We start from the raw sequence: 576,716 nt of genomic DNA on the forward strand, positions 1-576,716 counted from the left end.
TTGGCCATTTGGTCTGAAACAATGCCAAGAGAACCTCAGATGCTGAGTCTTAAACCTCCAGGCCCACCCTGTGCTACTTGTACATGAGCCCAGACAAACTGGACTTCCCACTGTCACTCTGCTGGTATAAGCCTTTGCCAACTCCTGGGAAGCACGTGATGTGCAGATTCATGGAACCCTGGGCTACACAGGGAACAGAGACCCATTTCCAAGAAGAGACGCTGCCAAGACAGCACTTGAGAGTGAGCCTGGCTTCTGCTCTTCCCATCAGTTCAACATTGTGCTGTCCAACCCTTTCTACTTCTGAAAGCCAGTTTACTTTCCCTTCGCTAAAATGGAAATCAAGGCACACTCTTGTCAGCCATGTTTGTCAAACTGCCCATACCATCCTGTCTCAAAATAATCTGGAGCCGAGCCTTTTTTTTAAAAGATGTATCTATTTTATTGTAATGAGCCTTTTTTTTTTTAAAGATGTATCTATTTTATTGTAATGTGTGTGAGTGTTTTTGCTTACCCTTATGTAAGTAAGTGCTCTGCATGCATGCCTTGTGACTGTCTTCAGAGGCCAGAAGGGCATGCTGGATGCCATGGGACCAGATGTACAGACAGTTATGAGCCACATGGGTTCGGGGAAGCAAACAAACGCAGGTCCTGTACAAGATCAGTAAGTGCACTTCACTGCTGAGTCATTTCTCAGTTTCTTAAACTGTGATGCAGCACCACATGTGATCACATAGCTAAGCATGGAAACTGTAAGAAAATTGACAAGAGTACTAAAATTAATGACTAAAAAGTAGTTAAAATAAACATGTGGTGAATCTAACCTTCTTCTAGCAGTGTTCATGTGTTTTACATCACATGACTTCACGTCATGGTCCTGAATACACATGACTTCCCACTGTGCATGCCATAGCTCCATGCAATGGCAACTAACTGTTCCAAAACACATCTCAGCTCAGACTCAAAAGTAGCGAGTTGTGAACTCAGTTCTTATCCTCTATACAAAGTTTTCGCTCTTGCAAAACAAAATGGCTTAATTACAGAAACTATTTTCTTACCATAGTTGCTCAGCATCTAAATATCAGATTAATTTACCAATTGCATTGTTAGAATGTTTGAGTTTAAAAATTCCTAACTTGTGCTTCATAAGAAACAAAATCATCAAATAAATTTTGATGTTTATTCAATGATTGTCTTTCAGGGCTACATAGTAAAACTCCCTGGCTGACTTGAAACTCCCTATGTAGATGGGGCTAGCCTTGAACTCACAGAGATCTACTTACCTCTTCCCCTGCTGCTGCTAAGTGTGTATACCACCACTTGGGTTTTCACATCTCTTACACACACACACACACACACACACACACACGTGTTGGTTGCCTTGATAACTTCTTATATATCTGAGCCCATATGCAAGATTTCAGACCTTATTTTTGTCATTAAACATAAGAGAAGAAAAATAAAATAAAACAGTATGATAGGTTAGAACAATATTGAAGAGCCAACCTAAATTTTAAAAATACCACATTTGTTACTATTTTTCTCTTTCCCTCTGTACTGAAATGGTATTACTTTGCTCCAAGAACAACACATCATTTGTCATCTACACCATATTTTCTTCCAAATAATATTGCTAGTGATATAGGATGGATTTATTGACAAATGACTTCTTAAGCCTAAAAATATGTTAGGTAATATATTTAAGGCTAGTGATTAATAGCAGTTACAGAAATGCCTGCAGTTTTAAAGTTTAAAAAATATCTTTAAGTTACTACAGATTTGTTCATATGGGTCATAAATATGGAAACTATGCTATTTTGTAGCATATGGTAACTTAAAATGCCTCTTCTATTTTCAAAAAATATACACTTGTCATGGGTAGTGTCCTATAAGAAAATAATGCATGGATTGCAACTTATGTTAATCCTATTAGAACCATCAGTATTTCTATTTCAGAAAAATGGAATTATAGATTTTTAATTAGAAAAGGCTTCAAAAGTTATAAAACTTGGGTATTGCTGATACACATACAATGTTTGTTTTTTAACTCTTAAAACTATGCATGCCTTCTGACCCAGTATTTCCTTTTCAAAAAAATTATATGGATATACACAAAGATTTATGTATAAACACATTATATTCTTCTCTATAATAGCATAAAATTGGCAATAGCCTAGGATGCCAAGATTAGTGAAATATTATTTGCCATATCTAATGATTTATACTCTCTAAAGCCATGTTTGTTGACACGGCAAGGAGTCGCCATTTTTGTCAGGTAAGCAAATAAAAAGGCTGAGGAGAGGTCGTATGGCTGGTCCTGATGCCATTCTCCTAAGATCAAAACTGTGTGGCTTCACGCATGTGTGTGCACCCACATGGAAAAGGAACTCCCTAGATCAGACACGGGCTGACCTCACATCTCCTCAGCCAGCCTTTTCATTTTGGTCATTGAGCAAAGCAGCCACATAGGTATAATGTGACAGTTAATGTGGCAGTGCTTTGGCTCAGCTGGAAGAGGCTGCATCAGTTCTGAGGGCAGCTGGACTTGTCTGGTAGCTTCCTTGTCTGGTGGCTGTGCAGAAGAGAGCTCATGGGAGTCTGTGACCCTTGACTAAGGACAGATGGGAGCGAGTGATGTGTCAATAAATGTTTCACAACCAGCTTTCAGAGACAAGTGGCTCCGGCTCAGCTTTCTGCAGTTTCTGTGGTGTAAACGAGTCTGCTGTGGTCAATTCCAAGTACTAGACTGATGCCACTGAACACAAAGCTGTCTGGAGAGGCACTTGGGAGGTGTGTCAAGCTCCCTCAAGCAGCCTCCTACCAGCTACTAGACAATGGTCCTCTCTTCCACATTTGAGTGCTCTGAAGCAGGGTCCACATACCTCAGTGGACACTGGGATCTCATCCTCAGTGCTGATAACTTGGTGGTCTTTGGATTGCCTTTCACTCTCTGCCTACTGTGCCTTTCCCTAGCTCTCACACTGGCTTCCTCAACCCAGACAACCTTCACAGGAGCCTTTGGCTTGGACTTATCTAGGAAACTAGGTTACAGAGGGAAGTGTGACAGTTCTAGGTGATGTGCACTTTTTACATTATTCTCCTTAGGGTTCACATTTTATTGCATTATTATTGTTGGATGCTGTGTGATCCAGTGGGAAATGCATGCCGCTTTAAATGGTGGGTGAGGCGGACTTGGTGCCGTGACTCCCAATCACTGAAGAGGCCAAGCCAGAGGGGTGGGGTGGGGGTCACTAGAAACCAAGGATTAGGGATCCACGAGGGCAATAAAATGACTGTCTCCTACAAAATGAAATGGTAGAAAATTATGAATGACTTCTAGATATGATAGCGGGCTCTGCTGTGGATTGGAAAGTATTTGTACAATTTTAAAAAGGGTAGCTGGCCCTTTGCTGTTCTCCACAAGCAACTGGTTTCCATCCTTCCATACTGGGAACATAAAACTTGAAGGAGAAAGGAGAAAGGATGGGGACAAGGGAAAACTCGATTTTCTGTTTTTAAATCATTGGTTTTGCTTTGTCTTATTGCTTATTAAAGAATAATGGAAATCATAGTTCCAGATGAAAAGGCTGATGCACAAAGTTTAATGAGTGAGAAAGAATGTTGGCATTTTGTTTCCATTTGGAGATCATCATTTTGTATAATTGTGATTTTTAAACTTGTCAGTTAACAAAGGGGCAATAACATAATCATCACTTGCAAGAAATGTTTCATTCCAAGAAAACTTGCACAGGAGAAAAAAGACTTGCAATTAGAATATAATTTAGTTAAACATCAAAGTGCAAAAGCAAAGCACAAAAAAAAACTGTAGAACTTAGGAACAGAGCAGGAAAATAAACCCAACAAATATCTATGCTCACAACGATAGAAGGTGCATATATTAGATTCACTCTAACACTATATGGCATCCACATATTGAAACTTGCAAAGTTGTACTGGGAAGTATGTGCTTGTTTGGTTTCTAAGTTCTACCATCAGGAATATTACAACCCATGTAGTGGCGGTCATCAAAATTCAGTCATCTAGTGGGTGCTCCTGGGATGACCATTATAAACGCTGCCTATTTCTGTGACACTCACCATAGCAGAAGGGCTCACTGTCACAACTTAGCATTATCTGTAGTTCACTTGGCTCAAGTCACAACTCAGAAGAAAGTATTATCCCTCTGGGCGACTGGCATGCTTTATCTGGGGGACCTCCTCTTCCTGGCCTGGAAAAAACTCACCATCAAAGGATACCACTTCTCTTCCAATCCCATGTGTCCTTCCATGTGTGTTTTGGAATAACCATTTGCTTGCACATGCCTTAACTTGAGTCTCTTTTTTATTTTGTTATGTTGTGTGACCCTCTTTCAAAGATCTCTGTTGTCCATCTAAAGTCACTTTTGGAAGTAAAAGGACACAAAAATGAACAAACTAATGTAGTTAGGAAGATGCTGATTTCTCTGGGCCTTCCCTGAGAAGCACATCTGCAAGCTGAGGATAGAAAAATCTCATTGGTGAGGGGAGATCAGGTTTCTAAATATGGCCTTTCTCTCAAAGCAGAGCCTGGGGCAAAGCACTAACTTGTCTGGACATGAGCCCGAGAGAGGCTTGCTTACACCCCTAAAATCCTCACAACTTCTCATCCCATTTTGCTTCTATTACAAAAGTAAGAAATTTTACCTCCCCTAGGGAAAGCATTTGGGATGAGATCTTCTTAGGCAGCCAACTTTTAATGGAGGTATGGAGGGTCCCCTTGGTGCAGGAAAGTGTTACATTTTACCTTCTACACAGGACTCTAGAACCCGGCTTCTCAGAATTAATTCTAGATATCCTTTCCATGGTCCTAAGGACAGAACTCAGTCTTGTGTACAATAGGTAAGTATTCTTCCACTGTAACTGCAAGAACTCCGATCTAACATAAACACTGAACTATTTGGGACTGAGATCAATAATTTTTCAAACACAACTTCAAAGTTGTAATTGCTAAGATGATATAAAAATATGGAAATGAATATATGTATCAGCATGGATATATGTATATTTTATTGAATATAAACATTTTAGTATATAGTAAATAGATGAAAGTATATGTTGATAGCAATTTAAGTTGCATAAATGTTAAATTATACCATTAGAAAGGAATTCAAAAGGGGCTGGGGAGATGGCTCAGTGGTTAAGAGTCTTGCTGCTCTTCCAAAGGACTCAAGTTTTGTTTTCAGCACCCAGGGAAGGCAGCTCACAGCCACCTGTAACTTCAGCTGCAAGAGATCTTACACCCTCTCCTGGCATCTGCAGGCAACCACACACATGTGGCACACACATACAAAAACACTGAAAATAAAACTATTATTCAAAAAGAAAGGAGTGTAAAAGATTTAAATGGCTCCATTTGAAGCAGAGTAAATAGGTGTGTCCTTGGGGTGTGGTAAGTACGAAAAATTAAATGATCGATGCTGCTATCAAATTATCCGTTGCTTTGAGCTCTTAGGTTCAAATTTGGGGGTAGACTTTAACTTCAAAGCCTTGATGTTTCCTGTAGTTGAAAGCTGAAGACGTCTCAAAAACAGAGGCGAGATTAGGATGTTTACCTACTCTTTCCCAGTTCTTGTCCCCACTAAAGAAAAAAGTTGGAGTGAAGACAAATTTAGGGATGGGAAGAAATGTTTATTTCAAAGAGAAATCCCACACACAGGAGCCAATGCTGGCTTCTCCAGAGAGTCCCACTGTGTAGAGTTGCCATAACTTCTTATGGGCAAACTCTATTGGAGAAGTGATCATTCACAAGTTAAGGCTGTGAAAAGGCAAAGCATCTCTAGAACTGGTCAAGACTTTCCCAGAACAGGGGCATCCTCCTTTGGGCAATGTGGCAAGGCCTCAGATGCATGACAGGAACAAGCACAGTAATGAGGTTGGGGACACAGAGACACCAGCATGGTGAAGCAGAAGGCAGCTGTCTGGGTTGGTAGCTTTGGGGTGGTCTCACTGTCATGCTACTCTATATCAGCTTTTAGCCACTTTGTAGTTTGCCTGAGGTTTCCATGTGAAAATAGTATGCCTTATTAGTGCCTAAAACAGTGGCCAAACTTTAAATCCTTCATCAGTGTATCCAATGATCATTTGAGAAAACTTCAGGGTAACTCTTGGCCTTGTGGAACCAGAGTTAGACAACTTTACTTGCCACTTTTCAGTGGCAGCTTTTATTTTAGCTTTAGCAGAACTAAGCTATTTCCTAAGAATTCATTTATTTCTCCTACAAATTCTTCCTGATAAGTCACAATTCTATGTGTTTGGTAAAATGATATTTTCCATAGCCATCTGAAGGTAGGGTGTTAATGAGTTCACTAGACCCAAGATAAATGATAAATGGGTGTTTTATTGGAAAACAACTTAAACAGATAATAGTAAAGAACCACCACAGTGTTCCTACTCCATAAGATGTAGTCTCTGCTTTCTGATGTTCTCCATGACCCAAAAGAGCACATGAGCACAGCTTCTCTGTCTTAAAGCAGTCATGTCAACCTGAACCCATGCCTAAAAGAGTGTGGCCACTAAAACAAGTTCACTGGCAAGGTGATATTCTACTACAATTCCCCTTTTAGTCTAAAGAAGAAGGTTTTAAGCCTGATGCAAAAACTATATATAAGGCTAACAAATGTCAAGAAAATTTCAGGAAAAGGAAAGGTAATAACATACACAAATTAAGCCTACAACCAGAAAGAGCAACATTGACCAATAGACACTTACTACATGCCCAGTTTCAGGATAATGGTGTATAGCAAAGAGATTATTCCAATAGCAGTCCTAATTTGGAAAGTCTAAGTCTTGTACCTAGTATTTTCTAAAATAAGAGAGGATATAGCTGTGACTGCCTAGTTTTCAACCTTATCAAAGACCTAAGAAGACAAACAACACTACTAAGATTGGCAGGAAGTGTGAATTTGTGACTTCCTGAAAGTGCAAGTGAGGATAGAAACAGCAGGCTACCTGGACAGTCACCCAAGATCTCACAGCAACGTCAGGGTGACCAACTTTGGCTAAGGCCTATAGTATCAGATAGACCGTCTCAGAAAGACTGTCTTACCCTGACTTGGCAATGTTCAGCAGTCTCTTAATCTCCTGCTAGCCCAGTTAGACAGCATGCCAAAGGTCAGAGGTTGAGGTGGGGGCAGTTCCAGCAACAGCAACAACTAGAATACTTCAGGAAAGACGGTGGAGACTTCAGGGAATGGATAAACTATAGAAGCAGATGAGTAGTGAAAATTATCATACTTCTTATTCCCAATAAGAATAGAAATAATATGAGATTGAGAATGTATACATTGAAAAAAACTGCTACAGGTTTTAGGGAAACCCATGTTCCTCTTTTTCAGTAGACTACTTATAAAAGGGCCAAGGGGACATAAGCAGACTACCACAACTCTGCTTGTACATAATCCAGTTCATACAGAAGTACACTGTGATTGTGTTCTGGGAAGAAATTTCCAGGTTTAAATAAGTTATAACATATAGTAAGCTACAAAGGCAGCTTTTATTTTTTGTCATAAATTTAAACATTAGAAGAGATTCACGCATGTGGATGTCAGCTGGGTGGCTTGGGCAGTCTATGGGGCCACTGGCAGTGGAACCTGTATTCATCCCTAGCACATGAATGGGCTTTAGGAGCCCATGCCTATGGAGGGATACTCTCTCAACCTGGATACAGGGGGGAGGGCCTCGGCCCTGCCACAAATGATGTGACAGACTTTGATGATCCCTCATGGGAGGCCTCACGCTCTCTGAGGATCAGATGGGTGGTGGGATGGGGAAAAGGTGTGGGGAATGGGTGGACAGGAAGGACAGGGAACTGGGATTGGTATGTAAACTAAGATTGTTTTTAATTTAAATAAAAAATTATTTAAAAAATGAGAGATAGAAAAAAGGAGAGATTCAGGTATTTGAAGAATTGATAACATTAAAGAGGGTTCATGTGTGTTATGCTTTCCTGTCTAAACCCTTCTGGCTACATAGGATTCCAGGAGAATGTGGGTAGAACTTGCCTGTGGCATATGTATTTTGAAGCAAGCATTATGTAATAGCCAATGGATGACCACATTAACCAACACCTAAACTTGAGCAGTTCACACTGACCTCATTTCCCTGAGGGCTCTTGATAAGCTACACCTATGCAGTGAGTCTCTCAGCAGACCAACACACAGTCAGGCCCCCCGGAGGAAAACAGACCAGGAAATCTGTTTGAATGCTTTTTTCACGGTAGTGTGACTTATGCAGGGTAAAAGGCACATATCTGAAGATTCTAAAATCTTTGAAAAGTATCAAACATGCCCAGGCACTCAATACCCAAACAAAGATGGACCATGAACCACATTTGTGTTTCCAAAAAGACTTCCCTCATGTTCCATCCCTCCCTGCTCACCCTGACTGATGTAACTACTATTCAGGTGGGTTTCATCTTAGATCAGTTTTATCTGTTTGAATCATAATAGTGGAACTATGTATTATATACTATTCTGTATCTGTCTTGTGCAATACATTTTGAGACCCACCCGTGTTAGTAATTTCTTCCTTCCTTTCTATTGCTGAATAGCATTCCATGGTGTGGACAGGCCACAGTTGTTTATTTCGGTGATGATTCACTTGCAGCCAGTTTACGTAAGGTAAGTTGTAAATCTTAAGCCAGCCTCACAACTTGACTTCCTTTCTTATCTGATAATCAGCATTTTACATAACTAGGAATAAGATAAAAGCAAAATTTCCTAATTCAGACTGACAAAAAAAAAAAAAAAAAAAAAAAAAAAAAAAAAGCCAAATATGAGAATTGTATTTTTGTCAGAGGAGTTTCATTGTGTTCCTATTTGTACCTGAGCCATTGTTTGCTCCTCTGTGTAAAGCAGAGATTTTTTTCCCCCTGGCTGCTAAATGAATCTATGGGACTTCAGCTCACACGGCCACATTTCCCAGGGCTCCTGTGAGGCAAGTTTTGCAAGGCAGTGAACTTTGACTTGGGCCACCTTCCACCTTTATCTCCTCTTGGCATCTTCTTCCTTCTCAGGGCCTCCTTGGAAATAACTATCCTAATTCCAATCTCAGGTGGCCTTAGCCCCAGCTGGCTGTGGAGATGGGACTGGTCCTAATAAGTTAGTTCTAGGGGTTAGGTAATGGCAGTCTAAGGGTTGTTCCCTATCAGAGGGACAAGCAGCACACGGAATTTAACCAATAAATGCCATCTCTGTACTGCGGAAAGTCGAAGTTACAATATTTTAAAAGTAAAATTGGAGGGTAAGAAAAATGGTTTTCAGAACCAGAGAGTCTCAGTGGCATCCACTGACTTCTGTGAGCCTAACACTGCCAGCATGCCTCTTGCTGTCAAATAAAGGCAGGCAGGAGGCCATGAAGCCTTCCAGACCAGTACTCAGACACCTCTTAAACTTTCTCACTAAGGCTTCTTTGTAGCTACGTGGTCCTTCACAGGCAGGACAAACAGGACTTTGAACTGTTAGCTTATGGTATTTTTCTTGAGTATGCCAAGCTAATCCTAGTGCTAACCAGACTCCTCCGAGTTACTGCAGCAGAGATGAGGAGGAAGAGGAGGAGGAAATGAAGGAGGAGGAAGAGGAGGAGGAGGAACAGGGAAGAGGGAGGGGGAGCACATATCCTCAGAGTAGGGTTTCCATGGCACAAACAATAAAGAAATAGAAAAGAAACAATGAATCTGTCTTAGCCTGTCCATTCCCTAATACCAATATAACATAAGCTAAGCCATTTACAAACAGCAATTGCATTTGCTCCGGTTCTGGGGGCTGGGAAGCCTAAGATACATGCGTCAGTGTCTAGTGTCTGGGAAGGACCTCCTTGCTGTGTCTTGTGACAAAATGGCCAGAGGGCAGAGCAGGGCCTAAGCTAGTGTCCTTCAACTCCTGTGAAGGCACTAATCCGTTCATGAGGTCAGAGAGCCCTCGTGACTCCATCACTCCCCACCTGTCAAGCTACCACAGCGGTGACTGTGTTTCAGTGTATGACTTCAGGGAGATATTCGGACTGTCCAGCTTTCTGCTCCTGCAGCATGCTTGAGGCAATGAACCACACAGGGAATGTTCATTCTGGCCCTTGATTTCAGAGGTCGACCTTGATCAGATCCCTGTGATCAGCTGCTTTGGGGCCTGTGGTCAGGGAACACACCCTGGCAAGGAGCATGCAGTAAACTAAGCTATTCACTTTGTGACCGGGAACCAAAGAGACAGGGGGAGAAAGAGACTGGGATCCCATAAGGGACCTGTAAGGGAACTCCTCTAGTGACAGAAAATATCCCCGTATGCCTCACTTTCTAAAGTTTTCATCACCATGCTGGAAGTCGGTGACTAGACCTTTGACATGCCAGCTGTTGGGAGACACTACACATCCAGATTATAGCAAGACTTTGAAACAAGAGACAAAAGTTTGGGATGGAGATTTTTAGTTTTAAAGCCTATGTTACCAAACCAAGGTTCCTGGGGGCTACAAGCATCACACTTGCACTATGCTGTTCTGACCTGGAAAGCAAAGTGTTTCTTAACCAATATAGAGAGAAAGGGAAGGAGGAGGGGTAGCCGTTAGTCACTGGTGAATGTCCCAGAGAAGACATCTGTGCCTGGCTAAGCCTGGTAAGGAAGGACCCTTTAATAAGTTTGGGAGCCAAGAATCAGTGAGAACCCACTCACTCCTTAGTGACAAAAGACACACATCTAAGAGCCATTAAACAACACCAGTGTGGCAGAAACGACAACAGTGGAGTATCATGATGATGACACAGCCTGTCTGGGCAGAGAGCCTCAGGCAGCCAGCCACCTGCCTGCCACTTAGGAGCATTTGAAACTCTATGACTATATCCAACGCCATGACAGGAGTGAGCCAGATGGTAGCCTCTATATTATTGACACATTATCAGACAAGCTATGCCAGAGGTGCTGGATCAAAGGGCCACAGAGATGAGATTAAGATAGTGTGCTCACTCTGTTTATTAAATGTAGGATGCCAAGGAAGCCTTGAGTGAATGTGCAAGGAGTAGATGAAGTCCTTGGGTAGATGTGTATTATTGACAAGGACAAATGCCTCAGACATGAAAATTGGCAAAGCCTTCCTCTGATCAAGTACAAGTGTTTATTAACCAGTATGTGCAAAAAGCGGTAAATGTGGCTTCCTCTTCCTGGATGACTACAACTGAGGCTGCTCACCTACAGCGACATCCTATTGAGACTAGTCAACCCCTCCTCCTCCTCTTCCTCCTACTCCTTCTCCTCTTCCTTCTTCTGGTGCATATAAATAAATGCACCAAGGTTCCAGGTTGTCCTAGCAAACTTGCTGGATGTGGCAATTAAATCAAATTAAAGCCTGCATAGAGAAATGAGGAAAGAGGCAAGGTAAGGTGATGTACTCAGCAAAGGGTCCAACAAGGCATAGGAGACCCCCTGAAACCTGGACTGCTTGAGCTGTGCTCAAAAGTAAGTGCCCCCTCAGCTTTCCTTGCCAATGTTATGGCTGCAGGGATCAAAGATGAGTAAAGAGATTCAAAAGTCAGAAGATGCCTGGGTTCAATCCAGCCTTCTGTGCTTAAAAGAAACCATGGGTGGGTGGTTTGCAGACATCACAAATACAGTGTTTCATGTGCCTCATTCTTGGAAGAATAGATGCATCTGTGGTTCCATAAGATTTAATGTCTCTTAGTTCCTCTATATCTCCATATCTGTGTGTGCATAATAAGCTCTCTTTGCCTATGTGTTATGAGTACATTTTTCCACCGGCCTGGTCTCAGAGCTGCACCAGCCCCAAATAACACACAGGGATGCTGTATTACATATAATACTGTTGGCCTCTTAATAACATTTCTTATTGGCTAGCTCTGTCTTAAATATTAACCCATTTCTATTAGTATTTCCACATCATCTTATCTTACCAGAGAGAGGGGCCAGCGTTCTGCTCTCTCCATCCTCCATGTTGAATCCCCTCCGTACTTCTTCCCAAAACCTCCTTTTCTCCTAGTCCTGCGTATGTTGCTTTCCTATTGGCCAATAGTGCTTTATTCATTAACCAATGAGAGAAACATATTTACAGAACGACATCTCCCATCATCTCCTCTTTTCTGTCTAAATAAAAAGGATTTTAACCTTAACATTGTAAAATATATAACAAAACAGTTGTCAAACAAGAACCACAGTTAGCAATGTTCAGTCCATTAACATTTAGTAAGATTTACAGAAAATACTTTATCATCTATCCTATCTTTGTGAGTCTAAAGTCCTATATATAACTTATCTTTAATCTTAACTAAGGAAAACTATAACCATAACTATCTGTCTTCAAAGACCACAGAAGGATAATATATAAACTCTAGATATGACAGAGAAATCGTACTACCTGGTCAGTCACCCGAAGTTCTTCTGTAATGTTCCATCTTCAGTCTACAGACCATAGTGTGTCTGGCAGACTCCTCAGCAAAGCAGGAAACTTTAAACTGTCCATCTGTATTGGCAGTTTGTCAGTCATTTTTCTCTGTGTCCTGCAGACTGTCTGGCAGACTCTTTCATAAGGCAGGAATCTTGTAGCAATGTTCATCTTGTATCAGCAGTCACTTTTCTGTGGGTCCTGCATGTCCAGTTTATATAGCATAAAGTCAAACAGTCCAGACAAGGGTAGTTTCTTGCCCAAATTGCCCAATTTTGTCATATTAGAAGTAAACTCCATAATGCGTTTCTTCAATGTCCATCTTCCTTCCTGACACAGGTGGTGTTGCCAGGAGCAGTTATGTCTCATTGCTAAGAAAAATCCTAAACCATTTTAAATGCCATATTCTGTAGATCTTTGAAAGGTTTGAAGAATATTTATCCATCTCAAATATGTCTCTATATATCTAGAAAACCTAACTAACTTAACTCTAAGTTTTGACTATCATAGGTAACTATCTATAATCTGTGCTAAATTATACATCATATTTCTAAATGAGCTATATAAACACAATACCTAAACAAGAAGAGACATAGACATATCACAAAATTGACCTTAAATTGTATCAATAAATGAAAATCCATTTTAAAACAAAGTCCTTATATTTATACCATAATCCCCCTTTTACCTTTAAAGAGATTGGTTGTGGTCATTAACCATTTATAACCAATCCCATTTAAATGAAAACAAACAAACAATATTTGGGAATGTGGACATCATTCTTTCCAAACTGCTTCCTGCTGGTGGGGGGCGCTGGCATGGGGATCCTAAGAAGATGCAGAAATCCTGGCTGTAGTCTGCAAGGCTGCCTTGTCCCAGCTGTTTTGAATGTTGGATCACCTGAGACTCTGTTTCAGGAGGTCTGGCTTGATCAAACCATGTTAGTCTGGAGAATCCACAGCTTTTTATTTTCTGTGGAAACAAACATAGGAATCCTTTTCCCCAGTAACCTGTCCTTGAACTTAAATTTTGGAGGCAAAGCATTTTTAAAATATATAAATTGGATTAATCTAGCAGCCTTTGTTTTAACAGTTGTTGCTATTACCTCAGCAGTCAAACAATTTAAAGACAATACAATAGCACACAGTATCCAGAATCCTTTTTGTGGTTTCCATCTTTATGTGGTTTTATTTCTATGTTTTTATTTTTTGAGAGAGGGTTTCTCTGTGTAACTTTGGCTGCCCTGGGATTTATTCCGTACACCAGGTTCACTTTGAAATCACAAAGATCTAATTGCCTCTGCCTCCCAAGTGCTAGAATTAAAGGCATGTGCCACCAATGCCCAGCTACTTTCTTTTTTTTTTTTTTTAAATCACCTGCTCATGCATAGTATTGAATTGTTAGCAGCCCTTCTTAAAAGCTCTGTTTTTTGGCCACTTACGCTGAGTCAGGAAATCTCCCTTAAAGGAGCCGTGCAAGTCACTGGTTGTCTCTAGCAAAACAGAGTCCAACTGAGAAAAATGCTGTTGCCAAGAAGTCTTGCTTTTCTCTGTTCTTTTGTTCCTAAAACCCTTTCTTAAGCTTTTGTTAAGTTTTAAGTGGAAGTTCTTAGTAGCCACATTGCTGGCGCCATTTTGTTATGAGCAGGTTTCCCCGCCTGCCTGGTCCCACCTATGTTTAACCCACCTGCCGGGCTAGAGAGATGGCTCAATAGAAAGAATGCTTGTTGTGCAACCATGAAAACCTAAGTTCAAGTCCCAGCACTCACATAAATAGCTGGGTGTGTCTAGGCATACCTCTTACCCCAATGCTGGGGGTCAGTGGGACAAAGACAGAGGCAGGAGGATTTCTGTGGCTTGCCATCCACCTAATTCCAGTTTCTGGGAGGGACCCTGTTTCAAGAAAACAAGGTGGAAAGTAACAGACAGCTCTGCAGATGACAGTGAGGGACTGAAATCCAGAGACCCCTTAGAGCCTGTAAATCCCAGACACAGATAATGCCCCAAGAGGGTTTCCTGAACTGCTTTTACTGAGCTTACCTTGCACCGATTGTACGTACAGCACCAGGAGCATCAATGTAAAGGCTGCTCAAAGATGTAGATGGTTTCTCCCACACCAGAGATACAGAAAGGGTCTGCCATCTCAGGAAGTCCTGTAGGATGGCAGATGACACCGAATATAAATGGGACTATGAAAGAAGACCCATCCTTGCCATCCCTAAGCTTCTCATTGGCATCACCATTTGCTAACATGTAAATAGTTATCACTACAGGGTCACCAGCAACTTCCTTTCCATTTGCTTTATCTTTTGTTTGTTGCTTATTTTGATTGGACTGTTTTTCCCCCACTTTGGTAATTCTAACATGAATGCTATGCATTTAAATTACATTTACCCCCACTCTCCCCAACAAAGCCTCTTGCCCCTCACATCCTCTTCCAAACTCTTGTCTCCATATATTTTTTTTAAGACCCACGACATCCAATTAGTATAGCCCTATACACATAGGTGTAGGTCTGTCCATGGAATATAGGCAACCTACCATGGGCCACACCCCTGACCTGAAGAAAACTGCCTCCCCCTCTCCAAGCAGCTATTGTGCTTTTTGTTTTGGATTTGTTTGTCCAGAAAGAAATTCTATTATTCTATCACATGCTTTCAGTTAATCTTTTATGTGTTCAGTGGTATTTGCCTTCAAGATGATTGCATACTGGAAGAGGACTCACTAGAGAGGGTGAGGTCAGCCTTGGTGGAAAAAAACAAAAAACAAAAACCTTGGCATCATTTTCTAGGTGAGGTTGCAACCCAGGGAGAAATGTATGGACTTTGGCTTTTTCTCTGAGTGAGAAGGTAGTCGCTGGTGCTGGGTGTAGGGATGGAGTGCCATGTGCACCTTAAAAGGCCCACTGTTAGTGTTATATAGAGAATGGGTTGTAAGGGGATGAGATCACCATGGAGAGACTTTACTGCAAGAACCCTGGTAACAACAGTAGCTGCTTGGCCCAAGGTGGAGGTGACTGAGCAGTTAAGATGTACTCGTTTTCTGAGCTTCCCTGGCGGGGAAGCTGCAGGAGAGCTGATGGGTGGTAACTGGGGTATGAGGAGCAGAGAAGAAAAGGGAAGAATGTGTGTGCTTTGGCATCCGCTCCTAGAAGAAAGATGTTTCCCTTTATTGACCTGGGATTTTTTGCAAAGGAATAAAGGTTTTCCAGGATATAACTCAATGGCCAAGCACTGGCTCAGCATGTGCGAGGTCCTCAGTTCAGCCCCCAATACCACAAAATAAAAGAAGAAATGTGTTCTGGAACGGGCCACATTTGAAGTGACTAATTAATCACCTAAGTTGTAACTCCAAATATATACCTGGAAATATAAGTGGCAGGAAAGAGCTGGCAGTGTATTCAGTTTGGTGTTGCCAGAACATCGATGGCACCTGAAGACTTGGGGCATTTAGGAAGCAGTATGCTGAGGGTGGCGTCAGAATCTTCTGACGCCTTCCTTGCTTTTCTCCACCTTCCTCTCTTCCTGACTTCCTTCCTTCCTCCCTCCCTCCCTCCCTTCCTTTCTCCCTCCCTTTCTGTAGGATCTCATTTTGTAGTCCAAGCTGGCCTCAAGCTCACAATCTTCCATCCCTCTCCTCCAGAGTACTTGGATTCCAGGTGTTATGGCTCTGGGATCATTCAGAGACACATCAGTCTGACCACAAACAAGCTTGACAAAGAGGTTTTTATTCAGATACTAGTGCTGCCTGAACTGCATCTGACCTGTCCTGTATTGATTGGTCAACTGGCTGCTATGGCCTCTAGGCCCTCCCAGGGTGCTTGCTATGCTATGCATGTCACTGTTGTACCATAAAGCACACCCTGAGCCTGTCAGCTAACTTCTGATTGGCTCCTTGCCACTTGAAGGGTATCTGATCTCCTAGTGACTGGGAGGATGGGCCAGCAAGGTCAGGCAAGCACATGTTGCTGAGGCAGGGGCCTTTTCTGTGGCCTGTTATGACTGCTAAAGCAGGGGGTTGGGTGGTCCAGTCCCTTCACTCCCCTGGAACGATATGTACATTGTAGGAATATTTTGAAGATACAAGTTTTAATCCACTGGAGAGAACCCAAGCCCGAAAGTGCACCAGTCCTGAGACTATTGCCTACCCCTAGACACTTCCCTTGCTCTACCCAGAAATTCCCTGCCTTGTGGTTTCTTGGGGCACTTCTCACACCAGCTGCCCTGTTGGATGAACTAAGGGACTGAGTTAAGACACTTAACTCGTTAATAATAAAAGACTCATTGCTTTTGCATTGGAATGGCTCTCTTGGTCATTGGGGGTTTCAGAATTTGGGCACAACAGGGCTCACTACTATAGTTGATACATTGGTTGGGATCTGGGTTGGTACCTTTTTCTTTCCCAGCAGCCACCCACCACCTTAAACTATGAAATCTGACCATGGAGGAGGAAGCCAGCTTAATCAGTAACAGGGTCCTACCCTCTTTGCATTTTTTCTTAAGTCCAGAAGGATATGTAAAGTATAAAGTCTCACCCTGACCACCTCACTAGAGGGGAAAACCCACCCTTTCTCCAGGCTTAGTTAGTTCTTTCTGGCATACTTGGCCTATACTTCTCTTCCTGTTAACACATTTTCATTCAGCTGGTTCACAGGGCATTCAAAGGACTGTTAAACAAGGATCAAAGCTTAATTCATCTGTATTCCTCTTTTGCTTTCCTTGTCCTAGATGTTGACGACTGCCAGTTTAGTTATTTTTGTTACTTCCCTGATAACACTCTAAACCCCTCTTCATCAGCATTGGCCATTATCTCTGACTTCACCTTGATTTAAAAAGAAAAAAAGAAAAAAGTGTATTAGGACATTGGCTTTAAAATATCTCCCTAATGCTAAAGGTCCTCTAGGAGGTGGGGCCTTATGAAAGGAAGTTAGGTCACTGAGGATGGAGCATCAATGCAGGGGCTACTGGGACTCTGGCCTGCCTCTTAGTCTTTGCTTCCCGGCTGACAGAAAATCAGCGCCCTCAGCCTCATGTTCCCACCCTGATATACAGTGCTGCAACACAGAAAAGTCACAGGGCCACTGAAGCTTCCAAAACTCTTTTAGGTTAACTCATAGTCACGGAAAGTTGACACAGCGGCTCCTTCAGAGGTGATTCTCCATCTATTCTTCATCCCTATTCTGTTGCATGACCTCAAACCACGGATGCTAATTCTTCATCATCTCTGACCTAGATGATGATTGAAGTACCATACTAAGCACTTCCCCTCAGCTCATTCCTACTCTAATCCAGTGGTTTTTGAATGTATATGCTAATCACCCAGTAGATTTCTTCAGACAGGCATCTGTCCTCACTCACCCTCATTGTGTCTGATTAAGCAGATATGGAGGAAAGCCCAAGAGTTTGCGTTTCAGCAAGTCCCTGGGTGAGGCTGCTGCTCCTGGTCTAGGGTCACATTTCAAGAGCAACTACAGTTCTAGGTCCTTCTCTACATCAATAGCAAACTCTGAACCCTTGGCATCTAGGATTCTTCAGATTCAAATGCAAGATATGCCTTTTAAAAATAGGTTTATTTGGGACAAAATGCTTATCATTTAAGTGCACAATTCAATAACTTTTAAAATATTTTATTATTGTATTATAGTTATTCTTTTCCATAATATCTCCTTTGTTCTGATGGTGTATCAGCCAGCACTGTGTTACCTCAATCAAATACAATAAAATAGTGAGGCAACCAAATGATGTGACAGACTTTAGTGATCCCCCATGGGAGGCCTCCCCATCCCTGAGGAGTGAATGGGGGTGAGTGGGTGAGATGGGGGGTTGGTTGGGGGCATGGGAGGATGGGAAGGAGAGGGAACTGGGATTGGTATGTAAAATAAGACTGTTTTTAATTTAAATAAAAATTAATCTAAAAATAGTGAGACAACTCAAGAGTTTTTGGGGGCTCAAATACAACAGCAGGAAATGCCACTACTTTGGCTGCTAGAGAGTGTGGTAGATAGCAGTGGTTGGAGAGTGGCAGAGCGCCCAGCCACATCTCAAACTAGAGTAAGGGGAGAGGAAGAAGACAGCGGGGTCTCCAACGCATCTCTGAAGACATGTCCCCGGTGACCTAAGGGTCGTCATCCTGCCCCCCAAGCTCTCTACCTCTCCTGATATCAGCGTCTCAACATTTCCAGGGAGGCCTTGGGGAGACAATCAGCCACACCACAGCAAATATGCAGTTCCTATTATGCCTTGCTGGTTGTCCTATCCTTAGCATTAAATGCAACAACTGAATACAGTGGGCATCATCCAGTGTTCATTGACTAAAGGTATGATGCAACCAGTTTGATTGGCAAACTACAACTAAAATTTTACCATAAAACAAAGCCCGAAATAGAGTAGAGCAAAAACTGAGTTATCTTCTCTATCTATCAATCCTTAGCACATTTGGGCCCAATGATAATAAATCTTGACTGGCAGTTTAACAGGATCTAGACTCACCTAATGGACAAACCTCCAGACATGCTGTGAGGAAGAATCAAGATTAGTTTACCCTTGGGAGTGCCTGTCAGAGATTATCTAGATAAAGTTAACTGAAATGGAAGACTCAGTTTAACTGTGGGCCACACCATTCCAATGGACTGAAAAGATAAATACACTACCAATTCTAACTCATTGTGTTTGACATTTTGGTCACACGGAGACTATTTCTCACTGGTTACTGAAAGCCTATCTTCATTGTAATGGAGCATAGAACTTACTTCGCATACTCTAGTTGCTTATTAGTGGTTGTTTAGGCATTGTTTCAACTTGAGGGTCAATATCAAAGTTTTTCTGTGCCTTATGGTAGCACTGATTCATTAAAAGAAAATAGGATCTGGAGTCATTCTTACAGCCAGTCCCAACCCTGTCTCATTAACCTTGCTTAGCCTCAACTTTTTCCATCAAAGATCATCATGAAACCCTACTTGCAGGCATGTTAGGAGGTAAACGACATAACAGAGAGGTGGCAGCCATGCAAATGCTTGTCCCCACTCACTTGAACTCTCTCTGTGGAGCTTGGGTCAGAAATGAAATTTTTGATGTCCTTTGTTATTTCATGGAAACCACAGGAATTGAGAGTCCGAGTCTGACTGTTAATTCCCTGGGGACAGGAACTGGGAACGGGGACTGGCCCACTTGCTGCTGCATACTTATTGTCCATCAAGAGTGGCACCAACAACAGGATAAACAAAAGCTTCACAGCATCCCTCATCTCAGAGCTTCAGTATCAAGATCTCTGAGTGTGACCCAGGCAGAACATACACAGAGTAACCAAGAGAAACACACCCAAATTGAATGTGGATCAGCAAAGCCAGCACCAGCCACACCTCCTCTCTCTCTCATACACACACACACACACACACACACACACACACACACACACACACTAGATGATAGACAGACAGAGTAGGTGGATTGTCATCCTGAGGACTAAGATTCAAGATTGAACTCTGGCCTTCACTGGCATAAGAACACAGACGTACATATACAGCCAAACATAATTACAACACATACATGAAAGAATTTGAACACTCCATGGAGCCCTCATCAAATACCTGTTGGAAACAGAAGCAAACACCCATACATAAACACTGAGTCGAACTAGAATCCAGATGCAGATGGAGAGGACAAGACCAGGCTGCAGAAGCACATAGAGACAGCTGACCTGAACAAGGAGGAGCTAATGGGCTCCCAGACTGATAGCTGGGAAGCCAGCATGGGACTGACTCAGGCCCCCCTGAATATGGGTCTCAGCCAGAAGGTCTGAGCAGTCTAAGGGACCTCAGACAGTGGAGCCAGGATGTATCCCTGGTGCACAAAAGGACCTTGTGAACACATCCCCTATGAAGGGATACTGCCTTAACCTAGAGACAGGAGAGAAGCCCTAGTCCCTACTTCAAATGACCTGTCAGATCTACATGATCCCAACTGGATGGCTTTCCCCTACATATGGAATTGGGGTGGGGGGATGGGAGGGGAGGGTGGCTAGGGTACATGTGAGAGGGCAGAGAGGGCAAAAGTAAGGGAGGGAGAGGGAGAGAGAACTGGGATCGACATGTAAAATAATAAATTAAATAATAAAAAAGAACTTGAACACTCACCTAAACACACACACACACACACACACACACACACACACACACGATAAAGTGCATTCCATACTAAAAACAACACCTAAAGTTGACCTCCGGCCTCCTTACCTATGAGCACATATGCTCATATTCACCCACACACATCAACACTCACCACACACACAGAATTCAGTGACAACCATTATCTTAATCTCTGAATTATTCTATATGCAATGCTATAAATGTAAGCAATGTGATCTAGAGTACACAGTCCCTTCTTTAACACACCAGTACTCCTGTGGTTTAAGTCTGCCTGCTGCTGTGAGATGGAGTTGGCATGCATTTTCTCCTGAAATAGAAAGGCATTCTAAGAACACACACCAACCCCCAGTAACCCTTCCATCCCTGACCCGTGGAGCAGACCATTCTCTCAGGGTTCCACTTTCTATTTCCCTCAGCAGAGATGCTCTGGAAAACTCAACTGGAAAAGTTTCGAATTGCTCAGACTTTATTAATTTTACAAAATATGCTTTGAAGTATTACAGTAAATAATTTAGAGTAAACGGCACGTTTGAAATTCGTGAGCAAACAAACGCCTGGGTCGGTAGCCGTCAGCACGTGACGTGCTGGGTTGCAGCACACGCAGCCCTGCTGGCTGCCGTTTCTCCCACGCCACTGCATCACTGCTGGAGTGATGCAGGAGAGGGAGTGCAGTAGCCTGTGCCCGTGGTACCAGTTGCTTGGGAGGCTGAGATGAGAAAGACCTGCGGGAGTCTGGGCACCATCGCAGGGCTCTGTATCAAAAGAGGGAAAGAGAAATGCCCTGGGCATAACAACCACATAGACTGGAGGAGATCATTTCTTAGGCTGAGGAGAGCAGCTAGTGGTGGCCTGTCGCTTACTCAGAATTACACCAGTCGGTAGCTCTGTAGGCCACTAAGACCAGATTCTTGCATAAGGCATTCCGGTTTTCACAGCCCTGTCACTTGTAGTGTCTTACTTAAGAGAGGCGCCTCCTAGACTCCATGCTACATGTGGCAAAATTGGTACTCCCAGAAATTAAGAAACAGGCATGAGGGTCCCAGGTGGAATGTTATGTCATGGCATCACACAATTTGATTTGGAGACTTCTGAATTAATCTTTTTACCTCTGCTAAACCCAGAAAGGAAGCAGCAACGCATAAAGGTTGCAAAGGCCAGGAAAGCTTGCACTTTCCCCTGAAAGTTATGTGCACGCTATTTCGGGGGGGGGGGGGGGAGGGTCTTATTAACAGGCATACAGGTTCACTGTGCTTAAGCAAATAGGTTACCAAATGTTAGAGCCTCTTAAGGAAGTCTGGGGAGTGTCTAGGACTGGAAGAGTACATACAATTACAACAGGCACCAGATGCTTGACACACTGTTTGTTGTTGTTGTTGTTGTTTTGTTTTGTTTTGTGTTTTGTTTTGGTTTCTTTTCAAGACAGGGTTTCTCTGTGTAGTTTGAAGCCTGTCCTGGCACTCACTCTGTAGCCCAGGCTGGCCTTGAACTCACAAAAATCTGCCTGCCTCTGCCTCCCGGGTGCTGCTGACACACTGTTTTACTCACTCTTCTTACAAATGTCCATTGTGCCCTTGGGCCAAGATTATTTTATCAGTTATTCACAAAGGTCATGAATAAATACATTTCCTAACACTGGGGCTGTCTTTCCTAATCCCTTACCTACGTCCCTAAGCTCTATATTGGAAGAGGAAGCAATATGAAGGCAGGTCTAACCCTAATACTGTCCATTAAGATACTAATGGGGTCAACGCACATTAACTGAGCACTTTCGCTGATGCCAGAGACTGGGTCTTCCATAGATGAAGCTCTGTCCTTAGTTATTAAGCTTACAGCTGTAGGTAGCGAAGCATTTAGGCAAATGCAGCACAGTGTCACAAAGAGAGAGGGGAAAGGCCAGTGGGATGTAAGAGTGTATCACCTAGACACCTAGAATTAGGAGATAGGGGCTTTGCAGGTGGGGAAGCATCGTGCAGACTAAAATCCCAGTGGGAATCTGTCGTCACGAGTGGAGGCCGAGTTCAATGTGAGCTGTGCCCTAAGCTCATCCAGATAGCGCTAAACTGTACCCGCCAGATGCCACAAATCTGAGAGTGAGGTTCACCGGCCCAGCTTAGCTTATCATGTTCTCTGGGTGATTCTCAGCTGTGGCCAGGTTTGAGAATCACTGACTTAACAGCTGCGTGGAGACAATTTTAGAATCAAAACTATGTGAATTGTCTCTGAATTCAGGTCAAATTCTCATGAAAGTTCAAATAAACAATTTTAAAATGGTTTTCTTACTGTCCATAATGTCACAGCTTACTTATCTTAGATTTCAAAAGAATTTATGATGAAAAACAAATTTCTTTATTTAAAAACCCCACCTTAGATGTTTCTGTATAGTCTAAATGCTGTTAGATTTTTCTATTGGGAGAAAACCATTTCTGTGGTACGTTCTGTCCTCTCATAAGCTGTCACCCAAACTAGGTGCACTCATGTGACTCCTGTTAACCCAGAAATAGTTGGAGTGATGGATGTCCACCCCATGAAGAGCAACTGAAGATTTGATTATCTTGCATTCTCTCCCAGACCTGTGATCAGTTAGCTGGCTTGTGCTAACTGATGTCCTTAACAGAGAGGGGCAGCAGGGCTAAAGCAGCCAGAACTGCTAAACTCACACAAAGGGAACTTAACACGCAGGGCCACTCACAACACTTATTGTTTTAAGCAATAACAGATGAGGATCTTCAGAATTCCAGCACAATCTAGCTCGCCTCCTGAACACTACCTCCCCAATCCAGTAAATCTTATTTTCTTTTTCTGATCTATAGACTGTCTCATTGCAGAATTATCAACTATCAGTATCCCTATTAATATTTTCCCCTTTGTCCTTTGTTGTCTTTCCTTTCTGCCTTCCTTCCTTACTTGGTAATCCACTTAAAAACCCATTAGGAATATATAAGCGGGATAGTCCGAAGGTCACAGAGAATGGTAGGCCAGCGGATTAGCAGATTTGCTGTATGCAGAGGGATTTAAGCAAATAAATAAATATATGAAGAATTATGGAGCCAGGGTTTCCTGCTGCCTGATAAGAAAAAATTCAATATGAAAATGGCAGACCAATTGTGATTCAACTGAACTGGAGGTACGGTTAGGAGCTCATGTCGAATATTGATACTTCTGTCATGGTTCTATGCACTGAGTCCCTGGAAGCCATAATAGGCCAATAGCAGCATACCAAGCTTACAGATTTGTGGCACAACATTTTCTACCAGCAGAGTAGATGAGGCCTCAGAAAGCACTGACTAACGTCCAGGCTGCACCCTGGAAGCATGGCTCGTTTTGTTATTTCTATGTGTGGACACAATGTGGCACACTGAGATGCTGAGACATGCAATAGCACTCAAAACATGATGGGGCATGTCCAAGTGATACGACAACCAGTTTAGACCACTGGAGATACATACGAGGGTCATGTAAGCTGCAAAATAAATGTGACAGGGATTGAATGTAATCTAATAAAATATGGAGACAATGCAAATTTAGGAAAAGAAGGGAATGATGAGAAAGTTCTCCAAGCCAGTGCGCGCCAGCTATTGAAACAATAGAAACAGAAAACTACCATTTGTCAACAATCATCATAATAATAATTAGTTCATGCAAGACACACTAATAAATGCCAAAAATTTCAGGCAAAATTTAGAAGACAAGTGGGATAGTTAAATAGTCCCAAAGTAGCTTTGCATAAAAGGCCTATTCATTACAAAGGAAGAACATTGCTTTCTAATGTAGCAACTGGGCAGAAACCACCTGGATCAAGTCTAGCATTAACTGGAACATCATCAAATGAAAATCACAAGGCAGCTGATATGCTGCCAGAAGCATTCCCGTTGTCTTAGATATTCCTGCCAAAGATGCATGCATAACCTGACCTATAAAGGAATAGCAGAATTCCCTAAGTCAAGTAACATTCTACAAGGTAACTTGCCCATTATCTTAGAATCTTACAGTCATAAAGTCAGGGGGAAACTATGGGATTATCTGGACTGAAGATGTGTGACAGGCAACATGTGGACCTGTATTAAATCATTTTGCTAAGAAAGGCATTATCAGGGCAATCGGTAAAATCCAAATGTAGTCACTTACTGTACCTGTTAGTTTCTGTCAACTTGACATAAGCTAGGTCATCTAGGAAGAGGGAACCTCAACCGAGAAAATGCCTCCGTTAGATTGATCTGCAGGCAAATCTGTGGGGGTATTTTCTTAATTGGTGGTTGCTGTGGGAAGGCCCAGCCCTCTGTGGGTGTTGCTACCCCTGGGGAGGTGGCATTGGGGTATATAAGAAATCAGGCGGAGCAAGCCAGGAGGAACAAGCCAATAATCAAGCCAATAATTCTTTGAACTTTTCTTGCAACATTCCTATAATTTTGAAATTGTTTCTAAAACATAAGAGTCTCACTGGTACAATTTGTAATACATTTTGTAGACTTTCATTTTGAGTTTGTGCTATAAACAGAAAAAGCTATAGTAAGTTTGCAAAGATCCTCTAGTTACATGGAGTGATATTTGTTTGATTAGTTATTAATTTTGAGGCAGGGTCTCACTGTGTAGATCAGGCTGGTCTCAAACTCATGATTCTCTTACCCCACTCTCCTCAGTGCTGAGATTACAGGTACACAACTCCATACCTGAAGTCTCTTGATTTTTAATGAAGTACCTGAATCTGAGAATTCCAACTTCTTAAAATATTATCTTCCATATTAAGACTTCACAATTGTTCAGTGTTTTCAGAACAGAGAAGGGTGTCGCGGTAATATGCATTTGGGAATTAGACATGCATACAATATGAGATTTACAAAGAAATTGTTTTCACTTGAGTCTCTGGTTCTGTGAATAGATATCCAGCATGTAGGGTAAAAGAGCAGAACCCACTTTCAGATTTCAAAACCCGCCAATCCCTGAGCTTAATCCCACCAATCACCATCCTGAAAATTTCCACCCTGGAAAACGTACCACACTTCCCTACTGCTTCTTGTCCAAGAACAGGCAGCCATCCTCTTGTGTCTTTCCCAATAAATCTCTTGTGAGGTTTGTTGTGTGGTATGACTTTGTGGTATTCCTTGGCTTTTGGCCGCCAAGAAACATTTCCCCTCAAAGCTGCAGCAACACTTCCATTGAGAAAACTTTCCCTTTCAGAGCTGTAACACTTCTACTGGGGAAGCCTTTCCCTTCAGAGCTGTAACACTTACACAGAGCACATGCCAACAGAGTATTACTCAGGTAACTTCTAAGTTCAAAATAAAAATGGAAAAGTACTCCAAACAATGAGCCTTTTCTTCACTGTTGACACTTTGCTTCTGTAATGGCTCTCTCCAAATAAAATCTCATTCCGAGCCACTGGGGATTTTAAACTATCATCATAAAACTAGTGAAGGACTATGAGTCAGCACAGAATATTATTTATTACTGAAGGGTGTTCATACTGCCTGAATTAGGCCCTTCACTAATAATGACATCTGTACTTTACTTAAAAGAAATGAAAGTCCTTCCATGATAAGGGTTTCCGAGACAGCTTCCTGAACACAACACAGTAGCGCAGACACTGAGATCAACAATTAATAAATGGGACCTCCTGAAACTGAGAAGCTTGTATAAAGCAAAGGACACGGTCAACAAGACAAAATGGCAGCCCACAGAATGGGGAAAGTCAGGATACAGGGGGTCTTGAAGAAGTATCTGATTGCATGGCAGACATTAAAAATACCCTTGTTGAGGCAAATTAAGTCCCCATCTCAATCACAATATCATGGCCACAATTCCTAGACAAACAAGATGGCATTGAAAATCAAGGCTTTGAGAAATGCCCTTCCCCAGATCCAAATCATTATAAGGGAAAGCTGTAGAGCACAAACTATGACTCAGTCACAACTCTCAAAAAAATAATAATTGGTAATTAGCTTATTTATGGTATATATGTATACTTATATACATATGTATGTATTGTATAATATATATTATATATATGGTGTAAAATTCACTCATTGCAACATTATTTATACTATATAGAAATTTAAAATAACTAATGTTTACCACAAGGCAGGGGTAAAATAACATTGGCATATGCATAACATAGAAAAATGTGTGACATGTAAGAAAATTCACTACTATTTTTGGTGATGGTAAGTTAAGCTTTTTAGATCAATCCTCACATAGAAAGCAATGTAAGATGCTGTGATATATATATCTGACAAATGAACAAAGACTCTGAGTAAAAACAGGAAGCAGACAGAGAAGAGAACAATGCAGAACTTGTATTGGTTGAGGGAAGGGAAAGAAATCAAAACTCACAGCAGTTAAGAATATAACAGAGCCCTGTAGTAAGAACCAGGATGATGTCGAGCCTCCTATAACCGATGCTGACCAATCTCAGCAGAGTACAAAGGAAGAAGGAAGTCCTTCAGGTAGGCTGGGCAGAGGGAATTCCAACCTGGGGTGGGGGGAGTGTTTTTTAACTTCAAAGTAGTAATTCTTACAGATGCTATTCCTCAAAATAACATCAAACGTGTGTGCCAAAAGAACTTTACTCCAGTCACATGGTGGTGGTGCAGGTCTTTTATCCCGGGAGGCAGAGGCAGGTAGATCTCTGTGAGTTTGAGACCAGCCTGGTCTATAAGAGCAAGTGCCAGGACAGGCTCCAAAGCTACACAGGGAAACCCTGTCTGAAAAAAACAAACAAACTACGCCATCATAGGTGACAATCCAAGGGAAAGCAGGGCTTATTCATGTGGCAATGGCAAGGAGGCTTCCTCCAGAGGGTGGGTCTATCAGCAGCAGGGAGAACGATTTTTTTTATCAGAGAATTTGCTGAAATGGATGATTAAGCCTTGGCTCATGCACAGATTTTGCCCCGGTAGCATTTAGCGTTATTTGAAGATTTTTTTCCTAGCTGTCACTATCTGAGGGAGCGCAGAAAAGCAATGCTAGCATCAGTTCCTAGAATCCAGGGATACTGCAAAATATCTGACAGTGCACAAGACCCACCCTTCAAGAAGCTATCTTACCGAAAATATCAATAACACTGTGAATAAAGCATCCTGTTCTCTGACTGGTCCAAGAGATGTTCTTTCCTATGAGTTAATGAAGTGTGGGGTGAATTCTGAAGAATGATTTCTCGGCCTGTGGGGATTATCCAATGGAGGCAATATCCTCAGAGCAGAGTCAGTAACATTAAAGAGCAACTGGACCAAGAACACATGACCCTGATGACCCTGATCACTGCAGAGGCCAACGGAATGGCACAGGACATGTGACCTTCATAACGCTGTCCTGATCATTAACAAATGGAAAACACACAACAGGAACAGAGTAGTTGTAAAGGTACAGTAGAGCCTCTGACCCTGACAGCACATCCATCCCCGCTTCTATTTGCAGGTTGGGTCACCTGAATGCTTCCTAGATGCCAGGGACAGCTGGTTACATCTGCAAACACATGTTATAAAAGGACTTCGAATGAGAAATGCTCTTAGGTTTGCAGAAAGGAGGCTTGACTTAGTGGTGTGAACTCATTAAGAAAATATATGTTATAAGACACCACGGTAGGAGTTCATGCAGGTGAGGGGTTTGCCCTGGAATAGAAGTGTCATTAGCTGTGAGATAAACCTGCCTCAAAGAAGCAGTGGCCCAGAATGCACTGGGACACCTGTGAACTGGCATTCCTGCTCTCCCAATATTTGGCTAATTTAAATTAAGGAAATGCAAGTAATGGTGTATAGCTTTTCTTAATTCCCCCCCCCCTTTGGTAAAATGTTTAAAAGATCTGTGATTTTACTTTAAAATGAAAGCTAACAATTGTAAAGCAATAAACAACAGCCCTGGTCATTTAAAAGTAGATACTAAGTGTTTATTCAGTCCAACCGTTTGGATAACACATGTTTGCAGATATATCCAGTTGTTCTTAGCATCTAAGAAGCAAGCTCTGTAGCTACAAACAAGTCAGATGATCCAAACTGTAAATGGAAGCCTGAGTGTGCTCTCAGAGTCAGAAGCATTACCGAACCTTTGCCACTAGTTTGTTGTGTGTTTTCCAGACTTCTGTTAATGATCAGGTTCAGCCAGCCTAGTTGGTCCTAACACCATTTCAAAGAGGGGGAAGAGTCATATTCTCCAAGGATCAGGAATGTTAGAGATATTTAAAGGCAGTTGGTACTGGAATGCTGGAAGTATGCTCCTCCAGAAACTCAAATTTCCAGTGTGTGCAGAAGGAATGGTTCTTTAAAATGACGAGAAAAAGTGTCAGGATCAACACCCTGTATGTAACTTGTCTTGCTTAGTAATGAATACACAGAACATGAGCAAATTCACCAGTTATAAGACCGCACCATAGTTAACACTGGGGAAGTGCGGAATTCACAAAGTCAGTACCCTAGGAAATGCAAGCCCCTTGCTTGCAAATTCCTTAGTGTTGCTGTCTCAGGAGGAGTCCAGACAGGATATCCAGACATTCATCACATCTGCCTTGCTAGCTGGTCAGTAGATTCTGTAAACCACTGAACTCTTCTATGGCAATCCAGAACCAACTGGAGAACTAGATTCTTTGTGAATGGCTGAGGTCATTACTGTTTAGCAAATAAAGTGACTATCACTAGCACTCACTGCATGCCAGGTCCAGGGCTGGCCATCTGCCCTGTGAACCCCTTTCCTGCTCTGGAACCTCTTGTACTTGTCATTTTCTTGCTTACAGTTCTTTGATATTCCTGGGTCAAGTCAAGCAAACACTCTGTTTTAGTTCTTTCTGTTGATGTGACAACTCCCTTGAGAAAAGCAACTCAAGAGAGGATGGGTTCATTGTGGCTCACAGTTTGAGGGGACAACATTCTTCATGGTGGAAGTCAAGGGGGCAGGAGAGCTAGGTGGCTGGTTACATTGTATCCACTTAAGTAGCAGAGAGAGATAACAGGCTGCTCCTCAGTTCACATTCTCTGTTTCTTGGGATGGTGGCACCCACATTCAGAGTGGGCCTTCCTTCCTCAGTAAAACTTCTCTAGAAACACAGATATACCCAGAAGTGTGTCTCTTAGGAATCTCCTAGTCTCATCAAGTTGACCATGAAGTTTAACCTTCACAACTTCTATTTTGTTTTGTTGATTTGTGACCTACTTGAGAAGCAGTGCACTAGGTAGGCATTTAATAAATGTTCATTAAATGAGTGATGGCTTAGAACAGAATACCAAAGACAATGGCTTACACACATCAGAGATTTATCTGCCACAACCCAGAAGATGTGATGTCTGGAAAGTACTTCTTCGTTCCTAGGCTATATACTTTCTTGTTATTGTCTATATATCATAGATGAAGGGTGGGGGAACTTTAAGAAAATCACTGGTGTCATTCATGAAGGTCTGCCAACAAGAGTTAATCTCCTTCCGAAAGCCAGCCCAGTACTGGGAATAGGCTTTGCCATGTGAATGGAGGGTTGGCATACTGTAAACATTTAGTATATAGCAAATGGGATTGCATTAAATATAGTCATGGCAATGGATTGGCTCTAATTTGATAGAGGGTTAAAAGAGCACCCTCTAATAATATTGTCCAATGGAACTTTCTAGGACTATTCTGTATCTAGACTGCCTAATGTGGCTTTTGTGGGACACTTGAACACAGTATAACTTAGAAACTCAATATTTAAATATTAGATGAAAGGAAAGTTAAGTCTAAAAAGGTACAATTATAGTTTAGGGTTTTAACCATATTAATTAAGTCAGTTCCTCTAAAAGCAATACCTCAAATTTCTAACCTCTGAGTGGTTTTTCTTGCTTTTTCTTGCTCTTTCAAGGGAGCAGTGCTATTCCCACTATGGTGACAGGCAAGGGAAGTTAGGAAGTGTCCACGGGCTGATGACAGGTTGTTTTACACCTGCTAAAAACTGACAGTAAAATGTTGGGGCTGGATTAATTCAATAGGCAGACCTGCCCAACTCTAGAGTAGAAGGCAGGAGGAATTCTCTTACTTGTTCCAACATATTGCCAAGGATCTCTCCTTCCTGCTGTGATAACAGGGCTGGGAGTTTAGATATGGTTACCTTTCTGGAATCTCACTCTGCAGGGTGCCTGATACTAGAGTAGACAGACTCAACCTCACACCCAAGCCTGGATTCTACAACAGCTAATGCAGCTTAGTCCAACCTTTAAAGCTGAGTTGTTCATGATCAGGTCAGGTAACCTGAATGAGTCATACCCATCTCTTTACTGAGATTCCATTCAAAGACACAATTGTTGACCAAACCAAGTGGAGTATTACACTGTATAAACAGTTATATTCAACTGTGAGGACTTGACACCAAAGGGGCCATGATTTAATTAAACAGAGGCTTGTTTCTCTCTCTTGAATGAGAAGTCCAGATGAAGGCCGTCTAGGGCAAGTATGGCAGCTGTAAGCATTATTCTATATTGTGGTCCTCATCCTCATTTCTGTAAGTTCCAGCTATCACACAGTGCTCTGAGAAACAGAAGGCAGGATGACCCAAGGGAAAAGCATGCTCAGCAGTTGAGTTAGTGTTTTAAAAGATGCTTCCCAGAAAGCTACATTCAGTCATTTTTCTTGTGAGTCGATGATCAAAATTGAAACATATTTTGACCCTTTCTACATGGAAGCCTGGGGAAATTTGGACAAATAATTTCCTTTACAAAATCTGTTTCTGAGGAGCAAGATGAGAATAGATATTGGGTAGGCACCTGCCACACACCTGTGAATACTGTGAACAGATGAAAAGAGAAAAGGAGACATGGCAGGAATATTACTGTAGAAGCCATCAAGATGCCTAGAAACCTGGCTATCAGGCCCCAGCCCCCAGGGGCTGGCAGATGACAATGACTGCTGATAATACCATGATTCCAGCATATGTGATTAACTTGTTGGTATGGAAACCAACTCAGAAAGCTTCAGCCTTTACTCCAAGGATGGAGCACATGACAGATGATGAGATGTGGAAGGTACTAGTTGAGTGTGCACGAATCTGTCTTTCAGTCAGAATTGTTAGATTTTAAGAAATACAAATTTAAATGAGACTATTACATCATTAAATGAGTATCAACTGTCTCTGACATCTTCAAGTGAATTTTTCACACCTAATAAGCTGCTTGCTAATTAATCCGTGTGTAAAGAATTGTGTCGATAACTGAAATACTGTTTTAAGCCACAATGAACAACAAAACAAAACAAAACAAACAAACAAACAAACAAAAAAGCTTGTACTATCAGGAGCACAGAAGGAAGGACCATGGCATGGGCCCAAAGATCTCCAGGAAAACCAGAAATGCTAAGTACAGGAGTGTCCCCCAAAAGGAATAGATGTAAAGCCTGTTTTTCCATCTGTTGGTCTAGGCCATATCAAGCTCTTACAACTAGGGCCAGCAGTGGCTAGCCATCTAAATGACCCCTACAGCCAGGGGCTCTCCAAGCTTGCACAACCAGGACTGGAGAGATCCTTACATTATCTGTACAGCCAGAGGCTTCCCAAGCTCCTATAGCCAGGACCTGAGGTAGCTAACAGCCCAAACGACCTCTATACAATTTGCATGACCAAGACCAAGGTATATCCTTCCATAGGTCCTTAAGCTAGTCCAGGTTAGCCTATCTCTAGAACCCATCTTCCTGGAAGAAATTACCTGTGCCCCGAGTGAGTTAATCTTCAATGTAATTATGATTCCTGGGGATTGTATGGAACCAGGAAAAACTTTTTAAAAATTACACTGTGTTTAAATTTGTTGGGAGTAAACCAACCGGCATCACATACCCCAGAATCTTGATTCAGGTTTATGAAGTCAATCTGAACTGAGTTTTCATTCTCAACTCTTCATGGTTCACTTACCTGCAGGGTCCCCCTCATGTAATAAAAGAAATTACACTAAATCTCACTGCTTGTTTCATCCCAATATGAAAAATGTTAACATATATCTTGTGTTAAAAACTGTTCCTACCATCTCCTATAATTTCCCCATCACACACACACACACACACACACACACACACACACACACATTTCCTGTTCTTTCCCATCCCCCACAGTGTTATTTATTTTTTTCCTTGCTGTGTCAGAACCCTGACAGGAGCAACTTAACAGGGAGAATTTACTTTGACCCCACACTTCAGAGGAATTTCAGCCAATCATGGTAAGACACGTGGCAGGAAATAGTCTGTGTTGGTGGGAACATGAGACGGAAGCTTCCTACATCTTGTCTAATCAGGGAGCACAGATCTCAGGCTTGAACCAGAAGTGGGTTATACGCATTGACAGCCTGCCTCCAGTGACCCGGCTTCCACCAGCCAGGTAGCATGACCTTCAAAACAGAAGACTAGCTGAGCTGGACCAAGTCCTCCAAACAGAAGCCTGTGGGAGACATTTTAGAGTCAACCCCCAACACTCACCAGTGTACAGGAAGGAAAATTTGCAGGATGTAAACCTGTGTCATAAAGGCTAGCTTAGAGATGGCAGGTACTCAGGTACATTATTTTAAAAACTTAAGATAGTGTATTTCTTTTTCTAAATTTTGTATGGCGGTCCTGGAGGTGTTACATTTATGTAGTGTCTTATTCAGTAGCCATCTTTTCACTTACTGTTTGTAAGCTGCTCTACTCTGGTAGCGCCAGCACCCCTCATTTACGAGGCTGTGGGGAAAGGAATAGTTAAAAGGCCCGATGATGGGAAACTAATTCACTCCTTCCATCTCAGGGAAGAGCTTGGCAGTATCCAATAAAGCTTGACATGGGAATAGCCATGGTCTACACTCACACCCATCCACACATAGCTTTTCCCATGATAGTGCCCTGTTCAGCCTTCCTCTCACAAAGACACTGAACTTGTTGTACAGCTGTGCATGGCATCAGAAAGACTTGAACAACTTCGAGTCTGTAAGATCCTTGAAAGCGGATCCTATCCCACCCTACACCACCTCTATAAGCCTGTATGCCCTGTACTGTTAAAGACAAGCTATGCCAGAACCAGCAGAAAAGCCCAACTCAAACTGCCTTCTCTCACACTTAGAAACATTGACACATGTAACTGCCAAGGCTGTTGGTGGACTCCAGATAGATATCAGAGCTCAAATCCAGATATCTCAGAGGTTTCTCAACTCTGCAATATGCCAAGCCGGCTTTGACCCCGGGGGCAGAAGCCCTTTGGTTCTACAAGTTTCTGCCTGTGTTCACTGGACTGTGTGCTTCCTTGTGCAGGTGAGAAGAAGCCCCTGTCTTAGTAACTCCTGAACAAAAGCTCTCAGGGAACCCAACCTCTGGCTATGTGCCCACCTCTGAAACACTCATTTTGGCAGCAAGACTCCACCTGGCCGTAGTGCTGAAACCCTAAGCCCTAGTCAAACAAGACAAAAACAAGTAAACAAATAGTACTTCATGCATGCCGCAGGATGGTGAGGACTTGCTGCTGCTCCCCGACTCACAAGGATTCAAGCTGCTTATCCCAGAAAGGGTGCTCCCAAGTGACCTCGTGACCTGATAAACAGCCACAGGAGCTGGTTTAAAAGCAAACTCCTCTCTTAAACCATAAACTTCAGCCTCCCTGCTCTAGGAGACAGTGATAAGCCCTCTCTCCTCCAAGAAACCCAGAACAATGTGATTAGAAGAGATTACACCATGCCGCAGTATCTGTGGCAGGAGAATCCAAGATAGAATCACAGGGTATCATCTTTGGCCAGCACCTCACTGTTCCCAGCATTCTCGGAGCAGTGTCTCATTTCATGCCTGGGAGCTGGGTAGGAGGCGTACTATCCAGTTCACAGATAAAGAAGCCTCAGAGACACTGAGTGACTTGCCCAAGGTTAATGGCTTGTAAGCAATGGGATTTGTGTTAGGACCCAGTTCTTTTTAATGCTGACCTTTTATGGGGGAACCCTCTACTCTGATTAGCCTCTTGGGCCCATGTGTAAGCTGCAAGCTGCATTGTGGTTTGAAAGGATGAGAAACCGAGTGCTGTATGAAGAAATTTTCCTGCTGCAAAAGTACCGAATCCTGCAGGATGGAGAGAACAGAGAAGATCTTCCCAGCCTCTGCTTCTGCTGTTTTTCTGTTGTTATCTTTCCCATTTCTATCTTAAATGCTTTTATCTGGTCTAACTTTCTCAAAAGCAATACCCATACACTGGCCCCACTGGAGAAGAAGTCAGGCAGCTTGGGAAGGTGTGATCAGGGATGAGAGAGAGAGAAGGCAGGAAAAGGAACATTCAAGGAAAAAAGAAAAGGAAACTGTATGTATGAGTTGGCTCTGACACCAAAAATTCACTGTAACTTAAAATGTTAGATCACTACATGGTTTTAAAGGGAAGACACACGCTTTCAGTGTTATGTGACTTAAATAATGATGGACCAATGAAAAAGACTAGAAAACACAAACTCACTAGCTAAAAGGTTTGTCACTTCTTTTAAAGTGTACATGGGGACTGTGTGGGCAGTAAAATAACATCATCTTCTACAGCACTCGTTTTAGATAACATTAGTGTGCTCGTAGACTCCTCTGAGTGAAATCTTTCTCATGACTCAGATGGGCAACATGAAGTACAGGCAGACAGCCACCGAAGGAGAGGTTTAACTATTCCTTCAGATATGGCTGCCACTGAAGCAGCTATGGTATCACCCTGGAAATCTGGTTGAGGGCAAAGGGTTCTTTTTGAATGGCTTGCAACAGGAATTAGATTGCATCTAATCTCTTGGGGATGAAAACTTGAGAAATAATTAATCTGGATCCTCACAGGTGGTGGAGGAGCTAAGTGATCTGAGTCATGGAAGGGCAAATGGAGAAGAGTTGCAAACTAAGGAACCAAGTGTGGCCAGCATGCTAGTGTGTTATAGTTTGAATTTCAAATGTCTCCTACAATGTTTGGTTTTGAGTGCGTGGTCCTAAGCTAGTGGCTCTATTTTTGGAGGGTTCTGGAAATTTCAGAAGGTAGAGCTCAGCTTGGGGAAGTAAGTCACTGGGAAGAAGGAGCTGGCCCTTGGAGTGTGTTACCCTTGCCCACTTCCTAGCTCACACTCTGTTTCCTGATCCTCCCCACAATGTGAACAGACTCTGCCACAGGCTCTCATCATGAATGGGGCTGCCTGGCCATGACTTCTCTGGATCTTGAACTAAACCCACTGAAACCATGGGCCAAAACAAGTATTTCCTTAAGTTTTGGTATTAGGTAATTGTTGTTGTAGCAACAAGCAAAATAACTAATACATAGCATGTTAAGGAAATGTTCCACCTCCACTGTTCATACGACCACACACGTGCCTATCCACACACCTCTTATCTCATTATGTCTCCTGACTGCTCCTTGTCACTTAACCCAAACTTCTGAGTTTGAGGTCTCTATGAGAAGCAAAGACAAGAGAAGAAAAAAATAATGTATCATTTGCCTTGGCAAACACATATTGGGATAAAAATTATAGGAAGATAAATTTAGTGATAAAACCAAGGAGGGGGGAGTTCTTCCTGGAGAAATTACTGGAATCTGGTTTGTTTTCTGGAATATAAAAAGTAGTTTCCACATAAGCCAGTCACAGATCAAGTTGCAGAGCCTTCAAGATGAAACTCAGTAGGTTGTTTGTTCTGTGACCCTGGGAACTAAAACTGAGGCAGAATATATGAATATGCCAAACAATTGACTAGAAACCAAACTATCACAAATATAAGGTAGGAGATGAAGACAAATGCAAAAGGGTAACCTTTCTCTGTGATAGGCAACATCTGTTTCTCATCACACCCCAAACTATAGCAGGAGGCAAGGAATGGAGATTGGATCAAGACCTGGAAAAGAAAAATAAAGGAATCATTTTTAAGTCTTACTTCTTTATAAAGCTAGTTTTAAACAAGATGTTTGTATTAGCCTTCTGCTGCTGCAGTGAAGTGCCTGAGATAGTCAACTTTAAAAAGAAAAGGGAAAAAAAAAGTTTATTTTTAACTCAGAGCTTTTGAGTTTGCAGAAGTATTAGGCTTGCCTAGGGCTTCTAGTAAAGCCTGTGGTGAAGCCACATATCATACTGGGAGCACACAATCAGTCCAACTCATGGCAGTCAGGAACAGAAAGAGGAGAAGAATTGTAGCCGGGGTCCCAATATCTGCTTTGAAGGCACAACTCCTAGGATCGTACATCCATTAGTTTCCACCCTCTAAAGGTTCTGGCATCATCCACCGATGCTATCAGCTGAGGACTCAACTTCAACCTGTGGGCTTTGGGAAAATATTTGAAATTCAAACTACAGTAGCAAGACTAGGTAACAAGCTTGGAAACCACAGGCAAACTACTTCCAAAGCAGATGGGAAGGGCAAGGGGACAAGACAAGGGTTTGGTTCCTGATGGAGTCACAGCCTCTGCAACATCAGTACCCTGTCCTAGTCCTTGGAAGCACCATCTTTGTGCATTTAGCAAGGTAGTATGTGTTTGCCACTCTGCTACAGGTGGGAGTGAATGATGTGTGTAATATACATGAATGAGCATGGCCCTTTCTACACAAAGAGCCCAGCCTCTCCCGATCCAAGGGAAGAGAAGGAATATACTTTATAACCCACAGATTCAGGTATGGACTGTAAGTTACACTTGGACTCAGAGCAGCCCAAGTCTGAATCCTAGCCCCCAAACTTACTAGCTTAATGGTGTCAGCAAGTTACCTTCTTGTTCTCTTCTCATCTTTAGTTTGGGCATATTTCATTTGTCGACTTTACAGAATTCAAAAGCTGCTCTATGTTAAGGCATTTAATACCACAGGCTGGGAACCAGTGCCCAGCACAATAGCAGACACTCCGTGCATGGTGGTGACAGTTATTTAAAATAACACCACAATGAGCTTGGCTATTTGTGAAAGAGAATGGTATGGAGTCAGTGTATGACAGGGCAGCTAGTGTCAGAGCTCATGTCATGGCTGAATGCCTCCTTGCTTATCACACTGTCCAGCTGAATGGCTTTGTCTGCATCAGCAGATACTGGGAACCAAGCAGAATCAAAACAAGTGAGAGCAATTTTTCCTATGACTGTTATGAGCACAGCACAGTGATATGGTACCAGACCTTACACAGGTCTTGCCAAAGGTTGGTTGGTGACCGAAGTAAGGAGTATGTGTAATCCATCAAACCTAAAAGATGACTGAAGATCATCTTTCACTGATGATGTCTAAGAGAAGAACATCGATAATCTGTTGGAAAGCTTGAGCACTGAAAACTAAAATCTCAGCACATCGCCTCTTCACAACTCTGAGTGGGACCCACACCACCTTGTACAGGCACAATGACAGATCCCTCCTTTCTCAAAGAGACATGGTATCCTAGTTTGCTTTCTGTTGCTTTGAGAAACACTATGACAAAGTGCAAGTTGGAGAGAAAAGTGTTTATTTTATAGGTTCCAGTCCATTAGCAGGAACAGAGGCAGGAACCATGGAAGAAAACAACTTAGTAGCTTGCTCAGTTACCTTTCTTATATAGTTCAGACCCACCTGCCAAAGGATGACACCACCCACGGTGGGCTGTGCCTTCCTACATCAATTAACAGTTAAAGCTGCCTCACAGACACGACTACAAGCCAATGTAATCTTGGCAATCCTTCAGCTGAGGGTCTCGCTTCCCAGGTACCTCCAGGTTTGTGTCAAGTTGACAGCCAAAGCTAACTTTGGCACACGGTCAAGACAATGGCCTCCAAGGTTGAAGGCTCTCCTGCAGGAGGTTAGCAGGCGACATGGATGAATATAAAAGGCCTCTACGTTTTGGGTTAAACAAAAGTCAACTTTTTTAAAGTCTGGTTTATTTTTAGCATCTATACCATATTTGAAAAGTAACATCTGTATGTCATTTATTAAAATATAAATATTTATAAGAGGCTGGTTCAAATTTTCAGTGTGGGGAGGAGTCTGGCAAGGTGGCTCATTAATGGATCAAGGTGCCTACTGCCTGAGTTCAATTTTCTGGACAAGAAGAATGGAACCAACCTGAAAATTTTCCTCTGATTTCCACATGTACGCTGTGACTCATGCCTGTCCACACACATACTCATACATACAAAACAAATAAAAGATGATACATTTTTGTTAATTTTAAAAACACAGACACACTAATACTTCTATGTTTACTGTGTACCATTCACAATAACCCAGATACAGAACCAGCCTAGATGTCCATCATCAGATGAATAATGAAATGTGATACATATACACATAGGAGTTGTATTCAGCTATACAGGAGAATAAAAGCATGTCCTTAACAGGGACATGGTAGGACTAGAGATAATCATGCTAAGTGAAATAAACCAGACCCAGAAAGACAAATATTTTATGTTCTTTCTCAAATGCAGATATGCAGAATCTAAATGTACACACAGAAATTAGAACACATATATTTTCATACACAGAGAGAGAAAGTAGAAGACTGGGAAAAGAAGAAGAGCTCCAGGGTAAAGAGGGTAGGGAGGGAGCAGGGTGGGGATAAAGACAAATATTCCATGTTTTCTGATATGTGAATAACTATGAAATGTCCCAAGGATACACTTCATTTTTGTACACTAAGAATGAAGGCATGTACCCAAAGGATGCACATTCATACAACAAGGACATCTGTTCAACTATGTTCATAACAGCATTGTTTGTAATAGCCAGTACCTGGAAGCAACCTAAATGTCCCTCAACCGAAGGAAGGATACAGAAAATGTGGTACATTTACACAATGGAGTACTACTCAGCAAGAAAAACAAAACAAAAACAAACAAACAAAAACAATGGAATCTTGAAACTCTAAAGCAAACGGATGGAACTAGAAGAAACCATCCTAAGTGAGGTAACTCAGTCACAAAAAGACAAACATGGTATGTACTCACTCATATTACAGATATTAGACATAGAGCAAAGGTTTACCAGAATACAATCCACACCTCCAGAGAAGCTAGGAAAAAAAAATGAGGACCCTAAGAGAGACATACACAGTCCCCAGTGAAGGGGAAAGAGACAGGAGCCCCTGAACAAATTGGGAGCATGGGGGGATGGGGGCAGTAGGTAGGAGAAAGACGAGGGGAGAAGAGGAGGGAAAAAGAGCATGAGGGATCAGGAATATTGAATGGGAGATGAATAGAGGAAAGCAAGAAAAGAGACACATCAATAGAGGGAGCCATTACAGGTTTAAAGAGAAATCTGGCACTAGGGAATTGTACAGAGATCCACAAGGATGACCCCAACTAGGAATCTTCGCAATAGAGGAGAGGCTACCTTAAATGCCCTTTCCCTATAATGAGAATGATGACTACCCTAAATGCTATCCTAGAGCCTTCATCCAGTAGCTGATGGAAGCAAAAGCAGACACCCACAGATATGCAGCACTGAGGCAAACTCCTGGAATCCAGTTTCAGAGAGGGAGGAGTTACGAACAAAGGGGTCAAGACCACGCTGGGAAAACCCATAAAAACAGCTGACCTGATCAAGTGGGGACTCATGGACTCCAGTCTGACAGCTTGGAACAAAGATAGGACCAAACCAGTCCCCCTGAATGTGGGTGTTAGTTAGGAGGACTGGGCAGTCTATGGCATCTCTGGCAGTGGAACCAGGGCATGTCCCTGGTGCACAAAAGGACTTCAGGAGCACATTCCCCATGGAGGGCTACTCCCTTAGCCTAGATACGTGAGGGAGGGCCTAGGCCCCACCCCAAATGACTTGACAGATTTTGATGATCCCCTATGGAAGGTCTCACCCTCCCTGGGGAGTAGATGGGGGATGAGATGGGAGGGCTATTGGGGGGGCATGGGAGGGAGAGGAAACTGGGATTGATATGTAAAATAAGATTGTTTCTAATTAAAAATAAAAAGAATGAAGGTATGTCTAAGAGATGCCAGCCTAGGAGACGGGACCATGAAGCAGTGTGCCCAACTTGGTCCCCTAGCCCAGACTCCTACTAACACCTGTCCATGTTCTGGAAGGAACAGATGGCAACAGCAGGTTGGTGACACCTCAAAAACTTGAACAAAAACAGTGCTGGAAGTCATTGGACGATCAAATGCATCAGCCATTCATCGCTGGGTGATAATCAATAACACAGACACATCTTTGGGTAAAAAGGTCGTGCAGCCTCTGAAAAATATCCAGGCCTCACTGCCTGTTCCATTGCGATCAACAGCAACAAACACATCACTGGAAGGAGGCAAAGCTGGAGGCAGGCACAGGCAGGGAGTCACTGAATCTAATGGGCTGTCCATGGATTCAGTCACATCCCCTACAGAAGACTCCCAGGACTGAGTGAAGAGGACCTTATAAAGAACCATGTCTTCCCTCCTGTGATGAGGCTATATGTATCCTACTCAAATTGCAGCCCTCACATCTCGTCAATGTAGACTTCCAGGATCCACAAATCCTGGGTCTTCCCTTCTTGCAGTTGCTTGGTGCCCTGCATTAGGAAACTTGTCTAGAGGCTGGACCAAGACATGCCATTGGAATGGCAAATGCTTGACAGCTCCTGTGAACCCTATTTTAAACATCTGGCTACATTGGTCTAAGAAGGCAGTGGTTACTTTCTTCGAACTGGTGGTGGAGTGGACCCAGGCTGTTCAATTAGAACTGCAGGAACTGATCTATTAATTACATTCTGGAGAAGCCTTGGGGGGAGAACCTGGCAATGGCTGTCATTGCCATCTATGTATGTGTGTATGTATGTATGTGTGTACATTAGAGAAGAAGCAGCCTGGTGAAGCTCATGAAGAATGTTCACTGTGATGACCCAGGAGAGGAACTCTGCAAAGCCAGCCCTTGGTCCTATGTAAACAGAACCAGGGAACCAACTGAAACCTAATCACCCAAGAGTGGTTGAAGATGATGGATACTATTAACAGTGGTGGGATTCAAACTCATTGCCTGAACATGGTAGACAAGATCAGATTAGTTTCTGAGCTGGAAAAAGATCAATTTGACAAACTCAGTTGCAAGAATGGTCAACACGGGTGTAGAGGACTGAAGGTCCTCTTTGGAAAGATAAGGTCGCTCCAAAGGAAAGGTGAGGTCTGTGAAGGAAGTGTAGCCTTAGTTTTTAAGATCTGGAGAGAAGGAAGCATCAGACCTTAGCAAAGGTAACCACAAACTTACCTACCAGAGCTGAAGATCTGAGCTTAGGATTCATTCATTCATATTCAAAATAGTGGAGGGAAAAGGAGTGCCCTAAGCCACCCCAGAGAGCTAATAAACCTGAAAAGCACTTCACAAAGGCACAGAGAAGGGACTCGGGAAGCCAGAGAACGCTAGTGTTGAAGGCAATATAAAAAATTAGATTTAGAAGCCCAGCATTCATATAGTCATCCCTCTTAACCGCACTAGCAGATGTCCACATGGGGCACAGGAAATACTTGCTTTCAAGTATTTCAGGATACTGTGAGAGTATCCTCAAATCCCTGTTGGGCATCAGACAACGGCACAAAGATCTGATAGTTTCAGGGAGCCACCTGGGTTCCCACCTCCCTGGCAGCTGCCCATCCTGAGGATGGTGGCTTGCTAAGCTTTAGGAGACTCTCACTGGAAAGCAAAGCATCTATAAAGCCGTGTCCAATAGGATACTATGGAATTACTCCACATCTGTGTGCCCGACTGAAGTAAGAGGGGCACAGTGCCCCAGGGGGAGATGGGCAGTTTCCAAGAAAGGGATCTTGAAGGCAGGGAATGCTTGCAGTTCAGGGGCACTTTCTCATCCGACTCCAGTTCTCTCATCACTCTGCTCCTTGACATATTCTTACTCCCCCATGCGACACTGATAAAATGTTTTCTCAAGAAGAGAGGTGTGCCAGTCTCTTGGAAGCAACAGGTTGGTGTTTGATTTACATATTTTATAGCCTAGATGTAGACTTTCTCTAAAAGAACACGCTCAGTCAAACATTCTTAAATGTAAGTATAGCATAAGTAAATGTTTTGTTGTGAAAGTATTTATTTTTTGTTTGTGTGTGGTTACTCTGTCTTGGGTTTGTCCATTAATGCTTTGGTGGGTATGGTGGCTGGATGCACATGAGAAGACATCAGAATGTCCTTGACTCAGTTTATCACGTATACAAAACAAGTAGATTTGAAGATTTAAAAGATCATGATCATATACCTCATTTTATAAAAGCCAAAAACATGTGTGCCCATTAAAAGAGCAAGCTGTTGCTTAAGCAATCTTCAGTTATATATATTTAGTTAAGTAAATAAATATACTGACCCCTCACAAAATATAACAGTTCAACACATAGAAAAGAATTTTAACTCTATAACTCATCTTATACTTTCTTTGGTCTTTACATTTTTTTTTAATCCATATGCTCAATTTGGCTTACCAAGGCTTTACTTCAGAACTCACACCTTGTGAGAGGAGGGGTTAGGGAATGGAGGTAGCCAAGAGATTTATATTAAGAATCTGGTCCCTTCTTCCTTCTTCTTTCACTTACACACTTCTGGCCCTGTTGTGGCTGAGGTCTCTTGCTCGAGCCACTCTGGGCCTCCTACACTTTCTGCAGTTGATAATTCACATTTCTCCTGAGAACAAAGGTGTAGCTTCAAAGCACAGGGTACACTCCCCAGCTTCTGTAGCCTGTGGGGGTGTGGGGGGGGACCATCTCTAGGGAGGCTGTTCTGGCATCATTCTTGGCTGAAGTTTTTGCATGGCATTTCCATGTCACTGGGTGCAATGTCTATCTGCCAGCTAGCCTGCCTGCTCTCAGCTAAAGGCCTCCCCCCTGACTGGGCAGCTGAGCATACTGCACAGTTGCCAAAATTCTAATTCAAGATGTAGAATTCTAACCCCTGCTCTTTAGACCCTTGTCTGGCCCCCATTTCCAGCCAAGTGGGTCCCTGGCTCATTATCAGGCCCTTGGGTGCCCTTCCCCCATCTTCACTTTGGTCCCAAGAAATTATTCCTGGCACCACACTGCCCCGGCCTCACCCAATTCAGCTCTCTCCTTGGCAAATCTGTCACCTTGTAGGCTGGAAGAAGTGATAGACTAGACAAAAATGCCCATGGGTGAACTCAGTCTCAATCTTTGTGACTGGGACATTGTGAAATTTTTTCTCAGTGACAGAAATACCACATATGCCTGTGTTTAAGCATACACATAGTGCTTTAACAATTCTATTATTAGAATAACACAAGTGGCATATACAGTTAAAAAAAAGAGAGAGAGAGAGGATTACTTTTTTTTAGGTATAACATGCCAGAGGGTAAATGGAATTGTCCTAAGGAAAGATGCTAAATTCAGACTGTATGGACTAATTTTTAAAAACTGCGCTCTTGAATCATGTATAACATTTCCTGGGCACCTGGAAATAAGCCCAAGAAAACATACACCCTTTAGGTAAAATGTAACTGCAACTGTGGGTGGGAACCAGAAGATAATTGATTCTTAAGAGGTTAACTGGTCATCAGTATGGTTTAAATGCTCATAAGATGGCGAAATCTTCACTTTTAAGTGCAAATCGAATATGCTTTGACTCTGTTTCCAAACCATAAGGCTGCCCTTTCTACCGTGGAGTAGCACTGCCAGAGCTGGAACACAGCAGAGGGTGCAGTGAGTGTTGTCATTTGGAGTCAAGAAATTATTTGAGTTTTTTGTTTTCTCAGAAGGATCAGGGAGAACAAACGTGATACATATGTAAAACACAGTCAAATGCACTTGACAACCAAGCACTCTATTTTGAAATTTAAATAAAGCTAAGACTTTCTTCTGGCCTAGGGGGAAAGCTTCATTAAAATCAATTAGTTAGTACAAACCTCCAGAGAATACGGACTTTTTAATTTTTTTTTTTTTTTAAATGAGAAAGTTTAAAGAATAAGGTGCACACAATTACCTTTCCTGGGTCCCTAGTGAATGTCACTGTGACACCTAGACAGGTGGCCAAGTGCAAACAAATGTCCCCGAGAGGGCCCGGTAACTCCCTGGGTGCTCCTCAGAAGGGTACCCTGTGTAATTAATAGATGTATATCTATTAAGAATGTAATGCACATAACCAAGGAGGCTCCCAGAGGACTGCGGGCACCTCACACTGCGAAGGGCAGGCCCGGCCGGGGACGTCAAGTTGGAGGCGGGCGCAGCCAGGTGAGGCCTGGGTCGCGGAGGTTGGGGCCGCACAGCTGCGGGCGCGCGCCCGGTCCCTCCTCCCAGGCGCGGAGTCCTCCCCGCCCCCTCCCCGAGCTCCCGCCGCCTCCCGCTGCCTCCCGGAGGCTCGGCGCTGCGCTCCACCTCGCGCCCCCTCTCCTCCGTCCCGGGCTCGCGCTGCCCTCCCCGCGCCTGCCCCCTCCCCGGCCCCTCCCTCCGCCTCCGCGCGCGGCGCTCGCAGAGCCGACTCCGGGGGGCTCTCGATGTAGCACCATGACAGGCATCGCCGCCGCCTCCTTCTTCTCCAACACCTGCCGCTTCGGGGGCTGCGGACTCCACTTCCCCACGCTGGCCGACCTCATCGAGCACATCGAGGACAACCACATCGGTGAGGCCCGGGTGGGCGAGGGGGTCGGGCGGCGGGCGAGCCTCGGGGTGGCGCGGGCCGGGCGCCCCAAAAGGTGCGGGCGTGGAGGGCCGCGGGGGCGCGGGCGGGGGTGGCCGGCCGCGGGGCGAGGGCGAGGGCGGGCGCGGGCCGCGGGGGGGCGGGTGCCGCACGCCGCTTCCGCCCGGCCCGAGCTGTCAGGCTGGCGGGAGCCGGGGAGGCGCCGCCGCGGCAGCCATTCCGCTTCCTCCCCCGCCTGCGTCCTGTCAGCGCCGGTTGCTAGGTGTGGCGCGGCGGGAGGGGGCCGCGGCGGCGGGCGCGGGGCGCTGCGTGCTCTGAGCGGCGCGGGCGCGGGGCCCGGCCTGGCGCTGCGGCTGCGGTTCGGACGCCTGCGGGCCGCGCCCATCCCCGCCCAGAGCGCCCCGAGGCCCCGGCGGCGGAGCGGAGCCCGCGGGCGGCGAGCGGGCGTGGCGCGGCGCGGCGTTGCGGCTAGGCCGGAGGTGCGCCCGGACCCGCGGGGCCTGCGCGGCGCTGGCGCGGGGACGCGGGGGAGGGGCGCCCTGCGGGGCCGGCTGGGTCTCCCGGGACCCTGGGACCTTCAGAGTCCTGCGCCTCGCGGAAGTCCTTGCACCACGCTTGCACACTCCTCCCAGCCTCTGCGGAGGGGGATGCGAGATGGGGTGCTTCTAGCTCAGGAGACCCAGCCACCTGCAAAAGGTGTGGCCCTGTGGGTCTGGAAGGTGAAGAGGGCCTCGGGTTGCCTGGGTGAGGCTACCTGCGTATGGCCTCGGGAAGATCACATGAATGTAATGGATTCGGCCATGTGGATGCAGCTCACGTTTCTGCAAAGTTGAGAGAGTAAATCACGACTGCTGTGCATTTATGCACGAATAAAATGACACAGAGCGTTTTGCCCCTTGGCTCTGTAGAATGCTTTCTCCTTGCACACAGTGGGCGCTTAATGAGCATTAAGTGCCTGTTTAGAACAGGATTTGATGTGCTGTCCAGAATGGGAACTAATCATGAAAATTATTTGCAAAATGCCATTGAAAACAGAATTCTGATGAGTAATTGTCAGGCTTTGAAATTTTCAAAGTTTCATAGTATCTCCTTAATAGCTTTTCCCATCTCTTCTGATAAAAATGAGATAAGACAGTGAGGCTCTCAAGTTTTGGTGATCTTAAAAGTGGTTTGATAGAATAGCAAACCTGCTGATTCATATCATAACTGGGTAGTCATCACTAAAAGTGCTCCAAGTATAAAGTAAGTTTTCTCATGATGGCTTAAACTCTAGAGTGTTTCAAAAGAAAAATTCTTGGTTCACTGTACTCCTCTTACTTCTTAAACTAAATGGGGATGATAAATGTAAATAATAGAAATACACAAATATGCATCATGTAAATATGTAGGAATGGTAGCCCCTAACCTACAGAAAACTCATGGCATGTTCCATCCATTTCATCAGTTATATCAGGATAAACAAAAATTCATGCAAGTCGACGAATTTACCTGGTTGCCTACCTACTTAGACTACTAGCTGATTAAAAGAAAATATAAATATTTAATTGTTAACAGGAATTAAACACAATTATTTCTTTTGAATAACTTGCAATCAGATGATTTAGACTAGTAGTTGGTAAATCATAAGTCTCTTTCTTGAGTTGTTAGAAGATGTCCCAGGATTGTTCAGATATCTTTTAGGAGGGTCAAGAGTTTATGAATTTACTGAACCTAAACTTTTAATGGATATCTTACTCCCAAAGGGCTAATATTTATTCTTTTTATAGTGAAAGTATTGAAAACTTGTTAGTTGTTTGGCAGAGATAACAATTATTATACTTGGGAAATAGTTTGATCCAGAGAAGTTATTGAAAATGGATGTTAAAATGAGCAAACACTTGGTTCTAAAGCTTGAAGGGGTTAACTGGAATGGCTGTGTGTTTCAGATGAGAAGAGGCCCCTTACCTTTGAAAGACAGCTGGCCATACAGAAAGAGATAGGAATTGATACCACAAAGAATAACATCTGGGTTAGCTGGTACTGTATAAATGCACTTTGAATGAAGAGGTATGAGTTAAAATACGAAAGTTCTCAGAAAGCTCTACATTTTTATTATTTATTGTGATTTTCTCCATATACTTTTAGAGATAATGAGATTTTTAAAAATAAATAGTGGCTTTGATGATTTAATGTCTTAATCAGCTAGTGGCCACATTAAAGATTCATGAAAAGATCCAAGATGCGTATGTTATTTTACTGTCTTTCAAGGGTCTTATTTAGTCTTGTATATAACCTTGAGAGGGTTAGAGATATGACTCTTTTTGAACTGTTACCATTTAATCACTAGTCAAGAGCACGGACAGAATTTTCAAAGCCTGTAGTTTTCACTATAACTATTGTTTATCATTCAAATCACAACTACATTAAATTGTGAATAGTAGTCTTACTTATAAATGCATACTTAGCTGCATTTTTATATGCATGACGGTTCTTACCACTGAGCTGATGGTGCCACCTTCGGAATACACCTGTTTTACCTTGTAGTGCCATCCGCCGCTCTTTGCCTCTTCCCATTTCTAGCAAGGAACAAGGGCCTGCAGCTTAAAAGGCAAGTGTGCTTCCAGTAGCTCTTGTCTTAAGCTGTTTTTCTCCTTAAAGATACTGTACCTGTTCTTCTGATTTGCTTTCTGCTTTCATTCCTTTCGTCTTCCTGTTAGTTCAGCACTGGAGTGAATTCCCATCTCAATGAACAGCCAATATTCTAAGCCAAAGCCTTCTCACACCCACTCACTTACATTGCCTTAAAACACCCACAGCCTGGTAACTGTGAAATGCTACTCTGGCAGCTCTGCTATCAATCCACACAGAGCCCTGGTGCTGTTTCCTGGAGACCAGAGAAGCTTCTCATGGTGAGTGGATACTCATGTTTGTAAAAATCACTCTTGGCATGACTATCTTAAATAGGTGAGATTAAACTGGTCACAAGGAAGCTTAGAAACACATAGAACTCTAAATTCAGCAGTGAAGGCCATGCCCCAGAATTGTGAATGAACACCTGTATCACTGCTGTGAAATCTTTTGATTTTGGTCCTCAGAGAGCAATTGTAATAATAAGAACCCCTTTTCAGCTGATTTCATCTTTGGGTACATGTGTGAAACTACAGCTGCATTTTGAATTTATGTGATAACATAGCACTTGTTTTTTTGACAAGGACAGTTCGAAATACTTGTTATAGTCTTTTGAGTATCTTAAATGCTACTGAAGGGAAATGAATAATAATTTAAGTAAATGATAGTAAATTGAAAGGTAACTAATGATAACTGAAGGAAAGCTAGAATAAGATACAGTGTATTTGGAGTAATGAATGTTGGAATTGTGAAGAAATTGGCCAGGACAATAGGCCCTAGAAGCTAATACAGGGTCTCAGTCTTGAAGGTGATGACATCAATGGTATCTGGGAGACCCAGACAGGGATGAGCAAACATCACCTAGGTTCCAAGATAGGACCATGCCTTTGGAAGGCAGACTTGAATATCTGACCCAATTTAGTTCTTGTAGTAGTAGTGAACTAACGGGCCTTTAAGATTTCTCCTGGATAGTAAGATCCTTTTCTTAGCTGTCATTTACGCAGTTTTCCATTATGGAGCTGGAATCTTATTCACAAGGAGTAGCTTTTCTAGCTAGGAGTGGTGTTTCTAGACTAGAATATCTCTGTGCTTGATAGTTTTACTTGTTTTCCTCTAAAACCAAGGTCATAAATCCATAGGTACTTCATTTCATAGAGTGGGTATATAAGCTATCTAATTAATATGTTGAAGTTTCTGAAAAGAAACATAAAGGTAGTAACTGTTGGTAATGTAGATTGGTTTCCCGGAGTTGACTCAGTACATGTTACAGCTTGAATGTGAAATGTCTCCTGTCGGCTCATGGGTTTGAATACTTGGTCCCCGAATGGTAGAAGGCTATGTAACCTTTGAGAAGTAGAACCTGGCTGGAGGAAGTGGGTCATTAGGGAAAGCGGGTCCTTGAGCCTTGCCCCACTTCCTGTGTGTGGTCTGCTTCTCGATTGTTGATACAGTGTGACCAGCTGCCTCACACCACACTTCTTGCCACCATGCCAGACACCCTCATACCCTGAGCCAAAATAAATGTACTTTTTGTCAGGTGTACTCTGACAGTGATGTGAAAAGTAACTGATAGAAAGTTGATGCTGAGAGGTGGGGCTGTTGTTGTAATAAATTAGACCATAGATGCCTTTGGAACCGGTTTGAAGGAGGAATGTGGAAGCCCTTGAGCTTCAGGCTAGAGAAGGCCCAGCACACTGTAAGTGGGGCTTCCTGGGCCCTTCTGTTTGGAAGAATGTGACAGAAGTGTGGTCAGTAGAGGCCTAACTCACAAAGCTTCAGAAGGGAAACAAATGCTACAGCAGGGACAGGACTGGAGGCCACTGGGGTTATCTTCTGGTAAAGAATCTGTCTTTATTCTGGGAACTTAGTGAGGCTGAATCCACAAGTGATGGACAAATGTGGTGGAGGGAGTCTCAAGGCAGAATAGCATTTAGGCTGTGGTATGATTACTACTCACTACCCTTTATTGTATTTGCTGGGTTATTGAACTACTTAGGGCTTTATGTGTCCTTGTCTAGAACTTTACCACTGAACTCTATCCCCAAGTCATTAATTGCTGAGACTCTGAAGTTGGAATACCTGCATTTTACATGATGGGTTGACTGAATGCTGTGGCTTGAATGTGAAATCCTTCTGATAAGCTCCCGTAAGTCCTCACAAAGTTGTAGAACCTCTAGGAAGTGGAGTCTTGTTGAAGAAAGTGGTCACCAATGGGTGTATAGTCTAGTGTCCTTTCCAGTCTGCTTCCTGTTTGCTGATGCTGACACATGTGACCAGCTGCCTTAGACTCCCACCAGCGTGCCTCCTGCACCATGATTAATTGTCTCCTCAAACTGTGAGATGTTAAGCCCATTCTCCCTTAGTTACTTCGTCCTGTATTTGGTCACAGCATCAGAAGTTAACGAATGTAGCAAGTACTTGCAGTGTCAAAGAGGCATGATAGTGGGGTGGAAGGTTGCACAATATGTGTAGGCCCTTAGCCCTATTGGTAAGTATGAGTTGGAATTTTAATTCTGGATACATATGAAAAGCTGAGTCCCTTCCATGTACAACTAACTGGTCTGTTTTCCCTAGAATGTAGCTGAACTGGAAGCACCATAACGAATCCTGCCTGCTTAAAACTGATCATACACACCTCTGCATCTTGTCACCCTCTGACTGTGGACAGCTTATTACCCTCTGACTTATGTGTACTGTGTCTTTTCTATGAAATGAAGACAATAAAAGCATCTGCCTCATAAAGTGTTAATGAGGACTAAATGAGATTACGTTGGTAAAAGACTCATCTACAGTATTAAATTATCTACATCGCTCAATTTCTTGCCATTTGTGTGTTTCCTGAATAATATGTTTGTAATCCTCATAGGAAAGTCTGCAAGAGGTTAACAGTAGAGGTTTGTCCAGTGCACCAATCTAAAGTGCACCACTTTAACCGTGATATATTTCTTCAGGACATCCTGAAGACATTGAGACTAGGAAGTAACCCCTGGGTCGTCTGCTCTGTGTTGCAGCTTTTGGCCACATTTACTTCTATGTGGCCAGAAGTACTTCAGATGCTGGCAAGGACCTTATCCACTGTGGACTAGGGAAGTGGTGTCAAGGCCAGCAGCTTACAACATGGCCTTTCCCTTGGCCTGAATGTATTTGAAAAGACCGGGACTAGAAAGGGGTACTATTCTTGTGGGCACATTCCCCTGAGGAGCTTTCCTGCAGGGAGGAGGGGTGACTGAATGGAGATATTAATAAACTAAAGGCTTGTTGCTGCCTTCCTTCTTTCTCTGCACCCTGTGGCTTGGCAGCGAGGTCTCTGTTGCTTCCTGCCTCCCCAGGAAGGCTCTGGCTACAGAGATGACAGGTTTGAAGTATGTACCTTCTCTCAGGCATACAACCACTCCCAACTCTTTTCTGTATCTCAAAACACTGTCTTCAGTATTTTCGCCACCTTTTCATTTCTCATCTAGGGTCAAAGCAGCCATATGAAAACCCCTATCGAACATGCTGTTTAGTAAATTTCACCAGTATCTGCTTGCTTCCCTTTAGTGTACACAGTTTCTGACATGTGACTAAAGTTCACATTCCAAAACTCTGCTTACAATTGATTGGTGGACAGAAGCCTCCACGGAAGATGTTTTTTTTCAGACATCCTGTGTGCTGTAATGTCTCCTATGTAGACAGTTTTAGAAATGCAAACTGACAGCTGTTTTCAGAATCTGATTCTTCCCATTGATGACAGGGAGGAGGCCTCAAGGCTAACATGGCTGCTGACACTCCAAGGAGCTTCCCAGGGATCGTCTGGAAGCCAGAGGCTGCTGTCTGTTTTAGACCAGAGTCAGGCAGGAGGCAATGCTCCTAAACCATTGAAAAATTTCTCCTTCCTAATCTTTGTTCTTTACCTTCTCTCTCTACATTGATTCTTCTGCCTTCAGATTTTGATGGTCCAACTATGACTATGACTGGCTACTGAAGAGATACTTTCTGAGTTGCATATATTAATTTTATTTCATGATAGTCTAATGGGCAGTGGCTTTGTTCACACTGACTTGGTGATGTGCTGATCCACAAATATTGTGTAGTTTTGGAATCTGGAAATCAAATCTGCAAATGTCAGAAATTCATGTATGGTTTTCAGAGTGCCTTTCATTTTATACTCTAAATCAGAGATAGAAGAATATTACATTTTCATGGGCCAGTGAGACAACTTTGGTGTGTAAAAGCTTTTTCTACATAAACTCAAGGATCTGAGTTCAATCCCCAGAACCCACATGATGAAAAGAGAAAATTCCTCAAAGTTATCCTCTGAGGCTCCTTATGTGTTCAACTCGTGTGTGCCTACGCTCAATACACATACATACACAAATGCACACCACATGCCACAGATGTACATACACATATACCACATGTCGTCACAGATGTACATACACACACACACACACACCACATGCCACAGATATACACACACACAAAACACATGCCACAGATGTACACACACACAAACACAACACATGCCACAGATGTACACACACACCCCACATGCTACATATGTACACACGCACATACACACACACACACACACCACATGCCACAGATCACAATCACACCACAGGCGTACATACTGCCACACACCACACAAATACACATCACAGACATACACACTGCCACCACAATTAAAAACCACAGACATACACATTGCTATACCACACACACATACACACACACCACTGACATACACAGTCACACACTATACACATATACATATACCACAGACATACACACACATACCACAACATACACACACACCACAACATACACACTGCCACAACAGACGTACACTCTCTCACAGACACACCAAAGGCATACACACACAATTGCATTTTCTCCTGGAATCTTGGGTTGCTGCGTAGTTTTCACTGTTTTAAAAGGGTCCACTGTAAGCAGAGACCAGATAATGAATATTCACATTAAGGGTGGAGTCTTTTGGCAGGAGACAAATACATGGACTTGGGTCACTAAATATACATCTTCTGCCCATCATCAAAGAACATTGGCAATCTTCTGATGGATACTGTCCCTTGTCTGACTCTCCAGCTGACCCCTAAGGGAAGAACTGCTCATTGTCTGCAAGGATGCAGAAGTGACTTTCTCCCAAAGTGGACCACATATATGATGACCAGTGGGGAGTACTGCATGTACAATATCTATAAGTATATATGTGTAACGTGTAAATGGCATATAAATTGTAGTATGTCTGTAGGAGATACATTCCACGACTTAGTAGGTGTGTGAAACTATGAATAATATCAAATGTGTGAGCCACAAAGAAACCCTGTCTTGAAAACCAATAATAATAATAATATAATAATATGTATGTATATATAGAGGTTATATATTCATGTATCCATAAAAATAGTGTCTAGATATATACTGTTATCTGCACATAGATATATGTGGGTAATATTTGTATATAAAAACGCTTTTTCTATCACCATCAGTCAGAACATACCTTACTCAGCTACCTTTCCTGACTTCATGCTTTTCTATCTTAATTAGGCACTTAGTATTATACACACTGTGATAGTTAACTTTGTCAGTGAAGTAGGAGAGCAAAACAAGCACACATTTCTTTGTATTTTCATAGTTTCTTAGTAAACCGAGCATATATATTTTTCTTATTCAGTTGAGAACTTTGACCTTTCACTTAAAGATAACACTTTCTTGGCACATCTGAATTGCTAACATCTCTACTCTTTGACTCTGGGGTTGTTAGTAGGTAAAGTAACTGACACTCGGGCAGTTATGCCCATTACTAACATGATGGGTGGGTAGTAGACAGAGCAGGACAGCAAAAGATTTCATCACATTATTTAGAATGTCATTCAATTTAAAAATTTGTAAATAGCTATTTTTTTTATAATTTTCTATTTGGTATTTTAAAACTGCTGTTGACTGCAAGTAACTACCATGAAAAGCAAAACTCCAGGTATGCAAAGATTCAGTATTACCTCTGGAATATGATACATATAAGGAATATATATATATTATACATATATTATATATTATGCATATATATTATATATGTACCATCTATATGTATGCATATGAATCCACATGTTTATATGTACATTTGTATGTCTATAGAGAGACACATACATTCTCTATCATTCTCCTTCCTTTTCTTTCCCTAATATCAATGGCTGATGCCCATGGCTGGGAGAATTACCCCATGTTTTTAGTATTACCCCTTATTTCTAGTGGGGTGTATGTATCTGAAGAGACCAGGTATAGATGGACAAGATAAATGACAGGGGCCACAGGGACTGAGTTCTTGTGATGGTATTGCACAACCCCAAGGCCTCTCCTTTGAACAGTGCATTTTTGTGTATGTGCCAGGTTTTAAATGGGGTCATGCAGCACATTTGAGGCTCCGGGGAAGCCCAGCACTCACAGGATTGGAATTTGTTCAGTTTGCAAAAGAATTTGACAGCACTCTCAATATTTTTCTGCACTCAACTTGTCACATTTCTTCATAGGTTCAGTGATGTTGGAGTTAAGAGTGGTTTTGAGAGACAACTAAGGACATGGCGAACTGGGGACACCTTTAGTTTGGTTTTGGGGACGTGTTGATGAAGTTCATAGTCATCTGGTATCTAGGTGTTTCCCTGGCCATGCTCTGGTGAGAATTGCTTTCCAGGAACATTGCCCAGCTCACATAGGGACCTTTCACAAAGGCTTGGGTCAGAGGCAGCACTGAAGCATAAATGTGAACTGCAATGCCTGTCATGGGGAGTGGGTTGAAGTATGGAGCCAGAAAGTGGGTCAGTAGATGTATAAAATTCATTCTTAACCTCAGTTCATCAGGATAGAAGTCTTCCTCTATTAGGAAGGTATTCAGTTAATACTAATAAGCAACTACAGATGCACTTGGAAGGAGTCTCTGTGTTTAAGTGTCCTGGCTTATTTGGCATGACTGTACATGACAATGAAAGATGGTGACAACAAAGTGCCATTACTAAAAGAATCTGGGGAGTTAGTCCATGCATTGAAAAATCTTAAATGTCCTAAGATTTTATGGCTCATATATGAAAGAGAGGCATTTGCAAATTTGACAGTTGTAAGACTTGATATGACATTACCAACAAAGATACAGGATTCTAAAAGTAATTCTTTTGAGATATTAATAATTACAAATTGAATTTGACTCCCTATGCTTGGGAGAAGGCTGGTTTATCTTTCCACCTACAGAAAGTGATTTTAATGCAAATTATTGCCATGAAAATTCATGAGCATGCATAGCTCCAAGCAGAGATTAACAGTATATCTGACTATTAATACACACACAGTCTTTTTTGGGATTTTGAATTTATAATGTTTTGGTATGACCAGTTTATAAAATTTTGTTTTTACTTCTTAATTGGAATAATCAATTTCATAAGGGTTTTACACATATAATATTATAATATTTTTTCCACTGAGGAGGTCTACAGTAGTAGACTACATAAAACTTGGGTTAACTCCCTAGGCTTCCAGTTAGGGACTCATCACCTTGTTCTGGAAACTATGCTATTTAATTACTCTCCCAGCCCACATGGTGAAGCAATCATTCTGCTCATCATGCAAGTACTAACTTCCTTCCAAATTGGAGCATAATATGTGCGATATGAGCTGTTTTGCTTATAGCAAGAATAATTTCCTTCAGTACAAAAAGCCTCTTCATCTTATGAAGATTATTTGTCAGTCCTTCCCTGCATCTTGTAGCATCTGTCATGGGTGTGTCCCTAAGTATACTCTCTCCCATCCAAAATTCAGCTCCCGCCTAGAAGACAGAGTCTTGTGATCTTCCTCTTCTCTTCCTCCAGAAGTCTCTTCAGAAACAGGATGAGACAACCCAGAAGAACCCTGCTATGAAAAGAATGATTTACAGAGTGCCTTTGGACTGTGGGTAACATCTTAGAGTTAGGCTTGGGTGTATGCATATGTTATGGATTTGAATGTATGGCACATATACACAAATAACAAATTGCACAGGACAGTTTATATTTAGGGAATATGAAAAATAACTTTACAAAAATAGGGAGAGAAGTAAAAGGGAAAATTATATTATTTTTGCATTTTGGATTTTTAAAAATGTGTGCTTTTTCCAGGTTGAGGATAGTATGGAGTTTACTGAAATTGTGTTTTGCCTTGTCTATGTTGTTTGGTACTCCGGCACAGTCCAAACAGCAGTATATCTTTTCCCTCCCTCATTTTTCTTGCTAGGCTATTTGGCATAACATAGACTGGGGACTAAGTGGAAGAAACAAGCTGCAGTAGAAAATTGGATTTTGAATTCTGATCACACCATCTCTGAAATCCTCAAACTCGAGAAGCTCCTATATCCTACATAATTATTATTTATAAAGTGCCTTCTGGCAGCCTTTAGTATACACTGTGCAGTAATGTTCCCATTTGATAAAAGAGTGAACCAGGAACAGATCAAGTACAGAATATGGACATGCCAGTAAATTGTTTGGGGAATGAAGGGACAGTATCATTGTATGTCCACAACTTGTTCTTTACAGCTGGAATTCTAGAAAGTACTTGCTCTCTTTCCCACACAGAATCATGTTATGTCACCTAAGACGGTGCAAGTGTTCTTCCTGCCTCAGTCTCCTGAGCAGTCTGGACAATAGGTGTATGCAACAGCACTTGGCTGTGTTTGCATTTAAGAGACTATTGTGCTCCCTATTGTACTAACTAGGCATCTTGGTGTTTGCATTTTAATAGAAAGCTCTTTCACACCAAGATGCCCTTTACAAAGACTGGATTTCCACAGGGAATGCCTTACATAGCTAGGGAAACAGTTTGACATCTCATCTGGTAGGAAGAGTAGTCAAGGCCTCTAAGAGAAGCTCTTCAGGAGGCCCTCATGTAAGCATGGCATCATGGAAATAAGAGCAATGGAAACAATGATGTGGTGTGTTAATTCTGAGTATAGCTATTGAGGATTGAAAGATGCTAATGAGTTTTCTCCATTGATACTTATTTACTGTTGAAGATCCAAATCTAAAGAGAAGGTATGTGTGTGGATATCATTAGGTAAATACCTAATGGGGTAAATACCCAGTGTTATCTGTCAGTGCATGTAAGTTCTCTTTTGCTTTGGGTCTTCAAAAGTAAAGTCAAATTTTGGATCAATGGTATGTATATATATTGGCATCTAGATGTAAACATGGTAAGAAAACTCTGGGTCATCTGGCCATATGCTTGAGCCCTCTCTGCTTGGTGCTTCCTGCTGATATCCACAGGGAGCATATTTTGTGCCATGTCATTCCATCATTAGACAGTCAATAGCTGGCACAGGAGCACATCTGGACGTAAGACCAAAGCACCTTACTGCTTCATAACTCACTGAGTAGATGCATCCTGAGTGCTCTCAGCCCCTGTCCCTGCACATGTGGCAGACTGACACCGAAGTAATGCAGAAACAGGGAAATCTGTATTTGTTCATGTTAGGTAAACTGAGAAACATGGCTATAAACAATTCCTATGATCCCTGTGGTGCCTGGCAGACTGGTGAGCCTGGCTCTATAAGCCACATGGCCACAAGGGGAAACATATACCCTACAGGGCGCTATGTGGCTCAGCTAGGATGGCTTGGGTTTTATCCTCATGGTGTTTTTCATGTGTAGTGGCTTTTTTGGGTGTAACTGCCCTTAACTTAGGAACATCTATATTAGTGGTAGCATTTCTTTCCTCCGAGACACTGTCCTGAGCACCGTCCTTAATGAGATACTCTGAGCAGCCTATTGTTTAAAAAGCTGGACCTCTTGACTAGATCCAGCTAGGCTGACTTACAGGTCATCTGGTTCAGTTACTGATTCTGTGGATGAAACCGTGAAGGGACTGGAAGTGAGACTGAATGAGGACAACTGTGAGTGCCGAGTTGGCTTGAGGGTTCCTTAGGAATCTTTGTCTCTATTCCTTTGTCGAGTTATAGCATCTCGCAGTGTCCCCTTCTCTGCTTATCTAAAATGGGGTAAGAGTCCATGCAGACCTCAGAGTATTGTGTGACAACACATAGATTAGGTTTGTTAGCTGGTGAGTGTTTTGTTGATCATTTCCTCTGCAGGAACTGCGTTGGCACTAGGCTGTGGATGGTTTGGGGTGCTACCCTTAGATTCCCAAGTAGCATGTGACCTTTGTAAATTGGTGCAATCCCTGAGACCCCAACCTCCAGTCTGATGAGGATGAAAATAGGGCTCACTTCTTACTGTGAAGATCTATAAGTATTCATATGAAGGGCTTGCCAACTTGGAAGAGTCCATCCATGTTAATAGATACAGTTGTCTCTGTCTCTGATCCCTCCTCCACATTGTTGCTCCCCAAACCACAAATTACTCAGACACTTCAACCCTCTTCATGTTTCAACAGTACAGTGGGAGAAATAGTTACCAAAATAACCTTATGTGCTTATGTCTCAGGCTGAGTTTTTACTTTTGGTAGACTTTGATTTCCTTGGAAGTTCTGGGTTATGTTTGTACAAGTCACACTGAGTGGTCCTGGGAATCCATGGGATATTAAAGCATCCCCTACACAAATTGTTGTAGTTTCAAAGTATACCAACCTTAACTTAGCATTGTTCATGTAGATTTAAGCTTTTGAGATATTAGGTCATGTGATTAGACATAAGATCATGTGTTTCAAGGCTCTGGAGAGCTATATTAAACTATACATAAACAGAAAACAGCTTTTCTCATCTTTCAACCACTAAGTGCTGGAAAAACTGGAGATATGTTGTGTATTTTTTGTTGTGAAAGGATTTATAGGGCTCTTACGAAGAATCCAAGAACAAACTCTTAAGTTAACAAAATGCCATGACCTCCCCTTTAAGTGTTATGCACCTCTTTAATAATAGTCTTAGAAATGTTACATTCTCAGATGCTGGAACCTCCTCAGGAAATCCCGGGACAGGCCATGTTAAAGAAACTATTAGCTGAGCAGTTCACTTGTTAGAGAGACAGCTTTAAATGCTGCACAGTTGTTTCCTACTGAAATTATTTTCAGTTCTATAAAATATATGCTGGCAGTTTTCCCCATTGTAGAATGTACTGGGTTCTCCTAGTCAAATAATTTCCAACCTTTTCTCCCAAGCCTCGTTACTGGTTTCCATTTTCCTTCACTGGTGGCATCTACATTTTTTGAAAGGTTCTGTCTAGCAAACATGTTGCTTTAATAGGTATTAAATGGTTTCTTTTTCTACTTTCCATGCTTCAGCATCTAAACTCCTAATTCTTTATTAGTAAATATCTGCTGAGTGTCAACAGATCTGTCAACAGAGAGTGTCACTAGGATCTGTGGATAGAATAGTGAATTACATAACCGAAGGCCTGGGCTCATGGAGAAGCTGGTAAAGCATAGTCTAGTAGTTAGTTTTGAACAGTTGGAAGGTGAGAAAAAAAAAAAAAAAAAAAAAAACAAGGGAGGGAGAAGACAAAGGCCAAGAGGCCTGTCTGAAGTGAGGGGTTCACGGGTGGTCTGCTTGGGGGAAGGCATCTCTGACGGGGCCTCTGTAGAGTAGGGGTGAAGGAGCCATTTGACTGTGGAAGTGGGGGCAGACAGGGTTGGGTAGAGGGAATGATGGTGGGGTGGAGTGTAAAGGAAAGGGGGTCTGCACATGTGGACCTGTCAGCCAGGAGATGGCACCACATGGAGGAAAAATAAGTCCAGCCCCAACTGAGGATGTGGGACAAGATGTGGCTTCATTACGGTTAGTTTCTGCTGGGCTTCTGTGTAAACACTAAGCATCTCAGAGATGTCGTTACCACATTAAAGCCACAGAGGGATCTGAGAGAAATCCTATTTCACTCCATTTCTCTTTAAGTGCAGCTTGCTTAGTTTTTTTTCTTAAAGATCCTATTTTTAAAAATCTATAAATAAAAATGTTGACGAATTCATCTGACTGATCTAGTACATTTGGCATTTTATTTAAAGCAGGAGTGAAAAAGATTATATATACTCATATTTAAAATAATACTTGTTTCCAAACTCTGAGGACCTATAGAATCCTTCAACATTTTTCTCCAGTTTTGTGAAATTCTGCTTAGATTTTACTGTTTTGTTACAAATGTAAGGGTGGAGAAACAGACAATAAATGGGCTTGACTGACACCTGGCTAGTTACCACATGGTTGTGATAAACCCTGAGCCTGAAGATACTGTTTCCTCATAGCTAGGCTTGCTCCCGATTGAAAGGCAGTATAATGTAGTTCTGACATAAAAAAGTGATTGCCTAATTGAGAAGCGACTATTTGGGTAACACGTAAGCAAAATTAAAGATAAAAGTTAAAACATTAGATGTCTGTATATGTGCCTATAATTTAGTGTTTCAATCCATTAAAAACGCCTAGTGACACATCTGTTACCTACCATTGCAATATCGCAGCATCACAAACTATCCCAAGGCTCAGTGGCTGTGTTAGTTGCTTCTGCCCTTGTGGCAAAATTGTGAAATAAATCAATTTAAAAAGAGGAAAAGTTTATATTTTGACTTAGAGTTTCTGAGACTTGGCCTTATTACACTGGGGCTGTTGCGGTGTGGTACTTCATAATGGGAGTATAGGTTCCTGGCAGCCAGAAGCAAAAAGGAGAGCCTAGTATCCCAAATCTCCTTCAAAGTCATGTCCTCAGGGACTCGGTTGTGGGCCTGTCTTCTCAAAGGTTTCACCACCTGTGAACAGCAGTGGAAGCAAAGGCCAGTTCTGATATACACAACCTTTGGGGAAATTCCATGCCCAAAGGTAGTGGTGGCTTTCAACACTCGGCACAGATGTGTGACCGGGAGTTGGTGGTGCATGCCTTTAATCCCAGCACTCGGGAGGCAGAGGCAGGCGGATCTCTGTGAGTTTGAGGCTAGCGTGGTCTACAGAGCAAGTTGCAGGACAGGCTTCAAAGCAACACAGAGAAACCCTTTCTGGAAAAACCAAAACAAACCAAAACAAAAAACAGATGTGTGTCTGCAGGGGTTGAGGACCATGCTCAGCTCTAGGTGGAGCATCTAGAGCAGTGAACCTCAACTTTCCTAATGCTGTGACCCTTTAATACAGTTGCTTGTGTTGCTTGTGTTTGATGCCCCCACAACTGTAAAGTTATTTGTTATGAGTTGTTTTCCCACCAACCTGGTCCCACAGCTGTGCCAGCCCCAAATAACACACAGTGGCATTGTATTAAATATGAAGTTATTGGCCTGTTACTATCGTTTCTTATTGGCTAGCTCTGTCTTAAATATTAACCCATTTCTACAAATCTAAGTATTTCCACGTGGTCTTATCTTACCGGAGAGAGAGAGTTCGAAGTTCTGCTCTCTCGGTCCTACATTTTGAATCTCTTACTACCTATCCCTGAATCTTCCTTGTCTCCTAGTTCCACCTGTCTTGCTCTCCTATTGGCCAACAGGGCTTTATTCATTAACCAATAAGAGAAACATATTTACAGAATGACATCTCCCATTAGTTTTTCACTGCTAACTATAATTTTGCTACTGTTATGAAGCATAATGTAAAATTTTTCTTCGAAGATAGAGGGTTGTCAAAGGGGTCACAACACACAGATTGAGAATCACTGATCTGTAGGCTGGCTTAAATCTGCTCAGGTGTTTGTATTCTGGAACCTGGTTAAAGTGGCACCTGGTACTAAGGGTTCATGTTGTTCATTGAAGATGAACAATTGCCAAGGAAGACTATGGAAGTTTAAGGACTTTCTTCTTGTCATACCTGTAACATTCTTTTGACCAAATCAAGCCACATAACCAATCCCAGAGTTGGTAGGTCAAAGATGTATATTCTGCCCGAGGAAAGAGGAGATTTGTGTGAATAATCACCAAGTCTGTTACTGATAGCCTATATCAGAAATAGAAGAGACAAAAGGCTTGTTGATAATTAGTACAGAGACAAGTTTTCTCCTAAAATAGAGGTAGCTGTCCCTTGAGTGTTCCCTAGGCCTTCAAAGTCATACTCTATAAATCCTTTGAGACATGAATAAACATTTCAGATACAGGAGTTGAACCTTGTGGAGAAGAAAGTATTTGCATGGTTTTTAGTTGGTCATTAAAAAACAAAGGAGCAACCAGGAGGTGGTGGTGGCTCAGCACTGGTGAGGCAGAGGCAGGGGGATCTCTGTGAGTTTGAGATTAGCCTGATCTACAGAGCTAGTTCTACAGCAAAGGCTACACAGAGAAACCCTATATTGAAAAATCTAAATAAATAAACAACCCCCTGTCAAAAACAAAACAAACAAACAAAACAAGGGAGCCTACTTTTTTGTTAGGAATGGCCCTTTGTCCACCCTAGGCTCTTAAGGATCCAAAGGTTTTCATCACTTGGGTTCCCTGTGCTCTATGTTATTCCTAATTCCTGAGCTGCTTGGAGGCTGGAGATATGAACACTCCTTATGGTACCCACCCCTACCACTGGGAGCTTAGTGAAGACCAGGCACTGCTTGGCTGGATTGCTTTCCATTACAGCAAGTTGGGAGCCTCTTCATATGTTGAAAGAACTGTCATTAGTGTCAAGTGCCCTGAGTCTGGAGTGTTATGTAATCTTGGGCAATGAGCTAATGCATCATTTCCACATGCAAAAGGAGGACTATGATAACTACCACACAGAAGTGTTGTAAAGGTCACGTGTTAACACAACAAAGCTGGGCAGTGTTTAGCTTATGTTAAACTCAGTGTATCTTAGCTGGTAAAGCCTTCACAGTTATGAGTTAGATCAGAAAACAGGTACCATTCAAATTTTTGTTATTCTAGTAATTTTTATTTCTCCTGACTAGAAGGTAAGCCTCCAGAAGACATGGCCATAGCTCTATATCTCACCATTGTATCTCCACTCCACCACTCAGCAGTAGCACTAAGTTTATAATGTAGGGATCTAAATAGATATCTACCAAGATGACTTCATGTCCAAGATCCAAATTGGATGACTTTTGAAAACTGTGATATATTCTCTCTTTTACATTTTTTATATTTTGCTTGAAATAAAGACTTTTGAAGCCACAAATTAAGCTTTGAGTTATTTTTATGTTTTCCTTCTAACTGGACCACTTTATACATCTCTGACTTTTCTGTTGCATTGGAAGAGTTGAAATACATGTAGAAAAAAGGTTGAACATGGTGGCTTACACCTGCAACTGCAGCACTTGGGAGGTAGAGGCAGGAGAGTCAGGAGGTCGAGGCCAGCCTTAGGTCCATAGACATGCCTGGGATAGAGATGATCCTGTCAAGAAAGAAAAAGAGAAAGAAGAGGGGTCAGGGAGGATTGGCAAGAAGAGAAGGAAAGAAAGAAGGCTGGAAGCTGACTTTTGTTAGGAAGGCCGGGATATTTAAAGAATATTTTCCTTACTTTTCTTTGAGCGCCTACTGTTTGATTTACCCTTTGGGCTGTGGCTATGACCTTGCCATTCAGTATGTTTGGAGGCATTATGAATTTTCAGATGAGTTATAGTTTGCAGAAAGTGGTCACTTTGCCATAACAAGTTCATCTTTTCAGGTACCATAGCAAATAGGTCCAACCTCGTGGGGATTAAGGATTCAGGAAGTTTAATTTTCTTCCATACAGAAGTCTACAGCAAGTTGTTGGGTTCCTTGTAGTCACTCAGAAACTGTCTATCCATCTTCTTGCTCTGCTTTCCCACACTGACTTCTCCCGCTAAGATGAAATGGATTTCCTGTGGTCTTTCTTGAACCTTCCTGTTCACCTTGTGTATGAAGCAGGAGTGCAGAGGAGGACATAGACAGTGTGTATGGCTGAGGGCTGCACTAGTCCACTAGTGGGGACTTAACTCACGGTGTGTCTTTTGATCTTTCTGGTTGTGATTACCTCACTCAGTATCATGTCTTCTAGTTCCATCCGTTTACCTACGGATTTCATGATTTCATTTGTCTTCTTAAATGTTCTCCAACTGATGAATGGGTAATGAAAATGTACGTGCAGGCTTGTGCACATACATACTCACATGCACAGCACAGACACAGAACGATTCTATTGTGCTGTAAAGACAAGTGAAATCATAAACTGCTTCTAAGTCTGGCAACAGCAGCAAGCAATCAGGAAGATAGGCGAGTTCTCTGGGAAGACTCGGGGAAACTATGGAACCCTCTACCAGAGAATGCCACTCAAGGACTTCCTGATTGTGTTCCCCGAGGCATTGGAGTGCACTGCTTTCTCTAATTTCTGGATGCCACTGTCACTAGCGACTCTTCATTCTGGTGTCAGCAGGATATGCCATTAGCCAACTTGCCAACTGGGCATGAGAGGGCTGGAGGTCTCCAGCCTGGAGCCTTCATCTCTTTGGGGATAAAATATGTGCTTAACGTTACTTCCTCTTTGGGCTTTTTTTCTCTCTCTTTTTTTCAATGGGAGTGTTCTTGGACTTTGGTAGGACTCCTGCAATTTTCATTCCTCATAGAGCTTAGGGGTAGATTTTTCTTAGAGGATTTCCAAGTACAAAAGAGTATGTACAAACCAAATGGCTGGCTGTAATGGTAATGATTGTTATATGCCTTGCTCTGTGTTCTCTGAGTTAGTTACCTGTGGGGTGCATGGACTGTCCCCATTTGTGTATAAGGAATTGGAACAGTAATGTGGATAAGTAGCTTTCCCTTTCTCATCAGTAGAAGACAACAGAGCTCAGACTCAGAGCTGTCCCCCGCTGTGGGGACAGATGGCTCTGTCCTCTCCAGATCCAAGTTCTGTGCTCCTAGAGTTGCTGTATAGAGAGAGATGTTACATGAGCCTTTCACCAACCAGAATGAAATCACTCCCGAATAACGCCTAGCCTCCCTCTTGACAATTGGAAGCAGACTGTGAGTTGGTTCCTGCCCACTGGTGAAGTTAGAGACCCTGCAGTCTTGTCACCTGACCCAGTGAAGCTTCCTAAGACACAGCTGGCCCCGGGGGAGGGGCTGAAAGCAGGGAACCCTCCTGCTGAAATGCTTTTGGTATGTGAGGAATGGCCTCCTGTGATGGCTTTCAAATGGCACTTTCTTAGAACTTTACCGAGGAGGAACCTTTGAGACCATCTACCCGGCAGCCTCTTTCCCTACCACAGTCTCACCCACTAAGTGCCCTACTGTAAGGACTGGTACTATGGCCTGTGTGTTTTTTCAGGAGCAGAATAAAAAGAAAGCAGAGGCAGTAAACCAGGGAACATAGCTAAGCAGTGATTTGAAAGGAAATGAAGGGATAGAAAGGGACCTGGGGGCTTCGTGTTTCCTAGTACAAGGGCTATTTATGCAAATCATCATTTCTCAACCACGTTTTAGCCACACTGCACTTACTTAAATTTTTTTTTCCTATTCCTCTCTCTCCCCAAGGTCTTAAACCACAGATATTATATATACATATGTATGTATGTGTGGTCTTTCTCTGTTCCTTCCCTGCCCTGCTCCCTCGTTCACACGTCTCTCTCTCTCTCTCTCTCTCTCTCTCTCTCTCTCTGTGTGTGTGTGTGTGTGTGTGTGTGTGTACCATGGAACCATGAAGTACATCTGTAGGTCTGAGGACAGCCTCAGGTGGTAGTGCTTGCCTTCCACCTTTCCCTTGTTTGCTGCTGGTCCAGGCTAACTGGTCCATGAGATTCCAGGGTTTCTCCTGTTTTTGCCTCCCATTTCAGCATTGGAGTGCTGGGATTATAGATGCCTGCTACTATGTCTTGCTTTTTCCATGGCTCCTGGAGATGCTGAGGTCCTCTCACTTGCACAGCAAACATTTTATTTACTGAATCATCTTCCCAGCTCCGTACTCATTATCACTGCCTTTTGGAGGGTACTGGGACTTTGAAGCCACCATCATCTAATGCTGCACTGTGCTACCTGGTGTCCTTGCCTCTCTTCTGCCCAAGCTTATCCTCAACAGCAGCAGGGTGGTCTTTCCAGAGTGCTGGTCATGCCAACACCTCTTGGCATTGTATCCATTCCAAAGCAAGCTGACCCAGATGCTGCCCCCTCACAGTGGGCAGACCAGCCCCACCTCCCAGACCCTCTAGATGCAGCTCCATTTGCCTCCATCCTCTATACTGCCAGCCAAGTCCATGCTTTTGTTCTTACTCCATCAGTGATTGTCAAGACAGTTTTAGATTTACAGAAAATTTGTGAAAATAGCCCAGAGTTTGCCCAGCAGCCTGACAGCCTGCCCTGATAACCCCTGTGGATTTTCCCAGAATGTCATATCCTCCACTGTCTGACCTGCAGAGAGCCTTTCTCCCTGACCCCCCACCCCTAGCCTGAAGCACACTGGTAGCTTATGTCTCTTGGTAAGATTTGCTTATACTGATTATTCTGTTTGTTGTTTGTTTTTGTTTTGTTTTGTTTTCATTTATTTATTCCTTTCTTACCTGTTTCTCCAAACATAATGTAAGTTTCTTGATATTTGGACTTACAGCAATGTGGACCTAGGGCAGTGAGTGGAAGCAGGCTGTGGATGGGGCATGGGGACACTCTGATGAAGGGACAGTGTTGAAAGCTGTAAGTTGAAACAGAAAAGTACTAGGCTTCTCCAGTCCTCATTCTAGAAATCAGTGTCATCAAGCCCTGTGTGTGTCTGCATTAGACAGAGGGTATCTACAGAGGAAGATCTAGCCTAAGGAGACCCCGAGCATAACATTAGCTCCCACAGAGCATCTACAAAGCCATCATCACGATCCTGTGAATTGTTGTTCCTTATGTTGGTTATACTGTTGCTCTATTGGAATGTGAGTGTCATGTGTCATTTAGGAAACAATTTGGTGCTTGTGGGGACTTAGAATTGCACTGGTTATTTGTGGTTCAGATAAAGATTCTGGATGTGTGTGTAGACTGAGATCTCTGCTGTTTTCTGTCTTTGCTTTACAGTTCCTGAGATTCTAGCTAGCATTCTTGAGTTCTTGGCTTCACTGCAAGGGCAAGAAGAGGTAAAAGAGCTCAGATAATCTCATATCAAAATATAACTTGCTGTATTTAGTACATGGGAGCAATTACATGCTAAGCTTCATAAACATGGACTCTAGAACACAGTTCCTTACAGGACAGAGGAGCTTCTCTAAGCTACCAGTAGAAGCAAGTGAGGGTAGGGACCTCTGTTCCACATCTCTAAGGGCCATTTCCTTCTCTTTGTCGCTTCATCATCCTCAAGAATAAGGGTTGGTAAATGATGGCCTATCAACTAAATTTAGCCTGTGTTCTGTTTTAGTATGGTTTGCATACTAAGAATGGTTATTGCATTTTTAAAATAGTTGAAAAGGTCTTACAGCATATGAAAGTTCCAGCTTCTGTCTCATATCCATAAGTAAAGTTCAGTTGTAGCAGGGTCACATATTTGCTTTCACATGTCTATGGTTGCTTTTGCATTGCAGCAGGAAACTTAAATAGTCAAGACAGTATGGCCTGCAAAGTCAAAAATGTTTGCTATCTAGCATTTTACAGAAGTTTGCCCACATCTGCTGTGGGGGATCATCTGGATCCCCTGTGATCTTCATTGAAAGTGGATCTCACCCTGTCTGCTCTTCAGCTTATGAAAAAGAGCATTTTTAGCGAGCACACATAGCTGCAGGATGGTGGAGAGACACAGTCTGCAGCTGGGCAGCCACTTACCCAGCCCTAATTTCAGCTTTTTTAATAAAGGGAAGACAGTGATAATGATTGAGGCTCATATAGGAGGCCATCATAGGAGTGTGTCTGTGTACACATGAATGTGCATAGTATAGTCTCTTTCCATTTCAAATCCATGTGGTTGGTTAAAGGAAATGAGAAGCCATCTTGGTTTCTCTGTGATGTAAGATGTGATATTAAAAACACAGGATATGTGACATTGATGAATGGGGCTTATTTATCTATTCATTTATTCATGAATTCATTCATTTTGCAAATGCTGAATGAGAATGGTACTCCCTCCTTGCTTGGTGATGCTAGATATTTATCTGGATTTAGCATTTTTAGTAAGCTTCTCCCACAGATGGAGCAGTGATACCTTGACCATCACCAGCAGCTACTGGAACTAGATTCAAGTAGCAGGTACTTAGCACCATGTCTTCTTGCCCAAACTGAGAAGCTGTTAGGCTGAGACCCAGCAACTGATGACTTAAGGAGCCCCAGACAATTCTGGCCACACTTGGGAGCCACTGCAATAGATGGAGCATTAATTCATAACCATGATGAGGGAAGGGCTCTTCCCATCACTGAAAAACAGCTTGTGCTTTCTTCAGGGAAAACAACAAACATTTTCTCCACTCACCTCAGCCTCTCTCAATAGCCTCTTGTATTCAGAAAATGTACACAAGTCAAAATAGGCAAACCACATTTTGGCTCCAGAATTATTTTAGTAGACAGAGCCAAAATCTGCCAAAGCCATGAAGGGCCCTCTCCATGAAATTGGCCAGGCAGCCTCTGCCACCACACAGAGCATTCTTAGTCCTTGAGTGATTCCTCTGTGGAAAAGGGTCTCAGTGGTCTTGACCCAGTGACTTAGGCTCCCAAAGAAGGCAGACATTTGCTGCTGATCCAAAACAAACAGAGACAAGAGAACCTTTCACAAATGAGTCGGTTGATTAAGTAGTGATGGCTTAGCCAAATGCTTAGGTGAGTTAGTGTTTAAGTATATTGTTGCATGGCTCTTGGCAAGCAATTAAATACCAGTTAGTCACAGTTTAAGTAGAATGAATACTTTATCCACAGAAAGCACAACTTTATATGCTGAATGCTGTACTTCAGGCATGACATGTATTTGCCTGCATAGCATCATAGCTACTGCTACGGTGTGAAGTTGGTATCCTTAATACCAGTTTACAATTCAGAAATCAGAGGCATTTATAAGGTAGATTTGCATAGGACTTCTACCCAGGAAGAGACAGTATTCAAATTGAAGCCCAGGTTGCTACTTTGTATCTCCTGTATTTGGACATGTACATGTGAACACACACTCACACCAGGATGTTACAGTTTCCATGTCTTACATGTCACTCTTTTGCTCTGTTTCCTCTGAGGGGTGTGTCATAGTGTGGTAATTTGGAATTGAGATAAAGGCTGTACCTGCTTTCAGGTCCTCTGTGAACAGCACCTCTCCTGATACCTGTAAGCAAAAGAAAGTATGACCTGGTGTGGGCCTGAGCACTCCCTTCTTAATCACCCATCCTCAAATACAAATACACTTTTCAAGGAAACCTTAAGGACCTTGAAACCCTACAGCAGCACGAGTCAGTAATGAGTGAACCCGGACCTCTTTCAGAAGCGTGATATCGGTGCTTCCAGAGGCCTGCAAAATGAGTTCACCCCTAGTGAACTGTTCAGTTTGACTAATGTGTCCAGTCACTGAAGATTTTATCATTGGATCAGGTTTTAATCATCTCTCAAAATGAGTTCTCCTCATATTCTGCCCAACTAAATGGAGTAAAATGAGAAGGTGCTAAAATAGTTGCAACAAGAAGGGAAACCTCCTATTTCATCATATATTCCAGAAAATGGGCAGTGCATTCTTGCTCCAGCCTCCTTTTGGTCCCCCTCCCAATCACATTATTAGTGATTGATGATATTGCAGAGTGGTGTGGTGGGAAAAGTATTTGCAACCAAATTTAGTAAACCACAGACAATTTTATTTTCAGTTGTAGCAAGAAGGCCAGATGGAAACTGTACATACATTACCATATTCACTTGCAAACTTTTCTTTTTGCAAATAGTTTTCCTTTTTCTCTCTCTAGTATGTTTTGAATATCATTGTTTGAGGGAAAAAGTATCATTATTACATGCTAAAATTTGGAATCACATTTTTTCATTATGTGGGCTTTACCAAGAAACTGGATATTCCTATAGTCAATGACACTATAGAAAATTTGAAGTTGGGAAATTATCTTTCATATGGTAGGTTGACATGGGGAATCATAAATAATGGCTTAATAATAATTGGCAAAACAACTGAACTTGTTGAGTGTTTAATCAAATCCAAGCAGATTATTTTTGTGTGTGTTGTTTTTTGAAACAGGGTTTCTCTGTGTTAACAGCCTTGGATGTCCTGGCCCTCACTCTGTAGACCAGACTGGCTTTGAACTCATAGAGATCCACTTGCCTCTGTCTCCTGAGTGACAATAAGATTCTTAGAGGAGGAATTTGGGTGGGAAATATAAATGGGTTTAGTTTTCAGAGACATTCAAGAATAAGGTTTGGATTGGCAGACTGTTGAATGAGTGTTTGAAACTTGAATTCACTCTAGGGTGTTAGAATACTGGGAATGAGGTTAAGTCTGCCAAGAGGATCTTGAAGGGCTATCTATATAATGCTCACCCTTGTACTGGACACTTCGGTAGGGACCCTGACAAATGGCTCTCTTCCATGTTTGAATGTTGTAATGACTAAGGAAAACATCTGGTCTATTCTGGTCCCGTCTGTTGTTGGAGAGCTCTGCTTGTGGGACTATAGCAAAACTTATCTGTGCTTGCAGATTCTTCCTTATACAGCTAGTTATTTTCATAATGGATGGATGACAGCCCTAAAAACTGTAGAGTCCTACATTAGGGTCTTTCATTGATACAGTAATTGTACTCCATTGTGGTAGGACCCAGGACCAAGAATTCTTAGCATTTTCTAGGGTTCTTCACTTTATCATCGTGCGGTTTCAATGGCAACCTCTTTTAGATTCTTATAGAGGCTGTTCTGAGGTCAGGGTGGAATATGGTGGAGAGCAGGGGAGGATTATATGGTTTGAAAATGAAATCTGGGTTTTTGGATCCTCACAGACTCAATGTTAGACCCCTGATATTCTAGGTTTTCAAAAGTCTCTATAAGAAGCATTTTAGTTCTCTTCTCTGTTGCTTTGCCAAAACAAAACAAAAAACAAAACTCTCAAAAAGCCAACTTGGAGGAAAGGGTTTATTTCACTTATAGTCCATAATCCAGGGAAGCTAAGGTAGGAACTCAAAGTAGAATCCTTCAATAGACCCTGAAGCAGAGAGGAGGGATACAGCTGCCTCCCCTGACTTGCTCAGCATTTTTCTACAGTTCAGGCTCCCCTGCTGAGGGACAGTACTGTCACTGTCCTGGTTCCTCCTATTTCAGTTTATAATCAGGAAATGCCCCACAGTCATGTCAGCAGGCCAGTCTGATCTTCTCTCGATGTATGAAGCTGGCAACCAGGATTGTTAATCGAAAGAAGAATGATGCTCTAGCAGTGGGGTGGTAGAGTAACCATTACACAACCACATGAATGCTAGCTGTGGCATATAGGGAGACAGCTTTTGTCAAAGGCTTTGGGAAATGAAGGCCCTGGAAAGCTGCAGTGCAGAGGAGAGGAGAAAGTGGAGGATTCTTGTCCCTGTCTCTTACATTAAGGGACATGTAGGGAACTTTGTCATAATCTGCAAAGAGAAGGCCCCGTATGTGTAAGAGACCACTAATGGATAAGGACCTACCTGAGAATTTGATCCAAATCTTTCTTCTTGTCTTGTTTTGCCTGTGTGTTTATGTTTTGATCTTCAGAAAAAGTGGAAGGAACCCTGATGAGCCCCTCTGCTCTATGGATGTGTTCCTTAACAGTGGCACCATATCTCTTTGGCACACTTTCTAGATTGATGGGTCTTAGGAAGAATGAAAGACATTTTTAGCAGAGCAAGAAACAGGATATACTTGTTCAGTTAGTAAGATGTGAGAAGCTAGTGATAAGCTATGTAGCTCAACTTACACATATGACAGCTTCCTGGCATTCCAAGAAAAAGTGCCTGACACTGTGATTCATCACCCAAAGTGACAGAAGCTACCTTTGATGCTGGGAAAAAAGTACCATTTGTGTCCCATAGAATGTTGGATTCAGGAAAAACAAACAAACAGACAAACAAAAACCTTTGGGTGCCATCTCTTCATGCAACTCCAAGCAATATAGTTTAGTGGGCAGATGGTGTAAGGCCTGCCTTGTAGAGTCTCCCTATCCATCCTTACTATAAAACCCAAGAAGGATTCCTGTCACAAATGGGGCTGCAGCTGCACTCAGGGCAGTGATCATCAGCCACGTTCACAGCAGCATTCCTATTCCTTGCTGTTATCTGCTTGCTTCATGAATGGTAGACCTGTCTCCCCAGCTAGCTTGTAAGTTTCAGGACATAGACCTTGATTCAGTATTTTTAACTTGTTTTGCATTTTTTGAAAAAAAAATCTGTCTTAACTAAGAAATTGGTAAATGTGTTTTGAATGGATTATTGAATGAATGAATGAATGAATGAATGAATGAATGAAACCTCTTCCTGTACTTCACTCTGATGATGTCAAGAAGTCACTGTTCTTGGTAAGGAGATAAAGTAGCCATATAAAACTCATGATGGGGGAGGTCCTTCTGTATGCTGTGAATATGTTTTTCTTATTACTTGATGAACAAAGCTGTTTTGGCTAATGGACAGGCAGGATGTAGCCAGACAGGAAGTATAGGCAGGGCTGCTAGGAGAGTCCTGGGAAGAGGAAGGCAGAGAGTGAGTCAGGAGAGAGACACCATGTAGCTGCCAAGAGAGCAAGAGGCTCGGGCATCCTCCTGTAAGCCAAGACCATGTGGAGATACATAGATTAATAGAAATGGGTTAATAATTAAGAAGGGCTAGCTAATAAGCCTGAGCCATCAGCCAAATAGTTTATAATTAATATAAGCTCCTGTGTGTTGATTTGGGAATAAACAGACACAGGACTGGGCAAGACAGAAACTTCCATCTAGAAACTCAAGTATGCAATCTGAGTTGATTAAAAATAAGAAGGTTAAAGATATTTTGTGTAAAGATATTTTTAGATCGATATGTAATAGAGAAGAATTAGAAATATCTTAAATAAAAATGAAATTGGTCAGATAAAGATAACTCACTTCACTCTGAAGCCTCTAAGGTAATAGTTATGCAGCAGCCAAGAGAAACATATCTGCTAGACCATTCCTGTGAATACAATTCCAATTACATGCATGTTCACAGAGTTGTGGAAATCCCACCATGAGAGGAAAAAAAGAAAATTCAAAATGTAAACAGTGGTTGTGGTGAATTGTAATTTCCCCATTATCCAAATGCCTTGGAGAGGGCTAAATTACTTTCATAATGTGAAACAAGTGTGTCAAATGTGAACACTTTCAAAATGAATTGGGTGGTGGGTACTTGGCTTCTCCCCTTCTGGACTTTTCTGTATGATGGACATATATTATAATTAGACATTTCCAAAAGAGAAGCAGTTGTAGGTTAGAGACAAGGACATATCCAAAGTATGAAGAGACCAATACCCTCTTTTAGTCTCTGAGGGAATCAGACATGCACATAGTGTACTGAAGTATATGTAGACAAAACACCCATATACATAAAAATAAAACTAATGACAGTAATATGGGACCATTTAGAATAGCAAGCCCTAGACTGTCAGATTGATAACTCACGATGCCATCTGCATAAGGGCTGATCATAGCAGTTGGTCAGAATGCTGACATAGTTAGATGCCAAGTAACATTCAGTTATATTCAGTAGACTCTGTTGAGTAAGACACAGAATTACTTAAGGTACTTCATAAGATAAATTTAAGCTATTTTAGAAGTCAGCTACGTAAAACACCTGGAGTTCTCAAATCTTCAGGTGCCACAGATAGTTCATGTATCACCTCTCAGTGGGCAGGTGTCCTAGTTAGGGTCTCTATTGCTGTGAAGAGACACCATGACCATGGCAACTCTTATAAAGGGTAACATTTAATTGAGGCTGGCTTACAGGTTCAGAAGTTCAGTCTGTTGCCATCTTGGCAGGAAGCAAGGTAGAATGCAGGCAGAAATGGTCCTAGAAAGGTAGCTGGGAGTTCTACATGTTGATTCATAGGCAACTGGAAATGAACTGTGACACTGGACATGGTTTGAGCATATATGAGACTTCAGAGCCCACCTCACAGTAGCACATGTCCTCCAAAAAGCCCATAATTCCTAATAGTGCCACTGTCTATGGGCCAGGCATTCAAACATATGCGTCTATGGGAGCAGTACCTCCTCAAGCCACCACAGCAGGTGAGACACTACAATAGACACACTTGCTGATCAGTGAGGAAATGGCATTTTTGAACTCTATGCTGGCCCGGTCTTTTATGGTCAAGAGAGTCTTTCAGTAAGTTGCCTTCTTCTCTACCAACCACATTTCATTACTCTATTTGAGCATTTTTCTAAGTTTATTTAAATTGTTGGCTGGCCAGGCTTGGCCCTACAAGCAGATGTATCTTATCAGAACCATGGTTGTTTTTTGTTTTGGGATAGTTACCCAATTGTGTTTGCTAGACTCTTCAAACTGTAAATTTAAAACTGAATGATTTTATTTTACAGTTTCCAGCTGTTTCTTCTGCTCTCATACCATATTCAGTCTTTTTTGTTGGATGTCTGTTAAAAAAAAAAAAAAAAAAAAACACACACACAATGCTAAATGTTTAAAAGGACTCATAAAGGGTTAGATAAATGCTAACATGAAACAATTGATGATGGAGCCAGGGAGGAGGGGCCGGGCATGGTCTCTCCCATCTTGATGGGAGGGGCTCAGCCTCCTGGTGTCAGGGCTGCAGCACTGGGGCACTTTCAGCCCGGCCCTCCCACTTGCCATACTCTGTCCACTTGCAGGAAATGAAAGCAGCTTGGAGAGGTCGGGCATAGTCACTCACCAGTCTCACCATAACCTCTGTGCCCTCAACAGAACTGAACATGTTTTTACATCTAAGTGGAAACTAATTTTCCAAACAGAAGACAGAGAGTGATCTCATTTCCCAAATGAAGTAAAATGTAAATTTGAAAAGACCAACCAGAATTAATTCCTGAGTTTCAGCAGCCTTTATGTCTTACCCTTCCTTCTTGGAATATGAGTAACAGTGCTGGGAAGTCAGCTGCCATTTTCCAACAAATTCAATTTTGATTCAAAAAGCCTGAAGTAGAAAAATTAGAAATCTTTATTCATTTGTCCATTGCTCTCTTTTAAGTGAATTAGTCTGATTTATAATACAAATGGGCATATTTATTGTAGATGATTTACTGTAATTAAACTGTGGTTGTATGTATATTTGTTTTTATTCTAGTTTGTTGCTTATTTGATTTAATTTTTATTAAGTTGGTCCTTTTTGTCTCTTCTTTCTCCTCCAGCTGCTTTGTAAAGAGCCTGAAGGGACTCTGGGCATCAGGTGACCTGACCTTTTGATGGCATAGTGGTGTCACTGCTGATTGGCAGGCAGAGCCTGGCTCTCTGGAGTCAGGTTGCAGCTCCCATTTTTCTCTGAAAATGTCTGCTTCTTGGTCAGGGAACTGGCAACCGATAAAGGGGTGAACACCCTGAGACCTTGACATCCCAGACATAACAGTTTCTGTCCTTTGCAGTATGCTGAGAATGGATGTGCAAAGCTTTCTCAGTTCCTTGCTTCTAACTGGTTTATTTCCTCAAATGTTTCAGCCTTTTGGAAGTCTCTAGTCTCAATCTTATTAGTAGCAGAGGGCTAAGCAATGAACTTGGAGCTGATTCACGGGGTAATCTTGAGTTTTTGTTCCCTTATCTTAACAGTTGAAGGACAGCCAAGGAAATGTGGTTCAGAAAAGCTGATTGGTGATTATAAAGTAGTTTGTAAATATTCTCAGTGTTGCAGAACCTATTCTAAATTGTGTCCCTTCTCTTAATCCCCACATCCAGCAACTTTATGCTTGATAGCTTATTCTTTTATTCAGTAACTTCACAGAGCACTTTGCTAGGTTTTCTGCAACATGTGGGATTGGCTCTGGCTTCCTGCAGCTTACATTTTAACAGAAGAGACAGACCAAATAAACAAAAAGATAAACAAATAACCTGATTTATGTTGTTAAAGGTCAGTCTGGCTGTGTTGATGTGAATATTATGCCATAAATCCTTATTGTGGATAGCAGCATTTCCCTTCTTAAACTTAAAAGGGCTGTCTGTACTTCTATCCCCCCCCCCTTCTTGATGTGGTATGATATTTCAGAGATAGCTGAAGGGTACAATATGAGTCCTCCACTTACTAATTCCTCAGATAGTACTAAGCCTATTAACCACTGGTGCTGTACCGCCAGTGGGACTTTCCAGAAGATACAGGGAGAGAGACATGGGACCTAGGAGTGCCTGGCAGTGTGCCCTCTGCCCTAAGGAGGTGTATGTCTTCAAGGTGTGCTGCTTTGAAGCAGTCTTTGAGAATCAGGAGAGGCTTATCCGGAAATAGGTAGCCTTGCACTGAAATCTGATGTTCATACATAAGTCAGCAGGATGCCTAAGTGTATCAGAAAGGGCTTTCTAATGGGAACTACATGGCAAACAGGGACAAGAGGAAGTGTGGGGAAATCCTGGGGACTTCTGCAAGAGGAAATGTTTCAGTAAGTCTAGGGGAAGGAGAAGTAGATTTGTGAGAGATGAGGCTAGACCCAAGGAGTGAGACAAACTATTCTATCTTTGAAGGCCTTTGGTCAAGTAGCCCCAAGCTAGGACAGCATCTGGATGGAGGTAGGGCTTGGATTGCAAGCTCTCATGACTCCTTGTAAAGTGTCTTTCTGCTCCAACACAGGGCCTGTTATTCTTTTCCTGGAGCAGAGAGTAAGTCCTAGGCCAGTAGAAGAATTGTACCTACCTTGGTTGTACAAGGCATCTTCATTTGAAAATGCATGTGAAGGGGGTAGCAGAAATCCACCCTGTTTTCTGTTGGCTGTACTTCCTCCTGTAGAGGTTCCCTTTCTGAAATCCCTCATGGAATAATAGCAGAGTTCTGCTGAGACAGACCCTGGCTCTAAAGACAGCTTCAGCTCAATAAATACCAGAACCTTTTTCTTTGCTTGGCTTCTCACTGCTGTTCTCTATACTAGCCGTGAAAGTAGGCACAGAGGGAAAGGTACCCACGTGGGAAGGCCTTGAATGCTGGAGAAATATTTGTGGAGTTCCTGGCTGACTCTAGGAGGTTTATGCTCTGTAGGTCGTTAGTGGAGGCTGCTCAGTGAGTAAGGAAGTAAGTGCCTGCTCTGACGATGTTTGTTTCAGGTCTTGTAGATATTACTATGACGACTGTAGTTATGAACTTGCATCAAAGTGTTAGAATTATGTAAGCATGTATACAAATGTAAGGAGGGTACATATGGAAGATAGTGTTTTCTGTATATTACTGGTCTACCACATCGCAACTTCAGGGAATGAAGCCCAGGAACTTCAGTAGGAACACTTCAATAATCAGTTCAAAAATTTCCTAACAAAGAAGATGAAATTTGTTGAACATTATTTGAAATTTAACCATTATATTTAAAATTTTCTTTTGTGTAATTTTTCGAAAACATGTGTATGTGTGTGTGTGTGTGTGTGTGTGTGTGTGTGTGTGTGTGTGTACACATGCATGTGTATCTACATACCCATGACTGTAAGTGCCCATGGAGTCCTGAAGAAAGTGGCCATCCCCTGGAGCTAGAATTATAGGCTGTTGTGAGCCTCCCAAAAATGGGTTCTGGGATCCAGACTTGTGGCCTTTGCAGGAACAGTGTGCACTTTTAACCTTCAAGGCATCTCTTTAGTCCAGTTTAATGTTTCTCAGAAATCTCTTTGTATCAGTAGAAGAACTACCTCATTCTTGTTACAATTTGGGCCCTGTATGCCTTTCCAAAGACCCATGCATTAAGGCTTGGTCGCCAGCCTATGGCACTATTGGAATGACCAACTGGATATGGACCAACTTGGGAAGAATATTAGGACCTCAATCCCTTCTTGTCTCTTTGCTTGTTATTGCCCTGAAGTGAACAGGCTTCCCTGGCCTTGTATTCTACCATGATATTCTGTGTTGCTACAGGCCCATAGCAGCACTGCCTAGACCCCTGGGCTGAAACCACGAGCCAGGTAAACCTTTCTGCCCTTTAATTCCTCCGGTGTTTCATCACAGTGGTAAAAATGCACGTTCCTCTTTACAGGTATTCTATAATTTAGTTGTTTTTTTTTTTTTTCCCAAATGTAGTTTTTTCCCCCCAACTGTAAACTCAGTAATAGGTTTGAATCAGTTGTGGTCATCATTAATCTTTAATAGTTTTTGATGATATATGGCCTAGGTTGTAGCCCAGTGATAAAATACAGGAAGCCCTGAGTTCAGTGCTTAGAAAGTATAAAAGAGAGAGTCTGAGAGAGTAAATAATTAAATGTATTTCTTTAAAATTTTAAATTGTATGTTATGTGAATGAGTATTTTGCCTGCATGCCTGTCTGTGGAGGCCAGCAGAGGGCATCAGATCCCCTAGGACTAGAGTTAGAGGTGGCTGTGAACTTCTATGTAGGTGCTGGGAATTAAGCAGCCAGTGCTCTTAAAAGCATCGAGTCCCCTCTATATCTCCAGTTAAAAAACATTTCTTATTACAAGTTACAGTTTAAAAAAATCAGATAAACATAGCTTAAAATAATAATGATGCATAAAGTAAATGTATAGCATCTAATGTCAGAGCTCCTGTGTGTTTAAGGGTGAAGTCACAGAGACCGCAGAATATACTTTTATGTGAACCAAAGTAAGTACCAAAACCCAAGTTAGGTGGTTTTGTTTTTCTCTTTGTTTGTTACTTAATTTCAACCTGTTAATGGCAGAAACTTACCATTCTTAAGGCATGCTTTGTTCAAAAAACAAAACAAACAAACAAACAAACAAAAAAAACAAAAAATCTAGTTTGATCTCAGATAGATAATATGGTAGCATAAAAGCTGAATGGAGTCTTACTGGAAATAACTTGACACTGTTCTAAATGCAACTTTTTTGCTGGGGAAAAGTGGCCCAGTTTGATTCTTGTTGGCTTTTTACCAACACCATATGGGAAGTTTCCAGCGTTCCATCTCTGTGTACCTATACAACTTGGGGCAAGTTCTGAGAGTCCCACACTATAGCTCAAAAAGCCAAGTCTCAGAACAATCCGTCTGTAAACCTTCCTCTGGCCATCAGCCTTCCCGTGCAGTGGCTGCCTGTTTATGTTTGTTAACTTAAACTTTCTAGAAGCCACATGTCTGAGTTATGTCAGGATCTGGCTTGGGACTTAAATGTAACAGGCTGCAGCTTGTGGCCACATCTTTTACATCTGTGAAGTTTCATTCTACCCCCCCCCCCAGTGAAAAGCTGGGATAGCACAGCATAATGTAAGCATGGGTTTGCTAACTATGGGTCATGAACGAGCTTCACAAGCACTACTAGACTTTCATGATAGTCAGTTCATTCTATATTAAACTAGTGGGCATTTCTTGCAACCACAATGAACTTTCAACAACTCAAAATATATTTGAACACCAGTCCTATGGTTTCCTCTGTAAACATCATGTCAACAATTTCAAAATTGCTCAGTACCTTCCATAGTATTTCTCACATCATAGCAGTGTAGTATGAAGAAGAGAAATAGATGTTTTTATCAGTTCCCATATAGGCAGCCAAATTGCTACTTCAATGAATTGGATTGCAGACCATCATTTACTGTGTGTGCATGGTTGGGAAATACTAGGAAGGTGAAACAAAAATCTTTTGTTTCATATTAACCCTACTCCTAGGATATTTAAGGGCATGTATGTTCTGTCCCCACCCAAGTCTGTCAGTCAGAATCACTGGGTGGAGGTGAAGGGTAGATAGCATGTTTCCTGTCCAGCATTGAGTTTACTGATGAGGACTGTATTGTGTCACCTTACTTTCTTGTCCCCTTGTTCTGGGCCATCAGCACTGTGCCTTCATTCAGCCTTCATAGAATCCGGAATTGTTTAAGGACTCGTCTTGTTTTCAATAGACAGTTCCCCCCTACCGGCTCTCCCTTCCCTACCTTGCCTTTCCAGAAAGAACCATCCCCCCCTTCCCTTCCACCTTACTGTTTACCCCAAGACCACCTTACATGTTTCTGCTAGGGCATTGGCCTCGTACTTGACTCCAGACTTGTTAGGGCTAGTGTCATCATCTTCACCCCTCTGTCCTGAGCTTGGCCTTAGTGGCTCCTCAGGAAACAGCATGAAATGAAGAAATTACTCATTACAAAGTGCCATAAGTGAGTGAGCTTACGTGTTAGACACTTATTTTCTGACAGTTTTAGAGACTTGTTTAAAGGCATCCGGGTCCATAGAGGCCTGTGCACTGAAGGGGACAGAGAGATGTGTCACAGGTTTCCCAGCTGTGGAAGTTACTGGTTTTAGGCAGTGTTAATCCCACCAATCATGAATAAGACCATTACTACAACTTAAAACCAAATTTGTAGCAAGTTTTGATGGTGGATGGGTTCTGACTAGGTTCATCCCCAGGTTTCTGGAAAATGGCCTGAGTCATGGTTTGCAGTGGCTTAAGTATTTCCCATCAGGTCCAATCAGGAGCAAGCATGCATCCTGATGTACCTCCAGCCTATGTGCAAATCAGGCCAAACATATTATCCTGATGTATTTCCTGCCTGTGAACCTTCTGCCCACATGTGTGGTCAAGCACATCTGGGGCAGATGGGTCAAACAAACTTGTTTAGGGGAGTGAAAACATGTGGCTTGTTATCTCCCATAAACAACAGCCTCCAGCATTTCAGGAACTATCTGTCCTTGGGCAAGGGGATTGTAGATCAGAGGCATTTTTGTTTCCTAGATCTCTTGGGCATAATAATTAACACATGATGTAAGTTTGTGTCTCAAATTAGCATAGTGTAATCCTCACGTGGTAGTCTACTAGGACCGTGGCTGTCTCCAGATAACTGCCTTTCATAGGGTCACCAGGCATAGTGGACTATTGGCCCATTGTGGCCCTATAGTCAAATAAAATACATTCTGAGATATCCAGATCTTGTCAGGAACACTTGAGTCCTGCCACTACCGGCTCCCAGGCTCTGGTTCTAAGAAAGAGTTTCAGGATTTGCCAAAAGTTTCCTGAGTCTTTTTCTTGAAAAATTTGGCCGTGTTGTAGACCAAGCCTTAGAAGCTGACAAGAGTATAGGAAATCAGTGTTCTGCACCAAACTAACGTCAGGCATCACTGTGGACAATGGGAAACTTGTCCCAAGTACTGAAGCAAGATGAAGGCCAGAGCCCTGAGAGATGGTCAGAGGCACAAGCTCTGCAGTGACTGGGTCCTTTCACTTCAGTTCCACTCTAACCTAATTACACAGGCAGTTCATGCACTTTGGTGTGCTATTTCATACTCAGTATGACATCTCTCTGCAGCCTCCAAGTCAGTTCTAGCTGACTCTGGTAAGTTACTGTAGGTGTCTTTGTCCCCTAGTCCTGGAACCCAGAATAGTTCACGGTGTAAGTTAGCCTGAGCCAGGTTAGCCTGAACCCAGGGGCCCCGGCACTCTTCAGTGCCCCCCCCCTCGCTGGCCACAGACCCTTCTGTGGTGTTTTCAAGGGTGCACACAGCACAGCTGCAGAGCTCGGAGCCCCAGGGAGAAGATGGGAGGCAGACCTTCCTCCAAGACCAGGTTTGGATTAGAAGCCTGCCAGGATTTACAAATCAGATCTCCTTTGTTCTAGTCTCTGAAAAGCTTGTCAGGCATGTCAAAAGATGCTGTGGCAGGTGAACAGCAAAGCATTCTGCAAATGAGAATTAGAGGAAGGAAGGCATCGCGACTTAGTAATTACTGTTCAAACAGTCACAGCATTGCAGATGCTTCTCCACAATCTGATCTAACTTAATACTGACTGCCTCCTCCCTAGTGGCAATACATAAATTAATTAATAGTAGGTTAGATTTGAAGCTGTGTCTTTATTTGGGCCATCATTCACTTGTTCTCTGCACCTTTCTTACTTGGCTGGTGAATTTCGTTTCAGTCTTTAAAATGAGGCTCCTGTTGTCACTGTGCTGTCTGTGAGTGAACACTGAGGTTTTGAAAATGTACCTCTTTTCCCACATTGTATTCTTTACTGTAATGAATAGTTAAGCTCACAAAGGTATTACACCTACTTGCTCTGCAGCAGCTAGTAGATAAGGGTCTGGAATATGGGTCTTTCCACTTTTTCTCCTGAGATGAAGGTAGTAATTAAGACTGGGCTCTGGGTAAGATTATATAACTGAATCCTGCTCCTCTCTACTGGCTGCCCCATGTACCCTTGGGTATAGTGTATACCCTGCCTAAACATCTGAGATAGCATGTAGGGAAAAGGTTTATTTTGTCTCACAGTTTAAGAGGTTTCAGTCCATGAAAGATGGGCCCTGCTTAGAGCAGGGTGTGGTAGTGCACACCTTTAATCCCAGCACTCAGCACTTGAAAGGCAGAGGCTGGTGGAACTCTGAGTTCAAGGCCAGCCTGGTCTATAGAGCAAATTGAAGGACAGCCAAGCTTAGGCAGTGATGGACTGAAAACTGGTGAAGATGTAATTGAAGGAAGGGGCCATGTTCTAGCCACAGTAAGCAGCAGAACTTAACAACTTTGGCCACATGGTTCTAGAGTTGAGAATAGAAGGAAGGGACTGTGGAATCAGCCCTAAGGAAAGCTGTCGAGGCCAGGCATGTGCTAGGGTGTCCCTGAATGGAGGCCTAGAGAGGCCATCACATGAAGCTGTGAAGTTGAAGCCTAGATTTCATTGGAGACCCCCCCAAGATGTTGGAGATGCCAGAGCCATGGGATACCTGCCAAGGAGAACTGCTAGCAAGGAGTGGGACCTGCCCAAGGGAAAGACGAAGTATGTTGCAGTCAACAAAGCTGAACAGAGTTGAAGATCTGAAGAGTGCTTTGATATCAGACATGGAAATACAGACTTTGGAGTTTGCCCAACTGGTTTTTGGTCTTGATTTGTCCAGTATTTCCTTTCTGTGCTTACTTCCCTGTGTTTGGGGATGGTAATGTATAGCCATTATATGTATGATCTGTTTCCATACAGAACCCACTACAGGGTAAACGCCCACAGCTCATCTGCTCACCTCCCTCTGCCAGCTCTGTCATGGCCATTCAAGGAATCTCTTTTATAGGACTTTGTCCTCTTCAGCCTAGGTTGGGTCCAGACATGTCCCTGTACCTCAGCAATAAGTACTTAGATGGGAACTGGGTCATGCCATATAGAATACTTACTACTACCCCACTAGTCTCTCTCCTTAACCATAATGCAAGGTGTATGAGGATGAAGACTATATATTAATCTCTGCCAATCAGGCATGGTAGGCTGGACATGTGGCTCAATGACGAAGTGCTTGCCTGCTGTGCATAAGGCTGTGGGTTCCATCCCCAGCACTGAAAATCTTGAAGTGGTGAATATACAGAAGGTGCTCACTAAACATTAGTGATTTGAGCTATTCGGCCATACCTAATACATTTAATTTGCTATATATGCAGCCCAGCCTAACCTCAACTGAGATATAGTTTCCACTAGATTCTAAATACCCCATACTTGTCATGTGTGTGTAAGATTCAGGGGGTTCTCTCTTGTCCTTCTCCAAAAGGTTAAATTCCCATTTAGAGATTATAAGAGCAGGGAAAAGGCTCCATTCAATAGACGATTTGGAGTCAGAGTTAGAAAAATTACATTTGAATGCAGTACCTACTACTTTTCTTTAGCTGTGAATACTCCAGATACAAAACATAAGCTTTGTTTCCCAATTCCTTATCTGTAAAATAGGAACTATATCTTTTATATGGGGTCATAGGGTCAAACAAAACACTCAGCATAACACCGGTGTTTGATGAGCCTTCAGGAGATAGGACCCTATGTGCTTGAGTTCAGTATTGTACTTTTGACCTGTGTAACAGCATTTTGGATTGCAGGGCTGTCCATACACGTTGGAAATATGAGCTCCAGTCCTCCCAAGGTGAAGCAGAGAATTGAGAAAATATTTGTACAGTTGCCAGTCTCAGTGGTTTGCAGCATTTCACACAGGGTCCCTTAAGAGAAGGGGGTACGTACGTGGCACAGGACATCAGCATGGGAAGACGACTAGGGACAAGGCTGCTAACCTCCTTTGCCAGCGTACAAAGCTACGAGCAACCTCTTGTGTTGGTGCCACCTACTTAGTTAAAACACCACTGATGGCAGCTTGTTATTACCATTGTTATAAATGTCTCTTTCCTGTACTCTGACATGAGTTTTCAAAGGGCATTTTAGAGTTCTTGTTCTTCCCCATTGGTCAGACATAAAAGCAATTGCTTCTTTTGAAAATGTCATTTGCCCTTGACATCCCTGTTCTTTCAAAACTATTAGCTCAAAATTCACCCCCCACATGTCCATGGGGGAGGGGGCACTTACAAGATAAAAAATTTTGGCAGAGAGTCCTGAGTCAAGTTATTTCACTGTGAGTCTGGGCCAGTTCTTTTGGAGCAGCCAAAGAACATGTGGCAGAGAGCAATTAGCTGGCGCTGGAATGACTGTAAAACAGAAAACTTGTAGCATGCACTAACTCTTTGGTGCTAAACAGTGTACTTTGTGCTTCACAGTAAATGCTGTGTCTGCCATCTGCCCTTAACATGTATATGTTCAGAGTATCAACATACATCTTTAGGTTTTAGCCTGGTGAGGAGACGGTGCTGTTCAGTTTAAAATAACTCAAGCTTTAGAGCTAAGAACTTTCCACATTCCAATTTCTATCCTGGGTTTTCATTTAGATCTGTGTCCTATGTGTAAGCAGTGCAGCATATGCATGCTTATGTTTAAAATCTGTAATTTAAAATAAAAAGAAATAATCAGTAGCAACTAGGCTGTTACTATATAACATCAATACTTTGTCCTCTGACTTAACCCAGTGTGTAACCCAGTTGCTTTGCTAACCGTTTTCACAATATTCTTGATAGAGAAATCAACCCAAGGAAAGGGATATTTTTATTTGGCTCACAGTTTCAGAGGATTTAGTCCCTAGTCCTTGGCTTCATAGATTCTGGGCTCGCAGTGAGGCAGATCATGATGCTGTGAAAACATGCTGGGGAAGATGGTTACTTCATGGAGGACAGGAAGCAAAGCAGTAGGAAGGGGGCAGGGCAAAAGGTTGCCCAATGGTTTACCCTCAGTGACTTTGTCCAGCTGTGCTCCATCTTCCCCAGTTCTACCCCTTTCCAGTAATCTTTCCAAAATCTTAATCCATTGGTGGATTAAACCATTGATTATTCGAGAACCCTCCTGACCTAATCCTTTTTGGAAAAGCTTCACCGACACACCAGCACGTGCCTTACACATCTCCTAAGTACTATTCAGTCCATTTGGAGTAGCAATAAAAGTTAACCGGCACTCATGGTTATTACTGAGGAAAACTGCTGGTTACTTGTATACTAAACAACTTAATAGCTTGAAGTCATTTCAGATCATAGTGGCATTAGTATCCATGTGTTCACTTAAACTTTAATGCTAAACATACTGGGGGTAGAAGGAATAGACACCCAAAGCGAAAATTTAAATATAAGTAATTATAATAAAAAAAAAGAGAAGATTATTATACATGGTGGCACATACCTTTATGCCTAGAACCTGGGAGGCAGAGGCAGACAGATCTTTGAGTTTGAGGCCAGCCTGGTCTACAGAGCTAGTTTCAGGACAGCAGGGCTACATAGATGATACCCTGTCTATACAAGGTTGGTATAAAAAAAAAAAGGGGGGGTGAGTGTGCTGTGGGAGTCATAACCCTCCACATACTTTCAAACTTGTTATTTCAGGGCCCTGGGAGTTACAGTCGGTGTTGTCACTATAGGATATATTTTTAACCTAACTAAAATGGGCTCATTTGGGCAGAAACAAATCTCTTAGAGTGGGTTCTCAGTTGTGTTCTTTGAGAGTGAAAATACTGGTAAGTTGCAACCAATAATAAGAGAGCCAACTTGGAATTAGAGCTATGGCAGTCAGGTTAGAGAGTTTCATTGTCTGTGCCTTTGTGCTATTCATACCGGAGTTATCTCCAAGGTACAAAAGAAGCGATGTTCTATATGTGACCATGGCTAACTCAAGATAGCCAGACACAGTTCGCAGATGGGTTAGACAGCAACCACCAGAAAACTGTACTCTGCTCTTACAACATCTGGATTTTAGTGAGGAAGACAGACAAATCACAAATAGCATTCCCAATAGGCCTTTAAGTGTTGTGGAAAGAAAATGGGTAATAGACATTAGAAGTTGGGTGCTTTTCAAGAGTCAGGTGGGCAACATCGGTTTGGCTCAGTGAAGGTCCCCCTGAAGAGTGAAGTTTATTCTGAGACTAGTGTGATAGGAAGAACTCATGAAGAAGACTGTTCTTGGCAGAGGAAGAATTAATTGGGTACAGAGGCCTATGGTAGGAACACACTGGCCTGCTCAAGGACTTAAGCTCTCTATGGATGATGGGTCACTGTCAGATCTGAGGGGGAGTCATGGCCACATAGGCAGTTATTACCACAGGTTCCTGGCCTTACCCATTCCTCAAAAAAAAAAAAAAAAAAAAAAAAAAAAAAAGGTTGAATTCTGGGTCCTGGAAACATGTGGCTACTGAATAAAAAACTTTATTTTCTTTAGAGTCTTCCTGCTAGATTTTAAAAAAGCAAACATAGTGCATGTCCCTGTTTCTCTTCACTCTTCTTTATCGGCACCAGATGGTCTTACAGCCAGGTGGCTTTCTTACTCCTTTGGCCTACCCCTATTCCTTTCCTCACTTACACATTCTAAAAATCCCTATTTTCTTCAAGGCAGCCAGTTATAATTGGCCGTTACGAAGTCAGTCTGATTCATAGTGTAAATAACTGATAGAATCTGGTTGACACAGAAAAGAATCTATATCTTTGAAGGCTGATTATAAAACAAATGAATCTTCTTCCTCAAGATGACAAAATAGAGACAACAACGCCTTAGCAAGGTTAGGGGGAGGGTCTCTGTGGGAAAAGGGAGAGACACGTGTTTGCCTGGGAGGGTGGTGTGCTCTTGTAGTGGACTTAGTGCCCATGTTCTTTGCTCTGCTCACAGACTCTCCTGAGAGTTGTGCATGTGGCAGAGCAGAGAGCTCTGTAGCACAGACCAGAAACAGGGAGGGATCTGAGATGCCATTCGGGGTAGGGGTGAGTGTGGAAGTCAGCAGAGGTTCTTCAGATGGATTGAGTCATAGAAATTGAAAGCTTACTACAGTGGGGAATTTTATTTTGGAGAATGTCATCTGCAGTTGGAAGATTTAAAGAATTGATCACAGTGCTTTCTCTTCCATGTCTATTTAATTTCCACTCTGTTTATGCATGGGAGTGCCAGTAATTTCAAATAATGGTCATGATGAAGGGTCATCACTGCACAGATCATTCTGTGCTCCTAATGAAAATTAGAGCTGGAAATTGCTTCCTTATGTGTAGCTCAAGCTGCCTTTGCGCTAATTTCACTTTATAGCTTCCACTTAATCCTCTCCTTACCACCCTAAGAATCCTTCCCTGTCCTTGAAGTTGACTCCTTTGAAATCTTTATGGGTAGTCCTGGTTTCCCTTAAGCTGTGGGTATCCTGGTCCTTTGTTCCCAACAGTCTTTAAGCTTCGAAGCAAAACAGTCTCTGCTCACTTTTCTCCCACTAAACTTTTTAATGAGTTCTGGTTCTGGAACATGACTTGATTTCATGTTGCGGGTGATATAAATGAGCTGAGCCTTGCCTCCTTCTCCCTAATGATTCCAATGCTGTCTTTCCAGCCAAGACCACCACGTACTGCTTACCCTAATTAGTATTCTCTAATGCTAATCAGGTGGTCTGTAACTCACTTGCTTTTACACTCCGCTTCAACATCTATAGTAGGAAGATTTTATATATATTCTCCATGGGATTCCAAGGAAGAAATATTCAGCCAAGAAGCCCCTGATCACAGGGGCAGTGTGATCAAAAAATGTTTTTTGTTTTGTTTTTTTTTTTATTAATACATCATGTGGTCAGTCTCTGACCCATATGTCCCTTGTTTGATAGAATATGACCGTGTATATTGACATTTTCCATGTCAAAAGTCACACCTAATGGCTTTGACTTTCATGCATCAGTAACTTCTGAGAAAATTATTTTATTATAACAACCCAGTTTTCCAACCCAGAAGTTTAAAATAAAACGAAATGGAGAAAGAAAGGGAGGGAGGGAGAAAGGCTTCAGTGGGGGTCTGGGAGTCTGTGTTTCTAAAGAGCTCACCAGGTAATGGTCATGCTGAGCCTTCTTTGGGACCATGTCCTATTACTCCCTAACTGGGTTGTATGTCTCTGTTCTTTGGGTAACACCCATGTATTTGGTGTTCTGTGTCCCTCCTGTGTTTATGAGCACAGGAGTAATAGACAAAAGACAGAGAAAGAGTGAGTGAGCCCCATTTTCAGAGGCCCTTCTGATGACATTCCGGTCCTCCTGCACTTGGCCCTAAGCAAACCCTTAGTAAACACAGACTTTGTTCCTTAGTATCCTCTGTCCCAGCAAGAGCTAAGTGTTGAAGCCATTGCAAGCTTTCTGATGCAGGCCTTGCCTGGAATATGGATATAGGTGGGGATTCAACTAAACTCACTTACTTTGGGTCTCATTTATAAATATCCAAGAATTTAGCTCTCAGGTTGTGGTGTGTTCTGTGAAATGCACTTATTTTGTGCATTTTGTGTGGTTGAAAGAATTCATTTATAGACTCTATAGGCATGTTAAACAGGATTAGGGGTGAGTCTGGTTCATTCCAGTGGTCTTTTGGTTCCCTTTTGGATTTAATGAGAAAACCTTGGTCTAGTAAGTTTCACAAATTCCAAAACTTGCATCAGTTTATTCTCTATGTGTCTAGGGTCCTTTAGTAATGTGCAGGCATTCACTCAATTAGTAAAAGTCACTAAAAATTTATCGGCACAAAATTGCTTTATTAAGAACAGATTTTTAGCATAACCATACAAATGGCACAAACATTTCTGCTTATATGCTGGCTACATAAATAGAATTTTAATTCCTTGATTTTTAAAGTTTTATCGTTCTGTAATTTTATATCTAGAAGACTTAAGGAATAGAAGTTGAAGATGTTGTTAGCTATTAAAAATGTGTACTGTGTAATAACTACCTATATTCTAAATGCTATTCCGTGTGTGTGTGTGTGTGTGTGTGTGTGTGTGTGTGTGTGTGTGTGTTCTCTGGAAAATACAATGTACAGAGTGGTAGGCATTTTATTTTATCTCTTTCCTTTTCTGATTTTTATAGTGATTATGCTTAACTTTTGTAATAAGAAAAAGTTAAATGTTAATTTGATGAAGATTTAGCATGCATTTAGAGACTAGGAACTTGTTCTTTTTGATACTGTATTGCTTTATTTTTCTAAAAATAAAATTTTCTCATTATCCTCTAGCAGAGCTCCTTAACACTTTGGAAGGGATGATGTTGGTAACCTAAATACAGAATTTTAATCTCTGAAATACATTCTTGCCCCCCCCAACTTGCACCAACTCAGCCAAAATGCTTCATATTGAAACTTTAAAAGCCTGCATTTAAGGCATTGCAAGTGACAGTCTTATGAAATTCAGTTTGGAAGTTACCCTTTGATCTCAGATTTCTCATCCTTTATACAAACTGAAGCATCTTCTAGGTTTCTTGCTTGTTTTAAAGATTTATAGCAACTGTGCATCTGCATAACATTTCTTGTTAGAAACACTGAAGGATAACTGAGTCTCTGGCTCTCTCAAATATACACTGTGAGGGAGTCACATACTCAGTGAGCACCCTGGCCTGTTTACAGAGTCCCTGCTGTGAGCCACCCTTTGCTCATGGAATATGGCGGAAGGCTCATGGAACCAGGTGGTGGTGGTGCATGCCTTTAATCACAGCAGAGGCAGGCAGACCCCTGTGAGTTTGAGGCCAGCCTGGTCTACAGAGCTAGTTCCAGGCTAGACAGAGCTGTTACAGAGAAACCTTGTGTGTGTGTGGGGGGGGGATTGAAAGAAATTCCTAAAAAACAGCCTAGGATCAGGACAGAGGACTTAGTGATTTTTCTCAGAAGCCTGCCCTAACCTGAGTTTCCAAAGAATAACTGTTCCTCACCTCTCCATAGACTAGATAAGTATCCCAAGAAGCCTGCAAGTTAGCATCTTGTGGTTGGTTCTTTAGAAAAAGTCACTGTGTTGAGAAATTAAGACAATTAGTGTATTTTGGGTGAACACCATTATGTGGAGGGTGCTGCTCAGCTATCCTTGATTTCCTGTTGATGAAACTTTGTAGTAAATAGGTGCTAGGTTTAAGCTCACAGACACACCATCTTGCTGAGTTAGCCTAGATGGCAGGCAGTTTCTAAATTTAGCAGAAACACCTGGAGGGCTTGTTAAAGAACAGATTTTTGGCTCTACTGGGGGAATTTTAATTTCTTAAGTCTGGGGTGAACATGCTATACTTTTCTGACAGTTCCCTGGGACTGCCAGCACCTCTGGTCCAGAAACCACTCATTGAGAATTCTGGCACTTTTTTCCCTCTAGACCAGAGGTGCTATACCTGTAGGTCAAGACCCCTTTAGGGTTGAATGACTCTTTCACAGGGACCACATATCAGATATACTGCATATCAACTACTTACATTATGAATCATAAGAGTAGCAAAATTATAGTTATGAAGTAGTAACAAAAGTAATTTTGTGTTTGGGGGTCACCGCAACATGAGGAACTGTACTAAAGGGCAGCAGCATCAGGAAGAGAGCCGCTGGTGTAGATCCTCAGGCCAAGTGGTGTTTCTCTGTAAGGGTTAACATAAGAGTTTTTACAGGGCAAGCTGGAAAGATTTTTGTGTCATTAGAATCTCGGTACTCCACTTGAAAATCTCTCTGTCATTATTTTTGCCGGCCTTGTCCCTCTTAGTTCCATAACTTCCTTGCATTTGTGTGCCCCCAACGAGACATCAGTGCCAGCACATTTTGAAATGAACTACACCTAATGGCGTGTGTTTTGCTAAAGGAAATTTGCAAGTAAGTCCTTAAAGCCTTCAGGGACATAAGGCTTGACTTACAGGGCCAATGACACGCCTCAGAGAAGTATCTGCCCATTTGCCCATGGCCCAGCACTCACAGAATAAGTGTGAGATGTTTGATCTGCTAACTACCCTGCTAACTACCTAAAAGCAGGCTTCACAGCTTTCTCTGATATATGCCCTGAGTTGCTGATCACTGCTTAGGACATTGTAGAGTCTTGATTTAGTGTTTTGAACAATTAATCTGTTCACTGATTCCCAACCTTTGGAAGTTCACAGGCAGGGAGCTTTGGCTGGAAAACACAATCCACCTCATTTTGGGAGAGATTGTCCAATGATGCATTCCATTTGACCAGGAAGATTTTCAGCTCAAAGAGCATTGGACTTTGACCTGAAAATGAAAGGACCTTTAGGGTTAGCTACTCACCCTTTCAGGATTCCTACCGATCTCTTCTCTGTGTAGCAGACTTTTGCTCAGTCTTACAGTCATGGAGTATCTGCATAGGGAAGGGCTTAGTGATGGTCTTGTTTGAGGGTATGAGGGCTAACTTCACAGTCCATGGCGCTCTTCTTATAGAATCACCTTCCTCCCTCCCTGTTGGCTGACACTCAGCTCCTCTGTCCTCTACTGTTCTAGGCTCATTCTTGTCTTGAATGTAGACTTGCTTTGCCCACATACTCCTGCCTTGCTTTTTTGTGTTTAAGGTCTACGTGAAAGGTAACTTCAACTAATGTGGCCCATGAGCCCTACCTCCACCCATGTCTTTCTCTTGCTGCATTCTCTTCTCAGCTCTAACCACTACCTGAAATGTTATTGCTTATGTATTTATGTATGCATAAATAGGGTAACAATAGGGACTATATGTCTAGCAGCTAGCTCATTGCCTGGCAAATAGTAAATTGCAGCAAACATTGGTTGAGCAAGGGAAAGTGATAGTTCTATGAATGAGATATATCTAAAAACAAATCCAGACCCGGGTGTGTGACACATCAAGAGGAACCAGTGAGTCAATGTCCTGTTGTTGCACAACCGAAAAGGTTTATTTGGGAAACCAAAGAAGATGGGAACAAAGAGCATCCTTGGGGGCCGTGCTGTGATAGAGTACTTAAAGGGAAGGAAGGAGGAGCAGGTGGTGAGACCTCTGTGCTTACACAGTGGAGCTGAAACGGGACATTGTCTTCGTTACTCTTACCTTAAAGTATTTGACCGTGCAAAGACTGACAAAGATTAAGTAGATTTAGGTCAAATGAACCTCATGTGGTATCTCTGAAAACCCTTCTAGATGATTTTGTTGGCATGCAGAGAAAAGTAGGAATCTGCCTTAATGGTTAAGGTAGCAAAGGAGGCAGACACCAAGGTTTGTCACTCGGTTTAGTCACCACACACTTGCGGATCCAAGAGTTAGGGCTTTGGGTGAAAGTGGCCGTCAAGTCCCCAATAGTAAAGTAGATAACTGATGTCATTATGGGCCGTGATTAGAAGTGTTTTTTACAGCAAAGCTAGCTGGAACCTGTGAAGAGTTCAGTTGCGTGGCCTCCCAACAGCAGTGATTGCTTTGTTTGGGATTTGGGTTTTTGGTATCTTCAGACAGACTATGTAGCCCAGGCTGGTCTAGAACTCAATATGTGGCTTAAATTGTCTTAGACTTAATGATAGTCCTCCTGCCTCAGACAACAGGTATAAGCCATCACGCCTTGCTAAAATGAATGAATTTTTTAAAAAGTCAATTGAAAGACAACTGAGGTTAGCATGCATATTTAGGCTTACCCTAAATACCCATCTTCCTCTGTGCTTCTGTACCTTCCTGTTGCTACCTCTGATTATGGAACATGCCACTCTTGAAGGATAGAACAAAAACTACAGAAAGCTGAAGAATGCTACCTTATTTGACAGTCTCCAGGAAACGTGACTTATCACCAACAGTCTGGTTCTATCTGTAAAATCCACAAGGAAATCAACACTGGGCTTAGGTGCGATCCCCTAAATCAGTGGTCTGGGGTGAATTCTAAAGGGATAGCCTCATCCATCTCTCATGTAGCTCCTATGAGAATCAGCAGTGTCATTGAGTTGGTTGTCCAGAGTGTTTGCCCTCGGGTGAGAGCATTGCTGGTGCAGGGCCGGGAGGACAGGTGAAGGATGACAGTAGACAAGACGGCCACCAGACAGCCTGAGGTCTCCCAGGGAAGCTCCTCCGCTGCGGCTGCTCACAACAAAATGGTGTTAATCAGTGGATCTTTTTGTATCAGCATTGTCAACATTTACTTTCACTTTACACATTGGATTTGCATCTGAAAAGACCAAGTATAATCAACATTTAAAGGATAACACTCAAATTTGCATCTGATTTGAGCAGACATGTTAAGTAATTTTAGCCTGGCTGTTGCTAGGAAACCAATTAATAATGCTCCACATTTCATTAAAAATTGGATTCTGTCTTTGCTTTCATTTAGCTTCACAATTCAGCTGCTTGTGCTATACTTTTCTCTCTTGGTAAATTGTGACAGACAAATTATCGTTTTACCTCATTTATTTCTGTGATTACAATTGTTAGTCATATCTGTCAATACAACTTCAAAGCCTTTCTTTTTTAATGCTTTAGGATGGAAAACTGAATTTTAACTGTTAATCATTCTTTTCCTTTATAGCTTATGAGTACTGAGTTTTATTTTTGTGAAGGCCTTCCAAATTGTGGGTAACAAAAAAAATTAAAGCAATCTTCCCTGTTCCATAATTGCGCCTTCTCTGTATAGTGGCTAATAATTAGAATATTAGGCACTATTCAGAAAGTGACAGACAGCCGATTATGCATTCAGCTGCATTTTATTTTGCTCTTCCCATGGTTTGTAGACTAGACCAGGTTCTGTCTTTTATGCAGTGCATTTTGGTTTTTATGACTATTTTACATGATAGCCTCTGTTCTTCTGAAGAATAAATGTTCCTTTAGCTACTATTGTTCCTTTCGGCCAGCCAACTGGGTAGTTACATTTAGTAGTAACAGCTCTTCACAGTTTGATGCTTTGTTGTATTGACCTGGTTTAGATGCTCATAAGAGATAAAAATTGGTTGTTATTCACATGGGTTTCACTGCGTTTCAAACACTTAATTTGGATGTTGCATACAGACACCTCCGATTCTTTAGCTTAGTTGATGGTCATCATACCAAGCCAAGATCCAGAAGGCAAAATAGAATCTGCTTTTGTATTTTATGGTTAACATCTGTGGAGTTTGAGCTCTGAAGATAAAATGCAAAGACCATAGAATTTAAAAGCAGCTTTGGAGTAAAATTTCAGTCTAGCTCCTTCTGTAGCACTGTACCATGTAGGACTGTAAAGCAGAGGAGGCAGAGAAGGCAGAGGGTCCCATCCCTTTCTACCAAGAGCACACAGACAGTATATAAATGGGCTATGGCTTCCCTGGCATAATATCTCAAACTGTGTGGTTTAAGACTCAGGGTCATTGTTCCTCCAGGGTCAGTCGAAGACCAAGGCTTCTTTTCTGAGGTTGTTCTCCTAACTTGCAGGTATACAGCTCCTTGCTGTATCCTCACATGGTATGATTTCTGTGCATGCAGAAATTCAGATTAAATTTGGGCTTACCCTAAGAGCCTTGTTGTAATCTACCTCCCTCTTAAATGTCAGGTTACATTCTGGGCACAGGAATTAGATTTTTCAAAACAATTTTAGGAAAGTACTGTCAACCAATAGCAGGCATATCACCTGTTGCCAACTCCTGTTCACTCTGTTCAGTTGTTGCTTAGTGGTCAAACAATGGAAATGGCTAGAAAGGCAGCAGGAAGTCTGGCTGACTCCTCTGTTTAGGTCAGTTCTGACCTAAACAGTGTTATTACTCTTCCTCACATTTTGTTTGTTATTTGTCCTTTTGGGACATTTTCTGGAACCACTTTTTTCTGACCTTACTTGATTTGCCATATGGAGATACACCTCCTCACACACCTCTGTAGGGGCTAGAGCCATAAAGCATGAATCAGTGAACAGTGAAAATTCTGTCATTGTGTGATGGTGCCAGCAAGCTGATGCTTGGGATGAACCCTCTGTAGGAGCTGGGATTTTATTTCATCTGTTCAGACCTGGAGAGGTAATGGAAGACAGGCCTCATGGACATCTTAGGTCCAGCCATCTCTAGCCTGTGGCTTCTTCCATGCATATCTGGGAGGCCCCTCAAATCCAACTCCCGGGCTCAACCTCACCATGATTACAGGAAATAAACCCTATTTGCAGAAGAGTCTTGAAAGCGCTCCAGCCCCAGCCCCAGCCCCAGCCCCACGTCTGGGTCAACAGTTCCTGTCAGACTGACCCAGGTCACTGTAGTGAATTCTAGATGCATCTGTTGAAGAGGATGTTCCAGATGTAGTGGGCTGAGTGGGCAGGTTAGGTAGAAGATGTCCTATCCTAGAAGAAGGGGAGGAGAGTACTAACGGAAGTACTCATATGGCTCAGACACACTTTCATTTCTTTCACAAAAGAAGGTGGAGATTTCAGATTTAAAACTGGAGCTTAGACTAGTTTCATTACCCCTGGGTTTTAATAATTCATTGAATTAAGCCAAAATAAACACTTCCACTCGCTAGCTTCTCCTAGGTCAAAAGTCTTTTATTTCAAAGGTTTTTATGAATGCAAAGAATATTATTTGGTCTTAAAACCTTTTTATTCCATGTGAATATTGGCACCAGTCCAGCCTACAGGTCTCAAGCTAGGTTAAAGACAAATTTTGACAGTTTCTGCAGTCATGGGACTCAGCCATCCTGAAAGACCAAAGCACAGAAGGCTGATTACAGGTTGAAGATAGAATTTTAATTGTGACAGCACCTGCAGAGTGTTTAACCTGATACATGTGGGTTCATATATTTTGCTCAGTTAAACAATTTTTTTGGTCTGTGTTTTGCCAGATCTCTCAGAGAAAGGGCTAAACATGAGACCTTAGATACTACCCACGTCTACACAGCCATACCTGTTATATTAGACTTATTTTTTTCAACTTAAAATATAAACTGGCCTTCCACATTTAGAAGCCTGAGGAAACAAATGAGCACCAGTTGTCATTTCGGTGGCCACTCAGGCAGGATGAAAACTGGATACTTTCCCTCCTTGCACGTGGATCACAGGAAAGAGTAGCATTGATACAGACATGGCACTTGTGTGAAAACCTTCACATTTATACATCATGCTACACCTCACAGCTTTGTACATGACTCCAGACACTACCAGTCACTTCCAAGTTATCATTGTAGTTGAGTAATTGCTATTTTGCACTATAGATACTGTTAATTATATTTCTATTTTATCACTACCTGAATTCACCAGCTGCCTCCCTTCAGGGGGAACTACTGGTCAGAGGTAGCTAAGAGAGACCCTGAGTTCCATACAGATGACGGGAAGTAAGAAGAGGAGGGAATCTGTTATCTGGAAATATGTGGGCTAAGGCTTTAATTTGCTAGCATCATTGAGCTCTCAAGAAACTGCAGGAAGCAGACATAATTGAGAATGTCAGAATCTTGTAAAAATATCATCATGTGTGCTTGTTTTGCAGCACACATTCTATTCTAAAATTGGAACTCTGCAGGAAAGATTGGCAAGCATGCTCCACATTTATAGTGTCCTGTATTTTATTATCTGAAGTCTTAAGAAGAACCCTTTTTACTCTCTCCCAGTTGAGATGGACCACTTTCCAATTCAGCTTCCTGTTTTCCTTCCTTTCTATGTCACAGTTCTGTGTCACAAAACCACACCAGTTGTCACATAAAAACATAAAACGAGCTCTGTCATTGATAAGAATGTTGCCAGCCTTTATGTTATATTTCTTTCTCTTTAAACAAACTGAGAAAAATAATATGGTGTCCCCCAAACTATACGCTTCTGAGCAGCTCTCCAAGTCAAGCTTCCTCTTGAAAGGGTTAGTGCTAAGGACATTTGTCCACTGGGCTGTGGGGAATCTCTTTCTGCCTCAGCCAGGGCTTGAGGCCAAGATCAGCCCTTGAGGATTGTGGGTCATCATCATAAGGACTGGCATGAGTGGGTGACCCTGTTTTCCCACCTCTGACAATCAAGTGGGATGGGGGGGGAGAATAAAAAGGAAGTACGGCCCTGTGCTGTGAGATGACAGGATGAATGCAGTTTCACACAATGCGGCCATCCCCATAAGTAGCTGAAGAGCATCAGTTGTCTCTTCTCTGACATGTCTAGACTCTAGCATTAGACCCACCCATTCACAAAAACCCAAGGGCTATTTATGAAACATAATGGCACCAATAAAATCTTATTTTCAGTCGTGACCTTTGTGGGAATTGATGTCACCATGCCCAGGTAGTGAGAACATATTTTATATATAGTATTGGGTCTGGTGAGCATTTATCTGGATATATTGGAAATTGATACTGTTTCTCACACTGTTCAAATAAACACTTAAGTTAATATATTCCTTTAATATGATGATTAATGGACATTCAAAAGAATTCTTGAAAAAACAGGAGAAAGAAATCAGGATGAGAATTTAGAAAATGTCCAATCTATCTTACTTATAAAAAGTAAAAATTTATTTTTTAATCTGTGTGACTGTATTTGTATTTAGCAGCAAACTCAAAGCCTCACACATTATACCTTTAGCCCCAGAAGTGATATTTTTTAAACAAAGATATTGAAATATGAATAAAATTGCTTAAAATGCAAAAGAGCTATGTGAAAACACGATGTCCTTGAACTTTAAGAGATTATCTGTGAGTTCAAATTCAAAAGCCATAAAATAAATAGATTTGGTTCAATTCAAAAAGTTTTACATAAAGAAAATACAGACAAAAAATCAAAACACATATGAAAATCTGTAGAAACTTTGCCTCCAAATGAGCATGAGCACACTTCTCAGCGCAGATGGGAAGAGGCCAGTGGCAGGGTCAGACTGTTCACACAAGAACTGCATCGCCATTTTATTTAAATCTAAGAAAACATGTTCACCTTCATGTGAAATCAGAGAAATGTGAATTATAGCTGTTCGGGACTAGCACTTTTTATTTAATCTAAATAATTCTAAAAGGGAAGGTCTGCATTGTACTTTACGTGGGAACATAGACGGCACAACCCTGGTAAAGGCAGATAGGCAGTACCTATCAGGATCACATGCAGTTACCCTTTGACCCAGTCTGGCACTGGCAATTTTCCTGTTGATATTTCTGAATGCTTATAAAGTGATGCACATGGAAGGTTTTCAATTAGACCATTGTTTGCACTAGAAAACATTGGAAGTGATTCAAGTATCCATTAGTGGATAGCTACTTAAATAAACCATGATCTATCTATACAGTAGAACAGTGTGTGGCAATTTAAAGGGAACATGGAAATACTTTATGCACTGATTTGTAAAGATCTACAAGCAGGGTCATTAAATGCAAAAAGCAAAGTGTGAAACAGAATATGTAGGATGCTTCCTTTGATGTAAGAAAGGAGGCAACGTTTGACCTTATTCATGCCTGCTTATATGCATGGAGAAACTCTGGGAACTGTTGCCTATGCAGTTTACCACTTGAATAGAGTACTAATGGATACAGAGTGGGAACAGCATTGTGCTTTATTGTAATTTTCATATTTTTGAACTATGTAAATTACTTCGTAGTCAAAACAAGTTTTTAAAGTCACACATTTTGAAAAATAATTCCATACATGTTTGCAGTGTACTGTGATCGTATCCATTCCCTAACCACCTCTCTTATCCCTTCCCACTCCTACTGACCCAGCTAATTCCTCCCCTACTTTTATGTCATTTCTATTTGTGATCCACTGAGTTTAATTAGAGTTGCTTATATAATCACATGTAGGGAGTTGTCTCCTGGAACTGGTAAGTGGCTACACCACTGAAGAAAATTCCCCCTTTCTTCCAGCAGCCATTAACTTCCAGTAGCTCCTCAGGAAGGAAAGGGCATCACAAGCCCCTCTCTCAAGAATGTAGATAGCCCAGACTTGTGCAGATCTTGAGCAGGTAACAACAGCTGCTATGAGTCATGAGTGCAATGGCAACATCATGTCCAAAAGACAGTGTTTCATTGTACTGCTCGCATCCATCATCTTGTCTCTTACATTCTTCCCCACTGTTCCGTAGCCTTAGAAGGATTAATGTAGATATTCTGTTTAGGGCTAAGCACAGAACTGCCACGTATGAATCTCTTCATTAACTGTTGTTATTCACTGTAAAAAGAAACTTCTCTGTCCAAGGCTGAGAGCAGCACTAATCTGTGAGTATAAACAAATATTTAAAAGATACCCATTTAACAAAACAAAAATTGTAGACTCCCCCAGGGCCCTGTGACCTCCCCAGGCTTTTAGCCAGGTTACAGAACCAGGTATTGTATTCCATGGACAAGTATTCTCAAGTCTAAGCAGAAAGTAGTCTGTGATGCCCCCAAAAGTCATGCACATGGGGTCCATAGTTAGGTAAAACCATGAATGACGTCTCTCATCACAGACTACTTAGGCCTGTGAACATTAGCCAATGGGGGAAGTTCCAAGGCAGGTCCAGCTTGCTTTCTCTTTGGTCTTCAGCCACCATCTAGTTCTGGTGGGCAACCAGAGGCAGTATCAGCAGCCTGCATTATTTGGTATCCTCTGGGACCCCAGGGATTGTAATTCAGAAGGAAGTAACCTATACCTGGCACTTGGATCTTTTGGAACTTTGTTTAAAAACCTGTGGCTTCAGGCTGCAGAGAGGGCTTAGCATTAAGGATATGTAATGTTCTTAGAGAGAACCAGAGTTTGGTTCCCAGCAGCTTTAGGGGCTTCTGACACCTCTGGTCCTCATAGTCACTTGCACTCATATGCACATACCCACACATAATTAAACAATAAAATAAACATTAAAAGCAAAAATATGTTTTCTGGGGTGTATTATCCACCTATGCATGGCACCCCCTTTCAATTATTTTTTTCAGTTAGTAAGGCATGGCTATTTTACACATTCTTAGCCTGGATTAATGCTCTCCCCACACCTTTCCCTCATCTACTCCCCTTTCCCAACTCTGTTTAAAATTTTCATTACCAGACCAAACCCCCCAAGCTGTTCTATGGATAATGATAACCACTAGGCACATTGGGATACTAAGTATCTAAAACATACTTGTAAAAATGAGATGTACTTTGAGAGTGCCTGTTTTAGAAAATTTAGTACAAATAGAGGCCATAAACTACCACAGTCATAATTCTAAAGATATTGGTTACATTCTAAGTGATAATATTTTGGATTGGGAATGTAAAATATATTATTATATTAATTTAATTTCTTCTTTCCTACTTTACATGTGGCTGCTAGAACATTTAAAATTACATATGTGGCCTGGCTCTGTGGCTTTCACTTTATTTTGTTTGCATAGTGCTGATGTAATCTCTTGCCCATTCTTCTTAGTGTGTCTTCCAGAATTACGATAGAAGCAAAAGTACAACCCAATCATAATCTTGTCATTCCTTGCTTTTAAATGTTGCTTTGACACTCCTCTTTCTTAGAGACCATTGTAACCATCCAAGACCCCTCCCTTACCATCCCCACCTACCCTGAACAAGGCTGCTGTTCTTTACTCCCTGGACTTCAGAAACAGGAGTTTGTAGTTATTTGAACACCTTATGCTTTCTGTTTGCAGCGTCTCTTCATCTCTGCTCCAAAGCCTAGAAAACTCCTACTTATCCTGTAATCCCAGTTCTCGTGGCTCCATTGAAGCGTCCTAGTTGCCCTTTTCCCGCTTCTCATCTTCCTCCTTTTCTCCTTGTGACACTGAGCATTGAATTCAGAGCCTCAGTTATGCTGGGCAAGCCCTCCATCACTGAGCTACACCATGGCCCCCTGTCCCGGTTTCTAGCATCTCCTTTATCTATGTTGATACTTAGCCTTACGATGTCAGGCACCTTATAAGGTCACATAGCAGACTGGAGTTCTGCAAAGGCAGAACATGTGCTGAACACTGTGCTTCCAGATCTTGATACTTCCAGTAGAGGCACTGAAAATTCATTAGCAAAATTGGAATTTGTCATGCTTTGCCCTCCCTGTTTGCCGTGGGTATTTCTGTGTGGTCTGTTTACTGACAAAAGCAAGCTTGAAATCATAGATCTTGCTCGGTTAATGACAAATTTCTTTGGATCATTCTGGTTTTACATAGGCGGCTTACCCACAAAAAAACCAAAACAAACAAAAAAACAAAAACAGAAAACAAAACAGGCACACTGTGAACACTACAAGAGCCTGGAGGATACTGGCTGGGTTTAGACTGAAAAGTGGGAAGTATTTGTGTTCAATACAGACAGCAGATTTCTGCAAGCTGTCAGGGTGCCCATGCTTCCAGAAGGTAAATGTGTCAGGTGGTGACTAGGAGGTGGAGGTAGCCAGATCTAGGAGGATCACAAGCTGGAGTCGTGAAGTTCCCCATGGTCTCTTCATTGGCTCTCACTTCAGTGACCCTCTCTGTAGAGGTATTCTGATAGTAATCGCCCTTCTCTTCTGCTCCTGCTCCTGGGAATTTAACATCTTGTTCAAAGGAGGAATGAGGAATAGGAAACAGAACACCCAAGACCTGTGGAGCAAAGATTTTTAGAAGGAAAAATTAGAATTTTCAAAGACGTTCCGACATTAGCTGGGTAAACTGGAAAGGCCCGTCTTCAGAGGGCTGTTGTGTTGAGGCAGATTTATTTCTGATAGGAGACACTAGTTATTTTCAGCAGTCAGAGCTGCTTGTGTGGCTCTTAGGCTGAAAAGATATTACCAGCTGATAACTCTCTAGCATTCCTGTGAGTGCTAGAAGTGATGTGGAAAATGATAGAAAAAAACAAACAAAAACAAAACTGGCTGCCGTTGACCTAGTGCCTAGAGTTGCCTCACTTCTGTAAGCCTCATGATTCAGTAAAATGGGTTGTGGGCACACTCTACCTTGTAAGTGTTACAAAAAAAGTGTATGGATGCAGGAGCCTAGCATTGCCTAGTTCACAGTAGACTGAAAACAGGATTTGTAGGAATATAGATTTTCTTTTGCAGTGGTCCTGTATGGAACTATCATAAAAGCACACCTAAGGCCAGCAAAGAATGTTGGACTGCTATGATTGCTCTCTAGTGGCCTTTGGTGACAATTCTTCAGATACTCATGCCCATTGTAGGGGAGAGAATAGGGGGGGAGGAGTCAAGACATGGAGAGGTGGCTGAACTATTAATCCATACAGATTCCCTCTGCCTCTCTGGTCCTGTTTGTAAAATGAAGATGCATCTTTTCCATCTCTGCAAGGCTCTATTATTTCCATACAGCAGCAGAAGCATCTGGCAGCTCCATGCCATTGTTTCCAGGGTGGCAGTTCACTGGAGTAGACTCCCAGTACTTAGAAACCACCACCCTGAATAGCTCCACAAGGACAGGAGACCGCCTTCCTGCTTGAGGGTTTCCAAATACCAAAGTCAATAGTCTCCCTGGCTCAGTTCTCCATGCTGTGCTTTCATGGCTGCCCAGGGTCAAGTTGGCTAAGCTCATGAGAATGATGTTGAGTTTTATGTTTGATACAGACTTTCATGAACACCGTGTACAAGCAGTTCTGTCTCTCTGGCTCCTTCTCACCCCGACTCATGTCTGTCTGGCCACCACCCTAAGGTGGATGGGTGACCTCACACTCTGTGAACCTGCTCACCAGCTCATCCAAACTAGCAGCAATTCATATTTGGGACTAAGCATTAATTATTAAAAGGCATTGCCATTGCTGCTATAAACAATATTGTCTTACGTCCACTCTGGTATCTCTTACTTCTTTTGTCACACGATTTTAAAAGGCGAAGAATTGCTTTGAGCTGTAGACTCTTGAAGACAGCTTTCCTATATCCAGTTCTCTCTCAGAACTTCTTTGCGAACTTCAAGTGTGCCCTCCTTAAGTGGTGTTTTGCTTGGTTTCTAATATTACATATTTAAAAGAAAAGAAACTTGAACAGTTCATCAGCAAAGTGAATGTTTCAAAGTTGACATCTGGTTTGAATAATGAGGGAGTTTGTCCAAAGTCCAATTCAGCAGACGAAGCTAACAAAACTGCCCTCCATTGTGTCAGCGCTTGCCATCGTGGACTGGCCCGCCCTTTCACTTGCCAATTGCGATGCCACTAAGGCTTCTTTCACAAGTTTCTCTTCTTGTCACAGTTGTTTTAAGTAAATATGAGGCAGCCAGTTATGCCACCAGCAGGATCCAGATGCACTGTTCCCATGATCATAAAATCAAATTTGGGATGTCTCCAGTTCCCTTTCTCTATGAGACAAGCCCTTGAGACAATGGTGAGTGGAAAAGAAGAGCTACAGAATGGGGGGGACTGAAATGAGGGGTCATGTAGCACCACATTACTTGAAGCTCAGGATCAAGCCCACACACAAGCAGCTGGCAGAGTAACATTTAATCAGGACTCACCGGTGCTTAGAGAAATAAGTTCCACCATGGCCCTGGGCCATCCTACCAATAACATGCCTATGAGAACATGCTCAGTACAGTGCACACACACCTAGGAAGTTTCCCCAAGGGAAATAGGTTACCAACACCATCATTGTTATTAGGTTTGCTTACCCACAGATACGTGTGCTGACAGCAATGCCCTGTAATGCTTACAGAGTGCTTTCAGATCATCCTTGCAAAAAAAAAAAAAAAAAAAAAAAATACTTTAAGATGGATGGGGTAAGACTCGGAAAGAGAAAAATACTGGATGTTATATATGCAACCTAGATTAAAATTACAGAGACCGTGTAATACTTATGTTAGGAAAGCAGAAAGCGGGACAGATGAACTAAGGAAAGGGAGAAGCTAGAGGCAGAAGTGGGTATGGGCATAGTCAAAGAAGGGAAAGAGAGAAAACCAAGTGTAAGGGCATGTATGTTTGAAGACGCCATGATGAAACCCATTACTTTGTATGGTAGCCTTAAAAGTTGATAAAAGCAAATAAATAAAAGTAACATTTTTTTGCTTTTACAAAAAGATACATGGGGTAGTTTTTGCTTTCCAACTTAATTTCTCTAGTAAGGGACTGCCTCAAAGAAGCTGTGCCATCTCCAAAGTCTTGTCTGTGCTAGAAAGAGTGAAGGTTCGGTAGAGGCTCTGCTGTGTAATTCATCATCACCTGAAAGGGAAACCCTGGTGCACATTCTACCTCAGGAACAACAGTAGAAACTTCACGAATGAAGGAGAGATTCAACAATAAAGAAGTAAATAACAAGGGAAATGTCACCAGGCAAGGAGTGTGAGCTGTGGGCTGGAAGTGTAGCTCGGGGTGGAGTCCCCTGGCCTGCAGAAGTTCTGAGTTCTATCTCTGATATGCACACACCACCTATAAATATGGACGCAAACAGCAAGTAGGTTCTTTCTGAGTTCTGTTTTTTCTCTGTTTTATGACTGATGAGGGTGTAGACCATTTACAGAATGTGTTTATTCAACTTCATCAGTTAAGTTACTTCACTAAACAAACAAAAAAAAAAAGAAAAGAAAAGAAAAATGAGCCCTCTTTGTAGAGGTATTTGATGGAGATCGAGGTAACAGGAAACAGGAAAAAGGCCAAGATTGACTCTTCATTCCTTGCTTCCTTTAGCCTGCTCTAGTTGACCATTCTTATATAGAGACCATGGGAAACTAAACAGACTATCAGGGGAGTTTTTTCATGTTGTGGACCAAATTTCAAACATTCCTCACCTGATGCTTTCTTTTTATTAGTCACCTATTGTGTTTTCTTCTGCTCTCTTTTAGAGAGTAAGGACAAAACAGAAAACCTTCAGATGGAGTTGAAAGACTCTGGGTGAAGCTCCTTGTCACTGAGAACATGATTTCAGAAACTAGGATAGCATGGGACCTTAGCCATTGTGGGTCTGTGACCACATCTCCATCTTTTCCAGCATCAGACCAACCTTCCTTCCTTCCTTCCTTCCTTCCTTCCTTCCTTCCTTCCTTCCTTCCTTCCTTCCTTCCTTCCTTCCTTGGTATTCAAGTCTATCAGTTAGAATCCTCCAGTCCTTGTTTTATTATTATGTTTTAAATTTTCTAATTATATTTTTAAATTTAATTTTCCTCTTGACCATGCTTCTTTTTAGATTCTAACTACTGAGAAGCAATTTGTACTCTGAGGGTTAAGAAGAATCACCTGAGTAAGGTGTGCAATCACAGGGACAAGCCACACCTGACAAACACATGTTATCCGGTAAAGAAATTTGAATAACCACGCTCACAGCCCTGGAAACCCACTGTTCTGACCCACCCTTTGTTTCTTAAGTCTTCCTTTTAGATGCTGTGTGTTCTTGTTTCCATCTGGTTTATTTCATTTTGCAGGGGACCCTCCAGGTTCACCTGTGCTATGCAAAATGGCAGGATTTTATTCCTTTTAAAAATTATTTTAACCTGATATGCAGAACATTAAAACTGCACACGATTATGAAGCTCTCTGTGATGCTTTGATAGATAAGGTGCTGGATAATGTTCAACCCAAGGTGCCCATATCTATCTCTGTAAGTATTTATTACTCCTTTGTGGTGAAACCATAGACATTCCTAGCTTTTGAGAATAATAGTGCATTATGGTGATCCCTAATTGCCCGGCTTTGCAGAAAGCCTGCATGACTTACCTCCCCATCTAATTTTTACTTAGTGCTTACTGGCCAACCTTGAGCTGCCCCTGCCCCTCCTCCACCACCCCAAGTGCTCTCTCTGACCTTTGATAGCCACCATCCTACTCCCCTCTTCTGTGACATTAGTCTTTTTAGATTCCAAACTTGAATAAGATTACACAATAACTCCCTTCCGTGCCTGGCTTATTTCACTTAATGTATGAATCTCCCATTTCATTAATGTCTTTGGAAACCTCACTATGTCGCCCTTTTATGCTGGTAAGTATTTCATTTCATAGGTTTTCTTCTAAGAAATGCCTATTTAGATCTATTGCCCTTGTGTTTTGTTTTGTTTTTTAATCATGTGTATGAATGTCTTGCCAGTGTGCACCATGTCTGGTGTCTTCAGAAGCCACAGGATGGTGCTAGACAATCTGGAACTGGAGTTAGAACCAGTTTAAGATGTCACGTTGGAACTGGGAATTGAATCCTAGCCCTCTTGCAATAACAGCCAATACTCTTAAGCTCTGAGACATTTCTCCAGCACTATATTGCCCATTTTCAATTCGATAATTTGTGTGTTTGAGACTATCAGGTTGCTCTGGTTCTTATATTCTGATGTCAGAATGACCTTTTCCTTTTATAATTTCTTTCTCTTGCTTGAATTCTGTGGTCAGGATTCCAAGTATTATATTGAATTAAAGTGGTGAAAATGGGCACCCCTGTCTTCTTTCAGGCCATAGCAAGCTTTGGTTCCCTCCACTATGGCTTTAACTGTAGACTTAACATGTACATCTTTTGTTATGTGAAGTCATTTCCCTCATTTTGTGTGTATAGCCAAGGAATGTATAGGTCCTCATTTCTTCATACATTCACCTATTGTCAGTAATATTGGACTGAACAGGAATAGCACCTCAGGACACTGACTTGCTTTTCTTTGGATATATACCCAGAAGTTATCTGCATACAAATGGCATCACATGATAGATAGTTCTGTATTGAACTTTTAGGACCCTCTATACAGGTTTTCATAATGACTGTAGTAATTGACATATCCACAAACTGTTCAAGAGAAGGGCCGTTTTTGTTTTGTTTTGTTTTGTTTTGTTTTATCACAGTGCCTGGGGGATGATCATCAGTGAGATGCTGAGTAAATAAATGTCAGAGGAACTGAGGAACTGATAGAGAAATGTAAAGATTGTGTGGACCGGTTTGATTACAGAGGAAGTGTGGGTTTTCATGCCAAAGTATGATGGAAGAAACATCCTGAGGAGGTTCCTGCTTAGTGCTCTGGAGACTAAATACATTTGTCATTGCTGGAATGGTAAACATGAAGAGAGATAGAGTTAATCCAGGCAGAAAATTAACCAGGTTTGAGCATGGGTGTGTCAGCTAGGAAAAGTGATGCTGAGCATGGTCTCTGGTACAGAGTAAGAACTGAACATGTCCATTGATTAAATACATGGACACTGTAAAGATGGTATACAACCAACTAAAGAGTCCAGGCTTTCTCCTGAGTTAATTACCACTCCGACTTCTGCCCACTGGTCCACTTACTGGACCTTCACAACCAGGAAGTCATATTTCAACCCATACCGACCGCATGCTTCCCAAACTCATGTGAATGGGATGTGACTGGAGGAACCACTGTATATATGCCTTCACCCTTGTGTTCATTTAATTAAATAAGTCACCCCTATGAAAATGTCTAATTCTGTCTTGGGATATAGAAAGTAGAGTATTCATTCTTTGCCAGCACACTAAATTAGGTATGAATTAGTCCAATAATGGAAATGGTGACTGTTTATTATTTCCTTAGAGCCATTATAGACTGACACTGTATTTTGGTAAGATCACATCACATCCTTTATTTCTGCATCTCAAGCTGGCAACATTTTACTTAAACTATTGGTCTGCTGTGGTCTCTGACTCTGGCTGCTGTTTGAGTGACTTTTGACTTGAGAAGCCAGCTGCATGGGTCTGTAACAGGTCCTCTGCATATGTTGTAGGTGTTAGATTGTTGTTTTTATGGGATTCCTAACTGTGGGGATGGGGGCTGTCTCTGACTCTTTTGCCTGCTTTTAGAATTCTTTTCCTCCTATTGGCTTGTCTCACACAGCCTTGATAATGAGAGTATGTGCATAGTTTTATCATAACTTGTCATGCCATGTTTGGTTGATATCCTTGGGAAGCCTGTTCCTTTCTAAATGGAAAAAGAGGAGAAATGGGTCTGGAGGAAAGAGGGGGAGGACTGGGAGGAGTGGAGGGAGGGGAAACTGTGTTCAGAATATATTAAAAAAAAAAGAAGAATTCATTTTCAATAAAAAAGAATTCTTGTTTAAACTTTCTAATGCTGTAGCCTTCCAGGGTCAACAATACCTTCCACATACATTAAGGAGTAGTTAGCACAGATAAACTGCAGAGCACTCCTAGTAGTAACAGCACATTCCCAAGAAGAATCAGGCAGAATGGGAAACTGCTTCTTTTCTATCAGGTTCAGTGTATCTGGTTTTATGTTGAGGTCTTTAATACACTTGGACTTGAGTTTTGTGAAGAGTGATAAATATAGGTCTATTTGCATTCTTCTACGTGCAGACATCTTATTTGACTAGCACCATTTGTTGGAGATGCTTACTTTTTTCCAGTGTGCATTTGTCAAAAATCACATGTCCATAGGTAGCTGTGTGGATTTATGTCTGTGTCTTCAATTCGATTCCATTGATGAACATATATGTTTTCATGCCAATATCATACAATTTTTATTTTTGTAGCCCTACAGTACAACTTGAAATCAGGGATGATCCCTCCAGCTATCCTTAGTTTTTGCTTTTCCATATAAATTGAAAATTGTCCTGTAAAGAATTATGTTGGAATTTTGGTGGGATTGCATTGAATCTGTAGATTGCTTTTGGTAGAATGGCCATTTTTGCTATGTTAATCTTACTGATCCATGAGCATGGGAGAGTCTTTTCATCTGAAGTTTTCTCAAATTTCTTTCTTCAAAGATTTGAAGTTTTTAATCATACTAGCCTTTGACTTGCTTGGTTAGAATTACCTCAAGACATTTTATATTGTTTGTAGATATTGTGAAAAGCATTGTTTCCAGGATTTTTTCCTCAGTCCATTTTTTGTTTGTTTGTTTGTTTGTATATGGAAGGGCTACTGAATTTTTAAAATTAATCTTGTATCTAGCCACTTCATTGAAGGTGTTTCTCAGATGTAGGAGTTCCTTGGAATTTTCATGTCACTCATGCATACTATCATATCATCTGCAGATAATGGTACTTTGCTGTCTTCCTTTCTAACTTGTACTACTTGATGTCCTCCAGTTGTCTTACTGACCTAGCTAAAACTTCAAGTATTATGAAATAGATATGGAGAGAGTGAGCAACCTTGTCTTGGTCTTGATCTTAGTAAAATTTCTTTGAGTTTCTCTCCATTTAATTTGATGTGGCAATAGGCTTGCTCTAAATTGCTTTATGTTTAGGTATGTCCCTTGTATCCTTAGTCTCTCTAGGAGTTTTATCTTGAAAGGATGTTGGTCAAAGCCTTTTCTGCATCTAATGAGATGATCATAGATCATACAGTTTTTTTTTCTTGTAGTTTATATGGTGGATTACATTGACTGATTTTTGGATGTTGAATCATCCATCCCTGCATCTCTGGGATGAAGCCTACTTGATCATAGTGGATGATCTTTTTGATGTGTTCTTGGATTTGGTGTGCAAGTATTTTATTGAGTATTTTTGTGTCTATATTCATGAGGGAAATTGGTCTATAATAGTTTCTTTGTTGAGTCTTTATGTTGTTTGGGTAGTCTTTTTATTTATTCTTTGTGTTTTTCACATCATGTATGTCTAACCCATTTATTTCATTCCTTTGTTTCTACCCTTTGCAACCTCCCCCCCAAAAAAAAATAAAAATAAAATTTAAGAGAAAAAGAGAGAGAAGAGACTCTCATCTTGGAAGCTATAGTGTGACACAATGAGTCATGCAATAAACCCTTTTATCCATGCATCTTTACTTGCAAGTGTTCTTTGCAGAGTCATTGGTCTGGTTTGAGGCCTCTGGCTTCTGTTACACTGTTGATGTTGGGCCCTCACTGGAACTCTGCTTGGGTATCCTGCTGTTGCCCTGTGTTGTGGAAATTCTGCAGCTTTGGGTCTACTTCCTCCAGCTGATCACACATGGGGTGGGCCAACACATAACCCTGGTTCTGGACCTGGGAAGTTGCAGGGTTGGTCAGCTACAAGCTCCCCCCTGTCCTCACCACCAGGGACAGCAAGAGGTGGGGCCAGTTCTCCTGCTTTCATGTCCTCAGGGTCTGATCTCCCACACCTGCTTGGTCAGCTCTGTTGTGTTGCTGAGGGGTAGGGCAGGGACCACTCTCCTGAATGCTGCAGCTGATAAGGGGCAGGCCACCTCTCCCACCAGCCTCGGGCACTGATGGACAGAAGGGGGAGGGCATTTCTCCCCTCACCCATGCCACCACATGATATATGGGTAATAGGGACAGCTGTCCCATGGGGCTTGATCACCCACACCTCCACCAATAGGGTTGGCACTATTATGCTGCCCACACAAGGTACAGGGCCTGCTCTCCTGAGTGTTATAACTGGTAGGAGACAGGGGCAGCTCTCCCCCACCCATGTTACCATGCAACAGATGAGTAATGGGGACAGCTCTCCCATGCTCACAACTTCGGGGCTGGCTCACCCACACCTCTGCCAACAGGATTGGCTCTATTGTGCTGCACAGGCAAGGTGCAGGACCTTCTGTTGGTTTGGGTTTTCTTAATGGAGATTAACCTGTCTTCTTGATGTGTTTTCTGCTGAGACTTCTGCATTTAGAAGACAGTTTGTCTTCTAACTCTACTCCATGTGTTTATGTCTCTAAATATAATCTTCAGGTTTGACATAGCATTAAGATACTGCTTTGTGTATTTTTTTTTATTGTCTTAGCCTTGAGATGGTCATCTCTAAGAGATTACACTGAAATCTATTCTGGTTAGGATATGCTTGTATCATCATTGCCTGTACATCAGAAGTCAAAGGCAGAGTCATTGCCCCTGGTGGCCTCTGGGTGAAGCTGTTTCTGATGCACGATAAAGGGAATCCAGGCACCCTTTGCATGCTTAGTTGATTTATCTCCATATCTTCCTCCCTTATCCTCCCCATGGTTAGACAAAAGCCTGACTTGTGATTAAGATCATTTTGTTTATATGGTTAGACTTTGAGTGGGCCCAGGAATTTAATCCTTCTGAGAATACTAGCACAGCAGGGATTCTTAGTGTCCAACCTTTGTGAGATGGATAAAGAAAGGATGTAGGATCCTGATTCATGCAAGATTAATTTAGGTCACATCTAGTAGCACTGGAACACATCTACACTAAATAACCATATTGTAACAATATCCACATATTTAAGTGTCAAATTTTTCTATCATTAATTCCTTTTATTTCATAGAAAATTAGAAAATTCCTTCTATAACTCTAGAAGACTGAGGGTAGGTCGATAAATGCAATTTATCTGATGAATACTTTTCAGTGTTTATTATCTGCCAGGCCCTGTACTCGGGGGAAGCAGAACAATCAAAATTATCTGTTTTTGTATGATTTGTACATTAGCTATGGGGGAGAAACTATAAATGAACAAAGTGAATGAAATAAAGTATGCTGGGCCGTGAAGCTGTCTTGGAGGAAAAACAAGGAGGAGAGAAGTGGGAAGCTGCCGTAGTCCTGAAGAGGGTGAAAAGAGACGTCACCTAAGGGGGAAGCAAGCAAGTACTGAAGTACCGGCTTGAAGGAGGTAAGAGGTTAGGTATCTGGGAGAACAGGATTCTTGGAACCGGGAATGAGGAGAACGGGGCCTGGGAGTGGTGACCTTTTGAATGCTGGAGGAGCCCGTGAGGAGGCAGTGTGCTGGAGTGAGGAGGACAGGGAGGGCAAGGTGAGGTAGACGACGTGTTAGCTAGTGCATGGATTTGAGCATTTCCTCCTCAGGAGATGAGGAGCTATGGGGGATTAGAACAGATGAGAGACAAAGTAGATGGACTCTGTTTTTGTTATTCTGGCTGCTGTCTTCAGAACACATGGAAAAGGATAATGCCAAAAGCGGGGATGGACTGGGAAGGTGTCACAGTAATCCAATAACAACACCATGAGCTTGTGTCAAGCTCTTACAGCGGTGAATACTGGTAGGGGTCTGGGTATATTTTAGAGATAGGGTCAAAGGTATGGGTTTTGTGCATGAGACAAGACACAACTCTGGGATTTTTCCATTTGGTTATGGTTCAAGTGAGGGCCACAACTGGCCACAGCCAGTTCTGACTGAAAGAGAGTAAAAATCAGAACCCCTATATTAGTCATGCAAGTTGGAGATGCCTGCTAGGCTTGAAATGGAACTCTCCAGTGGCCAGTTGTTGGAATTTAGGCCTTGAGTCCAGGAAAAAGACCAAGGAAGAAGACAGGCATGTAGAGTCTTCAGGACAAAGTAAACACCAAAGCTATAGGCTGAATGAGATCTGGGAGCCAATAAAGAAAACAAACGGTACCACTGTAGGATTCAGAGGGTAGAAGGAGGAGACCAGAAGAGAGACAGAGTATTCTAGAGAAGAGGATGGTATCTTCTCTACCAGACACTGCCAGTGGGACAGAAGGGTTTACTAGAGCTAGGGAAATAGCTTGGTACAATGCTTGCTATGCAAGCTTGATGATCTGAGTTCAGATCCCTGGAAACCATGTAAAGACTGGGCACAGCAGTATGCTGTTACTGCTGCTCTAGGGTCAGATAGAAACAGATGCTATGGCTCTCTGGCTAGCCACTGTACCTGAATTGGTGCACTCCAGGTTCAGCATTAAAATCTATCTTGAAAATAAAGTGACAAGTATAGAAGATATCCATTGTCAATTTCTGGTTTCTGCATACATGTGCATGCACATGCATGTGCACCCACATGGCATAAATGTCCATGAACACACACATACACACACACACACACACACACACACACACACACGCATGCACACACGCACGCGTGTGCCCACACACACACACGCATGCAAGTTTAAATAATTGCTCATAAATTGAAGTTCAAGACAGGCCCCTCATTAAATCAGTGCCTGGGAAATAGCTAGCTAAGGGCTCCAAGTCAGGTTCATTTTCTTTCTTCCATTCTCTGGATGTGCCTGACCTCCCTGGTCCATCATATATGCCCTGGGCTACTTACATGGACTGTGGGATGTGAATGTTTGCTCCAGTTCCAGAGCTCAACATCTGTGTCAATGCTTTTGGTTTATAGTTTATATGTCAGTGTTGACTTTTTATATCTTTCATATAAATATAGAATGTTTATTTCATAAAATTGTAAAAACAGGTGAGCAAAAGGGAAAAAGTTAAATCCATTAATAATGTTTACACTGCTCAGAAGTTACCATGTACACAAATTAACATATTCAAACTTCCAGAAATTTGTACTAAATAGTTTAGACTTTTTCTTCACCAACAATGTGTCAAATACCATATCTTAATATACAACACATACTTTGTATGTTTTTAAGTTACATGGTGTTTAATACAACTATATAGAGTATAGTTTTCCAGGGACATAGTGATCAGAAGTGATATAGGGATTGCCAATAGAATTAATCCAGATAGGCACACCATATGCTAGGCACCATGCCAAACGCCACTTTCACGTGATGTCATTTCATTCTCACAACACTTCTGTGAGACAGGTACTGTCATTGCCTTTGTGGCTGAGACCTTAAGATTGTGGCCCCGTCTTCTGTTAAGAGATAATACAAGTTGGCTTGGGTAGCTCTGTCCAGGTGGTCCTGCTACAAGACCCATAACATACCCCTTCCCCATCTCGTCTCCTTACTGTGTCTGCATTTGACCCCAGGCTGCATGTCCCCACCTACCTAGGCACATGCTGGGTACAGGGGTTGTAGGCACCCTGATTCCTACCCAGGGCACCCACTCTGATGAGATGCCATTTATGTATCAGCAGTTCATCAAACAGCTAACAGAAAATTGTGGCTTTGTTCCTCCAGGCTTACTTTGCTAAAGAACAGAAATTCTACTTCTCAAAGAATCTCTGCTCATTTAGAGCCTTTAGCTCAGGAAAAAAATTAATGACAGGACATTTACCCAAATGTGCTTATGTGCTTTTTGCTTGGTTGTTGCTTACATACTCTTGAATACAATAGGCACAGTTGAATGTGACATCCTTTTGTAGTTCCTCTCAGACCTTCCTTTGCATCTCTTTAAATAATATTTTATTAATTCTTTAGGAACTTCATGTAGTGTATTTTGAATGTATTTATGCCCCTCCCCCAAGTCCTCCTTTAATCCCTCTCTACACTTCATCCCTTCCCACACAACTTTCTCTCTCTATCCATCCCTCCCTCCTTCCCTTTCTTCCTTGTTTGCAAGCTTTCCTCAGTGAGCTCGGTTTGTGTTGCCCAGCTGGTCTCAGAGTGGAGCTTGCCCTGGTGTGTGGTCAGCTTACCAGGAGTCACATCATTAAAGAAAACTGACTTTCCCTACCCTATCAGCTATTAAATGCCAAAGCTCCCCAGCTTATGCCCATGTTAGATATTCTCACAGTTGGGCAAACCATGCTATGTAGTATATAATATGTGAATAAATAACATATGCCCTAGCACGCAACATGGCCATGCGCCTCTGATGGATATGTGCTTAACACGTGACTCATAGCAATCTTTAAAGGTTGGAAAGCTGCAGGTGCAGAAGTAGCAGATTGACTGTGTTTGCAACCACTGTTGTGGTTACAGACACCGTGGGGTACCATGAGCTCTTACAGGGAGCTCCTGTGTTCCCCATGCCACTGTGATTGTAGAGCTGAAAAAGGTGACTGAGTGCTTCACACCATGAAGTACTGAGGTGCAAGCTTCTGTGCAAATCACTTCGGCATTGTTACATTTCCAGGTAAATGGACCTCAGGGACCACACAGAACTGCTGCTAGCTGTTAGATTAGAGAGCTGCCCTTGTCCAAAAAGAGGATTGTGCTGTTAAGATTTTGCTTTGCTTTGCTTTGCTTTGCTTTGCTTTGCTTGTTTTAGACAGGGTCTCTAGGTGTAACTTTTGCTCTCATGGAATTCACTTGTAGACCAGGCTGGCCTCAAACTCAGAGATCCTCCTGCCTCTGCCTCCTGAGTGTTGGCATTAAAACATGCATCATCACACCCAGCTGCTATCTAGTTTTTAATTCAAGACAAAATCAAGTGTTCCCCACAATATCCCTCCCCCCTTTCTCTGTCTCCTTTCCCTCCCTCCCCGCCCCCCTTTCTCTCTCTCTCACATACACACACACACCATATGCATGCACACACCCTCACTTGGTGGCTTCTGACCTTATGTGGGAACTCTGTCCAGTTGATGTTCCCTTTCTTTGGGAAACCCTTCATCCTACACATGTTGGCAGGAGAGACTAAGCAATGCCAGTGAGGCTGCTGTAAGTCTTCTGGTTTGGTCCTTAAGTTTGTGTCCAATGTGGTCTGAGAGAAGGGACTTACAGAGTAAGTCTAGCTAGACTGCCTCCTTTCCCAGGAAACTTAGTGCTCTGCATACAGAATGCCAGCTGTCATTTAGCTGTTGTTTGACACTGCTTTCCATGCTTTTAAAGTCCCTGTATCTATCCATAAATGAACTCTTTCCTTTGATATATGCTCCCTCAACAATCAAAACTTTCAGATGTATAACATCATTTCATTTGCTTACTTTGTCAGCATTTTAGGCAAACTCAGAGATGCTGATCTAAAGCCAGGAGTCGGGCTGGACTAGAGCTTACAGGGAGACAGCCTACTTGACATGTCCCAGGCTCTGGATCCAGCCCCATCACTGCAAAAAGGAAAAAAAAAATCGTAAAACTGAGAGTTTGTGTAAGGAGTGTAGTTCATAAAAATACTCTTACGTTTTGTTTCAGACTTCCTGGTTTAAATGTATTTTGAATTTGACTTTTAAACAGAAGTATTGCTCTCGTTTACTGAGGCTGATGGTTTTCTTCACTCGCCCTCCTTTCAGAACTTGCCTCTTTTTCCTCTTTTAATAAGCGGGGAGTGTGGAACATGGTGTGCATTTCTCTTCTTCCAGGATTGGACTTCAGACCAATCAACAGAATAAAACAAGCATCTTTAAAAAGCCTGACTTTAAGTACTTGGATGTATGTCATCAGAGCCATTAAAAAGAACACAATGTTTAGTGTGTCTGTTTTCTTAGCAAGTACCAAAGCCTAGATTGGCCATTTGTCCTGGACAGATAAGAACAGGAGCAATGTGTCCAGTCTCATAGTTGTAAATTTCAGGGCCAGGATTTGAGCCCAGGTAGTGTTTGATCATCATACATAATCGATCCAATTTAAGATATATTTATAAGCAGAATGGACAGACCCTGTTGATCTTGAGAGTTGTCAGTGAACCACCGTGGTATCTGATTAAGTCACCTGAACCAAAATAGGGAACAGACTTACAGCTGAAGATGCTGCGAGAAACATTCCCACCATGCCTGATTAATGTTGTTCTTACGCACGTAGAGAGGAAGCTAGAGTAAGGCTGGGGAACAGGGCAATTCTAGCACAGGGGCAGGAATATATTCTGATGAATATATATTTACTATAACTAATAATGCTAAACACAGATGAAGTTCCTGAAAGTCGGGAAGTAATGTCCAGAGGAAACTGGGTCAGAGTGGATAGAAGCTGTGTGGCACACAGAAGCCAGTGGATGGTGGGTTCCAGTGGGGGCTGGCATGCTGGCACTTTATTTGGTGGTGGCTGGAGTGATTTCATAGGCTTGGTGATATGAAGACAGTAGCACAGTGACATGGGCAGGAATGGGAAGGAATGGGAGCATCTGAGGGAGCTGTGTAAAGCCATATGAGAGATGATTTTGATTCCTATGTGCAGGAGTGGCTGCCAAAGTGGCTGCTGGAGCATTTGAGGCTGCTAAGGATGTAATTCTGTTTGATTGCATGGCTGGCTCCATTACTGCAAGTAGGAGAACAGATCAATATGGACATTCTTGAGAGTGGCCCGGTGTATACCCCAAATACAATGCTGTTGGGTTACCAAGTGTATTTTCCTAGTAGTATTTTTGTGCTGATTTTCCCATTTTCCATTTCCACATCTCTCCCTCTGAACACAAGCTAGAGATGCACTTTCAGCTCAGGCTAGAGTTAGGGTACACAGTTGCTGTGTACCTATGTGTTTGTGGGCTTTTCAGCTGGTTGATAGTTGGTTCAGGTGGTTGATTATGTCACAAAAGCTTGGTCTATATAATTGTTTTTGGCCCGTGAATTCCAAGTAAGAAGTACCCCTTCTGTTTCTTTGAATGCCAGTGGATAATTTGTCTGCCTGCCTCTCTAAATGAGGACAACACCCCTTGATCTTCACCACCCTCAGTGGAAAGCAGAGTGAACAAAAATCCTTAGGGTGACCAACCAGTGTTGGTCTAAGGTCCTGGACCTTGGAGGGTAGCTGTATCCTCAGATACAGCTCAGCCAACCTCAGCCTCACAACATCTGTCCTCTGCTTGGTCACAGCTTGCACTAGTCACTTGCTGTGGCAGAGATTAAGAACTTAAACTTGGAAACTAAGTGACTGTGTTTGATTCCTGACTTTGTCACTTACTAATTGTTTGACCTTCAGCAAAGTGATCGATTCTTTCCCTCAGGCAAAATTAGTGAGCCAGTGATGGAACTACATAATGGAATGGTATTAGGTGGGAGAATGTGAGGCCTTCAGCAACAGACAGGGAATTGTGAGCTTCCAGCATGGCTAGGGTCTGGGAGAGGCTGGCTGTCCACTGTATCTGAAACACGCCTCATCTCAGCATGACAGCCTGGGACCCAGGCCAGACATGGCTGAGCAGAAATACCATGTCCTGATCTTAGAACATTGCCAAGTGGGCAGTGAGATTCCTGGGTCCTCAGATCTGGTCTCCTTATGTCATGGCCCCACTCCTGCATGTGCACAAGCTTCCAGGCCCAAGCAAGGCCTATGGCTGTCTACTCAGTCCCTAGCTTCCCAGTCTCCACCCCCACTGGGCTCCCCAAGTCCCATCTCCTTCCAAAGACATTAGACAGCCTGGTTTCTTTTTGACCCATCCTTCATAAATATGCAGTTCTAGAATGCTGCCGCCTACTTTGCCCCCGGACAGAGTATATTGCATTAATATACCTGTGTTGTTTGTTCCATTGTGTCAACGTGTGTTACTTCATCTATTTTAGGATACAAGCTCCAGGCAAGGATTTGGTGTAACTCATTTATACGGGGCTTAGTAAAATACTCTGTGGAATTAAAGACACCTAATAAATGCTTTCAACTGTTGAATGATGCTGTAATCATTTTAATGGAGGCTGGTGTTGCATGTGTTTAAACAAATGGCAACTTTTCCAGCAACATTCTGGCAAATTAGCAGCTTCTAAATTAAAAGAGTCTTTGCTTAGAAATTAAATTGTGTGAACTGTGGCAGCATGCAGTATTTATTGCTGAGCTGATTTAGGCAGAGGCCAGAATGCAATGGTAGATAGAAGCCAAGGTTGAATTTTTTTGCCACATTCGTTTGTTTTCTGAAAAGGTGGTTGGCATGGCAGAAGTTGGATGGATAAGGAGGGCAATTTGAAGGTGTTGTTGTGAATTTAATATATATTTTAAGGAGTTAGTTAAAAAAAAAAAAAAAACCAACAGAGCGCTGTGTATTGGGTTAGCAGATGTAATTTGGCAACACTGCTTCCCACACATGTGCCCTTTTCATTAGGGATGTGTGCCTGATGTGGTACAGATGGTATTGGGGCTGCTTGGTAATATTTTCCACAACCTGTTTTTAGTAATTAGTCTTGAATTTGCTGCTTCAAAATACTGGGTCCTTTTTTTGGTAACGTAATAAACCAAGAACTTGAAATGCGTTTCTTGCACCAGCAGAGGGCAGTGTAAGATAGCCATTTGTTCCCAGTCAGCTTCCTGATGCTATCTATAACAGGAAGCTAGAATTATTGTCTAGGTGTGATTTGAGATGTGCTTTTGAGAAGTTAATTGAAAGTGAAAATGTTTTAAAAAATTCTTTTAATGGATACTGTTAGCAAGAAAATAAATTGTCCAGAACATATTTGAGTTACAGTTTTGTATTTATTGATTTGTTTATTCTGTAAGTCATTTCATTCATGCACTCAAAAACATACTATTTCACTTGGTCAGTGGGCATCATGGCTTTCATTTCCATCCTTTACATGACAAGGGAACAAAGCACAGGTCATTTCTGTGTGTTGTGGTCCAGGCAAGTATCTGGGAACCGAAGAGGTTGGCACTGTTATGGTCAGCTGTGTGTCAGCCAGTGTCACCTTTTACATCAAACAATTTGTACTCCAAGGGTTAAGAAGAGTCACCTGAGTGAGGTGTTCAATCACAGGGACATGCCACACATGGCAAAAACATGGTATCCCATAAAGACATTTGAGTAACCGCAGCTGACATAAACTCGCTATTATCTGCTACATCTGTGGGCACATGGAAACACATTCCAGTAACAGTTCTGTGGTCTAAAGAAGCTGAGGTCACAAGACTCTTGTCTTGTTTCCTTGGAGTTTTCTTGCAGGCGCTCAATTCCCACAGGATTCCATTCTTGGCCTGTGTTCTGATACGCATTCAGTTAATAAAATATTCTAAATCTTAACCTCTTTGACTAGGGGGGTGCTATGTACTGTACTCATGGCATGAAGTTTTTGTAGCAAAAACATTTCCACACTCTTAGCCTTTGTAAAATGTTATTGCTAGGCTGACTGTGTAAGGGTTTAACCTCCTAACCCCTTAAGTAACAGCTATTACTATTATCTAATTCTAGTAGAAAATTACATTATTATTTTTACAAACTTTGTACTTTATAAAAGTGCTTTATTATATTGAATTTCAATTTTCATTATGTCTCAACATAGAAGCCTAATTTTCATGTCGATTCAGTGTTTCCATCTAATAGTCGTTTTATTTTTTACAACTGTTAAAAACTAGATCTTTTTTCCACAATTTTTGAAGTATTCCTGAAGTGTTTTCCTTATTTCATGTATGCTGCCAGAACAATGAACATCTTAAGAGTTGAGATTTTTTTTCACTTAGGTATTTCTTCAAATCTGCTTAAAATTTTATTATACTTATTTATTGTATTGTTGTATTGTATTATTGTATACTTATTATTGTACATGTCATGGCCAGATAAAAACTTGTAACTTAGAATGTAACAGAGAGATAGATTTTTTTCCAGTTGGGCCATATACACAGTGACTATTGTGCAAAGATAAGAAAATTAGAAAAGACAAGTAGGGATGAGGTTGATGCTTGACAGGTGATCATTGCCATCCTAGGTCCCATCCATCATTAGACATGTGGTCTTGTGCAGATTTAGCAACCAAGCCCTTGTCCTTCTGTGACACAGAATCACAGTACCTGCTCCAGAAGAGGTTGTAAAGGTCAGATAGGACTCCAATTAGAGTGAGTTCCGACTTTACCTACACAGCGCAGCATGGGGAGATGTAAAAGGCTAAGAATTTATATTAAATCTACTTTAGATTCCTCTGTGTTGTATTAATTGTGTAAAGGTGTGTTACATTTGTTTGTGCTGCATTTGTTTAATTACGTAAAGATGTGTTACATTTTTTTCACCTTACCTGCCTGAGGCCCCTGATTGGTCTAATAAAAAACTGAGTGGCCAATCGCTAGGCAGGAGAGGCATAGGCAGGGCTGCCTGGCATAAAGAATAAATAAGAGAGAAAGAAGAGGAGAATGGGTGTGCTGTGGACTTTAGGTTTGAATGGATATTCTCACCAGTGTGTTCCTGTGTCTTTCACATCACATTCAGCTCCTCTCTTCAATTTAAAGCTTAGGAAGATCAGCATTCAGGGCTTTAGCTAGAAATCTCAGCGAAGCAGCCAGGTTCATTGTTTTCTGTTCAAAGGAGAGTGTGAACACCGTTCAGTCGGGTCTTGTTATTCTAACAAGCTCGCGTCTTCACACCTCTGTCTGAGATCCTGTCAGAATGGCCTTTCTGTGAGCAAGTCTGCTGCCAGTCCTAACTGTGTTGTTCATGTGTTGTCTACAAAGATGGACCCTTCTTCACAAACCTTCCTGTGCTCCCAGGGTCCTCCAGCCTCATTTCACTGCACCAGCAGCTCTTCCTGGCACACACTCGGAAACCATGCCCACCAGACAGCCCAAAGCCACTTCCACATGTGTGCTTGTTAAAGCAGCACCCTGTTCCTCCCAGCCAGCTCCTCCACAGCTGGCTAAGGCTGCCGGAACTCTACAAGTACAGCAACTGGTGTTCGGTGTATTCTCAGGGACTCTGATGTCAGGGTTCTCGGGGTTGTTCCCGGGGTTCTCGGGGTTGTTCCCGGGGTTCTCGGGGTTGTTCCCGGGATTCTCGGGGTTGTTCCCGGGGTTCTCGGGGGCCATTTCCTGGCTTTCGGGTAACAGTGAAAACTTCTTACTGGGAGGACAGAGAGAGAGAGAGGAAGTAAGCTCTCTTGCCTCTTCTTACTAAGAATCCCTTCAGAGTGTGGACTTCATCCACCTGTTCTCTGGCAAGGGTGTCATCTCAGATACCATCTGCATTCTGAGGTGCAAGTGTCTCATCCATATGGCCTTCCTGTTAATGTAAAGTTTTGAAAACTGCGTGCTGTATCAGGAAGAAGCAAAAACTGCTTAGATTCTCTTAATTCCTCATTAATAGTCATACTATTATTGCTTCATCTCTAGTTTGTATTATTTTCCCTCCTTGCTTACTGCAAGGGATATATAATGGGATACTAAGGAATAGCCACATGGGAGATTATGACATGGATAGTATTTTTGTTCTTGCCGAAAAATAGGAATGGATGAAAATATGTTTAGTGTATACAGTTTCCTAGCTTAGAAATATTGACATTTTGTAAGAGAAAAAACTGACACAAAAGCCCCTTTGGTTTAGGAATCAACTTAGCCTTTGCTAACAGGGTAGCTCCGTTGTGCTGGCGGCAGGGAGCAGGACCAGCTCTCCCTGGTGCTGCGGGGGGGGGGGGTCTCCCACTCGTGACCACAGAGTCAGCTTTCTCTCCTGCCACAGGCCAGGCCACCACAAGACAAAGGAGAAATGGGCACCCATGCTCACCCACACAGGGATGGTTCTGTTGTGCTGCCCTGGAGAGGTGCAGGGCCGGCTCCCCAGGTGTTGCAGCTGGTGGGAGTCTGGGACAGTTCTCCAGCTCTTCCATCTGCCCAGACATTGATGGGCATGCCGCCGTGAGATAGACAGGTAGTGGGTCAGCTTTCTCATGCTCACAATTTCAGGACTGGTTTACCCACTTATGCTCTAACAAGGCTGGTTCTGTTTGCAGCTGTGGCGAGGTGCAGGGCCTGCTCTGGAAAGTGTTGCAGCTGGTGGGGGTTGGGGACGGGTCTCTCACACTTATGACCACAGGGCATCCCAACCCCCACCAGCTGCAACACTTTCCAGAACAGGCCCTGCATTTCTCCAGGGCAGCACAGCAGAGCCAACCCTGTTAGTACAGATGTGTTGTAAGCCTGGGAGGGCTGTCCCCATTTTTCATCTGATGGACCAACCCTACAGCTGCCTAGGCCCAGGTCCAAGATTATGACTTGGTCCACCCCAACATCCACCCCATCTATGACCTGCCGGGGCATGTGAAGGAACCTAACCTGAAGACCCAAAATTGCAGGATCTCCAGAACACAGGGCAATACCAGGATATCCAGGAGGAGCCCTAGTGGGAACCCAGCATAGATAGTGTAGCAGAAACCAGAGGCCTCGAACCAGACCAATAACTCTTAGCAATGAACACTTGTAAGTGAAGGTCAATGGACAAAAGGGTTCACAGAGTGACTCGTTACCTCACACTGCAGGCTCCCTCTATGATGAGATTTTTCAGGGTTTCCCTTATTTTGTTTTCCTTTTTTCTCTTAAATTTCTTTTGGTGGGGGTGGTGCAAGGGCAGAGGACAAATGAAAAAGGATGGGGAAATGAATGGGATCAAGATACATGATGTAAAGACACATAAAATAAACTGAAAAAGAAAAAAGGCTGGATTTATCCCCAGAGATACTATGCAAGCTCATATAAACAACCCCTTCCCTTTACCTATTAAAAAGAAAAAAATAGAAACACGAGACAACAGAATATAAACAGTGATGAATAGAGCCTCCGTGAGTGGAGAGGATGGGGGAAGATGAGATCTCACAATCTGCACGGGCCTCCTTTCCCTGGTGGATGGTAGGGCGAGTTCTGGAGGTAAGGTAAGGAGACAGTCCGTAATCAAACTCCAAGGGTCACCACCACCATGACAGGTTTCTGAACACTGTCAATGGAAAGCATTCTTTCAGTCTCTACACAGGACCACTGACTGATGTAGTTCAGACGTTGGCAAGGAGAAACTTGGAGGTAGAGTTAGAGACTTGTCTAGTAATATCATGAAAGAAACATAAACCCATTGTCAAACCTTTCTTTTTAACTTCTCACCACCAACACATTTCCCCCAAAGAATACCGGTAGCATTTGTATTATTTTTTCCTTAAAAATTGACCTTTTTTTTTTTTTGCTTTTTTTTAATGAATCTATTTTTATATCCAATCCCAGTTCCCCCTCCATCTTCTTCTCCCACTCCCCCCACTTACCCTCCCCACCTCCCATGTGCTCCTTGGAGATGGTAAGGCCTCTCCTAAGAAGTCTGTCCCATTACCTCATTAAGGCAGGACCAAGGCACCTCTCCACCGACGATGTTTAGGCTAAGCAAGGTATCCATATTGAATGGCTACACTAAGTCAGTTTGACATTAGAGTTAGATCTTGGACCCACTGCCAGTGGCTTCATATATTGTCCCAGTCACACCATCATAAGTGGAAACCAGACATAAAGCGAAAGACACCAGCCTACAATCCACAACCACAGAGAAGGTAGAACCCTTCTCTTGAAACAGATGGAAGCAGATGCAGAAATCCACAACTAAACAATGGGCCAAGCTCCTGAAGTACAAGGAAGTGAGGGAGGAGCAATGATATGAACAAAGGGAAACCCACAGAATCAGCTGACCTGAGCTAGTGAGAGATCACTGACTCATGTCTGACAAATGGAGAACCTGCATAAGACTGAACTAGACTCCCTTAATATAGGTGACAAAAATTGACCTTTTAAAAGTCATAAGAATAGCCATTGATGAAGGATGACTGGCCGGTCCAGCTGATTGACCAAGTTCATGCTTGGAAGGAGGAGTGTAGATTGAGGAAAGAGATAAATAGACAAGAAACACAAGATAGAGTCAGGAGGGCACCTGGTGAATACTGGGATCAGCCCTAAGTTTATTACTCGAAGCTCTTATATACCCCAATCAAAAGGGGAAGGCAAAAGACTTCCTTACCAAGACACAAAGAGCCAGCAAGCATAATTACCTTCTCAATACCCAAATCATCAAGTAACCACACCCTAAACCAATATCCTTGTTGTGAAGGCAAGACACACAATAGGCCAAACATGCTGCAAATTTAACTTGAAGGACCAATGACAGGCTTGAATTCTCTGACCGTAAGTCCAGATGGAATGGAGTCACTTTCTCTGGGCTCCAACAGATGGCAAAGGAAAGAAACCACAGAGGCCAGAAAGCAAGAGTTCCCCGCTCCACAGTGCATGCCAGCAAGTGCCTCCTCCTTGCTTTGCTCCTGGGGAATAAAGTTGGTTGATTGACCACACAGTGACCCTGCTGTCAGGGATAAACAAGTCCATGGCACACTTCTCCACCTGAAAGCAAGGCTCGGTTGACTGTGTGGAGCTTCCTTTCTTGGGATGTTTCCTTCAGGAGAATGGGGAGATTTGTTATTATTATGTGTTTCCAAGGACATACCATACTGTGCTACTGCCGTTTTTAAATTCTACCCTAGATACATATAGATTTCTCTCAAAAATGAAAAGCAAACAAAGTGGAAATATCCAAATAGCGATAAAGAAGATTAAGAACCATGTTGAGGCTGTTTTTACTAAGACACAATTGTGAATATGTTGCTTTTAAAGGGAGATTAACTATAGCTCCGTACTTCAAATGCAGTAAGGTTTGCCCTGGTCACCTCCACTCCCATTTTCTGTCACCACGATTTAGCCAGCTTCTCCAGACAGTGGTGCTTGACTTGGCCGCAGTGCAAAGTTCCTTTTGTCTACTTGCTATTATCCCTTTAGTTTGTTTATATACCAAGTTCAAAAATACTTGCTATTATCCCTTTAGTTTGTTTATATACCAAGTTCAAAAAAACATGAGCCCAGTTAAATCTGACAGTTGGCATCATAAAACTAATTCTTGTAATATTCAACTATTTTTTAAAAAACTGAATTAATCAAGCAGCATAAATTGTAAACCGAGGAAGAAAACGCACAACAGCTTTAAACAGAGGATCTGTGCTTCCTAAATAGTGGTAAAATCGCACAGATGTGTCACTCTTCCACAGAACCATGGGAAAGCAGTTCGCTCTTTAACTCTGTTTTCAGGGTATTTGTTATCACTGAAGCTAACCTTTTCTCTTGCTTCAGATGTGTCAAGTCTTTAACTTACCAATTCCTTCATTAGCACTGGTCATTCTTAGAGAGAAATTGAGTTTCTTGTAATGGGAAAATCATTACTCCTATTATGACGTATTTGTAAGTCTCCTCTATTGGCCTAAACTCGTTATGACAAAAATACATTAACAAAGTGGGTGAAGTTCCTTCTTTCGTGTAGCAGTTTTACTACTGGGGGGGGGGAGACGAGCGGCTGCCTGAAAAGTCCTAATGGAAGTGCAGGGAGTCTGTCTGTGTGTGTGTGTGTGTGAGAGAGAGAGAGAGAGAGAGACCGAGTGTGTGTGAGAGACTGAGTGTGTGTGTGAGAGAGAGACTGAGTGTGTGTGTGTGTATGTGAGAGAGAGAGACTGAGTGTGTGTGTGTGAGAGAGACTGAGTGTGTGTGTGTGAGAGAGAGAGACTGAGTGTGTGTGTGTGTGTGAGAGAGAGAGAGAGAAAGACCGAGTGTGTGTGAGAGACTGAGTGTGTGTGTGTGAGAGAGAGAGACTGAGTGTGTGTGTGTGAGAGAGAGACTGAGTGTGTGTGTGTGTGTGAGAGAGAGAGAGAAAGACCGAGTGTGTGTGAGAGACTGAGTGTGTGTGTGTGAGAGAGAGAGAGACCGAGTGTGTGTGAGAGACTGAGTGTGTGAGTGTGTGTGTGTGAGAGAGAGAGAGACTGAGTGTGTGTGTGTGTGTGTGTGAGAGAGAGACTGAGTGTGTGTGTGTGAGAGAGAGAGAGACTGAGTGTGTGAGTGTGTGTGTGTGAGAGAGAGACTGAGTGTGTGTGTGAGAGAGAGACTGAGTGTGTGTGTGTGAGAGAGAGAGAGACTGAGTGTGTGTGTGTGTGAGAGAGAGAGAGAGAGAAAGACCGAGTGTGTGTGAGAGACTGAGTGTGTGTGTGTGAGAGAGAGAGACCGAGTGTGTGTGAGAGACTGAGTGTGTGTGTGTGTGAGAGAGAGAGAGAGACCGAGTGTGTGTGAGAGACTGAGTGTGTGAGTGTGTGTGTGTGAGAGAGAGAGAGAGATCCACTGTGTCGAACTGTACAAGAGATGTGTGTGGTACAACCTGAATGCCTCTAACAATCATCTTCAAAGAAATATGAAATGGATTTATCAATTACCGTCAAAACACACCCAGCTGAAAAAATGACATAGCTTCCTCTTCAATTTGGGTAGATTGGAACACACCTCCCCAAATCAAACGGAAATAGTAAAATATAAAAACTTTTATGATACCCGGTTCTACCACACCTGGCCGCCCTAATTGCCTTCAAGCAAGTCATTACTGGGGAAGCAAGATGTTTAGCCACCAACAGCCCTTATTAACGTATAATAGGGATTTACTTGTAAAACAGAATTACTGGGATGGCATGATGTCATAAAGACAGAGTGCTGACATTTTAGATGGTTTTATTTGGGGATGTTGAATTATAATTTAGGAGTGGAATATTCTTTTGGTAATTAATCACAATTTGGTATAGCCTCAGTGCAGATTAGGCGAATGGATTTATAAAATTTATTACTATAATGCAGCACCATCAAATGTCATATTTGTGCATGGTTTTCAGGAATTATCCGTGGAAGAGAAAAACCTCTAGAAATCCTCAGATGTGCTAACAGTAACCACCCACCGCAGGTGCAAATAGATGACATGGTTGAGCAGAGATACTTCCCTAACTTCTGGAAAAGCCTTAAAATTGGAAAGTATGGAAATGCCTACAGTTTCTCCTTGGTATCAGGCACCCAAGAAAGAGGATGCATTTGTTTTATTGGATCTCAAACTCAGACTATGTTGGTAGGGATTTGTGATTAATGGGTACAGACTTTTTTACCCGCCTCATAAATATAAAGGGCCTTGATTAGTGGGTTCAGTTTGCAGAGCAATAGTTAATGTGATGTCGACACTTCCATTAAAAACCTTCTTTTTGGAGGGGTTTATAACTTGGCCATAAAAAAATCACTTGGGATGACACTTTGAATATGAACCCTAATCTGGGGGAACAAAGATGTTTTAAGGAGTAGGTTTAAGTGATCATTTACCTGTTCTAGGTTTATGAGGATCTAAGCTGCATATAAAAATTCAAGTTTTATATTCTCTAAATATAAAAATTTTAAATAATTGAGTTTCCTACTACTCATTCTGTTAGTTTTTCTAATGACATAGTCTGTAGGTAGACATTTTATTGTCCATTTCAGGCTGAAAGGGATGTCTTTAAACACAACTATACACAGCAGGAGACATTTAGTATTAAATTATTTGGGATTCTGTGGCAAGTAACCACATAAAATCATGTTTTAGGTCCTAATCAAGAGCTCCAAGACAAGCAGGGCACAGTGGCACACACTGAAGTCCCAGCTACTCTGGAGACTGAGACTAGATGTCGCTTTAGCACAAAAATTCAAGGCTAGCCTGGGCAACTGTCTCGTAAACTAAAAACAACACATTCTTTTTAAGTTAAAATAATTCCAGGACAAAGCATAGTATAACAAGCTTTGGAGAGTACAAAGTGGGCACCTTGTGTCAGATGAAAAATGTCTTCAGGTCTCCTGTAGCCAAAGATGACTTTGACCCCCAGTCCTGCTTTCACATCTCGAGCCCTGGGATGATAGTTGTATGCCACCATGCCCAGACACACCCTTTGTCCTCTAGCACGAGAGAGTTGACAAAGACCCGCCCCATCTCTAATTAGACCATCTCTAATCCACCTTCTGAGCTTGGGAATCGTGTGTGGAATACCATCTATCTCTCCAGCAGCACCCTCCAAAGTTTGGGGCTTCTTCTGTTTCTTTTCTAACCAGTTCAGGAAAGGACTGAGGGATGCCTTGCAGATTGTAACAAGCAATACTTCTTTAAGTTTATAAGCACAGAGACTGAAGCAGCCAGGATTACTTGGAATTTGAAGCAGATGGACAAGAAGCTGTGGTCAGAACCAGACTTCTAAAGGGGGTGCCCAACTGCCACAATTTACTGAACTTACTGGGAACATGAAGAGTTTTAATTTTAAAAGTACTTCTCTTCCTGTACTTTGTAACGATTCCAAAGCCACCAGTTGGCCGAGTTGAAAGCGGTGTTTTGTATGTTTGCTTTTGTCAGGGAGGGGATGGAGATACTAGGCATGCTATAAAATCAGTGGCCGAGACTGTGTTGTTTGACATTGTCTGGTTGGTTTCATTTTGTGTTGAGACAGGACCTTACTGTATAGTCCATGCTGGACTGGGACTGCATCTTCCCACCTCAGCCTGGAGTGCTAGGCCTCAGGCATGTGCCTCTGCCTAGCCAGACCGTTCAGTCCACCACAAACCTGATTGATAGCTTTAGGTTTTCTTCCCCTCTCACTCCTCTCTTCTCTAGACTCCATCTTTCCCCTTTCATTTATTAGAAAGTATGATATCACCTTTAATGAACAGTAACAAACTCTTGAAAGGAAAATGTTCTCAGCAACCCAGGTACGGGAGTGTGGGGGGCGGGGGGCGCGGGGGGGCAGAGGGGGGGCAAGGGGATGCAGGGGGCAGAGGGGGGGCAAGGGGATGCAGGGGGTGCAGGGGGCAGGGGGTGCAGGGGGCAGAGGGGGGGCAAGGGGATGCAGGGGGTGCAGGGGCGTGGGGGGCAGAGGGTGCAGAGGGCAGGGGGTGCAGGGGGCAGGGGGGCAGGGGGTGTAGGATACAGGGGTGCAGAGGGCAGGGGTGCAGGGGGCAGGGGGCGCAGGGGGTGCAGGGGGCGCGGGGTGCAGAGGGCAGGGGGTGCAGGGGGCAGGGGGTGCGGGGGTGCAGGGGTGCAGAGAGCAGGGGTGCAGGGGGCAGGGGGTGCAGGGGTGCAGAGAGCAGGGGTGCAGAGAGCAGGGGTGCAGGGTGCAGGGGGCGCGGGGGGCGCGGGGGGCAGAGAGCGTCCAGGCTCTGCTTCTGCTATCTTCTTCAGGCAGCAGAAGGTGTTTCAGTATGGCGGCAGCTCTTAACTGACAGGCATTCAGACTGTTCATAATGCCAGATGTAGTGATCAGACTACGTCCATAACTATTTTCTCTCCATTCAAGAAACAAACTGTATTATTTGTGCTATTAGACTTGGGATCAGACAAGGTAAAGTGGAGGGCAGTACCCATAATCCTTAGGTTGACAGTCCTTAGCAGCAGGGTCCTCAGTAAGCTGTCCAGGAGCCAGTGTGTCATTGAATGAGCTGTTCACTGGAGAACTTCAGCATTGCTGCAACCTGCAGGCTTAATGCAAGAGGTTACTGAGTGATACAACTACCCATGAGTTCATAGTGCTGCACTTTTGAAAACTACAAATAATCAAGCACACTAACATGAACAAAGGTATTTAGTGTTCACAACAAACCTATGAAGTGCATGGAAGAAGTTTCCATCTGTTTTAGGATCCCCTAGCTTGGTCACTTTGGAGCTGGCATGGGGACCCAGGGTTATCTTACTCTAAAATCCACAGTGTATCAACCCAGTTTGCATCTCAGTCAGGTATTTGTTAGTCAAGTAGTCATAGTTTTTCCCTTTTTATCGAGCACCTATCAGTTGGTGGGCCTCATGCAGACATGAAAGTTAGATTCTGCACAAGGCCGACTTAAAGGTTTATGAGTAGGGAAGAGTATCAGAGACGTTTGTCTGGGTGTGAAGACAAAGCTGAGGCATGAGCAGGGCCAAGGGGAGCCTGTTGACAGGGCTGTCTGACATCTTCCAGAAATGGCCCCAAACAGAAGGGGCAGGTCTAACCTGCGAGCCTAGCCATTGCACAGTGAGTGAGACAGTAACCCTGAGCAGTCTGCAGGGCCAAGCCTGCCCAGGCCCTATGATTAAGGGTGGAGGTCTTTGGTTTTCTGACTGTAGGAGATAAGAGAATGTTGAGCTGGAACTTAAGTCATCAGATTAGAATCTGTGGACGTGATCGTGGCTGCCCTGTGGGATGTAGCATAGCCGGGCCAAAGCCCAGATGCTGTTGCTGAGGCCAGGGTCAGAAGTAGGCTCCATCAGTGCTCAGGTGGATGCGCAGTCCTTGGGGATTTAGCTGAGAGTGATGTTTCCATGAGGACCAAGGGTGGGTAAGGGGCCCATATGTGCCTCTCATTATAGAGATGATCAGAAGAGGGGCCGGATGCAGCGAGCTTTGAACAGTCAGATGTGATCAGCCCTGCTAGTCTGTAGTCCAGGAGAGCCATCTCTAAACACAGGAAAGGAGCACAGAACACCCAGGAACACGTCCTAGACTTGGACCCTTCACGGCTGGACAGGTGGAGGAGTGCTCAGAAGTGGGAGAAGAACGGAAAGCCCAGGGAGAAGGGTCCTGTGGGTAGCACCGTTCTTAACTGTCATAGGTAGCAGTGCAGTGGCGAATGACATCAGTCCAGCTTCTCAGCACATGCATGCAGGCACACATATATGTATGTTCACACCCACCCATGAGCAGGCACACTACTGTGCACACACACATGTGCTGCCTTGAAGGAGGTGATGCCTGACATGGTCTGCTTGAAACTGTAGGCCAAATCTTCCATCTTGTCAGGAGGTGCCTGCCTGAGGAATGCTTTAGCAGCCTTTACAAGTTTTAATTCTCCATGTACTTTCTCACAATCATCAGACACAATTTACTCTAACATAGCCTGGGGGTTTTTAAGTAATAAACTTATTTCTATCTCAAAATGTGGAATTTTTAGTCTGGGGAAGTTTTTGAAGTCAACTTGTCTAGACCCTTAGTATAACTTAAGCCACTGGTTTACTCAGTAAATTCCTTCTCCTCTATTATCACCAGGCATGTACATTACTAGGACCTTTATTCTACTGACCTTATTAAAGAGTGGAAGAGCAAATATTTGGTATTATGAGAATACCATCATATTTGCAGCAATAGAGGTGGAGAAACTTCAGACTATGGCTTTTTGGTTTGGGGATTTTGCCTTCCCCCCTCCAATATTGGAAGATAGGAAGACATAAAGATGTGAATCTCAAATTCTCTAGCCTTTATAACTTATCAAGTTCGTAGCTGTCCTAGAGACACATTCGAGGAACGACCAAAAGCCCAGATGTTGATGGAAGTTTCCAGCCCCCATAGATCTCTTCTCCACCCTCCATCCTCTGAGGCAGGAGTCCGCACCTCCCAGGACTTCCTGTGAGGTGGGGCTCAGCCCTCATGTTGGTGGCTGTCCTCCACATAACAGCTCATCTGCTTGTGCTTTGCTCTCGGGGTGTAATCATCATGGGGGACATTCATGCCACATCCAGTTGTCCCCAGACCTTTTTTTCACTGGATCATGACCCAGCCAGCTGTTTCCTGTTGCCCTGAAGTCAAAGGATACCAAACAAACAAACAAACAAACAAATAAATCCCTCCCTCCGCTATCTACTTCTCCCTTGCTTCTTCTCTTCCCTCCCTCCCCTTTCTCTCCTTCCTCCATCTGCTCCTTTCTTCTTCCCATTTGTTATTGCTTTTGACATTTTCATGCTTTGATTGGATTCTTCCTCCTTTTTCTCTTGCTCCTCTCTACCCTCCCCACTGGTCCCACAGAATTTCCTTGACTTTCCCACCAAATCCATGCGTAAGGAGACACAATACTCCAGTTCTGAAAGTTAGCTGCTCTAAGACTAGACTTCAAGCACATGTACCAGTGGCTATTGGCTCTTACAGTTTGTGAGCAATTCCATTGGCTTGGATATTTATGTCTAAAACGGGGGAGGGTGGAATTCTCACCAGCACTGACAGGTAATTTTCTTCCTTCCTTCCTTCCTTCCTTTCTTTCTTTTTTATCATAGCGCAAGTCACCTGCAGGGTGGGCATCTGTACTCCCCCTTGTGAATTGGCAGTAGGGGCTTTCCAGTAGCATCCAGGCCTGAATTTGATAAAGACTATCAAATGCAGGCATGGGAAGTTTCCTAAAAGAATAATGGATGACATATGAGTCCATTGTTAAGATGTTTTATTAATATAATTTTAATTAATTGGACTGATGATTTCCAGTAATATAATATTGAATATTTGTAGAAGTATAAGAAATTTTATGGAATCTAGACCATTGTTTGGCTCACACTGAAATTAAGATTTACATTTAGATAAAGAAACGCATCAATGTGAACTAAGCCTAATACAAAGATGTTATTTAAAAAAATCAATATCCATTATTAATAGTAAATGTTTATGTTCACAACAACAACAAAAGCCACCTGAAGGAATATAGGAAGGTCACTAATCACAATATTAAGATTTTTCCTCTTAAATTTATTCTTTCTTCTGTTCCCAAATTTCAAGCTCCACGCCTTTTACATTAAATACTTTGAGTCAACTGAGAGCTATTACAAAATAGTTTGGCCTTTTGAGTAGCATTGCAGTCTTTCTACCACAAGAGGGCAGCACAGGCAATTGCAGAAAGCAGATGGGATGATCCCTGCAAGAATGCTAACTTCCTAACAACTTTCCAGCTTGCAAGCCTGTCCTCCGAGCCTGTGCAGTGGTCTCACTGGTTCTCTGTGAGGCATAAAGCAGACATGGTCATGGCCACTTTGTGTAGATAGGCTAATACTGAAGGGTTAACGGTGACTTTCATCTGGTTGCACAGCCAGTAACTCCCTTGCTTGAATCTAGGTCTCTTTCTAGAATTCCACTCTGCCAACGTGTGACAATAGCATCATCCTAGTGACCTCCTGATGCACTTAACGATCTGTACAAATGTAGAGAACCTATGTCAGCAGTTTCTCTTTTTTTTATTTAATTTTATTTATTTATTTATTTATTTTTGACAAAGCATCCCATGTTCTGTTCCAGAGAGAACATGGAGAGAGAAAAGCTGGAGCTGCTGACCTCGTACAAACAACCGTGCCCAGTGTCCCTGCTCTCTGTTGTTCAGAACTAGGTTACACGGAGCATCCTAAAAAGTTAAGACAGAGGATAATGAGGGTCAAAGTGAAGGAGAGAACAGGACCTGGAACTTTGTAACCCAAACACCCCATGCCCTGGTTCCATGCTGAACTTGGGAGCTTCCTGTGGGCTCTAGAGCTCCAGCTCCTTAAGTAATTCCAAAGGCTGTGGAAGAAAATAGTAAAGGAATAAATGATGCTAAGTTAGAACAATATGAATCTCCCTCTTGCACACCCAGCTGAAGGTTCCCTGAGCTCTCCAGTTCTGTGGCCTGGGACACTGGGTGGCCTGCCACATATGGTGGCTCTCCCAGTGGCTCTCAGGTCTTTCAGGGGGGCTCACCTATTGTAGTTAGGTGATTCTATTTGGTAATTAATTTTAAGAGCTTTTATTTATTTGTTGATAGAAAGAAAAAAATAAAAAAGGATTCAAGGAACATTGCCTAGTTAGGCTTGCTACCCAGGATTCATGACTCTAAATTTGAGACCAGAGTGGGACCAATCCATATGTGAAAAATAGGTGGTGTCTGGTTGCCCTTTTAAATCAGCAAAATAATTAAAGTCTTTATAGTGTGGCCTATTAATGTATTGCACATCTGCATGGTTGGTTTAATAAGGAAAATGCTTGAGAAAGATAAAATTCCAAAGCCAAAGGCAGCTAATAGCTGGGGGGGGGGGTGTCTTTGTAGTGATTAATCGTCCTCTTTTTCTCTTAAGAGACTAAACATTTACTAAACCCTCTGAGCCCATGAAGTCCCTGTTGAGCCAGCATTCCCAATATAAAGTGCCAAGGCCACGGTTTTCATTCATCATTTTCTTAGGTTCCACTGTAAGTACCGTTGTTGTGTTTGGGGAAAGAACACAAATATTTATTTTAAAAGTTTCTTTAAACAGATTCTTAGAGGAGGGCAGAGCTCACTAATGCGGTGCAGCTGAGCCTCTGGCCTTTAAAATTGGTCGCCATCTGCACTAAGTCCTCTGCAAGTGCTCAGCCGAAGAGAGCACAACTCCAACAGGCGGTCTCTAGATAGGGTTTTATTTCACAGGGCGCAGGGCTTACTTTGCTTCTGCTGAGACATACCTGGGAAAATATCCATCCCTATTGTACATTTATTAAAAGCGCTCCATGCATATTTGCACAGTGCTTTCTTGTGGAGACACTTGTGTAAAGGCTCACTAATATATTTCCATAAGGAAAAAAAAATTAAAGACCGCAGTTTGTAGCAAACCAGAGAAAAGGAAGGAACATCATACATTTCTGGATGCCTGGAATTCTACGTGACTTTTCTTCCATTCTCATGTGGGTGCATTGAGGAAGAAAGTTGTTATTTTAACCACAATTCAGAGTGCACCTCTCAGCCTGCCTGTCTGCAGCGTTCTTGGAATTCCATTTATCTTTCTCGGGAAGCCTGTCATGAGGAGGGGGAGTAGGCTATTGGCTCCCCCCCTCCCTTTTCTCGCTGGCTAGCCTACATTGAACCTCTGGCCTTACCCCAAGTATATGGGTGGTATATGTTTTAAATTGATATATTAATGTTGAATTTTTATTGTCATGGTTTCTGTTCAGGCTCCTTTCAAACCTTCCATTTATTTGTTTCTGAACCTTGGATATCTCATAAAAATGTCACCATTGTGGTTGAACATTAAGCACCTTCCCATTTTTCTCTGGGCCGTTGAAATAAATTTGGACCAGGTGCTCTACTCGTAATGGAGCCCCTTGAAGTGCTCTGATAATGAGCCGGGAGCGGAAGCTGTCAGCCTTCAGCTGGCTTCAAGAATGCAATTAGAGCAGTTTAATACTGCAGAGGGGCCCCATCCAGTCAAGGCCATTGGACTTGAAGCCCAGCCTAGAAAACTGTACTGCAGGCAATATCAGCATCTTTGCTGCGCTAGACTGGGAGAAACAACAGACCCAGGGTACGCCCAGGAGAGAAAATGCTCTAAATGTGACAGTGTCCTCAACCGTCTCTCCTGTTCTGAGGTCGATGGGATCTTATTTATGATTTACGAACTGATGTCACTGTGATCAAAATTACCAGTGTCAAATTAAGTTTGAAATCAACGAAAGACATAGAAAGTCCATTTCCAAAACACTACCCAATACATTTTTAAGAGTAGAAATTAAGACTCACTTAAATATCCATTAACATTGAGAGTGCTCTAATGGAGGATATTTATTGACTATAGGGAATATTATGCCACTATTAAAGAGAATAATATTGTCTAATTTATTTGTTCAGCAAGTCAAAGAACAGTTTTATATAGTCTGTTATATTTTGAGGAGAAAGCTAATTTGAAAAACACGTATTTATAGAGAAGAAAGTCGTGAAACTAAACCGAAGAAAAGTGACAGTGGCAGGGTGTGTCTATTCCCTAACACTTGCTTAACCAGTGATTTTAGTATTGCGGTGGATGGCTCTCCATCAGACACATGGCTTGCTGTGGATAAATGAAGGCGTTTTCACAGCCACAAGGAGCCAGAGAGGGGTCTTGCTGCTGTGGAGAGGGGGTGGGATGGGCTTGAAGACTTCATTCTAGAAAGCATTCCCAGTACTTCCTGGGGTGCCAGTGCCCTGCATCTGACAACACAGGTTTGGAGATGCCCAGAGACCATCCGTTCACCTCTCCCTTTTCCTCCAGGCATTCTGGGAAACATTCTAAAGGCATATTTTCTTTCCAGGACCACATCCCTCTGCATTCTTTCTCTCTAGAAAATGAGTGCATAACTCAGCAACCATTGTTATTGTTGTTATACACATTTTAATAAACCTGTGGCTGAAGAATCCTCAGTGGATTCTGCAAGGGGAGTGATTTGTCCCAATATGAGCCATGTAAAGCCATGTAAGTTCAGTCTTATTTAAGGTACAATTGAAAAAGAAATAGTTTTACACAGCAGGCCAGGCAGGAATGACCTCATTAATGAGAAGTGGCATATAACAGTTACAGCCTCAAACACTTATGAAAGTATTACTTTAAAACCTTCCAAGAGCTGAACACTAGCCTGTTTGAATAGCTTGTTTAGCATTTATTATTTATTAAGCTACAAATCTGTTTTGTTCCATAAAAAACAAGAAGCTTGAAATGCCCATAGAGAGATTTCTGTTTTATCCTCACCTATTTTCAGTTTCCTTCCTGGATTTTGCCAGGTTTGGATTCCTTTGAGTATTGACTGTTGTTTTCCTCTTAGCAATTTTAAGAAATTGTGCACAATATTAAAATCCTGCTTCCAGTTTGAGTTCTACTTCACAACTCAAATTTTGCAATTGTTCCTGGGAATGCAATAGTTACTAATTTTATCTACAAGTGAGCCTCCTCCTGTGACCTGACCAATGTACATTCTCCTTCCAACATCCTCACACTGACTTGTCACTGTGCTTACGTGAGTCGTTTTAAATGTCTTTGGACAGAGAAAAGAGCAGTACGTGACAACTGAGAGGGTGTGACTTTCATACAGCAGCTTAGCTGTGTGCCTGTATAAAGCCACAGCAGGAGAACGTGTCGGGAGGAGGCCTCGTCTCTGCTCTTTCAACCAGAACTGATTTTCTTTTCGAACAGCTACACCAGTTCAAAGGATGGAGTGTGCTTGGCATCTGAACTCCCGTTTTTATACCATGCCTTTCTAATTGTGCTTTTAATTTATTTTTTATCATTGTATGAGCACAAGATTCTCACAGACATCCTTAAATATGACTGGTGTTCTGTCATCCATACAGTGTAAAAAAAATGTTTAGATGTGTGCAGAGAATAACATTTGGATATTATGTACATATATATGTATAATTTAACTTATTAAAAAGCATAATGAATATACAAAGAAAGATAACTTGACTCCTGCCCTTGTTCCTTTAACCCATTCTAGTTTTATGATGCTTCTGTTAAGTGTTTATATTTTTTCTTCTAAAATGTTAGCTTTTTGGGTGGTAGAAAAGAGCTCAATTATGAGGGGGTGTATATATCTTCTTTTTGTGTACCTATTTTCTAACTTTAACTTTTTAAAAGTTTTCTACAGGCGTTCAGGACACTTGTCTCCGAGACAATTTGCATTTGAGGCTGGCTTTGGGCTGTTTGATGTGTTTAAGGTGGGCTCTCAGATAGTTATAATCCACAGCAAATGTGGTAACAATTATTTTCTGTGAACTTCAGCTTGGGCTTGCCAAGCTTCAACGCTGTGGTGGGTTCCAGCCGCTTCTTGAATTGCGTTAATTATTTGTTACATCTGCCCTTTCACTTAGTTCAGGGGTCTGGAGGGAGCTTGATTATTGCAGTTGTTTCAAGTCAGTTTTACACCCTGGGCTGACAACACCATCACACTTTCACACTGTAATGAAATGGCTGGGGTATTCCGGGCACAGTTACTGCAGGCACCAGTGAGGGGCAGGCCTGGGTTTGAAGCCATTCAGCCTCGCAGCCCAGATTTATGCAAGCAATGCATATTTTCTCCATCACTCACAAGCTCTTCACTGTTGGATTTAGAGCAGAGGACACGGTTAATTCAAGAGCTTTGTACTCTGCTAGCCTTCATACAAAATGTTAATATAAAGTTACAGTGTCAGGAATTTAGCTCCTACTTACTGTTAGGAGTTTGGGCACATATTTTTGGAATGCAAGCCCAAGAACACCGTCATGCTGAGCTGCGAGCAGGACTCTGTTGCAGTACCTGGCAGAGAACAAATTAGAAGCAGCTTCCCCCTCTGCACGTGTGCCTGCTGATGAGCACACGTGTACCCTTCCACGCCACCAAGTGCATTTGGTCGTCACCTCCTGGTCCTTTAGTCAGCTGTAAGTGCCCTCACTACTGGGAAATCTGTCCATGGGTCTGTGTGGGTGGCACATAGTGAGGGAAAGGCCCCCCGACAGCTTGGCAGATCGAGAGCTGGGTTAAAAATACTTTTATGGAAAGTATTAACTTTTGTATATTAATATATTTATTTTATTTGTTAAGACCCTTTCCAGTAGTTCAGTGGGAAAGAAAAGCAAGAGTTCAGTTATAAAAGTTTGTGAGGAGGATTAAAGATTTTTGAGGTGTGGTCAAGACAGACTTTTTAGAAGAATTTATTTGTAGCCTTAATGGGGTCTGCCTGTGTGCTGTGATCTGAACTTGTTCTGTGCCTGAGGCCTTGGCTGTGAGCACTATCTCTTTTTGGTGTGATGGGGTGTCTCCCTTTACTGTGCATTGAACTCTCAGTGGCTCTCATATCCCAGCACACTGTTGCTCAACACACTGCAGCGCACAGCTCACAGGATGCAGACCTGCATCCATAGGAGGCAGCTGCGCTGGCCATGCAGGCATGCGTGTTTATCTTGCTATTACCTGGCAGCCAGTTCCTGTTAAGATGCCTGCTGGTCATGGCCCTGTTCCCACGAACGTACTCAGAGCTTTCATGGCCATCAATCAAATTTACGGTGTGTCTGCAGCGTACTGGTACGCAGCTACAAAGAAGAACGCATCTGTGCCCCAAGGAGCTCATGTTTTAATGGGTTCTGGAGGGTGGTGATGGCTCTGTGGCCAAGTGGTGTGCTGAGAACTTGGTCTGTTCCTGAGACCTTCACACTCTACCCTGGCCCTCTCCACTGTTGGAATGCCAAGGCCTCTTCCTATCCAACTTCTTGCTGTAGGCCCCTTTCTCCACCCTTAAGACATGGCATGGGGGGGGAGGGAGAAATCTGCTCAAGTGTAGCTATAGTTAGATGAGTTCGGAACTTTCTTCAGTAGTAGTCTGCCCAGGAGCAGACATGGGTCATCGTCACACTGGGGATTGCTGTGGCTGGCTGGTGGGAATGCTTGCAGAAACATCTGCTCTCTATCCTCTCTATCCATAGTCCGCATATCTTCAAGAATATTTACTAAGTTGCAATTTACATTTCATAAAGCCTTTGCCAACATCTAGAAGCTTTTCTTCATCCTTCTGTGTGTGGAGGAAATTGAGGCCACACATGTGCTCTCAGATGCTTTCTGAAGTGGTTGCCTTTTTTTAGGTATGAAAACCCAGTCACTTTCATGAAGTGTGTGATGCCTCTAGATGGTTCTCTCTCTCTGCCATAGAGACGTGAAGTCTTAAATAAGGAAAGGTTAGTCTAAACAGCATGGAGAGATTACAGTAATGAGATCAAGCTGTAGTTTTAATTGCTTAAAAATAAACGAAGAAAAGGGTTCGCAGCTGTTTGTGAGTGAGGCTGCATCAAGAACAGAGCAGCAGAAAAGCCCGATTGCTGGGCTTCAGCCAGGGCACCGTCCCCTTCTGAGGAGTCTTACAGAGTGGACTGGGCAGCCACAGAAGTCCAGGGTGACTGTTGGGGAGCCTGGACTCTGGCCTCATTCCAGGCTCTAGGCCTTGGGTCAGAGGTGTGGAGCTCACAGGCAGACTGTGAATTTCTCCCAAGACTTGTGTGTATGCTGTAACTTGGAAGGACAGTTAACTCCATGGTTTAAATGCTATGAAGTAAGCCCCAAGTGTCCCAGGAGACCCCTGACCAAAACTCCATCGACTCCCACCCCTGTGTTATTTCTAAACCGGGTGAGTTTTCCCTGTGGGAGCCAGGAGATTCACCAAATGTGGAACATGACTGAAAGACAATGCCTCTCCATCACACCCACTGGCTCAAGTCACATACACCAAAATGCTTCCCCCACACTGCTCATCAGGTCACTGTGTCGTCTGTAACACTGATGGAACCACAATGCCCGCACTGTAGTCTTAGACAACTTTGAATTGGGGACCTGATGTCTAGCATTCTGGGATTTTCTTACAAATGTGTGAATTCATGGGATTTACTGGTAGAAGATTTACTCATGATGTGAGGCATTTGCTGGTATACAGTAGCCATGAATCAGGAGCTGTATCAAAACTGTGCCTAAGGATGACCCGGTCAATGGTCTGGGCCAGCAGAGCAGGGCTTCGGCAGCTTTGGGGAAAATGTCAACAGCTGTTGAGTTTGTATGGTTTTTAAAAAGACTGTCTATATCTGAGCCTTCAAACTTCCCTAGGCCTGTCATTCCTCTGTGTCATCTATATGAAGGGGCATCTGAAATTTCAATCTATATTTCTGTACTTAGTCTACTATGAGACTTTCTATGTGGCCTTAGTAAAGCTTTCTTAATAGATTCAAGTTTTATTATTAGAATTCTAGCAACTGGGATTGGGGCAAGGGCCAGAGGATAGCTTTTGCATAAATTGGATTATAGTCAAATATTTGGTATAATTAATATGATAAGGGAGTATTTAACTTTCTCCTGAACAGTGCTGAAGAGACGGGCAAACAAATCCAGTGAGGCTTTGTTTATCCTAACTGGGCTCTGTGCAAATCCAGCCTTTCCTGCCAGTCAGTCAGCTATGGTCTGGGGAATGAAAGCCTGCATGGTTTGCCAAGTAGACACAGATCTAGCATCCTCTTCTCTGTGTGGCTGAGGATGGCAGTGGCATGGCAGAGACTGCCCATCTGGGTGAGGCCTACACAAGGGATTATCTGGGAGCAACATCCTTCGTGTTGAATAGAGCCTGGCCCTTTGTGCCTAGATTCTCCAAATGCTAATTCTCTTTGGTTCTGATCGAGCCCAGGCCAGCTTTGGCTGCATCATATAGGGCTTTTTCAGATTTGTTGTTGTTGTTAAATAGTGGTTCTTTTTTTATTTTTTATTGTTATTTTACATACCGGCCCCAGTTCCCTCTCCCTCCCGCCCTCTCTCCCTCTCTCTCCTCCCATCAGATTTTTCATCCCCTTGAAGTCATAAGATGAAATCACAAACTGACTTTCCAGTTAGAACCTTAAAACAGCAGTGACAACAAGTCCAGCAAGGTAGCAGCTGCCTTGGGGAGGCGTCCTGCCCTCCAGTAACAAGCAGGAGCTTTTCTGAATAGAGATCCGCCACCACTTAGTTTACTGTTGCTATCTGGCTTGGTGGTGGCCACCATTTGTGGTGGATGCTTGTTTTCTTCCATATCTGACCTGCCTTGTCAAGGCCCTGCCAGTGTTCCTTTATAAGAAAAAAACATCTAGCCATTTTTAATTTTGCCTGTGAGATAATGTTTCTGTCATTGTCAGAATTCAGTTAATGAAAGGTAATGTGCCACATTATCAAGATTGTTCTGCCCGGGGATGGTTTTCTGAACACTCATTCTCTGCTGAATGGGCGATGGCGAGGACCGCCCCTCTTTTCCTTTACTTCTAGGGCAATGGCAGTTTCCAGAAACACTGCTTTCTGTTCACAAGGTAGGAACAAGAATTGACAACGCATTTGGTCCTGTAATCCTTACCTAGTTCCCTTCTTTTAAATTTTATGTTGGTTTCCGGCTCATAGTTAACAGAAAATGCTGAGCTTTGAAATATATTTCATTTTCTGTGGAAAATGAGCTTATTTAAAATTAAAAGTTGGAAATAAAGAAATATGTAGCCAGATTTTTCTGGTCAAATAGTGTTAGTTCCATACCTTTTGTGATGCACATAAATTTTGCCTACCTCAGTCATTTGTAGTTTTAAAGAATGATAATTTACAAGGTGCCTCATTTTTCTAACTCTTGACAGTTACTTATCATCATAGACTGGCTGACCTTTTAGGAGAGCTTTAGGGAGAGCAGAGCACTCTGGGAGTCCAGAGGCACACATTTCCACATGCCACCCTCAGACAGCATTCCCTGAAGCCTCCATCATGTCAGAAACATTCATATAAATTGGAAACTATTTACTCAGGGAACCTCAAATGTTACTGAAAGTACATTTTTGAAATGTCAAATTATTTGCATAGTGGTGAATCAGATTTCTGGAAAAATGTAATCCCAGATATTTGCTTTCTCCCAATACCCATGAATATGGGGACATACTTCAGATAGAGCACACTGAATGTATTCTCATAGTTTTGTATTGTTAACTGCTATTCAGTTGGTAGTTTTGTTTTATATTTTAGTTCAGCTTCAACCCAAGTCAAAATGGATACAATTTGTTTTTATTACTGAAGATACTTGGCTTCTTCCCCAGGCACAGGGTCTCCCCATTGCAAAGTTGCTGGATGGTGTTGGCCGGTGATCACAAGGGTGACTCCTTATGAAATCTTTATTGTCTTTTGCTACCAAATCTCCCTGCTTTTTCTCTTTTTCTTACAGTATTCAGGGGCAATAATCAAGGCAGCTAAAGGATGGTGCCTCATTTAGTTTTGCGTTTTTAATGCCACAATTCCTACTCTATTTTACTACTGGACACCCCCCAGGATCACTGAATAAATGAGCAAACAACCCATATTTTTTAATGTACTTTTACATGTATGTTATGGCTCTTGAACTAATTAGATCCTCAAATTCTTATAAAATAAAACAACTTAGAATAAGATTATGGTAGTGTCTTCTATTAATTATTCTGGAATTACAGACTAAAGATCAGCTCTTCTTTGTAATAGGAAGAAGCAGCAAGGCATGGGCGAGGGTTAAGTAATTAAGTTAGCTTAAACCCTTGAGTGGTGAGGTGCCCACCTAGGAATCTGTTCACGTAGTGAAAAATAAGCTTGGTGATGCATCCCAGCATCTTTCCTTGTCTCAGGCATGTGGGGATGGTGTTAATTTCATCAAGGAGCTCTGTCCTCTCACCAAAGAAGACTTATTTGTTTTTTCCTTTATCCGGAATGTTTGCAATCTGGCATTTTGAAATATTTACATATACATAAATAAGATATTTTGGAGACCCAGGGCTAAAACAAGATTCATTGTGTTCATATGCACTTTACACATACAAACTGCAGAGAATTTTCTGCCATGTTTTTAGTTATCTTGCCTGTGGGACTTTGATATGTTACTGCTGAAAAAGTTAAGCTGTTTAGGAACTTTTCAGATAAGGGGCCCCTCCCCACAGTCAGAAGACTACTCAAGGGAAGGCAGAGCAGATGGTGTCCTTCCTCAAGGCTGGGCTCCCATTGCTTTGGGTATAGAGGGAGCTCACTGGAGATCGCAGAAAGTTGTGTAGACTTCCTGAGTCACAGCTGGGCTACATTTGCCTGACTCCTATTCTGAAAGATAGAGGAAGGTTGTGGCTGGGGACAGGTGGGGTACACTATGGACACAGAACCTGTGATCGTTCCGTGTCGCATTGGAAGACTCGTGGAGAAGTAATCACTGGGCTCTCAGTGAAGCCCTTCCATCCCTGGTGGATGTACAGCTAGGGCAGAACATCACCAGAGGTTGTCAAGAGCGGGCATGGCATTACTCAGGGAAAGTGACCCTGGTGTAGGAGTCCCAAGGAACCACGGCATGTTCCTGTAGCGCCCTCTGCTGACAAGGCCTAACATGGCACCCACGATAGAGTGGTGTAGAGTCCTGACTATTATTGTAAAGCAACTATTATCATAAAGGGGTGAAATTGGGGTTGAGCGATCATAAATTGATAACTAATATGACCCCAAACCTTAACTTGGCCAAATGTGTTCCTTTCATTGTCAAGAACAGCAAAATGTTACATGCAAACCAATTGGATATCATTTCTCTTGTATTTACACTGACAATTTAAGTTGAACACTCAATGTTAAAATGTGTTTGTGATAAAGTGAATAGTTTTGATACTTTATAAATGTGCACTTATTAACATCAAGAAATACTCAGCTTGCTTTACTAAAGGCAGCTCTCTGACTATACTTGTAGACCATATGGCGTTTTACAAAGTCTGTCGTTATTGGCTCTTCTCTGAAGGCCACTCTGGGACTGAAAACACTTTTGCCTCTTATTTGGTCTTTTTCAATCTCATACAGCAAGGAACAGTGACCTCAGTCCTTTTCCTCCTAACACACCACTTAACTGCTTGCCTTCACACTTGAAGGTAACTGACTCCCTCTACTAGACACTTTTGACTAATTGGATTTGTAACTCCTTGCTGTCCCTTCTCTTGGTCCTAAGTCAGGAGAGTAAGTAGGAGTGTTTGGTAGGTGTATCTGCCATTCGTCATTATACAAACACCTATGTGCTTTGTGTTCTTAAGTAGAAGCTTCATAAAATGAATGCATTAGCAGCATGTATAGTGAGCTTTTGCAGACCTAAGTTTTACAGCACATTAATGAATGAGAGCAGTACTGTGGAGCAGGGAGTCATTGTAAGGTCTCATCGTGATGCTTCCATCGGACACTGAGTGCTGGCCTGCCTTACATATCCATTTGTCCTCACACTGCCCATAAATGATGCACGGACTTTCCTGTTTCCCCCTGAGGCAGAGTTTAGTTTCCCATGTCTGTGAAGATTGTGTAGTCACTAGAATAAAGCACACTGCCTTAAGGACCAATGGACCCAGGCTTCTCCTTCACTGTGCTGTTATCCGACACGACAGAATGAAATGGCCGATACTAGAGAGGTAAGCTGAGGGCAGGAGGCTGTCCTTCACCTTAGGTTTTACAACCTCCAGAGCCCCTGAAGGGGAGGGCCTCCGGCCCACCCAAGATGGACCGTATAATCAGCAGACACACCTCATACCCGGGAACTGGACCTCCAAGCCACACTCTCTTGGTAATGGCAACTGAGTCCAAAGTAACTGAGGCTCCTCCAAGGGAAATTTTCTGTCTTGACCCTAAAAATATGTGGAGGAGAAAAAAATAATAATCTCCTTAGAAAATGTGTAAGCTCGGAGCAGCTGATGGATTTACAGCAGGAATTTGCACTAGCTGAGTTGAGTGGTCAGGAAAACATTCAGTTCAGCCAAGAATCTGGGCATCGAGTAGAAGCAAGGGCAGATCCTTTGTATGGGAGCCTCCCTTAATCCGAGCATTAAAAACCCTCACAGCGACTTTCTCAGTTAGCTTCCAGTCAAACCCTCAGAGCCTAAGAAAACAAGTCACCATGAAAGGCAGTCAGCAAAGCTGGTCTCCTAAGTCCACAGATAGGAGCCATCAGACACAAAGACATTGACTGTCGGCTGTCGGGAGGCCAGATATGCGCCTTTGGGTCAAAAGTACATAGTTAGACAGAACCAGAGAAAGAACTGAACTAGAAGCTAAAATTTAACTGTTAAAAATTTAATGTTACAGAACAAAAACCTATGGGAAATATGTGAATGCTAATAAGACATTCACTGTTCTTCAGAACAGTGAAATCTGCAGAAATGACTAAAGAGCCTCTCCTCAGATTGAGAAGTTTTTTTTTTCCCCTGCATATCACTCGTGTGTGTTGTGTATATGTAGAGACCAGAGGGCAAAGTTAGGTGGCTTACCTATTACTGTCAACCTTATTTTTGAGACAAAGTATTTCACTGAACCTGTAACTCACCTTTCCACCAGGCTGGCCAATGAGACTCCAGGATCCACCTGAATCTTCATGCCTCCTTCCAAACTGCTCCACTTGGCTGTTGCATGGATCCCGTGGATCCCGTGGATCCCTGTTCAGTCCTTATACCTGTGCAGCACTTTACCCACTGAGTCCCTAGACTCCCTAGACTCCAGGTTAAAATTTAAACCCGTATGTATACAGGAGATCTGCAGAGCGTGGTGATGAGAAGACTTGGTGCTCAGAGACAGGTGGCAGCTAAAAGAACAGTCATGATCATAGAAGCAGAGAACCAGGAACCATGTGTCGCATTCTGAGAGTGTCGCAGTCAGCCTGCCACTGTACTTCGGCTAAGGCCACTGTCAGACAGAAGAGAGGGACCAACAGATCCTCACAGAAGGGGCTCTGGCTGGGGAGGAAGCTCATGCGGGAGTTCCTGAGCTAAGCCCCAGAACCACACAGGGAAGGGGAGACTCTGAAGTATATACTTTGGAAAGAAGGAAATTGATATCATAACAAACAGCTAAACAAAGCAACAAGAAATGAAGTGGTAAATAGAGAGGCAATTCTAAACCAACACTAACTGTGTGGTGAGTTTTAAAACACATCACTAGTGGACAGCAACTGCTGTTTCTTCCAGGCACAGTAGAGGGTCTCACAGACTAATGAATCAATTGGGGGGGCAGGTCAAATTCAGTTGTCCTCCTCAGTAGCTGTCCGCCTTACCTTTTGAGGCAGGGTCTGTTACTGAACCTGGGGTTCACCCGTTTGCTTTGTCTGACTAGCCAGTGAGCTCCAGGTATCTGACTGCCTCTGCCTCTCCAGCACTGGGGTTCCAGATGTATGCAGCTGTGCACCTAGCTTTTTACATGCGTCCTGGGGATCTGCCTCAGTTCCTCATCCTTGCACAGCAGTATCTCTTCAGATCTAGGCCCACATTTTTAATACATAGAATGGTTGATGCTTAAGTGAAATACATACAAAGTACTTATGTTGTGCTTGGCATGTAGTTAATGCTTAGTAAATTTTAGCTGCTGTTATGTGTTGGACTACATTGATATCTAAAAGTAGAATTTAGAGTAGAAAACCCTCAAAAATGTCAAAAAGGTGAGCATGTTAAGGTCATGGAAACATTTATTTTCTGTGCTGATACAGTAATTGTACTGAATTCTTCATTATACAACCAGTTCATTTATTTAGCAAATTGTTCACCATGACCTGGGTCAAGAATGCAGTTCAGCCTATCTCTGTCTTGGGTATCCGGCCATTCGCGAACCACTTCTGTCTCCTTGGGTTTCCTCAGTGAGAGGCTCTCAGAGTGTGATGACTCTATAGGTATTTTCTTTACTTTTTACTTTCTGTTGTTGAGAAATTGAGGGGAAAAAAATAGCCTAATTGTGGTCTTGTCATTTTTTTTAATAGTGACATGTAAGTGTGGAAATATCACAAGAAAACCCATTTCTTTGTATGCTAAACAAAAACACAATTTAAAAAGGTATAGTAGAGGTAGTTCCCAACTTAGAAATGGGTACATTTGGAATTGTCACAGTACAACTCACTCTTGAGTCATGGAACCTGGGACAAGGAATGTGGGCAAGGAACAAGAGTGCATTTGTTGGGGCATTGGTGGCACACGCCTTTAATCCTAGCACTCGGGAGGCAGAGGCAGTGATCTCTGTGAGAGCCTGGTCTACAGAGCTTAGTAAATTTTAGCTGCTGTTATGTGTTGGACTACATTGATATCTAAAAGTAGAATTTAGAGTAGAAAACCCTCAAAAATGTCAAAAAGGTGAGCATGTTAAGGTCATGGAAACATTTATTTTCTGTGCTACAGAGAAACCCTGTCTCGAAAAACAAAAACAAAGAAACAAAACAAGAGTGCATTTGTAGTCATTTGACAGTGAAATGGGGAATGGGGCTCATTCAAGCATATACAAGAGAACTTTCCAGACTGAAGGAGCTGTGTGTACTTTGAGTTTAACCCACTACTTTGGCACTTGTGTTCCTTGGGCACAAAAATGTTTACAATGCCTCCTGTGGAATTTCTTTCTCATGCTCAGATAATGCATTCATGTTCTTCTCTGAATAGTTCAAGAATATGTTAAAGACCCACACTCCCGCGAGTCCCATTGGCAGAGCTGCTCCTTGCTCCTGCCAGTATCTAACCTCAGGTTAGATACTGTCTGTTCATGCTTTGACCTACTGCACGATCCAGGTCATCTTGTTAAATAGGAATTTCCCAGGTTGCACCTGCACTCTTGTCTCATTTACTTCCCGTGGCGCCTACATATTACAGAGACCCTATTTAGAAGCTCCAACTGGGGGCTTCCGGGATGCTGTGATGAGGGAGCCCTGTTTTCTGTTCACATAGAAACCATTAGCAGGTTTGAGTATAACTGCAACATCTAATAGGAAAAAGCCTGTTGTGATGGAACATTGTCTGAAACATTCCAAGGAAGAGCAGGCAGCAAAATGAGCGCCATGGTCTTTACACAAGTCACTTAGTGCTTCTGAGCTGTACTTCTCCTGTCTACAATCTTTGGCCTACGTTGTACATATTATAACATCAGTCTCAGGAATAAAAACAATTTGTACCTCTGGGTATAGTAAAGCTTACCTGTAATCCCAGCCCTCAGGAAGTCTGAGGCAGGAGGGTTGTGAGTTTTCAATACCTTGTACCGAAAAGAAAGTTATTGAAAATACATTTGTTAGCAAAACAAGCTTTTGCTCTTATATTCATCAACATTGTCATTGAATCAGAAAGTCCTCTTTGCTAGGCATCTTTCCAACTCATGAGATGCACCCTTGAGTCAAACAGTTTACCTCTGTGGCTTGCAATCTGTGTAATAAATAATAATTTAATTTGCAGCAAGCAAGTATTTGTTACTACCCCTCTACCACCACTACACTAACCCATTTGGAGGCACCAGGAGAGGAAACGTGTCAGAAGTCTGGTGTAAAACTGCAAGAATTGCTGGAGAGAGAAGAGAAGCGCTAATACAGAGGCAGAGTGCGAGACCTTCTTCCAACAGACTTGGCAACGCTTGCAAAGGATGCATTGGAGCAAGGGGCATGGCTGACACTGTAGGGGCCTGCATGCCCGGCAGGGAAGGCCAGAGAGGATGACAAACCGTGGGAAACGACAGGAGTTTCAAAGCAGTGAACCAAGCTTATGAGACAAAGCTTGAGGGATGCTAATGTGTCGGTGATGCAAAATGAGGGCTGCAGAATGGGACTGAATGCTGGGGGAGGTCATTGCCAAGGGTAAACAAGGAAAAGCCTCCGGGGGTAAATTGAAAGCATCTTCTGTTTAGTAAATTTATCGTGGAGCTTTAAAAGTAAATTTCCCAAGTCTTGACATAGAATACACAAAGTCCAAGGGTACTCAGCTAATTTTTAAAATGTGTTTCCCATTCACCCCTTAGATAAACACCATGTAACATACCTGACAGCATTGGTATTGGGGACTTGGACAGAAAATGCAATGAGCCTGCAGCTCGCACAGTCCCTTTGGGGAAGGATGCACCCAGTGTCTGGGGTGAATCCACAGTGCCAACCCTTCCCCTTCCAGCTTGGCTCCTGGGCCCTCACCGCCCCCCCCCCTTTCCTCCCAACAGTCAGTGCTACATTAACCAGATGGCAGGAAGAGAGGCAGACTGTGTCTAGAGTCTGCCTGTCTTCCTGCCTTCTCTCTTTAAGTGGGGTTACACCAGCATTTACCCTAATGGCCTCAAGCAGGAGAGAGCCACATTTTATATCAAGCCCGGGCTTCCTAAAAGAAAACAGTAGAAATATTTACAAGTGACTTTAGTGTGGCCAGAACGTACACACACAAACCACAAGGAGCAGTCCTGCCGTTGGTGTCCAAGAGGCTCTCTGGGTCTAGGTGGCACAGGCCGTGCAGCAGGGGCCACTGGCCAGTGCATTTGCCTTTTCCTCCTCCGCAGTTCAGCTCTTTTAATCAGCCAGCTTGCCAGTAAACCGGGGTGGTTCCTGCTGAGGAGGATTACCATGTTGTAATCCCCAGAATCAAAGCCCTTTCAGCAACTTCAGGAAGGAAGGAAGGAAGGAAGGAAGGAAGGAAGGAAGGAAGGAAGGAAGGAAGGAAGGAAGGAAGGAAGGAAGGAAGGAAGGAAGGAAAGAAGGAAGGAAGGAAGGAAGCAAGGAAGGAAGGAAGGAAGCAAGGAAGGAAGGAAGGAAGCAAGGAAGGAAGAAAGCAAGGAAGGAAGGAAGGAAGGAAGGAAGGAGGGAGGGAAGACACAAAACCCACTGGGCTTTTGTTCCAAGCGAGGTTACCTTGCTTTTTAATTTCGCTTCTTCAGCTTCCCCTGGACTAGGCACCTTAACGTCCATTCCTTTTGCTTCTCCAGCACTCCCTTGGGACTTCCACAGACATGGTGCTCCTTCTATCTTGGTGTCTCTGCCCTGGTGACTGCATCTTTACTTTTCAAAATGAAGATGGGAAGGAAAAGCAGGCTTGGTGGTGAGGGCCTTTGATCCCATCTACCTGGGAAGCTGAGATAGGAGGGTTGTGAGTACCAGGCCACCCTGTGCATCTGACTCAAAAGTGAACAGAGCTGAGAGGGCAGTTCAGTGAGAGTGCCTGCTGAGCATGCGTGAGGACCAGTGCGCGTGTGCACACGCACACACACGTGAGGAGGATAGATACAGAAGACATAATTACATCGATTCCCACTCTATTTGAAAAAGATGTGATTGAAGGCTGGCTCTGCTTTTTACTTTTTATTACCAACTTTTTTTTTTAAGGAGTGTTGAGCTGTTGGAGGTGTGGAGGGGCCCGTGAGTCTCTGGTGTTTTCTCATTGTGAATGTATTAGCAAATGTCTTCTCTTCCCTCTCCCATCTTTTTGCTTAAAATCCAGTGTTTGGTGGAATGGAAATATGAACGCTGTTTCATTTTAGGCTGTCCTTGATTGAAATCTGTCTTTGAGATTACAACATTTTGGGGGTCTTTGGTGTATTCTCCCCACTAATAGGAAACATGAAAACAGTTTTATGTATTTATTTTCTTTTGCTAATATTATCGATCACTTCCCGAATACACCCCTGAAAATGACCCCCTCTTGTGTAATTATTTTAGTCTTACCCATATCAGTTCACTAAATTTAGAAACAAGGGTAGTTCTCCAAAGAAGGTGAGTATAGAACTAGCATGCACATAAAAGGCATTCGTCTGTGCTATCTGTAACAAACCACAAATGAAATCCCCTACCCATCACTTCACACCCATGAAGATCACCAGAAATAGGTATGGGTGCAAAAAAGTGGAAACCCTTGCACACATTGGAGGAATGAAAAGTGGTTCAGCTCCCTTGAAAGACAGTTCTTCAAAACCAGAAACACAAGATTGTGGAAAACAGGTTCTTCAGCAAAACAAAACTAGAATTGTAATGTTGTCTGTGAGAGTAGCTTCATGTCTGGGTGTATATCCAGAAGAGCCAAGACATCTCTGAAAACATTGCACCCATATTCCTTGCAGCAGTATGTGCAATAGCCAAGAGGAGGAAACAACACAAATATATCCATGAAGTTGAGTAAATAAAGAAAATGGTGTATAAACAGCTTAGAAAAGAGCCTGGTGAAACAAGCCAGCCACAGATGAACACACACTGAAAGATGCCACTCCAGTGCAGTCATGGGAGAAGGGGGATCTCAGTTGCCTGTGCCCATCTCTCTGAGGCATTTTCTTAATTACTAGTTGCTGTAGGAGTGCCTAGCCCACTGTAGGCGGTGTCATCCCTAGGCAGCTGGGTCTGGGCATAGTACAAGGTAGCTGAGCAAGCCAATAAACAGCCTTTCTCCATGGTCTCTGCTTCATTTCTATCTCCAGCTTCCAGCCTAGAATTCCTGCCCTGGCTTCCTGTGACGATGGATTGTGACCTGTAAGCCAAACAACCCATTTCTTTCCCAGGTTGCTTTTGGTCATGGTGTTTATTGTAGCAACAGAAAACAAAGTAGGACAGTGGGTATACATGACATTGCTGGATTCTATATTCAAAATGGCTAAGGTCTCAAGTCCAGTGCTATGACAACTTTTGAAAAAGCCAGTCACCACACCTGTCACTGTTTCTGTTGCATTTCATATTCTGTTTCAGTGTGATTTTTGCAGGATTGATTTAGGACCCTGGCTAAGTGTGTTTTGATCTACTACTAGTGAAAGCCAAGGACTGAAATGAGGGTTGTTGTTGTTGTTGTTTTGTTTAATTTATAAAATATACCTACCCTTTCTTGTCTCGATGGCTTCCTCTTTTGTACAGATAGCTTGAGAACCCACCTGCAGGTGAGAACTGGCTGGCAGAAAAGACTACAGACTCTTGGGGGGCACCCGCACCTCCTTTGCTCTGGTCAAAAACAAGGCCCATAGATATTGGTCCCAGAGCTTTTTATAGGTTGGGGAGAGATTCTTTGGACAAAGTGGTTGCTGTTGGTTATCAAATCAAGTCAAATGAAGTGTGTATGAAACAGAGACAAAGGACATGCCGTTTCCTTGGTGCTGATCAGCTCGGGGTTCAAAGCATCTAGTTTTCAGTATAAGCAGTTCACTACCACGCTCAATGAAATCCTTTACAGGCATCTTTGGGGGGCAGGGGAGGTGGTCCAGTTACCAAGCGGGAGAATAATATATCCAGCTTATTTACAGTGTGTGACTTACTTAAATTATGATCCTGTTAAACATACAAAAATGATAGAATGCAGAAACATCAGAATTAAACATTGTGGCTTTTCATTAATGGTCGTGAATTTAGGAAGTATAAACAAGGTTAATTTTTTCTCTTTAAACATCACTGAGGTCTACCCCCAGAGTAGCCCTGCAGTTTCATTTTGTTACAGGTTCAGTGCATCTGCTTCTAAACAAGAAAATACCCCCCTTTTTCTCTTCTTTTCTACTATGCCACTCTAGAATGTTGAGCTTCTGTCAGTAAATCACATGGTAGGGTTTCAAAGGCCTGTCTAAATCAACTTAAGGTGTCACTTATTTCCGTGTGATTTTTGCTATACTTCGAGTTACTAGTTGATTTTAATTGTTCTTATTTGCAGGCCTTAAATATTGATGAACTATGTCATTTACAGCACCCTGGTGGTGTCAACTGTTGTAGGAAGTTTGTCTAAGAACTTTAGTACATTTGGGGAGGTGAACTTCTCGGAGAGACTAGAAAACAGGCTGCAGAAGCCACTGTGCTGGGGAGAAGGTGGCATTATGGTAGGTCAGGGGTATTGTCTATTAGGATAGCATATCACAGAGAAGACCTCTGGTAGGCATTCTTAAGTCTCTCAAAAAGGATTAATAGCAAACAGCAAAGAAAGTATCAATACCTCAACTAACAAACATGACTAAATGAGTATGGTTGGAATTCCTTTTTTACCCAACAATTAGAGAACTCATACATATTCCTTTGAAGTACCCATTTGATAACTTAAAAAAAAATTAGTTATGGACCAGGCTACATTAAAATTTTCTGTACATTCCAAAAGCACCACACAAGGCAACATTTCACTTGCGAAACAATAATAATGACTGTGGACCCCTCCTAAGTCTAATTACTTACTAATTATCTGTCTGTCTCTGTCTAGGCTATGTCAGGACCAACAGTGTGTTGCTGGAGCAAATTATCCAAGGCAGGGTACTTTATAAAGAAGGGAGGGTTGCCTAGGTCCCAGCTTTAGAGACTGGGTATCTAAGGTTGGCTAGCTTGTGTGGCCTCTGGTGAGGAACTCTGAATGGATGATGTTAACAGTGGTGAAACACAGGCAGGAGAGATCACACCGAGAGGCAGAAAACTGGGAATTTGGGGCCAGGACTTTCTCTTTTATAATGACTTACTTTTCTATGAACTAACTCGAGCCCTGTGAGAACTAGACTAGTCCCTTCTGTAGGCCCAATAAGCTAATTGTGTTACAGCACCTTCCAGTATAGTGGGTCCTCTGAAAAGTACACTTAGGGCTGCCATGTGCCCAAAGAAATCTAAGCGTGCATGTAGTAAAGATGCCTGTGCCCCTGTATTCACTGCTTCTATTCAAGAACCAACCTAGGTGCCCATCAGTGGATAAACAGAGGGAGAAATGGAATGGGGTGTGTGTGTGTGTGTGTGTGTGTGTGTGTGTGTGTGTGTGTGTATCCACAAGAGTAGTAACACAGCATGAAGAGAAAGAAGTTATGTCATTTGCAGGAAAATAAATGGAAATAGAGATCCTGGTAAGTTGAGTAAATCAGAGGGCAAATATTATATGTTTTCTCACATACACAGAACCTAGAATTTTAATAAAAAGGCAAGTAGGGAAAAGACAGTTTGAGGGAGAGGATAAGAATGAATAATATGGAATATGATCTAATGCCTTATATAGGTATATGAATCTATAACAGTGGTGTTCAGTGCTTTTTATAATTAACATATGCTAATAAAACAAAAAAAAGTTTTACCACCCAATATTACAGCACTGAGAACCAGGCTTCCCACACATGAACCTTGGGGGAACACATTCAAGCCATACCCAATAAGAGACCTTTAGAAAAGTTGAGCTGTCATTAGCATATGAAGCAACAAAAGTGAGTATTTGCTTCCACATAACAGCTCTAGTCAAATATATAATTATATGCAAAAACACATTTTATTTTTTATAGATTGTACTACAATCTATAAAGTACAAAATAAAAACAAGCAAAAATATTCATGAGACAAGTGATGGAGCTTTACTGAGGAACATAGTGGTAACAAGGACTTGATATCATAACAAAAATTCTCTTCAAATTAACGTTACACTTCCCTGCAATCCCAATAAAATCCCAAGAGAGCTGTTTAAAGCTGGAAAAGTTGTTTCTGAAGTTCACATAGAAGTGAATTAGCAGAGTGGCAAAGAAATATTTTTAAGAAGAGGGATAGAGTGTTTGCCTTGGCAGATCTGCGAGCATGTTAGAAGTGCTTAGTGGAGCCATGTGCATGGGGATCTAATGGTGATAAAGGCAGCGTTCAGATCAGGAGGAGAGGATGGGCTGTGCAAGATGAAGACGGGAGTCAATACAGTTAGATCCCTAATTCATACCACACACCACAATGTTTAAAATGGTAGAAGAAAATAAAGTAATATATTTTTATAGTCCTGGAGAAGGCCTTTAAAAACATGACAAGGAGCCCTGAAGTCTTAAAATGTTTAACAAATTCAGTTTCATGAACTCATGCTGGAAGAGACTCTAAACAAAATTAAAGTATAGACAGCCAACTGGAGAGAATATGAGAAACACGTGTACCTGGTGAAGGGTTAATATCCAAACTGCATAGAGTGTTCCCTCAGCCCTGTAGGGAAGGACTCTACAGTGGAAAACTCTCAGAGTAACCTACCATAAAAGAAACACAATGGCCGCTGTGGCTATATACCTCCCATCTCCTTCAAGGAAACAAGTATTCAAACAAATTTTGTGTATTGGGTTGTCAATATCAAAGTTCTTGATGATGCCCATTACTTGGGAGGGTAAGGTATGGAGTCCAGGGCTTCTTGGGTAGATGCAGAAAATGCTGATGAAGGGCACCTCTTCCAACTAGACCTCACTGCACCTGACCCAACAGTCTTACAGCTGTCCTGTAGAAATTTGCTTTAGCAACATTTATACCAGCGATAAGCAAGTGGGCCACGCATTCTTCAGAAAGTGAAGGGTTTAAATGAAATTTATGTGTATGTTGAATGTAATGTCACAGTCATGAGAAGAAACCATTTTCATTTGTCACAGACCAGTGCTATATGTCAGCCTAGGAGCTCAAGAGTTGGTCTTGTGTTAAAATGGTGGCTGTGACCTTCTCCTCCTGAGGAGTGTATGGAAACCAGTCAGATAATTCCAGCATCATATTGGTCACAGTGTGGAGCCAATTACAGGAAGCAGAAGCAAAAGTCAGTGCCACTAGCTCTGGGTTTGATTGTGCTTTGAGAAGGTTCTAGAAGGACGTCTATCCCAGAACTTACAGCAGTTCTCCTAAGGAAGGAACTGAGTGCTGAGCTGCTTTTTTAGGCTGATTCTGCAGGGTGATTTTGTTAAACTGCTTACTGAATATTCACTTAGAACAAAAAAGCAACAAAAGCTGCTTTGTGCTCTTTTAAAGTTAACAAGGTTCCTTCTTTTAAAAAGTGACCAAAAACCTCCTAGGAAGTGTGTGCTGAGGGTGGGAGCCCACACCATCCCCACTCTCTTTCTGCCTTTAGTAATGCCTTTTACGTTGAAGGCACTCAATTTAGAGCTGTTTCTGATCATGGCTACAGTGATCCGGAACCCAGGAAGAACTTGGGGAATCCGTTCCTCACCTCCCTTAGCTTTCCCTGCCTGCAGCATCCCCTCCTGTGGTTCTGCCCAGGCGGGATTTGGGGGCTGCAGACATGTATCCGTCCTCCCCCAACCTTGCCTTTGAAGAGGCAAAACAAATGAGCTTCATTTATGTCCCCTAATTTTCACCCTCCTCCAAGCCTTCCTCTCTGCTTCCTGCCCCTCAGGCCAGGGACTGGTCTCACCTCATTCAAGGCTAGTGGCCCAGGAGTCAGAATTTCATTTCTTTAGGGTTAAACTGGTTCACACGTGCTTTTACGGTTGCCGAGAGCTTTAAAGGAAAAAACATTAAATTGCCCGTTCTGGTACCCTGCCTCAGATGGGTTCAAGAAAGGAGGTCAGCCCTCTGCACTAGAGTGATTATAACGTGTGCTCATCTATGTGCCTCCGTCACCCCTCCCCAGCAATTAAGCAATATGTTGAGACCTTGGAATTCTGTGGTGGCTCTCGCCCTTTCCATTGTACTGTCACACTGTTAGTGTCACCATAAATGAAATCATTTTTCATTACTATAGCTGCCTCCAGACATAGATTCAAAAAGGACGGTCTTAATTAAAAGCTGAAAAAAAATACATTTCGAGTCCCCCCCCCTCAGAAGAATAGTATATTAGCTGTCTTTGTAACCCTGGTATCTTGCTGAACCCCGGGAGAACAAGGACAGACAAAATCCTTTAGTGTTTCACTTCCTCAACATCAGCAAGGATAATACAGACCTGGAGGGGACTCTCACCTCTGTCCTCCACACTGCTCTCTGCAGTGGGACGCTGCTCCCTGCGGTGGGGTGCAGTGGGGTGCAGTGGGAAGCTGCTCCCTGCAGTGAGGTGCTGCTCCCTGCAGTGGGACGCTGCTCCCTGCAGTGAGGTGCTGCTCCCTGCAGTGGGATGCTGCTCCCTGCAGTGAGGTGCTGCTCCCTGCAGTGGGACGCTGCTCCCTGCAGTGGGACACTGCTCTCTGCAGTGGGACGCTGCTCCCTGCAGTGGGGTGCTGCTCCCTGCAGTGAGGTGCTGCTCCCTGCAGTGGGATGCTGCTCCCTGCAGTGGGATGCTGCTCCCTGCAGTGGGGTGCTGCTCCCTGCAGTGGGATGCTGCTCCCTGCAGTGGGATGCTGCTCCCTGCAGTGGGATGCTGCTCCTGCAGTGGGACGCTGCTCCCTGCAGTGAGGTGCTGCTCCCTGCAGTGGGACACTGCTCTCTGCAGTGGGACGCTGCTCCCTGCAGTGGGGTGCTGCTCCCTGCAGTGGGATGCTGCTCCCTGCAGTGGGATGCTGCTCCCTGCAGTGGGATGCTGCTCCCTGCAGTGGGACGCTGCTCCCTGCAGTGAGGTGCTGCTCCCTGCGGTGGGACTCTGCTCCCTGCAGTGGGGCGCTGCTCCCTGCAGTGGGATGCTGCTCCCTGCAGTGAGGTGCTGCTCCCTGCAGTGGGATGCTGCTCCTGCAGTGGGACGCTGCTCCCTGCAGTGAGGTGCTGCTCCCTGCAGTGGGATGCTGCTCCCTGCAGTGGGATGCTGCTCCTGCAGTGGGATGCTGCTCCTGCAGTGGGGCGCTGCTCCCTGCAGTGGGGCACCCTGTCCCTCAGAGCAGCAATAGCTAAGGTGGCTCATCAAAGTCCTATTTGCTGGTTAAAGGCTGGGACTGAAGGTTTTCGTCTGATTGGCCTGAAGTTTCTGGAAAGCTGTGAAGGGGAAGAGGAGGGAGGAAGTTAATAGAGACAAAGGCAGGACTCTGGACTCCAAGAATGGCTACGGTTTGCTCCTTTCAGTTTGCAGTGAGACTGGGCTTTAAAAATGCATTTTTTTTTAAATTGGGGTAAATTTTGCAGTTTCAATTTGGAAATGAATCTCATCGTTTAATCACTGTGGAGAGTACAGTTCGGTTGTCGGTTGTTCTCAGTGTTACCTCAGTACTGAGCATCCACACTGTCTTCCCCAGCTCCTGCCAAGCATAGTGTACTCCTTAGCATACCACAGGTGTGCTTAGTCTGGGTATTTCATGTCAGTAGAATCCCATTTTATATTCAGTCTGTGCCTTTCGCTTGACCTGTTTTCAGGGACTGCCTGTGTTGCAGCTGTATTAGCATGTCACATGTCTGTGGTTAAATGTCATTCCATTGTAGAATGTGTCATGTTTTGTTTATCCACCAGCCTTGGGTTGTCTTGGCTGTTCATCTACTCTAGATAGCACTGCTCTGAAATTTGTGTGCAAATCTTTAACAACAATTTTGAGTTCACTTGGGTAAGTGACTAGAACTAGAATTGCCAGGTATGCCATAATTGTCTGTTTAACTATTTGGGAATCTGCCAGACTGTTTCCCAAAATGGTTGTGTAAAATTATTTTTGAGATAGGTCTTGTGTAGCCCAGGCTGGCTTCATGCTCATTATCCTTGCCTCTGTATCCCAAGTTCTAGGATCACTGATGGTGTCACCAAGTCCCACAAAGCAGAAATGGACAACATAATATGTTTAAGACTCTGTTTCACTCACGGCTCTTTCTTCTTAAGGTATGTCAGGCACGTGACTGGACCATGAGATCACAAAAGCAAGCAGTTCTAGGATGAACACGGCATTGGGAGGGCAGAGGACATGCATGTCCTGGTCCTCAGAAGAGGTAGTGCTTAGTCACTGGGAGGTAGAGAAGAGGAAGCATTGCATCCAGGGAGTGCAGATCCTGGGCTGAGATCCAAGCCCACATCACTTGGAGTCACTGCATCCAAAGAGCCACCAGCCTGGCCATTTGCTGGTTGTGCTGCTCATCCTCCTCATGACTTAGCATTAGTCTCCTTCAGTATTGCAACAAGCTTTCTGGCGATGCTCAGATCTTGGCATGGGCTACAGTGCTCTCAGTACCCTGTTTCTACAGGATCTTAACACCACAGGAGGCCAAGCACACACACTTAATAGAACACATCCCAGTGCATGGGAAGCAGCCCAGACAGCAGTGTTTGTTGGAAAAACAACTCCTCCTATCAAGCAGCAGTTGAAAATAGGGTATTTCTCTGTGTGTGCATATGTGTACACATGTACATTTATGTAGGGTATGGAAAGGGTAACACATACATGTGCATGTGCATGTGCATGTGCATGCATGTGAGGAGGCAGCCGTACCTGTCATTCCTCAGGCACTGCCTCCCTTGTTCCTTGCCAAGTAGGCTAACCTGGTTGGCCAGTGAGGATCCTCCTGCCTCCCCAGCATCACTGCTGTGAGTTCTGGGGACGAAAGCCTTGGGTCCTGGTGTCAGGAACTCCAGTACAGAGGCATCTCCGCTGCCTTTGGTGGAATCTCATGGTCCTGTCAGTTGCTGCCACGAAAAGTCCTCCAAAAAATGCCCCCACCCTGCCCCAGGCTCCAGTGCTCCAATGACGCCCCACGTCAGCTGGGGTGATTGCCATGCTCGTGCACAGCTCCTGCTCCCCTCCTTGCACTATGACCGGCACAGATACTTTTCCTCCAGTAGTGGCACTCAGCCCTGCCTCTTGCATCACACAGTTGGCTTCTCCCAAGCCGCTTAACACTGTTCACCGTCTAAAGCCCACTCCGTGTGTGTTCAGAGCAGGCTTCCTTTTGGTTGGTGATTGTTTCTTTTTTCTTCCCCAGGAGGACTGTCTCTATCCCAGACTTTTATTCTCTTGTGTTTACTCCACCACCTTGGACTGTGCTAGAGGACATTTGAGGATAGAGCTTCCCAGGGTGGTCTTGAAACTTGGTGCACAATTTGAACAGACTTACTTCCCCTCTTCCTCCTCCGAGAGAGAAACCAATCTTTAGAAGTCAAACAGGTGCTAAAACAACTCCTTCCCAAGTTTTGTAAAACAGAGGCAATAGTCTCCTTTTTTGTGTGTAAGAAATATCTGAAGTATGGGAAATGACCCTCTTGGCCACATCTGTGGCAGACAGATGTGTTCCTGAGGAATCCTCCCTGAGGACTATTAATAAGCAGTAGTAAAGCAGTATAAATGCTGACACGAAAACTTAGACACAGAACTCTGGATCCTGGTGGTATTATGGTCACAATCCCAGATCAGATCGTGCAGAGCATGCTTGTCTGTCCAGATTGATAAGTGTTGACACAGACCTGATGGATGTCTAGGGAAGCTGTGGAGTCTGGTCTTCCAGAAAGCCTCAGCTCGGGAGATGCTGATGGATTTCTGGGGTGCCCCATAATGTTCATCTTAGGAAAATCTCGTTTTATTTTTCTACATCAATGTCATCTTTAAAAAACAAAACACAAACAAAAAAGCCTAGGTGGTGGTGGCACATGCCTTTAATCCCAGTGCTCAGGAGGCAGAGGCAGGTAGATCTCTTAGTTTGAAGCCAGTCTGTTTTGCAAAATGAGTTCCATGACAGCCAGGACTACACGGAGAAATACTGTCTCAAAAAAAAAAAAAAAAAAAAAAAAAAGCTTATCTAAATTCAGGTAAAGAACTGTAACCATTTGAGACAGTGACTTGGAGAGAGGGTGGTAAGCTCCCCTCCCCCATAGCTAGCCAGCATCCCCTCTTGCACCAATGCAGTTGTAAGCAAATGCCTAAGCGATTCCAACAAGTACATATGTGTATACACACACACACACACACACCAGTTCGTGCCCACACACAGCTTTGCCAGCTACGAAATAATCCTTTGAGTTGTAAGACACTAGTTTTTGTTTTGTTTTAATTTTTTTATTTAAATTTTTTTTATTTTACACACCAACCACAGTTCCCCTCCCCCACCTTCTCCCACGCGAACCCCCATCCACTCCTCAGTAAGGATAAGGCCTGCTATGGGGAGTCAACAAAGTCTGGCATATCAAGTTGAGGCAGGACCAAGCCCCTCCTGCCCTGTATCTAGGCTGAGCAAGGCATCCCACCATAGAGAATGGGCTCCACAAAGCCAGTTCATGCACTAGGGATAAATCCTGGTCCCACTGCCAGTGGTCCCACAGACTGCCCAAACCACAGAACTGTCACCCACATTAAAAGGGCCTAGTTCAGTCCTGTGCTGGTTCTTCAGCTATCCAGAGTCTGTGAGCTCCTGTTAGCTCTGGTCAGCTATCTTCTCTGTGGGTTTCCCCATCATGGACTTGATGCCTTAGCTCATATATTCCCTCCCCCCTCTCTTCAACACTGTTTTAGCTTTTAATTCCTCTTTATATTACATCCATTTTCATTTTAAGATACTTAGCCATATAACTCTAGAATACTCATTTATCTGCAACTTATGAAAGAAGTCATGTATCTGAGAACCCACTGTGTTAGCTACACAATAGAATACAATGGTATGGTTTCCACAGGATTTTCTTTCTTACAGTGCTGTTTTGTCGATGGCTGTACCACCCTGAACATGCCTGATCTCTTCTGATAGGTTGTTTTAAAGCTCATTAACTGTACATGTGTATTTGATAATTTATATTTAATAATTATGTATTCTTTGTCTTTGGTATCTGAAAGGGCTCATGAAATCACGTTAGTAGAGAACTATGTAGTATCCTCTTCTGAATTCTGTCCTGAACTCCTTCATTGAATCCAGAAGGTTCTGTATTGCTGTCATTTATTACTTTATCAAACCATTCTTTGTAGTTGACATCTAAAATCCACATGTCCACAACTCAACTCTGATCCCTCAAAGGCACAGCATGCCTGCTGCCTTCCAAACCAATGACAGTGACACCACCACCTGTCTATCACTCAGTTCAGACTCTAGCTTCTTCCTACCTGAGTTTGCCCAGCCAGCTCCTGCTTGCCTCAGCGTGGTGACACGACACCAGATGTCTACTCCAATCCTTCCTGTGGCCAAATTCTCGCCACTTCATTCTTGGCCAAACTCTTCTTTCCCATGGGGCTTTTTCCCTCCCCACCCACCATCTCTCACACACAAACACACATACACACTTACACACACACACATTCACACACATACACACTTTCTGTGAATAAATATGACTCATTCTCCCTCCTAGAAATACCAGTATTCCATAAGATTGCAAAAGTTGGGTTTATTTATAATGAAATTAAGAGTTTTCTTTAATGTAAAGAATACCCTTTAATAATACTTTTGATTTGCATTATCTGGACTCTCAGCATTTTTTTTAATGTGTTGGGAGTCTTCAGTTGGAGGACTTTCTGAAAGGCTAACTTTAATAACATAAGACCTGCCATTTCCATAGGGCCTGGAATAGATTCTAAAATGCCAGGGAAAATTAAATGCAAAAGAACTCCAGTTAATTAGTGTTTCAGAATAAATTAATGTTTTAGGTCTGACTTTAACTGACAAGAATAGTGAGTTTCAGAATTAAAAGTGCCGCCTTTCCTTGTCTGTATTTTGTACTGTATTCAGTTATCCCATTATTTATCTCCCGAGCAGGGACATATACATAATGAATGTTAAAATACAAAGCACAATCACAGTGATTATTTTTAGAGAAGTAGATTTTTAGCAATCATTTATTTCAGTTACATGATAATCTATAAATTTTCATAGGTGAAAAGCAATCCCAAATCTCTTTGTTCTCAAGATGCAGGAACGATCAGAAGGTAGCTTTTCTATCTGAGCCATGTCCCAGGAGCTCCCCTGGCCCACTGCCAACATCCTAGTCAGTCTGTTATGAAATCCCTGCCATGGGAGAGGAGAGGTACATTTCCATTCTGTCTGCATGATTTCTTCATTTTAGATACACAACTCAAGAAAAGAATTTGCAGAAACCACAACCATTCTTTTTTATTTTGTCTTCTCATCTTTCTTCTGACTTCCTTAACCCCAGTTACTGAGCTGAGAGGTTATCATTTCCTATGAGAAGAACTATTGCAAGATGATGAGATATATATGTGTGTTCCCAGTCAGGAACCTGATACAAAAGCATGTTAATACAATGTTCATGGAGGATTCTTGTTCTAAGAAAGACTAGATACATGCCAGAAGTCAATTTAAACCTGCGATCTTGAGCTGGGTCATGTGGCCCACATCTTTAATCCCAGCACTCAGGAGACAGAAGCAAGAGGATCTCTGTGAGTTTGAAGCCAGCCTGGTCTACAGAGTGAGTTCCAGGAGAGTAAGAGCTACATAGTAAGCCGCTAGCTCGGAAGAAAACACAAAACAAAAGTGATCTTGGGGCTGGAAGTGAACTTAGTGATAAGGTGCTTGCCTAGCATTTATGGGGCCCCAGGTTCAATATCCAGCACAGCATACTAACAAAACACATTTTGTAACATGATATCACACACATTGAGCAATAATAAAATTTTGTATCTTCTTATGTCTTAGCACAATTTACTTTCTCAATATTATTAAGTTATAACAACTATTTCAGGATGGATATCTAATCAGTCCACTAAGCTGATAAGAGGCACTTGTTCTGTGTGTACTCCGTCATGTGTACTGCATGTGGACAGCCAGGCTGAATAGACACTGCCCTGCTTCAAATTCATGTTTCTAGCCTCTTGTGCTCTTACAAAAGTTGCATGTAGGGGTGCCTGCCGACAATCTGGAACCCTGGCTGAGTTCTGGCTTTTGGTTAGCCATGCATTTGCTGGACTATGGGTTTGTGTGGTTCCACTGGGAATTTGAATCCTATAATGTGCAAGCAATTCTCAGGAACATAAGTTTTAAACACTGAATGTTCTTAAGAAATAACAATAATTATTTTTTAAAAACCTGTGAAACAGTTTGGTTTTCATATTTAAAGGCAATATCATCCCCGTTATTTATAAATCCTCAAATGAAAACAAATTCAATAGCAGCATTTTATCTCCTCTCCTTTCTTTTAGGTAGTTCAATTATGTAAACAAAATTATATGACTCGTTTGCTTGACAAGTTCTTTTCTACATTAGATTTATAATGTCTGAACTATAAAACTCTGAAAACTGAGCTTCTATTTCTACGAGGTGTATGAATAGCAGCACAATAAAGAGCTGTTTTCAGGGTTTTGTGGAGCTGGGCTGCTCAACTGCTGGTCATGCTGATCTGATCCTTAGAAGAACAGCTGCGGAATTAATTCTTTGTGAGCTGTCTTTGGCTAAGTAAATGAAGCATGTACACAAACACTATTAATACTTCACTGAAGGAAATCTATAAACTTGAGGATGACCGTGGCCTTGAACTGTGCATGTGCATGGACTCTATAAGGAAAACTCCCATTCTCCCTGTTCTTTCGGTGTTTTGCTAGCCTTTGTTGGGGTACTTTCTTGTTTATTTGTTTACGGTAACCAAGGATTGAAACCAGAGCTTCATTCATGCCAAGCACATCCTCTACCCCCAGAACTGTAGATGCCTATCCTAAGTCCTTAGTGAGGCGGGTCCCGCTAAGTTTACTAGGCTGTTTTTGAACTCGCTGAATAGCTCAGGGGGGCTTGCATTTGTGACCCTCCTGCCTCAGCTGCAGCAGCACTTGGGATTGTAGGCCTATAACAAGGTGTCATAGCAGAATATTTGCATTTTTAACCACTCTTCTTTGTAAAGTTTGTAACAGTTTCCAGCTGCTTGTCCTGCTTTTCTATTGGAAGAGTAATGCTTCTCGTTTTCCCTATTTAAATAATAAGCTGTTGGAAGGGAAAGTTTAAAACTCTCTCTGCCCATTCCTATCAAAGCTGTGTGTGCTAATGTGCCTAGAGGGAGATGCGAGCTCTGCGGAAGCTCGGAGGAGGTACACTGGCCGAAGACACTGTGACTATGTGTGCAGTCCAGAAGTGGGGGACCTGCTCAGCAGGATGCTCGTAGCTCCAGGGTCTCGTACAGTCTAGAGTTCATTGCTGAAGTTTGAATTAGGCAACCTCACCACCCCACCACTTGTTAAATGGCTGGCTTTGCAGACATGCTTAGTTCTCCTTCCTCTCGAGTTGATGCGGGAATGTCTGACACTGTATTTACTCTTTTCCTCTGTCCTTTATTTTCATGAGTTTATTCTTGTAGAGTCTGTGGTCTGATCTCAGGCTTTAAGTTGCTGCTGTGTTGAAAACTGAACCCAAGTTAGATTGGTTTTCAGAGCCCTGAAGGAGACACTTGTGAGTACATGGTAATACTTTTTAAGCACATTCTAATTTTTCTATCTGTACTTAATTCCCCTATCTAAACTGCCAGTTCTCCCTGTCCCAGAAATAAAGCAAAAGACAGAATACCTCTCTCCTGCAGTCCACACTGAAAGGAAAATCACCATGGCTTAACTGAGTGGCACATTCGTCTTTATGAGTTTGCATTCTCTGAAAATAATTTCTTCTGAAAAAGTTACCTTATGGTGCTTGTTTTAATCCGTTGAAGTTCTTACATTTCTCATTCTCTCTGCTTTTTTTTTAATCGCTTGAGAGTAATACCTCCCCCCCCCATATCTCTTTCAACTTCTTGTTTACAAGAAGGGAAATTTCTATGTCCATATGGCATTTCAGAGGCAGTGGTGGCCCTGCCCCCACAACCCCAGCCTCTCATCAGACCCCCTGCATTGTGTCCTGAGATGATGTTTCAATGTGCCAGGCTGCTGGTGTGTGTGGACAGCCACACTGCAGAAGCTGTGGCATGTTTACCATTTGTTTGATCTTAGGTTCTTTCCTGACCAGACAAGAACTGTTTTTGATACATTGCCCTGTGAGGAGAAAGATAGTGTGTCACTGTGTGTTTTGTAGGAAAGTCGGGCATTGGGTTTAAGAAAGGGCACATACCTACCCATAAGAGTCAGGGTATCACAAGCTTAGATCGGCTTCTCTGTGTTCATCTCTAAGTGCAACACAAGTCTGTGTCTTTTGTCAATCCTTTCTGGAAGGAGACAGGGTTAGGTATAAGGGGACTGTCCTCTGTGTGGGTATTGTGAGTGTGACACTGTGGATAGTAAATGCTGTGCTGTAGAGCTACACTGTGGGTAGATGCATTATCTAGTCAGGTGTCCCGTCCCATTCCCTTTGTGACTCACCATCTCAAAGCTGCCTACAACGTTCAAAAATAAGCTGCAGGACATACATACAGCACCAGAGAAACAGAAAAGGACCTATTTTCAAAAGACCCTGATGCTTGTCTTAAAGAGGTGGTACCCCCAGTCTTTTAGGGGTTGGAAGAAGGGAGCAAAGCCTATCCTATCCTTGAAGATTCTCAAGTTTATAAACTCCAGTCATTTGCATAAGATTCTATATAGATCTCAGTATGAAATGCATTCTTTCAAAAAGCTAAGTCAAAGGTAATTCTTTTGGGGTGATGTTTTGGTATTCTTTGTGGCAGGACTAGTTGATTTGAGAAAGAATTAAAAGGTCCCATAGAAAGTCATAGTTTTATGTTCAGAAATGAGGGCCCTTTCAAAATCAGGAGTGGGGGCAGGGGGATTATTGCAATATGGCTTCTTTGGGAGGAGTTTCTGCCAAACCCCTAGGACAGTTTGGCTTGTGGAGCTGACCTGTTGGGCCTTCACTAGCTGGGGGTGCCATGTGACCAGTTGGCAGTACTGCCTCAAAATACAAATGCTGAGCTCTCCCTTCCCTAGATTCCACCTCCTTTATGTCTTGGGTCACAGAGACCCTTTCTACCTTCAACATTCCCTAGACCTGACTAGTTCAGGGCCTGGAATGTCTCTGAACATAGCCACCCACCAGAGTTTTGCCAAACCTGCTGTCATTGTTCTCTACCACTCTGCTAGTCCCATGCACCAAATTCCATATCAAGCCTTCCTTTCTAACCTCTGGGAATGGCTTTGCCTTTTGGACCAATCAGTGACCACGTAGTCTCCTCATGTTTACACGGGTCAGCATTTCTTTTGCCAAGTACCAGGCACGTTGCTATATCCTTGTGGCGAAGATGAAGAAAGAGGCTCTCCCTATGGAGACTGCTCACTAAGACAATTCCACAGTTTGTTAAGTTAGGTTTGGAAAATGCAGTACAAAAGAAAAGAAAAGCAGTCAGTGGCCAAGAAGAAATGATAGATGTCTTTGTCTCAGTCAAGCTGAGGCGTGACGGGCTGGGCCTGGGCAGAGAATACAGGCATATCAAGGGAGATGTGGGATATATTTTCAGGTTCAAGGGTTGGGGCAGAGAACAGACCTTTTGTGATAATGTTGCATCCAGCTTGCCCTGACCCCTGCCTATCCCTTTGCCAGACAGTCTTCCCTCAGCTCTAGCATGCAAAGCCTCCAGCCGCCTTGCATGACTCACAGGCTTAGCTTGAAAGGCAGGAAGCACAGAGACAGTTCAACTGCTTCAGAAATGGCCCTACCCAGATTCTAAACATATGGGACAAATTGTTGTTAAAGGGAAGATAAGGTTTCACCTATCACAAACACGAAAGGCAATTTGATCTAGCGAGTGAGGTGATGGCCTGACTCTCTTAAACTGTCACTCCCAAGAGCAGAGTGAAATATGCTGTTTACCCACATGCCAGAGCAGGGAAGGTCTCCAGACAGGCATAGCCCAGCATCTCTGGTTCTTCTTGGTCTCCCAAACTATAAGACGTACTTACTGTCTGTGCTTCTTACAAAAAGCATGCTCAGGAGTTTTAAATTCTTTGGTTTATATATAAAGGTGGATACTCTATATTTATTCGTGTGTGTGTGTGTGTGTGTGTGTGTGTGTGTGTGTGTGTGTTTGTGTATGTGTAGGCTTGCACGTGGAAGCCAGAGGTCAGCATCAAGTGTCATTCTCTATTTCTCTCAAACTGTTTTTTGAGACAGAGTCTTTAACTGGACCCGGAGCTGGAAGTTCTGGCTAAACTGGCTGGTGAGCAAGCCCCTTGCACCCACCCTTCTCCACAGCCCAGCCCTGGGGATGACAGCATGTAACATGGCTTTTATGTGGGTGCTAGAAATATGAATTCAGGTCCCCATGTGTATGTAGCAGGGACTTTACCCACTGCTCCATCTCCTCAGCCCTCGGTCTGTATTTATTCTTACAGAGAATTCACAGTGACCTTTTGTACATTGCAGAGAGGGACGAGAAAAGGGAAGCATGAAAGCGAAGGGGAGATTGTGTTGTAACTTCTTTGCTTTGTGCATACTCTTTGCAAACCTAGGAGAAACTATTACAAACAGGCCACACTGCCTTAGAACTTTCTGTGGATTTCCAATACAGATTGGAAAGAGAAGCAGCCCCTTGTCTTTCTTCCCTGACTGTGTGAGGTGAGGCCTTTCAACATGTTCTCAGAAAAGCACAGCTCCCTACAAGCAGAAATGGATTGGGGTCCAGGCCAGACGTGGAGCGTGGCTGTTATCCTATCACTGGGAATGTGCAAGCAGGAAGATAATGTTCAAGGCCAGCTTGGTCTCTGTAGTAAACTCCAGGGGAGCCAAGGCTACATAGCAAGCCAATTTCTGTCTTTTTTCTGTCTTTCTGTCTCTAAATAAATAAACTAAATATTTTCATCTTCATTCTATCCCACTGTAAATCCCATATGACAAAGCTTAGGTACCTGCCTTGCTCCATGGTCTTTATCAAAGTATAGATGCCTGTATTTTAAGTGGAAAAGTTACACCGTGCGAACACATGGAACTATTTAAAACTGTTGGTCTCTACAGGAAAAGTCTGAGTACCTAGAGAAAGGTTTTCACTGTGTTACATCTCCTGGCCTCTGCTCCCCACCCTTAGAAGCAGTCAGGGCAGAGGGCAAGGGACTGGGGGTCAGGGAGTGGGGTGTCTTCCCACAAAATACTTCTCTTAGTCACCTCATCTTTTGTTCAGGACCCAGCCTCCCCCATTTACCAGTGTTTACCTTTTGTGAATAGCCACTGTGTGGCCTCTCAGGCAGAAATGGCCATCAAGAAGGCATTGCCTTTCCTCTCTTTCCCATGTCCACTTCACAAGTCTCCTCTTTCCTAAGGTGATATCTTTTCCAGGGTCTAATGAATGCAGGTGACCTCAGGAGAGGAAGCTGGAAGAAGAAGTATGCCTAGGTTAGGCATCCCACTATCTCCGGAGGGCTCAACATTCAACCCACTGCGGGAGTTTTAGGAGATGTTTATATGAAGTTGATATAAACATGCTTCATGTGTAGTAACCAAGCTTTGCCAAGAATAGGTAGTTTGGGTTATTGATGAGGTGTCTGTGGACTCGGTTACTTTTAATGACAACTGTGCCCTTGTCGGTATGTATCATAACACAAGAATGAAAATGATGGATATATTCGTCTGAATAGATCATGAGAAGGTTTGCATCTTCTCTGTCCCAAGGGCAGTTAGGTCGTGCTTGACAATCTTCTTAGTAAATGTTTATGAACTATTTTTGGTGGAGACCAAAATAAAAATCAAAACTTTTATTATCTTTACCCCCAGACCAAAAGACAGATGTTATTTAAAGTTAAAGTGTTAAACCAACACAAAGATAAATAAAAACTATTTTAAAGTAAGATGGTAATTGACAACCTGGACTTTACATTATAAATAGTAGAAAGGGTCATAGTAACTCACACACTTTTTTTAGTGGTGCAGGTCTCAGTCTGACAAATAGATAAAGTGAGGTTTACAAGATCTTCCCTCCAAGGGAATGCTGCCAGCACTCACAAGGGCCAGCAGCTGGCGTCTGCAGAGTCTGCTGCAGCCAGTCATTGGCCTCGGAGCTTCACCTGCACAGGCCTGGGTGCTTCTCTTGGGAATGCACTGTTGCATCTTAGATAGCTCGAGAAAGTTCTGTAATTGCAGTGGCCAGACCAAAGGTTTCCAGGCCTCCCTTTTTGAACCTGGCTCCAGAAACGGTTTTTGTAAAAGACATTGAAAACTGTTTATCTCTTACTCCTGTGCACATTGATTTGTTTGTATTCCATGCCTGCCTTCTGTATGCCTATAAAACTCAGCTGCGCCACAATCAGAGCGAGGCCACCTCCTATATGTTTAAACTAGGTAGGTACTCCTTCATTCTCTAAAACCATGCTCTCCCAGCACAGCCCCTCCAGGACTTTGTCACCCTCTGACTGGCTCAGGTCTCCAGCAGAGGAGTACCACCTACACAGTCATTGCTCTCACGCTTTTGTGTTTGTAGATAAACAGGCTGCAGTGTTAACTCACTACTTTTTGGACTTTGAAAATAAAGATGCTTTAAATGAATACTCCCAAAGCCCAGCTGCAATAAGTACTCCATTCAGCACACCTGTGGACTTAATGCTGCATGGTCTGACCCTTCTACCTTACTCTGTCATCTGCTTCCTTCTCGAAAAGAACCTTGTACTGGCTGTACCCATCTTCACCTTTCTAGCAAATCTGATTCTGATTATTTCAAATGAATGTAGTAAACTGAACGTGATGGTACATGCTTATAATCCCAGCTCTTAGGCTATAACCTATGCTACATGGTAAAACGCTTTCTCAAAATAAATAAATAAATAAATATTTGAAAAATATAAAAGGCTTGCTCAAATTAAAATAACCAAAATAGCAATGCTTCCTTAAAAAAAAAAAACTTACTGAAAATAATTACCTTATAAAGTATTATAAAGTATAAGAAAAGATCTAAACTGTTGAAATGTTTCACATATTTCTTTCGTCTGAAATATTTAAAATAGTCTTCATTTTATGTAGTACATAATTTCCTGGGAATGCCACGGCCTTTCCCACTGTCATATGTCTTTATCTACTTGGGTCTCTCTGTCTCCTGCAGCCATTTTTATCCCCCATGCATCCGCTTAGGGTAATAAACGCTATCGATCCTATCCTTTGATTCCACTGTGTTCTGCAAGTGTATTTGATAGCTGCTTATTCAAGTGGTTTTGTTTTGTTGTTGTTGGTTTGTTTTTAGGACTTGCTTTTCACCTGTTAGCAATCCCTTTCAGGGACCAAGAGTGTCAGTTACTTGCCCTTCTGCTTCATCCTCATTCTTGGCTTTCATCTTAAAGTAGGCAAAGCTTCTGGAGCTTGCAGAGTGAAACCCTGCCCTGCCCCCCTGCTACTTGATGAATGCTTGGCAGAGCACAGAAGAGAGGATCCTGAGCTGGGAACCATTTTCCTCCCTGGAGACATCTTCTAAAATGAATTTGGCATAGTCCTTTGAATTACTGTAGCCCTTGGGAAAAAAAGTGCAAAGAAGCTATGTCTGGAACTTGGGTATTAACAAAAAGTTATGCATGCTAATTGTGTTAAATCTTTTACAAAATAACTTTTCTCATAGTTGGAAGAATAAATTTAAGTAACTCAGGAGTTTCTGTTGCCAAGTGGGAAATTATTCTTTTTAATTTATACTTTGCATCTTAAGTAACTTAGTGTTTTGTTGTTTGTTATCAGTCTATTCCTAAACAGAGGGAAAAGTCCACAGTGGCAAAAATTTGTATCTGTATTTTAAATTCACTTCTGTGAACTCACCACCTGAGGACAATGGCTGATGTATTAATAGGTGCTTGGTACTTACTTGTTCAGTGATGAATAAATGAATGAATGTCTGATATTATTCACCAGTGCTAATGGTATTGCTAAGACAATGAAGATATTCTGAAGACGCCACATTCAACTATCATTATAGTTAAGTCACTTACTTATTTTTTAAAACCTTTATTTACATATGCTAATGAGTAGATACTTGTTGATACATGCAGCAGGCAGAGTACTTCCAGTATATCTAGAAGCTGAAATATGTAGAATGGGAAGGTGATAAAGAAGAACTTCCCAGCATATCATTGTATTTAGTCAATTAAATGAATACAAAAGGCTAGATTTACGACTGGATGTTGTATGCCTTTAAGAATATAGCCACAGGGCTAGACATATGCCCTTAATTCTAACACTCTGGAGGCAGAGGCACCCATAGCTTTACTAGTTTGATACTAGCCTGATCTATATAGTGAGTTCCAGGCTAGCCAGGAACCCTGAGACTGTGCCTCAAAATATATAAATACATACACACACATACATGCATGCATACATGTATACATACATATGTACATACATACAATCTGTCATACTGTGGTTAACTTGTAGTTAAACTAAGTCTATACACAGAAGTCATTCAAATTCTTCCATCTTGATATTTTTCAAGCTCCTCCCACTTAATGAGAATGAGAATGGCCCCCGTAGGTGTGTGTGTGTGTGTGTGTGTGTGTGTGTGTGTGTGTGTGTGTATGTGTGTGTGTGTATGTATTTTAGGCACATATATTTGAAGGCTTGATCTCTAGTTAGTGGAACTGTTGGGAAGGATTAGGAGGTGTGGCCTTGTTGGAGAAGGTGTGTCGCTGGAATGGCTTCGCGGATTAAAAGCCCATGCCAGTCCCTGTCCCCTTCTCTCTGCCTCCATCTTGTGGATCAGGTGTGAGTTCTCAGTTACTGCTGCAGAGCCACGTCTGCCTGCATGCCGCCATGCTTCCTACCTCCATGATCATGCACTAACTGTCTGAGGCTGTAAGCAAGCCCCAGCTAAATGCTTTGTTTTATGTTGCTTTGGCCATGGTGTCTCCTCACAGTAATAGAACTGTAAGTAAGATGGGTCCTTTGAACGTTAACACTTGCTTCTTTGGTGTAATTGTTACAAGCAACAGAGTAGCAGGGTTCTTAGAGCAAAAGAGTGTCCTGACTACTTGAGTACTCTTGATTCTCCTGAATAGTACTGTTTTGAAGAGGGTAGGTTTTTACTTCGTATTAAACATGTCCCCATTTCGGTAAAGGCCCTTCAGAAATTCTGGAGTTCTGAAAAATACATTTTCAAGTAAAATAACTGGAAATCCAGAGACTAGATGAAATTCCATTGTAATGTCTCTGTGATAGCCTGAATTTCAGGGTAAGTCCCCATGCAACTGGCTGATCCATTTAGAAGCTGCAAGGCACTTGTTCAATGAAAGACAGAAGCCCAGCCTCCCAGTTTCCACTGCAAAAGCAAGGAAAGAAAAGAAGCCCAGGCTGAAGCTAGGCTCTTGTCAGTGATATTTCCTCAGATGAGCCCTTTGCAGCTGTGCAATCTGGTTTGCTTAGTGCTCCGTGCAGGGTAGTCACAAGGCTGAACTTAGGTGAGTCTGAAGCCTAATGAAGAGTAACCCTAAAGACATCTTCACTTTCTCTTTGTTTACTTGATATCTGGTGTTGTTTCGGCAGACTGGCTTATCAAAGGAGCGTGTGCTCACTGTGCTCCAAACACATTCCCCCTCTCTCTACTTACAGGCCTGGGCCAGGAATTTAATGAACCATTTTCCAGACTGTCATTTCAGAGACAGTCAAATGTTTATGACTGTTGTTCCTTTGTTACAGTTATAGGATAAAGCTGGAGAAGGGGGAAGGGTGTCCCGAGTGGGGGTCCCAAGGTAAGGGACCATGTGGGAGAACATAGCAGGAGGGGGTGACCCAAGGGGGGGGGGAATAACATGCCAGGCAGACAGAGCTTGAGTGAGAAGTTTATTTAGAAGGGGTAATAAAGGGGAAGGTAAAGAGACATAGAGACACTGGGAGCCAAAGAGAAGAGGGCAGAGAGAGAGAGAGAGAGAGAGAGAGAGAGAGGGAGGGAGGGAGGGAGGGAGGGAGAGAGAGGGAGGGAGGGAGGCAGACAGAGAGAGAGAGGGAGGGAGGCAGACAGAGAGAGAGAGAGAGAGAGAGAAGGAGGGAGAGAGGGAGTGAGAGAGAGCATAAGTGGGTGGGGGAATCTGTCTTTTAAAGGGTCCTTTACACCTGCCTGCAGACTAGAACTCATGGAACCCTGGGCTGACCAGAGTACCTTGTGAGTGCATTCTGCCAGGTGACAGGGGCAGGCCAGTGTAATGCCTGAATCCTTACAATGACATTAGTGTATTGTATCAACTCAGTAGTGTTTTTATTTTTGCTAATGAAAAACTCTTTAAAAAAAAAAAAAAAAACAAAACAAAAACAAAAACCTCCTGGCAAGCATCCTGACACAAAAGAAAGGCAATTTTCATAACTGAAAGAGAATATGGCCTGCACATAAACAGCAGCATAGTTCAATGTCTCATCTGCTGTCAGGTGTCTGAAGAAGGCTGGGTTGGTGCTCAGGGACCATACTTCCCTAATAAAGAAATATAATCCCCTCCTTTGTGAAGGGAGTAATACCATCCTATTCCCAAGGGAGCCCCATCTCTCAGGGCAGTCCCCAAGACAGGCACACTCTGAGACCAAGCATGTGTCCTGCCTGTTCCTCCAGGGACAGAGAGGGGCCTCAACCCTTCTAAGAAGCTAACTCAGCTGTTACCATTTAGGGACCTCATCAGTGCTGAGCCCAGAGCATGTAGTCCTAAATGCCCATAAATTAGAGAGTCTGTTTTTAAACATGGGTAATGGAAAAAGACACACTGGAGACCAGGAGGGAAGGTGTGAAGGCCGCTCAGCGCAGCAAATCAAATCAGCTTCTGCCCTGACTCAGTGGAAACCAGAGGTAAGGAGCCCGGTGAGCGATGGGGCTTATGGAGGTCTACTGCAAACCTCACCTGGCTGTTAGCCAGCCCACAGAGTGGCTTGCTTCCCTCTCCAGCCCTGGTGACTCCAGGAATACTTAGTTTGGGTTCTATTCAGCTAAAAACCTTCAGTAAGATAACAACTGGGTCTGGGGTTCTGGATTAGAGGCCAATATTGTCTTTAAACTCTGGCCAGTCTCTATGAGAATGACTCTTTACAAATCCCCAAAAGATAAAGTACAAATGCTTCTTGACTGCTAGGATAAAGTACAGCTCTGTGTTTGCAAACTTGAAAAGAATAAAGGTATTTCAAATAGTCACACAGTGCCAGCCTCACTGGCTGAGTGCTAGGCTCCTTTCTCAGAGACAGTTCAAATGTACATCAGGGGTACTTCAGTCCCTAAGTGGAGCCCGGGGTTTTGGTAAAAAGGACCCAATAGAAGCTCACACAGCAGGGTGTTTCTGGCTTCCAGAGCCAGGGACTTTCTATTTGAAACCCAAACAGTTTTCTAAGAATTTGAGCAGCTGCAGTGGGTTCTCTGTCTCCCACTCTGTGTTCTTCTATTTGAAGACTCATCTCTGAGCCCTAGGCCTAGAAGTGGTGTGAAAGAAAGTTGAGCTGCCTGGTCTAGCATGCTCAGTCCAGAGTTAAAGCAGGGCTAACGGACTGCAGTCAACAGGGCTGGAGGGGGAAAGCAAGCCACTCTCTGCTCTTAGCACTGAGACAAGGTTCTAAGCCTGGAGGCAGACCTAGCAAGGCCTCTAGGATGCAGCAATCTATGTCTCAAACAGGGTAAGCAGGCTTCACCACTGTGGTGACCATGAGTTGGCTGGTCCCAGCCCAGTCAGGGCTACACATCTGTCTTAATGTAATTATTACCAGCACCCCTTTCCAGCCCTAGAGATACTCTTAAGAGTTTGGATGACTGAGTGCATGGCTGAGCTACTCAAGTCTGACTGACACACAACCTCCACACTTAGCCAGGTCGTGATGGAGTTTGATGCTCAGTCTTAGAATAGCAACAGTGTTCATTTAAATACTACACCTCCATCAGAGCCAAGCACAAAATTGTTGTAGAATCAAACCTGGCCAAAGATTCATCTGTTTTAAAGCAGTCTAGTATCTAGTGCCACAAGGACCATATTGACAAGACCAAATACATTGCCGTGCTAGAAATGAAGGTTTGGGGTTGAGGGTATAGTTTTAGAGTCTGAATGTTATTGACTATGATGTAGAGTGATTAACTTTTTGTGATATCACAGGATTGTGCTGTGTATCACTAAGATCACATTCAAAACTCATCATTGGGTTTCTACTGAATGTTTTCTTGCTTCCACACCACCTGAGAGTTAAATCGCCATAAGGTGGAGACCATCTGCAGAATTTTCAACCTCTGATTGGTCTCTTCATTTATTTATTTATGTTTATTTTGTGTATGGGTGTTTTGCCTGCATGTATGTCTACCCACGACATGTGTACCTAGTGCCCACAGAAGCCAGATGTTGGATGCGCTAGAACTGGAGTTATACACAGTTGTTAGCCACCATGTGAGTACTTGGCACTGAACCTAGATCCCTGGGTTAGCAGTCACTCTATTAACCACTGAGCTATCTCTCTAGCCACCACCCACTTTTAAAACTTATATCTAGGTGTGTATATATGTACAAATGTGTAAGAGTACCCATGAAAGCCAGAAGACAGTGTTGGATCCCCTTGAGCTGGTATTTCAGGAAGCTGTGAGCAACCTAATGTGGGTTCTGGCCTTCTGCAAGTGCTCTATGTCACTGAGCTAGGTCTGTACCCCATCCCCATTCCTCACATTAGTGTCTTACCCAATCTTTGGCAAACGTATGGTGTTTGAAGCTGAGAAAGTTGGTTTTCAAATAGTATGTGCTTCTTTCTGAGCTGTACACTGAGAAAGTAGAATAAGCCTGAACTTAAAATCCGACTTGGGTTTGAAACTTAGCCATGTAGGGTAAGACAAGCCAGTTAGGCTTTTCCAGAATTCTTGTCTGATTATTGAGGACCAACATACCTTTTTCTTGTGGTGATTCTTATAGAGATTTTGGTATAGTATTGCTGGACAGAACCAGTTGTTTGCTTTACTTTCTGTTTCTTACTTAGAGCTTTAAGGGGAAAAGAATGTTAAGTGAATTAAGAATGAGAACTAATTTTTTGAACAGTGTCAGTAATAAGTGGTATTTCTCCAGCAATGAGATCATGAAGTAGGTAGCCCCCAGGAGGCAGGAAATGAGGTCAAACCAAAGCATTCCTAGGCAGTTGAAGTTTCAAGTAGACTTGATTCTTGAGCGATGAAGTCAAGACAGTGATTATAGAAAGGTGATGTGGGGTGACCCTATCTCTATCCTGTTTTTCTGGCCCAGAGAAGTATTGGTGTGGTTGCTATGGTCACTGGTTCCCTGTGGTCAAGGCTTTCTCTCAGGAGTATCTTAGCTGTCCTGCAAAAAAAGAAGCCGATCCCATAGTTCAGGTAGATGCTTCAGGGAGCAGTTGTTTGGGAAATGATTTGGCCATTACCTCTTAATTCTCTCTAACTTTCCTCTGGACCCTGTTAGAGCATCTTTACACTGTATCAGCAATGTTTCTTCAATAATGTAAAATCCATCATGCCCTATTAAGAATTCTAGGCTAATTTATCACCAGCTCATAAGAATGCTGGCATAAAATGAGGGTGTGCTGGTAGGGATGAGGTCTAAACAAATCCATTTGTGTATATATGTGTATGTTTATGAACTTGCATTCCTTCACCAATTCCTCTTCCTCTGACTTAGCTGTTCTGTGTCTTTTGTCATTTCTTCACTCCTTCTCCTCTGGTCTAGAATTCCTAAACATGCTATTCCCTCTTCTTAGATTCCCCTTACCTGACTTCGCCTTTCAACCTAAATGCCACCTCTATGAAAAGATTTTTCTATTTCTCCAGATGTTGGTAAACATAGTACTTATTCTTAGTGCTCATTCCTTAACGTGGCATTTGTCTGGTGTCTGTCATCCCGCCTGTATCTTATTTGTTTGAACATTAATCATATAAGATTGTAATTGTTATTTATCAGCCCCTACTAAACTGTTCACAGAACATGAAAACCACCTTGTTCGGGGGGTGGGGGGGAGCTCATGGGCTCCAGTCTGACAGCTGGAAAGCCAGCATCCTTGAATGTGGGTGTTAGTTAGGAGAACTGGGCAGTCTTTGGGGTCCCTGGTAGTGGGTCAGTATTTTTCCCTAGTATACAAATGGATTTTGGGAGCCCATCCCACATAGAGGGATACTCACTCAGCCTAGACACATGGGTGAGGGCCTAGTCCTATGAAAACTAATGGATTTTTGCCTTATGACCTAATATCTGTCAGCCCCACCTCCTGACTTCCAACTTCACATCACCATACTGAGGGCTAGGCCCGTGCTCATAACCCTTTGAGGACTACAACTTCCAACCCATAGCAGAGACTAATCAGGAAAAGGTGACTCCAGCCCTCACAATCATGTTGGGTATGTTCTTACTAAGGTTTCACATTATATATTATTAATATTCCAAGAATGTGGAATTTCAGAATTTACTTCTAATTATGAGGATTATTTTTTAGATTTTCATATTAAGCTCAATTTTTTCGTGGCCTAAAACACAATGGGAAAATTTCTCTGAATTTCCTATGCTTATTTATGATATTTTCAAAAGAACTTTTGTAGGAACTCAGTTTGGCCCATAATTGCCAAGGTATGGTCAGTGACCACAGTGTCAGTGACCACAACGGGCCTGCCATTCTGTACCCTGGGAAGGAGGAAATGAGTTGGTACTGACTACCGATGTGGCCTACGGAATTACAGTGCTTTGTAGCTGGACTCTGGGGTCCTCTGAAGACAGTCTGGGTCTGTGGGAGTCTTGTCTCAAGTGAGCCCCTTGAGGACATCTTTGCATGAACAGCCTCCGTCTCCCTGTACCATGTGCTGTCATACATCAGCAGCTAAATTGCAGGCTTCTGAAGAAGAGGGACTTCATCTCACATGTCTTTTAAATCCTCCAAAGTGTCAAACACAGCTTTGTACCCGCCAAGTAGGAAATGTTTTATGAATAGTAAAATGTGGAATAAAATCTTCAGGTTATAACTGGTTATGGCATAAAGCCTGGTCTATTTTTAAATATGCAGAGAAGACTAGAAAGAAGTACAGCAAAATACACAGGCTGAACTTTCGGACCATTGATTAGAGGTTCCTTGTTTCCCACAGTTTCCTAGATTTCCTACTCTTTAAGTAAGCAACAAACTAAGCATAACGATTTAAAACAGAAAACAATAGCAAGCCAGTCTGTTGGTGGCAGAAAGTTTGAGGTTTTGAAGCCATAAAGGATCGTGTAGGAGCACAAGAGGTAGCCAGACAAACCTGATGCTCCAGCTCGTCAGGCACCCCCCACCCCATGTGTCTTTGATTGCTCCTGAGGGCATCAGGAGCAGTGGCCTTTCCTGTCTGGCACTGTACTGTCCCTACTCTCTAGCTAATAGCTACTGTCACTACCATCTATGTGTCCCTAATGTGTGCTGACTCTTCAGCAACTTCCATCATCCCTTACAACCACAACAGAAGCTTGCTTTCAGCCCTACTTTCAGATGAGACAGGGTTTGAAGATGCAGGGAACACCCAGATGGACATTCTGGAAGTTATGGTCCTAGACATTAAAACCTGTTTTGCCTGACTCCGAAGGTACGTAGCTTTGCCTTCACAGGCCCCAAACTATGGTACTAAAGACTAACTTCGCCACTCCATTAGAACCTTTTCTGGGTCCCTACCCAAATCAGCCCCTGTCCACTTCTGGGGGGGGGTTACCCTATTGTCATGAACCCTCCAGGGTACAGCAGGATTCCACAAGTGCTTTGAGAGCAGTCAACACTCAACACCACACGGCATCCTGCAGGATGGATGATTGCTGGCCTGCTTCCATCACTGCATAGCCCTGGGGTATGGTTGTACAAAGAAATTTAATTTTGAAATTCCAAAGAAGCAAGTTAGTTTTTTCCTCCTTGCCCGCTTAGAATTCCTGAGGGTGGCACTGGTTGGCACTTGGAAGCCCCAGGTGCACTTTTCATTTCACTTTTAAAATAACCCACAAGCTTTAGTAACTCTTGGCCAAGTCTCGGGCGGCAGCTAAGTATTCAGCAGATAGCTGCAACTGCTTGAAAATTGGTGCCTAGAGGCCCCATGAGGCAGCTGGAGGGAGTGTCACCAGCAAGCTGTGGCCAGCCTCTCTCACATCTTCTGATTTCCTAGCGGTGAGACTATGAACTCGTGGTTAAGAAAACGTTTGCATTCCTGTGTCATAAAGTTAATAGTCATACAGGCATGTCAGGGTCTGCCTGGGAGCTGCTCACATGCCATGAAGCCTGTGACCACAAGATGTCACTATGGCACCAGTCCTGGTGTGAGAATTGAAATTGTGCCTCTGGTTTCTAGTTCCTGAGGAGAAGCCAGGTTACTGGGTTTCCTGCCTGTTTTCCTCTCACTACAGAGTCAGCTATGAGCCACATTTCCCTACACACTTGTCCCTTGTCTTATCCCTCTTCCTATTCTCTCCAAATTCTTTCCCCAATTCTTATACCACAAATAACCTCGAATCCCCCCATGTTGGCACTCTATCAGTGTATGTATTCAGTTTTCCACAAAGTGATATGAATTATAGCATGGTTCCATCTCTTATCCAAGAAGGGTTTTGATAGGATAGGGAAAATTATATCTGCTAAGAATGGCTAGGCTTGCCCCATCCCCATTGTGCTCTCCTCTTTTTCCTTTCTTCTTAGCTTAACCCATAGGAAAAGAAACCGGAAACTCATATGAGCCAAGCAACGTGGGGCCTGGTACTTGAGGGGAAGAGTAGGTTTATTTGCAGAGGCTTCGTGGGGAACATCCACAAAGTCATCTTATACTCAGAGATGTAGGTCGATTAGAACTACTTTGCCATCGTAGATGGATGAACCATCTTCCCAGGGTTAACTAATAAAGTAGTGTTCAAGCTTGTCTGGTTTCAAAAAGCTGATGGTAACCTATCAACCCCTGGCCATGTTGCTATAGGTCAGGTATAAAATAAACCACAGGGAGCCCTACGAATCTACCCCAAAGCTGGGCTCATGCCTGTCATTCCAGCACTCAGCCAGATTGCTGCAAGTTCAGGGCCAACCTGGTCTGCTTGTAAGTTCTAGATCAGCCTTTACTACAGGGTAAGAATGTGCCTCAAACTAGCAAGCAGACAACAATAAAACAGAATAGTTCTGGCTACAGCAGAGGTACTATGCCATAAATAATACATTGGTCTATTTATTCTCTTCCAATAAGAGATGAATGAGGTGCTTGGTGGAGGGGAGGAGGAAGGGTGTCAGGACAGTCACATACAGGTAGATGTAGGGCAGTGGAGGGCATGGACAGAGGCACTGCAGGTAGAGGGACAGCTCTGTGGGAGCTCGAGCCCCAGCTTTCCTGGAGCTACTGACTGCATGTGAGCTCACTTCTCCCTGACAGTCCATGCTTCTGACAGGGAATGTGAGGAGGGGGTACAATCCACGCCCACAAAGCTTGCCCCCTTCTGCCTATGAAGCACAGTGATGGTAAGATTATGGCAGTCTTGTCTTAAATGGCCTGACCAAAGGGACAGGAGGTAGACCCAGGTTTATCTGATCCTTTTGCAGTGCCTGGTAAGAGGGAGAGAGCAGATTGAAACCGCTGGAAAGTTGTGGAAGGGAACACAGCAGAGGCCTCTGGAATATAACTTTAGGAGAACTGTGTCTGTGTGAGGAACTTGGCAGACATCTGCAGAGGAGCCACAAGGATGACTGCACATTCGAAAAACAAGGCAGGAGGAGAGGTTAGGGAAACAGGGTTATGTAACCTGGAGCCCTGCCAAGGGAACTCTGGCAAGCTTCTTTGAGAATAAGACTCTCAGCGTCTCAGTACCACCAGCCATAACTGGCCCTTTTTATCCCTATCAAGAGAGGACAGATTGCAACAGGACCATGGTGGGATTGCCTTCACAGTGGCTGCGAAACAGAGGAGACGTCATGGAAAGAAGTTTATTGAATTGCCTCCTCGTCCTTACTAGAACTTTACCGTAATTAAGACTCGGGGAAGCCTTGATTTTACCCTCACCACCTATTGAATCCAGCCATTACTGTATGTGAGTCAGAGATTGACTGGTACAGAGGCTTATCAATGGTTATAGAACCCGAGTCCCAGTAGTTATAATAGGTTACATGTAGGGTGTCTACAGTTTTTAATCCTTGTGCTAGGGCAGCAGGTCTAACTGCAGTGTGTGGTCATTGACTCTGAAGCTGTCTTGTTAGAAATGCAAATCTCCTTCTCTCCTGCTTAGTAGCAGCCATGGTTTCCCATTGCCTTAGAGTAAGACTCACTCCCTAGCTACAGAGCCTGTGAGAACCAGCTCCCACTTCTCTCAGCCTTAGAGAGCATGGCTCTTGGCACACTCAACATTTTCACCCCCAGACCCTTGCCTTGCTCTCTACCCAGCCCTTTCTCACCTCTGGTTCCTTCTTGGTTTTTAGGTTATGGCTGGAACATTGCCTTCCCAGAGGGTCTTTCCCAGCCCGACCTCCTTCTCCCAGCCCCTTAGCCCAGTCTCCTTTTCGTCACTTAGCTTGTTTCTCACAAAGAAATGATCACATACCTGGGGTGGGCATTTCACCAAGGTGCCTATGCCAGGCATGCAGGGCCTCCCTGTGTATGCCAACCGCCTATCTATCTGTCCCTATAAAGAAATTACTCAAGACTCACTAACTCTACAAGGAAAGTTGTTTCTTGAATGCATAGCTCTGGGTGTCCAAAGGCATGGTGCCATCTAGCATTAGCAGGGTTCTGGTGAGATAATGAAGGTGGGTGGCATGTCTGTCTGTCTGTCTGTCTGTCTCTCTCTCTCTCTCTCTCTCTCTCTCTCTGTGTGTGTGTGTGTGTGTGTGTGTGTGTGTGTGTGTGTGTGTGTGTATAAGGAAGATAGTGACTCTCAAGACACAAAACCAGAGAACATTTGGAGTCAGCTCACTGAAATAACTGACTCAGGGATGAAGAATGATCTTTATCCCTGGGATAGATAATGCCACAGTGACCAAATTACCTTCCACCAGCCTCCACCTCTTACAGGCATACGCTTCCCAAGGACCATGCATCCCTTAGGAACACACTCAGGCATCATCAAGGCGTCAGCCCTGGCTCCTTCCTGGCATCCAGACAGTGCTATACCCAGTGCCTAGGACACAGCTGTGATAAATTGATGTGGGGTGGAACTAGAACAGCTCGCCAAGCATGACCTCCAGGTAGACTGATCCATCTCTCCTGTCCTCCAGAGGTCCAAGGTTCTAAATGTGAGTCAGCTGCAGTAATTACGTAAGTTCTTTCATACAACAGATCACCTAGTGTGTCCATAATTATGCTGAAAAAAATCTAAAATACCCCTGTTCTTCCAGCTTCAGAGGCAGCAGGGAAATGTTAGCTGGATTACTGTATGGTGCCACTAGGAGACCATCTATCTCCATATCCCCTTCTTGTGTTCTCTTTTCTTCCTACAAGGAACCACCTGACATACTGTATGCAGTAGGGTGTATTTACATTTGTCCCCATGGACTTTTCCTTACTCAGAATGGAAGCCCTCAAAAGGGGGGGGGTTCTCCTTCCAGTTCACTGTTGTTATTTCCAGTGCTTGGAAGAATGTGTGGCACATAGTAAGTGTTCAATAAATTGTGTTTGAATGGGGAAAATGAACAATGCAGAAGCAAGCAGCGCCCCCTTGGGGCTTCATTCAGGACCCTAATGGGCTTGTCAAGGAAGGGGTAGGTTCGAGTCCATTGAAGGCAAAAGGAGAACAGTAGAAAGTGAGGTAATGGTGTGTGCAAGAGCAACCACCGAGCATACAAGGTGGGCATGTTTGGTGCAGAAAGCAAACCAGTAACCTTGGAGTTTGTGTCTTGAACTTCAAAATAATGCCCATTGGCTTCTCTCTGTGGTCTTCTTTCATTTGGGCTGAGTGAGTGCCAGGGTGAAGGTGCTGCGAGAAGGCTGCCCTCCATACACATTCCTTGGTACCGGCATTAAAACAGCAGAGCCAAACAGCCCACCTCAGGAGCTTGTGGGCAGCTATGAATGCCCTACTATTCCAGAGATTTGAATTCAGTTTATGGATTGTCCTGGCCTCTGGGCCCGCCTCCCCCCCCCCCTCAAATCTCCAGGCGCCTGCATATTTTTAACTCCTGGAAAAGCTGGAAAAATGTAAGAAAGCAATATGCAAATGATGCGAGCTCCTGCTAGCCTCTGAGCTGCTAGGGAAGGTAAAGGGTTGACTGGTTGGCTGGCTGGTTGGCTGGTTGACTGGCTGGCTGGTTGACTGGCTAGCTGAATTGCAAGGGGGTCTCCTGTAGCTGAGGCTGGCCTTGAACTCTTGATCCTCCTGCCTCCACCTCCCAAAGAGGGAATTACGGCTGTGAGTCACTACTCCTAAATGAGAGGTTGGGGGATTTACCACCAATTTAAGGCCATCTCGTCTTCAGCAAAGGATTGATATAGGTAGAGGGCTAAATGGCTTGGCTTGAAGGCTGGAGTCACTTTTCACTGTGCTGTTCATAGGTGTAGAACTCAACAACTCTCTGTGATCCTCATTCACATGCCATGGGTGGGTGAAGGGGCAGTATTCCCTATGCTGTCACCCACCATTGGAAGACACCTCGTTGGGATGCAGGCCTCATAGAACAAATGTCCTCCCAGGAGAATGTCAGGGAGAGGCAGGCCTGGGTTCTTGGAGGTGGGTGGACTAAGTCCATCTTGTTCATGGGTCATCTGTCAGGAGCACAGTGGCTCCTATAGAAAGGGTCCATAGCAGCAGGTTGCTGAAGTACATTTCAGGCCTTTTATGAGCTTTTCTTCACACAAGCCCTCACCTCTTGGAAAAAAGGAGGTTTTTTGAGAGAGAGAGAGAGAGAGAGAGAGAGAGAGAGAGAGAGAGAGAGAGAGAGAGGTGTGTTTTATAGCTTCAAAGCCTAAAATACATTTCGATTACAGACACTTCTAAAAATATCTTAAACATACAGAAAGCAATGCATCTATGACTTCCCTCTTTTATTGTCTCTGAGCATTATCTGCTCCCTAATTTTTTTAAACAACCTTTTTGTTTTAGTTTTAAGTTTGCAGAAACAAATAAGGAACTATTTAGTATTCCCAGCCCTAGTTTTCCCATATTAGTATTATCGTGATTATGTCAGTATGTTGATACATCCTTAGAGTTCAAGCTTTTTTGGATTGCCTCAGTTTTGACCTGATATCCCTTTTTTGATGCCTTGTGGCATTTAGCCAGTTTCCCCATTGGCTTCTTGGCTGTGTAAATTCAGTTCCTTAATTTTCAAAATGAAAAAGCAAAAACAAAAGTCTATTCTCTTTCCCACATGGTTCCTGGAATTGCCCAAAAGAATCTGTGCTAAAGTGCTCTGAGGACTCTGAAACTCCATCCGTAACTCTCAGAACTCCAAATGTGGGACTTACAAAGCTGTAGATTACAATGCTCCCATCCTGGCACACAGGCTTCTGCGCTTATGAGGGGCCTAGGATAGAAATGGCTGGGGACCCAACAAGCCGTGTGCGTGTGTGTGTGTGTGTGTGTGCGCGCGCGTGTGCGTGTGCGTGTGTGTGTGTGTGTGTGTGTGTGTGTGTGTGTGTGTGTAGCTCTGTGTCTACAGGTGAGGTGTGTGACTGTCCTGTGGGTGACCTCACCATCCTCATGCTCCTCCTGCCTTCCAAGGAACAGAGAACCTTTTCAGAGGCCACAATTTCCTGTTTACTTCTCTTCCAGAATCTCCTCTAAGATTAACCATTAGACAACCCAGAAGCATTAAGTTTTCTGACACCTATTTGTCACTGCTGATTGGAGTTCATGGGACACATCTCCAAGAGTAGAGAGAAATGCACTGCCCAGGTCATGACTCCCTGGGAATCACTAGTCAGTGGCTTCTATGGTTACTGGGAGCCAGCAGCCAGTGTCCTCTTAAGAAAAGCTGATGCCCCTAGCTTTATTCCTTTCCTATGTCTCTTAGCTGACAGTAGTTGAAGAATGTGTGCATTTAAAACTTCAGTATAGCATCTATCTGGGTGGCTGTTAGCAGCTTGGATTTTAAACCACTGTTTTTACAGCTGTAGGATCTACTGCTTGAGTTGAATTAACAAGCAGCCGTGGGTTGGTTTCCAGCCCAGATCTGCACTAGTTGCTTTCAGAAAAATTGATCTTGGGCCCTTTGCTAGGAAAGTTTGGTGTGATTTTTTTTATTATTATTAAAAAAAATAGTAGTGGTAGTTTGTTGTTCTTGCTAGCAACACCCTGAGGCTCTAAAGTAAAGAATACCCAATTGGTGATTCAGATATGAGTGTGATGAAAATTAAGTATTGCTAAGTGGCTTGGAGTCCCATAGGAGTTTGCTCAGTCCTTGTCCTACTGTGGCCCACGATCAGATAGGATTAAATATCGGTGCCATCGGTCCCTCCTTGCTGTTCCTAGTAGTATGACTGTCCTTGGCCGCTGCATCAATGACACTGTTACCTAATCCGAGATCATCAGACTGCGTTGGTCATTAAGTGTAGTGGTTCTGGACGATGCTCCACAGATGAGTGGAATCAGAGTCATGACCCTGACTGTAGATGAAATGTAGATGCCTACTGCACCCAGACCCCACACATCAGAAACCCTAGGGTGCCCCTCCAAGCTGGACCAGGCTCTGCCCTTTCATATCTAGCACCTGACCGGTCCTGAATGGTCGTCTGTTTATGTCAAAGGCTCGGTGTTGAGTGCTGGTTCAGAAGAGAGTAGCCATGGACTTATCCTGACCAACAACAGGGCAGTGGCTCTCAGACCTGCCCCACCTGAACCCCCCCCCCCCCGTGAGCTGCAGCAAGCGCTTCACTTGGTGAGTCTCTCACCCCCGTCAGTCAGAGTAGCTGGGCTGTGCTGAAGTGAGAGAATGTTACCAGCTCTGCGATTGGGACTCACTGGTACCGTGAGAGACACAGTGGTTTGTAACATTTTCAGATGCTGTGGACAGTGCCAAGATGGGGCACACCGGGGACAGAAGCATGGTCACTCTGTGGAGACTTGGGTTGAGATAAAGGAAAGGAAGCGCCTGCAAAGCTTTCCTCCATGTTTCCTTTAAGGAAAGACTAACAAGGAGATGAGAATGTGATTTAAATGTGGGTTCGTGTGTAGTTTCAAAACAAGCAGTGGGGAGAATCCCAGATGTGCTTGCTTCTACATGTGTTTTTCAGCCTCTCCCCCTGAGACTTGCCTCTCAGAGGCACACCCAAGTACCTGGCAGAGCCCTTCAACCCCAGAGTTCTCACTGGCAGCACTCAGGGGGTCCATCAGACCACAGAGCCACCTGGGGAACCCACTTCCTTCCTTTGCATCTCTGCTGCCTACACCTTGTAAATGTAGTACCAATAGTACATTTCCTTCGCAGGAAAGTGAGACCTTCCTTCCATGCTTTGACTAAGAGGGTTTTTCTTGGTGGGTCCCCCCCCACCCCCGTGTGTGTGTGTGTGTGTGTGTGTGTGTGTGTGTGTGTGTGTGATTTTTCAAAGAAAAGAACTGTTTATGTAACAAATAATTCCTCATTCATGAGTCTCTCCATCTTGGGCTCTTAAGGTCAGGTGGGGAGGTCTAATGTGAAATATTAGCTGTCTTTGCCAATTGCTGTACCTGGTTGTCATGGCATATGCCAGAAATATAAGTGACTGTTTTCAATGACAGATGAAAATTTAGTGCTATGCTGATGGTCCAGAATGAAGTTTTTTTTTTTTTTTTTTTTTTTTTTTTTTTTTTTTGGCACATGAATGAAATACATAGCCATGCATTTCTGGTTATGATTTAGCTAACCAAGTTATTCAGTTATAATTTTATTATTTTTACTCGTGGAGATCATTACTCTGAGTGAAAAGTATTTCAGCATCTAATCCATTAAGATGTAGATGCTGAACAGTATTTAAACAATTTTTTTCTGGACTGTGAAACAGCTTTATGGGAAGCTAGAATATGGTTATTAGCATTTAAAATTAAAAGAAAACATAGAATTCTTTAGGTTTTAAGTTGACTGTCAGTTATTACATGCTCATTTCTGTGGCCCATCTCCTGTCCTTAAATCCCTTATAATGTAGCAGAGAGATGTGTCAAGCTAATGAAGGCATGGATATAAGAGGGCTATGGGGAACCGGCCAGAGTAGGTTTGGTTTATGGATTCTGTTTGAGATGCAGTGCTCTTTAGGACTGATTTACCTTTTATTAGTAAGTGTGGGTTTAATCTTATCTCTGGAGCATCTTTGTTTTTAAATGTTCCATATTTCCCAGGCTTAGATTACCAAGGTGCTAAAGAGCATCCTCCCTTGGATTTGAAAAGCTGGGTGTTTATAAGGCTCAATGACCAACCTGAGTTGGTCTTACACTCACTTTCTTCTCCCTACCTTTAACGTTAGAGAACAGAAACTGATGTCCGTGACCTTCAGAAGTCCTTAAGTGACTAAGCATTTTAAAAGAGACCAACTATGAGACCAGTGTTATCTGTTTGGGATCACTACATGTTTTTGTTTAATATTATTAAATAGGACTAGGGAGATAGTTTAATCAGTAAAGTATTTGCCTTACAAGCAGGAGATCCTGGGTTTGATCCCCAGAACCCACATAAAGAAAGACAGGCTTGATAGTGAGTTCATTGTCCCAGAGATGGGAAGATAGAGACCCACAGTTTCCCTAGGGCTTGCTAGGCAATCATCACCCTAGGCTAGCTAATTGATAAGGTCTGGGCCAGTGAGTTCCTATCTCAAGAAAATGTTTCTGGTAGCTGAAGAATGATACTCTAGGTTGACATTTGGTCTCCACACACATCCAAACATGTTCATTCTTATATACAGTGTTTTAAAATAAATAATCTTGTTGTACAGTGTAACTTGAAGCCCAGATGTTTAAACCTAGACCTCTTTAGGAGGCATATCACTGATCTGAAATGTCAACTTTCAAGAGGCTGTAATTGAATAGATTTAACCCACATTTATGGAAGGGAGAACACTCTAGGTGATTATCTTTTTTTCTCCTCTCTAAGGTCTCCCCCCCCCCAAACTCTGTAAGTCTCTTGTCTATTGACTTGATTAATGAATATTTTGCCCACTAAAGTTGGCCATTAATTATTTCCTTGGGTTGCAGCAATAATTACATCTTTCAAGTTAAAATCTAATTAGCATAATAAGCAGAAAACACCCTGCCAGGTGATATGGGATTGTGGGGAACTGGTTAGGGAAGACCTACCTAGCTGGTTCACTGTGTAGTAATGAGCACTTGTCTCCAGCTGGATCTCAGCAGCGCATTTAGACTAAATCATCCCAGAGTGCGGGTGCAGTGAAGCATCTTTGTGAACATCTTGTCAGGAAATACTACTTAATAGCATATAACTGTGTTGCGTTCAGTAATTAAGTCCTATTACCATGCATTCGTTTATTGGCTTGTTCTGTAATCATAATGACTTGACACCTCAGTGCTAAGTGCTAGGGATAGAAGGGAGCTGGCTTTGTTTGTTTTGGAGAAGTTGAATCTGTTAGAAACAGTAACACTACAATGTAATTCCTTCTTTTTTTAGAAGGGTGCTCTAAGGCAGGCTCTACCATGTTAGTGTGGTAGAATGCAGTGGAGAGACCTAATGGAACCTCTGCAGTGAACCCTAGAGGATGAGTCTAGGGATTATCATAGAGAAGTCGGTGAGGTCTTTCAGAAAGTGAATCCGTGTGTGTGTCATAAAGGTGTGTCAGCAAGCAGGACAGCTGATGGGTAGGCACTGATGGGAAAAAACTGAGGGACTTATCTGGAGTGTTTGGTGCAGTATTCTACTGAAGATTATGTTATCATATAAATAATAAAGGAGGGCTTAATGCTTGACACTATTGACTGCTAATTTAGCAAGATTCATACATTTAAACATATCCAATTAGGACTTATTAGTAAGTCGTGAGATCAATAAATAGCCTGTCCTCATATTTTAAGAAATGAAATTTATTAATCAAGGTACATTACATGTTAGTAAATTAAATAATGTTTTCTAAAACTCACATTTGTGTCCGGGAGACTAGTGTGCCTGTTAGCTGGCAGTGAGATGTTGAAAATAGACTTTGCTCATTGGATGAAGGAAGGAAGGTGAGCTGAGGGAGGAGTCAGTGCTGGCAGAGTTTGAGCACATTCTGAAACTATCGTTTTTAAAGCCTACTTTATCTCTACTTCCTTTTAAAGGCCATCCCCCCAGACACACAAGATGATTCAATATCTTATGATAGTGGGGCCATATCTAGAGTATTAAAACTCAGAAAGCCTAGAAAATCTGTTAACATCTCTGCCTTCCATTTTCTGAACTCTACTGATAATAAAGTTTATCAAAATCCACAAAGTCACATGAGCCCCACTGAGGAACTGAGGTCTTGTGAACACTTTTGTAATGTCTGTTTTACTCAAATAGAACCTTCACATTTGTTTGCATGTGTGAGCCTTAGTTAATGAATTGAACAGCCTCCCTTTTATGTAGAAGCATGTTAGCTGATGGCACCATTTCTTGTGAGTCAAGCTCAGCTACAGCTAGTCAGGAAGTTGTCTCTGAGTAAGGTCAACACTTTCAGAGGAGAGCTCATTGATGTAGAACATGCATACACACCAATGAAATCTAAGACCTTTGGGTGGTTAGTTCTGTGCGCTAATATGTAGGGTGAGCTTTCTCTTTCCACAGATGACTTGCCAGAAAGTCTGACAACTGGCCACATGGCAACATGGGTTATTCTTATTGGAGGATATAATCTGGGGGACCACCTTACCTTGGCAGCAAGAGGTGGGGCTGTAAAGTTTACAGTAGAATGCTGTTTATGTGAGATTCTGGCCTCCAGCTTGTGAGAAGGAGATGGATTTGTCACCTCTCGCTTTCACAGATAAGGTGATTAACTTGCTAAAAACCAGTTGTAAATAGGCAAAGCCAGGACTAGAAGCTCTGGTGTTGAAGTCCCTTCACTGGCAGAAGAAATCTGTAAGACACAGGATGCTCAGGATCTTTAAGCCTCTGTCATGGGTCCTGATACATCTCATGTTTTATCTCTTCCAGAGAATTCCATGAAGCACATTTTTAGTGGAGAAACCTGCCTAGTAGGGAAAGGTCAATGGTGGCTGTGCTTGTCAGGGAGAGGAGTGGGGATGTGATAGGTCTTTTCCTATCTGTTCCTTCCTATCGGAACCTAAGACTGCTATGGGGAAGGGGAACCTTGTTTTTTAAGGAAAGAAATGGTTTGCCCCAAAGAATATTCCCCATTCTGTTGGTCATCCTGATACTGTGTGATACTGTGTGATAAAACCAAAGCCAGACAGCCAGCAACATAACGTGTTGTTAGAAAGGGAGCTCCGTGCCTGGTATGAAGCCGCCAGTCCTCTGATTCTAACCCATGTTTAGGTAACACTCAGTGGACTGATGCAAGGGCAGAGGAATGCCTAGGGAAGTGATGCTGAGCCAAGGGAGAAGAAAAACAACTTTTACATATTAGTGGTGATCTGCTGTTTATTTTAATGTGGCTGTAAGAATTAATTTTCATTTGTACAAGAGATAAGATCACCTTTACAAGCTGAAAAGGAAAGCCCACTTGGCAGTTGAGTTTGAGAGCATTAATATTGAGTGGTTACATAGGACTCAGGGCTGTGCTGGGCACGGTAACAGCCTGTAATTGTTAACCCTCAGAGTTCCACAAATTTGAGCCAAATTGGAAGCAAGCATTAATGAAATACTGGTCAGGATGACAGACTCTGGCCAGGCCCACTCCTGGGTCCCCAGGAAATAGCCAGGAGTCAAGTTCTGCAGGGGTTAAAAAGGTAGATCCACATGGCCATGCTGTTTCCCATCAGATCCAATCAGGAGCCAGCATGTATCCTGATACACTTCCTGCCTGTGAACTTCTCACCTACATGTTACCAAGCACATCCAGTGTAGATGGGTCAGACAAATAAGGACAAGCAAGAAGGCATTCTTAACTGTCTTAACTGCAAATGGAACTCAACCTGCAAGGTATATTTTTCCTGTTTCGGTCTCCCATTAACTTTCAAGATGTATTGTTCTTATTCCTGTTTTGGTCTCACATAATCCCAGAGTTTGGGAGGTAGAAGCAGGAGGACCCAACGTTTAATGTCATCCTTGACTACATAGTAAGTTCAAGGCCAGCCAGAGCTGCATGAAAGCCTGTTACAAAAAGACAAGTCAATTGGAGAAGGGTTCAGTGCTATGACTTAAGTCATTTCTACTTGAGGGAAGCAGAGTCTCAAACCAACACTCTCTTGGGAGTCAGATGAATATACTTGAGACCTAAATTAGGGCCTTTTCTGATCAGTGTGGAGTTTTTTTTGGGGGGGGGACAAACAGTTCTGGGTCTGCCCATCTCTGCTCTTCGAGAGGAATGTTTCTGCTGTGAGAAGTGCCTTTGGAAACCATTGGTGATCTTGTCTTCACCCATACATGCTAGGCCCCAGAGATGGTAAGAAACTTTCATCTAAGTGGCTGTTATTGCCCCTTAGGAATGACTGATTGTTCACCACTGTAATTCCACAGTGTGAGAACCAACAGCCTGAAATAATAGTAATAGTTAAGATTTATTAGGTATTCACGGGCCGGCCATTGGTGGCACACACCTTTAATCCCAGCACTGGGGAGGCAGAGGCAGGCGAATCTCTGTGAGTTTGAGTCTAGCCTGGTCTACAGAGCCAGTTCCAGGACAGGCTCCAAAGCCATATAGAGAAACCCTGTCTAGAAAAAATAAATAAATAGATAGATAAATAAATAAAATAGGTATTTAGCATGCACTAGCCCCTGTACTCTTTGCACTACACAGCTTATCTCTCTGAAATTCCCTTAACAATCACATGACAATTTCATAAGCTGTAAGTCACTGACTTATGTATCAGAAAATCAAAACTCAGCCCGATTCATGAAGTTAGCACACATTAAAACAAACTAGTAACACCCATAATATATTGTCTATCCAAGGGAAAAACTAAAGAAGAAGAAAAAGAAGCAGTAGTAGTAGTAGTATCAGAAAGACTAGAGTTGCCTAGTCCTTCTATAGAAGCCAAGATACCAGGAGCCATCTGCCAAGTTCTAGATAAGTGAGAGGGTCAGGGACTTCCCAGTTGTCCTCAAGATTGCTCAGCGTGTGTCCCTACTCATTAGCAAGTAGAATAGATACAACCTGTACAGAGCCATATGCCCCAAACCGTGTGTTATCAGCCCTAACACTGTGTTCCTGGCCCCAATCTGGGCACAGAGACAGCGTGTGTGTTATCCCATAAGAGGCCAGCCAGAGCTATTCAGATCAAGCTGTAACCAATACACACCTGTAGGTCTACTGACTCTGAGGTAGAGCCAATGTGTAATCCTGAATCCAGAGGTTCAGCTCTTTCTCCTATGGCTCATATTTTTGTTTTTTGTTTGTTTTGTTTTGTTTTTAAAGAATTATTTGGCTTCCCTGGGAAATTGGAAGGATGGAGGCAGCGTTTTGTTGTTGTTTGCCAAATCCTAGATAAAACAGGCTTCCAGAGTGCAAAACGAACTTGTCTTTTAATGACCTGACTTGTTATTGAGGTGAAGAAAGCCAGTACAGGGCAAACACATTGGCCTGACTGAGTCTTATTTTTGTTGTGTTGTTTTTCAAGAGAGGGTTTCTCTGTCATACAGTCCTGGCTGTGCTGGAACTAACTCTGTAGACCAGGCTGGCCTCAAACTCACAGATCCACCTCTGCCTCCTGAGTGTTGGGATCAAAGGCATATACCACCACCCCCAGTTCTAAATCAGTCTTAACAAAAAAATCCCAAGTCCCCCCCCCAAAAAAAAATCCCTAGTCATCAGAAAATATGAGGACTGCTTTCTATTTAAGGTTTGTGAATTAATTTTAAAAATGCATTGAGACACAAGTTGGTTATTAAGCTTGGCCCTTCCTCGAAAGTGAAATGTGAAAAACTAACCAGAGCTTTGGGTGAAGCCTGACTTTAAAAGATTTCACTAGGGGCTGGGAAATGGTTAAATCAGTGAAGCACTTTCTATATAAATAAGAGGCCTGAGTTTGGTTCCCAGCACCAAGGTAAAAGCCAAGTGTCAGCAAGGGCCTATTTTCCCCATGTGGAGGGCCAAAGACCAAGAGGATCGCTGGGACTCGCTAGCCAGCCTGTCTGGTTGAACTGGGGAACTCCAGGTTCAGTGAGAGGCACCATTTCAAAATAAAACTTACAGTAAGGTGGAGAAAGATGGAGGAAAACCCCCTATATCTGCATGGACTTCTGGCCTCTACACACACACACACACACACACACACACACACACACAAAAAAAAAAAAAAAAAAAAATAAGGTTTCACCACACTGGATTTATCTATAAAACTGTTGTAGCATGCTCAATCATTTGTTTCCAGTTTCACAACTGCTTTTTGGGTTTAGGGGAAAAAACAAAAAGCAAATTCTTCTGATAACTTTCCCAAGCAGAGCAGTCATTTTGGGGGGCTTGGGGGTTAGTTTTGTTTTCCTTTTTAAAGTGTGCATGAGAGAGAAAGAAAGAGAGAGATGGTATGTGTCTGTATACGTGATGTGTGTTGGGGACATACATACAGAAATCAGAGGACAACTTTTCCCCTTTTTTGGGTTCCAGAAATCATCCCAGGTTGCCAGACTCCCAGAGCAAGCCCATTTACCACTGGGCTACTTTTACTTTGTGATTGCCAAGCCTCCACAGTCTTTAGTGGTAACTGTCTTTTCTTGTTTCACACTAGATTCTTAGGAGGGGCCAGGCCCTCAGAGTCCGTGGAGTTACCCAGGAGATGCTGATGTGCATCCAGTTGAGAGCCGCTGGTCCCTAGGCGCTTGGTGGAATGCAATAAGTGAAGCAGACAGCTTGAGGATGGGATGCTCAGGCTCTTTACTCAGAAGTCCCACCCCTGTTTGGAGCACCACTCTGTCAGGCAGCCCACATGGCTACCTCTGACATTTCACTGCAGGTCTTACAGGATTTAAATCAGGGGACATTCATACAGTAAACAACCCTACATATTAGCAGAAAAGCAAGTGGTTTAACTCTTCATTCTTTCGTAAAATATATTTTGTGGTGCTTTGGCATTTTGCCATGGGTGTCAAGTTCCCTGAAACTGAAATTACAGACAGCTGTGGGTGCTGAGAATTGAACTTAGGTCCTGTGGAAGAACAGCCAGTGTTCTGAACTGCTGAGCTATCTCTCCAGCCCACAGCAAGTGTTTTCAGAATAGATTGTTGTGATCTTCTTAAAATCAGTTTGAGGCACTTCCCCTGGCAAGGTGGGCCAACCTGTGGCCAATGACCTTGTGTACCTTGAATAACTATGAATGCCACACAACACAAAACTGACTTAAAACATAGACTTAGGCATTTTTGTTTTTTAGTTGTGTAACTTGATCACCTGTTGGTACTCTAGTATGAGTTTTACAGATGACAACATCTATTGCAAGGAGCCTGGTATGCTGGAGAGCTGGGACTTTTTTTTCCTTTTTGGCTGAGGAGAGTTCTTCAATGCCTGCACACCGTACCTGACGTATATCTGACTTCCCATAAATACCAGCTATTCTGGGTTATTTTCAGCTTGGTTATTTAGTGTTTTCTCTGGTTAGGATTACTTCACTCTCAACTTCTTTCTCCTTTGGAATCCAAGCTCATCCTAAACTTATATTTTGTGAAAGGGAAAGTAAATGTATTTTAATGCATCTAGGAAAGATGTCACAGTGTATGTAAGTTTCAGATAAATGTGATTCATAGTGTCAGAGTTGACCTTTAAAGAAAAAAAATCTTTTTTTGTCAGGTGAGGGTAGCTTGGGTTACAAGAGAAGAGGGAGAACAAATGGGAACAGATCTGCATTAATAAATATTCAGACTGAGCCCACTCCAGTGTCAGCGTTAGTAGGTGGTGTTGGTACATGGAGTGCTGGGTGATAGGAGTTGTGCACACTCTCATTTTTCACTTTAATTGCCTGCCTGAGAAGATCCTGACAGCTTCAAAGGTTACTGCCCATCGCATTGTTGATAACTCGGGAGCAATATGCATGTGCAATTTGCTTCATTATTGCCCGCTAATAACCAATACTGCAAAAAGGCTTGAGCAACCAAAGCAGCCATAATTTGACATAATGGTCCTCTCTTTTTTCTCCCATTCCTCAACCATCCCACTGTAGAGTTAGCTACATTTGATGGGGCAGTGTGGGTACCACTTTGCTGTGGTTTTGTTGTTGTTGTTCCATAAGTTTAGTATGATAAAATCTAATGCATTTTTTTGATTCAAAAAAACAAAGACCTCAGAAATTTCATGTTTCTCAGTAGAACTTTGAGCTAGCATTCTGATTGTTTCAGCTATTGGCTTTATTTGTGTTTGTGTGAAGATTTGGTTTGGCTTTATTTACTGAGAAGCTACTGAGTAGGAGAGAATTTCTTTCTCTCAGTTTCGGAAGAACTGGAGGTGTGGTTAGTTTGGGAGAGAGATGGGACTTCCCCTGCTCAGCCACCCACACTTCTGCTTTACTTTGCTTCGGATGACTTCCATTTACCAGATTATCTCATGTTAAAGTAGATCCAGGAGTGGCAGTCATTCTTCCATCCACCCTAGAGGAAATCTACTGCAAATCCTGTATCTCACTGGCCAGAGTGTAGACTCAGTGGGCGTTTCAGAGAATGCAGGGAAATGTAGTCCTTATACCAAGCAGCTGTGCCCCAGAGCATCATGGTGGAAAAAGAGGGGAATATCCTTTGAGCAGCATCTTGCAGCCCATGATAACTCTCATTTGAATGATGAGTTTTAAATTTTCTGTGCACTATGATTCTGCTGACTATCAGAGACCATTTACAGTAGTGCAAGTGTTAATTTCAAAATACTTCATGGGCTAAAGCTCTGAGCAGCATGTTCCATCTCACACTAGAGATTTACTTCTCATCTCCACCTTATGCTGAAAGTACTGTTTTTTTTTTTTTTAGAAATATTTTGGGGATGAAAAAGAATGCAAAGGCTTATACAGAGCAGAGGCAGCTGGATTTGTGAGGAGTGGCACATTTTCTTAACACCAAGAAGTAAGAACAGGGCTGCAGAGATGGCTCAGCTATTAAAGGCTAGCTAGGCTCACAACCAAAAATAAGAACAAGATTGGAACAAGCGTGTGATTCGTTTAGTAAGCCTTGGAGATTTCCATACCAGGTCTACTAAACACTGAATTAGGGACCCCAGTTTGACTGTACCACCCCACTCCAGCCTTTTATCCTCAGTTGTGAAATACACCGGTTACTTGGTTTCAAATGCAGTGTACCCCAGGCCTTTCCTTATCCCTGCTGAGCTGACTGTTGGCTGAGCTTCATGACAGCATCTTTAATCAGTGCTTGTTACCATGTGTCAATGATTTGAGGGCATGCAGTGGCTCTGCTGCCTTTTGGAATGTGTGGTGGTATGATGAGATTCTTAAGCGCTTCTGTTCCTATCTGCACCAGGAGCCCTTTATCCCTCCAGTCTCTGAAGCTCCAGCTTTCTGGTTCTGCACAGCATCTTCCACACATGAGAAGCAGACCTCACTTGGAATATTTTTCCCAGTTTGGGGTTCTTTATTGTTGATAATAAGACACTCACTCCACATAAGAAAAATCTTGTATTTCTGTTTCTTCTTTCATCAAACCTTGTCTTTTGTATCAGTTTCTTCCATCTTCTCTACCCTTGTTCTCTTTTCTCTAACACATGGACCAATCTTAGCTAATTTCCCCAGTGGCTCTGCTTTGCTTGTGAAATTAGGGCTTGCTCCCAGAGAGTTTTTTAGTCCTTCCATGAGGAAGCCAGCTCTGTGCATCATGCCCCCTTTACACAAACCACTCTTGACCTTCTTCATAGTCTGTTTCTCCCTCTATTCACCTCCTCAAGCTATAGTCTGTTCAGACTGTTAGAAACTTTTCTTTCAGAAAGTTGCTGTGAGCCTCACAAAGAATCATGCCACATTTCTGAAGCAGTTAATATACTTACTGGTTTGTCTTGAAGTATCGGTGTGTGTGTGTGTGTGTGTGTGTGTGTGTGTGTGTGTGTGTGTGTGCACTAACTTGTTTATGGGTAGATGAAGTATACATGTCTGTGGAGGCCAGTAGTCAGCCTTGGGGATCAGCTACCATCTTTGGCACAGGCCGGTCATTGTCCTGGAGCTCACCAATTAGACTGGCTGACGAGTGAGCCCCAGGGTTCCTCCTATCTCTGCTTCCCCAGCACTAGGGTCCAAGTGGTGCCATTACACCCAGTATTTTTATGTGGGTGCTAGATAAGTCTTTGTGCCTGCAAGGCAAGCTCTTTACCAATTGAGCTATCTTCCCAGCCCTTGGGTTATCATTAAGCTGTTGCAATCATCTTTCTTGCTCAGTTGTGAGCTGCCGACTTAGAATTTCATCTAAGCAAGGAGCACATGACAAGAATTCAGGATGTCTTTCAGGAAATGAATTCAATTTCTTTGATTCCACCAAGAAAGCCAGGGCTCCTAAAATCTAGGTCCTAACCACCTTTGTGTCACTGCCCTTCTGTCTGCTGACTCGCCTTCTAGCCTCTTGATTTAAACCCAAAATTATGTACATGCAGTAGCTCTATTTCATAACCATCACACCGTCTCCTGAAAGGTTTCTTGGCCTAGCACTGACACTTGAGGTCAGGAGGGTTTTGTTGTAGTAAGGTTATCTGATCCATCTGCATGACGATTATCTCTGAGTCCTGTGCTTGACTTCTCAGCCCAGCTGCTCAGTCAGTTATTGAGCCTCCATCATGATGGACACCAATGAATGGCTCAGTCATTATTGACCTAGCCATTCTTTGGCTTAGATTTGACTTCCAAGACCAAGTTGCCTAACTAGTTACTATGTCAGAGGGTAACAGTAGGAATCTGAAGGATTGATAAAGAATTAGGAAGCAGAAGAGCAGAACTTCAGCCCACTGGCCATGCTAGTCACAGGGCATGGGGAAGCTGCAATGTTTGCAGAAGTCGCTTCCTGAGCACTACCCAGAGAGTTCCTGGTTCAGTCATGTTTAGTCATTGACCATGGCAGGAAAACTCAGGTGCTACATTTAAGCATGAATGCCTTTTGATACATGCTGTTATTGTGTTGCACAGAATCCCTGACTTCTAGATATTAAGCTCATAAAGTTTACAGCAACACATAGCTGCATCTGAATTTCACAGTGAATTGGGGAAGGCAAAGGCCTCAGTATAATTTGTACTAACTTTCCTGTAATGGAAATTATGGCCTGGGAAAAGGTTCAAATGACGTGTCTGTAAACTAAGGAAAAGCTGATCCATTCAAAGGCTGGCTACATACACTCAGACAGCTTTTTAAAGCCTCGTGCCAACAAGAAATATTTATTTCAACATCTGAAGTAAACCAGCAATGAATTTTAAAAGTCAGTCTTTGTAAATTGTTGGTTCAACACATTTAGTCTTAAAAATGGAGTAACAGTTGCAACAAAAAAAAAAAAAAATGTACTGGGCATGTAAGATAGCTGTAAAGTTTGTGTGGAGTGAGTCCAGTGTTACAGCTGGGTGGGAGCAGCAAAGTGGCTTCACCTGCTAGTGACCAGAATCCTGGCTCAGTAAGACTCAGAACGTGGAGCTTCTGCTTCTAGCCCCGATGGTCCCAGCCTCATTTAAGGAAGCATGTCACAGAGACTTGCATTCCCACATACCTACCCCTTTCTTCTTTCCTGGCCCTCTCTTCCCCTGCTCCCTACCTTTTCTTGTGTTCGTGTTGGTGGCTTTGACTCAGGGCAAGACTTGGCCTGCAGTGCTTAGTCATCATTCCCTGGGTGCCGCTGGCTTAGCCTTAGCACCACGGTGGTGAAAAGTCGGTAGAAGCCTGTGGGGGAGGCACGGGTAGAGCTTTTTGGCTGTGGCTATAATTGCAGGACGATCATTTAATGAAGGAATCACAGGATGTCAACATCTGGGCTCCTTTTCTCTACACCTGCTTAATGGAATCAGAGTCCTGGCTGCCTGCCAGGGCTCTGCAATACTTACTGTTTCTAGCCTTGCCCTCTCCCCTTCTCTGTCCCTCCATCCATAGGCACTTGGTGACCTGTTAGTTTGTCTTCATAACCTCTTAAAGAGTTCTCTGTTTTAAGCTCTGTGCTGTCTCCATGTTTTAGCTAGCATCTCTGAGTGCTTGGTCTCTCAGGCTTCTGCAAGCTTTAGTTCCTGGCTCTTGTGTCCCCACTGTAGGCTCTGGAGATTGTAACTTTATATCCAAGCCTCTGTATGTTCTCATATTCCTTTCTTATGTCTCAAACACAGTTTGAAACAACTTATGTCCTATCTTTGTCTCCTGCTAACTCCCCCCACCCACCACCACCACCACCATGATTTTTCCTGCCTACCACTACGTTTTCATGGGGCCCGGAATGGTAAAGGAAACAAATGTGCTTGATGGATCTACCATGTTTAACTCAAAGCCTTCAATATTCTCATCATGGGATTAGTCAGCTGTCTGCTCCTGTGTGTGTGTGTGGACACTGGAGAGCAAAGTGTGCCTTGGATGGAAGAGCTGAGATAAGAGAAGTATTCCTGCATGTTACCATGGTGCTAGCAGGAGGTCCAGAGAGAAGAGAGGAGGCTTTGTCTAGCCCTACCCAGAATGCTGGGAAAGTGTGCTGAACCAACTGTCTCTGTCTTTGCAAGTTTAACAGCCGAGGGGAAGGATGAAAGCGGCTGCACCCATTAATTAATATCAGAATCGCCGAATGATTACAAAGAAAAGTGAAGGTTCCAGGCCAACTCTTCAAAATCACTTATCCGGCTGGGTGGGCAATTGACTCTCTGGGATCTTCTACTGCTGCAACCTTTAGCCCCGCCCCACCACACACACACACATAGTTTCCATGCAACATAGTTGCAATGCACTAAAGCGGGAAGTGGTGTTTGGAAACTATAGAACATGAAGCAGATCTCCCTTCAGACCAAGAGCACATCCTCTGTTCACAGTGTTTTCCAGACCTACAGGTGACCAGGGAGGTTTGCTTAGTTTTGTTTGAGAAGCAGCAGGGCTGTTTTCTGACTTTAATTTAATAAAGTCCCAGCAAGGTACAGTGACCAAGATAGCCAAAGCTCATGAGTTCATTACTGAGAATTGGTTGACCCACCAAATGACAGCAGCAGTTTTTTGGGTTTTTTGTTTGTTTGTTTGTTTGTTTGTTTGTTTTGTTTTTGTTTTTGTGGGCTTGAAGATGGCACTAGGAATGACTATGTATTAAAAGTAGCACACAACAAAAACAAAACACATAGTGTGGTGGTACACACCTGTAATCCCAGCACGCAACTCTGGAGGTGGAGGGAGTTCAAGGTCATTCACTGCTATGTAACAGGTTTGACTACAGCCTAGACTACATTAGACATCCCTCAGAAAGAAAGGGGGGGAGGGAAGGGAAGGGAAAAGAAAGGTTATAAATCCCAAGCAGCATTGGGTCAACAACAACAAGGGAGAGGGAGGGAGAGAGAGAAAAAGAGAGAGAGGAGACCATGTCCCCTTGAGAAGTGCCTTCCTTGTATCTTGACATCTATCGAGTTTATTCCTAAACTAGTGATCAGGCTGCAGCCTCAGTTGCATAAGTAACGGGGGATAAGAAGGGGAGGAAATGTGAATTACTAATCTGTTCTCATCTGCTTTGCCAAAGCCTTGAGTCTGGGCTTGATGGAGCCTCCCAGAGACTTTGTCTCTTGTCCCTAATTCAGCTTTCAAGGACTTACAGTGGCAGAGACCCAAGGAAGGAAGATGTCTGAATAGAGCTCCCTGGATTTCTTGGCACAGGGAAGACGATAGCGTGAACGTGACACTCTTGACATAATGAATAAAGCTGGCTCTGCTGCCCAGGTGTATACTCTCAGGGTCAAAAGCAATGTCAGTCTGATTATCCTTACCACCCGTGTAATGCACATTGGGGGCAGTGTATCCTGCATCCACCACATGTGTAAACACTTTCATGCAAAGATGTTTGAAGCAACGTCTGTCATGACATCAGAGGAGTTACTGCCACGTGCAGCTGAGAGACTTTAGCCATGTGATGGTGTGGATGAGGTCTTACCGAAAAGAAATCAGTGTGAAATGCTTTAGCCTTTCCTCATGAAAACAACACACAGCCAACTCCCCTGCCCCCCCATATTGTTATGTAATCATTTCTCTTGCATGTATTTAGAAAGTGAGAATATGCTCCTGGTTGTGAGCACATTAATTACTGGCCTATTGTGGAGAAGCACCATTGTGAGGTATTGCTATAGTGAGACATTCTGCCTTGGCTGTGGGAAGGGGAGGAACTCTGAATGTGCTGTTTGTTGGCCCTGAAACACTAGGAGAATTTCTGATTAAGAGTCTAGAAAAGCTATAATCAATTCATTATACATTCAAACAGGAGAAGAGCCCTTCAGAATATGAATCTGGACTCAGAAATATTCAGTTAGGAAGAACAATACTCCATAGATTTTCAAATTGAGGGAGCTTTTCGATGTAAACTAATTTGTTCCAGTATTGAAGTGAGCATAATTAACAGAGGCTTGCTTTCTTAGACCGATTAAGCATGAAAACCAGGCCAGCACCGGAACTGTATGCAGTGAAAAACAGTATTTATGAGGGGGTTGTGCAGGAGCGTGTGTGACAGATGGGCATTTTATCACTGTTGATGTTTGGAATTTCTTGAAAAGCAATGTAATATCTTGTTTTTATGAATGGATGAACAAATCATTATGCATTGGGGGCTGAGTTTTCCTATTCTAAATTAATCTTTTTCTCTCTTTAACCTCTGTTACTTTATGTTAGGGAGCTCATATATTCTGATGTTTAAAAAAAATCATAATTGTGTTTTATTGCAGATACAGATCCACGTGTTTTAGAAAAGCAAGAATTGCAGCAGCCGACCTATGTTGCCCTCAGCTACATTAATAGGTAAGCCATTACAGAAGGACAGCTGCTGTTCGCTGCTGCGTTGCTCATTACATGTATCTTTTTACCAGCAAATGTTTTCAGTTTAAAAATGTTCCGATTAGATCATCTCAAAGCAACCTCGACATGGAGATTTCTTGTTTCTCTGTTGAGGGATCTAGATTGTAGCCCATTGTGCATATGCCTGAACACACAGCTGATTTACAAGCTCGTTTTGGAAGTATTTTGTATGCAGAGTTGGAGCATGCTCTTTTGACTTCATGGGGCAATGTAGGAGATTAGTGGATTTACGTTTGAGTGAACCTTTAAATCTTGAGGTGAAAGGTCCTTTTTTTATGAATTCAAAACATAGTTGGAATATTAGGATATATTGGACTCTAACAAACTGAAATCATTTCATTTCAGAAAGTCATTATGTAGCAGCTCATCTTTTAGTAGAAACACTGTCAGCAGCTGCCTCCATATGTGTGGAGTACATATGAGTTTTCACTTAAATTGATTCTGAGCCTAACTTTAGAGAACTGTTTTGTGCTTGAATATCAAACCTGAAAGAAGACTTAGTGTTTTCAGCCAACTCAAATAATTAAGGAGACAGTAATTTGGGGGCAAGAACTTAGAGTCACCTTTGGGTTAAGAAAACACACATTCTCAAAGCAAAGTGGAGAGAGTAAGAGCAAAATTAGTTTTTAATGAGAATGAGAACGCTCTGCCCATAATTCAATGGATGTATTTCTATTGGCTGTCCCTTTCCCATAAGGCAAAGATCTTTTTCAGTCTCTTGGTGCCAGAGCATGGGCCAGGGTCTGGAGAGGAAATTTGCCAAAGAATTATCTGCACTCTTCATTTTGATGTTGTTTTAGGAAACATAGTTAATTCCTGCTGGGACATAGTCACCTGTGCTCAGCTTTGAGTACTTGTAATGAAGCATGTTTTCAAAGGAATTTATGAATGGAAGCATCTAAGTGCATGCCATTTTTTTTTTTTATTTCCTGCTCATCAGGCTTTCTAAGTAGCACAAAAAGTCTCTAGTCCTTCATCACCTGTAATTTTGACATACCTTGTTAGAATATCTCAATAATTGCATCAGATTATGTAAAGATATCTGAGATTTTCACAGATGCTGTGCTATTTCTAATACTTAACAATACAGCTGAAAATCTTTAGCTATATAGTCATCGAACTGTGCTAGATTAGCCTACTGATGTTGATGGATGTCGTCTAAAGGGGCAGACATCTTTAGTAGACTAGCAAGCTCACTAGTGGCCTTTCTGTGAAGAACGTATGTGTAAACTTGCCAGGTTATCGATGCTGAACAAAGATCCTTTGTGGGGGATGTGTTGTGTTGTGTTGTGTTGGGGACTTAATACTCCTCACGTGGTAGACACTTAATATTTGTTTGTTGGGAGTAAATAAAAACCTAGTGGAGGAACAAAAAAGGGGGTTCAAGCAACTGAGACTATAACCCTGGTCATAATGCAAACAAGAGTAATTTAAGTCTTTGGGACCTTGAGGAGAGAGGGCAGAGCCACTGCTGATGGGGGAAGAGAGCTCTAAGGTTGGAGAGATGCCTGCTACCCTGACTGTGACAAGTTCTCTGCTTCTTTATTTGTTTTTATTACTTTGTTTCTGGGTTCTGTTTTCCTGGCTTTGCTTTTGAAGTAGAATCTTGTTATTTAGCCCCTGAAGCCGTAAGTCTAAGCCAAACTTGCCTTGAATTTGAAGTAGTCTTCCTGCCTCTGTCCTTGAGAGCTGGAAGTACATACATGCTACCATACTTGGCCCAAGAGAAGACTTTTATTTACTTATTTATTTTAATGATTGAGGTGAAGGTTATAGAGATGGCCTAATCAGTAAATGCCTGCCTTGCAAACATAAGGACCTGAGTTCGGTTCCTAGAACCCACTTGAAGAAGCAGGCATGGTCATGCGCACTCACAGTCCTCACACGTTAGATCCAGTGGAAACAGGCTTGGTAGTTCACACATTCAGTCCCAGTAGACAGAGGTGAATCCTTGTCCCTCATTTGCTGAGTTCCAGACTAATGAAAGACTGTCTCTGCAAACAGGTGAATGGCTCCTGGAGAACAACACCTAAAGCTCAACTCAGACCTACACACACACATATACCACACACACACATATACCCCCTCCCCCCCACACACACCACAACACACATGTTAATTAGTTATTAATGTTGATCAAATAAATTCATTTTCATTAGATATCAAAGGGAAATAAATGCTAGTTCTACCAAAGGTGGAGAGACAGGAGAATAAAATTCCCCCTTCAGATGTTTATTGGTTCAACCCTGACAGACATTTGGCCTTCTCAAATTTGAAGATGGAGCTTTCTTTTGCAATAACACTGACCAGTCAATAAGCAGAGAGTTGTGAATCTTAGCATGGAGTTTCCCTTCTGTACTGTTTTGTAGAGAAGAAGCCATCATGTTAAAACCTCTTCTTTGTTTAACCTATTTTAAATTGTTCTACCCATTTAATATACTATGGTAAGCACAATAGACCTATAAAGATAGAAAGAAAAATCCTTAGTTAGCTTGAAAGCAGTTCTAGCTAATGAACTGCTTCACTGGAACTATTTGGCTTTGGGATTTTGCATTCAACCTGCTGCAATACTATGTGTCATGTAGGCCTTGGAAAACTTTACAGTATACATATGAGGGGAAAAGAGAAAGAGAAAGAGAAATAAGGGCTAGTGATATAGACCAGCAGATAAAGGTGCGTGTCACTAAGCCCGATGACTTGAATTCAATCCCCAGGACCCAGATACTAGAAGCAAAGAACTGACTCTTCAAAGTTATCCTCTGATCTCCATACATGCACCATCTCACACATACTCACACACACACACACACACACACACACACACACACACACACAGAGAGAGAGAGAGAGGATGAATAAAGGAGTAGACAAATAAATAAATGTGATTTTCAAAATACAGACAAAATATAGATGATAGTACTCTGGGGGACTTGGGTTCAAACCTGAGCAGTGAGCTCCAGAATCTAACCATTGTGCAACCAGATTTACCGGGATATCAGAGAGTTAAGTACTCAGTGAAGAAAAGAGGAAAATTTTGAAGACTAATCTTTCAAACACATAATAGGACACCTGGGCAGAGGGTACAAAGACATAAAGTAGTATAGAGCAATTACCAAACCCAGTAGAACTGTATGACAGCAGGTTGCTCAGGGAGAACAATGGAGACTGTAGAAGCTAAAAACTGTGAGGTGAATCCCTTGGCAAGGTACTGCCACATCACAAAGTTGGAGGTGGGTTGAGTGTAAGAAGTAAATAAATCCCAACATAGCAGCTGTCGGCTACAGTGAGGAGCACCTTGGCTCTGCAGCCCATAGGAAAGAGGCAGGCAGAGAGAACAGGGCAACCTTCCTCCACCACTACTCACCCAAGAGGTTGGGATGGGTAAGCTGCCAAGGAAAATAGATAAATCCCTGCAAAAGCTTGCTTAAGAGCATGTGTTGCCCCTGGATAATTCTTCAAGTTATTGTCTCAGCAGTTCAAGTAGCTGCCTTAAAGAGACAAGGTAACTTTTGGACTTTTTCAAGACAGGGTCTCCCTAAGCAGCTCTGGCGGTCTTGGAACTCACTCTGTGGACCAGGTTGGCCTTGAACTCACAGAGATACCCCTGTCTCTGCTTCCAGAGTATGAGGATTAAAGTTGTGTACCACCACTCCTGGCTACAAGGTAACTTGTTAATCACTTGTGACTCTCTAGAAATAGGTGTTGGAGATAGCATTATAGATGTCAATAGCATATGTGGCCAAAGTTGTTAATTGTTCTGTGTTTTCTCCTGAATACTTTTATTAAGATAACAAAAATTGTAATTTCCAAATCCATTTAATTTTCAAATGCATATAGCATTTGATAGAAGATATGAAGATTCATCATGGATGACCACAGATTAGTGCTGTCTTTGTGCTTCATTCTTACCATTTGCTGCTAAATAAGAAATTTATATCTAGCCGGTGGTGGTGGCGGCGCATGCCTTTAATCCCAGCACTCGGGAGGCAGAGGCAGGTGGATCTCTGTGAGTTCGAGACCATCCTGGTCTACAGAGAGAGTTCCAGGACAGGCCCCAAAGCAATACAGAGAAACCCTGTCTCGAAAAAAAATTTGTGTGTGTGTGTGTGTGTGTGTGTGTATAAACTATATTACAGCTCTGTCTCTCAGTGAGTGAGAGATTTGACCTCTAAGAATGATTTTAATTTGGTTTAATGTTCACTCTGAAAGTTGAATCACACTTCTTCCTATAACATTAATTGGAGTGGTTCAAGAGCCCTCCCACGTGGCCATTTACTCACAGGAGGATACTATGGGCTTTAATGTTAGGGAGCTTAAGTGAAATAGGATTCTAAACTGGGCAGGATGTTGCACGCCTGTGACCCAGCAACTGGGAGGCTGAGGCAGGAGGATCACAAACCCAAGGCCAGATAGCTGCAAATGATTCTCTATCTCAATTCACCTCCCTGCTCAGCTTCGCCAAGGAATGAGCTTTATACAGAATGGCTTTTTGTTCTGTTTTCTAATTAAAAATGCAGAACCGCCTTTTTTCTTGTCCTCAGTTAGAGAAAAGGAAGACAAAGTTTGTGCCCAAACATGCTCACTCAATCACCCAATGTTTATGCTCTAGAATTACCATTGTTTCCCTCAGGAGGTATTTCTTCCCTTTCTCTCATTTAGACATGATGCAGAGTCAGGCTGTTGGTCTTGGAGTCCTGTTTGCTATTCCTGAGCTGTGTGGCAGATGGCACACCCCTGCCTGTTCCCCTCATCTCCAGTAATTCCTTCATGGCTGCATTAAGATGACTGATGCACATGGAACAAATGTCAGCAACCATGGCGTGGTGAGGCTCTGTAAGCAAAAGACGATAATGAGAGAGATGGCAGCAGAGCGGGTGTTGCTTTGGAGGAGGCCAGAATAATTTACACCATGAAATAAAATCATGAGCGCAGGGACATTTCCATTCCCCGGCCTCCAGGACAATGCTGAGCCCATTGTTGACCCTCAGTGATTTTTGCTCAAAGAATGTATACATTTTTCTTATGTATACATAAGTAAGTAAATAAATGATTCCGAGAACTGTAAGAATTCTGTGAAGACTGCCCATGTTCACAGAAGAATCTTCAGGGAAATTTTTAAATTGTATACTTTGACTCAACATTCCTCCAGCTTACAACATAAAACTGTACTAAGCAATGGCTATCACTAAGTATCTCACCATACCTAGAGAAATTACATGAGATAATGGTTTTGAGACTCTAGACATTCCCTACTCAGTAGGAATAGGAAAAAAAGACCTCAAGATATATATATCCCAGCCTGACCAGCATGGAAACATGTTAATACTCTATAATCGTGTTACTGATAACAGAACGATCTCAGATGAGAAATTAAGACTTTGTTCTAGGAACAGTAGTGTTTGAAGTTAAGATCCCTTAAGACCCCCAGAGGAGGCAGACTAAGCTAGATGGTCTTCAGATACGGTTAGAGTTTTACAATTGTGACCTAATCAAATATAAAATCTGCATGAGTTCAGATTGATCAGCCTAAAGTTGAACTAGCTGCTCCAGGAAAACTCAGAGGTCTTCATGGTACCATCCAGTAACACAGCACCTGGTGTACACTAAGAAACCCCTAGATGTGCAGTTGTCCCTGAGATAAGGGGAGCAGACCTCGGTAGAGGCCCAGTCTGAGAGGACTAAATGGTGCTTGCACGAACGGACTTGGAAGCAACATCACCGTGTTCAAGGATTCAGAGTAAAATTACACTGAATAAGAACTTGTTTTGAAGAAAAATAAAATGAGTCTGAATTCTTTCTTTTGGTTTCTCCTTCTACTAGAACATAAACTGTTTAATGAAGCTTTTTTCCTTTTTGTCCCCTTTCTTCTCACCCCAAAACCTCACCTAATCCTCCTACCTCTTGCTCTTGCTTTTTCAGTTGAACTAATTTTTGCCAGGTTATAATCAGTCACAGCCTCGTAGAACATGCTGTAATTAGCAAAGCTTGCACTGGCCTTCTCTTATTTATACAAAACAAGACTGAAGCATTTGATTTTTAAATCTAAGAACACAGATTTTTTTTTTCTCCATAAAACCACCTGTTTATGGTCTTCTAAGAGCAGTCATGTTAATTGCAGTACAAACCATGCTTTCCTAGCCCCCTCCTCTGTCTACCAGATCTGAAGTCTCTGCTACGTACAGTGTTGTCCCAGACTGAAGTTTGTGGCCTAATGCATGCCGTAAACATGTTGCATGCTGTTAGGTCTCAAATGCCAGACATGGAGCTACCATTTTCTTAGCCCGTGTGTGTGTTTTATGGGCATCCACTGAAACAAAGCTGAGATGGCTGCTTGCCAAACCTGCCTTACAATGTTCCTCTCCCAACCTGACCTATTCACTAGGCTGTGCAAGGACCGTGTGACACTGGACCGCAGAAAAGAGAGCCCTCTCTAGTGTTGTGGCTTGCTCCAACAAACTTTGGCTGTGTTGCTGGCAGAAAACATACTGTAGGAAAGGTGGGTTGGCAGAGCTTTGTAGATAGTACACATGATAGGCCTGGGGCTCGAGCCCCCCCCCCCCCCAGCTGGCGGCTTATCCCTGGGGCAGTCAGGGTTCTCCACTGGTTTACACATTTACCTTGCTTCAGGTCACTTATTTTAGTCTCTGCTGGGTCCACTCATCAGTGTTTCTGACTAATCTTACACATCTTTGAGTTCAGCTTTAAGTAATGTGGCTTCCCCCACCCCCTTATTTTTAATATTTTTATGAGATGGATGTCTTTCTTTTCAAAACAATTCATTAATGTAAAACAAATAAACAAACAAAAAGAACACCAAGAAACAAGCATTGATTTCCTTTTGCTTTACTTGGCTCCTTTTAGTTACGTCACATATATTGTAAGGTCTCTCTCTACCTTAAGAATTCCTTCCCTCCTCCTGTCTTTCTCTTATTGTAAGTATGGCATCTTTCTTCGGACCATAACCTACTTACACCGATAATGATACTTCGGGTTTTGAAACCACCTTTCCCCCCTTGAATGTAGCAAGTTTGTGGCCAGCCTGGCTACATGAAACCCTGACATGATGAATCCTTTTTCTTTCTTCAGCTGTTAACTGGTTCTGACTGGTTGCTTCTACCTCAGTGCCATAGTAATTTTTTTCTGAGCTCTGTGCCCAGAATTCTGGCTTCCTCTGTATCAGTCTCATATTTTCCTTCCCTGACTGTATTCATTGTATTTCATGAACTTAGCTGTTACCTGAAGAGACTTCCTGACCGCTCTGTTCCAGTTCCTTCGAATTCTCATTTATGGCTGCCCGTAGCCACAGGAACATTCTAGGCAGGCTGCACTAACCCATTGCCATCCCTTTATGTCACTTCCTCCCCAAAGTGGCCTCTTGATAATATTCTTGGCGGTGTCTGCCTATCTATTAGTCTAAACTACACCAAGTTCTTCTAGGCTCCAGGAAGCCATCTTCTGTTGCTTCCCTCGGCCCATATTTGAACTCCTCAGGCTTCCCCTGTGTATCATTTGTAGCCACTGTTCTTTCTCCTGCTACTCTTCCCTGCTTATAACCTGCTGTTTGGATTGACCAAGAATGCCCTAATGTCCCTCCCTGTGCCCTTCTCCCTACCCCCCCCCATTTGCCATCAGAAGAGCTGTCAAAGGGTACATCTGTCAGCCCCATGCATAGAAGCTGTTGTGCCGGGGCCTCTGCTTGGGTCCTCTCTGGCATTGTTCTGGCCTTGATAATCCTGTTCACCCAGACACATCGCAAGCTATATTATGAAGAGTCCCCAACCTCCAGAAATTGTTTATGCCCTTGGTCAAGTTTCTTTTCCAAAATCATAGCATTGATATCATTCAGTATGACCACTAAATATTGTGAAAGTTTAAAGTGTATACAATATATTTGAGAACAATAGCTTTTCCTCCAGTTTTCTACCAAACTTACCATACCAAGTAAGTAAATGTCAGTATTACAGATTGATTCAGTTTTATTCACATTTTCCCTGTGTGCAGACATGTCTATAGGCAGGATGCTCTGGGGAAGAGCCTGGGGTGTGGCTAAGGAAAGGAAGATGCATACATAGAGCACACACGCGTACATATCTCTTTTGTTTTTCTTTAGCATCCTTCCAGGTCAGTATAGATATATCCAGTGCATTTTAAGTTCATTTCTAAGGTGTGGATATGTAATGTTTTGTCTGCTTTTCTACTATCGATTGTTGAATAGGTAGGTCAGTGCCAGCCTTGTTAGCATGGTTTTGTGCCCTTTACCACTAATAAAGCCACAATGGGAATTAATCGTCATTTGATAGGCTAGCCGGCATTTCTTTGTGTGCATTTCTGCCTAAAAAGAATCTAAGCCAGATTGTTTCTCTCTCTGACTATCACACTTGGAATTAAGACAGACCTCCTTACCACTGCCAAAGGGCTTCTGGGATCAGGACTGCCTCACACTCCTTTAGCCTCACCTCTTACCACCAACTACACCTTCTGTCCCTACAACACAGCAAGTTTTTGCCTGCTCAAAGGCCATGGTCCATACGGTCCCCTCTGCTGGGACAGTCTTTGACCAGAGTGTGTCACACAGGCCGCTACTTCCTTCCTGTCTGCATCTGGTTGGATGTTTCCTACACTTCAGGCCATCCCTGCTTTTCCTGTTGGCCAGCCCTGAGCCTTAATTTTTCTCGGTCTTTTTTTTTTTTCCATGGTACTTCTTGCTGCCTGAAATCCCTTGGCTTATTTGATGGTGCGTTGAGTCCCTGCTTCCCCTTCTAACTTGTGAGCCTCACAGGCTCTGGGGATTTCTGTATTCTCACTCAGCACGACTACATCCTCAGCTCTGAGGATGCTGTTGCACAGTGGGTATGCAGTGTGTGTGTGTGTGTGTGTGTGTGTGAGTGTGAGAGTGTGTGAGTGTGTGTGAGTGTGTGTGTGTGTGAGTGTGTGAGTGAGTGTGTGTGAGTGTGTGTGTGAGTGTGTGAGTGTGTGTGTGAGTGTGTGTGAGAGTGTGTGAGTGAGTGTGTGTGTGTGAGTGTGTGTGTGTGTGAGTGTGAGTGTGTGAGTGTGAGTGTGTGTGAGTGAGTGTGTGTGAGAGTGTGTGAGTGAATGTGTGTGTGAGTGAGTGTGTGAGTGTGTGAGTGAGTGTGTGAGTGTGTGTGTGTGTAATTTTCTGTTCCCCTCCCATCTTGTGTTTCACTCATCTTTGTTTCCTGCTGCCTCACACCTGAGTGTATAGCAAATACTTGGCCCCTGGTATTAAATCACCGAGTGTCGAATTACAGCATAAGAGATGACCTTGGCGATCCCCCTACCCCCACCATGCACATTTACAAAATGACTCAAGGTGCTATACCTCTCTTATTTCATTTGGAAATTCAGATTGCTGGCAGTAATCTACTTGATTTATCGTTTTCCCCTTCTGCGCAGCACCTCGGAGTTAATTAAGAAGACCATGAATCTTCCCTCTGTAGCTCTAGTGCATTCCGTTTGCAGAGTGCACTCATATTGCTGAGACTGTTGATTTGGGACTCAATTTGAAACATTACTTAATTTTCTCACATTGAGCTTCATTATGCTCAGCCTAAAGCCTGGTCCTGCCTTTGAAGGCCTTTCGCAGGCAAACTTTAGGTCAATTCCATGCCCCAGCTTCTAAATAACTTGCTCTCATTTCCTCCACCATGGCCAAGACCTTGGTCACTGGCTCAGAAGCAGTACAGCTAAGTCAGTTCCCTGTCCCTGTGAGGCCTTCCTGACCTCAGCCACAGTGCAGGCTCTTCCCTGGAATTACTCACTGTTGGCCTGAACACAGGTGGTTTCCAGCTATAGAAGTCTGGGCCAAGAAAGAATGGATCTCCACATAGTAGACATAGACGTGTCACCCCAAACAACACACAAGGCCACCCAGAAGGAGAGGATAGTGAGCCAGGAAGCAGCTCCAACCCCCGCTCTTTGGGAGTTGTATTGAAATGGTGGTGTTTAAAGAATGAGACTGTGTCCCTTCCCCAGTGTTCTCAGCAGTGGCTGCTCACTGAATACTGAGTGTGTGTGGCACTCAGTGTACTTGGCTGTGCCATTAGTCCTTGCAGTGTGTCACAGTGCTAACCTCCATCTGCATCTGAGGAAGAAGGACCTGTTAGCCGTCTCTGTGCCTTGGACCCCTTTAGCAAGCTGTTAAAAAAAAAAAGAATATGCTTGGACTGCTTCCCAAACTAATGTTTGTAATTCATGAACTAAAATATATAGGATTACAAAGAAAAGCAATTCATAAAATACAGTTGTCAAAATAGTAAAAATGACAAATTTGTGATATAATGACACACATGTTTCTTAACCAAGTCTCAAATGAGAAAGCTTAGGCACTGACTTAATAGCTTCCAGAATTTCATGTGAATGAGACAGAAATACTTTGAGACTTTGGCTACATTTATACTATGATAGAAATATATACTGGTATCTAAAACTACACAATGTTTGACTAGTGTAGATGCTTTGAAAATGATGTGATTAGCTTCATAAATTCAAGATTGAAAGGCACTGGATGCTACATCCCAACTAGAGGTTCAACTCCTAAGTTCTGGGTCTATCACAGTTTTCAAGTGGTCAAGACTTCAGGGCTGGGTCCTAACACACATTTGTACATAGGAGAGTGGGTGCATATAGAGGCGAGAGGTTGATACAGGCTACCTCACTGGGACCTGGGGCTCATAGATTGTTCTAGGCTGGCTGCCTGACAGTGAGCTGTCACTGCCTTCCCAGGGCTGGAGTGATCACACCGCACCACCACATCTGGCTTTTTGCGTGGGTGCTGGGAATTGAACTCTAGTCATCGTACTTGCACAGCAAGCACTCTACAGCAGTCTTCCAACACAAATAGTGTAATTCCAAGTCTTTGTGTTCTTGAGACATTGATTTTCCTCACAGTATGCCAGTCTTTCATAAGATGTTACATGCATCTTACATATCATCATCTGCATTAAAACATGTATAACCCTTTCTGTCTTAATAGAAGTCAATAGATAACTTATGAAGATCAGGTTTATTGTGAAATCAAACACGACACACACACATCTCTTTCTTTTTCTTCCTTCCTTCGTCCCTCCCTCCATATCTCTCTCTGTGTCTCTGTCTCTGTCTCTGTCTCTCTCTCTCACACACACACACACACACACACACACGGTTTAGAGAGATTCGTTGGCATGCCCAAGTTCACACAGCTAGCTAACAACAGACTTGGGCTATGAACACCCCCACACACACCTGTGTTTATGGACCTCTGTCCTAGCATTGTTCTGGATGTGCAGAGATGTTGGTGCTTCCTCTCAGCACTGTGTGGGTGTGGGTGGAGCTGAGACTCAGCTCTCTAATGTGCCAGCTCCTGTCTTACCTGACACAATTGCTTCTGAAAACCTGTAGCTTGGTATTTATGAATGCCTGGTTATTTATTCAGACATGCAGACCACGAGGAGTTACCAGAGTTAAATAACTTTAGCATAAAGTTATGTTTTATATCATTGTCTCTAGTTGCTGATAAAACCAAATGAGTGGGGGTTTTCATTCCGATCTAAGCAGGTAGTAACTGAGTCCAGTCATTGCACTCATGGCAGCCATTGTGGGGCCAGGGATGGCAGTGGCTTCCCCCCCCCCCCCGCCTGATTCCAGTTAATACTGTTTCCTTGGCTTTGAGCTCACTCTGCACTGTCTGCTAGGACTGTGTTGTTTGGTGGGCAGGATTGACCGAGGCCATCTCCACCTTTACTGGTTAACGAATTCTCCCTATAGCGGTAGGTGACAGCGTGAGCACATGTAATTATACATGGTTGGGCCAGTATGCTGTCAGTTCTCGTCGACTCCTTCTTGCCCCTGGTGGGAATCTACTCAGAATGCAAAGCCCAGAAATTGAACCTGGCGCTTGGCACTGGCTGGCTCTCCTTGGAAGCATCCATGTATGTATTTTCTTGGTTGTACAGCAGAGAATCAGTCTTCAGGTGAACAGGAGTTCAGCGATGGTCAGTAGTGGCTCTTCTCCAGAAGCACAGTGCCCACTGAACACATCTTAGGCTTTTCCTCTTTGGTTTGCCTTTCGCCCAGATTAAGCAGGGTTGGTCCCACTGTTGAGGACAAAGTGCTGTGACATGTGTGGGCCATGTCCAAACATCTCCATCACCTACACTACAGCAAGAGCGGCCCCCGTTGTTCCTTCTGTCTTCTGCATTGATGGATTCACGTGGGGCAGACTGGTTCAGAAGTCGTTTGTACTTTTTCACTGTGCCCACACAGACAGCCATGCTCTCCTATTGCCCATTTCATCACAGGGTTTGGCACCAACCAGATTTAGTGATGTTCGGTAATCCCAGGCCAAGTAAGTATGATGAAAGGCTAGTTTCTGGGCTGCATTAATCTTTGTTAGGCAGCAGAAATTGTTTTGAAGCCTCAAAGCCAGAAAGTTTTTTAATAATTGAGGTACATTATGTCTTTAGATCATTTACCTTTCTTGAAAGAACGAATTTTCTAATCTTTAGTATAATCTTTCTTAAGGGAAGCAGCATCAAGGTCTTGTTTCCTGGAGTTTTAAGGAGCTTATTTATGAAATATCAAAGTCAAGTCTCTCTATTTCATTTTTTTGTAGAATTTCATACAGGAGTACACTGTACTTACATGATTTCTCCCTCTCCAACTCATCTCCCCCACAACTCCATTTGGGATTTGTTTCCTTACCTCTTATTCCAACTGTATTGGGGTGTGTGTGTATGTGTGTGTGTGTGTGTGTGTGTGTACACATACACACATATATACATATACTTATAGTCATTCACACACAGATACACAACCTACTGAGTCTACTTAGTTTTGCTCATAGTTTATATGTGTTTAGGGCTGATCACTTAGGACTGGACAACCTATAAGGTTAATCATCCCTGGAGAAAACTAGTTCCTTTGTCCCTCAGCAGCCATTGACTGCCTGTAGTTCTTCACATAAGGGTGAGGCCTAGTGAGCTTCCCACGTGCCCATTGGCATGTCAACTGTTATATAATTATTCAGGTCTTTAGGCAAACATTTTCTTGAGAATTCTTGGGTTCAACATTCCTGTGTGTCCAGAAGGCACTATCTTACATCACTGTCCTCTGGTCCTTATGATCTTTCCATACACTTTTCCACAGTGTTCACTGAATCTTAAGTGCTGTACGTGGACTGATTGGGCTGAGCATCCATGGTCACTCCCTCCTTTTGACCAGTGATGGCTCTCTGAAATAGCTCCATCTGCTACAAAAAGAACCTGCTTTGCTAAGGATTAGGAGCTACATTTATCCGTGGGTATGAGGATAAATATTTAGAAAGCTATGTTGGAAGAAGCTATGTTGATTTAGGAGAATGTCAGTAGTAGACTCTCCTCTGGGCTCTGTTACCTCTCCAGCCATGGACTGACTAGGTCAGAGTCAAAACCTAATTAAAAGTGAAAAAGTATTGTTAAGTCCCACAAGCCCAGACTCCCCTGGACACAAGTACCCTGATGTCACTCAGACACTGAATTTAGACAGGTCACATTCTGTCTTAGGAACCTGCCTGGTTCCAGCTTTGTTTCTGTCGCATAGTCACAGGTGTCCCATCCACTGCTGATGCCCCTCACATCTACTAATAAGTTCTACTATGTAAACTGAATTTTGGGGACACTTTGATGTGTAGAATGATTCTAGAAAAGCAAACCTAGAATATCAGGATCTGTACCAGCTAATTCCCATATAGGCCTGTTATCTTTCACCAACATATTAAAAGCTATATTTTAAATTTCACACCTATTTTAACGCATATTAATATATGGATGAATGTGATTCACTGTGATGTTTCCACATATACATATCTCACATGTCTGCCCATTCTTCTTCTCTCCTGCCCTCCACCAACACCCTCCTGAATTCCTCCTAAGGTCTCTTCTACTTCAAGATTTTTTTAATCTTATTTTTATATTAAAGCAAACAATATTAGTCTGCCTGTGTCTCCTGTGTTTCACTTAAATGATAGTCTCTAGTTTTACCCATGCTCAAAAAATACCCTTCTTTTTTATGCCTCAATAATATATCCTTAGCAACATATTTTAGTGAAACGCCCTTATTATTCTTTTACTTAAATGCTCTGTTCATTTCAGTATCCTTTTTTATACTTTATTTATTGGGGAAGAGACATGTGCTCTATGGTATGGGTATGGAGATTAGAAGACAAGAGTTAGAATTTTGAGATCCTAATCTGGTAATTTATCGATCCTGTGAATTGAACACTTATTGTCAGGTTTGGCAGCAAGTGCCTTCACTCACTGAGCCATCTTGTCATCACTTAACTGTGGTGGTTAGTGTTTGGTGGTGTGTGTGCTTGTTTCTTTGTTTGAGATAGGTTCTTACTAAGTAGCTGACCTGGAACTGCCTATGTAGACCAGACTGGCTGCAAACTCACAGAGATCCAACTGCCTCTGCCTCTGAATTAAAAACATGTGCCATCCAATCCTGGCAAGATTAGTTTTAATTTTCAACTTTACAGAATCTAGAATCACCTATCGTATATGGTTTTAACAATTGTGTTGGTTTGAATGAGAATGGCCCTCATAGGATCATATATTTGAATGCTTAGTCCCCAGTTGATGGACTATTTGGAAAGGGTTAGGCCGCGTGGCCTTATTGAAGGAGGTGTCAATGGGGGTGGGCTTTGAGGCACAGTCTCACTGGATCTCTACCTGTAACAGATCAGATGTTAGCACTCAGCTACTACTCCAGGTCATGCTTGCCTGCCATGCTTCCTGCCAGAATGGTTATATACTAATCCTTTGAAATTGTAAGCAAGCCCATAGTTAAATGCTTCCTTATGTAAGTTGCGTTGGTCATGATTTTTAATCACAGTAATTAAGGAAGCAAATATGACCAATTTGAATTTACAAATGGCTAGTGATAGGACACTGTTTCTCATATTTTACAAATAAAAGTATGTGTCTGTGAATTATTTCTCTTTCTCTGTCTTGAGGAATAGGCAATCAGAAAGATGGAGCATGCCAGCCTTCTCCTCTTATACTCAGAGGAACCACAGATGTTCTGCGGCTAGCTCTGCCTGTTTAGAGCTGAGTACAGATAGGACTGCGACATCCTCTGCAGCTGTCACAGTCCCTCACGCACATCTTGGATTCTGATAGCTTTAACCCACTTTTCAAAGTTGTCCTGAGGCAAGCTATCCAGATCTGTCTGTCTGTCCGTCCGTCCATCCATCCATCCATCCAATCTATCTAGCCAGCCCCACAGTCATCTATTTTCCTTTTTTTAATGATTTTGTAAATGCACATAATGTATTTTGTGCACAGTCCCCCGTCACCTTCTCTTGTCCCCTTCCCACTGATCTCCTTCCCAACCAGTCCCTTTTACATACCAGTCTGTGTGTATGAGTGTGACCTACTGAGATTAGTTATAATTGCTTGTGTGAGCATGAGTAGGGAATTATTTACTGGAACGTGGGAAAGTTAGGGCAAGTTATCATGGCTATACTACTGAATAAAATGTCTCCCTGAAGCCAGGCATTGGTGGCTCATGCCTTTAATATCAGCACTCGGGAGGCAGAGGCAGGCAGATCTCTGTGAGTTAGAGGCCAGCCTGGTCTACAGAGCTAGTTCCAGGACAGGCTCCAAAGCTACAGAGAAACCCTGTTGAACTACCAGTAGCTGCTTCCCCATTCATGGTAGGATGCTGATGGGGCCTGATCTTCCTCGGATAACATAGTTGCTATGTGTTCATGAGTCCAACAGCAATGTCATTCCTTCTTCCCAGAATGAGAACAGCTTTACACATTTCTTTATGGTGTGCCTAGGAACACACACAGATATAATTAAAACAAAAAGTGCCTGGAAGAGAAACTGTTGAATCCAGAATTATGGTTATCCCGCAGGTGGAAGTATCATGTGACTTAGGTCGGTTTACTAAACTGGTCCTGTGAATACACATTTCTGTTGGAGTAGTCCTTAAACATTTTGAAACTCCCAAGTGCTATGAAAATACATTCTGCTTTAGCGGGTCACATATCCCTGAAATACATAAAAGAATGATAACCACTCTAGTTTCTTCTGTCTTAGGTACTTTTCTATTGCTATGAAGGGACACCATGACCAAAACAACATATAAAAGAAAACACTTAATTGGGACTTGCTTACAGTTTCAGATGGTGAGCCCGTGACCGTCATGACAAGGAGCATGGTAGCAGGCAGGCTTGGTGCTGGAGCAGTAGCTAGAAGCTCACATCTGATCCACAAGCAGGTAGAGAGGGGTAGGGATGGAGGGAAGGGGCAGACAGAAAGGAGAAATAGAGAGGGAGAGGGGGGGATTGGGCCTGATGTTAGTATTTGAAACCTCAAAGCCCACCCCTAATGAGACAACTCTTCCAATTAGAAGGACACACCTCCTAATCCTTCCCCAAAACATTCCACCAACTGGGAACCAAGCCCTCAAGTAAATGAGCCTGTTGGGGCCATTCCCATTCAAGCCTCCATTCACAGGCAAATGCTCTGCAAGCTCCAAGACTTTGCATAGACATATAAGATCTGAATGAATTTGTATAAATGGACTACACTCTATACTGCTCTATACCCTATTTTAAAAATAGGTTCTCATTCTGTGGTCAGACTGTCCTGGAAGTTATGATGTAGCCCAGGCTGACCTCAAACCAGTGGGAATCCTCATGACTCAACCTCTCAAGCACTGGAGTTATAAGCATTGGACACAGCACCTACCTAGCACATCTGTATATTACTAAATGTAGCTATATATTATAATTTTCCTGAATATACATTTATTCCATTATTATAGTGCTTGACTATTGAAGTATCTTATTAAAATAAGTTTTCTCTTTATTCAAATCACATCTAATAAATACGGAATTTGGTAAAACCAAGAAGATAATGGGGATATGTGTTTTTCTTTTCCTTATGGATGATTCCTCAAAATTGGGATCATTCCCAATATAAAATTTTGTTGTCTCCGTTTCTAGACTGTGCTGTGATCATTTTTGCTTTCTAAATACTTTATAAACAACCGTTTGGCAGCATTGGGTCCCTAGCACATATTTAACCATTTCACTGAATTATTTTACACTTTCATAAATGACGGAATTCCCTGTGAAATATTTCTAGGACTAGAATTCAAACTGTGAACACTACAACACTGTGTGTTAGATGATTAAATTAGTTCCATAAAGAATCTGAATAAGATAGTGTCTCACTGTTTCCTCACTGACATTGAATGTAAAGAGCTAGACCTCTTACACATGAAGAGGACATAATTTCTAAGATGTCTTCTGGAACTCCCTCCAGAGGGGCTGGCAGTGAGGTACAGATTGAAGCTGAGGCTAATAATCCTGGTACTCTTAGAATAACTGAAAAATCAGCCCTGCATGGTAATCAAGTCTCTTGTCTGGAACACACTGATCACATAGGTGTCTGTGGTTCTTGATTAATAAAACTTAGTTCCCTCTGGGTTAGCATTTGTGATCTATCTGTGAAAATACAAAGACCCCCGGGGGCTGGGTGGAGAGAAAGGCATGCCAGCTGACTCTTCTCCTGTCTTTTGATTGGCCCTCACTCCAGCACCCTCCCCCTCCCATTTTTCACTACAGTGCAAAGTCTAAGGTGAAGAGCTATAATAGCAAACATAGTTGGGCCTTTTCAAATCACTTGGTTTGAATTTGATGTAGATCCAAACCAGCAGAGCTCTTGGATCCCAGCTATCTTCCCAGTGACCTGAATGCCTCCTGCCATTGTCACTGTTCTGTTGCTGTGAAGAGACACCATGACCAGGGCAACTCTTATGAAAGAAAGCATTTAACTGATGGCTTGCTTACAGTTTCAGAGGTTTAGTCCATTATCAGCATGGCAGCCTGTAGACAGCCAATGGAGCAATAGCTCATAGCTATATCCTGATCCATAGGCAGAGAGAGAGAGAGAGAGAGAGAGAGAGAGAGAGAGAGAGAGAGAGAGAGAGAGAGAACCTAGGCCTAAAATGGGCTTTGGAACCCTTAAAGGCCACACTTCCTAAACCTTCTAATACTTTCAAATTGTTCCACCCTGGTGAGTAAGCATTCAAATATATCAGCCTGTGGGGACATTCTTATTCAAACCACCACATTCAACGCTCTGGCCCCCACAGGCTTGTAGCCATATCATAATACAAAAATGCATTCAGTCCAACTTCAAAATTCCCACAGTCTATCAAAGTCTCCGTACCATTTAAAAGTCCAAACTTCAACAGCTCATCTAAAAGTCACTGCAATCTCTTCACTATAATCAAAATAAAAATGTAAAATCAAAATAAAAAAGCAGATCACATACTTCTAACATACAGTAGCACAGAATATACATTCCAAAAGGGAAGAGGATTTGTGGAAATACTGAACGAAAACCAGAGGGGCAAACTCTAAATTCTGCATCTCCATGTCTGATACCAAAGTGCTCTTCAAATCTCCAACTCCGTTCAGCTTTATTGACTGAAGCACACCTCTCTCTCTCCCTCCCTCCCTCCCTCCCTCCCTCTCCCTCTCTCTCTCTCTCTCTCTCTCTCTGTCTCTCTCCGTCTCTCTCGGGCTGATTCCATATCCAGCCTCTAGCTCTCCTCAGCAGGTAACCCATGGCTCTGGCATCTCCAACATCTTCTAGGCTTCACCTTCACAGCTTCATGTGACAGCCTCTCTGGGCCGCTGCAGGAACATCCCTGCCACATTTCCAGCCTCAGCAGCTTCCCTTAGTTGCAGAGCGAGCTTCCATAACCCCTTTCTTATGTTTTGACTCTAAAGCTAAAGCTGCTAAATTCTGCTGCTTTGAATGGAGCTAGAATTTGCCCCCTTATTTAAATACCTTGACATCAGTTTTCTCTTGTTGATGCTTTCCCTTACTAATTAAGCTTTTATTTAATTCCTTGTCACAAGTTGGAAGCTTAGGTGGGTAGGGTTTTGCCCTGAGGTCACCACTCTCTTTATTCCACTTAGCACCAGGCATTTCTTTAAACATTTTATCTCATTGAGCACTGGACTTAATGCCATTACACTTCCTGGTTCACCCTTTCTCCATACATTGTCCATTTTGTATTTTTCCTTGGACACCTTTCTCCTTTTCATTATAGATCTGCATAAGACTGACCAGTAGTAATGTCATGGCACTGTCCATACTAGGCTGTCTTGAAATCTGTGCCAACAACCATTAATCTAAAACCCTTTAATTTAGTCTCTAGCAAATTTTTGGGACAAGGGTAGAAAGCAGCCACATTCTTTGCCAAAACATTGCAAGAATGGTCTTTAGGCCACTTCTTAATGTTCTCCCGTCTGAAACCTTTTGAGCCAGGCCCTTATAGTTCAAATCACCTTCAACACCACTACCTTTCATGTTCCTATTAGAATGGCCCACTATGCCCAGTTTAAAGCCTCCGACTGCATTCCCAGTCCAAAGTCTGCATTCCTCCAACAAACAGCATTGTCAGACCATCTGTGTTCTTTTGCTGGGAAGAGACACCATGACCAAGGCTACTCTTATGAAAGAAGGCATCTAATTGGGGCTCGCTCACAGTTTCAGAGGTTTAATTCATTGTCATCATGGCTGGGAGCATAACAATGGAGCAGTGGCTGGGAGCTACATCCTGATCCCTAGGCTGAGAAAGAGAAGAGAGGGAGCCTGGGATGGGCTTTGGAAACCAGTGACACAGTTCTTCCAACAAGTCTTTCTAACCCTTTCAAATCCTACCCCTCCCTAGTGACAAAGCATCAAATATGTGAGCCTGTGAGGGTCATTCTTATTCAAACCACCACACCTTGCTTGCTGTTTTGTTTTGTTTTTCTCCCTGTCTGAACTTCAACCACTGCTTCTCCTGACCTCTTATACTGCTTTGCAAGTTACCAGATCCAAACCTGAAATTGGTGCCCCAGGTCAGGCAGTCAGGGTCCCTAAGATTTTGGTTTACTCAAAGAATTCAGCTAACATGAAAGCAGAAAATAAACCTTCCTTTCTCACTGGAGAAGTTCGCCACCAATTAGGGCCACTGGAGGCTGATTCTTTCCTCTTCATTCACCTACTTGACCTCATTTCAGGCATGGCCACATCCATTACTCCTGCCTTCCCCTCCCCTGAGCTCCTGTTCCCAGGGGCAACCCTGAGTTTGCTCTCCTCACTTGCATATTATGGCTCTCTCCTCCATCTGCTGCCACCCAGTTCCCTTACCACTGCTGTCTACACAAAGAGTGATGTCACTGCTGTGCTTGTAACAAAATGGCTATCAATATGTAAGGCTGGTGTCAGACAGAGTGGGTGAGATTAAAAGAAAAAAAGCACTGTCCTAAACCAGAGTCAAGCACACTGTCCATGCAAGCGGCTGCTCTGAGAACCTGGTGTTATAAGCAAGAGAGTCTTGCCCTCGTCCTGGGGTGGATGAGTGAATTGTAGAGTCTGTCACGGTGTTGAGTGCTTTGCTTTTAGCCAATCATCTAGAACTAGAAAGTGAAGCCAGCTTGATCCCTATGAAGCATTTGCTTTTGCTGGTTACATGATGATGTTTTGCAGAACTCAGGTATTCCAGCAGCTGTCAGATGGGACATCTATGATAAGGTCCAGAAACATGTATCCAAATGACATGCCACTTGACAGTTAATATTTTTTTGCGTCCTCCTGTCTTTGGTTGTGCAGTGGCTGCTTTGCTCATGTGTTTTCATTCATGTTGTCATATCTCTGTAGCTTACTGGCTTGTTCTAGGGCTGGAAGAAGACAAACTTCACAAGGTAAATTTGAACAAGCTGTTCAGGAGCGAGTCTCCTTTAGGATAAGGGAGGAATGCTCCAGTTAGGAACGATTTATGGTTTCTTGGCTTTGGTTTGTATTTTTTCTCTTTCATTTTTCATTAGACCTTAGAAAGTCTCAAATCTAAAGAGCTTGAGATTTATAAAATATAAAGACCTTTTTTTTTTTTTTTTTGTCAGAAGTAAATGCCAAGAAGGGTTAATCAACCCTTTACTGATATATTCAGTTATATTCTCACAAGCTGTGTCCCATAAAAACACAACCTTTTAAAACCCAGCGATTCTTCCCAGCATCCTTCTTGTAGTCATGTTTTTGGGAAGGTTGGTATCCACAACTTGTTCTTCTCAAGGAGAAGTTTGGAAATGTCAACAGGTGTGAGCGTTAGGACTTCTGTGTGCTTGGATTATCTGTAAGAAGAGCTCACTGTCTGTGCTTCATGCAACAGAGTGAATCCAGAATAAGCATGTTTGGCTATTCTGTTGATTCTTGTTACTGGTTCTGCTTTGGCTTTGGCATTGTACATAGAACAGAAATGCTTTTTTTATTTTTTATTTTTGTATCTGTGTTAGAAAAAGTTTTAAGAAAGAAAGTTATGTTGAGTATAAAAAGAGAAATCCAGCATTCTGGAGATGTTAGAGCTTTGATTAGATTTCATGGGGGCAGCACAGTGTATTTTAATCTTCGTGTCTGAGTGGCACTACAGAGAGAGGGAGAGAGAGCCCTGAGTGGCACTGCAGTGTGTGTGTGTGTGTGTGTGTGTGTGTGTGTGTGTGTGTGTGTGTGCGCGCGTGTGTGTGTGTGCGCGCGTGTGTGTGCGTGTGTGTGTGTGTGTGTGTGTGGCCCTGTAGCTCTGTAACCCTGTAGCTGTTGCAGATGTCTTTCATTCTTGAAAATATACAGCACTCTTCTAGTCCTTCTCATACTGATAACGTTAGAAAAAGAAATGCATGTGAACACACTCTTAGACATGATAGTGAGGTAAGTCTCAAACCACAAAGCACAATGGGCATGCTTTTCACCTGTTAGCTCTCTTTTTGATGTTTTCTTTTGTCTTGTTGATATATTAGCTCAGCCACTGTCTTATCTGGGGTTTCTATTGCTGTGAGGAGACACCATGACAATGGCAACTCTTACAAAGGAAAAACACTTAATTGAAGTGACAACTTGCATTTTCAGGGGTTCAGTCCATTATCATCATGGAGGGACATGGAAGCATCCAGGCAGACATGGTAGTAGAGAAGGAGCTGAGAGTTTTACACCTTTGATCCATAGGTAACAGGAAGTAAACTGAGACACTGGGTGTGACCTGAGCATATATGAGACCTCAAAGCCATCCCCGAAGTCACACACTTTCTCCAACAAGGCCATACCTATTACAACAAAGTACACCTCCTAATAGTGCCACTCCCTATGAGCTTATGGGAGCCAGTTAAGTCTAAACTACCATAGCCTCCTTAGCCAGTATTTTAAGGAATAATAGACTTATGAGTTACCCGGCTGGTCTGAAGAATTCAGACCACTAGACTAGGTCAGTTCCTCTTACTCATCTCTTGCTTTAGTCCCCTTAAAATACTGACTGTATTGTCTAGGCCATTCACACGCTGTTTCCTCTGTTGGTAGGGAAATAGTAAAGTCAGATTTGAAAGCATAGAGGTGAGTGGAGATAGTGTTCTAATCTTCATAGGCTTCTGTGTTCCCTTCAGTTGTTTAAGTTCTTACACGTAGCTGTGTACAGTAATAAATGGGGCATATGTCGAACTGTTGGGACATGAACATTTTCCATATTGCTACATCTTGAGAAATTCTGTTTTCAATGGCCACATAGTGTTCCATGAGTCTGAGGTGTTTGCTGTCACCTCTGCTGACAGCTTCACTATTACAAATCACACTGGAGCAAATGTCTTTCACTGGGCCAGTACATTTCACATGTAGATTATTTTCTTTAGAACTTTTCTCAGAACTGCTTTGTAGAAAGAGAATTTCAATGTTTTCATGATATTTAAAGCACATCTCCAACATTTTGTGCCGTGATGAGCGTTTTGGATGATAATGTTCATTTTACATTCTCTCGGGAAAACTTAGATTCTGTGGATGCCAAAACTCGGGATAGAGGCGGTGAAGCACCAGAGAAGTCCCCAGTGGACACACTCTGACAGGTGTATCAGTCACAGTTCTAATGTTGCCCCCCCCACCTATTCAAGGACTTGTGTTAAAATAGCAAAGTGCTGCTCAGGGATCGTTGACCTTTAGATAGCATCAGTGTACAGACTTCCATGGGTTTTCTGTCCTCTGAAGTCTTCAAAGTAGTATGGGAACCCTAGGACTGACAGCTGTCTGTGCTCCACTGTCTTGCACTCAGTAACCACAGGAAATAGAATTTGCAAGGCAGTGAACAAGGGGTTGTTATGTTTTCATGGGATTCGTTTTAGGTTTTGTCTTTTGGGGGGTGTACCTCAGCAAGTGGAAACAGAGCCCCAAAACAACACACTTCAGCTTCCTTAAAACTTTCTTGTGATACATGGATGGCACTTGCAGAATGTGGATGCTGAGCTGTTCGCTGTGTTAGAACTGGACCAGAACAGCATCGTGCCAGTAGGGGACGGCAGCAAGCCTTTGAGGCTCATGATGAAAGAAGGCAGTGTGCTCTCAGAAGGGTCTCAGTGGCCACAGCTGGTGGAGAGCAGCACACTGGATACACAGGGCTTCACTGGCCAGGAGCCTACTGAGACTGTCCTCATAAGGCCATTTCCTTGTTTGGTATAGAGTATCCAGAGGACAAGCTCTAACAGCATCAAAATCAGCATAACATTCTTTAACTTACCCCAAACTGAAATCTTCCCTATTCTGGCAAAACTTCACTTTTTCCTTCTTTTCTTGCCATCAGTGGTGCTCTTGGTCAGTTTTATTTGGAGAAAATATTTCTGAAAAAAACCTTTAATGTTTTCACCAGACAGATGTGGGCATGTGTGTGATGTTCAATAGAAGCTGGTGTCTCCTGGTTATTCTGCTACCTGGGGTGATTGGCAAGGAGGAGGGGTTACCCATCTTGTTCACCCACACAGATTAATTTTGGGCAGTGATCTAAATTGAGACTCTTAGCCTTAATCACAGAGATAGATAGACAGACAGACAGACAGACAGACAACTAGATAGATACATAGATCTCACATATTATCATACTACATATCAGGGTCTCTTGGAGATGGGAAAGTTTAGTAATGACAGACTCCAAAGAGAAATTGTTGGATTGAGATGTCATCTTTCCCCTTACTACTGCGTGGCCTTGAGAAAATTACTTAACCCTTCCATTCTTTCAGTTTTGAGTCTGTTAAAGGTGGTAGAAATAGCTATTCCCTGGAGTGTTGTAGGTACTGAATAAGATACTCTTTTGAACAGCCATTAGGAAAGTGTCTGGGTGCTGGTGGCATGAGCCTTTAAGCCCAGCACCCAGGAAGCAGAGGCAGGTGGATCTGATCTACAGAGAGAGTTGCAGGACAGCGTCTGAAGCTACACAGAAACCCTGTCTCAGAAAAACAAAAAACAAAACAAAAACTCTTTATCAGTAGTTACTATTGTCCTGCAGTGGTCTCACAGAAGAAAGTACAGACTTAGCTGGCACAGCTAGCTGTCCCACTGCCTGCTTTCACAGTGCCCCCACCCCTAAGTGTCCCTTACTGTCTGTGATTATCGGTAACTAATTTGTTTCTGGTTTCCTTTTCCACAGGGCTGGGATTGAACACAGGACCATGCACATGCTAGATCCAAGAAGCTAAGGCTCTCATATGCTGAGCTGAGAGTAGGTAGTGAGGTTACAGAATTTCCTGGCCACTCTGTGGGCCTTCCTCACACTGCTTCTGGAATGTGTCTGGCCATGTGCACACCTACCCAAGTGATCATTAGCCGAGTACTTGGAGAATGTCTTCTGCAGACACTGCATAGTTTAGAGAGTAGCTGCAATGGACACAGGTACCACATACATTAGAAGAGACAAATATGGAAGGAGCCTATGCCTAACACAAGATGACATTTAAGGAAACAGGGTGGCAGCTCCAGAGAATGCCATGTACTGACTTCGTTTTTCCAGTGGTCAACACTAAGACTTCTTATGAACTGTAGTAATCAAGGAGGCCTCATAGAGGAAGGAGAGGCGATTTGAGCTTTACCGTAGGAATAGTAGTTGGCTAGCTAGAGCAGAAGATGACACATCATGCCAAAAGAATGGTCTAGAGGTGTTTTCTGAGATTTGTCCAGAGGACTCACATATGGTCAGGAAGCACCAGGCAGGTCTGGTTTCTAAGCTTGACATCCTAAATCAATTGTTTGTTCTCTGTGCCTGGGGCTGGTCACCTAACCAGAGTCATGGTTTCTTACCTGTAAAGTCAAGATACTGAAGGATGGCTGCAAAGTCCACGGGACTTGTTTCCTGGTGTGACTGAGGTCATTACATGCCGAGGTAGCCACAGTACTTGCATTTACTTCGCTACCACGTGTCATAGCCGCCGCTGCTGCTGTAATTCCTACTTGTAGGTCAGATCTCAGCTCTTTACCAGGTTGTCCCTTTCTACCTACCCAATTGTCCTTTTTTGTCTTCCAAAAATCTTTGTAAGACAACCTGGCTAGGCCACATGACCAAATTTAAAGGTTAAATTCACAACTGTGAGCCTTACCCTAAGTCCCAGGTATCACATGGATCAAGATACTTGAGTTCATTCCAGGAGTGAATGAGGGAGCCTAGCCTGGGGCTTGGCATCCACAGAGTCATTGTGCACAGCTCCTGAGTCACCTCGGCCGAGAAGTGCCATCCCACTAGCTCTGGTGCCCCTTCAAGCACACTGGATTGCCCCCAGACTGATAGTTTTTTCTTCTTTCTCCTTAACTTAGGACTAGCAAAGGACCACTAAATATTTATTTTTCTGTTCTTGTTTTAAAAGGCATTCCCACCTTACAGCACCTAACCTATTCTTCTATAGAACTTCATTGGTGAGCTGTTTGGTGTATATTTTGAGCCTCCTCTTGTTGAGCCACCCTGAACAAGGGCATCCTTTAAGGTCAGAAAAAAATACTGAAATATACAGAATCTTAAGACTTGTGGAACATTTCTTAAATATGCCTTTACGCTACTACATGGAGGACTCCTACAGAAGGCAGAAGTAATAAATGCACTAGTAAATTAGTAACCCTGCCCCCATTCCTTGCACCTGCTCTTCGTGTGATAAATAATAATTTCCAGTCCTCACTCCTGATATATTAGACCCTGCTCCAGGTTTCCATGGGCTGACCTATTCCCTCACTTCTTATTTCCCTTACAAAGGTCTCCCCTTGCATAGATATGGAGAGCTTGCCTGGCGGGCACATTCAGTGTGTGTTTTATTGCTGTATCTAGAGGTCTAGAATATTTTACATGCTATTCTTAGAGTTTTCAATTAGCAAATTTTAATTAACTAATTGAGACATCTTATTAAGAAGCTTTTATGATTTGTCATAGTGTTTGAGCTGTATGTGCACCCATTCTGTTAAGAAGCCATTAAGTCCTTAGCAAGTGCTTATGCGCCGTTAATCTCACTGTGTGATTGCAGTGGTGTTGTAAGAGCAGAGGCATTTGTGATGGAGTGACTTAAAGCACATGGCTCTTAGATAACAGAATTTTTCACAACAGTGGAGCTGGGTCGGGGGCATGGCACTCCAGCTCACCCAGAGTACCCCTTTTAGATTTAGCTTGAATCAGTTTTTTATTGTGTGTGTGCACATGCATGTGTGTAAACACAGCATGCCATAATGTGTGTGTCTGTATTGAAGTCAGACGACTTGTGGAAATCAGTTCTTTTAGACTGTCAGGCTTGGCAGCTATGCATTGATTTTCATCCCATTGTTTTAAATGTATTTTTAAATGTATCTGTTTCTGGGGATAGAGCCTGAGACCAAGCCTGAGACCTGGGCTCTATCCTTAGTATCATGAAACAAAACAAACAAATAACAACAACAGAAACATCCAGTCCCAGAAAGATAAGCCATCTCAAGAAGTTGCTCCATACCTGAGCCACCTGTCCTCATACATAAAACATGTTCAAATCTCACTCTTTAAGAGCCAAGTGAAATCTGTCTGGGACACAAAGGTCCTACACTTCGTCCCTAAGACACACAATCTTTTTTTTTTTTTTTTTTTTTTTTCCAATGTCTGTGTCACAGCTAGGAAGAACATGCCATCAGTGAAGCTCTTTGGTCACCTGGCAGAATCAGAAGTAATGTGGTGGAAGGGACTTGCTATGTTTATGTGTCCACTTGTTTTCATTGAAACGTGGAGGGCTAAATGGTGTGTATCCAAAGTCCTTGGCGCCCTTACTATACATTCTTCACTGTGGTGGCTCTCAGGGCAGATAAACTCTGACCTTGAGAAATGTCTTTAAGACCCACAGCACCTTACCCAAGTCTCCCTTGACCCCAAGCCACTGTCACTTCATGCCAGGACCTTCATGAAGTCCTGTGCTCCTTTCCCACGGCTGAGTTATTTGGTGAATGAGGTTATCCACCTGAGAACCAAAGTGAACTGCTCCCAAGCAGAGGGTTAGGGTTAAGTAAGTCTGGGAAATGTCAGAACTAAAAGGCAGTGTTTGTGACGCAAATGTAAAAGTTCACAGTTCACATTTACCTCCTGGAGCCCTTGCTTCACTTAAAACTTAACCTTGCTAGGCCTGCAGCTCTCCAGTTGCTTCAGCCACAGCTGCCTGAATTAAGTCAAGTTCATGCCTTACTGTAGCCTTGCATACTCTTAACACCCCAGCCTGCCATAAACGTACCCTTCAGTGACCGCCTTACAATCCGTTATAAAGTTAAAATGTAGTCAAATTGCTCCCCAGGTTTGGGGACTGTGCTGACTCCTGGAGGCTCTAAGAAGCAATGTCATCTGTGTCATGAAATTCAGGTTTGGTCTTTGTTATGAGTAAGGTTTTCCCCCGCTGGTCCTGCTGCCATGCCAGCCCCAGACCCTGTATTTGATATAAAGCTGTTGGCCAGTTACTAGTTTCTTATAGACTAGCTCTGTCTTAAATATTAAGCAATTTCTATTAATCTAAGTACTTCCATGTGGTCTTATCTTACCGGAGAGAGAGGCTGGTGTTCTTCTCTCTCCGTCCTCCATCTTGATCCTCCCTACTACTTCCTCTCTCCTCCTACTCTCCTAATCCTGCCTATCTTGCTTTCCTATTGGCCAACAGTGCTTTATTCATTAACCAATAAGAGAAACATATTTACAGAGTGACATCTCCCATCAGGTCTTGACCCCCCCCCCCAGAAAGCCTGGAACTGTAAAACCAAACAAACAAAACAAAAAAAAATAGATATTTATTTATTAATTTATTTATTTTTGAAGCCAGGAAATGTTCAAGGCTTTGGGGAGGTGATGTCCACCAGGGAAACACTCACCAGAAAGCTAATTAATTGAGTACAGAAGGTGTGCCACAGAGCAAGTCTTTGCAACCAGGTCGGAAGGCCTTTGTCAGAAAGCAGCCAAGAGCATTAACTTAGCACAGTTAGAAATGAAATAATATAAATTACTCTTCTTTTTCTGAAAACCACCAAATAAAATGGGGAAATGTGTCTTGACCTCATTTTTATGTGAACTATAAAGGATGTGTTTCACTTATGACTACTTTTTTCTGTTACTTCACAGATCTGGCAGAAACTAATGTTGAATAAAAAGACTAGCAGCTATTTTGTATATGTAGGCCAGATCATACAAACTCATTGCCAGGCTCTTTTGACTGTCATTAAGTTAAAGTCCACTAGGAGACTAACAGATAATCAAGTACAATGCTAGGGGAATGATCTGTTCACACCCTGGGGAAGGATGTCCCCTACCCCCCATTATGGGCATCACTGTCATGTATTTGATTGTCACAAAGCAGACACCTTTGCTGGCCACAGTAACAACCGATATGCTGAGCCATCACCTCTCTGAGTTGTTGAACTTTGACCTTGTGGATAGACTGAGTACAGATAGCTTTTGTTTAGGAACTAGAATACAAGGCTAATTACTATATATAGGTTGGCAAGAAGGCCCCACCAAGCCTGCAATCCTGAATTAATGTTCCCAATTTAGTGGATTCACTGCTTTCAATATTTTCTTGAACAGTCACTGTCCCTCTATGGTTTGACCAGCACCACACTTTGAAAGGCCTTCTTTGTCTCCATTGTGTGGTAGAATATTATTTTAAGGTGTGTGACCTTGATTTATGCTGCATTTGTTTAACTCTGTGAAGTTGTGATTCTTTGCCTGTCTAAAACACCTGATTGGTCTAATAATAAAGAGCTGAACAGCCGATAGTGAGGCCGGAGTTAGGATAGGCGGGGCTGACAGGCAGTATAAATAGGAGAGAGGAGCAAGAGAACAAGGAGAGGAGGATGTCAGGGGCAGCCCCATGGCCACACGGCCCCACGGCCACACGGCCACACGGCCACACGGCCACACAGCCACACGACCACACGGCCACACGGCCAGCAATGGAGCAAGAGCGAAAATGAGATACACAGAAGGAAGAAGCCCAGAGGGAAAAGGTAATTGGGGTATTTAAGAGAAGCTAGCAAAAAACACGCCAAGCTAAAGCTGAGCATTCATAACTAAGAGTAAGCCTCCATGAGTGATTTATTTGGGAGCTGGGTGGAGCCCCCCCCAAAAAAAAGCCTAAAGAGTCCAACGAGTAAAATAACATCACACTATACCATTGCATACCCAACAGGATCTCACTGACCAATACAGGCTGGGCAGGGTGGTTGGAGACGAAATCTAGTCCAGAGAAGTTCTGTGGTCCCAGGAGCCCTAGGTATCCACCCTTGAGAGCCAGGCTGGAGCGAGACCCTGGCGTGGCCACCCCAGCCCATCTGCACTGTGTATATGGAGCCTTATCTTCCTCCTTCCTCCACAGATGGACTGGGAAGGCAACAGAGGGGTTCAGTGTGCATGGCTGAAGTGGAGATCTGGTGACTTACCCCTTGCCATGAACCCACCTCATGGGAACAACATTTTAGCACTTCCAGGGACTTCGCCCAATGTGTGTTTTGCACTATTGGAGCCTGATCTGTAAGAGCATTAAAACATTAACTTCAATCTGTTTATTTGTTAGCTGTTTGCCTAAATTTCTTTTCTTATCCTATATATAACTCTCCCACCACACTCCACAAAGAATGTGGGTGCCACCTGCCCCCTTATTGGAGCCATATTTAATAAAGCTAGTATCCAAGCTTTCTGAGAGCAGGGACCCGGGAGAAAGTGTAGAGCCCTTGGAAACCTGCTCTTGTTTCCCCCTCTCAAGGTTGAACTTGCAGTCACCAACCTCGCCAGTCAAGTGCCACATCTAAATGAATGCCAGAATTTGTTTGGGACACTTTGTGTCCTTTGGCTGTCATTAACAGAAATCCTACTACACCTTAAAATGTCCAGGCTTAAAACTTACTCACCTAGGGGTAAGATGAATGTAGCCTGAACATACCTGGGTGGCTGGGGATATTTTCAGTCAAGACTAGATCACCTTAAATACCTTAACTCTTCATTCTGTGGTTTAATAGCCTGGAACGTATGAGTTTGATTATCATTCAATATTTGGTCCATGCTTTTAAAATAGAGTGAGCCAAGTTCTATGCATGCTGCAGCTAAATATCCTACACCACTTGCTGCTTTCATAGAGCCAGAGGGAACTGCTTCTTTCCCTGCCCAAAGATGATCATGTTTAATATTATGAAGCTCTTTGTTGATCAGGATGCGGTTCCATTTGGTAACATTTAAGGGATCAAATAGGTAAGACTTTTTATATTGAATATTGATAGCAGGTGCCTTCAAATCCCCATCATGTTTGTACTCTCATAAGAATAAAAATATCTTAATGTGTTTTTTCCTGAGCATGGTTCAAACATGTTTTAAATGCATTTCTGTGCCTGTGCTTATGAAGAGATGAAAACAGACTGCAGTTGGTAACATCTGATTCTAATAGAAAAGGAACATACGTGCTGTTTCGCCCCAATCCTGTAGCTTGCTATGGTTTGCTCCAGTCCCCTCTCCCCAGTGATTCATGGCCTGAGAGAGACAGCTCCTCTCCTGGCTAAAGCCCATCCACTCTGGGAAGGCCTGAAGGGATTTGCTCTCTTTCAGCCAATCTGTGTTTCCGTTGTTGATTTACTTGAGGGCCCCTTGAAAGAATGCAAGAGAGACTAGATGGGTTAGAATGTAATTGTGTGCTTACGGGCTTTTTCTGCACTGTCCCTTTCTCATTGGCGGGGGTGGGGGGTGGGGGGACCTATCTGGGCATAGAAGGCACAAGCAAGGAGCAAAAAACATTTTACTTCATGTGGAATCAGTCCCCTCATCGACAAACTTAAGTTGACCCATCAGACCCCACCTTTGACAAAGGTCTTCCCCAACCCTCAGAGTTCATTTGACCTTCTAGCCAGGGACTGCCTGCCCCTTGCAGTATCACGGGCTTCCTCACTCAGTCCTGTGACTGTCTTCCCTCCAAGGGACTCGCTCCCAGAGACCTGAACAGGAGCTCATGGTGAGCTCGTCCTACCTGACCTGTCATCAGTTTTTTTTTATCCTACAAGTCTTTACTGAGCATCTGTTTTAAACATGGAACATTGAAGTTGAATCATTTCCCCCACAGAGCAGGATTCTGTGGTCTGCCCTGAGGGACAAAGAGGCCATGTCTCTGCTCAGTGGCCAGGCCTGAGAGGGCATCCAGGTGCTCAGGGAGCATCCTGGTGGTACTGCACATCACCAGACACCTTTCTCCATGCGTTGACTCTGAAAGTAGGAACCTAGCGCTGTCTTTCTTCCCCCTATGGCGTGGAATTACTGTTGGATTATTTACTAATTCACTCGTTTTGTGGTAGTTTGTGGATTTAGGTTTGACTTTGGTTTTGGTGTTTGGGGAACAAGGTCTTACTCTGTAACCAGGCAGGCCTCAGACTCTCAATACGCTAGGATTCCCAGTCACCACAGTCCTTTGCCTTTTGAAAGAAGTGTCCTATAGGCAGCAACAGCAAGGCCTAGATACTCCAACAATTCATTTGTAAAGGGATATAGAACCCCAAGTTTTTGCTGGGTAAACGAATTTTTTTTCCCCCGAAAGAATGGGCTCACTGAGATTATAGCAGCCACCAAGGAAGTTGATCAGGATCAGAAATGTAAAAATAAGGCTGCTTCTTTAACATATGGAGGGCATACTTCTGCTTCTGAGTCACAACTTAGTAAGAAATTACACTGTTGAAAGGATAGAAACATGCATTTTATGAGGATAACAAGGCTGTGCTTTGGCTTAGCAGGGCAATGTATCAACAAATGCCAGTGTTCAATGGGGCTCCCATGTGAGCCAGTATCATAAACCTACAGAAAAGCCATCACGTCCAGATGACACTGAGTATGTTCAAATAGGGTTGATGGGCTTAATAACTGTTTATTGGATCCCTACTATGTGCCAGGCAGTGAGCTAAGCCTTTTCAGTAAGGTGGAGGGATAAAATTAATTGCTTTATTATCACTCATGAAAGAATGAGCCAAGTTGTAGAAAATGTGGCAGCACCAATTCAGACACCACTCAGAACACAAGACACAGGCACCTCACTGGCATTTTCACAAATGTTCTTTTATATGAAGCTGAGTCTCTGTCCTTGGAATTCAGACTGTTAGAGCCATAGTACATTTCTAATAGTATCCTACTAAGTACTTGTGATTGCTCGTTTTTGTCTTGGCCCTTTGGAAACCACTAACATTGACATGTTGTGACCAACTGCTTCATGTAGTCTTAAGTGATACAATGCATGCAAATTGTTGCATTAAATAAAATACCAAGCTCATAGCACATGCTGGGAATTCATAGTGTTCCCTGGATAATATAGAATGCAAGTTTTGTTGACCATATTTGGTTAAGATTTGAATGGTTTTTGTAAATGCTGGCCCAGTGTTTAGGCTATAGTTTTTAGGAGGGTGAAGTATAAAATTGTTGGGGCCAGTGTCATACCAAGCTTAGTTCTTACCAAAGTATATACTTACCAAAACTTGTTTAAAGGCCTCACAGACATGATAGTACTTTTTCATGGATAGTCTTCCATTGTATTTTCATCAGATAATTTAGTGTCATTTGGACAGTTCTTGAGAAGGAGATGATGTAAACATGAATCAGGCCTCCAGACCATCTTGAAAATGAAATAGTATTATGTATTTACTCACCCCCCCCAGTTGATTCACTTCCAGCAGTGAGGCCTGTTGGCTTCAGACTCTAGAGGAGGGGCCCAATAGTTGTGCAGAGAAAAAGAAAAACCTGACAATAGAGACCTCAGAACCTCCATAATCTTCCTGCTTCAGCCTTGTACACGCTAGGGTTCCAGGTCCCCACACCCATAGTGATTCTCTGCCTCTTGAAAGAAGTGTCTGACCCAGCTCCCACTCTGTGGTACCCTGCAGATTACAAGGTGTTTTGGCACACCTAATTCATCTGCTAGGCTCACCATGGCACAATGGAAGCATAAACCTTTGAAACAGTAATGGGTAGTGACTTTAGTGCCCAACCCAACCCACCCCCACCCTCATCTTAACAGAGAGGAACAAGTTTGTGTTGAAGCATGGTGAAGAACAAGGAAAATTCTTTCTACTAGTACTGTGGCTGAAAGTCAAGTGCAATGGAAATGGTTCTGCAGTTTCTAGATCAGGAGAATTGCCTAGGTGTGGAGGTTAAGAAGCAAGGAGAGACTTTTGGCCTGAGTCTTGGACAGAAATCCTGTGAGGCTGGCAGAGATCTGAGAGGTGACTTTTAAAGGTTGCCATTGTCCATGAGGTAGAGTTCTAAAGCCACAAAATAGCGCATTTTACAGGTTTGGAAGCATGTGGAGGTGTCATACAACATGTAGAGTTTGGGTATGCTTTCCTTAGACAAACATGCTAAAGTCAGCAGTGTGGAGCCTTAGGGAACATGTGCAGACAGGTAGGCATGACTGTGACCAGGAACAGTGGATTCTGCCTAGAACTGCCTTGTGTCATCTGTCTGCCCCTACTCGACCCCCTTCCTCTCCCCAAACCCCTGGCCTCCAAGCATGGAGTGGTGGCTTTTTTTTTTTTTTTTTTTTTTTTTTCTCTCCCAGATTTTATCTGAATGCCTATTGGGTGGGGAATTCCAGAAAACCAAGTCTACATGGTTATGAATATCATGGAGTGTGAGGGTGTAGCTCTTGCAGGGTGTATATGTGCCTGGTAGCAGGGCTTTAACTCAGCTTCTCGTACAGCATTGTGGGGCATCTGTTTCTGAGTATGTCTAAAGTCAGGGAAAAGTCCAGGAAGTGAACTGCCCTTTTTAACTGTTACCCTCGGGTAAAACTGGAACACAGCTGTGCTGTGGATCTGGAGGAGAATCCTCCAGAACTCAGCCATTACTCTCTGGAGTGATGTTTTAAAATCAGATGTCCCCCTGTCTTTAAATCACCAGAAAGGTGAGACAGAAATCTATCTGAAAGCCCTTGTGGATTGCCACTGTGATCCTGTTCCAGACCCCTTGGATGTAAATGTTCTTATGTATTTCAAGGTGATCCATCTTTGGTGAGTGTACTGCAAGAGTTATCTGTCACCAGTTCTGGGAAACATAGGGTGTTAAGTATTCAGTCACCATGGCTTGGATTGAACTGATTGAGGTAAGGCCTTACTAGGTGACTAGTAAGGCAGGCTTTGAATTTGTGACCCTCCTTGCCTCTACTTCTGAATGTTGGGTTAAAGGCTTGTGCCAACATACCCAGCTTGATTTGGTTCCTTTTTCTGTAAACACTGTGGTAAGTAGTGAGAAAAGGTAATGTGGGGGAGGAGGAGAATGTTTTGCTTAGAAACCTTAAGGTCTGTAATATTTATTGCTAGAATCATTTGATTAGATGAGACTCAGGTGGGAGGAATGAAGCAGCTGCCCCCTATATAAATTTTACTAAATGCCATCATGTAGTTTTTATTTGACCATCTTTGTGGCATAAGCCAGAGGGCCATAGCATGAAGCAGGCACAAAACACTCAGAACTCAGCACAGATGTAAACGCCCCCAGGTCCTATAAATCTCCCAGGGCAAAGCCCTTCAGAGAGTTTCTCTTTGCCTAGCTGTTAACTTTCAGCCTCAAAGGTCCCCTCAGTGGCCAACTGTTGCTGTGCAGGACGCAAGGGTCTCTAGTCAAGCAGTGCAGCCTTTCTGCTTGGTGAATCCCACAGGCTGTCAGCAGCTACAAGCATCTGCTTTTCTCCTTGCATCCTCCCCAGTTCCCTGGCAAAGACCTGGATACAGTGAAAGCAGAGCACGAAGGGAGTCAGTGAGCCTGCCCTGGAGGCTGCCGGCAGAGCTGCCTGGTGGAGCCACCCAGCTGTTAGTGATCAGAGTGTCCATCTCCACATCCAGGGACCTGAGCAGCCAGGTGGGAGTCAGTGGGCAGAGCCCAATAAAATTTCATCAAGTACCCAGGGCTTTGATCTACAGTGAGGAATGGATGGTGGTGACAATTTATTACCATATGTCACTAGCAATGTAAATAACCAAATGAAGGGGTGGTAGATTTGTTGCATTTGCAAGTTCATAGGATTTTTTGTTTGCTTTATTTTGTTTGTTTTTGTTTTGTTTTGTCCTGGTTTGTTTTTGTTTGTTTGTTTTGTTTTAGTTTGGTTTTTGGTCTGCCTGGTTTACAGATCATCATGAATAAGAGAAAAAAATTAAGAAATATTGAGTAAATTATGCAAAAATGTCAAGAAGTACATCCTGTACAAAAGTAGATTTATTTGAAAGGAATCTCAAAAGCCCTGGTGAGCTACAACTGCCCAAAACAGAATGAGTGTGAGTGGTGGATTCTTACCAAACAAATTGTTCCTATTATGCTGTTCTTTATGAATGGCTACTAATGTGTAATGGTTATGACTCCATGGAAGACAAAGTACACCCAGAGATGGAGTGAAATTGAACTGTCAGCACAGAGAAAAATAACTCACGGCAGTTATTTTAATCTTGGGAGCATTTGAAAGCATTTAAAACTATTTTGCAAGCATGTGACATTGATAGCGTCTCTGGGTAGAATAATTAAATAGTCCAATCCTACTAGAAAACAGCAAACAAAGAGATATTCTGAAGATATTCAAAATGCACATTACCTGCTATGTTTGATGCAGGAATAGTCTACCTAACAGACATGTGTTTTTTTTTTTTTTTTTACTTTTATTGCTGTGAGGGAAAATAAATTGCTTTTCAATTCCACTAAAAAATGATCTAAGACTTTAAGCAAAACAACCCAAAGAACACAGAACTACTTTTAGCTTAATTCAGTGTATATAGCATAGTTACCCAAAATATTTTGAATTATATTACCTCTCCTTAGGACAATGGCATTTGTTAAGGTGATGATCTGCCCTCACCATGTTTAGTTCATGGATATAACACTAGGGTTTAGTAAGCATCTAGGCATGATCTCACAGACTGACACACAAAAACAAAGACCGTTGCCTTTGGACTAGGAACACATCTTCATCTAAAGTGTAAATCTGTGTTTGTAGTTGAGATTAAATGGCAAAGACTTCGTATTTTAACCACCAGGAGCTGGAGCTGCAGCTCACAACTGCAGAGCCCTGTATCTGGCCCTCAGTGCATGAGAGGCAAGAATAAAGAAAGGGCTCCTGCACCTTTGGAACCACTGTGCGGCCTCCAACAGTGGTTTTCATTTCAGTTAGGGCCCTTCCACAGAGTCTCCTAGTGAGCTCCCGTGCCTAAAGGTTCTGGTCTGTGAAGGATGACACATCTCAGGGGTACCCTTCCAAGCTTCCCAGGCAGCTTCTGGAAGCCGCTCACAGCTTGTGGATGTTGAATGTTCCACAACTTCAAGGACACATCATTCTGGGGGGACCATGGAGACTCTTGATCCTTCTGGTGTAATCCCTAGCCAGTGTGATGGTGTTAACTATGAGTCACTCCAAAACTCCAACTGCCTCCAGAATGGCTTGGTAGGCAGAGCCATTTTAGGGCCCCTCTTTATAAAATGCCTGCCCTTAAGAGCTATGCATGAATCGTTATTTTCCTTTCCGGAATAAACTAATTTACTGAAATTATAGACAACTCCCCCAAATATCAAGGTAGACTAAGCACTCCATCTGTAAGATTTTAGAAGCTAACCATGGTAGTTGGTATTTTGAGGATTGTCCACAATTCCTGAATCACTCACACACTCTCAGAAACTACTTTTACTTATACTACCAGTATAAACTGTTTCCCAAGATACAAGTGTGCACATCCCATGGTTCAAGAGTGGAGTCAGGAGTCTGCATTTTCTATTGAGGGCTGGGCATTGCTGAGGCCAAGAGCCAAGAATGACAGATGCAGTTAACTAGAATCCCTGCTGGGTATTACTGTACTATAGGGAATTAAATAACCTTAAAAACTCACATCACCAAACCTGGGAAGTTTGGTGGAGAAGAAGAGAAAGAAAAAAATGGAAAAGATTAGAGATGGAGGCCTTGGAGACCTGAGCCTGAGAGAATTATACAGTGCATCTGCCAGTCTGGCTGGAAAGCAGTGTCCAGCTCTGGGGGAAACTCGGGGAGACAAGCAGGAGTGCTCTGCTCAGAGTGCAAAAAAGGTTGAGGTGGCCAGGACTCATCCGAGCAGGCTTCTTCACTGTCTCACACGTTAGCACTGTCATGGCATCTGCTTTTCCTTGGTTTTCTAGCATGGTCACCCAGCAGTTGTGTATTTAAGCTCAGGCCCTGAAACAATATTTTAAGAGCCCTTTAATACAGTACCCCAAAATGCCAACCGAGTTCTTGCTCTAACAAAGATCCTCGATTACAGACTGTTTTTCCACTTTAGGTTTATGATCATTTTAAGACACTAATGCATGGTGAAAAGATGCCAAAGATTACTGTTCATAATCCAAACTGTACTAAAGGTCCTATTGCAGCTGATGATAGGCTTGCATGAGGGTGGGGCTTGGTGGAGTGGAAATTAGGCAAGGGATTTCCTGCATAGCCAAATGATCCAAATTCTTTTTCCACCCCTTGGAAGACCAGTGAGGCCCCAAAATAGAAACAAAACTCCCCAGGGCTGGCTTTACTCACACTGCTGGAGCATTAACTGCTGACATGTGTTTTTAGGAAAATCGTTGCTAATGGAAACAGCTTCAGGCAACTGGCAACGCCTAGGGTTCTCATGTGACCCCTCGCAAGAGTTCTGGGAGAACGTGACTTTACCAAAAGTCATCCATATGTTTCGGTCAAGCTCAAGAATTATTTTGCTGGCCTGAGACCAGAACTGTGAAATAAATATCAGGCATAATTAATTTTTAAGATGCGGTCAACATTATGAAGTGGGGATAAAAAAGCAGATAATAGCTACTCAAACCTGGCAGCCATGAACAAAACAAATTATAGTCCACTACATAAATCATGGTTTGTGCTTCAGGTTGCTTGATTTATTTATTTATTTATTTATTTATTTTCAATAGAAATGTGTCACCAGGCATCTTCTTCTAAAGAGGGAGACGGTCAGGCAAATGGCTGGCTAACCAGAAAATGAAGGGTTTGATCTGCAGGGAAGCAAACAGCAGTTAAAACCTCATGCACTCACTGGAGGCGCGGTTTGCTGAACCGGAGTGAGGCTCATTACAATTTGGGACGTAGGGAAGACAAGTGTGAAGCCAACAGCACACTAGGCACATGGATTGCATTCCTTACTGCTAAAGTGTTTGGAAAGATCTAGTCCCCTTTGTAGCATTCAGAGGGAGTTAAACAGTATCAGACCATCGCGCTCTGCCCAGTGGGGCAGTAAGTTTCTTGCTGAACTTGTCTGTAGAGGATGTGTTTCCATAGTTCCTGCAGAACCATATGTGGAATTTGAGTGGGTGTTAAAGGATGCACCAAGAGGCATATGGTACATACTAATTTCCATGTCGGCATTGCATTGTGTCACTTGAACTGAAGGAAGTAGGAAAATCAGAAGACACATGTCAGTATGCAAGTTTATTCACAGCTAAAGTCTGAGTTCACCTCGACAGAACAAGGAGTGCATTGGTTCAAGCTGCTGCAGAAGAGGTGCCTGAGGTCTCTATGGAGGAAAAACTCTGTAGCTTACCCCAAAAGACAATTAGCAGCGCTTATCAGAGCTTCCGGCACACTTCTTTTATAGGGAAACAATGAACATTCGTAACAGGATGACTGACTAGAGAATCACGGAGAATGCATCCATACCACACTTAGGATTTATATCTGTACCTTCGAGGCACTAACTTGGTGTCATGTTGAGGAGAGCCTGGCTTCCCATCTGAGACCATTTGCGGAGGAAGTCATGAAGTGGGCTCAACCGTTGCATTCCTTTGTCACATCCGCCTGAGCTATCACCAGGTTCTCATTCGCCATCAGGGTGTACCCCCCCCCAGCTATGGCCAGGGCATCCAGGCAGTTTGGCTTTCCTTCCTGTAGTCACCTGGGGTGTGGCCACCCAGGAAATGCCATTTGGACCATCTCATAGTAGAATGATGCTCTAACCTCTGATTAGGCCGAGAATTTCAGATGTGGGTGATGAGAACGTCTGTATTCCGACAGGACTCACTTGAGACCATGTCCTCCTAATGGAGGGATGTTCAACATGTACCTGAGGAGGTTTCCCACGTGTGCCTAGCCTTGCTCTCCTGTGGATGTAGTTCCATTGGCCTGGGAAGAGCATGGAGTGAGGCAAGAAGGTGGCAGTATTAGATAGGTATAGTGTTTCAACTTGAAGTAGCAAGCTTCTCTAGACGTGACATCCAGTGAAAATTTGTGACCATGAATTACTAAATTTAAAAGCACTTCTCTCTCTCTACTCTTCAGACCCCTCCCCCCCACACACACACACAGTCATGAAAGAATCAGGCAAGGGCTGGCTTACACCTACAATCTCAATACTCAAACAGAGGCAAGATAATATTGAGTTCTAGGTCAGCCTGGGTTACATAGTGAGGCATTTTCTCAAGCTCACATTTCAGGCTTGCTTTTGGCCCTGCCACTCTATAGTTTGTCAGAGCAGAGAGCCACAAAGGTCTGGACTGTGTCTTGTTCATGATCTAATTAGAATGTTCCATAGCAGTGTGGTGTTTCAACCTGCAACCACTCTTGCCATCCCTTGTGGAGATGAATGCAATACCTGAATATCCCTCCTGTCTTAGGAAGTCAGTTCTTTGACTGTGGCCTTCAACCGAGGCCTGAATTTGCCATCTGTAGGTATTGGGTAAGGCACGTAAGCGCTCTGTTTCTTCGTCTTCAGAGGGGAAAACAATAAAAGAAGCCATGTCATAGGGTCTTGCAGAGATTCAATACAATAAAGCCTTGGGCAGGATGACTAGCCCTAGTCATTGCCTGACTGAGACCATGCTGGTCTTGCTGTCCTGAAGTTTGATCCTTAGACATCACTCAGCCATCCTTTAGAGGAAGGAGCCCCCTTGCTTTGAACAGTCCAAGGCATTTGTACCTGTGGAGAGGTAGCACTTGGCAGTCTGTGGAGAGGGTCTCTTCTCTTCAGTTCCATTCAGGTGAAAGGAAAAGATTAAGGCACCAGGATCCTTCTATTACATGTGTGGGGTGCAAGAAGAGCTTTGTGAATAGGACTTGTATGCTGTGATTGCCTATTATCTGAATGGGTATAAGGAACCAGGCCAGTGGACAGGTATTCAGCGCCTCTATATGGTAGCATCATGGCAGATGTTTGCTCAATGTGACCATGAGCCTGTAGACTAGGAAGTAGATGGTATTGGCTCCATTTTTCATATGAAATGATTGAGAGAAAGCCATACAGCAAGTAGATAACCATGCTGAAATCTGAACTCAGATCTGAGTCCAGATTTCCTCCTGAAAAACTGAGTTATGTGCAGTTCCTCGCCTCTCCCTCCAGACCCCCCCCCCTGCAGTAGGATCCCTCCTGTGGGCCATGCTTAAGCTAGCATAAATTTCAGAGGCAGCTAATTCTTCCTGCTGGACAGGCCATAAGTAAGATGCATCATAATTAGCTATGTCTGATCGCCCTCCTGTTGTCCTGAGCTACAGCCCCTAATTGTGTGGTAGTGGGGGTTTCACTGTGGTGAGTTTTATCATTTTGACAGTTTGCTAATAAAAGGTCACCACAGGTACAGAGCACTCTGATTTACATATGGCAAGTAAAGGAGCATTGTGGGAAGTCAGCTTCTAAGGTAGGCCTGTGCATTTGTTGCTATTGACACACATGCTGGGATTCCATAATTGACAAGAAATACTATTATTAAGCAGGTCTGTTGAGATAATTAGCACTCGGGGTTGCATTTTTAATCGGACTTGAGTCAGATAATTTATCACAGCAGTAGCAAGCTGTCAGGGTCACACAATAAATACTCATTAAGGCTGAATAAAGATTAACTGCAGGCTGAAAGAAAATTAGGCCAAGTAGTAACATTTGATTTCAATATTTACAGTGCTAATTTAGACTGATATTGGCAAAAAGATCAGATTCTCAAATGGAGCTCATTTGTGAAGGAACGAGAGAGGGATGCTGTTGAGATGCCTGGGCAAGAGGCTTTCTAACGCTTAAGATCCTATTCCCAGCTGATGGCCAAAAATATTCATTTTGGAAGGCTCATTTGGTGCTGCTGTTCCGGGCACTGCTGTGCCTCTGCATTAGTAAGATGGAAACTGCAAACAGAAAAAGCATGCATCTTGAAGGCATGCCTAATTTGTTAACATTACTTAGATACTGCACTTTTAATTTAATGCAACTCACTTGTCTTTGGTTCATACATGGGCAGTTTATGGCACTTCAAGTTAATTAAAAACACCTACCATTAAAACATGCACCATCCTTAAAGCAAAAGGGAAGTCATTTCAGGCCACTATATTACCAGGCAAGACATTTATGTACTTGCTTATAATTTACAGTATACTGAAGATTGGGAACCAAATGAGAACATTAGTATTTATGAATACAGTAAATTTTGTTGACAAAACCAGTGTAAAAGGTCAGAGACAGAATCCACAGTAAATGTGCAGTTTGTTTATCAGACTGAGAAGCTTGGGTTTGAATAGTAAATTAGTTTCAAGGGCTGCTGCATTGATATAAAACCCAAGACCCAGTCTGTGTCTGCCCAGGCACCTGAATACCCTCCAGTACACAGTGGCTCTCTGAGGCCGCTTTGGCTTCACACTGGTTTTGCCTGGAAGAATTTCTAGCAGCTTGCCATCCTCATCAGAGAGCTCCTGTTAAAGCCTCCTTTGTGCTGTGGTCTCTCAGGCTTTTCCTAAGATGGTGTGTGTGTGTGTGTGTGTGTGTGTGTGTGTGTGTGTGTGTGTGCGCGTGTGTGTGTGCACACGCGCGCATGCGCATGTGTGTATGCTGTAAAAGCCAGCTGAGTGAAGAGATGGATTACACTGAGCCAGGGAGGCAGGGAGGTAGGTCTGGGTCACTGAGCCTATGTACAGACAGGAGGGACACAGCTGGATGTTCAGTGATGAGAAGCCAGCTGCAGGAGTCTCACAGTAAGGAAGACAGTGGCAGCACCCTCCCCCAGCTCAGGGCCCTGGGAGGCGTGCGAGAAACTTTGCAGCCTTGCATAGCCATGGGCAAAGGCTGTGGCCTTTCTCATCAGCACCTCCCCAGGGCCCAGTCATTCACTTCCCGTGATGGGCATGGCTGAACTGGTGCAGTGTCGGCAGGGATCAGGGAAGTGGAGGTCAGATGGCAGGGACCAGAGGCAGTGCACTGTTCTGTACGAGGCTCTTGGCCCTCAGACCCTCCTCACTGGCCACAGCAGCTGGGCCACTTTGAACTGCAGTCTGGAAGTGGCAGTGTTCCATGCAGAGGGAAAGAGCTGGCAATGTTGATGCCTTCCCTGAGTGTGTTCAGACAGACCTGGGCTGGGAGCAACGCCTATCTGAATCCTAGGAAGGCAGGAGCCTGCCAGTGGGTGGGTATCCTAGGAGCCAGTCTTCAGTGGCTGGTGTCTATGAAAGAAGAGCAAGTAGTCCTGGTGACAAGGTGGCATTTGCCCTGGGACTTTAGGCTGTCCCACCTCTAAAGAGGCCCGGGTCACCCCTTGTCTAAACTGCTTAGTGACGCAGTTGCACGGGAGTGGCTGTGTCGAAGCTGAGGTTGTAGCAAGCTGGCTGGCAGGAAGGTTGTCCCCAGGCCCGCAGGTGGCTCACTTTGTCTTGGTGCGCTTGAGTCAGCCCTGAAGGACTTTGGTCTCCACTAAAAAGCATGGGAGCTCCTCAGCTTCCTCAGTCCCCAGTGCTGTTTCTCACGCTGGTCCTCAGCCTTCTTCCCCACAGTCTGGTTCCCACCACCTTGGCTTAGCCAGGTAGACTGAACAGTTTCTTCCAGGGATGCAGCAGTGAGTTCTCTTAGCCAAATAGCTCCCTGGCCCAGGCTCCAGTCTAGTCATAGCTTTTGTTAGTGTGTTTTAGAGCATCATCCTGGCTGCTGCCCCTGGCCCTTATAGCACGGGGGGTGTGGCTTCGGCTTCTGCTTTCCAATTGAGCAACGGTTTTACAAAGAGACAGGCAGGAGTTGGGGGCAAGAATAAGAACTACACTATGGGAAAAGGGAGAGATTGGTACCTGTGGGTACCAATTTGGGTACATTGAAACTTAATAAAGGCAATCACAGAACTCTTCACTACAGTTTGTTGAATACTGGGCTATTACTGGACCCAGTTTGGAAGCACTTGGCATTGTGTGAATTCACTTACTCCTCAGTTTTCTTGTTTTGTTTTTTTGATCTTCAAGACAGGTTCTCTCTGTGGCTTTGGAGCCTGTCCTGGAACTAGCTGTGTAGACCAGGCCGGACTCGAACTCACAGAGATCTGCCTGCCTCTGCCTCCCAAGAGCTGGGACTAAAGGCGTGTGCCACTACCGCCCGGCTCCTCACAGTTTTCTTAACCCGCTTTCCAGGTAGGGTAACTGAGGCACAGAGGCGGCAAATCACCTGCCCCCAGCAGTAGCGCCAGTGAGAAATGAAGCTGAGGTCAGTGTGCTCTGGACCTCTTCAGAAACACTGCAACAGGCTAGAGAAAGCTTAGCATGAACCCAAATGTCCTGTCGATTTTTGGTTTGGGCTCCTTTTAGGAGAGGCCTTTAGGATGGAAACCTAAAGAAAAAGGCAAGCCCTGTGATTGTGTACAACATGAAGTTCCCAGATGAAAGGACACACAGCAGCATCCAGGGAGCACAGACTCCACTCCTCCCTGTGAGTGAGAATGTGCTTAGACATCCAGAGACGGTCAGATGGGGAACTTTGGGAATTGGGTCTGGAATATTTGTGATGTGATATGAAAAAAAATCCCAAAAAAAAACTGGAAGTAACCAAATGTTCAGTTTTAAATGGATGCTATGCATTGAGTATAAGCTGAGGTGAACTGCTCTCAACTTACCTGAAAGGGTTTATGTAATTTGTTGCTATGTTTAAGAAGAAAATAGAAATGGTTTTTAAGTTGGTAAAGAAATGTCCAAAAAATTTACATTCTAGAAATTTCCCCAGTAGCTGACAGTGGTTTGAATGAGATTGTCTCTCTCTCTCTCCCTCCCTCCCTCCCCTCTCCTCCCCTCTCTCTCCTTTCTCTCCCCCTCTCTTCCCTTCTCTTCCCCTCTCTCTGCCACAGCTCAAATCCAGCGCCCAGTGCACACTAAGCAGGCACCAGCCACTTCACAGCAGCATCCCTGCCAGCTTCCCCTAGGTTATAAATAAGTCTACAGTGTTTCCATTTTCATAGCAAGATCTATTCTTTTCAAATTTCCAAGAAATAAAGAGAAAACATTAATGTATGGTCCTATCTAGCCTGTGTCTGAGAGTTCCTAATGAGATATAAAGCTTTTTCATAGCATATTGACTCTCTTGTTAAAACAAGAGAGAACACTGATTGCTTAATTCATCCCCTTGTTTATAAGCAATAAAAGTCCTTTGCAGAGTCTTGTGTGTTTTCAAGTCAAATTTTTTCCAGATTAGTTTATATGCTCTTGAAAAAGGATCGTATTTTGGGTGGATAACTAGAATACGAGTATGTCATGGGTACAGCCTAGAGCAAAAATTCAATAGTACCTAGTGCTTTAGGAGGGATGTGTTAACAGCCTGGTGGGCAAGATGGGGGCATGTTCAAGAAAATAGGCAGAGTCTCGGATAAAGAGCATTCACAAAGCTAGCAAGTTGCATAGTGGGTTTCAAACTGTGTCTGAGTTAGTACTAAGGAGGGCATGTCTACAACTAAACATAGCTGCTTCCCTAGCGAGAGTGGCTTGCATATGAGAGCCCCCTTCCCTGTGCACCAGGCTCTCTGGCTCCGAGAGGTAAACCTGAAGTCAGGCAAAGAATCTGGTGAAGATTTTGCAGAAGTAAAATGGGGAACAGATAGAGAAAAATTGATGGCAGAGCTAGAAAACCCAGACAGCTGCTGGGTGAGGGGATGCTTGGACTTGGGGTTAGGATGCATATCTGTGATTTCAGATATTTGGCTATGATTAAGGAAAGAAATGGAATGAAAATATATGAAACTCGTTCTTCAAAGGATAATAAGCAGGGGTTTTAATAACAGCAAATAAGTCAGAACATGTAAATGGAAAGGCTGGTCTCTGGGAATGTTTTACGACACCCACTGGCAGGATCAGTAGTCCAGAGAGAAAAATCTGGAGCCTTCATCATCAGCTCAGTTTGCAGGACAAATTAACAGGTGGATTCAGGATAGCTGAACTTGTCCATAGTTGTTCAGAGTGTGCTAAGTGTCCTTAGATCCAAACATGGGGTTCATGAAAGAAAACTACGAGACTATTGAGGAGCAGTCAGTCAGCATTCTTTTCTTAAGGATTTATTGATTTTATGGATGTGAGCGTTTTGCCTACATGTCTGTATTTACACCTTGTGCATGCCCACAGAGGCACAAAGGGGCCCTCATATCCTCTGGAACTGCAGTTACAGATGGTTGTAGGCGAGCATCTCTACCTGCTAACCATCTTGCCAGCCCCTTAGCTTAATTTTTAACAATTTTATTGAGATACAATTCATAGAACATCCACTTCTCTCTCCTAAAATAATTTGTTTTACTACATTCACAGATACATAGCCATCACCACAGTCTAAATTTTTGTTGTTGTTGTCATTTCTTAATGTTAGTTGTCCCCACTCATTTTCCAAATTTTCCCAACCATGACAACCACCGATCCACTTTTTGTCTGTATAGATTTGCCTACACTCAGCATTTTACATAACTAGAACAATACAAATGTGTAACCTAATGTCTGGTCATTTCCACGTAGCATTGATATTTTCAAAGTTCATCCATATTGCAACACAAACTTTTTTTTATTGCCAGATAATGCTCCATTGTATGGATATACTGTGTTTTGTTTATCTAATCATCATTTGAAATTCAGTTCCATTTCAAGGATCTGCCCACCATTTTCCAAGAGCTGCACCATTTTTCAGCCACAAGAATAATTTGTGAGGATCCCAGGTTCTCCACACCCTGCCATCATTTCTCGTTATCTAGCCATAGCCATATCTCATCGTAGCCATTGTCATGGGTCCAGAGCAATCTCCTGTGACCTAAACTTGCATTTCCCTAATGACCATTGATGCTGAGCACCCACCAGATGCTCATTGGCCATTCACATGTGGTCTTTGAAGAACTCTCCGGCCAAACACCATTTCCGCCGTTTAATTGGGTTATCTATCTGTTTACAGCTGTGTTGTAGAAATTCTTTATATGCCTTGTGCACAGCCCTCACCAGGTATGAGATCTGCACATGCCCCTTGCCTCCCTGTGGGCTGCCTGCACTGCTGGTGTCATTTGTACCAGGATCTTTAGTTTTAATGTGGTTCTGTTGCTGCCTCCTCCTCATCTACCACTTTGCTTTTGCCTAACCCGTCGTCCTTTGTCCCTCTTGTGGTTCCATACCCTCAGCTGATAGATTTCAGGCTGATAATCTGTATATTTGATTTATTCAAATGAATTTTGAACTTCACAAAATGATCTGTTGAATAGAGTTTTTACAGATTGTATATGTGACCAGAATATAATGGCTCCAGAGTCTACATCAGAGTGTTTCATCTGGCAAACTGCCTTATCTTAACAGTCCAACTGTACTGTAGAGTTTATGTATATATGGTATGTGTGTGGAAGATGAAAATTCCTCCCCCATTGTTGTAGTTAATGCTGTTGAAATGCCCCGTAGATCAGATGCACTATAGTATTTGCTCTATCTTTTCATTTTTCCTTTTTTTTTTTTTTTTTTTTTTTTTTTCCTTCCTTAAGTTAGAGGATTTGCATCCTGTTGTGGTAAGTAAGTCATCGTAATTTATTAAAAGGAATCATTACAGCAAATGGAAGATCCAAATATCTCATTTAGGTAAAGCAACACTTATGCAGGAAGCCTTCCCCACCCGAAACTCCTCCCTGTGAGGCAGTGAACCATATTCTGCCACTGGGTGCCTGGAGTGTGTGCTGCCGCCGTGAACCTGCCTGCTTCTGAGAGCAGGCTGCTGCATTGGCCAGAGCCCATGTGGGATTGATGATGGTCTCCAGCTCAGTTCTTTCAACTTGCATGAGGCTAATTAAAGAGTAAAACTTTCAAGTGGTTGACTTTCTGAAGAGAAGTGCATTCTTTATGATGGCTGTTTGCAAAATGCCTCTTCTCGGAGGGAACCTGTATGACTTTTACATCACATTTCCTGCGTTGTCTCCTCTGTGCCAGCTCACAGTGTGGGACCTTAGGAAGTGGTATGCCCCCCACCCCTTTTTGACCACTTAAAAAATTCCCAGGAAGGTTTTTTTCCACTCCAACTGCCTTCCCATTATGTTCTGTAGTCTGTCAGGCTTGCCAGACTCAGCAGGTAGCCCACATGGTATGCGTGTCTTTGTGAGAAAGCTCCCCTGATGTGGACAAGATGTTGGTTGTAATATGAAGCCAACATCTTGTCCACAAGTGTGCAGGAACACAATACCGAGAACACAGGAACACAGTACATCCATGGCACTGAGGACATAGGAAAGGAGTACTTAGACAAATAGAGCCTTCTGATTCTGTTTTTGTAAATGAAGTGGCCAGACTACTTGATTTTATTTGTACTTTTTTTCTAAAAACAGAAGATCATATTTATGTGTATGTATGTGGGGGGTGTGTGCGTGTAAACTAAAGAGTCCCAAAGGAGACCCAAAAAGGATTTAGTGGTATGTCTCCCGGTGTAGAAGCAGCCTGCTCTCTGGAGTTGACAATTCAGCTAGTTCTCCAGCTCTACCTGAAGTCTTACAGTGATGATGTCTGTTTCTGTGTTTTTACTAGCTATCTGCTAGCTAGTGACTGTTTCTGCTTTTCATCCTGTGTTTGCATTCATAACCATGCTAGGAGCAAGAATGTGGCTCAGTTACTGGGTTTGTTCAGAATGTACAAGGGCCAGAGTTCAGTCCCCAGTACAGGAAGAAAAAAAAATCACATTATATGATGTGCCTGTTTAGAGTGTAGATTAAATACTACCCTTCAGGCCCCAGCCACTGATTTTAGAGAATTTCTTAAGAGAGATAAAAAAAAGAAGAAGAAGAAAGGAAGGAAGAAAGGAGGGAGGGAAGGAAGAAAGGGAAGAAGGAAGGGAGGGAGGGAAGAAAGGAGGGAGGGAGGGAGGATGAAAGGATGGAAGGATGAAAAATATTTAACCCTCCTTAACTTAATTTTACCCTGAACACTCTGCAACACATAAAGACAGATCATAAGAATGAGAATTTGTGTAGTATACTGCAAACAAATTAAAATCTCAACAATGGAGTGTTTGAAGGGAACATTTAATAGTCTTGCTGTACAGATGTCTGCTTTGAATTGAATTCGGTTCTGTATTTCTTCCACCTGCACACAAATGCTAAGAGGCAAGAGATTGCAGCTTGGTATGCGTCTCACTTGAGATGGCTCAGTGCCAGCCCTGAGTAGGCGTTCCGCTGTGATGTAAGATTGTTTTCACAGCTCTTGGAACAGAAGCCATAGCTAAGGAACACACAGATGGGGAAAGAACATAGGACCTTTCCTGGGATACTGCTGAGCTGGCAGCTTCCTCACTGATTTTCTTTAGAGCATCAGTGTAACCTTAAGACAGCTACCCCGGTGCAGCCAGACTCAGGTGTGATGTGAGAGAAAGACGAGGAGATGGCAGGCAGAAGCCATATTGTTGTGAAGGTGGCTGTTTGGTCTCTTTTCTGCTTCTGTGTTTCTTTTACTAACTTAAAATGGAAGGGTGGCTTTCTCATGGCTCATTCACCATGTCTCAGACTTTTTCTGCCTGGGAATCCACTTACTGGCTCAACGCCCACAGCACTGGGAAGAACCCTTCATTAGCCAGTGGGAACGATACCCAGAGTGCACTCCTAACTCACAAGTGGCCTTCTGCAGTCTTTGAATGGCATGACCACAGAATGCTCAATCAACAAATTTATTATTCTACTTTTTCTGCACTTCCTGTCAATTCACAGATGGGCTGAGCTCCAAAGTCATCGTTGGTTGGAAACCGTGCAAATTGTGGGTTGGAAGCAGTACATTTTCCATAGATACAGTGTTATACATCATGGATCACTCTCTGCCGTGTAGGTGGAAAGCTGTCCATATGCAATAGACACTAGGAAGAGTAAATTCAAGTGATTGAGTGATGGGAACTTGAACACAAGTGGTATATTGTCTGCCATGTTTCAGGATTTGGATAGTCTAAAAACATCCTAATTAGAGAGACTTGGGAGATGGTGTGTGGTGAGGATGTAGTTCAGATATAGAGTAGCATGTTAATGGAAGTTTTCAAGATTAAACTCTGGAAATATTAAGGAAAGTGCAGAGTTGATAAGATTCTCGGTGGTTACTGGTACTTTTCACAATGCCTTGGGAGCTGAGTTTGATCCCCAGAACCCACTAGTAGAAATACTGGCCTGATTCTTGCAAAGTTGTCCTCTGACTTCCACATGTGCACAAAATAAATAAAAGTAAACTAAAAATTATAAATTGGATATTAAATTAGGGAAGGAATAGAAGGTTCTGAGCATCCCAGAGGGAAGCAAGAAGGAAGGCATTTTGATAAGCAAGGAGCAGGTCAAGACAGGCTTCTGAAGCACCAGCAGCCTTAGTAACAACCTCAACAACTTTAGTGAGAGTTCAAAGATCCTCACAGTTCCTGTCTGCTTTTCATTCCAACTTACTTTGGTACCAGAATGGGTATGAAAGTTTTTGAAGCAGCTGTGTGTGAAAAGTACATTATTTAGAACTTAGGAAGAAACATTGCCCCATGGACTGCTTGTTAGCTGGCACTCCCTCAGGCTGGGATGGATCATGATCATAGTAGGAGAAACTCTGTCTCAATGCATTCGGAAGTTTCCCTGGCCTAGGCTGGGATCCCATATACTTGAGAAGCCAGGCTAACACCTTGTGAGTTTACTCTCTTAACTGGAAAACAGAAGCACAAAGCCGGTGGTGGTGGTGTCGTCACCCCTAGAAACATCCATGATATGCCCCCTGCTGCCTGCAATGAAGGACAGCACTCCTCACCAGGTGTTCCTTGTGGATCAGAGTCACACACGCCCTTTCATGTTTGTGCAGAATAGCAAAAGCATCATCAGCATAAAGAAGCATCAAAGTCTTTAATGTGTGTGAGTGTGTAAACTTCAAAGCTCCAAGAGCATTTTCACAGGATCTCCAACCACACGGCGAAGCAGCTCCAAATCCAGCTAGGATTTGCAGGAGAGTACAGGAGACCTCTTTGAACACAGCATCCCCATGCTCATTTCCACATCTTGAAAGACTTCAGTTTGTCTTTGCTCTGGACTTAGTTCTAGCTGTACTTGTTTAAAGGATGAATTTGCAATGAGTGGACACATATTAAAATGGTCTAGAATAAACCCGGAATAACTAAAACCTTCCTCCCAAGTCATTTTTTAGTCCGTGTTTTGTGTGGAGAGGCTGGTTTCATCTCATTTCCAGCTGATTGAGAATGTAGATGTGGCCCCCACCTGCACCTGGACTGTGGCTGGTGGGCGTCTTCGACTGCTCCTTGGTGGTCTTTTGAAGACACCATGTTGTGGTGTGGGGACACCTCTCTAACCATACTGTGTTCAGCTCCCTTGGTTGTAGAGCTGAGATTATGTTAGCTTGAGTACTGTTCAGTTATATGGCCCGATGTACTGTTCTACTCACAGCTATGCAGGAACAACGGGAGGAAACCCCTTAGGCAACTAACTGTTTTCATGACCTCCAACTGCAGGCAATGCCCCTTGCTCTCTCCAGTGTGTTTTGTCCTTTCTCACTGTCCACACATTAAAAACAAAAAAACCTCTCTTCTTGCTCCTCTTCCCTGTCCTTCTCCTCCCTAGGAACCACCGAATAATAATAATAATTTTGGGATTGGAAGCATAGCTCAGCCTTAAGAGCACTTACTGCTCTTTCCAGAGGACCTGGGTTCAGTTCCTGAAACCCACATGGTGTTACCTCTGGTTCCAGGGAATCTGATGCCTTCCTCTGACCTGCAGAGATACCAAGTATGCATGTGGGGCACATGCTTACATGCAGGCAGAACACTCATACACATAAAATAAATAAATCTATAAGTTCTTTTAGATGTGTAAAATATAAGCCTGCAAGGCTGGAAAGACGCCTCAGAGGTTAAGAACACTGGTTGCTCTTCCAAGGAACCTGGGTTCCATTCACAGCACCCACATGGCAGCTCACAACTGTCCATTACTCCAGTTCCAGAGGATTCAACACTCACACAGATAATTTTAAAAGAAGAAAAAGCCCGTACTAGGAGTATATCAGATAAGAGTCTTCTCAGGACTCAGCCATGATGGGTCACAGGAAATTCTGAGCACTTCCCAGTCACCCAATGTATGCTATCATGTGTAGACATGTGTATGCCACATGATCAAATCCCCAGTCTCCATACACAGTTTATTCTCTTCATGGATATCACATTTTTCTTTATTTGCATTACAAATCTTAAGGAGCAGTTTAATACTTTAGCAGTTTGTTTCTCAAGGACTGACACACTGAGACTTGGGAAAGAATTTCATTGGCAAGAGCCACATGGACTTACTTACTAATTGTCTGTGTCTGCTTTCACACTATCTCAGAGGGAAGTCATTACAGGGGAGGCTCTTTGGCCCACAGAGCCTAAAATCCCTGCTTCCTGGCTCTTTGCAGAAACCGTTGCCCAGTCTGGTTTGACATCTAACCTCACTGCAGATAGTCCTGAAGTGCAAACAACACACTGAGAAACTCTCCTTTGCCACCAACTTAAGGAGGGACGTAGTGTCTTAGGGCTCATCTGTAAAGAAGTGATTGTTAACACATTCTTTGTTCTGCTGAGAGCAAGGGGCCCTCAGAAGAACCTGCAGTTACAGCTCATACAGCATATGAGGCTCCCAAGTACTGGTGCTGCCCTGGTTATAACTGAGATGTATTTAGTATACTTTATTCAACACTTAGCTGGTCCTTTAAAAAAAATCTGTTGTCAGTTTATAGGAGAAATTTCCTTGAAATATTTGTGTTTTGGTGGTACAACACAAATGCCTTGTTTTAAAGACATAAACACAGAAGTAGATTATATGAGCACTTCCTTGGTGGCAAAGCGAACATCTATAATTTAAGTTATTTTTAAATCATCTCAGCCATTTCTCTTCTTCTAAAAAATTCGATGTTCCCTTTTTTCTTTTAATACATCTAAAAGCTCACAGAATTATCAGATAGCAAACATGTTATAGCACCATGTGTGTATTGCTATCAATGTGCCTCTGCCATTAATATCACTGTGACTCTTGTGATGTGTTTGTTCTCTTTAATGTTAGAATGTCCCAGAGGCTGCCCAGAGGGAAGGTGGTCAGACTTGTAATATATGTTCTCATCTTGTTCTCCATAACTATCACAGTTTCTTTTCTGTTGCTGTGATAAGACACCATGGCCTAGGAAACTTAAAGAAGACTTTACTGGGCCCACAGTTTCAGAGGGCGGGTCTTTAACCATCATGGGGTGGAGCACTGCAGTGGCCGGCAAGCCTGGCATTCCAGCAGTAGCTAAGAGCTTGCATGTTGATCCATAAATAAGAAGAAAAGTGTGACACTGGGAATGGCCTCAGTGACACACCTTCAACAAGGCCACATCTCCTAACCCTTTCCGAAAACTCTACCACAGAGTGTTCCAAACACAACTACTGACCCTGGACAAAGCATTCAAATATAGGAGCCTATGGTGGCCATTCTGATTCAAACCACCCTACTATTTTCATACAAAATATATATTGTTATAATTATTATATTCTGATAAAAATGTAATATGTCATTATAGAAATAAAAAATAGGAAAGAACAAAGAGAAGCAGAGAAGTGAAAAGATCTTCTATACTCCACCAGCAGACAAACCCCTGTTGGTACTTTGTACGTACCGCTAGCCCCCACCATGTGTATAGTGTATGCATTTCAAAGATTACTGAAGCATTTTCTTAGGATGAATAATGCTGCCATTTATTTGGTTTGACTCACATTTTGCTACAGCTCTATACTTACCACATTCTATGCAGATGTAATATGCATCGGTATTGCAATATACTTGTGAAAAACAAAGACACAGGAAAATCGCCTGCCCACTGAGCTCACACATAAACTCCTGTGAGGTAGTCTCTCTCCTCCTACAGTAAGCTGAAGTGTTAAACACAGTGGCCTAGGTGAGTTCTGTGGCTAGTGTGTGACATGGTAGTACAGCCTGCGTCCACACTTTCTTGAAGATTCCAGAATGACCCTCACTTCCCACTGGGGTTCTGATCCCCTCCAGAGGACAACAGAACACATTAGCTGCTGTTGAATACCAGAGTTTCCAGAATGACAATCTTTTCTGCTCCCTACCTCTGTACCCACCACACAATGTGCTGGCCATGCTGGCTTTGGGTCAGGTCTAGCTGACTACCAGAGCCATCCTACTCACAATTACTGGGTAATTGTTTAGGCCATTAAATAACTCATAAGCCCGGCACTGAAGAAGTCACTCTTGCAAGTTGGAAAGAAGAGTCCAAAGGGATAGGGTGCTTTTCCCTGTCACCAACTGCCACATGCTGCAAGGGGACTGAGGAGAGAGATTGCTCAATTGTTAGATAGGGACCTAACAGCACAGACCAGGACCCATGTCCTTCAGAGCCTGCTGAGTTAGTAAAACGACAAAAGCAGCTTTTCACAACTCTGTGCTCTTAGGATTAGGGAGGAAATTTAAGATTGGCTGCAGTGTTTTGGAGTGAGAGTCATTAAGGGCTTTGCCTGCAACTGGATTTCCATGGGGAAACCTAATAAAAATTTGTTAATGCAATGCAATTTAAAATTAATATGAAAGTTAAGAATAATAAAGCTGTACCTAAATAAAGTGACATTAAATACATTTATATCTACATTAGGCATAAGCCATGCTGCCAATGGAGAGTTTTTACCTCTCATTGTTCAACAGTTTCAAATGTACCAGAAAATGCTGGCCACAGACTGTTGCCTAACTGAAACCAGACAGGCTGGACTTCCCAATGCTATGTACAAGGGGGAAAGAAATCCCATTCATTCAAAATAATCCGAACATTTCCAATACAGCAATCACGTGCCACTTGTTATGATTCAGTATGAGTCTGTGTCACTTTTAAATAAATACATGACTAAATAAATAAATGCACCTTTCAAATAATACAGCAGAATGTTGGTGTAAAGTGATGTGTGACCTCCAGTTGAATGCAGGCCTTGCAGAATCTATTATTTATTATTTTGTTTTAGCCAGAATGTGTTACAGGAAAGGTTTTCATGGGGGGAGGATTCCTTGAAAACTGTTTTGAGGGAAAGAAAGTCTAGCTTCCAAAACTGGGTATGACCAACAGAACTGAGCAGCACTTAGGATGATCTGAAGAGAGCTGGGAGCCGCTCACCCACACTGTTCCTGGTTCCACCATGAAGTAGTCCTCTGTGGGACTTCTGGCTACCATTGGGGGTGGGTGAGGCAAGCCAGTTATTCTCATGAGGATCCAGCACTTGCAACATCCCAAAAAGAAGCCAGCACCTTAATTCTGCAGATGCAGAACACTAAGGCCTTGGGATGTTAAGCTTGTCCATGGTCACACAGAGCAGACAAATGACCAAGTTTCAGGACACAGCAGGATGTTCCCGTTGGTCCCCTTAACCGTGTTGCTAAAGGGCCTTCCCAACAGTGAGCGGTTCTTTATTCATGTCAGAAGCAAGCTGAACTTCAGTGGAGACCCTGAGACAGGGAGCTCCACAGAGGATTTTCATATGATCAAGAGAGCACTGCAGCCTCTGCCCCTAGGGATTGTGGGAAACTAAAGAGGGCAGTAGGCCATCCTGCGTACTCACTGGCGGCTCCTACACTTTGGAGGTGGGGCATGTTGGGGGCATTAGGCACCTAGTTGTTCCCTTGTCCCTGTGTCCCCTGGCTTCTAAAAGACTTTATCTGAATCATTTGGACAGAAAATTTTGCCCAAGTTTTTGCCTTTTGCAGCAAGAACATTCCAAAATAAGGTTCTCCCTGGAGAGCCTCCCTGTCCCTCTGAGAAACCACAGTAACGTGGACTGCAAGTCGGATGTTCCTGTAGAAAGTGGATGGATGCGCTCTCCTACTCTGCTGCCTCCTGCTACCAAGCCTTCTAATCTCAAATCCCGTAGGGTCCAGTCCTATCAGTATGATAGGAAGAATGCTAGACTAAAAAGATGCTTGAATTCCTTGTCCCAAGAACATCCTCTTGGCCATATAGTACCCTAGCCCTCAGTCTTCTTGTCTGTAAAAGGGACCTCTTAATGTTTTTCCTATCTAAATGTCACTGATCAAATTGTGTGTATCATGGGGTCTTCCTCTGCATTGACAATTTTTTTTTTTTTTTTTTTTTTTTTTGTGGAATGTGTGACATGTGCAAGGTAATGAATGAGATGACAGATGATAGAATACTGAATTTATGGTGTTGATATGGTGAAGTCACTTGGTTTTTCTGACAAGAAGGGCCCCTGTACAGTATTAGCAGAGAGTCAGATAACTTCTTAGCATACTCAACCAGAAAGGTTATTCTCCAAAGGCCAGTAGCTCGATCACTTTCGTCATCTTCCTTACAGTGTCCAGGTAAAGGTATGCCCAAGGATTAGCAGCCATGAGGCTGAGCTTGCAGATCTGTTCATGAGCCACTGTGATGGAGCTTACGGGAGGCTCTGGTCTCTCGGCCTCATTCTGTGATCATGCTGTCAGCTGTCACCCCCTAGACCCCCCAGTGCTACACTGTAAGCTGACACAAAGGAACCTCGAACACCAAACAGTGACATCAGTCCCTTTTCGAGACTCATCATGCATGCAGTGTGTTCACTTAATTCCCAGCATTCAATGTGTCCTGGAGGAGGCAACCTCAATTAAGAAAATGCCTCCAAAAGGTGGGGCTGTGGGCAAGCCTGTAGGGCATGTTCTTAATTAGTGATTGGTGGGGGAGGGCCCAGCCCACTGTGGGTGTTGCCATTCCTGGGCTGATGATCCTGAGTTCTGTAAAAAAAAAAAAAAAAAGATGAGGCTGAGCAGGCCAGTAAGCCAGAGCACTACTCTGTCAGCTCCTGCCTCCAGGTTCCTGCCCTGTTTTGAGTTCCTGACCTGACATCCTTCAGTGGTGAACAGTGATGTGGAAGTGTAAGCCAAATAAACCCTTCTCTCTCCTACTTGCTTTTGGCTATGATGTTTCATCACAGCAGTAGTAACCCTGACTAAGAGAACACAGTGCCACCTGCCATGGTAGATCATCCATGCTGGACACACTAGGTTCCCAAGTGTTGTAGAAAACACTTCCTAAGCACACAGGGCTGCCATTCATGTGTCTGTCCAGAAGGAAAATGAGTGCCTCCAGTGGATCCTGGATGTAGGTAGACTGTTAGGGTCTCCTCTGGTGGGAATTTAGCTTACTGTCCACTAATGATACATAATAGGCACATATGCCAAAATACCTATGTATAGTCAATACATGTTGACCTGTGTGTGTGTGTGTGTGTGTGTGTGTGTGTGTGTGTGTGAATGACTTGTCTAAAACATATCTTCAGACGGAGGAGATGGTTCATTGTGTAACAGCTCTTGGTGCAGAAGCATCAAGGCCTGAGTTCAGACTCGCAGGACTCATAAGAGGCAGAGTGTGGCCACATACATTTTGCTTCTTGCAGCATCACAAACATTCCAGAATGAGGCTGTGAGTACTGGTGGAGGAGAAGGGAGGCAGAGGCAAGGAGGAACACCGGGCTTTGCTGATTACCAGCCTATCCCCAGGTCCAGTGAGAGACTGCCTCAAGGGAATAAGGTGGACAGTGACAGAACAAGACACCTGGTGTTCCCCTCTGGCCCTGCCATGCACATCGGTCACATACATTAAAATTTTAAAATATTTTCAGCTGTATATTTGAAATATTTCAGCTCCTACTCTACATGGGTGTTTAGCTTAAAAGGTTTGGACATCTTTAGCCCTGTGGTTTCTGGCCCAAGGGGCTCTGGGGCTGAATTGCACATACCTCGCTTTCCAAATTTGATCATAGAAATGTTCAGCCATTTGCCTAAGCTGTTTTCAAGAAAATGTCCAAGATGTTTTGGGAGAATAAATTGGCAACATGCTAGAGTAAGTGTATTCAGCCACCTCAGATGGCAGCATTAAAGAAGACAGTCCTGTTTCCTATACTCTGGCTTTTGTTGTTAAATAACTTGTTTGCTTTATAGTTAGTCATCATCTTGAGGGATGATGCTATTTCTGTTCCTGGCTATTTTTGTTCCCTTCCCTGCTTATATTCATATATATTTGCCCAGAAATGTACCCACTACATTATTGAATTCATGAAGATGAGAAGCTTTTAATGGTACCCATTTTTTAGGAACCTTTGGATGACAGCAAATTGGAAAAACACTCACTGCCTTCTTGCCTACTTCAATTATAGCATGAAATGGCTATCTAAATACTCATCTAAAAGTGTCCCCTTTCCTGCCCTCCTGAAGGAAGGTACTCTGGGCAAATGAACATGCGTGCATGGGCACAGATCCTTTTCTCCCAAACTTCGGAGAGAGAGTCTGAAAATGCCTCCTTGCTCTTGTTATAAAGCCTGTGGTATTTCTGAAATACCTGCCTGTCAGACAGTTCCGAAATGCCTGCAGGCCAGTGGCCAGAGTATGGCCCGGCCCCAGGCCTATCCCTCCACAACAAAGCCTTCTGAAGAAGAGAGAATGGCAATTGGTTCTACCCCTGTTTATCCCACCCAGCAAGAATGAGGCAAAAATAGTTTCCTGGGCCCATTTGTGACTTGTGAGTGAATTTTAGACAGTGCTTCTCCCCAGACTGATCCGTTCTTTCTGCTTCTTCCATTAACTGCTGACTTGCCCATCCCTGCCAGATATGTTGCATTTTATCCCTTCCTTGATCTCCTGGCTCAAAATTGGTGCAGGGGTTTTACAGTATAAACTTAGCCACTAAATCATGTCACTGTGGTGTTAATTTCCCCCCCAGTGCTGAGTATATGCAAATATGTGAGGCTTAATCCTCATCACCTGTCCTCTGGCCCAGGCTGCCAGCAGGCAATGAGGGGACAGCAGGCAGGAGGCAGAAGCAGAGGAACGACCACAAACGTGATGGCGCCAGGCCTGGGTTGCACGACATTCCGCAGCAGCCCACATCTGCTGGGAAGCCGCCATTCCTTCCAGGCAGCCTCAGCCTCCCAGTGGGAGATAAGCTGAGCTAGGGCCTCGTCTGGCAGCCAGATTCCTGCCTGGATGAATGTCTGTGACTGGATTGCGATGGTTGGGATGGGCTACACTGAGCTACACCACAGCCAGCAGCTGCCCTGTTCTAACTGAGGCTGTTGACAGGTCTTGCTGGGAACCCTTGTTTCGGAACTTAAATCTAGAAGCTCGACATTTTATTTTTGGGTTTTCATTTAGGAGCGTGATTTTATTAGAACTCAAATCTCTGATCCATTCCCCTGAGAATGTACTTACTGGTCTTGTGTGTAGCACTGAGTGAGGATGTTGGTCAGAGTCCCCAGAGTCCCACTGAGACTACCTGGAGATGGCTGCCAACACCTGCAACCTTGGTCCTGCCCTCAGCCCTGCCTGCTTGTCCCCCTGCAGTCTCTGAGAGCCTTTTAACTGAGCAGCACCCTGTGAAAGGGTGGTTCAGCAGGCAGCCCCCCTCAGGCTCAGTGTGGACTACCTGGCCAAGGGCACTGATGAGAGATCTTCTCGAGCATGGTCTATTCGTGATCCAAGAGGTTTGTAAATTACCCTAGGCTGAATGGCCTCACTGGAAGGGACTATGTATGCTACCTGCCCTCCCCCCTTTGAAATGAATGCTTTCCACACGTGGATAGCGTGTTTACACAGCATGAGGCGCAGAGTTCAGTCCCCGGAACTTCAGGGGGAAAAAACAAATGTTCCTAACTGCTAGGAAAAGTAACTCAGTACTGTTTAGCACCTGTACTGACTGGAAAATATTTTGGAAAACATGTCCTCTGAGAAGAGGTTGGATCAGCTGTGGTGGCAGACACCTGTCATCCTGGCCTTCATCAAGCAGGAAGACCCTGAGTTCAAGGCCACCTAGGCCGTAGCCACATGGCGACCTATACAATAAGTTGTTGTTTGTTTTGACCGTGTGGTCTGGGAAATGTGACCTCAATAGAGGTCCCACCTTCTTCTGTTCTCTTGTTTTTCTTCCAGACACTTCCTCATTTTTATCTTTAAAAAGAAAAGAGAAGTCTTTGGGGGGGGGGCAGGGGTTGAGACAGGGTTTTTCTGTAGCTTTGGAAGCTGTCCTGGAACTTGCTTTGTAGACCAAGCTGACCTCGAATGCTAGGCTCACAACAACAACAAAAAAAATCTTTTTAAAAAGTATTTTTTTAATGTATGTATATGCATCTGGGTGTGTGTCATGCCAAATGTGTGTTGGTGCCTTCAGAGGCAGAAGGCTTCTGAAGCTGGAGATGCAGGCAGTTGTGATTCATCTGACACTGCTGGGGACTGAACTCAGGTGCTATGCTCCGAAAGGACAGTACGTGCTCTCAAGCCGTGAGACGTCTGTCCAGCCCCACCCACTCAGGGTCATCTTTGGGAGTAGCTTTCTTTCAGCAATGTTTTATATACATCCCATCTCGGACGTTTAAGCCAATATAAAATGTCCTGTGAAGTTCACGCTAAGTTCCCTAAAACCCAGAGAAAAGCACTGCATTTCGTAAGCCGCCACTTCATTGGGATGAAAACTTGGCTGAGGACTTCTAGTTTCTTCTCCCTAACTAGGCTTCCCTAGCCCAGGCATGATATGAGTGACATTGTCTGTAAACCACTCAGAGCCCAGTATTCCTCCAGACCTTAAGAATTCTTAATGTGGTGGAGATCAAAACAACATAAGATTTGAAGACATAAATTGGCATCCTGAACAAGTTAACGAAGTAATTCTTTGCTGGGGCATTTTGGGATGACCAGTGCCAGCCTGCCCTTAGGAAATGTCCTTCCAGTGAGGTCTGACCCTGGGGTTTGATAGTCACTGCTACCCAATAAGAAGCCACGCTGGCAAGTGACTGTCAAGCATGTGGCCTGCAGAGGGCGCTATAATACCATCTTTTAGGAGCCAATCCTTATAAAAAGCAGAAACTAGGAACCTGCGGGAGGGGGGAGGGGGAAGCCCTGAGGCTTCTTAATGCTTCCAGCAGCCAGTCTGCTTGCAGTCTGGTAAACAGACTAGGAATTGTGGACCAGGCCTTTTCCCCGAGTTTTGCACCAAGTGTGAGATCAGATGACTCTGTCCGGACTCATTACTTTCATAGCCTAGAGCCAGTTCACACAGCAGCAGGAGTCCTCGGAAAAGGCATTTAATTAATGAAATTGAAACTGGTACCTATAACTCCTGATTAGTAGTAGTCAAAATTTTTCCCTTCAGTATTTCAAGTAATTTATAAAGCACTTACACACATAAATAGAAAGCTTTAAATGCTGATATTCCATAAAAAGTAAATAAAAATATTTTTATGCATTAAAACTTAATTAAGTGGCATGATTTCATGTCACAGATTTAAAACAGGGCAGGTGAGACCTGCCAACATTACTACAGCTGCGTTTTACATGAGGAAAGTAATTAAAATGGTCGTTTATGTCTTTTTCCACTTAAGGATTTAGACTGTTCTGTATTACACCATATATTTTCCCTGCAACCACATTATGGTGGTATATCTTAGCAGGCCATACCTTTGCTGTTGGTGGAAAGGTGAGGGGGAACATGGGTCACGTGACAAAGTTGTCCTGTGCTGCTGAGACGGATGGGCTAAGGTGGCTTGCTGGAGGACTTCTTCCTGGAGGAAAGAGGGGGCCTTGCATCTGTTCACAAGCACCTCTTTTCCCTGTCTGGACAGAATTCAATTAATTTCACAAGAACAGTGTTTTCTTCAAGTGTCATGAAAAAAAAAAAAAAAACAAAAAAAACTGCAGGAGGCAGAAACACACCTGCCTGGCCATGTGACACCTGACCATTTAGACCCCACTCCTGTGTGAGACCTTATGTTAGAAGAGGGACTGTTTCTGTTGTTCAGCTAGGAATATGCTAATTCTAAAGCAAAGGAAGGCAGGCCAAGTGAAGTTGAGCGCCATTTAGCAAGGGGAATGGTGTCCTGACTTCATAGAGCAAAGCTAAACCCTGATTCTCTGGAGAGAACAAAAACAGATGTATCTCTCTGTACTTATTCACTGCTGTTATTTATGTTAACAATCACTGTAAAATTATTACTTGATGAAGTTTTAACGACGGGCGTAATTTTGTGCCCCAAGAGGCATGGGTCACCAAATGAGACTGAAGCCTCAGAGTCAAGCCAAGCTCTCAGCACACTGAAACATACCGAGTGCAGTGTACAGTAAGGGGTCCATGAGTCCCAGGGCGAGGCCAGAGGCGCTTGCGGTTCCTCCAACAGAGAGACCGCCTAAGGCACCCTCACCTGTGAGCTGTCCCATTGCTTGGATGATATGAGTAGCAGCTGAGGATTCCAAGGTACCAGCAGTTACATGAGGAGGAGTAGGAAAGCCTCCAGCCATTTATCAGGCGCCAACAAGGGGTGAATTCTCCTCTCTATACCTCATCTTTAATCCTAACCGTTGAGTTCATTTCTAGTTGGTTCTGCTTGAAACAGTGGACTGGTGGCAAGCAACACAGGTAAAACTGAACAACAGATCACCCTGAATCTTCCTTGGTTGTCTAAACCTCCAGGCCCACCAAGAGTGTAAGCTCATCCTGCCTGTGCCCCGAGCTTGCTTCCCAGCACTTTGAGCATCACTCTAAGTACTATAAAGCTATTGTCCCATGTCGCCATCATAGTGTGGCCTCCTTGCTCTGATAGTTATATAATGGCAGAATGTGCCACTCAAGTGCTTATGGCATGGCTTACAATTTTCATTTGCTTTTGGAACAATTAAATGGTTTTTGTTGTTGCTGTTGTTTGTTTAAACTTCTCACCAATTGGAGAATGAGCAGACATATGGTCTTTAGCCCTTACTGAGGTTAGCTCTGCAAATTTCCCAATTTCAGTTATTCATAACTTCCAGATCCAAAATATGTCCCTATGCTCAAAAAAAAAAAATTCTGCAAAATTTGATTTAAACCCTGCACCAATGAGACGCTCATTCTCCACCTTCGTTAGTGTTTAAGATCGCTTGCCTGTTTCAGCTGTGTGGTTTTCCCAGCCCTGAGTCCTGAGAAAGGAGAATCTACAGGCAGAGAGCGAGCTGGCCATATGACTTTACTGGGGCCGTGTTTAGACTGTTCGCGCTAATGAAACTCGAGCCAGGCTCAGGCATTCCTTTTCAACAATCTATGCCATCCCTCACATTTCATAGCACTTCACTATAAACCCACCAAATCTCATGTTAAATCCCACTGCCTGGTTCCTCTCCTTAAGTTATCCCTACTCTGCCGTTAGGCTCTACTCCTTAGTTATGTTAGAAAGCTACAGCTAACGGGTTATCTACATCAATTTATACAGAAACTGGAGGGCTGGAGAGATGGCTCAGCCGTTAAAGCGAGGCTCACAACCAGCAATATAAGAAAGCGGAAATGTTCAGAGTTGGCAGGAAGTGCCACAGCTCCACTTGATGGAGCAGCTACGTGGCTACTGGCAAGTCAGCTCCCACACCCCCAACTGTAGTGCACGTTCAGGACTACCTGTCTGGAGTGCAGGCACTGGAGAATATGGGCAGCTCCAGTCCTCAGCCAGCACTCTCTGCAAGCCGCTGACACCCCTCCTTTGCTGGTGGTATTGCAGGGATGCTGACCACATGACCTCTTCCCTTCAGAAGTCTCTCGATCCCACAGTGAAGTACCATTCACACGTACAGGAAAATTGAAATGACCAACTGCTGAATTCTATGGCCTTCTTATGGTTGGAATTGGTGCTCACACGCAGCGGGAAACATCGGCTGGAGTGGTGATGAAAATATTACTTGAGCCGGAGAGTGAAGGGTCATTGAGATTTTTTTTTTTTTAATTAAACTAAAAGGAAAAAAAAAAACCTTTAAATGTTTACAGCCTTGATGTTAGTTCAGGAATTTGTTTGCTTTCTTCATGAGCCCCAGAGCTTACTTGTAGATGTTCACTCCTTTTAGCCACCAAAGAACCTTGCCTGCTAGACCCATGTCCTGGAAGCCATGTCAGGAAGAAGCATTGTTAGCATGTGCATGTCACTGGCCAAACCAAGGCAGATGCCGTGTCTAATCTCAAGGGGAATGCAGAAGTGTTGACCTATCATGTGCCAAGAAAGTGGAGAGGCAGAAATACTTGGAGACAGCATCAGTGCCTGTCTCCACTCCCTGTGATGTCTTTAGGGAGGATGAGATGCTCAGTGGTACCCAGTGAATGAAAGCAGAGTTCACACTGGCCATCAGGACCTAATGGCCCTAGTGTGTCTCAGATTCAACTTCTACTTAGACAACGCCTTTGTGCTTCCCACCTGTGGTGCCTTAGTGTCTCAGTGATGTCAGCAAAGAGAGGTCTTTAAAGAAACTGCTTCACCAGTTTCTGCCCACTCTTCTGTCCCTCGAATTCTCCGAAGGCTATGCATTCGGGCCACACATCTTGTATAATCTAGGTTTATTGGTTCTCATACCAACATCATCCACATTCTGCAGGTGATAAATTCTGTACTAATGAGGTTATTTGCAGCAAAATGTATCCTAGCTACAAAATACAACTGCCCCCTTCTTGCCTCTCCCTAGGACTCAGGAGAAGTTTTCCTGGGAGGACAGAGACGAGGTTCTAGTCTGTTGTACTCGAGGTCCCTCTTTGGCTGTACAAGTTGTTCTTTCTGTTGACTCATTGCTTTTCCATCTCTATGCAATTCGTCGTCAAGGTGCTTATGCCAAACTGTTCCTTACTACAGAGCTCCAGATTCAGAAAACACCATTTAAAAGACTCAAGGTCTTTTCTGGGCCCGACAGATGAAGTCTAGAGCTTCCCTGCCTCCCCGAAGAGTAGATGGCTGGGGGAAAAAAAGCTTCTTTACTCACACGTAAACGCTCCTCCCTGCCGTCTGTATCCAGGCATGCCTATAAGGTGTGAATAAATGCTGGCTGTCAGAACAGTGACAGGGACAGTAGAACAAGTGAGCCGTTTTGCTGGCACCTGTATACATGTTTGGAGGAGCAGATGAGCCAGAACAGCTCGTTGAAACCATTCAAAATGCACAGAGAGCCTAAGCATATTTTAAAAGAAAGCACATGAGACATAAAGTCCCCCAGTGCCTGACCTAAGAATTGTAATACTCCTCAAAGCCTTTCTCAGGGTGAGTCACTCCTTCCATTCTGGCCATTAGGAGGAAGGTTCTTACTGCTTCCTGAGGTGTCCTGGGTCCCAGTACCTCCCTCGCAGTGAGCTCCTGTGGATGAGTCTGACTTTATCATCCCTCGTCACCCTAAACCCCCTTGGTATATTTTAAAACCCCATCCCTTCTGACCTGATAAACTCTGCTCACTTGGTTGGCTTTGTTTTTGATGTTTTGTTTGTTTGTTTTCTGTCAGGTTCTCAAGATTGGTCTAGAACCTCTTGAACTATTCTCACAGAGCCAAACTGCCTCGTATCTAGTAGATAGCAAACTGTTTGTTAGAGAAGCATCATTAAAATGTTGTGTCTACACCAAGGGAAGAATGCTTAAATGTTTAGGAGTATCAGACAAGCAACATGAATCAGCAAACCTGGCTATGTTCTAGAATAATAGAGTGAGTTTGAGAGCCCATAGCAGGATGATAAGAAAAGCGCTTTGTTGTCGCTGTGTAGGAATGTATTCCCGCTAATAGAACCAGTGCTTCTTACGCTGGTCTAGAAGTCTGGATTGTTGTGGGGTGCCACGTTTTACTCTTGGGTCAGGCACTCTGTGGGCCATGTTTGGTGATTGTTGGCCCAGCTCTGAGTGTGGCCATTAAAAACTTTTCATTGAGTTGCACTTTTCTCCTGTACAAATGTCACATGTCATTCATGTTAGGCCATGAATACTCTGCCTATGAAGGTCAAGCAGAAAACCTTGGTGTCACAAATGACACTGTCACTTTGGAGCCATTAGCAAGCTTGGGGTGTTATACAATGTACCTCTATTTAAATGGAGCCCTTTTCTGAAATATCCAAATATGAAAATGTCGGACCATCTCATGAAATGTCCCCAGACACATATTTTATTTGAAGCTTTGATGTCTAGTACAGTTCTCGAAGTTAATTTCATGATTAATTGAATAGCCAGTGCATGTTCTAGCCCTTACTGCTGTATGAAGGCTATATGTAGACTGAGATAGCCCCTCAGGGAGAAGAATTGCAGAGGAAAACAAGTGTAGCACGTAGTCAAGTGACTAGTGAAGCGGTGTAAAGCCCAGCCGGCCCATGTTGTTTGTAGACCGGGTGTATTTGCCTTCTCACTAAAAATCTATATGTGACCCCAAAATCGTTACTTGATGCATTCTGTTGTCACTTGTCAACATGTGTGGGCCTGCAGCCTGAGGTCGGAGGGTGAGGCTCTGTCCTGCTGTTTCAGCTTACCTCTAGCGACAGGAGACCTCTCCACACTCCATTTGGTGCTTTTTTTTTTTTTTTTTTTTTTTTTTTTGCTTTGTTTTATAGTTTTGTGCTTTTTGTAGGCTTTTCATTAAAATGGTCCTCAAGACTAGCCCCAAATTTTGTTTTGTATCTGGAAGCATAAGAGGGTGGTGATATGCCTTATAGAGAAAATGCAAACATCAGCTTTCTCCAGACATGAATCACTCTGCAGCTGGTTGCAACTTCAGAGAACCAACAGTGTATCCACAAACAGAAACATACATAAAACAGGTATTGGAGCCAGGCAGTGGTGGTGCACATCTTTAATCCCAGCAAGCAGGAGGCAGAGGTAAGCTGATCTCTGATTCGAAGCCAGCCTGGTCTACAGAGCAAGTTCCAGGACAGCCAGAGCTACACAGAGAAACCCGGTCTCAAAAACCCAAGTATTAGAGTGACTGGAGGCTCCAAGGAAGCTCAGCCCATGCTTCCCTGAGTAGTGGTTCAGGCTCCTTGTACTCAGCACCGTACTGCCCGGAACAAGGAGAATCAACGGTGATCCCGTGTACAGAGGTGGATGGGCAAACACCTTGCTCTGACCCTTTTGCAGGTAATGAGGATTGGCTTTTTCCTTTCTCCATACCGTCACTAAATGCTGCCAGCATCTGAGATGTCAGCAGCAAGCCTTCCTTTAGTGTCTTTCGAAGTTTTCCTGTTATGAACTCATTCCCTAGAGAATTCCAGCTCACTACAACACAAAGAGATGAGGTGTGTAGCTCTCTCCAGTGCTCCTATATGTGTGCCCATGCACCCATTTAAAATTATTTAAGGTGCAGGGATAAGCAGGTTAAGGCCTTAGAGTTCCCAATGAGAACTGGCATCCCAGTTGGATTATAGTCGTTCATTTAGAATGAAATCTTCACTTGTAAGAGCCCAAGTATTCACTAGGTAATATTTCACTGTTATCTGGAATAGTCAATAAATTAGGTCCATCCTGTCTCAAATTTAATAGCTGCCTTATTAACCAAAACTGAGTATTAATAATAAAGTCAACATATTTACTGCCCTTCTTCAGGGGGATGATTTTCATTATTCATTACTCAATTACTTCTGCAGTAAAAAGAAATGAGTTATGATTTGTTGTGGATGAACACGTTATTAAATTAATGGCTTGTTTTAAATGCTATAACCTAACTGTTGTCGTTGAAAAACATCAGTAAAACTTTGTACTTCACCTTATCCAGGCAATAAACCTGCTCTAATCAGAACATTAAAACCAACTCTATTTTTAATTACTGTACAATAATATATTGTCATTTACCTGGAATATGAAAACTTGAAATGTAGTAGTGGTCAAATTATGCAATAGCCTCAGTGAATGATGCAGTAACCCACAAAAGCTCCCTTGTTAGCAGCGAGTGAGGACGGAGTCTACTGACCTGTACTGAAGTCAGGTGCGCTCAGCTCAGGAGATTCTTGTTAACCAAGGAAGGATGAGTTGTGAGCCACAGAACGACCACAGTAAAAGCAGAAGGCCACCTTTACTGAGGCAGGAAGCTTGGTGTTCTCCCTGTTTGTTTTCTAATTACTCCATAAAAGCCAAATGAAATTTGTTGTTACCCGTAATTAATGACAGTTTCATTTAAAAAAAAAAAAAAAAAAAAGGGAGTCTGGCAGATGCCAATTATTTTTTAATAGGGCCTACATGAAGGAATTGGCATCACAGTAAATTCTTGGCCATGATTTGTAGCTCAAATGGCTAGCAGTTGCCATCTTCTGAGTTACTGAGGCTGCTTCTATGCTCCAGTTAAAAGTCTTCACATAAGTGGTGCTCTGGTTATGAAACAAAACAAAACAAAAACCGAGTTATAGTAGCATGCCAGAGCGTTCTGTTGGATAGAGGAGCCCCATGTGTGTCTTCGGGCTCTTCGTCCACAGCCGTAGTTCTCACTCTTCCTAACGCTTCCTAATGACACTTTACTATAGTTCTTCATGTTGTGGTGCCCCCAACCATAACACTAGTTTCTTTGATACTTCATAACTATAATTCCGCTAGTGTTACGAATTGTCGTGTAAATATCTTTGTTTTCCTATGGGGTTAGGCAACCCCTATGAGGGGGTTATTTGGCCAAGGTGGTCCTGACCCACAGGTGGAGAACCACTGATCTATAGGCAAGTGGGACCTGGGCTGGACCCTCTATATGGTGGAAGTTAATTCTCTTCTGTCTTTCTGAGAAGTGGGAGATGAAGGAAGAATGGCCGAGTTAAGGGATAGCCATAGGCACCCTCCAGACTGGTGAGCAGGATTTTCCAGTTTTATAACGGGCATGTGAGCTACTTGGGGGTGACAGGTGCCCATAGTTCACAGAGTTCAGGACTTAGTGTGTCCCCCTGGTCCCAGCATCACCCTGTGCTTTGAGCCTCATCGCATTTATAACATGCTTCCAATCATGTGCTTGAGGACCTTTTGGGCCTTCTTTAGGCTCCCATGCCAGGCTGCCAGCAGGACATGGAGCAGAGCCCATGTATTTGCACCCCCACACACACACACGCGGGAAAAATATTTTTTATATTTGTAACCCAAAAATATTCATTAAAAAAATTACAAAAATAAGGTGTTAAACCTTTTTAAAGAAAGTATAAAAACCATTTCTCTCTGGAATAATTTGGAAGGCTCCCATTCCTCTGAAGAAATGTGGGTGTCTCCCAGACTTGTTGTCCTCAGCTGTCACCCACCTTTCCATGCTGGCTTCTTCCTCTGGTGTCTGTTCACACACACCTTGGGTCTCACCATCACTGGAGTCTCAGCATTCCAACAGAGTTCTCCTTAGCAGCGAAAGCAGTACAGTGGAAGGAACTTGCTGTGACGGGAGAGAGCCCTGTTTCTGTGCTCTTTACCTCCAGCTGGCTGCATGTGGCCGTGGAAAGCTAAACTGGGTCATGGCAGAGGACTTACCAAGCGTGCAGAAGCCATGGGTTTGATCCCAGCACTAATGAACTGGGCATGGTGACATTCTCTTGTAACCTCAGCATGGAAGGTGGAGGCAGGAGGATCAGGAATTGGGATCATCCCTATCTACATAAAGAGGATGAGATTGAGATCAGTCTGTCTGAGCAGGAAAAAACACCCTGCATAGTGTGTAGTAGATAGATTCTTTAAAACTCTGGCTCTGGGGCTGGAGAGATGGTTCAGTGGTTAAGAGCACTGCTTGCTCTTCCAGAGGACCCAGGTGCGATTCCCAGCACCCACATGGCAGCTCACAACTGTTTATAATAGTTCCAGGGTGTCCGGCACCCTCACACAAAACACCAATGCACACAACATAAATATAATCAAAAGAAAAAAAAATCCTAGATCTGGGGCTAGAGAGATGCTCTGTGGTTATGCACACTTCTCACTGTTGCACAGGACCCAAGTTCAGTTCCCAGCACCAAGGCTGGGTGGTTCACAACGTCCTATAGCTTCAGCATCGCCTTGGGTATTCATGTGTTCATGTTAAAGGCCCAACCGTCTCTTCTTCCTTCTGTATTATGAATATTCATGACTCAGTCTGCCATTTTAAGAATGAGTCAGCTTGCACGTGATAGGGAGTACATAAGAAAAGTGTGGATTTAAACTGCTGAGTTTGGGGTTTACTTCTTAGGAATGTTCTGAACTATTCTCTGCAGCACTATCAATATGAGAGTGGTTTGGGGGCCTTGAAAACATTTTACTAGGTTCTTTGGAATTGTTTTAGTCAGAGTATTTTGTCTTGTTTCCCAAACCTTAACAGGAGTGGAGAAATCCTCCTGAGGCTAGCCTTTTGGGGAATACTGAAAGATGTCTGCCTCTAAAAATGTTCATAGCTTCAATAGAAATTCAGGGATTGGAACAAGCAGCTTGTGTTCCTGTTTAAACATAACAGAGAGGCTCCAGGTCACCAGCCATGGTCTGCATGCTGTGTACCAAGGTATTCAGGAGCCTGAGTCACTCCATAGGAAGTCTGGGCCTGGCTCATTCCTGCCCTGAACCAGCAATGGGTCTTTAAAGGTGGTGGCATGCTTTTAAATTCTGGCTGCAATCCATTAAAGCTTTAATTAACACTAATTAGGAATCTGGGGTAATCAGCTCGGCCTGAAATGGAGGCCTGTGTATGCTTCGAAGAAGGACTTTGCTAAATAAACCAGCGGGACAAACTGTATTGTGGGGCCCATGGTTTTCTGGAGAGCCAAAGATGGTGTGGATTAGTGTGTGCCCTGGGCATGCAAATGAAGGCTACAGGCTACAAACAGCGAGAGAGCTGGAGGCCCCTCCACACACTTCATTAACAGTTAAGTCCAATGACATTTTTTAAAGTTTAAACACCCTGCTCCTTTTCTTCCAAATAACCTATAAATTCCCTTATTTATAGAGCCTGTGTATGGGGTGAAGCATGTGGGGTTAAGGTGGCTAGGGGATCTTGTGAAACACAAACTCATTTCAAAGGATTACGAAATAGTGGCTCTGGGACATCCCTTTTAGCTCCTCCACTTAAAGAATAGCAAAACTACCCCCAGGCAATGCAGAGCAGCTTCCCATCTGCACCGCAGCAAAGCCTCCATTCCTCAAAGAACCTGGGAACCAGTGACTCAGACCTTGCAGATGAATGAATGAATGAATGAATCTTCAGTATAATTCAGTGGTGGAAACACCCAGCAGTGCTCACCTTAGCAAGCACTGCGGTTTCTTACCACTGTGTGTCCCTGCAGTTAGGCTACAAAACATCTTCCTCGATCTTAGAGGCTGCCTCGAAATTTTCTTCTCCCTTGATTCTTTTCCCCTTTCTTTCTGTTAGTAACCCCTGTGTATTTTTAAGCACTTTGTAAATACAAGGTGAAAAATATATGAATGATTAATAATCAGCACAAGAAAGGAAGAAAGTCAGTGAAGGAGAAGGCAGACAGCCAGAGTGTGTGGCCCAGCACAATCGTTTCTTGTGCATTTTAAAAACTTACCTCTACTAAAATGCTTAAACTGTCATAGTTATCAACACCCCTATACTCTCCACACCTAGCACATACCTGTGGTTTAGTTTGTCAAGGATTTCTGCACTCAGAAATTCCTCATCAGAAAGAGGAAGAGGTGGGAGGGACAGTCACATTTCTTTTTTAAAAAATTAAGATTATTCGCATGTGCACTGTCCTGAATGACTGAATACCTAAACACATTCATGAGAGGCCAGCCTCCTGGAAAACAGAACACCAAAGGCAAGGAGCATAGTTATAAGAACCTGAAAGATCAAATTGGCTGTTGTTAGCAATTCCGGAGTGACATAGCAACCCATTCTGCAGAAAATGACTTGTTCTGGTGTGGGGAGGTTGGCTCTGTGGGCATAAAAGGGCTACAAAGGGCAAAGGGGACATAAAGCTACTTCCCTTGCAGAGTTAAGCAGAGGGGACTCTCATCCTGAGGTTCAAGAAAAGCCAGCTCTTTTGACTGTTTAGAAAGCTGCCTATTTGATGGAAAACTGACCTGTTCAAGGGTCAGTTGGATTAGTGTCACCTAGCAGGAGTGACTGTGCTCTGGCTTGGTCTGGTCTGGTCTGCTGGAGCCTCAGTCCAAAACAATGGCCTCCCATGAATATGATTTAATACTCTTTAGAGCAATTAAACTGAACTCTTGCAATAAAAAGGGGGAAAACCCCTTGGAAAATGTAAGCCTCCGAGGCCTGTGAAATTTGAAATCTGTAAGTCTTAGATGCCCACGTGCATACACTATATTACTGGACAGCCCGTGTATGAAGTTTACTTTGTCCCCCAAGATAGTTTCACTAAGTGGGCTCATTCTGTTGCGGCTGGAGAAATGATTCAGTGGTTAAGAGAGCTTGTTGCCCTTCCAGAGGACCTGAGTTCAGTTCCTAGCACCCACATCTAGTGGCTCTCAGCTTCCTGTAACTCCAGCTCCAAAAGACCCAACATCCACTTCTGACCCTGTGGACAGGCACATGATCACACAGACACACATGAACACATAATAAGATTTTAAGAAGTAAACAATGCTGCTAATACTGTGATATTTCTAAGCAACCCACTGACTGTAACTCTACATAAATCAACACATATCCACAAAAATAAATTCCTTTGAGTAGTTGCCCAAATGATGTCAGAGGCTAGGTTGGCCCTCCCTTTCCTGTTAGAGCAATTGAAGACTAGTTATAGTTTTCCTTCTTTACCAGACTAAGAAGGTGTAAAGTGTAGAAGGTTAGGAGACATTAAAAGATAATTTGATCATTCAAATTAGAATAGAAAGTGAATTAGGTACAACTTTTTGGACTCACCAAGATATGGTAGATAATAGAGTGTGTTCTCTGAATTCATCAAATGTAAATGGACTAGACATTGTTGATGTACTTATTGCCTGTACATACTGTATATAGTTATTGTATTTATTATATATGTTTTTCTTATATTAGTTATAATTTTTTGTACTGGACAAAAAGGGGTTTTGTGGTGGTATCTTGTATATGATCTAACAAATAAAGCTTATCTTCCTAATGCTGTGACCCTTTAATATAGTTCCTCATGTTGTAGGGACCCTCCCAACCATAAAATTATTTTTATTGCTACTTCATAACTATAATTTTGCTACTGTTATGAATCATAATGTAAATATCTGACATGCATGCAACCCCTGTGAAAGTGGTTAAGAACCACTGTGTTAGAAGGAAATTGTACTTGACTAATTCTGAAGTAAAAGAGACATGAAAGTTGATTAGAGAGAAGTACCACCCCAGGCTGCTCTGTACCCTGAGCAGCCATGAGCAGAAAGGGCTTGAATATTCATGCTTTTCTAGAAAGGTTTTGGGTATCATACTGTATCTGGTAAAGAGAGGAAACTTCCAGTGCACATATTACTTTTTACACCCAGATTTGTGTTATAGGTCCCTCTAACAGAGATCTGACTATGGTAGAGAATTTCAATGGAGTATCCCAAGACTCAGGGACAATCCGCGGCAGGTTGAACTCCAACTTGGTGGTTACTGGTCTTAACCAGTTTGCTAGCTTCCATGTCATTGTTCCAACCAGACCCTCGGTCCCTATTTCTGTAATACATTCATGAATGATGCTATCTGTCTGCTTTGTGTTCTTGCTTACCTTTTGGGGCAACTCCGGATTGGGGCATATCCAGCTATTGATTTCAGACATTGAGTCTGCCATCTTTAGTCTTAGGTTAAAGTGATTGCCAGTCAAATTGTGCCGAAGCTGAGATTCAGTAGAACTGTCAGTGGGTAGGGCCACCCCTTTTCAGCTGTGTGTCCTCTCCATTGACATTGGTGACTACCAAGGTGGCAGACTGGAGACATTGTAGTTGGAAAAAGAACACAGCACAGACAAGGGTGCTGTGATTACTAGCCACACATCTTGAGCAGAGCTCATGGTGACAGACATATATCAACCATAATGGTGACCATAATATATAAACAAAATACACTGAAGACCTTATACGGGACTTCCTCCACCATCTCATTTGCTGCCCTCTCCCTCCTTCACACTTCACTAACCTCTGAGAACCACTGAGCGTGCACTTCAGCCCAAGTTCATACAGCATGAACACTTGTGTGTGGAAATGGAGCCGTCTAATTGCAAATTTAGCTACTTAGGTCACCCATTCTCTGGACTGTGTAGCTTCCCCTGCAAGTGATTTTTTGGAGGCGGGGACACACATAGTTTCTCATAAGATGCCTGATGGGTATTCCAAGCAGGCCAAGTGTGTCTTGTATGTTCACCTTCTAAGGTCTTGAGAACTTCTTCTGTGGGATCTTGGGGTCATGGCTGGTTTGTGATAAGGGACCCAAGTCCAGAAAGAGTCAATTTTTCAAGGCTCAGAAAACCAAGCAAATCAAATTGGGACTATGCCTCCAGATTCTGCTTTTCAGTCAACAGGCAGTGTTGCATGCATACTGCATATAAACTGTAACCAGAACTCCCAGAGCTCCTAGATCCCATTTCTTTTCTCCATTTAAAACGTCTTCCAAACTAGTGGTGGTGACGCACACCTTAATCCCAACACTTGGGAGGCAGAGGCAGGAGGAGCTCTGTGAATTTGAGGTCTACAGAGAGAGTTCCAGACAGCCAGGACTACACAAAGAAACCCTCTTGAAAAAAAACCAATAAATAAATAAATAAACTTTTTCCAGTTTATGGGGAGAATTATACCCCTTCTCATTAGCAGTGTTAGCCAATTTAGTTTGCTTTCAGAGAAGGCAAAAACAGGAAAACTCAAAAGCCATTTGTAGTTTTATACCGCAAAATCTCATAAATAGCAGTTCTTTGTTTTGTCCATTGGCTTTTACATGATGTCCAATTAACAATGAAACCCATGTGTAAGGAGCAGCCATGGTTGTTCCCAGATCAGAGAAAGCTAAGGGTTGCAGCAGGGACTTCCCAAGGCTGTACTGGAGCCCTTAGAGCTTTTTGGTTCTTAGCGTCAACAATGAAAAAGACCATGTTTTAATTGATTTGTGGCTAAAGTAAATACAAAGTGACTGCTTCACTGATAATTTATGTTGACCTGTGACTACTGAGGGTGACTGCTGAACCCCAAGAGAGCCAGTAAAGCTGACCATATACTCCATGGTGCTGAAGAAAATGGCCTGTCAGGGACGGACTCCTGTTTGTGATTCCTGGTGCCTAGCTTTGGTGCATGGATTTCACTTAGTGATTAAATTAAGGGTGAAATATTGCTTTCTTAAAAAGTAAGAGAAGGAGAGGCAGGAAGAGAGAGAGGGAAGGAGGGAGGGTGATGGGGGAGAAGACCCTAAGAATTATCTACACAGCAGCCTCTGGTCTCTGGATGGTACTGTCTGGAAGGTCATATGGCCAGGGATCGGGGCAGCCCACACCCTCGCCTCCTGTGTGGCTTGCTTACCCTCCTCCCAGTTCCTGGAAGAAGCTGCTGGCGCTGCGTATACTTGTGCTCCTCATCCTTCCTTTGGGCCAGCATATAACAATCAATTCCACTCAAATGTAAGCATGTACTTGTCTCGGCCACCCTTAAAGCTGCAGTCTTTGAAAGATTTATGCTTTATTTGTTAATTATGGGGGTAGGTGGTGTGCGCATGTGGGTTCAGGTGCCGGCCAGAGTACCCTGGAGATTGTGAACTGCCCAGTATCGGTGCTGGGAGTTGATGTTGGTCCTCTGCAAATAGCGGACACGCTCTTCACTCACTGCTCAGCCGTCTCTCCACGCTAAAACTGAATTTTTAACAATGATAGGAAAGTAAGTTGGATATTTTTAGTAAGCAGGTATTTATAATAATTTGCATCTACAAGATAATTCTCAATAATATATTGTTACAAATTGTATGTTACAATGTATATGGTACAATTATTGAATAATGACCAAGAGAAATCTTATACCTTCTCTAGGTCAGAAAACTTAACTACATTTTCCTATGTTCTGTCATTATAATGTCTGAATAAAGAAGAGCAAGGAGTTTCCCAGAAAATATTATTTCAGAGGTTGGAGGGCTAGCTCAGTGGTAGGAGGCAGGGAACGTGGGAAGCTCAGATGATTTGTTTTTTAAGTACCACTCAGAGAAAAAGAAAGCAAAAGCAAAAGGCCATTTTTTCCTGTCTTGTCTTTTCATCCCTCTAGCCCCTCCTCTTTTTTTTTTTTTTTTTTTTTTTTTCCTGTCTTATCAGCAGAATTGACTAGGTCTGACAGTACATAGGTATGCCTTCACCCTTATTTAGTCACAGACTATCTTGGAGCTATTCAAAGATCTTTCCACATAGGCCAGACATAAGCTTTGTAAAGAAATAATGCCTGCATGTAGCAAGCCTGTTAGTATTGTTGTGGCATTTCATTACTGGTCCCTTCAGAGGATGCCCACAGTGGAGGTGAGTGCAGGATCTCTCTCTCTCTCTCTCTCTCTCTCTCTCTCTCTCTCTCTCTCTCATACACACACACATACACACACACACACACACACACACACACACACACACACACACACACACACACAGGGACAGCAAGACTCTGGGGTGGAGCAGATTTCTTCTACTTCTGTCTTCAGCTTACTATTTTGCATTAACATTTTAGTGGCAGCATGCTTTTAAACTTTTTACTATTTTTTAAAATTATATGGACTTCTGCACAATGAATGCAGTGCCCAAGGAGGCCAGAAGAGGACCTCAGATCTCCTGGAGCAGGGGTCTTAGGCTTTTATGAGTGGCCTGGAATCAATACCAGGAATCAAAGTCTGGAAGAAGAGTATTCATTCTTGACTGCTGAGCCCTCTCTCCAGCCCCAATGGCAGTGTGTTAAAAGGCCCCTAGTTCACATGACCCTGCAAAAGTTTTATAAAGTTTAACAGTCTCCCCAGGGGCTTCAGGTCAACTAAAGCAGGTCTCTTGAATGAAAATAAACAGGATTGTTCAAAGCTTTTTAAAACCCTTTCTGAAATCAGTTCTACTTAGGATTCAAGTGTTCTGTCTATTGGAACGTCTTGCTAAGTTCCTAGGTCACTCGAAAAGACCATTGTGCTCATGAAGGAGCTATGACAAACTGCAGTCACATTTACTGAGCTCAAGCCGAGTCTCTCTGGTCAGTCACATTAACCAAGTGGCTGCTAAAACCAGAAGACCACTGCTGGCTTTACCAGCAAATGTGAATCTGCACACCATCATTGCAAGGGGACTAGATCTTAGACACACAGACCACACATGATCACAGGCTGAAATGCACCTACCATCCCCGAGCTGGTTTCCCAGAGCCTTGGGTGCACTGCCCCTTGCCTGCTGGGCTGATTCACTGGCTCTGTGGCATCCTTGGCTAGAGCCTCATCATATGCCAGTGTGTTACTCAGAGCAGCACAGCTTGCCATGCCGGAAGCTCTTCTCAGAGGCATCCCAGATCCACAGACTGGCTCTTTGTGGCAGTGTCCGTTGGCATAAAGACATCAGTGTAAGCTGAGCTTGGTGGTCCACAACTGTAACCCCAGCACTCAGGAGGCTGAGGCAAGAGAATTGAAAGTTCAATGTCAGCCTGTGCTGCACAGTGAAACCATATCAGGAAGAAAGGGAAGAGAAAGGATCAAGGTCGTAGTCATGAGCATATTTTGTTAAATGGAATAACAAAGGGGAAACATATATATTTTAAAGAGTATTTTTTAAATTTTGTTTCTAATATTTACATATAAATGTGATATCGAGAGCTGGAGAGATGACTCAGAGATTAGAGCACTTGTTGACCTTGTAAAGAGCCCTCGTTTGACTCCCAGCACCCACATGGTGGTTCACAACTGTCTATAACTATAGTTCCAGAGGAGCCAATGCGTCCTCTGACCTCTGAGAGCACCAAGCTTGCATGTCACAGGGTGCGTATACATGCATGCAGGCAAAACACATAAAAGAAAATGAATAAATCTAACAAAACACTAAAAAATGTGTTGTTCATGACTGTAGGCGAGTTTTTAATTCATAAGTTTGTTGATTTCATGAAGGTATTATGGTGTGAATACTATATTCCGTGTATAATATGGCATTCCTGATGAGGTTGAGGGTAGTGTCTTGTAGTTCAACACATTAGTGAAGCCAGTGAACACGTCCACCCTCAGAATGAAGCAAGCAAGTGGCTTTTGAGCGGCAGTGAAGGCCTATCTTCAGTGCCTTGTTTTGGAGATGTCAGAAACAGGTTATGGAACTGTTATAGATGTGTGCAGCAGTGTGGGATACATACATACATACATGTGTACATACATCATAGGTGGAAGTCAAAATGGGGTGTGAAGAAGGTGAGTGTGCTGATGCCAGACCTAGGCGGCCCATAGCAGCGTGCTGTACACTCCCATACCACAGTCCTCTGTGCCTGCAGGCAGGAGAACGGGGCTGGGAGATGCTGGGACTCTCTCTGCACCAGGGAAGCCTCCTGACAATGCACTGCCCAGACTTCCCCGCGGTCCCATAAAACCCATTCTTTTCTGGTTTTTCCAAGAAACACTAAAGTTTCAAGTGGTCACTTCCGTTTCAGGGGCCTCCAGTGTCACCAAAAGCCAAGTGACGCCCTCCCCAGTCCCCTGAGGAAAAGATGTGAGTGTTTTGGCTGGTGAGTGAGATGGCAGTGGAGAGCCTGCCCAGGTTCTAGAAAATACTATAGATTTCCCGAGCCTGTGGTCTCACCTGGTCTCCCTGGAGCAGTGGCTGCCATCCCCTGTGTTACATTCACCATTTGAGCTTAACCTGCCAGCCTGAGTGAGCATTGTGGTCTACAGGCTTAAAAGGGTTATGATGCAGTCTTGAAAGTTTACTTAAGAAATATGTACTTCCCCTCACAATAACAAATATTACTACAAATGACTGCCTTAAATTATGGTCACTTGGGCATTTCTGATTTGTAGGAAAATTAAAATTAATCTTACACCAGCTTCGGTTTCAAAATCAAAACATTGCTTTGCTGACCACAGACTTCTAGACTGTTAGTCAACAGTGAATGAAGTCTCCGGTGACTACTTTTTCTTTAAAGAACATTCGATTTCTCTATGTGTAAAATATGAAAAACCCTGAAAAAAAATCCGGGTAATATTTCTCTTGGGAAAACAAGTTATAAAACAAACTTCAAAGTTTCTGGTAACTTTGGGCACATGGATAATAATTTTATTATTTTTTAAACTTTGTAAATAAACTCATTTATTTATTTGTCTGTATCCCATAATTTAAAAATAATTTTAAAATGTTACAAATTCATAGGAAATGTGTTGTGATGTATCCCTTTTTATAATGTTGTAAGGAAAAGGAAGTCTTTCTTGTGTCTCCCTCATCCCTTTCCTGACGAGTTCCTTCAGTGAGTAGGAAGGAGACAGATTCCAATGCCCTTTGTCCACATTAAAAATAAGAGTACAAGGTCTGTTGACTAATACTTAGTGGCTAATCTTGAAGAGGAGCAAGTCCTGAATGATAACATTTGCCCACCTCTGTGGTGTAAATACGCCCACTGTGGCAGTTCCCAGCTACCACTGGGTGCTACAGAACACAGAGATACTGTGGTATCTTTTCTCCCAATACACACATTAATGTAAGTAAGCTTGAGGTCCTGGGTCAGAGTAAAATGCAGTAAGATAATTAAGAGCCAATGAACCTTTGCTTTTAATACATTTTATTTAATAATAAGTTTATAAAATTTAACACTTAATAGTAGTTATGTTTAATACCCTGTTCATGAAATCCCTGAAATTAAATGGCTTGCCCTTACAAGCCAGTATTATCTGACTCCAGTACCCTGCCATGCTGGCACCAGTGCAAAGCACAGGGAAATGGAAAGACATAGCCAGTTCTCCAGAATATACTCGCTGAGGACCGAAAAGCAGGATCTCCAGGAGCTCAGCCACCTCTGCAACAGATGGCTGAGGCTTCAAGGACTCCCCTCCTGACCACCCTCCTAGGTACCCCCCCCCCACATACACACGCGCACACACACATACACCTGTAAGCTCGGACAGACTCCTTGTACATCCCCAGACCAAAACCCTTGAGAACTTTGTGGCTCCATCTGTAAAACCCAAACCAGCAAGCAGTTCTCCATAGGAGCCACTGATTCCGTTTCAAGGCTTGACTAGTTTTCACGCCAGCTCAACCACTCAGCAATCGCAGTGGCCTTGAGCAGGTCGCCCCACTCATTAGTAACTGTGAAAAGTGAGCATATCAGACTGGGGATCTGACTTAGCCAGGGTTTCTCCCACTTCTGAATTCCTGGTGTCTGTCCCCTGTGGTTACTGAGAACCTCTGATGGTGTCAACCCCCTGAGGAAGGCTCCTCGGGCCAGAGGACCTTGACATCCTCAACTTTTCTCAGCTACAGAATGGGAGTGTTTCCAGCCAGGTAGTGGAAAGGGCATGCCCATGGATGCCAGGGTGCGTCCACATGTGGCTGGCTTGGAGCTGCCCTCCTTGTTAGAGCCGAGACGCTGAGCCTTCTGTCCTTGCCTGAAACCACCTCCTTCATCGCCTATCTCCTCGCTGGCATCCCCAGTGATCCCTCAGTTCTGGGAACATGTCCACCTCTTGGCTAACAAGTATGTCGGTGGAACATGACGTAAAGCTTTAGAGTTTAGTAAGTTTCAAGTTTCAAGAGAAAGACCTAGGAGAGAACAACAACAAAGGAGGAGAATGGCCAGTTCAAGGCCAGCCCAAGCTCTATAGTGAGACTATGTCAACCCCTTCCCCAAAAGCAAGTAACATAAAAGCCGATGCAGGGAAGAGGGAGGAAAGCCTAGGCCCACTGTGCATGGGAAATGCCATTTTAACTAGACCTCACGCTGGTGTGGCATTCCTGTGTGCTTGTGTGTCTGTTACTGGAAGTGTGTTAAGCAGCTGTGTGTTTGTGTGTCAGGCTTGCCATGATTTATGGCTAGGGAAGAGCAAAGGGAAGGAGGGTCGGCAGTGACTCTTGGTGAGCATGTTTCTTGTTTAGTGCTTTTAACGTGAGTGCCTTGTTCTCACTTGTCGGAAGTACTTAGGAAAAGCAAGCCAAAGATAAATTGTCCTCTGTACCCCAACCAAACCACATGGGTGTGATTGTGGTGGGAAAGAAGGAGCTATGGCTACAGTTGCTTTGTATCTGAGCTAGGAAGGGTTTTTTACTTTTAAAGTAAGTATGACTGTGGATGCCTTTTTTCAAATTTTTATTTGTGAGGTATTGATACATTCCAAACAAAGAGAAAGTATGGTGAAGATTCTTGTATCTTGGCCTGTTTCTATCTGACACTCCCAACATTCCATGGGTGGGATTTCTGCTCGCTCAAGTTCTTTTAGAACAAACTCAAAAGGATTTGTCATTGAGTGAGCTGACCAAGTAAGTACCAAGACATACTACACTGTAGTACTTTGTAGAATAACAGTTTCAACTTTGGAGTCACTTACTGTATGACAGGCGGGTTACCACATTTCATCGCCATGAAGACCTCTGCAGTGGTTGTGATCCACTAACAATTATGAACCTGCTGCAAATCAGATAGCACATCTAGGAGCTGGCCTGCCCCTGAGGCCCCTACCCACAGTCCAGATATGGTACCCGCCATCTCACAGCGATGCCCAGTTACAAAGCCCCAGTCAGAGTACCAGACTTCCTAGGAGTATATCCAGATGGTGATGTAGGACAAGGCTCATGGGCATCTCTTAGGAGTCAGTTATCTCTTGACATGTCAGCTTAGCTGGTTGCCAGTTAAGCAAAGATAAAATTATCCTATAGAAAGATGTATCTTTACCTGTGGTCATTACATGTTGAGCATCCCTAACTCTAAATGCTCCAAAATCTCTAAACATCAAACTTTCCCATTAGTGATATTCAACTATGTCTGTGCAAATATTCTAAAATTAAAAAAACTTTTTAAATTTTCTGGTCTCAATCTCCTCAGCTAAGAGCTATCATGCTGTGTTCTCATCTACAGAGAATAAGGCTAAAGTTTAGGAAATTTGTCACTCGCTTCCAGTCACATAGTAAGTAACCTAGCAGGGTTCAACCCTAGCCCTTCGGAGTCCAAATACCACACTCTTAACTCAAGTACAAGCTATACACTTTTTTCTGCCCAATGAAATGCTTGTGTTTATCTTATTGTGTGAATTACCCACCACAGAGGACAACTGGTCTTCCTGGAAGAAGCTGTATGGTCACATTGTGGTTTTGTCTACTCTTTGGCACACAGCGCACCCCAATTTGAGACACTTAGTACTGTGCCAGTTAGTGGTTTTACTTGAAATAATAAAAGAAAGCCACAGTACATTGCTTTTTTCCTTCCTTTCTTTTTTTTTTTTTTCTTTTTCTTATGAGCATCTATACTTTGGGTAAAGTTGTGGAGGAGGGGAAGAAAGCAGTTGAAGAGCTGAGGAACCAGATTTTCACCCGAGAATAAACCAGTCCAGGCTCCTGGGTGCAAACAGCCCTCATCTCAATCGCTGTCATGGAAATCATCACCGTCTTCAGCATAAATTTAAGAATGCAATCAAACATATAGCCTTATTTCTGTACAGTTCAACATAGAAAAGCCACTTTGTATGTCTGGATCTTGTTGCAGGAATCATTTAAGGCCATCTCTTTTGGTTTTTCAAGACAGGATTTCTCTGTGTTGTCTGTCTCTCTGGTTGTCCTGGAACTCACTTTGTAGACCAGGCAGGTCTTGTACTCACAGAGATCCACTACCTCTGCCTCCTGAGTCCTGGGATTAAAGGTGTGCACCATCATGCCTGACTAGGAGTGGGCCACCTTTGTTACAAATATAAAAGTAGCAATTTAAAGATGGTGGAACAGGCCAGATATTGGTGGCACAGGCCTTTATTCCCAGCACTTGGAAGGAAGAGGCAATCAGATCTCTGTGAGTTTGAGGCCAGCCTGGTCTACAGAGTGAGTTCCAGTACAGGCTCCAAAACAATACAGAGAAACCCCTGTCTCAAAAAAAAAAAAAAAAAAAAAAAAAGATGCTGGAACAGTATTACTATCATTTCCTTTGGTGTTTAATTGACTCTAAGAACAATCTGTTAACTCCAAAATTTCATAGCATAGTGAAGGAAAACACTCAGGAATTATGCCAGCAGAATGTGAGATGCCATGATGAAGTACAATGCAGTTAGTTTACAGTGACTTATATTGAGCTGGTCAAACTACAATTGATGGCAAAGACTTGATAGGCACAGTCGTGTCCCACCTCACAGCCCAGGTAGACACGAGTGTCTGTTATCGCCTGAATGTCTCTAGTCACTGTGCTCCTCATTACAGGGTCCAGAAACGCAAGTGACAAAGTCCCCCTGCCAATAATATGAAAAGTGTTTGGCTTCTAGGTAAAGACTACCATTTCCAGATTGTCTTGCATCTTATGTTTCAGGGACTTATGAAATGTTAGATTATACAGGAATAAGAGAACAGACAAGGGGGAAATACCTTTGACATATCCAGGTGAGGTAAACGGCCTAACCTCCTTTCTGAGTAAGAGGAACAGAACTTAAGCAGGCCCATGGGCAGGGTGGGGTGACCTTCCTCTTCACCCTGTTCTCAACACCTCTTAACTCTGCTTGGGCTGTTGAGCACAGCCATTCTTCAGCTGTTGGCCTAGCAAAGCTCAATTCTGAATAACAACGTGAGAATCTAGAGAGGAAAAAAATTTTAAGGCAGCAGATATCCAGGAAACCGTGGCTGTTAAGTCAGTGGTTTGAGCACTGATTACTGTAGGACAGACCTTTCCAACTCAGGAGTGGCCAGGGACTAGGAATGGGTGAGCCTCCTCCAGTTGGGAGGAGAGAACATCCCAAGAGAAAAGTTCTTGAAACAGAAGACATTAAGGTGAGTATAGATCTGTATCAAGGTTTCCTGGCAGAAATATGGGTCCAATTTGGAGGAAATTCAAAAACAACAAACTGGAAAGATACTTCATTGCATTGGAAAGGGCAAGCTTTCATGAGACTCCAGTGGAACCAACCTGCTACCAAGTTTCCCCCCAGGGTAGAGCATTTATGAAACTCCACTGTCACGTGTCTTCTAAGGCCTTGGCTGACCACCTACAACTGTCATTTCAGGTTCATGACAGATGCTGCACGCCGTGAACAGGAGTCCCTGAAGAAGAAGATTCAGCCGAAGCTTTCGCTGACCCTGTCTAGCTCTGTGTCTCGAGGGAATGTGTCCACTCCACCACGTCATAGCAGTGGAAGCCTTACTCCCCCTGTGACCCCACCCATCACTCCCTCCTCTTCATTCCGCAGCAGCACTCCAACAGGTAAGTCCCTGAGCTGGGGACTCATCCTCATCTCTGATCCTCGTACTCTGTGCCCATTCATCCGTCTGTTATCTCTCAGTAGTTATGGAGTATGTGCATGTCTACAGTGATGGTTTTATAGGTTTGAAGACCTTTCCATTGTGTTCAAGCAAACTGGCAATCATGTTTCATCTGCTCATTTTCTTGACTTGACAAGGATAAGGCACCATGCCAGTTCACCTGTACACAGTGGGGTGCTGGGACATTCTTTATACCCATCTCCCTGTATTTGCTTACTCTTGAAATTTTTCATAATAAAATAGGGAACAAAAGCATATACCTTCTACGTGAACTATGGAAGTGAGCATGCCCTTGTCTCAGTCTTACACCTGGTAGATGTTGGCATCTTCCCTAGTGTGGTCATGATTAAACATTGAAGTAGGGTCAAAGCTGAAGATAAAAGTATCAACTCAATCCCTGCATGAAGCAGACTGTGGGATGGAGAACTTGTGTCCCTGAAAATTGAATTTCCTTAGTACATCTTTCCCAAGTTCATTTGTTTCCCATACCATCCTTCTAAATTCACACCAGGATGAGAGCATCCCAGAGGGCACTCTGGTCCCCAGGTTGACCATATGCTTCACTTCAGGGAAGAGGTGTAAATAAGGGAGTGGGACTGGGAAGGCCCTTCTGTGTCTTGTCTGAGAAGCAGAGGGCAGAGTCTCCCATTGTGGGAGTATAGACTGTCACTCTTCAAAGAAGAACATGAGTAAGTACAGTGTTATCATCTGGAGTCGCATCCAGAATTCAGCTACATGAACACCTCCAGAGTCAGGTTTCAGTGGAAGAAGAGGCTCAGGAAAGACAGTGGAGTCAGTAAGGCAGAGTGGGGGAGGAAGAGGTGTTGCTGGACAGAGAGAAGGAAGTGTGCTCCCATATACTACAGCTTTGTGTGGGAGAGCCTTCACGCCCCCCAGCAGGCCACACTGCCAGACTGAGGAGGAAACTGAGGTAGTGGCAGAGCGTAGGAGACTGTGGTTCTTGTTAGAGATTACCAGTCAATTCTAAGAGAAAGGCTAAGCCATTTGGGATGGCACAGGTGTGTCTTTAGCATCACTCCCTGACTGAGATGTGCAGATTCTTTTCTTCTATCAAGGGAGCTGGTCAGAGTTTGTACTTCTCAAAATGCATTTCTCACATTAATTAATTCACAAAATATTTGGGTACAAGGACCTTCCAGTGTCTGGCAAGATGTTAGGTTCAACAAAGCTCAAGGAGAGTCCTTAGTGTAAGGCTTCATAACTACACTCCAAGGAAAGACCCCTGGATAATTCCCGGTCTCAATGGTGGCAATTAGGGAACCTTTCTGGGGGCCACTTATCCAGGATTGAGCACTATGAACACAGGAAAGGTGTAGCAAGCAAGGGACCAGAATTTCCCCAGAGTTTTCTCTTCTGAAATGCTATTGCCTTAAGCAAGTCACAAAGTGCTCTAGCTTGCCACGTTAAAGACTTAGTTACCCAGCATCTTGGGATGGGGAGTGTGACCCTCAGGATCCTCCAACATTCTATTTTATAAACATTGGCTTCCAGAATCTTTGCTTAGTATTTGCAATGCAAACTGAAGAGCAGGAGAATGGGTCATCGAGAGTGCTGGATCCTCTTCTCCGCGGTTCTCTACACTATTTATTCATATGGAACATGAATTGTGGGCACAAGCAGTCTCCAGCAGAATGTGTTTCATACTTGAGGTAATTCGGACTGACTCATGGCCAACACCAGATAAACAGGACTGCCCCAATTAGTAACAGGCACCTTGAGCCCTATGAATATCAGGACAGTTTGAAGTGAGAGTTTATTATTTTCCATGTAAGAATGTATGGAAGAAATGGAATCATTTCTTTTCCTTCAGTCATAAAGAAATTTTTATAACACCCTGTCCATTTTAGCAATTTCCCGCGAAGAGAATTAATTTATGTCCTGGGAAAGATGTATCATTTTCAGTCTGTCATGATCACCGTTAAGTTATTTGCTGCTTGAAGAACATTCCACATATACATCAAAAATCAGCAGGGGAAATGGTTCTTTAAACCCCTGGCCTGCACAGCTTCGACTGTGGGTGTTTTTCACTGTTCTGAATGTTATTTTACCTGTAGTTAGGGAGACCAGCCTTTCTGCCTGATGCATGTGGTTCTAGTCATTTTCCTTGCCAGGTTATAAATAATACCCCAAAGCTTTGCCTCCTAAATTCACCCTTCCAGCTTCCATATTCAGTGTATCCTTGGGTTGGAAGTTGTGGCTACTTTGTAGAGCATTTCATTTGTAAATATTTTTAAGCTATGCTCTCTGAACAGCCTGGAACTTCCTTCTTTAAATGGATTTAGGTGGTTTTGGTATTGATTTGCTTTGTAGTCTCTCGGAGAATCTACCCTCACTTAAACGGGTGGGTGTGACATGTCTCGTCAAGAGGGAAGACTTCTGTTATATAGGACTTGACCTGCAGACCCAAGTTGAAATCATAGAGCTAGGGCAATATTAAGATGATCACAATTCAGTTCTCTGAAATCAAAGTGTCAGAACAATTCCCATCTTTCTTCTTTAGAAATGGCAGTATTAGAGTAATTTCTAAGGGGAAGGGTGGCTCACCTTCACATTTAATATTCATTTACTGTATTCTTCCTGTGTGATCCTTGCTCAGTTTTAACATCAGGCCCACAGGCACAGCACTGCTACCCATGAGCAGTAAGTGTCACTGCACAGGTTCCCATTCATGTCTGCCTTTTCAGAGAACGTGGTCTTTCTGGTGTGTGCACCCCATAGCAACCAGTATTACACTGACATCTTTAAAACATTATTGTTGTGGTGATTTTGAGTCAGGACCTTATGTAGGCTAGGCTGAACTCAACTTAGTATATACCCAAGGCTAGCCTTGAACTCATGATCCTCCTGCTTCTACCTTCAGAACTGGGATTATAAGTGTATACTACCATACCCAGATTGTTCTTTGGATATTATTCCTGTAATGATTGGCGTTCAGGAGTCCAGAAGTTCTGCATTTGAACTTATTGTGTATGGACCTGCTGAAAGGCATTGGCTGACTTCTTTAAGTTACATCAGTGTGTGTGTGTGTGTGTGTGTGTGTGTGTGTGTGTGTGTGTGTAGATAGCTTTCAGGAATCAGTTCTCTTCTATTCAATGGATCCCAGGGACTAAACTTGGGTCATAAGGTTAAGAAGCAGCATGTACCTTTACCTACTGAACCATCTTGACAGCTATTGGCCAATTTTTGACCTTTCTCTTGATTGATGTATGAGTATCTGAAATTGAAACTCCCTGTTTTGAAAATATATAGCACTCTGAGGAAGGCATAAGAACCTCCATGCAGAAAGTTCTGGAAGAGCTGTGAAATGGCATCTAGATGTAGAACACTATTGTTACTCATGGGAAACCTTGCCAGGATGACACAAGGAAATGGGCTCAGAGATCAGAGATGCACTAAATCAGTGACTGCTGTGATACAAAGGAGACATGGGCTTTGCATCAGGTTTTACTTTTACACTGCAGACATCTCACAGCCGTGTAGTTAAAAAGCAAAGAAAGAAGAAATTGTTGAGCGGAACCACGCTTTACATTGTCTCTCACTGACCTTATTATAAAGATGTCCTTACCTCAGAGATTCTACATTTACTGTATATTATCTTTGAGGGATTATAAGGGGTTGTTTAGACAGTTCTTATATGGCCAAAACCATCCTCCACTCGTTGTATAGTTTAGGCTGACCTTAAACTGCTGATCCTCCTTGCTTCAACCTCCCAAATGCTGAGATCACAGATGTGCACCTCCATGCCCAGCTGCTTAAAGATTCAGCCTTCCAGCCATCTGGTCAACCCAGCAATTTAACTTCTGCCAGACTCTGAAATTGCAGCTCGCCCTCACAACGGCAACTCCTCTTGTACCTTACTCGCTGCTCACATGACTTGTCGTAGCTGAAGAAGTTACCAGTTTAAGGTTTTGTCTAAGGGTGAGTGACCCCAGAGAACTGGTGCTTACATAGCCATAGTTACGAACAAATCACTGGTTAAAGTGATGCCTCGACACTGGCCAGTGAGGTAGTGTTTATACTAACGGACAGATACTGTGGTTTTACTGTACCATCATGTCCTTTCAGAGTCTGAGTTATCTGATCTAGATCCTAGTTTGGACTTAATCTATAAAGAGACCAAAAGTATATAGTATCACCAATTACTAAGAGTGACCGAGGAGGAATGCCACTCACAGCGTGTCATAGGGATGGGATGGGAAGGTCTTCACATTGCGTTGATGAGTGCAGGTAGTCAGTGAGGTGAAAGCAATATCGTTTAGACTGCTATCACTGCAACAATGTGTACAGGGAAGGCGCTCAGCCTGTGGAACAGTGGAACCCAGAAGACAAATTCACAGTCTGCTGCTATGTACAGGGAAGGCGCTCAGCCTGTGGAACAGTGGAACCCAGAAGACAAGTTCACAGTCTGCTGCTAACACCCAAGGCTCTAGTTTGGGCTAACAGGCCCTATCTTGAAAAGTGGACTGTCTGGGGCTGGAGAGAAGGCTCAGAAGTTAAGAGCGTTGGCACAGGACCTGGGTTCAATTCTCAGCACCCACATGGCAACTCACTCTTGTCTGTAACTCCAGCTCCAGAGAATCCTACTGATACAGGCAGGCAAAATACCAATGCACATGAAATAAAAATTGGTCAGTCAAAAGAGGAATAGACCATCTGGAGCCTGAGAAACCTTCCCTGAAATCTTCCTGTGGAGAAGTTGGACCTGATTAGTCAAAAAAGCACTGCTGTGTAGCTGGAGGAGGAGACCCAGACTCTGTCCAGCCTGTGTGTTTGGGACCACTGTAGACCTTTCCCAGGTCTCAGATCTGTTTGCCTGTTTATTTACATTCTACTCTGTCTTCCTCTCAAGTGTGTGATAGAACAGTAGAACTTCTGTTGCCTGAGAATCTCAAGCTTTGCTTTCTCCTCCTGCATCTCTGTACTGGGGACAAAACCTAGCAGGCTAGGCATGTGCCCTGCTGCTGAGACACACACACACACACACACACACACACACACACACACACACACAGCCCTGCAGCTGCTTGCTTTTAACTTCTTCTTGCTTCTCAAAGTAGTTAGAAGAGCAAAGAAGAAAAAAAAATAAGGTTTAATCTATTTTATATAACTACTGCTAGGTACCACTTACAAGAAGTCTTCCAAAATAAATGTTTTTAACTGGAAGAAAACAGTGACCTGTCATGATAACAGTACGCTTACGTGTTTAGCACATCATCATTCTTGGTCACTGTGTAATTTGTTCTTAGTGAACACTTGAGAAGGCACATTATTAACACCGCTTTAAAGAGGCTTAATAACGTTCTCCAATTAGGTGTAGCCCCTAAACAGGGTAGCCTGTTTCCCACAGCACTGGGATCTTTCACCGGACATATTTATTGAGTATCAGTCTTGTTATAAGATACTATATTGGGCATTCAGAGAAGCATAAGGCATAGCCCTGCGTGTTAAAGCCCGCACCCCTCAGCAGAAGCCAGTTAAACACACATGGGAAAAGGATGACTGCAATGCAGGTGCACAAGGGTGCCTGCACAGCACCGCCACCTGGTAAGGCACGATGGAGGGTACACATCAGTCAGTGCTGTCCCTGTCAGGTTACAGACCGTGTGCCCACCTGTCTGAAACGCCTTACAAACAGAGGAATCCCAGAGGAAATAAGGTAAGATGGCATCCGAGAGAAAGCGCTGTGGAGACTTTATAGCTCCAGATCGTTGTGGACTCTCCTCTTGGGCACTGAGGATGCAGACTTGGCTATGCTGAGAAAAGGCGGTGTGTAATCTAGAGTCTTCTGGATGTGGGGAGCAGTGAGATCTCTTCTTTCCAGAGGAGTCTGGGAGGCAAATGGCCTTAAGCTTTTCCAAACCCGTTTGTGTAGTGGTAGCAATGTCTGCTTTACCGTGAGGCTCTATCCCCGCAATGAGAACAGGGAGCGTTTGCTGCTCTTAACCCTGAACTACACCACCATCTGTAGTGAAGGCCATTAGCTGAGGTAGGGCCCGCTCTACCCTTAGACCCCTGCACTGGTAATCAAGCCATTTGTTCAGTAACCACTGGCTGCCAGAGGCCAATGTGGCTGCTAGGCTATAGTCAGGCTGGTTTGAGCTTTTACAAGTAGCTATAAACACTCTCAACACGAAGAAGACATTTTTTTTTTTTTTTTTTTTTTTTTGTCCTTACCTGAAGAGCCTGACAGTGTTTCACGTGTGCTGGCCAGGACTGCTTGTGTGTGTTCATCTTTGGTCTGTGGTAACCTCAGGGAGGGCTGGTGGTAGCAGTTTGCAGTGCGGGGGGGGGGGGGTCAGCTAATAACTTGCTCTGGCATGGCACAGTTTCGGGGAAGGCAGGTCTACTCTTCCCTTGTCAGAATGGGAGAAGAGATGTATCCAAAGAGCCTGTAAGGCCAAAGAAAACATAAACAGTCTGGGCTCCCCCCACACCTTTTTTTTTTTTTTTTAAAGACAGGGTTTCTCTGTGTAGCCCTGGCCATACTGAAACTCTGTAGACCAGGCTGGGCCTGAACTCAAATCCACCTGCCTTTGCCTCCTGAGTGCTAGGATTAAAGGTGTGTGCCAGCAGTGCCAGGCAACTTCATCAAAACTTTTTTATTTTAACCCTGTTTTTTTATTATATCTGTATGGGTGTTTTCTTGCATGTATGTCTGTGCACTGTGGACACTTTCAGAGGCCAGAAGAGGCTATCTGATCCCCTGGGATTGACATTACAGACACTTGTGTTTGCTGGGAATAGAACCAAATTCTATGCAAGAGCAGCAAATGTTTGTCATTGCTGGAGCCAACTCCCAAGCCCTTAAAAGATGCTTAAAGTATAATATTGTGAAATTTAAAAAAAGAACAGAAGAAAATATTAGCTCACCATAGAAAGAATTCTTAAAACTCAACAACAAAACTAAGATTCCACTTTAGAAGTAGATGACACTATTGTGAACACAGGGGTATTTAAGGTGACTGTTCTGTACCCAGGTAGAAGAAAGATGGTAGAAGAAAGGTTTGACAGGGTTACAGATGTCTAGATCTGTAGACATCTTGTGTTATTTTAGAAGTAGCAGTAATCTCCTTAACTGGGGATTCAGCAAACCAATAAAGCAGGAGTGGCTTTCTCATTCAGATAAGTGCATCCCTACACCCTGTGCTTTCTCCTCAAAGTAAGGGCCACAGGCTCATCTGCCACACAGTCAGGAAGTGGGAAGCCTTTCCTCACCCACCCTCGATTGCTTTTACATCCAGTTTCCTATAAGACATGATCACACTGAATTATCTCATTGGTAAAATGTATATTGAAGTCATAATGTCATGTAGAGAACATCACAGAATAGGACCACAACATCTCTGAAAGGCACAGCTTCCCAACTGGGAAGAGCAGAGAATGTCCTCAAAGCTGTTTGCTCTAAGGGAAGAGAGCTTAGATATCATTGTCCCTCTTGTCAAGTGAGGGGGGCAACACTAACAAAACTCGTTTTTTCAGGGCTACAGAGCAATGATATCAGCCTGGCAGTTCCTCTCTGGGTATTTATCCCAGCCAGATGAGAACACATGTGCACAGAAGCCAGGTACCAGGATGTACAAAGAAGCTTTCTTAATAGTCCCCAAAGACCCAGTACTTCATCCTTGGGAAAAGGGGTAAATGGGGCATGATCGGCCAGACAATGACATACAGGAGAACTGACTGTCAAAGACAGGGTTAGTTACTCAGAAGCACGCCGAGCAGAGGAAAAGATGGCAGACAGTAGGAGTTCAAGTACAGTCAACCCCGTCTGTGCTGGTGGGAGTCTGAGAGTTCATCCAGGGGTGGGGCCACAGACAGGACCCTTCCGTAGTGTTGGATATATTTTTGCCTAGGCTCTTGATGACACAAATGTATGTGTGCATTTGCCAGGGTCACCAAATTACACAGTTAAGAGTTGTGCATCTCACCATACATAAATGTCCCTCTGCTTCCTGAACCCCTTGAAGCTGTAAGTAGCATTTCCTCTGCTACACACAACCCACTTAGGAACAAAGGAAGTCCACACAAGCAGCAGTTAGAGCGCTAAACTCTCGGGCACTTCCGATCCATTAAAGGGCAGTAAGCAGAATTCATTGTCCTCGATTTTCCTAACGTGGGAGCAATAGTGAGCAGTAGCATGAGCAAAGAAAGCAGTCTCATCTCGAGTGAGAGACAGAGGAAAGAGAGAACAGGACGGGAACGGGAGAGGCAGCAGCTAGCCACCAAACTGCCTGAAGAACCGTTGACAATCCATGAGTGGCTGAGAGTGTTCAAGCGCCTAGGTCTTCTAATATTTTTTGTCCCATGACATTAAAAAAAATACTTTGTTATATTGAGAAATTTACAAGAAAGAAAAGTAAAGCTACCTATTTCAGCCCATGTCCAGAGAACCCTCAAAGTGACCCTGACACCTGGCATGGTGGCTGTGATCTCGCAGGTTGATCTCATAGTATTGGAAAATGTCCATAATTTAACTTGTAATCATGTTTCAAGACTTACTATCTTAACCCCACTTTTCAGTGTGTGTTACTATTCACACAGTGCTCCTGTGCCTAACAGTTTACTTACGTTTAGTTGTAAATTTCATCTCCACTATTAACTGTTACTGTGTAATCAAGCCCATTAAGAACAGTATTTCACTGTTAGGAGTTCCCTGTGGAGAACCCTGACTGCTTTAGAACCATTTGTCACATGTGCTGGCAAGAGGTTTTTACCCTCGATCCTGGTTGATTTTTCTTTGTCCCAGCAGAGGCCAAATCCCAGAAAGTCCAGACTGATGACAAGATAAGGCTGCTTTAGAGCTCACACATGGGACTCCGAAGCCCACACCCCTGCATCCAAAGACAATTCCACCTTTTAAAGCCAAGATCCAGAGCTCACATGAGCCAGCAGCCATCCCCACGCACTGGCTATCGGGGCCAGGGTGACCCATAGCCTCAAGCATAGGAAATGGATGCTAAGGAAATGGGAGGAAAGAAGCCGACTCAGTGCTCTGCACACCTCTAGTGTGGGGGTGATGCACAACCCACCCTGATGGATTTGCAGACCTGCCAAATGGGTAGATCACTCAAAAACCCCTTTTTCCTCTCCCCATTCCACCCACTGTCTGAAATGTGGCGAGTTAAAATCAGAGGAGCCCTTTCATCTCTGTGGATATCGAGGCAGCAGTGAACTCATTTTAATGTCTTTTCCATGTGGCTCTAGTTTTAACAATAAAATGGTCCCCAGGCACACCCAGCTGCACAGCATTAAAGAGAGGATCTGCAAAGGGGAGGGGGGGAGGTTTTACTTAGCTAATTTGCAGTTGCTAAAAAGACAACAGGGTACAGAGCTTCCTTGTTCCTGCCCGGAACTTTGTTCATGCTTCTTGGAAATGCACTAAAAGGGAAGTGATAATTACCAGGAAGGGAGAAGCTTGGGTCCTGCACTCTGTTGGATGCCAGGGATAGAATGTCTGGCCGTGCAGTCTTAGCACCTTGCAAACAAACCTACACTGCCCCTCCTAGGGAAAAGTACTGGCATTGATTCCTGTCCATACCTTGGGGAGGTCTTATCAGATCAAAGGTATAGTTCATACTCTGTTGAGTGAATTCTGGCTCAGTTTGCTAAGGAACATAAAGTTAACACAAGAAACTGAAATTTCTTGGGAGTGACTTATGAACTTGACATATGCCAATGCCATGATGTAGTATGGTTTCTGTCTTAGTACCTCAGTTACTGAGTATTATTTTAAAAGAAATAATGGAAGGACGGCTGACAGGTAGGCATACTCTGAATGGCATGGCTAAGGGGCTCCAAGATAACTTACCCTGAAAACTGAATAAGCGAGCCATTCTCTGCCACTGTCCACCCACTATGACAGCACCTTGCAGCTTCAGCTGGGTGGGATTTATATGGTTTTAACACAGATACATATTTCAACATTTCTCAGGTTTTTAAAGAAAATGCAGATTCCCCTCCTGGCAAATAGTAAAGAAGATGCTTCCCACAAAGGAGTCCACAGGCTAAAATAAGCTGCACAGTTAAGATTTCAGTAGAGTGAACTATGGTGGCCCTGTGCCTGTCAGGAAGCTAAGGAGGCAGGGGTATCACCGGACAAAGAGTTCGAGGCCACGCAGGTAACAGAGTGAGGCACCTAGCTCAAAGGAGGAGGAGGGAGAAGAAAAAGAGGAGGAGGAGAATGGAGGGAGGGAAGAAAAGAGCGAGGACGGAGGGAAGGAGGGAGGGAGTGAGGGAGAAGAGATTGTCATCAGAATGTTTAACCTGAAAACAGCAGAGCAACACCCTGAGCCCCTCATTCAGTTGCCGTTTGGTCCACACCACTGGCACGCTTCCCTGGGCAGACCTGGCATGTCTGGGCAGCTTGCCATGCCAGCGATTACAGGACTAAGACCAGGCAGGCAGCTTAGGATAACATCTTAGGGCATGACTGTGATCCTACTTCCTGAACAGGCATCCCACCCGCTAAGAAGTTACTAATTGCAGTCCATAGAACTTAACTTTGTCGTGCTGGAAATCTCCCCACAGTCTCCGGCAATGAAATTAGTTTTGGCCTAGCACTGAAAAGCTAGGAACAGCATTTTGCTGCCATGCAAAGGAAACAGCCTAAAAAGGTTAAATGAAAACCACTTGGTTTGCAGAAAAAGTGTGTATATAATTTAGAATATGCCGTGTTATATGGGAAAGAAATATTTTCTTTATTCTAACAAAAGGTGACAATAGTGTGCAAAAGCACAAGCTAAGACACTGTAGGAAGGCTGTGAGCTGCTAAGACGAGCTTGCCGCAGAAGTTGGTCCTTGAAAGCTGGTGGCATCTCTTAGCACCTGTGGGTACTACATTTTCACACAGAGACGGTCTTCTCTGGAAGGTGTGTAAGCCCTTTTAAAAATAAGAATCATAAAGTTAAAAATATCAAGGCACTACAAATAGAAAAACTGACTGGCTTTCCCCCTCTTTTACTGGAAATAGTTGTTTGTTTTTCCTCCCATAATATACCCTGATTCCGGTTTCCCCTTCCTCTGCTCCTCCCAGTTCCTCCCCACCTGCCCTCCCTTCCCACCTGGATCTACTTCCCCTCTGTCTCTCATTAGAACACAACTGGGATCCTAAGGGATAATAATAAAATAAAAATAAGAAAATGCAATAAAAACTAGCACTGACACATTGGAATTGGAGAAGACAAACTGACAAGAAGGAAAGGAGCCCAAGAGAAGGCACAAGAATCAGAGATCTGCTCGTTTGCACACTCAGGGCCCCATAAAAACACTAGCCTGGAAGTCGTAATATCCACAGAGAGGGCCGGGAGCAGACCCATCCAGGAGCTGTGCAGGCTGCCCAATCTCTGCGAGTTAATATGAGCTTTGATCATGTTGCTTTAGAGGGACTTGTTTTCTTGGTGTCCTTCATCCCCTGTGGGTCTTACACTCTTTGTGCCTCCTCTTCCCCAGGGTTCTCTGAGCCCTGACAGGAAGGATTTGATGGAGACAACCTGTTTAGGATTGAGTATTCCAAGGTCTTTCACTCTCTGCACAGGGTCTGTCTGGCTGTGGTCTCTATATTTGTTCTCACCTGATGCAGCTTCTCTGATGACGGCTGAGCAAGGCACTCATCTATGTGCACACCAGAATGTCATTTGGAGTCATTTTATCGCTATATTTTCTTATTGTTTGGTTTGGTTTGTGTTTTTTATTTTTGTTTTTGTTCTCGTTTTTAGAACGGTAGTATTTGGTTTTACCCTAGACCTATAGGCTATCTAGTCTCTGGCTATTGGTCACCTAAGCAGTATCAGGTGTGGGTTCCATCTTGTGGAGTGGGCCTTAAGTCAAATCACATATTGATTGGTTACTCCCACAAGCTTTGTGTCACCATGAAGACCCTAGCGTATCCTGGAGGCAGGACACCATTGTAAATTAAAGGGTTTGTAGCTGGCTAATTTTTACATTTCTCTTTGGGTGTCCTTCAGAGACCTTCCTTTACCAAAGATGCTAGAATGTAGGCACCATGTTCAGTGAGGTGGGTAAGTGCTGTCTTCAGCAATGAGGTCTTGCTGTTAATCTGTCGAGAGTAGCCTATAGTCTTGGCAATAGCCTGGGTTGTTTGGAGGGTCTGGGATACTTCACTCAAGATGTAAGCCACCAAATCTAAACTATTTTTTATTTATTTGCACACTGGGAATTGAATTCAGGACCCTGAGCATGCTAGAGAAGAACTTTTAGCACTGAGCCACATCCCCAACCCCTAATGGTTAACTTGCTAATATTTCATAAACCATACATACAACAACTATTACACAGCATTTACATCCAGCTGGGTGTTAGAAGTGATCTAGACATGATTCAAACCATACAGCATAATATGTCTAGGTTATACACAAATACAATACCATTTCATACCTGTAGATTTGGTATCGTGGAGAGAAGGGTGTCCTGAAACCAAGCTCCACAGGTGTTGAAGGAGGACTTCAAGCCACAGAACCCTGGTTCCTAAAATGGATATGTAATTTCCTGCTTTACATTTCAGCACTTACATTCCCACTTTGTTGACATTGTCCAAAGAAGTTGGAGGTTTGCAAGACCTGAGAGCTGTCTTTACCTTGAGGGAAGCGGAGATATGGCAGAGCGTCTGGTCATCAAGCCCTGTCAAGCAGGAGAGCAGGCTGGGAAAGAGCCTTCTCCCTGGTGCTGTACATCTGAAAATTAGCATCTCCCCACCTCTTAGACTTTGTTTACATTGTTTGGTGTCTTAGTCTCTGTTCTGTGGCTCTGAAAAGACACATGACCAACACAACTCTTAAAAGAAAACATTTAATTAGGGGCTTGCTTATAGTTTCAGAGGCTAACTCTAGTATCACCATGGCTGGGAGCATGGAGGTATGCAAGGATAGTGCTAGAGCATGGAGGTGTACAAGGATGGTGCTAGAGCAGTATCTGAGAGCTACCTCTTGATGCACTATCTGAGAAAGAGGGCCTGGGCCTGGCTTGCACTTTGAAACCTCAAAGCCTATCTGCAGTGACATACTTCTACCAACAAGACCACACCTCCTAATCCTCCTCAAATAGTACCACTTCCTGATAACTGAGCATTAAAATAGGTGAGCCAATGGGGAGCATTCTTATTCAAACCACCACAGCTGTGCTTTCTATCCTATATTAGGGCATTTGATAAAGATGAGAGGCCTGACAGGAGAATGTTATCCTCTTTGTAGATTGCAGCTTGTGTCTCCTTCTGAATGACATCCAGTTCTTATCTGGGAAGTGTTCTACACTGGCTAGCCTCACAAACCATAGTGTCCTCGTGTGCAGGGTTCTTCTTATTTACAGAGAGTGATGCCTCGCAGAACCCTTACATTACATCCTATTCTCCCAATTGGAGATGCTTGCTGTCTGGTCCTCCATGACAGATGACTGGAACATAGTGTTCATGCATCTGAGACAGGCCAGAGAGATGGTTTATCAGATAGACACTTTGCATGGAAACCCAGCAACCTGAGTTCAGTCTCCGGAGCCTCTATAAAGGTGGAAGGAGGAAAAATAAAAAACTTTACAAAGTTATTCTCTGGCCCCCACACATGACACACAAGCATGCCTCTTCTCCCTGCCCAATCACAATAGTAAATTTGATAGCCAGGCATATTAGCACACTTGGGAGGAGATATAGGCAGATCCTGTTAGTTTGACACTGGCCTGGTCTACACAGTGAGCTCCAGAACAGTCTGAGCTACATAAGGAGACCCTATTTAGAAAAAAAAAAAAAAGAAGGTAATTTTGAAAATAGTAAAGTAAGTATGAAGTCAGGTTTAATTCATGTGGGCCAGTCGGGCCCATCTGGGGGCCACAACATGTGTACTGTACTGATGAGATGCCTCACTACCCACAGAGAGCACGGGCCCGTGAAGTCCTCAGAAAGAGAAGGGTGCCTAGGAAGGGAAGGTGCTTTACTTTAGAACCGCAGGCTTCAGGAGCTCCTGAGTGCTTTCCTGTCAGGGACTCAGAATGGCCTCAATATTGCTGTCACATGCTGTCCGCCTTTATGGTTTTCTCTCATGCTCAGCGTGTAATATCTTCAGAATGTTAAAATACGGAACTGCTTTTAAAAACAGGGTTTAAGGGGCTGCAGAAATAGGCTCCGTCAGTGCCATGCTTACTGTATGGGAATGAAGACCTGAGTTCAATCCTGTACATCCACATAAAAAGTCTGACAGGACAGTGTGGGCCTGTAACCCTAGCACTGGGGAGGCAGAGACAGGAGGCTCCCTGGGGCTCACTGGCCATTCTTACTGAGTAGGTAAGATCCAGCTTTAGTGAGAGGCTATGTCTCAAAACATAAGGGATAGATGAAGAGACCCCCAACATGGCCCACTGGCTTCTACAAGCACACAGATGTATGTATGCACACATATGAAAACACATGCACAAGTGTGTTTGATGCTCTCAAATAATTTTGGATCTCATTATTTAGAAGAGAGACAAATTCTATCCTGCTGCAGCGGCAGCGTTGAGAGAATGGCGGGCACTACTGTGACTTTATGATGTAAGTGGCCTCCTTGACACCTCTGCACTTGCGGGTACGTTGCAGGCCCAAGCCCCTCTCCATGAAAGAGCAAAAGGTGATGAGCCGTGAGAGAATAAAGAAAAGAAAAATACACACAGAGAGATAAAAGCTAGGATCAGGGGGCCTGGGCTCCGGGATGGAGAAGCCTCAGTAGCTGGGGTTGTATATTATATGGAGCTGAACAGAGAAGTCAATTGCTGCATACAGCTGAACAAGATGAGGTCCGTGGTCCAGAGCTGAACAAGGAGGCGTAGCTAATCTTGGCAGGAACTGTGGCTGTTGGGGAGCAGTTTTCAGGCTCTGAACATCCCAGAGGCAGAAAGCAATGGAGAACATTTTCTGCACACTTGCACTCAGCCCCAAGGAAGACTTTGCCATCTGTCGAGCCCAAGTCTCTGGCTGTGCCCACATCACCAGCAGCACACAGTCAGGGTCCTCTCCTCCCGACACTGGGGTGAATGGTGTGTCGTGAACAGCCTCAGGCTTTTCATGCGTGTGGACTTCTAAAGGCAGAAGCCTGTGTAGACTCAGCTCACCTGCTCTTTTCCAACTGATGACACAGCTCACTGGTGAGTTAGCCCATGGGAAACTGACCATTATGGCTAGCATTTGAAAATAGGCAAATTAAAGAATAGAACATAGAGAACATCATACTTACTAAGAATATACACTGGCTTGAAAAACCAGGGGCAGGGGTGGCATTTTCTGAATCGTAATAAAAAAATTTTTTTTTTGCTAGATCAAAAAAGTTGAACTTTTGGGCTAGAGATACAGTTCAGAAGTTGAGAGCACCAGCTGCTCTTCAAGAGGACCTGGGTCCAATCCCAAGCCCCCACATGACAACTCACAACTGTCTGTAACTTAAGCTCCAGGTGATTCCACATGCTCACATGGACACCCATGCAAGCAAAAATACCAATGCACATAAAATTTTGAAAAAGCAGAATAAGTCATTTTAAAAAAAATTGAAATTCAGTGAGTGATGCAGGCAGGCTTCACCCCTCTATAAAACAGTGTCAAGCCCAGGGGCATGTGGTCAGTAACCATGTCCCCCAGCATTTATCCCTTAGTCACTACAAAGTACTCTGTGTTTTCATGGTGTTATCACAATGAATGTGTAGTTCTGCATTCATGAGGCTGCACAGTTTTCTCTGGGCTGCAGGTCCTGGGACACCCCACCCTACCCCCACCTGGATTCACCACCCCAGCATGAATATTTCCTTAGAGCTCACCTGCTGGAGAGGAAGGAAGTTTTAGTTTGTCTTTCTGAGTGAATTTTGTAGAAATTCCTGCCTTCACTGGGCGCTTCGTTTACAAGACCGTCATGGCTCATGAGGTACAAATGGGAGAAGATCCAGTCTACACACATTGCTCTGGGAAGGAAAGACAGTAACTGTCCCAACAACCAGGGTCCCGGAGTGGGAGGAAGCTGTCTCTATGAGACCACATAGAGGCAATGGTAGGCTATTGATGTAGAGGCCATCATGGCATAGGACTGGTAGTCAAGATTTCTGGGAGAAGGTGATCTCTAATCAGAACTCGCTGTGCTTGGTGTCTAGGCCTCACCTTCTTGTCATGGCAGCCCATCGTCAGTTGGCCAGAATCCAGGGCATTCCAGATAGTAGCCACCTCCCTCTCTCCTGACCTGCAAAAGCTGGGGTGAAAGCTAGAAGTGATGGTGCACACCTTTAATCCCAGCATTTAGGAGGCAGAGGCAAGTGGATCTCTGAGTTCAAGTCTAGCCTGGTCTACAGAGTCTACAGAACAAGTTCAGGACAGTCAGGACTATACAGAGAAAACTTGTCTCCAAAAACATAAATAAATAAATAAAAGCTGAGGTGAAAATAATCACAGGCTACTCTGCTCCGGTTTCTGCAATGTCCCTGGATGGCACTGGGGGCATCTTACCTAGTAGCCAGAACAGAGTAGAGGCATGGCGTCTATATGCTTCTAAAGATCAGTGTGCAGAGGCTGGCAGGCTTCCTGTGGCAATGCAGCAGAGTGTTGACAGCCGCTGTCTATCAAGTAGGCCCTGACAGGTACCATTTTTCCTCTGTTCCCCTCCTCGCTGCAGTGAGGTTACTCTCTTCCCCTTTCCTGCTCTTGTTTTGAGAGAGCAGAAAATACAGTTAGTAATAAAGCTGTGGTGCTGGCCCTGAGACTGACCCCAGCATTTGCCTAAGTCTAGCGCCCTCTGGTAGCAGCCAGCCTTTTCTGAGTGGTAATTAGCTGCATGGGAATTTTCACAGACACTTCCCCCAGGGAACCGTTTCACCAAAGAGTAACCCTCTTGTCTAGACCATACAAACCAATAAAGTCATTGCTAGCTGGGATTTCCAAATGACAAAGCAGCAATAGAAACCACCACCTCCAGTCCTCAAGGCTCAGAGAATAGAGTGCACATTGTGGATGGCCCAGAATACAGGCCTCTCTCCCAAGAGCCCTGGAGAATCCTCTTGGGCTGCAGCTTCTAAGCACTGACATAGCACTCAGAACTTCCAGTCTGCTGAAATCTAAATGTTGCCTCCTTGATCCTATATTAAATATTGTGAAAGATCCAACCCTACCTTTCACTTTTGGTTGTGCCAAAGCTAATTAATTACTAGTTCCTGGGATAAGGCAAGTTTAACTCCTGGCAATTTAAGATGCCAGGATGGCAAAATTTATCTAGAGAGATAGGAATTCAGAAGCTAAGGCTGGAAGAATGCTATTAGTGGCTGGCCTGGGCTACAGAGTAGGACCCTATCTCAAAGTCAACAACACAAATTTTCAGACTTTTAATCAAATGTGCTTCCCACTGTATTTAGAGACATCTGGATAGTGGTAACTATGGGAGCATTGATGGGTGTGGAAGATGACAGTGTGTGTGTGTTGTCAGGCTCAAAATAGAAAGGGAGTGTGGTCCTTGAGGCCCTGGTCAGGGCTTCTCCTGCAAGTGGGGATGGATTCAGATGTCTAAAGTCATGGCACTCTCTCGTAAGTACAGTTGACCCTCAGAGGTAATGTTAAAAGCCAAGATGACAAGCTGGGCAGTGGTGGTGCACGCCTTTAAGCCCAGCACTTGGGAGGCAGAGGCGGGTGGATCTCTGTGAGTTCGAGGCCAGCCTGATCTACTGAGTGAGTTCCAGGACAGGTTCAAAAACGCTACACATAGAACCCCTGTCTCGAAAGACAAAGGGGAAGCACACCAGGGGCTATGCACCATTGACTGTGCAGAAGCCACAGCGGTAGGTTGAAACTAGACCCGCTGGCCTTCTCTCCATCTTGGCAAGCATGCTGGAGGAAGCCCAGTGGTGGAGGAAGACTGACTATGGCTGTCCCCATGCAGAGCCCTCAGAATATGCTGACACTGCTGAGCGTGCTGTGCCCCGGTTTTCTGTAATAGAGGCTGAAAGGGGAGAGATGTTATGGTACCTGCCCCACACGACACTGCCAACGTGTTTTAGTGACGGATCTTAACCATGTCAGCCTTGTTCCAAAACATGGCCTTGGGTGCCCTCCTCCCTTGCCTTGCAGAGATGATGAGAACCTAAACCAAGAACGAGGAATGCGATTCATTTGAGTGGCATCCTGGGACACTCAGCTCATCCTGGACAGTTACTAATTTCCCAGGTGAAACTGACAGAAGTGTTTTTATTAACACACTAAAAAGATTCTTGAATGCTTGCTGTGACCCAGCATGCGTACAGAAAAAGGTAAAAGCCAGGCAGCCTGGAAGCATGCTGAGGAGGGAGGGAATAGTGAGCTGACTGGTAGAGAGCAGCTGTGTGTGAACAGAAGAGACACCTAGCTCGGGGTTGAGATGGGGAAGCCACAGCAGACTCCTTAGGAAGACAGAATCACCAAACTGTGTTCAAAACACAGGCACATCCTGAGCCACAAGTCATGGTGCGTGCCTGTAATCACAGCATCAGGAGCCCAAAACAAAAGGATCAAGAACTCAGGGCTGGCCTAGACTCTAGAGAAGACCATCTTTAAAGGAAAATGGAAAAGGCGTATCTTGGATGAAGAGATTCAAGATTCAGATGTGGGTGTGCAAGTGGGTGTAAACACCCCGGTGAAAAGGGAGTTGTTACTTTTTTTTTTTTTTTTTTTCTCTAAAACAAAAAAAACTATGAAGCCATCTCTCCAGCCCTTCTGGAGGAATGTCATGGTTTGCTTTTCATTCTTAAGGCATTTTTTCTGGCACCTAGATGATGGCGCAGCAGATTACAGCACTTGTGTGTAAGCCTGATGACCTGAGTTCAGTCCCAGCATCCCACAGTGGGAGGAGAGAGCTCACTCTCAGAAGTTGTCCACACACACACACACACACACACACACACACACACACACACACACACACCACTTACACGGTAATAATAAACAAAGTGAACTTTTAAAGTCTCGTGACTGGATGAAACGTCACAGGAGCAGTAACAGGAATGCCTAAGAGGCCATGGCCACAGTCCAGAGGGGAGACCCAGGAACGTGACAGTAGGGTAGGAAGCAAGAAGATGTGGATGATATGGATGTAGAGCCTGCAGGAGCTGCTGAGATGGAAGATGCAGGAAGACTCCTGGCTCCTTAGCTAGGGTAGCTGAGTAGATAACTGGACCATTTCCTGAGACTGTGAAAAGAACGGGGCTGTCAGATTCAAGAATTCTGCTTTTAAAACATGACATGGTCCTTAAGTAGTTGACCTGGAATGGGGTAGGATGTTCTAATCATTTTCCCAGTGACCTGTGAGCATGTGACAAGTGAGGCTCTGTAGATCGCTCCCCCGAGCCCGGTGAGCCAAAGCCAGGTATAGAGGCTGAGGCGGCGCCCCAGCCCCCATGCTGGCGGCCGTGCTCTGTTTCAGGTTTCCGAGGCCAGTACTGATGACCTGAGTGTTCCTGAGCGGTATCTCTGTCCAGGTGCCGTTGATGCCGCGCCACAGCCAGCCCCCTCCGCATGTTGGCAGCTACCAAGCTGAAAACGGAGCAGTGGAGTAGATGAGGTCTCTGACTGTCAGCACGGGCCATGTTTGATGTTTTTCCCTAGACAGCAGCCTGTCCTCACAAGTGGAGAGCCTTGAAAGAGTGCTCTCCTGAGTGACAGGACTGTTCCCATAAATTAGTGTTTTTCATAAGGCCCACAGCTCAGACATCTGTCTGAATGATCCAGCCCCCATAAATCGAGAGATTGGTTCTGGAAGTCCCAGGAGCCTGGGCCTTCTGGAGAGATTTATAGCTCTTCCCACTCGTGTTGAGGCCAGGAAAAACATCACAGCTCCCTCCGCACTTTGGGGTTTTGTTCCTGTGGGGGTGGTGGGGGCAGGAGAGGTGTGCTGAGCCAACACCACTTTGGAAGAAAAGCAGCCAGATTTGTATTCCAAAACCTCAGAGGAAACCCTGTGCTCTGCTAGGGTGTAACAGCTATGCTGTCCTCTGCCCACCCCTCCCTGGAGAGCGCCTCAGGCTTGGCTTCTTCACCCCAGTGGATTCTGTGGTGTGGGAACTGGGCCAGAGCTGGCTAGAGCTCACAGCCTGTTCCTGACTGCCCTGGCCTCTGGGTCAGTAGACCCAGGCCTGCAGCACCAGAGCCCTAAGCTAAACCTGAGATGAGTTCATTAGTCCTGCTGTGAGCTTTTTCCAGAACTGAGGTCAATGACTGACGAGTAAAATTCATGTGGGCCTGACCAAGAAGGAAGGCTAATTAAGATAGTTGTTCCACTTAGAACCCAGGCCTGGCAAATGTTTGGCCACATTTGAGGTTAATAGTACACTGATGAGAGGGAATGTGACTGGTTTGACATCTTACAATAACATCATCAGAGCCTGCTTACCAGGCAGGATGGAAAGGAAAGAAAGAAAGAAAGAAAGAAAGAAAGAAAGGAAGGAAGGAAGGAAGGAAGGAAGGAAGGAAGGAAGGAAGAAAGGAAAAGAAAAAAAAAAAAACCAAAAATCTTAAACCAATTTTCTGGAAGCTCCAACCAGCAGCCAGGTCCAATGCCTATTTGAGAATGACTGACTGGCATAGAATGGTCAAAGAAAATATTTGCCGTTCATCAGATGGGAGTGGCTCCAGAGAAGTAGCCCAGGGTCTGGGTGTGTGGTCAGGGCAAAATGAAGCAGCAGTCATATACGTCTCCTTAGGATGGGGTCCTTTGGTTGGGGAAAAGGAGCATGGGTCTATGAGGTATAAGAATGAAAGCTAGGCAGCAGAAAAGGTTGGGTGGACATGTGGCTTCTCCATCAGGAAAGCCAGCCCCATAGTGCCAGCTTGATTGTTAGTACAAGTGATGGCATGCACAACAGTGAATTCATGGCTGGACTTGCAAATACAAGTGATGGCATGCACAGCAGTGAATTCATGGCTGGACTTGCAAATACAAGTGATGGCATGCACAACAGTGAATTCATGGCTGGACTTGCAAATACAAGTGATGGCATGCACAGCGGAAGATTTGTGGTTGGACTTACCGAGCATACACAGATATAAAAACCTTGCCAGGCTAAGGAAGTTCTGTTCAGTGGAGAGTTGGTGGGGAGAGGGGAATCCATTTTAAATAAGAGAAGAAAGTCAATTAAAAAAAAAAAAATGGTTCTTTGATTCTGGACTGCACTCACAAAAAAAATGGTGTATTACAGTAAGGAGGAAGACTGGTCTGAGGATGAAGTGCCCGGGGCTTTGTTTATCAGTTTTGAGGGTGAAGACACCCCCAAGCCCATCCCTACCCCACCCCCAAACTGCAGGAACCGGATTTGACTTTCTTGATGAAGTTGCTGGTGTTGGAAGGGAAGTGACTTACTATGAAAGGATTTTCAGTGTTGCTATGCAGAACACACAAATCCTCCCAGTGAGAAAGGAGCCCAGTCCTCCATATAAGTAAACCTTGTAGACATTGGAATGTTTATGTTTGGCCCAAAATGGCTCTGGTTTTTTACACAGCTGTAAAGCACATTTAACTCCCAAATATAAAGTACTTCTTGACTACTGTTTCATAGCTTCATAAAAAGAGGCCGGGTTGCGTAGGGGCTTTGCCGTTGTCATCCCTATCTTTTTACGCAAGTCTGTTTCCTGATATTGTTATTCCAGTGGAAAAAAAACGAGCCCAGTATAAACTACCTTTTTTACAAGCAGCCATAAGAAGGCCCAAAGACAATACGGAGCCTCTGCATTTATATTTTTAACCTAAGATTACAGATCTAACTAGCAGGGAAGCAAAGTTGCTTTAATTATGAATGTTTTTCATTGTGGTCAGGAGTGTAAGTCAGTAACAGATGTTCATTTTCCCCAGCTCAACTGTTTTTAATTCCTTCTCAAACATGGAGAGAGAAATCTTTAAACATTTGCCAAAGTTCAATTAACATGCCTGGCCGATGGTGGAAAATGCCCTACTTTGTTTCTCCTCGGCTGCCTACCTGCCCTGGCTGCCCATGCCACAGAGCACAGGGAGAGGGTCCAGCTGGCATGAGTTTTATGACCACAGAGTTAATTTGCAGAGAAAGCCTTTGGCGGGGAGGGGTCTGTGCACCATTTTATATATTTACTTATTTACCTTTTTCAGTTATAAATAAAATTGCACCATAAAACATTGTGGTGTAATGGCAGGAAGCCCAGCGTGCGTTGTTTTTGTTCTGCAAGTACTTAATGGCTTGCTTTCTGTGTGTGTGTGTGCGGAGTAGAAATCATATGTTTATGGCTGAGGCTGTGTGACTTGGTTTATCATGTTTTTCCTGTGTCGTGTGGAACACACGGCTGTTCGTTATTGAAAGACCTCTTCTATGGAGAATAGGGTTCTGGGGTGGGGGAGAGTTGATATAAGAATGTACAGTGACTTCTAGAAGCTGTGGGCCCACTGTGGCTAGAAAGTCTCCACAGCAAGGTGGGCAGTGTGGCTGTACGAGTTTGCCTCAGCACCCCAGACACACTTTCTCCATGTGCTTAGTGAGTCCATTGCACAGAAGAGAAGCAAAAGATACATACAGACATACAGACAGATGAGACAGGTATACCACAGAGAGCTAAGGGCAGTCAGTCTTCTGGCGCAGAAGAAATGCCGTCCTGCCCAACACGTGCTTCTAAGTCTAGAATCCACCCCCAAAATTTGGGGATGCAATATAATTTGGGGTTTAATTTTCTAAACTGTCATTTGTATAAAAATGTAATAACAGAACACTTGTCCTGGATCTGGAAGCTGAAATGACCACATACAGAATGACACAGGGGTCACTTGGGCTGTGCTGAGACTGAGTTCCCATCAAGGCTTCCGGCTCACTGAGCCTCACTGAGATGTTAGGAACTGCTTCTCTATAGTCTCAGGCACACAGATTGTCCCTTGGAAAATCTGTCTAAAGTACAACCTAAGGGACTCACAGAGGGTTGACGGTTTACTTTGAGACAAATGGAACATTCTCCTTACGGTTCAAGACAAAATTAAGGGAAGAAACGGCGACTAGACCAGAGCTATCGTATTACCTTACATCAAATGGGATGCCTCCCCAAGGATGACCTAGGTGTGTCTGAGCTAGACTGATTTGAATATATGGGTCATTTGTGCTTGGTACTGGTGGTAGATCAATAGCAGGAGGAGGATGGGATGCTACTGGCCGCTCAGTGTGTGAGCACTTAGCATGGGCAACATTTGCCCTTTTATTTCCATGCGGTCAGAAAGCACCGGAGCCTCCCCACCTTCCAGGGAAGAGTGGGTGCTCTGAGGGAGTGTGCCACCCTCCTGTTCTCTATGGAACCTGGAAGCCCACTCCCAAGGCTTATCTGGAGCTGTGTGAGTGCAGCCCAGGCTGCTGAGGAATCACTTCTAGCTGTGCTGCAGATTTTGAAAGGAATCACTCACTATCTGAACCTCGGATTAAGCATGGTAAAAGTCCTTTGCCTGACTTGTGAACGCTGGCTGCCCGTTTGTATGAGGTGGGAAGCTAAACTGGCAGGGCATTGGAGGGGTGTTGACAACCTGGTGCCAGCTCCCACCCCAGGCCTAGGCCTTTGCTGTGTTTCACCAGGGGGTGGTCGCAGAAGACAGCGCACTTCACCAGGCCTTGTCTCGTCCTCTGCAGGAGAGAAGGCTGTCATAGGTCCTGAGGTCTCTACCCTTGAACTTGTATCTCTGGGTGTTTCGAACTCTGCTCTCCCACCCGCGGGAAGATCTAAACTGATGGGAGTATTAGAATCACAAGCGTGTGGCAGAGAAACAGAAAACAGAGTCCGAGCCTCGTGGAATGTAAGACCAATCTGGAAAACATACACGAAAGAGGCCATATTGTGACCAGAGGAGACTGGGGAGGTACTCAGGGCCTGGCCTGGAAACATGGAGATGAGTTGGGAGAACGTCACCTTTGAAATCCCAGGAGGGAGCTAGCTGCATCAAAGGGTTTCGAATGTGGTCAGGGAGGTGGTAACAGAGTGCGACATCTAAAGAATGGTACACAGAAACTCAAACCAAATTTGCGTGGAAGGTTACACTCGATGGAAGCCCATTTCCAACTCCAGAAGGGACGGAAAGCAGGGCATGCTGCTGCCTTTGTGGCTGGATTTCTATTTGTGTTGTTCCCATACAAAGGCTGGGTGGGTATCTTCCTGGCCTGCCCTCCCCTGTGTGGTTCCCAGAAAAAGGCAAAGGCAGTCCCCAGGCCTTCCGTGGGATGGCCCCCATAGAAGCATGGGTCAAGCTGTTATCTGTCGTATAAACAAGGAAAGGAAGCAAGGCTCAGCTGCCATCTTTCCACCTCTGATTTGGTGCCAGTGGGACCAGCTGTCCCAGGTCACAGAAGACTCTAGCCTGTCCTTGTCCATTTGTGTAAAACGGCTCCCATGCAAACTAGCTGCAGATCCTTGTGGGGCGGAACGGGATTTCAGCACTGGGGAGTTGCATTCTTCCTGTAAATATGTCATTCACCCCATTTCCACGGAAGCCTTTGGGTGGTTGATGGGGCTTCCCTTATTTGTATTGTTACTTGCTTGGGGACTGATAGGTGTAGTTTATCAGGTCCCAGCCGTTCCTGTTTACTGCCTTTAATAGAGGTCTAATAATAAACTCTTAGGCTTGTTAGAGTCTGGGAAACCTGGAGCTTATCTTCGCGTGGCACTGATGTGGCATCCTCTCTCTGTTTGCTGAACTGTTCTGTAACGAACTGAGAAGCTCTGGCCTGAGAATTCAGAGTTTGCCATCCGACGTTGACTGCATCCACACTGACCCTGAAAGGAAGAGATGAGACGGAGTGGGGAAGAGTGCCCGGCCCGCCCTGTTCTAGAGAAGGGTGTGCTGTTGATGTGTGTCTGTCCACACAGGTCTGTACCACCCTCCTGCCACACACTGACTCGCTGTTACCACTGCCAGCTAGCACTGTCCACCCATTTCCCTTCCCAGGGGTATGGCTGGGCATGAAGGTGTCATCAGATCCCTGAGATCCACAGTTTACTTGGTGGATTAAAGAGCCCTGCTCTGACCCACAGGCCACCTCACACCAGAGGTGATACTTCCCTGACACAGCATCTGCTACGACACTTTTGAAATCAGCCAGGCCCTAATGTAAAGGAATGTCATCTGAGAAGCAGCCTCACACCTCACCCTTGTTGTAGGACATATACCATAGTGGTTTGGACCACGAGAGATGATGGCCCCAGCTGGCCATGCTGGAGTAAGCCTTTCTATGAGGGGTTGACCAGGGTGGTCACACTAGGGTGGGTGAGTCTGGAGGTGGCATCAGGTAGCAGGCATCGTGCAAGCTCCAGCTTGGGTAAACACAGACACGAGCCTGGAGGGGCAGAAGGATCAAGTCCCTGGTGAGGCAGGAACTCCACAACAGCTGCAGCCTGTGCCTGGTAACCCGGGTTCCAGCCATGCCCGTGACCTTGGGCAGCAGAGTTAATCAACTGTGTCTCTCGATGACCCTAGGTTTTGAAAACGCTGAAGAGCAGCATCTGCCAGGCTACTTGACTTAGTCCTGGAAAATATGTGGGTCTTCCCAGTGAAACACTAGCTGTGAGCAGCAAGGGTCTGAGCGCTCAGTAGCCCATCAAAGGCTTTGGTGTGTAATTCGCAGCAAGAGGGGAAAGGAAAATGGCAAAGAACAGTAGTGAGCTATCCAAGGCCTTGGAGCTGAGGCTTTAATGACTTAGAAGCCTGGCCCCCATGTGTCATCTCATGACCATGTGAGAGCTTGCTAAGTAAACAAATGCAAGCAAAAGCATCATCAGGCACTCTTCCCGAGACCCCAGCCTTCTGAGCCTGTCCTGACACCACATCAAGGAGTGAGCCTGGGGCGGGCTTGTCATCATCTTGCCTCTTGTGAATTGCCACTTGCTTTTAGAGCAATCTTTCAGCAATCTCTTGAGTGGGAAATCCTTGCCCTTCCAGTCTCTTCCAGTCATTGTTTCCCAGTTTGACATCCCTGTGACATCTGACTGAAATGCAGCCTGGCTGATGAGGACGCCTGCCTGGTACGCACAGGAGTATAGAACAGCATCAGAAATGCTCTCATAAAACGCATTTTTCATGCAACACAGGCTGCACTTTCCACACCGGACAGAGTACGAAACCCAGCTTTTATGGCAGCACTCTGAGATGGCCGTGAGCTGTTGGTGACTCTCACAACATTATTCCCTAAAGAAGCAACTTCTTTCCTGTTGTGGCACATTTTCTTGTCATGGGCTCTGTCTGCAGAGAGACAATCACCCCTTTGCAGTAGAAACTGCGCTTGCTTGCTGGCGGACTCTAATGAGTTCTCATGGCCACTGCTGTACTTTTTCACCGTCACCCTCCCTTCCCAGACCTCCTTGACGGCGTTCTCTCAGTATGTGCTTGGAGATCTATCCACGCCTTCTGTTTCATAGTTCGGAACGGCAGCACCGCCCATCATCAGCTTTGGCCAGAGGTTTCGCACTGCAGACAAAGGACACAATTCCAACACAGTGTAAGCTTGGCTTGCTTTTTTTGTCCAGGCTTGGAGTCATTCAGTGAGCCCTAGGCTGGGTGTGGTAGCCCTAGGTCTGCCATCCCAGAACTTGGGAGGTGGTGGCAGGAAGATCATGAGTTCAAGGCCAGCCTGGGCTATGGGAGATATTACCTTAAAAAAAAAAGAAAAGCCCTCTCCTTTGCTCTGGCCCACCACTCCTCTTGTATGTGAGTGCCCACTGCATGCACACCTTATCAGAGAGATGGCATCTTGTTTATCCCCAGGTCTCCAATAATATGAAAGAACTAATGCAAATATAACCCTCAATGTAATGGATCTATAACTATGTCTTAATATATTTAATATAATTCAACAAAATCCTAAGTCAACATTATAGTTTCAAAAGCTTTCTAAATTAGCATCATAGTCTCCTCTATTAGAAAAATAATATCTTAGGCAGCTCTGTTTATTTTTGGCAGATAATTCTAACCAAATGTGTTCCTCCTGACACATAGACACACACGAATGCACACACATACATACACAAACACACACACACACACACATGATCTGAAGTACTAGATGGTCTTCATGTTAGGCAGATACTTTACCATTAAGCTACAGCCCAGCCTCTTAACAAGATCATTTCTTCTTCGGCTTTGTGGCTCATTTGTTATTTCTTTCAAGCCCAATAATTTTAAAATATTGATGAAAACAGCAATCCCACTCAGTACAGGTAGAAGATATAGCTGTGTGGCGGAAATGGACTGAACACTTATTTAGCCTACATTGCCCAGTCTCCACAGCAGCCCGTGCCCAGTGAGGAAAGGGAGGCGTACAGAGGTGGGGGGGGGGGCTGCAGCCGTGGTGAGTGGAAGAGAGCGCAGATTCTCAGAAGGCTTCACAGTGCCTCTCCCAGCTCCCAGCTCCAGTCCTTTGCTTTGCTTTTTACAGTAGTGCTAACCTGTTTCATGGGAGGGTGTGTGTGTGTGTGTGTGTGTGTGTGTGTGTGTGTGTGTGTGCGCGCGCGTGTGTGTGTGTGTGCGCGCGCGCGTGTGTGTGTGTGTGTGTGTGTGTGGCGTGCGCACGCGCATGCCTGCGTATATGTGGGTGGTGTGTCTGTGTGCCTTTTATGTGTGCACATGTGTTTTCACCCCCTTGTGCATGCTCTGACACATTTCAATCCCTAATACCATTGGCGTGGTTCCTTCATTCTACCCTATAAAACTCTAGTGTCTATTTGTCTAAGTATTATTACCAAATGCCTCCATGGACCATATCATATAGCACATCATCCTTCAGTGCCCCAGGCTCTGCATGGATTTCCCTCTGCTCCCAAGAACGAGCTGAAGACTAGCTCAGATGGGAAGGAGAGGAAGACATGAGAACAGTCCTCCCGGAAGTCATTGTATACACCACACATACACACACACACTCACACTCACATGTACACACACACGTACACACACATGTACACACACTCATGTGTACACACACTCACATGTACTCACACACTCACATGTACACACTCACATGTACTCACATGTACACACATGTACACACACTTGCATGTACACACTCACGTGTACACACTCATATGTACACACTCACATGTGCACACGCTCACACGTACATACACACATGTACACACACTCACATGTATACAAACACATACACACACATAAACACACACACACTTACATGTACATACACGTACACACACACATACACACACACATACACACACACTCACATGTACACACATATACTCACATGTAGACACACACACTCACATGCACATAACTCACATCTGTACACACATACATGTGCGCGCACACACACACATACCCTGGAACTTGGTTATGAGCTTGTGCAGTGATGGAGGAGATTGCTGTGTTTACTCATATCCTTGTCCCAGTAAGGCAGAAGACCCTTCTGTGTGCCTTACAGCTGCAGTTCCCTGGGTCTGGCCCAAAGCACTGCCCCATGAGACAGCTCACCCTTGGTGAGAGAGCCTGACAAGCCAGCCTTTCTTTCAGGCTGTACAACTGTGTCAAAGAACCCATATAGCTCAACAGTCTGGGGACAGAACAAGAGAAGAACCCTGAGGAATATTCCCCTAACTTTAGTAGTGGGGGTTCAATTCAGGGCTTTATGCATGCTAGGTAGGCACTCTCTACTGCTAAGCTACAAACTAACCCTCTTCTCCCGTTTTGTTAATTTTTAAAGATGTATTTTGTTGCTTGGGGAAGGGTGTGTGCACATGAGCATATATGCCCACAGATACTAGAGACTCAAATATCCCTGCACTTGGGGTCACAGGCAGTTGGATTCTGGGAATTGAATTCAGATCTTCTGAAAGAGCAGTTAATGCTCTGAACTGCTGAGCCATCTCTCTAGCCCTTGCTTTTTATGTAAATTAACCCATTTATTACGAGGCCTGCCACTGTTTTCATGCAGGAGCCACAGTGCCAGATGCCAACGGCTCATCTCTTCATCTTGGCCTGGCCACAGAAGGAGCAAGTATCCCTGGCGTGCTGGCTGAGTTCAGTTTTTTTCACCATTTTCTGGAGGGAGGCACCACAGCGGGTCCCATATTTCCTGACAATCCTGACCTTCTTGATGTGTTTAGCCATGTCTTGGGAACCTAAGCCCAAACTCAGAGAGCCCTTGTTTTTGTTTTTAAGACATGATCCCATCGAGCTGCCCAGGCAGGTCTTGAACCTGTGCCTCCATGCCTGACTGTGACAAAAGTAGTTCTGTGTGACTTGTGGCCATTTCTTAAAACATTCCTAGAGAACAAAGACTCCAAGAACATGGTGAACAGAGTAAAGGGACCAATGTCCCAAAGGCAATTTTCATATGTGAGACTCTTGGCTCCCTTCAGCCTCCAACTTCCTAATACTGGGGAAGTGGTATTGGCAGCTGCTCACTTTTCTAGCATGCTAGCTATATCCCTCCAATGTCCCTGTCACCCTGAAGTCTCTTTCCTTTCTTTGCTAGCCTTAAATCCATACACGTGTCTAGTGATATCCTCCAAACGTTTAAGAAGGAAGTTCTATGAGTTGAGAAGCTAATGATCAAAAACGGTTTCCAGGCTTTGGACTTTCATATAAGAAACTATACTCTGCATTTAGACATGTAAGCACGAAGCCTGAACAGTTTCCTGAACATATCTATGTCCTGCCAAGTCATTTTGTAGATGTCGGTCATGCCCGTCTAAGTTGATTTCTGAGCCACAGTCTGTCACTTAATATTGCTAGAGTGGTCATGGCTCAGGAACCTTCATATAACTTTCCCACATGTCTTTAGCAGCAGCTAGAAAACCAAGGAGAAAAGCTACGATGACAAGTCACAGGGTGAATTAGTGGAGTTTCCGATAGCTAATCATAGATGGGCAAGGGGGTGTCATTTCTAATGACCTAGCTTTCCTTAAACAATATGGAATGTTTAGACATGGGAGACAGGACATCCCATGTGGGAGGGATAAAGGAGACAGTATTTCCTTATACCTCCTTTCTCCTGACTCAGGATGGAGACCTAGGAAGTAATCCATACACTGCACTGGGAGAAGCTGGGCTGGGCTCTGAGGGAGAGAGGCCCCTGCTGGGGACAGAAGCCATGCTCCAGCCAGAGTCCAGCCAGGTTGACTCCTAGGTGAGAGGAAAGTACAGAGGTCTGATTTGAAGCCTCCCAGAGGCAGGAAAGGATAACAAGGCTCAGAAATCAAGGCTTCACAAGAAAAGGACTGGGTTGTTGTTTGTTTAGTTTTGTTTTTCTCTAGGCATTTTGTTGCTTCTCGTCTTTTTCTGAGACCATGGCTCTTGTATCCTGACTGTCTTCCTGTTGTAGTGTGAAACTGCTTCCAAGTTAGTTTCTCATTTTCAGGTGTAGATGTCAATAGCCTTGATCCTGACCTCCCTTAAGCCTGGGGCCCTGGACTTGTGATGGCCATTCTTCTCACTCTGCTGTGGAGGATGAAGATGAAGTTCCTAGATTCTTCTATCAGCCTTGGCCCTTAGGACAATATCCCCATAGCCAGGTGGCACTATGCTGCCCTCATAGACCAGGCAGCTGTGGGACAGACTTGTGTAATTCCCAGGAAAGTCTACTGCTCAAGCACCTTATCATGAATTCATGCTTTTGTCCTTTTGCCAAAGCTGGCACCAAGGAATGTGCCAGGGAACTGAACCTCTGTGTCTCAATTGCCAGCAGAACCTGCATCTCAGATGCTTGTGTGTCTTCCCTGGGACTTCCTCACTTGGAGCACGGACTTATGTTACTTTCCCCCCCGCCCCTGAGGGAACAGCATTACATATTTTAAAGCCATGGCCCAGTGTCAAAAGGCCTGACTTCTGCACATTTCCTCTGCCTCTCGTTTATTTATAACATACCTATTGCTGCCTACTGTGTGCAAGCCCTTCTAAACACCCCCAAGAATTCAGCGAAGCAGAGATTTTATTGTAGGTAAAAATAAAGATGAAAATCCCTTAGACGTTAGAAACTCTGAGGGACACAGGTGGTACCTGAGGACAGTGGCTTCTGTGTGCAGGCAATCAGAGTGGGCTTCATGGCAGAGGTAATTCTGAGCTGACTTGAGCAGCCACCCATGAGAGGCGACAGGAGAAAAGCACTGCCCGTGGAAACCTCGGGCTTTACAAAGCCCAGGGAAGGCCAAGTTGGCATTTTACAGACGCATGGTACCTGCCAGCACAGCGACTCCAGTGGTAAAATGACTTGGTAGACAGAGAGACATACACAAAACAGAGGAGAAGCTTAAGTGGCCATAAACAGAGGAGATAAAACACTGTTTTAGAATAACAAAGCACTGATTATTAATATGAGTGCTCTATCAGAGATGGCTCCCCCACCCCCCAGACTCTGCATGGCCTGTGGAGAACCTTCTGACATCCCTGACACCTGCCTAGATCTTGGTCCCTCACATTGAAGCAGGAGTGATCCAGGGTAGTTAGAAAGGTAATCCCAGGGCCAAGCAGCTTCCATTATAAACAGCAGTTTGCACATACACGTGCTTTTGAAGTGACGGGGAACCTTCTGCCCAGGCTGGACTGAGCCGGAACTGAGGCTGGGTGTAGTAGGGGGCAGCTGAGCTCTAAATGAAGCTGACTCACCCCAGTGACCCAGAAAGCTCAAGAGCTGGAGCAGTGTAAAGTGATATATGCAGTATCTGTATATGAGCGGACAGAGACAGACCTAGGGAGGGATTCCAGTACAACAGTGTCAGCTGTCAGATCCCAACAGGAGTTTGCTATAGTTACTGTTCTGTTGCTGGGAAGAACAGCGTGATCAACACAATTTTTATAAGAAAGCATTTAATTGAGGGCTCGCGTATAGTTCTGTGGTGCTAGTCCATGATCATTAGTGGGAGGCAGACAGGCATGGTGCCGGAGCAGTAGCTGAGAGCTTTACAGCCTGATCTGCTGGCAGCAGGTGGAGAAAGAAGGAAAGAGAGACTGGGCCTGGTATGGGCTTTTGAAACCTCCAAGACCATTCCCAAGGGCACACCTCCTCCAAAAGGTGCCTCACTCCTTGAACAAGGCCACACCTCCTAACCCTTCCCCAATAGTTCCACTAACGGGTGACTGAGCATTCAAACATAGGAGCCTATGGGAGCCATTCTCATGCAGACCACATTCTACTCCCTAGCCCCCCTTAGGCTTGTAGCCATATCGGGATGCAAAATGTATTCAGTCCAACTTCAAGAGTTCCCATAGTCTTCCACAGTCTCAAGGCCGTTTAAAAACCCACTATCTTCTGACACTCATGGCAAGCTCCTAACTGTAACATCTGTAAACTCAAAATCAAAAGGCAGAGCACACACTTCCAACATTCAGAGACACAGAATATGCATTACCATTCCCAAACGGAGGAAATGGGGCATTGGGTGAAAATGCTGGACCAAAGCAAAACCAGAAACCAGCAGAGCAAACTTCAAATCCCGTATCTTTATTTGTGATAGCAAAGGACGTGGCTTTTCCACTCTGGCTCTTCCGAGTGCAGCGTGCCTCCCTCTTGGACTGGTTCTACACCCAGTCTGCAACTCCCTTGACAGCCAGCCCATGGCTTGGGCATCCCCAGCAGTTTAGGGTCTCCAGTGCTTTTCTTCCACAGCTTCACGAAATGACCTCTCCAGGCCTCCATGCAGGGAGACTCCCTTGCCACACTCCTAGTGGCTTCCTTCACCATGGCGGAAGATGACACAACCTCTGTATCCTCCTTGACTCTAAATCCAGAACCTCATGGCTGAAACTGCCAAGTTCTTCTCCATGTTGGGCTGGGATCTGGCCTCCTCCTTAAATTACATTGGCATAAACTTTCCATTGTTGATGGCTTCCTTTGCTGCTTAAACTTCCTGTAGCACAAATTCGAATTGTTCTTAATAATAAAAACCGGGTGACAGATATTAGGGGATGGAAGCTGAAAAATCAAAGGAGTAGAGCAGTCAACCACTAAAGAGCTTTTACCTCTACCATGCTCTGACCAAGTGCGCAACCCTGTCTCTGCGAATCCTCAGGCTGCTCAGACTACATTGAGCTCCCGTCAACTCGCACCTCATACCCCTCTCTCTGCCCAGCCACATCACTCCTGCCTCCACGCCTAGTGCTGGGATTAAAGGTGTGGGATCCCCAGTGCTGGGATCACCTTTATGTGAGCTCTTTCACTTTCAGATCAGTTTCATGTAGCCCAGGGTGGTCTTGCAGGAACAGAGATCCGTCTGCCTCTGTCTCAAAATTGCTGGGATTAAAGGTGTGAGCCACCACTGCCTGGCCTCTATGGCTAACTAGTGTGGCTGGCTCTGCACTCTGATCTTCAGGCAAGCTTTTTTTTGTTAAAGCACAAGCAAAATATCCCCACAGCTTCCCTTTAATTCTATTTTCAAAAGTTGGAAGCTTAGCTGGGTGGGGTCTTGCCCTGAAGTCAGCATTCCCTTTATCCCATTTTGAGCCAGGCCGTTCTTTAAACTTGTTATCCTCTTGAACACAGGGCTTGGCTCCAACATTACATTTCCTGGTTTTCTCCTCACACTGGACAGTTTGACTTCTCTTTGTCCGGCTTGTTCTTTTTCATTGTAGATCTACGCAAGAGTGGTCACAAATAATCACATGACAGTGACAGCTCTAGGCCTTGAAATCTCTGCCAACACCATTAACCTCCTCTTCAGTGTAGCCTCGGGCAAATGTTTAGGACAATGGCAAAAGGCATGCCATATTCTTTGCCAAAGTGTCACAAGAGTGGTTTCCAATATTATTCCCCTACGAAACTTCTTGGGCCAGGTCGCCATAGTCCACATTTCCCTCAGCACTACCTCTCCCATGCCCCTACCAAGACAGCCCATTAAGCCTTACTTAAAGTGTTCAATGACTTTTCTAGTCATTCCAGAATCTTCCAGTAAACATCATGGTCAGGCCTATCACAGCCATGTCTCAGTCCCTGGCACCAATGTCTGTCTTCTTACTATTGTTAAGAGGCATGACCAAGGCAACTCTTATAAAAGAAAGCATTTAATTGGGTTCCTTATAGTTTAGAGACTGAGTCCATCATGGTGGCAAGCAGAAGGCATGGCACCGGAACAGTAGCTTCGAGTTTTAGCAGGCAGCTGGCAGAGAGACACTTGGCCTGGTGTGGGCTCCTGAAACCTCAGAGCCCACTCACAGTGACACACCATATCCAGCAAGGTCACAGCTGCTTCAGAAAGGCCACAACTTTAGTGATCTGGTGACTGAGCATTCAAACATATGGACCTATGGGGCCATTCTCATGCAGACCACCACAGAGGTCTAGGAAATTAAAACATCCAGCAATGGAAATGCATCTCTGCAGGGACACTGTTAGAATAAACCTCCCAGAGGGGAAAAAATCAGCCATTTAAAAAACAGAAGTGAAGGCTAGAGCCATGAGATGGCTTAGCAAGTAAAGGTGCTGGCTGCACAGGCCTGGTGACTCAAGTTCCATCCTCAGAGCCCACAGAAACAGAAGGCTGAATGTGGGGTGCACAGATATATTCCCAGCGCTGCTGCAGCAAGATCAGAGACAGACGGGAGAATCGCCTAGAAGCTCACAGAAGGCAGGGTGGCAAAAGCAAGAAAGAGTGTTTCTCAACAAGGTGAAAAGAGCATTTGACCCCCACATAAGTGCCATAGCACACAGGCTATGGCATGTTCACAGCCACCATTGCACACACTGAAATGAAAGCTAACAGAGTAGTTCAGCGATACAGCACTTGGCTGATGTGTACAAGGCCTTAGGCCCAACCCCAGTGCTCCAAAGAAAGAAAGAAATGATAAAAACACTGGAGAATGGGGCCTGGGGAAGATGGGCCAGTGAGAACAGCATTTGTTCTGCATGCAGACTAGAGTCTCAGTCCCCATGTAAAACCATGAGCATGGCTGTTCATGCCTGTAACTTCAACACTGGGACAGAGATGGGTAAATCCTGGTAGCTCAGTGGCCAGCCACCCTAGCCAGAGAACATGTTTCAGGTTCAGTGAGAAACCTTGACTTAAAATATGGCAGACAGCAATACAGGGATGCACTCAACCTCCACATCCACGCATGGGCATATGTACTTCACACATGTCCGTGCACCACACATGCAATTTGGAGGTATAACATTTTAATAAAGAGTTTGCAGGAAGATAAAAGACAGAGAACCTTGAGAAAGGGGTCGGCACACCTGGGGAACACAAAGAGGTGTCCAGGTCAGGACGAAGCCAAACCTCAGGACAGAAACCAGCAAAGCCTGGCCTGCAAGGGGATGGTTGAGTCAGGGTTAGAAAGAGATTGAGCATGCTCCAAGAAGGGGAATCATGGAGAATAACAAAGCAAGGAGAAGGAAGGTCGGGGTGGGTGCCTGGTGATGAGTTTAAACATAGGAAGTTTTCAGTTCTGCTGGAGAGTTTGCATTGAATTCTGGAAAACTGTGGGATACTGGCTTTGCACACAGACACCTCCCTTGTTCTGCCACAGTGGAGCAGTGTGACTTCCATAAGCCCATTCTGTTCCTCTGAGCCTATTTGAAGTACTATGAAAAGAATCTAACCAGATATGTTTGCTCATACCTGTGATCTCATCACTCAGGAGGCTGAGGCAGGAGGGTCACATGTTCAAGGCAAAGCTAAGCTTCATAGTAAGAACTTGTCTTAAAAATAAATAAAAATTATTGCTTATGAAGTAAACAGGCCTTCATAGATATTCTCTCAAGGGTTCAACCCAGGCAGTAAATCAGGGTTTCCCTTAGAATCATTGTTTTCCATCTGTCCTGACCATTTGAGACTCCAAGGTACCCCTTCCTTGTTCCCCCTGACTCCCCCCCCCCACTCCCCACCTCTAAAGCTCTAAAGCACATAGCTTATTTTAGATTGACTGATTTGGAACAGTTTCAGACTAGCCCTCGAACTCAGCATCCTTTCCCCTCAACCTCCTATACCAGGAAGAATCCAGGAGTCACCATCACCAGGTTCCTTCCTCTTGGCTCTGGGGTTCTTTACAACCCCAGGACAGCCACAGCTAAGCATAGAAATGATGAAAATAAGGAGTCAAGATTATGGGAACCTGGCTTGTTACATGGGGGTTTTATACACATTGTGATCATTTGTTTAAAAAACATTTTATTTATTGTTTTTAAATAAATGCTTACTTTTAAAGATTTTTATTTTACACAGATAGGTGGGCAGGTATTTTGCCCACATATTTATCTGTGCACCTCTTGCATTCAGTGCCTTCAGAGGCCAGAAGGGGGCACCAGAACCCATGGAACTTGCCATGTGGGAGCTGGGTATTGACCTTTGGTTTTCTGGAAAAGCAACCAGTGATCTTAACCACTGAGCCATCTCTCCAATTCCTTTAAAATATTTTAAAACTTAACTACTAAAACAGGAAAGTTGATTTAATTTTGTTGAAATCTGTAGAATCTGACTGTAATCAGCACTTAAATATGAGTATTTTATTCTAGAAATTATACTTTGTCTTAGTTTGAATATTTAGACATATTTGTTAAATAGATTTATAGGTAGAAACATTTAGCAATTAAGCAAGTACAAGTAGTGCTCAAATTTTCATATTTTTAAAAAAGAAGTTCTTGCTGAGTGTGGTAGCACATGTGTGTAATCCAGCACTGAGGGTGAGTGTGATAGCACATGTGTGTAATCCAGCACCGAGGGTGAGTGTGGTAGCACATGTGTGTAATCCAGCACTGAGGGTGAGTGTGGTAGCACATGTGTGTAATCCAGCCCTGAGGGTGAGTGTGATAGCACATGTGTGTAATCCCAGCACTGAGAGTGAGTGTGGTAGCACATGTGTGTAATCCAGCACCGAGGGTGAGTGTGATAGCACATGTGTGTAATCCAGCACTGAGGGTGAGTGTGGTAGCACATGTGTGTAATCCAGCACTGAGGGTGAGTGTGGTAGCACATGTGTGTAATCCAGCACCGAGGGTGAGTGTGGTAGCACATGTGTGTAATCCAGCACCGAGGGTGAGTGTGGTAGCACATGTGTGTAATCCAGCACTGAGGGTGAGTGTGGTAGCACATGTGTGTAATCCAGCACTGAGGGTGAGTGTGGTAGCACATGTGTGTAATCCAGCACCGAGGGTGAGTGTGATAGCACATGTGTGTAATCCAGCACTGAGGGTGAGTGTGGTAGCACATGTGTGTAATCCCAGCACTGAGAGTGAGTGTGGTAGCACATGTGTGTAATCCAGCACCGAGGGTGAGTGTGGTAGCACATGTGTGTAATCCAGCACCGAGGGTGAGTGTGGTAGCACATGTGTGTAATCCAGCACCGAGGGTGAGTGTGGTAGCACATGTGTGTAATCCAGCACTGAGGGTGAGTGTGGTAGCACATGTGTGTAATCCAGCACCGAGGGTGAGTGTGGTAGCACATGTGTGTAATCCAGCACCGAGGGTGAGTGTGGTAGCACATGTGTGTAATCCAGCACCGAGGGTGAGTGTGGTAGCACATGTGTGTAATCCAGCACCGAGGGTGAGTGTGATAGCACATGTGTGTAATCCAGCACTGAGGGTGAGTGTGGTAGCACATGCCTGTAATCCCATCACTGAATCACACTCAAAGCCAGCCTGCTCTACATAGTGAGTCCCAGGCCAGCTAGGGCCACATAGTGAGGCTCTGTCACAAAAGCAGAATAATTGGGGCTGGAGAGATGGCTCAATCAACCCTGCCCTTGCAGAAGATCTAAATTCAGGTCTAAGAATTCATAACTGCCTGTAACTCCAGCTGGGTGTGTGTGGAGGGTTCCCACTCACACGCTTGCACCCACATACAGACACGTTCATACACATAATTAAAAATAAATCCTTAAAATGTTAACCAACTGAGCAAACAAAAAACAGCCCTTGCCTGAGTATGGTAGTGCAACCCTAAAATACCAGCACCCAGGGAATTAAGGCAGGAGGATCCCAAGTTCAAAGCCAGCCTGGGCTACCTAGCAAGATCTCATCTCAAACAAATAACAAACAGGAAACAATGATGTAAAACGAGGAAGTGGGAGTTCCTTGTTATAGGAGTTGGCAGATGAAGGCTTTTGTTTCTGTTTTTTGTTGTTTTTATAGGGATTGTACAGGGGCCAGGCGTGGAGGTTGGGGCTGGAGAGACGGTTCAGTGGTTAAAGATACATACTGCCCTTGCAGAGGACCTGAGTTTTGTTCTCAGCATCCCCACTGGAAAGCTCACAACTGCCCATAACTCCAGCGCCGGGGGAATCTCATACCCTCTTCTTGACCTCTGCAGGCACCCAAACTCATGTACATACCCACACACAGACAATCACATATACTTTTTAAAGTAAAATAAATCCTTGAAGTAAGACTTGCTGTGTAGTTCAGATCACCAGAGTTCAGGTGGCAGCATATGACAAGCCACACATCTCCACGAGAGCCTGTCACCTGAGCTCCAAGTCTGCTGGGGTTGCTGGGGAGGGGTGGTGATGTGGCATAATGAACTGAACCTGGGAGCAAGGAGATGCAGGCAGTTCCAGGAGCATCACGTGGTCCAGGAGGAGCCACTGATGTTCCTTGTTGTCCTCATTCGTCCCCAGTTGTTTCAACTCAGTAAAGTGGGTTCTTGCTGATGAGCTAATTAATGGTAGGCCCAGGTGGGCAGAGGTTGTCCTGCTGACATGTTTGCTGGAACCGGACACCCAGCAGGGTCTGAATTTGCTGTTACTGCAGTTACCACTGCTGTATGAATATTCATGATCTGCATTGTTAAAAAAAATATATGGCATATCGGGTTTCTGGAAAGGTTGGCTTTTTATCCAGATGTCACTATTAAGTTTCAAACTAGAGGAAATGAGTGGAGCTTTCTACAGTGATAAAGGGCTCTGCAAAGGGAAGGGAGAGCAGAGACTGGAGGAGAAAGGACAAGGTTAGGAACTCCTCTTGTTGGCCCATGAGAACAAATGACAGGAACAGCTGGGCTTGTGCACAGTGACATGGGGGTCTGCCCAGATGATGGCTGTGAGCAAGTGTGTGGGGTTGGGGAACTACCTTGATATTTTTCATGTGATGTACAAAACCAGTTCCTTTTCAAACCTTTGCTGACAACCTGTGAGAGTTTCTTGGCTGTCCTGTGGAATATGGGACTATCCTAGCCCAGAATCCTCTCTACTAGGTCTCCCCCTCCGTCTCCCCCTCCCAACTCCTGTCCTGCCTGCCCTGGGCCCCTGTGGGGGTGTGAAACTGGGGGATATAAAGATGGAAAATTCAACCCAAGATAAATCAGAGCTGCTGTGTTTTCCAAGCAACGTAGCAGGTTAAACGACATTTCTTGTGGAAACATTAGTGCCCATCATGGTCACACTGCTGAATTCTTGTGTAAGATGCTGAAGCTCAGAAGTGTCACTTGCCTGGGCTCACATAGCTTGTCCAGGGCAGCACAGGGGCTCAGCCTATACCCAGCCTGGACCTGGCTGCACTGGAGATGGAGACCCTGTTCACTAGCACTGCTGAGCCAAGGTAGATAGGGCCTGGCTTCCTGTGGAACCTTTCCTGCCTTTTCTTTGTCTATGATGATGGTAGAAAATGATGGGAAGCCATGTTCATGCAAGCACATGCATACTTTGAGATATTACTCCATGCCTTTCTCCCCTTTCCTTAGTTCCAGAATTAGCTTGTTTTGTTTTGTTTGAGATGGGGGTCTCACTAAGTAGCCTTGGCTGTCTTGGAACTCATTCTGTAGACCACGCTGACCTCAAATTCACAGAGATCCACCAGCCTCTGCCTCCTGAGTGCTGGGATTGAAGGCATGCACCACCATGCTGGGTTTCTGAACTGGCCTTTCTAAAAGCATTATGTGTATATTTGACAGTATGAGTGATTTTCTTACACTGTCATCCATTTATTGGTTTACTTACACGTCACCCCGTGTGGTGTGCTAGTGACATTAGTTCTGCTCTTTAAGTTGCAAAGGGTGTTGTACCACTTCCATGGAAAATCAAAGCCAAGTAGCGTTTCCCTCAGCTAACAAAAGCCAACGCGTGACCCAGCTCCGAAGGCTCTTGTCCTAGGAGAGAACTAAATACTGACAACTCCATCTTGTGCATCACTCCCAGGCAGGGGAGGTGATGTGTCTCATGTAGTCCCCTCGGGGCGCTGTGGTGTACCAGTGACTGGGGTTATACATGCATTTGCCCAGTACGGTGCCCACAACGTTGCTTTATTAATGTTATTCCACTACCTTTGCCTCTGAAAGTGCCCTACAGTATGACATCCCTGCCTGTCTGCTTTGGCTGTGGCCCATGTGGTTTCCAGCACCCTGTTCCTACCCTCTCAGGGTCTGGTCTCTTTTGATCCAGTTTAGTTTGAAAGTTTTATCTTCTACTGGGCTTCATTAAGGGGCTTCCCCACATCCTCCCCTAAGTTGTAAATGCTGAGTGGTTCTTGGTGTTCAGGTGAACAAATTAGCCCAATTAGATGGGTAAATTAGTCATTTTTACTTTCTGAAGTCCTGCCTTTCCAAATCACATTTACAGCTTTCTAACCAGCAATTTAAAGGACACCAGCATGTGGCCTTTGTTTAAGATGTTAAAATGTTATGTGCAATGCCCTACTTAGAAATAGCCTTAGACATTTGCTCAGGACAGACTGGGAAAGTGGCCAGATACCCCAGTCATCTGGTGTAACCATTTCCAAGCTTGTTCCCTTTTATTTTAGGTGGTGGTGGCTGGTGTTATAATCAAGTATAGCAGGGTTGACTAAAAGACACGTTTAATTCCCAAGCCTTATTAGTAAAAAAATATTTTCTCTGTACCAGACTCTCTACCACCCCATACTCACTACTAGCAGGCACCAAAACAGAAAAGCCTGGACTCTATCTGAGTAAACAGTCAAGAGCCAGCAAACATGGAGGTAGTTAAGACCCAGGGGGAGCTGGTGAGCCATAGTTTGGCCAGCAGTGGAAGGGCAGGGGCACCCCTCCATAGCTGGAGGGGGCAAGAACACAGACACATCAGAACCCCCAGAAGGCTCAGCTTCCTCCCTACCTCATAGGTGCTTCAGGATTAAATAAGATAAAGCATAGAGCTCACTTGAATCATAGTAGGCACTCAATAAATAAGAAGTCTCCTCCTTCCTGGACCCTTTCAACTTTCAGGCTCGAATGATGGCGTCCTTGGCTGCTGGCTCAACTGCTCTTCAGTCTTATTAATGCCTATTAAAATGAAACCCAATAAAAGTGCCAATATTTGGTGTTGAAATAATTGATGTCGGAGAATGAGCCTATGAAGCTCCAAGGCAAGCCCCTGGTGCAATTTAGCCTCACACCTGGAGGATGAATTTCACAACTGTAATTGCTACCATATAATTCTTATTAATGTTGTGCTATAATTCCTATTTATTCCACGGGGCTTGTAAATGCATTAGGACTTGTCAACATATTATTTTACACTGTTTATGATCTGTAGAATTATGTCCTTCAGGGCTGTATTGTGCAAAAGTTTAAAATAAATGACTTTGGGCCTCCCTTGTTAAAAGAATAAAACGGGACCACTGTTGAAGAGGCTCTCCATCCCAGTGGTCCTGAAGGTAGAAAAGCCAAATCTTTATTCAATTCCAGGCAAAGTCCCTTTCACTTTTAGGAATGTAAGAGGATTTATCTTCCATTCTGAATGGTGATTCAATCAGTCAGGTCTGCTTGAAAATGTGTAGCCAGAAGGCAGATGAGCTAGATGGGAAAGGAATGTTTTTTCCTCCAGAAGGCAGATCTGCACCTTGTAGCTCTTGGCATTTCTGCCCTCGCTGCTCCCTGGCGTGGGATAGCCCCCCTTTCAGTTCCACAATAGCCTTTATATGCTAAAGACCCCTTTTAAAAGCAGACACCTAAAATCTACAAGCTCAGTTCCCTCCCAAAGCTATTTCTATTTTCTAGACTAGGAAAGCATAAAACCAAGGGACAGAGTTCAGCCCATCAGTATGCCGGGATCTAGCTTGTATGTGTATTGACAAAGGTTTGCCATTGTTGACTATTTGTGCTTGGACCCTTGAAGTGACCAGTGACCTCCCCGCTGTCTCCTTCCTTGACCAGAAGGGCCAAGGATCTTTCTAAACTCCTCCCTACTACTTCCTGTGTCTTGATATTCATGTCTTGGGTCCTCCAAAATCTCTATGGCTAATTTTGGTCAGCTAGTAGCCAGCTCTGCCCTCTGATTCAAGGTAAACTTTATTGGCAGTCTTGGGAAAGTCAGAGTACACTCAAAATACCCAGAAACATTTCTTTGTTTTTGTCTAAATAAAAAGGTAAGGTTTTAAATTTAACAAAGTAATACTATATACAGTAAGAACAACTATCATGTAAGAATTACTTTCATAGTGTCAAGTCTATTTGCATTTGCAAATTCAGAGAAAATACTCAATTGTGTATCCTATCTTGATGAATCCAAAGTTTTGTACCTAATTCACTTTCTATCCTAACTTGCATTACCAACCAAAATACGATCTTTTTAGACATCAAAACATTTTCTTAATCAATTTAAGCCTTTATGTCCTTCAACCTTATATAATCTATATCTCCTTTGTGAGTTGTTTTCTATAAATTTGGTAAACAAGAAAACTATAAAACTGTATCAATTTTTCAACCCCATCAGAGATCTGAGGATATAAAATTACCCGAGTGAACAGGAAATGCAGAGCAAACAACTTCTAAAACTATAGAAATGGCAGAGACAGCTGGCTCCCTGGATGACCATACACGATTCCTCTGCAACACTGGGGCACCCATCTTTGGCCTATAGGTCTAGAATATTTGACAGACTTTTCTCTGGAGCAGGAATTGTCCTACCTTGTCTTGGCAAAGCTTGGCAGTCACCTTCTTTTGTGTCCTGCTTGTCTGATTTGGACAGCGTACTGTCAGCAGTTGGGGCAAGGGCACTTTCTTGCCCAACGGCTACCTTTGCCACAATGAAAGCAAAAGGTTCTTTGATGCCTATCATGTTTTTTGAAGTAGGTTGGTGTTGCCAGGAGCAGATGTGTCTCATTGTCATTAAAAGCCTTATGTTATTAAAACATATTAAATGTCATATTCTGTAGATCTCTGAAGTGTTTGAAGACCATCTACCTAAAATATAGGCTTGACTTTAAAAAACATACCTAACATGGCCAAAAATCTGATTGTTAGATGGCTAGCTACTAACCTGTATTTCTTAATTATCCTAAATAGTTTGTGATAATAACTTTCAAGGACTAGAAATTTATAGTACATTGTTAAATAAACTGCATAGGTAGAATTCCTTAAGAGTAAAAACATATACAGTATAACAAAAATAACCTTAAATTTGTATCAATATACAAAAACTCAAACCAATGTAAAATATTCAAGACTAGTATTTGCTTTTTTTTTTTTTTTTTGGTTTTAAAAATAGTTGCAATAATCTACCCTTTAATGTTTATCATTTCTTTATCTCTTTTCAGAAAGAGATCCTTGAATCTAACCTCTTTGTTTAGTTCTTTTTTTCTGACCGTGACCAGTGACAACCTGCAATTAGCCCTGCTAAACAAGACCAACATCCATAATCCACAGAACCAAAAACCACCCACCCCACCTCTTGGGAATGTGGGCTTCATGTTCTTTAGACTGCTTCCTGTTGTCTGGGGGGTGGGCAGGTGACAGCATCTTTAGGAGACCCCAAGAAAATTGAGATAATAGTCAAACCCTAGGGAGAGCTAGCTGTATTATGTTTTATTTAGTCTCTGTGTGATGGGAAAGTGTAGGACTTATCTCAAATCTTGACTGCAGTAGTCTGTGATGCTGGACCATCTCAGCAGCTTTAAAGTGGTTCAGGATGCAGAATTTGGAGGAAACTACAACAGAGGCATCTGAGAGGCTGGATCACCTGTGCTACTTGTCTTCATTGGTGTCTGGTCTTTTTAAAACCACACATACTTTGAAAGGTACCATATATATCTGTGTTAACACAAGTATGGAATGTACCATGGGTATAAGTCAGTATAATAAAAAGCTGAACAGCCGATAGACAGGCAGGAAGTATAGGCAAGACTTCGGGCAGAGAGAGAACTCTGGGAAGAAAGGTAGAGTCGCCAGCGAGATGCATGATAGGAAGCAGGATGGGCAGTAAGGAGATAACAAGTCATGCGGCAGAACATAAATAACATGGGTTAAGTTAGAAGAACTAGTTAGGAACAAGCCTAAGCTAAGGCTGAGTTTTCATAACTAGTAATAAGTCTCCATGTCATTATTTGTGAGCTGGTGGCCCAAAGAAAAATCCAGCTACACTGCCCCTCCTGTCCTGCAGCTGGGGCAGATCTGTGGGGAGGTGACACATTCTGACAGTCCTTGCACTTTTTCTCTGCTCGCAGGCAGTGAGTATGACGAGGAGGAGGTGGACTACGAGGAATCAGACAGCGACGAGTCCTGGACCACAGAGAGTGCCATCAGCTCCGAAGCAATCCTCAGCTCCATGTGCATGAATGGAGGGGAAGAAAAGCCCTTTGCCTGCCCAGTCCCCGGATGTAAAAAGCGCTACAAGGTAAAGGAAAGACCCTTACTTTGTGTAAGTTCCTGGAAGGGGAGTGTGTGTGGTACAGCTGCCCCTTTCCCGTTCTAGAGGGTTAGCCTCTCCTGTGCTCACCGGGACCCACATACCCAGCGCCCTCTGCTGAACATTGGCCACAGTTCTGGACGATTGGCAGGGGTTTCTCCATCTTTGACTTGTGTGGGAGATCAAAGTCAAAGAACAAAGAGATCTCGTGTAGGAAGCCTCTGGTTTTGATCTCACATTAAGGGCCTGCCAGAATGTCCCGTGCCATAGCTGGAGCATCCTTCCATGGTAGAGTGATTGGGCTTAGTATGTAGGAGGAACTACCTCTATCCAGCACAAGGACTGTGGCAGCCTGCTTATTTGCCAAACACTTCCTTTGGTGGACAGATTTCCAGGTGGCTGAAGCTGTAAACGCCCTAGTGTGTTTACAGAGCCTTCTGGAGCAGGGCAGGGTGTTTGCCTTCCAGCTGGGCAGTTCTCACTCCCCTTCCTCCTCCCCATAAAAGATCAGGAGAAGAAAACGCTTTGATTTCCCCTCATTTCAGCTTCTGCTCTGTCCGCCTGCTGGGTCTCTAACAGTCCTAACACTCGGTGTCTGGGGTAGCTGGTGTCACTAACTTTTCTAAAGAAATGGAGTGCTCCCAAGCATGCCTGGTAGACAGCACACCCGCCATCTTACCCTGTCTGTACACACTGACTGTTCTTTTTGTTTTGTTTTTGTTTTTTGAGACAGGGTTTCTCTGTATTGCTTTGGAGCCTGTCCTGGAACTCACTCAGTAGACTAGACTGGCCTCAAACTCAGAGATCCTCCTGCCTCTGCCACCTGAGTGCTGGGATTAAAGGTGTGCACCACCAATACCCGGCTCATACTGACTGTTCTAAAAGGCTTGAAAATTGTTAGCATGAGCTCTTCTCATAGCACCTCTTAAACATGTGCCTCTGAACTTCACGGAACAATTCCTTTTCAGTATTTTAACCTCTGCTAATTGGAAACCAGAAGGGCATCACAAAGGTAAGTGACCACTCACCTTCTCTGTGAATGTTGGCCCAGATGGCCTTCATTAAACACACATTTAAGCCCTAGGACAGAGATGTGAGTCCTGCTGGCCTCCTGAAGGGCTGCTCAGGCCAGGTCGGTCACATCACAGAGCACACATGTGCAGCTTATGCTTAGAGGCACAGGAAAAAGGGGCCCTGGAACAGGCACAGCACAGTGTCACAAGGGCAAAGGGAAAGGGGGGAACCCCAGAGAGCAACTCTCTACAGGAAAGGCTTCCTCCTGTTTGAATTTCACACAGCAGCCTGACAGGGAATGGTGTGGTTGCCCTGGAGACCCACTCTCTTGACATCATCGGCTCTTCTCCCCCGTCTCCTCTCCAGTCTGGACACTGTAAGCAGAGCCCTGCACATCAGCCATGTGGAGGACCATGGAAAAGGGAGGAGGAAATACAAGCTCCACCTTCACACTGGTCCAGAAGGGCGGGGCACTCTTCCCCACTTCCCTCTAGCTACATTTTCCTTGTTCATATTCTGTACCACCAGGCATTTCTATCTTCTTAATCCTTGTAGGTGTCCAGAAGTTTCTTCCTTTAATTATCCATGCCTGGGTTGACAGGGGCCTTGAAGGCCTTGAATGTTCTCTCCTTTTAAGGTCAAGACCAAATTTAGTGAACCCTTGCTGCAGGGGCTGAAGGCTCTGACACCATTAACTGACAGCTGACATGGGTGGGATTAGTAGTCCTTATGTCTGTGAGAGAAATGTTTCCCTCTCTGAGCCAGAATGCCAAGTGATGATACAGGAGAGAACAGGCACCCGGCCCCTCCTCCCAACAAGATGCTGAGCTTCCTTATGGCTGCAGAGCAAGAGTTGTGATGGAATTAATTCCTCTCCACTGTGTACCTGGTGGCACTGGTACTGGCAAGAGGGTACTAACCTGCCAGTGAGCCCCGGAGTCAGGTAGAACCCATATGGGCAGCCATACTGTTTATTCCCCCAAACCAGTCAGATGTTCATTTCACACTGCATTCAGCAGGGACTTTCTGACAGGTGTTATCTTGTTGGACACTTACTCCATCTAAACTCCTAGACTTCACAGTAAGAGTAGGACTCAGAGCTGGGCAGTGGTGCCACATGCCTTTAGTCCCAGCACTGGGGAGGCAGAGGCAGGTGGATCTCAGAGTTTGAGTCCAGCCTGGTCAACAGAGCAAGTTCCAAGACAGGCTCCAAAGCAACAGAAAAACCCTGTCTTGAAAAAACCAAAAAGGAGTAGAACTCCAGAAAGGGACCAAACAGGAGGGCCTGGTACCTACATCTTCCTTTGCTTAGGATGCTCCCTCCAGAACTTTGTAAAGGAAGAAAAATAGCCACAATAAGGTAGGCTAAAGATGAAACACAAACATAATTTTATTAACATGTTAGTTTCATATATGTGCACACAGGAAACAGCAAGGAATGAGAAAGCAGTTGTGGAAAATGTTTACACTTTGAGAACATGTGTCACTATGATTGGTTTTAAAAAGAGCGGAATGGCCAATAGCTAGGCAAAGGAGATTAGGCGGGACTTCCAGGCAGACAAAGGAACTCAGGGTGAATCTAGACTCGCAAGACATGCCAGCAAGCCACTAAAGAAGTCAGATATACAATACAGAGGAGAGGTAAAAAGCTGTGTGGCAAAATGGTTAAGTAGAAGAGCTAATTGGGAAAAGGCCTAAGTACGTCCAAGCTTTCATAACCAATACTAAGTGTTCTTGTCATTATTTGGGAGCTGGTGCCCCCCTCCCCCACCCCATCCCAGACAAAGTCCGACAAGGAAGACTTCTACAGCAATTTTCAGAAATGCCCTAGACTCTCAGCATGTTATCTTCCAACATAGAACAATTTAGGAAATATTAAACTTTTGGGGTTTTTTGGTTTGTTTGTTTTCCAAGACAGGATTTCCCTGTGTAGCTTTGGAGCCTGTCCTGGTACTTGCTCTGTAGATCAGGCTGGCCTCAAACTCACAGAGATCCGCCTGCCTCTGCTTCCCAAGGGCTGGGATTAATGGTGCACACCACCACCCAGCAGGAAATATTAAACCTCTAACAGTAGGGGAACAGAATCAATTTTTGCCCACAGAATTCTGGTCTCCAGATATATGTAACAATGAAAGAATCTCATAAGGTAACATTAGAAAGGGTGGCTTGTTTGATAGACAGACTAAAATACTGAGCCCTCTGGTGTGAACAGAGCGCTTGTCCAAACACTGTCCCTTGGTACCTTCTACATGCATATACACTGAGCACAGGAACCATAGGGGCTGTTAACAATCCCCACTGCGGCTCCAAATGGTTTCCCTTAGCCACACTCTCTCCTCAGCTGCTGCTTTCTCACTTTGCTCCCTCACCAAATTTCCTAAAAACCCTCACCTTTACATAGAACTAAGGACTCAAGGAACTGCAGTTTTCTAAGCAAGCACATCACATACTAGATATATTTGGGATGAAGTATTGACAACAAAGATCAAACGGGACAGAAGGTCCAGTTTACCATCTGCCTCTGGCCTCCTATAACCTACATGTTTTGTTTTTCAGGACAGTAGGTCTTAATGGTAGAATCCAAATTCCCTAAGCCCTTTCCTAGCCCCTGCATTCGCCTTCCTTTGCAGCTAGCACAGGGTCAAGACTATTCAGAATCCCAGTCCTTAACAGAAGCAGAAGTGCCAAAGATATCCGCTATGAGTTTGAACTGAGCAGTAGCTAGCATTTTAGGAAGGTACCTGAGGAAATAAGGAAATGCAGACTGCCATACCTGACTCCTTTCCAATTCCTGAAGGCAGGCCATTCTCTCTGCACGTCAGTTCCTCACCTAAAATGTGACTTGTTATCCAGCAGCATCAAGCATCCAATGTTAATTTCCTTGACCTTTCTAAAATGTAGTCCCCCTTATCTCTATTCAGAATCCAGAGGATCTGAGCATTTTGTTAGTATTTCTAAGGGGCAAAAAACTCTAAGATTAATGTCATCACACATTTGGGTGACTTGTTGCAGCTCTTCTTGCCTTGCCATTTTATTGCCTACACATGAATGACTGGGTGGAGGAAATCTCTGCAATAATCTGGAGCTGGGGCTGGAGACTGCACAGCAGATAAGAATACTCCTGCTCTAAATTCAGTTCTTGGTACCCACGTCAAGCAGCTCACAAGTACCTGGAACTCCATGTGGCATACACAAATGAACACACAATAAAAATACAATGTACAAAATAAAGCAGAATCAGGCTAGAGATGGCTCAGTGATAGAGTATTTGCTGAGCATGCATTTGCATTTGGATGCTAGCACCTATCACACACAGGCACAGCCAGTAAAGAGCAGAGACAGACTGCTGGGGGCTTTGCTGTTGTCATCCTAGCCCAGACTGAGCAAGGCAGAGAATGAAAATGCAGAGTAGTCAGAGCTCCTCTGGCCTTTGCATACCCACACACACACACATATCTCACACTCCGAGACTACCTGTGGAAAGGCTTTCCCACTGATCCCTGGGAACTGGTAGATCACAGCAGCTAGGGTGCTAGCCTGGGTTCTTTGACCATCCTACAAAATGACATGCTTCCAAACATGCAGCTGGCTTCATTCTCCCCAGATTAAGCTGTAAATGGGAGTTGTGTTTTTCAGAAACCTTTGTTTGTCCTTTTTCAGAAAAAGGCTGTAAAGCCTGCTGGGTTCATGCCGTACTCCTGGTGAATTGTTTTTGGGTTCATGGGGGTCCACCTCTAAATGTCTGTCTGGCTTCCTTGGCCTAACTACGGATAAGAACCCAAGCCCAGATGGAGTGAGTTATCTAACCCACAGTGTGGATGCTGTTACTTAGCTTTTTTGCTTCTTCTGCCATAGCAACAGCATTCTTCTACCTTACCAAGGTGCAAGTGGTAGTGGGAATAGGGGTATCGTTCGTGTGTGTGTGTGTGTGTGTGTGTGTGTGTGTGTGTGTGTGAACCCACCTGCTGGGTACTTTTAGCTCAACTTGTCACAAGCTATTGTCATCTGAGAAGAGTGAGCCTCAACTGAGAAAATGTCTCTATAAGATCTGGCTGTGGGCCAGCATGTAGAGGGATTTCTTAAATACAGTTTGCTGGGGGAGGGCTCAGCTCATTGTGGCGGGGCCACTCCTGTGCTGGTGGTTCTGGGTTCTGTAAGAAAGCAGGCTGAACAAGCCAGTAAGCAGACCCCTCCATGGTCTCTGCATCAGCCCCTGCCTCCAGGTTCCTGCCTCACTGCCTTTGATGATGAACTGTTAAATAGAACTAACTAGTAGTGAACAAACCCTTTCCTCCCCAAGTTCCTTTCAGTCATTGTGTTTCATCACAGCATCAGCAACCCTAAGACACCTATCTTCCAACAAGGCTCATAGAAATAGACAGGAAATGTTTAGTGACCCTTCTGCTGGGGCTGGAAGAGGATTTGTGATCCCCTGGAACTGGAGTTTTGGGCAGTTGTAAGCTAATCTGAACATTGGGATCTAAATCTTAAAAGCATGCTGTTGGCAATGCAGTACAGTAAAGGCAGTGGCCATGGGCTCTAACACTCACAGCTGTGCTGAAGGAGGGCTAACACCGTTGGATTCCAGGTAAGGTGTGGCAGGAACTTACCACAGCTGTCTGACCATAAAACGTGAAGTTTTCAAATAAAAAACTTACACACCTTCTATTCCATCTACCCTAACCTGTTTTGTTGTATTCTTTAGAAAGATCTTTCCTTGGCCATTCTGAAACATTCATCGGATTTCCAATTAACTCTCTTCCAAGTAGCAAACGTTAGCACCAAAGAAGTGAGGTTTCAAAAAAGCCAAGGGAAACGGCACCGGTAATTTTCTTACACAGACTAATGTATACAGCCCAGGCCTAACAGACCCACATGAAGGCCACCCTCTCCAGAGATGCCATCCAGTAGCTAGTCTACTGGAATGTGACCCTTGCTGAGGTTTGCACGAGGGTGACAAGACATTCTCTGACTCCTCCTCATAGGGGATTTTTTTTTTTTTTTAATCTCCTCCACAGAATGTGAATGGCATAAAGTACCACGCTAAGAATGGCCACCGAACGCAGATCCGTGTCCGCAAACCATTCAAATGTCGGTGTGGGAAGAGTTACAAGACCGCTCAGGGCCTGCGACACCACACAATCAACTTCCACCCCCCGGTGTCAGCAGAGATGATCAGGAAGATGCAGCAGTGACGTGCTGGTCAGAACTGTGCCAAGAAATCCTCACCAGCAGTTGCTGATTTTGAAAACAGCCACCTTTTTCAGGGGAAGCACTCAGCAACCCTTTAATGAGAAATAATTAAATGCATGCTTTAAAGTTTTCTGTAATTTTGGAATGATGTATCTTTGTAGAGTTGATGATTTTGTACATTTGCACATGTAATCATCACACCCATTCCCATTACTTCGATAAGGTGCTAAACGAAAAAGCTCTAGGTTCTTCAGCACATTTTCCCCCAAACAAAATAAAACTAAGGGCATGTTGCATACTGTTTGATCACACTGCAGTGATGTTGACTGGGAGTGGAGGGGCTGGCACTGAGATGCTTTTCAAGATTGTAATGTGATTGAAGCTTTTCAACACATCAACTCACATAAAACCAAAATAATACCTTCATTATCAAACTGGTTACCATGCCTTACATAATGGAGTTAGTATTTGTGAGTAGAAAGACTTTAGGTAATGGAAATATAAATAAGAATGTCTAACATAATATGCTAAAAATATTTTCATATTTAAATAACATGCATAAAAGGTGTGCTTTGTTTTTTTTTTTTTTAATTATCATCTTGCCCTTTAAAAAGCGGAAACTCTTGCCCTTGAACTTACCAATCACTTTAGTGTTCTAAATGGCATCTTTGTGCAAAAGACTCAGTTCACTCATCAATAACACACACTGAGTGCCTGCTGGGTGCAAGAGACTGAATTTATCCTAATATTACTGTGGACCAAGGTACCAGTGTCTGAAACTCTTCCCCTGAAATCTGTTAAACACTTTGAAAATATGTTAAGTGCAAATTGTGCGTGTGTGAAACTTAGTTATAGCTTCATCAACAGATGAGGTTTTAAAGCACTTTGTAGTTCTCTATTGCCAACAACTTTATATGTTGCCAATTCTTGCAACTATTGCCCTAAGAGATCTGTGGGGTGCAATGTGAACTAAAACATGTCTGAAAGAGGAACATTGTTAAGACCCCTAGTGCCCCCTTTCGTGCTGTTTTGACTTCTTTTAAAGGCACTTTCTCATCACACTGTAGATGTCTGCATTCTCATTAGAAATGTCTGTTTAGCTTTAGAATAATGAAAATAAGCCTTACTGACAATTAAGTGCTTCTTGCAGCAGGTGGTCAACAGAGAGTGACTAATACAACCCACTAAGAGTGGCCTGCATCTGGACCAGTCCTCAAGTTTCTCTCACCGACAGTACCATCATGTGCTGAGTGTTCTTTTATCCCAAGTGCTATTCTTCAAACACAAGAGTTTACCAGTTGCCTAATATGCAATAAAAGTTGCTTTGGCACAGCTAGCTATACACAGTACAAACTGGTGAAAAGCAAACTCAAATTCCCTCTAAAAGAATGTTTCCCACCTGATGAAATCTTACACATAGCTAGAAAGTAGTGGTCCCTTCTCCCTTTTTTTTTTTTTTAACACTGTGAAATGACAATTCTGTTAAACAGGTGGGTAAGCTCCTCCATTTCTAAGTTGTAAATCCCTCACAATGAGGGACCTTCACGTATTTGTGAAAGATGCTGCCCACCAAAAACATCCTCAGCTCTGAAAAGGGTCTCAGTCCTGACCAGTGTTAGCCCACATGCGGTTAAAAGGATGATCCAGAATTGAGAATCAACTAGCTGGTGCAGAAGGCCCTACTCGCTCCACACCTTCCTACAGTTGACCAAAAAGTTTTAGGCCAGCAATTATTAGTTAGCTTTGCTCTTTCTAGTGTTGAGAAACTGCAGGCTGGATCAGTAGTTCAGCAGCCACAGTCATAAAACCAGTCATTGTGCATGTTAAATCTCTTCAGTGATAAACCAAACCGTTTCTACTTCTCATTGTGACAGTATTGCTAAGCAGGTAAGGATGGGATATTTTGTTACACCGTGTATAGTGAATGTATTGTACCGTGTCTGTGAAAACTGTGCTTTAAATTATATTTTCATATGTTTTGTTGGGGACAGAGCACATTAAGTTTGAAAGAAACAAAAGTATTAGAACTGAAGGCAATTTACTCAAAATTTCTGTCAAGAAAAGCTGCTTAATAAATGTACATGAAATCACATTTAAAATAAACTGCCTCTGACCCAAAGTAAACACGACTCCTTATGTTAATTAGCTCCACCGTGAGAACCTGCAGCATGTTTCCTGTGGGAATCAAAACATCTGTCCATGTGGGTTCTCTTAGGTGCCTACATGTTTTATAAAATCTGATGATGTGTAAAGATTTTGGTCCCTTCCCTTTTGCTTACTTTTCTGTAAATATAATTTATCATAAGCTTGGGGCTAAAACTTTTTCATGGACAGCACGGTTAGCAGGGGCCATACTTACCAACTGCAAGAGAAAGCCCCAATACAGTGTGCACATGTGGAAGGCAGAAGTCATCATGTGTCATTCCTCAGTCACTTCTCCACCTGGGACATGGTCTCTCACTGCACCTGAGGTTCAAAGTCTAGTCTAGACTGCTGGGCAAAAAGCCCCAAGGACTCTAGCTCCTGCCTCCCCAGCAGAGAGTTCACAGACACACACCCAGTTTTACATGGAGTGCTGGGGTCAGAGCTCAGCACAGATAGCACGTTAATAAAGAAGCCATCTCCAGGCCCCTTACTGGCATATTCTACCCAAGTATATCCTATGTAAAACTTACTAGGAAGCTAGGAGGAGAATACATTGCTGTTACTGCCTCCCAAGACTGCCTAACAGCTGACATCTGAATGCTACATACTGATTTCCCCTGGATTCAAATAGCTTTTCAAATAAAATAAATGTAAATAAAAGTATTTTAAAACACATACGTAAGTACAGTTCAGAAGGTAAGGTCCAAGCCAAACACTCCAAGGCTTAGTGAAAACCTAAGCAAATGATTTGACAGCCCTCTGAAAAGTGTCCTCTGTAATGTTAATGGACACCATACTGCAGAACTGTAACTAAAAAACACATTAGTTGGATTTGGGTTGTAAATTCTATTTAATCACTTACTAAAGGAATGTTATTTCCAATTTGTACTCTCATCAGAAAAACAGAAGACACTGATACATAGTCTGTCATTTTATGCCACAAACCACTGACAAGGTCATTTAATAAGAGCAGCTGATGCCTGGCTTATCTTGGTCATTCTCTCAATAGTTATAAATACAAATTCAATAGTTTAAAAATAATCGTCTCGATTATGCTAAAATTTGTATCATAAAATTAGCAAAATATGCCTTATGTTAATTCCTACATATTTTCATATTAAAAAAGAGTATCTTCAAGCCTGGGATCTCATTCTACATGCAGCTCCTAAGCAGGATTTGTCTTTGACTAAATTAATTTTCCTATATTCAAAGATTTCACAGAACTGTTATGGTCAATGCTCTTTATTACATAATAGTAGTCATGCTTAATTACCAAGGTCAACAGAAACTTGTAAATCTTCTGATTGTGCTAAATAATCTACAACTATCACACATATGTTTTCAGTTCAGTAACATTAAAATAATTCCTGTGTTATTCCTTCTTCATACACTTTTTCTAACTGGGGAACAAGTAGAGATATAAACACATAAGAACTTTCTTAAAGCAGACAAGACTAACAGAGAATAAACCTGTGTTTATTTATTGAGGTCAAAGCTGTACCCTGGCCCTAGCGACACCACACTCAAAAAGTAGTTCTCAATCAGAAAAGTGTAGAGGAGGGGACATGAAAGTGACATCTTGGAGGCTCCTTAAGTATCTATTTGAGGGTTGTGTTTTGTTTTGTTTTAATTGCTAAATTGTACTGACTCCTAATAAAAGCTAGTCAAAATTTAGAACATTCTGATCAAAATGGGTCTGAACATGCCTTTCAAACCCCTGCTGGTCATAGTCAGGCGGGAACTGCTCGCTGCACATTGGGCACACCTTCCAGTGACTTTCGACGTGTTCTTCAAATTTGTTCTGATCATAGTTGGGAGGGAACATCAATTCACAGAGGGGACACTTCTTGTGAACATCAAAGCTTTTGTAAAGAAAGAAGAAAACAAAAGAATTAAGTTTTTCTAGTTGTAACGGCACTTGTCAGTGTACAAGTACTTTAGCTACTTGACAGCTGAGCCAAACAACTTATCCTCAAAGTCTTTATGAGTTTAGTTAACTGTTTCCCGCTTCTAGATTCCTGGTACCGTGTACAGCATCTGTCTTTTTACAAAACCACCACTAGATCTAGTTTTACAATTGGATTGACAATCTATTATGTGAAATGTGGTTTACTGTAAAAAGCCTTTTCACTTTTTAATTAGAGTTTTTGTTTTGTTTTCTTACTGGAAAAAAGTCCTTGCTAAAATATTATTACTCAAGTTGCACAACTGGTTTTGGGTAATGAATAGGGCATTCTCACCTTATAATTCTGTATTAATAATAGGATTATCTCATACTATTCAATACTTCCTAACTCTAAAATTGAGTCACTGTTAAATTTTAAGTTCTAATCTTTGTCCAGTGGGGAAAAACATAAACAGACACCCAACTGTGTTCAAGTTAAGGATTAGGTGATACTGCTTTAATGCTCTTCTGGCATGGACTCTTAATTTTAAGCTGTGGAGGGAAGCTTCTGCAAGATAGGGGACTTGGTGAGGCAGTCTATCCGAACTGCCTTTTACCAAGCTGGCTTGAAACTAGCCACTGCATACATCAACAGCATTGTGATGCTTAGCAATCTTTACAATTACTTGGGCCAACTGATAGACTGTTTCCTTATAAAAGCGGCAAGCTTCTTTCAAAAGATTATTGAACCTCAGGTGGGGCACAGGACCCGGTCTTGGTGCCTAGGTAATCTAGAGCCTGTACTTCAAAAAGTGCAGGGCCAGGAGGGGCTTCGGTTGCTGCAGTTGCTAAACTTGACTACTGGTAGTTTTCACAAGGGAATCATATTTGGCAAGCAGCTCTGCGCAACATTTATATATCTCTTCCATCATTTGACTATGGCGGCAATGGGTTTTATCTCATACAGGGTGGTGTGCAAAGACTCAGCAAGCACCTCTGTTGTGCCAATATTCTACTCATAGTGGAGTTGATGTGACTAATCTGTTTTCTGATCTCAGCTCTCTCGCCTGCTAAGAAACAGGTTGACTCTGTTAGTTTAGAAATATGATGCTCTTTGGTAAGCTTGACAGAAGGTTTGGATGTACTGAGACCTCTCTCCAGGTCAAAAACTTCATCTAAGGACAGCTGACCTGTCATAAGTTGTTCTGACACTTCTCCTGAGCAAATTGGGTCAGAGGCCATCACAACCAGTCAATTAATCCAATTTACTCTGTCCATTGGGGTAGACTGTTTTAAACTTACAACTGTTTAAATTACAATCTGACTTAATAATCCTCCTTGTTTTGTTTTTAAACTCTAATGATGAATACAACTGCTAATTTTCCATCAGTGTTTATTGGGTTTAATAGCACACTATGAGCTTCAGTGAGTAAGAGTTTGTGCTGCTCTTGCAGAGTCCAGAGATTAGCACCCTCCTTGGAGAGCTCACAACTGCCTGAACTCCAGCTCCAGGAACTCAATGGCCTTTTCTGGCCTCTGAACACCTGAACTCAAGTGAGCAAACCCACACACTGACATGACACAGAATTTAAAAAGTGCCCATTTCAAAGATTCTAAGCCATTAGCCCTTCAAAGGATGACACATGTCTGTATCACAGCAAAGTAGAATGAACAGGCTGTACCCTTTACCTGGGGTTTACTTTCTGTAGGCTACACTCTGAGCACTGTTATTTTTTAACAAGTTCCTAGAAACTGTTTTTAAAGAAACACCCATCTTACATAATTCTATGTAATTCTGTAAAGGAAAACACTTGCCTGGAATCAAAGCAAAAACCTGCTCCATGGCCCCGTAAATGCTGACTGGCCGGATCAGGAGGGACAGGCACATTCTCATCCTCCTGGCATAAAACAAAGCAGGGCAACTTTTTGAGAAAAGTGAAAACTAATATAGATTTATTAAATCAAGTGAGCTCACAATGACACATTTCCCAATTAAATTTTTAGCTCTATTATTATTTAAACTTTCACACATATTTGTTACATATATTTAAATTAGAATACAACTTTTTAGAGGCCCAAACCATAACAGACCAGACAACTCATTAACCTTCATTCCCTCACTTTAAACAGCCAACAGTTCACAACAGTTTTGTAAGCAACCATGAATTAGCCACATTCAATCTATTAGACATGTTTCACTGCCTGCTTGTTAAATACTAGAGGCAAAGCAATTTCTACTCTCCAAGCCATAAATAAACTGGCAATAATCGCCATATTATCGTCTTTTGAAAGCAGAATTCTAAGGTGGGCATGCCAGCACATGCCTGTCATCCTGGAACATGGGAAGCTGAGGAAGGAGGATCAGCAGGAGACAGAGACATGACTGCATACCTAGACAGTCAAAAGTACTAGGGGAAGCCAGGTGTGGTCCCAGCACTCAGGAGGCAGAGGCAGAGGCAGGCAGATCTCTAGGAGCTGAGGCTAGCCTGGTCTACACAGTAAATTCCCCACCACTCAAGGCAACAAAACTTTTTAATGTATTTCAGATTTGATAACACAGAGCTCCACCCCCAGACAGGGTTCCCCTGTGTAGCTTTGTAGACCAGACTGGCCTTGAATTCAGAGTTATGCCTGTCTCTGTCTCCCAACTGCTGGAATTAAAGGCATGTGCCACCACCACCACTGCTTGGCTTAATTACACAGTTCTTTTTTTTTTTTTTTTTTAAGTTAAAAGAATGAGATGCTATTTTATATTATTTTTTAAAATAATAAATGTGAGTCGAGTTGTACTAGAAACTGAAGAGCACTGTTAAGATGGTGTGGTGGTGTGAATGAGAATGGTCCCCACAGGCTTATATATTTGGATGCTCGCTCTCAGCTGGTGAAACTGGTTTTGGGGATTAGGAGGTGTGTCATTGGGGGTGGACTTTCAGGTTCTCTCTGCCTTTTTGTTTCAACATATAAGCTCTGAGCTGCTGATCCAGTGCCATCCCTCTTGCCATGATGGTATGGACTCAATTCACCCTCTGAAACTGTAAGCAAGCCCCCAATTAAATGCTTTCAGTTATAAGTTGCATTGTTTGGGCTGGAGAGATGGCTCCGTGGTTAAAAGCACTGGCTGCTCTTCCAGAGAACCTGGGTTCAATTCCCAGCACCCACATGGCAGCTCACTACTCTCTATAACTCCAGTTCCCGGAGACTGGACATCCTCACACAGACATACACAAAGGCAAAACACCCATGCACATAAAATAAAGATTATAAAAAATAAGTTGCATTGCTCATAATATCTCTTCACAGTACTAGAACAGTAACTAATGCAGAACAACACTTGCTGCTCCGGCAAAAGACCTGAGTTCTGTTCCCGGCACCCACACATTAGCTCACTACTGCCTGCAACTCTAGTTCCAGGTGGTTCAATGCCCAATTCTGGCCTCTGCTGTCACCAGGCACATGCACGGGGCATAGACATACATGCAGGCAAACACTCACATACAGAAAATAAAACTAAATAAATCTAAAGTAAGTACATGGAATATATATGCTAAAATAGGGATGACTTTGAAAACATGATGGGTGGTCCAAAAGGCCAAACATGCTATGGTTCTATTTATATAACTCAATGTCTAGACTAGGAAGTTTACAAGGGAGCAGATAAAAGGATTCCTGGAGTTAAGTAAGAGAAGGGAGAGGTGACAGGTAAAGGACACAAGTATTTCTTTCTTTTGTAGTTGCAAAAAGTGTTTCCAAATGGACTCAGTGATGCCTGCACAGCTCCGTGATTCTGCTAAGAACTGAGATACATACTTTACATGGCAAACTGTACAAGATGTGAATTACATTCCAATAAAGTACCACTGAGAACTACTATTATAAGGCAACCTAAGTTTTAAACAGCTGTGTGTGTGTGTGTGTGTGTGTGTATGTGTGTGTGAATTGAACTTAGGACCTCTAGAAGAGCAGCTAGTGCGCTTAACCTCTGAACCATCTCTCCAGCTCCCAGATACCCTAGCTTTAAGGTGAGTCTCTGGCATTGCTACAACATAAACCAAGTGCCATGTAAAAGTTAATACAAGGTGAAAAATTAGCTTGTTCCATGTGATCCCAAAGCTTGAGAAACTATACAGCCAGACATCCTGCAGGTAACTAAAGTACTTAAAAATAAACATGACATTTTAACAAGATATACTATGTTTAATGACTACTAAATATATTAGGTCATAAATACTTCCTAGGTATGTCTTTTGGCTTAGGAAAAGTATGTTGAGGGAAGTACTCAGGGTGCTATGACCTGAGAAGTATAGAACCTCTGGTGTAATCAAGCTTTCACAGGTGACCTGCAAGGTTCTGATCCTACTTCTAGTTTCCCAGTGGTGAATAAAAACTATCAGTAGCCATGCTGACAACCCACTCTTAGAACTACTACGAAAACCCATGAGTATCATATACAAGGGTTCAGCAAGCCAACAGCTAGAGAAACAGTCACTGCCACCACCAGTCTCGTTACAGCTGCTGCAATGACTTATATATAAAAGGTTCTGAAAGCCAGCAGTTTTTAGTATAAGACAGGAGGTGGCAGCTGGTAAGGTAGCAGGATAGGCTAGAAGAGGAGGATATCCCAACTCTGACTCCAAGGTAGGCCACTTGGGCATTGTGACCATAAACCACTCACACACAAAAATTTGTTTTCCATATTCTTACTAAAACTATGTGATAAAACCCTTCATTTACAAGTGGTTTTGCTGTTAAAATGACAAGAATTTTAGAAAATTTTGATGTATATAAAAAGTTCGTTCTAATACAGAAAATCTTCAATTTATAAAACACAGTACTCCAGGAATGCAAAGCAAGAATCTTCTATCTCATTATCAAACCTAAGCCCCTCAGCACATGAGCCCAAGATGCTAACACTGCTTCTCACAGATTTGCACGAGGGCAAAGCACACAGACCAGAAAGAACATTCTGCTAATTAAACCGGAGCTGATGACTATGGAAGAGAAAAGCTTGTCACATGTAACACCTCTGCCAAAAATGATCAGATTAAATATGCAGAATGTAAAGCTGTAAAAAAGCAGTAAGATGATACTCAAGACCTTAAACAGACTACAAAAGTTCTGACAGCTTTCCTAATTATTCCCAGTAATGGACACAGGAGGCCAAAAGGCAGAAGAGAGAAATACATTTTTCTCCATTATGAGTGTTGAACACTAGGTCTAAAATCATGCCTGTCTGAACACTGATCAGTTTCTGCAAAGGTTAATAGCAATTAAATGCAGCAAACTATATTAAATGAGAAACAGGTCATGATACCACTGTACTTGCAAAGAGCATGATAAAACCATTTCCTTGAAATTTATCTTAATGCACAAAAAAGAGCTGCTAGGAAAAAAAGGAGCTCCCCCCACCCAAAGTGCTGCTCTAAGAAATCTATTCATTAAATGAGTTTTTTAAAAAAAATCTCTAAAAAACCATCTTTTAGCCAGGCATAGTGGCTGGCACATGCCTTTAATCCCAGCACTTGGAGGCAAAAGCAGGCGAATCTTCCTGAGTTCAAGGCCAGCCTGGTCTGCAAATCGAGTCCCAAAACAAGCAGGACTGTTAACACAGAGAAAAACTGTGTTTAAAAAAAAAAAAAAAAAAATTCACCAAACATCTTTTAGCCAGGCATACTGTCACATACCTTTAGTCCCAGCATTGGGAAGAGGCAAGAGGTGAGTTGGAGAACAACATGGTCTACATAGTAAATTCCAGAACAGCCTTGGCTATGTAGAGACACAATGTCTCAAAAAACAAAAAGATATGCCATATAATCTAATTATCATCATTTTTACATTGCTGCCAGAATAAGTGTCACAAAAGTATTAAGAATGTCTAAAAAAGGGAATTTCTCAAAAACAAAAACTACTACATGATAAAGATAATAAAATTTACCTTAAAATTAACAGGGTATAAATATTCAACTGAACGGGGAGGTGGTGGCACAGGCATTTAATCCCAGCACTCGGGAGACAGAGACAGGCGGATTCTCTGTGAGTTCGAGAGCAGCCTGGTCTACAAGAGCTAGTTCCAGGACAGCCTCCAAAACCTCAGAGAAACCCTGTCTCAGGGGGGAAATAATAAAAAATAAACTGAAATGGCAGTACTAGGTTTTGCGTAATCTTTGCATCTTAACACTTTGCTTCTTGCCAGCAAAGCCACAATCAAAAGATTGTACAAAGTTTCTTAGGAAGTAATAATTAGGATTAAACTGATAACTAACATCCTAATCAACTTCTGAACTTTAGTATATAAATCTGAAAGTGTTAAGTCTGGGGGAAAAAAGAAAGCTGGTTGTGTTTTCAAACTCAACAGGCAATCACATACAAATGCAAATTCCTAGTCTTTCCATACACACACCCTTATCACTCCACCTAAGCCAGAAAGAAGCACAAGAGCAGGCAGGCTCAAACAATGAAAACTCAATTTACTCTGCTGTCCTCAGGATCTTCTAAACCATCCGGTCGGCTAAGGTTTCGAGCTGGCTGGCTACAGACAACATTGTCTTCCCAAGAGGGGCCTCGCACAGGTGGCCTTTGGATTTCATCTGGATAAAAAGCTCCATCTGCTCCATCTGAAACAAGAATTATGAAATAAACATTTAGGGGGAAAATCAGATGTAACCATTTACAGAAATTAGCTCCTCTATATATAGATATGGTAACTAGAAAAGCAAACAGGGTGTGACTCAGTGGCAACATGCTTTCCAGAAGCCAGAAGTCTCAGCATTGCATAAGAGCAACAGGAGCCACGTGAGCATGGTAGCAAGTACATCCTGAGCTACAGAGTAAGCCCCTAAAGTTTTTATTTTTTAACCCACAAGTCTAAAACCTGAGTCTATGATAAGCAATTAAGACTACTCATTCATGAAATATCACCCGCAGATGATGTCAGTAGCAGTACTAAACATTGACATGGCAAATTACAAAAAGAAAATTTTTATTAGAATTCATTATACCCCTCAGCTCTCTAAGTCCATGAAAATAAAAGCCAAAACTCTTGTAGTCAGCTAATCCCAAGCAAAAAAAAAAATACTTCAATAACCTCGAGTTTCCTGTGCTGTGTAAGGGTTACCATACTGCAGAACTGGCTGTGCATTTGGCAGTGTAGGAAGGAGGAGCCCATTTTGCTCAGAGGATGTGTTGAGACACCTCGAAACCTGTTGGGGGCTCTGACCTTCCATCTTTCTTCCTTTCTGATCTTCTAAACTCCTTTTAAGTTCCTAAAATTAACAAAACAAAGATGAATAAGCAAAGCAGCCAAACAGTCTATGAAGGCAGCATTGAACATTCAGTCCAAATACAGCACTAGCATCTCTCTAGTACGTTTTGTGTACACTTGCGGGAAGCTGCACCTACCCCTTAAATGACCCACTTACATTCAACAAAATCAGAAATCAGAATAAAGCCCAATGTATGTCCAAATTCACTTGTGTCAAAAATACTTGTTATTCAACTAATTTAGGGGAAACTATGAAACAATTACTTACCTATCAACAAAAATTTAATTAAAAAAAAAAAGGAAAAGCCCTTTTACTAAAGAATTCTGTCAAATAGTTAAAATGTATTTTAAAACACTAAGACCGTGACAGACAGACTAGCTTACAACTGCCCGCTGCTGAGGAGGTAGAGACTGAGGATCAGGAGTTCAAGATGATCCTAAGCTACACAGTAAGTTGAAGGCTAGCCTGGGCTATCTTAAGACTGTTTCCAAACAAAAATCCACGCACACATTTATCCTGTATAGCTTTTAAACTATAAAGGAAGAAACATTTCCCAACTTCATATTAGGCCAGTGTTTTAAACTATAAAGGAAGAAACATTTCCCAACTTCATATTAGGCCAGTGTTTGGCTATCCAATCAAGCAAGGAACTAGGGAGATAGCTCAGTAGTTCAAGTGTCTGTTACCAACCATGAGGGCTGGAGTGCGAAGCCACAGAACCACATACCAGCACATCAGGCACAATACCAGCTAAAGAGGCTGGGGATACCCAGAGCAAGGGTAGTTTGGGAAGCTAGCCATATATATTCTGGAGCCATCCAAGACCCCTGGTATGTAGCCTGGGTCTCCTCACACATGTATACCTGGATATACATTTGTGTGCACATGTGCATACAAGAAAGGATATCCAGAAGAAAAAAAAAAATCAGACCACAGCCTTCATAAATCCTGATGCAAAAATCCTTGCTAGCAAATCAATCCAGTATTAAAAGGAAAAACCTACAACCTAAAGAGTTTGACCACAAGACTGACAAGTCAGTATTCAAAAAATAAAAATAAAAAAAATTACATTATCCTTTTAAAAAACACACACACACAATCCATTATTTTCAATAAATGCAGAAAATTCAAGATTTGTTCAGAGCTTTCAAAAAAAAAAAAAAAAAAAAAAGTCCAGCAAGACAGAATAAAAAATAACTTCCTTAACTTGCAAAAAATCTCATTTAAAAAAATCTATAGAAGTATAAGGTAAAAATCAAACAATTCTACCGCAGATGAAATATAAATAAAGAGCTCTGCAGTTCTCTCTAATTCTCTCCAGTGTAACTAGTGACTAGGACAGGATTAAGGCAGGAAATAAACCTGTCTATCTTTATTCAGATGATACAACTGAACATGTAGAAAGAACCTACAATAAGCAGAGAAGCTAGGAAAATGAGTAGATTTAAGTAGGTTACAAGACACAAAGTCAACATATAAATCAATTATAGCCCTATATATAAATAACAAAGATAATGAAAATTTTGATTTTATTCAGAGTGAAATCAGTGAGAAAATGCATAGGAAGCAAATGAGCAAAAGATGTACTCATTAAAAGCATGACTGTGATTAAAGACAGCACAAATGGAAAGATGCATACCAAGTACACATACAGAAAACATTCTTACACTAGTAACTACAGATACAATGACACCCTAATAAACTATCCCAGCAGGCTTCTGCATAAATTGGCAAAATGATTATATAATGGATGTATAAATGTCTTAAACTGACAATATTTTAAAATAACAGCCCAGTATTTGGGTGGAAGACGAAGGAGGATCCCAAAACTGAGGATAGCCTGAGATTCAATGTAAATTCAAGATACTCTGGGTCATAATGAAAACCTCTGTTGAAATCTCAAAGTAGAAGACACAGCTTAATGGTAGAACACTTGTCAAGCCTGCACAAGGCTCTGTGTTCGATTCCCCAGCACCATCCAAAAATCCCTATGATAGAGGAGGGAGAAAGGAGAAAAGGGGGAAGGGAAGGAGGTGGGAAATCCCCTAAACAACCCAGACTTCTGGTCTCAAGCATTCATACAACTCAGTCAAGTAACATCTCCTCTTAAGCCACCATTTTCTTCTACAAGCAAATATAAGAGATTTTAACATTTAAATGTTTATATAAAGTATGGCCCTAGTACCTGGGAGGTAGAGAATGCACACTGGAGGCCAGCATGGCCTACACATGTAGATACCATCTCAAGACACCCAACCCCCCACCGACCCCACCCACTCCCACCCCCACCCCCACCCCCACTGAAACAAAGGAAAATGCTGTGAAAGCTGAATTTGTTAGGAATCCATTAATTTCACTCTAGTGGCTCAAAGCAACAGCACTCTAATGAAACACTTGTCAATCTACAAAATCATACAGGTAATATGAATGTGAGTATTGGCAAAACTACTAATTATTTGTCATTTTAATAAGAGAGTTGTCAAGATCATTACAGGGAAACCCACAGAGATAACTCACTTGAGCTTGTGGGAGCTCACAGACTCTGGATAAACAGCTAGGGAGCCAGCATGGGACAAGGTAGGCCCTCTGCATGTGGGTGACAGTTGTGCTTTTGGTCTTTTGTGGGGCCCCTAGCAGTGAGAACAGGACTGTCCCTGTTGCATGAGCTGGCTCTTTGGAGACTACTCCCTATGGTGGGATGCCTTGCCCAGCCTTGATTCAAAGGGGAGGAGCTTGGTCCTGCCTCAACTTGAATAAGCCATGCTTTGTTGACTCCCATGAGAGGCCTTACCCCTTCTGAATGGAGATGGAGGAGTGGATTAAGGTTGGGGATGGGGAGATCGGGAGAGGGAATGGGAGGAGAAGAGGGAGAGGAAACTGGCAGGTATGTAAAGTTTTAAAAAAGAGAGAGTTGTGGGCTAGAGAGAGACATCAGCAGTTAAGAGCACTAGAGGCTCTTCCAGAGGACTGGGGTTCCATTCCTAGCACCCATATGGCAGCCTATAACTGTCCAAAGATATAACAACCTCTTCTGGACTCTATGAGCACCAGGTACACACATGATGCATAAACATACATGTAGGCAAAATAAAATAACATAGCTGGATGATGGTGACACATGCCTTTAATCCCAACACTTGTGAGGCAGAGGCAGGCAGATCTCTGTGAGTTCAAGGCCAGCCTTGTCTACAGAGCGAGTTCCAAGACAGGCTCCAAAGCTACACAGAGGAGCTGAAAAGATGATGGCTCAGTGGTGAAGAGCAGCGGCTACTCTTCCAGACATCCTGAGTTCAATTTCCCAGCAACCACATGGTGGCTCACAACCATCCGTAATGAAATCTGGTGCCCTCTTTTAGCCTGCAGAAATACATGCAGGAAGAACACTATACATAATAAATCTTGTGGGGGGTGGGGGGGGAGCTACACAGAGGAAAGAAACCCTGTCTCCCCCCCCAAAAAAAATCAAACAAACAAAAAACAAAACAAAGAAAACCCCAAAGTTGTCTGGAGGTTGAGACAGGAGGTCACCACAGTCTGAGGACAACCTGGACTATACAGTGAGTTCAAAGCCAACTGGGTCTCAATGAGGAGGGGCTTAGGGGTTAACAATACTTGTTGCTCTTGCCATGAACCCAGGTTCAGTTCCCAGCACTCACATAGAGGCTAAGAGGCACCTGTAATTCCAGATCCAGGGGAATGGACACCTTATGGTCTGCCTTCATTCCATCTTCCTCTGGTTTATTATACTTGCTTCCTTTTTTATGGCTCCCCCATTAAGAGACCAACAAGGAGATGCCTGGGAGTTAACATATGTATACACATGTATACAGGTAAGCACTCATATACACAAGAAACAAAAATAACTCTTTAAAAACAGTAGAGTCTGCACTTATTCACTCAACTAATGCTTAATGAGCACTTGCTTCCTTCTAGGCAAGTGTGCAGACAAAGAGCTCAGTAACAAACAATGGGACTCTAACACCAATCTCCAGATGCTTGGACAGACAGACAACTTTTAGAGTTCTTGGAAATACTCCTGTGGAACAGACACTAAATATTAAATAAGCTGTTTGAAATCACAATGCAAATACTTCATTTCACATGACAGAAACCATGACAATACTACAGGAGACTAGGAATAACTTAAAAGTTCCAGAATAATATTAATAAACCAAAGCCGACAACAAGTATCCAACATGGTACTCCTGATAAGGCTGACACTTTTAAAACTGACAATAAAACTGCGGGTCTCAGTATATTTTTTTCATCAAATATTTTTATAAGCAAACGCTACCTATAAATTAACTTTGTTCCATTTATTCAACAAAAAATATTCAAAACTATTTGACTTCAAATACTAGGTACTGTTAATGGAAACTACAAATACAATGACTAAAACACACACACTCTGTGCTCTTCATGGACTTTGCAGTTAAATAGGGACAGATACCTAACAAGCATACAATACATACAAATATATTTGCATGGAAATGATCACAAAACAAAAGCACAGGTCCCATGGGTGAGTTAGTGTGAATACCTAACGGATCTGGCAGGCCAAAAGAGGCCCCTGTAAAAACACCAAGAGTGATAAAAACAGTACCCAAGCACGATGACCCAGGAGAGCGGCAATTAGTTCAAGGTCAACCTGGGCTCTATCAAGAGTATTGGGCCAGCCAGTGTTATATGACAAGACCCTGTCTCAGAAAGCCTGTAAATGGCAGAAAGAGTTAAGACATTTAGAGGTAACTAATAGCAAGTCTAGATCACATGTAAACAAGAAGTTTGGTTGACATGTGGAGTCAAAAACTGTAGTCACACTGATAGTGTGAGACTGACTATAAGGTATAATTATCCATGCTAAACTAGTACAAATATGCTTTATTATCTCTATTCTTGAATAAGTATAAAAATCTACATTTTCTTAACAAAATAGTATACATAAGGATATTCCTTGACCAAAAAGAAAAATCCCTAAAACGAGAGAAAGCAACAAAGTAAAGCCTAAATGATTAGACAGTTCTCAGGGTACTTCTTGGTCCAAGAAGTACCAAGGTACAGCCCCACCTAACAAAACCTGGGGGTGGGGCGTGAGGGGGAGGAGCGAAAGGAAACACAGTATAATTAGGTTGGAGGAAGAAGGGGGCAGCATAGAAGGAAGAGCAGTATTTCTCCATCTGTATTTTCTTGTGTACTTCAGACCTTAGGAAGCCACATGTACACACAGGGCAACTTACAACCTCCTCTAGTTTCATTTTCAGGGTATCTGACACACACATATATTGCAGCATGAATTTACACACACATTCACATAATAAAAAGTCTTAACAACAACAAAAAAAGCCAGGTGCTGTGGCACACACCTTTAATCCCAGCACTCAAGAAGCAGAAGCAGATGGAGTTCCAAGCCAGCTAGGACTACATAGCAAAATCTTGTCTCAAAAAAACAAAACAAAAAAGGATGACAAAATTATAATCTGCTGGCTAAAGGAATTTGGTACTGAAACTGTCAGTAAGGAAGATAAGTATTTGATGGTGGCACAGAACTCCCGAAATCCTTGCACTTTCCTCACTGGTGACTTTGGAACAAAGAGGGCAGTTTCGAGGGAAGGGCTCTCCCACCCCATCCTCTGGTCACTTCCTAGGTGAAGAGCGTAGCTGTAGAATGAGTTAAATCATTTGGTCGCTGATTTAATCAAACACACCTACATAAAGAATCTCCAGAAAAAAATAAAACAGGGAGGCTGGGAGAACTTCTGGGTTGGTGAAAATATCAACATTCTAGAAAGACAATACACCCAATGGAACATTAACTCTTACCCTACATATGTATCTCTTTCACCCATCATGAAGTATATCCTTCCTGATAAAATATCATTGTGAAGTTACTATTATTTTCTTGAATTCTGAGTCAGCTAGAAAAACATTTTCAAGTGTCAGCTATAAAATATGGGAAGCCTGGGTGCTTCTCTGTGGCTGGCATCTGAAGTGCAAGCAAGCTCATCCACAACTGAGTGCTAGCTTGGAAGAGACAGCAATGCTACCTCAGAGTAGCATCACAACTGACCGCAGGACACTAGTGGGGTTAAGCCACAAATACATACATAAACACATGAATACTCCTTAAGTGATCTTCCAAATGCTGCACATTTCCTACACCACCAAAACTGCCACCTGACTCATTAGATAACCTTTGTATACATTGGCAAGCATCAAAGTCACACATAAGACACAAGTTTTCAAACATTTAGGAACTGTATTAAAAGGCTGAAGCATTGGAAAGGTTGAAAAAAACTGGTTTAAGAGCTTGAATTTCACATTAATAGTAGTTTCACATTAATAGGTTCACTTTACTTCTTTGCAAGGAAATACCTAAGTCTGAACCAAAAAAATTAGAAATTCACTTCTTCCCTAAATTTGAATACTGTAAACTTAGTTTACTGTTAAATGCAAAGAAGGCGATGAAGACCAAATTAGTAATATTAAATACTTGACCTATTTCTCAACAACTGGTAGATGTGGAACTTGGAAATGAGAATGTTTACTACCAGGGAGTTGGCTTTCAAAGAGAAGACGAACAAAAGAAAGCAAAGAATGGTTACAGGATGTCCACATTTTATTAAAGTACATTGCTCAATACCTTCTCCCTTGAGAGATTTTCCAAATGCGAAGCCAGACCATTTATTTCTTTATCTTTCTCTGCCAATTGTAGCTGAATAAAAGAAACGATTATCATTAATATTCTTATTATCTACTCTTCTCCTTATGCACAAGATCTACTTAATGCTATACTATCAAACTAATTTCTATCAACAAGTTCAGTTGTTTTCCTCAGTTCCCAGTCTTTGTATCAGTTGCCATTACCAACCAATCCCCTTTTCTATTTTTGAAATTATGTAGACAGGCTGGCCTAGAACTTGTTTTGTCCTTGGTTAGTCTCACACTCTGAACTCTCATGTCTCACCTAGCTTCCCTTTTAAATTTTGTTAACATACTGATTATGCCTAAGTTTCATTGTGGCATCATACACATCACATATTTTTAATCATAGTCATCTCCCATTGTCCTCTCTTGTTCCCTCCTACTCACATAATTCCTTCTCTTCCCACTTCACCCTCTTCTACTGATGACTCAATGGGTTTCATTAGGGTTGCTTGCAGGATCCTATGTGGGGGATTATGCATTCCTTACTAGTGGCTATACCATTGAATAAATAATCTCCCCCTCTCTCAGCAACTAAGTCCTAGATATTCATTGAGGAGCAGAGGCCTTATGAACCCCTTCCATCCAAACTAACATTATCTGCCTCTAGGTCCTTGGTCCTTTTGCTCCCATGACAGGACAATGACAGGCCCAATACTGTGCCAGAAATCTCCATTGCTGTGGGATTAAGAGTGTAATAGCGAGGTCATGTTCTGAGGACAGAATTCTACCTCATTCCATGCCTTCCTACGGCTTTTACATTGTTTCTGCCCTATCTTCCAAAACATTCCTTGTACCTTGGAGGCAGCTTTCCTTACCTTGAAAATTACTCTTTTGACTTATGTAAAACTGCATGAATATTTTTATCCTAATGCCTGCCCTTTTTCTTTTTCTTCATTTGTAAAAGATGACGAGGTCTCCCTATGCTGCCCAGGCTGGAGTTCAGTGGCTACTCACGGGCACCATCCCACTACTGATCAGCACAGGAGTTTCGATCTGCTCCGTTTCTGATGGGAGCTCCCAGGAGGTCACCATATTGATGCTGAACTTAGTACAGACACCCAAAAGGCACAATGCACTACAGCCCAGAACTCTTGAACTCAAGCAATCCTCCCATCTCAGCCTCCCAAGTAGCTGAGACTACAGGTATAACGCCACCATGCCTGGACTAATGCCTATTCTTTATTATCTCCTTTTCCTTCCCAACTACAAATAAAGACATTCTATAATCACTTCTTTGCTGTTGTTCATCTTTCCACAAGAAGCCAGAAATATTAATTCATGTACCATTGTCATTTCCAAATTCCAAATCTGCCAGCTGTTGAGTCAGGGTCTCAACCTGTACCTCAAGCTGCCCAGGAACTCAAGGTTTATTTCAAGCAGGACATGAATGGCCTATTGCTTCCCACCTCAAACTTGCACGTGTAAAGATTACAGATATGTGCCACGAAGACTGAGGAAATCTACCATTTTCAGTTGTGGTAAAACATGTTTTCATTGCTTTTTCCTGCATTGTATAGACCAAATGTCCCACACCAATCTTCTTCCATTAGTTAACAGACACCATCAGAACCAACAGTGTGATGAAAGCTTAGCAAGTTATACAACCATTCCCTCCTCCACTCCCTGGCATTTTTAATCAACAGCATTAATGGGTACAAATAAAACTATCCATTGCTGGGTGGGGTGTTGATCCCGCAGCTTGGGAGGCAGATCTCTGAGAGTCTGAGATGGGCATGATCTTCATAGAAAGTTCCATGTCAGCTAGGGCTACATAGGGAAACCACGACCACATCTCAAACAAAATAGCAAACAGCAGCAACAAAAAAAAAAAAAAAAAAAAAAAAAAAAAAACAAAACAAAAAAAAAACCAACTACTCTTTAGTATTTCTTCGTCTACGTTCATGTCCCTGGTCTATAACAACAAATCAAGAAGGTATCTAAGGGAACTGGAGAGCTGGATTGGGGATTAAGAATTTTAATTGCTCTCCACAGGTCAAATCCCAGCACCTACTTGACAGCTCACTATTCCAGTTTCATGAAATATAATGCTTTTTTCTGGTTGCCACAGACACACATGCAAGCAAAACACCCATACACATAAGTAAAAACAAAAAATGTTATCTAAAAGGAAATGGACTTTATCAACCCACTCTGAGAATACTTGTACTTATGCCCTCAGCTTGAATCCCTTACTCTCTGTGAAGTCTCTTTGAAAAGGACACACTCTGAGTCCCTTTCCTCCTGGAAAATTCTCAACATCATGCAGGACCCAAATCCTATTTTAAGCCTTCTAGAACTTAACGACTTCAAGGTATTTTTCAAGTCTAATCTACTCCATTACAGATACGATTCTCTCCTACCAGCTGTTCCGGCCCCACACGCACGCATATATGTGTGCAACAAAAGAATTAGCTAGAGATAAAGTTAAATTACTTATAACTCCCCAGTGTTCAATCACAAAAATAAGTAAATTACATAGATATCTTAAAATCTATCCCATATGGTTTTATTCCTTAAAAGAATAATACTTTTGATTTACCAGTCCAATAGCTTGCTCATTTTTTCTATCATTCTTACATTCTTACTTAATATTACTGGCAAAAATAAGTGTACCTCACAGTATTTTATTTAGGATAATAGTAATCTGTATGATAAATTTAAAGATAGCAAGTTACTAACAATAGACCATTACACTACAAAAATTTACACACACACATTTACAATAATAATAAAATGAAATAGTTTTTAAAAAGTTTTTTTATTTGTCTGCATGGGCTATCTTCCTATGTGTTGTTGGCCATTCCAAAAACACAAAAGATATTGCCACTGCTCCTGTACCAGAACTGGAAAGTAAGACCTTACTGCTTAAGACATCACATACTTTGGTTACAGAACTTAAGAAACCAAACTAGAACTGAGCTGTGAGCTTCCTCGAGTTGGCTAACTTTCACAGCAACATACTGAGAAACTGTCATCAAGTCTCACTAAGCTATGGAGCCTGTGTGCTATATATACTATCAATGTGCCAACCAAAACATGCCACCAATGCAACAGCCTGCAATGTATTCACCACTGGAAGAAACTCACATCTGATAGTGTACATATAGTCAAAAGCCCATATGTAGGGAGAACATAGGACTTCTGCTATTCTACTTCTAAATGGCCATGATGCATATGTACCTGTCAAGCTGCCTTCTAACTATTACGTTCACAACCATGTTAGTGCTGCAGTCAGCTTTGGTCAGAGAAGTTTCTCTTGGCAGTGGGTAGTTATAGAATGGGCCAAAGTGCTGACAACAAGTGACTATAGAATGCTTAGCCCTAAATTAACATCTTTGTTACCTCATCAAAGGCTCAGGAAACACTGCAGCAGAAAGAGAAAAGGGTGGAGTACTGGGGAATACTGTCTTCTGGGTGTGACACAGCCTTTGTACCTTCAAATTCTCAGTAAATGTGACTACCTGCCTAAGACCTGCACAAGACTGGCCCATCAACATTCCATCATGGAGAACTTAATCTAGCGAGGCCTTCCATTTTTCTGTGGATCAGACAGTTGATGGCTGCTGGAGGAGACAGAGACATCTTCTCAGTGTACTGCTGCATTACCCGTGCTCCTGTAAATAACTATTCGCCAGATTCCCAAAGTAACCCTAATGAAATCCATGGGGTTTGGAGAAGAAGGTGGAAGATAGTCACAGGACAGGGCACAAAGAAGGTGACTGTTCAAACGGTGTACCAGCGAGAGGCTATAGTGTGTCAGGGGAAATATTTGGGGGGGAGTATTATAAAAATATATCACACAGATGTATGAAAATACACTGAAACCTAATACTATATATAATGAATATGCACTAAGAACCTTTTTAAAAGATACATTTTAAAAATCCACTTGAATCCAAAGAACTAAAACCATAATAACCAATGCACTTGGGAACCCATTCTCTTAGTTCAGTGAGTAAACTGTATGTAACTAAATATTACCTAGTTTATATTGAAAATATACTCAGTTCACATTTTATAGCTAACACATTTTCAACAGCATTATGTTCACTAAACACAATATGTCAAGTCTGTGAAACTTACTTTGTAATTGTCCTCTACTTCAGCTAGTTCAAGTTTTACATTTTCAGCAATTTTTACTTGTTCTTTCCACTTCAGCTCCATTTTTGCAAGTTCATCAGCATATTTGTTACATTTGGTTTTCTCATCCTAAATAAAATTAGTATTAGCATAATTACGAAAAACTCCACATTTCCATATAGGAGGTATCTATGCAAACACACATGTATGATGATTATTATAAGTTAAAAATTTACCAAAACAAGACTGAATAAATAATTTTATAGCTACACAATGGAATAGCACATATCTACTTAAAAAGAGTGAGGTGTGAGGTAAGTGGGTCAGTTGACCATGAAGTATCATATTAAGAATACACTGGGAAAGATAACAGAATTCCATTTTAAACAATTATGTCTATGTTATAGAGAAAAATATCCAAAATGCCAACAGTTCTTGTACTCTGGATCAAGATCATGAATGTACTTTTTAATCACCTCTATTCTTTACATCTTCTTTTTTTTTTTTTCCATAACTTGTCTAACTTTATTTTATGTGCATTGGTGTGAGGGTATGAGATTCCCTGGAACTGTAGTTATAGACAGTTGTGAGTTGCCATGTGGGTACTGGGAATTGAATCTGGGTCACTTGGAAGAACATCCAGTGCTCTTAACCACTGAGCCCTATTCTTTACATTTCTAAGATTATAACATTTCATAGTAAGTATGTATTACTTTTGCAAAAGGAGGAGGAAATTGAAACCATTTTTGGTTTAGCTTTTCTTTTTTTCCTTAAAAACACAAAATGCCACAAAAGGAAGAGGTTACAAATAGTGATCAAAAAGTAAATGGAGGAAATTGAAACCATTTTTGGTTTAGCTTTTCTTTTTTTCCTTAAAAACACAAAATGCCACAAAAGGAAGAGGTTACAAATAGTGATCAAAAAGTAAATGGAGGAAATTGAAACCATTTTTGGTTTAGCTTTTCTTTTTTTCCTTAAAAACACAAAATGCCACAAAAGGACGAGGTTACAAATAGTGATCAAAAAGTAAATGGGCCAATTTCATTTTAATTATTTGTTATTCTGAGATAAAGCTCAAAAATATTCTGAGTAAATCAAAAGAAAAAGGGCCAGCCTTTTAAACTCCACACCTTCCATTCCACACGTCATACACATACACAAAAACAACTCTAAATGTTTCACAAACCAAAAAGTAAAAGCTGACTACAAGATCTAGACCGACCAGGGGACGGTCCAGGGGCATAACTCACTGGCAGATCACAGGATTTGATCTCTAAGCACAAGAAAAACAAAACAAGTAACTCCTGGAAACAGTGCAGAGGAATGTTTACTAACTTGCAGGACTTTTTACTTTCTTAAATACAAAATATAAAAGAAATTGATACTGTAAAAATTAAAATTTGGTTTTCTGAAAATCATTAAGGAAAAAAAAGTCAACAGCACACATCCAGCAAAGTAATCACATCTACAAACCAGGGAGGCAGGCAGTTCTGACACTGCCATGCCCACTGCTCTTATAGCACAGTAAACAGAATCGTGATGTGTAACATCAGCAATAAAAACCCAGAGACAGACACGGGGGTTCGACCTGAAGATCAGAAAAACAAAGCAGTCAGCCAGTAACTGTTACCAAGTTGAAATGGAGATCCTGTCTTCCCTGTGACATATATTAATGTCCATAGTATCTGTAACAATTAAGAATCACCCCCAATTACGATCATATCCCCACCACTTTCTTCCATACTACTTCTAAGGCCACACTCATTCACTCAGCCACCCTCCACTCTTCTCAGAACACGGGGCTATCCAATCAGGCAAGAGCTGCACATGCTAGCCAGATAAGATGTGATGCTTCACAAACCCAGTCTAAGCCCCTTAGTTTTGGCCAGAACTCATCAGCAGTCCTGCTACTACTAAATATATAGTCCTAGAGCACCAATAACAGGTAGGAAAATGAAGGAGGAAACTTCTGATGTTTCATCTTTTTCAAAATCTATGTCAAAACACTCTAATTTGAAAAAGAGAAGCAGTTAAGGCTTGCCGCGAAATTGACTCTACTACTTCAGAGAAATATAAAAACCACTGCTATCTAGAGAGAGAGAAAGAAAAAAATAAATAAAACATCTGAAGAACAAACAAGTCTATAGATTCATGTCAACATTTTTTGGAGTTGATCCTAATGTCCTTGAGAGGCTGTTAGAACAACTGCATCTTGTATGGGCATCTTGTAGGCTTGTCAAAGGAACGGCCCATGTGAGAAGCACTGTCGGTATAGGGGGGAAAGCAGTACATTCATCATCGACAGCCTTGAGAACATTAGGCATGACAGTTACCAGGACCCTTGATGATGACCTCTGCTATCAACATGTAGTGCATACACAGATGCAGGCAAAATGTCCATACACATGAAAACAAATAAAAATTAAACAAAACCCAATCTCTTTGTTATATAGTATACATCCCAGGAGCAGTTTTAAATACTATAGACGGTATAGCCATGTGTGCTACATTATCCTCTGACAGGCACCACAGAGTCTCTTTATACTAGCATCAATAAAAACACAAGCACTGTCACACTGCAAGAGATGCTGTGGTCATGGTGTCTCTTCAGAGCAATAGAAACTCAGACTAAGAGACAACTCATTTGCTTAATATTCTCATTCTTCATTATGAAAATATGGTCACTAAATATGTAGTAAAAGAGGTCTTGGAGATAGCTAGATGGGTCAAGTACTTGATGCACAAGCACTGAAGACCTGAACTCAGATTCCTAGCAAACCCACTGGCCACAGCAGCGTATGTCTGTAACCCCAGTGGGAGGACAACAAACACAATTGATCCCAGGGACTCATGGTAGCCAATCCAGCCCAAACTGATGGCAATAGACTCATGACAGACCCTGTCTGAAAAAGCACTGTGAGGAAGTGACTAAAGAAGATATCATGAAGCCAACCTGTGACCTCCACATGCATGCACTGGTGAGTGCATGAGTGAGCACATAAATGAAATGCAATTTTCTGGTATTGACACAATAAATTTATAAAAAGGACTTCCCTTATAATGTTCAAATGTTTTCCATGTATCATCCTAATATAGGATTAAAAAAAAATCTAATTCCCAAATACTCATATTCAAACAAGAACATTTTAACATATGAATGAAAGATACTGACTTATGGCCATGATTTTACAAGATGATGTACATGCACAAGTATACAAAACACCCCTCTCATAACCCAAATGCAGTATTAATATAGAAGAATAGGAAAAGAAACCCTCCATACATCAATGAAAGCAATTAAGGCAAGGTATTTAACATTTGATAAATCTTCCACTAAAAGAAATTAACTTACCTGCAAGAGTTGTTTACATTTATTATACTTTTCTGTTTTCTCAGCAATCTCTTTGGTCATTTCACAGACATGATCCTTTGTTAACATGTCAAAATTTGTCTCTGTTGTAATAAAAGCAGAAATAATACTTAATGTCCAGAAGCTGGAGAGGTGGCTTAGCTGTTGAGAGCAGTAGCTGCCCTGCCAGAGGACCTGGTTTGATTGCCAGCATTCACATGGCAGCTCACAACTGTCTATAATTCTAGTCGCAAGAGATCTGATACCCTCTTCCAGCCTTCAAAGGTCCTAGAAATACATGAAATTAGATACACAAGCATACATGTAGGCAAAACATCCATACACATTAAAGTAAATGAATAAGAAAAATGGAAGTACTTTGTCAGAGGCCAGCCTGGTCTACATCTCAAAATTCAAGCCAGCCAAAGTAAGAGATGCTGTCTCAAAAGACAAAGTTTTTCCCTTTATTTTATCTTCCCGTAGAAAAACTTGAGTAAGTATATTGTGGAACAAAACCTAGACTAGCCAGAACTGGGAGTAAACTGAGCTGCAAACTCTACTCAGAAGACAAGGACAGGAAGCATCAAAACTTGAGGGATACAGGGTGCTGAAGGGCCAGCCCAGGCAATTTGGTAAGCTCCTGTCACAAAAAGTTTTTTTTTAAAAAGAAAGGGGTAGTTTGGGGATCCAGCTTCATGACATTTAGCATTTTCGTAGAGTGCAACCCAACAAAAACCAAATTCTGTATGAGATCTTTTTGTTGTTCTCTTTTCCCTCTGCAAGTGCATGTTGGAGTGTGAGTGTGTCTTGTTTCGTTTCTGAGACAGTATTCTTGTATAGCCCAGGATGGCTTTCAATTCACACCTACATGTTGGGTGCTACAGGAATGTACCACCACACTTGACCTCCGTGAGAATTTTTAAGTCAGTTTTGATCAGACTAAATTCACATTCAGTAAGTAATAAATCCTCTTTAAAAAGCTGCTACAAATATGTTTAAAGTATCACAAAATTTGTTGTTCTTGTATAACTAAGAAGACAGCAAGAAAGCCATGCTCCTGAGAACGGTTTCTTCTTCCAGCCCCTTTGTCAACCTTCATTAAGTCTTCATGAAATCAGTATCACAGTAGGTACTACAGGCTACTATCCTAAATCTGAAATTCAAACTATACTAGTAACTAGTAACTGAAATGTTACAAACTCTCAAACTCTTTGAATACATTTGGCACTACAAGTGCTTCAGATATGAGGTGTTTCTATTTTTTAATTTTCAGATTGGGAATGACAATGAACTGTTTACCCACACATTCCAATTTGTGGAAACTCTTGAAACCTGAAAGCATTTCTTTTCCAAGCAATCCAAGAATATTCAACCTAAACAATGATCAAATAAATGGAATGCTGCATACTGTCCAATGGGGTTGTTCTTAAATATTTAAAAGTCTAAGACATCTTATTTTATGAAACTAAATCATCAATTACACTATACTCTAAAAGCAGAAATATACTTCGGCTGGCACCTATTTTCCTTATTGTCAGCTATTTGATTTATATAAAAGAGGGAAAAGAAGTACATTACTCACTTAGTATAGCTGAATGTTTTAAATAGTCTAATAATTTAACCCAGTAAATTAGCATTAGCTTACAGGTATCCAATGAAAGACACACCCTAGTGACACAAAGCAGGAGGGAAGAAGGATGGTCATTAAGGGAAAATAATTACTCACGTATAAGATAACCCTCCAGGCTGACTATTGTTACTGTGCTGCAAAATCTTGATTTTCAACTCCTTCACTTTTCCCACATTTGTCCTTTGTCACTCTGCTCTAAGAACCTTCTCCGGTCTGTATTTATAATCACATTTGTAACATAATTTTGAATGTAAGGAATTCTTCCATTTCATTGTTTTGTATGTTTCAAATTAGCACTTCTGGCACCAACTCAGTTTTTAACAAGTGAATAGTCTCCTGAAGATAAGTTCTAGCTTACACTCATACTCTGCACAGTCACCACATACATAACTTTACCCCACTTTGTTGTTGTTGTTATTTTTGCTTTTTGAAACAGGGTTTCTCTGTATTGCTTTGGAGCCTGTCCTGGAATTATCTCTGCAGACTAGGCTGGCCTCAAACTCACAGATATGCACATGTCTCTGCCTCCTAAGTACTGGAACTTTACCCCACGTTAAAACATTCATTTTCCCCTTTGCCTCAATTCTTTCACTCACAAGAATTTATGGAAGCAGCCTGAAATTCTCATACATGGAAGCAGAGAGTATCCAATCAGTATACAGTTTTCAAGGAGGCTCACGCTACACAGAAATCAGTTTTTACCTGCAGAAGACACAGCTGCCTTTACATCCATGGCAGAAGCAGAAGTGGCCGGGTCTGTGTTTATTGAAGCATCATTCACTTTCTGCTGATTCCCAATTCTCTTTGTGAAGACACTGTTGGTACTGGCCTATCCCAAAGGTTAACAATAAATTATGGGAAAAGTCACCAAATAAATCATATAGATTTCCTTTACTAGACATGTAAATAATCAAGAGAGTTCACAAAACTATTTTGAAAGCCCAAGAGGAGTAAAGCTACATCATTTTCCTAACTGATGGAAATGTTGCAGAAGGAGTAACTGCTTTTCTCTTGTGAAATCACTACAACACATTACATTATTTACAGAAATCTCACAATCTCACAAATCAAAATGTACTCAGAGGGCCTAGAGAGATTGCTCAGCAGCTAAGAGCATGTGTCGCTCTTGCAGAGGACCTAGGTTTGATTCTTATAATACACATGGTGGTTTGCAGCCACCTGTAACTCCAATTCTAGGGAATCCAATGCTCTCTTCTCACTTCCATAAGCTCCAAAAGCACATGTGGTACACACATTCATGCAGGCAATACACATACAATAAAATGAGTAAATCTAATTTTAAAAAATTGTAAAATAATGTGTTCAAAAATCCATAAGCCAAAATCTATGTGAATCACAATGTTCCTTCACAAAAGTAGGGTATATATGTACCCTTTCTCCTAGTTCTTCCTGAGAACATCAAGCAGTAACACACAAAAGTCTGTATACTGTAATGATATTTTCCTTATACTTCACTTCCAAGATTCCTCAGGCAACAAATCTTATATTTCAATACAATATAGGGCTCTACTTTAATACATAAACCCATACATAAGAAATGTCTTTGCTTTATTTTCAATCTACCTATTTTCCCCTACATGAATTTTACCTCCTCCTGAAGTGGTCTGAGCAGGATGGAAATGAAAACTAAGAAAGCACTGAGCAGTCCACTTTGCCACAAGTGACATCTAATACTATATTACTGACTTTAATTGACAAAGATACTCTCCAAGAGCTTAGGAGAGCAATGGCCTAAAGACAAGAGTCCTTACTGGGGTTTGTTCTTGCTGCTGACCTGGCTTCCTTTATTGGCTCTCAACAAATCTCAGGTTTAAACAGAAAGAGGAGTGTCATTATAGTATTAGGCCACTGACTTCAAATCAAGAAGTGATAAGCTCAGGCCAGCAGGATGGCTCAGTGTACAAAATCATTTCCATCAAACTTGACAACATCCTGTGTTCCATCCTGGAGACCCATAGGGTAGAGGGGATAACCAACTCCTACAAATTGTCTTCTGACCTTTACAAACCACCCCTTAACGTGCATCTATACCTACATTTAAAAATGCAACACAGTTTGTGCTTAGAAAAAAACTGATAATTTACATTTAAAAGGTTAATATTTGAATGGTATACATTTTATTTCAAACGAAAGGCTGACAAAGGAAAGTTTCAGTTCAGAGGAATTCGGTGACACTTACTGACTGGTCTGAAAGTTTGTTTATTTGTTTCTGGAGCCTCTGGCATTCCTTAAACTTTTCTTTGTAATGATCTGCAGCCATCTGCAGTCGAAGTTTCAGATCCTCAACTTCTCTTCTCAGTTCATGTTCCAGTGTATCAGTCTTTTCCTTAGGGGAAAAGAAAAAGAAAGAAAAGACTTCCATTAAGGAACAAATTCTGATACAGAAAGAATTCTGATACTTCATAATGTAACAACAAATCCTAACTTCATTTCCATAACTTTTCTTTTATGGCTTTTAATTTATATTTGTTTTGGAGTTTGGGCTTTATACTCTAAGTTAAGGTTTACTTAATAGCTGAGAGAAAAGGAGCTGGAGAGATGGCTCAGCAGTTAAGAACACTGACTGCTATTCCAAAGAATCTGGGTTCAAGTCCTAGCACCCACATGGTAGCTCACAGCTGTCTGTGACTCCAGTTCCTGGGGACCTGACACCCATAGCAAAACACCAATGCACATAAAATTTAAAAAAAAAATTTTTTTTTAATTAAAAACAAAAAGCTGAAGAAAAAATCATTCACTTCACATGGAGCAATAATGTAACTCACATGTATGTAACTCCTTTAAATAACCACAATGCCATTTTATATAGCTAGTAAATAGAAATTGCACACAGAGCAATCTCCATCTGGCATCAAAAATATATAATAATAGAGAAGCTTTTAATGACATTAAGAATAATGCTTCATACCAGGCGGTGGTGGCGCATACCTTTAATTCCAGTACTTAGGAGGCAGAGACAGGTGGCTCTCTGTGAGTTCAAGGCCAGCCTGGTCTACAGAGTGAGCTCCAGGACAGCCAAAGCTATATAAAGAGACTCTTTTTCTCTCCCCCCCCCAAAAAAAATTAGTAACAATTATCATCATCATTATCATAATCAACAACAATCATCATTATCATCATTCACTAAAACTGGCCCTGGCGGCACAAGAGGTGAGCCGGCCCTGCCCCTCACTGGCTGCAGCACTCAGAAGAGTGGGCCCTTGCACCTCATCTGGGCAGCACAGTAGAGCTGGCCTTGCCCCTCACCTGAGCAAAGTGGGGAAAGCTGGCCCTGGTGGCATGGACATAGGAGAGCGGGTGGACTGACCAACTCAGCTATCACTCGGACCCATACCTAAGGCTCTGCGCTGACCCTCCCCGACATCTACCCCATCTAAGAACTGTTGGGCCACATGAAGGCACTAATGCTGAAGAACTGAAGATGCAGGATCTCCATGTCACAGGGTAACAGCAGGGTGTCTGAGAGGAGTCCTGATGTGTGTATTGATAATGTAGCAGAAGCCAGAGGCCTCAAACCAGATCAATGCTTAATTATAATAAACATTTGCAAGTAAGGCTGTTTGGGCAAAAGTGTACACTGGGTGACACATTGTGATAAACTGCAGTTTCCACTGTGAGATTTTTTTTCCCCCTTTAGTTTTAATTTTTATTTTTTATTATTTTATTTTCCTTTTGGAGTGGGAGGTTACAAGGGCAGACAAGGAGAAATGGGGAGATGAGGGGGACTGGAGTTCATGATATGAAATTCACAAACAATCAAATTTTTAAAAATTATACTTATAGAAGTTTGCTTTTCAACCCAAGAAATTATAATGATTTAACAGAATAAATAGAAATTAGTCTTGCCCAGGCTGCGGTGGTACATGTCTTAAATCCCAGACCCTGGAAGTCAAAAGCAAGCAGATCTCTGAGTCCCAGGACAGCAAGGACTACACAAAAAAAAAAACCAATCAGTCTTCCTGACCTAACTTGCCTGAACAGTCTCCTGTCTTTTATGGAGTTTATCGTTGTGTTGGGGATCAAGCTGTAAAACTAACTTGCATTACCTGGTCTTTTCTCACAGCATCAGCCAGTTGCTTTTTCACTCTCTCATTTTCTAAGCGTGCAGCATGTAGATCTGCCATTGTCTTATCACGAACATTCACAGCATCACTGAGTTCTTTAGCCAGAAAGATAGCTTCTTGCCGTGTCGCTTGGACTTGCTCCTCTGCTTTACGAAGTTTTTCCTTTAAAAATACTGTATCCTCCTAAAGAAAAGCCAATAATATACAGTTGCATTTAAAACATTAAAATTTAAAGTTAACAGTTCCAGAATCTTAAATTAAATAATGCTTTTCCACTCATGACTACGGCTTTAAGGTTTCTCATGTAACAGCCCTCCCCCGTTCACTACTACACTTTATGTATGGCAGGAAGTCAGTTAACATATCCAGTGGTTAAATTTCTGACTGAACCAAAACACAAAAGAAAGCTGCTGAGACCAAATGAATGTGAATACCTGTACCCTACTCTCTCTACCTGTCCCCACATTATCTCAACCAAAACTCTCATTTTTCACTAGAACAAATTAACATCCAAAGATGTTTCTTTTTCAAACATAAAAGACAGCTAATAAAATATTTAGCTGCCATCAGTATAATAAATATAAAGTCCTATTTTTAGTCTACTAAAATAATGTAAACATAACATAAAACTCAATTCAATATTGGTTTTCAAAGGAAAACATGTTAAATGACCATATACTGCTGGGGTGTACAAAATCTTCATAAATCTAACCATAACAGTATCCTTGAATTTGGTTTTTATAGGCCAGGTTAGCCTGGACTTCTATGTAGCAGAGGACAGATGACCTTAAATTTCTGATCCTGTCTCTACCTCCTAAGTACAGGCACAGTTTGCGTGTGTGCATGCCTCATTGCATGTGTGCGTGTGTATGCCTCATTCATACACTACGGTGAATGAACAAAGGGCTCCCTGCATGCTACAAAAGCTCTCTACCACCTGAGCCATTTCTCGACTCTTAATAGTTTTATCACATATCAACTTCTGTGTCAAGAAAGCAGACTTCATGTTATCTGCAAGATGTAGGACACTCAACTATTTATTTCTCTAGCACCATGCCTGCCTGCATACTGTCATGCTCCCAGGCATGGTGGATTATAAAGTGAGGCACCTCAATTAAATTTTTCTTTGTAACAGTTACTATGGTCAGGATACTGGTTTTTGAGGGCACGAAGGAGTCATGGAGAGCACCTGAGGCTTGGCACTGCCAGAAGCCAGGAACACTGGTGAAGGGGCAGCCTCGGTGGCAGTTGAAGGCCCAGGACTGATGGGGTCAAGCAAAGAAGTTGAGGCTTGGCACCATGAGGAGGGTCAACAAGAGGCTATGGTGACAGTGTGGCCCAGTTGCAGCAGGGGACCCCAGCATTTTGGAGATGCCAGCACCATGAGAAAACCACCAAGAACAGCAGCAGCAGTGGGGTGGAATCAGCCTAGAAGGCAAGCTGTGCACACCGCAGTGGGCAGAGCTGGAGAAATGGCCCAAACCCTTTGGAGGGGTCCAGAAGATTGTGAGTGATCTCAGAAATTGGACAGCTGGAGTTTCGTAATTACCCAGTATGTTAAGAGATGGCAGAGGCATGGGATACCTGCTGAGGGGAGCTGCTAACAGGGGAGTGGAACCTGCCCAAGGGACAAAGTGTGCTGCAGTCAACAAAGCTGAATGGAGTTGGAGATGTGAAGAGCGTTTTCACACCAGACACGGAGGTGCAGGGTTTGGAGTTTGCCCAGCTGGTTTTTGGTCTTGCTTTGGTCCAGCATCTCCTCCCTATGCTTTCTTCACTGTATTTTGGAGTGGTAATGTATATCCTATGCCATTGTATATTGGAAGTATTTATCTGATTTTTGATTTTGATTTTTTTTTACAGGTGTTTACAGTTAGGAGATTGCCATGTGTCTCAGAAGAGACTTTGGACTTTGAAACAAGTTTCAGACTGGTACAGACTCTGGGGCTTTTGAAGTTGCACCAAATGCATTTTTGAATTATAATATGGCTATAGGCCTTTGGAGGCCAGGGAGTGGAATGTAATAAAGAAAATGCCCCCAAAGAGAGTGGCACTATTAGGAGGTGTGGCCTTGTTGGAGTAGGTGTGGTCTTATTGGAGGAAGTGTGTCACTCACTGCTGGGGCAGACTTGGAGGTTTCTTTTTCTAAAGTTTTCCTCTGTGTGACAGGCAGTCACTTCAGTTGCCTGCAAGACAAGGTATGCTCTGCTATTTCTGCTTCCATGTCGCTATCCTCTCCACCATGACGGACTGAACCTCTGAACTGTAAGTGAGCCCCCTCAATTAAATGGTTTCTTTGTAAGAAAAACAATAAACATTAACTAACGGAAATTTCCTTTTAATTAAAAAAAAAAAATCAAGGAAAGTTTAATACTACTCTGATTAAGTATTTTTTTCCAACCAATCACAAGGGAGTATATACACCTTAAATGGTCAAACATATGAAAACTGATTTTATTTATTACTATTTTTGTTGGTTTGTCCTGAGACATGCTTGATCTACATAGCTCTGGCTGTCCTAGAATTTACCAGTTGACTTTGAACTTACAGAGGTCCACCTGCCTCTGCCTCAAGAGTGCTGGGATTAAAAGCATGCACCATCACCATGCCCAGCAAGATTAATTAAATAAGTTATAATGCACTAAAGTTACAAATCAACAAAGTTAAAACAAATGCTTTTTTTCAAACTGACTATGATAAAATAGTAATCTATTATTTAAAAGGGTCTGGAGAAATGGGAACATTCACAATTACATGAACCCCAACTGACATAGCCTCTCCCAGCAAACTTTTAAGATTCACCAACACCTTAAAACTTCCGTTGGGTCATGATCTAGCAATTTTACCTTCAAAAGTATTCAAGAAAAATTATTAATGGTGCAGACTAAGGTTTGTCTTTCAGAATTCAATAATTTTTTTTTAAAATAACAAAAATCATGAAGATTTTAAGGTATCTAAAATAAAATTGTTTTGAACTAAACAAACTATGCCACACCATACCTCCACACAATGAAAATCTACAAAGCCACTGTAAACAGTAGCATGTATTACACCACTGGGAGAAAAACTCAGTATAATATCTCCTGAAAAGATGATTTGAAAATAACTATCCGAACTAAAGTGCCTGTGAGTCCACCAACTCCATTTGAAGGAATTTATTCTATAGACTTAACCATGTGCCCAGTGTCATTTTAACTATATAAGAATATTGACTGCGGTATGCTCAGAAAATCTGAAAACAGTAAACTACAGAAGTACTGACAAACAGATTCTGGATGACAAGAAAGAATACTGTGCAGATATATCATGAAAAGGCTCTACAAGTATATCCATAGTAGCATTTTATAACTCAAAAACAAAAAACCCACCACCATCAATAACAAACACATGTTTAGGGCTAGGCATGGGGCCGAGCATCTTTAATCCAAGCATTCAGAAGGGAGAAACATGACAATCTCATCAATTTGAGGCCAGCCGGACCTATGTGAGTTCCAGGCCAGCTAGGGTTATAGAATGAGAAGGGGAGGGAAAAAAAAAAAAAAAAAAAGTTCTGGAAAACTACTCACAGATACACACACATATAACCCACATTCATACATCCTCATTTGAGTTAAAATGTAAGTGTGTGTGTGTGTGTGTGTGTGTGTGTGTGTGTGTGTGTGTGTGTGTGATAAAATTCTATAACCATACAGTAAAAAAAAAAAAAAATACTAACTTTTAGCTTGTACCCTCACCAATATTCTTTTATAACCATAAACTCACACCTCAATACAATCTACTAAACATTGTAGCAATTGGTAATCATTTTCCTTGGTATTTAAAAATTGCGCTTTTCACTGAAGCCTTGCTTAAACACTAAAAAGATGCTTAAAGTTAACATCTTATCAAATCAAATAAATAGAATCAACTGTAGAATTAATCAGGAATTGTAAATGTCATCAATTTCTAACATTTTCAGAGTTGCATTAACTATATCTCCATTGTAATTCACATCAAAATGCCAAAACAATATAATACTCATCCATAAAAGCTATGCAATAAAGATGAATGTATCCATGCAATACTATGTAGCCACTAGAAAAGATGAGGATGAGCTCTGTACAGTGCTAGAACAGATACAGCATGCTACATAAAGCAAGAGCCTAGGTAGGTGGTGGGTGCCTATAATCCCAGTACTTAGGAAATGTAGGCAGGAGATGTTGAGTAACTTTGTTGTGGTTTGAAACTTTTTTCAAAAGAAACAGTTGAGCAACTAGAGAAGTCTTTAGGGTTAAGTAACCTCAGCTCCAGGGGATGCAATTGCTGCTTCTGCATGCTTCACCCACAGACACATAAATAAAAATAAAATAAAAACTAAAAAGGAGAATTGTTTTATAGCTAGTAAGACTATAAAGTAAGAGTAAAACCAAACATACTAGAGGTAAGTTTCACAATCTTCAACCATATTTTTCTAAAGTACTTACTTTATTTGAGGCTGTAAGCAGGAGAGCCCTGTACAAATTTTCCTTTTCAACCAAACACGACTGCAGTTTGTCAATCTCTTCTTTGAACTGTGTAATCATGTTTTCTTTGTTTCCATCTAAATTCTTTAAAGTCTGTACCTCTGACAAAAGCTTAGTATTTTCTATTTCTGTATTCTTCAAATGCACCTGTGACAACAGTGTTTGAAATCATCAAGAGTATTCTTGCTAGCATCATAATCCAAATTACTCAAAGTCTAAAATGCCATTATTTCTTTCTCATTCAAAAATGCCAAAGGAAAACCTGGGTGTCAGGAGACCCAAGTTCTGTAAAATGGCTACCCAGGCACACAGGGGCAAAATGCAGCTTTTGGAAGGTTTTTGTTTCCCATAGCAGTTAATTCTAATGTCTAACTATATTACATAATCTCTAAAGCCTTTTCCGTCATCTTAATCATTTATTTTCTATTTTAAAATGTAAATATGTTTGGGTGTTTTGTGGAGAAAAGCATCATGCTATAGGCATAAAACAAAAAGATATATATTCAAAACATCTCAAACAATTATACTAAAAAAAAAAGGGAAAAAAAGGTTTCTTTCTTTTAATGATGCATATATGTGTAGGACTGTATGTGCATGCAAAGTTTAGGTGCCCACAAAGGCCAGAGGTACCAAAGAGTTGTAGATGATTGTAAGGTACCTAATGTGAACGCTAGGAACCACGCTCTGGTCCTTAGTAAAATGGCCCTTAAACCACGGGGCTATCTCCAGCCCAATTCTACTTTTTGTTTATAAGAAGTACTATGTTGTCTATTTCCATGAGACTAAAGTTGCCTTCTGACTTCCATAGGTCAACTGTGATATAAGTCCCAGCCCTCACAATTATGTATTCACATCATGCATGCAAATACATGTACACATGAATACATATACAATTTTTTACATACTAGAGAGAAATTAATTGTTTTTAAATGAATTGTTTTTGCACTTCGTTCTTCATTGTTTCAGAAAGAAAGCCAAAGGACTAATTCCTGCTCCTAGGGGTGAAATATATCTGTGGTTCTCCAACATTGTCAGCAGCCCAAACCTTTGCAGCATCACTTCTAAAACACTACCTACTGTCTTTCACCTTCTCTGGATAGGGTCACTTGTCTGCCACTGAATACATCATAAGCTGGTCCACAGCTTCCAGGAATTCACTTATCTCCACCTTTCACCTCCTTATAGTAAAGTGGGATTCCAGACATGCTGTGTTGATTTGAAAGAAAATGGCCTCCAAAAGGCACCATTAGGAGATGTGGCTTTGTTGAAATGTTATGGTCTTGTTGGAGGAAGTGCATCACTATGAATGCAGGCTTTGAGGGCTCACATATGCTCAGACAGTCTACACATCAAAATGTAGCAGCTACCTCTCCAGCACCATGTCTGCCTGAACACAACCATGTCCTACCATGAAGATAACGGACTGAACCTCTGAACTGTAAGCCAAACTAAATGTTTTCCTTTATAAGAGTTGTCATGGTTAAAACCCTAACACACTTGCCATTGTGTCCAAATTTATATGGACTCTAGGGATCTGAACTCAGGCTCTCACACTTAAGTACAAGTACCTTACTCATTTAGCAATATTCTAAACCATTAATTTTACAGGAAATGTTTCTTAGATATTTAAGAAAATTAGTCTCAACCCAAGGCCCCATGGTTAAGCTAATTTAGTTCATATTTCAGGAATGCTTTAAAAGGATGGAAAATTTTCTAAAGATAAGAATGACAAGCAATGGGGGTAATTTTATAAAACTATAATCTTTGGAAATTTTTTCAAGAGCCAATCTGAAATATGATCAGGGGGCTGACAACAAGGGTTCAAACACTTGTGACCAAGCCTGATAGCTGTGACAATGCCAGGACCCCAGGTAGCAGGAAACAGAACTGTCCTCTGACTTCCACACACATCATGGCTTCTGCATGCCCATACTCATGTACATACAATTGTGTACACACATATACCCACCATTAAATAAATGTAAAAATTTTTAAGTATGATCATTTCTGTATAAAAGTATATTCTTAAAAGGTGGAAACACTTTATATAAATTCGGATAGACAACTAATCTGTTACCATTAAACTTCTTTAATTATAGTGTACTGACTACATATTTAAAACACTAGCAAATTTTCTAAACACAAGCTTTTAGACAAAATGCATTATGGTTATGCTTTCCTCTAGTTTCCTTCTCATTTTAGACAGCTCACTTTGAAGGCTACAGCCATGATTATTAGACACACAAGAGGCCTTCAAGAGATAGCTGAAGGGCCTCTTACAAAAGCCATAAGGACCTCCCTACAAAAGCATGATCAACCATCAAAGTATATCCCCCAAGACCCCATTGAAGCCTTTAGCTGACTACAGCCCTGTCATTCTCCTGACTGCAATGACACAAGTGACCAGGAGCTCAGCTGAATTGTTCTTAAATGCCCAACCCCAAAAGCCCACTGGGAATAAGAAAGGAACAGATAATAGAAATGGAGCTTTACCTTATAAAGCTCCTTCTCATCCCTTTCTGTCTTCAGCTGACATTCAAGTTGTTCTCTTTCATGCTGTGCCTTCCTGAGTTTATCCTTCAAACTGTGTTAAGATGAGAAAACATTAATATAAACCATAAACCTTTGTTAAGCATTGAAGCCATTTCTTTAAAGCACCAGTCATACCTGTCTAGCTCAGTTTCTTTTTCGATTGCTTTATGTGTCACTGACACAATATCTTCTTCAAGCTGTTGAGCTTTAGATGTAGCATCATTGTATCTCTTCATAAACTCTTCCTTTTCCATTCTCAAATTTTGTGATACATCAAGTAGGCCCTTAGAAACAACAACAAAGTGTCAGTAAAACAAAATCCTGTATACTTCAGAAACCTATGCTTTAAAAAAAAAAAAAGAAGAAGCCCAGTGTGGAAGTGCACTTTTAATCCCAGAACTTGGGAGGCAAAAACAGGTAGATCTCTGTGGGTTTCAGGCCAGCCTGATCTACAGAGTGAGTTCCTAAACAGCCAGAACTATGAAGAAAGACCATGTCTCAAATAAATAAGCTTTTTAAAAAGGTTTCATTATAGTTGGGACTACATCTGGCTTTGAATTCTTACAATTTCAATCCTACATTTATTTCCCCAAATTGTTTAATCCAAGACTATGAAGTTCTAACAAACTTCCACAACTCAATCTTTTTGTTTTTTATTGTTTTGGATTCTAATGAGTATATACGATGCCCATGTGAAACTATGCACACAAGTGTGTGCACGATGTGCAAGCCTATACTTACGGAAGGCCAAAAAACGGGCACTAAGTCTTCTCCAATCCCTCTCCACCTCTTTTGATGCAGTCTCCCCCTTGAGTGAGCTTTCTTGATCAAGCTGGAAGCCAGAAAGCCCCAGTGATCCTTCTTTCTCTGCCCAGCTTGATATTGAGGTTACAGGCTTTTGCAATGATACTCAGCTTTTTATGTGGGTTCTGGAATCTAAACCCTGGTCCTCAAGACTGAAGAACAAATTCATTCAACCACTAAGCCATTTCTCTAGCTCCCAAGTTCTTATTTTGTTTGTTTTGTTCAAAAACAATGTCATGTAGCTGAAATTTCTGACACTCCTACATCAGCTTCCCATGTGCTAAGATCATAGGTGTGCACCACCACATACATGCTGCCTGAACTATTAGTATATCAATTATTAACATGTTATTTCCTATTCCTAACTTCTCCACCAGAGGGGAGGCAACAAAAATTAAATTTAAAAAATTTAATTAGGCTCACGCTTAGTCCCAGCACTCAGGAGACAGAGGCAGGAGGATCTCTGTGAGTTTGAGGCCAGCCTGGTCTACAAACCTAGTTCCAGGACAGGCTCTAAAACAATACAGAGAAACCCTGTCTCAAAAAACCAATAAATAAATAAATAAATAAATAAATAAATAAATAAATTCATTAGTTCACTTTTAGTTTTGACATCTTACTTTTTTATGTCATTGACAATTCAGGTCTCATGACACTATTGAAGTAAATACCCATTCTAGGGTGCACCACTAAGTGCCAACCAAGCAGTACAATACATGTCTATATATGTAAACCACTGCTCCTACCGTTCTGTGCTATGATTAATTCAAAAAGACTAAAATAAATATTCAAAGTGGCTACAACATACAAAGAAAGATAAAAATAAAACCTACTTTAAACAGATAATTTAAAGCTTAAAATATCTTCATCACATGAATTAGGACAATAGCTAAATGGTTCAATTTTGAGTCAAGTATAACAAAGCATACAAATGAGTGGCTATTATATTGCTAAGTCCAAATATTTTCTTTTCCACAAGCTGTGTATGATAGCACATACCTGTAATGGCAACACTCAGGGGGCTGAGGTAAGTTAAGCAAGCCTGAGGTCAGCCTGGTCTTAAGATGAAAGAAGAAAGGGAGGAGGAAGGGAAGGGAGTAACAATCACTGACTACTGGCTCAATTCATAATTACTAAGCAGTCGCCTTGTTGGCCAGAAAAACAATAGAAGAAACTCACAACTGAAAAGCTTCAATCCTGTCCACAGGCATGAGGTTGTATCCAGGATATAACAACTGGATAGAGATTATGTGATGCACATAATCTTTTGTGAGAATTATTACATAACCAATGACCAGGTGCTACCATTTTCTATAGTTTTCTTTGCTCAAGAAATAATGCCCATTTTAACTAGGTAGGGTTTTTTTGTTTTTGTTTTTGTTTTTTGTTTTTGAGGATAACGGACAGACTATCACATTAAGAACCTTACTCAGGTTACTGAGTTCTGCCTTGTTTCTGCTGCTGCGTTGATGTTAGGAGTTAAGGCTCTTACTATGTGGCCTATGCTGTTGTTAACTTGGTCTTGAACTCAGTCTTCCTGACTCAGTAAGTACTGAGATCACAGGTATGTGCCCCTATGCCTAGCTAAATTATGGCTTTTAAAGAGTAATTTTAATTTTTTTCATCCTAACTTCCATTTATTATTATTCCTATACAAATTTTTCACACCCCACACCCCTCCTCAAATCTAGCAAATATAGAATTAGATATAAAATACTGAGAAACAGTTGTAAGAAGCCTGATGTATTATTTGTTCATGCCTGTATCTTAGTACTAGGAGGGCAAAGGATGATGTCCAAGAGTTCAAGGATTGGGTTACATAGTAAGAAAACCGAAAGAGTCATCAGAGATCTACATCAACAAGCCTGGTACCTAAAAACTTTTCTTAAAATGTAAAAGAGGTTGTGGCAGAAATTAATAGGAACTGACATTCTTGGGGCTGGAGAGATGACTCAGTGGTTAAGAGCACTGTTGCTCTTGCAGAAGACTCATCTATTCCTAGCACCCAGAGGACCAGACCCCAATTCTGACCTCCAAGGACAACAGGCATGCACATGGTGAAAAGCAACATACATACAGACCAAACACCTATACATACAAAACATAAAATATTTTATTTATATTATATGTGTATATATGTATGTGTATACATACACTCGTGCACGCACGCACACACGCAAGTTACTTTCCTCAAGACCTAATTTTCAATCTCCCCAACTACTTCCTTTCTGAAATGGTGTAACAAACCTTCTGCTCAGCCTGCAGCTGTTCACATCGTCCCTTTTCCTGGCTTAGTTCTCTCTCCATTCTTCCAACTTGTTCTCGAAGTTGTGCTGTTTCTTTTTCAAGAACAGCAATCACCTTTACCAATTCTTCTTTTTCTTTCATGGTCTTTTCAATTTTCAGCTGTTTTTGAAAAAAAAAAAAAACTCAAATAAATCAGTTTTTATCATTAAATATTACAATTTTAGTTTTCTTTTAAAAAGTGAACTCACAAAACTTTATATTCTACCTACTGCGTATCATTCAGCCTATTATCCTTCTGTTAGAAAAATTCACAACGTGTGTGTGTATAAAATATGTGTGGTACATATACACACACACACACACACACACACACACACACACACACACACACACACACAGCCAATTGTGTAGAGGGCACAGAGTACTCACAGGTAAGGACTAAGGAAACCAGGAATGTTAAACACACAGGGTTATCTCTTTAACAAAAGGATACATACCTGCTTCCCAGACAGAAGGCTGGGAGTAGAAGTCGTTAACAGCCTGGTGACCTGTGCTATTTATCCTGCAGGGCCAGGACTCTTCCTCCTGAGACCTTTATCTTTACATTTGCTTCTCACTCAATAGAACCCATCCTTAGGGAAAATATCACATGAACTTTATAACCTGGGTTCCTCTAAGTTATCTGTATGAATGACACCACACTAGATCCTTCCCTAGGCCTTTAAGCTATAGAACCCATCGTTATGGAAGAGGTCACATGTACTTTGCAAAACGGTTTCAATGTAGTCACACTTTAAGCTTTATTGTACACACAGGACTGAGATCATTGTTACCAGAAAACTTTTTTCCAAAATGGTACTGTACTTAAATATGCCTAACTCTGGAACTTTGAACCTACACAGGCTACTGAGTCACACTGAACTGTATTTCCTTCTTGCTTCATATGGATCTGCTGGCCCCTACCCCACAACTGTTTTAAGTAAAAATGCAAATTTAAAGACTAAGGCTATAATATACCAACTCCAACTGCTTCTTAAGGGAGTGCTACTAACTACTCAGTTCAGGAAAACATGAACTCCAGTAGGAAAACACCAAACAACACCTACAGTAAAGGACCTAATATAACAGGTCATAAATAAAATGGTTAGTATTTCCTAAAAAAAAAAAAAAAAAAAAAAAAAAAAAAAAAGTCTTTGCTTCTAACCACAGAAAAATACAAATCCAGGGAAGAATTTATAAAGGAAGTGTTTAGCTGATGATTCCCTCCCCCAATATACCCCACATTAAGCTTTCCAGGGTCATAAAACCACAGATATAAATGACTAAAATCTGAAATAAATTATGAAAGCTGAACTGCTTTAAAAAAAAAAATCTTTTAGAATACTCAATCTATTTGCACCAACACACCACACGAAAATGCACAGAATAAATACTCTCAGAGGGGAAAAGCTGATAAAGAAGGATCCTAAGGAGAACTGGAGAAATATATTACATGAATGTATGACGAAAGAGATAGCTTGTTTAATCACTCAGTTTTTATAACTATTGAAAATTTACTTTAATAAATGATATATAATAAGCCAATGAACTATATAAATTGTAAGGGTCATTAAATCTGCTCAAAACTTTCAAGCAGTACAATACAAAAACTATCAGAATCAAACTTATTCAGTGATTATAACATTTCATGAAGAATTTACAAAATCTTAGTAGAAAATTTTTAAAGAATTTAAATTTGATTAAAATGAACATAAATCTAGGTCCGGAGATAAAAGTTCAACAAATAGTATTTGCCTAGCATGTGTCAAGGTCCTAGATTTAACCCCTAACATGGCTTTTTTTTTTTTTTTCCTTTCTTTTTCCTGTCTACAGCCATACCATCTTGAACATGCCAGATCTCTTCTGAGCTCAGAAGCTAAGTAGGGTTGAGTCTAGTTAGTACTTATATGAGAAACAAAAAATTATATATAAATCTACTTTTTTGCTCCCAAGTTTCTATTTTGAAATCTTTTAAAGAACACTTAATTCACTAATCAATACGCTACCATGTTCATTTCCCATTATATTCTTTTGAAATGGGTTAACAAAACAGTCTGGCCTAATATTCGGCCTCTTTTGCTTTTGCTTCCCCAATGCTGGGAATACAGGCATAATGTAATGTGCTACCACATCTGGCTTGTATTATATTCACTAGTTTATATAACTTTGTTTTATTTTGCTAAAACATCCAAAACAAAATTATGGACACTCCATCCGTAAGTACCTTAGAACAAGCACTTCTAATCAATATGGTCTCCTTTTCAACCACTCCTGTGATCATAGCTAAGAAATTTGAAATAATTTTATCATCCAATAGACATCCCTTGGTCAAATATGATCAATAAAATCTCACTCCCCCCCCCCTTTTTTTTTTTTTTTTTTGGTCTATTATCCAATCCAGATTCACAAGTTCTAAGACTATTTCTCATTAATCACTTTTAATGTAAAGTGTTCAAAAATCATTAAAGACATCAAGGAATGTAGAATTCTAAAAGTACTTGTCAGAAAACAAAACCCTTTCCCAAGAGGCAGCAATTAAAATTTTCTAAAGAGCATGTGTGGAGCAGAGAAAAAGTGCAAGTAACCTGGACTGTGTCGCAATTAGAGAAAACTCTCCAGAGATGTGGGTAGCAAAATGTCCATCCTGTGCAGGGCTTCAGATAAGGGTGGTCTGACAAGTACTCAAAACCACATAGTAATGCTCACTGCATTCCTAGAAGCAGGGTTTATGTCAGTATCTCTGACTAGCTTTCAACTATCAGGCTAAAACCCTGATCAGAGGCAGTTGTCACTAGGAAATATCTCAGTCACCCTATAAATGTTGCATTTCTTATTTAGATAAGAGAGGAATTTCTGGGACAAGGAAGGAAAGAGATGGAAGAATTCACAGTAAAAGGTGACCAGCTCCTTTTAACTCCTGGATGGACTGTCTCCGGACAGCACTACATTGGAAGACAGTGTATGACAGTGTAACCTCTTGCCTTCCCTTTTCTACTCTCAGTTCTTAAAGGTAAACAAAGTAAAATAAAAAGCATAAAGTATGTTTTTAAAGATCCACCTGTCTATAAAGAATAAAAAATTACCAGCGATATATGAAATATAGAGGTAATTAACAAAAAATAGTGAATCAATCTAAAATGCTATTTTTTATAATAAAGGGACTAAAATATAAGTAGCCACAATATTTCAAACAATAGTCTAGCTTTCAGATATAAAGTAGAAAATGTGATCTTAAAACAAGATTTTTTTCTCACTTTATAATTACTAAAAACTAAAATGCATTGATTGCATCATTAGACCAGTGAACCCACAGCATTCAATTTCAAAATGTGAGTTATAGTTCAATGTACTGCATTCTCCCAGATGGTTCCATCCGCAAATCTGAACAATTCAGCAATCAAATGGATTGGGCCACATGAAGAAGAAAGCCCAGGGTAGGGGAAGAGGATTCAAGCCCTGGTCTAAGTGCTCTCCAAGGCTGTGCTATAGCACTAGGTACTGTGCATGGAACAACATTAGGCCCTAAATCAGGTATCTTCTTGGTACTCATCTGACAATGCCTACCCAATGGAAACACAAAAGAAAATGACCAAAAGACTAGCCCCGCCAGCTGGTCTAGCCCAGATGGCAAACTCCAAGTTCAATGAGAACCCCATCTCAAAAAATAAGATTGAGAGAAACTGAGGAACAGTTAACACTGACTTTTGGCCTCTACACATGTATTCACTTACAATTTTAGTTTTAAAACATTTGTTTCTGGTAGCTAGCCCCTCTTGGCATAATCTGAAAACTCAACGCCAGTCAAGGCCAACTCTATGCCTCACTGTAGTTGCTCACCTCAAGAAGACCAGCTTTTGTGGTCACCACCAACATATCAGAATTTCCTTCATCTTCCATAGTGAGCAGCTCTTCAACTGGAGAAGCGGCTCGAAACTGGAAAGGAGTACTTGCTCCACGAATTTCACCCTTATGGGTAACATAACAGAACTGATAAAATTCTCCATCATCATTTGGAAGGTAATATCCTAAGAGGTGGGTAACAAAAAATATTAAACTTGTTATTATAAAATGTTTACTTGACAATACTTTCCATCTCATCCTCCATACTATTATTCTGAACATATCTAAAAAGAGTCTTTCCTATTCTCAAATTTATCAGAGTTATACTTGTCCTTCTCAAACATACATACCCCCTCCCCCTTTATCTTTTTTTATTGATGTGTATGGGTATTTTGTCTGTGTGTATGTCTGTGTACCACTTGCATTCGTGGTAGCTGCAGAGGTCAGAAGGATGCATATGATCCACAGGGACTGTGGTCACGCAGAAGGTTGTGAGTAATCACAAGAGTACTGTAGACTGAACCTGGGTCTCTCTGCAAGAGCAGCCAGTGTTCTTAGCCACTGAGCCATCTCTCCAGCCCCTCCCTCTGTATCTTAACTATGGCAAAAGTCAATTCAAAGAGAGGCAAGTCTGGACTTCAAAATGAGAAACGGTTAGATGGAGGAAAAGAAAAGACCAAATAAAAATTGAAGGGTAGGGAGTGGGACTGGAGAATACATGATTTAAGAAATGTTCCCTCCAATTTTGACATTCATTGCTGTAAAAAAGAAATATTAACTATAGGAATATGTTACACATGTTAATTGTGTAAAGGCAAAAAAGACAACAAAGCCCATTGGTGCAGCACAAGAAAAAAAAATAAGATTTAAAACTTCAGAACTCCATTTAGGATAGGAATGAAGCCATCTAAGTTCTTTAAGCTTTTCAGGTAATATGTTTATAACATTACTATATGAAAAATATCATGTTTGATACTTAGTTTCTTCTTTTTCAATTTGTTACCCTCCCTTTTAAATTTGCTGGACTGTTCTAATTCAAAATTAATCTTCACCTCTTTAAATATCACAATTTTACCTTAAAAGAAGAAGCCTGCCAGCACCCAGGAGGCAGAGGCAAGCAAATCTCTGTGTGTTCAAGGCCAGCTTGATCTCAAAAGGGGGGGGGGGGAACTACTTAGCTGGCGTTGGTGGCCCACACCTTTAGTCCCAGCACTAAGGAGGCAGAGGCAAGTGGATCTCTGTGAGTCCGAGGCCTTCCAGGACAGGTTCTAAAGCAATACAGAGAAATCCTGTCTCAAAAAACAAAAACAACAACAAAAAAGCTGCAGCTCTATACTCTACATTACTACTCACGAAGTGCATGCCTTTGGGAGTAGGGAGGCTAGGGGATACTAGAGACTGAACCAGGGCCTCGCTTAAGCTAAGCAAGTACTGTACCACTGAACTACATCCTAAGGCCTTCAAAAAAGGTTGATGTCAAAACATGGTTTCAAACTTAGAATCCTTCTGCACTGGGCTAGAAAATGCTTCCACATGCCAACCCGCCCAGCTTTGTACAGGCTTTATTTCTTAGAAGAAAATGAGTTCATAGAAAAGGATAACTGTAACATAACAATTTCACCTAAGCCACAAATTGTGTGTACCACAATAATAACTATTTAAACAAAATGCACTGGGGATACTGAAACTAGTGGCTGAAACATAAAGCAGGTATTTTCATAGTTTTAAAGTATCTCACTCCACAACACTTTAAAAACAAAGAAAAAACTACTAACTTTAAGGCAGCAGAACCCAGATGACATCAGTGGCCAGATGAAGACTAGCTGCAATAAGGAGTATTAAGCAATCCAAACAAAACGCTCTGAGAAAGGTATGTTACTTCTATAACACTCTTTCCCACAAAATGTGTAATCTCAATCTTATCGTGAGAAAACAGCAAACTAATCCCAAAGCAGACAAGCTCAAGAGCATTCCTCAAGGATGACAAGAAACCGAAGAGATTAAGACTTGACAAACATACAAAACATGGGGTTAGAGTTGGCTCTAACAGCAAGAACAGAAGAACATCAGTGGAAACACAGCTGATACCTGACCAAAGTGTGTGCTTTAATTAAAAGTACTGCAATTCAGCAACTGGTTAAAAGCCCTTGCTGCTCTTGCAAGAACACAGGCTGTTCCCAGCCCCACATAGCAGCTCACAATCATGTCTAATTCCAGGTACAGGAGATCCAATCCCTTCTTCTGACCTCTATAGATACCAATCACTCACTTGGATACACAGACCTATATGCAAGCAAAACATCCACACACAGAAAATGAAATCAATCTTTCAAACAAAAGGACCAGAACCATGACTCAGCTGGTAGTAAAGGCACTATCCACAAAGCCTGACAACCATACCTGGCAACCTGAGTTAACCCCAATGCCCAAACATTAGGAGTAAATCAATTCCTGTAAGTTGTTTTCTGACCTCTCCATGTTTCTAACAGACAAACATATACACACAAAATTCAATGACTTAAAAGAAAAACCCTACAATAGATGATATTCTTGTATGATACTTTAAAAAATGAATTATTTTAAAAGCATTTCAAATAAATGTATTCTTAATCAGTGCTACAATTTACGACTGTTTAGAAAAAAGCATGAACAAGTAAAAAGAAAAAGTCAATCTGTAATGTGACATCAGTGTCCAGTGAAATACATACAAAATTCAAACTAAAGCCACTAGTGAATTTGTAAAATTACTGTTTCTGTGCTTTACAGCCAGGAAAAACTGTTCCTGCATTTTTGCTAAGTTACTAATAAATAAATACATTAGTCACTAGAACAAATCCAGTAAGTTAAAGACAGAAAACCAGGCAGTGATGGTGCACACCAAGCAGGTGGGTGTCCATGAGTTAGAGGCCAGCATGGTCTACAGAATGAGTTCTAGGGACAGCCAGGCCTACAGAGAAACCCTGTCTTGAAAAAAACAAACAAACAAAACAAAAACAGAAACAGAAGAACAAAAGTAAATCCATACCTTTTAAGAAAAAAAAATGTAAAATGAGCGCTAGCAGATGTTTAAATCTGATCACCTAAAATATAAAACAGTCCATATACAGGGGCTGGAGAGATGGCTGAATGGTTAAGAGTCTTTCAGAAGTCCTCAGATCAATTCCCAGCGACCACATGGTGGCTCACAACCATCTATAACGGGATTTGATTTCCTCTCTGACATGCATGAACACAGAGCATTCATATACATACAATATATAAATTCAAAAATAATTTCAGAAATTGAAATATTATAAAGATTTTTTAAAGTCTATATATTAAAAGATAAAGTATACACATAAACATGTTTTTGGCTGATAGCAGGTGTGGAGCATTGAACCCAGGGCCCTGTGCATGCCAAGTACACCACCATTAATTAGGCTACATTCCCAGTCCCTAAATAACATTTTTGAGAACCCAAGCCTTGTCTTTAATACTACAAATGTTACACTTTGTGGGTTGCTTGTTGTTGTTGTTGTTTTGCTTTGTTTTGGTTTAAGCCTCTTTTTCCACTGCTTTTTGTGGGCAGGTCTCAAGTTTCCATCCAGTTCTCCTCTATCCACCTCCCACTAAACTGTGCAAGTTGCAAGATTACTCGCGTCCCTGCTTAGCTGGGCATGGTGCACATGCCCATAAATGCCAGCAGCACTCAGAAGGCTGAGCAGGAGGATCACAAGTCCATGGATAGCCTTGGCTACAGCAAGAACCTGACACATTCGTTCATATTCTCTCTTCTCTCCCCCTCTCTGCACATGCGTGTATACGCGCAATATACAAAAAATACATGCATGTTGTGCATGTTGACTATGGCAGTTTGAAGGAATATGGCCCCTGTACACTCACATATCTGCAAGTTTGGTCTCAGTTGGAACCATTTGGGAAGATTAGGGATTGTAACCTTACTGAGGAGGTGTGTCACTAGAAGTCTTCCCATTCCCAGTCAGCTCTCTGTGCCTCGTGGTTATCTCTGCAACGTAAGCTCTTAGCTAGTGCGGCAGTGCCGGGTCCGCTTGTCTGCTGCCACGCTATACACCATGATGATCATGAGTGCTCTCCTGCTGAAACTGTAGCCCAAAATAAACTCTCCTATAAGTTGCTTTGGTCACAACATCTTAATACAGCAATAGGAAAGTCAGTGTTCTTTTATTCTATCTTTTGAGACACAAAGTAGTACGTGCTCATATCTATAGTCCACCTAAAGTGCAATCACAGCACAGTAAAACTTTTTACTCTTACCTAGAGATAAACATTGGCCGAAGGACCCACGAGAAACAGTAACTGTTTCTCGGTGCACAAATAAAGTGACTTTGCTTTCTCCTAAGGTACTGCTAGTAAACACAATAGTGGACTTGCCATAGCCATGGAGACACATTCTATGAACAATTACTCCCAAAGGAACCATAAAAAGGAAGACAACACCCCTGAAACAAGGGCACACTAGGTTTATGTCCCTCAAAGATACAAGTGACAGCTGGGATAAACAAAAGGTTTTTTGAAAGTATAAATGAATGAGTACTGTGGCAATTTCAACTTCATTCCTGGTCAATATTTGTTCCTAGACATGCAACCAATCCTCGGCTTTTGTGTGACAATATGTACTTCTGTCCTCTTAATTGTCTCCTTCCCTTTCTTAATACAAGTAAATCTGTACTGTGGTGGCTTGAAAGAAAATGGTCTCTAAAGGGAGTGGCACTATCAGGAACTGCTGCCCTGCTGGAGGAAGTGTGCCACTATGATGGGGTGGGCTTTGAGGTCTCCTTTTCTCAAGCTTCCCTCAGGATGGTAATTCAGTCAACTATTTGACTCCAAGATGTAGGGCACTCAGCTATTTCTCTGGCACCATGCCTGCCTGCCTGCCTGCATGACCATGCTCCCCACCGTGATGAACTGAACCTCTCTGAACTGTAAGCCATCCATCCACTACTAAGTGTTTTCTTTATGAGTTGCCATGGTCATGCTGTCTCTTCACAGCAACAGTAACTCAAGACACGTATCAAAACCTTTTCTTAAGAAACTCCAAGTCTGCTTCATTTCAAAAAGAAAAGCATTCTGAGTAGCTATGAATACATCGTGTGCCCTACATTTGATACTTATACTCATCTGACTTCACTCAACAAAAACACTCACTTAGACATGCCTGAAACAGGCAGCTAGCTTGATCAAGTCCTTCAGTTTTTAGTTCTTACCTTGAAATGCTAGTACACAATTGACTGTTGATCCTTCCACATAATGTTCAGGCATAGGAGACCACAAAAATGTGTAATAATCACGAGCAGTACTCCATCCAACCTAAGGGGAAAAATTTAAGTAGGGATTTGAGTAAATACCTTAATATTAGCCAGATATAACATTTGTATTATGTCCTAAAGTTAAAAAATAAATTTAATGTTTACAGATCTTGAGTTCAGACATGTCCAATTATGATTTACTAAACTGTAATTTACATAAACTGCAATTTACATAAACTAAATGAAGTCCTACTATATATTTAAATGCAAAGTGCTACCTAATTTCTCTAAGACAATCTATATACACACATGATCAAATACAAAGTCTCCTGTTTTATTTCAAATATTTATGCCACTACACACTGTAGATTTTTGTGTGAGTGTTGTGGGTGCACAGGTACATGTACCTGCATGGAGATACCAGAAGTCAATGTGAAGTGCCTTCCTCAATTGCTCTCCACCTTGTTTTATGAGACAAGATCTTTCACTGACCCTGGAGCTAACCAATTGGGCTGGACTAGCTTGTTCAGCAAACCCTAGAGATCCTTTATTCTCTACCTGCCCAATGTAGGGATTACAGACATGCAGACCCAGCTTTATGACAATGGGTGCTAGGGGTCCAAATTCAGGCCCTTGTGGCAATTTACTGATAAATTTTCCCAGCCCCCACACTGTGGACTTTTAATAACTTATTATTTCATACTTCATATGTAGAGTCTGTTTTTGAGATTTTGTTATTCATTTTCTTGCTTTTTTTTTTTAAATGTAGGCTCTCTCCTATAACTTAAATCCACTAATCTCTCACCTTTGGCTAATTTTGACTGAAAGCAATTTGTAAATTTTGGGTTGGGAAAGTATTTACATTCTAAGACATCATTTACACTTCACCTACTAACATATTTTCAGCTTGTAGGTATACAAGATATTCAAAATACATTGTACACTCGTGAGAAATGTCCTTACATAAGCCTGTAAGTACCACACACAATGAATATACAATAAAAATTAAAATATGTAATATTTTCAACTTAAGTATATATTAGATTTCAAACTGTGTTTTCTAAACAAATCAATGAATTAAATACTGGTATTAGAGCTAAGTTTAAAGCAAGTAGATTGTTAGCAACATTATATAAAACTATACATCCAACACAGCTTTAGATTATATAGTCTATTATTTTTCTAGACTTTCGTGTGTGCGTGTGCCTGTGTCTGTGTCTGTATACACGAATGCACTTGTACACACACACCATGAGACAACTTTCCTTCTGGGGACTAAACTCAAGTCGCCTGCCTTAGTGTTACTCTTTTCCAGCTTTCCAGCCTCATGTTCTACAATTCTGACTAACCTCAGTTTATAGACAAACCAATACTGAATCTGAGCTTAAAGTTCAAGGCTCTTAACCACCGGTGTTGCCCCACTCCTCTGCTGGCAGCAGAGGGCACTCTCCACACCTTCTGAAACTCCACTCCTTTCCTTCCAACACCGGCACTAGGTATAAACTCCTGAGAGAACTACACTGATAAAAGACAAAAAAGGTAAGAAAAGGGGTTCTTCTTTTGTCTGCACTGAGAAAAACACAAAATGCATGAAAAAGAACCTTTACCAAATAAGTGCAAAAGTGAAGTACCATCAAGAAGACAGGAGACTAAACAGCCCATGCTCTGCTCCCAGGCAGCCATCGATTCTACAGTGCATAATCCAGGAAATCCTTGAAGAGAACTCTAAAAGCCCAGCACAAAAACAAGGACTTTGGGCAAGCTAAAAGTTCAAGAACAAATCCACTGCCAAACAAAATTGTTTCCTAACAACCACAAGGGGGAAGAGTGGGACATGTATTTAACATTTTAACTTGTTGATGGGCTGTTTCTGCCTCACCCAACATGGCCCTGACAAAACCAGGGTACTTTGGGTGCCTAAGCAGTTCCACAGGCAGACACAAGAGGGAGGAAGAGAACAAACTCCTGAAACTTGCTTTCTGGTCAGTAAAATTACACAAAGGACCACAATGTAACATCCAGTGAAAGATTTAAAAACCTCTGGGCAGTGTATATGGTGAAAGTCTTCCCTGTACAAAACAAGCCTAGGAGATGGCTCAAAGAGGAGGCTACTTTATGAAATTCACAAAATGGGAAAATTCTACTGAAGCAAGGAAGATTTAAGAAACATCATTAAGCTAAAAGGAAATAACCTCAAGAAATAAATTTCTATGAATTATCTGACCAACAATCCAAAATAATTTCTATGAAGTTCAATGCATTCTTCCAAAACCAGAAAATCAGCTATACAAAAACAATGAAGCATAACACAGAGAGAGTGTGTGCGCTCTAGCACAAGACAGACAGACACACACACCCTCATTACCGCAAGCCCCCCTCAGGGGGGATGGAGAACACAATAACTGAATTAAGAAATTCACAAGAGGATTTCCACAATTGACTTAAGCAGAATAAAAGATTTTTCAGATTTGCCACACATCAACTACACAGCAAGTCTGTGGCCTTCTACCTGGTTTTGTTTTAGTTTTTGTTTCGAGTCAGGTCCCTCTACATAACCCTGGCTGACCTGAAATTCACTACATAGACCAGGCTGGCCTAGAACTCAGAGCTCCATTTCTGCCTCTATTTCCTTAGTGCTGAGATCAAAGGTATGTGCCATCACATCCAGACTAACTCCCTGTCAGAGAGAAAAGGTTCAGGGGAGATAGTTCAATGGGTAAAAGGACTTGCACCAAGCCTGACAGCCCAAGTTCAATCACTGAGATCCCCATGGTGGAAAAATAGAAGTGACTTCTGAAAACCATCCTCTGACCTACACACACACACACACACACACACACACACACACACACACACACACACACACAGTGGCACTAGCACAAATGTACACATAAATTAGCTAAATGTAACTTAAAAATTTAATAACAACTGAGTCAGGGGAATAAAATGGGTATGAAAAAGGGGGCTGAGAATAAGAAACTTATTAATAAAAACAACATAAACATCTTTAATCCCATTACTCCTGACACTGAGAAAGTACTGTGAATTCAAGGCCAGCCTGGACAAGAGTACAAAACTTGTAAGAAGAAAAAAAAAAAAAAAAAAAAAAAAAAAAAAAAGCAAGAAGAATATATTCATTGAAGAGTTCTAGAGTTCTAGAAGAAACAGAGAACCTTAGAGTGTATCTGTACAAGTAGCAGCTGAAACTTACCAGATATGAAAAAGGAAATGAGCAAAGAAATTCAAAATAGTAAAACATGGTGGTCTATGACTAGAGTCCCAAAAATTGGAACTGTGAAGTAGCCTGAGCTACAGAGAGTTCGATCACAGCCTAGACTACATAGCAAGACCCTGTCTCTAACAAAACAAAACAAAGCAGCTTCAAGTACTCTTTAAGTGAAACATTATCACGTTGTCAAGGGTCTTCTAAGAACAGGGAAAGTAAGCTGTAGTACAAGCGACCTCCGCTATGAACACCTGAAGATTTCTCGGCCAAAACATCACAATCCAGAGGGCACCTCTGTCATACTATAAGGGGTGGCTTACATCACTTCTTCCAACTGAAAGTTAAAATCTTCAGCAGTTGATATTAAATCAATCTACAAAATGATCCAAACTAACCCTTTCCCGTTTATCTCCTAAAACTGAGTGTCCCAGGTAGATCCAATTCCTTAGTACTTTCTGAAGCACATCACTCCTTCCTTACCTTAGACTATCTAAATACTTTAGCCTTGTTTTAGAATATGAGGTGCCTAAAGAGGACACAAAAGTAAGTTTCAAACTCAGCTGCTGAGGAGTATCAAAGAACAAAGGATTCAACAGGGGATGGTGGGCACACACGGAATCCCAGCACTGTAAAGGCTGAGCGAGGTGGACTGCACTATTTTGGAGCAGCCTAATGTATACAGAGAATTCTGGCCTACTCTGGAGCACAGAGGAAGACTCTGAAAACACCAGAAGAAACCACCCTTGTTTTATGCAATTTTGCTACCTTCTATCAGATGGACTTTCACTTCTAGAGATTTTTTTTTTAACTTATTTACTTTTTTTTTTTTTATTACAGATACAGTGTTCTGTGTGCATATTTGTCTGCATGCCAGAAGAGGGCACCAGATGGCATAATAGATGGTTGTAAACCACCATGTGGTTGCTGGGAATTGGGAATTTAACTCAGGATCTCTGGAAGAACAATCAATGCTCTTAATCTCTGAGCCATCTCTCCAGGCCCCATCTAGAGATTCTTAATGTGCCAACTTTTTATTTCTTGCTACTTAATTTATACAAATGAGACAATCAACTTTCAGTCAAAATTTCAATTTGAAACCATATCTATGTTTAGCTAGCCATGAATTACTTTCACTAATCAAATGACAATGTTTGTTCTCTACTATTCTGAAGAGCCAGAAAATTTGCAGAATATCTCCAGCATGGTGAATACCAAGTAGTAACCACTGAAACAATTTTCAACTAAATATTATGAAAAATTGACTGGTGACTATTCTCAAGTAAAATGGAATATTCATTTACAATAGGACAATTACAGTATGAGTAATATTTAAGTGATAAGTAACAAAAGTAATGCATGGCTGTAGAGCTGCACAAAATCACACAAATGAGGAGAAACAGTATACAATTTGAGAATCTAAAGAAATGGGGTTTTCCCCTTTAAGTGTGATTGGGAGAAAACTTAGACTATTTTTTAAAACAGAGATTCTGAGGTAAGGATGCAGCTACTTGTACAGCTCTTGCCCATGAACCCTGGGTTCAATCCCCAGTACAGACAACACAGGTTCATCACACAAAGAATGACTCTAAAAAGTTTTCACAGATATATTACCCAAGTTGGATCTTTTGGTCCACAGAGAAGAAAAACCAATGGAATTAAGGCACCAGTGTTTAAATGACTGTACAGGGTTATAGTATTCATGGTGATTGTTTATAAAACTGAACTTTTTTGTTTTGTTTTTGAGACAGGCTTTCTGTGTGTAGCCCTGGCTGTCCTGGAACCCGCTCTGAGACCAAGGATGCCCTCAAACTCATAGAGATCCACCTGCCTCTGTCTCCCTAGTGCTGGGATTAAAGGTGTGCGCCACCACTGCCCCGCACAAAATTGAAACTTTAATATAGTGTTTGTTAATACAAGGCTAGTATGAGCTACATTGAAGTCTGTTTAAAGAAAATATACAGGTCGTAGAGAAAGCTCCTCAGGTAAAGGTGTCTGCCCCCAAGTCTGATGATGACCTGAGTTCAATCCACAAAACTCACATGGTAGAAGGAGAAAACCAACTCCTTCAAGTTGTCCTGACTAGATACTGTGCACCCACACACACAAAATAAATATATGTAATTTCTAAAAAGTTAAAATGAAAAAATCTACATAAAAGGCACATTCAGAAGTGTTCTTACCTTGAATATACCAACCCAGTCTTTGGGGTGTGGATGGATATATGGAGTTAAGGTGTAGTGACATTCCAAGTGTGCATTAGGAAGGTAACTTTTAGCCACATTTTGAAAGATGACATGGGCAAAGTTGGAAGTCTGCAATGGGACTTCTTGAAAGGATGTCATCGTGAATCTGAAAAGAATAATTCATACACATTAAACACTGTCAACTAAGAAAAAACTTATACTTTCAAAACCCATGTAACTTTTGGGATAGGGATCAACTCGGTGGATGGAGCACTTGATCCTCATGTAAGAGGCCCTAGGTTCAAACCCTGCACTAATCACTCACAAATATAGCTTTCAATTCTATTTTAAACATTTACACACCTTAAATATGAGAAATATTCCTTTAAAATGAAAATTGAGAAACAATTAAAGCTAGTGACTCAGGAAGCTACAGTGAATTTAAAAGCCAAAAAATAGCCAGGCATTGGTGGCTTACACCTTTAATCCCAGCACTTGGGAGGCAGAGGCAGGCAAGGGCTCTGTGAGTTCGAAGCCAATCTGGTCTACAGAACAGTTCCAAGGCAAGCTCCAAAGCAATACAGGGAAACCCTGTCTCGAAAAACAAAAAAAATTTAAAAAAATTTTTAAAAGCCAAAAAATATATCTGTCTCAAAACAAAACTCAACTCAATATAATGCAGCTCTTCTGGAAAGCTAAGGCCTCTGCTTCTACTCTAACAAAAAAATAAGAGTATTTTGATACAGGCACTGCCAATATAAACCTACTGGCTTATTGATATTTTATTTAAGTAATGTTGAATTGCTGTGAGTTAAGTAATGTTGACTTAACTCTTCCTTTCTGTATAGAATCCCTGAACACCATGTTCCCCTCATAACTGAGGCCTTCCCATCTCCCTCCTCTCCCCAGGTTCTAGAGTTTGGATTATCATAAAGTAAAGCTAATGCTAGCATTCTGTTTGTATTCTCACCCAACATTGTGATACCCTGAACCATCATTTCTCAACACTGGTTTCATATCAGAACCATTAAAGGTCTTTAAAAAAAAAAAAGAAAGAAAAGAAAGAAAATTACAATGATTGTGTGCACATACACACATTCCCCTGCCCTAGTCTCTCTAAATACCCATCGTCTTCTATGTAGCCAAATAGAAAACCAGTTATTTAACCCTGTAAACTTCCTCAGCTGCATCCTTAAAATAATCCTACTTGCCAGAACCAGTAACTCACACCTTTAATCCCAGCACTTAGTAGACAGAGTCAGGGGGATCTCTGTGAGTTTGAGGCCAACCTGGTCCACAGAGTTTGAGAACAAGGCTACATAGAGAAACCCTGTCATCACAAAAAAAAAAAAAAAAAAAAAAAAAAAAAACCTATTTGTTCATTTGTTCTTCTACCTGTGTTAGTGTTATCCTTTCCTTTTGAACTTAATGATCATCTTAAAAAAAAAAAAAAAGAAACCTACCTTAACTTCTAAGTATCCATTTACTTTACCCATATACATACTTATTAAAAATAAGAAGGCACTAACTGAAAACATACATAAAAGTATATATAACAGCAATTAATGAGTAAAGAGGTCATGAGTTTGAAAGAGCAAGGAGGATGGTATTGAGGAGGGTTTGGAGAAAGAAAATGGAAGGGGGAAATGATATAACTGTCTTATAATTTCAAAAATAAATAGTAAACAAATAATGGACATTAAAAAAATAAAAAGAAGATACCAGGGGTATAGGAGCCTGCCCTGCAAGTCTGGCAGCCTGAGTTCAAGTCCTATGCAAGGAGTGACCACCTCCTGTAAATTGTCCACTGACCTCCACATGTGGCTGGTGGAGCCTGCACCCCATATCCACACATACAATAAAAATGTTTTAAGTTTTTAAGGTATGCATGTATGAAATATGTAGTGTTGAAAATCACAGATCCAGTAACTGCTCACTGGCTTAGTTAAACACCAGATTATTAATACAGATTGACCACAAAAATTGCAAGACTCAACGTTCTCTGTTTCGTTTGTGTTTGTTCAAGACTGGATTTTGCTATGAAACCCTGTCTTGTCTTCAACTCACAGCAATTCTCAGCCTGTCTTGTGCTGGAAATACAAACATGTGCCACCAGCCCAGCTTCAAATAGTTTTCTAATCTGATTCACTTGACAAAAGGAAACACAATGAAGGATTTACTCAAAGAAGCAACCTACAAATCACAGACTCAAAACAATCACTGATTGTACTGATACATGAAATTTAAGACTGGCTATAGCACTAGCTTCTAAGTCATTATAATGGTATCTAACAACGAGGGAAACCAGGCAGAAAAACTGCTAACTGATCTAATTTACTTCACAGCTCAAAGAAGTTTCTACTTCAAAAGCACAGCAATACCTGCATAGGACTGAACTAGAACCCCTGAATGCGGTGACAGTGGGTGGACTGGGCAGTTTATGAGGTCATAAGTAGTAGGACTAGGATCCACATCTAGTACATGAACTGGCAATTTTTTAGAGCCCATTTCTTTTGGAGAGAGAGATACTTTGCTCAGCCCAGTCACAAGTGGGAGGGCCTTGGTCAGGTCTCAATGTGGTAATGAGATAGACTTAATTTGGCTCCTCATGAGAGACCATACCCTCTCTGAGGAGCAGATAGGAGGTGGAGTGAGGGAAAGGCAGAGAGAAAGAGATGAGGGGAGGGAGGGATAACTGGGGTTGATATGTAAAATTAAAATTAAAGTTAAATTTAAAAAAAAAACAAAGCACAGCAGTAGATGTTACTCACTTGTGGAATTAATTAAAAATGTTATCAACCCTATAGCCATAATGCTGAAGGCCTATTCCAGCATTTTAAAAGCTGAGGCAAGAGTGTATCAAGTTTGAGACCAGTCATGGCTTCATAATGAGATGATTCAAACAAACAAAGCATAAAAAGCCACAATCCAGCTAGGTACCATGATGCATCCTAGAAATAAAGATGCAGAAGCAGGATGATAGTTCATACTGGGCTACACAAAGAGACCCAATTCAAAAGAAAATAGGGGGAGAAACCAACCCAACAGAAGACATACTTGTCTTCTCCAATAATGGCAAGCACCACTGACTGGATGACTTCTCCCATGGAAACATACTATCCAAGGAGATGCAAACTACAATGGATGAATGCCACTTGGAAAAACTGACTAGTTTTATAAAAGAAGTCTACCCAGAAGCCACAGAGGGAGGCACACACTTTGAAATACCATCTAAACTGTATACCGCATCTCTGAACTTAAATCATAATTAAGTTCAATTTACTCTCTCCAACTTACTTTACACCAAGTTATATGGAATATCTTAAATAGTTTAATTTTGGGGGCATATACCTAAGTTTATAACGCAATGTAGTAATTAAATTTCTGCAAGTATTTATGTTATTGTTTTAAATGACCATATTGATATAAAACTCATTTTAATAATCCCTCTCCCAACTTGTTTTTAACAAAACAAACAAACAAGGGGACTAGAGAGATGGCTTGGTGGGTAAAGTACTTGCTTTTGCAAGCATCAGTACCTGAGTTCATATTCCCAGGCACATACTTGTAAACCCCAGAGCTTTGAGAACAAATTAGATCCTAGGGACTCACTAGCCAGCCAGTCTAGCTAAATCAGCAAAATCCAGGTTCAATGAGAGATATCTTCAAAACAAATACAGTGGAGAACCACAGAGAAAAACTCAACATCAACCTCTGGCTTCTACACGAACACACACAAACATCTGGGAATGTAGTGAGTTAGTACGGTATTTGCCTAGCATATATAAAGTCCTGGATTTTTTCCTCAGGAGCACAGAATTATGAAATCAATGCTATTAAGATATGGAAATATTCTAAAAAGCCATTCTATTATTATTATTATTTTGGTTTTTTCTTTTTTTACTTTTATTAAAATATAGCTTCTAATTTTGAAAAGTATGGATAAACACAACCTGAATCATTAATTTTAAATTAGAAAAAAAAATCCTAACTCCCACACATTAACTCTGCTCCACTCTTCCCACAGATTAAAAAAAAAAAAAAATGAAATGAACTGACAAGAAAGCTACTAGAAACATTGGAATTCACTGGGGATGCCAAAGTCGTGAAAGCATATAGCCCAGGGAAGAAGCAATGTCACTGCGTCACCATGTGGTAATGCCTGACAAGTGTAGCTTCACTACCATCCAGAGCAAAGAACAGGCCACGCTCAGCTGGACTCCACTTCCTTGTCTCTAAAGCATATCTACAGAAACAAGTACAGTAATTTGGGAAGAAGCCAAAGGTAAATAAAAATTCCCCGTCACTAATTGAAGGGCCTGACATATATGTCTAGAAACCAATGCCTGAAATGCTACCCTAGTCCCAAGGTTCTAACACCAGCACAAGTCCTTTATGTGTGTCAGGCTGTAAACTACACTCTGTGACAGCGGTTCTAAACCATCCGGTCACAACTCCTGTGGGTGTCAACTGACACTTTCACAGGGGTCGCCTAAGACCATCAGAAAACAGATGCTTTCAGATATTACAGATATTTACGATTCCTAACAGTACCAAGATTACAGTTATGAAGTAACAGTAAAAAGTGTTTTATGGTTGGGGTCATATCACAAGGAACTGTATTAAAGGGCTGCAGCATTAAGGAGGTTGAGAACCACTGCTCTATGACATCTTTGCACTAAAACCCAATTTTATTATTTATAGAATTCACTAATATCTAAAGAAAAGGTAAGTATTCAGCTAAGCAAATGGCTAAAATGAAAAAGGGAAAAGCATTTCAAAATCATCTTTACTTACTGCTCTTGGGCTTTTACAAGCCCCGAACAGAGCAAGCAGCCTTTTGTGGTAGTATTTCCTCCAGTGGTTCCATATGAAGTTAAACTTGGATTTTTAAAGTTTAGATATTTCACCTATACTATCAATTAAAATTCCAAAAAAGCTCTGTGTGCTACAATTAAAGTCTTTGTAAAAAAAAAAAAAAAAAAGTCATCAGTTAGCTACTAATTAAGGGTGAAAAGGCTTGATCTAGCATTTGCTTTAAACACACTCCAGGAGAAGAAAAAAAACATGTGTTGCGCATTGGGGGGTAATAAAATAACAGCAAATTCCAACTTCTCCTAGTCCTTTTATATATGGTCAGAAATTTCAAGAATAAAGTCAATAAAAGCAAACTGGCAATAAAAAGTAGTGTCTGTCTGACTTCAACAGAAAACACTGCATGAACACTTTGTACCCTTGCAAAGTACCATAATTAAGATAATGGTTGACAGCCAATGTTTTTAAAAATCTTCAGTTACAAAAATAGCAGGCAGATCTGAGTTTTAGGAGGCCTGGCCTACATAGTAAATTCCAGACCAGCCAAGGGTACATAGCAAGACCCTGTCAAAAAAAATTACATATATACATACATACATATGCATTTGTCCTAGTGTTCAGAAACATCTGAAGGGGGATTTAAAAAAAAAAATAGCCCTTACTCATTCTTCATCTCTTTTGCCTAGTTTGTAGAATACCATACTCTCAAAAAGATACTATCAGCCAATTTTCTAGGAGGCAGTATTCCTATATTCTGCCCAGTTGTAGTTGTTTTCTCTGTTGAGAAAGGCCCTATGTACTGTAGTCCAGGCTGGCCTCAAGCTCATGACACTCCCCCTGACTAAACCGCCCCCGCCCAAGTGCTAGAATCCCAGGTAATAAAACATCAGGCCTGATTTAACTTTTTATAAGTTCATTTCTAAAATACTATCCTTTTGGGCCACAGGAACAGGAAATTTAAAGTGTAAACTTTAGAGCCATGAGGGCATAAAACCCAAATTTTAGATACTAACAGCCATTCCAAAAAAAGAAAACAATCCAATAAACCTTACAGGTGAAGCTGGGCTTGGTGGCAAACACCTTTAATACCAACACTCAAAAAGCAGGTAGAGGCAGGCTGATCTCTGAGTTCAAGGCCAGCCTGGTCTACATGAAGAGCTCCTGGACAGCCAGGACTACATAGTGAGACCCTGGCAATAAATAAGTCAAAATAAACTTCACAGATAAGGTAATTCCTTACCTGTATAGTATAGATGTATGTAAATATGAATGTATAGATAGGATCAAGCATAAAAACAGCATCCTAGGGGCTGGAGAGATGGCACTTTTTGCTCTTGCAGAGGACCCAGGTTTGGTGCCAAGCGCCTACGTGGTTGTTAACTACCACCCATCACTTTAGTCCGGGGGAATCAGACACCCTCTTCTGAATTGTGGCCACTCACAAAGTAAACCTAAAACATTATTTTTAAACAGTACACTTTAAAAGTTGCAACTAATATAAGAATGTTATTTTTGTCCTAGAAAATGTATTCACTGGTTAAATTTCACATACATGTCTGGGATCCTTAGAGCAACGGTATGCAGCTAATGCAGTAACTTGAAGATAAGTAATACTGTGAAATTTAACAGAGGACGAGGGGGTGATAGTTAGCAAGTCATTTCCAGCATAGCCAAATACATTCTTGTAGAAATCTAACTTAAGTCCACGGTGGTGCTGTTTGCCTGTAAGCCTAACATTAGGGAAGGACACACACAGATCAAATTTACCATTTAGAACAGAGTGGAGGCAAGCGCTTGGCCTCAGCCTCTTCTCCACACCTGGAGAGCCACCTTAAAGCTCCTAAGCCCACAGCCAGCCAACTTTAAGGAATGTTACTCAAATAATGTCTTTCAAATGTTCTTGAATACTAAAATTTTAATTAGTATCTGTTCCTGTACTGGTCAAGAAATTCTCCCACTGGCAGGAAGCAGCGACGAAAACTTTTCCACCTAAATTTCTTACATACTAACTTGCAACCATAGGGCCGGAAATCTACCAGTCAAATGCCACAACGTTTCCAACAAAACTTTGAGAAACAAACTGTATTTCATATTTCACGACAGAGAAGCTCAAGCGTCCACGCCAGCTAAGTTGTACAGCTTTCGGCATCAGCACTAGCAGGAACTTGTCCCGCACCTTCCTACCTGTCCAAACAAAGGGGTGGGGCGAGGGAGGCGGAGTCGTGAAATCCAGTCCAGACGGGGTAACAGCGAAGTTATTATCCTGCCCAAGATTTTATAAATCCTTCTCCCGGCACCAGCGGAGAGGGTTCGCTTTGCAAACACTAACACTTAACTAATCTCTTAGCACAGGTGAAGCCAGGGATCAGGCCAAAACACGTAAACACGAAATCAGGCGGAGCAGGGAGTCCCCGCCTCTTCCTCCAGAAGCCACTCAAACCAAAACAGTCGGACTCGCTGGGCTGGGTCCTCCCCAAGCCGCCGCGGCCTAGTGACAGCCACTCCCGGTGCTCTCCACCAGTCCCCTGCCCGGTAGACCGTGGCTCGCCGCGGCCTAGCTCCCCGGCTTCCGCCGCGCTCCCCACTCTCCTGCCAACTCCAGCCCACGCACACGTCACAATCGCGGCCGGGGAGAAACTTGTCCTTGGGAAGGAGAGCTTCGTCACCACGGAGACGGTCCCCAACACTCGCCAGGCCCAGGTTCCAGGCCCGAGACGGAGCGCGAGCGCCGGGTCCCCCGCCAGGCACGCGGCCCAGACGCAAGCCTTACCCGTCAGGGCCTCCGCCCGGCGCGCTCCGCCGCGCTCCGGAGCTCAGCGGCCACCGCCACCGCTTCCCAGCATAGACCGGCTACACCGCCTCCCAGCCCAAAGCCGGCGTCGCGTCACTTCCGCCCTAGGACCGCTCGTTTCCGCCTCCGTCTCTGCGCATGCTCCGCGACGACCTGCCCTGTTAGCCCGGGGCCCCGAGCCCTTGGATTTCCCGAGAGCTTGTCAGAGATGTAGTTACCCCAAGACTAGTTAACTGACTTGCCAGCGAGGTGGGAACGATCGTCCAGAGGCGACCTGGGTCTTAAATATCAGTTTGAGTCGATACATCTGTTTAAATATGTAGAGTACACCCAAGAACTATTGGAGCGACCATAAAACTGATGACATTTACAGTATCACCAGCGAAGAAGGGGTAACAGATTAAACATTAAAGCAATAATACATAACACCTGCCTTCATGTTCTTTCATTTTCCACATAATTCAAGTCCACATTAGCCTCCATGAGAAAGATTCTTAATAATTTGCTGATCATTTGTTTCTTATATATTGAAAACTTTGAAGGTAGGAATTTTACAGGAGTCTCTCCATTCTTGTCCTCCAAAAGGAAACAATCTGTTGAGACATAGGCAGTTGAAGCAAAAGTTACTTAGCAAAAGTATTCCAAAGGATGGTAGCAGTACATTGGGTTCAGCATTATGGGTTTTACAGTATTTATGAATGTGGTGGGTAGTGTATTCATGAGGTAAGGTAAATAATATTCCAACACAGGAATATTATGGATCTGGATAGAATACACTTGCTTCTGTGGAGTTCCAATTCAAACTGAACATTTAACAGAGAAAGGTAAACTATGTAAGTCAAAAGTAAATTTAGAAATTTAAATTATTTTCATTTCCACATCATGATTAACCAAGTCTATTATTTCTTCCTAAATTGTTCTAGTAAAACCCACAAGGGAAACAGGTTGCAAAACCACAATGTTAATAATAATATAATGAAACAGAGGCCTTTTAAGGCTTCAGACCATTTATTTTAGTGCCACTATGGGAAAATGCCCTGGAACTTTAGTGTGTGTGTGTGTACATATATATGTACCAGAGAGAGAAAGAGAGATGCAGGCCACTTGCAGTATCGATGACAACAGGGCATTCTGTTGGTCAGGAGACATAGCTACCAAAATACAGAGTCAGGGACAGGGTTTTGTTTTTGTTGCTTCATATGGAACCCCTTTTTGAGATTACTCAAGGTCCCATGATTGATCTCATGGTTATCTGTAAGTTAAGATATTCTACTGCCCCAAGATGAAGACATTCTGTTATTTCCAAACTTATACTCTATTAGGAAACCTGGGACCAGGGATTTACAACATCAAATTGTACGAGCAGAAACAGGCTTTCAGGACCCCCTCTCCCAAATCCACCGTCCAGATCTATCATCTACCTAAACACCCTCCTTACTCAATAGTCTTAATAGTCTTAAGCTGTATATTGCACTTGATCCTAGAATTTCAAGAGCAGTTTGTTGCACTATTCTTAGCCTCCTTGTTTTATAATTGAAAAACATTGTGTAATCAACTTCTGTTAAAATCCCTATCCAGGGGGGAGAAATAAGCATTGTCTACCCCTCCTTACAAGGTCCCAAAAGCAAATAGGCAAACAGAGGCATGATTTCACCAAAGTTCACTCTGGGCACCAATGGTTTATTGAACTTACTACATACAGTGCATAGGTGGGAAATTACCTACAGGTTCTTGGTGCTCCTCCCCCAAAGGCTGCACCTGGAAGTCTTTGCTCAGCTGACATAATGGCTTTCCCCTAGTGGCATAGATAAAGCACCCCACTTCCGTTAGTCTGCCTCCACCAGCCCAGCAGTTCTCAACCTGTGGGATGTGACCCCTATGGGTCACATAGATACCCTGCATATCTGATATTTACGTTGCAGTTTATAACCGCAAAATTGCAATTATTAAGTAGCAACAAAATAATTTAATGGCTGGGGGTCACCCCAACATGAGGAACTGTATTAAAGAGTCACAGCATTAGGAAGGTTGAGAACCACTGCTATTAGCCCCCTTGTGCAATTAAGGCAGAGCTGCATACAACACGTGGTAGGGAGCAGCTGGATACCCAGGTGAGGGTCTCCCAACTCCTCTGTGAGAGGGTGTACTTAACAAACCCAGCTAAGACAATGCCTTTGCAAAGGGGCTCAGCTAAACTCCCCAAGATAGCAGTTTCTTGGCTCATAAGATGCCATGCACAACATCAAAAGTAACCAGCAAGGCATATCAGTGGCTAGGTAACTGGTCAGATATTAGCAGGCTTAAAGGTTATTGAAGATGGACTCCTCCCTCATAATTAGCAGTTTGTAAAACCAGGAATCAAAATTGCATACCTTTGATTCATGTTTAAAAGAATGAAATCTGGGGCGTAGGTCAGTTGGCAGAGTGACTGTCTAGAATGTTCTGCATAAACAGGGCCTGGTAGTGCATGCCTGTAATCCCAGAACTCTAGAGGGAGAAGACAGAGGATCAGAATTTTTAAGCTCACCCTCAGCTACATAGTGAGTTCAAGGCTAGCATGGCCTACATGTGATTTGAGACATATCTCACACTGAGTAGAGACATGACACTCAGAACTATGTAAAGATCCTAAGACTCTTGTCCAGTCCAAGCTTTCTGCTAAAGAACAAAGACTACCATTGTCCACTCCATTAAAAGTTAATTACAAAGAAGTTAATCAAAATGGGCTTGGCAGTTACCTGGACAGGGTACTTGTAGGAAAGCTCAGCAGGTAAGAGCACTTTCCACTCTTGCAGAAGACCAGAGTTCTGTTCCCAGCACCCAAATCTGGCATCTCATGACTGACTGTAACTGCTTGAATGCTGTGAGACTTGGTTTTGGGAAACCTAACTAGGGTGACTCAGCAATGAAGAAATGACACTGAAGAGGCCATAGAGACATACAGAAAAGCTGTGCTGGGTGTGCTATCCTGGCTCTGACGGAGGGTGCCTACTATGCAACCCGGAAACTCAAGGATTTTTAATATGCAGGAAATGGTTTCAACCTGAGATTCAACCTGAGCAACTCACTTTTGAAATTTTTGTATTTATTAATTTTGAGATTAATTTATTTTTACTTTATGTGTATGGATGATTTCTGAGATCAGATCCAGGGAGGCCACAAGAGGACTTGGATTCCTGGGAACTAAAGTTACCGACAGTTGTGAGCCACTATGTAGGTGCTAGGAATCCAACATAGTCCTAATTCCCTTTCCAAAAAAAAAAAAAAAAAAAAAAGAGCGAGAAAGGTAATTCTTGAAGGGCCATTAGTAATTAGTAATTGATTGCCATTCCAATCTTCATTATTGTACCTCTCAGTTCTAAATCACCATTTTTACACTCAGGCGCTCAAAATAGTTCTCTTTCACCAGCTGGAAGTGTTAAAAATGTCTAGAGCGGGTGGAAAGTGCTGGAGAGGCTTCAGGTTGAAGTATTCTGGTTCCTGGTTCCTGGACACTCCCTAAACAGACGCTTGCAGCATATATGGCATTTCCAGTATCCACGTCTTCCGCGCACTCAGCTTTGCTAACATCCTGTGTCTACTGCTGCTGCTGCTGTACTCAGTTCCCGCCTCCACAGCTGTCCCCTCCCACACCCATCCCATAACTTCATGCTTTCACCTCTAAGGAGTTTTGGTTTGGGATGCCCCCAATGAGACGCTCCAACTTGAACAACTAGCAGCAGAGTTCTAGAAGTTCTCCATGACGGATTTCTGGTAAGTCCCTGAGTTCTCTCAGAGAACTCTATTTAGCCCCCTGCAGTGAGTGCCATTTGAAGTGTAGAACATAGACCTGGGAATTGTTCCTTTGTGGGCATCTCTGGCCTGCTGGTAATTATTTGCTTTTTGCATATTTCCTTGAGTTCCCTTTATTCCTGTTAGCCTGAGCTTGATACAGTTAAATTTTCAATTAAACTTTCCTCTGTTCAAATCACTGCTTATTTTCTCTTTGTTGCTAGGACTCTGATAGAACACTTTCTTTAGCTTCCACTAGTTAGCTCAGTGAGTTAATTTAGTTATTGCTAAATTACTGCCCACAATCCTTTGCTGAACTGCAATTTTGTAGTGTTATTTGATATTAATTATGATGCATAGATGTAAGAATTTCATTGACAATATAGCTTAAATTGTAAAATTCAGGGAATGATGATTTATTGCCATTTAGCATTGGGTTTAATAGATGAGAAGAGAGCATATTTATAAACATGTTTCCAAAAGGACAAAGGAAATATGAAATAATTATTCAAAACTCTGTACTGACCATGTTCTGAACATGACATTGTTTCTTAGCAGATTGTGAAAATTTACTTAAAGTTCTTTAGCATAATATGTCAAGTTCCAAGATAAGCTGTGAGTTGATGAATTTTCCTCTCTAAAAATTGATTAATTTGGTTATTTTTGTTGTGCTAAAGATGAAATCTTGGGGTTCACACATGTTAAAGAAGCTCACACTACACTACTGAGCCACAGCCCCAAATTTTGTTTTGTTTTATTTTGTTTTTGGGTGGGGTTGGTTTTGCTTAAGAGTTTCTCTGTGTAGCTCTGGCTGTCCTGGAACTCTCTCTGTAGACCAGTGTGGCCCTGAACTCAAAGATCCATCTGCCTCTGCCTCCCAAGTGCTGGAATTAAAGGTGCGTGCCACCACCCAGTCCCAGCTCTCTTTTTTTTTTTTTTTTTTATCTTACTGTTTTATCTCGGGATGGGGACAGGTCTTCTCACTAAGGCAGATTTTGAACTCAAGACCTTCTTGCTTTAGCCTCTTTGATAGGTTTAAAGGTTATCAGGCCTGGATAATTTCATGTTTCTGAGACAGGATCTCCCTAAGTAGTCTAGGATGCCTTTAAACTGCTATAAATTTCAAGTTGACCTTGAATTTATGATTCTCCTGCCTCTGCCTCCAAAGTGCTGGGATTACAAGCATATACGACTAGGCCCAGATTATTTTGAACCAGGATCTCTGCAAATTTCCCAGGCTGGTCTTGAATATACTCTATAGCCCAGGAAGTCCTTAACTTTGCAATCTTCCGGCCTCAGTCTCCTGAGGAGCTGGGATTACAGGCATGAGCCACTAGGCCTGGCAGAACTTATAGTGCTGGAGAACTGAATTTCTATACGGTTGCAGAACAACTAGGAAGTTGTTCTGAGGCTGAGCTGTTTCCCCAGCATGAAGTTTCCTTCCTTGCATCCTTCCCTATCGGTATCATCCCATCCCTTCTGACTGATTTCCTTCCTAGCCTCAGCTGTAGGTATCAAGTGTTCTTATCCAGGAGGAAATTATAATGGACTCTCAGCAGTCACCTCTGTGCTTATGGAGAATTAAATGCAAGTGATCGACCTTAAAGGCCAACACGAAACAATGTGCTACATCATCCATGGAAGGATGGATAGGTTCAGGACCACGTGTGCTGTCATTGCAAGGGAGCCTGCTTTCTCTCCATATCTCCTTCCCACATGCATCCTGTTCTTTTTCTTCCTGTCCCAATTCAGCTGCTTTAAAGACCAGTCTGATGATAGGTCTAAGGGCGCAAGCTGCAACTCTAGCACTGAGAAGGCTGAAGCAAGAGGATCACAAGTTCAGAGACGACAGAGTGACTTCAAGGGCTAGCCTGGGCAACTGAGTGAAACTTTCTCAAAATAAAATGTAAAAAGAGGACTAGGGACATGGCTCTGTATCATAGCAGATCCCTAGCTGGCATGAGACCCTAAATTCAATATCCTGTACCAGAAAAAAAAGAAAGAAATTGATATCTGTGTGGTATGATACTTGATAACCTGCTACCCATCCAGTATTCTCCATATGTAGCTTGGAATTTTCTCTCCCAAGCCTAAGCCTTACCCTTATAAAGCAGTATGCTTGCTGCCTTAGGAATGGAAGATGGAAGGAAGATGGCTTTAGTTTCTAAAAATCTCAAACCCCCAAATGGGGAGAGAATTTAAGCTACATAGAAAATGACTTGAAGTCGGGCATTGGTGGTGAATGACTTTAGTCCCAGCACTTGGGAGGCAGAGGCAGGCGGATCTCTGTGAGTTCCAGGCCAGCCTGGTCTACAGAGTGAGTTCCAGGACACAGGCTCCAAAAGGAATACAGAAAACCCTGACTCGAAAAACCAAAAAAAAAAAAAAAAAAAAAAAAAGAAGAAGAAGAAGAAGAAGAAGAAAGAAAATGGCTCGAAGAAGCAGGGGACAAACCTATTCTACCTATTCTAAGTAAAGAAGGCATGTGTGGTGGCCTCCCTGCCACCAAGTCTGGTGATTTCTCTGAGATGACGATGTGGTAAAGTATGTCTAAGGGGTTGACCACAGAGCCTGGCTAATGGTCCTGAGTACCCTACCCCCACCCCCACCCCCCACCCCCATTCTCCATTTTAGTTATGAACGGCACTCCAAATTTTTGAAAAACCTGAAATTGGGTTCTTCAAAAAAGAAGTTGAATTGTGAAGTATATGAGAATGTATATTTATTTGTTTTTACTTATTCTTCATTTTTCTGAGACAGAATCTCATTACCAGGTTCTTAAATCTGTGACCATCCTGTCTTACTTTCTGAGTACCGAGATCACATGCTGACACTTCTGATACACAAATGAACCTAGGTAAAATGTGTGTCTATTTAGAGGCTTGATCAATGGCCTATAAATTTGACTGGTACATGATCATTAACTTTGCCCCCAACACACACACTTTTTCATTTTTAATTCCTCATCTGTGCAGTGTGTTCAGTTTCTACCAGTACACCACAAAGATCCCATGATAAATCGTCTCTAATCCTCATGTTTCCAAACCCATTTTCAGTTCTCAAAAATTATCCCACAAATTTCTCAATGATTAATAATGCACGTTTTCTTTTCCTTCTTTCCTTTTTAAAATTTTTAATGACTTATTTTTTATTTCATGTGCAATGGTGTTTTACCTGAAAATATATCTGTATAAAGGTGTTGGATCCCCTGGAACTGGAGCTATAGACAGTTGTGAACTAAATTTTGGTTCCTAAAAGAATGGTTCTCGACCTGTAGAGACAGCTCAGCAGTTAAGAGCACTTGCCGCTCAGCCAGGAATTGGTGGTGCATGCCTTTAATCCCAAAACTTGGGAGGGGAGGCAGAGGCAGGTGGATCTCTGTGAGTTCAAGGCCAGCCTGGTCTACAGAGCGAGTTCCAGGACAGACTCCAAAAACAATAAAGAGAAACCCTGTCTCAAAAAACAAAAAACAACAACAAAGAGCACCTGCTGCTCTTACAGAGGACCTGGGTTCAATTCTCAGCACTCACACGGTAACTCACAACCATCTATGACTCTAGTTCCAGGAGATCTGACACATTCTTATGGCCTCCAAGTTTACCAGGCATGTGGTGCATACACATGCATGCAAGAAAAACACTCATACACATAAGAAAAAATACTCTTTTTAAAATTTATGAAGAGAATGGCTAGATTGTAGTATGCCCTCATTTTGCATCACAGAAAGAAAAAAGTTAACAACTATATTGGTAAGTGACTAAACAAAATCGCAGAACAGTAGGTATTAGAAAGGCTGCCTATGAAGAACATAGGTGCTACCTGGATTACTATCCAAACTCTGGGGATTTGGATAATTTAAATGTTTTACTTAACCATTGGAACTTCGGTTCCTTCACAGCAAATGAAAATGTTAACATTAGTGTCTATCTCAAAGGCTTATTGTTCATATTAAATGAGTTGACCCATGTAAGTATATTTTAAAATGGCTTCTGGTACATAGCTATTTTTAGTAAATTTAACTACTACCATCATTATTGCTTTGGTACAAAATCTATATATTTTATTACTTGCATACCTATTCATATCTATCTGTCTATACATGCATACATACATACACACACACACACACACACACACACACTTCTGCTGAGCACAGATGCACACACATAGTAGAGATAGAGGCAGGAAGACTGAGAGCTTGAGGCCAGCCTGAGCTACATAATGAGAACCTGTCTCAAAAGAAGAAAAACCAATAAATGCATATTGTGTGTGTGTTCATATTGCAGGTACACATACATGCACATGTATGAACATGAGCATACGCACCAGAGGTCAACCTTGGATGTCATTCCTCAAGAGCTATCCACCATGTTTGCTGAGACAGAGTGTCTTGCTAGGTCCTGGGGATCACTCTTTAAGCTTTGCTGGATGACCAGTGTCCCAGGGGTCTCTGTCTCCTTGGCACTATGATTACAAGCACACATCACCATGTCTGTTTCTTAAATTATTTTTATTTCATTTGCATTTGTGTTTTTGCCTGTGTGCATGTGTGTGAGGATGTTGGATACCCTGGAAATGGAGTTACAGATAGTTGTAACTGCCATGTGGATGCTGGGATTTTAATCTGGTCCTCTGAAAAAGGAGCTAGTGCTCTTAACCATAGAGCCATCTCCCAACCCCCACCATATCTGTTTTTAGAAGGGTGCTGGAGATCAGACTCAGGTCCTTAAGCTTGTGTGGCAAGCACTTTACCAATAGAACTGTCTCCCAGTCATCCATATATACTTTGCATGTTGGCAGCTAATACTGGGTCTCCAGACACACACACACACACACACACACACACACACACACACACACACACACACCAGCATCAGTTGCATCAGCAGAATCAGCTGTATGGCCACTAGGGACAAGTGACTGGTTCTTCATGAGACATGCCTAGCAGTATGGTTTTCAAGCCTTCCCTGGGGCTTGTAAGCTACCCACTTCACTTCCTGTCATTTTGGGTTTTGGTTTTTTGAAACAGGGTTTCTCTGTGTAACCCTTGCTGTCCTGTAGACCAGGCTGGCCTCCGTCTCAGAGTTCCTAATACCTCTTGTTCCTTTCTCTCAAGCTGAGGTCCAGTAAGGAACAGCATATTTGTTGTTTGTTAAGTGGTTTGTTTGTTCTGTCCTGACTGAAAATAAATATAGTTTTTAGAAAGCAGAATATACGAGATTTAGACCTCCACTGATGGCCCAGCCTCTATGAACAGATCCAGAAGAAACAGAAACTAACAGTTGTTAGACTTACAGAATGTGTTAGGGTTTTCAGTGTGTGCAGAGCAAAGTTGGTGACTACAGGACATGGACTCTACATAATTTTCTGCTCTCTCCTTCAGCCAGCTTAAGGGACAGACAGAGGCAGGGATACTGCATTAATCATGTCCTTGGCTCAGAGCCACGCTCCTGGAAAAGCCAAGCAGAGTGACACATACACTTAATAACCATCAGCCGCTACTGTCAGAAGCTTGCATAAATGTCTTAGCATGGAGATCAAGAACGGCCACAGTCTGATTACAATCTAACTGTCCAGCTCCAGCCACTTCCTCTTGTGAAACCCCAATAATGCAATTTCTAAATATATTTCATTTTTTTCCTTTTGGTTTTTCCAGACAGGGTTTCTTTGTGGCTTTGGAGGCTGTTCTGGACCTAGCTCTTGTAGACCAGGCTGGTCTCAAACTCACAGAGCCGCTTGCCTCTGCCTCCCGAATGCAAGGATTAAAGGCGTGGGCCACCACCGCCCTACAAAAGCCATTTTTTAATCTGTAAAAAAAAAAAATACCTTTATAGCTTGAATCAATTATTGACACTTTCCCTAATTTAGAGAAGGAAAAATGGAGAAATAACAATTATCTGATTTTCATGAAGAGAACATTTAATTAGCAACCTAAAGCAAAAAACCCAGAGTGTCAAAATAACCAAGTTATTTCATATTGATCATATCTTCAAGATGATTTAACAAATCTTCATTCTTCATTTTCATTATGAAGAGAGTAAGCGGTAGATTTTTTATGGTCTAAAACTTATTTTAAATGTTGAAAACTATATTTCAAAGTTCTTTTTATTCTTCAAAACAGTCTTCCACCTTAGACTGCAGGTCGAGTGTTTCCTGTGTTTGGCACACAGCTAAGCTCAGATGCTGGTAATATTCCTCATTAAGGAAAAGGCCTCTCTGTATGTTTTCGATGTTCATTTCTGACACTTAATTAGAATTAATGAACTTGGCCATTTACAGATGGCAAAGCTGCCATGAATCTAGAAACCATAGACCAGAAAGATTGATGATACCTGTGGTTTCCTTCACATGAGGCCAAGTGAAATCATTGTACATGTGTAGCTGAGAACGTATGTCTCCATGTCTGTGTTGGAGTCTGAATGAGCCTAAGATGTGATCTTTGGCAAATTTGTGCAGTACAGTGAGCATACAGAAAACTGTAAAAGAACATGTTTAGATCCCTGGTACGGCTCAGTGGGATGATCATGTTGCCAAACAGCAAAGGAATATTTAAATACAAATATTTAAATACAAAGGATGCTTTCTCTGAGTGGTGTCCACTCTGTGTATGCAGTTACTGGGTATGTATTTGGGAGTTCCAACTTTGAAGAAGTGTTTTATTTCTCACCTCTTGGCGCCCATGGTGCAGTAACCACAGACTTCAGATTCCAAAGTGCTCTCCTGCCAGCACCAGCAGATGGTTATATGGATGGCAGACATGAAACCTTCATGCACAGTTTCATCCCAAGCTAGCTGGCTCATTTTCTTTATCTGGTTTGCCACATGATTTGTAGCTGATATATATAAATAAATAAATAAATATATATATATGTATATATATTTATATTTATATTTATATTTATATTTCAGCCATAAAGTACAGGTAACTTGAGAAAAACTAGAACATTATCAATCTACCTATTTAAGTTTCCTCCATTAGTCTGACTCATCTTCAGAGGAGACCAATATTTTAAATTTTGTTTTCATTTTTCTGTTTCTCCCCTCAACTCCACCTACTCCAAAGAGGGTAGGGGGCATTAGAGATGCAAGTCAGGGCCATGCAGGGGTAGAGGACTGATGACCTGGAGTACAGAATTGAGACAGCTTTTATAGGGTTGACAACAAAATCCGCACATAAACCAATCATCTCATAGCATCAAGAGCCCACACGGTACAGGCCAATCAATTTAAACTATTTTATAGTTTTTAGACCAATCATTTTAAATCATCCAAGCCTGCACTTTATAGACCAATCAGTTTTCTATAGCCCCGGAGGTCTGCATTTGCACAGGCTCCTAGACCTTTTGCTTATTTACAGGCAGAGGACAGGGTCTGGAATTTAAGGTAGTTAGGGCTTTTTAGATAGTATTTTTAAACTTCTATTGCACTGGGGTTATTGGCGAGTTAGGCTGTATTTTTCCATCCTTACATCTGAAGGTCTCTGCTCCCCAAGTGAGTGGAAAATGATATATTGATAGGTTAGAGTTTTGAATAAAGATCCATCTGTAACTCTTTAGAAATAAAAGTGATTGCCTCAATTACAATAACACCAGCAACATGTAAGAGTTCCTGTTAATGCATTTTCCCACCAGCGCTTGAAATGATCAGACCTTATGTAATCTAGTACCTCATTTGGAATCATTCCTTGGCTTCTTCATCAACCCATATCAGAGCTATGGACCTGAGGAATTGAAGGAAATAGAGAAGAGTGGACAGTTTCTCACTGAGCCATTGAGAATTGTATCAACTGTGCATCTGTTCCCTGCAAAAAGCCAAAATGTCTTAAGACTCTCAAGGTCATATAACATGTACATTCATCCATTTAAACAATATTTTTAGTTTCTTCTCTCGATGTGCCAGCCACTTCCCTAGATCCAGAAGTATTACAGCCTGTGAAATATGAAAAGTCCTTTCATTCAATATGACAGGGGAAACACACAATAGCCATTGAACGTATGAACTAAGTATGGTGGCACATGTAATTCTAGCACTTGGGAAGTTCGGGCAAAAGGGTCAGCCTGAGCTACACAGTGAGTTCCAAGTCAGCCTGGACTACATAGAAAAAGCTTTCTCAAAACAAAACAAAACAAAAAGCCAATGACAGGGGGAAAAATGTGTACTATAATAAGGATGAAAACAAGTTTGGGAGCTAGAGGTTCAAATCCATTCTCTAGCCATACCAGGCACATGATCTTTCTGAGCCGTCACTGCTCTAGAGGTGGTAGAACCTGAGAGAATGGAGCAGATGAATGAGGCAGACTAAAGTCTCAGGCAACAGCCAGCTTTATCCACAGCATCAGACAATTTACACTCTGAGGGTTAAAAAAGGTTACCAGAGCATAAAGTCCTCATAAGTTCAAGTTGTATGCAATCACAAGGTCAAGCTGCACAGGGCAAAAGCATGTTCTCCCATACAGGGCTAGAAAGATTAATATTATTAATATAAAGATAAATATAAATAATATAATTAATATAAATGTTTAATTGACTAACAACAGCAAGCAATAATGAGTCATCTGAAGTAAATGCCACTCTTATCCACTACACCTGGGAGGAGCAGGAAACATTCCAATAACAATTAAGTTTTAAAAACTGAGCTCATGAGACTCTTGTTTTCTTAGACTTCTCAGAATTCTTCTCACACAACTCTATTCCTGGACCACGTTCTGACTTGAGCTAGATTTCTGCTTTATCAGGAAGTATCATCTAGCAAGTTTATAAAGATAAGTGTTCTTTCCTGTCGGCACACATTAAGGCATGTCTTGGGAAGAGGACTAAAGGACTTCAAGGGTGGAACATCTCCTCTGTTGTTTCTCTTGGGGCTAGATCCACAAGGGCAGCATTCCACGTAGGCATAGAAGCCTACACACCACAAGCATAGATCTACGCATTGTAACCCACTTGCCTTCTCCTTAGCTGAACAAATATCTTGAGTCTGATTCTCCCTTTGCTCTTCTGTACAAGGCCATGAGCCTTGGCATTAGCTGTCCTCTTCTTAGTCCATTATCCTCCTTGCTATTTTCCTAACATCACAAGTTATAGTAAACAAACACTCACAGTAGCTGGTTGTGGTGGTGCATGCTGGGAGATCAACAGCTCCGGGTCAGCCTGGGCCAGGAGTGAGAACCTGCCTCAAAAAAGTAAGGGTTGAGGTATAGGGAGACAGTGTTTGTCAAGTACATGCAAGACCCTGGACTGCATCTCAAGCACCACAAATAAACCCATAAATATTTTAGCCAACTGTTCTAATTGATTTTGTCAACTTGATGAAAACTTAGCCATATCTGGGAAGAGGGAATCTTAATTGTGAAAAATGTCTCCACAAAATTGCCCTATAGGCAATGCTATGGGACACTTTCTTAATTAATTATTAATGTGGGAGGGTCCAGCCTATTGTGAGTGGTACTAACCCTGGCCAAGCGATACTGAAATACATAAGAAAGCAGGCCAAGCAAGCTACGTGGAGCAAGCTGGTAGGCAGCATTCCTCCATGGACTTCTACTATAGTTCCTGCTTCCAGGTTCCTTCCTTGAGTTACTTCCCTGACTTCCCTCAGTGATTGACTGTAACCTAAAAATAAGCCTGAAAGAAACCCTTTCCTAATCAAGTTGCCTTTGGACATGACATTTTATTACAAAAATAAAAACCATAACTAAAGCACCAGTTGACAAAAATTAATATTTTTTTCAGTCAAGGACTTACTATCTAGCCCAAATTGGCCTTGAACTCATGATCCTCTCACCTCAGTCTTCTGAACATTAGAATTACAGACATGTGCCATCATGCCTGGCATCTCCCATATATTTAAAATCACATGTAGACTATTTATAATACTTACTATAATGTAATAGTCATCCTACATTATTTATGAAATAATGACAAGTAAAAAAGAATCTATCTTTAAAATAATTATTTTGTTCCAGGGCATGTCTTATGTTTGTTTGTTTTCTAAGGCTGGAAATCACATGGATTACGGAGGTGCATCACCATGCCTGACTTATACATCTTTTAATTCCGTTCAGTACTCCTGCCCCATAATATTTTGAATCACTGATGGTTGAATCTGTGAAAGCAGAACCTGGGGACACTAAAGACTATGTATATGCCAATGTGAGAAAATTGAACACGAGTGAACATTAAAAATTTAATTTTTTAAAGTTTTCAAAATATTTTATTATTTTATGTGTATAGGTGTTTTGCTTGCATGTGTGTCTGTGGTCCCTTGCCCACAGAGTCCAGAAGAGGGCGTTGTAAACCCTAGAACTGGAGTTCAGATGGCTGTGAACTGCCATGTGGGTGTTGGGAATTGGAACAATAAGCAGTGTACTTAGTTGACAACCATCTCTCAAGACTCCCCTTTTTTTAAGGTCAGAAGATGATTCCCTGGAGCTATAAATAAAGGGGGCCAGGGATTGAAAGTCAAACCTTTGTCCTCTGGAAGAGGAGAAGTGTTTTAAACTTTTGAGCTATTTCTCCAGTCCCAATTTAAAGATATAGTGATCACTTTTAAAGGATAATGATGTAGTTAGTGGCAGATCACAGAAATGTGTTCTAATATTTAGAAATGTATTTAAAGAAATTACATGGTATCATGTATGAAATTGTCAAAGGATAAAATTTTAAAGATAGGAAATTATATAATGTGTTGTTTTGATTTAAAATAATCTAGTGTTAGAGAGAAAGCTGGTTACAAGTATAAGCACAGAGGAATGGATATATGGGCTTGTGGTACAATCCATTTTAATGAAGTCTGTAAATTAAATGCCAACAACTAGCACAAAGTTACTGTCAATTCCAGTTTAGTCTGGAGGACTGAAAAAAACAAATTGTCATATTACTATTGAAAGACTTTGGTTTGCAGAGCAAAGATGTAGGAAAGGGGCAGGGGAGGTAAGAAGAGCAGGTCTTGCAGGCAGAACATAGAAAATCACAAAGAATGGACATGGACATGGGTGAAAAGATCAGGAATTATGAAAAAAAGAAAGGTTACTATGGTGATGAGGATAGTGGTTATATGCTAGGCTGATCTTGCTAAATAGGGCTAGTTACTGAATCATCAAATCTTTGTGGAATAACTGAAGGCTCTAAATGGACAGCCAAGAGAAAGCCGAAGTATGAAAGACTTTGGTTTGCAAAGAAAAAAAAAAAAAAAAAAAAAAAAAAAAAGGATAGGAAATTTCTCACAGGTCTTGGCCCACAACAAGGAAATAGGCCACAACCCTGGAACAAATGGTTCCAGATGAATGGCCATTTCTGGGTCACACCTGGCCACTGGACAGTGTGGGGACTTTCTAAGGTACATTCTATGGTTTTTCCTTTGAAGAAAAACAGGTCACACCTGGGTGATCTCTCAAACACGAGATCATACTTTGTAATCATTCACCTTGTTCCCCATACATATATGCTGATTTGTGGTTTGTCTCTATAAAAAGAGCCTAAACCCTTTGGGGGTGTGCAGCTTTCCCCGAGATTGCTGTCACCGAGTGCGCACTTGCTCAATAAACACCTCTTGCTTGTTGCATCTCCTGGTTTTGGTGTTTGTGTCACAGGGCTCTCCCATCGGCCCATCAGGACCCCAAAATTAGGGTCTTACACTATATGAAGGATACTAGCATGACAATGTCTTAGAAAAGCTCCCATTTCAGAATCAGCTCTTCTCAAAGCCATGGCCAAGAATCCCATTGTATTCCAGGTGATCCAATCCTTTCAAACATAAACCACCATTCCACCGGGAAACACCAGCTGCTCATTTCCAGGACCTAGCATGGCCATCCTGTACTTTGAAAAAGCATCATTACAGATTGCTCCTGGGATAGCTGTGAATTTACTCTGGTCTCTTACAGCCAAAGACTGAGTCTCTTGGGAAACAGCTGGGCAAACTCCCAGAGGACTGAGCCTGTGCTGATGTCATCATGGAAACCAGAGTCCTGACTTCCCTTGGTGAAACCAAAGTCTAGAAAGGCAAGTGCCCCGAGGTCTCTTCTTAGCCTTCCTTGCCCTGTTCACCAGGACACTGATTTCTGGACACTCTTCAGAGACTGTGACTTCCTGTCCTTGTTCTGTTTCTGATGTTCCCCATGGCTCTTTGGAGTGGTTAACTGAGCCAGGAGGTCTTAGAACTGCCTATTTTACAAAGACTGCCCCTGCCCCATCAGGGATTAAACAGCACCAGCAAAATACTACTTGTTGTCTTTTATGAAATAGCACATATCAAATATCTTGAATTTCTTTGAGAACTCCAAATATGGTATAATTCACTTCAAAGGAATAGACATATCTCCCCAAGATTCTGTGAGTAAACACATTAGGAGTGCTATGTAAACACAGAACATATATAGCATATGTGTGTAATTCCAAAGATTCCGGCTTGTAACTCATGATCCTCCTATTTCAGAATGCTTAGTACTAGTATTACAAGTGTGTGCTACCTTTCCTGGCCTCTAAAGACCCTTTTTACCTGAACTATACTTTTGGAATATCACCCAATTACTATAATGATATCTAAAAGGAGAATAAAACTTTAATAAGAGAAGTGGTTCAATGCCCTACAGTTTATATAGACAGTGGTTAATAAACATTGGGAAATATTTGTTTTAACATTTGCCTGCGGGAGGTTTTTCTCATTTATTCCAAGACAAAACCAAAGAGACCTGTGATTATGTTCCCACGTCTTGTAAAGGCTGACCAGTGTGAACTCTGGCTCTTTTTTTGCATATAAATTTTTTTATAGAAAAGAGCCTTGGATACTGGGAAACTCCACTCCCATGTAATAATGATGCCTTTGTTTTCAATAATATCTGTGAGAGAGGAAGCAGATCATGATAGCAACATAGCCAAAGGTTCAAAGATAATGTTAAGAGGAGACGTGCAAATACCAATCAAAGGGACAGAAATGGTAACCCCCCATGGGCTTTGGGCAAGGACAGGATCTCCCATGGGGTTTTCTAGCTCCTTCTAAGAATAAAGCATCACACTTCCTGTTAAAATGAGATCATGTGTTATAGACTATGTAGGGAAGCCTTTCTCTTTGTCTAATACTAACTCTTAAAATTCTGAACATGGAAGGAGTAATCAAAAAATACAGAAGGACCTAAAAGGCAAATGCATGGAATAATGCCGATTAAAAATAACACATCATCAGCCGGGCATTGGTGGTGCACGCCTTTAGTCCCAGCACTTGGGAGGTAAAGGTGGTGGATCTCTGTGAGTTCGGGTCTGGACTTGTCTACAGAGCTAGTTCCAGGACAGGCTCCAAAGCAATACAGAGAAACCCAGTCTCAGAAAAACAAAACAAAACAAAAAACACATCATCATTAAGGTATAACCCAGGTTTGGTCATTGAAATGACATGTCAATATTTGATTTATCAGCAATCTTAAATGCCCTTCCCTGATAATGAGATTTATAACTAACTTATAAGCCATTATAGAGCCTTCATCCAATAGCTGATGGAAACAGAAGCAGAGACACCCACAGCTAAACACTGAGCTGAACTCCTGGAATCCAGTTGCAGAGAAGGAGGAGTGATAAGAAAAGGGGTCAAGACCAGGCTACAGAAACCCACAGAGACAGCTAAGCTGAACAAGGGGGAGCTCATGAATCCACAGACTGACAGCTGGGAAACCAGCAATGTATTGACTCCGACCCCCTAAACATGGGTCTCAGTTAGAAGGCCTGGGCAGTCTAAGGGACCTCTGACAGTGGAATCAGGATGTCTCCCTGGTGCACAAAAGGACTTTGGGAGCACATTCCCCATGGAGGGATACTCCCTTAACCTAGAGGCAGGAGGGAGGGCCTAGATCCTACTCCAAATGACTTGACAGATTTTGATGATCCCTCCTTGAAGGCCTCACCCTCCCTGTGGAATGGGTGGGGAATAGGACAGGAGGGGGTAGGGGGCATGGGAGGGAGAGGGAACTGAGATCGACATGTAAAATAATAGAAAATTATATATATATACATATATATATATATATATCACACACATATATATGTATATACTTATATATACATATATACATATATTTGATTCATCATGAAGTAGTCCAGATATTTAAAGAAATATAAAAGAGGGACTGAGTATATGGCTCAGTGATACAGTGCTTGCCTAGCATGCAAGAGGCCCTAGGTTCAATTCCCAATACTGTTTTAAACTTAAAAAAGGAAATTGCCCTGATATGGCTACAGTTTGTGATGAGGGGTGTAGCTCAGTTGATAGAATGCTTGCCATAGCGGGCATTGGTGGTGCACGCCTTTAATCCCAGCACCGCGGAGGCCGAGACAGGCGGATTTCTGTGAGTTCCATTCCAGCCTGGTCTACAGAGCTAGTTTCAGGACAGGCTCCAAAGTAATACTGAGAAACCTTGTCTCAAAACCAACCAAATAAACAAACAAAAAGAATGCTTGCCTGAGAGTTCAGTCCTCTGTAGCACATAAAACAAGTCATGGTTGCACAAAGTCTGTAATCCCATTACTCAGGTGTAGACGTTAGAGGATCAGAAGCTCCTGAAGTTGCACACCACTCTGCATCATTCAGAATTGAGTTTATCATCCTTTGTATTCCTTGTGCCAACTCTAGAAATTATGAACATACCCTTTCAATTCTAAAGCTCTAGGGCATGCTTTAAATTATGCTAAAAATATTTCTTATTACTCTAATAAGTTAATATTAAAATATTTTAGCATAATGTGTCACTTTCTACACTGTTATTTTAAATGGGTCAACTAATTGGTAGTAAAAATAAATAATAATTATAAACAATCTGAGGACTCACTGATTCAAATTTATAGTTTTTAATTCTTTTTTTTAAGTGAGAAGAAAAAAGCAGCCATTCAAAAGTAGAAGGAACCTGGATGACCTGGAGTCTGGCCAATAATTGTTTCTGACGGTAGACTGAATAAAACACTTCTAAAGAGCTAATGGCCAAGCAGTGTACGTTGCACTCTTCAAGGCAGGCTAAGTTCCCAATGAACTCAGCCTTGTTCCTGACCATCTCCGGTTATAATTAGGTGCATTGCAGAATTGTGTGTAAAAGCTTATTAACAACCTTAGTAAATCTCTCTGCCATTATCGTCATCTGAGAGGCCTTGTCTCTTAGACTTCGACTCTTGCCAAAGTGGTTGAATGGACAACTGATGTACTTAGAGAGAACACTGTCATGGGCTGCCTTGGGAAAATATGAATGGGTCAAAAGAAGCATGGTTTACTTTGGAATGTGCTAGATCAATGATGGCATTGATGAGAACCTGCAGTGAAGAGGGTTATAGTATAATGACGGGTTTTGGTATTTCATATATATGACAAAGGTTTTTATATTCTTTATACAATTCTACAAGTTTTATTTTTCTGAAATCCAAACAACTCTGAAAACCGACAATAATTTGTTCAAAACTCATTTGATATTAAAATCTTACATGCATCTAAACTCCTTTAGTTGACAAATCACGTAAATAGCAGGGTTGTGAATTTTTTGTCTTTATCATGCCTTTGTCCACACTGGTTCCTCCTTGTCCAAGACAAACTAAACCTAATGAGGAGGCCAGTAGTAAACTGGAAGTGTTACTGATGTATCCTCTGTGCCCACTTGAGGGGGACAGGCCATGTGGGGTGATGGGGTGAAGGCACAGAAAGTCCTACCCTTTCTCCCTAAGCCTAGCTCTTTGTGTGTGTGTGTGTGTGTGTGTGTGTGTGTGTGTGTGTGTATTAACAGAGTATTTTTGTAGCTCACAGTTCAAGGCATAGTCCAATAAAGTGGGCAAAATAATGCAACAGGAACTTGAAGTAACCAGTGATGTTACCAACATCAACAAACAACGAAGTCAATGCACCAACCTCCCCTCAGCTCCCTTTCTCCGTTTACGCCATTCAGGATCCCGTTCTGGCAATGGTCCCACTTAAAATGAGCAGTTCTTTTCACTTCCACTAGCATAATTAATACAATCTTCTGCAGATAAGGCCAGAGGCCCATGTCCCAGATGATGCTAGATGCATCAGGTGATTAGCACTAACCCTCATAGAGAATCAATCTTTTAACTACAAAAACTGTTGTGCATAGAAGAGAGAGACATTGTAAAATTGAATAAGAGAGAATGTCTGGAACACCTAGGGTATATATAGTAAAGGGTATATATAGCCAGAAAAGTAGACAGGGAAATTAATCTGTGAACTGGGGAAATATCAATAGCAAGGCACTCTGCTGTCAGGATTAGATTCTTTCAAAAATTAACTGAGGAAATGAGACCTACTAAATTTTTTTTTGTAGAAATTGTGATAAAGATTATGCCAGTCAGGCCCAGGAGAGCACTCAGTTGCCCCTCTCTGCTTGGGAAATCACAGGAAAGAACCAGAACCAGAAAGTATCCATCTTCCCCCCGATGCATGGCTTCAGCAGTGCCTTCATACACTTTTTTATTTTTTTCTCATCCACATAGAATTCCATCCAAATATTTTTCCAGGAAGTCATGCTCAACCAAAAGGTTTTTGGTAGAGAAAGTCAGCGAGGATAGGGAAATTGAATAGGATGATTTTTCCCAAATTCTCATGCCATGTTTTCCATAATTTTGGTGGAAGGAAAGAAATCTCCTTACCCTATTTACCTTTCCAGCTAGGAATGTAGTCCTTGTTTTACCCCTGGAAAGGACACAGATCATGAACTAAATCAGTCAGAATTACTTTTCCAAAACATGTTCGCGTTCATCTCTCTGCACAACATTTCAGGTGGGTTTGTCCTACACTACCCTGAAGTGGGAGGCATGAAGTACAGCTTTTGTTAAAGCAATTGCTCAAGAAGTTCAAATGTGGTAAATTTTGGTGCTTTTAATATGTCCAGATTTTAATATGAATTTCTTTTCTCCAACTTTTCTATAACTTTTAATAATTAAGTATTTTTTCATGTTAAAAGCACTTTACTAATCTACTTCTCTCTAAACATTGAAATGGTTTCTTTCTACATAATTTCTTTTTTCAGAACATTTTTTTGATTTGTAATATTTTTTCTTATTTTCCATATCAATCCCAGTTCCCTCTACGTCCCATCCTCCCATGCTCTCCACAGACATCCCCATCCCATTCCCCATCCACTTCCCAAAGTGGGTGAGCCTTCAATGAAGGATCATCAAAATCTGTCAAATCATTTGGGGATAGGGCCTATGCCCTCTCCCGTGTCTCTAGACTATGAGAGTGTCCCTCCCTGGGGAACGGGCTACTGGAGTCCATTCCTGCACTAGGGACACATCCTGGTTCCATTGTCAGAGGTACCATATACTTCCCAGACCTCCTACATTCAGGGGGTCTGGTTCGGTCTTATGCTGGTTTCCCAGCTATCAGTCTGGGGTCCATGAGCTCCCCCTTGTTCAGGTCAGCTGTTTCTGTGGATTTCTCCAGCCTGGTCTTGACCCCTTTGCTCATCACTCCTCCCTCTCTGCAACTGGATTCCAGGAGTTTGGCTCAATGTTTAGCTGTGGATGTCTGCTTCTGCTTCCATTAGCTACTGGATGATGGCTCTAGGATGGCAATCTCATTATCGGGGAAGGGCATTTAAGGTAGCCTCTCTACTATTGCTTAGATTGTTAGTTGGGTAACCTTGTAGGTCTCTGGACATTTCCCTGGTGTGAGAGTTCTCTTTAAACCTATAATGGCTCCCTCTATTATGGTATCTCTTTTCTTGTTTTTTTTTTCTATTCTTCCCCGACTCAATTTTACTGCTCCCTCATGTTCTCCTCTACCCTCCTTCCCTTCTCTTTCTCCTAACTCTCCCCCACGGCCTGCTCCCAATTTGCTCAGGAGATCTTGTCCCTTTCCCTTTCTGTGAGGGACCATGCATGTCTCTCCTAGGGTCCTCCTTGTTTTCTTGCTTCTCTGGCGGTGTGGATTGTAGGCTGGTGATCCTTTGCTCTATGTCTAAATTCCATATATGAGTGAGTGAACACCATGTTCATCTTTTTGTGACTGGGTTACCTCACTCAGGATAATTTCTTCTAGTTTGATCCATTTGCATGCGTATTTCAAGATTCCATTGCTTTCTGCTTTTTGTTTGTTTGTTTGTTTTTCCCGATGAGTAATACTCCATTGTATAAATGTACCACATTTTCTTTATCCATTCTTCAGTTGAGTGACATCTAGGTTGCTTCCAGGTTCTGGATATTACAGATAATCTAAGCCTAGCTCTAATCCAAACACTAACCCCAACCTTAACCCAAGTGGAAGAGTTGAGGCTCTGAAGGCAGAACTATTCTAGACTTAGCTGTTAAATCACAAGTGAAAGACAGCTGTGTGGTTTTTGTTTTGTTTTGTTTTTCATTTTTGTGTAATTGGTCAGTTTACTTTGGGGTGGCTGGGGAGTATAAGCAGTCGGTTCTTTTGGCTAACTAGGCAATGGAAAGTATAGACAGGTTTGACCCATCTTGAGAGTACACATCCTGCCCCCCCCCATTCAAATGGGTTTCCTGGTGGGCGGGGAGACACAGGTGAAGGAGCAGTAGGATAAAGGAAAAGAAAGGAAATTGGCAAATTTTTTTTAATGTCAGAAAATAGGAGTGATGGTTCATACTTGGCATAAGTTCCAGACCAGCCTGGGCTGCATAGAGAGTACCACCAGGCCAGAGGGAGCTATATAGTAAGGCTATGTCTCTAAACCAAAATAACCAAATTAAACAGAACAACACAAAAGTTGGGCTTGTTTCTTTAGATCCAAAAACTAAACCGCAGGGAAGTCCTAAATGGTCATCTCCAGAAAACTTACATATTCTTCACCAGCCTGTTTCATAGAGGGCATCTCCAGACAAGAGCAGACAGTAAATAATATGAGGGTATTTGTTCCTCGTCATTGTCTGCCCCCTTGTAGCAACATATCTGTGAAATCCAAAGCCCAGGACTGAGTGTGTCATATGGCCCACCCACACAGGTGTCTCTAACTTAGATATCCACCGATACCTCTGCCCTGCCTACACCCCCACCTCACCCTTTCCTGTCATTCTTGACAAAGAAATTATTATTCCCTTGTGGCTCACCATACACAAAAGAACATTGTTTCCCTCTGTACAGCAAGTCAAGTGGAATTTTCCATAAGAAGGAGATTGAAAACAAAGGTACACACACAAAGTAAACATGAACTTCTTAAGTACTGTGGAGCTGACAGAGTTCAGGTCTCTAACCTTACAATAGCTCAACAAAATGCAGCTTCTGAGGATCCTGTCCAGTGACTCTCTCCCTCAGATAATCCACAGACTTTCTCCACACAGCCCTCTTTGTCTATACATCTTCTTAGAGCGTGGGAGGACATCCTGGCTGCATAATCAGTGATGTAAACCTAGATAAAGGCTGGTATGCATTTTTAGCTTTGGAGTCCAGCGACCTGAATCGCCTTATGAAAGCTGCCCGATTTCCATACGCTTTTGTTTTCTCCATCTTTGAAACATTTATTCATAGTTACAAAATATTCAAATATGTGTCTGTACATGGTAAACACTCAGACCATTTGCTATCTCTCATGAACCCCAAATTCAAATATTGAAATATTAGCCCCATGTTATGATGTAAACAGATGGGACCTTTGGGAGGATATGAGGGTGGAGCCCTCATGAATGGTATTAGTTTATAAAGGATGTAACCGATGTCATAGACATCCTCTTTCTGCTAAGTGAGACTACTCTGAGAAGTCAGCAGACTGCATTATGAAGAGGCTCTCACCTGTATCCAGCACCAGATCTTGAACTTCCAGTCTGCCTTCTTTCTATCCTTCCTTCCTTCCTTCCTTCCTTCCTTCCTTCTTTCCTTCTTTCTTTCTTTCTTTCTTTCTTTCTTCCTGTCTCTTTCAATTGCTCCCTCCCATCTGTCTGTCCGTCTGTCCATCCACTCACCTGCCTGCCTGTCTGTCTGTCTATCCATCTATCCATCTAGTCATGCCAAGGACCAAAACTTTAAAACTTTAAATACATTTCTGACATTTATAAACCATTTAGTCTCTCATCATCATTATTGTTGCTGATATCTATTTAGGAAGAAACTACCTGGGAATGTCCTGTATTTTCTTTGCATTTATGTATACATCTTCCCATGAATTTTTTGGCACTCTTTCTACCCCTAGAGGCTGTTAAAAGTTGTTTCCTCAGTCTTGATTATCTAACACTTTGTCCTATTGATTTTCTTAAGCCAGACATTAGATTCATTGTAATAAATCATGTATCAAATTCATCAGTCCACTTGTAGAGCAAGGTTGGCTTTTTAATCTAAAGTTCTAGTCTGCTGTTTGGATCATGAGACCTCATCACCACAACATACTATTAAACTAGGATCAGTTGAGCATTTCTGTCTATTTCATCTCTGAAGGGCAACTTTATTCCAAAATTCAGATGGTGGACCTGTTCAAGGCCAGCCATGTACCACACTTGCGCAGACTCATATGTTCCTGTTTAATGCATAGACTTCTCCCTTAATCCACTGAAGGAATCAGACAAATCAGTCTGATCTTGTTTGATACTTCATGGCTAACAGTTCTTAATGATCCCAGCTTAAGTTCATTCTTTCTGGAATGGTGATCAGACCATCTTTCTTCCTCTTGGAATCTATGGGAAGGTTAGATGAGAAAGTGAACATCAATCTGCACTTAATGCTGACTCACAATGATGCAGGCACCATAAATAGTATATAGTTTCACAGTTGCTGTGCACAAACCCAACTTTCATATTTCTAAATTCTTCTTTTCTGACTGCATTTCACTCTCTAGTCCAGGCTAAGCTTCTTCAGTTTGTGAGAATCATTTTGCCTCTGAAATGTGGAGATTACAGATGTGAGCCACCACACCTGGTTTTTGCTCTATTATTAATTACCATTGGTATTGGTATGCACTTAATGGGATATGATGTGGTGTTTTGAAGTTGGGGGCACATGTCTTTGTCTTTGTGTCTTAGTAGTTCTGGGAATTAAATCCAGGTTACTGCATGTGCCAGACAAGCAATCTCCCACCGAGCCACTTCCCCACGATTGAGAGTTGTGCTTCAATAACATGTGCATTCACCCACACAATTAAAATGGACAATTTATCTCAATGAAAAAAGGCCTTTCTTTCGATGGGCATTTGGCCACATGGAACCAAACCAATAAAGCAGTATTTCTCAACCTTGACAAACACAGAGTTACCCATCTACCTCTGAATGTTGATAAATGCCCTGACCACATAAGCTAGAACAAACAACACATTTATAGACCTGGGTATTGTTGATTTCCTAACGACGGTCCTTCTTTATTGCCAGCTCCAATCATATAAGTGTACAGTGTCCTGCAGTTATTGTTCCCGGAAACATGTTGGTACAGGAAGAGGTTTTGATCAACTACCAGCATGCTTATCTTTCACACATTTACCAGCTGGGGCTGTGTGTTCCATCCGCCCTTTGTTTTTGTCCAAAGTCCCTCCTGAAGGGTATGGCCATTTTTGTTCCATAGTAGCAGCTACAATGTTTTACTAAATGAATTCAGAGAAAGGGTTCACTCTAGGTAGAGAATGACTAAATGCCTTATGTATTCATCTGAGAAGAACAATGGTACACAGGAGATGGGTTTGGGTTCTACTGTTCTTAAAATAAACTTGTGTGGGGGGGTGTAAATGGGTCATATTGTCTTTAAAGTAAGCTAGTAGGAGGTAGGGTAGGTACACCTGGGATGGAAATTTGGCTTTGTGTGGTGCTGGAGACCTCTATTAACCCCTCTGAGACTCTCTAAAGATGAGCATGGTGGCAATACCTTGTCTCCTTGATGACTGGTAGACTTTTGACCTTACATCTTTCCTTGGGTCTCTCTCTTACTCCCTCCTTCCCTCCCTTCCCTCATTTTCCTCCCTTTCTCTCTCCTCCCTCCTTCCTTTCCCCTCCTTCTTCTCCCCATCTCTCTGTCAATTTCTCTCCACCTCTCTCCTTTCCTAGTTTATTTTTTGAGATTGGATCTCATGTTGCCTTGAGTCTTGAACTCCTTATCTTCCTGTCAAATGCTGAGGTTATAGATATGTGCACCTTTTGTTTTAATTTATCTTCTAGCTTCTGACCAGGCTCTAGCCAGGCCATATGTGGCAAGTCATGTTTATTTCTGGATTTTTTAAATTTAAAAGTTTTATATTGTGGTTGGGTGCACATGCGAAGGTGAGGACAACTAGTTAGTCAGTTCTCTCATTCTGCCATGTAGATTCTGGGGACCGAACTCAGGTCCTATTGAGCCATCATTGGTGACCATATGTTTGAACCTTTAAAGAGAAGTTACACAAGGGTTATAAAAAGCAGAAAAATGCCTTGTGAAAAGTGACTTTGGGAGATGCTTTCAAATCATAGTGGGTGTTTTTCTTGCAGTGTTAGAGTTCAGATCAAGGGCTTTAAGTATGCTAAGCAAGTGTTGTACCACTGAGCTACATTCACAGCCCTCCATTGCAGCTTCTGAACTATTTCAAATATCAATACCAATACTCAGAAAACTAAGGTGTATGTGCATGCTTAGAATTTATTCCTTTTTCATACACAATACATTATTGGCACAAAATTAGAAAATTTAAAAATAGACCTTTAAGTAGGAAGCTTATGCATTTTGGAGAGATACTAATATTTATCTCATTTTATAATGTTTTCAGGCTCTATTGTGTGGAAGAAAAGATATATATTGAAGTAGCCAGTCATGATGGCACATGTCTGCATTCCTAATGTTTGGGGGATTGAGGCAGGAGAAAATCAACTTAGGAAATATAATAAGTTTAAGACCAGCCTGAGCTTTACAGGAAGACTTTCCCACAAAAACAAGGCAATCTTGTTTAGTACCAAAGACACACACTGTAACATCAACCAGGGAAGATTCAGAATTGTGATTTTATTTTGTATTTCATTTATTGGTTTTCTTGCATGTACTCCTATGCACATGCACGCACTCTTATCAGTGTGTCTGTCCATCAGTCCTTCTTTGCCCTTTCTAGCTTCATCCTTTTGGAAAGGACTTCAGAGACCATCTAGTTCCTATCTGATGTGCAGGTTTTTCTAATGATATTCTTGGCCTTTGATTTTATATGCAAACACATCTCTAGGAAATCTACTTGTTCAGCATAATCGACTATTCTTTGTTCTTTCTAAGTCTGGCACAAGATCCTCATTTCAAACTTCCCCTGTTTTGACAACCTGTTCACACACACATCTCCATCCCTGACTTCTGAAGACTCACAGATTTGTTCCCTACCTCTTGGCACCAACTGAATTTAAGACTGGATTGACCACCCATATTTTTCTATGCACCTGCTTGGCAACAAGGAACAGGGAGACATCTGTGATGGATCACTGCCCAGGCCCCAGGCCTGATTTTTCCTCTCAGGGATTATTTTCATGAAGCATTTATAATTTGGGCCATGGCCTCTCATCGTCTTCTATATTTGCACAAATGGATCCTAGAAGTGAAACAATGCAACTTGGAAAATACATCGTGACCCAAAACAGATAAACTGCAGGAAACCATAATGTACCACAGATACTGTCAAGACCAAATTGACTTAACCCTCTCCTCTCTCAGATTCTTATCTTCCAAGTAAGATCACAGATGGATAGACTTAACCATAATTTTGCAGACTTCTATGCTTTGCACATAGGACTCCTGACTCTGCCAAAGTTCAACTCATTTCCATATTCTCACCTGCCTGTGCACAAAGCATGCTTATTAATTTACTGCTACCTAAAAAACCTGATGAGTAGCTATAGCTCCCACCTAAGTAACATTCCATAGCTCCTTCCTTTTGAGACATTATCAAAGCTATGCTGTGCTTGGAGTCAACTGGCTGCTGCTGCTGCACCAACTATAGTGGATTGAGTTGGCAGGATCACCAAGGTGCAAGGCAGATCCAGCTTGAAGGGATAACACACGCAACTTCACCTACTAAGCCTTTCTCTGAGTCCTGGCAACTTGGGCACCCGTTAGCATTCCTCTTACTAAAGTTTAACCTCTTGTTTAAGGTTATTCACTCCTTCTGGCTTTCCTTAAGAGCAAGAATAGGTACCGAATACATATTAGTTGAACCCAGATTATTCTTTATAACAAAACTGCAGCCAGAGCCTTAAGGGAAGCCTTAGTCATCTTGCTCTGCCACCATATTTGTATGCAGGAGTCTCACAGAGAACAAATTTCCAGTCTACTCCTTTGTGGTGGAAACAAGTTGTACCACTATGTACGAGGTAGCCAGACTTAAGGAAGATCAAGATTGTAGGGACCCTCTGACAGGCAGTTCTAGCTCGTAAAGAGGAAAATCAACCCCATTGCATGCTTTCTCTTTCAAAAGTATTATTTATTTATTTATTTATTTATTTAATGTGTATGAATGTTTTATCTGCATGCATGCAAGTGCATCATAGGTGTGATGGGTTCCCATGGAGTTCAGAAGAGGGCAACTGGACTTATAGACAGTTGTGAGCCAAGCACCATAAGTGCTGTTAACCTCTGAACCAATCTGTCCACACTCACATTTTCATTTTACATTAGTTTAATTATTAGAATAATATATGACTGCTAGCTTTTTGTAAAGATAGATGTTAGAGAGATAAATCAATATGTGACAGATAAAACTAATTTCCTCCTTTTTGATCCCATCTCAGCTCTTCAAAACTCTTCACAATTTTCAAGTGACCAAGCATCATTCAGGCTGTTTCCATGCATTTGCATATGTAGGCAAATGATAGTAGTTTTGTATATGCTTCACATTAATTTCATTATCAGTAAGTGTCCTTAGAGCTTTATTGTTATGAAGTCTTACACATGAAATCACAACAACAAAGATGGAATAAAATTTACTTTGCCTGGTTACTTAATCCATGTTCACACACCAATGCCAAGAATTCAGCAACTCTAGAATGCATGCCTATTTTACATGTGACATTTGAACTCATTAGTAAATACAAATATATTCTATGAATTAATATGTTATATTAACTTTGTGTTCCTCAAAGATTATAACTGATTCTCGGTATATTTCATAGCAGTGTTTTGAAGATTTAAGAAATAATTCATAAAGCCATTCCACCTTTTCAGGATGCAAAGACTGAAAGTAAAAAGCAATTAGACATGTGGATGGCCATCGGTTAGAGTGTTTCATATCACCCAAGCATCACAAAAATTACTTATAACAAAATTAAATAAAAAATAAATCAGCCAAGTTTGAGTGATCAAAAATGTGTTAGATCATCAAAGCCATATATTATCATCTTAGAGCAGTGGTTGTCAACTTGGGTCCTATCTCCAAAACTATTTATATTACAATTCATAACAGTAGCAAAATTATAGTTATGGAAGAGCAACAAAAACAATTTTATGGTTGGTGGGGTTGCAACACGAGGAGCTGTATTTCAGGGTAGCAGCATTAGGAAGGTTGAAAACCACTGCCTTAGAGTCAAACGCTGGCAAGAAGCAGTGCCCTGTGTGATCAGTTTTACTTCCTGTGGTTTCAGCTCTACCCTTGGCATGTGCCCCGGAGCACGTGAATAACTCTGGTTAATAAGACACAGCAGAGGGTGTTGCTTGGTCCCACAAGCCCTTCTATTCATACTCCTGCTTCTAATTCAGGATACAGACACAGTGACTTGAACATGTACAAGAGGAGCCTGGCCTTTAAGCATCTCTAGCCCAAATGAAAATAGACAGACTGAATGAAAATAGAATTTTCTCTAAAACCTTTTTATTTTGGAAATAATGTCAGGATGATGGAAAAGTTACAGAAAGAATACAGAGAGCTCCCCAACCTTCTGCGATTTTCACTGGATTTAGAACCACCCAGGAGGTAGAGGGAGACCTCTAGATATATCTGTGAGAGGTTCCGGGAGGGTTAACTAAGAAGCGAAGCCAACCGTGTGTGAACAGCACTATCCAATGGGCTCTGAGCCCAGAAAGAATAAAAAGGCGTAAAAGGAGAAAGCCAGCCAAGTTCCTGTGTAAGTTCCTCTACTTCCTGGCCTGCCTTGTCCAACCAAATCCATCTGCTATGTTCTCTTACACCCTCCCTGCTGTGAGGGATTGTACTTTGAAATCTAAAGGCAAAGTACATTTTCCCCCCTCCTATAAGTTCCTGTGTTAAGTTCTATCACTTTGTCTCAGTGATACAAAATTAACGTGCTTTGAAAAACTCAGGAAAGGCTACATGTTATATTAGTCAGTACTGATACACAGTGACAAGATATCCACAAGAATCAAGTTGACAAACAGAAAGATCTGTTTTGACTCATTGTTTTTGGTGCATGACCAGATGGTTTATTGCTTTTGAGTTGGGATAAGGCAGTGCATTGTGGTGAGGATGTCCTGGCAGAGGTAGCTAGCTACTCATCTCACAGTGGACAGGAAACAAAAGAAACAGGAAGGAATGGGCTCACAAAACCTGCTTCAAGGGCACGCCCCCAGTGACTAGTTCTCTTTTACTGCACCTCACCTCCCAAAAGCTTCACTTCTCAGTAGTTTCACTGGCTAGAGACTAACCCTTCAGCAGCACAGAAGAGGGACTCCTTGGATCTGTCTCACACTCTTGGAAGCCCCACACACATTGTGGGTGTTTTCTCTGATGGGACTTTCCAGCAGAGAAATCTGATGGGGTGACTGAACATTTATTTCATACTTGCCCGTTCATCATTGTTATTCAAGAGCTCCCCTTGCACTATAATAAGGTCAGAGATAGACATCTAGGAATTCAGGGTTAGAAATACCAAAGCCAGTAGGCAAAGCATCGATTGTTTGCTCTGCTTGGTAAGGATAACATGATTTGTCATTTGCATTTATTAATGAGGACAGTCTCCCATCCCCTTACAATCCAAATATTGAATCCATAAACTTTGGATTTATTCAGTGTAATTTTGTTCTTCCTAGCAGCCACATAGGAGCTAGTCTCAGCATTTTCCTTGGAACAAAAGTTAGCACATAGCAATTCGAGAAGCAGAATTGGCTGGTCATTGTATATTGTGAAGTATAGACAAACATCTTTTGTTTTGTTGTTGACGTATATAAAAACATGATAATAGTACATCTTAATCAAATGTAAAGGCAAGCATTTGAATATTTTTAATTAGAAGGACCAGTACACATTAGTCAAACCCAGGGTTCCCATTTCAAACTTAAGCCATAAATATGGGCATTATTGCCTTTACAATACACCATTGATAGAACACCAACTTTAAGACCAATTAAAGGTTGGCAATTTTCCTACCATTGGCAAAGTAACACTTGTTAACAGTTCCCCTTGCGACACGCCTCAGCATAATCACTGATTTCTGGAAACCTTATTTAGCACTTACGGATATTTTGAAATCTCTAATGAATTTCTTTTTATAGACATTTTTACGTTTGACTCTAATTTTTTAAAGGTGTTCAGGTAGTTTAATTTTATACACTCGGATGGTGCATGTACCCAGATATTTTATATGTGAAATACAAAATGTTGGCGTATGTAGAACTGTACTCTATAAATAATAGTTTGCCCATAATGCCCACATTTTAGCAGCTCAATTTCTGAAATCTAATTGTGCCCCAAATTCATTCAGAAAAATTCCAAGTTAGAATCTAAATACCCAAATACGGTTCACTTTAACAAGTCACAAGTTCTTATAATTTAAAACTTGTTAGAAAAAAAATCCTGGCTAGAGTAAGTGAATTCTTTCACAGTTATTTACTTCAAATAAAAATGTTTTGGAAGCTAGTAAAGTCTTTTTTCATTTCATATGGAAATAATCTGATAAACTTGGCAAAGATGTGAACGACATAAAAAATGAACTTAAGAGAATTCAAGCTATTTCAGTCTTGAGTTGCTCCACCAGGAAACCAGTTTCCACAATTAACAAATAGCTTGCTTATATACTATGCAAAATGCTAATGAAGAAATAAACGATACTCAAGTTCACACTCAAGTTCATAATCCTGTGTGTTTCAGTAGTGAACATAATCCCAGGATAAGATAAAGCATTAATATTAGAAATCACATAGCACCAAACCAATATTTTATAAGGTGCCCAAAATAAGCAATATTAGAGATAACATCAATACAGTATCTCCAGACATTAATAATACATAGTGTTTATTTTATTTTTAATTATGTGTGTATGCGTGTATGGGAGGACATAGATCCATGGAGGCCAGAAGAGGGTATTCCAGAAGCTGGAGAAGGTGTGAACTGTCTGATGTGGGTGCTGGAAACTGAACTCAGGTCTTCTGGAAGAGCAGTAAGTGCTCTTAACCTCTGGGTTATCTCTCCAACCCTAGATTGATCCTTGTAGATGTAAATAAGCTTAAAACAAACAAACAAAACCCAAATAGGAGCAGGTGTCCAACAAAACTACCAGAGCAGATACCCAGAGAGCGGTGGATATCCACTAGAACCTGGATTTTCTATGCAGAAAAATGGCAATGCCATTTCTAGAAACACAAATGTTCCAGGATTTCAGCAAACTTGTAACTGTCAATCACTCTGAAAATGATGACATAGAAATAATGGAATAATGGCCAGCAAAACTCCTTCCATTTCAGATCTTCCTTACTGTCAGTAAGACAAGAGAAAGAATGTAGGTGGAAATGTAGCAAGAAATAGGATAGAAAGGGGTTGGCTCATTTTGTACCCATTGTCATTAGTCTTGTAACAACAGAGTACAGATGTTTGCACGTGCTAGAAGTTGCTATGTGAATGCAGCGAGTCTATGTACCCATGAAATGCTCTTGTATCTGTACTTAAAACTAGTAGTACTCAATAAAAAGAAGGATAACATTCATATTATTAATTCAATTTTCTGCTACATAGAATATTAATAAAGTAGAAGATTACAAACAGCAACACTGGGAACCTGAGAAATAGCTCCGTAGTTAAGAGCACTGGCGCTTTTCCAGAGGTCCTGAGTTCAATTCTCAGCAACCACATGGTAGCTCACAACCATCTATATATAATAGGATCTAGTGCCCTCTTCTGGCATGCAGAACACTCATACATAAAATATAAATACATTTTAAAAACGCTATGATAAATCAAGAGAGGAGTCTAAAAAAAAAAAAAAACATACAAAAACCAAAACAAAAGTGTCTTCTCTTTGGTTTGCTGCTCTAAACCAAATCAGGACTTAGGAAATGTTTGACAAATCCTCCACCTCTGAACTCCAACTTTGGTTTATACTTTAGTACTTTTATTTTCATTTTATTGTTTTACCAATTTTTTAAAAAGTGTGTGTGTGTGTGTGTGTGTGTGTGTGTGTGTGTGTGTGTGTGTGTGTGTGGTGTTGCGTCTTAGGGTTACTATTGCTGTGATGACCAAAAGCAATTTGGGGAGGAAAGGATTTAATTCACTTACAGTTCCATTTAACAGGTCATCATCAAAAGTAGTCAGGATTACCAGCCTATAATCCATAACCCCAGGGGAGCTAGGGAAACAAGGAGGACCCTAAGAGAGACATACCCGGTCCCCCACAGAAGGGGGAAGGGACAAGATCTCTTGAGAAAATTGGGAGCATGGACATTTAGGGAATTTATCAATGAATCTGAGCCAGTATGCACCTAACTTTTTTTTTTTTTTTAAAAAAGGCTCCTTTAATAACATCTATGTATGTATGTATGCATGTATGTATCCATTTACTTATGTGGTGCTGGGGCTTAAACCCAGTGCTTCATGAATTCTAGGCTCAGAACTCTAACTCCCAGCTATATCCCCATCCCTGACTCTAGAAACTATGTAAAAATCAAGTCACATTTAAGGTTTTTTTTGTTTTTTTTTTACAGTTTCCTTAACTTGGGGTTTTTCAAGTTATACAAATGATTCAAGCTGACTGTCACTATTCAAGAAATACAAAGTCATAGAGGGAATACCCTGAGACCTGGAGAGATGGTTTAATGGCTAAGAGCACTCACAATTCTTGCAGAAAACCTAAGTGTGGCCCCCAGCACACACATGAGGACTTACAAACATCTGCACCTCTAGCGTCAGAGGGTCCTATGCTGTCTCTCCCCTACCCCCAGCCCTCTTTTGTCCTCTACTCTCACTGCACACACATGACACATATACATACACTCAAACACACACATACACATTAGATAAACTGATTTTAAAAACGGACTTCCTTTCTTCATTTTGTTCCTGCCAGCTAATGAAAATGTGTTAAAATGCGAGCACATTATTTTTTCACAAATTAAGTAATGTAATCAACCTTTTTTATTTGATCAGCATACACCTATACTAGATGGAGGGAAGATTTGTTATCTGTGAAAGAAGATATTGTTGTACACATTACTGACAACTATGACTTCTACATGACACAAATTATTTCTCTATGCACACATCACTGACATTCAGTCAGGCTGGTAAGCCTCCTCCTATGCCTACATATGCACTTCCATGTATAATCCAGTTTTGGAAAGAACCCAAACTCTTAATGTCTGATCAGGGGTCCTCACCTACAATTTCTCCAGGCCATTCTCATCACTCTGACCCATCCTCCACATGAACCCTGTAAATCTTTTTATCTGAAGTAACCACTAACCCTGATGTATCCTCTTAGACATTTTCCATCTTCCGTACCCCCACCCTGTTCCCTTTCTCAAAGAGATTTATTTTTATTTTACATCATGTGTGTTTGTGTGTATCTGAGTGAAGTATGTACCCATGAGTGTAGATGCCCTGGGGGCCAGAAGAGCCTTTGGGTCTCTGGAGCTGGAGTTACAAGTACCTGTGAACCATCTGGCACAGGTGCTGGGAACCAAATTTGGGTTCTGTGCAAGAACAGTCCCTTAGCCACTGAGCTACCTCTCCAGCCCTCTCATCCTGTTTCCTGGGGAGAGTTCCTACTTGCTGTCTTTGGAGCGGGGCCCATCTCTCTGCCCCAGTGAAGACGCTTATTGCCTCGGTTCTCAAGTTTTCCTCACAGCGCTTTAACAGGAGTCATAGGATACTTCCTTTAACACTTTACATGTGTTTATTCAACACTATCTATTACGCTATAGAGGGCAGAGCGTGGTTTGTTCACGTGACTGTTGCTTCCAAGTGAACTCTTTCTGCTTGATCTAAATGCAAGGAGGAAATAATTTTAAATTTGTATTTACAGACAATATCCATGTCTTATTCACATTCTTCCTCCTGCCTCCACATATTTTTCTGTCCTTTTGAGACAGAGACTTACATAGCCTGGGCTGGCCTTGACCTTGCTTTGTATGAAGCTGCCCTTGGGAATGCTGATCTTCCTGCCTCTGTATTTTAAGTGCCAGAATTATAGATACGCCACTGTACTTGAATGCCTCTAATCATTTATGCCATGTTGTATCATACTAAGAGATCTGGTCTGCTCTTGGATGCATTATCCTGTGTCTTTCAAGAGTGATTTGGTACTTTGGGGTAGAAAGCTAGGCTATGATTTATTGGTTATTAGTGGAGCTCCAAAAGGCTATGAAAAAGGAAACCCTATGTAGAATGACACCTACTAAGGAACTGTGGGAATCTTATTGGGCTACAGGAATTATAAGAAGATAGGGGTGTGGCTCAGTGGTAGAGCACATTTGCATAGCAAGCAGGAGGCCCTGGTTTCATCCCTAATATTAAACACACTAGTTACAAAATAAACTAGACTGTTAAATATAAACTTATTATTCTTATATAACAGTAGATTTATAAAGCAATCTCAGAAATGATTAACATGGGATTTTCTCTTTTGGGGTGTGTGTTTTCTGAGACAGGGTTTCTCTCTGTTGCTTTGGAACCTATCCTGGAACTCTGTAGACCGGGCTGGCCTCAAACTCACAGAGATCCTCCTGCCTCTGCCCTCTACCCCCAGTCCTGGGATTAAAGGCGTGCACTACCAACACTTGGCTCAACATGGGGTTTTCTGTGGACAAAGCCAGACTGAACTCCCCATTGAACTTAAGTTCATTATTAAAATGAAACATCTGGCAAGAAGGATCTCCTGCCTTTCGCTTTATGAACATGCTCTCAGCTACACTTAAGTCTTCATTTAATCTGTGCTGGAAATGAGTTGCTTTACAAAGGAATTGGGGCTTGTATGTTTTTAATCATTTAAACATACATAAGAAGTTATTAAGTTATATTTTTCCCCCTCTAACTAGCCCCTATTTCATCATCTGGGACGAATCACACCTTCCTTCCACACAACTGTGGTCTTATTCTCATTGTGTGCTTATTGCTTAGAAATACCTACTGATCTTAGAAGAAAATATTCCTCCTCCCACCAAAGTCATATAATTGCCCTCTTGTGATTATTTTCTTTAAAAAAAAAAAAAAATGAAGCCAGGAGGTGGTGGCACACACCTTTAATCCCAGCACTTGGGAGGCAGAGGCAGGCAGATGTGTTCAAGTTCGAGGCCAAGCCTGGTCTACAGAGTGAGCTCCTGGGCAGCCAAGGCTACACAGAGAAACCCTGTCTTGAAAAACCAAAACAGAAAAAGAGAAAACAATTTTTCTTTTGGATGGAGTTTTGACTCCTCAAATGAATCAACAGAAAAAAACACTTTACAGCACATACATGTAGGGTATAGATAAAACAACCCTCACAGTGCAGTAAGGAAACAGGAAAGGCCCTTCAAATGCTACAGCTGGAATATCTTCTTCAAACCTCAGGGTTTGTACCAGTATGTGCAATTGAGGGAAATAAAATTAAACACAGAAATCTAAACTTAACTCTTGGGAGATGCATGCATGTACACATATTACATGTAAACACGTGTATATATTGTATACATATATACCCATATATGTGATATATCATACATATATGTATGTATATCATGATCACCTCAAGCTAAATGAGAGGATGAAGGTGTGTGCTGTTCTCCAGGCCTAGCTTGGTTACAGGCAAATTTGTGCAACAGTAAGCTTGTCCACAGCACAGCTGTTCTAAATAGCTGCCTTTTGCTTTTTGTGGTCACCTCGCCTCCTCCCTCCAGCTCTCAGAGGTCTCCTGTCCCTGGGTGAATTTTGCTCTCAGCTGGCAGCTAATTAATGGGTAAGAGAGTACTGTTAGTGGAGAAAATTACACTGCTAAGTATTTACAACATCCTTATGTGCTTCAACATTTTTCAGTTATTAGAAACAGGGAGGAAAATTCTGGGAGTGGGAAAGTCAATTGGCATTGGGTCAGTAAATCCGTCTGGCAATTTAATAGAATCAAACCTTAGTAATTAATTTTGCATTGTATTGTGTTAAGTGACTAGAAGCCATTTAAGAAACAGAACAAGGAACATAAAAGGTTCATAGTAGTTTTGCAATTTTTTTTTTTAAATTCATAGAGTAGAAACAGTCATAGGATCTACCAGAGTCTGGATTTTTAGTTGTCTTCTGTGATCTTTAGTAGAAAGGGAAAAACAACAGAACATCAGAAAATTTTGCTTCTCTGAGGATTCAGCAATAAGTTCCACACACTTAGATGTTAGAAAAATAGAGTGCAAAGCCTGGCCAACTCCTCAACCACTGAATAAACCAAAGGCTGAAGAAACAAGGTGAAGTTGAACACTTTGGTATGTCTCTCCAAGGACAAGCCCACACTTGATTCTACTCTAGTAAGGAATTAGACATAAGAAATATGTGAGCTTAGTTAAGCGTGCATTTTTACTGAGATGTTATGTTCCTTCACAGCCTTCTTTTTTGTCTAGGTAATTGTAGCACTAAGTCATGTGGTCATGTCACTTTAATGATGAGTTTAAGTTGCTTAAGGTGGTTTCCAGGTTCCTTAGGGCAGAGGTTTTCACATTTTTTTTAAAGCATATCTAATCCCAAAAGAATTTTGGAAAAAGCTTAGGATCCTCTGAACATTTTATATGGACACCAAAAAGTATTTTATCTTTTTTTTCCTTTCAAAGCAGAGGTTGAACCTAACATTGCATGCATCCTTGGTAGATGCTCTTCCACTCAGTTAGATCAGCAGCTCAGTTTTTCCTTTTCCCAGTTCTTGTTTTTAGTTGGAGACATGCTCATGTTAAGTCACCCAGTTAACTTTGAAGTTTCTTTGTAGTTACTCTATAGTCTTTGAAGGTACTCTGCTGTGCAGGCAGCCTTTAAACCTTCTCCTTAGGTCTGACTAGAAAGAAGCTAGGATTATAGTTCTGTGCCAAAGCCAGCTTAAAATGTTTTATCACATTTAAAGATTGCTGAAGATTGCATTTCTTGGAATATTATTATTGGTATATAATAATATATATTACTATATAATATATATGATTATTACTATTGAATTGTACTTTTTTATTTTTGAGACAAGAAGAATCCTGTTGCCTCAGTCCCACAAATACTGGAATTCTATATGTGGCCTTCCATGCCTGTCTATACTTTTATTTATATCAAATCCTTTGCTCAATTTATGGAATGAGTTCATCATATAAATGCATTGCTAGAGAAGTCAGTCTTCACTGCCAAACTTATCAAACTATACTGAACTTACTACTGCCTATCCTTTTAAGTGTGAAGCAAATTGAATACTATTCTATGAGCTTAATTCCATAGGAGAGAAAAAGGAAAGGCATAGTCTTGCCAAGTGTTTGTTGTTTAGATAAATTGAGTTGTTAGCTGTTGCTTCTTTGGTCTGTTTAGGGGGAAGGAAGGGAAGAAGCCCCTGAAAAGCAATGCATTTCAAATTATCCCTTTATGAGTTATCTTGAGATTTGTGTATGCCAGAGCAGTGCACCCAGATAAGATTTGTGTTGAAAGAGAGATGGGTGGGTTTGTCTTCTACATCATGGAAGGAGGAGGCTAATGAAAATGGAGGAATTGCCAGACCTTGGGAAGAGACACATAAGTTGAGTTTTCAGACTCACTGCATTAAAACTTTTCATTATCTATGGGCATAGTTGTGCGCATCTTTGAGCCTAGCACTTGGGAGAAAAAGGCAGGTAGATCTCTGTGAATTCAAGATCAGCTTGATCTACATAGTGAGTTCCAGGCCAGCCAGGGGTACATAGAGAGACCCTGTCTCAAACAAACAAGCAAAAACAAAATATTCACTGCCATGTGCGTTTTCAAAGTCTTCATGTACCCCAGGGAATGAACACTCAGTTTCAACTCACTCTCCGAAATGATTTTTTTTCCTTCGAAATGATTTTAAGAAGAGACATGCATGTGCCATAAGATGCAAGAAACAAGATCTCCTTCCAGCACTGAGCAGGTGGACAACAGCATGCAGGCCAGAAAATTGGGACAAATGTACCATCCTTGTTAATACTTCCCATTGGGGAACAGCTTACACTGCAAAGTCTAATTCTTTCCTATACTTTGACCTTTATATATCGAAGTTTTAGAAATGGAACCAATGACCAGATGAAAAAACAGAAGACTGAAACAGAACAATGAACAGTAGTGACATTGTTCTGCAGCGCTGGGGTCCTCTTCAGGAGTGTGAGCTGTAAACTTAACATTCCCACTGAAATGCCTAAGTTATACGGACACCAAGTTAAGTGAACATTTAATGTAATGAATTATGTCAGAGCGACTTAAAACACTCAAAAACCATGCCCTGCTTTGAACATGATTGTCTGGGAATCTAAACTTTATAATAGATGGTCTAAAACAGGCTGAGTAGCTCCTACCCAACATGCATAGAACCAGAACTGTTTCGGATTTTAATTTTCTGGTGTCTTGGAAGACTTGCATGTACATAATGAGATTCTTATGGATTGGATCTAAGTATGGGCATGGAATTCCTTCTACACATATCACACATGTAATATTTAACATCATTTATGATAAAACAAAGTTTTGTGGTGTGGAGTTTTCCATTGTTGCCACACATCAGCATTTGAGGAGTTTCAGGTTTTAGAGCATTTTTTATGTCAGATTTTCAGGTTGGGGATAATTGGCCAGCGGTTCAAAGGAATGCTTCAAAGGACATCTTTTGGCATTCTGTTACTTTGTGTTAAACATGTTTTCATTTTGCCATTCTTTTTCACAAAAGAATGGTTCCTTGTTTCTTTCACAATTAAAACTTCCAAGACTTGCTACTCTTGTTTATTCAGCATTTCTTGTCTCTTCTTGTCACATGATGTATCTGTCACAAGAGGGTGTCTTTACACTCTATTTTGTACAATTCCAAGATACTATTCATATTCCACTTATTAAAAACTAGCATGGCAATGGTGGGAAGGGGAGGGCAGGCAGATCTAATCATCGGTAGTATTCCATCTCTCAGTTCATACTCTGGTCCAGAAGTGGGCATATGACCTGAACTGGGACATATAGGGTCCTTCCTGGGGATATTTATACAGAATCGGGAACATTTTAATGAAGTTGCCAAAGCACAAATTTTTGTTTTGTTTTGTTTTGTCTTGTCAGATTTCTTATGGAAGATGGAGATTTTCACTGGGGCCTAATGTGGTGCAGAGCTTAGAAGGCCACTTAGATAGAGTGGACAGTGACAGAAAGATGTCGGGCTAGTGAGAAGGTTCAACAAGTCAGGGCTCTTACCAACAGAACCTAAAAACCTGAGTTTGATCCCAAGCCACACATAGTAGAAGGAGAGAGCAGATTCCAGAAAATCTTCTTGTGACCTGCATACACAAATAAACAAATGTAGCGACAAACTACACAAGACAGAAAGCCATAAATATTAAGGAAGGCTTGAACATCTCCAGCCTTGGGCTGATATTCATAGACATTAAGAGATAGAGAGGTTCCTTGTGATGTTTAGATGACAAAGTCAAAAATCAGAAGTCAAAATTAATTCAGCAGTTAGGAAGTTGAGGCAGAAGGATCATGAATTTAAGGTTAGCCTGGGCTATACACACCCTTTTCACGAAAAGAAGTAGAATATCGTGGCTGGGGATGTAGTTAAGTGGTAGAGTGTTCATATAGTATGCATACTGCCCTAGTTTCAATCCCCAGCACTGGGCATTGGAGAGCAAGGGGTGGAAATAGAAGTTGCCAGAACAGATGTAGCAGGAAGAATCTGTTTATATAAATCTCAGGCATGCGAATACTCAAGAGTTTTTTGAGCTTGGCATTTCCTGAACAGAAAAGAACTGCATGTAAATGGGGTAAGGAACTAGGCTTGTAGAAGAGATGTGTGTGGGTTCACTAGAATGCTCTACAAACTTGAGGACAAGGAACGGAGTGCTTGATGGTGGAGGTGGAAGGGTACCGAGGCAGCTGCAATACCCATGCTTTAGTAGTGCCACTAAGTGGCTAGGATACCTGCCTAATGTGCCACTCTAGTTAATAGTTAATAGAGATGCAGTTCTGGTTTTTCTCTTCTGGAGATAATTATAAGGGAAGCTGATCACACAGTCCTTAAAGTGCATGCATTTCTTAGACTGGGAGATGGGGGAATGTCTACAGGGGGATTGGGAAGGAAATCATCAAGGAGAAAGGCATGTTCTTGGTATCAGAAAAGTACTCTTTGAATCATGATATCGTTTTTGTCTCCAGACTGGAGAAGTAGGGCTTATGAGCAATAGTATACTATGGTTGGCTTGTACCAAGTTGCAAGAGCTGCTTATAAAATTTTAGGAATTTTGCAAGCTGGTTGTTAAACAAAACCCTCAAGAAAAATGAAATACACATGTCCGATTTAATGACAATAGACATGGGGAAAAGCATGTAGATTGGGATGCAGCTCCATATGTCAAATCGTAGTTCATTGCAACCATATGTTGGCAACAGAAACAAAAGTTTGGCAAAAAAGAAGCATTCTATAAGAATCTTTATATATACACATGTATGTAAATATACATATATAAAAAGTATTTTAGAGTTTATTTGTAAATTATCTGCCATACATATTTACATTATAAAATTTCTAATAAGCTTGCATTTATAAAAACAAACAGACATATAAGAATATGTGCGTCTGCTTTCCATGAAGGGGTCATTGTAGCATTTACTATCACATCACTACTTCTAGGTTCTGTTTACTTTGAATTGCTAATAATGCACTATAACAAGCAAATACAAGAAAAAAAATAATAGCAAAATACAAGTAATACATCATTTCAGCCCATTCATGCTCATTTCTGTACTAGCAGGGAGGGCTCAGTCCTGATTCATATTGCATTGCAGTGGTTTGAATGAGAATGTCCCTCATAAACTCAGCTATCTGAGCCTGGGTCCCCAGTTGCTGGTGCTGTTTGGGGAGGTTTATAAAGCATGGCCTTGCTGGAAGAAGCATGTCACTGGAGGTGGATTTTGAGATTAGAAACCTCAAACCCTTCCTCTGCTTCCCGCTGGTAGATCAAGAGGTGAGCTCTCAGCTTTCTGCTCCTATTGATGCCTGCCACTTGCTATTATGCCTCCTTGCCAAAGTCAAAACAAACTACTTATATAAGTTGTCCTGCTTGGTCCCACAACCCTCCAGCCCCAAATAAACACACAGAGGCTTATATTAATCATGTTTGGCCAATGGCTCAGGCTTCTTACTGTCTAGCTCTCTTGTAATGGTTAACTCATAACTATTAACATTTGTATCTCCACATGGTCTTGGCTTACTGGTGATGCCTATCTCTTGCTTCTTTGGCAGCTACATGGCATCTTGCTGGCAACTCACTCTCTGCCATCCTCTTCCCAGCATTCTCCTAGTCTGTTAGCTTCACCTATACATCCTGCCTGGCTACATCCTACCTATCCATTGGCTGAAACAGCTTTATTCATCAACCAAGAAGAGAAACATATATTCATAACATACAGAAGGACATCCTCCATCAGTATTTTATTACAGCAGCAGAAAAGTGAGTATTACATGCATCAGTGCTGGAAAAGGTTTTGTTTGTAGCCAGGTGTTTTGGCAAATACCTGTAACCCCAGCATTTGGGGAGCTGAGGCAGGGAGAATTCAAAGTTCAAGACCAGCCTGGGCCACACAGCAAGATGCCATCTAAAAAATCCCACCCATGAATGACAATTTTAAAAGTTTAGGCTGTTACTAGTGCTTAACAGAAACTTTCATTTTGCTCTTTCCTTAAATGCTTTGGAGAAATGAACAGCTCTGAGATCTTTGGTGACACTTATAGACCATCCTGAAGGGCTAAGTTCCTAATATTTTTGCAAGATGGAAAAAGTATGGCAGGTATATCTGGATAGATGCTCACCACTTAAGAGTATTTGTTACTCTAGCAAAGGGCCTGTAACTCTATTTCCATGGCATCTGATACCCTCTTCCGGTCTCCATGGGCACATATATACATTCACGTAATTAAAAATAAAGGAAAATTTTTAAATGGAAGGAGGGAAGGGAGAGAGGGAAAAGGACGGTGAAATTATTTAAAAACTCAATGAAACTGGCACTAAAGGGCAGCTGTCCTATTCAAAAGATGCCTTGAATGGGACGGCAGAAATGTAACAAAGTGTCATCCCTAGGTGAAGAGCTATAGGCAGTCAATGGGAGCTGGGGGGTGGGTGTGGGGGAGTCGTTCTTAAGGCCTAACCAGTCCGGAGTGGTCAGCCCCAAACACTGGCTCATGGGCAATATGAAATGGACTTCACAGGTTATCTGTCTATGTAACCACCATAATTAAAAGTGAGGTCATGGATTTAAGATGGAGTAGGAGAAACAGGAAGGGTTGGAGGAGGGAAAGGAAAAGGTGTAAATGATGTAACTACAGTACCCACACATGAATTTTTCAAAAAACAATAAAATTAAAAACAAATTTTTAATATGAAATAGTCTAGTATTTGTTCACGTATTCTTTTGGGGTTTTGTTTTGAGATAGAATCTCATTAAATGATCCAGGCTGGGTTTGGGTCATTGATCTGTCTCTGACTCCCAAGGGCTGGGATTCCAGGCATGGGTGACTTGTGGATCTTTGAGCATGAGTTAAGTGGTGATAGAAAATATTTGGACTTGTCTTTGAGATGTCACAAGTGATGGGTTACAAGCATAGATTTCCTGCCCCACGTGATGATAGGAACTGATCTTGAGATCTGCTCTGCTCTGACATAGCTATGATGCATATTGCTGACTAGCCAGGGTTAAATATGATCAGATATAAACAGAATATAGTCCTATTGCTCCTGAGATAGACTAAGAGAAAAGGGAAAATTGACTACCAAATCATGTAACGTGATTTTCTAGAAGACTTAGGGACATAGACCTGGCTATAGTGGCCCTTAAAGATGTTCTACTCTCAATCCAGCTGGTGACAGCTGTATATGTGCACAGGGCTGGAGGATCTAGGAAGATTGTTATGATGGCACTGCTAAGGTTTGCAGTCTTTTAGGGTTTTCGGGGTGATGGAGGGTTTTGAATAAACGGGGTGTGATGGAAGCAGCCTCCTGCTTCTCTGCTGAAAAGCCTGTTGAGACTAAGACTAATCATTAAGTGGCTAATGAATGGTGCCTCTGATTTCAATTTCTCGGACTCTCTATCTGCTTGGAACTTCATCTTGAGTTAACATTTTTGAAATGAGGCCTTTGGGAGTTGAAGACAGATTTCACAGTGAGAAGTTATTTTTCTTCTGTAGTTACCTTTAGCTCATCAAGTAACACCCCGTGTGAAGCCACTAAGCACTCAACAGAGCACATGTCTAGGCATCACCAGCACTGGGTCATTGGTGTACTGTCAACAAATGACAGGTGTAAGGTACTTTACAGACTTTCCAATTTCCTCACAACTATGACAGAGGCTAGATTCTGAGTTTTATCTTTGTTTTTGTTTATAGCTTCACTATTTAATATAGTAGCCAGTGGCTACATGTCACCACTGAGCACTTGAAAGGCTGAGCCAGACAGAGATGAGTTTTAAATATAAAGTAGAACTGAGCTCTTGAAGATCTAGTATGACAAATGTAAAATATGTATCTAATAAGTTCCAACATTTATTATAAAAAGAAATGAAACAAAAAACCTTAAATATTGGATTAAATTTTAAAATATATTTATGTAGGCAGACTTTTCTGACCCACCAGCTTGCTCCCTAATAACTACACAGAGACTTATTATTAATTATAAATGTTTGGCCAATAGCTTAGGCTTGTTACTAACTAGCTCTTTCAAATTATATTAATCCATATTTCTTATCTACATCTCACCAAGTAGTAATACCCTTTTTCAACACTGCTTACTCATCTCCTGCTTCCTCTGGGTCTGACTGGCAATTCCACCCTCATTCTTCCCAGTGTTCTCTTAGTCTGGCTTTCCCGCCTAACCTCTTCCTGCCTGGCCAGTTGGCTCTTAACAATGAGAGCAATATATCTTCCCAGTGTACAAAAGGATTATCCCACAGCATATTTATTCATTTTTAGTATTTTTATTTATTCTTTGGCAATTTCATACATGTGTATGATGTATTTCTGTCATATTTCCCCATTACCCTCTCTTTGGACCCAATTGTTATTCAAAAAAGCTTTCTCCAACTTTCATGTTCTTTATTATTTCTTTTCTCTCAATGAGCTGCTAAGCTTATTTATCGTTATTTGGTTGAGCATGTCTGTGGGGTTGTTTACCCAAGCACAGACAATTTACTAGTGGCTACACCACTAAAGAAAAATTATTTCCTCTTCCCTCCCAGTCATTAACTGACAGTAAGTCTCTAGCTGGGCATGGGCCTCATGAGTCCCTTCCCAATTCATGTTGTAATGTTGGTGGGTTCAGCTTGTGCAAGTCTTATGCAGGTAACCACAGCTGTTGTGAGTTCATGAGTATGACAGCCAGTCATGTTGTGACCAGAAGACAACATCCCACAGCGTCCTTCCTGTCCGGTACCTCTCTTACACTCTTTGTGTACCCTCTTCCTGAGCAGTAACTAAGATACTCTCCAGGGAGTATAGCATCAGTACTGACTTGGGAACAAGTGTGGGAATATTGATATGTAGGATCACATGTTCAGGCCCCAGTGTTCATGACATGGGCTCTCACTCTTCCAAGGAACATGGAACACTGGAAAACTGGTTTGAAGCCAAAAGGAGATTCCCCACCCCAGAACAGATGACCACATGCTGTGGCAATGCTCTCTGTAGAACTCATCATCTGCCACAAACGTACCCTGAAAATACCACTGGGTCCATGTTAGACAATGTAGAGATGTCAGACTTTGGATGGAAACAAGGAAGTTGGGAAAGCAGGAAATGAGGCCCAGAAGAGGGTCATGATGCTGACTCTCTAGAAACCATTCTTCCACAACAGCCACTTTCTGCCTTTCTGCCTGTGGCCACCCTGCCATGCAATGGGGACATCTGGGGACTCTCTGTACCTTTAAGCTCCTTGATACAGCTGTTCCCTTGGAAGGGTGTCTCCTAGAACTCTGAGGATCTGCTGTGGGTTGATGGTTGACTATCCCCCCCAAAGGCCCATGAATTAAAGTGTTGGTCTCCAGGATGGCGCCACAAGGAGGAAGTGGAGCCTGTAAGAGGCAAGGGCACAGGATGCCACTCATTCCTTCCTTCTTCAACTCCAGGTGGTTAAGTGACTGCTTGTTAATACCCATCAGTCTCACCCGTTATCCTCACCAGAGCCAAAACAATGGTGTCTGTCAGATCTTGACCCTTTAAAACAATGGGCTCCACAAACCTTTTCTCCAGACAAAGTTAGCTGCACTGGACATTTCATTGTAACAACACAAAGCTAATACAGAATCAATCCCTTTTGATCAAAACAGTTCAGTGGATGTGTAAGTCACTATCCTTATTGTTGAGACAAAGTACCTTAACAAGTGCTACTTAAGGACAGAGGGGTTAATGTTGTCTGGGTTTGAGGTTACAGTCTATTATGGTGGGGAAGACATGGCAGCAAAATCCTAAGGCCACTTGTCACATTGTGTCTGCTGTGGGGAGGTCCAGAAAGATGAACTTGACTTTCACTTTTTTACTCATTCCAATACCGTACCCCAGAGAATGGCCCCACCCTTACACAGTAGGATGGGTCTTCCAACCTCGATTGACCCAATCTAGGTAACCTTTCACAGACACACCCAGAGATTTGCTTCCATGGTGATTCTAAATCCCTTGGCAGTTGGTTTCACTGTAGGGTTTTCATTTGGATTTTGTTTTACCTTCTTTTCCATTCTCTGTGATGTGGCAGTTACGGCTTAGAGCTCCAGCCTCAGATTCTTGGCTTTCCCTCAAAGAATTTGCCCTGCATCTGTTTTACCAGACCTCAGATCTCCTTTATCTGCATCTCCAGGGGCAGGCACACAATAAAAAGAAGAAAGAAAAATTAACATAGCATAGCATGCATGACTGCTTTCTTTATAACTGTTATTGTGTGCTTGTGCATGTGTGTGTGTGTGTGTGTGTAATGTATGCATGCACATGTGGGGTGTGTACCCATATGTGTACATGTGGAGAGCAGAGGAGAGGATTGAGCGTCTTGAGTATCTTACTGTACTGAGACAGGGTCTCTCATTGAACTGGAAGCTGGTTATTTTAGCTAGACTGGCTGGCCAGTGAATCTCGAGGTTGGCATGCTCCCCCAGGAGGGTTATAGGAATGCACAGCCATGTCTTCCTGGCGCTTTCTCTCTCTCTCTCTCTCTCTCTCTCTCTCTCTCTCTCTCTCTCTCTCTCTCTCTCTCTCAACACACAGGTGTTGAGATTCAAGCTCATGTCCTTACGCTTATGCAGTATTATTACACACTGAACTATTGTCCAAGCCTGTGGCCTTTTTTCTTTTCTTTCATTTTTTTTTTTTTTTTGGACAAAGTCTTACTATATGGCCCCCTGCTGTCCTGGATCTCACAGTGTATATTAGTATATTAGTCTGGCTTTGAATTAGAGAGATTTTCCTGCCTCTGCCTCTGCTTCTTGAGAGCTGAGGGTAAAGGTGTGCACCACTATGTCCAGCTTGTTTGCTATCATTTTAGAAAGCCTCCTTGTAAACATGATTCTTGCTGCAATACAAGAAGTTGAATTTAGGAAAGTCTTTTACTATGTTGATGGATAAAAAATAATTTACTGGCCATGTGTGGTGGTACTCCTTTTTAATCCCAAGACTCAGGAGGGAGGCAGAAGCAGGTAGAACCTTGCTTTATGCCAGCCTCATCTACAATAAGAGGTCCAGGCTAGCCAGAAGTATAAAGTAAGACCTGTATAAATAATAAATAAATAAATTTGCTTGTCCTAAGCTCTGTCTGTGCAAACCCTGTGTCTTATGCTAAACATCTGTTTTCTTGCTAGCAATCTGGAAGAGGGCAATGGTCAGAGGGTGATATATGAGCAGTCCCAGTGTAAACCCTAGGCTGCTGAATCTGGCTTCCCTGGCAGATAGCTGTCCATGTTTGCTGCCATGGCTCCTTGCTGGGAAATTGTCCTGTGTGGCTTCACTGTTAGAGGACAATTTGTTTCCTTTGGACTTTACCGCATGTACTTTTTACACACACAACTTCGCTTTGTATCATCTTACTATGATGATACATAGCTAAGACTTACCACTTATATACTTCTGAGACCTTCTAGTGAACAGTTATCCCTGGGGGTGTTCATGGAGACCCTCAAAAATAATACACAGAAGCTACCAAAGAAAGACTTGAAGGTAGATTAGTTTTGGTTTAATTGACCTCAGATTGAACAGGTTTGGTGGCACATGTCCTTAATCTCAGCACTTGGGAAACAGAGGGATTATAAATTCAAGGCTAGCCTAGGAAGTTTGGGACCAACTTGAACTCCATAGTAAGATTCTGTGTCAAAACAACCAACCAATAAGAAAGCGTTAACATAGATACACTGTGTATTATAGAATGTGGATGAGGGACTCAGAACTCTAAAAGCCAAAGTCTGCAGTATGTGGGAAATTGGCACGTGTAAGCACTTTTCTGTCTTGTCCAGTCCCGCAGTTGTTTAGTCCCAAATAAACACACAGAGGCTTATATTAATTATAAACTCTTTAGCTGAATGCTCTAGCTTCTTATTGACTAGTTCTTAATTAATTATTAATCTGTGTATCTCCATGTGGTGTTGGGGTTTGATGCCTGAACCTCCTGCTTCCTCAGCAGCTACATGGTATCTTCCTTGTGATTCACTCTCTGCATTCCTTTTCCCAGAATTCTCCTAGTCTGGTAGCTTTGCCTATGCTTCCTGCCTTGCTACAGCCAGCCTATCCATTGTCTAGAACAGCTTTATTCATCAACCAACAAGAGAAACATATATTCACAGCATACAGAAGGACCTCCCCCATCAGGAGCATGATGTAGATGTCTCAGAAGAAGACCTGTTAGGAAAGGTTATCTAGGACATTCTCTAGAACAGTAGTTCTCAACCTGTTGGTCACAACCCCTTTGGGGGAATCAAATGACCCTTTCACAGGAGTCACATATCAGATATCTTGCACATCATATATTTTTTGACATTATGATTCATAGTAGTAGCAAAATTACAGTTATGAAGTAGCGACAATACTAACTTTCTGGTTGGGGGTCAGTTGGGCGTCACTTGCGACACAAGGAGCTACATTAAAGGGTGGCAGCATTAGGAAGGTTGAGAACCACTGCTCTTGCCGGTTGTGGTGGCTCGTGCAGGTAGGATTTGCTGAAGGAGGCAGAGGCAGGAGAATCACAAGAACCACTGCTCTTGAGAGATCAGTGGAAGAACAGCAAGCAAAGCTTAGAGGTTTCAGTGTGGAAGACAGGCATTAGTTAAACAAAACCCAAGGACAGATCCCAGAGAATCGAATAAAGAAGGCTGACCTTATAATCACGTTGTTCTCCAAGCTAAACCAGGAAGTTTAACCAACCAAGCTAAACCAAACATTTGCTCTAAAGACCAGGTCAGATCTCTTTTTAAAGGTATATTGTGGCTGACCAGAGGACTCAGAGATCAGTTGTCCTCTGATCTCCACACACATACTGTGGCATGAGCAGGTTGTTCAGGTCCCACAAGAAGAATACTAGTGTGGGAGCTGAAGAGTTGGTTCAACCAGTGAAGTGCTGGTCTCATAAGTACGAGCACCTGACTTTAATCCCCAGATCCCGTTATGGAATAAATTTTTTGTACACTATAAAGATGTGTCTTTGCCGAGGCACCTTCTGATTGGTTTAATAAAAGAGCTGACTGGCTGGTAGCTAGGTAGGAGGCATAGGGGGTCAGCCAGACAGAGGAAGCTAGAAGGAAGAAGGGTGGAGTCTTGTGAGTCATGAGTAGAGGCAGAGAGAAGTAAGATGAATGAGCCATGTTAAAAGTAGGTACCACAACGTGGCAGAGGATAGATAAGAAATACAGATTAATCTAAAATGTAAGTTAGCTAGTAACCAATCTGAATTATCAGCCAAGCATTTATAATTAATAATAAGTTTCTGTGTGGTTATTTGGGAGTGGCTGTAGAGACACAGAGAGATTCTACCTACAGGAAACCAAATATTAAAGTGAGGCACAGCTCATGACTATAATCCCAATGCTGGGGAGGCAGAGACAGGAAGACCTCTGGGAGCAGCTGGCCTAGTCAGATTGGTGAGTTCCAGGTGCAGTGGGAGACCTGTTCATAAAATATAAGGTAGGGAGTTATTGGGAAGGACAACCAATATCCACCTCTGGCCTTCACATAAATGTTCACCTGTGTGTGTGCGCACACACACACACACACACACACACACACACTTAGTAAATGGATTATTTTGAGGAAGGTTAGTGAGGAGTCAGTTTAGAGACACAGAATTCACAAATAGAGAATGAAAAATGCTGTTTGTATATGCATGTGCTAGATTAGGTTTAGCACTGAATATTTGTCATGTATAAAATATTAAGAGTGCTAAACAAAGCTCTGTTAAGTGTCACTAGTTTTGTTGATGCACATAAAACTAAGGAGCAAGTTCCCAATAAGAAGGTGGCTGCCATCGCTTTTAGAGCTTATTAACACAGATGTCAGAGTCACATGCCTGGTTTCAGCTTTTTTTTTTTCTGTTTCAATTGTTTAAAATAATATTTTAATCATTGGAGAATTTTATACAATGTATTTTGGTTATATTCACTCCCACCTCCTTATCAGCTCAACTTCATGTTATCTCCTTTTATTTAAACTCACTGAGTCCAATGTGTGCTACTCAAATACTCTCAAGGGTGGGACCTGACCTAGAGTATGGTCTACCTACAAAGGGCCACATTATTAAGCATCAACAACAAACAGATTCTCCCTCTCCTGGCAGCTATCAAATGCCAATAGCTCCTCAGCCAAGGATGCTTCCTTATGTCCATCTTTCTCACTCTGAGCTGGGAGCTTTGTTTTGCTTAAGCTGGCACAAGTCTTGTGCATGCTGCCTCAATTGCTAGGAGTTCATCTGTGCAACTGTCCTGCTGTGTCTACAAACACTGTTTCCTTATAGTTGGTTATCCACCACCTTATCCACCACTGGCTCTTCAGGCTCTTAGAATCTTTCTATCCCCATCCTCCAAGAAGATCCCTGAGCCCTGGGGGAAGGGTGTGACATAGACATCCCATTTAAACCTGAGCACTCTGTAATCTCCTATTCTATGGATGCTGACCAGTTGTAGAGCTCTGAGATAATTGCCTTTTACTACAAGAAGAAGCTTCTTTCATGAGGTTTGAGAGATACACTAATCTGTGGGTATAGCAATTAGCATCAGGAGTCATTTTAATACTATACTCATTTAAAAGAATAAAAGTAGTAGGTTCTCCCCTTGGGCCTATGACCTAGCTAGCTGCAGTTTCTTGGCCCTGCTAATGGTGCCAGGTATGGGTTCATTTGTTTTGTTATGTTTTGATTTATTTACTGTTACGTTGTACATATGAGAATCAGAGAACAACTTTCGGGAGTTGATTTTCTCCTCCCACCATGAGTTCAAATTCAAAACATCAGATTTGCGCAAGTACTTCTACCCACTGAGCCATCTTACCTGCTCCCACTTTTGTTTATCTTTGAGGTAGAGTCTCTCATGTAGCCCAGGCTAGCTCAAACTCTCAATCCTCCTGCCTCAGCTTCATGAGTGCTGAGATTTAGGTGTGTGGTACCATGCAAAGCATTATGCTCGATTTCTAGCACTGTTTACTAGCTATGTGATCTTGGACAAGTTATTAACACCTTATGTTATTTAAATGTCTCATCTTAAAATATAAATAACTCTGATCACTTCATACAGTTATTAAAAGATAATCTGAATTAATCTATATAAAGAACTTACTTGATTCCTGGTTGCTGCCATAGGAATGTGCTCAGGAGATGATAGGTGTCACAGATGTTTGTCATAGTTAAATGTTTTATTTCTGTGAGGATAAACCATGACCGAGGCAACTCTTATTAAAAAAAAAAAAAAAGAACATTTAATTGAGGGATTTCTTACAGTTTTAGAGTGTTAGTTCATGTTTATTATGGCAAGAAGCAGGCAGTAGCTGAGAGCTTTACATTCTGATCTACAGATAGTAGGCAGGAAGAAAAGACCGGCCAGGCATGGGCTTTTGAAACCTCAAAGCCTGCCCCCAGTGACAAATCTCCTCCAGCAAGACCATGTCCTCTGCAATAAGGCCACACCTCCTAATCCAAGCATTCAAACATATGAGCCTATGGAGGACACTCATTCAAACCACCACAATGCTGTTATAAGACATTGGTTGCTATGCTCTTAGCAAGTGAGTCCTCAGGATAGTGTGAGAACCTGAGGGCTAGAATGATGTGCCCTTATACTTTGTAAATGAGATAAAATACAATGTCCTCTAAGAGTTTTGTAACATGACCAATAAAAAGAAATTAGCTGAGAAGAGCTACAGGCAATTAATGATGGCCAAAGAGGGAAAGTCAGTCTTCCCCAGGGACTAGCCTCCTTGTTGGTATCAAATACTAAGAGGTCATTCCTAAAACTTAAACAGATGAGCAATACCAAATGAATACTAAATGGACCAGCAGGTTATTTATATGTCGTGATATATTATTTATGAGTTATTAAAGCTTGCCTGAGGATTCAGAAAGCAAAGTCAGCCACAGCCATAGAAGCCAGGCACATGCCTTTAATCTCAACAGCCAGAAGCTAAGACTCAGGATTAAAAGGTAGACAGATCTCTGTAAGTCCAAGGCCACCAGATCTACACAAGATTGATCCAGTCCTAAAGGGAAACAGCTCACACAAAGATGATCTCAGCACCTGGGATCACATGCCTTTAATCCCAGCATTAGGGAGGTATATAAGATAGGAGCAAGGTCTCAGTATCAGGGATTCATTCTCCAGCCACATTGAGGATAGGAAGACATTGAAGTCTCAGGATTCTCCAGCCACACTGAGGAGAGGTTACAGTCTGAGGTTTGGTGGACCCAGGATCATCTTTCAGTCTGAGGTAGAGTGAGAGCTAGTGCCTGGCTGCTTTGCTTTTCTGATCTTCAGCTTGAAGCTTGAACCTCAATATCTGACTCTGGGTCATTTAGTATTTTGTCCAACATTTATATTAGTAATAATAAAGAAAAAAGAAAACAATAGAGATAATATTTGAAAGTAGAAAAAGGGCTTTGGAGAACAGTGGGAAGGGGTACAGGATATCAAAATAGGGGACTGAGGATAATCAAAATGTATTATATACATGTATGGAATGTCAAAACAATTAGTAAATGTTAATAAAAATGGAAAAAAGAGAAATAATCTTAAGAACAGTTCCAAGGCCCCAAACTATCAGTGTGATCAGTTTGAAGTTGTGATCTTTTCAGGATGCTGGCAATTTTTTTAAAGCTACTATTCAGCTTGTATCAGGATCAAACAGTACTGTAGTCTGACTTCTCTGTCCCACCTGTCAGTTCTCAAATAACCACACAGAGACTTACTATTCATGATAGATACTTAGCCAATAGCTGTTATTAACTAGCTCTTATAACTTAAATGAACCCATAATTCTTATCTAACCTCTGCCATGTGGCAGTACCTTCTTTCAACACAGCATGTTCATTTCCTGCTTCATCTTCAACTTGCTGGAAACTCCCAAGATTCTGTCTTTTTTCTTCCCAGAGTCCTCTTGGTTCTCCTACCTAATCTTATCTGCCTAGCTCTAGGCCAGTCAGCTTCTGACTTTTAATCACAGTGACATATATTCACACAGTGTAAAGGGATATTCTACACAGTAGTCCTAGAACTTGGCAGTTTTATGACTACCTCAAAATATTAGAAGACCCAGGGAAGTACTGTCAACTTTCCAAATGACAAAGAATGGCATGAAAAAGACATCAAACTATGGTCACCATCAAATCCTAAAGGAAAAGATACTTTCTTTTTTTTTTTTACAATGCAAATATTTATTAGAAATAAGGGAACAGAATGAAGAATCCTTGCATTCCGTTTCTTTTTTTTATTTAATTTTATATAACAAAGTCCAATTAAATGAAAACAAACATTTATACACAATATTTGGGAATTTGGGCGTCGTTCTTTCCAAACTACAGTAAGGGGCGCTGTCATGGGGAATTTGAAGAAGATTCAGATATCCTGGCTGTAGTCTGTGAAAAGATACTTTCTACCAAAGAAAAGAAAAGGAAAGGAAAGAAATAGCATTATCTCAGAATAAATACAGTCCTTACTCCGAATTTTATTGATTCAGGGAAACATTTTCTTCGAAAACAGGAGTGAAATCTCCTTAACGAGAAGCAGCACTCTAGGGTCCAGGCCTTGGGATAAGAAAAGGCAGAAGTAACCCTAGGTGGTGCTCAGTGTCCAGGCAAGAGGAAGTCCTAACCTCTATCTAGACGGAATATGTCCAGTTGCAGCACCACGTCTAACTTGAAAAGAAGCATTGGAGATATAGGCATTGATCGTGAGTTCTTCTGGTTATCATGATCACAAAAGTGAGAACAAATCTGCTGGACATCTGATTTGTTTCCCCCTTTTTTGATTCCATGCCCATGAAGCAGCTATCAAATTCCAGGGCAGGTCTGTGGACAGGAAGAAAGTGGGCAGACACGTGAACTGGCAGGTCAGTGAATGGTTTCTGAATTTGGCTTCACTTTGTGTATAGCTTTCCTAGAGCACATAGAATGTGCTGATTATACCCACACGTGGAAATCATTATTTTATTTCCCTAATATATTCATTAATGTCTACTTGGTGGGTTATTATAGTTTCTTGTGCTTTTTAAGGTAACTTGGAGTTCATTAAAAAGAGATTTTGGGCGGGCGGTGGGGGCGCACGCCTTTAATCCTAGCACTAGGGAGACAGAGAGGCAGGCGGATCTGTGAGTTCCAGACCAGCCTGGTCTATAAGAGCTAGTTCCAGGCCAGCCTCCAAAGCAACAGAGAAACCATGTCTCAAAAAACAAAACGAAACAAAAACCAAAAAGTTTTGACCTAAATTTAAACATAGGCATTTATGGAGAGAGCCCTTAGGAAAAGGGTGGTGCATATAAAAGTGTGGGTGTGGCCTTCTGCACAGACAGGGGCATTTGTCTCAGCAGTAGCTGTGTATGCAATTCTGGTGGCTTAAGAGTTGCTAATGACCTCCCCCACCTCTCAGTTTCTTTCTTTCTTTCTTTCTTTCTTTCTTTCTTTCTTTTCTTTTTTCTTTTTCAAAGATCATCAAGTGATTTCTGAGAAGCACTGGGTAGGAATGCAAGGCAAGAAAATGAAATTTCTAGTTAAATTAGCCAGTCTTCAAGGGAATCATGTCATATATACACTGTGCCATCTTCAAGGTCATGCATATTTATGAAACACGGAGAATGACAATACAAATTAAGCCTACTTCCACCAGCCGGAACAGCTTCCAAAAGGCTCTGCAGTGCCTGCAAATGGCACCACCAGCAGTGGACAGGTGTTCAAAACATGCACCCATATGCAAACTGTAATACATGGTGATCATTTTCATTCAACAACCTTTGTAATTCATATTTACAAGGGTACATAACTGTGAACCAGCATAGTCAAAGATTGGAAAATGCAACTTGACAACACATAATGCTAGGTGTACTCATTGCTAGGCTCCCTTTGATGACGGAGCAAGGCTGGGGTGTGTGTACACTAATATATATATATATATATATATATATATATATATACCTGTTAAACATAAATTTATACTATGAAATGTAATCCTCTTAAGTAAACATAATAATATGAACTCAGATAAGCTCTCCTCTTGGGCTATAATTCAATCATCTTATCAGTGCTTTGTGTTCCAAAATATTTTTTAAAAATTGATTATGGGAAAGACTAACAGTCATGCCTAATCCACTCTTTAAAAAAATAATTAAAAACATTATATATGCTATATTTTTAATATGTCTTTGGACCTAGATGTTGCTAAGTGACTAGATTCTAGAATGGGAAGAGAAATTGCAGGGTGGGAGTTTTAACATGATAATGAGGACAGTCCTTTACTCCCTTCATCTTTCCCTTTGCCCGGGACTCTGGCAAGATGAAAATCTGGAAAGCAGTGCAGGCAGTCAAACCAAACCAGACCAGAAACAAACTAGAGCTGACCTTGGACTTTAACAGCCTGGAACTATCATACTGGAAAACAATTGTCTACTGAAAAGATTTTTGTTTTATTGGTGATGATAACAAGTGCAGGTCCTTGCACATGCAACATGCTTGCTACATGCACACATACATAGATTCATATACATTATACTTCCGAGCTACACTTCCAGACCAGGCTTCATTTATGCCTGGAAAAAAAAGAATTGCTGTCCCTTGGACTTTTGGTTTCAGCCAGCCAAACCTGATGCTAAGTTTATCTATTTTTTAAGTGTCAGCTGACTTTAGGTATCCTTCCTTCTCCCTGTCTCCCAGCTCATTGCTGAGTATTCCACACAACCTCATACATCCTGAGCAAGGGCTTCACTGCTGAGCTACACGAACATCTAGATTTAGCTTCTATGCCAGACTAAACTATTCTCATGATACTTATTTGTCACCAAAGAAGACCTTGGGGAGGTCACTTTCAAGTAAGTGTTAAAAGTTGAGAAGTTAAAAAAAGGGGGGTGGTGGCTGGAGAGATGGCTCAGAGCACTGGCTGCTCTGCCAGAAGTCCTGAGTTCAATTCCCAGCAACCACATGGTGGCTCACAACCATCTGTAATGAGATCTGGTGCCCTCTTCTGGCCTGAAGGCAGACATGCAGGCAGAACACTGAATACATAATAAATTTTTTAAAAAAAGTTGTGAAGCTGGAATCGATATGTAAAATTAAAAAAAAAAAAGTTGAGAAACAAAATTGTTTCAGGAAAAAAAGGAAGGAGGAAAGGTAGAAAAAAGAGAGAATTAGGGATTGTTTCAGGAAACAAAAAGAGAGAATTAGGGAACTCCAAGTGATGGAGCAAGGGAGACAGTGTCATATTATCACGGAGGTAACTCGGAGTACTGATGTTTTCTGTCAGCTTAGCGGCTGCACATGAATCTATGTATGTACATACATATATGCACATACATGTACATATAAATATATATATATGACTCTATTGATCATATATATATATATATATATATATATATCATCCCCCCCCCAAGAAACGGTTTCTCTGCATAACAGCTCTGGCTGTCTTGGACCTGTCTTTGTAGTCCAGGCTGGCCACGAATTCTACCTCCCAAGTGCTAGGATTAAATGGGTGTTCCACCACTGCACGGCCTACTGTATCTCTTATTAACCAGGCTTTACAATTTCAATAACTGCATTTTTCACTCCTGAATTTTTCATGTTTTCCTTGCTATGCATTCCTGGTTGGCCTGGCTTTAGTTTTCCATGAAGTGTCCACTGTGTTTCCCCAGCCAGCAGGTGCTGGACACCTCTTCATTGGTCCCCACACGCCTTCCTTGTCACCAGGCAGTGGTGAGGCATGACTCTTTCTTAGGTCTCCTTTGACACCATCCCAGCTTAGCAAGGAGGGGAGCCTCACTTCTCTAAGATAAAGGTGGAACTCTGGGCTTTTTGCCTCTGCTGACACCGGGTGGGTGGGTGGGGAAGGACACTCATTGAAAGGACTTGATTGCTGCCCACTCTTGATGGTGGTGGTCCCCACACCGCAGACAGGCTGAGGGTGGAGAGATACTGTGGAATGAGTATGTGTTTGGAGGTCTCACCACAGCCTGGAGACCTGGAGAGTGTGGATACCAAGGCTTCCCATTTGGCGCGCGTGCGTGTGTGTGTGTGTGTGTGTGTGTGTGTGTGTGTGTGTGAGAGAGAGAGAGAGAGAGAGAGAGAGAGAGTCTACAGTTGGGTGGTGAGCTGTCTTCTACCTTAACATGCTTTCTGTCTTGCTAGGATGTCCATATCTCTTGATTTCTCAATAAATAAATAAATAAATAAATAAAACACTTTATAGTGAACTATTTTTTTTTTCTTCAGAATTTTCGTTGTGGAGCCCTTACTTAGTCTCAGGGACATGGCCTACTGGGATTTGTGAGAGACTGAAGAAAAGACAAAGGCATAGGTACAGGCACAGCAATCTGGAATACAGGTGGTTGAACTCACAGATGGAAAATCCTCAGTACCCCAGAAGCGCAGTGTGTTTATTATATAGAGCTGAACAAGGAGGTAGGGTGATTACATACAGATAAACAAGCAGGATTTATGGTACACAGCTGGATCAAGAAAACAGGTTTAACTAATCTCAGTCGGCGAAGTCTCTGTAGGGGAGCAGTCTTCAGGCCGTTAATATTCAGGGGAGAAAGATATGGTGGGCATGTGTCCTCTTACTATTAACACCCACAACTGGACCTCAGAGAAGGGCTTTGTCATTTCCCTCTGGGTCTCACTCCTGGAAGGCTTTTCTACTCCGACGGGTCTGAGGCTAGGGGTCCTTGACATGGGTGTAACATGTCAATAACACATGTCCACTCAGGACTTTATTCACTCAGGGATGAATGAAGAAAAGAAAAGAAAGGAGGACATGACTGCTCCTATGGGCTGAGGTTTTTATTATAGATATGAGGGAGAGCACAGACAGAGGCGGAGACATATGGGAGAGTCCAGAGTGGACACGACCAGCAATCTAAGCTGGGCCATGTGGGGAGAGTAGGGAGAGTAGAGAGCCCAGAGACCAAGAGGAACAGTAGCAAAATGGCAGCAAAAGAGCAGCTGGGGTAAGGGCAGCCCAGTCCCCGGGCAGAGTTTGCCAACCAGGATGACTCTAACAGGCACTGAGAGATGCTAGGAGAACTTGGTGGCCAGAGTCCTCTTTGATACTTTAACAGACATTCAGTAAGCCATTTGTCCCGGGGTTTGAGACCTTAGGAGGGACTCCTGAACTCCTCACATTTGCTTTCTCCAACTCTGAGATAGATCAGATTCATAAAGAGTCATGGAATGGGCTGGGTGTAGTGATGCATATCTTTATCCCAGCACTCAGGAGGTAGAAGCAAGTATTTGAGGCCAGCTTAGTTTATATGGCAAGTTCCAGGTCAATTATCGCTACAGAGGGAAACCTGTCTTAAATCCTAGCCCCCATCCCCAAAGCTGACCACAGGCAGTAACTGCCTAATGAATAGTAAGGATTGGTAACAAAGTCACAACACTTATGACAACCCTCCTTTCAAAATCTTTTGTGAAGCAATTCAGGGCTTCTGGGAGAAGAGAATAGTCTACATGATATGGGAATAAGTTAAAATTAGGACATCCCTTTGTGGCATTGCAACAAAAAGAATCAAACTTTCAATATTATGAGTTCCAAAGCCAGAGCTAAATCAAACCAAAGTAAACCAAACCAAACATACAAGTAGAGTTCTGCTTCCCCTCTTCCAGCCTCCTCTCCTTTCTACTCCTAGGAGGATGGTGTTCAGAGTCAGCCGTTTGCAAAGAAATAACTCATTTTCAAGAAAAGAGCCCCATAAACAACCCGGAGAAACAAAAACAGTAGCCCACAATAAAAATGACAAAAGCAATCTGATTGGGTGTAAACTCTCAAGAGGACTGGGATATTAACTCAAGGAGCTGCAGAGATGAATTGATGTATTGTCTTGTGTCGTAAACAGCTCTGCTGTGGGGCTGACATAGTTGGAAAGCAGACTGCATTTCAGCAGTTAAATATAGAAACCTGTAGGGACACATTTATTGGTTGCAGAAAATCCATTCCAGTTAAAACCTAAAGAAAGAAGAACAGAGAGACATGAAATGCTCCAGACACCAATTAGTCCTATTAGGGATGGAAGCTCCAAATCCAAGAGACTGTCCAATAGTCAGAATTTATTTTTTAACTTTTCCTTCACGCCTGCCTTTCTTCTTTTCTATTACAATAGGACAGAGGACTGTTTAGAAGGATAATCAATGAAGGGAATTGTTTTCCTACTAGTTACAAAGGGGTCCTTGCACTCTGTATGGCTTCCTGGGAACATTAACACCATGCTAGAACTGTAAGAGCCTGCAAAGTAATTCTCTACTATCTTGACTTTCTTCTTATCAACCAACTCCAGGGGTAACCAGGAAGAGTTTATTTGTTTTTGTTCTTTTAAAGGTCATACTCAAATCCCTTGATTCTGCTTTTTAGGTTGGACAAATACAACAAAAGGGAAATGAATTTTAAAAGTCAAAACATAAACAGACTTGGAGGGACATTCAGGAGGTGGACATCCAGGGATTGCTATTCCCTCCAACCTCATTCTTTCCTCCTGGCCTACTTTTCTTTGAAAGCTATGTCTTGTTTTGGGTTACTGAAGATGAAAATCCTTCAGTAGATATAGAAAGCATTGCCATTATTCCCAAGGAACTAAAATTCAAATATGTATACCAATCATCCAAATAAGGACAAACATATCTGTTTGTATGAAACACATATATACTCCCTTCTGTGTTTTAACATATTATTAGGTTTTGGTTTCAAAATGGATGCAGGTTGCAGAATTTTCAGACATTAAAGACATGTGTCTTTAGCGGGGTGGTGGTGGCGCATGCCTTTAGTCCCAGCACTCGGGAGGCAGAGGCAGGAGGATCTCTATGAATTCGAGACCTGTTCTACAAAGAGAGGTCCGTCATGCAGAGAACCCTGTCTCGAAAAAACAAAACAAACAAACAAACAAGACAACAAACAAACAAAAATAGTGTCTCGGAACTCAGCAAGTTCCTAGAAATTCTACTCTTCAAAGAGAACAATGCTATTAATTTCTTACTACTTTTCAAATATGATTGGAAAAACCGTTGAGTCATCTATCACACACATTTTAATAATTACCAATGGTAGACTCTATTATTGCTTTTCAACAGAAACTAAAAATATATGTTAACACCGGGAGATCCACGTATTTATTACTGAAGCTAAAATTAAGTCTCTAGAGTAGGAAACACGGAATTTCTGGTTTTCCTTTAAATGGTGCAGTAGCTGCATTCTTGTCTGTGAGGAGGAAAAACAGTTACCATCTCTAAGAAGAGGCAGTTCCCCAGGGCAGGTGCTCAGAGGAGGCGGTTGTGAGCGACAGCCACTGCCTCCTACACACCCCTCCGCATGGGGTAAACAAGGGTTCTCCCACCGCCAAGGTTGTTCGCTTTGCTGCAGCGGGCGGCAAGGCTGGGCGTCTGAGGATCTGGGAGTTCTGATTGGTCCGTTCTCTCGACTCCGTGCCCCGCCCCTCGCTGGGCGGGGCCCACCTGGGGCAGCTAAAGCGCGTGCGCGAGCTGTCCTCTCCGTGCTGCCTGCTAGCGGGGCTGCGCGCACTCGCAGTCCGCAGGCCGTGTGTGAGGCGGCGGAGTTGGCGGCGCGGAGGCGGGGCGGGGGCAGCATGGCAGCCTCCTTGGGGCTCCGAGGGGCAGCCTCGGGTCTGTGGTGTTGGAGCGGTCGGCGGCGGCCGGCGGGCAGCCTTGCAGCGGGTAAGGACCTCGCGCCCCTTCTGCGCGATTTCCTCGGGCCATCCATCCGAAGAGGACTTTTCGCCCTGAGGGCTGCGGTTGGTTTGAGGGTGAAAGCGACAATTGTGGCGGTCAAGGCCCGGGCCCCCTCTGCGACTGTCTCCTGAGGGGTCAGCCTTTCACCTCCTGCTCTTTGCCAGGCTCCAGATTGTTCGGCGTCCTCTGCGGGACCCAGGGACAGCTTGGGTTCTTGAGGGGGGAGTCGTGTTAGGGTCTGGGGCGCGCGCTTCGGAGTTGGGGCTCCTAGGACATTTGGAGGGCTCAGCTCCAGGGGTGACCCGGTGGCACCCACCTCCGCCACTCCTAGCCTCACAGCTCCCTGACTTCACCTTAAGTGGGGCTCGAACTGCAAGGCCCGATTTGTGTTTAACCACCCTTATCGGTGGCATGGCTCTGTCCTAGCATTCTGGTAAAGTTTGTCACCCTTGACTAGCAAGTCCGGCTTACTCCATTATGGAATAGAGCTGTGCTGCCTGAAAGTGGTGGACTTTTGTCAAATTATTGAGCACAACTCTTTGAATTACCCCAAAATAGGCCAGAATCTATCTGACTAACTCCTGTTCTGCTGTAAGGTACAGAAACTGACTAGGGATTTAGGAAGACGCTGTGTTTAGACCCACAAGAATGATCGAGAACTCATTCAGTCATTCGATTTTTCACAGGAGGAACTCCTGAGGCCCTTGGATAAGTAAATCAACAAGGTCTACGAAGTAGCTCTTGGCTCTTCCCAATTCTTGGATTTTCTAGGACACCGAGACACCTCTTTAAGAATTGGTTGAATTATGCGGAATACTGAAGGATTTTTTTAATGTAAAAGTTTATGGATTAGCAAATAAACAACCCACTTGTGTTTGCCTAGCATGCAAGAGGCTCTAGATCTAGGCTGCCTGTAATTTTTGTGTAAGAAATAGGTTGGAAATTGATTTCTGAGCTGTCCCCACTCTTTCCCCTTAGGAAAACCTGTTTATTTCCTTTCTGCTTTGGAAGAATATCTGTGTGGTAACAGATGACAGATAAGGAATGGTAGCAAGATGGAAACACATATGATTGTGTATATAGTTTCTTAAAAATCACTTTTCCATATTGTTAAAGTGAGCAGCAGTTTCCACATGAATGCACAATTCTTTCAGATCTGATTAGCCCAGGACCCTGTATTTGCTGGTTAGTAGTTTTACAAGGTGTTCTAATGAACTCTTAAGGTACCTTTTAAGAGTTATGAAAGTTCTTATAATTCATGATAGGAGAATCTGAGGCCAAAGAATATAATACTAACAAATCATGTTGTATTTTGGGTGCTTTGGCCCAAAGGTTTTTATATATGAACAAGTAGTAGTTCTTTAGTGAAGTTTTTAAAACGCTTAAGCAATTGTATTTTTCTCTGGAGTTGTTTTAAATGCCAGTGTTAACTTAAAATAATATTATCCACTATAAACAGTAAACTAACTACAAAAATGTTAAGCCTTTGAGATTTGAATCTTTAAAAAAAAAGGGGGGGAACCCATCTCCAAGCAGTTTTAAAGTCTAGGAAAATGAAGAGAAGGAATCATATTCAATTACTAACATTTAACGTTCTGAATTTATTTGCCTCTGTCATATGTTCAAGATGTTCATGTGCATGGTAATGTTAGAGAGATCATATGCTTTTTTAAAAAAATGAGGCCTACAAGTTGTCAGTTTATGACACATGTAGTGCATCACAGAAGAAATTGAAAAATACTTTCCTGTCTCATAATTTATTTAATAAGAAATTTTTATATTTTATTTTAAAAGATAATTATATTTAGTTTTAGATCTATTTTTGTAAAGAGGGCAAAAATACAGATGTAAGGAAAAAGATCCAGCCAAAGAAACACACCATGAGCAGAGCCAAGGAAATACACTTTGGCCTTTCAACCAGAGCCAAAGAAATGCACCCTAACCCTTGAAACCAGTGCCAAAGAAACACACTTTTTCCCTGGAACCAGACCTGGTGGAAGTAATATACCCTGGTCCTAAAATTAGAGCCAAAAGGCTAAAAAGGACCAGTGAAAGAAACACACTTTGGCCCTGAAACCAGAGCAGAAAACCAACCAATCACTGAGCTGGAAATCTAGCCAGTCGGAGCTCTGGGACTGACATCTGACCAATCGCCACCCTGGAAATCTTCTCCCTGGAAAACTCCGCCCATAAGAAGCCTTATATAAACCCTGTGCCTGTGCTGTTTGCAGCTGTCTTCCACCCTGGCAAAGGCAGCCACTCTCTTGATTCTTCCTTCCCAGTAAATCTTTTGAATTTGGGTGGAAACAGTCTTTTGTCTTTCACTGGAGCAGAGATGACCCTGGGTGGAGGGGAGCAGGGCTGTAATACTTTTCTAGGAAACCTTCCTCTAGCTAAGGGGAGTTGTTACACTCCACTTTGGGGGACTGGAGCTGAACTGTAACAGCTTCGCCTGGGAAACCCTCTCCTGTCAGAGCAGAGCTGTTGTACTAGGCCTTTTCCTGAAGCAGGGCTGTAAGCTGCTACACTTACTGTGACCTGTGGTATTCTTTGGTTCCTGAGTACCAGAATACTTTTCCGTCTGAGCTGTAACACTTAGTATTCTGTGGCTCCTGAGTGCCAGAATCCCTTTCCATCTGAGCCTTAACACTTAAAATACAGATAAAGGCTCTTCAACCCTCTTTTTGGGACTCCTTAACATGTACATGGAAATATCAGGACATTTTAAACCAAAGATGGGGTGCAAAAATTAAATAGTATTGCATATAGAGTTGCAATACTGAGTTTAAAAAAAAAATCACTGATGCTTTTTGTATATATGGATTGTATCTTTTTTGTATGTTTAGGCTTAAACTTCTTTTCAGTTTCATGCATAAATACAGCATATTGTGATAATATTCACTTTTATTGCCCTGTTATACCTCTCCCAATCCCTCTCAACCCCTTCTTTCCAGCTAATCCCCAGAGGCTATACCATTCTGGAAATTATACTCCTTAGACTGAAAATACTACATGGAAAAATACTTTGGGAGTGACCACATTTTTCATAACTTCAAAAACTATTGTTATAATTGTTCTATATTATGATTATTGTTATTCATCTCTTACTGTGCCTAGTTTATGAATTAAGCTATATCATGGGATATATATATATATGTGTGTGTGTGTGTATGTGTGTGTGTATATATATATATTCATAAATTAGGTACAGTAAGAGACAAATATATATTTAGGAAAATATTTTTAGAGTTTGATGTTTGACATTGTCTGTAACTTCAGACATCCGATCTTGAACTGTCTCCTTCTGGTAAGGGAAGAACATTATAATATCTTATGGCACAGTGGAAAGTCCATTGAGAATCTTTTATGGGATTATTTTTTGGATAATCAACAATACATTTGTAGACTTCCTTTGACTAGGAAGATTTTGGAAAATGTAAAATTACCTTTTTGCACAGAGTATACTGATTTCTGGCAGCAGATCCAGTTACCAAGCTATATGTAAAACCTTGCTCATATTACATTTGAGAGATCATAATCTGCAAGTTTAGAAACCAGTGTTGTCAAATTTTCCAGTTAGTTTCTTCACCAATCAACCGGTATCACCCTTATGCTGGCTGAATTTTTTTTCCCCCAGCTTGATCTTTATATGTCATCTGACTTTGCTGTCTTCACAGATTACTGTCAAACTCGCTCAAGGGAAAATGCATTTCTGTTGTAGGTTTGAATGTTTTTAGAGTTTCATTGAACTCCTTTGGATCCCTGTACCTTTGGGGGAGCCAGTTCTGTATGCCAAGTACTCCTTCAGAAGATCCGCCTTCCCTGGGAGCTTGTGTTTCCCTAAATGATCTCTGCCACCTTTAGTCTTTCTCTCCCTTTAACCTTTAACTAGACTAAAAAGGCCATTTGGTATAGGACTTGTTCCATAGTGGTGCCTTTTGACCCTATGTTTACTGTGATCTTATTTCAAATAATCTTTAAAGTAACTTTCTGATGTTGTAGATACTGTTGTTGATAAAAACCTTAGAGAAGTTAAGTAACTTGTCACTTCAGGGGTAGGACGTCCATCTGAAAGGTGATTTCACATGGATCTCTTAAACTTAACTTTTTTTTTTTTTTACATTTTTTAGAGACAGGGTTTCTCTGTGAAATAGTCCTGGCTGTCCTTGAACTCACTCTGTAGACCAGGTAGGCTTTGAACTCACAGAGATCCGCCTACCTCTGCTTTCCGAGAGCTGGTGTTAAAGGTGTGTGCCACCACCCTTGGCTACTAGAATTTTAATTTGATCATAATCAATGAATAATTTCTCTTTGGACAATACTTATACTTAACTTAATACTATCCTTTTCTTATTTTGCCCCAATGATGAAATGAAGAGAACTGAGCCCAGCATTGATAACCTGTCTTGATACACACGTAGTTGGCTTGGATAGCATAGGCCTTGTTCTTGGCTCCTATATCTTCTGTAACAAAGGTCTGCACTATCTTCCCAGCTCTTGTACCTATCACTTGGAATTTCACAAGAACAAGTCTTTTGTTGGCTAGCATACCCTCTCCTCTGACTCTTGTTCTGCTAGCATCCATCCTGCTTTCCTGTTTTATACCTGGCCCATTGACACTTTTGTTTGCCCACTAGATAGGCATACTCTTTTGTTCCTTCATTAAGTACCTCTCTAGCTTTGATTGTATCCAGCCTGAAATTTATTTATGAACAGGAATTTTGCTCATGTCTTTGACAGTATCTTAATATTTTTCTGCGGTGATATTTTATTTATGATATAAGATCAGAGTGCAAAGCTAGCCATACTAGTTAGCCATAGAGGCCAGGCAGTGGTGGCACACACCTTTAACCCCAGCACTAAGAGACAGAGGCAAACTGATCTGTTAGTTAGCCACCCTGAGCTACATGAAATTGATCCAGTCTAAAGAGAAACAGCTCACACAAAGGTGATCTCGGTACTTAGGATCCCACACCTTTAAACCCAGCACTAGAGGGATGGATATAAGGCGGGATGAGACAGGAACAGTGCAATTTGAGGGTCTGTGAATCTCCCTTTGGTCTGAGCATTGGTAGAGGTGAGTGGTTGGCTGCTTTGGTTTTTTTTTTTTTTTGATCTTCAGCTTTAACTCCTATATCTATCTCTGGGATTTTATTATTTGTGCTAACTTTTCTTAATCTCTTGCTTAAGTTCTAAGTATTATCTTAAATTCTGAGTATTATCTGTGGTCTGTCCCTTCCTCTGGTTGCCACTTAGGTAGTGATTTTGAGAGTTACAGAAGTTTGCTAATTATTTACAATGCTTTCATTAATACCTGTTCATTCCTTATTGTTATTTTCCATAGTGCTTCCAGGTTATTGACAGGGTTGGCAGTCCCTGGGCCTGACATTTGGCAATAGTGGCATTGCTCCATATTGTTTAGACAGGTGGGATCTGAATCTAGGATGAAAAGTGCTGGAGAGTTAACTTTGTAATGGTTGCAGCAACATAGCTCACATTTGCTGGATCTACTTTATCACCACTTTTACTCTATAATTGCTTCAGAACCGGCTTGTATCTCCATGTGCCCATTTAGTGAAACCTCTCTAGTTAGAATTAACTCATATAACACTTAACAGTCACTGTGCCAATTCATTTATTTCCTTTTCTTAAAAATGTAGTTATAAAAATTAAATGCATATGGAAAGATGAAAGGTTTTTAATAAAAAATCTTTTCTTTAAATCAGCCCCATGACTCTTGACATTTGATCTGTGAGTACTTAGAAAAAAAAGAATATATAACATATATATATATATATATGTGTATATATATATATATATGCACACAGACACACATACACACACACACACACACATCCATACAATACAAACCCCCAGAAAAATAAGTCCATGTGTATTTTTCTCTGCATATTCTTCTATTAATGTTCTGCATCTTGGTGTTTTTCATTGTTTTTTATCCTGGAGGCTTTTCCTCTGCCTTAGACAGGTATGCTATGGTAGGACAGGAATGAAAGACAGTCAAGGAAACGTGGGAGGGAAAAGAATCTCCTCACTCTGGACTGGTTAAAACTTGACAGTCAAGTCAAGATGTGGGAAATTTTGGAAGGTGCTACTCCTACATGAAGAGCTATAGGCAGCAGTTCATGTCTGCGAAGAAAGGGATAGCCAAGCTTCTTCAGGGACGAGCCCTTGGATAGGTTATCCAATCTCAGTGGTCACCTATAACAAATATATAAGTGAGTAACACTGAATGGACTCCAGCAGACTGTGTGTGTGTGTGCGCACACACGCACGCACACACAGTGTGTAAAAATAATTAAAGGAAGTCATGAACTTGAGTGAGTAGAGGGGACACATGAGTTGGAAATGGGGAGAAAAGAGGCTAGAAATGATGTAAATACTGTCCTCATGTATGAAATCCTTAAAAATTGAAAATGATATAAAAGAAATCTAGCATAATTAACATTTTCAGTGACAGTTACCTATAAGAGACAATATTCCTTTTATGTAGACATGTTCCAAACAAGACTTAAATGACAGCTATGCTTAAGACCTAAGCATGTTAATCAGCTCTATGTGTGATCTTTCTCCTTTTCCCAGCTGTGAACCTACAGTTTTCAAGGACTCTCACAGAATTCCCATTTACTGTGAAAGACATGCCTTGACCTATTGTGTATGCCTTGTGACCCTGGTTTTTATCTTATCTGAGTTCAGTCCTATTCAAGACACCCCTGGAGCATTCTGATCTCATTTATACATAAGAGGGAAAAGGGGGAGGCATGTTAACAACCTTTGAGATGAAACTTGAGAGCTACCAAAGTCATATATATGATAACTGCAGCTTGGTATGTTTTGTCCTTTCTGTGAGTGCCTCTCTAAGGACCACTGTGCTTGAATCTATGTTAAATTCTCTTAAGTGAGTCAATCCTAATCAAGGTTCACCTCAGTTGAGGATTTCGAAAGGAACTCAGGCTGCTGAATGTGGGAGCACCCAGTGTTTCTTGCCTCACTCCACTGTTCACACTCTTTTAAATTAAATATGGGAGTAATATTTCATTGCATTGGGTTAGTCTGACTTACTCTGAATTATTGTGAATTAAGTACTCTACTAATACATTATTAGTGATTTACATTTTTCTACTTAACAAATAGTGGTATAATAAACTGTGTGGTTCAGAGTTTAGTGCATATCAGGAACCAGCAAATGATGGTCAGTATTCATGTATCTGTTTTTATAAACAAAATTGTTTTTGAGGGCTCAAGACATGGCTTAGTAGATAAAGCACTTGCCATTCAAAGCTGAGGACCCAAGTTTGCATTCTAAGCACACACATAAAAACTTCATGGGTGTGGTGGCCTACCTATAACAAGCCCCCCGTTCCCCATGCTGTTCATGTATGGGAGCCTAATTCAGTAAGCTCATACTTCAAAAGATGTGCCTCAGTAAATAAAGTGGAGAGGGATCTAGGAAGAAATCCAGTGTCAACCTCTGGCCTCCATATGCATCCATATGGTGTGAAATGCACATATAATATATATTATACTTAAACAATAGTGTATTGGAATAAGCCATGCACTTTTGTTTATTGTCTATCACTATTTTCAAGTTAGAGCAGTGTCAAGAGCAGATGAATGGGCTTGTTGTAACAGAGGCCTTATGGCTTGCAAAGCTGAAAGTAATTATACTACTGACCCTTTTAAGACAAAGTTTATGACTCCTTGTAAATAGTAAATTTCTGGGAAGTAAAATTGCTTAGTTGTTTTAAATTAAAATTAAAATGTAGATAGATTTTCAAAAAGACTGATCTGATATTTGACAATATATCAGAACACTCATTGTTGTCAATCTTTACTTGCTGATGATAGTTTTTGTACAAGACACAAAAGTTGGCCCATTCAGTAGTCTCATATTTCTTTGCTTTGTGTTTCTCTAATTATGATAAGTTGAATGTATCTTCATAGCATTTTTTCTTAAAGAGAATTGTCATTTTCTGATTTTTTTTTTTTTTTGGCTTATCAGAGTCATTATAGAATTATAGAATTTTAAGTTATTTGGGTATAAAATAGTCCTGTATATATTCTGTGCTAGTGGTGCTCTTCTTAGTTACCTTTTTTTTGTCACCTAAAATATTTTTAAGTATAAATATACTAGTTTATGAGAAAAATGTCAGATGGGAAGTAGTAAGAGTATAATACAGGGATTTCTGAGTATCCTTTTGTGTAGCGTCCACAGTTTGTTAATTTTGCCATTTCCTTTATTTCTCTCCACATGTATATTTATCCAGCTTGCATCATTTGGAAAACAATAGCAGCCACTATAATATACCCTACTATTACAATATGTATTTCAGAAGATTAAGAACGTTTCCACCATGTGACTAGACCAAATGATCACAAACTTTTGTGAAGCCCAAGAGCATGAGTATGTTCCAGCACTGCCAATCCAAAACCAGATCAAACACACAAAGCCCAACCAGATAAGGCCTTGGCCATTTGATTTAAGCTCACTAAGCATCTAGATTCTTAGGAAAGATGTGAAGTGATGACTTATCAGTAAAGTGCTTAGATAACTAAGTGTCTGTCATGAAGTGAAGCTGCCATAAATATTAACTGTTACTGTTCATTTCTTCTGACTTTCCTGTTCTTGAATGTACTCATGCTTCCTTTTCATGATGTAATTTCCTTTTTCCTGCTCTGTTTGAAACCTGATCCACTGTAGAATACACAAGTTAAATATACCTTCTTCAAATTTCCAAACCATGAATTCAGTACCAACATGTTTTTTTTTTTACATTTTGTCCTTACCTGTCTTGTACTAATGTTTTATTGTGTAGTATATGTCCTCTTGGGTTTTAAGGTTGTTGGAAGGCAAGGACTGTATCTCATTTGTATGTTCAGTGGCTAAGTGTTGTAGTGGTGTATACCTATAGTGCCAGCACTTGGGAGGCTGAGGTAGGGGGATCAGAGTTTGAGGTCACCCTTGGAACAGTACATTGAAGTGGCTGCTTAATGCTTGTAGATTATGTGGCTGAATCCTCACTCTTGCTGTCACACTTGTAACCTGTTTGACTAACAGTAAGTACTAACAGTAGTTGCTGTTAAACTAACTGCTTTAAAAATTCAATGTTCCTTGTTTGTAATGTTTTTGGATTGTTAAATTGCACTTTCCAAACCTCAACATAGTGGTCTGATGTAATAGGGCACCATTTTCTCCTTTTTGTTAATTTGCTTATAGGCATTAGAGCTTTTATAAAATGTACTTCCAATTGTATTTAATTTTAAAATAAAATTTCTATTAGGTGTCATTTCTCTGTCATTGAACCTTCATGGACTATAAAGACAAAGGGTTCCTGCGTATATAGTAAAACTTAGCAGAAATGTGTTGTTGCATAGGAATGACACATTTAATGCCAATGGTGGAATCAGTCGTAAAAAGGAACTAAATAAACTTAACCTAGTATGAGCTTTGTTCTTAAGCGTAGAGCTTCTAATAATTTGCTTTTGGGATCTTATCATACTCACACATGAGTAGGAGTAATCATTTGAGAGGATTTGGAACTTAGAAATGGCTGTGATTAGTTGTCACATGATACAGTCTCAAAGACACAGTCTTTGAAAGGAAAAGGAAGAATAAAGCCTGCAAATGCAATGGCCAGTAGAGTTATTTCTCTTTCTTCTGTCAGTAGATTGTAAACTTTTCAAGGACAAGTACTGTGTCTTGTCTTTCTAAACCCTGTCATTATTTCATGCAATGCACATTTACTGAGTGGTATTTGTTGAGTGTCATTGTGAAATGGAGAAATTGTATCTCACATTCTAAAGCATTATTTTATGGGGTTAAAACAATTTTTTAGATTATTTTATTTTATGTGTATGAGTGTTTTGCCATGTGTGTGTACCATATGAATGTCTGGTGCCCATGTAATTCAGAGGATATTGGAACTGAAGTTACAGATGACTGAGCTACCATGTGGGTGCTGCAAATGAACTAGGATCCTTGGCAAGAGCAAAGAACTCTTAACTTCTAAACTATCTCTTGTGCCCCTCTTTTTGTTTGTATTATTAGATTCTCTTTCTCTTTCCTACAACATGGGTATGTAATTCACGTTGTCAGTTCCTTTATTTCCTGAGGTTTTTTTTTTTTTTTTTTACTGGCCCTATTTGGTTTTAAATTAGTGTCTCATAAGGGTGACCTCAAACTTTGGATCCTCTGCCTCCATTTCCAGATTGCTGGTGTTATAGGCATGCATATTTATGCTTAAGCCATTGCTTTAAATTATAGCCCCCCCCCAATGGGATTTCAAAAGTATTACAAATTTATTTATTTTTATTTATAAATGTATTGAAATTAGTGTGTTCTAGGTCAATGGCTTCTAAGACTCCAGTTGGGTTCATTGGACTGGGAAACATGGGAAATCCAATGGCGAAAAATCTCATGAAACATGGCTATCCACTCATTCTCTATGATGTCTTCCCTGATGCATGCAAAGAGTTTCAAGAGGCTGGTGAACAGGTAAGGCTTATCGTTGGATTTGGTTATTCATTTATTTATTTTTGTTTTTTTGAGGCAGGGTTTCTCTGTATTGCTTTGGAGCCTGTCCTAGAACCAGCTCTGAAGACCAGGCTGGCCTCGAAATCACAGAGATCTGCTTGTCTCTGCCTCCTAAGTGCTGGGATTAGAGGCGTGCACTGCCAATGCCCGGCTCAGATTTTGGTTTTTAAAACTAAATTTTCTTCTTCTTTTTCCAAGAGTGAAGCATTTCTTAGAAGTATACCTAACAGAGTTGTAAGACCTAATAGTTGTTAATTTTATTTCATTTTGAATTTCACATTAATTCAACATGTGGGTACACATCAAAAGAGCACCTGGCATAGCTGCTAGGAGGGGGTCTATTTTCTGCTAGGTGACCTGGACATGTCCCGTTTGGTCATTTTCTGAGATAATGTCTTAGCTGATTATGCTGATGATGTACTTGTTTGGTGGAAATAGCCTCATTGTTGGAGACAGTCAGGGATGACTGTATCAGGACAGGAATCTGCTCTGTGACTTAAAGCTGAGCCCAAGTCCCAGATCAGACACTTGCATTATGTGTTAATGGGGAAGCTATCCCCTCAGCTGGCTTCACATTTATAAAATGTGAATGATGACTCACTGTTTGTATCATTAGATTATGAAGCCCAGATGAGAAAATGTATGTGGGTGTACTTTATAAATGTTGTATGACAGCACTTTGTGAGTCCATATTAGTTATTGGCCATAAACCAGGAGACCACCTAAAAATATTGTGGGCTGTAATATGGAGCTGAGTTATGACCAAACTGTAGTGTGTTGCTTTTAGGCTGTCATTCCCATTTCAAGAATTGTAGTATTAAAATTTATCGTGTTTGATGGTAGCATCTGCTGGGCATGTCTTTTTCTGTTTAAATTTGTCAAACTTTATTAGTATTAGTAACCCAAGTGATAAGAGACCATGTTTTAGTCTCTGAATTTAGTAGATTTGCTTTTTCCACAATAGGAGGGCATTTTGCACAAGTTGTAGAACAGTAACTATGGGTGAGATATGACCCTGGAACTGGAAAACTATCAAAAGCTTCCTAAGAAACAGAAAATGAAGAGAACAAAATAAAGCAGAATAATTGATATCTAAATTATTATTGAAAACAAATACTGAGAAATGCAGTCCTGAGATAGAAATAGGTTTAGTGACTTAGAAGCTCTTTTGCTGAGCTGAACACCCTGTGTCTTTCCTGGCCATGTTTTCTGGTACTGGCAGTGAGAATGTGATTGTGATCTTGGCACTTTTCAGTATTGCATTGAAGCTGCTCATGCCCTTGTAGTCTATGGGGGCTGACATTGCTCTCCTTGCAGCTGTGACCCAAGTAACCTGGTGTTGTAGTAACTTACTTTACTAGAGAACGTGAAGAAGATGTGCTTTTATTATCCTTAGACAATAAGTATTACAAGTTACTTTTCTGTTTGGGGTTACTCAATTAGTAGCTAGTTTATTTAAGGGGGTAAGTTTATTTAAGGAGATAGATACTAATTTGGGGGATAATCCTGATATTTGACATTTGTTACTCTATGGTGACAAGTATATGCTAATGCTACTTGGATCTCAAAACTGAGGAATCTCTTAAGTTAAATACAGAATTTAGCCAGGAAGCAAGGTAGAGGTTGACTGGAGATCCTACAGGGAATTAGAGTGTGGACTGCAGAGCAGAAACCCAGGGGCTTTTAAATGCCCACAGTTATTCCTCCTTCCAGCCATGTATAACTAACAGCCTACTTGTGGAACAACTGAAATGCTTGTCACTGCATTATATATATTTTTTAGTTTTCCCCACACTTCCAGACTTTCAGGTGTTCTGCTTAAATTATTGTAGTCTCTGAAGCTACCTCTCTGACCTCTATTCTCCAATAACATTCATGTTCTTTGTGAAGTTTAGGTAGGCCTGAGGAAAGACTAGATTGAAGGAAACATTTACGTTTTAAAAGAAAGAAAAAGGAGCCCAATATTTAGTGAGAAACTACTTTGTCCCAGGTCTTTTGATAGTATTTTGTGTATTTTATTTGTTTTGGGGGTTCATTGTGTAGCCCAGGCTGACCTCAGTCTTCCTGCCTCAGCCTTCTAAGAGTTTGTATTATGGGTTTGTGGCATAACAAAAAATGGCTCAACCACTCTCATTTTTTGTTTTGTTTGTTTTTGTTTTATTTTTAAGTATGACTGTGAATGAAAGAGTACAGTGCCCTCAGAGACCAGAAGAGGGTCAAAACAGATGCATGGAAAAGTTAGGTGCTAGCCTCAGAAAGTGATACTTCTGCCTCCCAATGCTGGGATTCAGGTGCATGCTGCAATACCTGCTTTTACGTGGGTGCTAGAGATACAAACTCAGGGCTTTATGGCTGCATGGCAAATACTTTATTCATTGAGCCAGTTCCAGAAAATCTGCATCTAAGTTGGGTGGTGGTGGTGCATGCCTTTAATCCCTGCACTTTGGAGGCAGAAACAGGCGTATCTCTGTGAGTTCAAGGTCAGCCTGATGTACATAGTGAGTTCCAGGATAGCCAGAGCTATAATAATGAGACCCTGTCACAAAACAAAACAGCAAAAACCCAACAACAACAAAAGCAAACCTTCATCTATACCCAGGAGAAATGAAAACATATCCACACAGAATTTTCTGTATAATAGCAGTATTCATAATAGCTAAGTGGAAATAACACTCATATATATATATATATATATATATATATATATATATATATATATATTATATACATATATAATATATATATATATATCAGCTAATGAATGGATAAACAAAGTATCACATCTGTAATAGACTACTTAGGAATTAAGGGGAAGGAAGTGTGATATTTGCTATGTCACAGATGAACTAAGAAATAAATTAAAGAATCAGTTACAAAAAAGACCATGCATGCACTATGTATCTATTATCTGAAAAATCTTTAAAAAAAAAAAAAAAAAGAAGGAAATGTATAGAGATAAGAAAATATATTAGTTGAGGAGGAGATAGGCAGCTTTGGACATACAGGGGTGTTAGCTCATGGATATATAGTTTTGTTTTGTTTTGTTTTTGAAGAGACCAAAAGCTTGACCATGGTAATGGTTACTCTTATGTGGGAATATGTAAAAGCCAACAAATTATCCACCTTAAATGGGAAAATTGTATGGTGTGTGTATCAGTAAAGCCATTTAAAAGTGAGAACCAGGGGTGTAGCTAATGGCAGCTGACAACCAGGATAAACATCATAGCAAGGAAGAAGACATGAACAGGAAAGTGCTCTGAAGATGGAGGCAGATGTTATAGTTGTGCTGCTCCGGCCAAGAAATGCCAGCAGCCTTCTGAAACTGGGAGAAGCAAGAGCATCTCCTGGAGCCTTTGGAGGGAAACTGGCCCTGCTGTCACCTTCCTTTCAGACTCAGACTTCTTTCCTTCCAGCTCTGTGAAAATAAATTTCTGGTTAAGAGTGAGGGCACAAGAATCATTTCTTTAAAAGGCAGAGCCTCAGTTTTCATTTGTTAGGTGTTTGCTGCTTTTGGACAATGGATGAAACTTGAGTATCTGTCATATGTGTAGTAGTTGGTAATGACCTGAAAGTGACAAGATGTCTCATGTGGCGTTCTATTCAAATTATAATGTGACTATAAATAAAATGCTAGGATAGTTTTTGAGGAGGCAAAAGACAGGTAACTCTGAACAGTTCATTTCTGATAGAGAACTACAGACAAATATTGCACATAATATTTGCTTACCTTCCAACAATGATGGCATCTGAAATGAAAGTTGTGAGGACATGGTTTCAGAAGATTTAGAGAGTTCCAGGATATAGACTCAGTGACCAGGCTTTCTCTTTTCCACTTCCTTATGGTTAGTAAGTAGATAGAAGGAAGAAGATGACTTCAGTGTCCTTTTACAGTGACCAGCCTTCCTGAAACTGAAGGTTACTAGATAGTAACACATTCTATGTTGGAGGTAGAAGTTAAATTAGATGTTTTGTTATTTGGTAAGAGGGCACTTAGGGTTATCTGTGGAGGAAAAGGACAGAAGAGTACAAAGGATTTATTTAGGTTAGGAATGAAGACAAATGAGTCATTTCTTTAAAAAGCAGAGCCTCAGTCTCCATTTGTTAGAGGTCTCCCTCTGCATCCCAGGCTGGATTCAGATGTGCAATTCTCTTGTTAACACAAGTCCTCCTGAGTCCTAGGATTACAGGAATCAATGTAGTGTTCTTCATTATAGACTGGAAAACCGAAGCCAGTGAGGTTAAATGATTTGCACAAAATCATACTTGACTACATGTCTGAGCTGCATCTTTGGCAAATGTAATTGAGGGATTCTAATTAGTTGGCTGCTAAAGACTTTTGTGGCTAGTGTCATATTGGGAATGAGGTTGGTTTGTTTCTCTCAGCTTTTGAGTTGTGGCCAAATTTTGTCAGTTATTATTTCAGAGTTTTAAGGTTCTCACATCAGTGGTAAAATTATTTGAATGCATGTGTCTAAGAAACATGCCTTTGTTGTACAAATCAGACATTGTTGTTATAACATGTCGAATGTCTGTAGTCATTACATACAGAGCAATTGTGTCCAGTTGAGTGGTGACATTCCTGCTATCACTGTCGGTGTATGTTTTTTCCAGATCTGTGAGCTTTGACACTACTTGATGTAATTGAGGGCTCAGCAGTGCTCTGGCAAACCAGACATCCCAAGAAGCAGATGCTAGGGAAGCAGGGGGGTCAATGGACCATCCCATGCACTTGGCAGTTGGACGAGTTGGCATTGCCAGTTCATGGACATGAAAAGCCTAAGATCTGTTAATTCTTGGTCCCCAGTAAGAAACTTTTGAAGGAGTTATCTAGATGGTACTAAATTTCTTTTCGATTTCTAAGGAGATGCTTAAGGTTTTCTGACATAGACTTCCAGGCTTATATCTTGGAGTGATCTAGGAGCTCAACTGGAAGAAGACATGCCATTGTTTTTTTTTTTTTTTTATGCATATAGAGTATTTTTTATTTAATTTTATATAACAAAGTCCAATTAAATGAAAACAAACATTTATACACAATATTTGGGAATTTGGGCGTCGTTCTTTCCAAACTACTTCCTGCTGGTAAGGGGCGCTGTCTTGGGGGATTCGAAGAAGATTCAGATATCCTAGCTGTAGGAAGACATGCCATTGTTTTGCTTTGTATTTACTTCAGTGATGTGGAGGTAGGCATGTGAGAGGGCTTCCTGTGAGACCCAACTCCAGACAGTTGAGTAGAGGATGAAGACTCTAGCAGCTTCCATTTGTTATTTCTTTTCACTGAGCTTTGTTACTTGTGTATGATCTTGCACTGTTTGCCAATAGTTGTCAGTCCTGTTTGAGGTTTGGAAACTATTTACATTTGAATTAAACAATTCTCCTTTGTGATTTCTTTAAAGGTAGCATCTTCCCCTGCAGATGTAGCGGAGAAGGCTGACAGGATTATCACAATGCTGCCCACCAGTATGAATTCAGTAGAAGTTTATTCTGGAGAAAATGGGATTCTAAAGTATGTATTTTTCAAATGCTCATATTTCTTGCTACAGTTCCTAGTTTCACATTTTTTTAGAACTGCTAGAGCATTGCAGCTCTGTTGGTTAAATCTTTCTGTGTATTTTCTTATTTCATAAAGTGAAGAGTAAAGGGTTAATTTTTGTACAAAAGTCAAGTATGTGACTTTTAGGAATAAAGAATACCCCCCCACACACACTTTCTTTCCTTTAACTCTTGTATTAAACTTACTTAAATGAGAGATTTTTTTAAAGCTTGTATTTTAAATTGTACTATTCTTAAAGGCATAATTTTCTTATGATGTACAGAAATCCAGAAAAAGGAGTTTTGTGAAAAATAAAACCAAACATTGGAAAGAACACCATAATTTAAGATTTTATTATATAATAAAAAGTTATTGTATGTCCTCTGGATTAGTCTATCTGTAGTGGGAAGCTGGAATTCAGTATTAGCAGTAGCTCTTTGAGTAAAGTATAATTTAGGTCAGTGTTTCCCACCAGTATCTGTCTTCCCTGGTACTGTAAGCCTGTTGGTCAGTTGCCACTTGCTGCCAAACCCTGTGGTTATGTCAGAATGACAGTGCTTGGATTCCATTTTCTAGGCTTTTTGGTTCCTATGGCTAACTTTGTTATTGAATTAAGCAGAGAGGGAGTACAAAATTGTATGCCATGTAGACACTTGAGTCACCTACACACTGATTTCTGATTATGCTTGCTAAAAGAAAGTGAGGCTTACTTTCAGAAAGCTGTAATGTGTGAAATTTCAGGTTTGAGGAAATTAAATTGGTTTGGAAAACTAGCAGACTTGGAAAGAAAAGACATTTGGATATTAGACAGAAAACTGATAAGATAAATGTTTAGATTTCAGGGATGGTTGAGTGGCACTCATTTTGGATGGATCCAGCAGGCCCACAGTGTGTGTGGTCTTGAAGTGTCCTGGCTGACTCATTACCTAGCCTGTTTCAGTTATGGCTCTGCTTTACCTCTCAAGGAAAAGTAACTAAAACATGTGTAGTGACACAACATTTATTAATAACCTTTACTTTAGAAGAGGTATTAGCTACCAGATGTGTTTTTTCTAGGGAGTGCTTAGGAAGAGTTTGATTTTCTTATTAAACTATAATTGCCTTCTCAGCAATGCGTCGTTACCCCCTCGCTCAATCAGGATCCTTTATCTATAGCAGTGCATAAGTAATTTTGAGATGATTTCCCACTTATTTTTAAAACTGTTACAACTGATAACACCATAGAATACTGGTAGGTTTTACTCATATATTTTTGTTACATAAAGACTTGGGAACTGAAGTGATTTCTACTAACACTGACATATCTCTTGTGTGGAATACACCCAAATACTCTGGTGGGCCTTTCTACAGTGCTTCTTGTTTTTTTGTTTTTGTTTTCCAGACATGGTTTCTTTGTGTAACACAGGCTGGCCTGGAATTCTCTCTGTGGACCAGGCTGTCCTTGAACTCTGAGATCTACCTACCTCTGCCTCCCAAGTTCTGGGATCAAAGGCTCACATCATCATGCCTGGCTCTAGAATCTTTTCTTTAAAACAGTGATCTCCCAAATTTTCTTTTTTAATATTTCTACATATTGAGTTCTGATTTTCTAGTCTTGACTGTGTACTCCTGGGTGAGTAGACCTACAGGGAGAAATTGAAGAAATTTATGGCTTTGGATAGAGTCCTTGCTGAGTAAATTGACTCCACAGAGTCGTCCTCTGATCTCTATATACACAGCTACACACACACACATCATACACATACACTAATAATAAGAACTTCGGGAAATTTGCATATAATTATTAGTCATTATCCTTGATCTATATATTTTTCTTTTATTTACTTTTGAGACAGGGTCTCACTGAATTGCTTAGGTTGGCCTTGAACTCACATTGTATTCTAGGCAGATATTCAACTCCTGTACCTTCGTGGAGTTAAGACCTGGACCACTAAGACCAGGGTAGCTAAATTATAATGCAGGTTAGAGTTTCCTGGACACTAGAATAAGCACTGCCTTATAGATATAAGGGAACTGTTTCAGGTACATGTCCTGAACTCAGCAGAAACAGAAATCTTTTACTATAAGAATGGTAAAGGTTTATGTAAAATATCTGTGATCCTATTTGCTTCTTAACCAATGTATGCATTTTAATTTGCCACAAAAAAAGTCTTTGGAAGTTCTAGATTCAATTCTTTATTTCCATTTCTGCCTGTTTAATACCCTGTGTTTTAAAAAGGTTTCCATAAGACAAGAAGGAAGTTGGTAGGGTGATGGGAGTAGATCTGGGAGCAATTGGAGGAGGGGGGTGAATATGATCAAAATACATTATTTGAAATTCTCAATGAATAAAAATACTATTTTTAAATGTTTCCATTATTAAAAGAATATGCTTTCATGAAGCAAATAGCTATATTTCAGTTTTTATTATTTTATATATTTATTTATATAATATATTTTATATATTAATAAATATATATTTATTATTTTATAATATGTTTTTATTATTAGTGAAAATGCTATCAATATGAAAAGTTTTCAATATAGCTTACTAAAGATGTAAGCTTTTTAAGACCCAGCAATTCTACCCCCTCAAAAAAAATCTATCAAATGCTCCTTTAAGGTTGATAGGTTTTAAAAATTGCTTAGGTATTAGATATTCACTTGTTAGCATGGCTGGTACCAGTACCAGAATTTACCAATTATTTCATTAGATTTTTATTTTGTTACTGCTTTTCTGAATGAGTATGGGTTTACCTTGAACTGAAATTGATCTGGAACGTGAGTAAATATGAGATTTTTCAACTATTTCAGTACCAAGCCAGAGGCCTCCTTGTTGGTCTAGCTGTTTTTAGATGATTCTGCTTGAATAGTTAGTTGCATGAAGTACTTACATAGAGTTGTAAACTTGAATATTTTTATTTATATTTAGAAAAGTGAAGAAAGGCTCATTACTAATAGATTCCAGTACTATTGATCCTTCAGTTTCAAAACAGTTGGCGAAAGAAGTTGAGAAAATGGGAGCTGTTTTCATGGATGCCCCTGTTTCTGGTGGTAAGTGCTATCTAAAGTACACGTGCACCTATTTCTGCTTGTCAGAAGTAACAAGCATTCTTGGTTTTGTGCCATCCAAGGTATTTACAGTTGTTTTTAGATCTGTAAAGTTTTTAATCTCTCATTAAAATAAGAACAAAACAAAACCGGTGTGATATTTAGTGCTCTCTTGATACAGCACTGGTAAGTTTCCGGGAAATTCATGTAAAAGTCACACATTTTGGGGGTTGAGTTATTGTGGAATAAAGATAGATCACTTCCTGGAAGCTTAAAAACTGGTTCAGGAAATAATTAGTTTTGGGCAGGGGCTGTCATTCAGTTGATTGAGTGCTTGCCTATGAGTAAAGCCCTGGCTTTGATCCCCAGCACATGTACTAAATGTGCTGGTGCTGCCTGTATTCCCAGCACTTGGTTGGCAGAGGGAAGAGAATCAGGAGTTGAAGGTCATCCTTCACTACATAGGGGATTTGAAGCCAGCCTGGAATATGTGATGTCCAGCTTGACGACTCCACTCTTCCAGACATTGAGGAAGTGATTTAAAAAAGAAGGGGGGAAAAGAAGAACAAAATAAAACCATCTGACCCCTTGAGGTAAAGATGAGGCCCAGGTGGATTTACAGGTGACTTATTAAAATATAAGGCAAAGATCATCAAAATTTCATGTGAATGCTTCCAGACAGTGCATAATAAGGAAATACTTCCCAACTCATTCTACAAGAAAGACCTTGCAACTCTCATACTTAGAGCAAACAGAATCAGCAGGGAGAATGACAGATGAATTTCAGTCAGGACTTTAGAAGTTCAACCTTTAAAAACATAATTAGCAGCAGATCAAATCTAACCATCAATAAGAGAAATCAAGCATTACAAGTTCTGTGTTGCCTGTATGTAGAGATGGCTTAATATTAGAAAATTGGTAATTGAAATTCACTGTGGGAAACATGTCTAAAAGTTACATGAAAATCTTTGTATAAGTGAAGGATCCACTAATGAAATTCTTAAAATTTAATTTTGTATCAAATAATAGCAGGACTAGTTATGTGGGAATGGCAGGATGTGGGGATGGTGAGTGTATAGCGATAGCAGGATTGCTGCTTTGGAAGGTCTGAGGGATGACTTTCTGTCATCTCCAAAATTGTTATGTAATAAGTGCTTTTTGTGTATGTTTGTGTTTATACATATAAAGAGAAGTATACATTTGGAGCAGTAGGCAACAATGGCTATTTTATTCCAATTATATTAAACGTGACTTTGGATTTTTAAAAATAAAAAGTAAAATATAACAAGTCAGATTTTATTTTTTATAAACTAATTGATTTTTCTATAAAAGCATTATATTCTAAATTCATTTTTTTTTTTTTTGTTATTTTGTTTATTTGTGATAGGGTCTTATGTATTAGCCCAGGGAACTGTCTCTACCTTCCAAGCTGGAATTATAGACATTTACTATCATGTTCATCTTCAAGTCATTTTTGAGTGTAGGTGAAGGGATAAGTAATTGTTAGCTCTTCTTGTTATAATGAATTAGTTACATAAGCATAAAAATTTGCAATAGTACTTAGACACTTCAGAAAATTAATATTTATTACTAGTATGTGTTTCTGATGTGTGCGTGGGGAGGTCAGGAGATGACAGTGGAGTTGGTTCTATCCTTCCATTTTCTAGTTAATTCTAGGGATCAAATCATGTTAGACTGTGTGACAAATGCTTTACTCACTGAGCCATTTCTAGGGCCTAATCTTTTTAAAAAGTGTGTCAGTATATGTGTGTGTGTGTGTGTGTGTGTGTGTGTGTGTGTGTGTGTGTGTGTAGGCTAGTGTAAATGTGAGTACATGAGTATGTGTACTGGTGGAGTCCCTGGGCTGATTTCTTCACTGTCTGAAGTCTCCCCTTGAACCCAGAGCTCACTGACACAGTTGCTCTAGCTAGCCAGGATGCCCTGTTTCTGTCTTCTAAGTGCTAGGACTACAGAGGAGCTGCCAAGGTCACCTGGTGTTTATGTGGGTGCTGAGGATCTGTCATGCTTGCACAGCAAGTGCTATGCACTGAGCCATCTCCCCAGCCTGATTCAGGCAAGTTGATTGTAAAATGTTAATAATGTTGGGGATGTGAATGAAATTAGTAAACCGAGCAATTCTTTCTTTGAATGGGGTAATGCACAAATTCTTGCTGAGGATTCTCCTCTCTCTTCTTTCCATGATGTTGCAGTAACACTGGGGTTAGATATGCCTGCTGCCTTGTATGGCTTTTTCTGGATCAGTCAACAGCAAAATCCCATGCTGAAGGAAACAGTGAGCAGGAGTATCCTACAGGATGGGAGAAAAGAGCTGCACATTATCTGACTCAATACTGAAAATGCAACCTGATTAAAAAGTGACAATGAAAAAAAAAAGTGAGCAATGTCCCTGTACCAGTCAGTACTTCTTACAGGAACAACAGACACTCAACAATGCATAAAATATTGTCCAAGGACTTAGAGAAGCCCTGGCAGCCCAAGCATGAGGACCTGAGTTCACATCCTCAGAATCCAGGAGTTTGTGTGTGTGGTAGTGGTGGTGGGGAGAGGTGGGTATGTATGTATGTATGTAAGTATGTATGTATGTATGTATGTATGTATGTATGTATGTATGTGTACTCATGTGCATGTGCAGGTGGAGGCCAGAGGTTGATGTTTGTATTTTCTTCTATTGCTCTCCACCTTAATTAAAAAAGCCCTTGGTGTTTCTGTATGTATTTATTTACCTATTTAGAGAGATTATGCATATTGAAGTTAAAAGACAGCTTGGCAGAGTCTGATCTCTCCTTCCACCATGTGGTCTCTAGGAATTAAACTCAGATCACTAGGCTTGGTGGCTAGTGATTTATCCACTGAGACATCCTGCAAGACTCTACTTAGTATCTTTTACACTGTTATTTAGTGTGTGTGTGTGCTTGTGCGCGCGCGTGCGTGCGTGCGTGCGTGTGTGTGTGTGTGTGTGTGTGTGTGTGTGAGAGAGAGAGAGAGAGAGAGAGAGACTTTAATGCATGGCACACCACATGTATAGAGGCAGGGGACAACTTGTGGGAGTCAAGTCTCTTTCACCGAGTAGATCCTGGGAATTGAACTCAAGTGGTCAGGTTTTGGCAGCAAGCCACTTTACCCACTAATTATCTTGCCAGCCCATCCAACCTTTTTTTTTTGAGACAGTCTCTTAGTGAACCTGGAGCTAATTGACTTGTTGGCTATGCTGGCCAACAAGCGAAATCTGCCTCTTCAGTGCTGGGACTACAGACAGGTGCCTGCTTTTACATGGACCTGGGATTCAGCCCAGGTCTTTATTGCTCATGCAGTAAACCGCTCTGCTGATTGAGCTGTCCCCTCAGCCTGAAAAAGTCAGAATTATTTGAAATTATCCTTTTCTTTTCATGAAACAATGTTTAAGTCCTATTACAACGGTGAATGTATCCAAATTTGTACTGTTACTGATGAAAAGCTTTGCATAGGGATAGTTTGTGATAATTAATTTGTTTGACACTTGATCATTATGAGATTAATTAGTATATAATAGCAGCTTATTTTTACTTATATTTTCCTTGCAGTTATTTTTAGATATTTAATATGATGGATTATCTCATTATTTTACATATAAATATGGTTTGTTGAAAATGACTCTAAACTGAGCACACCTGTAATCTCATCTGTAGAGAAACTGCAGCAGAAGGAATACTGTGAGACTCAGTCAGAATGGGCTACATAGTGAGAGAGAACCTGTCTCAAAATCAACAACAAAAAGTTTGTGCTCTCTCAGTTAAAGAAAGGATTACCTGTGTGTCAAATAGGCAGCTTTAAAAATCATTATGTTTCACCCAAATAAAATGAGGGGGGAGGAATGTGGGGGCAAGTACAGCTCAGGAACATGAAATTGACCCAGTTTTATGGAATCTTTCTACCATCAGTTTTGGAATATGAAATACTTTGGATCATTTGAATAAACCTTAATTTTTTTTCTTCCTTGTATCCCCTTTATATCTGTCTCAGAGGCTACAGAATGACTCTGGATATTTTCCTCTATTGCTCTTTATTATTTTTATTTATTTATTTGGTTGGTGTGTGTGTGTGTGTGTGTGTTAGCATGCATTTGAAGGTCAGAAGATAACTTTGGGAGTTCTCTCTTTTCACTATGTGAAAACTCAGGTCATTAGGCTCAATGGCAGGTAGGTGCTTTTACTCACTAAGCACTCTAGTTGGCCCTTTTGCTTTTTGAGATAGGGTCTTTTGCTAAACCTGGAGCTTTCCATTTCAGGTGGCCTAGTGGGCCAGCAAGTTCCGAGCAGCCACCTGTCTCTGCTTTCCCAGTTCTTGATTTACAGATGTCTATTGCTACGTCTGACTTTAACATGGGTGCTAGAGTTAAGAACTCCAGTCCTCATGCTTCCACGGCAAGCCCTTTACACACTGAGCCACACAGCCACCCCCTGATGTTTTGAATAAAAATGCATTTAAATAGATGTATAAAGGGATATAAATATAGTAGTGTACAAATACAAACAGGACTATACCACAATTTCTATTACCCTTTTAATAAAAAAAGAAATTTTCAACTTAGATGATTGAAATGGTGTGGTGTTAAGATGTGGATGATTTCCCCCATCCAGTACTTCCATTTCTTACTAATATTCTTACAAAGAAAGACCATTCCTCTCCTATTCACAGGCCATGAAGTAGCAGACTGAAGGTGTTTCCTAGGTTGGGTTTGATGTGTATTAAAACCACCAGAGATGACTTCTGTATACATCATCTTTATTAGAAGTAAGGCAGTAGTGCCTAACACATTTCACTCTTGTGCAGCTGTCACCGCACAGTGTCAGGGCTATTCTGAAGAGCGCTTCAGCATGATCTCATCTCTTAGCTTCTTTTTAAAAAGCGTCCAAACTGTACATGTCCTTTCCAGACCTCATTTTGTTGTTTCTAGGCATTTGTTTTCTTGTTCAGGTTTTGTTTTTTTGAGACTATAGAGTCTTTTTTATAATTCGATTTCTTTGGTAAAAGACTGCACATATATTTGTCCTCACCATTCCCCTCACAATGTTCATAAGGCGCTGGGAAGGTAAGAAGTTTAAGTAGATACTGAGTGGATAGGTACTGCCTAGTTTAAGGGAGACCTTTACTGCTTACTACCCTCTAAGTTCTCTTTTTAAAAAGGCATTTATTGTTTTGGTTTTCTGAGACAGGGTTTCTCTGTGTAACAGTCTTGGCTGTCCTGGAACTCACTTTGTAGAGTGAGTGCCAGGCTGGCCTTTAACTCACTGAGATCCACCTGCATCTGTCTTCCGAGTGCTGGAACTAAAGGCATATGCCACCAACGCCTGGCAAAGACATTTTATTTTTAATTAATGGGGTACTTGTTTATAATTATGGGTGCAGTGTGGCATTTCAGTGTTGGGTTTAGGGTGTCTAATCAGATCAGTGGAGAGCCTGTCACCTAAGACACTGATGTTCTTATGTACTCCCCTATCCTTTTCTCTTTGGCTACATAGCTAGTATCCTGAATTTTACATCCCTTTCACATCCTGCTTTGCTTTATAGTTAGCTATGTAGTAAATGGTAGTTTCATTTTTTTCTCATGATTTGAAACATTTTAGAAGTGGAATCATGAGCATATTCTGTGACTTTGTCACTGAGTTCTTCTTGTGTCATCCATGGTGTTAGAAGAGGAGCTAACTTATCTAGTCCTTTGTAAGAATTAGAAAGAGTTGCCTTCTCAGAATTGAAAAAACTACTAGGTAAGCCAACAGCATCTGATTTGTCTTTGAAATAAGATATTGCTGCAAAGTCTAGACTGGCCTCAGACATGGCATCTTCCAGCTTCTGCCACCTAGTACTGGAATTACAGGATGTCCCACCACAGTCTGCTTCAAAGGAACTTTTTTTTTTAAAGAAAAGTCACTCATGTTTGCACAGATGTCACCCTGTGTCAGAGTTTATGGCCTGCTAAACAGTGTGATTGAATGTCAGCCTCTACTTACCTGTTTGGCTAAAGGACCCATACAATACGTGCATGTCTCATCATTACATAGTTATTACATAAATAGTTCATTAATTTTAATTACTGTGTGATAGTCTGTATAAATAATCACAGCCTTTCTGCTATGATGCATGTTTGGGTTATTTCCAGACTTTAAAAAAATTACATGCATTTTTATACATGATGGGAGCCTACCCTTTCTGTCTATCTAGTATCATACTTGGAACATTGTTGGTCTTTAAATAAATGTTTAAAATTTTAAGTTGAACTCAACTGGAAAAACAACTATGAAAATAGGATAGTGGTGAGATACCCTTTTATCAAGGTGAAAATAATTTACAGAGATGTTAAGTAACTTAGTTTAAGCTCATACCTGGTTGGTGGTAAAGCTGAATATGAGTGTGATATATATATAGCTTCATATTTTGCTGTGTTGAGAAACTCTGTTTCTTGGTGTTTTTAATTTATTCCAAGTAGAAATAAAAATTGCTAACTGAAATAATGCTCTTATTAATTAGCTAAAATAGCTAATGGTGGATCATTACAGTAATGACTTGGAATGCTTGGTCTCCCAGTATCTGTTCTCTGTATCTGCTTGAATAGATTGGCCTGCTTTAGACAGTAGTATATTGGATTTGTTAAACAAGGAGATTTGGAAGCACTTTGAACACCAGAATGTGTTCTCTTTGCTATGTGGATTTCTTCCACCATCAGAGCAGTTTGGCCCAGCTTGGAGGTGTATATAAAATGGCTGAATGTGTGAATCTGGCCATTTTGACCTACCACAGTCAGAGTGCCACATGACTGCAACCTCATTGGTTATCTTGGGCCTGACCAGCATTGCACTGTCCAATAGGTTTGCTTATAGAATTGTGAGAAAGTAAAAGTCCTGAAGCTTGGAGTGGGTAATGTGTACCCATAACGAACTGATGGACCCAGTTAGGTCAGATAACCAAGATTCTTGTTCAAGATTTGTTACCAAGCTGGAGAAAATGATTCGGTGTAGAAATCTGATAGCTACAATCATTTCTTTGCTCTTAAATCTCTGTATTTCTGATTACCAGTGGGTATGTTAACCAAGTTACTTGGCAAGTTGATACAAGACCACATTTGCTCAGATCTGGGAAAGTAGTTGGTAAATTTCAATAAATATTACTATGCTTTTTCATGGACTGTTGAGGTTAAGTAGTATGTTCAACTTTTAAGAGTCTCTTGTGCTCCTACAGTGGAAATTTATTATTAGAAGGGATCTTATGAATACTTTAGTCTGACTGTTATTTTGTAGGTAGAAAAAATGAGGTTCAGAAATGGTAAGTGACTTGCTTGGGGTTCTCCAGGCTCTTAACAAACCTGGGAGCAGGATGCTAGGCTCCAGTTCAGTCTTGGCTCTTTCTGCCGTCTTCCAGAACTTCTTCCTTTTAGTCCTGTGATGACTTCTCTGTCATACCAGTTGCCTTCTGATAGCTCCATTTCCAGTAAGGTCATCTTCCCCACAGCTAGTTTGTCTTCTGGTTTACTCCCTGACTAGCACATCATGAAAACCTAAGGGGAACTGTCTTATTTTCTAGCCCTTAGAGGCCAGATTCTAAACTGAGTGGAGTTTACCATTTCTTTTTGAGTCACTAGGTAAGAATTGCTTGAGAAACAGCTATTGTCTAATTTGGAGAACTCTGACCAGTACTTCTAATTAGTTGGAGAGGGGTCTCTGTTCTGCAGACAGAATAGGTTAGAACCAGTTGGAATCCTTCCTGTTTGGGGTTACCTAACTGCTGCTGCTTGATCAAATAGGCCTGTAGAGGAAGAAGTAAGTGCTCTCTTCACTGTATCCCTAGCAGATTGGGTGTGACTGGAACATGATCTATTCCCAGATATAAGCCCTTGAGAATCAAACAGGATTGTGCCTAAAAGCAAAAGGACAGGAAGAAAATTGTTTTATTTTGCAGGAGTGAAGCCACTTTATACCTTTCTTTTGTACCATAGCATTGCATCTGTGCCTTTACTTCCGTGTTATATTCATGTGCTTGTTTCTTCTGCTAGACTCAGAAGTGGGTAGATCTTATTTTTTTTTAATTTTATATTTCCAGTATATATTTCTAGTATATATTTCATTTACTAAAATTGAATCAAAAGTTAATCATTTCTTCCTTTTTTTCTTGTTTTACCAACCTACCCATTTGTTCATATATGTGATACTTGGGAGCAAGTGAGGCAGGATTTCTTTTAGGCCATCAATGACTCGGAGACAGTATTAGTTATGGATGCTTTTAATCTGGTTTTTCTTTATATTTTGCCTCAGGGCTTTTTACCTTTCTGTCTGCCTGTCTGTCTTATTTTCCTGCTTCTTATGTCTGTCTGGCTGGTGACTGCCTGGCTTCTGGCCCTGGCCGTATCCCTCTCTTTCTTCCTTGTTCTCTTCTTTCTTGAGCCTAGATTTCTCCTCCTACTTATTCTCTCTGCCCCACAGCCCCATCTGTCCCTCTCCTGCCTAACTATTGGCTGTTCAGGTTTTTGTTAGATCATTCAGGTGACTTAGGCGGGTGAGGTGAAACAGCATCACACCTTTACATAATTAAACAAACGCAGCATAAACAAATATAACATGTCTTTACATAGTTAAAAATAATATTCTACAACAATCAAACACAACCTTCTCTACCACTGAACCACATCACCAGCCCTTTTTCAGATGTTGGTAGGATACTTGCCTCGCATGCACAAGGCCCTGAGTTCAAGCCCCAGGACTAACTGCAATAAGTGAGTAAATAAATAAATAAGTAAATAAATAAACAAACACATTTCAAGGTTAATGTTAAATATTTTGGGTCTTCTATGGTCATTCCTCATTCTTAAACTGTATAGTATTAAGAATAATGTGAAGAAGGCTTTAGATGAAAGTTTGGATTGAGAAAAACATACTAATAATGTGTAAACAGTTGCAAAGTGCAGACTGATGCAGAATAGCAGCATTCCCAGGACCTGTGGGAACAGGAGCTTCTCTACAGCAGTTTCCATCAGTGGCCAGTTGCCGTGGAGAAGCATATGAGTTTTCATATGTTGATATGAATATTTAAAGAGAAACCAACACAGATTTAACATATAGAGGTGATTCTAAAGCAGCTGAAAGAGTTTTTGAGTTTGGGAATGGAAAATACATGTTAAAGATAATAAACTCTGGAAACCTCAGATGAATTCCTGTAATATCTCATGGGAACCACTGGAATTTAGGTTTAGATTTAACAGTTCTTTCGGAAATATTCTTTAAACAAAGGAAGGAAGCTGCTTAGTTCACATCATTCTTGTACCACCGTTAACTCTGTTAGTGAAGAAATCTAGTTCTCTTGGGTGTTAGAAAGCCTGAAACTTGTAGTTCGGAAGTATAACTCTAAGCACCAGAGTCTGGGGATCTGGCTCAGTGGGTTAAACATTCACCACAAAAGCATGAGGGCCAGAGTCTGAATTTCCAGAACCCACATAGAGCTTGCATGCAGCAGCACATGTATGCAATCCCAGCACACCTGCAGCAAGGTGGGAGGTGGAGACTGGATCCCTATCTCAAGCAAGCTGAAGTAGAAGACTGACACATAATTGTCTTTTTGGCTTCTATATGCTTTGCCATGGCACACAAGTGCACACACACACACACACACACACACACACACACACACACACACACCATACACAAGATTAAAATTGGAAATAAGGTGGAAAGTGCTTGAAGAAGACCTCCATTATCAACTGTCCTGCACATGCACACACAAAATCTATACCTCTCTTATACATACACATAAATTGAAAAGGTAAGTATACATTTCCTTCAACAAAATATCTTGCAATTTAAAATACCGTGTTTATGTAATTTTTATGATTGCTTTCTGCTTGCATACTCTTACTCTTTATTATGGTGATAATACTCTGACCACAAGGGGCACAATCCACTTTGTATTTCATGCCGTATTTATTAAGTACTTGTTAGATATTGGTAGACTTAATTACTAGGGTTTGGGCTTTTCTTCTTGTAGTGTAAGTTTAGTGGGAATAGAAGGAGGAACCAAATAAAGGGAATTTCAGTAATTAGTACTTTTAAATAAAAGTATCATTTAGGGAGATAGAGACTAATGAGAGGGCCCTTTTCTGTAGAGAAATGGATGACCTTTCTAAGGAAGAGACATTTTAATCAGAGATGTGAGTTTGGAGGCCTAGGAGAGTGATGTGTTTCAGTGGATGGACTTTTCTGTACAGTCTCCTGTTCATGGAATCTTTACCTTTCTATCACTAGGGTGTTACTAGTATCTGGTTGATAAATTGAGTAATAGCCTTTACTTGGTTACCATTTCTCATACCAGTCTTTATTTAATACCTGCTAGCCAGACTGTATATTAGTTAAACCATGATACCCATCTGAGGTATGTTACCATAATCTCTTTATCCTGTGCAAATCATATCATTGTGAGACTTGGAGTCACACCTCTTTGGGTATATGCACGTCTTTTGTTGGGGTGTATTAGCTGCCACAGTGGTGGTCCAGTTTAATCAACTCTTTTCTGGTATAGATGCTAGACATGAAGCAAATTTAAAATCATTGTTTATGACCAATGACCATGTTCATAAGCTGCTCCACCAGCATCATTATGGTGCTTAACTGTGCTTGAATAATTAAAGATAAACTCACCTATTGCCTAATATGTCTATAGGTTTCCACAGAGAACTTGAGTTGAAGCAGCTTTGAAGTGGCATTTGCAATTAGTTCCAGGCTTTCTGTGCTGCCAAGCCTGATTGACACACTAAACTGTATTGTTTCACTTAGGAATTAATGTCAAAATGAAATAAATGAACTTGTGTGCTTGTGTAACAGTTCCCTACCGGGAAACCTGATTTTATATTACTCTTGACTAGGTTATGTTTTAGTAATTTGAGGAGTTCTTAAATTGTGAAGTAGTAAGCACAGAAGCCTATTAGGGAGTTGTCCTTAAAGTGCCAGACTTGCAGGCTGTATCTCAATGAAAGTTTCATATAGTCTCCATTCTTATTTAAAAATCAAGTTTGCAGTCTTGGCTTTTACTCTTGCTGAATTGGATACCTACAGTTTTTCCACTAGATCTGTATCTAATTTATAGTAACAGGACTACAAAACCAAGAATCATTTCTGTTTTGGCACCTAGTGCTATTATAGTAAGGGTCTGTTGGCATTTTGGTTACAGCATTTTCTTAGAAAAGTTTACAACTTGGCAGTCTTGACTTTAGGCTGAAATGTTGCTATTTCTGTCCCAAAGCAAATTCTTTTTTTTATCAAATTTCATGTGTCTGCTGCATTGAGGGAGAAGGATGATTATAGTCCTTTTCCTGATGCCTTCACATATCATTTGGTTGATTGGTAATGTTGTATATGATGTTGTTTGTTCTTTAGAAATGTTTTTACGTTTATTTACTCATTTTGTGTGAGTGAATGTTTGGCTATGAGTGCCACAACCTGCAACTGGAGGTCAAAGCAGCTTGGGAGAGTTGCTTCTCCAGCTCTGTGGGTCCTGGGTGTGAAACTCAGGTTGTCAGGCTTGGCAGTGAGCACTCTTACCTCTGAGCTATCTCACCTACCAGTATTTGACTCATCCTTACATTTTGTTCTTACCTCAGTAAGAATTAGTGTTATGCAAGATAAATGAGTTCTAGAGATCTGCTGTTACACCACAGTTAACAATTCTGTGTTTTCTACTTAAGGATTTGCTGAAGTGGGAGGCTAGAGAGGCAGCTTAGTTGTTAAGAGCTTATTAATGAAACCATGAAGACTGTAGTTCAGATCCTAGCTCCTACAAGCAAGGTGTGGTCCTGCACAGGCTGGTGGGCTGAGGGGGACACATGATCACTGGGGAAATAAGGTGAGAAGATAGAGGCAAACTCTCACCACTCACCTTGGTCTGTGTCTGCCTACCTTCCCACACGTGTGCATATACTACACACACAGAAATAAGTGAAAACCGTTTGTTAAAGAGCAAGACACAGTGGCACAGGCCTATAATTCTAGCATTTTGAAGGCAGAGACAGGAGAATCATGATTTCAAGGTCAGCTACATGTGAGACCTCATCTCAAAAACAAAACAAAAGAAAACCAAAATGAGTGGAAGGTAGATCTGTTCAGTGTTGCTACTGCAAAACAGCAACAATAAGACATGAGGATGAGGAAACTTTGGAAGATAAATGTTCTTTACCTTGATAATGGTGGTAAGTTTATGGATGTATGCTGTGTAGATGGAGTTTTCTTTGGGCCTCCAGCCCACCAAAACAAAACAAAAACGACATGGAGACCTACTATTAATTATGAAAGCTCGGCCTATAGCTTAGGCTTATCCTACTAGCTCTTATAACTTAACCCACTTATATAATCTACATTTTGCCTTGTGGATTTTAACCTCTCTTCCATCTTGTACCTCCTGTTTATTCCCTGTGTTCTCTGGCATCTTTCTTACACCTGGTTCATTTCCTCTTTCTCTCTATCTGGAAGTCCTGTCTAACCTTTTTTGCCTAGCTATTGGCCATTCAGCTCTTTATTAAACCAATCAGAAAGCGCCTTGGCAAAGACACACCTTCACAGTGTGCAAAAAGATTATTCTACAACATATGCTTATTTTCATACTGATCATACTTAATTCATTAAATATTTATGAGTTTTAGTTTATCAGTTATTCAGTAAAGTGACTGTGATTTTTATTTTGAAATAAATTGGTTTAATTTTCACAGGTCTCATTATTTTACTCTCCTTTGAGACTCTGTTTTGCTCCATAGTCTAGATTGAGCTTCAATTTGCTGCATCCTGCTTCAGCCTGAGGGCCAGAATTACAGGCACCACATCAGACTAGGCTTCTCTCCTCCAAGAGTTATATTACTGTTGTAATGTATTTTTAAGGTTACTCTCTAATTGAAAACTCTTGTTTACTAACTGTGATGTAAAAGTATGTCGTAGCATTGACTTTAGAATGAGAGACTTGAGTTACTCTCTTTAAAAATATTAATAAAGTGTTAATACTCTCCTTGGTCAGATTTTGATTGTTTTAGTAGCCTAAATAGTTAAAATGTACTTAAGCTTTGGTAGTCAACTCCATTTCCTTAGCAATGTCTTAAGATTCATTAATAGAGTACACAAAATTGAGTTAATTAGTCTTTTCATTCCCTGAAATTCTTATGATCACCCTGTATCCATTAAGTATCCTTTTTGTGTCTAGAGGGTCTTTGCTTGGGGGTTTTTCTGCAGTTCATACAGGTAGTTCAGAAATGTTTGTAAATACATTTCAAGAGTTTATTTGAAATGGACTCTGAAGTGATGCCCATAAAAATCTCTCATCTTCTTTGGCATAGGAAGACTCCCTTGCAACAGCTGTTGTAGTCAGGAGTCCCCCTGTACATTGTTAGTAAGTTCTTAATGCAGTGAAAGAAGATTACTGATACAGGCTGTGAGATAGGTAATGATAGCTTTGATAGTTTGTACCCCAAGAAAAGAATGGGAGAATGAGATATAGTTGGTGTTTTCATTATTGCTGTCACTATCCATTGTTACTATCACTATTACTGTTACTAGTGGTCTTCTTTCTTTCTTTCTGTACACTTATTTTCTCATTTTGGGATTCCTTCATCACTAAAGGCTATGCTTTAATTGCACTGTAATTTTTAGTTGGAAACTCACTCACTACGAAGGTTGTTCCTGGCAGGCCCTTGCCTGTGCTGGAGGGGCACTGTGTTCTCTTCACACTGCTATGCAGGAAAGCACATCAGTAAGGCAGGGGTCCTGCCTGCAGTAATCCTAGGGTATTTTTAATGTCTTTTAATTGCCACTCAGGATGTAAGTGAGACCAGACGCAGTTGGGTCTGGTCACACAGTTAGGAGTGCCTACCTTGGTTTATGTAAAACTGAAGTACACTTACCAAATAAATCTGAAGTTGCTTATGTGTAATTTATTATTCCTTGGCAGTATTGATTTCTAAGCAGCATGAAATCAGTCCCCTCATGCTTTACATATCCTTATTTTGTTTGATCTGGGAGTAGCACTTGGGGAGAGGTGAGAGAAAAGATGGAATTAGAATTTGCTGAGAGTCTTTTAAGTGCTATGGAGATAGTTATTTTCTCAGATGTTTGATATTATTAAAGTAATTTGGTAATGTTGGTAGATAAAAATGATATGAAGTTAAGTTTAAATTAGTCTCTTTGTATTTGCTATACAGTTGTGTTTTTTTTTTTTTTTTTTTTTTTCCTGTATCCCTTTGGGTGTTCTAGTTGGGAACATTTTAAATTTGCCTGCAGATTTCATGACAGTTCCCTTCCTTCCTGCTGGGACAAGAACAGTAGTGGTCTTGCCTTCTCTTTCTTGCCCACAGGGATTTTAACCTGACCTGATCTCTTGTTTGGTATTTAGCTAAACTTGCCGTCAAGAATATAAAAAATAGAGTTTTTTTTTTCTTGTATTCATTGGTAAATTTAAACGTGGTGGTCGACATTGTTTTGTTGCAATACAAGCTGTTGTCATCACAATTGTTTATCCCTTGCTGCTCGGAGAGGGCATTGTTCTCAGAGAGATTTTAAAAATAAAACAACGTAAGGCCTGGAATACAAGTAATTTTACCATTAATTAATTTCATTGCTTGTAATTCTTTTTATGTGTGAGAGTAATACTTGTTTTCAAGCAGCCAACATTTTTAATGTGCTATGTCCATAATAAGAGTAGAAAATGTCTTGGCAACACTGAAATAGGTAATTGGCTTTTCTAGCCAAGATAGGTTTGTAAAACTTTCTGAAAATTTAGAAATGGGAGGAAAATATTTCTTTTTCACTAATGACACATTAACCCTTCATTGTAGGCTCTAGAAATTTTTCATTTAGCTTTCTTTTGTTATGTTAGATAAGCATCTGAAGGAAAATGAATAGTTTATTTCTTGTAATTGTTATATACCTGTAAACATTCAGATTATAGAAAGAATTGTTTTGATTTGAAATCCTGGGTAGAGATGAAAGTTTTCTAAAACTCAGATAATTTTTAAAAAGACATGTAACTGTCTTCAAGACTTGGAATCTGTAATGGCAAACTTTGAATCAGCATTTAAAACTATTTGATGATATCTCATGGTCTTTAATTAGGTTGAACATTGATATTCTTATTTTCATATAAAATCAAGTTTTCATGATCCAACATTTACATCTTAGACCCTGGACTCGGTTCCTTTCAGAAACAGACTGTCTGTGCAGGGACATTGAGGTTAACAGGAGTGAGCTCCTTGGATGGCTTGAGCAGGGTGGCAGGAGAGAGAGCAGAACCACAAACTTGCCAGGAGGTAAAGACAGGCTTTGTGCCCCTCCATTTCAGCTGCTGGGTTTGTTCTGAAAACTGTAAAGTTAAACTTTTTGGAATTGTTACTATCCCAAGTGGGAATATAAACTATATTGAACAAAATTTATTTACCTTGTTAAAAAGTCAACATAAAACTGTGGTTAATTAGTTTATATTATTACATCACTTCTAGTAGAGGCTCAAACTAGTACCCAGTAAGAGGAACCCCCTCAGGTGAGCTGCCTGCTGCCTGTATGAGCTTTAAGATAATGATGAGTTTAAATTCCCTCTTAGAGCTAAGTGAGAATAAAACTGGAGGCAATAAATATTCTTGGCCAGGGCCATTAAATGAAAAAGCTGGGAATTCTCCAGCTCTTGACTTAAATTGTTTGTTTATCAGCTGGCGCCTAGTCTGGAGTCAAGAGCTGGAGATTTCTATCTGTGACAGAACTTTGAAACTCTTGCAGGACACTTTCATTTCAGCTGAAGGTAACTTGAGTTTATAGCTTTGGCTTTAAAGATTACTAATGATTTACTCATTTCCTTACCATTTAACCGAGTGGACTTTTTCCCAGGAAGGGATCTGTGTTTATTTAGGGCTTTTGTCTGCGGAGGGATTAAAAGGCAGCCCACCAGCATTGTGAACTTGATGGTAATAAAAGGTCACCAAAACACACCATAAAAACATTCTTACCATGGAATTAATTATACAGTGTAATTTTACAAAGCAACTTGGTTACTCCAGCCTTACCCCCTCCCTAAACATTTTGTTATTTAAAATGAAAACTTTAGTACAAAAATGCTTTGTGAAAACATATTTTGCCTCTTTTATGATTTAAACTTTGAGGACATTGTCACGTGCATTCATGCAATTAATTACTTAAAGGCCTTACAATTTCTAAATACAAATTATTTTTCAGCTGTAGGGTAAGAATTCATTTGGGAGGGTGGTAGAGTAGTTGAAAGATGTAGTTGGTATTTCAAGGAACACTCCTGTGGAAACCTAAAGTCCTGTAGAGAGTTCATCTGTACCACCAGGGGGCATTGCATCCAAACCTGCTTGTGATGAAGGAAGGATTTTTAAGATGCATTATTTTTTGTTTGAGAGGATGTAAGACATTTCCTAGATTTTTGCTTTTGATGTTGGCTTGAAAATACATCTGATAGTAAGGTTAATTAAGTGTCCTCAGTGCCGAATAAACTTCAGAGTTTTATAGATAGTGTATCTTTTAGATTGATTCTGAAAGTAAGTCAAAATGAACATGTACAGAGACTGTCTTTTTTTTTAAAAATAAAATGAATACAGTATTTGGTTATTTTTTTATTTGTTATACTGGTGTGAACAACAGAGGAGGGAGTCTGTTTTGTAAAAATGTCAAATATTTCAAAATCCCTTAGTGCTGCAAATTAACCTCCACCCTTATGCACACCCATATTCGCTTGCACACACCTGATAAAAAAATGTTAGCAGGCTGCACTGACAGGAATTTTAAAAAAAATGGAGAGGCCTTTGAAAGGTGCAGGCTGGTCCTTGTCACAAGCCTAACTCTGAAACTCATTAGGCAGTTCATGCTCATGTCTTAAAAGTTGTTTTGAGAAAAGTAAGTTCTTGAGTTCCTTGTACTGGTTTCCAGTGAATCTTTATAGCTTTTTGAATCAACTCATTTTTAAAAAGTGATAATATAAGACAAAAAAAGCACCTCGTTATACATTTTATAAAAATGAGGTCTTTTCATTAAAATGTATATTCAGGTTGTATTTTTATGAGCCATTATTTATAAATTACAAACAGTACCCAAAATAATTGAATTATTTAGTACAAATGTCCAGCTGGAATACATGCAGTTCCCCGTACATTCTCTTGATTTTCATTCTATGACAATGTGTACTTACTGTGCAGAGAGGTGGCTAATACTTGGCTTTGATCATTTACTATCATGCTTTGTGAATTTACTCAATGTATTCGCTTGCCTCTTCTCTGAGGCTTCTTAATATGCAAAGCCTGTAAGAAACATATATGTTTTCAGAGTAAATGCCTGACCTCCCACCTTGATGTTCCCATTTAACAACATAAAACTCTTCCCTTTCACATGGTAAATTATTAAAACTCTTCCCTCTATTATTATCTCTCTTATATTGTTAGTTATTTGACTTACATGTGTGTTGAACTAAAAGTAAATATATTTCATATTATTAGAGACTTTCTTTGTGTTAAAATTATAACTTCACATTTGGAAAGTGGTCTACACAGTGATATTCATGACATTTGACCCTGAGTATTTTGCTTTTAAACTTGATACAGCAGTCTGTTTCTTAGCTTTGTTGTATGCTAATATTTCTACTTAGTTCACATCAAAAAACTGCTGTGGTTCTTCTGTAGCTTATGTGTCCTGTGTTCTGGAATCACCTCTGCTGTCTACAAATTGCTTCTTGGCTTATCAGAATTTCTTACCTAGGTTTAGTGAGCTTTGTAGCCAATATTTTAAAAAGTCAAATTTGATACAGTAAACTGGCTTTACAAAAAATGTACTTACTATACATAATTATAATTGAAGCAGGTTTCTTGGCCCAATATATCAGCTTTATATATTAAAAGTAAGCAAATGCAAATCTCATATAATAAAAAAAATTCTACAATGACTGTATTTATCTAGTTATTTCTATAGCATTAGCTGTTTTGCTGAAATTCTAGAAATTTTTTCATTAATAATAGTGATGGGAAGAAAATCCTTTCTCATTAGCATGCGTGTTATTTTGCAGTGAAACATTTAGAGTTTTGGTTGCTCTCATTTCACTTGGAAATAGTATTGGCCTGAATGAATGTTGCCATGGGAACATCCATATAGATATAAAAGACAAGGCTGTCTAAAGCCAGAAGAGGGGCATTGTAAATGCTACTGGCCTAGATGATCTGCTTTCCGTGTGTGTTGGTGGGTATGGATGGGGGTAGTTAGTTCAGATGAGATGGGAAAGAAAGCAGTTTCAACTATTGAGTGTTAGAGCCATTGAAGATAGAAGGAAACATTTCAGGGTTTGAAATATATTGAATTATTTTTCATCTGTATATGTTGGGGAGTTTTTGCATACTTTACTTTAAAAACTGCATCCATGAGAAATATATTCATTTGATTTAAGATTTGATTTAAGTCAATTAAATTTGTTAGTTTAAAAGTTAGCATTCTGGTCTTTGAAATGGCTTTAATTATTAAAGATGCCTATCATTGTTTTTCTGATATCTGAAGTAATGAACTAACTGGCTAGGAGACAGTTATTGTGAGTTTGAAAGAAAAGCTGGCATTGAGGTTTATAGAGTACTTTAATAGCTGATTTTCAAAATTAGACATTTTAATAATTTTTAAAAACATTAGGCAAGAAAATGACAATACTGTATCTGGATGTTTAATAATAGTAAAAGCAAAAGTAAAACAAGAAATGACAGCAGTAAAATCAAGCACTAAATAGATTTTAGATTCTTTAGAAATATGTAGGATAATTAGGTGTCACTGCTAGGAACGATGATCAGAGATCAACTAACTTTAACTGTAAGCAAAGTCACATTTTAGTTAGACTATTAAGTTACAGATAGCAAGGGAGCTGTGCCAATGTGGTGAGTTAGCATAGTAAATAGATCATAATCACTGTACTTGTAACATTGGATTCTAGTCATCAAAAACGTTAGAAAAAAAAAAAAGACAGAAATTATTTAAACTTACCTTTTAATCCATCCAAAGGAAAAGTAAAGCTGCCAAGGTAATAAGCATCCAGAAGTTTTAAAATTAAAATGAGTATTTAAAAGATGTGTGAAGGTGCTCTTGCTTGGGAGAAGGAGGGTTAAAATGACAAAAATTGCCTGGCTGGGCCTGGCAGTGTCTGATGTCAATTAACCAGCAGTGGGAAGTGTATTGTTTTTAAGACCACATAAACAATGCTGGGATCTTTTGGTGTAGGGTGTTGGGGTGGGTCTTTGAGAACTGAATTGGAATGAAGAAAGTTAACCAGTGGACTTTTTTTGTCATATAAGAAAATATTAGGAATAAGAATAAAGAATGAAGTCTGCAAATAAAATTGGCCAAGTGGTGTGAAAGACTTTTTCCTTTGCGAGTGTTCCGCAACTAAGATGCCTCACTTTATTTTTTATATTCTTTTATTTTTGACAGCGTCTCAAAAGAGATCAGCCTGCCTCTGTCTCTTGAGCTCTGAGACCAAAGGTGTACAATCACATATAACCATTTTATTTTTGTCTGTCTATCTTTTCAAGACAGGATTTCTCTCTGTGTAATAGTTCTGGCTGTCCTGGAACTCACTCTGTAGACCAGGCTGGCCTTGAACTCAAGAGATCCACCTGCTCTGCCTCCAGAGTGCTGGGATTAAAGTTGTGAATAGTCTAAGACTTATTTCATGTACTTAATTATCCTAATGTGCCTCATTTTGTGTCTCAGAGATTTTCCTTGAAACTCAGCAGCAGTTTGGAATGAAGATTAAGGAGGCCCTTCTTCAGCTTGTGTTTTGTGTTCAAAGGGGAAACAAACCAGTAACATTCCTGCAGCTTGGAGCACTAAAAGAGCCTGCTATGACTCCCCAAGCTGTTTTGGAAATAATGTATGCAGGTTTTCCATTCCAGAGTTTTCTGTTTACAGTATACCAAGTTATTTCCAGAAATGTTTATTATATGGATTGCTGTGAAAGGAAAAGATGAGAGAAGAAAAAAAATTTCTGGAGGAAAAACCTTTCTTTTGTATGAGCACATGTATGTGTATGCTGGAGCGTTTGTTATGGCACATGGATTCATGTGTGTCTGCATGCATGTGGAGGCCTGAGATGATGCCAGGAGTCCATTGCTGTTCATCTTATTTGCTGAGGCTGGCTTTCTCAGTCAAACTAAGATCTCACTGATTTGGCCAGTCTGGCTAACCAGCTTGCTCTGGGGGGTCATCTGTCTCCACCTTCCAGGGCTTGAATTACAGTCAGGCTGCCAAGCCTACTCATCATTTATATAGAGTCTGAGGATTATAACTCTGGTCTACATAGTTGTAGGGTAAGTGTTTTTACTATGGAGCCATCCTGGCAGCCCCCAAATCTGACTCTGATTCCTAGGGTGATAGTCCAAGGAAGTCATGATTATTACTGAACAGAGAGTTACTCATTTCAGTGGATGAGACTTGAAATCTACTGAATACTATTGTATGGTTTTGCTCTTTCTTGTTGATTGGAATGTAAAGGTGCTTTTAGTGTGATGGTTCTCTACCTGTGGGTTGCAATCCTGTTGACAGGGATGGAGTGGGGTGGGGTAGTGGGAGGGGTGGGGGTGGGTTAGACAATCCTTTCACAGGGGTCACCTAAGACCATCTACATACCAGATATTTGCATTACAATTTATAACAGTAGCAAAATTACAGTTATGAAGTAGGAACAGAAGTAATGTTATGGTAGAGATAGGTCAGCACCTGAGGAACTGTATTAAAAGGTTGCAGCGTTAGAAAGGTTGAGAATCACTGCTCTAGTGGGTTCTGTGATTATGGGAACACCAAAGACAAATTTTGCTTCAGTGATATGTATTATCTTTTCTTGCCAGAATGCCCATGATAGCAAGTCCATGGGATAGGAAGGTGCAATTCTTGATCTTTTTGTGTATCAGTAGAACCCACAACTCCAGTTCCAAGGGATACAGTGCTCTCTGGTCTCCTCAGACACCTACACACATGTGGTACATGGAAACACCTGTAGGATGCACATAAATAAGTCAAATGAATACATCTTTTTAAAATTGATTTGTTGTTTGTTTTTTTAAGAGAGGGTACAACTTTAACAGCAATTTTAGTGTGAACCTGAGATGGTGTTTCAAGGAAGGGAAGATGATGTGGGAAAGCTAGTAATAAAGGTGAAAAAAGTGAAGAATGCAGTAGAAGTCTGTTTTCATTGAATAAAGGAGAAAGTTGGGGGTTCTGTGGAGTATATTTGAACAAAAATTTAAGAAAAATTGGAAGAAAAAACTGCTCACAGGGACTGGTTTTGTTGTTGTTTTGTTGATTTTTTTTTTTCAGACAGTGCCTCTCCATGTAGACTACATTCTCCTCATGTAGTTCTCACTTTATAGACCACACTAACCCTGTTACATAGTGCTTTACCATATAAACCACACTAACCCACACAGTGTTTTATTATATAGGCTGTACTTGCCTCATTACATAAGTAGACTGTCCTTCAAAGTGTCCTCCTGCTTCAGCCTTCTGAGCTCTGGGACGGGGTGCACACCATTATCTTACTATTAGAGATTAGATTAGAATTTGTTGTGTAGCCTAAGGTGGTCTCTACTTGGGATCTTCTGCCTTTGTCTCCCAAGTTCTAGGATACAAGTTTCACACTTGCTCTTCTGAATGGTAATATTGGCACTACACCAAAATAAACTGTTGGCCCTTATTTTTTAATCTATAGTATATATCTGTCCCGTGACTCTGAAAATTAGAAGTTGGGAAGAGTACTGTGGAAATGAGCAGTGTGGTTTCACAGCCTGACATTTCTATATTCTCCACTGTTGTGGTTGTACCTCTTGACTGGGCTTTTCCTTTAGTCCACCCAAAACATTTTATTGTCTAAGAAATATGTTGGTCTTGTTATTTCTTCCACCTACCATAATAACTCTGAATTTAATTGTCATTGGTAATTAAAAAGTTAATGGCACACCTTTTATTTCTATCTATGTTTTAAATGTACTTGAATTTTTTATGTGATGCCATTTAATAATATACACTATTATATAAAGAACCACCAGACATTTACTTATAATCTTCCATGCAAATTCTTTTGGAGAGAAGACTCTTTACTTAAAAAAAGAACTAATTTTGAGTAAATACTATTTAACTTTATTTGTATTATTATATTATTTTTATTTCTGATGAAGTTTTAAAACTAATAAAGAATTTAAGTACAAAAGATCCAAAATTAAGTTTAAGATGAGAAATGTATCTAATCACATGTAGTTTTTTCTCTTTCTGTGGAATGATTTTTCTGTAAATAATTCTTTCCTTTTAACCCTCTTTAAATTATATTAAGTTATATATGAAGAAGGCATTTAAGATGATTTTTGTTTGGACCCCAGGACCACAACTTTGACTGGTCTGGAGTTGGTGTATGAACATGTCTTTGTATGGTACTTGCTTTCTGAAGGACTTTCTAGTTATTCCTTCTCAGTGATGTTCTACAGGGATGGATAGGATCAAGCAAATATCCCCTTAAGGTGTTCTGCACTAAACCTTTATCTGGCAGAGATGCTGCTGTTACATCTGGTTTGTCTTGGCTGTGCTGGGGCAGACTTTCTGCTTTGCTTTTCTGTCTTCAGTGGTGCGTCATTTCTGAAGTGAAATAGTGCTAAAGCTGTGGGAACAAAGTCCTGGTTTCCTGTCTTTGTTGGTATTTGTGGGTTCCTAATCTCCTAAGCGTCTTGGGACGTAGATTTGTGCATCTCAACCAGGAGTGGGTAGATTTTATGGTGAGGAAGAGGGGAAAAGATAGTATTGAAGCAATTCCTGTCTAGGTCTGCAAAGAGCAGATTGCATTTGGCTGTCAGTGGTGTTAAGTTTATGGCCCCTTTTTGGGAAAGTGCTATTAGGGCTTTGGAGACCTTTATCTTCCTCTGTTCTGCTGTAGCAGATGAACTGTTCTCTGGCGGGTTTGCTAGGTATGATAAACGCTGTACTAAAACTCCCAGGGTGGAAGCTTGATCTGAAAGGATTTAGTTTCTGTTTCCTGAAAATGGAATCATAGTATTCAAATTATTCAACAAGCCCTTCATCAGATTAGCAAACGTGTATGTATCTAGCTTCCTTTAAAATAGTTTAGGGATACAGACCACAAACGACAGTTCAGTTTTGTCTGAAGCAGTATCAGTGGCAGGGATGGTCAAACCTTTTCCACCAGGACTTCCCAGGGAGAAATATCTAGATAATGAAGGGCCGTCCTTATTTTATTAAAGGAAATGCAGAGAGTTACGGGAGTCTTATATTACAGAATGATTAGTCCAGGGACAAAATGTCGAGTTCCTTGATTAACACAGCATAGCTATTCTTAGTTTTATTCTCCCAAAATATTTCTTTGTGATCATTTCTTTTGTGTTCTAGGATTTGCTTCCCTGTCTGTCTTTGTGGTTTAGTTCTGCTTAGCCTGACTAGTAGTGTTTTAGGTAATTGTACACTTCTGTAGCTTTTATGCAGTCCTGGTTTATCAGTGTTGGTTGTAGATGTTAGCTCCTACCTAGCTATTGGACTGAAATGCACTTCTGATTGAATTCTTCTAACAGATAAACATGTTAGTAAAAACAGGTGAGAGGTATCATCAAATTACATGGTATTTGAAGACAGTGTTTTCTTCTTTCTTAGTTAGATGCTTTGATACAGGTGAAGGCAATTTTATAGCCCCAGTTGAGTATGTGTGGTGATTTGTAAATTATTCTCACATTTCATTTATGTGCATTAGTATGTCCTTTTCTTTACAGAGGTAATCAAAAATTGATGTTCCTGGCTCTGAAACTCTCTCTCTTCAAGCTTCTTTATATTTTATGGTCTAGCTTTTATGTATTCCTGCTAATGAATAACAACATAAGAAAGATAGTAACTGCTGGGTGGTGTGTTTCTGCAGAAGCAGGTGGATCTCTGAGTTTGAGGCCAGCCTGGTCTACACAGTAAGTTCCTGGACAGCAAGGATGACATAGAGAATCACCCCCTCCAAAAAAAAAAAAAAAAATTATACTCTTTGTTGTTTTGGGTAGCTGGTTTTTCCATTGCTGATGATGTAACCTGAGTCCATGCACATGTGCACATGCTGGGCAAGCTCATAGCACTTAGTTATTCTCTTTATCCCTTGGCTTTTTCAGATTGAATATCATTATATATCCCAAGCTGCCCTGGAAGTTAAATTCATTGATAGACATGCTTAGCATGCCCAAAACCCTGGGTTCACTCAGTCTGAAGCATAGAGAAGAGACGGAGAATGATAGGTAGTCTTGATTGTGTCTAGAGTCCACTCAGGTCTTTGACTGGTGTTATATAGCACTAGAGATACAGCATGCAAAGGTATCTGGTCAGTAGATTCAATACTACTAAGTATTTTATTATATGGACAGTCTTACTGTTGCAAAAGTACCTCTAATATTCATGAGCATAGATCTTTCCATGTGTTTTTCTTTAAAAATGGAATTGCCAGGTCAAGGAATATATGTATTTTATTTAAATTAATTAATGTTTCGATGTTTTTGAGGCGTTTTGCAGTGTGGCCTGGAACTGCCTGTTTAGATCAGTCTGACCCTGAACTTGGGGCTCTCTCTTCTTGCATGCTGGGACTGTGGCATGTGCTGCCACAGCTAGTAGGGTATCTGTATTTTGGATTTGCTAAAGATTGCCAGGTGGTTCAGCAGTTTATACACAGTGGTGTAGGAAATGATCTGATCTGAATGTGCTCCTCAAATTTCATATGCTGGGAAATTCATTCCCAGTGCTGTGGTGTGGGGAGGGTGGGACTTTGGGGAGGATGTTTGGGTTGTAAGGGCACTGCTCAGCAATTAGTTAGTGCCCTTATGAAAGGGTCTGACCCAGGGGTTTGCCCTCCCACTTCCTGACGATGGCATGCCATTCTTTCCCTCTGTAGGATGCACAGATCTGTCCATTACTAACCACAATCCTGCTGGTGCTTTCACCTAAATTTCCTGTCCTTTAAAAAATTTGAGAAAGCTTGTTTCCCCTGTATAAATGAAGCCATCTCAGATAATTTGTTGTAGCAGCACAAAGCAATATAGAGAGTGTTTATTCACAATTGGAAACTATGTTCACATTTCTAGTCAGAGAGGTTAAGAAATTATGTAATTTGGCATTTTAACAATGTTTATCAATGAGGGTGGGAGTCAGTGGGTAAGAGTGCAGGAATGAAGACCTGAGTTTGAATCTCCAAAACATACATTTTAAAAAGCCCTATGTGACTATATATTTCCGTAACCTCAGCATTAGTAGGCAGACAGGGACAGGTGGGAACTAGCAGGAAGCCAGGCAGCCTGGCCCAAGCAGTAGGTTTCATTTCCCAAGACAGTAAGGTGGAGAGTGACTCTATGATGCCCTCTTCCCAGCTCTGCATGTGTGTGTGTGTGTGTGTGTGTATTCAATATGCATGCACCTCATAGGTAAACAACACACGCAAAATACATAACTAGGAAGGAGTGTTTGTTTATTATTGTAAGGTTTGTTTTTTATTATTTTTTTCATTGATTGTCTTTTTCTTTGTTTTGTTGTTGTTCTTGTTTTTAGATTCAATTTTCATTGTGCTAGGAGGCATTGTAGGCATTGATCCTTTCTAGCTGAAATAATATCAGGTGCTCATTCATTTATTCATTTAGCAATTACTTACAGAGTATATATGCCATGTACTTAGTATTATTCCAGGCCTAGCAGCCTAGGAACATAGCCGTGAACACACACATAGATACACACACACACACATTCTTTCTCTTTCTCTACAGATGTTAGAGATATTGTAGGGAGTATGAATATATGAGAGAAAATATAAATGTTAAAATTATTCTCTGTTAATCCTTCCCCTTTTTTGTTTGTTTGTTTGTTTTGTTTTGTTTAGGTTTTTCAAGACAGAGTTTCTCTGTAATGCTTTGGAGACTGTCCTGGAACTCGCTCTGTAGACCAGGCTGGCCTCAAACTCACAGAAATCTGCCTGCTTCTGTCTCCTGAGTGCTGGGATTAAAGGTGTCTGCCATCAGCGCCCAGCTAATCTGTCCTTTATTTATGGTACTTTTCAAAGCATAGAAATTTTGAATCATTTATATAGTTGGATTTTTGTTTTATTTTGTCTTATCTGTTACAGCTTCTGAGTTTTATGACCTATTTATGAAGGCTTAATGCCATCCATTTTATAAAGTCCATTTTATAAAGTGTTAGATTCATTCACATTTTATTTTAGTTATGTTAAGACTTTATTTTTTAAATTTTAACTGTTTGGTGTATATGTGGTTTATTTTGATGGAGAAACTATTAGTAGAGATCTATATTACTTTTTTTTTTTTTTTTTTTTTTCTCAGAGCTGAGAACTGAACCTAGGGCCTTGTGCTTGCTAGGCAAGCGCTCTACCACTGAGCTAAATTCCCAACCCCACTTTTGTCTTTTAAAAACCCACTTAATGGGGGCTGGAGAGGTGGCTTAGCAGTCTAGAGTATTGGATGATCTCTCAGAAGACCCAGGTTCAATATCCAGCATGGATGTGGTTGCTTGCAACTTTAACTCCAGTTCTTGAGGATCTAACACCCTCTTCTGGCTTCCTTGGGAAATCAGGCATGCATGTGGTACACAGACATATATGCAGGTAAAATATGTGTACTTATAAAATAATATCTTTTTTAAATCTACTTAGTGAAATGAAAATCTTTCCTTCATTAATTTCAACTACTCTGTTAATTTCATGCTCTCAATTCCCATGTGTATATTTGGTGTTGTTCTTTGGCTCTCTATAGGATTCTGTTGATAGGTCACGGCTGATTCTTTTCCTAGAGGACAGTTTTATTTTCTAGTGCTGTGTTTTATTATCTGGAAGGGATAGTCTTTTCTTTCTCCACCCCCTGAAATTCTCTTAAGTTTTCCAAACAACTTTTACTTGGTTCTTGTTCCAGAGCAATGTGGGAGTGATTTTATTATGTTCTTCTAAAAGCATCCTGTTAACAATTTTGTTGGGATTACACGGACTTTATAGAAAATTGGCATGTTTACAAAACTAAGTCTACCTTAGAATCAGAAGGGGAGGAGAGACTGGCTAAGCCCTGTTAGACACGGTGCTCATTTTGTTCTTCATACCCAGAACAGCAAGAAGCTGTAAACTGTAAGCAGGAAGGCGTGTGATCATATTAGAATCTCTAAAAGATGATAGCAGCAATAGTGTGGGAAACACCTCAGACAGGGTAAGAGTAATCTGGCGTGCCTGGGGATACTTTTGTAACAGCCCAAGCATGGAACTGATAACATTTTTATTTGTTTTCCTAGAAGTACTTTAAGTATTATAAGAAGGTATCCTGTAACACGAATAATAAAAGACCCAGAGACAGATATTGGGGTTCAAGCTTCAAGCTGAAGAACAGAAAAGCAAATCAGCCAAACCACTAGCTCTTACCTCTACTTCAGGTTGAAATGGCTGATCCTGTTTCCACAAGATCTCACCAAGCCTCAGACTGCTGCCTCTCCTCAACACGGCTGGAGAGTATATCTCCACATGACACCCTTTGCTCTTTTTGTACCTCCCTAGTGCTGGGATTAAAGGCATGTGATCCCGAGTGTTGACATCATCTTTGTGTGAGCTGTTTGTCTTTAGTACTGGATCAATTTCATGTAGCTCAGTGTGGCCTTGAACTGATAGAGATCCATTAGTGGGATTAAAGGTGTGTACTTCTATAGCTAACTAGTGTGGCTGGCTTTGCTTTCTTCTGTACCCTCAGGCAAATTTTAATAAATCATAAATAATGTATCACCATAGTAGCCTATAAAATACACCAAGGTTATCACAGGGTAAATAGACCCAGTACAGGTACTTCCAGTTAGTGCCAGATGCCTTTGCTTTTATGTTGACTTACAATTCTTTTCTTTTTGTTTCTTGGTCAAGGAAGCATCAGATTCCTGTTTTCTCAGTGGATTTCTGTTCTTTATTCCTTTTTGAAGACTTGCTTTATTTTTAATTTGTGTATATTTGTGTGTATGCCACATTGTGGCAGGGAGTGGGGTGGGTCATGGGTGGTATCTGGGGGTGCCAAAAGCATTAGGTCCCCTGGAGCTGGAGTTATGGGCAGTTCTGAGCTGCCTGACCTGGGTGCTAGGAATTTAACTCATATCATTCAAGAAAATTAATACAGGTTCCTAACTGCTAGCCTCTCTTTGCAGCCCCGTTTTTTATTCTTAGATACTCTTACATCCAGTAAACACTGAGGATTACTAGTCCTTTTATGTGTTAATTTAGGAGTATATGAGGCTGGATAGCTTTATAAAGAATGGTTTCATTTTTAACTCATGGTTCTGGAGGTCCCAGGCTGTAGGTCATATCTGACAGAGCCCATGGCATGAGGGCCACCACATAGAAAGAGTCAGGAAGCATACACACCTGCCTCTTCCGTTTGCCCTCCCTCTGAGAAAACTTTTATACCAGTGTGCAGTCATGAAGATTGTGATTTGATACCTTACCTAGTTTGGATTACTTCCTAAAGGCCTCAACTCAAAATGCCAGTTAGGTTTAGTGTCCCCTTCCTCCTTGTCCCCCACTTCAGCTTTTGTGCTCTGCTGGGTGCTGGGGAAAGGTGTCAGTTTAGCAACTAAATTGATCTAAAAATTCAAAGGAAAAGACAGCCTTCAGTTTAACTTATATGCAAATAGTTGCAAATAGTAAAAATAAATAATGAAGCTGCTTTTGTTAGATGTAAGTAGTCAGAACTTGTGGTGAGTTTGGCATTTCTCTCAGTGAGTGTAAGTGGGTCTTTACGGAACTTCATTTCTTTGCAGTGAGAAACTTGAGATTTATGGAGAATATGGTGCTCGCTCCTGTGCTTGAGTGAGCCACAGGCAGATGTCTCCTGTTTTCCCTGTCTTCACCTTATTCTAAGAGTTTTGTTTTGGGTTTTGAAACGGCCTCTGAGTAGTTTCTGGAACTCACTGTATAGACCAGGCTGGCCTTGAATTTAGAGATCCTCCTGCCTCTGCCTCCCAGGTACTGAGATTAAGGTCATGTGCCACCACATCTGGCTTCTGTGAGTCTGTGAGGGTTTCTTTTTTCTTTCTTTCTTTTTGTTTTTGGATGATAATTTGTATTGTAATTTATTTTATATGGCACCTCTGATTAAGAAAAGCTTAATACAAAGCTTAAAATTTAAAATTTAAGACCTAAATATAATATTATAATATGAAGGTATATATTTATAATATTTTGAGAAATTTGCAGTGTTGGCTTAAAAAAAATTATATTTTCCTTCCATTGATTGGTCTTTGGGGTTACAGTCAAGAATTGAAACTCAAGAGTACCTCATTGAAAGGCTGGAAGTAAAATTTTACTTAACTGTACATTATGGTATTTTCTTAAGTGTGATTGCTTTTCATTTTTTAAAGAGTTGGTTATTAATATTTTTACATGTATGGTGTGTGCCTGCGAAAGCTGGGCTGTTAGAAGAGGATGTCTGATCCCTTGAGGCAGGAGTAACAGGCAGTTGCAAGGCATCCAGTATGGGTGCTGCAGGGCCGCTCAGGAACAGAAAGCTCTCCTAACTGCCGGCCATTCCCCAGCCCCAATTATTTCTCTTCTGATATCAGTTGCTGCTAAGATGGCTGGACTGGAAGAAAGGAACATTTCTGGGTTACAGAACAAAGTGAGGCCTGTATGTGAGCTTGTGAAGGGTTATCTGTGCTTTTAGAAGGCTACAGCTGAGGCAGAGCTACAGTAAGAGCACTGAAGAGAAGTGGGTAGGAGTTAGCAATGGCAGGTGCTTTAAAATCTACAAAGCTGGGTTGGGTTTGTTGCGTATAGTGATTGTTTTTTTGACTTGGTCCTGTATGGGAAATCATTGTTTTTGACTGCTTCTGAAAGAATCAAGAAGAAAGTGTTGATGACTTGGAAACTATGCAATAAACTCCAGTTACAGAATGGACAGCAAAGTATTTGATTCCAGTTAGGAAGGGAATTAGGCAGAGTGAGTGGTTACCTACACTGAGAATTTGGAGCTGGGTATGGTGACTCAGGCCTATAATCCTAACATTCCAGAAGCAGTAGAATCACTAGCCAATTCAAGGCCTACCTGGGCTGCAGTAGTGAGGGGGGGCGGGGAAGGAGGAGAGAGACAGACACAGAGATAACTAATTTATATCTCTGTGCATTTATTGTTGGGAAGAAATGCTTTAAAAAATCCTAAATTATTTCTAGGCAGTATTTTTGTGATTTTTAAAAGTAATAATAGAGGAGGCTGGAGAGATGGCTCTGTGATTAAGAGCACTGGCTGCTTTTTCAGAGGACCTGAATTTAATCCCCAGCAACAGAATGTTGGCTCACAACTATCTATAATGGAATCTAATGCCCTCTTCTGTCTCATGCCCTTTTTTATTGTGTAGGAACACATGCAAATAGAGTACTCACACACATAGAAGTTAATAACAGAAATAAACTTTACTACAATGGAAATATACTTTGCCCTTTTTGTGAACATGAATATGTAAGTAAAAAGATCACATGCCGGTATAACCAGTTCATTAGATAGAAACCTATCTTTTCAGTATGCCTACATTACTTAATATTCACATTTCCACATTTAAAAAATAGAACACCTGCAGGGTAGATTTTATTCCTACAATGCAAATGGTAATTAATAATTTATACTTTTAAATACATTTGAAAATTTGCTTTCAATTTCAACTCAGATAATTCTTATTGCACTTTAGTTTCTAAAGAGTTAAAAGGTGGTGACTTTTAAAATTACCTAAAGAGCCAGGTGTTGGTGGTACATGCTTTTAATCCCAGCACTTTGGAGGCAGAGGGAGGATGATCTCTGAGTTTGAGGCCAGCCTGGTACACAGAGCAAGTTCCAGGACAGGCTCCAGAACAGGTTCCAAAGCAATACAGAGAAACCCTGGCTGGAAAAAAACAAAAACAAACAAACAAAAAAACAAATAAATTACCTCAAGATGGACACTTGAAAAGCAGTTGCCCAGTAGCTTGTTTGGGCTACTATGCCTTTCTCATGTTTGATCAGGATCAGGGTAAAACAAAGAATAGAAGCTCTTATGCTTTTTAGTGTCACTATAATTTGAAGAAATTTTAATTATTTCTAGAAACAATGAGTTGTGAATTCGTGAAACTGTCTTAGCAAATAAAGTGGTCTCATGGTATATTTTAAGATGCTGTATTCTGATTGATCATAATTCCTTGCCTGATGTTCTTTGTTACTCATTTTACAAGTTCGTTTAGAAAATGAAGCAAACAAAAAACCATGTAACAGTGTGTAGCAGACTAGTCCCTGAGTCTTTAAAGCTGAAGTGTGAGTGTGCAAATCTGGCTCATGTCTGCAGCCAGCAGTAAACTTTGGCCTCCAGAGCAAAGATCCTGAACATTCCTACTCCAGTTATGTTCTCTGAGGTACTGAGGTCCAGATACCAATATTTTTTCATAGTGCTGGCTCTACAGTGTTCATATCATTTTGTGACTGACAAACAGACTTTGATGTAGGGCCTTTCTCTCCTAACTGCTGGGCTCGGATCCTGGAAATTGCAGCTGCTGATCCACTCATCTTTCCCCTCCTCAGTTTATTCAAGAGTCTAATTTTATAATGACATCTCTTGGGTGAGACTCTTTAAATTATAGCCTCACCATTATGGAATCTTTCCTCAGCTGACTGGAGTAGAAATAGTTAAATGACTTTAAAAACTTACTTTCCAAATAATCTTCAAATCAGTGGCTGCTTAGAATGAGTTATTGAAAGAGAAAGAAATTAAGGGTGAATTGGGGTTCATATAGAGGGTTCATGTCCTGGAGAGGATATAAGGGAGAAAGGAATTCAGAAAGGGCAAGGAGCCATCAACATGAACTCTATGTGATAAAATGTGTCCTCTTTTTAAGATACAAAATTGGGCATTAGTAAAAAGTACTTTACAGCTTTATTCTAATAGTTGCACTTTTGTCCAAATCGTTGAGATTTAAGCCTCACATTTCTAGTAGTAAAATTACCTCTGTCAAATGTAGGGAATCTGCAACTTGAACACCTCTGTGTCTGATTAGAAGGTTTTGTTTTGTAATTAATTTTCCTCCGAGCTCCATGTGGAGAACAGGAACCCACTGCAGAGAGGTTAGAATACCATGGAGTTTAGCTGTTCTTCTTTAATGATGCAAGGGCCTAGCAAAGCAAGAATAAATGAGGTACTTTTTGGTGAGGAAAAAAAATGTGAACTGACTGTCAGTGTGAGATGGGTTCTAGGAGCACTTAGGCAGCAGTTACCGGGCACACTTGAGTAATTGGATTTGCATAACAAGGCTTGCTGAAGAGATCTGACAGCATAGAGATTTGTCTAGCTAGAGAGCTCCAGATGGACATGACTACACAGCAGCTGGGTGGCACGTTGCTCAGCATGGACAGCACCGCCCAGACTGGCAGCTGGACCCTGGCGACTGCAGGGCTGTGGCAGGCCAGCTGGTGACTTCTGACAGCCAGTGGCCCTGTTAGAGAGCCTTTTCATAATGGCCTGTCAGGGTACTGGACCTGCAGGGACTGGCAGGACAATGTCACAAGTCACCAGTGAGGTCTGTTAAGCTGAAGTCCCAGGGAAGTAGAGGTGGCCACTGTTGAGCCACAGACTAGGACCTCCTGGGGTGATAGCCCTCCTTTCCAAAGAGGACAATTGCTCTCTACTTGGTCACTCTGGGCTTTTGTTTTTTGAAACAAAGGCATAGTGTCCATGGGAGAAAACCATGTGTTTGAAGAGTAAACTACACAGTGAACTGGGGTCATCAGTTCATTCAGGTGACTTCCCCAGCCGTGTGTCTGGGTGGATTGCATTTGTGTGGAGGAATTAACCTACCCCCTTTCTCAGAATTGACTTAGAAGAAGGCTGGTCTTGGGTCTGCCATTAATAAACTACATGTGTTTTTCAATAGAGAATTTTACTTTCTTATGTCATTTTTCCTCTAAAATATCATATGACAGGATACTATAACTTATTTTAAGGGAAGAAAACTACTTAGATTTTTCTTAAAAGTGAAAATTTTGTTAATCTAAGCCCCAAGCTTATTTTCTTTTGATGTAACAAAATTCTTTGAAACAAAAAGGTTCATATACTTCCTTAGACTGCTGTAAAAATTTCATCTGCCCCTCTGAATCATCTAACTAGTCTCTCTCTTTCTGTGTGTGTGTGTATGTGTGTGTGTTCAGTCTCTTTCTTGTATTTTATTTAGCCTTATGTTAGCCCAGTGAATTATAGAAGGTAAATTAAAATTTCTATTTTAATAAGATAAAATGGGGACATAAAGAAGGCAGATGTACAGAGTGGCCTGACAGTTGTGGGACAGTTTGCACTTGATGGTAGTAAGGTCCAAAAAACAAAGTCACAACTTTTAAACCTTTAAATTGACAAAGGGTAATTGTATTTCTTAGCAAAGGTTGTGCATATACATACATACATACATATATATATATATATATATATATATATATAATAAACATACATATATTAGACAGCTTTGGATATAAAAACATTCAGCCAAATCAGTTTAGCAGTATACCTCAAATGCTTTTAAAAAAAATTATGCAAACACATGCCTTTAATTCCAGCACTAGGGAGGCAGAGACAGGTGAATCTCAAGTATGCGGTGAGCCTGGTCTACAGAGTAAATTCCAGGACAGCCAGAGCTACACAAACAGAAACCCTGTCTCTTGAAAAACAAAAACCAAAAATTATACAAACACATAATTTACCTAGTAATTCTGTTTCTAAGAAATTATTGCTACATTGGGAAGTATTTATTGATAAGCATGAATTTTTAGCATTAAGACCCTCGGCCTCACACACGATAGGCAAGTTCTTGACTCCTGAGCTACTATCTCCAACTCTGAGAATACTAGTTCCTGATGTGCTAACCATAGCCCTCCCTCCAGGTGGACCATAAAGTCAAGGCCATTCTCTTAATGAGACAGTAATCCTCATGAAAGGAATAGTAGCTACCATTGCTTTCAAGCATGAATCAGGATGGCTACTTTGAAGGTTTTGTTGTTGTTTGAGCCAGGGTCATGTGTAACCCTGGATTTCTCTATAGCTGAGGTGATCTTGAACTTCTAACCACCCTCACCTGTCATCCAAGTGCTGGCATTACAATGATGTCCATCATCTCCCAGTTTATGTGGTTCTAGAGATCAAACCTAGGACCTCAGGCATGCCAGACAGGCACTCTGTGAGCTGAGTTACATTCTCAACTCCACACTGTGTTCTTGCTGAATTCAGATACAGTTTCACTTAAGAATATCTTCAATGATGAAATAATAATTATTCTACCAAATTCTGAATTTGAATGATTCTTTTCATTGTTCTCTCTGATGAAATGGCACTTGTGCTCCAAGATCTTCTACAGCACTTGATAAAATGTGTAATTGCAAGCTAAACTGGCTGGGTTTTTTTGTTTGTTTGTTTGGTTGGTTGGTTTTTGTAGGACATTGTTTTACTTGTAAAAATGACTAATGAGGTCTTAGAAAAAGAACTAGCAGAGCCTTTAATTTCAAGGAAAAAAACATTGATATATTTGTTGTCGGTTGTAAAATCAGTTGGTTCAAGTGAAAAATTATACTTTTAGAACTCTCACATCTGACTACAATTTTGGGAGAGTCCTAAGATGTTTTTGACCTGCTTGGAAGTGTTATTAAAGAACACAGGTTCCTAGCTAGGCCTTTAAATCCCAGCATTCAGGAGGCAGAGGCAGGTGGGTCTCTATGAGTTCGAGGCCTACCTGATCTACAGAGAGCAAATTCCAGGACTAGACAGCCAGAGAAACCCTGTCCCTTGTCTCAAAAAACCAAAACAAACAAACAAAACAAAAGGAAAGAAAGAAGCAAAGTTTCTCATACTGTATACTGGGACTTTTGAAGCTTTGTATAATTCACCAACTTAATATATTCCAAATGATCATTATTTGGAGTTGTAAAATAGACTGTTGATTTTAATGTCCTGGCACAGACATTCCCTAGTAGCACTTTCAGAGCCCGTGTTGTAGCTAACCCTGCAGAGAACATTTGGCAGATTCTGGTTTGCTGTCATGCAAGAATAACCAGTTTTCTGGAAAGGCTATTTAAGTGCTGCACCTTTTCTAGTGTTATCTGTATTCCTTATCCACTCAGCTGAAGGCATTGTATATCCACATTTACCATGCCTTAAGAATCCAGCTGCCTTCCATTATACCGGAGCTGAAGACAGTTGCAGTTGTAAAACAACATTTTTCTTCTTTTGTTCTATAACATTTTTTAAATAAAAATATGTTAACATACTTTAAGTAAGAGAAATATTTTAAATTTTTCTTAGTTTTAATTTCTAATATTGTAAATTCTGATGGGACATATGTAACCCATATGAACAAAAGCCTTGGATCTTCACTGGTAAGTAATAAGATGAAGGGATCCCAAGACCTGAAGATTTAGAAACCATTGTTATAATTGACTTAGAAATAGCTCAGATGTCCAATAAGATTGAATTAATTAATCTGCATTACTATTTACTATAAATAAATACTTGATATGGAAAAATTGTTTTTGTGAGACACCTCATTGGCCCAGGCTGGGTTCCGACTCCCTATGTAGCCATATCTGGCATTAACTTAAAATTTTTTTAATGTATTTTTTCTTAGGTTGTGAAAACAGGTTTAAGAATTTGTCATTCAATTTTTAAAGAATATTATGAATATATATTAGGATTATAGTAATGTTATGTTTTATACATAATTGATATACATAATTATTATGTATAATTTAAGTAGTTTGGAGAGGAAGCTAGAAAACATTTTGCAAAAGGCATTGTAAACTAGACTTAGTGGCACATGCCTATAATTCCAGCACTTGAGAAATGGAAACAGATTGCTACAAGTTCAGGGCCAGCCTGGAATACAGAGCAAAGTTTCTAGCCACGCAGGCAAAATTTCTACCCACGCAGGAGTACTTAATAAGAGTCTATTTTTTTTTTAAAGGTACAAAAAAGTATTTAAGGGGGAAGTGTGTGTGTCCAGGAGTAAGTATGTCAGAGTGCTTGCCTAGGATGCACAAAGCCCTGGGCTTGATCCCCAGCACTGTAAAAGGAAAATAAATAAATGAATGGAAAAATATTAGGTTCCACCATGGCTTTTGACAAAGACAATGTTCTGTATTAGCTTCCCTTAAAGTCAAAATCGGAGACCTTTGAAAACAAGAAGATCATAGCATGTGAGTTTCATTTTACTATAGGGATAAAAGAGTAGTAGAATTTTGTAGAATAGTAGCTGTTATGTAGAAAGGAAATGTCACTGTGTAAATACCCCTTATAACTGAAGGTAAAGTAAACTAAGATTTAATAGGCTGCAGTTGCATAGTAAGGTCTTAGACCAAGTACCTAGCTAAGGAACTATTGGCAATTGATAGCTGCTAGGAGAGGAAGAGTTGGAAGAGTGTGTCCTGTGGTAGGTAGTGTACCTCAGTGGAAGGCCACACACCCAAGAGTGTGTGAGCAGCACAAACTGTACTTGGTTTTGTTTGTTTTTGTTTTTTAAGAGGACACAAAGTTAAGTGGGTAGGGAAATGGGGTAGAACTGGGAGAAATGAGAGGAGGTAAATATGATTTAAAAAAAAAATACGTGTAGTAAATTCTCAAAGAGCTAATAGAATTTTTTTCAATTGCTGAGTGTTTTATAGACTGTATCCAGTGTAGTTCTCTTAACTGCTTTTGAGTTAAATACCATTCATCTTACTGAAATGAAAATGGTCTATGAAGAGGTTGAGGTACTTGCCCTAGGCATTGTGGAGGTGCAGCTAATTCGATTTGCCATTTTAACGCACATGATACACTACCTGAGTAAGCAGGGCACAAGAAACAGCTAACTCAGCTCCTAACCCTAAGAAACCTAGTGGGGATTTAGGGAGACATAGCCTAGCTTAAAGTTGACATACTCCCAAATATCTAGGCTGCAAAAATTCATTCACAATATTTAATTAAGTTGAGATAAAACTGAGCACCAGGAATATCATAAGCAGCCAGTAATCAGAAGCAAATTATTACAGAAATTCTAACACTAAGCTGAAGTTTAAATTCCTGTTTATAAAATAGAAAAAAGAGAAAAATGGCCTCTATAGGACACTATTCCCTTACTTAGTACTGTGGAGTCATGTGAGCTGTTCTTAATTAAATTCTAGGCAGCATTTGTACTTACTCTGTGTTACACATTAATTCCAACAGAGTCCGAGGCAGCCCTCTGTAATCAATACAGTATTTATGCACTGAAATATAATACATGAATATTAATCCTAAGCAATTTGGTTGCCAAATGAATAAAGAAGAAAAAATGTTATTTGGTATTGTGGGCTTTGAAGCACCAAAAGACACACAAATACAAAGTTCTCCCAATCTATGATAGACACAAGGAACATAGTGGTTAGTCATTCCTGAACCAAATAATCAAAGGAAGTGATGTGTACGTGACATAAAAGATACACGTTCATCAAAATACATAATTCTTGTTTGATAAACTGTGATAAAGTTAAGGAGAAAGGTATCCTACCTTCTGCAGAAGAAAATGAATGGTTTCAAAGGAAAAGAATCTCAGTGTTGGGATAGTAAGCAATTACAGCTAATCGCCTGGCTAGAGTGGAGGCAGCGAAGTGAGACAGCCTCTTCCTTACCCTTCCTCGTGTGCTCTTCTCCTCCCCAGCTATACTCACACATTCTCCTCTCATGACTACATAGCCTCAGCTCCCAGTTCTTTACCTCTTCAATCTAACACTCTCATAGTCAAATCTAACTGCTCTTTCCCCTTGAGTGGGTGAATGTGTTGCAGTGAATGATTGGCCATCATGGTTTTGTGATTGCCGATTGCAAGTGGGACCATAGGGCTGCTGGACAAGTTCTCCCTCATTCTGTTGTCTGCACTGTTGTCTCATACTTTCTTCTGTCTCCAGACCTCTGCTCCTGTTTCTCAGTGTCCGCTTGGAGCCTTCCTCCTTTCACTAGAGAATACTCACATTTATGAAAGACACTCCATACCTCCCACCACCCAGTCTACTAATGCCATGCCTTTATGTGCATATCCCTTGCCTTCCTGTCACGGAATGGCATCAGTGATCTCTAAAGTCAGCCTCTATTTCTGATTGTCACCTCTCTTGCTGTCTCCCTATTAAAATCATAATCTCTGGTAGTTATTCTTGATACATAGTTGGGATTGATGCCAACACTACTAGATTGTAAGCTCCAGTAAAGCCAGAAATTTGTTCTTTTTATGCTGATACCCATACATAGTTGGCATCTGACTTGTGAAGAATAGGCAGATAAGTGAATAAGTAAATGGGTGAATCTTTCTAAAAAGAAAAGACATAAATTACCGTGCCTTAAGGAGCACAAAGCATGCCTAATAAATAGTCTTTCCCTATATCCTGTTCTCAAATTGGAAACTGAGGAACACATTTCTCTAACCGTTGGTTTGTTTATTATAGAGATCACCACTGGAAAATTTTGAACATTAGCTCTAGTTGTTGGGACAGATTTTGTCTCCTGGGAATTGACTTTTTGATTTCTAAGTCATGGATTGCATTAATGATTTGGATCTGTACAAACTCAAGCGTCTGTCTTTTTTGCTTACTGTCACCTCTTAGAAGTGCTGGATAACTGTCTCCTCTATCACTGTTTCTCATCTATGAAAGAGATAGGGTGTGATGATTTTTGTATTAAGAGGTTTCTATTATGATCTCATTATAATGGATTGCATTTCCTTAATTAAAATCACAGGAAGCCAGGAATAGTACCACACACATATAACCCTAACACTTGGAGGTAAAGGTGATTTTGAATTCAAGGATCATTTGGGCTGCATAGCAAGACCCAGTCTCAAAGAAAAAAAGAAAAAAGTCACATGAAGCATGTTTGTTTACTTGACGTTTCTGTTTCTTGGGGTGGGAGTGGGGAATCATTGTAGAAAATAGCCAAGCATATTTAATTTAGCCTTATGTCGCTCTCCCACAAATTCTCATTGGTAGAAATATGGTTATAAAAATCCTGTTCCTTTGCTACTTAAGGATAGATATATGTGCACAGTATGCATGGTGCAGTTTGGACATAGGAAGAAGCCCTGAATTTTCATGAGCTCTAACTCAACATGACAGTGTGCTATAGGATCTGTCTAGGAATCCTGTTTCTCACTATTATCAGCCAATACCAGCTTCTTACTTGATAGTTGAACCACCTTAATATAGAACTGGAGGGTGTTCTCTGTGTAACACTATGGTAGATTTCCAGAACAACTTTGCAAGGTAAGATGTCATTTGGTGAGTACTTACTCTGTTGTTAGCATTTGATTCAGAATAGGCTGAAGATGTAGCTCAGTGGTATAGCGTGTGCTGGGAGTGCAGGAGCTCCTGGGTCCAATTCCTAGTGCTGAAAAAAAGAAAAGAAAAGAAAAAACTACATTAAACTTCTAATAAAAGCTACAACCCACCTGTGAGAGACTTTCTGTTTGCCAGACATGTTGGTCCCCCCAAGGGATCCCAGCATCTCAGAGGCTGAGGTGGCAGGATCCAGAGTTTGAGACCATCCTGAAGTGAATCAACAATAAAAAAAGAGATTGGCCCTGATGTTTCGTAAAAGTGATGTTAAAGCAAGAGATACTTGATTTACTTCCATTGATCTTTGGGTCACAATTTTCTCCTTCCCATCTTGCTCTTCTAGAAGTCACAGTAAAAATGGAATTCAGGAAATACTTCTAAATGAGCAAAAAGTTCCACTTATACTCAGATTTCGTGAATTATAAGTTAATAATATTTTATTGTGGGATAGTTATTATAGAGCCCCCTGCTATCTAGTCATTTGTTCTGTTGGGTTTTTTGTTTGTTTGTTTTGTTTTCAGTTTATATGCACTTCATATTTGACTTCCACATTTACATACCTTCTGCTCTTTGGCCAAAGCATTCACCTTTAAATGCTTTAAACCTGTGTCTCCTGAAAAGTGGTTCTTCTCTGTAACTCCAAGACTGATATCATACTCAAGAAATTTGCTGGTTTGTTGTTTTCTTGTCAGCTTAGTGGCTGCACCTGAATCTGCTGATATTTTAACTACTGTCTGCACCCTGCTGCTCAGACCATGGCCTGGCAGGATTTCCGGTCTGGGAGGCCACCAAATGTAGTTTTTAACTAAGTCTCTATTGTTCTATTTACCAATAAAACTCAGGAGTCAGGTGTTGGGGTGAAAACTTGCTAGATCAGAGAAACCAGCTGACTTTCTTTTTTGGCCAGAGACCCAGCAAAAAGAGAATGTCTCTCCATTTGTCCCAAATCAAAAAGACTGCAAATCCCTTAAGTCCCTCCCTACTGTTTCCTGTGCATCTCTCTATCCATATTCCTGGCTCCTCCATCCTCTCATGGCTAATTCCTGTCAACTAGCCACTGACTATGTCCCCTGATCCAAGGTTAATTTTTTTTAACACAGTTTCAGAGTTACACAATACAATCAAATATTCAGCAACATTGGTTATTTAGTGTCATTGGGTGAAGCACTTACTTATATAGTTCTATTATTAAATAAAACTTGGGAGTCAGATATGAGGTAAAAAACCTCATTGATCCAAGAAGCAACCAATGACCTCCTCTTGCCTTGCCCCATCCAAAAGGCCATAAATCTTTCTAAGCCTTTCCCCACTACTTCCGGTGTCTCTCTGTATGCATCATCGATTTTCCAAAACCCAAAACCTCTATGACTAATTCTGGTCAACTAGTCACTAGCTGCCTTCTGATTCAAAGTAAACCATATTGGCAGTGTGGAGTGTCAGTACAAACAGATATCCCACAATTGGGTAGAGTTCAGATTTATATTTCCCATATGGTCCCACAAGTTTTATCCAGAGTCTGATAGCAGTTAGTGCATTGCATTTGGTTTTGTTTTTCATTTGTCTTTAATCTAGAACATTTCTAATGCCACCATCTATTTAAAAAAAAATCTTTTATGATAATAAAATCTCTAGAGTCCTATAGGTTATGCTCCATTCTGGATTTGTTATTAGCTTCAGGTTAAATCTTTCAAGTAACTATGTAGAGCCTACTTTGGATTTAAAAAAAAAAAAAGTTTGGCTTTCAGTTGTAGGAAATTTTACTTTATTTTTCATGGTCTCAGATGTTTTTCTTAAGAGTTCGGTCTTTACTCAAGTATAGGGAAGCTGAAATAGAGTTAACTTTTAGCAAGTAAAGAAAACTAACTATTGTGATAAGTAATTTGTTTGTGCCTTTAATAAATATCAGTGGTCCAATTTTATGCTGCAGTCACCCTTCTGAAACCTAATGTAGGATTTGTGGTTTTCTGTCCCTGTTAGGGTCTGGAAATGGCAGTGTTAAATGATTCCCTCTGAAGTGCCACCTTCAGATTTATATCCCTTCAAAAGTGGCCCCTGTGGGAAACAGAAACAGACTAAATTGCAAGAGAATGTTCTCCAATGAAATATTGCACACTAGTTTCTCTTTTATCTATAAAAGGAAGTAGGAAATAGATCTTCTGATCTAGTCTGGTTAATTTTGAAACATATATGAGAAGAGTTTGATAACCAAATGATATCTTACTGTAATACTAATTTGTATGATAAAAATAAATATTTTAAATAATATGCTGAGCTTAGAGAATATATACTTTCAAAAATATGTTTCTTTTAGTTGTAACAAAACTTCACATTTACCTATTGTCATCTTATAAATTCTTATTTAAGTAGCTCTTTAGCACTCAGATATTGTCTCAGTGTAACAGTTTTGCTGGTAGATCTTCATACTCAAGAACAGTAGATGTGTATGGTAGTATTCTGCTTTGGGGAGTAAGGCAGTTTTTGGCTTTTTAAGGTCAGCAGTATTTAGATTAATCAGGTTGACATTTCTTGCTGGTGGGTCATGAACTGTTGATAGTAGCATTAAATGGTGATTCAGTTGTTACAGAAGGTTCAACTCATTATCCAGATAGCACATTAAATCATCAGGGGGAACCATCAGCACCCACACCAATATGTTCTGCAGCAGCGGTGGGTAAGGGAAATATGTATGTTTCTTTTGTTTGCGTCTTAGATTTATTAGAGGCTGAGTCACATCTTAAAGGATGCTCCAGCCTTACCATTATTTTAGAAAACCAGAATCAATAGCTTGGCTGATATGAGAGAATGGAAAAATATATGATGCTTTTTGTAACACAGCCCCAGTCTTCTTGTCATGTCAGTAGCCTCTCCGAAACCTTACTTTAATAAATGAATGTACCTGCCTTGCAGGTAATAAAAGCAAGTAAGTTCACACATTTGTAAATGACTTGAGCATATGGACTCTTTAACAGTACATGTTCACTTTAAGAGGGAGAGGATGGAAGGGAGAGCTGGAAGCTTACATGTGTGATTGGCATAAACTTCATGAACAAGATCCTTGTATCAAAACCTAAGTAAAAGTTAAGACATTGGCTGTAATTTTTTTTTTTTTAATGCTGGGGATTAAACCCAGGTCATGTATTTGCACATTTGCTCTACCTTTGAGCTCTCCACTCAGCCTATTAGATTTGTTTCATGGTTGCTAATCAGTTGCCTTGTAAGGTAAATAGCAGTTCAGAATATAGTGAATCAGTTCTATTCCTGGTATCTTTGAAATTTAAAGTACAGTTTTATTTAGCATGTTTGTGTGTATGCACAGTGAGTAAACAGTACTGTGACAGTTCTATTCGTGTTGCTTTAGTTGTGGGTTAGATCATAAAGAATTACTGGTCAGTTTTAATAAACTACTTTAGTTACTCAGCCCAGGGTCTCAGGCAGGTACTCATAATTTAGTAAATCATGTGTATCACTTGGGCAGAAGCCGTAGTTTTTCGGGAGACTTTATATTGTCATATAAAATTATTTTAAACAGGAAAGAAGAGTATTTCTACTTACAGTGAAAAATAATTGTTTTATTTAGGGTAAATAGGTTCTTCAAATCTTGCTCTTTTGAGAAGTAATACAGCATTAGAAAGTTATGGGCCACTAGAGGTCACTGTTTAGTAATCAACTGCTAATGAACCAGAACAGTCAACGGAGCCAGTAAATTACAGTGTGGGTTTTTCTAATTATGAATTCATATTTAATCATTCAATGACAAGGTAACTGGAAATGGTTCTGTGTACTTTGCATATGTGGTTATGTTAATACACTGTTACATTTCTCAGATGTTGGTCCTCCTTCATTAGAGTAGCATATCACCAAAGGCTTTGTTTTCTAATCTTAATTACCAATTGTAAACCATAATTAACTTTGTTACCACTTCCACACCTTCCATGGGCCAAGCATTCATTCTTTTGAAAATAAATCTTAAGTGTAAATATGCCTTCTGTTTGTGTGACTAGTGTAATGATTGATGGATCCCTTCTCCTATGTCTTAGTACTTCACTCATGTTTTCATGTGCCCCTAACTCTGCTCTGACTTCTTTCTCGCCTCGCTTCTTTTCTCCCTCTCTTCAATTCCCTTTCACTCAAATGTGCTTCTGTTGGTCAGTGACTGTTTTTTCAAGCTGTCCAACCTTGATTGAATGCCTAGGAGAATGACTTTCCCTGAATATGTTAAAAGAATCTCAGGGTGGGGAACTTGAGTTGAGCCAACCTGCAGAATGATAGATATGCTTGTCAGCAAGCTTGGAGCTGCTCTTGTCGATGAGAGAGGATAGGTCTCTTAAGCTTGTCCAGCCAGGATTCCATTCAGGAAGAGGCAACTTTTCCCACTCATTAGTTGAAAGAAAAGTTGTTCAAAAGAAGGCCTCCCAATCACAGGGGATAACTGAACATATGCCCAGTTCTGTTTCTAGAAATCAATTGTGTACATTCTTGCTTAGACAGCAAGTGCATTATATACATTGCTGTACAGACTGGCTGGCCTTGCTGCTGCCACCCTCACTGCCACTGCAGTTCTGAACACACCTGCTACCTCACTGAAGGGTTGCTTTGTGTGCCTAAGATGCACTCTTCAGAAACCTCTGGTTCTTGACAGTTGTGCAGTCTAGGCCAATCTTTCCATCCTGCCACCCCAGGCCTCTGGATCTAACTCCTTTTCTAGAGTTGGTATTTCCCCAATTCTTAAGTTTTAGCCAAAGTGGAGCAGTCACTGTTCCTTAAAATGTACCTTACTTAAGAACAATGTTCTTTATGCGTTGTTAAATCAGCACTCTAATCTTTCCTATTTAGCTATCAAACTTACAAGCCTAACAAGCCCCATTAGGCAGAGGTTACCCCTTAGGCAGAGGTAACTCTCACCTTGAGCTGCTTACATTCCCCGTATCCTAATGCCTGTGCAAGACCTGTTTGATAGTACCTGGCTTTATTCTGAGAACATTTAAGTAGTTTTGTAGTTTGTGACATTAGTGAGGGATATAAGGTGTGTTTCATTTTCAAAACAAGACAGGCCTTTGTCTATTAGTTTGAATTTTGTCAGATCACATGAGAATAACAGTTAACCTACAACTCTGTCTTCCTCAATTTTCAGCTCTCTAAAATCACCGGGTGTGCACGCATTTGTACAGTTTATTTTGAGGAAAGTAAGATTTTAGTTAAAAACAATCATTGGCTAATTTGATAAAATATAAAATATGGAAGATTTGTGGATTTTGAACTCAAATTTGTATTTTTAAATTCTTTTCAAGTACTATTTCTTGTGAGTAAGAAGGGTATATAGATTCCTATTATTAGAAAAGGAAACATGCATAACACATTCTCCTTTCTCTCCTCAAAGAGCAGTTTTTTCCCCATTTTGGTTTTTCAAGACAGGGTTTCTGTGTAGCTTTGGAGCCTATCCTGGCACTTGCTCCTTGAACTCACACCTGCCTCTGCCTCCTGAGTTCTGGGATTAAAGGTGTACTCCTCCACCACCTGGCTCTCCAAGAGCAGTTTTGTACGTTTAAACTTACATACAAATATGCCTTGTGACCATAAAAACTAACTTATAAGATTTTGTTTTGTTTTGTTATGTCTGAAACAGGTAGATATTTGGGATACATCTTTCTTTGTAAACATTGTTTTCCAATACATCTTTTTTTTTTTTTTCTTTCTTTCTTTCTTTTTTTTTTTTTTTTTTTTTTTTTTTTTTTCCTGTATAAAGTGATTGCTGAGATCCATTAGGGGAAGCAGGCCAGGGAGAAAGAAATCTCTTATGTTTAGCCTTTGTGTTTTATGTCTTGGTCTCAGTGGTATCCTGTTACCACTCCCTCCACCCCACCGTGTGTGTGTGTGTGTGTGTGTGTGTGTGTGTGTGTGTGTGTGTGTGTGTGTAGTTGGACACTGGCTGTTCTCTCTCTCTCTCTCTCTCTCTCTCTCTCTCTCTCTCTCTTGTTGGAGAGTCCCACACTAACTTCAGTAGCCTGGAGCACAGCCTTTTGGTTAGATTATCTCTCCAGGGAGCTCCTGGTATCTACCTGCTTACAGATGTGCACCATACCTTTGGAGATACAAACTCAAATCCTGTGCTTTCACAACAAGCACTTTACCCACTAAGCCATCATCCCAGTCCCCTTGATGTTAATTAGGGTCTGTAGTTTACTTCTTTATAATAGGTTTTTATTGCTTTGTTTTAGACTATTTATTCTTTTGACAACTTCATGTACATGTACAGTTTATGTATTTAACCTAGCCCCTCCATCTTACTTGCTCCTGCATAGCCCCCGCAGTGTCTCCCTCCCACCTACTGGTCTTCTGTGTAACCCACTGGGTTCCATTAGTGCTTCCTTCCCCAACAGTGACTGATCTTGTGCTTGTGAGCACGTCCAGAAGTCAGCACTTCTCATCTTCTGCTTGTTACACTCTCCCCACCCCCTCTCCCATGCTGTTTTTTGGTTTTGGTTTTGGTTTTTTTTTTTTTTTTTTTTTTTTTTTTTTTTTTTTGAGACAAGAGCTCATGTAGCAGACTGTTAACTCACTTTATAGTGGAGAGTGGCCTTGAACTTCTGATCTTGCTTCCACTTTGCTTCTACCTCCCATGGGCTTCATGAGCCAGAAAAACCAGTTTTTTAATGCATTGCTGGGGACTGAACCCAGGTCTGCTTGTATGCAAAAAAAAAAAAAAATTATTTGTCTAAATATTAAATATTATTATATGTAGCTCAGGCTAGCCTTGAACTTCAGCTCTTATCAACTTCAGCTCAAATGCTGGGATTTCAGGTTTGGGCTACGACACCTGATTCCCTCCTTTCCTATATCCTCTGCTGCCCTCCCATTCCTTTTCTTTTTCTCTAGACCTGTTCATAGTAAGCTGCCTGGTGTAGGTGCTGGGAACTGAAATTTGGTCCCCTGGAATAGCTATGTGCTACTCAGCTTGTTTTGTTTTGGGTTTTTTCATTTTTTGTTTTTTGTCAACTTGACAACAAATTAGGATCAACTGGGAAGAGGGAACCTCAGTTGATAAAATGATTGTAGGTATATCTATGCGGCATCTTCTTGATCAATGATTGATATAGGAGACCCATCCTCCAGTGGGTAGTGCCACCCCTAAGCAGGTAGTCCCTGGCGGTGTAAGAAAGCAAGTTAGGAAAATCATCTTAGGGTATCTTTTGCTGTGAAGAGACACCATGACCACAGCAGTGTTTATAAGGAAAACATTTCATTGGGGGTGGCTTACAGTTTCAGTGGTTCAGTCATTAGCATCATGGTGGAAAGCATGGCAGCATGCAGGCATACATGGGCTGGAGAAGGAACTGATAGTTCTACATTTTGATCCACTGGCAACAGAAGGAGATCGTCACATTGGGCACCGCTTGAGCATATAAGACCTCAAAGCTCCACAGACACATTTTCTCCAACAAAGCCACACCTCCTAATAGTGTCACTCCTTATGAGCCAAGCAGTCAAAACCACCATTCTCTGGGGGGGGGGGGCTTCCTATTCAAACCACCACATTCCACTCCCTGGCTCTCACTTTCATTCAAAAGTCCCCATAGTCTACAACAGTCTCAACCCTATTTAAAAGTACAAAGTTTGAAGTATCTTCTGAGACTCATGCAATCTCTTAACTGTAATCCCCTGTAAAATCAAAATTAAAAAGCAGATCACATACTACCAACATATAATGGAACATTACCATTCCAAATAGAGGAAAGGGAACATAGTAAGGAAATACTGGACCAAAGCAAGACCAAAAACCATCTGGGCAAACTTCAAACTGTGTCTCTATGTTTGACGTTGAAGTGCTCTTCAGATCTCTAACTCCTTTCAGCTTTATTGATTGCAACACACTTCCTTCTCTGGGGCTGCTTCCACTCCTGTTATCAGTTTTTCTTGGCAGGTATCCTACCGCCCTGATATCTCCAAACAGCTGGGTGTCTTTAAGGCAATCCAGGCTTTGCCTTCACAGTTTCACACAATGGCCTATCTAGGCCTCCATGCAGGGACCCCCTGACACATGCCTGGTCTCAGTGGGTTTCCTTAATCTAAGAGGGAGATTCCATAATCCTTTTCTTATATCCTGGACTCTAAAGCCAGAAGCATGTGGCCAGCGCTACCAAGTCCTGCTGGTTGCAGGGGCTGAACATGGCCCCCTCATTCAATTATATCTTTACCACTTTCTGTTTTCCATGCTTTCATTCACTGTCTAAACCTGGCTGTCCTGAAATTTTGTCTGTAGACCAGGTTGGCCTTGAACTCAGATTTACAAGCTTCTGTTTCCTGAATGCTGGGACTAAAGGTGTGTATCACCACTCCTGGACCTAAGTTTTTCTTTAATTCCTTTTCATTAAGTGGGAAGCCTGCATGGGTGGGGTCTTGCCCTGAAGTCACCACTCCCTTTATTCCATTTAACATCAGCTTTTCTTTATTCTGTGTGTCTCCTTGAACACAGGACTTAACTCCAATCCACTTCCTGGTGCCCCTTTTCTCCTCAGTCTTTACATATTGTATTTTTTCTTGCTCAGTTTGCTCCTTTTCATTATAAATCTTCATAAGACTAAACACTAGTAACCACACAACAGTATATGCTAGGCTGTTTTGAGATTTCCTTTGCCAATGCAATTAATCCAAAATTCTCCACTTTAGCCTCAGGCAAACTTTTTTGGAGAAGGGCAGAAAGTAGTCATATTCTTCCCTAAAATACCCAACCAAGAACAATCTTTGACAATCTTTGGGCATACACTAAAATTCTTCTCTGAAAGCTCTTGAGCCAGGCCCCCATAGTTAAAATCACTCTTAAGCACCATTGTCTTCCATGTCCTACTATACTAGTATAGCCCATTTTCAGTGCTTAAAGCATTCCACTGTTTTCCTAACCCAAACTCCCAGAGCCCAAATTCCTCCAAACAAAAGCATGGTTGGGCATAGGCAGTACCCTACTCCCTGGCACCAACTTTTGTCTTAGTAAATAGCCTTCCTCCATGGTCTCTGCTTGAGTTCCTGCCTCCAGGTTCTTGCCCTGATGTCCCTCAGCAGTGGACTGTGATAGAGTAATTAAGTCACTGCTTGCTGAGCCATCTCTCCAGCCCTTCTAACTATTATATTTTTTAAAGGAGGTCCAACTGTATGTGGTTTAGAAGAGGTCCACTTTAAAAAAAAAACAAACATATAGATGGGTTAAATTAAGAGGAAGAAGCTGTACGTATTTAATACCAATCAAAACAAAGAACAAAGGGGCAAAGATCATAACTTAGTGGTAGAGCACCTGCTTGCTATGTTCAATCTCCAGCACATTTATTTTTTAATAAAAAGAATTTAATTTGGTTAGGCATTGTTTTTCTGAGGTGGGGGAGGGGTATCCTGTCTAGTTCAGGGTGATTTCAAAACCTGTAATCCCCCTGCAACCAATTCCTGAGTGTGAGAATTACAGGAATATGTCATGTACTCAGGGAAGGTTTAGGGGAAGCAAATTTTATTTAATCCTCAAATAACAGAATTCTTATATGTAGGTGCTATGGTTTGTGTTTGTGTTCCGGTCCTCCAGAATTCAGGAGCAAAAGCTTAGTGTTTAGCATGTTGGAAGTAAGAGAGAGATGTACCTTACAGAGCTATGTGGGAAGTCATGTATAGAAGGGCTTGCCCAGCCTATGCAAAGCCATGGGTTCAATCCTCTTTTTCACAAAGGAAAGAGAAGCAACTGGCTCATGAGGGCTTTCTTCCTTCCCACTTTGTATTTGGGATTTGGTGGTGACCTTATACAAGAGCTTGGTTGAGTTGGTTTTCTTACCCTTCTATTGTTGTGTGAATGAATATATACTGTTCTGTAGGTAAAGGGTCTTTTATGTCATCAAGATGTATTCTTTTTAGCCCAAGGATTAACCTTTTGTCCCCTCTTTGATCGTTTAAAGCATTGTAATAGCTTTCTTCCTGACCTCACATCGGCCAGAACTCACCAGCATCTTATAAATAGATCGCGCTCATGTCTGACTCTTCTGCAAGCTCTTTCAAAATAAAAACCAAGAAAAAGTCCTTTCTTTTACTAAAATTCATCATTTCTCTAAGTTATTTTCTACATTATTTCTTTCCTGCCCGTGTTTTCTTAGATTTGATTTATTTAGTGAGTATTACACAGAGCGCTCACAATCCAGAAAGAGTAAACAGGTGAACAGCAGAAGCAGAGTAACGTGATGGATGAGGGGAGGGTGAGTAATGTGCATGAGAGTGATGCACAGGTGGGCACAGGCAAATTCTTTGTGGTCCAGGGGAGGGATCTGCAAGTGACACTACGCAGAATTTTAAAGAACAGGCACAATTTTGTCACTTGAGTAAGCCTAAGGTGGCTATCAGAGTAGGAAGTACAGATGGAGGTGGCATACCAGGACAAGAGGACCACTCATGGGAAGATCATCTGATCATTCTTTCTTTATGGGGAAAAGGAAGAAAAATCTAGTTTGGCTGTTGTATTAGGTGACATGAGTGTAGGGAGCTATGCTGAGACTAGCCTTGCATGCCCTGTAAGTAAAGCAGTGAGCAAGGATTGGGAATCTGTAAGCAGAGAAAGACAGCTAAGTAATTAGAATACTTTAAGTGAGAGATGAACAGATCCAAACCAGGATAATAACAGAATCAGAGGAAAGGAAAATACAGTTTTGTTGAAACTCTACTTTGTTCTAGTAGCATAAAAGTAATAGCATATAATAAAAAAAATGAGAAAACCATTAACAGTGTGTTCCAAGATCATGTCTTTATGACAAAATGGAGTGTAAATACAGCAGCTGGACTCTGGGTCCAGAATTGGTCAACAGTGGCTGGGAGTTCTGTTCCTAGATTTAGGAGAAGCAGTACTCCTCCATGTGAGTAACAGGGCATGTTGTGTCAGTTTGACTTACTCCTGGGCATGTCTGTGAGGGAGTTTCTAGACTGGGTTGAGGTAGGAAGGCCCATCCTAACTGTAGATGGCACCATTCTGTGGAAAGGGTGGACTCACCTCTGCCAGCCTGCCTTACATTCTCCTTGCTGTGTCTTCCTTGCTGTAGTGGGCTATAACCTCAAATAAACCTCTCTTCCAGCAGTGGGGAGTGCAACTAATTTAGGGAAGCCCCATTTTCAAAGGCTGGAGACTAACTGAAATCGGCAGGTAACTATTGCCTGGGGCTAGAGTTCTCACCAAACTAACCATTTTGGTCACAAAAGAAACACGGTAGATGTAAAAGTCAGCGACCACATCTTTACTGAATCAGCAATATCCTCACAAGGCAGGAGCTTCAACACAGTAAGAACTGGTCCTAAACAAGAAGCTTGTAAGGCTCCAGGGGGTGATGGTAAAATCACAGAGAGGGACAGGTAAGTATGGGAAGTCAGGTGGGACTGAGCAAAAGCACTCTATTCAAAAGAGCCCAAGAAAGCAGCCATGGCCTTGCCAAGGAGACACCCGAGTAAGGGCCACCTTCCTGAGCTGAGGAAATTTCTGGGACAAGAAGTTACCATGGTAATTGAATGTTGGCAGACATGTCCAAGGAATATTCATTAGGGTTTGGTCTCTTTGTGAAACTTGTTATCAGTGACTATGTGGGAGTGACAGCAGAGTGCCACTGAGCTAATTGCTGTTCCAGGAGACACATAGCATGGTACAAGTCTCAGGGCATGGCTGCTCTGCAGAGAAGCTTACCTCTACCACAAAGGACCCGTTTAACCTAGCCTTGACATAAGAATTGGATCATATACATTTTGCAGTTAAACTCTTTATTAAGTAAATCTCTAATAGGTAAGATTTTTTTTTAGATGTTCTAGGTGTATAAACAGACCAAAGAAATGAGCCTGAAAAACAAAACTCATTAAGTTTATAAAAAAGAGAAGGCCAACAAACTCTTACCAGTAAGTTACCACATCATATATTTCAGTATGAAGAACGGTTTTTCTAGAGAGCAAAACAGAATATTAATAGCTGTAGACACAAAATGATATAAAATAAAACCAACAGGACTGTTGTTTTTCTGATCTTCAGCTGGTCACTAGCTCTTACTCTACCTCAGAATGAAAGGCAATCCTGGCTCCACCAAACCTGAGACTATAACCTTTCCTCAGTGTGGCTGGAGAATGAATGGCTGGTACTGAGACCTTGTATAAGATACTGAGGTCTTATTCACCTCCCTAATGCTGGGATTAAAGGCATGTGATCCCGGGTGCTGAGTTCAAAGGCATGAGCTCTGTTAGTTACTCTTCCCTCTTGTGTAGACATGGTGACCTTTAACTAACAGAGATCTGTCTACCTCTTCATCCTGAGTCCTGGGATTAAAGGTGTGTACCACCACTATTTGATCTCTATAGTTTGAGGCTGACTTTGCTTTCTGAATCCTTGGGGAAACTTTAATAAATCATAAATATCACCCAGTTGGAGAGGCTGCACTGCCTGCTCTTGCAGAGGATCCAGGTTCAGTTCCCAGAACTCACATGGTAGTTCACAATCATCTATAACTTCTATTTGAGAGGATCTGATGTCCTCTTCTGTCCCCAGCAGGCACCAAGCACACACATGGTACACAGACATGTATGCAGGCAAAGTGCCCATATGCATCATCATCATATTAAATTTTAAAATATATTTTTAGATTTATTTAATTTATTTTATTATGTTCTGCCAGAATGTATGTATGTATGTATGTGTGTGGACCTTATACATGCCTGGCCTGTGGAGATCAGAAGAATGCTTTGGCACTGGAGTTACAGATGGTTGTGAGTCACCATGTGGGTGCTGGGAAGTGAACCCTGGTCCTCTGCAGGAGCAAAGTGCTCTTAACTGCTGAGCCATCTCTCTAATCCCAAAAGTAAAAACTTTTTAAAAATAAAATAAGCTAGAAAGCTCCTCTTTCAGCCTTTAGAAAAATTCAGGGTATATATTTGCATATTAGTGTAAACTTATGTTTTTAGGCTTCTGTTTAACATATGGGTTTTACCACAAAACCTTTAAGTAACTTTTGGGGGGGGGTTTCCATGTTAGGAGGTTACTGAGGTAGCTCTTAAGTTGCAAGAAACCAACCAAGGTTTCAGTCCTGGTCCTGTTTTTGCTTCTGTTTTCCTTGCTTGCAGATCCTACTTGTGAACTCTGGCCTTTCAGAGCAGAATTCTTTGGCTTTGTTGCCATTCATATGGGGTACTCTCTATCCTTGGTTTTTTGGATCTGTTACTAGAAGGAGGAGGATGAGAAACTATACTGATCAGAAACAAAACATAACTATAAATTTTTCTACCTGTAAATTTCCGTCAGTGTCCTATAGAACTAGTGATCTGAGATGCTAGCCTTGGGAAATGCTGCTCTATAACTTCTAGTGAATGTAAGCCCTGGTGATGTCTAGTATGAGTGGATATATCTGAAGAAGCACCAGTTTGGGATGTGGCTGAAGGAGAAGGTAGAGGGGCAACGTTAGAACATGCTGACTTGTACCTGTGAGAGCCAACAATAAGAAATAGGCTTGCTTGTAGCTCTTGGCTGGGCATGTTAGTCAAGAAGTGGGTTGTACTAAAGGGTGAAGAGCTGAAAGCATTCTTTTCCCATGGCAGATTGTTACATATAGCTTCAATTTAAAGAAAGCAAGACAAGAAATATGACTCTGCTGTAATTCTCACAGAGCCAGATGGAGCGATCTCTTTCCTCAATATTATCAAGTAAATAGTTGCCTTTATCTCATGGTCTCACTGCATGCTATAAATGTATGACTCTAAGGTATTAGTACTTGAAGTTGATTATGAATACAGTCTTTTTTGTTATTGTTGTGTGTTTATTTGTTTGTTTGTTTGTTTTTACTCAGTAAGGAGATTGCCAAATAGTAAATAGTAAATAGTAGCGTGTCCTTTACCATCATGCAGGTATGGAGGCTATCCTTCCTTGAGGTTGCCATGCACCAGTAGAAATGATTACAGAATGAGACAAGGTGCATTAGGAACAAGAATGGTGGGAGAGCATCTCAAAATGTGACTCGAAATCCAGAGTTCAAATTCTCAAAGGCTTTACCAATGGGATGGGCTTGGAGCTGAGCTCCTGGTTAGCCAGGAGTAACTGTATTCGCTCAGCATTCTCTTAGTTTCTGGTGATCCCGATACTCCCCTTGCTTTTAGGTCATCTTGCCTTTTACTTGTTTTTCCTTTTCATCCTCTCGCCTCACTTTTCAGCTATCGCTTTCCTCTTCCTTTAAATCTACATCACATTCTTTATAAAGCAGAGGGAAAGTAATTATCACATTTTATTTTGTAATAACATGAGTGGGATTCAGACAAATGTGGAATATGGCAGTAATTAGATCACCTTAAATTTGATTATTAGCCTTTTAAAAAACTTTGAGTATTAATGCTGAGCGAGAAGAAAACCTGAAATTTATAGGAAAATCGCCAGTTCCTATCACAGAAGGATAAACTCCTAAATTTTTTTAAAAGGTAAAATAAAAGTTCATTAAAGTTATAAGCTACTTAATAAAAGATTTATTTTGTTTTAAAATTATTTTAAAGCTATGATAGTTACAAGATGAGTTTACATTTTTACAGTTTAGAGTGTGCTGTACCCACTCTCTGGCCCCAAGAAATAATTCTAAAACTCAGTGTTCTCCAGAGGGCATCCCCCTGATTCTCTGTAGGCTCTGGATATGTGTGGGCTTTCAAGGGTCTAGAGTTTCATTGTAGTTCAGCATTGAGCAACCATCTCAGTCTGGAAGTTTTTGTTTTTGTTTTTAACTGATTTCAAAGTGAAAGTAAACCATTTTATGCTTTGATTCCTCACCAGTTAGATCGCACTTTGCATTTCTGCCTGGCTTTCTGTAGCACAGTGGTCTTTCTCAAGCCAGGCTAGCTCCACACAGAACATTCTGTTGCTCTTATAGCATAAGCAGGGCTATTGTGATATTTATCTGAATTCAAACAAGGCTAATTAAAAGAGCTGCTGACAGTTGTTGTGATCTGACTTTGACTGCAGCTTGATGGTCATTATGGGTAAATAATGAACCAGGTCTGCAAATGTAGCAGCTGCCAACTTGGGCTAGAAGAACGGCTATTGCTTCCAATTTAAGGATCTATCGACCGCCTCTCTTCTCCCTGCAGATCTTCTTCAGAAAACAAATGTTTTCTGCTGCTGTGTATTGTGGTTTCAGCTGTTTCAGATATAGCCTATAATTTCCTTCTTTAATATTTAACTTAGGACATTATTAGCTTTCAGAGTTAACAACTTTTCTGTTTTAAAGAAGTTAGGCTTTGTCTTTGTGAATGCTATATAATCAGCTAACCAGCTGTAGCTGTTTATATGCATTTATTTAATTTGTAAGTTAAGCAAGAAATAACAAGGTACGACTTAAGACAGTGTTTCAAAATCCTTCATCGATAGCCTTTTTTGTTGTTGTTAATTGAACAGCACATGTCAATTGCTTTTGTTTTCATAAAGATGGACACTTCTTGCCAGACCTCAGTTTTAGGTTTTGTTCATCCCTTCATTGGCTTTGAAATATTTTGATACATGCTATATTTATCAATTCAGAATAGCTGCAGTGGCTTTCATTAAAATGCAATAGTGAATATATTGTCACTCCATCATGAGCTTCTCCTTGTCCTATTAGTAAGTAGGAACAAGTGCATTAAAGGTAGGCACCATAACAAATTCCATTCATAGATTAGTGTTCTTTCCTGCAGATTTCCTACACTTACAAAATGCAGCTTCTGGATCTGATAGTTACAATCTAGAATTTAATACAGGCGGGTACTGCACACACTCCTACTACTTTGTAATGGCTATGAAAAGGCCTATCTGCATTATGTAAGTCTGAGACTGCAGCAGTGCTTTGCATAATGTGGCCAAGCTTCGAGGTCTTGCTGGGAGGAAATGATCCCAGACATGCCCCGAAAGAGAAATCTTACTTCGAAAAACAATGATGAAAAATTGCTAATTTTGCCTTGCATTTGTCTTTGCTTATTTCAGGAAAGGCTAACCAAACTTTGTTTATCAGACTCCACAATAGTGCTGTTAACGTTTTGACTTTCTTGTTTCCAGCTTGGATTATGCCAGAAGTAGTGTTAACAAGGGGTTATGTTATGCTGGCTTATGTTAAACCAGATCACCCCTAACATGTGCAGAGCCATTCATCTGTGTCACCAAAACCCAGGAGAGCATCTGACATGGGCTCTGAAACAGAAACAGTGATCACTTACAAATCAAACATGGCACGCTCTAAACTGATTGTGCACGGCAATCTTTTCTAGAAAGGACAACTAATTGAACATGATAAAGTGTAAAGTTAATTAACACCCTTAAATTTGTTGATTACTTTCACGGGATTATATTGTTCGTTGAGTAGCAGCTTTCTGTCCCAGCTGTCGCCTTTTTTCAGCGAATGATGCTGGTAAACAATAGAGACACCATAACAAGTCGTAAATGGTCCCTGTGACAGCAGCCCCTTGTGAGGCTGCATCTGTAGAAAATGATTAGAACAATTGCATTTTAAAGACAGCTCACATTGCAGCCCAAGTCCCATTGGCCCTCTTCTTGATCTCTTTTGATGGCAGACTGGTTAAAACATTTAAGTTCTTTTGAGTAAATTAGGTGATTTACTGCGTTTTTTCCTGAGAGTGCTTTTGCAGCTAGGCTTTTACAGTGTTAAAGGCAGATCTAGCCGGAATGCACATTTTAGCTTTCTGTCTCTCCTTCTGTGGGTTTGAAGGCCCTTTTCCGATAGGCTTGGGTGAAATGAGCTCATTTGTAATTCCTAAGAGGTTATTTTAGGTTACCCACACTTGGTTCAGCCTTTTTTAGTAAGGGTAATTTCCAAATTTCAGCTCTTTGGTGTTCTTAGGCCAAAGACTTTGACATGCTTAGGTTGAGTAGATTTACTTACTACATTTAAGTCTCATGATATTTGTGTATTACTATATAAAATATCTTTCCTGTATATTCTTTGTTGCTTCCACATAAGTATAAGGGACATTTTAGACCAAAAAAACAAGATTTACTGGAACTGGGATTGGTTCAAGTGGTGTGACTTGAGTGGTGATTTCACCTAGGCCTCCTAATTTGAGTCACATGTTTTTCATTCTTAACTCTTCATAATAATGTTCCCATACACACACACTTCAGTTCGTTTATACAGCAGTAAGTGAAAGTGCCAGTGCCCCATACAGAGAATCATGCTGCTCCAAAACTGAGGGTTTCTTTTTTTATATATAATTGGTGAATAAAAATTCTATTTATCGTTTATAGCATGTGTCAGGAGTATGTATACCTTGTGGACAGCTAGGTAGAACTTTACTCTCTGAGATTCAAAGAGCACATGCCCGCAAACGTCTTAACAAGACACATCAGAAGGAAAACCTGGGTTTGAGTGGTTACAAGTGCTTTTTACCAGCATCCCTCCAGAAAAGAAAGCCCCGGGTCGTGAGGTGCTTGGGGTGAGTACAGTCTTGGAGGTAAACTGGTCAGGTAAGGAGGGACAGGAAGGGGATTTTATGTGAGGGAACAGTAGGGCTGCACAGAAACCCAGAGTTCTCGGTGTACACAGTGAGGGGTAGTTTTTGTTGCAGGAGTAGAAATACTTAGCATTCATTGACAAGAAACGTGAAGGTAAACGATCTAAGGAAAGAGAAGACAATATTCACTGCTTTTTACAACTCTAAGACCAAAGCAAGGTAGGAGTAACAGTTGTGTTGTCTGTCCTTTGCTGAGTCCAACATACAATTCTTCAGAACAAGGCTTGCTCAGTACTAGTGAATGGTGTCTGCAGCTGGTTGTGTTCATGGGAAGGCATCATCTGAAACACCAGGTTGAAGACCACTGAATGATTGGTCTCCAATTGCCAGAGGGGGGATGAGGAGATGGTATTTAAGATGGCTGTTCTTCCAGGGAACCCAGGCTCAATTCTAGCACCCTCATGGCAGGTAACAGCTGTCTGTAGCCTCTCCCAGATACACATGCGTGGAAAACACCAATGCACATAAAGTAAAAATACAGAAATTATTTTTAAAAAAGAATGTTTCTCTCCACAATGCCAAGGCATACAATAGATGTCTGTGGCTTTTAAGAACAGAGTATTCTGTCTATTTTGATGAGTTATTTGGGTATTTGCATTTTCATTTGTTTGTACAAATGAGTTCATTGTTTTTATCCTAGAGTTATGGAAAAGAATCTCTGAAAAGCTTATCACAGTAAATGACTAGATAAGCTCTAAAGGCAACCACAAAGATTTGGGCTTGTCAGCTTTAGTTAGTATAGTGATATAAGAAAAAAAAACAATCTTTTTCTGTACTTATTATAGTCATAGGTCAAGAAGCAATAAAAGTGAGTGCATAGGATGGGTCTGGACTTAATCCGCTAGCAGACATTTATTTTATTTATTTATTTCCTTCTGAGACAGAATTTCTCTGTGTAGCCCTGGTTGTCCTGGAACTCACTGTGAAGATCAGGCCAGCCTTGAACTCAGAAATCCTCCTGCTTTGGGAGATGAGACAGGAGAGGAAGCCATGGCTTTATTAGAGGTCCCTTTAAGGCTCTGTAGGACTTTGGATTTTATACTAGGTATGATGGGAGCTTTGAGAGGGTTAAAGATGTGTACAGTATAACATGCTAGACAGTATAACATGAATTAGCCATTCTATAAGGTATACGTATCTTTAAGTATTACATCATACATGATAAATAGTATGCTTTTTTGTCATTTGTATTTTGTTATGATCAGCCTTTCTTTTTTCTAACCTAGAACTATTGTGCAGAGTCAGGTGTACCTCCATTTTGAGTGTTAGCGTCATATATGTTTGAATGTGGATGCATGTGAATTTGAAAACTGCAAATGATCATAGAATTTCAAAGCTTAGCAGTGTCTGTGGTTATATTGTCTGACTGCCTTCATAGATTGGGAGTGGATAGAGCAGGCAGCATTTAATGGCATACTAGGATGATGAAAAAGCTTGGTAACCCTCAGCATGACTGAATATTTCTGTGACAGCAGGTCTTACCCAATACTACACCTCAGTGTTTCTAACCTGATGTCTCCTGTGTTACCTCTGTTTGTGATGCTATAGCAATACTTAAGAGATTGGAAGCTAGTTGGTAGAGTACTTGCCTACTATACAAAAGGTCCTGGGGTTGATTGCCTATCAACACCCACCACCACCCCAAGAAAAGGAGAAAGACCAGTTAATTTATAAGGAATAGAAACTTACTTCTTATGGTTCTGAGGGTTGGAAAGTCCTTCATGACTTAGAGCAGCATGGTAGGGGGATGAATATGAGAGGGGCCACACTGGTTCTTTCATAAGAAACCCATGCCCTTGAAGTTACATGAGTCCTTATATGTTGGAGCCTTCATGTTCTAATTACCTCTCATTGGGTCTCACTGTTTAACACTGTTGTCTTGGGGATGACTTGCTTTTTAGAGGATATATTGAAGTCATAACATCTCCTTCTAGCTATCTCTGGGTAAATAGTCACTTACTGAACATCTCTTTTGGTTCTGTATGAGTCAGCTGTAACTGCCTTCCTGGAAATAATGTTCCTATGGAGAACCCAGAGCAGAAATAAAGGTGCTGAAACAAGTCAGGGCAAGAAGTGAAAGCAGGAAAGTTACCAAGTGATAAAGAAGTATGGTCTGGTTTCTTTGAAGAGGCGCATTTTGAGCAAAGTTCCCAGTTATTGGAAAATTAGTTGTGAATAGTTTGGAGAATGTATCAAAATGAATAAGTGCAAGTATTTGGGATGAGAGGGCCCTTTAGGGCTTGTAGGACTTTGGATTTTATAATAGGTATGATGGGAGCTTTGGGATGGCTGAAAGTAGAAAAACCCATAAACTAGATTTCTGTTTTAGGAGTTTGTCAAGCCGGCATTTTCCTATCTGGTTATCTAAGTCATTGTCTCTTCTAGGATAGTTTTAGTCTTGCTTGCTAAATATTAGTTGCTATAGGCAGATCCCATAAACAAGAGAAGCCCAGGCTCCTGTGTGGAGAATAAATGTTGGAGACTAGGGTAGAAGGGAGACCAAATGGGAGGAAGGAAGGCTGTTGCCATAGTCCATGCTCAGACCAGGGTTGTAGAAAAAAGTGGCCAAGTAACAGGTGCATAACTTGGTAGAAGCAAGGATATATGTAATTTAGCCTTTGCCCTGCAGCTAACGACAGAGGCTGATACTTGTTAGGTCCCTGGCAGATTTCTCATGTCTTTCCAAAAGATACACTAAGCTGTCATTGATTCCCCCCACCCCAGAGGTCTTCACAGTGATTGTCTCCTCTCCCTATTTTCCTTTTTTGAGACAAGGTCTCATTCTGATGCTTAAATTGGTCATAATCATGGTCTTGCTGCTTTAGCCTCCTAAGTTCTGGGATGGCAGGCATGTGTCACCACAGCCAGTTTACAGTGTGATCTTAGCACTAACCAGGCATAGACTTCTCTAGAACTTCTGGGCTTCTCTTGTTTATGGGATGTGCCTATAACAGCTAATATTTAACAAGCAAGACGAAAACTATCCTAGAAGAGGCAATGACTTAGATAACCAGATAGGAAAATGCCTGCTTGACAAACTCAAATTATGAAGCCCTTCTATTTAAATGGTATACAGGGCTACTCTGTAAAGAAGTATTAATGCCTTTCCCATCTCAGTCATTGGCTCGGAGCTATTTCTTTATAATCACACAGCCAGCAAGTATCACTCTCAAAACCAGTTATTACATCTCTAGAGTCTTTATTCTTCCAGCCATGCTTATTGATTTATTTTCCAAACAGTTGCCTATTGAATATGTCATGTAGTGCTACATAATAGGAATACTGACATAAGCAAGACCCCATGCTGACCTTATAGGAAAAATCAGATAAAGAAAATCAAAGATTTTAATAAACTATGGTAAATATTATAATAGAACTAAAACAGTGAATTTGGCTTTACATATACTATTATTAAAATATAAACTAAAATATAGACTTAATATCTAAAGTGGCAGGGGCCAGTGTTTCAGATTTAGGGCTTTCTTGGATGTTAGAATATTTGAATATATGTAAGGAAATATTTTGGGGTTGAAACCCAAATCTGAACACATGGTCATTTCTGTTTTATGTACACCTTATACTGATAAGCTGAAGATAATTTTACATAGAATTTTTAGTGTGCCTGCATTTTGACCACATCCTATTACCCAAGGATAGATGCTCAAATTTTCTGCTGTGATTTTGTGTCGGTGCTCAAAAAAGGGCTGGATTTTAAAAGGAACATACCATATTTTAGATTGTTGAATTAAGAATGGTCAACTGCCGGATGGTGGTGGCACACACCTTTAATCCCAGCACTCGGGGGGGGGGGGGACAGGTGGATCTCTGTGAGATTGAGGCCAGCCTGGTCTACAGAGCGAGTTCCAGGACAGCCTCCAAAGCTACAGAGAAACCCTGTCTTAAAAAACCAAAGACAAGAAAAGTAAAAAGGAAAGGAAGAGAGGGAGGGAGGGAGGGAGGGAGGGAGGAAGGAAGGAAGGAAGGAAGGAAGGAAGGAAGGAAGGAAGGAGACAAATTAAAATGGCATGTCAGGGCAATACATTTACTGCTTATTATCGCTAAAACATAAAATCCTATGCCATGTCTGAGGTCTTGGGAAGCTTTTGAGTTGCAGCTTTTCAAGTGTCCTTTTTATCTGTCTACAGGGGTCACATTTCTTTTAGGATAGCTTAGGCGTTGGTTCTGCCACTGCATTGGGAGTCTAATCAGACCGACATTAGGGTGTAGGTTGTGATGCATTCAGAAATACATACACCCTTGAGAGAAAGAGTGGGACCACCATAAACTTCTGAATCAAGGGTGAACGACTCTTTCTTATGAGTTTTTCTTGCTTAAGTAACTTATTTCTTCTTTTTGAAATATGTGTTTGAACAAGTGAGAAAGTGCACCTGTCAAAAGATTAACCAGATTAATTTTCCTTCAATAAAATGATTCTCTAAAGCTATTTAGCAGACTCTAATCTAGATATGGAGCTACTGACCTATTATGGATAGTGCTGGATTTGTTTGTAAGCTTTGACTTAAATTGCTTAATTTCTCCAGGTTAGATCAACAGGATTAGCAGACAGGGTGGTTATGTGTTTTGAATAAGAATGGGTAAAGAAATTGAGCAAAATAATTGTAAAACATTAATGGTTTACAATCTTGGTGAAGTAAATTAGAAACTAGCAAAATGATAGTCACTCAAAGGTCATTATCAAAATGTTAAAATAATTAGGTTTTTGTACATAATCCTTTCCAAAGTGTGTAATGAAATTATGTAATTTAACTTCCTGTGAGCATTGTAGGCATTCCATATATAAGGAATGCAAGATTGTTTGGCTTACATCACACTAACTTTTTCTTTTAGTAAATGGTTAGAAAATAATATGAACCAGGTAAGAGAAAGCTACCTGATTTGACAATAGCAAAATAAGTCAGTCAATGGTGACCTTTAATCCCAGCACTTGAGAGGCAAAGCACTTGGATCTCTTGAGTTTGAGGCCAGCCTGGTCTACAGAGTGAATTCCAGGACAGCCACTGCAGAGAAGCCTTGATATATATTGCTGTCTTGATATATATTACATTACAATTTAATTTAATTTTAATGTTTAAGAACTGTTTCATTGAGCAAGTTAATTAAAAAGCAGGCCATCACTTGTAGCTGTCTGTTCCAATGGTGAGGTCTAATCTTGGCACAACTATGGTTTCCTATTTCTAGTTGTAAGTAAGCTATAAAATAATTATAAAAACAGAAGTTGCACTGATAATAGCTTATCCACATATCTACTATTTTAACAAAATCTAACTTGGTTATGAACAAAACTTCTCAATATTAAAAACATTAATCTTTAATTTTATTTCATAGTTAATGAATATCTCTATGAAGACAAACCTAAATTAGAAGTTGTTTTTGCTGATCCTTTCAACCAGAAACAATTAATTCATCAAGCCTGTTAAAAGCTAAAAAGTAGCCAGAATGTGCTGAAGTTTATTTCTTGTTTGGACTCATGTCACTAGGAATGAGTTGCCTCAAAGATGTGACAGGAGGGAAGAGAAAGATGAGAACACTCAGATGATACTGGAAAATGCATGTAAGAGAAGGAGCCTGGTCACCCAAATGCCTACTTACTGTAGGTCCAAGAGCCAGGTCTCCAGATCTCATCATCAGTAAGTGGGATCTGGAGAAGGAGCTTGTGAGCCACGGACCTCAAGCACTGTCTTTAGAATAGGCTTCTGTGCATGCAGTGGTGCCCGCCAGGGCCCCATTAAACTGTAAGTGTGTGTGGTTCTGTGTATCTTTGGAGTTTATGATTAAACTGCATGATGCCATTACTGAAATACTCCTGTAGAGATTTGGAGAATCTTCCACATTCGTGGCAGAAATAAATTCTTGAGGCAAGGGTTTTTTAGGTTTTTCTCTCGTTTTTGGTATTTTACTTGAACAGATTTGCTTCAATCTCTTTTCCCCAAATGACTCAGGTGTAGGAGCTGCTCGGTCTGGAAACCTTACATTTATGGTGGGAGGAGTTGAAGATGAATTTGCTGCTGCCCAAGAGTTGCTGGGGTGCATGGGCTCCAATGTGATATACTGTGGAGCTGTTGGGACTGGGCAGGTAATGCTGTTGAATGATTGACATGATTCAATGTAAAATGTTCTTTTTGACCACATTCTTGTCCCTTTTTACTTGGTTCATGATGTGGATTCCCTGCTTAGATTTAAGTTAAATTGGGATGAGTTGGTTTTTTGTCATTGTTGGTAGGCTCGGACAGATGTCAATTCAATGAGGAATAAGTAACCTGTGTACTTTAATCTTCTTGAAAATATTCCTTTAGAAATATGAGATGACTGATAGTACTGAACTCTGAATTGAACTGACTGCTGCTGTCCTGCTCCTAACATATGTTCGTATTCCATTCTTCCTTGTAATGCTTTTTGCCCAGTTGCTAAAGCTCTGGAATCTTTGTCAAGCTTTAGTTTACCATTCTGTAAGCTGTATAGAATTTTACTGTTGTTGATCATCTTGTCATTCCACACAATACGTGGGTGTAATCTTCCATTATCTCATACCTAGTTTGGTGCTCAGAGGGCCTGTAGATTACCATATAAGGTAAATTTCCACGCCACTTGACAGTCTTAACCATCAAATTTCCCCATGTTCCCTAAAACATAGGTATGAGTAGTGTTCTTATAATCCCAGGCTCATCCTATGCTTTTGTGTGTCTAATCCTCTTACACATTTACCGTTAACCCTTCTTTTTTCTTGCCTATTTATTTACATCCTGTCCTGACCTCCAGAGAGATTATTTCTGGTTCCACCTCCTCTGTGACCCTGTTTGTAGTGATGAAATAACTAGTACTGAACTCTGAGATTGAATCGGTTGTTCCTGTTCAACTCCTAACAGACGTACACATTCACTCCATTCTTCCTGATTCCTCCTGTCTCCTCCGCTATGGCCTTTACAGTTTATTGTTCTTGTTAGCTTATCTGTACCCTTTCATATAGCATATCATTCCCACTTCCCAATTATAATGTAAATCTATCCCTTTGAGAGCAATGGATCAGTTGCCCTTAGTGTTAGGCCACAGTAGGAGTGCCATTTTTTTTTTTTTTTTTTTAAACCAAGTGGAAGAGACCCCCAGCTTCTGCTGAGGACAGTGTGTTAAGCTCAGAGGGAAATATACCAAACCATATTCCCTTACCCACTAGAGAGAATCCACTATTGAATGTTTGCTTGTTTCAAGGGAGAACCCTATAGAATCAGATAAAGTCTTCTAGAAATCATAACTTGAAAATATAGATAAATAATATATACTCTATTTTCAGGCTGCAAAGATCTGCAACAACATGCTGCTGGCTATAAGTATGATTGGAACTGCTGAAGCTATGAATCTTGGAATCAGGTTTGTTGAAGAGAACATTTTCATATACTAACAATTTTCATTGTCTTCCCTATTTGATTTTTGATGTTAAGAGAATGATGTTTATGAGAGATAAATGAGTTGGTTCAGGAGCACGCTAAAAAGTGCTTCATTATTGAATTTTAATAGATTTTGCTTATTGGACAAGCAATAGGACCCCAGGGAATATCAACACTCTTTGCCACAGCCATAAAATATATTGCAATGTGCACTGAAGTTATATTACGCTTTTTATATGGAAGCCCCATATCTTGCATTATACTGAAATGCAAAAACTATAAAGTTCAAACATATTTTGGCAATGTTAGGACAAATTTGAATGTTTTTAATGTGTGGTGAATTCAAGTGTTATGCTGTATAACTAGTTTCATACCTATTTTAAATATATTTCTCAGAATCTGCACTAGCAGGGTTCTTGGTGGTCTGTTGTCAGGGTAACCAGGTTCCCATTACTAAAGGTGCAATTCATGTACAGAGTTTTCATTTTAACTTGCTTGGTTACTCTACATTAGGATGCGTCTTTAAAATAAAAGGGTTCACTGATTGTTTGCTTAAACTGAGTCAGAAATTCTATTTTTCTTTTCGGTGATAATTCTCTAGAATTCTTAAGGTTAATGCCTAAATTTTAGACTTTAATCTTTTAGATTGAGGATGCTATGTATGATTAATTAACTAATATTTTTAATGTTCTATATTTCATGAATATAATAAATACACTTTTTTTAATTTTAGAGAGCTGCTTAATGTGTACAGACCACTTTATTCATAGCTTTTCTTCCTATCTCTTGGCGGCAGCTTATCAGATAGATACAGCACAGAGTAGAGGAGTGGCTTGGACCACAGCTTTTGATAAAAGCAATAAAAAGAGCCAAAGTACTTGAGATATTTTTTAAAACATGGTAATGGATTCACATTTCCTCTTAATTACCATATCAAGATGCTGTTGTTTTATTGAATTGCCCGTCTCAGATGTTAAACTATCTTGACCTATTAAGTTGTCATGTTGTAATTGAGATAAAAGAGGAATTTGCTTTGCATCAGTGCTAATTGGTTTATCAATACCCCATACCATTTACATTTTAGAACCGTGTCTATAAGATGGTCTGTACAAAGCCTTAATAAAACTATTGTGCATGGGAGCCCTTTAGAGCATCATATCTGTGCTGTGGCCAGTTTCAGGCCACTTGTCATACTAAAAAACTTGTTATTAGCCTATTTATTTTCACATCTGTTCTGCAGACCAATTTCATGGAAGAAGAAAACAAAACTTCCTGGAACTTGAATTGCATATGAAGTTAATTGTTACTAACAACAGAGTTAATACCCATATATGACTTTATTTTTATTTTTCTGGAAATAAGGGACTAAACCATAAAAAGTAAAAGCCTGGGTGAATGAACCTAGGTTCACATCCTAGATTCATGATATGCCCCCTTCCTCACTAGTTTGTCCTTTACTCCTCACAGGAACATCACTGGCTCAGGATGCTCCTTGGGCACCAACAGTGTGTCTTCTGACATTTTTCTGTCAAAACTAATTAGATTTCCTCTTCTGAAGCAAAAGTTTGGGTTGGATTTGGTGGCGCATGCATTTGTTTAGTCTCAGAACTTGGGAGGCAGAAGCAGGCAGATCACTCTGTGTGCTTGAGGCCAGCCTGTTCTACATGGTGAGTTCTAGGACAGCCAGTTACATGGTGAGATGCTGTCTCCAAATAAGTAAACAAACAAACGAATGAATAAAATAAAATGAAGCTTTGAGGACAAAAAGATGGCTTAACAGGTATAAGTAAGAGCACTTGCTGCCAAGCCCGACAGTTTGAGTTAATTCCCAGGGCCCACATGGCCCACATGGTGGGAAGCCAGCACTGACTCCTGCAAGTTGTCCTCTGTTCATACACATGCCTTGGCGTGCGTCCGTGCATGCGTGTATGTGTGTGTGCATGCGCACTCACATGTGCACAAGTAAATGTAATTTAAAAATTAAAGTGAAGCCTGCATCTAGGTAAGTACTTGTGGAAGTCCCTAGATGACAGCCACTGTCATCGAGACAAAATGTATAATGTGTGATGAAGTAAAACCTGTTGGCCACTGCACTAGGTTGCTTCTCAAGGAAAATACTGAAAGTCGCATAAATCCATACAGGGACATTAATAGCAGAAAAATTGTTTATCTTATTTTGGCCATGACCCAGCATGGTAAAGTATTATTTGAAAACAGGAAGCTTTTCTGTTGTTCTATAATATAATAGAACCTAGTATTCCAGACTCTGAAAAGTATGAAACTTTTAAATGTTTAGTTTTCCTAAACTCTAAATATGTGCAGGTGGTGTGTGTGTGTGTGTGTGTGTGTGTGTGTGTGTTATGGAGAGAGAGGACGGAGACCTATAAATATAAATAAAATGTGAATAAGAAGTTCAAAAGTAAGGCAGAAACGTGTTCATTTTATTTAACTATCAAAATAACATAAGTTTCTAATGTTTTATATTGTACTGAGTTATTTTCATAACTTGAGGGTCTTCTCACATTACAAGATCCTTGGTGATCTGAAAGCCTAAGATGAGAGCTTCTGCTGATGTCTTTTCTGTGTGGTTTACAGACATGGTTTAAAATGATAGGATTGTTCTCTAATAGAGTATAGAGAGTGGCCACGATTTATTGCACTTTGCGAGGTGAAAGAGAAAATTGGCATCAGCAAGCATAAATTCTCAAGTAGTAAATTCCCACAGAGTAGTATAGCATCAAAGTGGTTCAGCTGCATTTATATTCTGCTCACTCACAAGTAGAATTTTCTAGAGTATTAATGTCAACATTTACAAATTGAGTCGCCTGTTCCAGTGACGTGATCATTTCAGATTAATTTCATTCTCAAAAGTCAGTGTTTTGTTTTTTTTCTGGGTTTCTCTTTAATAGAAGAATAAAAGCATGCAGTTGAAAAATCATCTTGACCTCTTTTGTAGTGAGCTTTTATGGATGTTAGTGATATTTTTAAATGTTGTTAAAAAAATGAAGTGCAAAAAATATTGGTATATAATATACTTTGAGGTTCCTTTTAATTAAATCTTTTTCCTTCCCAATTGGATTCCTAGTTAGAACTCTGAAGTCATTATGTAGCCTTGAAAGCTCCCTGCTGACATGAGAGAGGTTGTGTTTCTGTGATCACAAACACTGTGATTCACAACAGCGTGAATGTGCATTTTGTTGTTCCACTCATAATGTTGCTCCATTGGGAACTGATTTTTAAGAAGCACTGGTGATGTAACAAGTGATTTTCCATGGTGAATCAAGCCCACTCCTCTCCTGCAGCTGCCATGGTGTCTTACACCAAAAGAGACTGTAAACACTTGCTGCTTCTGTTGCAATGGGAAGCTCTCCACAAAGAGAGCCTTTCCTGCAGGGGTTACTTTCAGTGTCTTCATTATTGCACCTCAATTTTGCCTTTTCTCTGATGTGAGGATTAAAACTTATTTTTATATTGATTGATTTATTCAATTATTTACTTATTCATTTGGCTTTCAAGACAGGGTTTTTCTATGTAGCCCTGGCTGTCCTGGAATGAACTCTATACACCAGGCTGGCCTCAAACTCAGAGATCCACCTGCCTCTGCCTCCCATGTGCTGGGATTAAAGTCATATACCATCACCACCTGGGGAAACTCTTATTTTTGTGCCCTAGCTAACAGAAAGACTGCAGGAGGTTAGTAATCAAAATGTTGATAGGATTTCTTAACTGATAAAATCCACACATTGGCTAGCTGGCTGTCATGTCACCACCCTCCACAATCACCCAGTGACTTTCAGGCTGGTTTGAGGCTGTGTAACTTGCGTCCAGCTGTACACAGATATCTGCCTTTTTCATTTATAAGATGATAATGGTACCAACCCCTGGTTTATTGAGATGTCTGATTAATCCCTGTAGGCACCCCCTCACACACATACACACACACCAGACAGGGTTTGTCTGTGTAACAGATCTAGCTTCCTGGAACTCACTCTGTTGACCAGGCTAACCTTGAACTCACAGAGATCCATCTGCCTCTGCCTCCCAAGTGCTGAGATTAAAAAGGCGCTTACTACCACTGCCTGGCACCCTTGTAGCTTTTTAAAAATAGTTCCTGGCACATAGTACTTAATGATATCTGAGGTTAGGATTTGATTCTTATTTGGACAGTTTTTTTTCATAACCTTTCTCACAAGATGACGTACGCACATAAGCTCCATAATGGTTGTATGTGCATGGCCAATTCTAAAGAGTATAGCAGGCACTCAGAGTGAAGATTTGACTAAGGAAGAGAGGAGGGAGGGGATGAATGAGAGGATGGGCTGTGGCAGTTCTAATGTAGCTTCATGGCCTGTGGGTGTGGATCTCCTCTCCTCTGCCCGTTAGGTAACACAGCCTGTGCTCGGCTTCTTTGTTGGCTCATTGGCTCTTGTCTAGAACTGACACGTGGCAGGTCTGAGGAAGTGTGAGTGAATCAGTGAGTGATTCAAATGGACATGGCTTTAGATGTTTTCTTTCCAGATCTGTTTCTGTTACACCAACAGCCAGTTATTCTTACCAAACACCAGTGTAGATACTTAAAAGGTTGAAAGTGAACAAACTTTGGACAACAAAATTTTGGTCATGGTGAAGGCAAAGGGTTTTTATACTTTTTCATTTTTTTTAAGTTTATAATGCATTGTTTTTTGCTTCTCCCAAAAGTTCATTTAATGTTCTTGTGTTTTAGAGGTGAGATTTGACATAGTGACGTTTATTTGAGTTGCATTATATATGCAGTCAGAGCAATGAATTTATTCTGTTTATATCAGAGAACATCCCAGCAATTGTAAAGCCACAAGCATGCATGCACACACTCTCGAACCACCTCCAGTGGCAAGTTATTATGGGGACTGACAGACTGTCATCCTTTTGATGGCTTGAGCTGTATATCTCCTGAGCAGCGATGGGGCTCTTATGCAGAAGTATCATATGTTCCCAGCCAATTTACAGGGAAGCAGCAATAACATTTTATCATGGTTGAGAGCCCAGTAGCTGCTTCCTATTAAACTTGCCCTTTCAGATACCTGTCTTGGATTAATTTGTTGATTTCAAATGGAAACTCAGTCTTCTCCAGTGAAGCATGACGTTCTAGGGTAGACTCTCTGAATGACAATTACTGTGTATTCTAGCTGGTTTCAGACCATTACAAGCCTTGGGCACAGTGGAAGACAGAAGACTTCAGTAACTGATTTTAATATCCTGTCTAATTCTAACTGTCAGGTCTGCATGTGCCAGCCAAAGAAGGCTCAGAAAAAGGAAATGCAAAACACTCCTCACTTGCTCTCTTTAATGATATACTTTGCTGCAGAGTGGGGGCAGGGAGGGAGCAGGAGTCTCCTGACTGGGATCTGCAAGGCAGGCAGCATCAGGTTTAGAAAGTGAGCAGAGAAACAGCTCCCACTTGATTTTGTGTATGTGCATGTACCCTAGGTAACATGTTTGCCAAAGGAGGTTTCCATAAGCCAGTGCCAGTGTGTTTCCCTGGATTGTTCTATTCAGATGGTGTTCCAAAGATGGGGAAGTAGGCTTAACTCGCCATTTGAGTAAATACTACAGAGTATGAACCTCCTTTGCAATCAAGATTCTTGTGAATGAAGTACTAGCCACATAACCTGAAAGGTTCCAAAGAGAGGAGGTAATCTGCCTGTGTGGATGTGATGGCATCTTGAAATCTCAGACAAGCCAGGTGGTGGTAGCACATGCCTTTAGTCCCAGCACTTGGGAGACAGGGGCAGGAGGATAGATCTCTGCATTCAAGGCCAGCCTGGTCTACAAAGCTACAAAGAGAAACCCTGACTTGAAAAAATTCCCCCCCCCCCCCCCCGGCGAAAAAGAAAGAAATGTAAGACAGTAGGATGCCCCTAAAATGTTCCATGTCTTTGGGAATGTGCTGTCTTTATGGATGTATGTTTTGATTAGAGAATATGTTTGTAGTTATAGCACTTAGCTAATGGCTAATCTGTGATTTTTCTCTTCACAATTATTCCTGTCTTTGCCTTTCCATGTCAAGTCTCACTGTCATAGTGATAGCTTTATTTTATTTACACTAGAAAGAGTCTGTTGCAACTATACACATAGCAAACTTGGATCTTTTAATTCTCCTTTGCCTTTTTAAAACAGTATCTGACTAATGTAGCTGAGGTTGTCCTGGAACTTGCTCTGTAGCAGGCTAGCCTTGAACTCCTGATCTTCCTACTTCTGCCTCCCACTTGCTAAGATTAGTCATAGACTACCATGCTCTGCCACACTCAGTTATTTTTAAAAGACTGAAACTGTTGCGCTTCTGTCTATTATTGGTGTGATGGCTGATTTGGATAGAATCTCTGTGCTCGATAGAATCCTTAGTAAGAGACATACGCACTCGTGTGGGGCACATAGTGTTCTGTGTACCCCACTACCTCAGAAGCCTGATTGCATCCTGTGTGTTACACTGGCTCCATGTGATTTTTAGCTGTCAGCTCTCTTCCCTGCTTTAGCATCAGAAAGATGGCTTGCTGTTTGGGTATTCAGATTTTGCAGTAAACAGACTACACAGTAATCAATTTAAGCACCCTGAGGTGCAGTTTGTTTAACATCTAAGTGTTTCTTTTCAATCTTTTTTTTTTTTTTTTTCCTATAAGAGATTGATTTTAGGACAAAGTAGAAAGCTTTTATGACAGTTGTTTTTATAATGGCCCTTTGCATGAAAGAAACCAATAAGTGGCTGAGTATGAAGTTTTATTTGAAACTTGTTTTGTTGATACTTAAGCTGGGATTCCCAAATGGTGAGAAGATCCTTAGACTCAAGCTGATGAGCATTGTGCTGCAGTTCCTAGGTTTGCATTGAGCAGCCATTTATGCCATCAGCTCAGTGATAGAACAAATGATGTTTCCGCTCGGGCAAGCTTTGTTTTATCAGGATCAGTAACCTTATCAGCAGGTGACCCAGAACTCTTAACGCATGTCTCTGAATAGATAGCATATGTCACCACTCTGGGCAGACTTGCTTCATAAGCAAGATTATCTAATGAAGGCTTAATAAATAAGGAAATATGTGCAGCAGGAAATACTGTCTTTTGTAATGATAACTTCTCCTAGGCATATTTTACAGCTCATCGTTCATCTCTTGCATTTACTCTCATAAAAAGCAAAGGAATAAACATACGTATGTGTGCTTCTACCCAGACTGCTGTGACTTTTCAGTGTTGTCAATATTTCATTCTAAAATAGATCGTTTATATGTGAGTGTAGAATTTAGATTATCAGGTTGATTTAAAGTTCATAAGTGACAAAGCAGTAATATCTAAAAGAGGGCAGAACCCATGAGTGTGAGAAGCCACACACACTGATGATGTTTTCTCCTCTTTATAGTAACAGTTAGGGTTTCTCAGCCTTGATAATCGGCAGCTCTCTTTGTTGTTGTTTTCAGGTGTTTTGTTTTGTTTTGTTTTTTTGAGACAGGGTCTCTCTGTGTAGTCCTGACTGTCCTGAAACTCTTCTGTAGACCAGGCTGACCTCATCATACTCATAGAGATCTGCCTATCTCTGTCTGCTGAGTGCTGGGATCAAAGGTGTGTGCCACCACTGCCTGGCTTTAATCAGAAGCTCTTAATATATGATTGAAGATTGGATTCTTCACTTGGCTTTGATTTTATGGATGGTGTTTTATTGTTGTTTTTTGTTTTTGTTTGGAGGGGGGTTGAGATGGGTTCTCCCTATGTAACCATCACTGTGTAGATGAGGCTAACCTTGAACTCACAGATCTGCCTGCCTCGGCTCCAGAGTGCTGGGACTAAAGGCATATTCCTCCACTCCCACCCTTTATTTTGGATTTTTGAAGTAGGCTCCAACTCTGTAGCCCAGGTTGCTCTGACGCTCTCCTATGTATCCCAAGCTGGCTCACATTTGTCAGAGGCTCTCCTGCCCCCAGTTCTGTGAAGGCTTTAGATTTATAGTGATGAACAAAAAGGTGGAATGGTAAGTCATGCAGGACTTGTACATTCTGACATTTAATGTTTTCCTTTGACCTTTGACAGGTCAGGGCTTGACCCAAAGTTGTTGGCTAAAATCCTGAATATGAGCTCAGGACGATGTTGGTCCAGTGACACTTATAATCCTGTACCTGGGGTGATGGATGGAGTCCCCTCATCTAATAACTACCAAGGTGGATTTGGAACAACACTCATGGCGAAGGTATGGTAAATGCAAAGATTAACTGGGAGGGAGAGAAGTAGTATTTGCTAGCCTAATCCCCACCATCTCACACACGCAGAGACACACACATACCTTTCAACAAAGCTTGTACCTGTCCTACAAGGCAAAATTGTTACAACAGTGAATCAGTTTCCCAATAAAAATTAGTCTAAATTTGCCTTTGATTTACAAAAAAAAAAAAAAAAAAATCCTTACTTTGTTCATTTTATTTTTGGGCAAGGATAGGCTGAGATTTTTCTCTGGGACTTGTGTTTACACATATGATAGAAGCTAGTAAAATTTTGTTCTTCATCATAAACCTGCACTAAATTACCAATTCCTTAGAATGGGAGCAGTGGGATTTCTTGGTTGTTAATGCACTTGTGTTAAAGTATTCATGGGTTTCAAATATATCTTCCTGCTTTATGTGTAAATTAGTCATTTAAAAGGCAACTCACAGCCCTCATTTTGCTTCATTTGTCATCTCAACTATAGAAATGTTTCCAGTCTCTCATAGTACTCACCACCCTCCACCCCATTACAAATGTAGTAACGCATTCACCCAAATGCTCTAGTGAATTCTCCAGGACATTTGTCCCCTTCTGAGTGTCTTCAATTCATTCAGATCCCTTTTCTTCCTGTACCAATACCCTGGCAGTGCCTCATCTGCATACACCACCAGATTCCCCCACTGAACCTCCTGATCTTCTCCACATCACTATCCACATGATAACGAGAGTAGGCCAGAATGTAAAACCTGAGTGTGTCACTTCTGGTACTGCCTTTAATAGCTCGCAGCTACTTGTAGGTTAATGTCTCTTTCTGCAGCTTGTCTAACAAGGTCTTGATGATTTGGCCTTTGCTTCCGTTCCCTGTTCTGCTCCTCTCTCTGCTTTAGCCACACTGAAGTCATTGTTCTTTCTCTCTTATTTCAAGCCTTTCCCCTGTCTGTTCTCTGTCAGGATTGTTCTTCCCTGCTGCTATTTCCTCAACCCCCATTGTTTTTACCTAACTAACACCTATCTTTCAGCTCTGTGCTCAACCATCTTTTTGTTCTGGAAGACTTTATTCAGCACGCTAGACTATGCTTCCTGTGCTCCCATACTGGTACTAGTCCCAACTGATACTAGTCCCTCTTGAATGTCTTTCTTCAGCTGACTGAATCTGTGTAGGCTGCCCCTGTCATATGTATCACTCTATTCGAGACTGTTTCTATGTATTTTCTTTGTTTTTGGAGACAGGGTTTCTCTGTATTGCTTTGGATCCTGTCCTGGAACTCACTCTTTAGACCAGGCTAGCCTAGCCTCTGTGTATTTCCTTTGATGTTAGAAAATACTTTTTATAGCAATTATACAGGCTTCCACTGATTTGAAAAACATCTCTTTGTTAGTTTTTTGAGATAGGATTTCTCTGTGTAGCCCTGGCTGTATTAAACTCACACTGTTGATGAAGCTGACCTTAAACTCAGAGATTCGTCACCTCTGCCTACTGAATGTTGGGATCAAAGGCAAGTGCCAACACACCTGACTTGAGAAACATCTTTATATAATCCTGCCTGCACAGTATTTTTATCTAAAAACAAAATAAATAGGTTTCCTGGAGGACAGGAGTGTGGAAATTCAAAAATCAAGAACTTTGTAGCACTTTTCTAGCTATGTGAAAGCACTTAATAAAATAATATGGGATAGGGGTGTGGCTCAGTGATAGCAAGCTTGCCTACCATTGTATGAAGCACTTGGTTTGCTCCTCAGCATCAAAAGAGAGAAGACATACATACAGTCACACACTTAATGCATATAAGAATTTTTTTCCCCGAGTCTATTCTTCCTTCTTTCCTCCTCCCTTTAGCAATAGGCAGCCCAGTTCCAAATTGCATCTTCCCACCATCCTCAATGAGCTTCCTCCTTACTGTTTGATTTAGGATCTGGGATTGGCTCAAGACTCTGCCACCAGCACCAAGAGCCCAATTCTTCTAGGAAGCCTGGCCCACCAGATATACAGGATGATGTGTGCCAAGGGCTACTCAAAGAAAGACTTCTCATCTGTGTTCCAGTATCTGAGGGAGGAGGAGACCTTCTGATGTGCCCTCTGGACACGGACACTTGGGAACCAGACTCTGTCCTTGTAGCTTACTCTCTAAGTAATGGGTTTAATCAAAGGTCGTCTGTCTACTTTTGATCATCTACATTACAGTAATCCCTGGGATTTCTCACCCAGTTTTAAATGATGCTGCTTTCATCTATTTAGCAAATGTACCTGATTGCTTCCGCAAACTAGCTCAGTTGACTTTTTAAAAGGTTTGATCCTTGAGCACCTTCAGCAAAATTGAACACTTTGATCAGGATGTTTTATTTACTCCACTGTGCAAATAAAACCAAATGTTTTGTCAACAGATGGAACTCATGGTAAAAAGGAAACAAATTGGTTAAAAAGACAAATTAGAGGGAAGTTTGTCCTGTTAACCAAGTGGGGTTATTCCTTCATTCTGGGCTACTGATTGGGATTGATGGGTAAGACAGCTTGTTGACAGTGTCTTCCTGTTTGGACTGTTACAGTGTCTTAGTGTGTCCCTCCTGTTACAGCTTTCCACACTCAACCCACTTGCTTCTATATTTCTGATTCCTGTATATTCTTACTACATATTTTTGACTCCAGAAGAATGACATCTTTAGACTGTTTCAGAGCCAATGATGATATTTCCATTAGACAATTATTATTACATTATTCTAACTATAGTCGTATTATTTTGAATTTAAATAAATTTCTATGCTGATAACATTTTCTTGGAGCTTTTTGTTTTGTTTCTAACTATTTTTTGCAATGAAGGAAAGGGGGAAAAACAAAGAAGGAGGGGAGGTCAAAGGGTACAGAGCTTAGAGTTGGCCATCACCAGACAAGCCTCTAATAGCCCTTCTGAAGACTTGACAGCTCTGTGCTTGAATGTTTCTAGGTGGTAAGTCAAATGAAACTTGCCCCAGTGTGGCGCACAGTCCTCATTTTCCTACCTTAGCCTCAAGAAACATTATAGTGATAGACCTAGACACTAAGTTAGTGGAAATACTATTACATTTATCATTTTCCTGGTGGAAAAAAAAAATCCAGACCCTACTGAAAGTGCTAAAGATACAGTAATAAACAAGACCAAGTTCTCACCCTTATGGATTCTACATCTCCTTGGGAGCATATGTGATAAAGGATAATATGTGTGTCAGATCGTGAGAACTAAAAAGCAAAACAGGGAAGTGTTAGAGGTATTTGTTAGCATAAGAATTCTCTTTGATGATACACGCTACTTAAGAACAGATAAAAAAGTAAAAGCCAGGGAGCAAGCCCTGTGAGTATTTGAGGGAAGATCTCCTTAAGAGACATAGCGTATTGCCCTGAGGGGGGACAGTGAGATTCAAGAAGAGAGGCTGTTCAGCTGTGGCGGGACATGGGCTGGCTTCCCTTCTGAGTGAAATGATGGGTGTATCAGTTTGCTTCTGCTGGGTAACAAACCACCCCAATATTTAGTAGCTAAATACAATAAAGTTACTATTTTTCAAGAATGTCTGGTGTGGGTTTTGTTCTTCTGCATAGGGCTGACTCAGCTGGAGCTGAAGGTCACTGAGCTGGAACCATTGAAATGATGGTGGCCTCTCTCAAAGAAGACCCTCACCCTTCAGGAAGCTGGTAACAGAAATGTTTCCTGAGGCAGTTGAGAGATAGCTCATGAACAGGCATTTTTCAGTCATCTGGCATGTTGGCAGAAGAAGTTATTGTGGTTAAATAAGAATCGGGATAAACAAATAGGCCGAATAGATGTTTATTCAGGGAGAAATAACTTAAAACCTAGACAGATGAATACCAGCAAGTTCCACTGGATGCTCTCTTCTTCATGTCCCGCCAGCCAGAGAGTGTTCCCTGGCTCCTCCTCAGACCTCCTTCCACAGGTCACTTCCGCCCCTGGCTCCACCCCCAATGGGCGTGGTCAGTGCCACAGAAGGAGACCAAGTGAATATTCCACTACAAGAAGTCACACAGCCAAGGCCAGAGTCATCTTGGGAAAGGACCACCACATCAGCATGTGGGTACAAAGAAGGGCATGGTGGTGCCATTTTGCAAATTGCCTCCCATAAAGGCGAGAATGAAGGATTTTGTTCATAGCAATGACATGATCTGACCTCCCTTTAAAGGGTTCACAGTGGATGCTGCATGGAGAGTAGTTGCAAGGCTATGGGTTTGAGGTACAGGGGGGCAGTGATGTGATAACGCAGATGAGAGATGGTGGAAGCTGGGCCGGAGTGTTGCAGTGTTGACAGAGACAAGAAGTGGTTGGATCCTGGCCATAAAGATGGAGCCACACACTGGAGGATGAGGTCAGAAGAGTCAAGGTTGACTAAAATGCATAGTCTGGGAAAGTGAAGGAAGGAATTGCTGTGTCTTCAGGAAAGGATTCTGACAAAGGTTAGATGTTTAGGAAGAAAAAGTCAGGTTAGTTGAGGTGCTTAGTGATGTATGAAAAGAGTCAAGACTGAGCCCTGTATGGGCAGGAAGATGAGGCTGGAGGACCAGTGTAGCAGGGAGAAAGGTAGCTGGGGGGGTCCTGGAAGCCAAGGGAAGGTGATTTTAAGGGAGTGATGGTTGCCTGTCAAAAGCATTCATAAATGAGCAAGGGCTAGAAATGAGTCATTTGGATTTGGCAAGAGGTCACTGGTGGCTTTGAAAAGTCTTAGAAATGAAGAAGAGGGAGGAGAGGGATGAGAGGTGAGGAGGAGAGATGGCTCTTTAGTTTGCTGCAGAAGACACAGGGTGAGCCCTGGCAGAACATGTGGAATGGAAAGTTTATTCGGTATCAAGATGAAAAGGCTACACATATTTCTAAGTTTGCAAATGTGGATGAGGCTGGGAAAAGTGATGATAGAAGAGAAGACACTTGCTAAGTGACTGGAGTGCTTGGGGGGAGAGTGCCAGTCTGCCAGTGGCCCCCATGGAGCCTAGAGTGGAAGTTTAGTTACACATGATAAATGTTAATCATGGATGGACTTTACTGACCTCTAGCATGACCTTGGCCAATTCGTCGTTGTCCTCCTGTGAGTCTTGTCTACAAAGGGGTTACACCTGCTTAAGGGGAAGAAAGGGGATGTGAGTAAGGGCAATGACAGGAATGAAGCTCAACCCTGTTGCTGGGAGTGTCAGTTGGAACCAGCACACGGAGGAATAGTTCGTGGACAGTCCTCTAAAGTTAGACTCCAAGTCAGCACCTTATCTACTGTTCTGGTCCCAGTGCTCCCCAAGTGGGAATGTGGCAGCAGCATTCACAGTGGCAAAATGGTAGGAATTCCCCTCAATTGATGAGAGAAAGAGCAGGGGCCTGGAAGTTGCATAAAAATTGTTTTAAAAACCACTGATAAAGTGGAGAGATGCAGGGCCTGGAAGTTAACTGTTTGGATTTGGCAAATTAGAGGTCATTAGTGACTATTTGAAGGATCTTGGGAATGAGCGTAATAAGTACACTGTATGGTCTAAGCACAATGAGAGATTATTCGGCCATTAAAGGAGCAAAATGCTGAAACATGCCTCAGCACCGACCAGCCTTGGGAATGCGCCAACCGAAAGAGGCTTTGCAAAGACAGGGCCACATGTTCTGTGCTTCAATGTACATGAAATGTCAGGAAAGCAAATCCTTAGAGATTTGTGGTAGATTAGTGGTTGCCCAGGATCAAGAAGGGAACTGGGGAGTTAACTGCTAATATGGTGTGGTGGTGGTGGTGTGTGTGTAGGGTGGCAGATGTCTTTCTCTTGATAATCGGTTCCCAAGTGGAATCCCACAAGAATATATGGTAATAGCTGAAGATGCTTTTGCTTGTCAGATTCTTAGAATCTAGTGGAGAAAGACCAAGGAAGCTGCCAAGCATCCCACAACACAGGATAGTACATAAGAATTACCCTACCCAAGATATCCATTACACAGAATTCAAGAACCTTGCTCTAAGTGGGGCTGCAGGGTCTTAGATCACATATCAAAGCCTCGAGGCTCCCACCTTTCCTGACAGACCTGGTTCTCCTTGTGCTAAAATAGTAAGATAGTGTTTATGAGCTAATAAAGCTTGCCTGAAGATCAGAATGCAAACCTAGCCACAGCCATAGAAGCTGGACTGTGGTGGCACACACCTGTAATCCCAGGGACTCAGGAGACAGAGGCAGGTGGATCTCTGTGAGGTCAAGGCCACCCTGAGCTACATGAGAGTGAATCAGTCTAAAAGAAACAGAGTTCACGCCTTTAATCCCATAGAGACTATGGGACTGCTCAGTGCAGTCTTGGGAGCACGCTGAGGTTTGGTGAGCAGCAGTGCAGTCTGGAGATGCAACCTGAGGTTCAGTGGATCTGAGCATTGGTAGAGGTTAGAACTCTCTGGTAACTTGGCCACTTGGCTTCTCTGATCTTCAGCTGGAGCCTCAATATCTGTCTCTGTGTTTATATTATTCATGCTGCATCTCCTGGCCCTTGCTCCAGTCAGGTCTCAGAATGCCTAACTTTTCCCCATCCACATTGATCTAAACTCCCAGAGCCTGTTGCAGACTCAGCAGGTGTGCATCCAGGACATCCCATAATTGCTCTCGGTTTTGTAAACGGGTTCACTATTGTAGAATTTACATAAAAAGAAAACCTCTCCTCTTGCATACTTTTCCTAAAAGTACCTTTTAGTAAAGTCACGCTTACATACCCATGGCTACAGTCTTGGTATAGAACACTTGTAACGTTGTAGAATATTAGTTTAAGATGTGTTATATTTGTTTATGCTGTGGATTATTTGTTTAGTGATGCAAAGATGTATTGCACTCTTTTATGTTGCATTTGTTTAACTCTGCAAAACTGTGTTACTTTGCCTAAAGCACCTGATTGGTCTAATAAAGAACTGAATAGCCAATAGTGAAGCAGGAGAGAGAAATAGGTGGGGCTGGCAGGCAGAGATAATAAATAGGAGAAATACAGGGAAATATAGGGAGGAGTGAGAAAAGGAGGAGAGGACACCAGCCGCCAGCCACACAGCCAGCCAGCCGTGGAGTAAGAAGGAAAGAGAGATACACAGAATAAAGAAAGGCAAAAACCCAGAGGCAAAATGTAGTTAAAGAAACACGGGATGATTTAAGTTAGAAAAGCTGGTTAGAAACAAGCTAAGCTAAGGCCGGGCATTCATGAGTAAGAATAAGTCTTCGTGTATTTATTTGGGAGCTGGGTGGTGGGCCCCCAAAGAGTAAAGTAAACCAGCTCTACTTCCACTCTACTAAAGTCCCTTGGGTCCAGCTGTCCCTTTCCCCGCAGCCACTGGCAGCCCCTAATGTGCCTCTAGATTCCCAGCTGCTTCTTGGCTGCTGGTCTGATTCTTCCTTCGTTCTCCTTCTAATGCAGGTCCCCTACTTCAAGTCCTGTAGTGGTGTCCAAGCCCCTTTGGTGCGCTGGCCTCAGTTTACCTCCTCCAGCACTGCTTTCCCCCCTCCCCCGTATTTGCCATTTCCCAAGTCTCCCATGCTTCTCAAGCTCTAATTAGTGTCTTTGCACCTGCCTTTCTCCCCTACCCTGCCTGCCCAATACCCCTCCCCCGACTGACCAGCTCAGGTGCCGTTATTGTTAAATAGCTTTCCGTAGCTACTTCAGGCAGTCATTTTCCTGTTGTGGCTCCTTGTTAACCTCTGTGTCAGGAGAGCTACCTGTTACATTATAGTTGCTGCCTTGCTTGCCTGTCACTGGGATAGGAGCTCTTTGAAGATGCGGAATGTGCCCTCAGCTTTGAGCATTAGTGTCAAGCTTAGCATTGGCATCCATGAGGAGTCAGGTGAGTTTTTGAAAATATGAAAGAGCAGAGACTGGACATTGTGTGTATGTTGAGTGGGCCACTAACTACAAATTGTTTTCCTTAAAGACTTTGGCTTGGTGCCAAGTTTATTTTATGTTTGTCTGTTTTGGTTTTTCCAGACAGGGTTTCTTTGTGTAGCCTTGCACGTCCTAGACCTAGCTGTGTGAACCAGGCTGACCTGGAATTCACAGAGGTCCACCTGCCTCTGCCTCTGGAGGGCGCTACCACTGTCCGGGTCCAAGTTCATTTTATTAGTGAATATACTTCATGAGATACAACTTCCAAATTTAAAACTCTCATAGAATTGGACTTTTCCACAAAGTTCTTTTTTTTTTTTTTTTTTTTTTTATCAAAAAAGTTTTTTTTTTTAAATCAAAAATTTGTAAACTCTTGACTTTTGTAAAAATCAAATCAAGTATTCATTTCTGGTAGCAAGTCCAGCCCTGTATGTACTTTAATCACTGATTTGCATGTACAGTAAGACAGGCAATCTCATGACAGCACAGATGAACTCACGAAGGGCCTCTGTCCTGTCCTACCTATCTGACACCATATACTCTGCCATAGAGGAGTGCTGATCAGACTGAGGGTGATGCAGACAAGCTGCTTCTGGCTGTTCTCAAAGCGCATGCGTTACTTCAATTACTTTCTAAGCAGTCAGAAGCGTGTAGGATCTGTCCACACTGTGCAAGGAGAGATGAATCCAGCAATTTTATCTGTGTTCATCCTTGAGTCAGGCTGCTGTCAGAAGGCTGCCTATGCTCAGGAAAACAAGCACAGTCACTGCCCGCCTCAGCTGCAGAAACTGCACCCCGATCATTCTCAAATGGCTAGCGGGTGGGGAAGTCATCAGTCCGACTAGGGTTTTTAGCCACCTTTCAGTTCAATTGAAGAAGGAGCTTAAGGACATCATAGGGATTTGTAACATTCCATGCAAGGTGTCAGACCCATAAACTACCTTGTCTGTCCTACTGGATGCGCATGGGATTGCCTCTTGTTGGCAGCAGACAGATGGAAGATGACCTTTTAGTATGTAATTGTATTCATCATTTAATAATTCAAGAATACCTCAAAAGGAAAAAGACTTCTTTGGACTGGAATTAGATTCCTTCAAAAATGTTGAAAGGAAACTAGAGCAGAACAGAAGTACTCCGAAACCAGCCTTCAGGGAGTACTTTTGAATGCCTTCCATACAAGTCCATCCCTGGACCAGAAGTCTGGTCCTCGGCCGGTACTGAGCTGTGTAGATTTGGGGTCTAGTTCTCTCTTTTTACAGAAAAGTATGTGCTGCTTGCAAAGATTTGTTTCAGCTCTAAAATTCTGAATCCTCTTACTTAAGAATTTAAGAAAACATGAGATATGTTTTCTTGACAGTTTTTGGACTCTGTCTTGTTACATATTATTTATTGCTCATATACCCATCTCATTTATTAGAAGTTTTTTTATAGCCAGGAATAGATTCCCAGATCGATACATTTTTATTAATGATTCTCTGTCATGCCTGGTACAGAGGGCAGGAGGGCTCATCTAGAGTGAGCCACTTGAATAAACCTGACAGGGCTTAGCTCCGAGCTGTGCTCTGGCAGGCTGTTCTGTAAAGTAATGACATTGGCAGAGGGGAGTCTATGGAAACCTTCCTCACAGCCAGACTCGTAAAATCAAAGGGCAGGTTTGGGGCCCGTTTCACAGCCTTGGCTGTATATGCAAATCCTGTGACTTTTTGAGTATAGCATTTTATCTTCAAAAGGACAAAATTTGGCATTTGCCATGGTTATTAAAAATGATAAATGCCTAAAATACTTTAGCATTTGGGTTGTTGGAGGTTAGAACAAATATTGTTTCAGTAGGAAACAGTATTTCAGAGCAGGAAACTTCAAATTAAAATGGTCAAATCAGAAAATTAAAAATCTTTCACTAGTTTCCCTTTAATCAGGTGAAATTAGACGTAATTATTGCTCCTTGTTTAAAAGAAAAATAGTCTGGGTTTGGGGAAGTGGAAGATTTCTCCTAACTTCATTAGTGATAGCCTTGTGCCCTGAAAGAGTTAATGCCCATCCCCATGGTGCCTGCAGCAGAGAGCAGAGGGTACAAGCTCACTGCTCACTAATACTTGCCTTGTGCCTCTTAAACTTCGATGCATCCCATTGATAGATAGAATTTGAAGCATCCTTGGGTAATTTTAGACTATTTGACTATCCAGAAATTTCCCCTTGAGTTGCAATCTCAGAGATGGTAAGCAAATGTACCTTTCATCTTGCGTCTCTGTCTCTGTCTCCTAATGACCCTAGCCCTGACCCGAGGCCTGCTCTCTATAAGTGCCAAACATGATTCATTCTCCTTGCTTGGTTTAGTTTAGTCCCAATGGCTTATTTGTGCTAATGAAAGCACGCTCTGCTAAGTTAACTTCTAACTCATTTACTTTGGCTTTTGTTTTTACCTGGCATTGACCCATCTCAGATATGAAAAATCCATATTTTAGACAAAGGCATGGGAACAGGTCAGGTAAACAGGAGCGTGTGGACTAAGGTAGAATAAAGGATAAAGCCAGCTGCTAGGGAAGAGGACACTGGCAGCTGCAGTGCCACCGTGGCCCTGACACACTCACTGTCCCCATCATTTTCCTCTCCTGGCCTCTAGAAATCATCCCATCTCCATGTGGATGGTTGGTTGCTTTTGTGCTTGGGTCTGAACATCTTATCTCTTCTACTTCAGACGCACGGTTTCAAATCCTGTCTGGGGGGAGCAGAAATGCTCTATGTATGTATGTATGTATGTATGTATGTATGTATGTATGTATGTATTTATCTATCTATCTATCTATCTATCTATCTATTTATTTATTTATTTATTTATTTAAAAAACTTGGGTTTAATTTGAACTCAGTTTGATTTCCCCCCCCCCCCCCCCCGGTCACAGTGACAGAACTGGGCCATCAAGGACACTTAGATGGTGATAAGCGGGAAGAGGCTGATTGATGGTGAGTTTGCTCTCTCTGTAGTGGGGTGTGCCACTTTCAGCCCAGTTTGTTTGGGATTGGTATGAGTCTGTCCGTGAGGCCTGACAAATGTGTCTTTATCCTCCTGAATTTATGCTTGCTTCCCTGTCAGAAAAGAAAGCATTAAGAACTGATAGCTCCTGCACAGTGCTGTGGTCCCTGATTATGGCCTTCCCTGGCTGTCCCATTTCTATCTTGCGACATTAAAAAGCTGCCCCTTTGGAGGTTGGGTCCCCTGAATTGCATCTGCTCACAGCAGTTTGGTCTAGCTCCTTTTATAGGTCAGTGACACCCTGAAGCTTGTATACCTGTGTCGCCACAAATCTTAAAAGATGCAATTTTCTTGGCAGTTCCATCCTCCTACAATGAATTGGAAGGTGTGTGTGAAGGACATGGTTTTAATCTCAGTGTTGGGGCTGTGGAAGGTGGAGGCCTGTGTTTCACATAAGAAAACTATAACCCTAGGACAGCCAAGGCTGCACAGAGAAACCCTGTTTTGAAAAACAACGAAACAAAAGGAAAAGGAGTTGGGGGAGGGAGGGAGGGAGGGAGGGAGGGAGGCAGGGAGGGAGGGAGGGAGGGAGGGAGGGAGGGAGGCAGGGAGGGAGAAGAAAACTGTAGCCAAAGGACCACAAGAGAAAGGCTTGTGGAGTGCCATTAGTCAGGAGATAGAATTTTGCCTTTTCTGGCCCTCCCACTGGTCTCTGCCTGGAAATGCCTGGTTCTGCTTCTTTGCATTGTCCTTTGAACATCCCTCATCTGCAGTTCAGCTCTTTCGTTCTGACTCTCGGGGAGAAATGAAGTCACAACGTCAACGAAGATTCTTCCCAAGGCAAGCAAAAACATTATCGAAATCTAGCCCTTCCATTTGAGGATTTTTTTCTTATGTTAGCTCTGTTATGCCAGATGGTTTTCCATTCTTTTCTTTTCTTTCTTTTTTTTTTAATCCTACGTGAATTCTGCATGGTCAGGTATTGCCATCTTTGCAGAGAATTTTCTTTGCCTAATGTCCTATCTGATGGGCCATTCTGTGTATCATATGCTACATAATCTCCACAAATGCATACTGTGGTCCATAAAACTGCCATACTGTTTTCAGAAACTAGTAATTCACAAAGTAAACCTGAGACAGTGCTGTTAATAAACACAAATTGCAAACAAGACGGTAGTGAGGGGAACAATGCACTCATTTAGGAGTAATAAAGCCTTTGATCCTACTTTGAAGGAAAGAGTCTATGTTTAAACTGCCCATTCAGGGACAGCCAGATGCCCATAAAGAGCCCTGCTTTGCTTTGATAGGAAATCACCGAGGCCTGTCTAGCAGGTCTGGTTTGTAAACAGATTAGTTAAGGGCTCATCAGGACTGATTTGCATAGGATTCAGTGAGCCCCAGCCACTTTTTCAACCTTAATGACCAATACCAGTTTCAGATTGGAAAGAATGTCATTTATATACTTGTATTTGTTAGCTAGAAATCTTAGATAATTACCTTGTGGAAGGGGAAAGAATATGTATATGAAATAAAACCATTGTTTCTACCCCCAGTTAATGGGAAAATGATGACGGAAGACTCATTTGGCTTGCAGTAAACAGTGAGGCCAACAGGAGTTACACAAGGGTTACCTGATCACACACAAGGGCTTTCTTCCATTCCCATTGTTTGAGAAGGAAAGGGGGATTAATCTGAATTGTAATGGAAAAGGCAAACAACAGACTCAGACCACAAACATTTATACATAAATGCTTGCCCTTGGAGTCCTGCTGTGTTTGGAAGGCCAGAGACCCTGTGGTGCTAAATCCAGACAAACCTTCCAGGCATGCACAGCAAAAAGTGGACATATCATACTATTAACTTTACTAATCTTTCATCTTTCTTTGTTGGTTTTGAGGCAGGGTCTTCTATGTTAATCCAAAAGACTGACTACCAAACCGAATCATCATGGATAAATTAATTAAAGCAAGGAATTAATTAAAGCAAGGTTGTTTTTGTGTACACGGGATATCTTTCCCTAAAAAGTGGGGTTTAAGAGATCAACATTGTAAGAAAGACAAGGAAGGTTTTAATAGCTCAGAGGTAGGTGGGCAAAATAGACAAGGGTAGAGGAGCAGAACAAAAGGATAACAAATTAGTCATAAGAACCTCCTGAAACAAAGACAGGACAGCAAGGTGGTCACAAGGTAGTCATGACAACCCTTTGAAACAAAGTTGGGTTGCAAAATAGTTATAATAACTTTTTGAAATGAAGATAATGGATGGCATTTCCTGAAACAGGCATTACAAAGGCATTTGTAGTTAAGGTTATAGGTGGGACATAGCCCAATCCTTGAGAAACAAGTTTACTCATAACAGGAATGAACCTGGTTTATCTTTACTATGAGACAGCTTTTAAGCCTAAAATGGAGTCAGGCTGGTTCATCACAAAGCTAACCCTGAATTCAAAAATCTTCCTGCCTCTGCCTTCCAAGTACTGGGGTTACTGGTATGTGTGTCACTGCTCACACCTGCTTGATTTCTTGATTTTTAGAATAATTGATAATCTTCCCATCAGTAACTAAGAAAAATCTCCCCTTGAGTTTTGAAATTAAAAAAAAAAAAAAAATCAAAAGAAAACTGGTATACAGTGTGTTCTATTAATAGTAACAATCACCCCTAGGAAAAATGGGTCGTGAGAATCTTCTGTCAAGGAAACATGGAAGAGGTCCTGGGCTGGGGAATAAATAGCTTTGCAGTTCCTATGCTGATGCTTTCTCTGATACCACCTTTTCTTAGTAGAGTTTGCCTTTACAGATTCTCTCTGTTTGTTGTAGGCCTATTCCTGCTTCTTATAAGTAAACTGCCCTTGCCTGGGACAAGCTGTCTAGGTGACTACTTCCAGAAAAGTTGCAACTTACCTTCTCAGGAATCTCAACACATGGCATCACCCACATCTTCACCACTGGAGATCATGAGGCAGATGGGAGCTCCAATAGTGCAGGGACAATGGTCTTGTTACCTCTGATTTGTATTTGATATTTTTTTTTTCATTCTCCTTTTGTATCACTAGGAAAAGAGCCATAGCCAAAGTGGCCATGAGTTAGTGGCACTGAGAAGTGGCTAGATGGAAAGGGAACTGTTTATGGTGAGGCAGTTTGACAGGTTGTTCAGAAGTGTGAGGTTTACCAGCTCTAAGGAAGCCTCACCCCCAGTGTCTGGATGTGGTCTTTGAGTTGCAAATAAGGCTGCCATTCCCTCCAAATGTCCGGTTACTGGGCAAGGCTGGTAGTGTGGTGTCTGACCTATGATGGGTATTTAGTAAGTGTTCCCACTGTCAGTGTGACTGCATCTGAATGCTGACAGGTGGACTCTGCCTAGAGCCATGGCCCCGTATGCTGTTGTCCTGGCCCAGCTCAAAAACAGAATCCCACAGTGACAGGACAAAGACTTTGCTTCACCTTGTCTTCTGAAGTTAACATATATGAATAATTATGAGAGATTAGGTCAGTGGTTCTCAGCCTAGGAGTTGAATGACCCTTTTACAGAGGCCAATGGAAACATAGATATTGGTATTATGATTCATAACAGCAGAAAATTACAGTTATGAAGTAGCAATGAATATAATTTTACAGTTGTGGGTCATCACAACGTGAGGAACTGTGTTAAAGGGCTACAGCATTAGGAATGTTGAGAACCACCGGACTGGGTTCTAGAGAGTCTCCTGGATGGGCAGGTGGATGGGATGAAGGGCCTTGGCTAGGTAATAAAGATGCCTAGCTTTTTCCTCAGCTTCCTGACTTGAGACAAAAAGCCTGGCAGCATTTATCTCCCACCACTGCTGTTGGACTGGCTGAATCAGGACATGTCACTTAGTTCTAGGTCAATCAATCATCCTGTCTGTCTTCAACATGACCAGCCCTAAGATGGGGGGAAGACTGTTCAAAACTTTAAAACCACCTGGCCTGTGAGAAGAGCCTGGAATTTTTGGCTTTCCAAGGACCCCCTCTGCCTCCCAGAGGGTAGTTTTCTCCGTGTCTGCTGATCATGTGTGTTTCCTCTCGCCCAGCAAATCTTTCTTACCTGCTGATTCTTGTTACAGTGGAAGCTTCACCCTAGTCGCTGGCATCCATACACCAGGAGAGTCTGGGGTGTTATAGTGGTGGATCCACCCAAGCCCCCTCCCCCATCTCCCTCCAAACCCTGCTGCATCTAAGAAAGTCCTCCAAATGATGACTCTCCCTCCCCCCCCCAGCGATGCTCAAGACCTCTCCCACAGGATATTTAAACTGACCCCCCCAAAACCAGACTCATGTTTTTTCCTGTCTCCTCTCTGAGGGCAGGAAGGCCATGCAGGAGTGTTGTATCTATTAAACGTTCATGGGCTTTTTCTAATTTGGTTTGCTGTGGTCTGATTTGGATTGCCGTATTGGCAGAGAAGCTTATTGGAGTATAGAAACTTTTCAGTTCCATTGAGATTTCGTTGCTACTACCTGTTGTACTTCAGGTTTCTCCTGCCTTTTAATTATTTCACTGGCAAAGAAAATGAACCCAATCCAGGCTGTACCATTTCTAGACTTTATCAGCCATATAAATGGATACAAGGGCAGGAATCTCAGTGACTTCCATAGACATAGGAACTTTTAACAAAATCTTGAAGGAACTTTAAATAGAAGGAACATATCTCAACATTTTAGAGCAGATCTATAGCCCATATTCTACTAAAGGCAGAGAAACAAATAGGTGATGGCAGAGTGTGGCCCCCAGGGCACTCCGAAGAATACATGCATTGCATGACACAGGTCTGTTGCATGGTGAGTGCTCTGGGAGAGAGGGGAGCTTTTATTATGGGTGGTTGTTAACCAGGGTGTGCTGAAGCCTGCTATTCCCTCAAGTGTCCTATGCACCAAGTAGTTGCTAAAGTCATTTACAATTGTGAAAGCTGTGATCAACCCACTTGAAGGAGTAAAAGGCATGGGGGGGGGGGCTCCTAATTTATCCCAGGCAATAAATACTGGCAAATACTACTCTAAAAGAGCCATCACAGAGAGCTCAACCTAGATGTCATGGACACAAAACACTTGTTATTATTTCTCCCTTAGGACGACCAAGCTTTAGTGCTTCGGTTTTTATATGAGACTTTGGATTTCTTCAGGTCAGACCTAGGGTTGACCCTGCTGCTGGCAGTACTGTGTCCTTTGTCTTCTGTTTCCCACCTCACTGTTAGCTCTACCCCACAGGGGCTCTTCTGAGGGTACGCTGCCACCTTATAGTTAGAATGGGAAGATGTTTGCAAGGATGTTAGCGTTTGCACTCAAGAGTCAGCCTCCTCATGTGAACACACGAGGGACTTGAAGGAGAGGTTTCAGCCACAATGGAAAGCAGCTCGCTGGAAATTGTCTTTCAGGAGCCCACACCTGGATTTAGAATGGCTACCAGGGTCCAACTATTCATCCACCAGTTGCTGAAGCCTAGCCCTTTCTTCTGAGAGCCAAAGGAACCTGAGGATATATTTATTTAAACACCTAAGAGTTCTGTTCTAGGGGAAAAGAAAAAAGAAAAGATTGCCTTCAGAAGTCTGATCAGGTTGCTCCGAGCATCTAAGTGCCATAGGAAGGGAAACGCTGGGCGGCATCACTTTATTTTACCTCCTGCTCTCTCCTTTTTGGGCAGATTATTAATTTGCTCTCATTGCATTGGCGTTTTGTTGTTGCTGCTGTTTTATTTGTTATTTTCCATTTCCAGATGAACATCCAGGTTACTTAAGTGTCAACAAACCTCTTGCTCTTGAATCTGGGGACAAGTGGCCTGGTATCACCTAGGAGCATGCTGGTTCAGAGTCTCCCATACAGCCCAGTCCCCAGAAGTCCCTGAAAGCTCTGCCTCAGGCCCCCTCCTCCCTCTCCAAGTCCTGCCCCTTCTCAGAAATTCAGCTAAGCAGCAGCTCCTCCCCTGGAGCTGCTCAAGGCTCTGCCTACAGAGAATTTAAGCTCTGGTCCCTAGACCTCCCATGTGATTTCTCCTCCTTCCCCTGCCTCACTTCTGGGATCTTGAGAGTCACCAACAGTGCTTGGCTCATTAAACCTGAACTTTTAATCTGGCTTGATCTGGCTTATTGCCTTGGCAAAGAAACCCACTACCTGGGGATGCAAAAATACTTATCATCCCCTTCCGGGTGGACGCTGAAGACAGCTGGCTTCTGACCACATTCAGCTAGTGTTGTGGGTAGAGATCAGCTTCTGTTTGGAGGGGTGTACTTGAGTGGTAAGAGGAACCAAACAAAAATCAGAAATTTAAAGGTGCAGAAATTTGCTGATGGGCTAAACAAGGGTCAGAACAGGATTCAGAAAGCAAGACTAGGCAGCTCTAAGGACTGGCTGTCTTCTGTATGCATCTTTTCTCCCTGAGTCTGCCCCCACTCTCCTCCTGCCTTAGTTACTTTCTATTGCTATGATAATACACCATGACTTAAAGCAACTTGAGGAGAAAAAGTTTATTTGCTTTACAGGTTATATAGTCCATCACCAGGAGAAGCCAAAACAGGAACTCAAGGCAGGAACTGAAGCAGAAACCATGGAGAAACACTGCTTATTGGCTTGCTCCTCCTTTCTTAGACAACTCAATATCACCTTTCCAGAGATGTCTCTGCCTGTAGTGTGCTGGACCTTCATACATTAATCATAAATCAATAGACTTGCCTATGGTCCAGTCTGAGGGCAGTGATTCCTTGGATAATGGTCCCTCTTTCCAGGTGACCCTAGCTTGTGTCAAGTTAACACAAGCAAACCAGCAACCAGCATGCTCTCCTCTGACTGTAACCCCAGGGTTTCTGCTACCTTGTAGCTATAGCTATGGCCCTTGCCATCACTCTCTTCATCATTATTTCCTTTTGGCTTCAGCTCACATCAGTGCCTGACTTCCTTGCTATTTCTTAAACCAAATTCTCAAGATCCAGGTTATATACTACACATCTCCCATTCTACCACAGGCCAGCTCAGGGTCAGACTCAGATTTGCTGAGTGGTATGCAAATGAGCTGCACAAGGACCATCACCCCTCAAGAAGGAGGTGGAGGGCCCAAGTGGAGGGCAAGCACCCGTAAAGGTAAGCACAGCTTATAGGAAACCTCAGATGAAACCCGCAGCATTTGGAAGAAAGCTCTTGTCTGGTTCTTTAGTTTGGACCAAGAGAATTGGAAGGTTTATAAATTTGTTTACTGCCAGATCTATGCTAGGGCAGTCTCCATCGGCCAAAACCTTTCCCAATCCAATTACATCTCTGGCTTCCCCAAAGTGGCTTGAGCCTGGTACAGAGTCTTAGTGCGACTGCAACTCTTGTACTGTTTCCTTCTCTGTCTCCCCACCATGCCATCCATCTATCATTAGGCTGGAGTCACTTGAGAATGAAAATAGTAGCAGCAGAGAGGGGTGAAGCAAAATACCTGGACCCAGATTTCTGCTAAAGTTCATATGGCCATTGGGCCAAAGTCACTTACCTCTCTCAGCCTCGGTTTCTAGATCTATAAAACAGGAAAGGGATCCTGTAGACCTCAGGGACTTGTGAGGAGGCTCAACCAGGTCCATAGAGCTAACATGCTCCATGACCCAGTAGCTGTTCTGGTGATTGCTGCCAATGTTTGTTCCAAGGGCTGGACAGCACAGGGCTGGAGGAGCCAGACTCAGCCAACTGTATCACCCGTCCCCATTCATCAAGGCTTTTGTGAGAGCTGCTAATGAGCAGGACGATGAGGGGAATGACTTTTGTATCATGCCTCTCCCGAGCTGCCTCCTGAAGGGAGTGCTAAAAGCAATGAAGCCCAGTAACTGGGCTAGCCCTAACTAAGCAGTCGGGCAGGGAGTCCTGTGCCCAGTGCCTGCCCCATTTGGCCCCAGAAGGAAGGGAAAGCCTTTGCGGGGTCTGCAGTCTTGAATCTGGCCCCTGGGAAGCTGTGGAAAGGAGACCACAGTCTTTGCCATACCTGTTCTCACTGTTCTCCTAGCTGCTCTTGCTCTTGAGAAGTTTTTACTGATCACCTTGACAGAAATACTAAGCCACAGAATGTTCCTGGCAAACAACAACCTGGGAGTGCCATCAGCCATGAACTGACTCAAAGCCTTCTGTTCTAAGCTAGTGGACAGAACCTGGCTGGCCCAGGACAGGCAGGCCCAGGATGCCGACTGCTTCCCAAAGAACAAGGATGGTGGAGACGCTGCCTTGCTTGTGAGAGGAACAGAGGCAGACACACACACACACACACACACACACACACACACACACACACACCGTGTCTGTTCAGAGATCCAGCCAGTCTGAGCTCAGGGACTGAAATCTGACCACACACACACACACACACACACACACACACACACACACACACACACCGTGTCTGTTCAGGCTGTGGCTGTTGGGGCTTCAGGGATGTTCTCTGCCACTCTCCTGGATTCTTGCCTCCCATAAATCTCTTGAATGAGGTTTGGGTAAGACCTTCTTTCGCTGGATCAGAGATGCAGAGATGAAGGTAATCAGAGTAGGGCTGTAACACTTTGCACCAGGGAAACCTTCCCTTGGCAAAGAGACGTTGTTACACTCTACTCTCCCGAGGACTGGAGAGGAACTGTAACAACCCCCCCCCCAAACCCTCTGGTTCCAGAGCAGAGCTGATACACTGGGGAAGCCTTACCCTGAAGCAGGGCTGTAAGCGGCTATGCTTACTGTGACTTGTGGTATTCCTTGGCTCCCGAGTGCCAGAGAATACCTTTCCATCCTAGCTGTGACACTCAGTATTCTTTGGCTACCGAGTGCCAGAATCCCTATCCATCCCACCAGAGCCATCAAAATGCTTCCACTGAGCAGGGACTGAAAAGTTGTTTCTAATTCTCAGGTGACTCTAACTCTGTAGGACTGGGTCCCACACTACTTTAACATGAAAAGAACAGGGTATACTAACTCTGACAGTTACAGAGGTCTACACTGCATGGATAGGGAACAATGCCAACATGCTGGGGAATTCTGAGTGCTTTGAACCTGGCAGGCCCTGTGCATGCTGCCACTGTCTCTGTAAGTTCATGTGTGTGTTTCCTTGGAGTCATCCACCACCTCTGGCTCATAAAATCTTTTTGACTCATCTTCCACATAGACCCCTGACCCCCCGAGGGGGGGTGTTTGATGAGGATACCCCATTTAGGACTGAGTGCTCCAAAGACTGTCACCCTGTGTGTTATCTAGTTATGGGTCTCTGTGTTAGTTCCTGTCTACTGCAAAAGGAAGCTTCTCTGATGATGGCTGAGTAAGGCACTGGCCTGAGTTCCAGCCTGGTTGTCAGGCCTAGATAACTCCTGGTTCTGTGAAAGCTTTTTGGTACCCATGAGTCAAGCAGGAGCCCAAATGTCACTAACTCACGTGGGCTTCATGGTGCAGAAAACCCAGTGCATCTAACAGACCACTAGAAAGCAAGAGCCGCCCACAGTGCTCTGCCCTCCAAAAGCCCACAATGCCCTACCCTCCAAATAGCAGGACCCAGAGGCATTGACAAGCTGCCGCCGTATCTCCTGCCAGGACCCGGTTCTGTTCATCAGAGCCCTGCGGAGGGAAACACTACTTGAGAATGCCATCCCAGCCTCTCTCCTCCAAAGGCTGCTCTTAAACCAGCTCAAACAGAAAAACAATAACTGTGATAGGCTTGACCTTTGAAAAAGAAACATTAGGTCCTCTTTCTTGCTGAGAAATTCAGTGCTAGCAACGAGATTGTGTGAGTCCCTGACAGAAGGGCTAGTAGTAGCTACAGCCTTTGCCAGGAAGAGTGAAACGCAAGAGGCAGATAAAAATATTAATCACAATTATTTACGCTAAATATGAACACCTATATTTTGAGGCATTGAATTCATGTCAATAGCTTTGCTTTCCAGACCTTCCTGGGTCTTTGGTGTGTAGAATTGCAGATCATATTTTCCTTTTCCCTGGTGTTGGAATTAGATCAGGTATGACCCGCTGTTTGACTTTTATCCCTTGAGGAAGAAGAGGCTGAGTAGCCTGCACTCTGAGCAACTTCAGGAATATCTTGATCCTCATTTGCCAGGTTGATTTTTGAAACTGGTGGTCTCTAAGTGGTTAAAACATGGCAGATATAGTCTACCACCATCTGTCCCAGGCAGCCCCACTTTCCTGCAGTTGTGCCTGGAGATTCTATTGAGAGTCAAAGGAAGGAAGAATAACCAAATCAATGGGAACGATGAGAAACAGTAGTAAACTATTGGAGAGTAAGGACAGATGTCATAGGGCCCCTTAAAACTGAATTTCAAGCCTGGCGGTAGTGGTGCATGCATGCCTTTAATTCCAGCACTTGGAAGACAGAGGCAGGTGGATCTCTCCAAATTCGAGGCCAGCCTGGTGGTCTATAGATGGCAGTCAGGGCTATTACACAAAGAAACTATGTCTCAAAAAAGAAAGAAAAAAATGCCAAATTTCAGGAAAGGTGACAGGTTTCTGCTTTTTGTGGTGGAGACTGGGACTGTTTGATCAACTTACCTGTTGATGACAATTAGCAAAGCTGAACAAAACGGTATGTAAAAATGTCCTCGAGGCTTTAGAGATCTACTAAGTCAGACAGGAATGAACAGGTTAAAATTTGGGAGAAGATACAAATAGAGTCTTGGAAAGCCAGTGTTTCTGCGGGTTCCAGAAGAGACAGCTAGGGGCTGAGGAGGGAAGCAGGGCTCTGGCAGCTTTGGAGGGCGTAAGACACTAGAATCTGGAGTCTAGAACTTTAGTAATTCAGGGTGATGCCGCTAAACCTCCCTGTCTGGAATCTGAAAGAACCGGAAATAAACCAACTTTCAAAAGGACCAAATCCAGCCTTCTCATCCCCAGATTTGAACAACTGAATATTTTCACTCAGTTTAGGCATCCAAGCCAATCAAGCTTTGCAGGCACACAAGGAAAAACCAACCAACAAGCAAGCAAAAACCAAACCTAAGCAACCACAAATGAAAACTGTAAAAAAACAACAGAGCCATAGGGAATTCAGACAGCAAAGGCGCTGACACAACTCAACCATGCTTTCTATGCTCAAAGTTGAGTAGATAATACTGAGGTGATTTCGGTAGGGAAAAGTCAAACGGGGAAGCTGAAAAGTTCAGGCACTAAGTAGAGAACTCATTGAGCCAGGCCTGCAAGTGTGTATGTTTCACTGGGAGACAGAGGCAGGTGTGTTTCTGTGAATTTGAGGCTAGCCTGGCCTACATAGAGTCCCTCATAGTTAGATCCTATCTCCAAATACAAAGTAAAGCACCTCATTGAGTGAGACTAATAGAAGATTAGACTTAGCTAATTAGAAGATCAATGAACCTGAATGATGGAAAAGACAGAAGGATGAGAAAAAATTCAATGAGGTCTTCCCCACCCCCCGAGCTAAGGATTGAACCCAGGGTTCTACCCCTGAGCTGAATCTCTAACCCCATGACTGAGGTCTAACATAACCTGGAATCCCTGAAGTAGAAGAGAGAGGCTGAACAAAATCAATATCAAAGAGACAGTAGATAAGAGATTTCAAAAACTGAGCCAGGGAGTGGTGGCTCATGCCCTTAGTCCCAGCACTCAGGAGGCAGAGACAGGTGCATCTCTGTGAGTTCAAGACCAGCCTGGTCTACAAGAGCTAGTTTCAGGACACACTCCAAAACTACAGAGAGACCCTGTCTGGAAAAACAAACAAACAAGAGTTTTCAAGAAAACTGATAAAAGATATTGAGCCACAAGTTCAAGAAGGACTACAAATGCCAAAAAGGACTAGAGAGACCCAGACCTTGAACATCAGAACTGTTCAAAAAATCCTATACCAGATAAAACCCAAGAAGGGTAGATAACCCCCAAATGATGAGTTTATCACCAGTAGACCTTCATTAAAGAAAATACTAAAGTGTGTTCTTTACATAGAAGGAAAATGGTTAAAGACCCTAATGGGAGATGAAAAGGGAATAGTGAGCATTGATCATAGTATAGGGGATGCAAACAAACACCAAATGGGATTTGATTTGTGGCATTTATGACATCTCTACAATTAAAACGCACAGCAATAGCATCCTATAAGGAGAAGGGCAGATTAAGTAAATTAAACATTATTGGGTGATGGTAAAAAGTGCAATACACCATCCGGCTTTTATCAAGAATGTACCGGAGAGAAACAGAGAGAGTAGGCAGCTTTTGACTGTCAGCGTGATGCAATCCAGAGTCACCTGGGAAAAGTCTGGATGGGAGATCGTCCAGGTCAGCTTGTCCTGTGGGCATATCTGTGGGATACACACCCTGAATGTAGGTGGCACCAGTTCGTGGGCTGGACTCCAAACTTGAGGATGTAGGTGGTACACACCTTTAATCCCAGTGTGTGGGAGGCAAAGGCAGTCCCTGAGCTCTGTGAGATTGAGCCCAGCCTCCAACAGTCTAGTCAATCAATCATTGACTTAGTTAAAAAGAAAGCTAGCTGAGCAAAAGCAGCGAGCAAGAGCACACTGATTCTGGCCTGTGTTCCTAACCGTGGACGTGATTTGCTATAGCGCCTGAGATCCCGTCTCCATATCCGCTATTGATGGACTTGGAATTCTAAGCTATCTAACCCCTTTCCTCCCTGTGTTGCTTTGTGCCAGGGTTATTTGTCACAGCAACAGAGATGACAAGAACAGGGTCCACAAGCTGTTCGCTGTGTTTACAGCTGGATAGACCCATCTAGACATTCCTTCCTTTCCTTCATTTATCTGTCTTGGTTAGGGTGACTATTGATTGGATAGAACACCATGACCAAAAGCAAGTTGGGGCAGAAAGGGTTAACTTGGCTTACACTTCCACATCTTAGGCCATCATTGAAGGAAGTCAGGATAGGAACTTGAGCAGGGGCTGGAAACTGGAGGCAGGAGCTGATAAAGAGGCCATGGAGGGATGCTGCTTACTGGCTTACTCCCCATGGCTTGCTCAGCCTGCTTTCTTATAGAATCCAGGCCCACCAGCCCAGGGCTGGCACCACCCACCATGAGCTGGGCCCGCCTGCCTCTATTAATAATTTAAAAAATGCCTTATAGCCTGATCTTATGGGGGCATTTTCTTAATTAAGGTTCCCTCCTCTCAGATGACTTTAGCTTGTGTCAAGCTGACATAAAACTACCCAGCGCATTATCTATATTTAATTCCTCCCATCTGACATGTGGGAAAGGGGCCATTGCCATCAAAAGAACTCTGCCTTCTAATTTTATGACTTGTCTGTTTCCGGTTTTAGCTCTTATAAGCTGGAGATAGATGATTAAAAGTTAAATTTGCCATTAATGTGAAAGTTTTTCTCTTACTTAATGTAACCTGGATCTTTTCTGCCATCAAATATAATTTTATAATATTTTAATGTTTGTAGAATAGCATGTTGTATTACTATTTTATAATTTGTTTAGCCATTTTCTTACTGTTGGGCATTTGGATTCCTTCCAACACTTAGAAGGAATTAAAACTCCCAGTAAACATTCCTTCATGTATTTTTTTTTCCTGACAACTTCTAGATGTGTGGTGGGGGAGGGCCAAAGAGCCCACAAGATATGAAATTTTAGGATTCATGCTATCGAATGGCCCTCCATGGAGATTAGAACTAGCTGCCTTTTAACTGGCAGGTTAGGAGTGTTCAGGATACCTCATGGCTGTTTTAACAGTGTGTAGACTGTGCCTGTGACAATGCAAAGCTTGCCATCCATGCAGCAGTGGCCACATGTGTAGAATTATTCCCAACAGTGCAGTGTCATGCCCATTCTGTAGAAGAAATGAGCAGCCTGCTGGCCTGGGCTCTGCTGGCGAAGCTTCGAGAAGAAGTGAAACTCAAAGACCCTGAGGTGTGTAGTAGGCTGACTAGTCCAGAGGTGGAGGAGACAGCTGTGCGAAGTAGAGGCCTACACGCCTGGCCTAGCACATGTGAGCCAGTTGGACAGCTGTCTCGCAGAGCTGAGCCAGGTTGGCTTTGTCGATGTTGGAAGACAAGGTGACT

General features: G+C 41.9%; 3 protein-coding genes, 1 long non-coding RNA gene and 1 other non-coding gene across 7 annotated transcripts; 4 read left to right on the plus strand and 1 right to left on the minus strand.

Annotated features, from left to right (window-relative positions):
• The first annotated feature begins 44,492 nt into the window (after positions 1-44,492).
• On the plus strand, positions 44,493-337,627 carry Jazf1 (JAZF zinc finger 1). Its single transcript, XM_051202827.1, has 5 exons — positions 44,493-44,983; positions 201,093-201,165; positions 284,563-284,759; positions 329,115-329,284; positions 335,329-337,627. Exons 1-5 carry the CDS (start codon positions 44,497-44,499, stop codon positions 335,503-335,505), a joined length of 1,104 nt encoding a protein of 367 aa, XP_051058784.1. The 5' UTR covers positions 44,493-44,496; the 3' UTR covers positions 335,506-337,627.
• Positions 47,616-50,424, plus strand: LOC127235524 (uncharacterized). The gene is made up of 2 exons (XR_007835722.1): positions 47,616-47,889; positions 50,183-50,424. It is a non-coding gene; the product is annotated as an uncharacterized LOC127235524 (long non-coding RNA).
• LOC127235899 (small Cajal body-specific RNA 20) lies at positions 96,282-96,422 on the plus strand. The gene has a single exon (XR_007835739.1). It is a non-coding gene; the product is annotated as a small Cajal body-specific RNA 20 (non-coding RNA).
• Positions 337,628-338,874: 1,247 nt separating the features above from the next.
• Tax1bp1 (Tax1 binding protein 1) lies at positions 338,875-398,996 on the minus strand. Of its 3 annotated transcripts, none has more exons than XM_051202814.1 (18): positions 398,867-398,996; positions 391,279-391,447; positions 385,831-385,933; positions 380,603-380,790; positions 376,727-376,885; positions 373,811-373,959; positions 373,637-373,727; positions 371,105-371,290; positions 366,624-366,824; positions 364,757-364,903; positions 363,259-363,385; positions 360,930-361,030; positions 357,581-357,706; positions 353,433-353,504; positions 346,615-346,792; positions 346,002-346,144; positions 341,349-341,431; positions 338,875-339,510 (listed from the first exon to the last, which is right to left on the minus strand). In XM_051202814.1, the coding sequence occupies exons 2-18, from the start codon at positions 391,438-391,440 to the stop codon at positions 339,309-339,311; spliced, it is 2,418 nt and encodes an 805-aa protein (XP_051058771.1). In that variant the 5' UTR covers positions 391,441-391,447; positions 398,867-398,996; the 3' UTR covers positions 338,875-339,308. The 3 variants fall into 3 exon arrangements, with proteins under 3 accessions (XP_051058771.1, XP_051058772.1, XP_051058773.1); XM_051202815.1 differs by lacking the exon at positions 398,867-398,996 and adding an exon at positions 398,281-398,367; XM_051202816.1 differs by lacking the exon at positions 353,433-353,504.
• Positions 398,997-460,141: 61,145 nt separating this feature from the next.
• Positions 460,142-554,686, plus strand: Hibadh (3-hydroxyisobutyrate dehydrogenase). Its single transcript, XM_051202837.1, has 8 exons — positions 460,142-460,262; positions 470,630-470,790; positions 476,226-476,335; positions 479,274-479,395; positions 542,261-542,394; positions 543,607-543,683; positions 551,752-551,908; positions 553,830-554,686. Exons 1-8 carry the CDS (start codon positions 460,175-460,177, stop codon positions 553,986-553,988), a joined length of 1,008 nt encoding a protein of 335 aa, XP_051058794.1. The 5' UTR covers positions 460,142-460,174; the 3' UTR covers positions 553,989-554,686.
• The last annotated feature ends 22,030 nt before the right edge of the window (positions 554,687-576,716 follow it).

This window comes from Phodopus roborovskii, unplaced genomic scaffold (assembly GCF_943737965.1).
Source record: "Phodopus roborovskii unplaced genomic scaffold, PHOROB, whole genome shotgun sequence".
In the NCBI taxonomy this organism is placed as follows: domain Eukaryota; kingdom Metazoa; phylum Chordata; class Mammalia; order Rodentia; family Cricetidae; genus Phodopus; species Phodopus roborovskii.

Bases quoted from the DNA above. Each gene is read 5' to 3' on its own strand.
- Jazf1 (XM_051202827.1), top strand. From the start codon at position 44,497: ATGCACATAACCAAGGAGGCTCCCAGAGGACTGCGGGCACCTCACACT. The intron at 201,166-284,562 runs GTAAGCCATTAC...CTGTCATTTCAG, and splicing joins GCCCTCAGCTACATTAATAG to GTTCATGACAGATGCTGCAC. The intron at 329,285-335,328 runs GTAAAGGAAAGA...TCTCCTCCACAG, and splicing joins GATGTAAAAAGCGCTACAAG to AATGTGAATGGCATAAAGTA.
- Tax1bp1 (XM_051202814.1), bottom strand. From the start codon at position 391,440: ATGACATCCTTTCAAGAAGTCCCATTGCAGACTTCCAACTTTGCCCAT. The intron at 364,904-366,623 runs GTAATGCAAGTT...TTTTCCCCTAAG, and splicing joins ATGCTGTGAGAAAAGACCAG to GAAAAGACTGATACACTGGA. The intron at 361,031-363,258 runs GTAAAAACTGAT...TTATTACAACAG, and splicing joins GGCAGCTGTGTCTTCTGCAG to AGACAAATTTTGACATGTTA.
- Hibadh (XM_051202837.1), top strand. From the start codon at position 460,175: ATGGCAGCCTCCTTGGGGCTCCGAGGGGCAGCCTCGGGTCTGTGGTGT. The intron at 470,791-476,225 runs GTAAGGCTTATC...ATTTCTTTAAAG, and splicing joins TTCAAGAGGCTGGTGAACAG to GTAGCATCTTCCCCTGCAGA. The intron at 542,395-543,606 runs GTAATGCTGTTG...CTCTATTTTCAG, and splicing joins GAGCTGTTGGGACTGGGCAG to GCTGCAAAGATCTGCAACAA.